Source organism: Bufo gargarizans, chromosome 7 (genome assembly GCF_014858855.1).
Source record: "Bufo gargarizans isolate SCDJY-AF-19 chromosome 7, ASM1485885v1, whole genome shotgun sequence".
Lineage (NCBI taxonomy): Eukaryota > Metazoa > Chordata > Amphibia > Anura > Bufonidae > Bufo > Bufo gargarizans.
Window position 1 is genome coordinate 126,944,666 of NC_058086.1, and position 524,999 is coordinate 127,469,664.

The 524,999-nt window shown below is 44.9% G+C and overlaps 2 protein-coding genes and 1 long non-coding RNA gene across 4 annotated transcripts in view; 1 reads left to right on the forward strand and 2 right to left on the reverse strand.

The window, feature by feature from the left end:
• The window catches only part of LOC122943121 (complement factor H-related protein 5-like), a 379,577-nt gene extending 331,382 nt beyond the window's left edge, over positions 1-48,195 (reverse strand). Inside the window, exon 1 of the mRNA XM_044300588.1 lies at positions 48,053-48,195. Within this exon, the coding sequence (XP_044156523.1) occupies positions 48,053-48,131 (79 nt within the window). The 5' untranslated portion in view covers positions 48,132-48,195. The remainder of the gene's footprint in view (positions 1-48,052) is intronic.
• Positions 48,196-123,733: 75,538 nt separating this feature from the next.
• On the reverse strand, positions 123,734-487,185 carry LOC122943123 (complement factor H-related protein 1-like). Of its 2 annotated transcripts, XM_044300591.1 has the most exons (11): positions 487,007-487,185; positions 448,524-448,697; positions 425,302-425,472; positions 387,532-387,708; positions 345,940-346,122; positions 248,082-248,279; positions 218,395-218,574; positions 179,240-179,403; positions 178,929-179,138; positions 169,480-169,665; positions 123,734-123,935 (listed from the first exon to the last, which is right to left on the reverse strand). In XM_044300591.1, exons 1-8 carry the CDS (start codon positions 487,056-487,058, stop codon positions 179,381-179,383), a joined length of 1,158 nt encoding a protein of 385 aa, XP_044156526.1. In that variant the 5' UTR covers positions 487,059-487,185; the 3' UTR covers positions 123,734-123,935; positions 169,480-169,665; positions 178,929-179,138; positions 179,240-179,380. The 2 variants fall into 2 exon arrangements, with proteins under 2 accessions (XP_044156526.1, XP_044156525.1); XM_044300590.1 differs by lacking the exons at positions 123,734-123,935; positions 169,480-169,665; positions 178,929-179,138; positions 179,240-179,403 and adding an exon at positions 215,299-215,549.
• On the forward strand, positions 229,265-230,394 carry LOC122943125. Its single transcript, XR_006390830.1, has 3 exons — positions 229,265-229,566; positions 229,636-229,725; positions 230,282-230,394. It is a non-coding gene; the product is annotated as an uncharacterized LOC122943125 (long non-coding RNA).
• Positions 487,186-524,999: the final 37,814 nt, after the last annotated feature.

The following is a 524,999-nucleotide window of genomic DNA, read 5'->3' on the forward strand; positions in this document are numbered from 1 at the left end:
TGTGAACATGGTTCCTCCACCTCCTCCTCTAGCTTGTGATCCTCCAGAACTGTGCCCTGGCTGGACAATTGTGTACCTGGCGTTTGTGGGTATAGGAACCCACTCTCGGAGCCACTTGTGAATGATTGGCCTAAGACTCTATGAAATGATGCTTCTTCCTCTTCCTCCTCCTCAACCTCCTGTGCCACATCCTCTTCCATCATCGCCCAAAGCATTTTTTTTTTTTTTAAAGGAGGCATATAAATGGTATAGTAACGCTGATAATGGCATCATCGGCACCGGCCATGTTGGTGGAGTACTCGAACAAGCGCAACAAGGCACACAGGTCTCGCGTGGAGGCCCACTCACTGGTGGTGAAGTGGTGCTGTTCCGCAGAGCGACTCACCCCTGCGTGCTACAGCTGAATCTCCACTATCGCCTGCTGCTGCTCGCACAGTCTGGCCAGCATGTACAAGGTGTAGTTCCACCTTGTGGGCACGTAGCGGGAAGGTCGAAGTTCTGATGCAGCGCTGACAGGCAAGCAGCAGCAGGGTGAGAACGCCAAAAGCGCACACAGACGGCCAGCACTTTATGCAACAGCACTGACATATCGGGGTAATTTTTGAGGAACCTCTGCAGCACCAAATTCAGCACATGCGCCAGGCAAGCAATGTGCGTCAAACCGGCTACTCCCAGAGCTGCTACGAGATTTATCGCACACCACCAGGTCGGGCTTGAGGCTCACTAGCACCAACCACTAATCTGTCTGTTGTTCCATGCCCGTCCATAGTTCCTGGGTGGTGTGGGCGGGTTTGTCACCTAAACAGATATGTTTTAAAACTGCCTGCTGTTGTTTACCCCTGGCTGTGCTGAAGTTGGTGGTGAAGGTATTATGCTGACAGGATGAGGAGGCGGTAGAGAATGGGAAGCAGAGTAGGAGGAGGAAGCAACAGGAGGCAAACTCCCTGACCGTGCTTACTGGTCCACGTATCCGTAGTTAGGTTGACCTTGCCACAGATGGCGTTGCGCAGTGCACACCTAATTTTGTCCCCCACTTGGTTGTGAAGGGAAGGGATGGCTTTCCAGGAAAAGTAGCTGCGGCTGGGCTCGACATACTGTGGGACAGCCACCGCCATAAGGCATTTAAAACTCTCCGTCTCCACCAGACGGAATGACAGCATTTCAAAGGCCAGTAATTTTGAAATGCTGACATTCGGGGCCAGGGATTGCGGGTGGGTAGGGGAATACATCCCCTTCCGCTCCAGTGTTTGGGAGATGGAGATCTGAAACGCTTCCGTGGGACATTGTGGAGATGCTTGGTGACCCAGATGTTGGTGTTGCTGGCAGATCCTCTGTTTTCGGGGTGGCAGGTGGCACTGTCACTCCAGAGGTGGATGAAGAGGCCGAGATTGAGCAAACGAGGAAGCCTGAGGAGCCAGAGAGCTTTCTTGTTTTTTGATGGGTCTACTCCACTGCAGCTCGTGCTTTGCACTTAGATGCCTGGTCAAGCAGGTTGTGCTCAGGTTGAGAACATTTATGCCTCGCTTCAGGCTCTGATTGCACAGCATGCAAACCACTCGTGTCTTGTCGTCAGCACTTTGTCTGAAGAACTGCCACGCCAGGGAACTCCTTGGAGCTGGCTTTGGTGTGCTCGGTCCCTTGCTGCGGTTGGCAGTAGCAGGCGTACTGTCTAGGGGACGGCTGCTCCGCTTTTGCACCCTGCTCCCTCTTCTGCTGTGCTGGTGGCTCTGTGTGACCACCGCCTCTTCCTCCGAACTACACAGGTCTCTCGCATGACCTTGATTCCATGCGGGGTCGAGGACCTCATCGTCCTCCACCATCTTCCACCCAGTTTTTACCCCTGATGGACATCAGCTGCAGGTGCCAACTCTGATCTTTCAGCAGGAGACTGGGTGGGAGACAATGTGAAGGAACTGGAAGCACTGTCAGCAACCCAATCTACTATCGCCTTTACTTGTTCTGGCTTCATTATTCCTAGAGCCGCATTAGGCCCGACCAAATAACGCTGAAAGTTCTGTCGCATACTCGCACCTGAGGAAGGTGTTTCACTTGTGCGTGTAGCTGGCACAGATCGACCACGTCCTCTCCCTGCAACAGGAGCTCCACAAGCAGCACTATGACCGGGGCAACATCCCTTATTTGACGCTCTTATTCTCCTCAGATTAAGGATTTTGCCCAAAATGGGCGTTTTCAAAAAAATATATAGCATATAACAGCAGTATCTAACATTTGTATTACACACTGACAGGTGCAGCAAAGGCCGCAAATGTAGTATTTTGCCCAAAATTTGTGTTTTTTTTTATAATAGAATATTACAGCAGTATCTATCGTTTGTATTTTACACTGACAGATGCAGCATCGGCCCCTGATGTAGAGTATTGCCAAAAATGGGTGTTTTATCAAAACCAGATTATTGCAGTATTTCAGGCTTGTATTTCACAATGACAGATGCAGCAAAGGCCGCAGATTTAGTATTTTGCCCAAAATGGGTGTTTTTTTAATAGCAGAATATTACAGCAGTATCCAACGCGTGTATTTTACACTGACAGATGCAGCATAGGCCCCTGATGTAGGATATTGCCAAAAATTGGTGTTTTTAAAACCCAGAAAATTATTGCAGTATTTCCAGCTTGTATTTCACACTATCAAATGCAGCATAGGCCCCAGATGTAGGGTATTGCCCATTTTTTTTTTTTTACCCAGAATATAATTGCAGTATTTCAGGCTTGTATTTGACTGTCACAAATGCACATATGCAGTGCTGGTGCACAGAACTTGCATAAAATGGCTGCCGACGCCCACCTAATAGACGGATAAAAGTTCTTTTTCTGTGTCACTGGGCTAAGGGCAGCGTAAAAAGATTGTGCAGTGCACCCACAAAACAAAATCTATGTAGATCGCTGAGTTAAATAGCAGTTCTGATTAAAGATTCTCTCCTATTCTCTCCCTCACAGCAGCAGCATCCTCTCCCTACACTAATCAGAGCAGAGTGACGTGTAGCGCTACGTGAGCCTAGCTTATATAGAGGCTGGGTCACATGCTGCACTAGCCAATCACAGCCATGCCATTAGTAGGCATGGCTGTGATGGCTTCTAAGGGCACAAGAGTAAAACGCTTGTTGATTGGCTGCAGCCTTTCAAAAAACACCATTAAATCGCCGAACACCGAACCCGAACTTTTACTGAAAAGTTGGGGTTCGGGTCTGGGGTCCAAAAATCCTAAAGTTCGGTACGAATGCAAAATTTACAGTTCAGGTTCGCTCAACTTATGTTTCAGGATGAGGACATGGGAAGACCACCGCAGCACGTCTCTGATGACAAAACATAGGTGCCAACTGCTGCGGCTTTCTGCAGTCTGCAGACCGACAAGGAGGGCAGGGGTAAAGAGTGGGTGGAAGATGATGTGGAGTATGATGAGGTACTAGACCCCACATGGAATCAAGGTCATGTGATTGACGTGTGCAGTTTAGAGGAAGAGGCGGTGGTCGAACAAAGGCACCAGCACAGCAAAAGAGGGAGCAGGGTGCAAAAGCGTCTGTTACATTCTTGGGTGACATTTTACAATTTTTGCTGCTCTGCATAGTTGACAGGGACTGAAATTTTTTAAAATCGGCTGTTCCATTGGTCGCCGACATTAACCCATTTTTGTCGTTGAAAACCCCCTGTTCTGCATAGGTGACGGGCACTTAAATTTCTAAAATTCGTCTTTAATTGACACGCGCCCCCTCCTTTCATTCGATTCTTCCGCTTTAATAATTTGTCCTACATTTCCGTCCGATCACATTTCAGTCATTAACCTCCCTTGGATGTGGTATCCCTTTCTCATGCTCCCTCTCCGGCATGGAACCCTGATTCCCCCTTACCTGTCATACAGCACTCTGCTGGATAAATGAGAGAGGTTCGTCTCTGCACACGTCTCTCCCTGACGATCACCAATCTGATCAGTGCAGGAACAAAGCCACCTCCATTCTGAAAGGTTTTAAGGTACAGTGAGAGAATATGAAAACTCTGATCACTGGAAGTTAAAGGGAACCTGTCACCAGGATTTTGTGCATAGAGCTGGGGACATGGGCTGCTAGATGGCCACTAGCACATCTGCAATACCAGTCCCCATAGCTCTCTTTGCAATTATTGTGTTAAAAAACAGTTTTGATCCATATGCAAATGACCTGATATGAGTCCTGTATCCGGAGATGAGTCAAGCGGAAAGGAGCCCAGCACCGCCCCACGTCCTCCGAATCTTCTCCTTGCTGGCTGACGTCACAGAGCTGGAGCACTGAAATCTCGCGATGTGTGTTACCCAGGTGTTACCCAGCGAAAAATTGCAAAGACTTTGCATCTATCATCATCAACTGTGCATAACATCATCCGAAGATTCAGAGAATCTGGAACAATCTCTGTGCGTAAGGGTCAAGGCCGTAAAACCATACTGGATGCCCGTGATCTCCGGGCCCTTAAACGACACTGCACCACAAACAGGAATGCTACTGTAAAGGAAATCACAGAATGGGCTCAGGAATACTTCCAGAAACCATTGTCAGTGAACACAATCCACTGTGCCATCCGCAGTTGCCAGCTGAAACTCTACAGTGCAAAGAAGAAGCCATTTATAAGAAAGATCCACAAGCTCAGGTGTTTTCACTGGGCCAGGGATCATTTAAAATGGAGTGTGGCAAAATGGAAGACTGTTCTGTGGTCAGACGAGTCACATTTCGAAGTTCTTTTTGGAAATCTGGGACGCCATGTCATCCGGACCAAAGAGGACAAGGACAACCCAAGTTGTTATCAACGCCAAGTTCAGAAGCCTGCATCTCTGATGGTATGGGGTTGCATGAGTGCGTGTGGCATGGGCAGCTTGCATGTCTGGAAAGGCACCATCAATGCAGAAAAATATATTCAGGTTCTAGAACAACATATGCTCCCATCCAGACGTCATCTCTTTTAGGGAAGACCCTGCATTTTCAACAAGATAATGCCAGACCACATTCTGCATCAATCACAACATCATGGCTGCGTAGGAGAAGGATCCGGGTACTGAAATGGCCAGTCTGCAGTCCAGCTCTTTCACCTATAGAGAACATTTGGCGCATCATAAAGAGGAAGGTGCAACAAAGAAGGCCCAAGACGATTGAACAGTTAGAGGCCTGTATTAGACAAGAATGGGAGAGCATTCCTATTTCTAAACTTGAGAAACTGGTCTCCTCGGTCCCCAGACGTCTGTTGAGTGTTGTAAGAAGGGGAGATGCCACACAGTGGTGAAAATGGCCTTGTCCCAACTTTTTGGGGATTTGTTGACCCCATGAAATTCTGATTCAACATATTTTTCCCTTAAAATGGTACATTTTCTCAGTTTAAGCTTTTGTTCCGTGATTTATGTTCTATTCTGAATAAAATATTAGAAGTTGGCACCTCCACATCATTGCATTCAGTATTTATTCACAATTTGTATAGTGTCCCAACTTTTTTGGAATCCGGTTTGTATGTCAACTGTGTTGCAAATCTGTCTTTGCCATGGAATGTATGCAGTGGTGCTTTGTGTGTATGTCAGCTGTGTAGAAGAGCTGTTTTTTAGTTCAGTATAGCAGTACGGTATGTAGATATGACAGATGTGTATCAAAGCTGTGTTTGTCATGGGATGTATACAGTTGTGCTGTGTGTATATGTCAACTGTGTAGCAGATCTGTGTTTCCCAGGTGTGTATGCAGCAGTGCTTTGTGTAAGTTACTGACCTTGACCCTTTTACTTCATTAGACCACTAAGAATGCCAGGGAATGTTTAATAAGTTGAATAAGGTTTAGTAAGTAGATATATGGACAGTGTGGCCTGCACTCTCCAGCTGGGGGTTGAGTGTAAACGATGCCACACCACCCACTCACTAGTGTAACGGAGAGCCGCTGCTGCTACACTCATAGTAAGTGCCCACATTGAAACGCTGTACAGGAATGTATAGTGTGATGTGAGAAGAACTAGTGGAAGAGAAAAGGAAGCCATCTCCTCTAAACTCACTCCACTATGACTTGTGCTGTGCACTCAGCCATGTAGTCGAGAGCAGCTCCTTCTACACTAACCTGCGTGTTTGGCTCAGCTACTCCAGCTTTCAGCACCCACATGGAAGCACTGTACACAAGGGGGAGTTTTCAGTGTCTACAAAAGTAGGCCAGTGGGGCAACACACAAATGGACCTCTTTGTTAGATTGTCGTGAGTATTGTGTGTATTCAAAATAGCTGATGTCTTTGCATTACAACTATAATGACTAATCTCACTGAATCATTTTTGTGAACATGCATATTCCTATACATAGACTGCAGTAATTGTCCTAGAAGAAAACTCTGCCCTTAAGTGAATGTATTTTCAATTGGTCACCATCCTGACACTGGGTATCTACCAGTATTCTATACTTGTATTAATGCAATTCACAGTGAGGCAGAGTAAACGTAGCATGTGTTTAGAGGGAAGCTGTCACCATAAAAACGTAGTGCAATCTGCAGCCAGAATAGTGCAGATCAGGGGGCGCCGAGCAGATTAATATATACAGTTTTGTAGGAAAAAAATCAGTAAAACTTGTAATTTATATATTAAAGCCTCTGCTCTTTATGTACTGAAGAATCATATTGGAGGTCCTACTCAGTGAATCTCAGCTTAAGGCGAGTTCTCACCAGTGTTCCGTTATAGGGTTCCGTTATAGCAGAGTTATAATGGAATATAAAGGAATTTTAGGACAGAGTGCAAAGCAGAACCTTTTAAGAGGCATTCTGTTTTGCTCTATCCTAATACATGTCTATGGCCACAAATAATGGTTCTGTTTTGTTCCGTTACACATGACGGGGAAAAAAAAGTCCTGTCAACCCATCTCGGTCATCATTTTCTACACCTGTTTTAAGGATATAAAAATGGTCTAAATGTAAGCCAGCAAAGAAGATGGCTTACATTTAGACTGGCACTGGATGCATCAACTTTAGATTGGCGCTAGATGCCTGCACCTCTTCATAACTTCGGTAGATCCACTGCCAGATATAGGGGTTATTAAGACCGGCATCTAAAACGCCAATCCTAATAAATGACTCCCTCAATTACTATAGAACTGTCCTTGGGAATAATTACCAAGCTACATTAATGTAAAAATAATCTGCTTATCTTATTCACACATAATGTAAGCCTAAAAAGTTAATTAAAAAAAAGACAGTAATACTAGAGTTTCTCAAGAGACATTTTAAGAACTCATTTAAAGGAGAAACCTAACTTAAAACCTATTCAAATTGTTCTCTTGTGGCATGTGACAACATTGGACACTGGTGGGGTCTCCAAATCAAGCAAAGACACAATACTTTTGCTGTCCTTTCAAATAAGTAATTGACAGTGTTCCAAATTATACTTTAAATTCCTCTGACAGAGGCTTTATGGAATCTCATAGAATTCTCATCAAGATCTAATCATAGATCTTTTGGATCTTTATCTTCATGTCTGCCTTCATCCTACCCGCAGAAAATTCTTCTGTGTTGTCTATTGTCATCTAGGCTCAATAAATCATGATCATTTTAAGGCCATGCCCTTTGCTTGTCCCCCACACTGAAAAGTTTCACAAAAGTGACCATTGTAATTGTGGCTTTTCCTCGTCTTCATGGGGTCCAGAAGACTCCAGATAATTCTGCATTTGGACAACTGGCTTTTGGTGGCTTCTTCGATAGAGCATCTTCAGAGAGATGTTCATCAGATCCCTCTTCAGACATTAAAGGGGTTGTCCGGGTTCAGAGCTGAACCCGGACATCCCTCCATTTTCACCCTGGCAGCCCCCTTGACATGAGCATCGGAGCAGTTCATGCTCCGATGTTATCCTTTGCCCTGCACTAAATTGTGCAGGGCAAAGGCATTTTTTGGGAGATCCAGTGACGTACTGGGGCTCTCCATGGGGCTGCCAGGAACCCCGGTGACGTCACCAGCGCTGATGGGTGGGATTTAGCTCTGCCCTAGACAGTAAAATGACTAGGGCAGAGCTAAAGCCCGCCCCTCAGAGGCGGTGAAGTCACCGAACACACTGCCGGGCGGAGGTTTATGCCTGGCAGTGTGTTATTGAAAACAAAAGAACCCGTGGCCTGTGCGACTTAGCGCAGGGCAAGGGAGCTCATCGGAGCATGAGATGCTCCGATGCTAGCCTCAGAGGGGCTGTCTGGGTGAAAATAAGGGTATGTCCGGGTTCAGCTCTGAACCCGGACAACCCCTTTCAACGTTCATAATCAATTGGACTAAGTCAGATAATTATACCAGCGACCAAGAAGAAATTCCTAGGGTTTACTGTGGACCCAGGACCTGTTTCTCCGAGAAATGAGAATTGTAGCAATGATGATATTGCAACAAAAGAAATCCCAACACAGTCTGTGCTGGTGGCCATGCAAGCTCTGGAACATCTTCCATGGGCCAAAGCTCATTTCAGCGATGTTAAACACCAAATTCTGAGATACTAGGATCAAGCATTTTGCCCTGAAGCTCTGGACAGAACTTTTTCCATTGCTCTGCACTGAGCCACCAGTGTGCTTGGCAGCTCCGTATGAGTTTAGCAAGAGACACACTAAACATATAATTAGCAGCTCTATTTACTGCCAGTCTAGTGTAGGGGAATGAGCCAGCAGCCCCAAACTGGTGGCTCAGTAAGGGTCTATGAAGAACGTCCTGTAGTTATCCTTGGCCCTCAAGCAGGTCTAGCAGCTGAGCACCACATCCCAGACAGGACAAGCAGATTACAGAGCTGCTGTGTCCTGTCCTTAAGGCTCCATTCACACGTCCGCAACCTGTTTTGCGGATACACAGAGCCACGGATCCGCAAAACACGGAAAGCGGCAATGTGCGTCCCGCCATTTTGCGGACCGCACATTGCCAACACTAATAGAATATGCCTGTTCTTGTCCGCAATTGCGGACAAGTATAGGACATGTTCTACTTTTTTGCGGAAACGGAAGCACGGATGCGGAAGTGCGGATCTGCAAATGTGGATGCGGACAGCACATTCCGGCCCCATTGAAAATGAATGGGTCTGCACCCATTCCGCAAAATTCCGGAACGGATGCGGATCCATTTTGCGGACGTGTGAATGGACCCTAACAGTGCTGGTACCAGTAAAAGGGATGTGTAAATTGCTTCTTCCAGCCCAGCAGCAACCAGTGCCAGTATGAAGGAGCACAGAAGTGCAAGCAATGCAGGGAAGCTACATGTAAGTCCACTTTCATCCATGTCTGGTTATGGGCCCATCAGTGTGTTACACTATAAACTGCTTCTAGGAGCTCTGCACACATACTGTATACTGTGGGTGGAGGAGCTGTGCATGTACTGTATACTGTGGGTGCAGGAGCTGTGCATGTACTGTATACTGTGGGTGCAGGAGCTGTGCATGTACTGTATACTGTGGGTGGAGGAGCTGTGCATGTATTGTATACTGTGGGTGGAGGAGCTGTGCATGTACTCTATACTGTGGGTGGAGGAGCTGTGCATGTACTCTATACTGTGGGTGGAGGAGCTGTGCATTTATACTGTAGATGGGAGAGCTGTTTATATATTGTGGATGGGGGCGCTGTGCATATAGACAGTGAGTGGAAGAGCTCAGTTTTGAGGAGGGGGGGGGGGGGGTTGGGGTAGACATATAACTAGGGCTCGTGCCCCTGATGTTTTAAGACTCTAGGAACACCCCTGGTGAGAGCTGATGCCTTCTTAAACAGATGAACGGCGGGATCCTGGGTTTCAGACCCCTGACTATCAGCTGACTATGATCTATACAAAGGAGAGGTCATCAGCAATATAAAAAGGTACAGAACCCTATTCTTAGGGCTGAGGATTTCATCTTTTGGATCTCTGGGAGAAAGGAACAGGAAGGAGCATAGGTGGAAATCCTCCAAATTCAGAAAGCTCAAGCTTCAGAAAGCTTCTGGCACTACTGCACTTCAAGCCTTGGATCCTGGGCAAGTTTTAATTCAGTCCAATGACATCTCAATTGTATGGTGTTTATAAAGGCGGATAGGTACCAAGAATCCTCTTCTCCTTCAGGAAAGCAGGAAAATTATTATTCTGGTGAATAAATGACTCCAATTTAAGATCTTTGAATATAGCAGGATCTGTACATATTCTAGAGTATCATTTCAGTTAGAAGAGAATCAGACCCTCAGGTGGGGAGTGGAAGCTCAAACAGAAATACTTTTGGCAGAAAGTACACAGATATGGATCTGATGGTTACCAGGAGCAATTGAAAAATTGCCAAATGCTGTTCTCTGAAACAATTGGACCAGATGTTTGCAGTTGATGCCCTGTAAATATTTTGGAAGAATTAGTTCTTGTATGTATGTCTTTCCTCCAGTCTCCATGATTCCATATAATCTTTAGTAATTTGTAGAAGAGAATAGTCTGATTTTCTTGGCTCCATTTTGGCCTGAGCATGGTTTCTGCTTCATAAGTGTCTATCAAAAGGGTTGCTCTGGAAACTTCCACTTATCAAGGACCTCCTGTTTCAGAAAGGCATGTTTAATCTCCACATTGACAAGTTAAGATGGGCAGCATATTAAACCAAGGTCTTTGTGGAGCTGTTGTAGAAACTTTACTCCAGGCTAGAAAGCCTACAACTAGAGTTGAGCGAACACCTGGATGTTCGGGTTCGAGAAGTTCGGCCGAACTTCCCGGAAATGTTCGGGTTCGGAATCCGAACCCGACGCGAACTTCGTCCCGAACCCGAACCCCATTGAAGTCAATGGGGACCCAAACTTTTCGGCACTAAAAAGGCTGTAAAACAGCCCAGGAAAGGGCTAGAGGGCTGAAAAAGGCAGCAAAATGTAGTTAAATCCCCTGCAAACAAATGTGGATAGGGAAATGAATAAAAATAAAATAAATAAAAATTAACGAATATCAATTGGAGAGAGGTCCCATAGCAGAGAATCTGGCTTCATGTCAGCAGAGAATCAGTCTTCATGTCATAGCAGAGAATCAGGCTTCACGTCACCCAACACTGGAACAGGCCATTGTCATATATTTAGGCCCCGGAACCCAGACAGAGGAGAGAGGTCCCGTAACAGAGAATCTGGCTTCATGTCAGCAGAGAATCAGTCTTCATGTCATAGCAGAGAATCATGCTTTACGTCACCCAACACTGGAACAGTCCATTGTCAGATATTTAGGCCCAGGCACCCAGGCAGAGGAGAGAGGTCCCGTAACAGAGAATCTGGCTTCATGTCAGCAGAGAATCAGTCTTCATGTCATAGCAGAGAATCAGGCTTCACGTCACCCACCACTGTAACAGTCCATTGTCATAAATTTAGGCCCCGGGACCCAGACAGAGGAGAGGTTCATTCAACTTTGGGTTGCCCCGCAATATAATGGTAAAATGAAAATAAAAATAGGATTGAATGAGGAAGTACCCTGGAGTACAATAATATATGGTTAAGGGGAGGCAGTTAATGTCTAATCTGCACAAGGGATGGACAGGTCCTGTGGGATCCATGCCTGGTTCATTTTTATAAACGTCAGCTTGTCCTCATTGGCTGTAGACAGGCGGCTGTGTTTGTCTGTAATGACACCCCCTGCCATTTTGGCCGCCGGGCAGGCCAGCACCTCCAAGGCATAAAAGGCTAGCTCTAGCCACGTGGACAATTTGGAGACCCAGAAGTTGAATGGGGGTGAACAATCAGTCAGTACGTGGAGGGGTGTGCACATGTACTGTTCCACCATGTTAGTGAAATGTTGCCTCCTGCTAACACGTTCCGTATCGGTTGGTGGTGCAGTTAGCTGTGGCGTGTTGACAAAACTTTTCCACATCTCTGCCATGCTAACCCTGCCCTCAGAGGAGCTGGCCGTGACAGCTTGTTCCACTTGTTCCCCCTGTGACATTTGGGAATGCTCTCAGTAGCGCGTCTACCAATGTGCGCTTGTACTCGCACATCTTCCTATCATGCTCCAGTGCAGGAAGTAAGGTGGGCACATTGTCTTTGTACCGGGGATCCAGCAGGGTGGCAACCCAGTAGTCCGCACACGTTAAAATGTGGGCAACTCTGCTGTCGTTGCACAGGCACTGCAGCATGTAGTCGCTCATGTGTGCCAGGCTTCCCAGAGGTAAGGACAAGCTGTCCTCTGTGGGAGGCGTATCGTCATCGTCCTGCGTTTCCCCCCAGCCACGCACCAGTGATGGGCCCGAGCTGCGTTGGGTGCCACCCCGCTGTGAACATGCTTCATCCTCATCCTCCTTCACCTCCTCCTCATCCTCGTCCTCCAGTAGAGGGCCCTGGCTGGCCACATTTGTACCTGGCCTCTGCTGTTGTAAAAAACCTCCCTCTGAGTCACTTCGAAGAGACTGGCCTGAAAGTGCTAAAAATGACCCCTCTTCCTCCTCCTCCTGGGCCACCTCGTCTTCCATCATCGCCCTAAGTGTTTTCTCAAGGAGACATAGAAGTGGCATTGTAACGCTGATAACGGCGTCATCGCCACTGGCCATGTTGGTGGAGTACTCAAAACAGCGCAACAGGGCAAACAGGGCAAACAGGTCTCGCATGGAGGCCCAGTCATTGGTGGTGCTGTTCCGCAGTGCGACTGACCAGTGCGTGCTGCAGCTGAAACTCCACTTTGGCCTGCTGCTGCTCGCACAGTCAGTCCAGCATGTGCAAGGTGGAGTTCCACCTGGTGGGCACGTCGCATATGAGGCGGTGAGCGGGAAGGCCGAAGTTACGCTGTAGAGCAGACAGGCGAGCAGCGGCAGGATGTGAACGCCGGAAGCGCGAACAGACGGCCCGCACTTTATGCAGCAGCTCTGACATGTCGGGGTAGTTGTGAATGAACTTCTGCACCACCAAATTCAGCACATGCGCCAGGCAAGGGATGTGCGTCATACCGGCTAGTCCCAGAGCTGCAACGAGATTTCGCCCATTAACGCACACCACCAGGCCGGGCTTGAGGCTCACCGGCAGCAACCACTCGCCGGTCTGTTGTTCTATACCCCGCCACAACTCCTGTGCGGTGTGGGGCCTGTCCCCCAAACATATGAGTTTCAGAATGGCCTGCTGACATTTACCCCGGACTGTGCTGAAGTTGGTGGTGAAGGTGTGTGGTTGACTGGATGAGCAGGTGGAAGAAGAGGAGGAGGAAGCCGAGTAGGAGGAGGAGGCAACAGGAGGCAAAGAATGTTGCCCTGCGATCCTTGGCGGCGGAAGGACGTGCGCCAAACAGCTCTCCGCCTGGGGCCCAGCCGCCACTACATTTACCCAGTGTGCAGTTAGGGAGATATAGCGTCCCTGGCCGTGCTTACTGGTCCACGTATCTGTGGTTAGGTGGACCTTGCCACAGATGGCGTTGCGCAGTGCACACTTGATTTTATCGGATACTTGGTTGTGCAGGGAAGGCACGGCTCTCTTGGAGAAGTAGTGGCGGCTGGGAACAACATACTGTGGGACAGCAAGCGACATGAGCTGTTTGAAGCTGTCTGTGTCCACCAGCCTGAATAACAGCATTTCATAGGCCAGTAGTTTAGAAATGCTGGCATTCAGGGCCAGGGATCGAGGATGGCTAGGTAGGAATTTAAGCTTTCTCTCAAATGTTTGTGAGATGGAGAACAGAACGCTGCCGTGTGACATGGTTGAGATGCTTGGTGACGGAGGTGGTGGTGTTGGTGGTACATCCCCTGTTTGCTGGGCGGCAGGTGCCAACGTTCCTCCAGAGGCGGAGGAAGAGGCCGAGGCGGCAGCAGCAGAAGAGGCCGAGGTGGCAGCAGCAGAAGAGGTAGCAGGGGGAGCCTGAGTGACTTCCTTGTTTTTAAGGTGTTTACTCCACTGCAGTTCATGCTTTGCATGCAGGTGCCTGGTCATGCAGGTTGTGCTAAGGTTCAGAACGTTAATGCCTCGCTTCAGGCTCTGATGGCAGAGCGTGCAAACCACTCGGGTCTTGTCGTCAGCACATTGTTTGAAGAAGTGCCATGCCAGGGAACTCCTTGAAGCTGCCTTTGGGGTGCTCGGTCCCAGATGGCGGCGGTCAGTAGCAGGCGGAGTCTCTTGGCGGTGGGTGTTCTGCTTTTGCCCACTGCTCCCTATTTTGCTACGCTGTTGGCTCGGTCTCACCACTGCCTCTTCCTCCGAACTGTGAAAGTCAGTGGCACAACCTTTATTCCATGTGGGGTCTAAGACCTCATCGTCCCCTGCATCATCTTCCACCCAGTCTTCCTCCCTGACCTCCTGTTCAGTCTGCACACTGCAGAAAGACGCAGCAGTTGGTACCTGTGTTTCGTCATCATCAGAGTCTTGCTGAGGTGGTAGTCCCATGTCCTCATCATCAGGAAACATAAGTGGTTGTGCGTCAGTGCATTCTATGTCTTCCACCGCTGGGGAAGGGCTAGGTGGATGCCCTTGGGAAACCCTTCCAGCAGAGTCTTAAAACAGCATAAGAGACTGCTGCATAACTTGAGGCTCAGACAGTTTCCCTGATATGCATGGGGGTGATGTGACAGACTGATGGGCTTGGTTTTCAGGTGCCATCTGTGCGCTTTCTGCAGAAGACTGGATGGGAGATAATGTGAATGTGTTGGATCCACTGTCGGCCACCCAATTGACTAATGCCTGTACCTGCTCAGGCCTTACCATCCTTAGAACGGCATTGGGCCCCACCAAATATCGCTGTAAATTCTGGCGGCTACTGGGACCTGAGGTAGTTGGTTCACTACGACATGTGGCTGTGGCAGAACGGCCACATCCTCTCCCAGCACCAGAGGGTCCACTAACACCACCATGACCATGTCCGCGTCCCTTACTAGATGTTTTCCTCATTGTTACTGTTCACCACAATAAGAAAAATTATTTGGCCCAATGTATTGAATTCAAATTCAGGCCTTTTTTTACAGACACCTAACACTATCTGGCTATCTATTTAGGTACCGTATTACACTAATACAGGCACAGCAGTAACAACAGATTTAGCTGAATATAAATTGTAGGCCTAGTATTTAGGCCCTGGATGACAGGTATACGTTTACGGACAGAATTAGACTTGGAAATGCACGGTATTGTGTGAAGTTATTGAGAATGACCCTATTTGCACCTTCAATCTAATATACCCTTTTATGGATAGATTTAAAGTAGGCCTGATACAACAGAAACCACTGATTTAGGGAATTGCTAAGTTGGGAATTGTATTTCAACCCAGAACAAAAATATATCCTTTGCCAGACAGCAGACAGTATTACAATTGGCTGGCCACAGCTGAAACACCAGATTTAGGGTACTGCTATTTTGGCAATTGTATTTCACCCCTCAATAAAAGAGCAAGTACAGCCAAGCCCCTGATGTAGGATATATCAAAAAATAACCATACTATTGATGGTTAAATGGACTTGGTGGCAGCTTGTGCTGGCTCACCACAAGATACAAAATGGCCGCCGATCACCCCAGAAAAAAGTGACTGAAAAACGCTCTGGGCAGCCTAAATTAAATAGCAGCAGTTCAATGATCCACAGCTGTAGATCGGTCACTGAATTAAGTGTTTTTGAGGAGTTAATCACTGCCTAATCTCGCCCTAACAGCAGCTGCATCCTCTCCCTACACTGATCAGAGCAGAGTGACGTGCGGCGCTACGTGACTCCAGCTTAAATAGAGGCTGGGTCACATGCTACACAATCACAGCCATGCCAATAGTAGGTATGCCTGTGGCTGCCTCTTGGGGCAAGTAGCATGACGCTTGTTGATTGGCTGCTTTGCAGCCTTTCAAAAAGCGCCAAGAAAGCGACGAACACCGAACCCAAACTTTTACGAAAATGTTCGGGTCCGTGTCACGGACACCCCAAAATTCGGTACGAACCCGAACTATACCGTTCGGGTTCGCTCATCCCTACCTACAACCAATAAGGTATACACAAGGCTTTGGAAGAATGTTCCTGTCAGATGGATGAGTTATCTCACGTTTATACTGACATTCCTACTATCCTGCAATTTAAAGGACTTAAATGTAATACCTTTAAAGTCAATGGCTATAAATGCCATGACAAATGGGAAGTTCTTCAATCACCCACTGTTTTCTAGTTTTTTTTTAAGGCTATTAAGAGGCTAACATTCTCTAGTTTTTAAGAAGGTTGTCTTATCACTGTCTGAACCCTTTTAAGATGTAAATCTAAAGTACTGTTTCTTATTGTTATTAACTCAGCTAGGAGATTGATGGAGGTCCAGGCATTTTCTTCCAAGCAGAGGTCGCGCTACGTTTTTTCTGGAAGAGTAAAAATACTCCCCTTAACATTTTTGAGGAGTATTTTCAGCTGAGGAGGAGTACGAAAGTTGCGGTACTTCAAAAACATTATAAATAGGCTTATATAATGTTATAAGGTGGATATTTATGCAGGGAACCATTACTAGTGTGCTCTAGAGCTGTATTCCATGCATAAAGAGCAAGATTAGACAATTTTACATTTGCCAAACAAGGCTGACATCATATAGTAAATATAAAATGTAATGAATTTCTATCTTGAAACTACAAATTCATCAGTCAGAGACCCGAGCAGTACAGCATGCAAAACTCAACCGACAAAAGAACTTGAAGTAAACATCTTGAATTGTGGAACTTCTTTTTTCTTTTCTTTTTTCTTACTCTAAGAAGACGCGTCACAGGCTGCAATAACCCTGTGTGGACTGGCACAGTGGCCCTGTGGCCGAGATGGAGTTATGACTTATGAACAGACTGCTGCTTCCTCTAATTACAGAACAGGCTGTCTCCGGTTGCCCATTTGGGCAACAGCTGTACTACTTCTCATGACGTATACTGCCTGCACTATAGGAGGCTGATGCCCCATGGTTATTTGATACACCCTGAGCCTGACTTTACTGATAGCAGTGTGGAGGAGAGGTCATTGCTATGGCTGGCAGCCTGGCACTATTCTGGGGTAGGGTTACTATGGCTGGCAGCGCTGTTTCAGGACCTAATATGGCTGGTGCTGTTCTGCCTGGGGGTAACATGTCTGACTGGCACTTCGTTACCCCCAGGCAGAACAGCACAAGCCACATTAGCCCCTGAAACTGCGCTGTCAGCCATATTAACTCTACCCCAGAATAGTGCCAGGCTGCCAGCCATAGCAATGACCTCTCCACACTGTTATCAGGTAAGTTGGTAACCATGGGGCATCAGCCTCCTATGGTGCAGACAGCATGAGTCATGAGGAGTACAGCTGTTGCCCATAGCAACCGGAAACAGCCTGTTCTGTAATTAGAGGAAGCAGCAGTCTGTTCATAAGTCATCTCGGCCACATTACCCAGGGCCAGAACAGTGTGCCAGACTGCCTTCACAGATAAGCGCAGGAAACTGTTTACATGGTGAGCCGACGGTGACACAGGAACGCAACAGTTACTAGTAGCAGGGCTGGTTCCGACTCCCTGGAATGGCGCATAACACGGACGAGCACCACTACAGGCGCTCATATCTCCCTCCATGTGTTCATATAATAGGGGGGGGGGGGGGGCAGGCTCCTATTTGCGGCTGGACTATGAAAAACACAGCACTATACAGCAATGCCAGCCACTTACCCTGCCAGTGACTATCCTGCGCTGCGTCTCCTTCCTTACTTTGAGAGCGGTGTGAGCTCCGGAGCTCCGGCACTTCCGGCAGCCTGCTCAAACTGACCAATCGCTAAGCTCACTGCGCTGATGAATGGCAGGGAAAAGTCTGAGGCGTATTGGTACACCTTATACTTTTTCCAGGGAGTAAAATGGCCTGAGCAAGCGTCTATGACGCTTGTACAGGCGTTATTGCGACCTCTGATTCCAATTATCTCTGAATCCGTGCTGATGGTGTGGATTTGCAAACATTTCTTTGTTCAGGCCTGAAGGGTCTTCTACTCAGAATGTTAACAAAGAATCCTTCCTGCCTACATTCTTTCCTAATGCTTAGGGTCATTGTCATTTATTTGGAAAGAACTGAAGAATTCAAGTGTCTAAGAACATTTTAACTTGGTTTGTTGTCCAAGGTTAGTTTAGCTCTATGAGCTATTTACTTCACGTTTTATGTTGCCGTAAGACGATAAAAAAAGTGAAAATGTATTCTTACCTGTAATTTTGTTTCCCCCCAGTCCATAGACAGCCTACTTATATCCCTCCCAATGAAGATTTGTGCAGCAATGTGTCTATATTTATTACACATGTGGCTTAGGGAACAGGTGGACTTTATAGATACAGAGATTATGTATACTAATTCTGTCTCATCAGTAAGTGAGGTAGGCTGGTCCTGGGGTAAAGACTAGAGGACAAAATATCCATCTCCATGCTGCCTATGGACTAGAGGAAACCAACATTACAGGTAATTTTCAATATTGTATCTTGAATGGGAGCTGAGCTGCAGTATCTGGTAATGGCTACTATACAGTGTAGAGTAATATGAAGAAGAACTATTTCAGAGGCGCTACCATGGAATATAATCCAATGTAGTACTGACAATTTGGTATTTTATTGATAGGTGTATTTACTATGTGGTTCGGGACCGCACTGGTCCCTTTGTCAGGCACTTAATAACATAATTTAGTGAAGCAAACTAAAGATTAAAATACAATTTTGGTGGTAAACATCAACAAAAGGGTTGGAGTGATACTTAAACATAGTACAAACTACATAAAAATAAATAGAACAATCTAAATTGAGATATGTATTAAGGCAGATTGCCTGGATTTGTGGGAGGGGCTGAGGTCCGCCTCCAGCCTATTTAGGGCACTCCCCTTACCTGGCTCCTGCATCATTGAGGTCTGAGCTTTTGAGACAGGAGGTCGCTTGTGGAGTGTCTGGAGAGTTGCCTGCGAGTTGCTGAATTTCTGGGAGTTTTTCGTTGCCATCAGTTCTGGATTTGGAGCATTTCGATTCTATTTTTCCGGCTTTACTCAGGTTCACTGGGGGTCACGTTTTGCCCGTTAAATTGCGAGTCATCCATACGGTGCAGCCGGGGCCTCACGGTTGTCCCCTGTACCGGTTCAATTCATTTCACCAAACGCTGCACCATGTCACTGTTTTCTCATACAAGTCACCAGTATTTCATTTCTGTCACGCCTTGTTCATGCACAATTTGTCTACACCGTACCACTATTCCGGTCAGCACCCCTGCGGCAAGCATGCAGTCGTTTCCTGGGCAATCCCCCATTTCTGTTAATTTCATTTCACCAAACGCTGCACTAATGTCACAGCTTTCTCGCCCAGGTCACCAGCATTTCATTTCTGTCATGTCTTTTTCAGGCATAAATTTACCTACACCGTATCACCACTCCGGACAACACCCCTGCGGCTGCAGGCAGTGGTTTCTGAGTCATCCATACGGTACAGCCGGGCCTCACGGTTGCCCCTGTACCGGTTCATTTAATTTCATCATACGCTGCACCAATGTCACGGTCTTCTCATACAAGTCACCAGTATTCATTTCTGTCACGCCTTGTTCATGCGCAATTTGTCCACACCGTACTACCATTCCGGTCAACACCTCTGCAGCATGCGGCATGGTTTCTGGCCTAAACCCCCATTTCTGTTTCATTTCATTTCATAGACGCTGCGCTAATGTCACGGCTTTCTCAGTCACCAGCATCTCATTTTGTCATGTCTCGTTCAAGCAATCTTCCCACAGGCAACACTGCGGTCAGCATCCCTGTGGTTTCCAGGCTCGTTCCCCATTTCCTTTTCAGTCCATATCACCCCACAATCATCCACATTCATGCCCCCCCCCCCTCCTCATGTTCATGTGCACGGCTGCAGGAGCACAAATGCGTATGAGTTATTTCATACGGTACAGCAGGGCCTCACGGTTGCCCCTGTACCGGTTCATCTCATTTCATCAATGCGCACCAATGTCACGGTTTTCATACAAAGTCACCAGCTTTCATTTCTGTCGCACCTGTTCATGCGCATTTGTTCACAAACCGCACCACCATTCCGGGCAACAGCTCTGGCAGCATGCGGCCAATGGTTCCTGGATTAAATCCCCCAGTTCTGTTGTTCTTTTCACACACGCTGCACCCATGTCACGGCTTCTCGCAGCAATCACCGGCAGCTCATTGCTCTCATGCCTATTCTGGCGTCTCCCCACAGGACCGACACTCCGGTCAGCACCCTGCTGGTTCCAGCCCCATTCCCCATTTCTGGTTTATTTCATTTCACCCCTCAACATCCAACATCCAACATTCATGCCCTCCCCCCCCCCCCCCCCTCCTTGTATTCATGTGCACAGCACAGGGGCCAGCTGCGGGCACCTGGCACACCCCCTATTCATTTCAACCTCCACTGGGCTTACCGCTGCACAGACATCCCCTCCCCACCGCCTCCTGCCTGTTTTGCCGCTCCTCCTGCCGCGCGGCCGATGGCGCCCGGCCGCGTCCTGGTGCCGGGTCTGCGCATGCGTGGCGGGGGTTCTGCGCATGCGCGGCGATTCCGTCGGCGCATGCGCGGTGTCCCGGCGGCCGTGGTGGGACTCCGGACGGATGGGAACAGAAATAAATGGCATTTCATTCTTATATGCTAAGATGTTACTCTTCATAAACAATCACATAAACTTCCAAGCATGATCCACATGATTCACACAACTTCGCCAGCAACGTTCATGCCCCCCCCCCCCCCCGTATTCACGTGCACAGCTACAGGGGCCAGCGGCGGTGCAACCGGTACACCCCCTATTCATTGCAACCTCCTCTGGGCTGACCGCTGCACAGACATCCCCTCCCAAACCGCCTCCTGCCTGTTTTGCCGCTCCTCCTGCAGCGCGGCCGATGGCGCGCGGCCGCGTCCTGGTGCCTGGTCTGCGCATGCGCGGCCGGGGTTCTGCGCATGCGCGGCGATTCCGTCGGCGCATGCGCGGCGGCCGTGCGCGCCGCATCTGATACGGGGGGCCGCCGTCGGACGGTCCGGCCCGGCTGGTCGGCTGAGCTCAGGGGGCTCCGGTCACACAGGGGGCCCCTCCTGCGCAGGTTGCAGGGGGGCCTTGCAGCACGCCCCTCCAAAGTCAAACATCACCCCAGCAGCCCCACACAGAAGAAAAAAAGAAAAAAAGAAAAAAAGCTAATTAAAGGACACAGACCAATACGTTCCATTGGATTGCAAAACGCACATTCCCACTTGTGCATGGCCATGCGCCACGCGCTGGTCTCTTCTCACACCAGGCGCAAGCTATCATTTCATAAACAACCGTCATGATCCTCCGGGTCATGCATATGTACCATGTACATTGTCACATTTCATCACACTATCTTATGTCTACCCTCCCCCTTTTTTTCAGGCGGTCAACCTATATTGTATTTTGCACTACCATGTATCCGGAGAATTTTTTCTTACCACCAGGTATGTTCACCTGCTCATTAACAAAAGTCTTCCTTACATTTCGAATAATCCCGTTAGGGTCAGCGTGCTGGCTTTAGGGGCACCATCATCCCACTAGGTTACCCCCTTCTTGGCTTCGCCAGCAGTTAGTGGTCCCGCGAGGCCGACACCCCGCCTCAAACGTACAGAGGCACCCGCCCAACGCGCCACCTCGTTAGTAAGCCGCCTCGCGTGTTGCATAGAGAGGGCCTCACCTGTCACTCCCTTCCCCTAGTCCTGTCTTACAGTCACCGAGAGGCCAACGCTCCTGCCACTACCACAAGTGGCCTCATTAACCCCTCGCGCCAAATCATAGGTAGAGCCTCTCAAGCCGCTTGGCAAATTAGCAGGGCCTCATCTGTCACCATGCAAGTATAATTTTTCGCCATCCGGCCTAGCTAGCTTGCCAGCACGATCCTGTGTTTCCCCAAGCTAATCAACTGTTTTGTTTTACCATGTCTCTGGAAGGGATAGAGAACTTCTCCCTACCTGGCACCCCTGCTAGATCCGTCACTGCTACCCAGGGAGACGGTCTAGCCAGTCCAGCACCCATCAGATCCTGGACAATCCCGCGCATAACGACGGAGTTAAGGTGACGGCATGTTCCCTTCCCCGCCACGGCGAGGGAAGCAGAGCTTTTCCGGCTGCTGCGCACGCCAATCGATAACAGGGAGGCAGGGGAAGGACCTAGCCAGTCCAGCACAGGGGATATACATACCATGCTGTCCTCCCTAAATGTCATCCATGTCTAAAGTCAACGCCAGGTTGGAGAGGCTGGAATCAGTCACCGCGACCCTCTCCTTGGCAGGGCCACCACCGGCAGCGTCACCGGCGCCGGCCGGATTGCCAGTGATCACGTCGACCGTTAGCCTGGAGGACCAAGAAGTCAGCCCGGCGCACATAATACCGGAGGAGGAACCTGGGGTACCCATCGCCACCAAGAAGACAGAAGGGCCAGACACGGTCATCACCTTTCCTGGGTACCCAGTTGGATTCAGCCTCAATGCAAGCCAGTTTGCCATCCGGGAAGATCCAGGACATTCTCGCCCACATAGACAACTACCTTCAACTCAGCACCGGCAACCGCAAAGAACTGCAGTCCCTGTTGGGCTCCCTGATCTTTGCCATGCGCATCCACCTCAGGGTCGCTCATTTATATCACGGCTCCTGCACCTCTCCCCTTTCTCCTACACGACTCGCACGGGGTGTCCCTGGATGCCCACGCTGCAGGCAGCTCTGGGCATGTGGGGGAGATTTCTGTCCACCTGGAATGGCGGGGGCTTGTTTCTCCCTCAGCCGTCGGACTCTTCCCCCTCTATCTGGTCAGATGCGGCATCTACCACAGGCTTCGCGGCCATTTTTGGGAACGATTGGCTGTGGGGCAGCTGGCCTCCTGCGGTCCGGGGTTTGGAGGGATTCTCCGCTGCCTCAGCGCTTTTCAAGTTCTACCCCATCGGGGCGGCTGCCGTAGCGTGGGGTCATTCAGGGGCAAACATGTCGGTCCGGTGCTATTCAGACAACCATACGACCTGCCAGTTCATCAACAGGATCGTTCCAAATCTCTCACAATCGTGAGGTTTCTGCGGAGACTTCCTTGGTTGGCCGCTTGCAATAATTTCTTCTTACATTGTTTCCATGTCCCGGGGGTGGGCAATACGGCAGCTGACAGTCTGTCTCGCGTCAAATTTCAGGCATTTCATCAAGCTCTCCCATCAGCGTCACCCACGGCCTCCATCACTCCATCATTTCAAACAGCTCATTCTGGATTAGAAGGCATCATGCGGCATAGCCAGTCTTTGTCCCGCTTAGCACTATCAGACGATACACATAGAACACACGACAGAGCGTTCACACTATTCAACAGGTCCTGTTGGAACACAACATCACGCACCCTTTTGTCATGACGTCTCTTCCGGGGTTGGCTTCTTTTTGCCACCTCAAAATCATGTCATACAACACCATCAAACTATATCTCACTGGCATTTCAACATCATATGCTAATCACACACCCCAATAACATCAGCTTCATGTCCTCGCACCAGATCAAATCCATACTCAGAGGTATTCAGGAAACGGAACCCGCACGTCCAGCCCAGAGGCTACCCATAATCAATCATATCTTCAAAGCATTATCCGACTTACTGGACGCCACGCCTCTTGAAACAGATACCAACTCCATCATCAAAACGGCAATTTACTTGGCCATCTACGGATTCCTGAGTTCCTGGAAATTCACTACAGCCTCCACGACCCGAACCTCACCTTGTCTTCTTGTCTCCCACTTGTCAAAACACATGGTTCACTACATCCTGTCCTTACCTCACTCCAAGAATAGTCAGCACTTACCCGTCAACATTTCATTACCCCACGCACAACAGATGGTGTCCAGTCAGGGTCCTGGATGCTCACAATCAGCGTCACAAGTTCTACCCTCTCAACCGCTACTTCAACTACATGGTTCGGTACTCACCACCACCACCTTCATGACCCATGCCGGGTCATCCCTCACACAACTAGGCCTCAACGCAGCCAACTACTCAGGGCACTCCTTTCGCATTGGAGCCACGTCCACGGCCTCCAGTGCCAACATCCTCACTCATGTCATCAGGGGATTGGGGCGCTGGGAGTCATCCGCTTACGCGCAATACATTCCCAATCCAACACAAGAGTTAAGAGTGGCTTTCCAAAACATGTCGGGTTAAGCCATTGATACATCAATTGGTTACAATAAACTGGTTATTTCCATTTTTGCCCTCTTCTTTCTCAGGCCTACCTCATCCTCGGTTTCGGCACACCACAACCGACTGCACTCATTCCCTGCTTTCCCAGGGCTCTTCACTGTACTACCGTAAGCCCCTTACACAAGTATTAAGGCAGATTGCCTGGATTTGTGGGAGGGGCTGAGGTCCGCCTCCAGCCTATTTAGGGCACTCCCCTTACCTGGCTCCTGCATCATTGAGGTCTGAGCTTTTGACCCTCCCACCACTCCACTCATTTACAACTCATTTCTTCCATATCTTTTCCTTGGGTAGGCCCTCTTCTTTCTCAGGCCTACCTCATCCTCGGTTTCGGCACACCACAACCGACTGCACTCATTCCCTGCTTTCCCAGGGATCTTCACTGTACTACCGTAAGCCCCTTACACAAATATATATATATATATATATATATCTTTGCACCAAACAATGTAAAAATGTTCATTTGTTTTTCCGGTGATAAAAACCAATAAAATCAGCAACCAGATATAAACAAAACAAATCAATCCTAAATAAAATTGTTCTATGATTGAAGAGATCTCTCTACACATAATGAAATGTATGTGTTACACTAGGGGCATGCTTTACTAACAAATATTCAATGAATATCTAAAAATTGGAATAAGAACTGCAACGCTAACGGTGACCACAGGAGGTCAACATATCAATTTACTGTATATTCTTAGCAAAGGAATTGCTACATATTATGCTATTTCATGTTCCATGGAATTAATTGTGTTATGTTTATATTGGTATTTTATGTTTACATAACAGTTTCCAAGATTTCATTCATCCCATAAGGGTAAATAAACTCCAACTTATATAGCCAATATATTTCTTCTTTTCACAGAACTTCAAACCTATGGTAAGTATCAGATAGGACATGGTCTATAGGAAAAATACTAATGATACAATAATCTTGAGATGTCCCCCATTTTTCTGGACACAGTGTCGAGACAACCCATGCTTCATACGCTCTTTCTTCATATTATACCAGTGTTTGTTTACTTGGTCATGCAGCCCCTGGGTCACCCTTTCTACATTACATACTGCATTCCACATATACATTCTATAAGGTAAATTATGTTAAGTAGATACTTGAATTTAAAACTGTTGTTGTTTGTATTAGAGTGGAGTCCAGCAGTGCTGTGTTTGATCACCCAGGGTCGTAAACACCATTTACTTCCACATTGATAAATTCCCTGCAATAACCCTAGGGGTGTTTTTTTATTACAGGTATGTTGCTTGAAGTGACTTGGAGCCAAGATGTTTTTGATGGTAAGCACTCTCCCTTGTAGGCAGATTTGCATAGGACAGAGCTTCTTTGCTGCCTGCGATAGCATAACTAAAATAGTTGTTGGTAAGAACCAGCGCCAAGCCTTTACTCAAGAAGTTTTTTATGCCTCAGGTATATCTAAATCTTTAGCCGAATAGCCTTCCACACATTGTAGGCCTAACCGATACTGGATTTTGGAGTACAATAAAGAAGCATCAATAGCAATCAGTAAGTATTCATTGTTACAAGTCATATCATACAATTTTTTTTAAACAATTCAGGTAGTGAGACAAATTACTTGTGGCCGTGTTTGTTTGCAATGATGGAGGATTATTTAAATCCTTGTGGACCTTGGATAAGTGATAGAAATGGGGTCTAGCAGGGATAGGAATAGTAAAGTACTTTTTCTCTTCCTTAGGCTACATGCACACGACCATTGAGTGTTTTGCGGTCCGCGGATCCTGAAAACACGGATGGGGTCCGTGTGCGTTCCGTAATTTGCAGGACGACACGGACAGCCTTTAATATAACTGCCTATTCTTGTTTGCAAAGCGTGGACAAGATAAGGACGTTTTTATTTTATTTTTTGCGGGGCCACGGAACAGAGCAACAGATGTGGACAGCACGTGGAGTGCTGTCAGCATCTTTTGTGGCCCTATTGAAGTGAATGGGTCCGCATCCAAGCCGCCAAAACTGCGGCTCGAATGCGAACCAAAACAGCCGTGTGCATGAGGCCTTATTCGAGATGTCATTAGTATGTGCATCTTTAATCAACATCTCAACTATTTTTTTAAATGCCAGTAAAGGGCTCAGTGTCTTCTGTAGTATAATAATTCTGATCCTCCTTTTCTCCCTTTCCTGGCATTTCTAAAACATTTGAAGATAAAAATACCAAGATAAACTAGAACATAATAATTGATTCTATGGAACATGCATTATATGTAGCAATTCCTGTGCTAAGAATATACATACAGTTACTACTATAGATAGTTACTACTCCTTTTAAAACATTTCTTCTTAATTCATTAAAAACATACTTGTCTTTTAGGTGATATGTTGACCCCCTGTGGCCAACATTAACATTGCAGTTTTATTCCAATTTTTATAACTTTATCAAATATTCATATTCGTGAGTAGCATATATCCCCAATTTAACTCTTGATATTTATAATGTGTAGAGAGTTCTCTTCAATACACCACGCAACAACAAAAAAATATAACTTTTTGTCTGCAAAAACCATTTGTCCTATACTAAATCCGAAGTCAGAATTGTTGTAACTAGGGATGAGCGAACTCGAACTGTATAGTTCGGGTTCGTACCGAATTTTGGGGTGTCCGTGACACGGACCCGAACCCGGACATTTTCGTAAAAGTCCGGGTTCGGGTTCGGTGTTCGTCGCTTTCTTCGCGCTTTTGTGACGCTTTCTTGGCGCTTTTTGAAAGGCTGCAAAGCAGCCAATCAACAAGCGTCATACTACTTGCCCCAAGAGGCCATCACAGCCATGCCTACTATTGGCATGGCTGTGATTGGCCAGAGCACCATGTGACCCAGCCTCTATTTAAGCTGGAGTCACATAGCGCCGCCCGTCACTCTGCTCTGATTAGCGTAGGGAGAGGTTGCGGCTGCGACAGTAGGGCGAGATTAGGCAGATTAACTCCTCCAAAGGACTTGATTAACTGATCGATCTGCAGCTGTGGATCATTGAGCTGCTGATCCTCAATTGCTCACTGTTTTTAGGCTGCACAGACCGTTTGTCAGTCTCATTTTTCTGGGGTGATCGGCGGCCATTTTGTGTCTTGTGGTGCGCCAGCACAAGCTGCGACCAAGTGCATTTAACCCTCAATGGTGTGGTTGTTTTTTGGCTAAAGCCTACATCAGGGTGAAGCTGTCACACCAAGTGCATTTAACCAGCAATAGTCTGTTCATTTTTTGGCCATATACAAAATCAGGGGCAAGCTGCGCCTGTCACCAAGTGCATTTAACCCTCAATGGTGTGGTTGTTTTTTGGCTAAAGCCTACATCAGGGTGAAGCTGTCACACCAAGTGCATTTAACCAGCAATAGTCTGTTCATTTTTTGGCCATATACAAAATCAGGGGCAAGCTGCGCCTGTCACCAAGTGCATTTAACCCTCAATGGTGTGGTTGTTTTTTGGCTAAAGCCTACATCAGGGTGAAGCTGTCACACCAAGTGCATTTAACCAGCAATAGTCTGTTCATTTTTTGGCCATATACAAAATCAGGGGCAAGCTGCGCCTGTCACCAAGTGCATTTAACCCTCAATGGTGTGGTTGTTTTTTGGCTAAAGCCTACATCAGGGTGAAGCTGTCACACCAAGTGCATTTAACCAGCAATAGTCTGTTCATTTTTTGGCCATATCCCAGTCTAATTCTGTCACTAAATCCATACCGGTCACCCAGCGCCTAAATACTAGGCCTCAAATTTATATCCAGCTAAATCTGTCCCTAGTGCTGTAGCTGGGCGAGTTATTTAGTGTCCGTTCAAGCACATTTCTTGTTCTGGGTTGAAATACAATTCCCAATTTAGCAATTTCATAATTTAGTGGTTCCTGCTATATCAGAGCTCTTTGAAATCTATCCCAAAAAGGGTATATAATATTGAAGGTGCACATAGGGTCATTCAGAGTAACTTCACACACACCCGCTACTGTGTATTTCCAAGTCTAATTCTGTCACTAAATCCATACCGGTGACCCAGCGCCTAAATACTAGGCCTCAAATTTAATTCCCTCTAAATCTCTCGTTACCCACCGCTGTACTGTTGTTGCTGGGCAAGATATTTAGTGTCCGTCAAAGCACATTTTTTGTTCTGGGTTGAAGTACAATTCCCAATTTAGCAATTTCATAATTTAGTGGTTTCTGCTATATCAGAGCTATTTGAAATCTATCCCAAAAAGGGTATATAATATTGAAGGTGCACATAGGGTCATTCAGAATAACTTCACACACACCCGCTACTGTGTATTTCCAAGTCTAATTCTGTCACTAAACCCATACCTGTCACCCAGCGCCTAAATACTAGGCCTCAAATTTAAATCCCTCTAAATCTCTCGTTACCGTTGTCCTGTTGTAGCTGGGAAAGTTATTTAGTGCCCGTCAAAGCACATTTTTTGTTCTGGGTTGAAGTACAATTCCCAATTTAGCAATTTCATAATTTAGTGGTTCCTGCTATATCAGAGCTATTTGAAATCTATCCCAAAAAGGGTATATAATATTGAAGGTGCACATAGGGTCATTCAGAATAACTTCACACACACCCGCTACTGTGTATTTCCAAGTCTAATTCTGTCACTAAATCCATACCGGTGACCCAGCGCCTAAATACTAGGCCTCAAATTTAATTCCCTCTAAATCTCTCGTTACCCACCGCTGTACTGTTGTTGCTGGGCAAGATATTTAGTGTCCGTCAAAGCACATTTTTGTTCTGGGTTGAAGTACAATTCCCAATTTAGCAATTTCATAATTTAGTGGTTTCTGCTATATCAGAGCTATTTGAAATCTATCCCTAAAAGGGTATATAATATTGAAGGTGCACATAGGGTCATTCAGAATAACTTCACACACACCCGCTACTGTGTATTTCCAAGTCTAATTCTGTCACTAAACCCATACCTGTCACCCAGCGCCTAAATACTAGGCCTCAAATTTATATCCAGCTAAATCTGTCCCTAGTGCTGTAGCTGGGCGAGTTATTTAGTGTCCGTTCAAGCACATTTCTTGTTCTGGGTTGAAATACAATTCTCAATTTAGCAATTTCATAATTTAGTGGTTCCTGCTATATCAGAGCTCTTTGAAATCTATCCCAAAAAGGGTATATAATATTGAAGGTGCACATAGGGTCATTCAGAGTAACTTCACACACACCCGCTACTGTGTATTTCCAAGTCTAATTCTGTCACTAAATCCATACCGGTGACCCAGCGCCTAAATACTAGGCCTCAAATTTAATTCCCTCTAAATCTCTCGTTACCCACCGCTGTACTGTTGTTGCTGGGCAAGATATTTAGTGTCCGTCAAAGCACATTTTTTGTTCTGGGTTGAAGTACAATTCCCAATTTAGCAATTTCATAATTTAGTGGTTTCTGCTATATCAGAGCTATTTGAAATCTATCCCTAAAAGGGTATATAATATTGAAGGTGCACATAGGGTCATTCAGAATAACTTCACACACACCCGCTACTGTGTATTTCCAAGTCTAATTCTGTCACTAAATCCATACCGGTGACCCAGCGCCTAAATACTAGGCCTCAAATTTAATTCCCTCTAAATCTCTCGTTACCCACCGGTGTACTGTTGTTGCTGGGCAAGATATTTAGTGTCCGTCAAAGCACATTTTTTGTTCTGGGTTGAAGTACAATTCCCAATTTAGCAATTTCATAATTTAGTGGTTTCTGCTATATCAGAGCTATTTGAAATCTATCCCTAAAAGGGTATATAATATTGAAGGTGCACATAGGGTCATTCAGAATAACTTCACACACACGCTTCTGTGCATTTCCAAGTCTAATTCTGTCACTAAATCCATACCGGTGACCCAGCGCCTAAATACTAGGCCTCAAATTTAAATCCCTCTAAATCTCTCGTTACCCACCACTGTACTGTTGTTGCTGGGCAAGATATTTAGTGTCCGTCAAAGCACATTTTTTGTTCTGGGTTGAAGTACAATTCCCAATTTAGCAATTTCATAATTTAGTGGTTTCTGCTATATCAGAGCTATTTGAAATCTATCCCTAAAAGGGTATATAATATTGAAGGTGCACATAGGGTCATTCAGAATAACTTCACACACACCCGCTACTGTGTATTTCCAAGTCTAATTCTGTCACTAAATCCATACCGGTGACCCAGCGCCTAAATACTAGGCCTCAAATTTAATTCCCTCTAAATCTCTCGTTACCCACCGGTGTACTGTTGTTGCTGGGCAAGATATTTAGTGTCCGTCAAAGCACATTTTTTGTTCTGGGTTGAAGTACAATTCCCAATTTAGCAATTTCATAATTTAGTGGTTTCTGCTATATCAGAGCTATTTGAAATCTATCCCTAAAAGGGTATATAATATTGAAGGTGCACATAGGGTCATTCAGAATAACTTCACACACACCCGCTACTGTGTATTTCCAAGTCTAATTCTGTCACTAAATCCATACCGGTGACCCAGCGCCTAAATACTAGGCCTCAAATTTAAATCCCTCTAAATCTCTCGTTACCCACCACTGTACTGTTGTTGCTGGGCAAGATATTTAGTGTCCGTCAAAGCACATTTTTTGTTCTGGGTTGAAGTACAATTCCCAATTTAGCAATTTCATAATTTAGTGGTTTCTGCTATATCAGAGCTATTTGAAATCTATCCCTAAAAGGGTATATAATATTGAAGGTGCACATAGGGTCATTCAGAATAACTTCACACACACGCTTCTGTGCATTTCCAAGTCTAATTCTGTCACTAAATCCATACCGGTGACCCAGCGCCTAAATACTAGGCCTCAAATTTAAATCCCTCTAAATCTCTCGTTACCCACCGCTGTACTGTTGTTGCTGGGCAAGATATTTAGTGTCCGTCAAAGCACATTTTTTGTTCTGGGTTGAAGTACAATTCCCAATTTAGCAATTTCATAATTTAGTGGTTTCTGCTATATCAGAGCTATTTGAAATCTATCCCTAAAAGGGTATATAATATTGAAGGTGCACATAGGGTCATTCAGAATAACTTCACACACACGCTTCTGTGCATTTCCAAGTCTAATTCTGTCACTAAATCCATACCGGTGACCCAGCGCCTAAATACTAGGCCTCAAATTTAAATCCCTCTAAATCTCTCGTTACCCACCGCTGTACTGTTGTTGCTGGGCAAGATATTTAGTGTCCGTCAAAGCACATTTTTTGTTCTGGGTTGAAGTACAATTCCCAATTTAGCAATTTCATAATTTAGTGGTTTCTGCTATATCAGAGCTATTTGAAATCTATCCCTAAAAGGGTATATAATATTGAAGGTGCACATAGGGTCATTCAGAATAACTTCACACACACGCTTCTGTGCATTTCCAAGTCTAATTCTGTCACTAAACCCATACCTGTCACCCAGCGCCTAAATACTAGGCCTCAAATTTAAATCCCTCTAAATCTCTCGTTACCGCTGTCCTGTTGTAGCTGGGAAAGTTATTTAGTGCCCGTCAAAGCACATTTTTTGTTCTGGGTTGAAGTACAATTCCCAATTTAGCAATTTCATAATTTAGTGGTTCCTGCTATATCAGAGCTATTTGAAATCTATCCCAAAAAGGGTATATAATATTCAAGGTGCACATTGGGTCATTCAGAATAACTTCACACACACGCTTCTGTGCATTTCCAAGTCTAATTCTGTCACTAAATCCATACCGGTCACCCAGCGCCTAAATACTAGGCCTCAAATTTATATCCCGCTGAATTTGAATACAATACATTGGGCCAAATAATATATTTGTTGTTGTGGTGAACCATAACAATGAGAAAAACATCTAGTAAGGGACGCGGACGTGGACATGGTCGTGGTGGTGTTAGTGGACCCTCTGGTGCTGGGAGAGGACGTGGCCGTTCTGCCACATCCACACGTCCTAGTGTACCAACTACCTCAGGTCCCAGTAGCCGCCAGAATTTACAGCGATATATGGTGGGGCCCAATGCCGTTCTAAGGATGGTAAGGCCTGAGCAGGTACAGGCATTAGTCAATTGGGTGGCCGACAGTGGATCCAGCACGTTCACATTATCTCCCACCCAGTCTTCTGCAGAAAGCGCACAGATGGCGCCTGAAAACCAACCCCATCAGTCTGTCACATCACCCCCATGCATACCAGGGAAACTGTCTCAGCCTCAAGTTATGCAGCAGTCTCTTATGCTGTTTGAAGACTCCGCTGGCAGGGTTTCCCAAGGGCATCCACCTAGCCCTTCCCCAGCGGTGAAAGACATAGAATGCACTGACGCACAACCACTTATGTTTCCTGATGATGAGGACATGGGAATACCACCTCAGCATGTCTCTGATGATGACGAAACACAGGTGCCAACTGCTGCGTCTTTCTGCAGTGTGCAGACTGAACAGGAGGTCAGGGATCAAGACTGGGTGGAAGACGATGCAGGGGACGATGAGGTCCTAGACCCCACATGGAATGAAGGTCGTGCCACTGACTTTCACAGTTCGGAGGAAGAGGCAGTGGTGAGACCGAGCCAACAGCGTAGCAAAAGAGGGAGCAGTGGGCAAAAGCAGAACACCCGCCGCCAAGAGACTCCGCCTGCTACTGACCGCCGCCATCTGGGACCGAGCACCCCAAAGGCAGCTTCAAGGAGTTCCCTGGCATGGCACTTCTTCAAACAATGTGCTGACGACAAGACCCGAGTGGTTTGCACGCTGTGCCATCAGAGCCTGAAGCGAGGCATTAACGTTCTGAACCTGAGCACAACCTGCATGACCAGGCACCTGCATGCAAAGCATGAACTGCAGTGGAGTAAACACCTTAAAACCAAGGAAGTCACTCAGGCTCCCCCTGCTACCTCTTCTGCTGCTGCCGCCTCGGCCTATTCTGCTGCTGCCGCCTCGGCCTCTTCCTCCGCCTCTGGAGGAACGTTGGCACCTGCCGCCCAGCAAACAGGGGATGTACCACCAACACCACCACCACCACCTCCGTCACCAAGCGTCTCAACCATGTCACACGCCAGCGTTCAGCTCTCCATCTCACAAACATTTGATAGAAAGCGTAAATTCCCACCTAGCCACCCTCGATCCCTGGCCCTGAATGCCAGCATTTCTAAACTACTGGCCTATGAAATGCTGTCATTTAGGCTGGTGGACACAGACAGCTTCAAACAGCTCATGTCGCTTGCTGTCCCACAGTATGTTGTTCCCAGCCGGCACTACTTCTCCAAGAGAGCCGTGCCTTCCCTGCACAACCAAGTATCCCATAAAATCAAGTGTGCACTGCGCAACGCCATCTGTAGCAAGGTCCACCTAACCACAGATACGTGGACCAGTAAGCACGGCCAGGGACGCTATATCTCCCTAACTGCACACTGGGTAAATGTAGTGGCAGCTGGGCCCCAGGCGGAGAGCTGTTTGGCGCACGTCCTGCCGCCGCCAAGGATCGCAGGGCAACATTCTTTGCCTCCTGTTGCCACCTCCTCCTTCTCGGCTTCCTCCTCCTCTTCTTCCACCTGCTCATCCAGTCAGCCACACACCTTCACCACCAACTTCAGCACAGCCCGGGGTAAACGTCAGCAGGCCATTCTGAAACTCATATGTTTGGGGGACAGGCCCCACACCGCACAGGAGTTGTGGCGGGGTATTGAACAACAGACCGACGAGTGGTTGCTGCCGGTGAGCCTCAAGCCCGGCCTGGTGGTGTGTGATAATGGGCGAAATCTCGTTGCAGCTCTGGGACTAGCCAATTTGACGCACATCCCTTGCTTGGCGCATGTGCTGAATTTGGTGGTGCAGAAGTTCATTCACAACTACCCCGACATGTCAGAGCTGCTGCATAAAGTGCGGGCCGTCTGTTCGCGCTTCCGGCGTTCACATCCTGCCGCTGCTCGCCTGTCTGCGCTACAGCGTAACTTCGGCCTTCCCGCTCACCGCCTCATATGCGACGTGCCCACCAGGTGGAACTCCACCTTGCACATGCTGGACAGACTGTGCGAGCAGCAGCAGGCCATAGTGGAGTTTCAGCTGCAGCACGCACGGGTCAGTCGCACTACAGAACAGCACCACTTCACCACCAATGACTGGGCCTCCATGCGAGACCTGTGTGCCCTGTTGCGCTGTTTCGAGTACTCCACCAACATGGCCAGTGGCGATGACACCGTTATCAGCGTTACAATACCACTTCTATGTCTCCTTGAGAAAACACTTAGGGCGATGATGGAACAGGAGGTGGCCCAGGAGGAGGAGGAGGAGGATGAGGAAGAGGGGTCATTTTTAGCACTTTCAGGCCAGTCTCTTCGAAGTGACTCAGAGGGAGGTTTTTTGCAACAGCAGAGGCCAGGTACAAATGTGGCCAGCCAGGGCCCACTACTGGAGGACGAGGAGGACGAGGATGAGGAGGAGGTGGAGGAGGATGAGGATGAAGCATGGTCACAGCGGGGTGGCACCCAACGCAGCTCGGGTCCATCACTGGTGCGTGGCTGGGGGGAAAGGCAGGACGATGACGATACGCCTCCCACAGAGGACAGCTTGTCCTTACCCCTGGGCAGCCTGGCACACATGAGCGACTACATGCTGCAGTGCCTGCGCAACGACAGCAGAGTTGCCCACATTTTAACCTGTGCGGACTACTGGGTTGCCACCCTGCTGGATCCACGCTACAAAGACAATGTGCCCACCTTACTTCCTGCACTGGAGCGTGATAGGAAGATGCGCGAGTACAAGCGCACGTTGGTAGACGCGCTACTGAGAGCATTCCCAAATGTCACAGGGGAACAAGTGGAAGCCCAAGGCCAAGGCAGAGGAGGAGCAAGAGGTCGCCAAGGCAGCTGTGTCACGGCCAGCTCCTCTGAGGGCAGGGTTAGCATGGCAGAGATGTGGAAAACTTTTGTCAACACGCCACAGCTAACTGCACCACCACCTGATACGCAACGTGTTAGCAGGAGGCAACATTTCACTAACATGGTGGAACAGTACGTGTGCACACCCCTCCACGTACTGACTGATGGTTCGGCCCCATTCAACTTCTGGGTCTCTAAATTGTCCACGTGGCCAGAGCTAGCCTTTTATGCCTTGGAGGTGCTGGCCTGCCCGGCAGCCAGCGTTTTGTCTGAACGTGTATTCAGCACGGCAGGGGGCGTCATTACAGACAAACGCAGCCGCCTGTCTACAGCCAATGTGGACAAGCTGACGTTCATAAAAATGAACCAGGCATGGATCCCACAGGACCTGTCCGTCCCTTGTCCAGATTAGACATTAACTACCTCCCCATAACCATATATTATTGGACTCCAGGGCACTTCCTCATTCAATCCTATTTTTATTTTCATTTTACCATTATATTGCGATGCTACCCAAAGTTGAATGAACCTCTCCTCTGCCTGTGTGCTAGGCCTAAATATATGCCAATGGACTGTTGCAGTGGTGGCTGACATGAAGCCTGATTCTCTGCTATGACATGCAGACTAATTCTCTGCTGACATGAAGCCAGATTGTCTGTTACGGGACCTCTCTCCTCTGCCTGGGTGCTGGGCCTAAATTTATGACCATGGACTGTTGCAGTGGTGGCTGACGTGAAGCCTGATTCTCTGCTATGACATGCAGACTGATTCTCTGCTGACATGAAGCCAGATCGTCTGTTACGGGACCTCTCTGCTCTGCCTGTGTGCTAGGCCTAAATATATGCCAATGGACTGTTGCAGTGGTGGGTGACGTGAAGCCTCATTCTCTGCTATGACATGCAGACTGATTCTCTGCTGACATGAAGCCAGATTGTCTGTTACGGGACCTCTCTGCTCTGCCTGTGTGCTAGGCCTAAATATATGCCAATGGACTGTTGCAGTGGTGGGTGACGTGAAGCCTCATTCTCTGCTATGACATGCAGACTGATTCTCTGCTGTCATGAAGCCAGATTGTCTGTTACGGGACCTCTCTGCTCTGCCTGTGTGCTAGGCCTAAATATATGCCAATGGACTGTTGCAGTGGTGGGTGACGTGAAGCCTCATTCTCTGCTATGACATGCAGACTGATTCTCTGCTGACATGAAGCCAGATTGTCTGTTACGGGACCTCTCTGCTCTGCCTGTGTGCTAGGCCTAAATATATGCCAATGGACTGTTGCAGTGGTGGGTGACGTGAAGCCTCATTCTCTGCTATGACATGCAGACTGATTCTCTGCTGACATGAAGCCAGATCCTCTGTTACGGGAGCTCTCTCCTCTGCCTGGGTGCTGGGCCTAAATTTATGACAATTGACTGTTGCAGTGGTGGGTGACGTGAAGCCTGATTCTCTGCTATGATATGAAGACTGATTCTCTGCTGACATGAAGCCAGATTGTCTGTTACGGGACCTTTCTCCTCTGCCTGGGTTCTGGGCCTAAATTTATGAAAATTGACTCTTACAGTGGTGGGTGACGTGAAGCCTGATTCTAGGCTATGATATGAAGACTGATTCTCTGCTGACATGAAGCCAGATTGTCTGTTACGGGACCTTTCTCCTCTGCCTGGGTTCTGGGCCTAAATTTATGAAAATTGACTCTTACAGTGGTGGGTGACGTGAAGCCTGATTCTAGGCTATGATATGAAGACTGATTCTCTGCTGACATGAAGCCAGATTGTCTGTTACGGGACCTCTCTGCTCTGCCTGTGTGCTAGGCCTAAATATATGCCAATGGACTGTTGCAGTGGTGGCTGACGTGAAGCCTCATTCTCTGCTATGACATGCAGACTAATTCTCTGCTGACATGAAGCCAGATTGTCTGTTACGGGACCTCTCTCCTCTGCCTGGGTGCTGGGCCTAAATTTATGACAATGGACTGTTGCAGTGGTGGCTGACGTGAAGCCTGATTCTCTGCTATGACATGCAGACTAATTCTCTGCTGACATGAAGCCAGATTGTCTGTTACGGGACCTCTCTCCTCTGCCTGGGTGCTGGGCCTAAATATATGCCAATGGACTGTTGCAGTGGTGGCTGACGTGAAGCCTCATTCTCTGCTATGACATGCAGACTAATTCTCTGCTGTCATGAAGCCAGATTGTCTGTTACGGGACCTCTCTGCTCTGCCTGTGTGCTAGGCCTAAATATATGCCAATGGACTGTTGCAGTGGTGGCTGACGTGAAGCCTCATTCTCTGCTATGACATGCAGACTAATTCTCTGCTGACATGAAGCCAGATTGTCTGTTACGGGACCTCTCTCCTCTGCCTGGGTGCTGGGCCTAAATTTATGACAATGGACTGTTGCAGTGGTGGCTGACGTGAAGCCTGATTCTCTGCTATGACATGCAGACTAATTCTCTGCTGACATGAAGCCAGATTGTCTGTTACGGGACCTCTCTCCTCTGCCTGGGTGCTGGGCCTAAATATATGCCAATGGACTGTTGCAGTGGTGGCTGACGTGAAGCCTCATTCTCTGCTATGACATGCAGACTAATTCTCTGCTGTCATGAAGCCAGATTGTCTGTTACGGGACCTCTCTGCTCTGCCTGTGTGCTAGGCCTAAATATATGCCAATGGACTGTTGCAGTGGTGGGTGACGTGAAGCCTCATTCTCTGCTATGACATGCAGACTGATTCTCTGCTGACATGAAGCCAGATTGTCTGTTACGGGACCTCTCTGCTCTGCCTGTGTGCTAGGCCTAAATATATGCCAATGGACTGTTGCAGTGGTGGGTGACGTGAAGCCTCATTCTCTGCTATGACATGCAGACTGATTCTCTGCTGACATGAAGCCAGATTCTCTGTTACGGGACCTCTCTCCTCTGCCTGTGTGTGTGCTGGGCCTAAATATATGCCAATGGACTGTTGCAGTGGTGGCTGACGTGAAGCCTCATTCTCTGCTATGACATGCAGACTAATTCTCTGCTGACATGAAGACAGATTCTCTGTTACGGGACCTCCCTCCTCTGCCTGGGTGCTGGGCCTAAATATATGCCAATGGACTGTTGCAGTGGTGGCTGACGTGAAGCCTCATTCTCTGCTATGACATGCAGACTAATTCTCTGCTGACATGAAGACAGATTCTCTGTTACGGGACCTCTCTCCTCTGCCTGGGTGCCGGGGCCTAAATATCTGAGAATGGACTGTTCCAGTGGTGGGTGACGGGAAGCCAGATTCTCTGCTATGGAACCTCTCTCCAATTGATTTTGGTTAATTTTTATTTATTTAATTTTTATTTTAATTCATTTCCCTATCCACATTTGTTTGCAGGGGATTTACCTACATGTTGCTGCCTTTTGCAGCCCTCTAGCTCTTTCCTGGGCTGTTTTACAGCCTTTTTAGTGCCGAAAAGTTCGGGTCCCCATTGACTTCAATGGGGTTCGGGTTCGGGACGAAGTTCGGATCGGGTTCGGATCCCGAACCCGAACATTTCCGGGATGTTCGGCCGAACTTCTCGAACCCGAACATCCAGGTGTTCGCTCAACTCTAGTTGTAACACGTCATAAAATTTAGCTATGCATAAGTATGCCTAAATGAATTAAGCATTTGGAAAGCATTGAATAATTTTGAACAGAACGAGTTTTACGCCAACAATTACCTGATCTACATCAAAGTTTGCGTAGTAAACAGTGTATGAAAATGTAATGGAATAACAATATTTCAAAAAGTCTCATTTTTCAGTTTAAAATTCTTACTTGAGCAAGGCCCAGTACTGTTAAAAGTGCTTCAGGCATCGGCTTTTGCGTTTTGTTAACGGTCATATTTTCCCATTACAAAAACCAGCATTAGTCCCCCATCATGTTGTGATTCCAGTGGCCTTGATACCTGTTCTCCATTGTAGAAATATCTTTATGGAATCGCTCTTCATGTTCGTCACTTACGTGTCCCAAATTGGGTGGGAAAAGGTCAAGATGGGAATGTAAGAAATGCACTTTCAATGACATTCTGCAGCCAAGTTGTTCATATGCTGTAAGCATGTTGTCTACTAATTCAGCATAGTTTGCAGCTCGTGTGTTCCCAAGGAAGTTCTGCACTACTAGCACAAATGCATCCCATACTGCAAGACGCACTAGCTTTGGCAGATTCTTACGCTGATCGTCAAAACATTTGCGTTTATCCATTTTAAGTTTCTAAACTGATACTGTAGCACTATAACAGATCACTTTATCAAAATCTGTCCAGCTTGCCTTATATACTTACTGCTGACATCAGCCTGAGTGCATCCGAACAGGTCTGGACATGCCCATTGGAATATCTCCAATATAATGCATTAATATTATAACTGAATAGGCTTTGCATGTATAACGCAATCCTTAAAGGACCTCCGTCGTAAATGTCTGGCGGAAGTCCGGTCCCCAAACATGGAGAACGCTCGCACGTGCAGCGGGCGCCATAGCCGCCGGGTTTCTGCTATTTTAAATAGCAGAGACTCGCAGCACATGTATGCGATCAGCCATAAGGCTGATCGCATACATTTTCCCTTTCAAACGTGACCACGGCATCTGCGCAGTTCGAAAGCGGAAGTCGCACACTTCTGCTCCGGTAACAGCATTCCCCGGCTGAGATCGGGGAACCTGTTACATTGATCTAATGGGCTGATGCCTCAAGCAGGCTTCGGTGACTATTTGATGACTATACTAATACAGGCCACTAGGTGACAGCATTGTATAGTGCAAATGAAGTGTTCAATGGTGACATCAATGAACACAATAGGCAATCTAATGATTGGCAGTTATTGTCACCCAAGGTGACTTAGAAAAAGTAAAACAAAAAAAAAAAATCAAATATAAAAAAAGATAAAGTTAAAATCACCCCCCTTTTCTTAAAATAAAAATACTTTAACAATAAAAAAAAAAAAATCATGGGCATCGCCTCATGCGAAAATGCCCATACTATTTAAAATATAACAATATTATTGGAATACGGCAAATGGGATAACGAGGAAGAAAATAACAGCCAATTTGCCATTTTTTGTCACTTCCCAATAGTTCGAATTGCGAATTTTTATCGCGAATATAGGTACTTTGAAAATTCGAGAATATTTAGAATATAGTGATATATATTCGTAATTTCGAATATTCAAGATTTTTTATTGCGAATTATTGTGGCCCACAAGCATGAAGCAGGGAGGAATCATAACTTTAAATGGGGAAAATTATGTATATTCTAAAAAACAAATATATAGCACTATATCGAATATATTAGTTTTTTCGAATATTTGTAATATTCTAAAACAAGAATATATAGCAATATAGCGAATATTTTAAAAAAACTAATATAGAGCAATTTAGCGAATATAGTGCTTTGTCTAATAGTTGTAATTTTTTTTTCTCATCTGAAGTTCAGATTGGAAAAAATGTCAACTATTGAAAAAAAAAGATTATAGCACTATATTACCTAAATTGCTCTATATTCGTTTTTTTAATATTGGCTATAGTGCTATATATTGTTTTAGAATATTACAAATATTCTAAAAAACAAATATATTAGTTTTTTCGAATATTCGTAATATTCTACAACAAGAATATATAGCAATGTAGCGAATATTTGGAAAAAAAATGAATATAGAGCAATTCGCATTACGAAAATTCGCATTACAAAAATTTGCAAATTACGCAATCATTACCTTGTTGATTTTTTTTTTGAGTAAAAAAAAATCTGAGAATATAACGAATATTCGAATTCACGAAAATTCAGGGAATATTCTACAAAATATGCGTGTAATATTGCGAATTCGAATATGGCCCCTTCCACTCATAACTACTACCGAATAATATTTTTTTTAAAAAGTGATCAAAAAGTCGCAAACACTTCAAATTGGTATCACTGAAAAAAAACAGATCGTCCCGCAAAAAATTAGCCCTCACACAGCCCCGTACAAAAAAGTTATAGGGGTTAGAATATGGTTATAAAAAAATATTTATTTTAATTTTAAAAAAGTTTTATTTTTTTTAATTTTTATTAAAACACAAGAAAAGTTATACAAATGTGGTATCTGTGTAACTGTACTGACCTGGAGAATAAAGATAACAGCTCAATTTTACCACAAAGTGTACAGTGTAATAAAAAAAGTTAGCAGAATTGTGTTTTTTTTCCCAAAATCTACACCATTTGGACTTTTTTTCTCGCTTCCTACTACATGGTAAGCAACTGTAAATGGTGCCATTAGAAAGTACAACTTGTCCCACAGGGAAAAATAAAAAAGTTAGAACTATGGGAATGCGAGGAGTGAAAAACCAAAACGCAAAAATGGAAAATCCCAGGGTCCTTAAGGGGTTCAAATCTAGACTTGTCAGGCAAATTCCAAGTTCATATTTGGAATCGGCACGGGCATTTTAGTATAAATCACATGTTTTTCTCTTAGTAGCAAAATCATTGTTGCATGGTGAATAGAACAATTTTACTTAGGATTGATTTGCTTGGTTTATATCAGGGGTGCGCAACGTTTCCTGGTTGGGGTCCACATTGCCAGACTGAACCAATGACGAGGGCCGAAATTTAAAATTTAAAGGTGCATTAACAACTGAAATATTGTACTTATGGCATATTGAACACACATTATATACCAGTAATGTCTAGTTTCACTTCCAGGACTCCCATCTAATGGGAGAAATACATGAAAAATACATGTGAGCAGCCACAAGACATAGGCATACATGTCTGTTACCAGATGGTCGGGGGGCCGCACAGAATAGTATCAAGGGCCGCATGTGGCCCCCCGGGCCGCAGGTTGTGCACTCCTGGTTTATATTAATCTTTATCTTGTTTCTGTACCCAGGAAAGTTGGGTTACTCAAATTGTTTTTTTATCACAGGAAAAATGTATGGGCATTTTTACATTGGTGTGTGTGTGTGTGTGTGTGTGTGTGTATATATATAATATTAGATTGTTACATTTATTTATGCACTTTGTAGTATGTTTATATATTATGTAATATGTTGATTAAAAATCTGCATACTCTCCACCCCTTCCACTGATGTTTACTAACAAAATTGCATTTTAAAATTTACAAATTTGGTCTGCTTCACAAAATTATGTTAAGTATTCGCCAGAAGAGTCCTTCTTCCTTTGCCCCCATACTGTCAATTCTAGCCTGGTGGTGGATCTGTTGAGGTCCGTTTGCAGCACCTTATGAGCTTTGATACCACGCGCTTATAGGCTGTTGCGCCTTCAGCATAACATACTAAGGGCTCTTTCACACTTGCGTTGTCCGGATCCGTCGTGTACTCCATTTGCCGGAATTACACGCCGGATCCGGAAAAACGCAAGTGAACTGAAAGCATTTGAAGACGGATCCGTCTTCAAAATGTGTTCAGTGTTACTATGGCAGCCAGGATTAAAGTCCTGGTTGCCATAGTAGTAGTGTGGAGCGGGGGAGCAATATACTTACAGTCCGTGTGGCTCCCGGGGCGCTCCAGAATGACGTCAGAGCGCCCCATGCGCATGGATGACGTGCCATGCAATCACGTCATCCATGCGCGTGGGGCGCCCTGACGTCACTCTGGAGCGCCCCGGGAGCCGCACGGACGGTAAGTATACTGCTCCCCCGCTCCCCACTACACTTTACCATGGCAAACAGGACTTTAGCGTCCCGGCAGCCATGGTAACCATTCAGAAAAAGCTAAACGTTGGATCCGGCAATGCGCCGAAACGACATTTAGCTTAAGGCCGTATCCGGATTAATGCCTTTCAATGGGCATTAATTCCGGATCCGGCCTTGCGGCAAGTGTTCAGGATTTTTGGCTGGAGCAAAAAGCGCAGCATGCTGCGGTATTTTCTCCGGCCAAAAAACGTTCCGGTCCTGAACTGAAGACACCCTGATGCATCCTGAACGGATTTCTCTCCATTCAGAATGCATTGGGATAAAACTGATCAGGATTCTTCTGGCATAGAGCCCCGACGACGGAACTCTATGCTGGAAGAAAAGAACGCAGGTGTGAAAGAGCCCTAAGCTGAGCGTCCTTTGCCAGGAGCAGTTAATCTTATCTCCTACAGTTCTCTCTATAATGTGCTCTCTCTCCTTTTCTTCTCAGATGTAACAGTGGATTGAGTGGTTAGGTTCATTCGGGGGATTGTTTCCTGTATTCACATGACACATCTAGGTGAATCACAGTTCTTCTCCTTTCCTGATGTTAACACTGCATTGAGAGAATCCATACAAACCACGAAAGTTGCCTGGCTTGCCAAATATAACTTTATGTAGAATTTCTCTTTACTAGAGCCAATTCTTCTTATATTCAGTTTCTGAAAGCAATTGTTAACTAATGGTGTTACATTCTTTTCTGTAACTTGACTCCTCTCTCCTTTCTCTGGTATTCCCAATTATACCTCCAGGCCTTCTCAGAATCCAGCTTAGTAACAATTCCCCCTTGTAGACCTTTCTGAGTCACCTGTCCTCACACTGGCACACTTTTTTCAGTCCTCTGCTCCCTCAAGTATCAATCCTTTTTATCTGGTTACCATTGCTAACAGACTCCTCTTACAGTTAGGCATCCCTTATACTCACTGTTAGGCTACATTCACATGTCAGTATTTTCCTATATCCCGATTTTCGGTCCGTTTTTTTTGCGGATCCGTTGTTCCTGAAAATGTTTCCGTATGTCATCCGTTTTTTGCGGATCCGCAAAAGACGGAACCATGTATAAATTTCAATAATCAAATAAAGTTGTTTGGATTTCTTTGAAAAAAAATTGAAAAAAAAATAAAAATAAAAATTTGTTATGTGTTTCCAGGAACGGATTCCGCATAAAACGGAAGACATACGGAATAACATCCGAATGTCTTCCGTTTTTTTTTGCGGATCCATTGACTTTGTATTGTACCAGGATCCGAATTTTGCGGAAAAGAATAGGACATGTTTTATATTTAAACGGACATGCGGAACGAAACTGTGCTGTCCGATTTTTTCCAGGACCCATTGAAAATGAATGGGTCCAGATCTGGTCCTGATCTGTTCCGCAAAAAACGGAACAGATCAGGAAAGAAAAAACGGACGTGTGAATGGACCCTTACATGGGCATCATAATTGCTTTATTATCAGCAGCCTGTAACTGCTAGTTTACTTTCATAAAACCCCTTTAAATCCTTCATGACCTGGCCACTTTGCCTATATCCCCAAAGCCATAACTTTTTATATTTTCCATTCATAGTAATATAAGGTCTTGTTGGTTGTGGGATAAATTGTACAAACTACAAATAACCTCAGACGAACATGACGCATGACAAATTTACACCAGGTTATTACTTATTTAATAAAACCAAGGCCAAAATGCAGCAGCTCTGTGTGAAATATTAAATACACCCTTACTAGAATTAAGAGGGTAAGTAGCAGCCAGGTGCTGATGATCAAATGCCTATGATAATTTATCATCAGGAAGTGTTATCACCTCTATTAAAGCAGAGATTTGGGCAGTTTGCTGGTCTGGAGCATTTATGGTCCCTTTACATGGGACGATGATCTAGCAGGATCTGCCACTGGGAAACAATGATCATTTGTGCTGCACAATTGATGGTGCATTTATACCGCCCGGTCATCTCTAAGTAGTGTTCAATTGTCAGTCTTTGTAAAGGGCCCCTAAGGCTTGTGCTAACACAATGCTAAGGAGCAATTTTCTTAGAGAAGCAATTTGGGAAGAAGTATAAGACCATTTCCAAACAATTCAATAATTTACATCATTGTACAGTAAGAAAGTGAAAAACATTCAAGGCAATTGCCATTCTTCCCAGGGGTGGACACCCTAGAAAATTTACAGTGTAATGGCCAGAGAAATTACAAAAACAAGAGTTACATGTTAGACTCCACAGGCCCCAGTTAACATCTTAAATGTTGACGTGCAATACAATTAGAAAAAGTCTGAATAAGTATAGCTTATTTGGAAGGGTTGTCAGGAGAAAAACCTTTTCTTTCTAAAAAGAGCATGACAGCCTGCCTTAAGTTTGCACATTTGCATCTGAACAAACCACAAGATTCCTTGAATAATGTTCTTTGAAGAGACGAAACCATGTTTGGCCAAAACACAAAACACAAAAGCACAGTGGTGGAGGGGTGCTAATTTGCGCTTACTTTGCAGCCTCAGGACTTGGGCGTTTTGCAGTGATTGAGTAGACCATGAACTAGTATTCTAGAGTTATTTGTGAGGTCATTTATCCAGCAGTAAAAGCATAGCCAAAAATGGGTCATGCAACAGGGAAATGATCCCAAGCACACCAGCAAAGGTACAACAAAATAGAAATGAAAAAGAAAAGACTCAAGGTGTTGTAATGGTCCAATCAGAATCCATCCCTCAACCCAACCGAAATTCTGAGGCCAGACCTTAAGAGAACTGTTTATAAACAAGTGCCCATAAACCTCAATGAACTGAAACAATGTTGTAAAGAAGAATGGGCAAAATGTTCTTCAGAACAATGTGAGAGAAAACATACAAAAAAATATTACTTCAAGTTATTGTTTCATAGGATGGTCCTATTTATTCATGGGGTGTACTTAGTGTTTCACATATGGTTTTTCTTTGGTCTTGAGTTTTGTTAAATAAATGAAGTGGTGGAATCTGCTAGGTGTTCATCTGAGGTTGGATTTACCTAATTTTAAGACCTTCTAAGTACCAGATGTTTTTAATTATGCCCTGATGCATAAAACCATAAAATTCAAGGGTGTACTTTTTTCTCATGACTATACGAGAGATATAATGTGTAGTCTGTGTGAGAAATATATGTATATGCTTATATGTAACGGTGTGCAAACTGGTAGCGGATTTAAATAAAAAAAATATTGCATCATAACAAAAGAGAACTAGCGGTCCGCTACTCACTACTATATGGATATCCTAGCCAATTATATCAAATTGGCTCAATACCTATTATGGTTTAATCACCCAGTTAAGAAGAAGCAGCACCCAGGTCCCTAACTTTCTCACTAACTATAAAGTCTTTAAGGGAATATACAAACTAAAGGTCTCACGTATATCAAAACTGTAAAACTTTTTGTTGCCTGTAGCAACATACAGTCTTAGCATTAGACAGTATTGAGGCTCATTTATTAAGACCAGCATTTTAGACGCCAGTCTTAATACCCCTTTAGCTGTCTTTGGATGCGCTGAATTTATGTACAGGGGCCGGCCTCTACGTAACTTTGGCGTATCCACCTCCTGTCTAAATCTTCGCCAGCTTCCTTGCTGGCATAGATTTAGACCATTTTCTATGCCTAAAACAGGTGTAGAAAATGATAATTGAGACGGGCCTGGTGGCCCACCCGCTTCCCCTCCCACACCACACTCCCTTTTTCTTGACCTGGCGTGAGCAGGAAAAAGTCACAGATTGCGTCGCAAATAACCTTTGCGCCAAAATCTGCAACAGATATACTCCAAAAAGTGGTGTATATCTGTTAGTAAATGATCCCCAATGCTTTTATGATGATTTTTATGTTTAATTGCAAGTGTAAAATGACACTAAATTTAAAATAAATAAGTCTGTTAACTGTGGACTGAAGCATTCAACCAAATTTTGGATTGCCTTATCTATAAATAAATTGATATACTGCAATACTTTTATCTATACTTATATTTCAAAGTTAATTTAGGCTACTTTCACACTAGCGTTCGTCGGTCCGCTCGTGAGCTCCGTTTGAAGGGGCTCACGAGCGGACCCGAACGCAGCCGTCCAGCCCTGATGCAGTCTGAATGGAGCGGATCCGCTCAGACTGCATCAGTCTGGCGGCGTTCAGCCTCCGCTCCGCTCGCCTCCGCACGGACAGGCAGACAGCTGAACGCTGCTTGCAGCGTTCGGGTGTCCGCCTGGCCGTGCGGAGGCGTGCGGATCCATGCGGATCCGTCCAGACTTACAATGTAAGTCAATGGGGACGGATCCGTTTGAAGATGCCACAATGTGGCTCAATCTTCAAGCGGATCCGTCCCCCATTGACTTTACATTGAAAGTCTGGACGGATCCGTCCGAGGCTATTTTCACACTTAGCTTTTTTTTTGCAATTTTAATGCAGACGGATCCGTTCTGAACGGAGCCTTCGTCTGCATTATTATGAGCGGATCCGTTCAGAACGGATCCGCCCGAACGCTAGTGTGAAAGTAGCCTTACTAAAATAAATTTTTGTCCAATTAGTCAGAATCAGGAACGAAGTTTGATTCAAACATGAGTCGACTCCGCAATCAAAAGTGCTTTAAATGCCTGGAAAGTCTCTCTCTTTCTCTCTGTCAAAATTCTACTCAAATGAATGGGAAGAAATTCTGATTGTACCTAATAAGAATTGTTTTTTAAATATGGGTCAAATTGATTCATTCATCTTTTCTATTCCAATACATACAGTATAGATCAAACTACTAATTTTCTTTATGAAATTGAGTGTGGTGGATCCACACTGTACTTAATAAAGGCACCACCAAAACACCACAATGTAAAATGCACATTACATTTTAAAATTAGTTGTTTTTTCAGGACACTAGAAATGAACACTGACTGAAGGAACACTAAATACTTTAGATCAGTTTAGTGCTACAAAATGTTAAATTGCCTCTGATTCTTTACTTTTATAGCGCATCTTAATAGTTTGACTAGATAACAATTCCATAAAAACAACTAACTATAAAATTTAAAAAAAAGACTGTTTGGTATCTTGTTTATATAGCTATTGTATGCTTAGATATAATTGTAGCCATGTACAAGTTGTCCATGCAGCATAATGGAGTTTGTTGCTCCACAAAGAGTATGTATTATCTAAGATTTCTCATAAGTGAGTCAGTTACAGTAGTTGCCTCATCAGAGACAGTCCCATGCAAAATACAGCCAACCTAATGGTCCAGCATTTGGATATTTTTTGTGTAAAATCATAGCAAACAGCTCATTCAACAATTTTATCAATACGTCACAAAGATTACTGAATTAACAGGTGGACAGTTAAAATGAATTAATGAATTGCGCCTCAAATGCTCAAATGTACATAAATGGGCAGTACTGTTATACTAGTCACCTTTTTCACTGCATAATTTGTGTCTAAATATTACCTTGAATACTAGGTATAAAAACAGTAAAAGTATATATATATATATATGAACATTCTTTTTTTAAACCTTTAGCGGACATTGGTCTCTTACCGTCAGGGGCTGCTGGTGCTGCAGTACAGCATAAGGCAGCTGTAAGCAGAAGTACATATCCAAGTAAAGACATTTTCATATAACCATTAACTGGGCATTTGTCCTTTAGGCAGCTTGCTTCTTCTGTCTCAGCTTCTCCCAAAGTGAGACTACTCACACACTAGACTTGTTTTCAATCCAGAATTAACTCCTCCCTCTTACTTGAATAGTTTTGAAATCAGTAAAGGAATGCAGAGAATGGGAGGAGTGAGGATTATAGGCCTAACGTTTCTCCCTATGAGGAATTTGCTCATAAGCTTTGAATATTAGACATGCAAAAAAAAACAAAAATAAAGCCTTCCATTGAAGGTCCAATCTCTTGTTTGGACAGCAAGGTAAACAATTGCTTAAATCAAAAACACAAAATGCAATCGCACACTGCAACCAGCACTCTGCCCTGCCTTTATGCTGGATGTTGAATGAGGCATTGGCGTAATAAGCCACTCACCACGTCAAGGTCGCCTCTGAGTGGTCCCTAACACTAGTTCCTACCTGTTATGGGCCATGTCAGCCACACAAAGTCCAGGGAGCGCAGGTACAGTGGTGAGTGGCTTATTACGCTTTGGCCAAAATGTACACCAATGCCTTATTCAACGTCCAGCAGGCAGACTGCTGGTTGCAGAGTGCGATTGCTTAAATCAAACTTAGTGATAATTTGACAGAAAAAACAGCAAGCCTCTTCTGACTCATTTCTGTAGAGTCATAGCGACACATGCTTTCATCCATGAGAAAAAGAGTTTAGTGTTAAAATCTCAGATTCTATTAGGATTTTTAAATGACTGTGTAAATGAAGCAGAAGACAAATCATTTACAATCAAGAAGTAAGGAGAGCTTGATATCATTCTTTATAAATATAAAGCTTTGGGATGTAAATTACATTTTTATTTTACAGTAGTTTTATATGAATAGATACAATAAAGATTTATTAAAACGAGTACAAGGCAAAAGTGAAGCAGATGCTCCTAGCCATCAGATTCCAGCTCTTATTTTTCAGAGGTGATTTTGAAAATGAAAGACACTAATATTTTGCTGTAGACAACTGTTACTTTTCTTTTCACGCAGGTTTGATATATCTTCCATATCATTTCCTCAACTGACAAAAGAACTTGAAGTAAACATCTTGAATTGTGGAACTTCTTCTTTTTTTTCTTTCTTTTTTCTTACTCTAAGAAGACGCGTCACAGGCTGCAATAACCCTGTGTGGACTGGCACAGTGGCCCTGTGGCCGAGATGGAGTTATGACTTATGAACAGACTGCTGCTTCCTCTAATTACAGAACAGGCTGTCTCCGGTTGCCATGGGCAACAGCTGTACTACTTCTCATGACGTATACTGCCTGCACTATAGGAGGCTGATGCCCCATGGTTATTTGATACACCCTGAGCCTGACTTTACTGATAGCAGTGTGGAGGAGAGGTCATTGCTATGGCTGGCAGCCTGGCACTATTCTGGGGTAGGGTTACTATGGCTGGCAGCGCTGTTTCAGGACCTAATATGGCTGGTGCTGTTCTGCCTGGGGGTAACATGTCTGACTGGCACTTCGTTACCCCCAGGCAGAACAGCACAAGCCACATTAGCCCCTGAAACTGCGCTGTCAGCCATATTAACCCTACCCCAGAATAGTGCCAGGCTGCCAGCCACAGCAATGACCTCTCCACACTGTTATCAGGTAACCATGGGGCATCAGCCTCCTATGGTGCAGGCAGCATGAGTCATGAGGAGTACAGCTGTTGCCCATAGCAACCGGAAACAGCCTGTTCTGTAATTAGAGGAAGCAGCAGTCTGTTCATAAGTCATCTCGGCCACATTACCCAGGGCCAGAACAGTGTGCCAGACTGCCTTCACAGATAAGCGCAGGAAACTGTTTACATGGTGAGCCGACGGTGACACAGGAACGCAACAGTTACTAGTAGCAGGGCTGGTTCCGACTCCCTGGAATGGCGCATAACACGGACGAGCACCACTACAGGCGCTCATATCTCCCTCCATGTGTTCATATAATAGGGGGGGGGCAGGCTCCTATTTGCGGCTGGACTATGAAAAACACAGCACTATACAGCAATGCCAGCCACTTACCCTGCCAGTGACTATCCTGCGCTGCGTCTCCTTCCTTACTTTGAGAGCGGTGTGAGCTCCGGCACTCCGGCAGCCTGCTCAAACTGACCAATCACTAAGCTCACTGCGCTGATGAATGGCAGGGAAAAGTCTGAGGCGTTTTGGTACGCCTTAGACTTTTTCCAGGGAGTAAAATGGCCTGAGCAAGCGTCTATGACGCTTGTACAGGCGTTATTGTGACCTCTGATTCCAATTATCTCTCAATCCGTGCTAATGGTGTGGTTTTGCAAACATTTCTTTGTTCAGGCCTGAAGGGTCTTCTACTCAGAATGTTAACAAAGAATCCTTCCTGCCTACATTCTTTCCTAATGCTTAGGATGCGCATCAGAAAGAGTAGCATTCTCTGAATATAAAAAGGGTCATTGTCATTTATTTGGAAAGAACTGAAGAATTCAAGTGTCTAAGAACATTTTATCTTGGTTTGTTGTCCAAGGTTAGTTTAGCTCTATGAGCTATTCACTTCACGTTTTGTGTTGCCGTAAGACGATAAAAAAAGTGAAAATGTATTCTTACCTGTAATTTTGTTTCCCCCCAGTCCATAGACAGCCTACTTATATCCCTCCCAATGAAGATTTGGGCAGCAATGTGTCTATATTTATTACACATGTGGCTTAGGGAACAGGTGGACTTTATAGATACCGAGATTATGTATACTAATTCTGTCTCATCAGTAAGTGAGGTAGGCTGGTCCTGGGGTAAAGACTAGGGGACAAAATATCCATCTCCATGCTGCCTATGGACTAGAGGAAAGCAGCATTACAGGTAATTTTCAATATTGTATCTTGAATGGGAGCTGAGCTGCAGTATCTGGTAATGGCTACTATACAGTGTAGAGTAATATGAAGAAGAACTATTTCAGAGGCGCTACCATGGAATATAATCCAATGTAGTACTGACAATTTGGTATTTTATTGATAGGTGTATTTACTTTGTGGTTTTGGGACTGCACTGGTCCCTTTGTCAGGTACTTAATAACATAATTTAGTGACGCAAACTAAAGATTAAGATACAATTTTCGTGGTAAACATCAACAAAAGGGTTGGAGTGATACGTAAACATAGTACAAACTACGTAAAAATAAATAGAGCAATCTAAATTGATATAAATATATATATCTCATTGCACCAAACAATGTAAAAATGTCCATTTGTTTTTCCGGTGATAAAAACCAATAAAATCAGCAACCAGATATAAACAAAACAAATCAATCCTAAATAAAATTGTTCTATGATTGAAGAGATCTCTCTACACATAATGAAATGTATGTGTTACACTAGGGGCATGCTTTACTAACAAATATTCAATGAATATCTAAAAATTGGAATAAGAACTGCAACGCTAATGGTGACCACAGGAGGTCAACATATCAATTTACTGTATATTCTTAGCAAAGGAATTGCTACATATTATGCTATTTCATGTTCCATGGAATTAATTGTTACGTTTATATTGGTATTTTATGTTTACAGAACAGTTTCCAAGATTTCATCGATCCCATAAGGGTAAATAGACTCCAACTTATATAGCCAATATATTTCTTTTTTTCACAGAACTTCAAACCTATGGTAAGTATCAGATAGGACATGGTCTATAGGAAAAAATACTAATGATACAATAATCTTGAGATGTCCCCCATTTTTCTGGACACAGTGTCGAGACAACCCATGCTTCATACGCTCTTTCTTCATATTATACCAGTGTTTGTTTACTTGGTCATGCAGCCCCTGGGTCACCCTTCCTACATTACATACTGCATTCCACATATACATTCTATAAGGTAAATTATGTTAAGTAGATACTTGAATTTAAAACAGTTGTTGTTTGTATTAGAGTGGAGTCCAGCAGTGTTGTGTTTGATCACCTAGGGTCGTAAACACCATTTACTTCTACATTGATAAATTCCCTGCAATAACCCTAGGGGTGGTTTTTTATTACAGGTATGTTGCTTGAAGTGACTTGGAGCCAAGATGTTTGATGGTAAGCACTCTCCCTTGTAGGCAGATTTGCATAGGACAGAGCTTCTTTGCTGCCTGTGGCAGTCCTGAGGAGTTGGTGAAATATTTGGTAGCATAACTAAAATAGTTGTTGGTAAGAACCAGCGCCAAACCTTTACTCAAGAAGTTTTTTATTCCTCAGGTAGATCTAAATCTTTAGCCGAATAGCCTTCCACACATTGTAGGCCTAACCGATACTGGATGTTGGAGTACAATGAAGAAGCATGAATAGCAATCAGTAAGTATTCATTGTTACAAGTCATATCATACAATTTTTTTTAAATCAATTCAGGTAGTGAGACAAATTACTTGTGGCCGTGTTTGTTTGCAATGATGGAGGATTATTTAAATCCTTGTGGACCTTGGATAAGTGATAGAAATGGGGTCTAGCAGGGATAGGAATAGTAAAGTACTTTTTCTCTTCCTTAGGTTACATGCACACGACCATTGAGTGTTTTGCGGTCCGCGGATCCTGAAAACACGGATGGGGTCCGTGTGCGTTCCGTAATTTGCGGGACGACACGGACATCCTTTAATATAACTGCCTATTCTTGTTTGCAAGAAAAGGACATTTTTTTTTGTTTTTTGTTTTTGCGGGGCCACGGAACAGAGCAACAGATGCGGACAGCACGTGGAGTGCTGTCAGCATCTTTTGTGGCCCTATTGAAGTTAATGGGTCCGCATCCGAGCCACCAAAACTGCAGCTCGAATGCAAACCAAAACAGCAGTGTGCATGAGGCCTTATTCGAGATGTCATTAGTATGTGCATCTTTAATCAACATCTCAACTATTTTTTTAAATGCCAGTAAAGGGCTCAGTGTCTTCTGTAGTATAATAATTCTGATCCTCCTTTTCTCCCTTTCCTGGCATTTCTAAAACATTTGAAGATAAAAATACCAAGATAAACTAGGACCTAATAATTGATTCTATGGAACATGCATTATATGTAGCAATTCCTGTGCTAAGAATATACATACAGTTACTACTATAGATAGTTACTACTCCTTTTAAAACATTTCTTCTTAATTCATTAAAAACATACTTGTCTTTTAGGTGATATGTTGACCCCCTGTGGCCAACATTAACATTGCAGTTTTATTCCAATTTTTATAACTTTATCAAATATTCATATTCGTGAGTAGCATATATCCCCAATTTAACTCTTGATATTTATAATGTGTAGAGAGTTCTCTTCAATACACCACGCAACAAAAAAAAAAAATATAACTTTTTATCTGCAAAAACCATTTGTCCTATACTAAATCCGAAGTCAGAATTGCGTATTTTTTATCGTGAATATAGGTACTTTGAAAATTTGCGACTATTTAGAATATAGTGATATATATTCGTAATTTCGAATATTCAAGATTTTTTTTTTGCAAATTATTGTGGCCCACAAGCAAGAAGCAGGGAGGAATCATAACTTTAAATGGGGAAAATTATGAATATTCTAAAAAACAAATATATAGCACTATATCGAATATATTAGTTTTTTTTGAATATTTGTAATATTCAAAAAACAAGAATATATAGCAATATAGCGAATATTTTTTTTTTAAAAATGAATATAGAGCAATTTAGTGAATATAGTGCTTTGTCTAATAGTTGTAAAAGATTATAGCACTATATTAGCTAAATTGCTCTATATTCGTTTTTTGTAATATTGGCTATATTGCTATATATTGTTTTAGAATATTACAAATATTCGAAAAAACTAATATATTAGTTTTTTCGAATATTCGTAATATTCTAAAACAAGAATATATAGCGAATATTCGGAAAAAAAATGAATATAGAGCAATTCGCATTACGAAAATTTGCATTACAAAAATTTGCATATTACGTGATCATTACCTTGTTGATTTTTTTTGAGTAAAAAAATCTGAGAATATAACGAATATTCGAATTCACGGATATTCGGGGAATATTCTACAAAATATGCGTGTAATATTGCGAATTCGAATATGGCCCCTTCCACTCATAACTACTACCGAATAATTTTTTTTAAAAAAGTGATCAAAAAGTCACAAACCCTTCAAATTGGTATCACTGAAAAAAACAGATCGTCCCGCAAAAAATTAGCCCTCACACAGCCCCGTACAAAAAAGTTATAGGGGTTAGAATATGGTTATAAAAATATATTTATTTTAATTTTAAAAAGGTTTAAATATTTTTTTTTTTGTATTAAAACACAGGAAAAGTTATACAAATGTGGTATCTGTGTAACTGTACTGACCTGGAGAATAAAGATAACAGCTCAATTTTTAGGGACCACTCATGAAGGCGACCTTGACGTGGTGAGTGGCTTATTACGCTTTGGCCAAAACGTACACCAATGCCTTATTCAGCGTCCAGCATAAAGGCAGGGCAGAGTGCTGGTTGCAGTGTGGAATTGCTTAAATCAAACTTAGTGATAATTTGACAGAAAAAACAGCAAGCCTCTTCTGACTCATTTCTGTAGAGTCATAGCGACACATGCTTTCATCCATGAGAAAAAGAGTTTAGTGTTAAAATCTCAGATTCTATTAGGATTTTTAAATGACTGTGTAAATGAAGCAGAAGACAAATCATTTACAATCAAGAAGTAAGGAGAGCTTGATATCATTCTTTATAAATATATAGCTTTGGGATGTAAATTACATTTTTATTTTACAGTAGTTTTATATGAATACAGGGAGTGCAGAATTATTAGGCAAGTTGTATTTTTGAGGATTAATTTTATTATTGAACAACAACCATGTTCTCAATGAACCCAAAAAACTCATTAATATCAAAGCTGAATATTTTTGAAAGTAGTTTTTAGTTTGTTTTTAGTTTTAGCTATTTTAGGGGGATATCTGTGTGTGCAGGTGACTATTACTGTACATAATTATTAGGCAACTTAACAAAAAACAAATATATACCCATTTCAATTATTTATTTTTTACCAGTGAAACCAATATAACATCTCAACATTCACAAATATACATTTCTGACATTCAAAAACAAAACACAAACAAATCAGTGACCAATATAGCCACCTTTCTTTGCAAGGACACTCAAAAGCCTGCCATCCATGGATTCTGTCAGTGTTTTGATCTGTTCACCATCAACAATGCGTGCAGCAGCAACCACAGCCTCCCAGACACTGTTCAGAGAGGTGTACTGTTTTCCCTCCTTGTAAATCTCACATTTGATGATGGACCAAAGGTTCTCAATGGGGTTCAGATCAGGTGAACAAGGAGGCCATGTCATTAGATTTTCTTCTTTTATACCCTTTCTTGTCAGCCACGTTGTGGAGTACTTGGACGCGTGTGATGGAGCATTGTCCTGCATGAAAATCATGTTTTTCTTACCTTGCAGACTTCTTCCTGTACCACTGCTTGAAGAAGGTGTCTTCCAGAAACTGGCAGTAGGACTGGGAGTTGAGCTTGACTCCATCCTCAACCCAAAAAGGCCCCACAAGCTCATCTTTGATTATACCAGCCCAAACCAGTACTCCACCTCCACCTTGCTGGCGTCTGAGTCGGACTGGAGCTCTCTGCCCTTTACCAATCCAGCCATCTGGCCCATCAAGACTCACTCTCATTTCATCAGTCCATAAAACCTTTGAAAAATCAGTCTTGAGATATTTCTTGGCCCAGTCTTGACGTTTCAGCTTGTGTGTCTTGTTCAGTGGTGGTCGTCTTTCAGCCTATCTTACCTTGGCCATGTCTCTGAGTATTGCACACCTTGTGCTTTTGGGCACTCCAGTGATGTTGCAGCTCTGAAATATGGCCAAACTGGTGGCAAGTGGCATCTTGGCAGCTACATGCTTGACTTTTCTCAGTTCATGGGCAGTTATTTTGCGCCTTGGTTTTTCCACACGCTTCTTGCGACCCTGTTGACTACTTTGAATGAAACGCTTGATTGTTCGATGATCACGCTTCAGAAGCTTTGCAATTTTAAGAGTGCTGCATTCCTCTGCAAGATTTCTCACTATTTTTGACTTTTCTGAGCCTGTCAAGTCCTTCTTTTGACCCATTTTGCCAAAGGAAAGGAAGTTGCCTAATAATTATGCACACCTGATATAGGGTGTTGATGTCATTAGACCACACCCCTTCTCATTACAGAGATGCACATCACCTAATATGCTTAATTGGTAGTAGGCTTTCGAGCCTATACAGCTTGGAGTAAGACAACATGCATAAAGAGGATGATGTGGTCAAAATACTAATTTGCCTAATAATTCTGCACGTAGTGTAGATACAATAAAGATTTATTAAAACAAGTACAAGGCAAAAGTGAAGCAGATGCTCCTAGCCATTAGAGTCCAGCTCTTATTTTTCAGAGGTGATTTTGAAAATGAAAGACACTAATATTTTGCTGTAGACAACTGTTACTTTTCCTTTCACGCAGGTTTGATATATCTTCCATATCATTTCCTAATTTATATATTTAAATAGATGGTTTTAACTTTACTCAGTTGCAAGAGAAGTAATCCACTTTCCCAATGTTCCTTTAAAGGGCCCTTTACAATGCCTGATATTTAGGCAGATTATTGCTAACAAGCGTTCCTACGAATGCCTGTGTAAAGGTGCCACCGATGAAACTCTTGCACATTGGGTAATAGGATTGTTCATGCGGACGCCTAGATCATTCTTTGTCAGCAGCAGATCATGATGTCTAAACAACACTGCTGCTGTCAAACAATGATTCTGTATGGGGACAAGCAATGGCATGAGCGACAACTCCTCACTAGGGATGAGTGGAGCAGGTTTTGGATCCTAGATCTGAAGTTTCTTTGCTCACAATGTAGTTTTAATGCTGTACAAAGATCCATCTCCGTACAGCATTAAAATGTATGGGTCCTGGCGAGGCAACTTCATTATCACCAAAGTCTCACTGAACTTTAATGAATAACTTTGGGACTTGATTTTTCAACTTGAAAAACATTTTAAAACTTGGATCCGAAGTCGGCTTCAGTACAGAGTTACCATTTGGGACCGAAGCGGACTTCGCATACCAGTTTTAAAATGGTTTTCAAGTTTAATAATCAGACTCTGAAGTTATCACCAAAATCTTACAAGACTCAATTCACCTCAGTGGAGCCCATACATTTTAATACTGTATGGAGACAAATCTCTGTATGTATTCAAAGTTTTGACCGAAGCGACTTTGCTTGCTTCGCTCTACACTACTTCTCGCCATACTATGGAGGAGGAGGAGATCACTGCATGTAAATTGAGCAGTCTCCTTCACTGACCAGCAGGAGATTGTCAGGAAGGGACACTTCCTTTCCAACAATTGTTTGTTACATTAGGCCATGTAAAGGGGCCTTAAAACATTTAAGGCATGCTAAAAAAAAAGCAGTGGTTGTGGGACCGGAACTAAAAGTGCAATATTCTTTACCATTATTAATTTTACAGATGTAGCAAGTGACATCTGTAAAAGTGCTACATCTGTATCTTAGCTTACAGTTCAAAGGCTAAAAGATATTTAAAGGGTATTTACACTTTTCCAACCATGTTTTGCATTGCTTAAAGGCATCTAGAATAAAAATGAAACCATTTTATAAAAGTAAAAAGAAACCTTGACCGAGATTTACTAATGTGTCTATGACAAAAATATGTCTAAAGTAGTACAATTTGTTTCATGTAGGGGTTCTACACTTTATTCCTGACATGCTCAACAAGGGTGTGGGGCTCAGTTGGAAGAAGTGGAGCTTTGTGGGAAAAGGGTTGGGCCTAAGATACAGCATTTTGCACCGAAACTGCACCACAATTTTGGCATAAAAATCTGTCTGGTAGTAAGCCAACCAATAGTTGGCATAGCATCAGTGAGCAGTGCTTATTCCTGCATCAAATTTATTATTCAGCCTGGGCCCCTGTGGATAAATCATGTGCAGGTCTAGAGAGCCTGTCTAAGCTTATGCCATCTATAGGATTAGTAAATCTGGCCCTATGTGTATTCTGACCCTCTCATATTGTGTTTGACCCCAGTTCTTGATAACGTCAAACAATTGCACTAGGGACACATGGAAAGCAGTAACATTTAACTGCAGGATCAGATTACACAAGGTTTGTTTGCAGTCTGTAACTGAGAAAACATGCAGGTCTGCATAGAAGCTGTAGATATAAAAAGTTAAAACTTTTTAAGTCAAGAGTTTGAAAGTTTGCTTCATTTTAAATGCACTGAAATGTTAAGAAAACAATTATTAAGTTACAAGTTATTACAAGCACTTCTGACCCCCAAAATATTCTGTGTATTTGGGCTCTGCCCTTTCATGTTTGCATCCAGCTCTACTGTTTTGGTCAGAATTGCAGTGGTTGACAGGCTACAGTACAGAATGTCCTCTCGTACTTGTCCTGTACAATCTTATGACCTGTCTTCTGCCTTTCATTGCCACACTGTCAGACATGGCACCGAGCACGAGAAGCGCTAGTACATTTCTCATACCCATCATTATGGTTTCATAAAAGGTCTGACGTTCAAGTTCCAGATAAACTGCCACTGAGTATGGTTATCACATGGGTGTTTTGGGCAGCAACCCAAAGAGTCCAGTGTCATTTAAGATCTAGCAAAAATCTAGGCAAGTGCTGATACAATGGGGACACATAAAGAATTTCACCACTAAGTAATGTGGTCTGTACCGCAATAGGAGGTGTACAATCACTCATAAATTAAGCCTGTGTCACATAAAAAATTTAACTTCAAAAAGGGCTTTACCACATATAACTGCACCGCTGAACGGCTAATTGGTCCTTATTTTTTTCAACTTTTACACTACACAAGACTTTTTAACATATACAGTACAGACCAAAAGTTTGGACACACCTTCTCATTCAAAGAGTTTTCTTTATTTTTATCACTATGAAAATGGTAGATTCACACTGAAGGCATCAAAACTATGAATTAACACATGTGGAATTATATACATAACAAAAAAGTGTGAAACAACTGAATATATGTCATATTCTAGGTTCTTCAAAGTAGCCACCTTTTGCTTCGATTACTGCTTTGCACACTCTTTGCATTCTCTTGATGAGCTTCAAGAGGTAGTCACCTGAAATGGTCTTCCAACAGTCTTGAAGGAGTTCCCAGAGATGCTTAGCACTTGTTGGCCCTTTTGCCTTCACTCTGCGGTCCAGCTCACCCCAAACCATCTCGATTGGGTTCAGGTCCGGTGACTGCGGAGGCCAGGTCATCTGGCGCAGCACCCCATCACTCTCCTTCATGGTCAAATAGCCCTTACACAGTCTGGAGGTGTGTTTTGGGTCATTGTTCTGTTGAAAAAGAAATGATGGTCCAACTAAACGCAAACCGGATGGAATAGCATGCCGCTGCAAGATGCTGTGGTAGCCATGCTGGATCAGTATACCTTCAATTTTGAATAAATCCCCAACAGTGTCACCAGCAAAGCACCCCCACACCATCATACCTTCTCCTCTATGCTTCACGGTGGGAACCAGGCATGTAGAGTCCATGCGTTCACATTTTCTGCGTCGCACAAAGACACGGTGGTTGGAACCAAAGATCTCAAATTTGAACTCATCAGACCAAAGCACAGATTTCCACTGGTCTAATGTCCATTCCTTGTGTTCTTTAGCCCAAACAAGTCTCTTCTGCTTGTTGCCTGTCCTTTAGCAGTGGTTTCCTAGCAGATATTCTACCATGAAGGCCTGATTCACACAGTCTCCTCTTAACAGTTGTTCTAGAGATGTGTCTGCTGCTAGAACTCTGTGTGGCATTGACCTGGTCTCTAATCTGAGCTGCTGTTAACCTGTGATTTCTGAGGCTGGTGACTCGGATGAACTTATCCTCCGCAGCAGAGGTGACTCTTGGTCTTCCTTTCCTGGGGCGGTCCGCATGTGAGCCAGTTTCTTTGTAGCGCTTGATGGTTTTTGTGACTGCACTTGGGGACACTTTCAAAGTTTTCCCAATTTTTAGGACTGACTGATCTTCATTTCTCAAAGTAATGATGGCCACTCGTTTTTCTTTACTTAGCTGCTTTTTTTCTTGCCATAATACAAATTCTAACAGTCTATTCAGTAGGACTATCAGCTGTGTATCCACCTGACTTCTCCACAAGGCAACTGATGGTCCCAACCCCATTTATAAGGCAAGAAATCCCACTTATTAAACCTGACAGGGCACACCTGTGAAGTGAAAACCATTTCAGGTGACTACTAGGGATGAGCGAACTCGAACTGTATAGCATTTTCGTAAAAGTCCGGGTTCGGGTTCGGTGTTCGTCGCTTTCTTGGCGCTTTTGTGACGCTTTCTTGGCGCTTTTTGAAAGGCTGCAAAGCAGCCAATCAACAAGCGTCATACTACTTGCCCCAAGAGGCCATCACAGCCATGCCTACTATTGGCATGGCTGTGATTGGCCAGAGCACCATGTGACCCAGCCTCTATTTAAGCTGGAGTCACATAGCGCCGCCCGTCACTCTGCTCTGATTAGCGTAGGGAGAGGTTGCGGCTGCGACAGTAGGGCGAGATTAGGCAGATTAACTCCTCCAAAGGACTTGATTAACTGATCGATCTGCAGCTGTGGATCATTGAGCTGCTGATCCTCAATTGCTCACTGTTTTTAGGCTGCACAGACCGTTTGTCAGTCTCATTTTTCTGGGGTGATCGGCGGCCATTTTGTGTCTTGTGGTGCGCCAGCACAAGCTGCGACCAAGTGCATTTAACCCTCAATGGTGTGGTTGTTTTTTGGCTAAAGCCTACATCAGGGTGAAGCTGTCACACCAAGTGCATTTAACCAGCAATAGTCTGTTCATTTTTTGGCCATATACAAAATCAGGGGCAAGCTGCGCCTGTCACCAAGTGCATTTAACCCTCAATGGTGTGGTTGTTTTTTGGCTAAAGCCTACATCAGGGTGAAGCTGTGACACCAAGTGCATTTAACCAGCAATAGTCTGTTCATTTTTTGGCCATATACAAAATCAGGGGCAAGCTGCGCCTGTCACCAAGTGCATTTAACCCTCAATGGTGTGGTTGTTTTTTGGCTAAAGCCTACATCAGGGTGAAGCTGTCACACCAAGTGCATTTAACCAGCAATAGTCTGTTCATTTTTTGGCCATATACAAAATCAGGGGCAAGCTGCGCCTGTCACCAAGTGCATTTAACCCTCAATGGTGTGGTTGTTTTTTGGCTAAAGCCTACATCAGGGTGAAGCTGTCACACCAAGTGCATTTAACCAGCAATAGTCTGTTTATTTTTTGGCCATATCCCAGTCTAATTCTGTCACTAAATCCATACCGGTCACCCAGCGCCTAAATACTAGGCCTCAAATTTATATCCAGCTAAATCTGTCCCTAGTGCTGTAGCTGGGCGAGTTATTTAGTGTCCGTTCAAGCACATTTCTTGTTCTGGGTTGAAATACAATTCCCAATTTAGCAATTTCATAATTTAGTGGTTCCTGCTATATCAGAGCTATTTGAAATCTATCCCAAAAAGGGTATATAATATTGAAGGTGCACATTGGGTCATTCAGAATAACTTCACACACACCCGCTACTGTGTATTTCCAAGTCTAATTCTGTCACTAAACCCATACCTGTCACCCAGCGCCTAAATACTAGGCCTCAAATTTAAATCCCTCTAAATCTCTCGTTACCGCTGTACTGTTGTTGCTGGGCAAGATATTTAGTGTCCGTCAAAGCACATTTTTTGTTCTGGGTTGAAGTACAATTCCCAATTTAGCAATTTCATAATTTAGTGGTTCCTGCTATATCAGAGCTATTTGGAATCTATCCCTAAAAGGGTATATAATATTGAAGGTGCACATTGGGTCATTCAGAATAACTTCACACACACCCGCTACTGTGTATTTCCAAGTCTAATTCTGTCACTAAACCCATACCTGTCACCCAGCGCCTAAATACTAGGCCTCAAATTTAAATCCCTCTAAATCTCTCGTTACCGCTGTACTGTTGTTGCTGGGCAAGATATTTAGTGTCCGTCAAAGCACATTTTTTGTTCTGGGTTGAAGTACAATTCCCAATTTAGCAATTTCATAATTTAGTGGTTCCTGCTATATCAGAGCTATTTGGAATCTATCCCTAAAAGGGTATATAATATTGAAGGTGCACATTGGGTCATTCAGAATAACTTCACACACACCCGCTACTGTGTATTTCCAAGTCTAATTCTGTCACTAAACCCATACCTGTCACCCAGCGCCTAAATACTAGGCCTCAAATTTAAATCCCTCTAAATCTCTCGTTACCGCTGTACTGTTGTTGCTGGGCAAGATATTTAGTGTCCGTCAAAGCACATTTTTTGTTCTGGGTTGAAGTACAATTCCCAATTTAGCAATTTCATAATTTAGTGGTTTCTGCTATATCAGAGCTATTTGAAATCTATCCCTAAAAGGGTATATAATATTGAAGGTGCACATTGGGTCATTCAGAATAACTTCACACACACGCTTCTGTGCATTTCCAAGTCTAATTCTGTCACTAAATCCATACCGGTGACCCAGCGCCTAAATACTAGGCCTCAAATTTAAATCCCTCTAAATCTCTCGTTACCCACCGCTGTACTGTTGTTGCTGGGCAAGATATTTAGTGTCCGTCAAAGCACATTTTTTGTTCTGGGTTGAAGTACAATTCCCAATTTAGCAATTTCATAATTTAGTGGTTTCTGCTATATCAGAGCTATTTGAAATCTATCCCTAAAAGGGTATATAATATTGAAGGTGCACATAGGGTCATTCAGAATAACTTCACACACACCCGCTACTGTGTATTTCCAAGTCTAATTCTGTCACTAAACCCATACCTGTCACCCAGCGCCTAAATACTAGGCCTCAAATTTAAATCCCTCTAAATCTCTCGTTACCGCTGTACTGTTGTTGCTGGGCAAGATATTTAGTGTCCGTCAAAGCACATTTTTTGTTCTGGGTTGAAGTACAATTCCCAATTTAGCAATTTCATAATTTAGTGGTTTCTGCTATATCAGAGCTATTTGAAATCTATCCCTAAAAGGGTATATAATATTGAAGGTGCACATTGGGTCATTCAGAATAACTTCACACACACGCTTCTGTGCATTTCCAAGTCTAATTCTGTCACTAAATCCATACCGGTGACCCAGCGCCTAAATACTAGGCCTCAAATTTAAATCCCTCTAAATCTCTCGTTACCCACCGCTGTACTGTTGTTGCTGGGCAAGATATTTAGTGTCCGTCAAAGCACATTTTTTGTTCTGGGTTGAAGTACAATTCCCAATTTAGCAATTTCATAATTTAGTGGTTTCTGCTATATCAGAGCTATTTGAAATCTATCCCTAAAAGGGTATATAATATTGAAGGTGCACATAGGGTCATTCAGAATAACTTCACACACACCCGCTACTGTGTATTTCCAAGTCTAATTCTGTCACTAAACCCATACCTGTCACCCAGCGCCTAAATACTAGGCCTCAAATTTAAATCCCTCTAAATCTCTCGTTACCGCTGTACTGTTGTTGCTGGGCAAGATATTTAGTGTCCGTCAAAGCACATTTTTTGTTCTGGGTTGAAGTACAATTCCCAATTTAGCAATTTCATAATTTAGTGGTTTCTGCTATATCAGAGCTATTTGAAATCTATCCCTAAAAGGGTATATAATATTGAAGGTGCACATTGGGTCATTCAGAATAACTTCACACACACGCTTCTGTGCATTTCCAAGTCTAATTCTGTCACTAAATCCATACCGGTGACCCAGCGCCTAAATACTAGGCCTCAAATTTAAATCCCTCTAAATCTCTCGTTACCCACCGCTGTACTGTTGTTGCTGGGCAAGATATTTAGTGTCCGTCAAAGCACATTTTTTGTTCTGGGTTGAAGTACAATTCCCAATTTAGCAATTTCATAATTTAGTGGTTTCTGCTATATCAGAGCTATTTGAAATCTATCCCTAAAAGGGTATATAATATTGAAGGTGCACATAGGGTCATTCAGAATAACTTCACACACACGCTTCTGTGCATTTCCAAGTCTAATTCTGTCACTAAATCCATACCGGTGACCCAGCGCCTAAATACTAGGCCTCAAATTTAAATCCCTCTAAATCTCTCGTTACCCACCGCTGTACTGTTGTTGCTGGGCAAGATATTTAGTGTCCGTCAAAGCACATTTTTTGTTCTGGGTTGAAGTACAATTCCCAATTTAGCAATTTCATAATTTAGTGGTTTCTGCTATATCAGAGCTATTTGAAATCTATCCCTAAAAGGGTATATAATATTGAAGGTGCACATAGGGTCATTCAGAATAACTTCACACACACGCTTCTGTGCATTTCCAAGTCTAATTCTGTCACTAAATCCATACCGGTGACCCAGCGCCTAAATACTAGGCCTCAAATTTAAATCCCTCTAAATCTCTCGTTACCCACCGCTGTACTGTTGTTGCTGGGCAAGATATTTAGTGTCCGTCAAAGCACATTTTTTGTTCTGGGTTGAAGTACAATTCCCAATTTAGCAATTTCATAATTTAGTGGTTTCTGCTATATCAGAGCTATTTGAAATCTATCCCTAAAAGGGTATATAATATTGAAGGTGCACATAGGGTCATTCAGAATAACTTCACACACACGCTTCTGTGCATTTCCAAGTCTAATTCTGTCACTAAATCCATACCGGTGACCCAGCGCCTAAATACTAGGCCTCAAATTTATATCCCGCTAAATCTCTCGTTACCGCTGTACTGTTGTTGCTGGGCAAGATATTTAGTGTCCGTCAAAGCACATTTTTTGTTCTGGGTTGAAGTACAATTCCCAATTTAGCAATTTCATAATTTAGTGGTTCCTGCTATATCAGAGCTATTTGAAATCTATCCCAAAAAGGGTATATAATATTGAAGGTGCACATTGGGTCATTCAGAATAACTTCACACACACCCGCTACTGTGTATTTCCAAGTCTAATTCTGTCACTAAACCCATACCTGTCACCCAGCGCCTAAATACTAGGCCTCAAATTTAAATCCCTCTAAATCTCTCGTTACCGCTGTCCTGTTGTAGCTGGGAAAGTTATTTAGTGCCCGTCAAAGCACATTTTTTGTTCTGGGTTGAAGTACAATTCCCAATTTAGCAATTTCATAATTTAGTGGTTCCTGCTATATCAGAGCTATTTGAAATCTATCCCAAAAAGGGTATATAATATTCAAGGTGCACATTGGGTCATTCAGAATAACTTCACACACACGCTTCTGTGCATTTCCAAGTCTAATTCTGTCACTAAATCCATACCGGTCACCCAGCGCCTAAATACTAGGCCTCAAATTTATATCCCGCTGAATTTGAATACAATACATTGGGCCAAATAATATATTTGTTGTTGTGGTGAACCATAACAATGAGAAAAACATCTAGTAAGGGACGCGGACGTGGACATGGTCGTGGTGGTGTTAGTGGACCCTCTGGTGCTGGGAGAGGACGTGGCCGTTCTGCCACATCCACACGTCCTAGTGTACCAACTACCTCAGGTCCCAGTAGCCGCCAGAATTTACAGCGATATATGGTGGGGCCCAATGCCGTTCTAAGGATGGTAAGGCCTGAGCAGGTACAGGCATTAGTCAATTGGGTGGCCGACAGTGGATCCAGCACGTTCACATTATCTCCCACCCAGTCTTCTGCAGAAAGCGCACAGATGGCGCCTGAAAACCAACCCCATCAGTCTGTCACATCACCCCCATGCATACCAGGGAAACTGTCTCAGCCTCAAGTTATGCAGCAGTCTCTTATGCTGTTTGAAGACTCCGCTGGCAGGGTTTCCCAAGGGCATCCACCTAGCCCTTCCCCAGCGGTGAAAGACATAGAATGCACTGACGCACAACCACTTATGTTTCCTGATGATGAGGACATGGGAATACCACCTCAGCATGTCTCTGATGATGACGAAACACAGGTGCCAACTGCTGCGTCTTTCTGCAGTGTGCAGACTGAACAGGAGGTCAGGGATCAAGACTGGGTGGAAGACGATGCAGGGGACGATGAGGTCCTAGACCCCACATGGAATGAAGGTCGTGCCACTGACTTTCACAGTTCGGAGGAAGAGGCAGTGGTGAGACCGAGCCAACAGCGTAGCAAAAGAGGGAGCAGTGGGCAAAAGCAGAACACCCGCCGCCAAGAGACTCCGCCTGCTACTGACCGCCGCCATCTGGGACCGAGCACCCCAAAGGCAGCTTCAAGGAGTTCCCTGGCATGGCACTTCTTCAAACAATGTGCTGACGACAAGACCCGAGTGGTTTGCACGCTGTGCCATCAGAGCCTGAAGCGAGGCATTACCGTTCTGAACCTGAGCACAACCTGCATGACCAGGCACCTGCATGCAAAGCATGAACTGCAGTGGAGTAAACACCTTAAAACCAAGGAAGTCACTCAGGCTCCCCCTGCTACCTCTTCTGCTGCTGCCGCCTCGGCCTATTCTGCTGCTGCCGCCTCGGCCTCTTCCTCCGCCTCTGGAGGAACGTTGGCACCTGCCGCCCAGCAAACAGGGGATGTACCACCAACACCACCACCACCACCTCCGTCACCAAGCGTCTCAACCATGTCACACGCCAGCGTTCAGCTCTCCATCTCACAAACATTTGATAGAAAGCGTAAATTCCCACCTAGCCACCCTCGATCCCTGGCCCTGAATGCCAGCATTTCTAAACTACTGGCCTATGAAATGCTGTCATTTAGGCTGGTGGACACAGACAGCTTCAAACAGCTCATGTCGCTTGCTGTCCCACAGTATGTTGTTCCCAGCCGGCACTACTTCTCCAAGAGAGCCGTGCCTTCCCTGCACAACCAAGTATCCGATAAAATCAAGTGTGCACTGCGCAACGCCATCTGTAGCAAGGTCCACCTAACCACAGATACGTGGACCAGTAAGCACGGCCAGGGACGCTATATCTCCCTAACTGCACACTGGGTAAATGTAGTGGCAGCTGGGCCCCAGGCGGAGAGCTGTTTGGCGCACGTCCTGCCGCCGCCAAGGATCGCAGGGCAACATTCTTTGCCTCCTGTTGCCACCTCCTCCTTCTCGGCTTCCTCCTCCTCTTCTTCCACCTGCTCATCCAGTCAGCCACACACCTTCACCACCAACTTCAGCACAGCCCGGGGTAAACGTCAGCAGGCCATTCTGAAACTCATATGTTTGGGGGACAGGCCCCACACCGCACAGGAGTTGTGGCGGGGTATTGAACAACAGACCGACGAGTGGTTGCTGCCGGTGAGCCTCAAGCCCGGCCTGGTGGTGTGTGATAATGGGCGAAATCTCGTTGCAGCTCTGGGACTAGCCAATTTGACGCACATCCCTTGCTTGGCGCATGTGCTGAATTTGGTGGTGCAGAAGTTCATTCACAACTACCCCGACATGTCAGAGCTGCTGCATAAAGTGCGGGCCGTCTGTTCGCGCTTCCGGCGTTCACATCCTGCCGCTGCTCGCCTGTCTGCGCTACAGCGTAACTTCGGCCTTCCCGCTCACCGCCTCATATGCGACGTGCCCACCAGGTGGAACTCCACCTTGCACATGCTGGACAGACTGTGCGAGCAGCAGCAGGCCATAGTGGAGTTTCAGCTGCAGCACGCACGGGTCAGTCGCACTACAGAACAGCACCACTTCACCACCAATGACTGGGCCTCCATGCGAGACCTGTGTGCCCTGTTGCGCTGTTTCGAGTACTCCACCAACATGGCCAGTGGCGATGACACCGTTATCAGCGTTACAATACCACTTCTATGTCTCCTTGAGAAAACACTTAGGGCGATGATGGAACAGGAGGTGGCCCAGGAGGAGGAGGAGGAGGATGAGGAAGAGGGGTCATTTTTAGCACTTTCAGGCCAGTCTCTTCGAAGTGACTCAGAGGGAGGTTTTTTGCAACAGCAGAGGCCAGGTACAAATGTGGCCAGCCAGGGCCCACTACTGGAGGATGAGGAGGAGGTGGAGGAGGATGAGGATGAAGCATGGTCACAGCGGGGTGGCACCCAACGCAGCTCGGGTCCATCACTGGTGCGTGGCTGGGGGGAAAGGCAGGACGATGACGATACGCCTCCCACAGAGGACAGCTTGTCCTTACCCCTGGGCAGCCTGGCACACATGAGCGACTACATGCTGCAGTGCCTGCGCAACGACAGCAGAGTTGCCCACATTTTAACCTGTGCGGACTACTGGGTTGCCACCCTGCTGGATCCACGCTACAAAGACAATGTGCCCACCTTACTTCCTGCACTGGAGCGTGATAGGAAGATGCGCGAGTACAAGCGCACGTTGGTAGACGCGCTACTGAGAGCATTCCCAAATGTCACAGGGGAACAAGTGGAAGCCCAAGGCCAAGGCAGAGGAGGAGCAAGAGGTCGCCAAGGCAGCTGTGTCACGGCCAGCTCCTCTGAGGGCAGGGTTAGCATGGCAGAGATGTGGAAAACTTTTGTCAACACGCCACAGCTAACTGCACCACCACCTGATACGCAACGTGTTAGCAGGAGGCAACATTTCACTAACATGGTGGAACAGTACGTGTGCACACCCCTCCACGTACTGACTGATGGTTCGGCCCCATTCAACTTCTGGGTCTCTAAATTGTCCACGTGGCCAGAGCTAGCCTTTTATGCCTTGGAGGTGCTGGCCTGCCCGGCAGCCAGCGTTTTGTCTGAACGTGTATTCAGCACGGCAGGGGGCGTCATTACAGACAAACGCAGCCGCCTGTCTACAGCCAATGTGGACAAGCTGACGTTCATAAAAATGAACCAGGCATGGATCCCACAGGACCTGTCCGTCCCTTGTCCAGATTAGACATTAACTACCTCCCCATAACCATATATTATTGGACTCCAGGGCACTTCCTCATTCAATCCTATTTTTATTTTCATTTTACCATTATATTGCGATGCTACCCAAAGTTGAATGAACCTCTCCTCTGCCTGTGTGCTAGGCCTAAATATATGCCAATGGACTGTTGCAGTGGTGGCTGACATGAAGCCTGATTCTCTGCTATGACATGCAGACTAATTCTCTGCTGACATGAAGCCAGATTGTCTGTTACGGGACCTCTCTCCTCTGCCTGGGTGCTGGGCCTAAATTTATGACAATGGACTGTTGCAGTGGTGGCTGACGTGAAGCCTGATTCTCTGCTATGACATGCAGACTGATTCTCTGCTGACATGAAGCCAGATCCTCTGTTACGGGACCTCTCTCCTCTGCCTGGGTGCTGGGCCTAAATTTATGACAATGGACTGTTGCAGTGGTGGCTGACGTGAAGCCTGATTCTCTGCTATGACATGCAGACTGATTCTCTGCTGACATGAAGCCAGATCCTCTTTTACGGGACCTCTCTCCTCTGCCTGGGTGCTGGGCCTAAATTTATGACAATGGACTGTTGCAGTGGTGGCTGACGTGAAGCCTGATTCTCTGCTATGACATGCAGACTGATTCTCTGCTGACATGAAGCCAGATTGTCTGTTACGGGACCTCTCTCCTCTGCCTGTGTGTGTGCTGGGCCTAAATATATGCCAATGGACTGTTGCAGTGGTGGCTGACGTGAAGCCTCATTCTCTGCTATGACATGCAGACTAATTCTCTGCTGACATGAAGCCAGATTGTCTGTTACGGGACCTCTCTCCTCTGCCTGTGTGTGTGCTGGGCCTAAATATATGCCAATGGACTGTTGCAGTGGTGGCTGACGTGAAGCCTCATTCTCTGCTATGACATGCAGACTGATTCTCTGCTGACATGAAGCCAGATCCTCTGTTACGGGACCTCTCTCCTCTGCCTGGGTGCTGGGCCTAAATTTATGACAATGGACTGTTGCAGTGGTGGCTGACGTGAAGCCTGATTCTCTGCTATGACATGCAGACTGATTCTCTGCTGTCATGAAGCCAGATTGTCTGTTACGGGACCTTTCTCCTCTACCTGGGTTCTGGGCCTAAATTTATGAAAATTGACTCTTACAGTGGTGGGTGACGTGAAGCCTGATTCTCTGCTATGATATGAAGACTGATTCTCTGCTGACATGAAGCCAGATTGTCTGTTACGGGACCTTTCTCCTCTGCCTGGGTTCTGGGCCTAAATTTATGAAAATTGACTCTTACAGTGGTGGGTGACGTGAAGCCTGATTCTCTGCTATGATATGAAGACTGATTCTCTGCTGACATGAAGCCAGATTGTCTGTTACGGGACCTTTCTCCTCTGCCTGGGTTCTGGGCCTAAATTTATGAAAATTGACTCTTACAGTGGTGGGTGACGTGAAGCCTGATTCTCTGCTATGATATGAAGACTGATTCTCTGCTGACATGAAGCCAGATTGTCTGTTACGGGACCTTTCTCCTCTGCCTGGGTTCTGGGCCTAAATTTATGAAAATTGACTCTTACAGTGGTGGGTGACGTGAAGCCTGATTCTCTGCTATGATATGAAGACTGATTCTCTGCTGACATGAAGCCAGATTGTCTGTTACGGGACCTTTCTCCTCTGCCTGGGTTCTGGGCCTAAATTTATGAAAATTGACTCTTACAGTGGTGGGTGACGTGAAGCCTGATTCTCTGCTATGATATGAAGACTGATTCTCTGCTGACATGAAGCCAGATTGTCTGTTACGGGACCTTTCTCCTCTGCCTGGGTTCTGGGCCTAAATTTATGAAAATTGACTCTTACAGTGGTGGGTGACGTGAAGCCTGATTCTCTGCTATGATATGAAGACTGATTCTCTGCTGACATGAAGCCAGATTGTCTGTTACGGGACCTTTCTCCTCTGCCTGGGTTCTGGGCCTAAATTTATGAAAATTGACTCTTACAGTGGTGGGTGACGTGAAGCCTGATTCTCTGCTATGATATGAAGACTGATTCTCTGCTGACATGAAGCCAGATTCTCTGTTACGGGACCTCTCTCCTCTGCCTGGGTGCTGGGCCTAAATTTATGACAATGGACTGTTGCAGTGGTGGCTGACGTGAAGCCTGATTCTCTGCTATGACATGCAGACTGATTCTCTGCTGACATGAAGCCAGATTCTCTGTTACGGGACCTCTCTCCTCTGCCTGTGTGTGTGCTGGGCCTAAATATATGCCAATGGACTGTTGCAGTGGTGGCTGACGTGAAGCCTCATTCTCTGCTATGACATGCAGACTAATTCTCTGCTGACATGAAGACAGATTCTCTGTTACGGGACCTCTCTCCTCTGCCTGGGTGCCGGGGCCTAAATATCTGAGAATGGACTGTTCCAGTGGTGGGTGACGGGAAGCCAGATTCTCTGCTATGGAACCTCTCTCCAATTGATTTTGGTTAATTTTTATTTATTTAATTTTTATTTTAATTCATTTCCCTATCCACATTTGTTTGCAGGGGATTTACCTACATGTTGCTGCCTTTTGCAGCCCTCTAGCTCTTTCCTGGGCTGTTTTACAGCCTTTTTAGTGCCGAAAAGTTCGGGTCCCCATTGACTTCAATGGGGTTCGGGTTCGGGACGAAGTTCGGATCGGGTTCGGATCCCGAACCCGAACATTTCCGGGATGTTCGGCCGAACTTCTCGAACCCGAACATCCAGGTGTTCGCTCAACTCTAGTGACTACCTCTTGAAGCTCAACAAGAGAATGCCAAGAGTGTGCAAAGCAGTAATCAAAACAAAAGGTGGCTACTTTGAAGAACCTAGAATATGACATTTTCAGTTGTTTCACACATTATTATGTATATAATTCCACATGTGTTAATTCATAGTTTTGATGCCTTCAGTGTGAATCTACAATTTTCATAGTCATGAAAATAAGGAAAACTCTTTGGTTGAGAAGGTGTGTCTAAACTTTTGGTCTGTACTGTAAGTCCAACGGTGAACAACAAATGTAATTTTCTTTTCCCTACGGAGTCCTTTTGTTATGGCTTTGTACATTAAGCAAGAATGTTATGCACAATTCTGATGGAACTCTGGAAACTGGACTTGGACTCCAAAACAGAGGCTCTCCTATCATGTCTTGTGTGCTGTGGAGACCGAATGCAGACGGAGCAGATAAAAACACATGAATGTTATCAACTTACTGAAGCTGGTTGATTTTATTGTGAATAGATGGTAAAGGCAAAGTCTGCTGGTCTCACCCATCAATTTTCCCCAAAAAAGCCTGTTTCACATATAAAATTTCACCACTACGTAATTTGGTCAATACAGCAAAAAAGGGCTTCACCACATATAACTGCACCGCTGAACGGCAAATAGGCCCTAAGTTTTTTTTCTACTTTTACACAAGACGAAAGGCTTTTTAACACATAAGTGCAAGTGCAAGTGCATTATTCCTATTACCCAGTCTGTAACCACCAATACTGAACCCTGTTCTACACAAATGCTGTGGAACGATTCCTCCCTATCCTTTCCCTGCACTTATAAATCGTTTTCTCACCACAGTCAAGTCTTTCCTATCACTGTCCCTAGCACCTGCAGACTTCTCTCCCTGCACTAAGTACACTGGTAAATGGCAGAATCTAAGATGGCTGCTGCTATTTATAGGGCTGTGATAGCACAGGACTGGCTTCTGATTGGCTGAATGCATGGCATTATGGGTGATCCCGCCTTCCCAGAGTTCTATGCTTTTTGTCCTCACATGTGCAGCAGCCATTTTAGGAAAAAAATTGATTTGTTACCACGAAGTGCAAGGAAATTCTGCTTTGTTGGGAATCTAATTTTTCCTGAAATTCATATCGAATTCCACTTCGTCAGCTTTGATTCGCTCATCTCTAACTGTAATCTCTCCATGATACTATAAGACGCCTGCAAATAGAAAGGCAAATTCATCCTGTAATCCCTTCATAGTACCAAGGCCTTATAATTAGAGTTGAGCGAACACCTGGATGTTCGGGTTCAAGAAGTTCGGCCGAACTTCCCGGAAATGTTCGGGTTCGGGATCTGAACCCGACCCGAACTTCGTCCCGAACCCGAACCCCATTGAAGTCAATGGGGACCTGAACTTTTCGGCACTAAAAAGGCTGTAAAACAGCCCAGGAAAGGGCTAGAGGGCTGCAAAAGGCAGCAACATGTAGGTAAATCCCCTGCAAACAAATGTGGATAGGGAAATGATTTAAAATAAAAATAAAATAAATAAAAATTAACCAATCAATTGGAGAGAGGTCCCATAGCAGAGAATCTGGCTTCACGTCACCCACCACTGTAACAGTCCATTGTCATAAATTTAGGCCCCTGCACCCAGGCAGAGGAGAGAGGTCCCGTAACAGAGAATCTGGCTTCATGTCAGCAGAGAATCAGTCTGCATGTCATAGCAGAGAATCAGGCTTCATGTCACCCACCACTGTAACAGTCCATTGTCATATATTTAGGCCCCGGCACCCAGGCACAGGAGAGAGGTCCCGTAACAGAGAATCTGGCTTCATGTCAGCAGAGAATCAGTCTTCATGTCATAGCAGAGAATCATGCTTTACGTCACCCAACACTGGAACAGTCCATTGTCAGATATTTAGACCCAGGCACCCACGCAGAGGAGAGAGGTCCCGTAACAGAGAATCTGGCTCCATGTCAGCAGAGAATCAGTCTGCATGTCATAGCAGAGAATCATGCTTCACGTCACCCACCACTGTAACAGTCCATTGTCATAAATTTAGGCCCCGGCACCCAGGCAGAGAAGAGAGGTCCCGTAACAGAGAATCTGGCTTCATGTCAGCAGAGAATCAGTCTGCATGTCATAGCAGAGAATCATGCTTCACGTCACCCAACATTGGAACAGTCCATTGTCATATATTTAGGCCCCGGCACCAAGACAGAGGAGAGGTTCATTCAACTTTGGTTTGCCCCGCAATATAATGGTAAAATGAAAATAAAAATAGGATTGAATGAGGAAGTGCCCTGGAGTACAATAATATATGGTTAAGGGGAGGTAGTTAATGTCTAATCTGCACAAGGGATGGACAGGTCCTGTGGGATCCATGCCTGGTTCATTTTTATGAACGTCAGCTTGTCCACATTGGCTGTAGACAGGCAGCTGCGTTTGTCTGTAATGACGCCCCCTGCCGTGCTGAATACACGTTCAGACAAAATGCTGGCCACCGGGCAGGCCAGCACCTCCAAGGCATAAAAGGCTAGCTCTGGCCACGTGGACAATTTAGAGACCCAGAAGTTGAATGGGGCTGAACCATCAGTCAGTACGTGGAGGGGTGTGTACACGTACTGTTCCACCATGTTAGTGAAATGTTGCCTCCTGCTAACACGTTGCGTATCAGGTGGTGGTGCAGTTAGCTGTGACGTGTTGAGAAAACTTTTCCACATCTCTGCCATGCTAACCCTGCCCTCAGAGGAGCTGGCCGTGACACAGCTGCCTTGGCGACCTCTTGCTCCTCCTCTGCCTTGGCTTTGGGCTTCCACTTGTTCCCCTGTGACATTTGGGAATGCTCTCAGTAGCGCGTCTACCAACGTGCGCTTGTACTTGCGCATCTTCCTATCACGCTCCAGTGCAGGAAGTAAGATGGGCACATTGTCTTTGTACCGTGGATCCAGCAGGGTGGCAACCCAGTAGTCCGCACACGTTAAAATGTGGGCAACTCTGCTGTCGTTGCGCAGGCACTGCAGCATGTAGTTGCTCATGTGTGCCAGGCTGCCCAGAGGTAAGGACAAGCTGTCCTCTGTGGGAGGCGTATCGTCATCGTCCTGCGTTTCCCCCCAGCCACGCACCAGTGATGGGCTCGAGCTGTGTTGGGTGCCATCCCGCTGTGACCATGCTTCATCCTCATCCTCCTCCACCTCCTCCTCATCCTCGTCCTCCAGTAGTGGGCCCTGGCTGGCCACATTTGTACCTGGCCTCTGCGGTTGCAAAAAACCTCCTTCTGAGTCACTTCGAAGAGACTGGCCTGAAAGTGCTTAAAATTACCCCTCTTCCTCCTCCTCCTCCTCCTCCTGGGCCACCTCCTCTTTCATCATCGCCCTAAGTGTTTTCTCTAGGAGACATAGAAGTGGTATTGTAACGCTGATAACGGCGTCATCGCCACTGGCCATGTTGGTGGAGTACTCGAAACAGCGCAACAGGGCACACAGGTCTCGCATGGAGGCCCAGTCATTGGTGGTGAAGTGGTGCTGTTCCGCAGTGCGACTGACCCGTGCGTGCTGCAGCTTAAACTCCACTATGGCCTGCTTCTGCTCGCACAGTCTGTCCAGCATGTGCAAGGTGAAGTTCCACCTGGTGGGCACGTCGCATATGAGGCGGTGAGCGGGAAGGCCGAAGTTACGCTGTAGCGCAGACAGGCGAGCAGCGGCAGGATGTGAACGCCAGAAGCGCAAACAGACGGCCTGCACTTTATGCAGCAGCTCTGACATGTCGGGGTAGTTGTGAATGAACTTCTGCACCACCAAATTCAGCACATGCGCCAGGCAAGGGATGTGCGTCAAACCAGCTATTCCCAGAGCTGCAACGAGATTTCGCCCATTATCGCACACCACCAGGCTGGGCTTGAGGCTCACCGGCAGCAACCACTCGTCGGTCTGTTGTTCTATACCCCGCCACAACTCCTGTGCGGTGTGGGGCCTGTCTCCCAGGCTGTGCTGAAGTTGGTGGTGAAGGTGTGTGGCTGATTGGATGAGCAGGTGTAAGAAGAGGAGGAGGAAGCTGAGTAGGAGGAGGTGGCAACAGGAGGCAAAGAATGTTGCCCTGCGATCCTTGGCGGCGGAAGGACGTGCGCCAAACAGCTCTCCGCCTGGGGCCCAGCCGCCACTACATTTACCCAGTGTGCAGTTAGGGAGATATAGCGTCCCTGGCCGTGCTTACTGGTCCACGTATCTGTGGTTAGGTGGACCTTGCCGCAGATGGCGTTGCGCAGTGCACACTTGATTTTATCGGATACTTGGTTGTGCAGGGAAGGCACGGCTCTCTTGGAGAAGTAGTACCGGCTGGGAACAACATACTATGGGACAGTAAGCGACATGAGCTGTTTGAAGCTGTCTGTGTCCACCAGCCTAAATGACAGCATTTTATAGGCCAGTAGTTTAGAAATGCTGGCATTCAGGGCCAGGGATCGAGGGTGGCTAGGTGGGAATTCACGCTTTCTCTCAAGTGTTTGTGAGATGGAGAGCTGAACACTGGCATGTGACATGGTTGAGATGCTTGGTGACGCAGGTGGTGGTGTTTGGTGGTACATCCCATGTTTGCTGGGCGGCAGGTGCCAACGTTCCTCCAGAGGCGGAGGAAGAGGCCGAGGCGGCGGCAGCAGCAGCAGAAGAGGCCGAGGCGGCAGCAGCAGAAGAGGTAGCAGGGGGAGCCTGAGTGACTTCCTTGTTTTTAAGATGTTTACTCCACTGCAGTTCATGCTTTGCATGCAGGTGCCTGGTCATGCAGGTTGTGCTAAGGTTCAGAATGTTAATGCCTCGCTTCAGGCTCTGATGGCACAGCGTGCAAACCACTCGGGTCTTGTCGTCAGCACATTGTTTGAAGAAGTGCTATGCCAGGGAACTCCTTGAAGCTGCCTTTGGGGTGCTCGGTCCCAGATGGCGGCGGTCAGTAGCAGTCAGAGTCTCTTGGCAGCGGGTGTTCTGCTTTTGCCCACTGCTCCCTATTTTGCTACGCTGTTGGCTCGGTCTCACCACTGCCTCTTCCTCGTAACTGTGAAAGTCAGTGGCACGACTTTCATTCCATGTGGGGTCTAGGACCTCATCGTCCCCTGCATTGTCTTCCACCCAGTCTTGATCCCTGACCTCCTGTTCAGTCTGCACACTGCAGAAAGACGCAGCAGTTGGCACCTGTGTTTCGTCATCATCAGAGACGTGCTGAGGTGGTATTCCCATGTCCTCATCATCAGGAAACATAAGTGGTTGTGGGTCAGTGCATTCTATGTCTTCCACTGCTGGGGAAGGGCTAGGTGGATGCCCTTGGGGAAACCCTGCCAGCGGAGTCTTCAAACAGCATAAGAGACTGCTGCATAACTTGAGGCTGAGACAGTTTCCCTGGTATGCATGGGGGTGATGTGACAGACTGATGGGCTTGGTTTTCAGGCGCCATCTGTGCGCTTTCTGCAGAAGACTGGGTGGGAGATAATGTGAACGTGCTGGTTCCACTGTCGGCCACCCAATTGACTAATGCCTGTACCTATACCTGCCATCCTTAGAACGGCATTGGGCCCCACCAAATATCGCTGTAAATTATGGCGGCTACTGGGACCTGAGGTAGTTGGTACACTAGGACGTGTGGGTGTGGCAGAACGGCCACGTCCTCTCCCAGCACCAGAGGGTCCACTAACACCACCACGACCATGTCCGCGTCCGCGTCTCTTACTAGATGTTTTCCTCATTGTTACCGTTCACCACAATAACAAAAATATTATTTGGCCCAATGTATTGAATTCAAATTCAGGCCTTTTTTTACAGACACCTAACACTATCTGGCTATCTATTTAGGTACTGTATTACACTAATAAAGGCACAGCAGTAACGACCGATTTAGCTGAATATAAATTTGAGGCCTAGTATTTAGGCGCTGGATGACAGGTATACGTTTACAGACAGAATTAGACTTGGAATTACACAGTAGTGTGTGTGTGAAGTTATTGAGAATGACCCTATCTGCACCTTGAATCTAATATACCCTTTTAGGGATAGATTTAAAGTAGGCCTGATACAGCAGAAACCACTAATTCAGAGAATTGCTAAATTGGGAATTGTATTTCAACCCAGAACAAAAAGTATGCTTTGACGGACACTAAATAACTTGCCCAGCCACAGCAATAACCACAGATTTAGATGAATATATATTTGAGGCCTATTATTTAGGCGCTGGGTGACAGGTATACGTTTACACACAGAATTAGACTTGGAATTGCACAGTAGCGTGTGTGTGAAGTTATTGAGACTGACCCTATCTGCACCTTGAATCTTATATACCCTTTTAATGAATAGATTTAAAGTAGCCCTGATACAGCAGAAACCACTTATTTAGGAAATTGCTAAGTTGGGAATTGTATTTCAACCCTGAACAAAAATACAGTTGCAACAAAAAGTATGTGAACCCATTGGTATGATATGGATTTCTGCACAAATTGGTCATAAAATGTGATCTCATCTTCATCTAAGTCACAACAATAGACAATCACAGTCTGCTTAAACTAATAACACACAAATAATTAAATGTTACCATGTTTTTATTGAACACACCATGTAAACATTCACAGTGCAGGTGGATAAAGTATGTGAACCCTTGGATTTAATAACTGGTTGAACTTCCTTTGGCGGCAATAACTTCAACCAAACGTTTCCTGTAGTTGCAGATCAGACGTGCACAACGGTCAGGCGTAATTCTTGACCATTCCTCTTTACAGAACTGTTTCAGTTCAGCAATATTCTTGGGATGTCTGGTGAGAATCGCTTTCTTGAGGTCAAGCCACAGAATCTCAATCGGGTTGAGGTCAGGACTCTGACTGGGCCACTCCAGAATGCTTTTTTTTTTCTGTTTAAGCCATTCTGTTGTTGATTTACTTCTATGCTTTGGGTCGTTGTCCTATTGCAACACCCATCTTCTGTTGAGCTTTAGCTGGTGGACAGATGGCCTTAAGTTCTCATGCAAAATGTCTTGATAAACTTGGGAATTCATTTTTCCTTTGATGATAGCAATTCGTCCCAGTCCTGACGCAGCAAAGCAGCCCCAAACCATGATGCCCCCACCACCATACTTCACAGTTGGGATGAGGTTTTGATGTTGATGTGCTGTGCCTCTTTTTCTCCATACATAGTGTTGTGTGTTTCTTCCAAACAACTCAACTTTGGTTTCATCTGTCCACAGAATATTTTGCCAGTACTGCTGTGGAACATCCAGGTGCTCTTGTGCAAACTGTAAACGTGCAACAATGTTTTTTTTGGACAGCAGTGGCTTCCTTTGCGGTATCCTCCCATGAAATCCATTCTTGTTTAGTGTTTTACGTATCGTAGATTCTCTAACAGGAATGTTAGCATATGCCAGAGAGTTTTGTAAGTCTTTAGCTGACACTCTAGGATTCTTCTTCACCTCATTGAGCAGTCTGCGCTGTGCTCTTGCAGTCATCTTTACAGGACGGCCGCTCCTAGGGAGAGTAGCAGCAGTGCTGAACTTTCTCCATTTATAGACAATTTATCTTACCGTGGACTGATGAACAGCAAGGCTTTTGGAGATACTTTTATAACCCTTTCCAGCTTTATGCAAGTCAACAATTCTTAATAGTAGGTCTTCTGAGAGCTCTTTTGTGCGAGGCATCATTTACACCAGGCAATGCCTCTTGTGAAAAGCAAACCCAGAACTGGTGTGTGTTTTTTATAGGGCAGGGCAGCTGTAACCAACACCTCCAATCTCATCTCTTTGATTGGACTCCAGTTGGCTGACACCTCACTCCAATTAGCTCTTGGAGATGTCATTTGTCTAGCGGTTCACATACTTTTTCCACCTGTACTGTGAATGTTTACATGGTTGTTTAATAAAAACATGGTAACATGTAATTGTTTGTGTTCTATTAGTTTAAGCAGACTGTGATTGTCTATTGGTGTGACTTAGATGAAGATCAGATCACATTTTATGACCAATTTGTGCAGAAATCCATATAATTCCAAAAGGTTCACATACTTTTTCTTGCAACTGTATATCCTTTGCCAGACAGCAGACAGTATTACAATTGGCTGGCCACAGCTGAAACACCAGATTTAGGGTACTGCTATTTTGGCAATTGTATTTCACCCCTCAATAAAATAGCAAGCACAGCCAAGCCCCTGATGTAGGATATCGCCAAAAAATAACCACACTATTGATGGTTAAATGCACTTGGTGACGGCTTGCCCCTGATGAAGGATATTGCAAAAAAATAACCACACTATTGATGGTTAAATGTACTTGGTGGCAGCTTGTGCTGGCGCACCACAAGACACAAAATGGCCGCCGATCACCCCAGAAAAAAGTTACTGAAAAATGCTCTGGGCAGCCTAAAACAGTGTGCAATTGAATAGCAGCAGTTCAATGATCCACAGCTGTAGATCGATCACTGAATTAAGTCTTTTGGAGGAGTTAATCACAGCCTAATCTCGCCCTAATGTCGCAGCTGCAACCTCTCCCTACACTGATCAGAGCAGAGTGACGTGCGGCGCTATGTGACTCCAGCTTAAATAGAGGCTGGGTCACATGCTGCACTGGCCAATCACAGCCATGCCAATAGTAGGCATGGCTGTGACGGCCTCTTGGGGCAAGTAGTATGACGCCTGTTGATTGGCTGCTTTGCAGCCTTTCAAAAAGCGCCAAGAAAGCGACGAACACCGAACCCGGATTTTTACGAAGATGTTCGGGTTCGGGTCCGTGTCACGGACACCCCAAAATTCGGTACGAATCCGAACTATACAGTTCGGGTTCGCTCATCCCTAACAGAGATCACTCCCATCATCCATTTATCCTCAGGACTGTGACAAGGGGAATACTTTCTGCGTCTGGAGGTACGAATGTTTTTATACAACATAGAAGAGGATTATTTACGGTAAGAGCAGTGAGACTATGGAGCTCTCTGCCTTAGGAGGTAGTGATGGTAAGTTCAACAAAAATTTAAGAGGGGCCTGGATGTACACTCACCTAACGAATTATTAGGAACACCTGTTCTATTTCTCATTAATGTGATTATCTAGTCAACCAATCACATGGCAGTTGCTTCAATGTATGTAGGGTTGTGGTCCTGATCAAGACAATCTCCTGAACTCCAAACTTAATGTCAGAATGGGAAAGAAAGGTGATTTAAGCAATTTTGAGCGTGGCATGGTTGTTGGTGCCAGACTGGTCGGTCTGAGTATTTTACAATCTGCTCAGTTACTGGGATTTTCACGCACAACCATTTCTAGGGTTTACAAAGAATGGTGTGAAAAGGGAAAAACATCCAGTATGCGGCAGTCCTGTGGGCGAAAATGCCTTGTTGATGCTAGAGGTCAGAGGAGAATGGGCCGACTGATTCAAGCTGATAGAAGAGCAACGTTGACTGAAATAACCACTTGTTACAACCGAGGTATGCAGCAAAGCATTTGTGAAGCCACAACACGCACAACCTTGAGGCGGATGGGCTACAACAGCAGAAGACCCCACCGGGTACCACTCATCTCCACTACAAATAGGAAAAAGAGGCTACAATTTGCACAAGCTCACCAAAATTGGACTGTTGAAGACTGGAAAAATGGTTTCTTGACCATGACAATTAGTTCACTGTACTAAAATGGCCCCCACAGTCACCAGATCTCATCTCAATAGAGCATCTTTGGGATGTGGTGGAATGGGAGCTTCGTGCCCTGGATGTGCATCCCTCAAATCTCCATCAACTGCAAGATGCTATCCTATCAATATGGGCCAACATTTCTAAAGAATGCTATCAGCACCTTGTTGAATCAATGCCACGTAGAATTAAGGCAGTTCTGAAGGCAAAAGGGGGTCCAACACCGTATTAGTGTGGTGTTCCTAATAATTCTTTAGGTGAGTGAGATATATCAGATTTGCAAAATTAGGTCTGGTCAGGAAGGGGGCAAATGGCCCAGATGTGAAGTGGTTAAAGGTGCGGGCACTGTGGAGGTCACTGTTGAGGACGGGCACTGTGGAAGTCACTGTTAAAGGGGCAGACACTGTGGAGGTCACTGTTAAAGGGGTGGGCACTGTGGAGGTCACTATTAAAAGGCCAGGCACTGCAGAGGTCACTGTTAAAGGGGCGGTACTGTGGAAGTCACTGTTAAAGAGGTAGGTACTGTGGAAGTCACTGTTAAAGGGGCAGGCACTGCGGAGATCACTGTTAAAAGAGCGGGCATTGTGGAGTTCACTGTTAAAGGGGCGGGTACTGGTGAGGTCACTGCTCAAGGTGCAGGCACTGTGCAGGTCACTGTTAAAGGGGTGGTCAATGTTAAAGGGACAGGCACTGTGGAAGTCACTAGAGTTGAGCGGACACCTGGATGTTCAGGTTCGACGGGTTTGGCACTAAAATTACTTTAAAAATGTAATGAAAAGGGCTAGAGGGCTGCAAATGTCAGCAAAATGTGGTTATGAGCATGGCAAGTGCTCTGCAAACAAATGTACATAGGGAAATTACTTAAAATAACATAAAATGCGTAAAAATTATAATCTTGATCTAGGAGGACCAGGTCCATATGGAGTAGGAGGTTGAGGAGGCGGTGGATGTGGCGGTGTAGGTGGAAGTGGTGGTGGAGGAGGTAGCCTACATTGCTTTTTGGTTTAAAAATGTTTACATTTTTTTAAATTAGGGTACACCCCAAAACATTGGGAAATATAACCTGTGATAACCCCCTCCAGTCGTGCTAAACACACGTTCAGACAATACACCGGCTGCAGGGCAGGCCAGCACCTCCAAGGCGTAAAGGGCAAGCTCAGGCCATGTGCCCAATTTGGAGACCCAGAAGTTGCAGTAGGGCTTACTAGGGACACCTCCCTACCTTAGGGTAAGGTATCCAGACAGGACCACCCCTTGCGGGGGTAGGAACTCTGTATAGACAGGCAGGGCCGCATTAGCAATGGCCTCATCCCCAACCAGGGATTTCTAGGGGCATCAGTTTCCTGCACCGTCTACACTTAACAATTACCAACGAGCATACCTAAATACCAGCCTGGACGTGGTACATCCTCTTTACCCCGCTCGGTTGATCCTAACCAGGGTTGCGTCGGAACGGTAAGACTGTTCCTTATTTCTTAAGCCATATTTATCATTATCACCATTTATTTGTGTGTGGTGCTATGTATTAACTATATTAGTAAAAGTTATATTTTAAGCGCCCTCATTACTTCTGTTATTTTAAAAACTGCCAGTGGGAGCGCCAATATTTATTACTGCTATTGCTATTATTGCTATATATATTTTCTTTCTCATACTTACTGCCCCACCATGTCGCACACCCCCGTGATGTTCACGATCCAATTTGATATCTGCTCTATCAACCTTCGATGTTCTTTTATGCGCCAACCATGGTGATTACGGGTGGCGGGGAATCAGGGTTCCAGGCCGGAGAGGGAGCGTGAGGAAGAGACCAAATTTAAGGGAGATAAATATATTTAAAAAATTTGGGATCGAATAGAAATTTAGGAAAGGTTATTGAGGCGCAAATGTGGGCTAAATTACAGAAGCCCAAATGTTGGCCAAAAGTGTCAAGCGGAATTGTGGGAAAAGCTATTGAGGCGCAAATGTTGGCCAAAAGAGTATAGCGGAAATGTGGGACAAAGTATTGAAGCTTAAATGTGGTACAACTTGTTTAAGTTTAAGCATTGAATCAAAGGAGGTGGCACGCATCTATTAACCACTTCAGCCCCGCTAGGTGAAACCCCCTTCATGACCAGAGCACTTTTTACACTTCGGCACTACACTCCTTTCACCGTTTATCGCTCGGTCATGCAACTTACCACCCAAATGAATTTTACCTCCTTTTCTTCTCACTAATGGAGCTTTCCTTTGGTGGTATTTTATTGCTGCTGACATTTTTACTTTTTTTGTTATTAATCAAAATGTAACGATTATTTTGCAAAAAAATGACATTTTTCACTTTCAGCTGTAAAATTTTGCAAAAAAAACGACATCCATATATAAATTTTTCGCCAAATTTATTGTTCTACATGTCTTTGATAAAAAAAAAATGTTTGGGCAAAAAAAAAAATGGTTTGGGTAAAAGTTATAGCATTTACAAACTATGGTACAAAAATGTGAATTTCCGCTTTTTGAAACAGCTCTGACTTTCTGAGCACCTGTCATGATTCCTGAGGTTCTACAATGCCCAAACAGTAGAAAACCCCCACAAATGACCCCATTTCGGAAAGTAGACACCCTAAGGTATTCGCTGATGGGCATAGTGAGTTCATAGAACTTTTTATTTTTTGTCACAAGTTAGCGGAAAATGATGATGATTTTTATTTATTTATTTTTTCTTACAAAGTCTCATATTCCACTAACTTGCGACAAAAAATAAAAAATTCTAGGAACTCGACATGCCCCTCACGGAATACCTTGGGGTGTCTTCTTTCCAAAATGGGGTCACTTGTGGCGTAGTTATACTGCCCTGGCAATTTAGGGGCCCAAATGTGTAAGAAGTACCTTGCAATCAAAATGTGTAAAAAATGGCCTGCAAAATCCGAAAGGTGCACTTTGGAATATGTGCCCCTTTGCCCACCTTGGCTGCAAAAAAGTGTCACATATCTGGTATCGCCGTACTCAGGAGAAGTTGGGCAATGTGTTTTGGGGTGTCATTTTACATATACCCATGCTGGGTGAGAGAAATATCTTGGCAAAAGACAACTTTTCCCATTTTTTTATACAAAGTTGGCATTTGACCAAGATATTTTTCTCACCCAGCATGGGTATATGTAAAATGACACCCCAAAACACATTCCCCAACTTCTCCTGAGTACGGTGATACCACATGTGTGACACTTTTTTTGCAGCCTAGATGCGCAAAGGGGCCCAAATTCCTTCTAGGAGGGCATTTTTAGACATTTGGATCCCAGACTTCTTCTCACACTTTCGGGCCCCTAAAAAGCCAGGGCAGTATAAATACCCCACATGTGACCCCACTTTGGAAAGAAGACACCCCAAGGTATTCAATGAGGGGCATGGCAAGTTCCTAGAATTTTTATTTTTTTTGCATAAGTTAGCGGATATTGATTTTTTTTTGTTTTTTTCTCACAAAGTCTCACTTTCCGCTAACTTAGGACAAAAATTTCAATCTTTCATGGACTCAATATGCCCCTCACGGAATACCTTGGGGTGTCTTCTTTCCGAAATGGGGTCACATGTGGGGTATTTATACTGCCCTGGCTTTTTAAGGGCCCTAAAGCGTGAGAAGAAGTCTGGAATATAAATGTCTAAAAATGTTTACGCATTTGGATTCCGTGAGGGGTATGGTGCGTCCATGTGAGATTTTATTTTTTGACACAAGTTAGTGGAATATGAGACTTAGTAAGAAAAAACAAAAACAAAAACAAAACAAAAATTTCCGCTAACTTGTGCCAAAAAAAATGTCTGAATGGAGCCTTACCAGGGGGGGGGGGGGGGGGGGGTGATCAATGACAGGGGGGTGATCACCCATATAGACTCCCTGATCACCCCCCTGTCATTGATCACCCCCCCTGTAAGGCTCCATTCAGACATCCGCATGATTTTTTACGGATCCATGGATACATGGATCGGATCCACAAAACACATGCGGACGTCTGAATGGAGCCTTACAGGGGGGTTATCAATGACAGGGGGTGATCAGGGTAATCAGGGTAATCACCCCCCTGTCACTGATCACCCCCCCTGTAAGGCTCCATTCAGACATCCGCATGATTTTTTACGGATCCATGGATACATGTATCGGATCCACAGAACGCATGCGGACGTCTGAATGGAGCTTTACAGGGGGGTTATCAATGACAGGGGGTGATCAGGGTAATCAGGGTGATCACCCCCCTGCCACTGATCACCCCCCCTGTAAGGCTCCATTCAGACATCCGCATGATTTTATACGGATCCATGGATACATATATCGGATCCACAGAACGCATGCGGACGTCTGAATGGAGCCTTACAGGGGGGTTATCAATGACAGGGTGTGATCAGGGTAATCAGGGTGATCACCCCCCTGTCACTGATCACCCCCCCTGTAAGGCTCCATTCAGACATCCGCATGATTTTTTACAGATCCATGGATACATGTATCGGATCCACAGAACGCATGCGGATGTCTGAATGGAGCCTTACAGGGGGGTTATCAATGACAGGGGGGTGATCAGGGAGTGTATATGGGTGATCACCCGCCTGTTATTGATCACCCCCTGTAAGGCTCCATTCAGACGTCCGCATGTGTTTTGCGGATCCGATCCATGTATCCATGGATCCGTAAAAATCATGCGGACGTCTGAATGGAGCCTTACAGGGGAGTGATCAATGACAGGGGGGTGATCAATGACAGGGGGTGATCAGGGAGTGTATATGGGTGATCACCCGCCTGTCATTGATCACCCCCCTGTAAGGCTCCATTCAGACGTCCGTATGCTTTTTGCGGATCCGATCCATGTATCCGTGGATCCGTAAAAATCATACGGACGTCTGAACGGAGCCTGACAGGGGGGTGATCAATGACAGGGCGGTGATCAATGACAGGGGGGTGATCAGGGAGTTTATATGGGGTGATCATGGGTGATCAGGGGTTTATAAGGGGTTAATAAGTGACTGGGGGGGGGGTGTAGTGTAGTGTGGTGTTTGGTGCGACTGTACTGACCTACCTGAGTCCTCTGGTGGTCGATCCTAACAAAAGGGACCACCAGAGGACCAGGTAGGAGGTATATTAGACGCTGTTATGAAAACAGCGTCTAATATACCTGTTAGGGGTTAAAAAATTCGGATCTCCAGCCTGCCAGCGAACGATTGCCGCTGGCATGCTGGAGATCCACTCGCTTACCTTCCGTTCCTGTGAGCGCGCGCGCCTGCGTGCGTTCACAGGAAATCTCGCGTCTCGCGAGATGACGCATATATGCGTGACTGTGCGCCAGCCTGCCACCTCCGGAACGCACATGTGCGTTAGGCGGTCCGGAGGTGGTTAAAGAAGCATTTTGAATATTTTATTCCCTGTCACCTATGCAGAGCAGGGGTTTATTCACGTCTAAAATTGTATAATGTCAACCCAAGAATGTAACAGAAAATTTACAGAGATTAATTAACCTGTCTACTTGGTAGAGCAGGGGTCTATGACAGAAAACTATTGTCACCCGAAAATGTAAAATGAAAATTATTGAAATTTATTAAGCTGTCAACTTGGTAGAGGACGGGTTTATTACACCCAAAAATTGGTGAATTTAACTCTAAAATGTAACTGACAAATGTTATTTATTTATTTTTTACTGGTCTAATAGGTATAGCAGTGGTACATCGCACCAAAAAATTGCTGAACTTCACTATAAAATGTAACTGCCAATTATTATTATTTTTTTACCAGTCTACTAGGTATAGCAGTGGTACATCACACCCAAAAATTCTGATTTTTTTTTTCTTACAAAGTCTCATATTCCACTAACTTTTGACAAAAAATAAAAACTTCCATGAACTCAGTATGCCCATCACAAAATACCTTGGGGTGTCTTCTTTCCAAAATGGAGTCACTTGTGGGGTAGTTATACTGCCCTGGCATTTTAGGGGCCCAAAGGTGTGAGAAGTAGTTTGAAATCAAAACCTGTAAAAAATGGCCAGTGAAATCCGAAAGGTGCTCTTTGGAATGTGGGCCCCTTTGCCCACCTAGGCTGCAAAAAAGTGTCACACATCTGGTATCGCCGTACTCACGAGAAGTTGGGGAATGTGTTTTGGGGTGTCATTTTACATATACCCATGCTAGGTGAGATAAATATCTCGGCAAATGACAACTTTTCCCATTTTTTTATACAAAGTTGGCATTTGACCAAGATATTTATCTGTTAAAGGGGCAGTCACTGTTAAAGTAGTGGGCACTGTGGAGGTCCCTGTTAAAGAAGTGGTCGCTGTGGAGGTTACTGTTAAAGGGGCGGGCATTGTGGAGGTCGCTATTAACCCTTTCAGGACCAAGCCATTTTTCAACTTAAGGACCAGGCTATTTTTTTGCAAATCTGACCAGTGTCAGTTTATGTGTGAATAACTTTAAAACACTTTTACTTATCCAGGCCTTTCTGAGATTGTTTTTTCGTCACATATTGTACTTCATGACACTGGTAAAATGAAGTTAAAAAAAAATATATTTTTTTGCACAAGAAAAATACCTAATTTACCAAAAATTTCATTGTTTCAGTTTCTCTACTTCTGTAATACATAGTAATACCCCCAAAAATTGTAATGACTTTACATTTCCCATATGTCTACTTCATGTTTGGATCATTTTGAGAATTACATTTAATTTTTTGGGGACGTTACAAGGCTTAGGAGAAATTGCCAAAACTCATTTTTTAAGGACCGGTTCAGGTCTGAAGTCACTTTGTGAGGCTTACATAATTGAAACCACCCAAAAATGACCCCATTTTGGAAACTACACCCCTCAAGGTATTCAAAACTGATTTTACAAACTTTGTTTACCCTTTAGGTGTTCCACAAGAGTTATTGGCAAATGGAGATGGAATTTCAGAATTTAAATGTTTTTGCAAATTTTCAATTTTAATCAATTTTTTCCAGTAACAAAGCAAGGGTCAACTGCCAAACAAAATTAGTTATTTATGGTCCTGATTCTGTAGTTTATAGAAACACCCCATATGTGGTCGTAAACTGCTGTACGGGCACACGGCAGGGCGCAGAAAGAAAAGGTGTGCCATATGGTTTCTGGAAGGCAGATTTTGCTGGACTGGTTTTAGACACCATGTCCCATTTGAAGCCCCCTGATGCGCCCCTAGAGTAGAAACTCCATAAAAGTGACCCCATCTAACAAACTACACCCCTCAAGGTATTCAAAACTGATTTTTACAAACGTCGTTAAACCTTTAGGTGTTGCAAAAGAATTATTGACAAATAGAGATGAAATTTCAGAATTATTATTTTTTGGGCAAATTTTCCATTTTACTATTTTTTTTTCCAGTTACAAAGCAAAGGTTAGCAGCCAAACAAAGCTCATTATTTATGGCCCTGATTCTGTAGTTTACAGAAACACCCCATATGTGGTCGCAAACTGCTGTACGGGCACACGGCAGGGCGCAGAAGGAAAGGAATGCCATACGGTTTTTGGAAGGAAGATTTTGCTCGACAGTTTTTTTGGACACTATGTCCCATTTGAAGCCCCCCTAATGCACCCCTAGGTTAGAAACTCCAAAAGAGTGACCCCATTTTGGAAACTATGGGATAAGTGGCAGTTTTGTTGGTACTATTTTAGGGTACATATAATTTTTGGTTGCTCTATATTACACTTTTTTGAGCAAAGTAGCAAAAAATAGAAATTTCATCTCCATTTGCCACTAACTCTTGTGGAACACTTAAAGGGTTAACAAAGTTAGTAAAATCAGTTTTGAATACCTTGAGGGGTGTAGTTTCCAAAATGGGTTCACTTTTTGGATTTTCTACTCTAGGGGTGCATCAGAGGGGGCTTCAAATGGGACATGGTGTCAAAAATACCAGTCCAGCAAAAATTGCCTTCCAAAAACCATATGGCGCTCCTTTCCTTCTGCACCCTGCCGTGTGGCCATACTGCAATTTACGACCAAATATGGGGCATTTATATAAACCACAGAATCAGGCCAATAAATATTGAGATTTATTTGGCTGTTAACCCTTGCTTTGTTACGGGAAAAAATGGATTAAAATGGAAAATTTGCCCGAAAATTGCTGTTTTGGCACTGTTTTTATTTTTTATTTACAACGTTCATCTGACAGGTAAGATCATGTGCTATTTTTATAGAGCAGATTCTTACGGACGTGGCAATACCTAATATGTCTACCTTTTTTAAATTTATCTAGGTTTTACACAATAGCATTTTTGAAACAGAAAAAAATCATGTTTTAGTGTCTCCATAGTCTGAGAGCCATAGTTTTTTCAATTTTTAGGTGATATGTCTCAGGTTGGGTATCATATTTGCGAGATGAGATGACGGTTAGATTGGTACTATTTTAGGGTGCATATGACTTTTGATCGCTTGCTATTACACTTTTTGTGATGTAAGGTAACAAAAATATAGCTTTTTTGACAGTGTTTCAAATTTATTTTTTTACAGTGTTCACCTAAGGGGTTAGGTCATGTGGTATTTTTATAAAGCAGGTTCTTACGTACGTGGAAATACCTACTATGTCTACCTTTTTTTAAATTTATCTAGGTTTTACACAATAATATCATTTTTGAAACAAAAAAAATCATGTTTTATTGTCTCCATAGTCTGAGAGCCATCGTTTTTTCAGTTTTTAGGCGATTGTCTCATGTAGGGGCTCATTTTTTGCGAGATGAGGTGACGGTTTGATCGGCACTATTTTGGCGTACAGTTTAATGCCATGACGTGTATACTCATCATGGACCACTAAGTAGCAGTGTTCCATGACGTGTATACTAGTCATAGGCCGGGAAGGGGTTAAAGAGGTCGGCACTGTGGAGGTCACTGTGGAGATCGCTCCTAAAGGGTCAGGCATTGTGCAGGTCACTGTTAAAGATGCGGTCATTGTTAAAGTGGCAGTCACAGTGAAAGCCAGATATCCCTCAAAGAAACAAAAACTGAGCAAAGGGGTGTCCCCATTACAGAGATAACCAAATCCACCATATTAAGTGGCCCCTATGTCAAGAGCCTGCTCTTTTACAAGCTTTAAGGATGTGATGGGGAAGACCTAAGCTAGTTATCTATCCACAGACAGCTGTTTCGGGGTGTTGCCCCTCAGCTTGTAAAAGAGCAGGATCTTGACATAGGAGCCACTTAATATGGTGGATTTGGTGATCTCTGTAATGGGGACACCCCTTTGCTCGGTTTTCCTTCCTTTGAGGGATATCTGTCTTTCACTTTGTTGAAGACCCATAACTGGGGCTCCACAATTATTTAGCATATTACTGTTTCCCAGGGAGCTTTGCACTTTGGTTTGCTGTGTCGAGACTCTTAAATGAGGCTCCACAGTGTTTTCTGTAGCTGGTCTCCCTAAGATCAGCCATTGTTTTGTTTGAGTAGTCTCCAAGGCATTGCTCCCGGTTAGCCATAATCCTACTCCACACTGATGAGGGGCAACACCCCGAATCAGCTGTCTGTGAATGGATAACTGGCTTAGGTCTTCCCCGTCACATCCTTAAAGCTTGTAAAAGAGCGGGATCTTGACATAGGAGCCACTTTGTTGTGCATTTTTATACGTATACAATATTATCTAATGACATTATAATCAAAATGAATGCTCATCTCATTGCCTTTAAGAATAAAATCAGCCTGAACCAAAGTTCTATAATGTGGCTGAAGAAGCCAAGATGAGTTCATGGCAAGTTCAGTTTATATAAAAATAATTGTGAACATAAACGGGCATTGTATTTAAAAGTTATTGCTAAAGATATGTCTTTATCTAGGGGGAATATGCCAACTTCCTAAGACATGTCTGTCTGGAGGGAACAAGGTTATTTGGTGGATAAGCAATGACTTGATAAGGATTCATATCCTTGAGGCACACCTGCTGTATAAGGTTCAATTTATATATTCAGAATTATATTATATATATATATATCTCTGGTATATTTAGTTTACAACATATGTTAATCAATAATTCATATAATGTGTTATCTCTGTGTAACAATGTATCGGTTTATATATGTTATACCATGTATTTATAATTTAGAAGGTATTGCAGAAGGTACAGAATCATTGAAGTAAGTTTGTTAATTGGATTTCTGAGAAAAGTAAATGTTATTTCAAAACAATAGTATTCATGGATGTAGATAAGTGAAATGTGCAAGTTCCGATGCCAAGCATCAAAGCCGTTATATAAAATTTTCATCAAGTCAACCTATATTTAAAAAGGATAGGAGAAGACAGCCAACACCAACAAGTCCAGGATATAGGTAATTAAAAGTGTCAGCAAAAGACCTTCCTCAATGATTTATATTAAATAGGTCAAGCAGTTCATGAAAACGTATTATTAGATATTTAGTTTTAATGCTTAAAAGTTGTGATGTTCATTTGCAGTACCACAGTGCCATCTGGAGGCAGATGGACAATATTATATTATTTCATTATTTGTTCTATAACATATTAGGAGTTGATATGACATCATGGTGTTATTAGCATGTGAATACACCCACCTTACCTGATTGGGAATTCCTAATCTAAAGGGGATGATTCTTAGATAAGGGGGGAATAATTACTTGTGTGCGGAGTAGCAAGGGAGATCCAAAGATACAGAAATGCCATAGAGATCCATATATCCATAGATCCATTGATCCATCTATTCATTCAATCAAAAAGAAAAACTTTACCAGAAGAAACTTGGATTATTTTTTGGGGAGATTACTAGGAAAATTCTTCAGAACTGGTCCCATCTGAACTCTGTCTACCTTTGACCCGGTAACGTATATTTTGTTTACTGCTCATGATATTAATAAGATATTTATCTCGGTATATAGCCAAGAGTTCCCATACTGTGGGAATATATTGTATTAGGTGCCTCCATAATGCTGATTATTCTCTTAGCAAAGATGCATATTGTTAATGGAAGACCTGACATTATTTGAAAAGAGGACTAAACCCTTGGAAAGTTATTTTCCTTAGGCTTATTGCCGAGCTGAATATTTTAGCATATTAATATCATATATTTTTGATTGGTCATAGGAAAACAGAGTCAAGGAATAACAGTTATTTTCCTGTATATCCGTGTTTTATTGTTATAGCCTGTTTGATAAACAGAAGATCCTAAGTTTCTCTTGGTATATGAGTCTGTTTGTTAAAAGTATGACACTGGTTGTCATAAATCACTAAATCATACTGTGCTGATCAGATAGGGGTGTGTTAACACCACCGTGTGGTACATTTTGGGTGTTATTTTGTTACTTCATCATTTGTTTTGCAATTGTATTGTTTTTATATTCTTAGTTTTTACAAACTGGATTCCCAAAAAGTTGGGACACTAAACAGATTGTGACTAAAAACTGAATGCAAATCCCCAAAAAGTTGGGATAAGTAGCAATAAGAGGCTGGAAAAAGTAAATTTGAGCATAACGAAGAGCTGGAAGACCAATTAACACTAATTAGGTCAATTGGCAACATGATTGGGTATAAAAAGAGCTTCTCAGAGTGGCAGTGTCTCTCAGAAGCCAAGATGGGTAGAGGATCACCAATTCCCACAATGTTGCACAGAAAGATAGTGGAGCAATATCAGAAACGTGTTACCCAGCGAAAAATTACAAAGACTTTGCATCTATCATCATAAACTGTGCATAACATCATCCGAAGATTCAGAGAATCTGGAACAATCTCTGTGCGTAAGGGTCAAGGCCGTAAAACCATACTGGATGCCCGTGATCTCTGGGCCCTTAAACGACACTGCACCACAAACAGGAATGCTACTGTAAAGGAAATCACAGAATGGGCTCAGGAATACTTCCAGAAATCATTGTCAGTGAACACAATCCACCGTGCCATCTGCCGTTGCCAGCTGAAACTCTACAGTGCAAAGATGAAGCAAGATCCACAAGCTCAGGCGTTTTCACTGGGCCTGGGATAATTTAAAATGGAGTGTGGCAAAATGGAAGACTGTTCTGTGGTCAGACGAGTCACGATTCGAAGTTCTTTTTGGAAATCTGAGACGCCATGTCATCCGGACCAAAGAGGACAAGGACAACCCAAGTTGTTATCAACGTTCAGTTCAGAAGCCTGCATCTCTGATGGTATGGGGTTGCATGAGTGCGTGTGGCATGGGCAGCTTGCATGTCTGGAAAGGCACCATCAAGGCAGAAAAATATATTCAGGTTCGAGAACAACATATGCTCCCATCCAAACGTCATCTCTTTCAGGGAAGACCCTACATTTTTAAACAAGATAATGCCAGACCACATTCTGCATCAATCACAACATCAAAGGAACCGGGTACTAAAATGGCCAGTCTGCAGTCCAGATCTTTCACCTATAGAGAACATTTGGTGCATCATAAAGAGGAAAGTGCAAAAAAGAAGGCCCAAGACGATTGAACAGTTAGAGGCCTGTATTAGACAAGAATGAGAGAGCATTCCTATTTCTAAACTTGAGAAACTGGTCTCCTCGGTCCCCAGACGTCTGTTGAGTGTTGTAAGAAGAAGGGGAGATGCCACACCGTGGTGAAAATGGCCATGTCCCAACTTTTTGGGGATTTGTTGACACCTTGAAATCCTGATTCAACATATTTTTCCCTTAAAATTGTACATTTTCTTAGTTTAAACTTTTGTTCCGTGATTTATGTTCTATTCTGAATAAAATATTAGGAGTTGGCACCTCCACATCATTGCATTCAGTTTTTATTCATGATTTGTATAGTGTCCCAACTTTTTTGGAATCCGGTTTGTATAATAAATGATTATATATTTTTGCATATACAATTGTCCCTTTGTTTCACTGCTTGCGCAAATCAAATTAAGATACTTGATTAAAGAACTTAGAGGCGTGTTTATGTCCGCCTGAAGGATAATATAATTTTATGGTTTTTTTTATCCTCTCTTTTATATGAAGAGTCTTTTTATATAGAAGATATATGACATAAATGGAGGTCCCACCGAGATAGAGTAATCATTTAATTGATTGTGCAAATAGTGAAAGGTTCCACGTTTCTTCTTGGCTAGCCAGTGTGGTGTTACATCTGTGTATTGATTATTGATCAGAAAGATGAGTGCTACAGGCAGCGACCTGGGTAGTGGCTATGCTACAGCAGGCAGTCCACCTAACCCAACCCAGCTGATCCATAATGTTGAATATATAGACTCACGGAACAAAATTGATAAAGATATAAATGAATGGATTAATGAGCTACAGGAAAAAGCCAAGAAAGAACGTGGGGATATATGGCAGTTAGGTGGCATGGTTGAAAGTTACCTGACATATATTGATGTGTTGCAAGATAAAAACAAAAAGGACCAACACCTTTTATGCACATTGCCACCTGTTTTGTATGCATTACTTGCAGTCAGTACTCTTTCACAAAAGAGACTGGAGTCTGTGCAGGGTATGGAGATCTATATAGCCCAGCTAGAAGCAGATCTCAGAGTCGCAAGGACTTAAACTACAACCTTGATCACAGCCATGATGCATATCAAAGGTGACTTAGAAGAGTTACATCTCCGGCATTCCAAAATTCAACAGACAAGCAAATCAAGCCATACTATAATTGATATTGATCAAGATCCATCTGATACTGAGGGATTTCCAGACCCCTCAAATCTTACGCCCCAACATCTAGACATGTCGTCACATGCTCTTAAAGCAGACTCCATTCCAGACCACAAGCCACCAAGAAATGATGGCATGATTACACAGGAGGCATTAACCCAATTGAGTTGGGCATTCCAAACTGTAACCACCTTACTAGGTGCCAGCAACCCAGAAACCCCTAGAAGTGTCTCTCCACACATTCCCCTGGAGAGAGATGCAAGGGTTAAATCTCCTGCGCCATATGTGTATCATGGAAGTGATCGAAGTGTATGTAATTCTGACAGTGATACGGGAAAACGTGTGTCTTATTCCCTACCACGCAGGCATGAGTTTGCCCATAGGAAAGATCAGGGTCCCAGGCGACCAACATATGCTGAAGTGGTCTCTAGGAAGAAAAATCCTCAGTATTCAGAAAAGGATTAAAGTTCTCAAACATCATTAAGTTTCTGCCACTGTGCCCAAGTTCTCTAAGAAAGGTTCTCCTCAAATAGCAAACCACTGTATGAGTCCACTATGGATTCTTTAAAGTTGTACTCTGATGTTGACAGGATCAGATTCCTACCATGGGCATTTGATGATAGGTACCGTCATTATTTTATTTCCTTTAGGGATAGAGGAATTCAAAATTGGCAAGACGTTTTGCATGAAATTAAACTAGAACTCGGACCTTACCGAACCATTACTGCTGCAAAACGTGAGATATATAAGCTTACATGTAGGCCCAATCAGAGTCCCCGTGAATTCCTCTCTGTCCCTAAAGTATAACTGTCATTTATTTATTTTTTTGAGTATTGGATTGTGGTGATTAATATCTCCTTGGTGGCCCTATTTTAACTTTTCACTGTGTATTCAATTGACCCTTAATTCCACAGTTTTGTTGCCTATATTGCCTACTTTTACCTGTGCTTAAAATAGGGTTGCTAGGCATTGTCCGTCTATGTGTTGAAGGACGGAGGATGCAGAAGCAGGCTGCGTGCAAGGTCAGATTACTGACAGCCAGGGACTGTAAGTAAATGATTAAAGCCAGGTCTTCCCCAGCCGCTGATAACAGTGCCTGGGCTGTGTGCACTTCTCCCTGTCCCTGCGCTTGGCAGAGGCTCCCTCATTCAGCAGAGTTGGAGAAGGCAGAGCTGTAGCAGCACAGACCAGGGAAGGGAGATCTGTCATCTGCTCAATGTATAAATGAAAGCAACATGTGGTAAGAGGACCCCTTTGTGCTGCAGGAGATTAAGCCTTTAGGGGGGAGGGCTCTGTTACTAACACTTTTGGGGGCTATTGTTACTGGCTAGTGAGGGCAGGCGGGATTAGCCTCAGGGTTAGGGCAGTGGCGGCCATCTTAACTGAATAGTGAAATTGCAGTTTTATGCAGACTGGTTGCTAAGGGCTTCTTATTAAATATGGGGTGAGTCAGTCTAATAGTAACTGATTCTGGAATATCATGTTATTAGTAACTACATATATGAAAATTGAAATTAGGGTTTAAGTGTGTCAGTTATCCTTTAAAAATGCCCATGGGTTAGCATGTAGGTCCCCAAATTGGGAATGTGAAGAGTTTAAGCAGCTGTTCTATGATGCAATGCCAACCCAAATCAAACTTAGCCTAGCTAGAGATTTTGATACTGAAGTTCCCTTGGATAGGTTGGTGACGGCTGCCACCACACTGTATAATATCAGTGAGTGCCATGCTACAGGTGAGAGGAGGTTCAAAAAGTCCCCAGAGCAAAATGTAGCTGAAGCTAAGGTAAACCCTTGCTTGGGATTTGAAACACAGCCACGTAAATGCCCTTCAATCTATAGGACCTGTCCAACAAACCCAGTGGCAGCACCCAAACAGATAAAACCACAAATCCTCAATGGGTCAGAGGGAGATAATTCTGGTGCTGAAAGGTCTAACTACCGTCCCTATTACAATAGGGGTCCCCAGGGATCTAGGCCCTTTAACATTAGGGGTTCCCAGGGATACAGGAACTGGAACAACAGGCCCAGACAACAAAGGGAAGATAGGCAAATTCACCTAGGAGTAGGTCACCCACCAATAACCAGTCCGCCCCACAAAATCAAAATGTACGCAAACCAAACAGGTTTGATCAACTGGCTGAACAAATGACCCAGCTGTATGACATTGTAAGTAAGTTGTCCCAGGGGTCCCAAGGAAAACAGTCTGAACCTTTTTTAGGGGCAACTCCAGGTCCCAGCTCAGCCCCATAAAGGTAATAGGGCAGGGTCAGAGCCCAGGCCAACACAAGGTTATCAAGGTGGCTGAGGAAGAATCTAAATTGATTTCTAATCATATTTTGCCTTGCAGTGCTCCTGACCCTAAAGTTGGGGCCAGGGAGGAGGTGTCTAATATGTTATCTATCTTGCAGGCTAACCATGTCGATCCCTACAATCCTGTGTCTTCTCCCACAAGTGATCCTATCATATCAGCGTCAGGCTGTGAACCGTTTATAAACTGTGACTTAGTCCAGCTTTCCCCTAAGGTGGGGGCTACCACTCCTTTTCCCTGCAGCAGGAATGTGAAGGATTCACCAGAGGTCGCGACGCTGCAGAGAGGTGACGCTCTCAGAAAACATGAAAAGAACACTCACTCTAACTTCCTATGTGATTTATTCCAGGTCAAAGGCCAATATTTCGTGGACTCATCTTCAAGATGAGCATATCGGGACGATCAGGGGTTTAATTGATACAGGATCACAGGCCACTATCTTATCACATAGTTATTTCCAACAGGTTCTGGATTTAACAGCAAAGAGACCGAGATTGAAATCGAGATGGCTCTCTGATAAGTTTAGGTGGAGACACTTTGCAGGTAAAAGGTACATCATGGTTGACATTCAAAATTGTCAAGAAGACAATTAAACACCCCACACTGATTGTGGACCTTCCATATGATCGGCTGATCATAGGAATTGACCTTCTGAAAAGATTGAGCTCCATAATAGACTTTATTAATGAAGCAGTTTGGACTCAGGTAAAGGCACCCATTGCCTATGATTATTCTTGCAATGCAAAAATCCAACATAGTTGTCATGTGATTGAAGAGAGGCCTAACTCTGTTGAAGTTCATTTTAGGAACAGTCAAACGCCGGATGTCACGATCTTGAAAATTAGTAAGCCCGAGGAAGCTGTCAACGGTGCCACTCATATCATTACCATCCAGAAGGACAGAATCGAGAAAATAACCCTGGATGAGGATGTATTGACTATTTCCCTTGAAGGGGGAAGTCACGAAGTTGCGGACCTGGCCAAGTATCCTCAATCCATGGTACGGATTTAAAAGGTCAATGACAATTTATTGATTCCCATACAGGTGAACAGTATAGCCAGGGTGAAATATGCCAAATTGGATCTGAAATCCGAAGCCAGCTACATAAGCTTAGGACTCTTAAAACAGGTCACCAATCCTAAAATGATAAAAAATTTCTCTTCACAGGAACAATGGGTTCATGATCTGGATGGAGATTCCCAGAGTCATAATATGGTTGCAAAATGTCTTTTATGTATCTCATTAGGAAGTAAGACTACAGAACACGTTTTCATTGTGTTGAATGAACCACGGCATCAGATGTATATGGGTAATGATTGATCTGGTAAATAATACCCTCTGGTCTAGATTACCGGGAGACCCAGAGGGATTCCAGGATGTGAAGAAAGCCTTGAGATGGGGACAACGCCCTATGCCGTGGGTATCATGATTGCCGAGGAGATTAAAATCCCTGAAGGATGTAAACCATTTCTTCTTCCCATTCAAGTAAAGAAGGGACAAACTCTGAAGAATGCAGACGCTTTGATCTGTTTGTCCAACCGGATGCAGCAACTCGGCCTACAGGTAAAACCCACTTCTATCATTAACATCCATCAGGATCCATTACACATGATAATCCATAACATGGCTCCCCATAGCATATCCCTGCAGAAGAACACAATAATTGGGCTAGCTATAGATTCGGAATACTATACTTTTGGATTCCAGAATGATGTAATTGGACTTATTCCTGATGAATACCTAACAGAAGAACAAGTAGTGGAACAATGTTTTTCTTCAACACCTGATGGGTTTTTCAATATCCACTCTGTTTATCCTTTCAGTTCTGAAGAAGGTACATGCCACATCGAAGAGTCATCATTGGTTTTCAACCAGGAGATCGATGAAAAGGAGTACGAGTCATGCCAACAAGTAATAAGGTACGCTACACCCAAAATGATTTAACTAGTGAGCTTGAAGAAATTTACGAGTTAAGTCAGCCTGAAATCTTTCAGAATTTCAGGAATGGGTGGAAGAGCAAATGTCTATAGCTAACGCATGCTCCAATGAGTAAGAGCGTCAACAGCTAAAGGAGCTCTTCACAGAATTCCAGGACATGTTTGCCAAGGATTCTTATGATTGTGGGGAAGCAGACCTGCATGTCGCAAGAATCCAGACAGATCCTGATGCACCCCCAGTCTTTATCAAACAATACCAACTTCCGCTGGCGGCTTATGAGTCCTTATCTGAAACCTGGAGAGGAGGGGCATAATCCGTCCGATACAGTATAATCCGTCCGATACCCAATTTCGTCTCTGCTCGGACCTAAGACAATTAAACAAACGTGTTTACATGTCCGAATGGCCCATGCCATACAATGACCAGTGTTTGGCGCAAATTCAAGGATCCAAAATTTTCACCGCCCTTGAATGTGCACAAGGATATTGGATGATTACCACCCCCCGACCGCCTAACGCACGGATGCGTCCGGAAGGTGGTTGATTCATTCCTCCTGGACGCATCCGTGCGTCATCTCGCAATAGCTGAGATTTCCTCTGAACGCGCACACACAGGCGCGCGCTTTCACAGGAACGGAAGGTAAGCGAGTGGATCTCCAGCCTGCCAGCGGCGATCGTTTGCTGGCAGGCTGGAGATGCGATTTTTTTTAACCCCTAACAGGTATATTAGATGCTGTTTTGATAACAGCATCTAATATACCTGCTACCTGGTCCTCTGGTGGTCCCTTTTGTTTGGATCGACCACCAGAGGACACAGGTAGCTCAGTAAAGTAGCACCAAACACCACTACACTACACTACACCCCCCCTGTCACTTATTAAACCCTTATGAACCCCTGATCACCCCATATAGACCCCCTCTCATTGATCATCCCCCTGTAAGGCTCCATTCAGATGTCCGTATGATTTTTACGGATCCACGGATACATGGATCGGATCCGCAAAACACATACGGACGTCTGAATGGAGCCTTACAGGGGGGTGATCAATGACAGGGGGGTGATCACCCATATAGACTCCCTGATCACCCCCCTGTCATTGATCACCCCCCTGTCATTGATCACCCCCCTGTAAGGCTCCATTCAGACGTCCGTATGATTTTTACGGATCCATGGATACATGGATCGGATCCGCAAAACGCATACGGACGTCTGAATGGAGCCTTACAGGGGGGTGATCAATGACAGGGGGGTGATCAGGGAGTCTATATGGGTGATCACCCCCCTGTCATTGATCACCCCCCTGTAAGGCTCCATTCAGACATTTCCTTTGCCCAAGTTAGAGGAAATTTTTTATTTAATTTTTTTCTTACAAAGTCTCATATTCCACTAACTTGTGTCAAAAAATAAAATCTTACATGAACTCACCATACCCCTCACGGAATCCAAATGCGTAAAATTTTTTAGACATTTATATTCCAGACTTCTTCTCACGCTTTAGGGCCCCTAAAATGCCAGGGCAGTATAAATACCCCACATGTGACCCCATTTCGGAAAGAAGGCACCCCAAGGTATTCCATGAGGGGCATATTGAGTTCATGGAAGTTTTTATTTTTTGTCCCAAGTTAGCGGAAAGGGAGACTTTGTGAGAAAATAAAAAAAAAGCAATTTCCGCTAACTTGTGCCAAAAAAAAAAAAAGTTCTATGATCTCACTATGCCCATCAGTGAATACCTTAGGGTGTCTACTTTCCGAAATGGGGTCATTTGTGGGGTGTTTGTACTGTCTGGGCATTGTAGAACCTCAGGAAACATGACAGGTGCTCAGAAAGTCAGAGCTGCTTCAAAAAGCGGAAATTCAAATTTTTGTACCATAGTTTGTAAACGCTATAACTTTTACCCAAACCATTTTTTTTACCCAAACATTTTTTATCAAAGACATGTAGAACAATAAATTTAGCGAAAAATTTATATATGGATGTCTTTTTTTTTTTTGCTAAATTTTACAACTGAAAGTGAAAAATGTCATTTTATTGCAAAAAAATCGTTAAATTTCGATTAATAACAAATGAAAGCTCTATTAGTGAGAAGAAAAGGAGGTAAAATTCATTTGGGTGGTAAGTTGCATGACCGAGCAATAAACGGTGAAAGTAGTGTAGTGCAGAAGTGTAAAAAGTGGCCTGGTCATTAAGGGTGTTTCAGCTAGGGGGTTGAAGTTGTTAAAGTGGACGAAAGGGATCAGTACAAACTGGCCTTTACATTTGGAAAGACACAATATGCATGGACCCGACTGACCTTCGGGTACATAAATGCAGGTCATGAATTTTCTGTGTTCATGCATATGGCAATGCCTGATGCCACTGAACGAGGTACCTTATCCTATGTGGATGATATTCTAATCAAAAGCACAACTTTTGAGGAACACATTAAAGAACTGAGGTATGTACTAACCCAACTGAGAAAAGCTGGTATGAAACTTTCTTTGCAGAAGGCTCAGTGGTGTCGTGCCGAGGTAAATTTCTTAGGTCATGAAATCACTGCTGATGGAATCAACCCACAGATGGAGCCAAGATTCCCCTAGTGAGGATCTCATCGCAAGCCAAAAGGGGATCCAATTATAGGTACTTTTTATAAACACATTGAAGATCCACAGAACTGTCCCATAAATACGGAAGATTGCGATGGCAAAGAGGAGTTACGGATTTTGATGAAGGGTAAGTCCCAATTCTCGTTGCAGAAGGGATTGTTGATTAGGACCTCAAAGAATGGTATCACGCAATGGGAAGTACCCGCATCATACCGAGGTTTGATGCTACAACATGATGCACCAACAGCTGGTCACCGAGGTGAGAAGTTGATGTACAAATTGTTACGGGACTACGCTTATTGGCCACATATGTTGCAAGATGTTCGCACGTATTGTCAAGGATACATGTTAACCGTGACTTGCTTATTCACAAAATGGGTGGAATGTTTGCCTTGTAAAACATGCAGTTCAAGCGTATGTGCATCTCTTCTCATTAACCACATATTTTCCAGGTTTGGTCTTCCTCAACGCATCAAGTCCAATCGTGGAAGTCATTTCACTAGTGAGGTCATGACAAAGATGTGGGAGATACTGGGGGTAAAAAGGAAGCTACATATAGCTTATCGGCCAGCCTCTAGTAGTGGAGTGGAACGCTACAACCAATCCATTGTGAACATTCTAAAGGACTGGGATGCCAAATTGCCTTTGGTTCTTATGGCCATCAGAGCCACCCCAAGCACAGCAACCAAACTTTCTCCCTTCGAAATGATCACAGGCAGGAGGATGGTGTTACCCCAACATTTGCTATACCGGATGACAGACTACAATTTAATAAATGCTACAACATCTCATCAATATGTGGAAAATCTACACAAGCACCTTCAGCATGCTTTTGCATTCGCCCAGAAGAATATAGAGAAAGCCGCGATAAGTGCTAAGACATACTACGATCTGAAGACCACACAGCAGGAATATCAAATTTCCGATCAGGTTTATCTCTATAACTTCGCTCAGGATCAAGTGAAGGAGAGAAAGTTCTTACCTTCCTGGAAAGGACCTTATATCATCAATGACAAGTTGTCACCTGTGGTCTACAAGATTAAAATCCCTAAGAGGGATGAATTTGTAGAAAAATAGGTGCACATTAACCAGTTACCTGTTTGTCATCCTAGCTCATAACTTCGCGAGTTGGATGATGAGAGGTGAAGAGATTTTACGGTTCCAGCTAAAAGACGGAAACCAGGATGGATATTGTATGAACAAACATGTGTACTAACCATCCTCATGTTTCCTCCGTAACTAAACATCTTTTAACTTACCTCTGAAAAACTGAGAACTTGCTCTGTTCAAGAAAAGAACCTATGCCAATCAAAGATACATGATAGCATTACCTCTTTTCTTGCAGGATAAAAAGTGAAAGATGTATGTATTCATATGTGTCATACAATTTTATAGGTACAAGATGCCGACTAAGATGATTGCCATTGTTTATGTCATCCTAATCTTGGGGAAGGAGTTCCACGCCGAGCCAATTGCTGTGCCAGGCCCTTCAACCGGGATCATGCTGCAGGACACCGTAGGATTTATACTGACGAACAAGAGGATTCTATCCCAAAAGATCTACATCAGTCTGGATCCACGCGTTTTCATTGAAAGACAATTCAACGTGTCTGAGATCATATCGCCAGAGATCCAAGCCTGGTACCAGACACCCATCGGATATTCCCAAGAACGGATTGCGCAAATTCTGGAGCAAGCGAGAAAGACCTTGACCAGAGAGCAGTTTTCTACAAACTAAAGACCAAAGCGATTAATTTCTGCAATCATAGCCGCTATAATTTTTAGCGTAATAGGCGCTGTCAATGCCATAGGTGTGACAGTTGCCAATTCTATCTCTATCAAAACATTGGAACTCAAAGTTGATTCATTGAAAAGGAACCTAATAAACATCCATGCGGAGATGGAGAATCAAAACAAACATTCATCAAACTTATATACTGTTTTGCAGGGAGCTTTGCAATTTGCACTGGATTGCTGTGTCGAGACTCTTAAATGAGGCTCCATAGTGTTTTCTGTAGCTGGTCTCCCTAAGATCAGGCATTGTTTTGTTTGTACAGGAGAGGATTAGATATACAGCTCAGCAGACAGTATCACACAGGATATGATTAGATACATAGCTCAGCGGACAGTATCACACAGGATATGATTAGATACATAGCTCAGAAGACAGTGGGGCGGGGCGATGTAGAGGTCACTGTTATGAAGGATACTGTCAGTATATTTTAACAACACAAAGAAACATAAATGAAATAGATGAAATATACCCATTCAAAGCCGGGTTCTTCTGCTTATATATATATATATATATATATAAATTGCAGGAAAATGATGAAAATTTAGATTTTATCAAATCCCTAAGCAATGGCGTGCCCAGGGTGTTTGGCACCCGGGGTGGGTCATTTCTCTGGCACCCCCTTCCCCACCAATACTTGACCACATACCTCTTACATCCAGGGACATCTCCTGTCATGTAGACCTTCTCTTTCCTCTTCTCCTCCGTTAGACGGCCATGAGAAATTCTTTCAGCCGCATCTCGTCTCTACAGAGTTTGTAACACAGACACGTTAGATTTCTCAATTTTTCCATCAACCCCCTCATCCTGGTGTCCCCACAGTGTCATCCTGCTGCCACTTCCAATACTGTGCCCGTTGTGCTCCCCAATGTCCCAGGTACTATACTGCTGAAAAAATAGTGACCCTAATAGACATAATTGGGGTCATTTATCAAACTGGTGTAAATTAGAACTGGATTTCCAAAAAAGCTCTAAAAAATGAAAGGTGGAATCTGATTGGCTGCTATGGTCAACTAAATAAAAAAAATATTCCTTTCAGCCAAATGAAGCGTTTAAGAAGGAACTGCTCTGACGACCATATCCTCAAAAGGCAATTAACTCTTCTAAAAAACCGCTTTAGAGAAAAAGGTTACCCCAAACCACTTATAGCAGGATCTGAAAAACGGGCACTTTCACTTAATCAAGATGAATCATTAAAACCTAAGATTATTGTCAAAAATGACCGCCCTTTCGAAAGGATGGAAACCCAATCTTATCTGGTTACCAGATATAACACCGAACATAAAAAATTAGGGAAATTTTAGCTAAACATTGGCCTATTCTACAGAAGGACCCCATATTGGGTAAAACACTCCCACTCATCCCTTCACTCACCTTCAGAAGAGCGCCGACTCTAAAAAATATACTGGCCCCTTCATGTCCCAAACTAAAACACAAACGTGCAAAAACGTCCATCTTTGGGGAACCTTTAACATCCATGCCAGCTGCTATCCCGGGGATCTCTAAATGCTATAGGACTAGATGTAAATGTTGTAAAATGATCATACATGGTAGGAAGACAATTAACATTCCAGGAACAGATGAAGTGTTCACCCTCAGACATAATTTGAGCTGTAGCTCCACAAATGTTATATATCTGCTGGAATGTTCGTGTCAATTAAAATACATAGGTCGGACTACTCAAACAGTCAGAGAGCGCATGAATGACCATAGGTCAAACATAAAAAGAAAGGTACTAACACACAGTGTCTCTAGACACTTTTCAGAGATTCATGATGGGAATCCGCAATCTCTCTCTGTCACCCCACTTGAATGGGTCCCTTCCTCTTTCCAGAACCTGGCGAGGAAGGAGATGTATTGGATCTATCGTATGAACACGCTAACACCTTTTGGCCTCAATGAGAGTCTTGAATACACTAAATATTGATTAATTGTTCGTCCTGCCTGTCCATTTATTCATCCTTATTGTAGTTTTGGAGCTATCCTATTATATATTTTTTATATATTTATATTGTTTTTTATAGAATTTTCCTTCTATGTACATATATCCATCTATTTATCCATATGTATGTATATATACATATATATTTAAATATAGTATTTATATATATATATATTTTTTTTTTTATTTTTTTTTTTTTTATATATATATATTTTTCCATATATATTTATATTTTTATTCTATATATCTGTGTTTTTTACATGTGTGTGTGTATATACATATATATATATATATATATCTCATCTTTTTGATTTTTATCTATTTATACATATTTTTAATTCTATTTTTATTATATTTTTTTATTATTATTTAGTATTAGTTTTTGTTCCCTCTACTTATCTACTAATGTATCCTGTAATTGTGGTATACATAGATATGGATATTCATTGCATTGTACTTTTGAGGTTCTATATTATTTTATTTTATTTTACTATATTTCATTTTATAGCACAATATTTCTAGCCTGTTGGCAGCCCTCTGCACGCTCTTCCATGGTGGAGCGCATTGTCCCTGATGCGTTCCACACACCGTAACCCCTGTTTGGCCTGTGGTGGAACGCATCGTCCCCGATGCGTTCCACATACCGGAACTTCTGTCTGACCCGATCCTTTATAGTAAGACGCACCACCTCTGATGCGTTCCAGGCCTCCGCACTTCCGGTTTACACATCTTTTCATTTTTGATCTTTTTTATGTCTCCCTCATGCCCCTTATTGTTTGGTCCCTCTCATGCACCGGCCCTGTGCTTATACATCTTTTTTACTCTGCCACCCTCGGCCCCAGCCCTGCTTCTATGACGGACATCTGGACGCACTTCCGGTGATGCGTTCCACACACCGGAAGTCCCTCCGGCTGAGCCCGTTCTCAGCCATAGGGTTTCTTGCAGCTGTCCTTACCGATAAGAAGATCGAGTGAGACTACCCTAGAGGGGCACACTCTGTTTGATAGTTTTGTCGCTTTATGTTTTTATTATTTACATTATTTTTACATTGTATATTTACCATGATTGATGTCACTTCCGGTAATGACACCCACCACTGTTTTGGCGCCAAACACGCCTCCTTTTTCACCTTTGATTCTGCTATATATGGCTGTATGTTTCTTTATTTCTTTGTATAAACCTATTACTGACTCTGCTCCTGAGGAAGGGGTTTATGTGTCCCCGAAACGCGTTGAGCCTACCTGATTTATTCTTCAATTAAAGGGATTATACCTGAAGACCCTTGGTGTGGACTGCCGTATTTTTCTACCACTCTACATACGAACCAGGCGAGGGAGGCGGCTGTATTGGGTGTCTTGAGTTTTATCCCTCTACACCCCTCCCTGGTGAAGTGAGTTTCGGTGTTGTTTACCTTTTACCCTACCTTCTTTTATATCAGTTACTCCTCGTGACCCCATAGGGGCTTTTAACTAATTATTTATCTAACAGTGTTTCTTCTGCCGTATTCTGAGACACTCTATACCATAGCATTCACTACATGTTATCAGCGGTTGGCGCCATTTGGTGATTTTTTTCTTCTTTATCCCTCTCCAGTTTCACTATACTGCTTTTCTGCAGATAGTTTATCACCTAGGCTGCCCTGCTTTTTTGGACTCTGATCTCTGATACAACAGTATATATACCTTATTATTTAACAATTTTTTGTTCCCCACTCCACTGTGTCCTTTACCTCTGGCGCCCTGTCTGTTCATCCCATACTTCCTATTTTTGGAGTACAGGATTAACCCTCTTCTTTTTTCCCCCTCCTACCTCGATTCATTACTCGGCCGATGGGAGACCATAGGCCGACTAGAGGAGCAGAGGCCGACTCAGGTTGGACCTATGTGGAAAAAGATTTACCGGACCTATTCCTAAGAATCCGGCGGGAACTCAATTCCATATTACCCAAAGAGGAATTTCAAAAACTGGATACTCATACTGTGGGAACCTCACCGACTTCTGAAGATCACCATCGGAAAGTCCAGGTGGACGAACGAGTATACAACCTGTCTGACACCATCAAGAATTTCGTACACAGTGAGATTGACTGGTTTTTTCTTTCATGTTATGTTGCCCTGGATCTTATCCCTAGAGGTCTTAGGCTTCCGCTGAAACCGACCTTTTCTAATGATATGCTATTCTCTAAAAAATGGTTTGAAATCAGTGATCAATGTTCAGCACAATTTCTGAAAATGTTAATACTAAAAAGAAAAATGATCTGCCAGGATCTAAGGAACACTATAGACCACTTAGGGCTATCATCATCACCTCAAATCCTTGCCCCTAATATATACATTAAATACAGCTTTTTGCGTAACTTTGAGTATAATGAGGTACGTAAGAAATGTAACAAACTTATGAGAGACCTCAATGATTACCGGCAGGGTAAAATAAGAAATTGGGAACGAAAATGGCCCCATCACAACAGGGCCCTTGCAGGAAATACTAATACTACCAGTTTCTCCTCCGCCCCCTCTCAGAGATCTTTAGAGGGTAAATCCGCGTGCCATATCCCTTATTCCCAACAGGGAAAAACCTTTTATAACAGGAACTATTCTAGACAACAAACACTGGCTCCCCCCAGAATACAACATAAACCTTATCCCGTTAGGCCGGCCAACACTTTAGACCACACAAAAGTTGTTCCACCTAGGACGATTCCCCAACTTAGTTCTAAGGAGAAGCCCTCCATCAGTACTAGTAGCATCGTTCCGGTTGCTACTCCCACACTTGTAGAGACATTACAAACCTATACTCCGACCATGGACATTAATGTAAGTTCATCTCCACATATTCCCCTGACCCCTATCCGACTATCATCAGCCAACAGAGAATCAGTAGTCTTATCCCTTTGTATTGGTAAGAATGGTGATTTATCTAAAGGACCCCTTATTGAATACCCAGCTGATTCTACACTTAATTTCTCTGTACACTCCACTTCCACCATTCATGACTACCTTTTTTTAGATCTTCCGAAAAACTTATCAGAGAGCCCTTTTTTAGGGAAAATAGCATCAGACACTGCCTCACTTCCCCCGACACCACCAAACAGACCCACATTTTGCAGTATTCAACAACTCACCCCATTCCTGACACCGACTGGTCCATCACCTCACAGGGTGTCATTCGATCACCAGAACCACAAAATCACCCAATTCTTCACCCCAGTATCACAAACCAGAAAAAGGCGAAACGTTCCAGAGGATGCCGCGGAGGCAAATCTAAACACACCCGAAAAGAAAAAACCAAAAACATAATAGGATCGCCTATGGTCCCAATAGATATCTGTCATCTAAGTGAAACCTTATCACTTCCTACTACTGCTCCTTTGGACCGTAGTTCCCCTTCCCCTGAACCTAGTATTGCCAAAGGTATTTTTAACCTCTCTAAACACACCTTGTCTAGTGATGAAACAAAATTGCTTAGTAAAGGGTTGTCATTCTGTCCATCCAATCCTCCAGATCCCTTTGAACTCTTTGTGGATCTGAATAAATTCATCCGTAACCTTACTCTAAAACGTCATTTTAAAATTAAAGAACTCACCAAAATAAACACCACTGCTAATACCACAGAAACTACAAAGTCTATCATTGACCCTCTCATCCTGACATCTGAAAAAGAAGGCCCAACCCCCATCCGGTCCATACTTTTTATGAAATCTACTTTTTATCCGCTAGAGAGTAAAGGTCCCCACCTCGAGAGCTATTACAACATGGTTCTCGATGACTTCAAATCACTTACTACTAATAATAAGGCACCATCTGACGTTAGACACCACAATTTAACCTCTAAGGAGAAAAAAGCTTTAAAAAACCTGCGCAATAATAATGATATTGTCATTAAGAACGCTGACAAAGGAGGGGGAGTCGTAATTATGGACACTGACTATTATCTCAAAGAAGCCAACAATATCCTCTCAGATCCAGAATATTACAGAACCCTAGATAGTGACCCGACTGATGTTTTTAAAAAGTCACTTACTTCACTAATTGAACTAGGTTATGCCTCCGGGATCATAGATAAGAAAGAAAAACAATTCCTTATCCCTTTCCACCCGGCAACTGCTATTTTTTATTTTCTTCCAAAAATCCATAAGAACGACAAAAACCCGCCGGGCCGACCAATTATTTCAGGGATAGACTCCCTTACCACTAACCTCTCAGCCTATGTGGATTCCTTCCTTCAAAAGTACATTCAATTACTGCCGTCCTATCTAAGGGATTCGTCGCACCTAATTAATCTCTTGAAGAGTATACAGTGGCATGATAATTATATTTGGGTCACCCTTGATGTGACTGCACTATATAGCAACATTAGACATGATTTAGGTCTAATGGCTGTTAAACACTATCTGGAAGGTGACCCACTATTACCTAACGAACAAAAAGAATTCATATGTAAAGGCATTGATTTTATTCTACATCACAACTATTTTACCTTTAACGAGAAATTTTATATACAACGGAAAGGGACCGCGATGGGGACAAAATTCGCGCCATCTTACGCTAATCTCCTTATGGGTCGCTTTGAAGAATTACACAACCTTTTATATAACCCTAAGATTAAATTTTACCGTCGCTATATAGACAACATTATTTTTATCTGGGAAGGCACTGATGTCGAACTTTTATCTTTTTTTAATGTTCTTAATACCAATGATTGGGGCCTATCGTTTAGCATTGACCATCATCCACTAGAAGCTATATTCCTAGACATCCACCTCAATTCCTTCAATAAGACCATTCATACAAAAACCTTTTTTAAGAAGGTGGACGCAAACAGTTTCCTCGATTTCACCAGCTGCCATTATCTGAAATGGAAAAAAAATATTCCTTTCAGCCAAATGAAGCGTTTAAGAAGGAACTGCTCTGACGACCATATCCTCAAAAGGCAATTAACTCTTCTAAAAAACCGCTTTAGAGAAAAAGGTTACCCCAAACCACTTATAGCAGGATCTGAAAAACGGGCACTTTCACTTAATCAAGATGAATCATTAAAACCTAAGATTATTGTCAAAAATGACCGCCCTTTCGAAAGGATGGAAACCCAATCTTATCTGGTTACCAGATATAACACCGAACATAAAAAAATTAGGGAAATTTTAGCTAAACATTGGCCTATTCTACAGAAGGACCCCATATTGGGTAAAACACTCCCACTCATCCCTTCACTCACCTTCAGAAGAGCGCCGACTCTAAAAAATATACTGGCCCCTTCATGTCCCAAACTAAAACACAAACGTGCAAAAACGTCCATCTTTGGGGAACCTTTAACATCCATGCCAGCTGCTATCCCGGGGATCTCTAAATGCTATAGGACTAGATGTAAATGTTGTAAAATGATCATACATGGTAGGAAGACAATTAACATTCCAGGAACAGATGAAGTGTTCACCCTCAGACATAATTTGAGCTGTAGCTCCACAAATGTTATATATCTGCTGGAATGTTCGTGTCAATTAAAATACATAGGTCGGACTACTCAAACAGTCAGAGAGCGCATGAATGACCATAGGTCAAACATAAAAAGAAAGGTACTAACACACAGTGTCTCTAGACACTTTTCAGAGATTCATGATGGGAATCCGCAATCTCTCTCTGTCACCCCACTTGAATGGGTCCCTTCCTCTTTCCAGAACCTGGCGAGGAAGGAGATGTATTGGATCTATCGTATGAACACGCTAACACCTTTTGGCCTCAATGAGAGTCTTGAATACACTAAATATTGATTAATCGTTCGTCCTGCCTGTCCATTTATTCATCCTTATTGTAGTTTTAGAGCTATCCTATTATATATTTTTTATATATTTATATTGTTTTTTTATAGAATTTTCCTTCTATGTACATATATCCATCTATTTATCCATATGTATGTATATATACATATATATTTAAATATAGTATTTATATATATATATATATATATATTTTTTTATATATATATATATTTTTCCATATATATTTATATTTTTATTCTATATATCTGTGTTTTTTACATGTGTGTGTGTGTATATACATATATATATATATATATATATATCTCATCTTTTTGATTTTTATCTATTTATATATATTTTTAATTCTATTTTATTATATTTTTTTATTATTATTTAGTATTAGTTTTTGTTCCCTCTACTTATCTACTAATGTATCCTGTAATTGTGGTATACATAGATATGGATATTCATTGCATTGTACTTTTGAGGTTCTATATTATTTTATTTTATTTTACTATATTTCATTTTATAGCACAATATTTCTAGCCTGTTGGCAGCCCTCTGCACGCTCTTCCATGGTGGAGCGCATTGTCCCTGATGCGTTCCACACACCGTAACCCCTGTTTGGCCTGTGGTGGAACGCATCGTCCCCGATGCGTTCCACATACCGGAACTTCTGTCTGACCCGATCCTTTATAGTAAGACGCACCACCTCTGATGCGTTCCAGGCCTCCGCACTTCCGGTTTACACATCTTTTCATTTTTGATCTTTTTTATGTCTCCCTCATGCCCCTTATTGTTTGGTCCCTCTCATGCACCGGCCCTGTGCTTATACATCTTTTTACTCTGCCACCCTCGGCCCCAGCCCTGCTTCTATGACGGACATCTGGAACGCACTTCCGGTGATGCGTTCCACACACCGGAAGTCCCTCCGGCTGAGCCCGTTCTCAGCCATAGGGTTTCTTGCAGCTGTCCTTACCGATAAGAAGATCGAGTGAGACTACCCTAGAGGGGCACACTCTGTTGATAGTTTTGTCGCTTTATGTTTTTATTATTTACATTATTTTTACATTGTATATTTACCATGATTGATGTCACTTCCGGTAATGACACCCACCACTGTTTTGGCGCCAAACACGCCTCCTTTTTCACCTTTGATTCTGCTATATATGGCTGTATGTTTCTTTATTTCTTTGTATAACCTATTACTGACTCTGCTCCTGAGGAAGGGGTTTATGTGTCCCCGAAACGCGTTGAGCCTACCTGATTTATTCTTCAATTAAAGGGATTATACCTGAAGACCCTTGGTGTGGACTGCCGTATTTTTCTACCACTCTACATACGAACCAGGCGAGGGAGGCGGCTGTATTGGGTGTCTTGAGTTTTATCCCTCTACACCCCTCCCTGGTGAAGTGAGTTTCGGTGTTGTTTACCTTTTACCCTACCTTCTTTTATATCAGTTACTCCTCGTGACCCCATAGGGGCTTTTAACTAAATATTTATCTAACAGTGTTTCTTCTGCCGTATTCTGAGACACTCTATACCATAGCATTCACTACATGTTATCAGCGGTTGGCGCCATTTGGTGATTTTTTTCTTCTTTATCCCTCTCCTATGGTCAACTAAGCCAGTTCTACTTTACACCAGTTTGATAAATTACCCCAAATGTTCCTATAGTGTCCACAGCAGTTATAATGTCCCCAAGAGTTCCCCCAGTAATAATAACACCCTATATTGTGCTCCAGGTAATAATCCCTGTATAGTGTCCCCAGAAATAATAGAATGGCCCTTACAGTGCCTCCCCAATAGAAAGGCTCCCATGCTGCCCCCCACACAGTAATGTCCCCCACACTGCCCCCATACATTAGTGTCCCCCACGCTGCCCTCACACAGTAGTGTCCCCCCATGCTGCCCCCATACAGTGGTGCTCCCCACATAGTAGTGTCCCCCACACAGTAGTGTCCCCCACACTGCCCTCACAAAGTAGTGTCCCCCATGCTGCCCCCACACAGTAGTGTCCCCCACATTGCGCATATAGTAAGTTTCCCCCCACATAGTAATCTCTCCCATAATAATTTGCCCCCACTTTGCCACACAGTATCCCACCATATTCTCCCCCAACGTCCTCCTGTATGCACCCCCCTCATGTCCCCCAAAGTTGGCACAAAAAATAAAAAAAATTTTTTGTCCCAACACAGTATCCCACCATATTTTCCACCCACACGTCCTCTGTACTGTGTGCACCCTGGCCCCTTCATGTCCCCCAAAGTTGGCAAAAGAAAAAAAAAACTAAAAGCTAAATACTTACCTGTGCTTGCTTGCAGAGTCCCGGCACTATGCTGCTGAGTCCCGTCACAGGCGTGCGCGATGACGTCATCGCTCATTCCTGCGTCGGGATTTCACTTCTGCATAGGCTTCAGGGAACTATGCGCTCCGCTCCCAGCCCCGCCGCAGTATGTGGGTGTCAGCGCTTCAGCAATGAGCGCTTCCATCTGTATTGATGGAACCGCTCATTGCTTCTGGGACTGCTGGCACCCCCGTGAGAGCCGGGGCGGACCGCCTTCCCCCTCCCCTGGGCAAGCCACTGTCCCTAAGGGAGATAATCAATTCACGGAAGATGATGTTCCCTAAAAAAAAAAGTAAGTGATTTGATCATCAAATCCCTTAACTGTTTTAGTGAAAAGTTTAATATTTTTGATAATATGAAATAATATTGTTTAGATGTTTGGATCGGGGTCAGACTTTATCTTCAAAATCAAAGAGTTTTTAGTACCTGCTTTCATAACATCGTATTTTTTTCCATAATAGTACTGTTTATTTGTCCGTTGTAGTTTAAATAGTGGCTCTAAATTAAATTGCTCAATGACTGTGATAGCTTCTTCTTAAATTGTTTTGCGAGTCCACAAAGGTTTTCCTTTATCATGCCGCTTGTTCAAAAATGTTGTGATAGTTTCATTAAACTGCTCTTCAGATACAACTTCGGTCAGAGTTAGATTTTTTTCTATATCTGAACCCAGGGGCAGGAGTGTGACCCCATAGAAATATGCCTGGCTGTATTCCCCCTGCCAGAATAGTATATACCTAGAATCAGGGGCGTCGCTAGGGCCTTTTATCAGCGAACTGTGAGAGCTATAGGATAAAGGACCTTTGATGACATCATCATCATGTGACCAGTAACATAGCAATATTACTGGACACATTACTAGTCACATATCTATGAGGTAATCAAAGGTCCTTTGACTCCTTTTTTTTTATTTCCAGGACTCCCTACTTATTTATTTAATCTTTTCACTAAAACAGTTAAGAGATTTGAACCAAATCACTTACTTTCTTTAGGGAAATCACCCCACAGAGATGTTATTTTAAACATCTTTCGTGAATTGATCATTTCCCTTAGGGATTTGATCAAATTTCAATTTTCATCATTTCTCTGCGATATATATATATATATATATATATATAAAAGAGATAATCCAGCGGGAGCACCAGCCAAGGTGTGGGTGCAATATCCAGCATAGGGTCGCAGCAATACCCTTGAGGAAGGCTCTTGTGAGCCGAAACGTCGCAAGTTTTGCCATTGTTATGGGTGAATAAATCTTTTATTTCACGTTCATTTTGGAGTGCATTCCGGATTCTTTCGTTTATATATATATATATATATATATATATATATATATATATACAGTTGCAAGAAGAAGTATGTGAACCCTTTGGAATGATATGGATTTCTGCACAAATTGGTCATAAAATGTGATCTGATCTTCATCTAAGTCACAACAACAGACGATCACAGTCTGCTTTAACTAATAACACACAAAGAATTAAATGTTACCATGTTTTAATTGAACACACAATGTAAACATTCACAGTGCAGGTGGAAAAAGTATGTGAACCCTTGGATTTAATAACTGGTTGAACCTCCTTTGGCAGCAATAACTTCAACCAAACGTTTCCTGTAGTTGGAGATCAGACGTGCACAACGGTCAGGAGTAATTCTTGACCATTCCTCTTTACAGGACTGTTTCAGTTCAGCAATATTCTTGGGATGCCTGGTGTGAATCGCTTTCTTGAGGTCATGCCTCAGCATCTCAATCGGGTTGAGGTCAAGTCTCTGACTGGGCCACTCCAGAAGGCGTATTTTCTATTGTTTAAGCCATTCTGTTGTTGATTTACTTCTATGCTTTGGGCCGTTGTCCTGTTGCAACACCCATCTTCTGTTGAGCTTCAGCTGGTGGACAGATGGCCTTAAGTTCTCCAGCAAAATGTCTTGATAAACTTGGGAATAAATTTTTCCTTCGATGATAGCAATCCTTCCAGGCCCCAGCCCCAAACCATGATGCCCCCACCACCATACATCACAGTTGGGATGAGGTTTTGATGTTGGTGTGCTGTGCCTCTTTTTCTCCACACATAGTGTTGTGTGTTTCTTCCAAACAACTCAACTTTAGTTTAATCTGTCCACAGAATATTTTGCCAGTACTGCTGTGGAACATCCAGGTGCTCTTGTGCAAACTGTAAACGTGCAGCAATGTTTTTTTGGACAGCAGTGGCTTCCTCTGTGGTATTCTCCCATGAAATCCATTCTTGTTTAGTGTTTTATGTATCGTAGATTCACTAACAGGGATGTTAGCATATGCCAGAGACTTTTGTAAGTCTTTAGCGGACACTCTAGGATTCTTCTTCACCTCATTGAGCAGTCTGCGCTGTGCTCTTGCAGTCATCTTTACAGGACGGCCACTCCTAGGGAGAGTAGCAGCAATGCTGAACTTTCTCCATTTATAGACAATTTGTCTTAACGTGGATTGATTAACAGCAAGACTTTTGGAGATACTTTTATAACTTTTTCCAGCTTTATGCAAGTCAACAATTCTTAATAGTAGGTCTTCTGAGAGCTCTTTTGTGCAAGGCATCATTCACATCAGGCAATGCTTCTTGTGAAAAGCAAACCCAGAACGGGTGTGTGTTTTTTATAGGGCAGGGCAGCTGTAACCAACACCTCCAATCTCATCTCATTGATTGGACTCCAGTTGGCTGACACCTCACTCCTATGAGCTCTTGGAGATGTCATTAGTCTAGGGGTTCACATACTTTTTCCACCTGCACTGTGAATGTTTACATGGTGTGTTCAATAAAAACATGGTAACATTTAATTATTTGTGTGTTATTAGTTTAGGCAGACTGTGATTGTCTATTGTTGTGACTTAGATGAAGATCAGATCACATTTTATGACCAAATCTGTGCAAAGATGTGAATTCTTTGTCATTTTCTGTCAGGTAGTCACACGTTGTGATGGCAAAGGCAAAAAAAACTCTCCCTTTTTGAACGTGGTCAGGTTGTTGAACTGCATAAGCAGAGTCTCTCACAGTGTGCCATCGCAGTCATTTGGAATTTCTTAAATGATCCTGAGGGTTATGGAACAAAAAAGTCAAGTGGAAGACCGAAAAAAATTTCATCATCACTTAGCCGGAGGATCCAATTGGCTGTCTGTCAAGACACTGGACGATCCTCGACCCAAATTAAGGCCCTTACTGGTGCTGACTGCAGCCCTATAACCATCAGACGGCATCTGAGACTGAAGGGCTTCAAAAACAAAAAATGTCTTCAAAGACCTCGTCTCCTTGAATGCCACAGAACTGCTCGTTTGGACTTTGCAAGAGAGCACCAAACGTGGGACATTCAAAGGTGGAAGAAAGTTTTATTCTCTGATGAGAAAAAATGTAACATTAATGGTCCTGATGGTTTCCAACGTTACTGGCATGACATGCAGATCCCACCTGAAAAGTTTTCTACGGGCCACAGTGGAGGGGGCGCCATAATGGTCTGGGGTGCTTTTTCCTTCCGTGGAACAATGGAGCTTGAGGAATTGCAGGGGTGTCAAACGGCCGCTGGCTATGTCCAGATGTTGCAGAGAGCATTCCTCATGACTGAGGGCCCTCGTCTGTGTGGTAACGCCTGGGTTTTTCAACAGGACAACGCTACAGTATACAATGCACGCAGGACAAGGGACTTCTTCCAGGAGAATAACATCACTCTTTTGGCCCATCCTGCGTGTTTTCCTGATCTAAATCCAATTGAGAACCTTTGGGGATGAATGGCAAGGGAAGTTTACAAAAATAGACAACAGTTCCAGACAGTAGATGGCCTTCGTGCGGCTGTCTTCATCACTTGGAGAAATGTTACCACTCACCTTAAACGCTTGTATCAAGCATGCCGAAACAAATTTTGGAAGTGATAAACAATAATGGCACAGCTACTCTTTACTGAGTTCATGTTTGGAAGTTGGATTTCTGTTTTGGGGGTGTAAGCATCCAAAGGGTGAGGTTATTGATGGTAAGTATGTGTCACTGAGGCTGCTGCTCTCAGTGATGTAAATCCCGGAGGTAAATGGCAACCAGTGATGTTAGATTGTTGAGTTTGTGGTAGCTAGAATTTGGGTCCGGGATTTAGGAGTGACTGAAGAGTTTGGGTGGGAAAGTCACTCCCATTCTCCATCTCCTGTGTTACCACCTCACCCAGCTGGAAGCTAATTTAAAAGACTCACTGTCAGTGTGTGGTTGGTGTTGGTCTGCAGAGGACTTAGGAGCATTCATCTCCACAGTGTTCCTGAGAAGGGAAAAGACAAGATTCTGCAGAAAGGTGACTCCTGTATTTTTGCTTGTGTAAAATTTGAACTGTTATATGACACATGAGGGCTGAAGATAAGTGCTTTATGTGACTGAACTTTGATGGGCTGAAGCCAAGCCATCCTGTTGGAACAAATTTAAGTTGTGTTTTTTCCAATAAAACCCTTATGTTGCATCCAATCCTGCCGACTGCCTACCATTTGTACAGCTAACCTCCACATATGGTGTCGGATGCGGGCAAGTGGTTGCTAAGGGTAACGGCTGCATATTTTTTTTTGCTCTGTAATCTGCTTATGTCCTGGATAAAGGCTGCTACATTGTTGCCCAGTGAGACCCCTGCCATGGAGGAGCTGGTTAAGCAGTTTGTGCAGGTCAGTGCTGCCCAGCAGGAAACCAACCGTCTGTTGCTGGAACAGATCGCAGTCCTGAGAGAGAGTGTGTCAGCTCAGCCAAGGAATATGGAGGAGTTAGCTGGGACTGTAAATTTAAAAAAGGCAGTGCACCGCGCCTTGCAAAAAATGACCCCAGATGACAACATAGAGGCCTATTTGGCGGTGTTTGAAAGGATTGTGGAAAGGGAGAAACTCCCTGCGGCTGAATGGACTGAGGTTCTGGCGCCTTATTTGACTGGGGAGCCGCAAAAAGCATATTTTGATTTAACGGCAGAGCAGGCCAAAGACTATGATATCCTTAAAGCAGAAATCATGGCCCGGCTGGGAGTCACCTTATCTGTCCGTGCTCGCAGAGTCCATGAATGGCGGTTTGAAGAGAAAAAACCGCCCCGCTCTCAAATGTTTGATTTGTTACACCTTGTGCACAAGTGGCTACAACCTGAGACACTGAGTACAGCAGACATTGTCAAACGAATCATGCTCGACCGCTATGTGAGTGGACTTCCTATGGACATTCACCTCTGGGTTGCTCAAGGAGACCCCAAAACCCTGGATCAATTGGTTTCACTTGTGGAGCGGTTTACGACTACCGAGACCTGTCTGAGGCCTGGAGGTAAACCACAGCAGTTCATGGGATCCTCTGGTGGTCGTCGACAGAGAGCAACCTCCACAGCCATTTTTACCTCTGAGCAGGAGGACCCAGCCAACAGACAAAGCCTGGGTGGCTCCCCCCGGGAAAGAGGTTTTTCATTCCAAGAAAGGTACCCTCCCGTTCTGAAGCCCCACTCGAAGGCCAACCTAAGGTCTGTTGGAAGTGTCAGCAACCGGGGCATATTGCAGCACACTGTTCCCAGGGGGAGGAGCCAATAGAGTGTGGTGCCACCCGCCGCCTCTCCATGTTTGCCCATCCTGTTTGCAGTGCTACACCCCTGCAGGAACCAGGTCCCCAGGAGCGTCAACTCCAGGTAAACGGGGTAAGTGTTGTGGCCCTTTTGGACTCGGGTAGCCTGGTCACCCTCTTGTGTGCTGCCGTACCCCATGACCTGGTCATCCCTGAAAGGCGGGTGGGGGTGGTTTGTATCCATGGGGACACTAAGCATTATCCGCTGGCCAAAGTGACTGTAGGGACTGGCTGCGGGACAGTGACCCATGAAGTGGGTGTGGTACCAGACTTATTACATCCATTGATTGTGGGACGTGATTTTCCGTTGTTCTGGGATCTCTGGTCTCATTCCCGCTGTAATGATACGCCTGTTGCATGTTCACCTTCTTTCAGCCCAATTCCTTTAGGGGGAGAAGCCCAAACAGATGCTGTAGGGGTGACCAATGAGGTATCAGACAGTTTTCCCCTTGCAGTATTGGCTGGGGATGAGGTTGAGGAGTCTAGCCCTGAGCAGAATGTACCAGACTTGGAAGTGTCTCGGGAGAACTTTGGGACTGCTCAGTTACGAGACTTCGCCCTGAAACATGCATGGGAAAATGTAACTGTACTAAATGAGGTACCTCAGGAGCCTAATGCTGATCAAAGGTTTCCTCATTTTGCTGTCAGTGATAATTGACTGTATCGTGTTACTAAGATGCGTGATGAAATTGTGGAGCAGTTGGTGGTACCCATACCTTATAGAAGGATGGTCCTTGATATGGCCCACACCCATTTACTTGGGGGTCATCTGGGGACTGATAAAACAAAGGAAAGAATCCTGCAAAGGTTCTATTGGCCAGGTTGTTACCAAGAGGTTGAAAGGTTTTGCCGATCCTGCCAAGTAACGGCTCCTGTGAGTCACTTTCGGAGCCCCTTGGTTCCCCTGCCAATAATTGAGATTCCATTTGACAGAATAGCTATGGATTTGGTGGGGCCGTTAGTTAGGTCTGCCCGAGGCCACCAGTATATTTTGGTAGTGCTGGACTATGCCACTAGGTATCCTGAAGCGGTGTCTGAGGAGGTAAAGCGTATGTTAGCTCTGCAGGATATTGAGGAATCCAAAAGTGGGTGGTCCAGCCCCATTGTATTAGTGCCTAAACCAAATTGGACCTGGCGGTTCTGCAATGACTTCCGCCGTCTAAATTAAGTCTCTAAATGCGATTCCTATCCTATGCCCCGGGTGGATGAATTAATTGAAAGGTTGGGACCAGCTAGGTATATTACCACACTTGACCTCACCAAGAAGTACTGGCAGATTCCCCTATCAGAGGAGGCAAAGGAAAAGACTGCCTTCTCCACCCCAGATGGGCTCTTTTAATATATCAGGATGCCCTTTGGGTTACAAGGGGCACCCGCCACTTTCCAGAGGGCAATGGACAGGGTCTTGGGGCCCCATAGAAGGTACGCAGCAGCATACTTAGACGATATTGTGGTCTTTAGCACAGACTGGGAATCCCATCTAGGTAAGGTACAGGCCGTACTGGATTCCCTCAGGAAAGCTGGCTTTACTGCTAACCCGGAGAAGTGCGCTATTGGGTTGGAGGAGGCTCGCTATCTGGGGTATATTATAGGTAAGGGCACAATAAGACCACAGGTAAACAAAGTGGAGGCAATTCAGAAGTGGCCACAGCCTCGGACAGAAAAACAAGTGAAGGCGTTCTTGGGGATTGTTGGCTATTACCGCAGATTTGTCCCGAACTTTGCCTCCATTGCAGCACCATTAACAGACCTCACAAAAGGGAGAAAGTCAGTAATGGTACAGTGGTCTCAAGAGACAGAAAAGGCGTTTCAGGACCTTAAAAAAGCACTATGCAGTCAGCCTGTGCTGATCGCACCAGACTTCTCAAAAGAGTTTATTGTCCAGACCGATGCCTCAGAGGTTGGTTTAGGGGCAGTAATGTCACAAGAGGTAAATGGGGAAGAACACCCCATCATATATTTGAGTAGAAATCTCACCTCCTGTGAGAGAAACTACTCAATAGCGGAGAGGGAGTGTTTGGCAATAAAGTGGGCCCTCGTTGCTTTGCGGTACTATTTGGCAGGTAGGACGTTCCGCTTGGTATCTGACCATGCCCCTTTAAAATGGATGTGCCGAAATAAAGGAAACAATGCAAGGGTAACACGGTGGTTCCTGGAGTTGCAGGACTTTAATTTTGTGGTAGAGCACAGGGCAGGGAAGCTTTATGTTAATGCTGATGCCTTGTCAAGGATTTACTGTCTATCAGGGTCAAGTGCCCAGTCCCCTGGCCTTGGGCAGGGGGGGGGGGGATATGTAAGCATCCAAAGGGTGAGGTTATTGATGGTAAGTATGTGTCACTGAGGCTGCTGCTCTCAGTGATGTAAATCCCGGAGGTAAATGGCAACCGGTGATGTTAGATTGCTGAGTTTGTGGTAGCTGGAATTTGGGTCCGGGATTTAGGAGTGACTGAAGAGTTTGGGTGGGAAAGTCACTCCCATACTCCATCTCCTGTGTTACCACCTCACCCAGCTGGAAGCTAATTTAAAAGACTCACTGTCAGTGTGTGGTTGGTGTTGGTCTGCAGAGGACTTAGGAGCATTTATCTCCACAGTGTTCCTGAGAAGGGAAAAGACAAGATTCTGCAGAAAGGTGACTCCTGTATTTTTGCCTGTGTAAAATTTGAACTGTTATATGACACATGAGGGCTGAAGATAAGTGCTTTATGTGACTGAACTTTGATGGGCTGAAGCCAAGCCATCCTGTTGGAACAAATTTGAGTTGTGTTTTTTCCAATAAAACCCTTATGTTGCATCCAATCCTGCCGACTGCCTACCATTTGTACAGCTAACCTCCTCAGGGGGGGGTTATTATTTTTTTTTTTTAGGTGTGGTCCTAAACTTTTGATCAGCTGAAAAACAGCCTGTTTCAGTTTATTTGTTGTTTTTATTAAATTGAATGCTCAAAAATGTTTTGTCTCACTCCCATTTCTTCTCGTTGCATGTGGAAGCTCTACTTGGAATCATGCTAAATATGATTTTTTTGGCATTTTTAAAGTGGTCTTAAACTTTTGATCAGGACTGTATAAACTTGCTGTATCAGGCCACAATTTCACACCGATTCCACAATTAGGAATTGACGGATATACTTATGTATAATACAACTTGAGCAACCTAAAATGTGTAGCATCCAGTCACAATTACACTCCAATTAGACAATCAAGAATTAACCAATTGAATTGTATATAAAAAAAGTTAACCCCCAAATTTCTGTAGGCTCAGACTGCAGTTTCACCCCAATAACAAATGTGTAGCATCCAGCCACAATTACACTCCAATTAGATAATCAAGAAATAACCAATTGAATTGTATATAAAAAAAAGTGAACCCCCAAAATTCTGTAGGCTCAGACTGCAGTTTCACCCCAATAACAGAATCAAGAATTATTGGAATTACTGATATATCAAATAATGCAAACAACCTAAAATTAGTAGTACGGATGCCCCATTAGTGCAGCACGGTGGAAGAGGCTAGCTCCTTTTAGCCAGGCATTACACTGTTCAGTTGATCTCTGCTCTCTCCCTATAGTGTGGATACTGCATCCCTATTATATCCCTACACTATCAATAATCTTTCCCTGAATTGCTCAATAGTTATTTTTTGGGAATAAAGGATTTCCTGATCACTGTCCCTAGTGCCTGTATTTCTCTCCCTGCACTAAGTTCACTGGAAAATGGTGGAGACTGGGAAGGAGGAGACATTTTATAGGGCTGTGACATCACAGGGGCTGGCTACCTGCTGACTGGCTATCTGCATGGCATTGTGGGTTATACCTCATTCCCGGGATTCATACTTCCTCTTTCTAACATGAGCAGCAGCCATTTTAGAAAAAAATCTGAATCATTACCATGAAGTGTGAGTAAATTCGACTTTTGTACTAATCAAATTTTTCTTGAAATTTGGATCAAATTCCACTTTGTCAACGTCCATTTGCTCATCTCTAGTGAATTTGAATATCCCATGGCCTCCAGATACTTCTTTCGTTTTTCAGATTCCTCTGAAAAATTTTTGGAGCGATTCCTTGGAGAACTGAGTAAAGAAGGCATGGTGTGGCTAGTAGCGTAGTATTTCCCATTTTTTGCGGTATGATGCTACTATAATTTCATTATTAACCACACTAATTTCAATATCCAAAATACTCCCCCCTAAGTTGCCAATGAACTGTAAATTCATAGAGTATTTATATACTGCACAAAACAGTAAAAATCATAGGGTGATCCTCTGAAGATGATCAACAGGTCATCTACATACCATCCCATCCACTTAATGGAGGATTGTTGGCATTATACAGATAACGCTCCTCCCAGATGGCCATGTAAATATTGAGTGTAAGTTATAAGTCACTCCCACACCTGTTTTTTAATGAGCTCCTGTGTATGTGAATGGCGGTTAGAAGCATACCTCGCTACCCCCATGCTAATTGTTTTATTTGATAGAATAAAGGAGTCTATTAATGATTCCCGTTGCAGTGCTGGATATTGTTTTCCACATTTCTTCGTGCCGCAGAAGTTTTTCCGTGTACTAGAGAAATATATGTCTAAGGAGTTGTGAGCAGGACTGTATCTATTCTTTATTATTGAATAAAGATGTTTAAAAATAAAAAATCTGACAGATTTTTATAGTTTTATTTTTTGCCTGGTGACACACAGATTTTACTAAAGCAAGTGACTTTTACCACATTACAATGAATACGTTGAGATTTTTTATTTTTATTTTAAATCGAAGTCATTGCAGGAGTCTTCTTCCTGTTTTTTTGCAGACGGCAATGTTACATCCTGTGTGCATTTACTGTAATCACACTGAAGATTATTCTGAAAAAATGAGAAAATACAATAAGTATTCTGTATGTAATGTTACAAAATAAATTATGAACATGAACTAACGATATAGGGGCAGATTTCTGAAACTGCCAAAAAGAACGGTCTATTTCCCCATAGTAACTGGTCACAGCATAGATTTAATTTCCTTTAGTTTCTTGAAAAATGAACAATGTGCTGGGATTGATTGCTATGAGCAACAAAGAGTTTTTCTTCTGGACGGTTTAGTAAATCTGACACACAGTTTAAAGAGTAAGTAAACTTTTGTATACATTTTTGTAAACCTGTCCCTAATGCCCTAATAACACTTTATGTAATATAGTCTATTAATGTATTTTTACTACACGTTTCGCTGTTTAAATCTACTTCTCTGGACACCGCTGACTTCTCAGACACATTTTATCAATGGGGCCCCAGTGCAGTGAGTACGGGCAGGAGCACATTTTGTTGGAGGTTTACTAAATGCTGGCATAGCACATGGGTACCCTGCAACCATGTGCTATACCAGGAATAGCTGAGGGGAGTGTGCTCCTGCCTGTGCCTGTGTCGCTAAGCTAAGAACTGACTGAGCCCGCTCATCTCAGCTAATCCTGGCATAGCACGTGGTTACAGGGTATCCATGTGCTATGCCAGCATTAAGTAAACCTCCAGGGGGCACGGGCAGGAGTGCTGCGGCCCCATTGATAAAAATGTCAACTCCGTACACAGCTGAGAAGTCAGCGTTGTACAGAGAAGTAGATTTTAAGCGCACAGCAAAACATACGGTTTAGGTAGTGATAGAAATGTGGACTACATTCTTTGATTCAGCTAAGAAAGCTCCAACTCTCAGACAACACCTTATCTTCTCCAGAGCACAAAGGTTCCGTCCCACCCAAGAGAGCACACCTCCTTGCTACGTCATATGTGCTTTTTCTGCCGTTAGAGAACTCCATTACAAGATGGCGCTTACAGCTAGATATTTACATAGTCCACATACCACAGTTAGTAAAACAATGCACAATGGGCAGATACCAAGTGTTATCTCTTCTCTTATTTCATATTTCAGCCAATGTAACAATGCAACATGCCTCAGGGGGAATGCCTCTCTGATATCTATATAAACTGCTGTACTTCCTGTAATAAACAAGACTTTGCTTTGACCCCAGTGTTTGTGTCATAGTTATTTTCTTCCGTGCACGTAAAACCCTTGGGTTACTATTAATTTGGAGCAGCAGAGTAAATGTAATCAGCCCCGATTGAGGGCATCTTTATCAATAGGGAAAAGTGTAATAAAAAATAAATAAATAAACTATATTACAAAAAGTGTTATTAGGGTATTAGTGAGAGGTTAACAAAAGTTAAATACATATTAAATAAACCTTAATAATATATGCTAAAACACTTTGAAGATGACTAGAAATAAGTGAAGTATTTGAAAATCCAATTCGGCTGCTTCGCCGAATCTTACAAAAAATAATTGTTTCGTGACAAATTACTTTGTCACAAAGTACATTTCTTTTTAAGTAGTGGGTGCAATGACAGGGAGTCATTGTACCCCTCAGATGCCGCACTACAGGACTGTAGCATCTAATACATAACACAGTGCAAAATTAAACAGCCCCCGCTATCTTGCTTGAAGAGCTTGTGTGAAATCTCGTGCAGCTCGAGATTACTTTATCACACCAGCTGGCGTGGTGACGTAATCTCTCACCGCTCACGGGATCTTCAAAATCTTCAAGCATGATGATGGTGGCACAATTGCACTATTTCAGGTTAAATCGATTCACTACCATGAAGTACAAATAAATTTGGCTCACGGCAAATCGTATTTACCCTGAAATTCTGCCTAGCACATGGGTTCACTAGCCTCACTTGGTACACATTGCTCCTCCTACCATGCTCTCCTCTTTAATACATGAGTTCATCCTACCCAGGGGTGGGATTAGAATTTTTAGCAGGTTCCCTTCTCAACTGCGGACACACGACGTCACGACACATGTTTACATACACATACACCGTATATGTGCTACACACATACACATATATTCACTACACACATATACCACCCAACTTTTAAAAAACTTAAGGAACTAAACTATGGAATGAAAGCGCTCATCTCCAGCTGCTGCCACCAGAGCACTGGATAAGGATTATCTCGGTAACAATTCTCCAATCCTGCCTTAATGTTAACAACCGGATCTGGAGCACCCGAGGGAGCCGGCTGAATCCCATGCCTGTCCCTATCTCATACCTTCCGACATCCCATGTTCTGTCCCACCATTGCCCTGGGCATTGGTCCACAGCTCCCCATTCCCCTATACATCAGGGGAAGCTTTCCTTTGCCACTTAGTGTCAGGGCATCATTGATATGGGAATGACGAGGCCCTGCTACTACTGTTGGCTAGGGAGCTACAATGCTCTTCCACATTCAAAGTGACTGCTTTCCAAGCTGTGGTGCCAACAAAAGCAGAGAAACAAACTTAGGGACTCAGAAGGATGGAGGAAGAAAGCAGACCAGAGGAAGGTAGATGGGGCAGGAGAAAGAAAAGGGGCACAGAAGAACTTAAGGATCAGGACCACCCCGTTTGCAATCTTATAGGATTAATCTCCTTGAGCCAATTAGGCTAGTTTCACACTAGCGGCAGGACGGATCCGACAGGCTGTTCACCATGTCGGATCCGTCCTGCGGCTATTTTGCCGTGCCCGCGGACCGCCGCTCCGTCCCCATTGACTACAATGGGGACGGGGGCGGAGCTCCGGCGCAGCACGGCGCTGCACGGAGAAAGCCGCCGGACTAAAAAGCCTGACATGCAGTAATTTTAGTCCGGCGGCCGTTCTCCGTGCAGCGCCGTGCTGCGTCGGAGCTCCGCCCCCGTCCCCATTGTAGTCAATGGGGACGGAGCGGCGGTCCGCGGGCACGGCGAAATAGCCGCAGGACGGATCCGACATGGTGAACAGCCTGTCGGATCCGTCCTGCCGCAAGTGTGAAAGTACCCTTAGTGTTAAGCGAATCGAAGCTGACAAAGTGGAATTTTATCCAAAGTTTAGGAAAAATTGATTCACACTGAATCTGCATCAGCTCCCCCCCCCCGCTTCATGTTAATGAATCAATTTTTTCCCAAAATGTAGGCAACATGTGTTACAAAGTGAAAATAAGAAGCCCAGGAACAAGAGATCACCCATTATGCAGTTCAGCCAGCCAATCAGCAGCTAGCCAGCCCTATAAGATCCTGCCCGATCTCTGCCATTTTTCTGTGAACTAAGTGAAGGGAGGGATGTGACGGTCGCTAGGGACAGTGATAAAGAAAGCTTCAATTGTAAAATATTGGATAGGGAGACGGCATGTGAACAGTGTTGAGAGATCATAGGGAGACTTTTTATACACTATAGGGAGAGCATAGCGAAAGCATAGTGAGAGTGCAGGGACTAATTGAACAGTGTCCCCCTTGGTTAATAGATCAGTAATTCTATTACACCTTGATTCTCCAATTGGTGCTAATGGTCTAAATGGTGTCAAATACTACTGCTATAGGGGTATCCACTTTGTGTTATAGATAAGAAATTCCAAAATGCATTGATTCTGTAATTGGGGTGAAAAAACGCTCTAATTCTACTGCTTTTGGGGTGTCCACATTGTATTATAGATAATATATTCTATAACACCTTGATTCTGTAATTGGGTTGAAAAGGTGCTCAATTTTTTCAGTTAATTGGTTTTACACCTTGTTTTATAAATAAATAATTCCATTGGTCCTTGATTCAGTAATTGAGGTTAAAAAGCCGTCTAACACTACTGCTATTGGGGTGTCCACATTGTTGCCCTGATTCTGAAATTGGGGTGAAATAGCACTCTATTTTTTCAGTTATTTGGTTTTACACCTTGCATTATAGATAAGAAATTCAATTAAGCCTTGATGATATAATTAGGGTGAAACAGAGGTCTAATACTACTGCTATTGGGTTGTCCCTATTGATTTGTATGTACAGTAGGTCATTTTATAACGCCTTGATTCTGTAATTGGGGTGAAATAGCACTCTATTTTTTCAGTTATTTGGTTTTACATCTTGTTTTATAGATGAGTAATTTCACTCGGCCTTAATTCTGTAATTGAGCCAGCAGGGTGCAAACGTGGAAGTGTGTCAGCAGGGTGGCAGCAGTGTGAGATATGGAGCCAAAAGTGCCCGGGGTAGACCATCTGCTACTCAGGAGCCTACCTGTCTGGAAACAACAACAAACTCCGGCTCCATAGAGGCAGCGGCAGGCAGTCAGCACAGAGTGGTGGGGGTAAAATGCCAGTGTGGGAATTTTTCATTAAGTCGCCGGAGGACTTCAGTGTGGCCATATGTAGAATCTGTGGGTAAAAGTATTGGGGGCATGGCCTGGCCAGCAACGTAGGGGGATGCGCATACCAGAGCTCCTGAGCAGTACCTGCTAAAATCCTTTGCCATCCTGCGGCTGCTGTCTTTTGCTCTACCGAGAAGTGGTGGAGAAGTGCGGGCAGCCTCCCTGAGTCCACATTCGGGCATGACCCACACAACAAAGAAGGAAAGGGAGGGGACCAACACCGGCAAAACAAAATGGCGCAACTGCCTCGTCCAGGGCAGCAGAAGTGGCGGCTCGCCTGGAGGAATTCGCCAATGTTCCCACTGCAGAGGAAGGCCCTGAGGATGTGGAGAAATTGATGAGGATAAAAGACGGGCGGAAGGTGAGCTCTCCCACTGACAACACCTTGAGGGAGGTCGCCAAGCAAGATGGTGATCCCGCATGGTAAACGTGGGAGCAGGTGAAGGGGGGGTCACTGATGTGCCTGCTATACAATCTACACTCCAATTGAAGCTTCCCCTCCCTGAGCTGGCACACGAACCAGAACCTACCACAAAAGATATATTCATGGCAGTACAACAATGTAACTCTGCCTTAATGACCCTTAATACATCTATAGGGTCCCTGCAAGAAAGTGTCTCTCTTATCAGACAAGACATAAGAAAAGTCAATGAAAGAGTTGCTGGAGTAGAAGAAAGGGTGAGCCTTTTGGAAGTTCAAGTATCCCTTGTGAAGCGTGACTTGGCCAAAGTAATACACGACATTACTCTTCTCATAAACAAAACTGAAGATTTGGAGAACAGATCATGCCGCAACAACCTTCGTTTGGTGGGAGAAGGCGGAAAGGCTTAATGCGCCTCAGTTCTTTGAGGAATGGTTCAGAGCTAAATTTGGACAAGATTCTTTGTCTCCACTATTTTCAATAGAAAGAGTGCACAGGGTGCCGTTCTGCCCACCACCGCCGGGGGCACCCCCCAGAGCGACGTTGCTCAGAATTCTGCACTTTCAAGATACACTATCCTCCGTAAATCAAGAGATCACTCTGATTTACTTTTTAATGGTCACAAGGTCTCCATATTTCCTGACTTCTCAGCAAAATGTCTGGATGTTAAAAGATGCCTGCATATGAAGAATGTGCAGTACTCCGTGCTTTACCCTTCCAAGCTGCGTGTGGTTGCTGGAGGAACGGTCCATATATTTGACTTGCCAGAAGATGCTGCCTATTGGCTGGATCTGAACGAAAGTTCCCTACATTAATCTGCTGGTACTGGATGATCAGGAGGACTTAGAGTTGCAGCTGGTATCAAATTATCGATACCCAATCGATACTTTTGTACCGGTATCGATTCGATACTGGGATTTGACATTTACCGATATTAGGCTGTGCTACTGAGCAGCCTAGTATCAGAGAACATGGCGCACGCTGCTCTCAGCTCGCGCCATGTTCTCCTTAGCAGCACAGGGGAGAAGTAGTCTCTCCCTCCCCCCCTGTGCCGCTGCTGCCAATAAGAAAAGAGAGGGGCGGAGGAGGGGAGGGGCTGTGGCCGCTGCGCCGCCAATGATGATAACTCACCCATTAATACAAATATTGGCGGCGGGTGCCGGTGTCAGAATCACATAGCTGGCACCCGACCTCCATGACAGGGCGCCGCCGGCATCCGCCTCCTGTATTTGTATTAAAGGGTTACTTATCTTTATTGGTGGTGCAGTGCGCCCCCCCAACTCCCCCCAGTCTTATAATCAATGGTGGCAGTGGCCACAGGGTCCCCTCCTCTTCATTCATTGGTGGTACAGTGGCAGTTGTGATCGGAGCCCCAGCAGTGTAATCCTGGGGCTCTGATCGGTTACCATGGCAGCCAGGAAGCTACTGAAGCCCTGGCTGCCATGGTAGTCTCCCTGCTGCTGTGTGCACTATGCACAGGGCAGCAGGAAGAGTGTGAAGTCCTATTCACCCTAATAGATCTCTATTAGGGTGACTAGGACAAGGGATTAAAAGATCCCAGAATATTAAGTTGAAATCACCCCCTTTGCCAATTTTGCATATAAAATATATAAACAATAAATAAACATATTACATATCGCCACGCCCAAAAAAGTTTAAACTATTAAAATATAAAAAAACTCCTATGCGTTGAACGCCGTAACAAAAAATAAAATGCGCGATTAGCCATTTTTTTCTCACCTTGTCCCCCCCCAAAAATAGGATCAGACTGTTCAATTTTGGGCCGGACGTTCCATAAAATGTGAAATGAACGCTGATTTATTTTATTTTTTTGTGATATTGAATGGTATCGAGTATCGCACTACTTTATGGTATCAAAAACGAATCAAAATTTTGGTATAGAAACAAATCTAGGAGGACTAATTCGCTATAAAGTGGACTCTAGATGAGGGAGCCGCATTGCTTTCCGGGGCATGGCAATGAGAATTCCACCTCTTTAGTATTCTACTCTACCTACCATCATTCACCGCTCCTCCTCCACTTTTGTTTTGCTGTTCTTTAAATGTCTGGATAGGTAGCTGTCGTAGTTCCACTGCTTCTAGACTAGTTGTTTGTATATGTTAGTTACATGACTAGTATACCGATTGCTATATATGATTTGCTGCTGCTCAGGATTCTTATTAGAGGGTTATCTTTTGTACACTGAAACCTTGCTCCGCAGAAGCAACATTTTACTGTTTTCATCTTTGCTGGCTTCAGGAATCCCTTGTGCCTCATGTTCCCTTTGTGAAACAATTGGAGTTATGTTTGTTGTGATTTTCTTATTCTATGTTTCCATTGGGTGGGAATTTGGGGGGAGACGGCTTGCACATGTTTTATTTTGATTGGTATGAATTCTTTGACCTATGTGGATCTCCATTTTTCACATTTATGTATTTCTCTAAATGATGGCCGGTAGGGCTTAGGTCATAGTGTGGAATGCAGGGGCCTGGGAGATGCCACAAAACGTCAAGCAGTCTAAATGGCTGTACAGAAATATCAACCAGCAATAATATGTCTCATGGAAACGCATCTGTCCAAGCAGTTCCAGAGACTGCTGCATAAACTGTGGATCTCGCATGCCTACCACTCCACCTTCTCTACACATGCTAGGGAGGTTAGTGTTTTAGTTAACAGGGCTATTCTTTTTGAATGTTACTCTAATGACATTGATCCTGATGGCAGATATGTCTGCCTACACTGTTCTATATATAGGATACACTTTTTTCTGATCGCCATATACACTCACCTAAAGAATTATTAGGAACACCTGTTCTATTTCTCATTAATGCGATTATCTAGTCAACCAATCAAATGGCAGTTGCTTCAATGCATGTAGGGTTGTGGTCCTGGTCAAGACAATCTCCTGTACTCCAAACTGAATGTCAGAATGGGAAAGAAAGGTGATTTAAGCAATTTTGAGCGTGGCATGGTTGTTGGTGCCAGACGGGTCGGTCTGAGTATTTCACAATCTGCTCAGTTACTGGGATTTTCACACACAACCATTTCTAGGGTTTACAAAGAATGGTGTGAAAAGGAAAAACATCCAGTATGCAGCAGTCCTGTGGGCGAAAATGCCTTGTTGATGCTAGAGGTCAGAGGAGAATGAGCTGACTGATTCAAGCTGATAGAAGATCAACGTTGACTGAAATAACCACTCGTTACAACCGAGATATGCAGCAAAGCATTTGTGAAGCCACAACACGCACAACCTTGAGGCGGATGGGCTACAACAGCAGAAGACCCCACCGGGTACCACTCATCTACACTACAAATAGGAAAAAGAGGCTACAATTTGCATGAGCTCTCCAAAATTGGACTGTTGAAGACTGGAAAAATGGTTTCTTGAACATGACAATGAGTTCACTGTACTAAAATGGCCCCCACAGGGGCGGAGCCTAGCCACGCTGCTGGATGGCCGCACGAGCTTGAGCTCCTCCAGCAATCCGGCTCATTTGCCCTAATTAAGCCTACAATTTTGCATTATTATGGGGAAACCTGGCAAAGACAAGGTTAGAGGAAGTGCAGAGACAATATAGGAGACCTCTCCGATGCGGGCAGCGGCTCCGATGTCTCGGACAGGAGGCCCAGAGACCCACCTATTTCAGAGCAGACTCTCAAGCGTGTCCTGGAATCAGCCCTCTCACCTATTAAACAGGATATTTCTGATATAAAGGATGACCTGAGGCATCTAGGTCAGAGGGTGGTCGCGTTAGAGGTAGCGCAAGAATCCATCATATCTTATGAAAGTAAAGCAGCGGAGGTGCTGGCGGCTCATAAGGCCTTACTGAATGAGGCTTTCTTAAAGCTTGAAGACCAGGAGAACCGCAGCCGAAGGCGCAACATCCGAATCCGCGGGCTACCTGAATCGATTGCGGCTGAGGCCCTACCGACAGTGGCGCGCAAAATTTTCTCCATGCTGCTGGATCCTGACAGAGCGGCGGAAATTGTGGTGGAGCGAGTACACAGGGCGCTGCGCCCCAGGCCTAAGCCACAAGAGCCTCCACGCGACGTCATCTGCGGCCTGTTAAGCTACGTGGATACTGCGGCCCTCTTGAAAAAACAAAGAGAGATGGATGTACTTGAGTATGAAGGCACACCATTTCAGATGTACCAGGATCTGGCGCCATCCACCTTGGCGAAGCGACGCCTGCTGAAGCCCCTCCTGGATGTCCTGAGGAAAACATCTACGCCATTTCGGTGGCTATACCCCTTCGGACTTGCTGTCTCCAGGAATGGTAAAGTACTCACCATACGATCTCCTGCTGATCTCGCTTCGGTTTGGAAATCGCTGGATGTCCCTACGGTAGATATCCCTTCATGGTTACCAGCCGACCAAGATGGCCCCCTGCCTGCTCCACCACGTGTCTCGGCCTGGCAGAAGGCCTCATCAGGCAGACTGGAGTGCCCGGGTAGAGGCAAGATGGAGAGGGCCCCCACCTGATTTATGTCATTTTTAGTATAAGTTTGGAGGCCTGCGGTGTCACTTTCTTCACCGGGCTTAGAGATGTCTGATTTTCATCCTCCAGTTTAAATATTGCTAGAGGAGAACCTGGCCTCTTTCCATGTTTTTTTTTTTTTTTGGGCCTGGTTTGTTTTTCCACGTTTGCTGTTGGAATATGACGCCACGAAAGAAGTGTAACGCTTCTTTATCTTATGCTGAACGTTATCTCTGAACTGAGAACTTTGTTCCCCACCTGAAGGGTAATGACCGGATCGTTACCGGTGCTGGACGTATTTTTTGTTGTTGGTCTCTTTTTGTCATAGACCATCGGGTGCTTTTCCTGCCCCCTCGCCAGTCCAACCCTGTCTTGGATGGTGATAGGTGAAGCACTCACTCCTTTTTGGATGTATGCTCTATCTGAGCTGGTTTATTGCCAGTTTAACATGTTGATTGTTATTTCTCTTACTTTATTTTTTGTTTTCCCCTCCCCCCTTTTCCTCATTCTCCTTTTTCTGCTCATACATACTATGCGCTCATTGACACTTTCATGGGTATCCTGTGCTATCTTTCCCTTGAACATATGCTGATATGTCTTCCATTGTAGTCGCCTCACTAAATGTTCATAGGCTGAACGAGCCATGCAAAAGGTCTCAAATCATCTCTCTCCTTCTGAGGGAACAAGCCTCAGTGGCTTTTCTGCAGGAGACTCATTTTAGAACAGGTAAAATCCCCAACCTCCCCCCTAAGAAATTTGTCCAGTGGTTCCATAGTACTCATGACTCTGCCAGTAGAGGGGTTAGTGTTGCTATGCACAAAAATCTCCCATTTAAGCACACCTCCGTTTCGGCGGATCCTGAGGGTAGGTACATTTTTGTAAAGGGTGTACTAGGCGACTCACCAGTTACATTTGCCAATCTCTATGCACCTAACAGAGGCCAAGTACCATGGCTTGTTCAGACCCTTGATTTACTGTCATCTTTCTCTGATGGATTGTTAGTTTTAGGGGGCGACTTCAATGTTGCCCTAGAACTGGCAGTAGACACCTCAGTGGGTAGACCGTCTGTGTCTTATAGGCTCTTGAAAAGGCTTAAAACCTCCCTGAGAAAATTGAAGGTCCGAGATGTTTGGCGTACTTTGAATCCTAGTGGCCGAGATTATACATATTTTTCACATGCCAAGTCGTCCTTCCATAGATCAGATTATTTGTTCCTGTCTGACTCGCATATACGTAATGTCTCTGGGGCCCGGATTGGTAGTATCACGCTCCTGTTATCATTAATCTCTCCCTGTCCGGGCCACAAAGAAAAGAACGCTTATGGCGTCTCAATGACACCTTGATTCTGGATCCCACCCACGCTTGCAAAATCAAGGCTGTGATTTCCAAATTTTTTTAGCTCAATGACACGCCTGATTCCCCTCCTTCTCCCTCTATATTATGGGAATCCCATAAGGTAGTAATAAGGGGAGAACTTATCGCATTAGGGGCTCATGTGAAGAAGCAGAGGACGCAGGCCTTAGATGCTTTGCTAGCGGAGATTGCTCGCCTGGAATCCTCTCACAAGGAGTCACAGGCCAAACGCTACATGACGGAACTTACTGAAGCTAGAGTTCGTTTAAAAAACCTATTAAATGTCACTTCTGCTAAGCTGGTCCTACGCTCACGATTTAGAGCCTATGCGCATGGGGATAGAGGAAACTGATGTCGGCGATTGCCAAGAAGCAGTTCTCTGACTCCTTTGTTTCCTCTATTAAGGACCCCAAAGGTAAAATGCACAAATCCACTCCAGATATTGCCAAGACATTTTGCGCCTTCTATGAAGCTCTATACAACTTACCCTCCCCTGAAGGGGCCACTGCTGGTGATCTTTCAGAGGCCACGGATAAGTTTTTACAGACTCTAGACCTTCCCTCTATATCCTCAACCAAGGCATCTCAGCTGACTAGACCCATTACTGATTCTGAGATTCATAAGGTGCTCACGTCCATCCCCTCGGGCAAAAGCCCGGCCCCAGATGGTTTCTCCATCACTTATTACAAGTCCTTTAAGGATGTTTTAATTCCCCGCTTCAGGGATTTGTGCAATTACCTTCTTTCTGGAGGCTCCCTAGCTCCTCACTCTGTATTGGCGCACATCACTGTCCTGCATAAGGAGAATAAGGATCCGACTTGTTGCAGTAACTATAGGCCGATCTCTTTGCTTAATAGTGATGTGAAGTGGTGGGCGAAGATCTTGGCCACCAGGCTTCAGGATGCTCTACCTGACATTGTTCATGAAGAACAGGTAGGCTTTGTCAATTGCAGACAGGGGTTGGAAAATACGGTACGGCTTCTTCATCTCGTAAATTGGGCTACAAGATCCTCTAAGCCTTTAGTATTGGTGAGTACTGATGCGGAAAAGGCCTTCGATAGGGTCAGCTGGCATTATATGTCGCGGACCCTGTCGAAGTTTGGCCTTCCAGACCAATTCATTGCAGCCATTTATACTTTATATTCATCCCCCTCTGCCAGGGTCAAAGTTAACGGCGCATTGTCGTCGCCATTTTGCATCACTAATGGGACGAGGCAAGGGTGCCCCCTCTCTCCTGCACTATTTATTTTAGTGATGGAGACCCTCCTGTCTAAAATAAGAGTGGACCCAGATATTAAAGGCCTCCGGATCGGTTCCTATAGACATGTTACTGCAGCATTTGCGGATGATCTTCTAGTTATGACCTCCAACCCTAAGAAGGGCTTGCCCAAACTACTGAACATATTCGAAGACTTTGGGTTTATATCCAATTTTAAAATTAACTATGGGAAATCCATGGCACTCAACATTTCCTGCCCTCAAGCGGTGATTAATGCTCTTAAGCGTGCAACTCCATTCACTTGGGCCTCCAGAGACATTACGTATTTGGGGACTCATATATCGGCCAATGTTCAGGATCTGGCTTCCCTTAATTATATACCGCTCCTGAAAACTGTCCGTACGCATCTACAAAATTTGAAGCTTCCATTTGTCTCCTGGGTAGGGAGAAAGAACTACATTAAGACCTTTATTCTTCCCAAATTTCTTTATTTGCTGCAAGCCCTCCCTGTTTGGTTACCAAACTCATATTTCACTGAAATCCGCAGAGTGTTTACACGCTTCCTATGGAATGGCAAATCACCTCGTATAGCTTATTCTGTTCTCACAAGAGATAGGAGGTTTGGAGGTTTTGGGATGCCAGATGTGAAGTTTTATTACACTGCTGTGCAGCTCTGTAGATGTGTAGCTACTATGTCTCGCCAATCTAACTCCCTTTGCTCCCGTCTTGAAAATGCACTATTTACAAACCAAGAGCTACTTACTTTGTGGGGCATTAGGCCTATTTCGGCTAATCACTACTACTCCTCCCCGGTTTGGAAAGGTATGTTAGTAGAATGGTCCAAGATGGTTCAGTCTCAAATTTTTTACTTTTCTAACCCCGGTATGCCACTTAACCTACTACAAAGCCACATTCACCCTGCTGTGTTAAACCCCTCCGGGATTTGGTCTAAGCTCGCTGACATTTCTCTGCGGGATGTCCTTCTCCCGGATGGCAGTTTGAACTGGGATTCAGTAGTGGACCTCCCTGAGGTCAAAGCTGCACCTTTTTTCCATTTGGCAAATTTCCGAAGGGATATTAGGAAGTGTATTGGACCTTTCACGGGTAATAGCTCCCCCTCTTGGCTTGAAAAGAAGGTTTTGGCTACTAAGCCCCCCATTAGACCATTATCTCAGATGTATAAAGAAATACTCTCCTCCCTACCCCCGGAGCTACGTTATGTGACCTCTTGGGAACGGGAGCTTTCCTTGTCCCTTACAGAGCCGGAGAAGGCATTTATCCTGGCCCATTCACACGGCTTTAATCGTTGTGTGAGGATCCAGGAAAATTCCTTTAAGCTTCTCAGTAGGTGGTACAAGACACCTGAGTTCTTTCACAAACTAAACCCGGAAGTCCCTGAATTGTGTTGGAGATGTGGCACAGCAACTGGCTCTCTGTCACATATTTGGTGGCTCTGTCATAAGATCCAACCGTTTTGGAAATCAATTGAGGCATTAGTCAACCAAATATGCAATACTAAGGTGTCATTGGATGCTAAGCTCGTTCTATTATGGTGCCCTAATAGCTCTCTTACTCCCGCCAAGCATGATCTTCCAACAATGCTGCTTACAGCGGCTAAATTACTCATCCCCTTTCTGTGGAAGAATGATTCCCCACCGACTCTTCCTATGTGGTATGACAAGGTGGACCAGATCTACCGTTTTGAGGAGCTTGCGCATTGGGTGAATAACTCACGCTCTCGCTTCTTAAAATTGTGGTCTCCGTGGAAAGCTCATAGAAACTTTGCATAATAGAGCAGAAGTTCTTTCCCTTCCATGTTTTCCTTCCCTCCCCCCCCCCTGATTGTCCCTTCCCCCTCTCTTTCTCCTTTTTCCTTGATATCAGTTATTGATTATTGGCGATGATAGCTTGATATGTTCTCACATGACATGTTTACTTGATATCTATCTGAAGCCTTATTGTCATCACTGTAATGTCTTGTGTGGGCTTTGGCCTTGATTTTTCTTTCAATAAAAAAGAAATATGGTTAAAATGGCCCCCACAGTCACCAGATCTCAACCCAATAGAGCATCTTTGGGATGTGGTGGAATGGGAGCTTCGTGCCCTGGATGTGCATCCCTCAAATCTCCATCAACTGCAAGATGCTATCCTATCAATATGGGCCAACATTTCTAAAGAATGCTATCAGCACCTTGTTGAATCAATGCCACGTAGAATTAAGGCAGTCCAACACCGTATTAGTATGGTTAATAGGATAAGAGGGGCACACCTACATCTAATTCACATCGACCACTAGACCGTAATATATTATTGAATTAAAATTTATTAAATATACATACGGTACCTAATAAGTCTAAAATACATAAAGAAATACCAATACAGATAAAGTGCGGTCGTGCTAAGGGTTAATAACATCATGCACTAAGTTCTTGGTGGTTAAATGTCTCTAGTGGAAATGCTGAGACTCAATATAGTGGATAAGAATGCAGTCACTATATTGGTCCGCGGTATGCGATTCTTCCAAGAGAGAAAAAATAAATAAAAAAATGGATGCGTTAATCTTTCAATATAGGAAAAAATGTATTATCCTTTGCGCATGATTGCATACATTCCTTTTCGTAATGGTAGCTTCGTTTCACAGTTGTAGCTCCCCTAGTACACTGTGATACAGTATAGCAAGTACTCACTGTTTGTAGCAGCTGTGAAGTGTTCGGATCGTTGCACTTAGCGTGGCGTCCCACGTGTTGTCAGCGCAGATGATTGTACCTCCAATCTACTTTATCATGAGTTGTAAGCTTGCACTGAATGAACTTGCACAAAAAAGAAACAGTCCGTTTGATAAGCTAGGGTCAGTATGAATTCGGCCCTACTTAAAATTTGCCATTGCTTTGTATCTTTTTTACACGGCAGGACTTTCGTTTCTTTACGGATTAGTTGCAAATTCGGTTAAGATGCGCAAATGATGTTGCGGTTTCCTTCTTTCTGTTGAGACTTGTCTACACCATACGCGTTTCGGAGTTAACACGACTCCTTCCTCAGTGGTCAAGTCTCATCTGTTGTTTGCCTCTTTATATAGGACTACATCCATTACCCATTTAGAGCTATTGCATCATTTAATGAAACACCTGAGAGCTGACGTACAGCATAGCTGGTCATTTAACCTCTTAGTCACGGTATTGCAAAAATATATGTGCATAGTATAAAACTAGACAATAATAGTAGTGGTTCCTACTTTTTTTTTTGTAAAAAGAGGACAATTGAGAACAATTTTTGTCTCTCACTGCTATAACTCAAAAGATCGAGTGGACCCTATATAATACTCACCAAAAGTACACCTTAAATTGTTGCTTATCAAACGGACTGTCTTTTTTGTGCAAGTTCATTCAGTGCAAGCTTACAACTCATGATAAAGTAGATTGGAGGTACAATCATCTGCGCTGACAACACGTGGGACGCCACGCTAAGTGCAACGATCCGAACACTTCACAGCTGCTACAAACAGTGAGTACTTGCTATACTGTATCACAGTGTACTAGCGGAGCTACAACTGTGAAATGAAGCTACCATTACGAAAAGGAATGTATGCAATCATGCGCAAAGGATAATAAATTTTTTCCTATATTGAAAGATTAACGCATCCATTTATTTATATTTTTTTTCTCTCTTAGAAGAATCGCATACCGCGGACCAAGGCCCTGTCCTAACAAATACCTTGGAAACCTTATTGGCAATTATTGCATGAACTGGATCTCCATGATCTGTGGAGAATCCAGTATCATCAGGAGCACCAGTACTCCTGCTTTTCACCATCCCATAACTCTCTGTCCAGAATAGATGTGCCTATTGGGTCATTGGAGGGTTCGTCCTATATCTCTTCTATAGAATACCTACCACGTAGCCTATCAGACAACTCTCCCATCCGCATAGGGTTACAACTGGAGAGGGGCGGGGAACGGGGCGGACCTTTCCTTTGCAAACTCAACCCATTCTGGATACAGTTACTGGATGAAGGGGAGCCTCTAACAGAGCAGATTATAGAGTTCTTCCATTTTTATTTAGGATCTGCTGCTATGGGGACAGTCTGGGATACTATGAAAGCCTATGTTATGGGTCTCTATATGCAAAAAATTAAATGGCGTAAAACAAAGACTAGGGAACTCACCGATGCTATACAACAGGAGGTGAGAATGTGGAGGCCACCTATGTGAGGTTCCCTTCCCCGAGGAACAAATCCAGATGGAGGGAGGTTCAAAGTTAAACTTAATGACTATCTGATACAAATAGCCAACAGTAAGTGCTTTTTTCTGAAACAGAAATATTTTAAAGCAGGTGAGAGTAGGAAGGAGAGCCCATCTAGGATAGTGGCTGTTAGGACTAAAGAGGGGGGCCTCTCCACAGAAGACTCAGTCATCTTTAACGAATCCTATAGGGAACTGTACTCCTCCAAATTGCTAACAGATATAGGTGCTATAAAATCTTATCTTGCCAATGTATCTGTCCCTACACTGTCCCTGGAGTCGGCCCGTTATCTGGATGAGCCCCTGGAATTGGAGCAACTTAGGGCCCTTGGCTCTTTCTCTAATGAGAAGGCCCCAGGTTCAGATGGCCTGATGTCAGTTTTTTAAAAAATACCAGAAAACTCTTCTTCCTCACCTCTTAGATACCTTTAATGATGCTCTGAGATTAGAGAAGCTGCCGGCATCTATGAGGGAAGAGGTGGTGGTGGTGGTGGTGCTGCCAAAACCCGGTAAGGACCCAACTCTGCCTGAATCCTATAAGCCCATTTCCCTTCTGCCAACTGATGTGAAATTACTGGCTAAAGTACTTGCCAATCAGCTTAACAAGATTATTACTTCCCTTATACATAAGGACCAATCAGGTTTTATGCTGACAAGAGTATCTCTATTAACATTTGGAGACTTTTTTTAAAATCTTCAGTGGACACTGGGAGCTGCCACGCCATAATATCTTTAGATGCTGCCAAAGATTTTGACAGTATGGAGTGGGAATACATGTGGGTGATTATGCCATGGGGTTTGGCCGGGGTTCATGTCCTGGGTCAAACTGCTCAACAGTTCACCAGTAGCAAGAATCAGGGCAAATGGGGTACTTTCAACACAATTTACATTCCATAAGGGAACGAGACAAGGCTTCCCATTACCTCCCCCCCCCCCGCTATAGTTTGATGTTGCCATTGAACCATTGGCCTGCTTTCTGCACACTTCTCCTGCGTTGGGGGGGGGGGGGTAGGGGGTGCCTACGGGCCCCCGGGAGGAGAGGGTCTCTCTATACGCCGACCACATGCTCATTTATGTTGGGGATCTAGAGTGTTCTATTCATCCTATTATAAGCGATATTATTGAGTTCGGGAAATTCTCAGGATTAACAATTAATTAGGCTAAATCTGCAATTTTCCGGCTTGATCCCCTTCCACCACAGATGGATTTGACTCAAATTCAGTTACAGACACCCATAGTTTTAAATATTTGGGTGTAGTGATAACATCAATGCTAACAGAATGTGTTAAAGTCAATATTGACCCCCTAAACACTAAATTTAATGAGAAGGCTAATGCTTGGTGAAAATTGCCTCTTTATCAGCCGCTGTAATCTAATCAAAATGATATTCATGCCCCAACTGCATTATGTACTACATAATTCCCCTATATGGGGACAGGAGACAATCCGATTACATCTCACAGCCACCTGAGCCCTGTGTGGGCTGAACTAGCGGAGGAGGAGGAGGAGGAGGACAGCAATGTATATATAAATGTGTATTTTATCTGTACAAGTGACAGGAGAGGAGGAGCATGAGGAGCTGGAGGGTGATGAGGAAGACCAGGAAGCTGACACCAACAGACTGTTGGAGTATACAGTAGAGATGGAGGCAGATGAATAAGGCATGGATCAGCCAGGATTTGCAGCCTGATGCATCAGACTAGATAATTCTGGGAGCCACACCAAAATATTGTGAAAAATGTCCCCTTATTTCTGGACACATGCTTCAGCCACTATTCTGATGCTGCCACCCGCCTGATGCCACATACCTGCTTCCTCTGCTTCCATCTTCTACTACAGCCACTGCTGCTGCCCCCCATATCCCCACTGAACGCTCATGCTGTTGCCACCATCACCACTCTGTGACTGGGCCACTATGTTGACTTCTCACACTATTGCCACCCTCACCACTCTATGACGGGACCATTAGTGTCTCTGTTTGGCATTGTTGACATCACCATTTTATTACCCTTCTGATATGTCAGAAGAACCAAAAAATGAAAACCACAACAGATCCTGTCTTTGGAGCATCCATAAGGCCTCTATCTATATTTTGCATATCTATCTATATTTATATAAAGATTTTCTCATGATTTGGAAGCCAAAAGCAGGAGTGGGTACAAATCACAGAAGACATGCAAATATTCCTATCATGGGTCATCTCTGTTTTTTGGACCCACTCCTGTTGATTATGGTCTTACCAATACTGATGAAATACTGATGCAAGAAACTAACCAAATACTGACTGTGTGAAAGAGGCCAATAAAGTCTTGCATACAAGACTTCTTTCAGAGGCAAATAGCCAAAACACCTGCAAAATGAGCATGATGCCTCTATCACACAGTCAGTATTTGCATCAGGATTTGCTTATGATTTGGAAGCCAAAAGCAGGAGTGGGTACAAAACACAGACAATGCAAATAGTCCTATCACGTGTCATTTCTGCCTTACCAATACTGATCAAATAATGACCAGATAAAGGTGGATGCTCAAAAGACAGGAACAATTTTTTTATTTTATTTTTTGGGGGGCGGGGGGGGGGGGGGGGGGGGCGTTCTTCTGACGGATCAGAAGAAGGAAAAAAATAAACAGTGATGTGAAAACAAACTTGCTACTGACACCCTCCCCACTCTGTTATGGAACCACTAATTGTATCAGTGGCTGACAACATAGGCTATCAATCAATGTAGACACAGCAGACGGTTTTAAATGAGACCACTCTATAGAAGACTATTTGGCCATGGTTAAGTACATTATACCCGACGCTAACATTGACCTGTAAGGCTGAGTTCACACTTTAGTTATTTGGTCAGTTTTAGGGTCCATTCACACGTCCGCAAAATGGGTCTGCATCTGTTCCGCAATTTTGAGGAACAGATGCAGACCCATTTATTTTCAATGGGGCCGGAATGTGCTGTCTGCATCCGCATTTGCGGATCCGCACTTCCGCTTCCGCAAAAAAAATAGAACATGTCCTATTCTTGTCCACAATTGCGGACAAGATTAGGCATTTTCTATTATAGTGCCTGCGATGTGCGGTCCGCAAATTGCGGAATGCACATTGCCAGTGTGAGGATGTATCCGTTTTCACGGACACAATCTGGCACAACAGAAAACTGATCCGTCCTCCATTGACTTTCAGTGGTGTTCAAGACGGATCCCTCTTGGCTATGTTAAAGATAATACAAACGGATCTGTTCTGAACTGATGCAGACGGTTGCATTATCTGAACGGATCCGTCTGTGCAGATACATGACGGATCCCACCAAACGTGAGTGTGAAAGTAGCCTAACTGACCAAATAAGTGAAGTGTGAACTACCACAGCTGACTAGCTATACACATTTCCCTGCAGGCTGGGAAATAGCTGATTTATAACTCGCTTTGTGATGAATTAATTCAGATAAAATCAAATTTTTTGGGAAAATTAGGCGAAGCATCTGAATCAAACTTCACTCATCTCTAGTGCCAATGATGGGTTTGCTTTTTGACCACTTAACTGACCAGTTGGGTCTTGATAATCAGGGATTTTTTTCCCCATCCTTGCATTCCAAGATCCATAATTTTTTCTTTACATCAGCTATATGCGTTTATGTTTTGCAGGATTAGTTGCATATTTTATTGGTACAATTTTGGGGTACATACTGTATAACGTATTAACCTTTATTAACCACCTCAGCTTCCCTAGCTTAAACCCCCTTAATGACCAGACCATTTTTTACAATTCTGCACTACACTACTTTCACGGTTTATTGCTCGGTCATACAACTTACCACCCAAATGAATTTTACCTCCTTTTCTTCTCACTAATAGAGCAGTAGTATTGGTGGTATTTCATTGCTGCTGACAATTTTACTTTTTTTGTTATTAATCGAAATTTACCCCAAAAAAATAAAAAATAAATCATTTTTCAATTTTTGTTATTTTTTTTACAAAAAATAAATTTTTATATAAATTTCTCTCTAAATTTATTGTTCTACATGTCTTTGATTTAAAAAAATGCAATAAGTGTATATTTATTGGTTTGGGTAAAAGTTATAGCGTTTACAAACTATGGTACAAAAATGTGAATTTCCGCTTTATGAAGCAGCTCTGACTTTCTGAGCACCTGTCATGTTTCCTGAGGTTCTACAATGCCCAGACAGTAGAAAAACCCCACAAATGACCACATTTCGGAAAGTAGACACCCTAAGGTATTCGCTGATGGGCATAGTGAGTTCATAGAATGATGATTTTTTTAATTTTTTTTATTACAAAGTCTCATATTCCACTAACTTGTGACAAAAAATAAAAACTTCCATAAACTCACTATCCCCATCACGAAATAGCTTGGGGTGTCTTCTTTCCAAAATGGGGTCACATGTGGGGTACTTATACTGCCCTGGCATTTTAGGGCCCTAATGAGAAGTAGTTTGAAATCCAAATGTGTAGAAAATGCTGCACAAAAGGCTGCGAAAAAGTGTCACACATGTGGTATCCCCGTACTCAGGAGAAGTTGGGCAATGTGTTTTGGGGTGTCTTTTTACATATACCCATGCTGGGTGAGAGAAATATCTCTCTAAAAGACAACTTTTCCCATTTTTTTAAATAAAGTTGTCATTTGACAGGGACATTTATCTCACCCAGCATGGGTGAAAAGACACCCCAAAACACATTGCCCAACTTCTACTGAGTACGGCGATACCACATGTGTGACACTTTTTTGCAGCCTAGGTGAGCAAAGGGGCTCACATTCTAAAGAGCACCTTTAGGATTTCACAGGGCATTTTTAACACATTTGGATTTCAAACTACTTCTCACGCATTAGGGCCCCTAAAATGCCAGGGCAGTATAACTACTCCACAAGTGACCCCATTTTGGAACGAAGACACCCCAAGGTATTTCATGATGGGCATAGTGAGTTCATGGAAGTTTTTATTTTTTGTCACAAGTTAGTGGAATATGAGACTTTGTAAGAAAAAAACAAAATAAAATCATCATTTTCTGCTAACTTGTGAAAACATTTTTTTTTCTAGGAACTTGCCATGCCCCTTACTGAATACCTTGGGGTGTCTTCTTTCCAAAATGGGGTCACTTGTGGGGTAGTTATACTGCCCTGGCATTTTAGGGGCCCTAATGCTTGAGAAGTAGTTTGAAATTCAAATGTGTAAAAAATGTCCTGTGAAATCCTAAAGGTGCTCTTTAGAATTTGGGCCCCTTTGCCCACCTAGGCTGCAAAAAAGTGTCACACATGTGGTATTGCCGTACTCAGGAGAAGTTGGGCAATGTGTTTTGGGGTGTCTTTTTACATATACCCATGCTAGGTGAGAGAAAAATCAAATTACAACTTTGTATAAAAAAAATGGGAAAAGTCTTTTAGAGAGATATTTCTCTCACCCAGCATGGGTATATGTAAAAAGACACTCCAAAACACATTGCCCACCCCTTCTCCTGAGTACGGCATTACCACATGTGTGACACTTTTTTGCAGCCTAGATGCGCAAAGGGGCCCAAATTCCTTTTAGGAGGGCATTTTTAGACATTTGGATTCCAGACTTCTCACACTTTAGGGCCCCTAAAATGCCAGGGCAGTATAAATACCCCACATGTGACCCCATTTTGGAAAGAAGACACCCCAAGGTATTCCATGAGGGGCATGGCGAGTTCATAGAAGATTTTTTTTGGCATAAGTTAGCGGAAATTGTTTTTTTTTGTTTTTTCTCACAAAGTCTCCTTTTCCGCTAACTTGGGACAAAAATTTCAATCTTTAATGGACTCAATATGCCCCTCAGCAAATACCTTGGGGTGTCTTTCCAAAATAGGGTAATTTGTGGGGTGTTTGTACTGCCATGGCATTTGAGGGTCTCCACAATCATTACATGTATGGCCAGCATTAGGAGTTTCTGCTATTTTATATTGAGCAAACGGGTAATGAGAATTTTTTTTTCCGTTCAGCATCTGGGCTGAAAGAAAAAATGAACGGCACAGATTTCTTCATTCGCATCGATCAATGTGGATGAAAAAATCTCTGCCCAAAAAAAAAAGGAGGGGAAAGGCGTCTGCCAGGACATAGGAGCTCTGCACAACATCCAAATCCACTCAGCTCGTATGCTCTGGCAAACCCGATTTCTCCATTCACATCAATCGATGTGGATGAATAAATCATTGCCGGGATTTATTTATTTATTTTTTATATACAAAGTGTTTGCCAAAGCATATGAACACCACCCCTCAGCTCATAAGCCTCGGCAAACATATCTTTTACTGCAGAGGAGAAATCTCGTCTTGCAGCGCCGCATACACCGACTTTTGTGTAATCTGACAGCAGCGCAATGCTTCTGTCAGAATGCACATCAGTGCTGCAGCTGGTTCATCAGTTGGTCCACCTAGAAGGTAAAAAAAATAAAAAATGAAAAAACCAGGCCGCAACGCAATAAATTTATTAACATTAACTTTATATAACATTTGAACGTTAACATTAGAACATTAACTTTTTTGCTTACCGGTGATTTATTTAATTTTTTTACCTTTATAGGACAAACCTCTCCTTCCCCATGGGACAATGTGCAAAGCGCCCAGAGATGTGGCGAAGTATATTATGCACTTTGTCCCAGGTGAAAGGAGAGGTTTGCAGCAGCTGTGAGTGAAAGGGCCCTAACAGCCCTGTGTGCCTGTCCTGTGTAATGTAATCCCTATGCTAATAGTATACCTGTGTGTGGTACTTCCGGAAACACTCCCCTAAGCATAGGGCAGGGTGGTCAGGGCAGTCAGGACAGAAATAGCGGGAGTCACGCCTTATTCCACTCCTGCTTCAGACACAACATCTTTTTCGTGGTGGCGCTTGGGTTGAGGTACCAGCAACGACATTGTGGAAATGCTGCTCGTGTAGACGTCTCACTACACTGGTGGATGGGGCCACGGAACCTCCTGGATACAGGAGGTTCTCGATGATCTCTTCCTGAAATTTGAGGAAGGATCCTGTTCTCCCAGCCTTACTGTAGAGAACAAAACTATTATATGCAGCCAATTGAATTAAATATACAGACACCTTCTTATACCAGCGCCTGGTACGGCAGGACACTAAAAAAGGAGCCAACATCTGGTCATTGAAGTCCACCCCTCCCATGAGCAAATTATAGTCGTGGACCGAGAGGGGCTTTTCAATGACACTGGTTGTTCGTTCTATTTGTATTGTCGTGTCTGCGTGAATGGAGGAGAGCATGTAAACGTCATGCTTGTCTCTCCATTTCACCGCGAGCAGTTCTTTGTTACAAGGCAGCCCTCTCATCCCCTCTTGCAAGATGGGTGGTAATGAGCCGTTGGGGAAAGCCCCGGCGACTAGGTCGCGCGGTGCCACAGCAGCCAATCTGTTTTAGGAACAAATGCCTGAAGAGGGGAACACTTGTGTAAAAATTGTCCACATAAAGATGGTACCCCTTGCCAAATAAGGGTGACACCAAGTCCCAGACTGTCTTCCCACTACTCCCCAGGTAGTCATGGCAACCGACCGGCTCCAGGGTCTGATCTTTACCCTCATAGACACTAAATTTGTGCGTATAGCCTGTGGCCCTTTCACAGAGCTTATACAATTTGAACCCATACTGGGCGCGCTTGCTTAGGATGTATTGTTTGAAGCCAAGGCGCCCGGTAAAATGTATAAGGGACTCGTCTATGCAGATGTTTTGCTCAGGGGTATACAAATCTGCAAATTTGGTGTTAAGGTGGTCTATGAAAGCTGGGTGGCCTCTGGGACGAGATGTGCTGTTGTCACTAAAGTGCAGGAAACACAGGATGACCTCAAATCGTGCCCTGGACATGGCAGCAGAGAACATGGGCATGTGATGAATTTGGTTCATGGAACAATATGACCGCAATTCATGCTTTTTTGTTAGGCCCATGTTGAGGAGAAGGCCCAGAAAAATGTTAAATTCGGAAACTTGGACGGGTTTCCACCGGAAAGACTGGGCATAAAAGCTTCCCGGGTTGGCGGCTATAAACTGAGTGGCATACCGATTTGTTTCTGCTCCGCAGTCAAGAACAGCTCAAGAAATCCCAGGGCCGAACCGATCTGAGCTGTCTAAACCCAAACTCCAGACTGGGCGGTGAAAGGGGGAACTATTGGTGTGGCTGAATTTGGGGGCTGCCAATCAGGGTTCGCCAGCATCTCAGGGACTCTAGGGGCTCTACGGGCCTGTCTGTGTGGTGGCTGCGACGGGGGAACTAATGCACGTGCCACCGTACCAGCTTCAACTGCCCTTCTGGTGCTCGCCACTTCACCATGTTGTACGGCAGTGCTGGTACTAGGTCCTGGATGGGCTGCACTGCTTGTATCTGCCTCACCACGTAATCTGACAGCGCCAGCCCCACTCTGCTGCCCTTGAAGCGGATCCTGTGCAACCTGTGGTCTAGCAACATGGGGCCGGGTATGCCTAGTGGTATCAGGGACCTCAACCTCCTCGTCTGAACTTTGGGTCAGACTGCCACTGCTTTCTACAGGTTCATATTCATATATATTTTTTTGCTTGTAAAGTGATTGTGCAGTGATCAAAAAATATATATTTTTTGTCACTGCGGTGGGGCGGGCGTGGGTGAACGCACGTGTGGGCGACCGATCAGGCCTGATCGGGCAACCACTGTGTTTTGGGTGGAGGGCGAACTAACGTGACACTAATACTATTATAGATCTGACTTTGATCAGTTCTGATCACTTACAGATACTATAAAAGTACCAATGCTGATTAGCGATACGCTAATCAGCGAATCGTGACTGTGGTGCGGTGGGCTGGGCGCTAACCGATGCTAACTGCCTAACAAAGGGGCCTAAACTATCCTAAACCTAACCGTCAATACTAGTGAAAAAAATCACTTTTTTCCCTTTCACTAGGTGATTGACAGGGGCGATCATGGGGTGATCAAGGGGTTAATTGGGGTGATGAGGGGTGATCTCGGGCTAAGTGTAATGTTGGTGTGTACTTACAGTGATGTGTGCTCCTCTGCTGGAACTAACCGACGAAAAGGACCAGCAGAGGAGCACAGAAGCCATTTAACACCTTATATTTATAAATATAAGGTGTAATATGGCTTCTGATTCGTTTTTTTGAAAATCAACAGCCTGCCAGCGATGATCATTGGCTGGCAGGCTGATGCCAAACTTGTCCTCTAACTTTTGCCGGCCCTCGATGCGCATGCGCGTACCGTCTGTGAGCGTAATCTCGTGTCTCGCGTGAAGGAGGAATGAATCGTCCGCCTCCGGAACGCAATCCTGCGTTAGGTGGTCCGGAGGCAGTTAAAGGGAACTTGTCATCAGAAAATGATCTGCTGTTTAAATAACTTTTTATGTTTAACATATTTTTTAATATTTTTTTATTATTTTATTTTTCATTTTCCATGTCACTTTTTATATTTAAACTAAAACAAAAAATCCTGCAGTTTTTTACACTGGCCATATGTCTAATGATGGGCGCCACATCTTGGTTTTTACAGATCACTTTACTGTAGATAACTCATTCTAATCCTGCCTGTAATGATATCACCTCTGTGTATAGATAAGTCTACTTTCTCACTTGCGTTTGGTGCGGATCCATCGTGGATCTGCACAGACGGATCCGTTCAGATAATACAACCGTCTGCATCCGTTCAGAACTGATCCGTTTGTATTATCTTTAACATAGCCAAGATGGATCTGTCTTGAACACCAATGAAAGTCAAGGGAGGACGGATCCTTTTCCATTCAGAATGCATTAGGACAAAACTGATCAGTTTTGGACCGCTTGTGAGATCCCTGAACGGATCTCACAAACGGAAAGACAAAACGTCAGTGTGAAAGTAGCCTAAGTCAGGATCCACCATTCACAATAGGTGATTTTCAAATCTTATTTATTCTTTCCACAAACTGACTTCTGCATAGGAGCTTGCCTACAAAACTTTTCCATGTTAGTCAATAGGGGTCCCTCCTGTCCATTGTGTCTATGGGCTCATCGGGCTGCCATAAAGCAATTTTTTAATGCTTTGTAAATGCTGTTAAGAACAGCTCAGGCAACATGTCAGCCCCCATAATAATGATCAAGAAATTAAATAAAAAAATGTACAATCAGAAAATAAAAGCAGATTATCAAAAAAAGGAGACGTATTAATAACTGGTTTTAACTGGTAGATAAAAGTTTTGGTGACACATTTCCTTTAAACTTCCTTTTATATATTGGAGGGAATGTTAAGAATCATGTAACGCCTGTAACCTAGAACCCTGCCCGCTTTCCCTACCTACTTTCACTGCAAGCTTTAGATAGCAAGACAGCAACTGGTTGACAGACTATGCTACTTACGTGCAGAGACTAACAAACATTTCCTTCTTGTTTGTCTGGGCTTGTATACTGCTATATGAGTGCCCCACAGGGGTCAGAACGGGAGGAGCACCAAATGCTTCTGGAGGGCAGATTTCATAGGCATAATTTTCAGGTGCATTTGAAATTTACTTGATGTACCCCTAAAGTGGAAATCCCAAAAAGTGATCCCATTTTTAAATCTACACCCCCAAGAAATATTTCAAGGGGTGTAATTACTATTTTGGTCCAATAGGCATTTTATAGAATTTAGAAACGCTTGGTTGTAAAACAGTTTTTTTTTTTTTACAAGAAAATGACAAGTTAGATCCAAATTTTATAATTTCACAAGGAATAACAGGAGAAAATGCACTGGATACTTTGTTACCCATTTTTCCGAATTATAGCAACACCCCATATGGGCTCCCATCCTGCTGTATGGATGCACAGCAGGGCTCAGGAGCCAAACAAAATATACATTTTACAGGCAAGAATTTGCAGACATGGATTTTAGGTGCAGTAATAAAAAAAAAAAGAGGTCCCCAGTCTGGAATTTTACTATCCTCTTGAAATGTATCAGCGACTCGTCTATGCAGATATTTTGTTCTTGGATGTACACTTCAGCAAACTTGATGCTAACGTGGTCAAGGATGTGCCTAATTTTAAATAGATGGTCAAATGTTGGATCAATCTGTGGTGGTTCTGTGGTGGGTAGTGTGCATTATCAATACAATGCAAAAAATTCTGAATTGACTCAAATCGATTCTAGGCCACAGCATTACTGGTAATTGGAGTGTAGTACAAGACATCTGCACTCCAATACCTCCTAATTTCTGGCTCTTTAACAAGGCCCATATGCAGCACAAGTACCCAAAAGATTTTCATCTCTGCTGCATTTACTGGGGTACAACCAAGGGATCTAGTGTATAGTGATGAGGAGTTCTGGGTAATAAACTACATGGCATATAAGTATGTTTGGGCCACCATAAAATTTACTAAATCTTCACAGAAAAAATATTTTGAAAAAAATCTATTTCTGTGAAGCCTGTACAGTCAAACTGGATTCAGGAGTTGCTCACAAACTCCAGAGTTTGAGGCTGATATTCTTCAGGGGATGGGGTTCATACGGGCCCACTGGGGGGAAGGCTGCCTCAGTTGCTGTCCTGGGGCTCTTTCTAGAGGGTCCATCATCACTGAATGATGAGGAGGAGGAAGAGGAGTAGAGGAATGTGGCCTCCCCTTCTCCCTTGCTGGCAGACTCACTTTCAGAGGCAATGATGGTGTATACCTCTCCAGCTGCATACATTCTCTGGGCTGAATTGGCTTTTTTATTTATATTGGGGTGTGTGTTGTGTGTGTGATTTATATGTGTATATGTTTTATAAGGGATCTCTCTCTCAGGGGTTGGCAATGACAGATTTCTCATTAAACATGGGGTTTCAAGCTCAAACTGTGGTTTACACAACACATCACACTTGGCATCACTCGGCACCATGAAGTCGCAACATGTTACATCAACATGAAAGCAATAAACCCTTACCCAGCTAGGAACTCACAATACAGAGGTCTCCATAACTCAACTCTAGCTCAGATATGGTCCAGCAGTCCTCTCTCTCTATATATATTATATATATAGAGAGAGAGCGAGAGAGAGGACTGCTGGACCATGTGCAAAGCTGGTGCAAAGCTGAAAAAAAGGGGAAAAAAAAACTTGAAAAAAAACACTTCCACGCTTACAAACACTAACGGAGATTAATCTTGCTACATCATTAAAATGTATGGGCTTCAGTGAGGTACATTAGTTATCACAGAAGTCTTTAGTGAATAACTTTGAGATTAGAATTTTCAGCTGGAAACCCATTTTAAAACTTGTATCCGAAGTTGGTACTGAAGCCGACTTTGGACACCTGATTTAACTACCTACGGACCGCCTAACGCACGGATGCGCCCTGGAGGCGGTCGATTCATTCCTCCTGGACGCATCCGTGCATCATATCGCGAGACGCGAGATTTCGGTCTGAGCCGGCCCGCGCATGCGCATTGCGGGCCGGCAAAAGTTGAAGAACCATTTTGTCACCAGCCTGCCAGCCAATGATCGTTGCTGGCAGGCTGGCGATTTTTAAAATCTCTAATCAGAAGCCATCTAACACCTTATATTTGTAAATATAAGGTGTTAAATGTAGGGATGAGCGAACTCGAACTGTATAGTTCGGGTTCGTACCGAATTTTGGGGTGTCCGTGACACGGACCCGAACCCGGACATTTTCGTAAAAGTCCGGGTTCGGTGTTCGTCGCTTTCTTGGCGCGTTTGTGACGCTTTCTTGGTGCTTTTTGAAAGGCTGCAAAGCAGCCAATCAACAAGCGTCATACTACTTGCCCCAAGAGGCCATCACAGCCATGCCTACTATTGGCATGGCTGTGATTGGCCAGAGCACCATGTGACCCAGCCTCTATTTAAGCTGGAGTCACATAGCGCCGCCCGTCACTCTGCTCTGATTAGCGTAGGGAGAGGTTGCGGCTGCGACAGTAGGGCGAGATTAGGCAGATTAACTCCTCCAAAGGACTTGATTAACTGATCGATCTGCAGCTGTGGATCATTGAGCTGCTGATCCTCAATTGCTCACTGTTTTTAGGCTGCCCAGACCGTTTGTCAGTCACTTTTTTCTGGGGTGATCGGCGGCCATTTTGTGTCTTGTGGTGCGCCAGCCCTAGCTGCGACCAAGTGCATTTAACCCTCAATGGTGTGGTTGTTTTTTGGCTAAAGCCTACATCAGGGTGAAGCTGTCACACCAAGTGCATTTAACCAGCAATAGTCTGTTCATTTTTTGGCCATATACAACATCAGGGGCAAGCTGCGCCTGTCACCAAGTGCATTTAACCCTCAATGGTGTGGTTGTTTTTTGGCTAAAGCCTACATCAGGGTGAAGCTGTCACACCAAGTGCATTTAACCAGCAATAGTCTGTTTATTTTTTGGCCATATACTACATCAGGGGCAAGCTGCGCCCGTCACCAAGTGCATTTAACCAGCAATAGTCTGTTCATTTTTTGGCCATATACTACATCAGGGGCAAGCTGCGCCCATCACCAAGTGCATTTAACCCTCAGTAGTGTGGTTGGTCAAGCTGTCACACCAAGTGCATTTAACCAGCAATAGTCTGTTCATTTTTTGGCCATATACTACATCAGGGGCAAGCTGCGCCCATCACCAAGTGCATTTAACCCTCAGTAGTGTGGTTGGTCAAGCTGTCACACTAAGTGCATTTAACCAGCAATAGTGTGGTTATTTTTTGGCCATATCCCAGTCTAATTCTGTCACTAAATCCATATCGGTCACCCAGCGCCTAAATACTAGGCCTCAAATTTATATCCCGCTAAATCTGTCGTTACCGCTGTACTGTTGTGGCTGGGCAAGTTATTTAGTGTCCGTTCTTTCCATCGAGGCTGCCAAGGAGGAACAGGACACATTGCAACTCAAAACATTGGCTAGGCACTTCAAGGAATGCCATGACTGTGACGGCACCCTTCTCAGAGTTAGGGGGATTGACAGAGTCATCGTGTCCCCCAGGGGTGGTGACTGGAAGAAGGTATTAGGTCAAAAAGAAACCAGGTGGATCTACACCCTGAATACCAACGTCCCACTGGGTCTCAATGAGGGCAACAGTTTTGCCCCCTTTTTGTGAGGCACCCTGGGACTATCTGGTCTCAGTTTTGACTGCCTTGTCTCTGACTGTTCCTCCTTGGCAGCATCCCTCTCTCTCCCTCTATCCCTCTCCCCATCCTTTATACCTAGATGTGACAATTCCCTCATCAACTTCTTTGTAGCTTCTTCCTCTGACCCGGTATCCCTCGGTACCGACTGTTTTTAGCAGTTACTAATTTTTAACTTGATTATCATTAATTGTTGTTTTCATGTCTTTTTAACTGCTTTTTGTACTAATTGTGCTTGGTTCTCCTGGTTACATCTTAGGTATGTGAGCCTTTGTCTCTTTAGATCTGCGTGGATCAGTTGATGTCTATTGGCCATGCTAGTAGAGCTCTACATCGTTGGATTTGGACATTTTGTCAGCTGAAAACTCGCCCACGTTGGATCTTAACTCTTCCTCTCACCATCTTCGGTCTAACTTGATTTTGTTGGACTCGTGTCATATCCTCAATCTATTAGGCTGCCAGTATTGAGGGTGATTCTCTAATTGGAGGATTACATATAGAGTTGTATGTCTTGCAGCCCACCCTCAATTTTTTGAAAATTTTGTGTTGTGGGCACTTTCTAGAAATGCTATCTCTGGGTCACATGTTGCTGACCTGGGCCAATATTGTCCATTCACATGCTATGTATATATATATTATTTATGTCATTTTATTATCTTTCACTCTTTACTTGCATGCCACTCCTTTCACGCTTCACTCGCGCACCTGCACCCTTTCCTTGCACTGTGCACGTTAAATTGTTTCAGTCGATTTAGCCTTATATGTTGCTATCAACTCTTATCCTTATTCTCACAATATTGTGTCAATTGGTGTGGTGCTATTGGATTTATTATCCATTGCACCTTACACCTTCTAGGCATAACAATCTTCACAAATGGAGTATACGATGTCTTTTGTCTCGTATTAGGGACCCTCCCCTTTTTAGCCACATTATTTTGTGGTTGGTTTTTATTGGCCCATTTGGATGTGTACACACAGTATTATTCAATCAACCATTGTGGGTTCATGATTGACGTATCATGACATCGTTGTTTCCATGTGGACATACCACATGATTTGTGACTGACTAACATCTCGACCCATCTTGTGGGCCGTGATCTTCTGAGTCATGTGATTACTGCTACACGTGAGCTTCACTATGGACCTCTTTGGTCTTTGCAGCGCATGCGCTAGGTTTGTAGATAGACAGCGCACTACGAGGGAAGTCTGACTCTGCGCATGGTATTCCGCGAGATCTCCGAGATTTGGGGTGTGACGTCTTGTGGGCGCATCCCCGCTCGGATGAACACGCGCACGCGCAGAGGTTCTTCTCCCCGGCAGTGGCGCTCTGCGCATGCTCCTCCCGCTATGTGTGGATCGCGAGACGCTTCCGGGTTCGGCGTTCATTGTGAACACCTGTAAGATTGCCTGGGAGGTCTCCCGGTCTGCACTAGCTTCTATTGGCTATCTTGATGGGAGGTTCCCGGATGTGAGTGGGACTGCTTAGACTCACACAGGTATTTATACCAGCTTATCACCAGGAGAAACCATACGCCCCCTGAAGAAGCAAGGCGAAACGCGCGTCGGGTAAGGAGCCATCACACTATCCTCTCCGGTCAGTATAGGTTACCACGGTCGGTTCTATTGAATTGTTGTTTACAGGCGGATTAGCATTGGTTTATTGATGTTCATATTTTACTGCTTACCGCTCTGCACACTATAAGTGTGGACTTATTGTCTTTCCGCTTATACACCAGTCACCCTTGGTAGTGTAATTAGGACGTTGTGCTTTTTTGCAAGTACTATTGGGACTCATACCATTCATTGCATTGCTCTTAATCGTCCCATTACCCTTTGTACTATCTTACCTATCAGATATATCAACTTTCTTGGATTGGTTGGGTGGCTCCTATGCACTTGTCACTTTATACTCCTGCACTTTTTGCCATTAATTGAAACCGCCATATATGTAATAATTATTGTGTTTTTCTACTAATAAAGCATTATCAAATATATATATGTGTGTGACTTTTTAGGTTCTTTAGTGTCCGTCAAAGCACATTTTTTGTTCAGGGTTGAAATACAATTCCCAATTTAGCAATTTCATAATTTAGTGGTTTCTGCTATATCAGAGCTATTTGAAATCTATCCCTAAAAGGGTATATAATATTCAAGGTGCACATAGGGTCATTCAGAATAACTTCACACACACGCTACTGTGCATTTCCAAGTCTAATTCTGTCACTAAATCCATACCGGTCACCCAGCGCCTAAATACTAGGCCTCAAATTTATATCCCGCTAAATCTGTCGTTACCGCTGTCCTGTTGTGGATGGGCAAGTTATTTAGTGTCCGTCAAAGCACATTTTTTGTTCTGGGTTGAAATACAATTCCCAATTTAGCAATTTCATAATTTAGTGGTTTCTGCTATATCAGAGCTATTTGAAATCTATCCCTAAAAGGGTATATAATATTCAAGGTGCACATAGGGTCATTCAGAATAACTTCACACACATGCTAATGTGCATTTCCAAGTCTAATTCTGTTAGTAAATCCATACCGGTCACCCAGCTCCTAAATACTAGGCCTCAAATTTTTATCCCGCTAAATCTGTCGTTACCGCTGTACTGTTGTGGCTGGGCAAGTTATTTAGTGTCTGTTAAAGCACATTTTTTGTTCAGGGTTGAAATACAATTCCCAATTTAGCAATTTCATAATTTAGTGGTTTCTGCTATATCAGAGCTATTTGAAATCTATCCCTAAAAGGGTATATAATATTCAAGGTGCACATAGGGTCATTCAGAATAACTTCACACACACGCTACTGTGCATTTCCAAGTCTAATTCTGTTAGTAAATCCATACCGGTCACCCAACGCCTAAATACTAGGCCTCAAATTTATATTCAGCTAAATCTGTCGTTACCGCTGTACTGTTGTGGCTGGGCAAGTTATTTAGTGTCCGTTAAAGCACATTTTTTGTTCAGGGTTGAAATACAATTCCCAATTTAGCAATTTCATAATTTAGTGGTTTCTGCTATATCAGAGCTATTTGAAATCTATCCCTAAAAGGGTATATAATATTCAAGGTGCACATAGGGTCATTCAGAATAACTTCACACACACACGCTACTGTGCATTTCCAAGTCTAATTCTGTCAGTAAATCCATACCGGTCACCCAGCGCCTAAATACTAGGCCTCAAATTTATATTCAGCTGAATTTGAATACAATATATTGGGCCAAATAATATTTTTGTTGTTGTGGTGAACCATAACAATGAGGAAAACATCTAGTAAGGGACGCCGACGTGGACATGGTCGTGGTGGTGTTAGTGGACCCTCTGGTGCTGGGAGAGGACGTGGCCGTTCTGCCACATCCACACGTCCTAGTGTACCAACTACCTCAGGTCCCAGTAGCCGCCAGAATTTACAGCGATATATGGTGGGGCCCAATGCCGTTCTAAGGATGGTAAGGCCTGAGCAGGTACAGGCATTAGTCAATTGGGTGGCCGACAGTGGATCCAGCACGTTCACATTATCTCCCACCCAGTCTTCTGCAGAAAGCGCACAGATGGCGCCTAAAAACCAACCCCATCAGTCTGTCACATCACCCCCATGCATATCAGGGAAACTGTCTGAGCCTCAAGTTATGCAGCAGTCTCTTATGCTGTTTGAAGACTCTGCTGGCAGGGTTTCCCAAGGGCATCCACCTAGCCCTTCCCCAGCGGTGGAAGACATAGACTGCACTGACGCACAACCACTTATGTTTCCTGCTGATGAGGACATGGGAACACCACCTCAGCATGTCTCTGATGATGACGAAACACAGGTGCCAACTGCTGCGTCTTTCTGCAGTGTGCAGACTGAACAGGAGGTCAGGGATCAAGACTGGGTGGAAGACGATGCAGGGGACGATGAGGTCCTAGACCCCACATGGAATGAAGGTCATGCCACTGACTTTCACAGTTCGGAGGAAGAGGCAGTGGTGAGACCGAGCCAACAGCGTAGCAAAAGAGGGAGCAGTGGGCAAAAGCAGAACACCCGCCGCCAAGAGACTCCGCCTGCTACTGACCGCCGCCATCTGGGACCGAGCACCCCAAAGGCAGCTTCAAGGAGTTCCCTGGCATGGCACTTCTTCAAACAATGTGCTGACGACAAGACCCGAGTGGTTTGCACGCTGTGCCATCAGAGCCTGAAGCGAGGCATTAACGTTCTGAACCTGAGCACAACCTGCATGACCAGGCACCTGCATGCAAAGCATGAACTGCAGTGGAGTAAACACCTTAAAACCAAGGAAGTCACTCAGGCGTCTCAACCATGTCACACGCCAGCGTTCAGCTCTCCATCTCACAAACATTTGAGAGAAAGCGTAAATTCCCACCTAGCCACCCTCGATCCCTGGCCCTGAATGCCAGCATTTCTAAACTACTGGCCTATGAAATGCTGTCATTTAGGCTGGTGGACACAGACAGCTTCAAACAGCTCATGTCGCTTGCTGTCCCACAGTATGTTGTTCCCAGCCGCCACTACTTCTCCAAGAGAGCCGTGCCTTCCCTGGACAAACAAGTATCCGATAAAATCAAGTGTGCACTGCGCAACGCCATCTGTAGCAAGGTCCACCTAACCACAGATACGTGGACCAGTAAGCACGGCCAGGGACGCTATATCTCCCTAACTGCACACTGGGTAAATGTAGTGGCAGCTGGGCCCCAGGCGGAGAGCTGTTTGGCGCACGTCCTTCCGCCGCCAAGGATCGCAGGGCAACATTCTTTGCCTCCTGTTGCCACCTCCTCCTTCTCGGCTTCCTCCCCCTCTTCTTCCACCTGCTCATCCAGTCAGCCACACATCTTCACCACCAACTTCAGCACAGCCCGGGGTAAACGTCAGCAGGCCATTCTGAAACTCATATGTTTGGGGGACAGAACAACAGACCGACGAGTGGTTGCTGCCGGTGAGCCTCAAGCCCGGCCTGGTGGTGTGTGATAATGGGCTAAATCTCGTTGCAGCTCTAGGACTAGCCAATTTGACGCACATCCCTTGCTTGGCGCATGTGTTGAATTTGGTGGTGCAGAAGTTCATTCACAACTACCTCGACATGTCAGAGCTGCTGCATAAAGTGCGGGCCGTCTCTTCGCGCTTCCGGCGTTCACATCCTGCTGCTGCTCGCCTGTCTGCGCTACAGCGTAACTTCGGCTTTCCCGCTCACCGCCTCATATGCGACGTGCCCACCAGGTGGAACTCCACCTTGCACATGCTGGACAGACTGTGCGAGCAGCAGCAGGCCATAGTGGAGTTTCAGCTGCAGCACGCACGGGTCAGTCGCACTACAGAACAGCACCACTTCACCACCAATGACTGGGCCTCCATGCGAGACCTGTGTGCCCTGTTGCGCTGTTTCGAGTACTTCACCAACATGGCCAGTGGCGATGACGCCGTTATCAGCGTTACAATACCACTTCTATGTCTCCTTGAGAAAACACTTAGGGCGATGATGGAAGAGGAGGTGGCCCAGGAGGAGGAGGAGGAGGAAGAGGGGTCATTTTTAGCACTTTCAGGCCAGTCTCTTCGAAGTGACTCAGAGGGAGGTTTTTGGCAACAGCAGAGGCCAGGTACAAATTTGGCCAGCCAGGGCCCACTACTGGAGGACGAGGATGAGGAGGAGGTGGAGGAGGATGAGGATGAAGCATGGTCACAGCGGGGTGGCACCCAACGCAGCTCGGGTCCATCACTGGTGCGTGGCTGGGGGGAAAGGCAGGACGATGACGATACGCCTCCCACAGAGGACAGCTTGTCCTTACCCCTGGGCAGCCTGGCACACATGAGCGACTACATGCTGCAGTGCCTGCGCAACGACAGCAGAGTTGCCCACATTTTAACGTGTGCGGACTACTGGGTTGGCACCCTGCTGGATCCACGCTACAAAGACAATGTGCCCACCTTACTTCCTGCACTGGAGCGTGATAGGAAGATGCGCGAGTACAAGCGCACGTTGGTAGATGCGCTACTGAGAGCATTCCCAAATGTCACAGGGGAACAAGTGGAAGCCCAAGGCCAAGGCAGAGGAGGAGCAAGAGGTCGCCAAGGCAGCTGTGTCACGGCCAGCTCCTCTGAGGGCAGGGTTAGCATGGCAGAGATGTGGAAAACTTTTGTCAACACGCCACAGCTAACTGCACCACCACCTGATACGCAACGTGTTAGCAGGAGGCAACATTTCACTAACATGGTGGAACAGTACGTGTGCACACCCCTCCACGTACTGACTGATGGTTCGGCCCCATTCAACTTCTGGGTCTCTAAATTGTCCACGTGGCCAGAGCTAGCCTTTTATGCCTTGGAGGTGCTGGCCTGCCCGGCGGCCAGCGTTTTGTCTGAACGTGTATTCAGCACGGCAGGGGGCGTCATTACAGACAAACGCAGCCGCCTGTCTACAGCCAATGTGGACAAGCTGACGTTCATAAAAATGAACCAGGCATGGATCCCACAGGGCCTGTCCGTCCCTTGTCCAGATTAGACATTAGCTACCTCCCCTTAACCATATATTATTGGACTCCAGGGCACTTCCTCATTTAATCCTATTTTTATTTTCATTTTACCATTATATTGCGAGGCTACCCAAAGTTGAATGAACCTCTCCTCTGTCTGGGTGCCAGGGCCTAAATATATGCCAATGGACTGTTCCAATGTTGGGTGATGTGAAGCCTGATTCTCTGCTATGACATGCAGACTAATTCTCTGCTGACATGAAGCCAGATCCTCTGTTACGGGACCTCTCTCCTCTGCCTGGGTGCTGGGCCTAAATATCTGACAATGGACTGTTGCAGTGGTGGCTGACATGAAGCCTGATTTTCTGCTATGACATGCAGACTGATTCTCTGCTGACATGAAGCCAGATCCTCTGTTACGGGACCTCTCTCCTCTGCCTGGGTGCTGGGATTAAATATATGCCAATAGACTGTTGCAGTGGTGGCTGACGTGAAGCCTCATTCTCTGCTATGACATGCAGACTAATTCTCTGCTGACATGAAGCCAGATTGTCTGTTACGGGACCTCTCTCCTCTGCCTGGGTGCTGGGCCTAAATATCTGACAATGGACTGTTGCAGTGGTGGCTGACGTGAAGCCTAATTTTCTGCTATGACATGCAGACTGATTCTCTGCTGACATGAAGCCAGATTGTCTGTTACGGGACCTCTCTCCTCTGCCTGGGTGCTGGGCCTAAATATCTGACAATGGACTGTTGCAGTGGTGAGTGACGTGAAGCCTGATTCTCTGCTATGATATGAAGACTGATTCTCTGCTGACATGAAGCCAGATCCTCTGTTACGGGACCTCTCTCCTCTGCCTGGGTGCTGGGCCTAAATATCTGACAATGGACTGCTGCATTGGTGGCTGACGTGAAGCCTGATTCTCTGCTATGACATGCAGACTAATTCTCTGCTGACATGAAGCCAGATTGTCTGTTACGGGACCTCTCTCCTCTGCCTGGGTGCTGGGCCTAAATTTATGAAAATGGACTGTTGCAGTGGTGGGTGACGTGAAGCCTGATTCTCTGCTATGATATGAAGACTGATTCTCTGCTGACATGAAGCCAGATTGTCTGTTACGGGACCTCTCTCCTCTGCCTGGGTGCTGGGCCTAAATATCTGACAATGGACTGTTGCATTGGTGGCTGACGTGAAGCCTGATTCTCTGCTATGACATGCAGACTAATTCTCTGCTGACATGAAGCCAGATTGTCTGTTACGGGACCTCTCTCCTCTGCCTGGGTGCTGGGCCTAAATTTATGAAAATGGACTGTTGCAGTGGTGGGTGACGTGAAGCCTGATTCTCTGCTATGACATGAAGACTGATTCTCTGCTGACATGAAGCCAGATTGTCTGTTACGGGACCTCTCTCCTCTGCCTGGGTGCTGGGCCTAAATTTATGAAAATGGACTCTTACAGTGGTGGGTGACGTGAAGCCTGATTCTCTGCTATGACATGAAGACTGATTCTCTGCTATGACATGAAGACTTATTCTCTGCTGACATGAAGCCAGATTGTCTGTTACGGGACCTCTCTCCTCTGCCTGGGTGCTGGGCCTAAATTTATGAAAATGGACTGTTGCAGTGGTGGCTGACGTGAAGCCTGATTCTCTGCTATGATATGAAGACTGATTCTCTGCTGACATGAAGCCAGATCCTCTGTTACGGGACCTCTCTCCTCTGCCTGGGTGCTGGGCCTAAATATCTGACAATGGACTGTTGCATTGGTGGCTGACGTGAAGCCTGATTCTCTGCTATGACATGCAGACTAATTCTCTGCTGACATGAAGCCAGATTGTCTGTTACGGGACCTCTCTCCTCTGCCTGGGTGCTGGGCCTAAATTTATGACAATGGACTGTTGCAGTGGTGGCTGACGTGAAGCCTGATTCTCTGCTATGATATGAAGACTGATTCTCTGCTGACATGAAGCCAGATTCTCTGTTACGGGACCTCTCTCCTCTGCCTGGGTGCCGGGGCCTAAATATCTGAGAATGGACTGTTCCAGTGGTGGGTGACGGGAAGCCAGATTCTCTGCTATGGGACCTCTCTCCAATTGATTTTGGTTAATTTTTATTTATTTAATTTTTATTTTAATTAATTTCCCTATCCACATTTGTTTGCAGGGGATTTACCTACATGTTGCTGCCTTTTGCAGCCCTCTAGCCCTTTCCTGGGCTGTTTTACAGCCGTTTTAGTGCCGAAAAGTTTGGGTCCCCATTGACTTCAATGGGGTTCGGGTTCGGGACGAAGTTCGGATCGGGTTCGGATCCCGAACCCGAATATTTTCGGGAAGTTCGGCCGAACTTCTCGAACCCGAACATCCAGGTGTTCGCTCAACTCTAGTTAAATGGCTTCCCTGCTCCTCTGCTGGTCCTTTTCATCCGTTGGTCTCAGCAGAGGAGCAGGATTCACAGTGAGTAGCACCAAACACTACACCTTAGCCCCAGATCACCTCCCAGCACCCCAATTAACCCCTTGATCACTCCTTCTTGCCCCTTTCAATCACATAGTGAAAGGGAAAAAAGTGATCAGTGTAAACTGTCACTCTTTTTTTTTTTACTGGTATTGACTGTTTAGCGATCGTTTAGCGCCCAGCCCACTGCACCGCAGTCACTTATTTGCTGATTAGCGTATCGCTAATCAGCTTTTGTACTTTTATAGTATCTGTAAGTGATCAAAACTGATCACAATCAGATCTATAATAGTATTAGTGTCACGTTAGCTCGCCCTCCACACAAAATGCAGTGTTTACCCGATCAGGCCTGATCGGTCGCCCACACGTGTGTTCACCCACGTTGATCACTGCACAATCACTTTACAAGCGCTGCGGCGGTAAAAAAATCAGTTTTGATATTTTTTATCAATCGCAGCGGCCTCTGGTACTTCGCTAGCCTCCCATTTGTAAAACAGGCTTGCTTTTTTTCTTGGGTAGTCTCAGGGACTACCCCAAAATTTAGTAGTCCAAATGTCAAACAGGGGGTATTCTTCTGAAGAGTCCTACAGGCTTCTGACCCAGTCGGATGAGGAATAGGAACCCTCATCTGATGAATCTAGCGGGTCAGAATATGAACCTGTAGAAAGCAGTGGCAGTCTGACCCAAAGTTCGGATGAGGAGGTTGAGGTCCCTGATAGCACCAGGCGTACCCGGCCCCGTGTCACTAGACCACAGGTTGCGCAGGATCCGCTTCAAGGGCAGCAGAGTGGGGCTGGCGCTGTTGGATTACGCGGTGAGGCATACACCAGTAGCGCAGCCCATCCTGGACCTAGTACCAGCACTGCCGTACAACATGAAGTGGCGAGCACCAGAAGGGCAGTTGAAGCTGGTACGGTGGCACGTGCAGTAGTTACCCCGTCGCAGCCACCGCACAGGCAGGCCCGTAGAGCCCCTAGAATCCCTTTGGTGCTGGCAAACCCTGATTGGCAGTCCCCAACTTCAGCCGCACCTGTAGTTCCGCCTTTCACCGCCCAGTCTGGAGTTCGGGTTGAGACAGCTCAGATCGGTTCGGCCCTGGGATTTTATGAGCTGTTCTTGACTGCGGAGCTCTTGGACTTAGTTGTGGCAGAAACAAATCGGTATGCCACTCAATTTATATCCGTCAACCCGGGAAGCTTTTATGCCCAGCCTTTCTGGTGGAAACCAGTCCAAATTTCCGAAATTAAAATTTTTCTGGGCCTTCTCCTCAACATGGGTCTAACCAAAAAGCATGAATTGCGGTCATATTGGTCCACGAACCCAATTCATCACATGCCCATATTCTCTGCTGCTATGTCCAGGACACGATTTGAGACCATCCTGCGTTTCCTGCACTTTAGCGACAACACCACCTCCCGTCCCAGAGGCCACCCAGCTTTTGATCGGCTCCACAAAATTCGGCCCCTAATAGACCACTTCAAACAGAAATTTGAAGATTTGTATTCCCCTGAGCAAAACATCTGCGTAGACGAGTCCCTAATGCATTTTACCGGGTGCCTTGGCTTCAAACAATACATCCCAAGCAAGCACACCCGGTATGGGGTCAAATTGTATAAGCTCTGTGAAAGGGCCATAGGCTATACCCACAAATTTCGGATCTATGAGGGTAAAGATCAGACCCTGGAGCCGGTCGGTTGCCCTGACTACCTGGGGAGCAGTGGAAAGACAGTCTTGGACTTGGCGTCACCCTTATTTGGCAAGGGGTACCATCTTTATGTGGACAATTTCTACACAAGTGTGGCCCTCTTCCGGCATTTGTTACTAGAACAGATTGACTGCTGTGGCACCGCGCAAACTAGTCACGCGGGCTTCCCCCAACGGCTCGTTACCACCTGCCTTGCAAGGGGGGAGAGGGCTGCCTTGTGTAGCCAAGAACTGCTTGCGGTGAAATGGAGAGACAAGCGTGAAGTTTACATGCTCTCCTCCATTCACGCAGACACGACAATACAAATAGAATGGGCAACCAGTGTCATTGAAAAGCCCCTCTCAGTCCACAACTATAACCTTCACATGGGAGGGGTGGACTTCAATGATCAGATGTTGGCTTCGTATTTAGTTTCCCGACGCACCAGACGCTGGTATAAGAAGGTGTCTGTATATTTGTTTCAATTGGCTGCATATAATAGTTTTGTTCTCTACAGTAAGGCTGGGAGAACAGGATCCTTCCTCAAATTTCAGGAAGAGATCCAGGAGGTTCCGTGGCCGCATCCACCAGTGTAGTTAGCCGTCTACACGAGCGACATTTCCCCAATGTCGTTGCTGGTACCTCAACCCAACCGTCACCCCGAAAAAGATGTTGTGTCTGTAGCAGGAGTGGAATAAGGCGTGACACCCGCTATTTCTGTCCTGACTGCCCTGACCACCCTGCCCTATGCTTAGGGGAGTGTTTCCGGAAGTACCACACACAGGTACACTTAGCATAAGGATCACATCTCACAGGACAGGTACACAGGGCTATTAGGTTCCATTCACACAGAGCTGCTGCAAACCTCTCCTTTCACCTGGGACAAAGTGCATAATGCACTTCGCCACATCTTTGGTCGATTTGCGCTTTGCACTTTGCACATTGTCCCATGGGGAAGGAGAGGTTTTGTCCTATAAAGGTAAAAAAAAAAAAAAAAAAAAAAAAAAACACCAGTAAGCAAAAAATTTAACGTTCAGTTCAAAAAGTTCAATAAAGTTTATATGTTCTGTTCAAATGTTATTATAAAGTTAAAAAAATGTATTGCGTTAAAGGGATTCTGTCACCTCCCCTAACCTAAAATCGGATTTTAAAGCAGTCATGCAGCACAGCTTACATTGAATAGGCTGTGCTCTTCTATCTTGTAATCTGTCCAGTAGTTTATGTGAAAATCGGCTTTTATGGTTATGCAAATTAGCCCTGAAGGTGCCCAGAGGGGCGTTTTGTTCCCCTTAGTGAGCCCAGTAACGCCCCTCTTACAGTGCCCAGCCCACCTTACTTGCGACTGTCTACCCACCCACAGCCTCCCACAGCCTCTCATCCCTCTCCTCCCCCTCACTCACGGCCGAACGAACTCTCGCACAGGCGCAGTACCCACTGAGGGCTGCGCCAGTGCGATCTGCAGGAGACTGAGGGCAGGAGCTTCATCCTCGTAGCTGGGCATGCGCCGAGCCCAGTGACGTCCGATGCTCGCTCTTGCCTCAGTCAGCAGGGAAGAGCGAGCATCGGACGTCACTGGGCTAATTTGCATAACCATAAAAGTCTATTTTCACATAAACTACTGGACGGATTACAAGATAGAAGAGCACAGCCTATTCAAAGTAAGCTGTGCTGCATGACTGCTTTAAAATCTGATTTTGGGTTAGGGGAGGTGACAGAATCCCTTTAAGGCCTGGTTTTTCCTTTTTTACCTTCCAGGTTGACCAACCGATCGACTAGCTGCAGCACTGATGTGCATTCTGAAAGAAGCATTGCGCTGCTGTCAGATTACACAAAAGTCGGTGTATGCGGCGCTGCAAGATGAGATTTCTCCTCTGCAGTAAAAGATACATTTGCGGAGGCATATGAGCTGAGGAGGCAGTGGTGTTCATATACTTTGGCAAACACTTTGTATATAAAAAATAAATAAAATCCTGGCAATGATTTATTCATCCACATCGATTGATGTGAATGGAGAAATCGGGTTTGCCAGGGCATACGAGCTAAGTGGGTATGGATGTTGGGCGGAGCTCCTATGTCCTGGCAGACGCCTTTCCCCTCCTTTTTTTTTTTTTGACAGAGATTTTTTCATCCACATTGATCGATGTGAATGAAGAAATCTGTGCCGTTCATTTTTTCTTTTAGCCCAGAGGCTGACCGGAAAAAAAATATCTCATTACCTGTATGCTCAATATAAGGAGAATAGCAGAAACTCCTAATGCTGGCCATACATGTAATGATTGCGGAGACCCTCAAATGCCAGGGCAGTACAAACACTCCCCAAATGTCCCCATTTTGGAAAGAAGACACCCCAAGGTATTCGCTGAGGAGCATATTGAGTACATGAAAGATTGAAATTTTTGTCCCAAGTTAGCGGAAAGTGAGATTTTGTGAGAAAAAATAAATAAATCAGTTTCCGTTAACTTGTGCCAAAAAAATAAAAATTCTATGAACTCGCCATGCCCCTCATTGAATACCTTGGGGTGTCTTCTTTCCAAAATGGGGTCACATGTGGGGTATTTATACTGCCCTGGCTTTTTAGGGGCCCTAAAGCGTGAGAAGAAGTCTGGGATCCAAATGTCTAAAAATGCCCTCCTAAAAGGAATTTGGGCACCTTTGCGCATCTAGGCTGCAAAATAGTGTCACACATGTGGTATCGCCATACTCAGGAGAAGTTGGGGAATGTGTTTTGGGGTGTCATTTTACATATACCCATGTTGGGTGAGATAAATATCTTGGTCAAATGCCAACTTTGTATAAAAAAAATGGGAAAAGTTGTCTTTTGTCGAGATATTTCTCTCACCCAGCATGGGTATATGTAAAATGGCATCCCAAAACACATTCCCCAACTTCTCCTGAGTCTGGCGATACCACATGTGTGACACTTTTTTGAAGCCTAGGTTGGCAAATGGGCCCACATTCCAAAGAGCACCTTTCGGATTTCACAGGGCATTTTTTACAGATTTTGATTTCAAACTACTTCTCACGCATCTGGGCCCCTAAAATGCCAGGGCAGTATAACTACCCCACAAGTGACCCCATTTTGGAAAGAAGACACCCCAAGGTATTCCGTGAGGGGCATGGCGAGTTCCTAGAATTTTTTATTTTTTGTCACAAGTTAGCGGAAAATGATAATTTTTTCTTACAAAGTCTCATATTCCACTAACTTGTGACTTCTTTCCAAAATGGGGTCACTTGTGGGGTAGTTATACTGCCCTGGCATTTTAGGGGCCCAAATGCGTGCAAAGTAGTTTGAAATCAAAATTGTGTATAAAATGGCCTGTGAAAACCGAAAGGTGCTCTTTGGAATGTGGGCCGCTTTGCCCACCTAGGCTGCAAAAAAGTGTCACACATGTGGTATCGCCGTACTCAGGAGAAGTTGGGGAATGTCTTTTGGGGTGTCATTTTACATATACCCATGCTGGGTAAGATAAATATCTTGGTCAAATGCCAACTTTGTATAAAAAAATGGGAAAAGTTGTCTTTTGCCAAGATATTTCTCTCACCCAGCATGGGTATATGTAAAAAGACACCCCAAAACACATTAGCCTACTTATTCTGAGTACGGCGATACCAGATGTGTGATACTTTTTTGCAGCCTAGGTGGGCAAAGGGTCCCACATTCCAAAAAGCACCTTTTGAATTTCACAGGCCATTTTTTTACACATTTTGTTTGCAAACTACTTTGCATGCATTTGGGCCCCTAAAATGCCAGGGCAGTATAATTACCCCACATGTGACCCCATTTTGGAAAGAATATACCCCAAGGTATTTCATGATGGGCATAGTGAGTACATGGAAGTTTTAATTTTTTGTCACAAGTTAGTGGAATATGAGACTTTGTAAGGAAAAAAATAAAATAAAAAATAATCATCATTTTCCGCTAACTTGTGACAAAAAATAGAAAGTTCTATGAACTCACTATGCCCATTAGCGAATACGTTAGGGTGTCTACTTTCCGAAATGGGGTCATTTGTGGGGTTTTTCTACTGTCTGGGCATTGTAGAACCTCAGGAAACATGACAGGTGCTCAGAAAGTCAGAGCTGCTTCATAAAGCGGAAATTCACATTTTTGTACCATAGTTTGTAAATGCTATAACTTCTACCCAAACCATTTTTTTTAATCAAAGACATGTAGAACAATTTAGCGAAAAATTAATATATGGATGTCGTTTTTTTAAAAAAATTTTACAACTGAAAGTGAAAAATTGCATTTTTTGGCAAAAATTTTGTTAAATTTCGATTAATAACAAAAAAAAGTAAAAATGTAATCAGCAATGAAATACCACCAAATGAAAGCTCTATTAGTGAGAAGAAAAGGAGATAAAATTAATTTGGGTGGTAAGTTGCATGACCGAGCAATAAACGGTGAAAGTAGTGTAGTGCAGAAGTGTAAAAAGTGGCCTGGTCATTAAGGGTGTTTAAGCTAGGGGGGCTGAAGTGGTTAAAATGGTTTTAAAGTTTAATAATCAAATGTGAGTAACACATTTAACCTCGTCGGAGTCCATACATTTTAGGATCCGAAGCTTGATTAACTTATCACTAGCCATAACTGCAATAATCACATGAAAGGCATCTTATCAGATCTAAGGTATGAAATCTGTTGGCAGATCTTTGTTCAGGTTGATGCTTGATAAAATGCAAGTACATTGGTTTAACAAGACTCCATTTTCATAAAACCATGCTGGTTGCTGGTTAAGTATATAATAAGTTACTGGTGACTATCACAACATATTTAATAGTTCAGACATTGCATATGATTAATTTTGGGAGCATCAGATAATATTATTTTCTTAGACATGAAAGTTAAAATGTTTTTATTTCTTTACCTGTACATTTTGGATAGCTCATTTTTTGTTCTGAACATTTTCCAGTTGGTTGACCAGGATAGTAGAATCCATTCTTACATTTATAGTGGATTACTTCACCTTCGGCATAGAATACTTCATTATCATGCACTTCATCCAATTCTAAGTTGTTTTCATCCAGATCATCTTGAAGTATACGACATGTTCCTATGAAATCAAACAATAAACATAATGTCCACACACCAATTGGCCTATAAAGAACCCCTTACAACTACACATTTTCAATGTTATAAACAAAGCATTCTTTAAATTAGTTTTTTCACTGTTGTATTTCAGGACAGATAACATTTTAATTTTTCTGTTGATCTTCCTGTGTGAGGGCTTGGATGAGCGTTATGTTTCAGTGGTTTTATTTATATATATATATATATATATATATATATATACACACAGTGGCATGCAAAAGTTTAGGCCATAATTACTATAAACAGTTAAGCATGTTGCAGATGAAATGATCTCCAAAAGACATAAGGTTAAGGGCTCATGCGCATGACCTTATGTATTTTGCGGTCCACAAAAAACAGATCCGCAAAAAAATACGGATGACGTCCGTGTGCATTCAGTAGTTTGCGGAACTGAACAGTTGGTCCCTAAAAGAACAGTACTATCCTTATCCGTAATGCGGACAATAATAGGACATGTTCAAATTTTTTGTAGAAACGGAAATACAGACATACGGAAACAGAATGCTATTTTTTTTGCGGACCCATTAAAATGAATGGTTCCGCATACGGTCCGCAAAAAAAACGGAACGGACAAGGAAAAGAAATATGTTCATGTGCATGAGCCCTAAAGATGATACATTCCCTTTGAATTTAAAGTAGAAAATTGGGCACCTTGAATGGTCAGCACCTAGTAACACTCGCCTTGACAAGTATCACAGCTTGTAATCACTTTTTGTACCCAGCCAAGAGTCTTCCAATTCTTGTTTGAGGGATTTTCATCTATTCTTTCATGCAAAAGTCTTCCAATTCTGTGAGATTCCAGTGCAGCTGTACTAGAGCAACAGCCTAAGGGGAGGCTGCCATGATAGGTTTGGGGACGTCAGGGATAGTCGCAGGCTAGAGGTGGGCAGGAAAAGGTTAAGTGGGGAGGAGGTTGGGTTAAGGAGAGGGCCGGAGCGGTAACATTTTTAAGGGGGTGAATCGGGAAACCGGGCGCCATTTTAGGAAGGAAAAGCTCAGGTAGGGAGAGTTAGCTCATCTGTGATGGAGGACCTCTAAGATAGGCTGAGGGAGGCGGCAGAGTCGCGCAGTCTGGAGTGATGGGAGGTGCAGGCGCCGGGCCTGCTTGGTGGGGAGGCGGCGGGCATGTCCAGCTCTGTGCCGGAGGGCAGACGGCCGCCGGCGCACCTTAGCCCGAGCAAAACCCCACAGGCTCGGCGCCGGATTGGGAGCCCCTCCAGGGATCCTCTGCGCCGGGGAGGCTCGGCTAAAGCTCCAGCGTCAGCCTCCCGGCGCGGGAGGAATCTCAAAGTACGGCGGAGCTCAGAGCAGGGCAGGGGTTCCCGCCCCCTGCCTTCCCCAGCATGCAGTGATGGATCGGGACCAGGACCTGCAGGATCCCCCCCCCTCAGTGGCGCGGCGGGGGAGCGTGAGGTGGTATGGACACAAGGCTGGGCTGGCAGCTGGTCGACAGGGGCCCAGGCCTTGGGATACAGAAGAAGATGTGGCAAGCACTGGCAGGCAGCAGCAGAAGGAGGAGCCATTTTCACCATCATTGTGCGCACCCAGCACCGTGGAGGCTGGGGTGCGGGGATCCGGGTCAGCAGTGGTGTCGGTGCAGGAGGACGTCTTGTTGCTGGGGATGGATCTGCTGGAGTCAGGAGTGACGGCTGCGGGGTTCACAGCGCCCGGGCAGCCAGGTAAGACCTCTGTGGGACCTTCACATGCGGTAGTTAGCGCCCCTAGGGGGGGGGGCAGGGGGGAGCCACGGGGAGTTGGTTGGGGGGCTCAGTCAGTTGCTGGGTAGCTTGGCGGGTTGGGTTGCTGGCCTTGGGGGAGCAGGGTTGTCCCCGTTGCCCGCTTGGGGTGAGGGGGGGCCCTTCGGTGCCGGTGAGGGTTGGGCCGGGGGTTGCTAATACGCAGGTGCGGGAGGGGGGGGGAAAGTTGGTATCGGTGCAGACCCAAGCGGGGGGCGAAGAGGAGCGGCGGAAAGTTGATGACTCGGCGCAAGGGGAGGTATATGTATGTTTCGAGGGCCCATTAGGGGTGCATTTGAAGCAGGAGGTGAAGGAGCGTATTTGGAATGGGGAGTATATGGAGATTTTTTCCTTGTTGCCCCTGGAGAGATTTCAGTTGGATAGGGCAAGGGGAGAGGACGGAAAAAAAGAGGAGGATGAAAAACGCAGGTATCGGCTGATTCCGCGTACCTTCTCTAACTGGCTGCAGGCGTTTGCCATTCTGGCGAGCGTCATTGGGGAAAAAGCGCCTGAGTGCTGCTCCGCGCAGTTTTGTTATATGGACGCGATCGGGGAGGCGTATCGGGTGTATGGGGGCGTGGGCTTGCTTCGTTATGACGAGCAATTTAGGCAGAGGAAAGTGGTCCGCCCAAACATGCGGTGGGACCACAAAGATATTGGTTTGTGGATGCGGGTGATGGCGCCGGGGCGGCATGGGCAGTCCTTTTGGGGGGAAGCAGGTGGCGGGGCAGGGCAGTCGGGGTTGTCAACGGCTGCGGTGAAGGGTTTGTGCTTCCTTTTTAATGAAGGGAACTGTAAATTCGGGGCGAAGTGCAAGTTCAAGCACGAGTGCACTTCCTGCGGCGGGGGTCATGGGGCGTCCAGATGTTTCCGCGGGGGTAAACCGAGAGGGGGGGAATCTAGTGGAAAAGGGTTTGACGCCGGTACGGGTGGGAAGGATGGAGCCGTTTTTAAATAGGTATCCTGTTCGGCCGGCGGCTCAGTTATTGTTAGATGGTTTTAGGTTTGGTTTTTCGTATCCCGTCGGACCCAGGGCCGACACCCTTTACGGGTAGGAATTTGCGCTCGGCAGGGGAGCATGCGGAGGTGGTGTCGGAGAAGCTGGCAAAGGAGGTGTTGTTGGGGCGTATGGATGGACCGTTTGAGGCTCCGCCGTTCGCTGATTTTAAGGTTTCGCCGTTGGGGGTGGTGCCAAAGAAGGAGCCGGACAAGTTTCGGCTGATCCATCACTTGTCATTTCCAAAGGGGGCATCGGTCAATGAGGGTATTGATCCTGAATTGTGTTCAGTGGTCTATACCTCGTTTGACGCGGCTGTGGCGTGGGTGCGGCGTTTGGGTTCGGGGACTTTTTTGGCGAAGACAGACATTGAAGCAGCTTTTCGTCTACACCCGGTGCACCCGGATAGCCTACATCTATTGGGGTGTTTTTGGGATGGGGGGTTTTACGTGGATAGGTGTCTGCCGATGGGCTAATCCTTGTCATGTGCATATTTTGAGGCCTTCAGTTCTTTCCTGGAGTGGGTGGTGGTGGAAATTTCAGGTTGTAAGTCAGTCATCCATTACCTGAATGTTTTTTTGTGTTTGGGTGCTGTGGATTCGCGGGTATGTCATCTGTTGCTTTCTACATTACAGTCGGTGTTTGGGTGCTTTGGGGTGCCGCTTGTAGAAGGGAAGACGGTTGGGCCTATGACTGAGTTGAGTTCTTTGGGGATTGTTTTGGACACGGTGGCCATGGAGTGTAGGTTGCCGGAGGATAAGTTGTGGGATTTGCGGGCGGAGGTCGACAGGGCGGGTAGGTCGGTTAAGATTCGTTTGAGGGATTTGCAATCGTTGTTGGGGAAGTTAAATTTTGCATGTCATATTATGCCCATGGGACGAATATTTTGTAGGCGGTTGGCGGCGGCGACCGCGGGCATGACGGCAGCGCATCATTTCATTCGGTTGGGGCGTGAGCTGCGAAGGGATTTGGAGGTGTGGGCTAGGTTTTTGTCAGAGTTCAACGGGAGGGCGTTGGTTTTGGGGGATGCGGTGGATAGTGTGGATTTTGATTTGTTTTCTGACGCGGTGGGGGGAGTTGGTTTTGGGGTCTACTGCAACGGGCAGTGGTGTGCGGACCGCTGGCCTGAGTCGTGGGGGGTAAGGGGTTGGGTTCGGAATCTGGCATTGTTGGAGCTCTTTCCTATTGTGCTAGCACTGGAGTTGTGGGGGGATAAGTTTCGTAACAAAAAGGTGAGGTTTCATTGTGACAACATGGGAGTGGTGCAGGCATTAATAGTTGTCTGCTTCATCCCCGCCGGTGGTTAGGTTGTTGCAGCATATGGTATTGCGTTGTTTAGCGTTGAATGTGTGGGTGGTAGCGGTTCATGTGTCGGGGGTCTCTAACGGTATTGCGGATGCTTTTTCTCGTTCTCAGTGGGAGCGCTTTCGGCAGCTGGAGCCAGAGGCGGAGTTCGCCGGGTTGGAGTGTCCGGGGCTGCTGTGGGAGATCTTGGAGGTACTGTGAGTAGGCTATTCAGGGCCTCCCTAACGGATGGTATGTGGGCTGCGTACAATGAGGCTTGGGATGGCTGGGTGAGTTGGTGTGGCATGCTGGGAGTGGGAGGGGATGCGGGTGAAGTTCCCTTGGTGTTGTTTTTGGGATGGAAGAAAGATGAAGGGTGGTCAGTGGCTCAGGTAAATAGGTGCATGTCGGGTTTGGCTTTTGGTTTCAAGCTGCGGGGGCTGGTGGATTGTACAAAGGCTTTTTTGGTTCAGCAGGTGTTGAAGGGTTGACGGAGGGGTTGGTGGACGGAGGATAGGTGGCTACCGGTGTCGTTTGAGCTGTTGTTAAATCTTGGGGGGCGGTTAGAGGTTGTCTGTAGTTCTTGGGGGAAGGTAAGCTTGTTCAAGGCGGCATTTTCGCTGGCCTTTTTCGGGGCGTTTAGGTTGGGGGAATTGGTGAGTAGGAGCGTTAGTTGTGCCGGGGGGTTATGGGGTGAGGATGTGGATATCTTTCAGGACAGGGTGGTGGTCCGGCTGCGTAGGTCTAAAACGGATCAGGAGGGGCGAGGGTGCAGTGTTTGCTTGTTTGTAGTGCCGGGTTGCTCGATGTGTCCGGTCGTTTGCCTGCGGGAGTATCGCTTGGGTAGGGGGAAGGTGCGGCCCCCTTTTTGCAGCATGCGGATGGGTCCTTTTTTATCCAGATTCCAGTTCTTGGCGGTTTTGAAGAGGTGCTTGAGGGAATTGGGGGTTGATTCGAGGTGTTACACGGGTCACTCGTTCCGGATTGGGGCGACGACGGAGGCAGCCCATCGGGGTATGAGTGAGGAGGTTATTAAGAGGATAGGTCAGTGGGAATTGGGTAGGTTCCGATCCTATGTGCGTTTGGGCGGTCTGTAAGGGATGCAGGTTGCAGGCTTCGGCATTAATGCAGTTGTTTTGTTATGTTCGTTTCAGGTGTTCCCCAGCTCTGGTGTGGATTATCGGGACATTTGTTTGTTTTTTGGGGGGCGGTACGGGCCGATGTGCGGCCGAACGGTCGTCAGCTGGGCTTTGATAGGGAGGTGGCGGCCATCCGGTGGCTGGGTTACCGAGGTATGTTGTGGGTGGGGGAGTTTTGAGGGAGGTACACCGCTTTGTGCAGCTGGACCGGCCTCCGGATGTATTGGTGCTGCATGCTGGAGGGAACGATTTGGGCATGAAGCCGGTGAGAGAGTTAATTTGGGATATTAAGTTTGACCTGTTACGTTTGTGGTCGTTGTTTCCCGGGATGGTAGTGGTGTGGTCGGACATCGTTCCTAGACGGCGTTGGCGGGAGGCGCGATCGGTGGAGAGGATAAACAAGGCCCGCATTAAAGTTAACAGGGCGGTTGGAAAATTTGTGGCGCGGAATGGGGCAGTTGTGGTACGGCATTTTGAGTTGGAGCCCGAAGTCGGTGAGTTTTGGAGGGAGGACGGGGTCCACCTCAATGCAGTGGGCATTGATCTGTGGTTATTGGGTCTGCAAGGGGGGATCGAGCGAGCCTTGGGGGTGTGGAGGGGCGCACAAGCTTGAGGTAGAAGGTCAAGTTGCGCGTCTGTGGCGGTAGGAGGTCCTGGAAGACGGTGGTGGAGCTTGGTGTTTGTGGATGGGAGGGCCTCAATTGGTGGGGCTAGACTCCCAGGTGTGGAAAGTTGGTTGGTTTCAGTGGGGTGACCATCACTTGGTGTCTCCGAGCTGGAGTGATACGGCTAAAGGCAAGGTGGCTTGAACCGGGGGTTTGGTGCACCAGCTGGAATCAGGGCTTCTAGGACCTCCTTCGTCAGGTCTAGGTATATATATTTATATAGATGTTACATGTTATGTTTGTATTAATAAAAGGCTGCTGTGGCCATTCAATTCCAATATGCGGCTCTGTGTCATTCTTGGCAGGGGGTTTGGGAACGTGGTAGGGTAAGGGGTATAAGGTTAACGGGTGAGAGTAGAGGACCCGAGGGAATTCCCCAATAACCTAATCATGGGCTCTCTTGCATGCACTTCTATTTTAGGACTATCCACAGATTTTCAATAGAAAATCTTCATCTGTGATACTTGCCAAAAGGGGTTTTACTAGGTACTAACCATGTAATGTTCCGTACCCCTTAGTGACCACCAATATGCCTTTTTTACATCAGTCACTAAGGGGCCTTAGGCTGTAACATAACAGCTGTGCCTGCTGCATGTAAGTCATTACAGAGGGTGGACTCCCTCTGTCTCCCATCGGCACCCGAAAAATTAGATGGTATAGGCCTCAAGCCTGCCTCCAGTGTTCCATTAAAATACAATGCACTATAGGAATAGTATATTGTAGTTTAGAAGTGATCAAACTATCATCTATTATAGTCCACTTGCAGGAATATTAAAAAAATGTATTAAGTAAAAAAAAATAAAAAATCCCACTTCGGTTAGCACCATAAAAAGAAACAAACAAATAATGCCAGAATTGCTGCTTTTTTCTTAATCACTACCAAAAAAGAAATTGAATAAAAAACTATCAAAAAGTGTTATTTACCCTGGAATGATACCAATGAAAACCAAAAGATGTCCGACATATAATCAAGAAAAAAAAAACATTACGGATCTTCGGATGCAGCACTGAAGAAATATTTTCTTTTTTTTTTTTAAACTGTATTTATTGCTCAAAAGAAGTAAAACGTGTGTGTGTGTGTATATATATACATATATATATATATATATATATATATGTATTTAGTACCACTGTTATCGGACTGACTCAGAATAAAGTTATTGTGTTACTTATGCTGGAAAATGAATGTCGGCACAAAATTTATAATATAAAAGCTCAGTGAAAGTACTGCTGATCTTTTCATATCCCCCTCCCAGAAAACATTAATAAAAATTAATCAGTAACTTATGTGTACCTCAAAATGGAAAAATAAAAAACATAGATGGAAAAATAAAAAAAGTTATAGCTCTTGTTAGGCAAGGATGAAAAAATGAAAAAAATTGCTTGGTCAGTAGGGCCGAAAACAGGCTGGTCACTTAGGCCTCGTCCACACTTCCCTTTTTCATGAACACATACTGTCTGCTTTTTTTTTCAGACAGCATACTGATCCATTTATGTCTGTACACATCTCTGTGATTTTCTGTGGTGCATATGTCTGCAAAAAAATCCACGGATGCATTCACTACTTCGTTTTTTTAAATCTTTGCCTGATTGCTTGGGGTTCTGCAGCATTACAGAACAGTGAGCCCCAACTTCCAGTTATCATGGATCGTATCCAACAGCAGCTAGTGGAATTGACCGGAGCAGAAAACCTCTTGGTCCAGTGACCATTTTTATTCCGTAAACAATCAAGTTGGATGCACTACCATGATGTACCGCGGCGAAGTGAGTACTTACTGCAGACACATTTCCCGCTTTTTTATGCAGTATATCAGATATATGTCTACGTACTCTTGTTTTAATTGAATTGGATGTACATCCCACATATTGGAGATTACACGCTGTACATGTGATAAGATAAACGGCATATTTTGTATTACAATTTAGATATGACTTGATGTTATAAATCTTCTTAGTAGAGGGGTAAGTTTTACCCATTAGCATGTGATTGCAGCAAATACATTTATTCTGACCGCATTTATAGTTGCCTTTATGTTTTAACCAGGTTGGTTTTGTAATAGGGTGTTTACGGAACAAACTCGGGCTGAGCATTTGACCTAGATTGGGTGCTTTGCGGGCTATTCATCTTATTCCATCTCCCACTGTTGTACTCCAATCTCTGTCAAAGTTCAGAACAAGCAAGTGCCGTTTTATAATTTTACATATATCCTGGTATTCCTCACTATATTGTGTAACAAAAGTAACTTCCATCCCATGTTGTTCGTTTTGTTTCTTTGATGATGTCTCATTAGTCAAAACTAGGGAGCATCTATCTAGGGGAATGTGCAGTATATTTTCTCAGGCATAATCTCTGTCGATGCTCTCTGCCTCCAATAGAAAGGTATCCCTGCCAGAGCAGTTCCGTTTCGCCCTAATTAATTCCCCCTTGGGTATATTATGCGTGACATGAGGTGGATGGCAAGATGTTGCCAGAAGTGTAGTATTACCTGCCATCTCCTTTCTATACATTATGGAGCATACTCTTCAATTTAAATCATCACCTGTCAACCTGAGATCCGAAAAGGAGATAGTACTGACATCAAAATGTAGGCTAAAGGAGAGGGAGCTTAAGCAGCTAGTGAGGTAGTTTTTAAAAACTGATATATGTGAAATATCATCTGCCCAAACAGCAAGTCATTAATATATCTTCCATACCATTTAATGGCATGGAAATAAGGGTTAGCATCAACAAACAGGAACTGTTTTTCCCACCACGCCATGTAGATGTTAGCTATGGATGGTGAGAATTTTGATACTCCAGATGTTATGTTTCATAAGAAAATCTACAGACATACAAATAAATTCCTGGAGTATTGATGTATAGTTACTGTACACCTGAAGGGCTATTATGGCTTGATCATGTGGTATATTGGTATATAAGGAGACTACATCCCCAGTAATCCAAATATAACTACTATTCCACTGAAAATCAGTGAAGGATTGCAAGACCCTTCTGGTGTCTTTGATATAACCAGGGATAGATGGAACAAGGGGTTGGAGGAGGGAGTCCACCCAATCACAGAATCTCTCCGAATAAGCACTGATACTGGCGACAATTGGTCTCATAAATGGTGGGAATCCCTCTTTGGGTCCAAAGCGCATAGATCGTGCATCATTGTCCTGTGTGTGGAAATTTTACTGCTGGACTAAAATATTACTTTTTAGAAGCTGGACCTTTCACTTATTTTCATTCTAGAAATCTAGTGTAGCATACTAGGTACTCGCTCTATTGCTCTCTTTCATTCACCCAAAACAAATCACAAGAGATTTGTTAGAATCCAAACTTTTTTGGAAATTTGTGACTTATTCCGCATCCATAAAATTGATTAGTTCATCTCTAATCTAAAACAATAAATTATACTTACTTCCAGAGAAGCACCTTGGATACCTAAATTTCCCATCATAACATTCGAGCACCAAAGCTGCGTTAGTCGATCGTCTAAATCCTGACATGCAAACAACACTTATTTCTGTGCCATGTTTATAATTTTTATCAGGAATAGTTTTTTGGTCATTAGATGAAAGTAGCTGAATGTTATGTTTAGTGAGGTCTTCTGGGGAGATTTTACATGGACCTGAAAGAAGGTTAAAATGGAAAAATGTTTTTTATTTTTATTTGTTCTGTTACAACATATTCTCTGCATTTTCAAATGTCTAAGTTTTATGTGGTACTTACTGTAACATACTGGTAGTTTACTCCACAGACCATTCTCACATTTAACCTTCATAGCGAGATTTATCACATATCCTTCATCGCAGTCAAATTCCACATATGAGCCGGAGTCATAACTGGCCTGTTCTGTTTTAACGAACCCATTTAGGATTTCTGGAGCCTTGCAACTTTATAAAAGGAAATAATTAAATGATTGTCAGAACTTGTCATAACTCAGTCAAAGAAAAGGGGCATTGCTCTTGTAATGATTCATAATTATACTTAACAGACTGAAAAGGTTAGTTTGAATGCATGCTCTAATGCAAGGTATGATACAGCCAAAATTCGAATAATATTTGACGATGAAACAAATTTTTTTCATACCGCGGACTCTGAGTTGGACTGGCTAGATCGGAACAATATTTAATTAGTCCATTTTTTATGAGGATTCATTCTTGAGTTGTTGTTCTGGTGCGAGTGGGGGGGGGCATGGGCAGGAGTGATCTTAAGTGAGAGATCTGTACAGTTTGTGGCAGACCAGGAAGTGTGGGGGGATATGGGATGGGTTGCGATGCATCTCCTTGGATGGGGGGGGAGGGTTAGGTAAACTTATAGTGTGGGAAGCAGTTGGTTTTGTATGATGTCAGCTAGAATTATCACCTGGAAGGTTAGAGGTCTTGGGGATAAGAGTAAAAGATTGGCGGTGTTTGATCAGGTACAAAGACAGCTACCAGCTACTGTCTGTTTGTTGGAGACACACAATACACAAGAGTCAGTTGTGCAACTCGGCAAGGGATGGGCCACTCAGACTTATCACTCCACCTTTACTAGTTATTCTAGAGGTGTTACAGTCCTAATGCATAGGAGTATTGATTTTGTCTGTGAGGCATCCTCTATCGACAAGCAAGGAAGATTTGTTTGTTTTTTATATAGGAAACTCTATGGTAGATTGTGCATTTTGGCTTTTATTTATATACCTCCCCCTTTTTCTGTACATGTACTCAACTGTCTAACTACAACTGTCTAACTACCTTTGCAGATCAGTGGCCTGAAAACCTCTTGTTAATCACTGGAGACTTTAATTGTGTTATGAATCGAGAAATTGATAGAATCTCCCAGGGGGTATTCCCACTCCAACACAAGGCTCCCCTGTGGCACGTTATTGCCAGGAAAATAGGATACATAGATGTATCGAGATGGGTTGGAGAGGGGGAAAAAGTATATTCTTGTATAAGTAAATATGGAAACTCAATGTCAAGGATAGACCTGGCCATGATAAATAAAAATTATCTGAGATGTATAAAATCCATGAAATATGAGACCAGATTGGTATCAGATCATGTTCCCCTTGGTTTTGAACTAACTATGGACGGTAACAAATATAAAGCAAGACTTCCATTTAGATTGAATTCTCATTGGATTTCTATAATGTAGAATCATGAATTGCTGAAACAGGAGATAGTATGCTTTTGGGACACAAATTTTAACACAGCGAGAATACAATTGGTTTGGGATACATTTAAGGCCTTTATGAGAGGAATTTTTATTAAAAACATTTCAAATTTAAAAAAGAGAAACAATAAGAAGGAAAAAGAGTTGAAAGAAGCAACATCAGTAGCTATGGAGGAGTTTATTGCTAATAAAACAGTGGGAAGTAAATACAATAGGCAGAATACTAGTGAGGTGTATGCTGATTTCCTTCTGGAAAAGGCTCAGCATTAAGGGACAAAAATACTTCTCAGAAGGGGGTAGACCAGGGAAACTCTTGGCGAGGGTGATCTCCAATCAAGAGCAAAAAAAAAAAAAGATAGCTAGAATTCGATCCTCAGAGGATATAATTATGGAAGAACTTGACGCTATAAAGGGAACCTTCTTGAAACATTTTGCTGAATTATATAACACAGATAAGGATATACTAGATAAAAAGATGAATTCATATTTCTTTCCCAAGTCTTGCAGACATACAGAGGGAGATTCTTAAACTAGATTTCTTCCTAGAGGAGTTAGAGGCTGCATTGAAGGCCTGTGTGGGAAATTCTTCCCCTTGGTTAGATGGATTCCCGTATGAATTCTACCGTAAATATGGGGAGGTTATTCTTCCCCGCCTTTAAGGGTGTTTACAAGATCAATCAAGGAGGGTAGACTCCCAGAACCAATGACAGAGGCTGTAATAACATTAATACTGAAAAAGGGGAAGGACCCACTAGATATGGGGTCATATAGGCCTATCTCCTTATTAAATACAGATATGAAGCTACTCTCAAAAATTCTGGCTATCTGGTTATCCAGTGTCATTACAGCAATTATACACCCCGATCAAAATGGGTTTATTCCTAATAAGGGTATGCATTATAACCTGCATCGTCTCTTTGTTAATATGCAGTCTTCCGGGGGGATCTCACGGTCCATCCTGTCGCTGGACGCATCTAAAGTGTTTGACACAGTGGAGTGGGGAATCCTATGGAAAGCTCTGGGAAGGATGGGATTTATTCATATGATCAAGCTCTTGTATAGATCCCCTAGGGCAATATTTAATATAAATGGGAGCTTGACGGAGAGCTTTCCGTTGAGTAGGAGTACCCCTCACGGTTGCCCTCTCTCCATTGCTATTTGATATATACATGGAGCCCCTTGCTGCCAAAGTTAGGCAGGACCCCAGGATTAAAGGGTTTTGAATACTGGGACCAGACGACCGTATTTCTTTATACGCCGAAGATGTTTTGTTTTTTATAGATCACACTTGCACTATACTTCCCAAACTTATCCAGATAGGTAATATACTTTTGGGTTTCAATATTAACTGGTCTAAAACAATACTTATGCCGGTAGCTAGACCTGCAAATTGAGGTCAAAGGTGATGGTGTGGCTTTAACTTCCTTTTTCCAGAGCTGACCGAATATCCCTGGTAAAAATAGTGATATTACCCCAACTCCTCTATATCGTAACGGGGCGCCGGCAGAGCGCTTACTCTCTGCAGCGCCTACGGACCCGGCCAGCATCTTTGGTTCCCCAGCAACCAGATTAAGCCTGAGCACCAAGCTGGGCTCTCGGTGCTCAGCCATTTGCAGCAGGGTGAGTCATTTGACGCTGGCCACGTCACATGACCCCTGCTAGTCAGGCAGCCTGCGGGCCACAGTTTGCCTGTTATTTAGGTTCCATCTGTGATTTTGTATGACCTGGCGTACTTACCTTCTGTTGATTTCCTGACGATCCTCTGCCTGCTCCTTGTGTACTTTGCTGCTCTCCTGGTATTCTGATCCCGGCTTCCTCATAACGATCCTCTGCTGACTCATTTGGTACTTCACGACTCTCCTGGTATTTATTAATAGTCTCCTGACTATTCTCTGCTTGCTCCATTTGTACTTCTTTGCTCTCCTGGTATTGACTTGGCCCGTTTACATTCTGTTTGTCTGGTCTGTCCTCCTTGCACTTATTCCAAGCTAGGGATTGCCATCCAGTTGTCCCCTGTCATTAGGACTTGAGAGGCAAGTAGGCAGGGCCCAGGGTTGAGGGTGGAGTGCAGTGGTCACTTCCCTCCCCCCTGTGTGTGAACGCGAACGTTACAGAATAACGGGCCCTACCAAACCACTGTATCATGAATCCTCTGGTGACCCTGACAGATCACGTTTCTAACCTGATGCACATGGTGCAGGAGCTAGGGGATAAGCTCAGTTCTTTTGAGTTAGGACAAGGCTCTGGGTACCCTGTATGATGAACAGGACAGGGCCCTGGTAGTCGAGACCACCCTTAAGGCACTGGTTCAGGGAGATGAACCGCGGAGGAGTATTGCACCCAATTTAGAAGGTGGTGTGTTCCCTAAGGTTGTAATGAACCAGCCCTTAAGAGTCAGTTCAGGTCAGGTTTGTCTGATAACCTGAAAGACCTTCTAGTGAGTTATCAGCTTCTAGAGGAGATGATGACCCTAGCTGTTCGACTCGACCATTGGGTTAGAGAGAAACAACAGTTCTCTTCTCAGGTGGTGGTCCAGCCTGAGGTCTGTCCCAGGAACAGAGCTGAGGTCTCTTCCGAAGAACCCATGCAGGTCGGCATGACCCGAGGGACTAACCAGTGTCCTAAGAAGATACTCTCCGTCAAATCTCCCAAGGAAAGGCAACCCAAAAACCAGGTACACCCTGATATTTAGTGATGGATGAACATCGGCCGGGACGGTTCAGGAACGCGATCAAATGTTCGCAAACCGCAAGTTCGCGGCAGGCCCCATTCACTTTAAAGGCCAGCGAACCTGGAATACCTTCAGGTCATATTTGCAACCACGAAATACTTACTAGAAGTGCACAAATAGTCCCACAACATGGACAGTGACATGACTGTTGTATTATTAGAATTTGCGATCTCCATTCAGTATTTTTTTCAATGCGAAATATCAGCAATGTAATTTTCACATATGCGCATGCGCGGTGAAAAAAGGAACAAGCTCCCCAAAACCTGTCCTGCCGCAGAGTTTGTACAGGTAGTCATTAACTGCACGTTTCTGCTGGAGCAGCCTATCCAGCATATGCAAGGTGGAGTTCCATCTCATCAGGCAGTCACAAATCAGATGTCCGACGGGCAGGTGGTGTCGCCACTAAATGTCAGCAAGGTGAGCCATGGCCGTGTAAGATCTTCTAAAATGGACAGATATTTTCTTGGCCTGCCGCAAGATGTTCTGGACCCTGGGGTATTTGTGAACGATTCGCTGCACGACTAAGTTCAGGCCGTGTGCCATGCACGGCACCTGTGTAATTTTGCCCTGTTTCAGTGCGCTCAACATATTGGCACCATTGTCGCACATCATTTTACCAACTGTCAAATTGAGCGGGGTTAGCCACTGATCTGCCTGTGACCACAAAGCTGAAAGGAGTGCAAGACCGGTGTGGCTCTTGGCTTCCAGGCACAACAGACACAGCACAGCATGGCAAAGTCTCACCTGGCACGTCGAATAGGTTCTGGGGATCTTGGTGGGCGCAGCGGAAGAGATGGTAGCAGCGGAAAAGGAGGAGTCAGCTGGGGAGGAGACAGAGGGTGAAGTAGGAGGAGGAGAAGAAGAGGCAGGCCTGCATGCAATCTGTGGCGGTAACACCAAATCTACACAAGTGCCACGGGTTGCATGCTTGACGGCTGTCAGAAGGTTCACCCAGTGGGCAGTAAAAGTTATGTACCTTCCCTGCCCGTGTGTTAGGGGGTGACTATGTTATTAGCTTGTCTGTATATATCTGTATGTCTTTCTTGTCTGCTTTTACTTTCTTGCTGGCCAGCAAACCTCTCTCTCTCTATCCGCTATTATTTCTGCAGACAGACTAAGGCATTGTTCACATTGACATACAGCATTATCCCCTTACTTGCATCACCCAGTGTGAGATGCATGCAGCTGATTAGTCCAGGTGAGGCAGAGCTGCAGTTAACAGAGTGTTTTTAGTTTCTTTAGTATAACTATTTTGTGTTATGTATCTTAAATAGATGGTAAGCTCCTCTGTGTTGAGGTATGTTTCATTTGTAACATTTGTTTTTGGAAATGTAAAATGTGTGTGCATCCCTTTAAGATTGTGGACCTGGACAATGGGGGAGCTACCTGCTACCAAGGTAGTTGCAAAGACCCATGAGGATAATTTATTTGGCTGTTATTTTGCCGTGTTTTTCTATTGCTTTATTTTTGCTCTAAATAAATATGAGCGTTGCTTTTGCCAAAAACTAGTTTTTAACAGCATATACTCCCACATCTCAACACAGTGTTTGCTAGACCACGTGTCTGTGGTCAGATGTATCTTGGCACCGAAACTGTGTGCCAGACATATATTCACTTGCCGCTGAATGTGGCCATATAGCTCTGGGATGCCCTTCTGGGAGAAATATTTCCTTCCGGGGACCTTCCATTGCGGTGTTCCAATGGCCAAAATTTTTCTAAAGGCCTCCAAGTCCACCAGTTTATATGGCAGTAGTTGGCGGGCTAGCAGTTCTGACAAGCCAGCGATCAGCTGTTGGGCAAGAGGATTATCCGGCGTCATCATCTTTATTCACTCAAACATTTGTGGCAAGGAAGCCTGCCTTTTGCTAGATGAACGCGACGACGGCACGGTGGAAGGTGGAGTGGAGGATAACTGGGAGTAGAGAGGAGAAGGAGAAGAGGCAGGACGGTGAGCGCCAGGAGTGTGGCTTTGTGGGTTCTGATGGTGTTGCTCCAACTCGGCTCGGTGATAGGAGGCAAGGTGCCCTAGGTGAGTGTTGGGCTTACCATGACTTATTCATTGACAGCACAGGCTGTAAATGTCAACACTATTGTCAGCAGCGGACACATTAAAAAAAGCCCACACTGCAGAGCCATGTGCTGGCGTCCTGTGAGCACCAGATGTGACCGTGCATGGTGGATGTTTCATTCCAGATACATTACCATTCTGCTTTTTGCCTCCTGTGCCCCGTAAGTTCTGACTGCTTCTCCTCCCTATCTGCTGCTCCGTATCTCCCTCTGAACTCCCCTCCCCTTGTGGGCACCCACGTGATGTCCATCGACACGTCATCATCAGATCCGCACCTTCACTACCATTGACATTAGAGATCTCAGAGTAGGCAGCACCTCCTGGGGCTGATCTGGGTACTTTCGTCAGACTGCTGGGTGGTGACCGTTGATACCTCCTCTTCCTGATCCAATGCCAAGAATGGCTGCGCATCGGTAAGGTCTTGGAATGCATGTAAGTCACAGAGGCCTGATGGGATACACCCGAGGCTATTAAAAAAGCTCAGCGGTGAACTAGCAAAACCATTAACAGATTTATTTAACCAATCACTGGCAACAGGAGTCGTCCAAGAAGATTGGAAATTAGCTAATGTTGTGCCCATTTACAAGAAAGGTAGTAGGGAGGAATCGGGCAACTATAGGCAAGTAAGCCTGACATCAATAGTGGGGAAATTAATGTAAACCATACTTAAGGAAAGGATTGTGGAACATCTAAAATCCCATGGATTGAAAGATGAAAAACAGCATGGGTTTACTTCAGGGAGATAATGTCAAACTAATCTTATTGATTTTTTTGATCGGGTGACTAAAATAATAGATGGCGGAGGTGCAGTAGACATTGCTTATCTAGACTTTAGTAAGGCTTTTGATACTGTCCCACATAGAAGGCTTATCAATAAATTGCAGTCTTTGTGCGTGGACTCCCATATTGTTGAATGGATTAGGCAGTGGCTGAGGGACAGACAGCAGTGGGTTGTAGTCAATGGAGTATATTCAGACCATGGTCTTGTTACCAGTGGGGTACCTCAGGGATCTGTTCTGGGACCCATATTGTTTAATATCTTTATCAGCGAAATTGCAGAAGGCCTCGATGGTAAGGTGTGTCTTTTTGCTGATGACACAAAGATTTGTAACAGGGTTGATGTCCCTGGAGGGATACACCAAATGAAAAAGGATTTAGGAAAACTAGAGGAAAGGTCAAAAATGTGGCAACTAAAATTTAATGTTGATAAGTGCAAGATAATACACCTGGGGCGTAAAAACCCAAGAACAGAATATAAAATCAGTGATACAGTCCTAACCTCAGTATCTGAGGAAAGGGATTTAGGGGCCATTATTTCATAAGACTTAAAGGTAGGCAGACAATGTCATAGAGCAGCAGGAAATGCTAGCAGAATGCTTGGGTGTATAGGGAGAGGCATTACCAGTAGAAAGAGGGAGGTGCTCATGCCGCTCTACAGAGCACTAGTGAGACCTCATTTGGAGTATTGTGCGCAGTACTGGAGACCATATGTCCAGAAGGATATAGATACTTTGGAGAGAGTTCAGAGAAGAGCTACTAAACTAGTACATGGATTGCAAGACAAAACTTACCAGGAAAGATTAAAGGACCTTAACATGTATAGCTTGGAAGAAAGACGAGACAGAGGGGATAGGATAGAAACTTTTAAATACATAAAGGGAATCAACAAGGTAAAAGAGGAGAGAATATTTAAAAGAAGAAAAACTGCTACAAGAGGACATAGTTTTAACCCCTTAAGGACACAGCCTTATTACACCTTAGGACCAGGCAATTTTTTGCAAATCTGACCAGTGTCACTTTAAGTGGTGATAACTTTAAAACGCTTTGACTTATCCAGGCCATTCTGAGTTTGTTTTTTCGTCACATATTGTACTTCATGACACTGGTAAAATAAACTAAAAAAATATATATTTTTTTGCATAAAAAAATGCCAAATTTACCAAACATTGGGAAAAATTAGCAAATTTCAAAGTTTCAGTTTCTCTACTTCTGTAATACATACATGTTACTTCATGTAATACCCCTAAAAATTGTGATGACTTTACATTCCCCATATGTCTACTTCATGTTTGAATTATTTTGGGAATTATATTTTATTTTTTGGGGATGTTACAAGGCTTAGAAGTTTAAAAGCAAATCTTGAAATTTTTCAGAAATTTACAAAAACCCAATTTTTAGGGACCACTACAGCTCTGAAGTCACTTTGCGAGGCTTACATAATAGAAACCCCCCAAAAATGACCCCATTCTATAAACTACACCCCTCAAGGTATTCAAAACTGATTTTACAAACTTTGTTAACCCTTTAGGTGTTGCACAAGAGTTATTGGCAAATGGGGATGAAATTTGAGAATTTCATTTTTTTTGCCTAATTTTCCATTTTAACCCATTTTTTCCACTAACAAAGCAAGGGTTAACAGCCAAACAAGACTGTATCTTACCCCATATGTGGCTGTAAACTACTGTACGGCCACACAGCGGGGCGTAGAGTGAAAGGTGCGCCGTTTGGTTTTTGGAAGGCAGGTATCGCTGGACTGGTTTTTTGACACCATGCCCATTTGAAGCCTCCCTGATGCAACCCTAGAGTAGAAACTCCATAAAAGTGACCCCATCTAAGAAACTACACCCCTCAAGGTATACAAAACTGATTTTACAAACTTTGTTAACCCTTTAGGTGTTGCACAAGATTTAATGGAAAATAGAGATACAATTTCAAAATTTCACTTTTTTGGCAGATTTTCCATTTTAATATTTTTTTTCCAGTTACAAAGCAAGGGTTAACAGCCAAACAAAACTCATTATTTATGGCCCTGATTCTGTAGTTTACAGAAACACCCCATATGTGGTCGTAAACTGCTGTACGGGCACACGGCAGGGCGCAGAAGGAAAGGAATGTCATACGGTTTTTGGAAGGCAGATTTTGCTGGACTGTTTTTTTTTACACCATGTCCCATTTGAAGCCCCCCTGATGCACCCCTAGAGTAGAAACTCCATAAAAGTGACCCATCTAAGAAACTACACTCCTCAAGGTATACAAAACTGATTTTACAAACTTTGTTAACTCTTTAGGTGTTGTACAAGATTTAATGGAAAATAGAGATACAATTTCAAAATTTCACTTTTTTGGCAGATTTTCCATTTTAATATTTTTTTTCCAGTTACAAAGCAAGGGTTAACAGCCAAACAAAACTCATTATTTATGGCCCTGATTCTGTAGTTTACAGAAACACCCCATATGTGGTCGTAAACTGCTGTACGGGCACACGGCAGGGCGCAGAAGGAAAGGAATGTCATACGGTTTTTGGAAGGCAGATTTTGCTGGACTGGTTTTTTTGACACCATGTCCCATTTTAAGCCCCCCTGATGCACCCCTAGAGTAGAAACTCCAAAAAAGTGACCCCATTTTAGAAACTATGGGATAGAGTGGCAGTTTTGTTGGTACTAGTTTAGGGTACATATGATTTTTGGTTGCTCTATATTACACTTTTTGTGCGGCAAGGTAACAAGAAACTGCTTTTTTGGCACCGTTTTTTTTTTGTTATTTACATTTATTACTCCAGAGGGGAGTAGGTGAGATAAGTGCGACTCGTGCTTGTCTATGGTATAGGTTGGGGTCTCTGTAGAATCCGATACATTACCCGCAGTCATTAAGGAATATACAGATGTGTTATTATCCACCCCGGAGGCTCTACCACCCCATAGACCTTATGATTGTGCCATAGAGTTAGTAGAGGGTGCCAGGTTTCCTAAGGGCCATATTTATAATCTTTCTAAGCGCGAACGCAAGGCCATGGAGGATTATATTAGAGAAAGTCTCATTAAGGGGCACATTAGACCCTCTGTCTCTCCAATGGGGGCAGGGTTTTTCTTTGTTAAGAAGAAGGATGGTGGTCTCAGACCCTGAATTGATTACCGGAAATTAAATAGAATTACTATCCGGAATAGATACTCCCTCCCTTTATTCCTGATTTTTTAACCAGGTACTAGGGGCGGCCTGATTTTCTAAAATTGACTAGGGGCATATAACTTAATCTCCGGCTGGACACTTTGAATATCTGGTTATGCCTTTTTGACTCAGCAATGCCCCAGCTTTGTTCCAAAACTTTATGAATTATATTCTTAGGGAGTTCTTTGGTAAATTTGTCATTGTCTACCATGACAACATTTTGATATTTTCCCCTGATTTTGAATCTCATGTGTTTCCTGTTAGATAAGTGTTGGAGGTTTTGAGGGAGAATCAGCTATCCGCTAAACAAGAGAAATGTGTCTTTGGGGTACAGGAGATACTATTTCTAGGTCATGTTCTGACTCCTCACGCCTTCGAAATGGATCCTAGTAAGGTATTAGCGATTAAGGAATGGGTAAGACCATCATCCTTAAAGGCCTTACAACGTTTCCTAGGGTTTGCCAATTACTACCGTAAATTCATAAATAATTGTTCGGTAATTGCTAAACCGTTGACCGACCTCACTAAGAGGGGTGGATTTGGAGGATTGGTCTAATAAGGCCTTAACTTCATTTGAAACTGTAAAGAAGGCATTATGTAGCGCTCCCATTCTGATCCAGCCAGATCAGGAGAAACCCATTATTGTGGAGGTGGATGCATTCGAAGACGGGGCCGGGGCAGTCCTCTTACAAAGTCCCGCTAGCCTTACTAACCTGAGGCCTTGTGCCTTCTTTTCCAGAAAATTTCCCCCCACCGAGAGAAACTATGACATAGGGAATCATGAATTGCTGGCCATTAAATGGGCGTTTGAGGAGTGGAGGCAATTTCTGGAGGCGTGAAGGCTGATGCATTGTCTCGGAGCTTCCGTGCGTTTCAGCCTACAGCTGCTCCACCTGAATCCATTCTACCAGCTAATATCTTCGTAGCAGCCTTGACCCAGGATATCACGGCTCTCAATAAGGCTGAACAACATCTGGCCCCGGCACCCACCCCAAAAGATAAGTTGTTTGTTCCCGTACAATTTTGTCTCCGACTGTTGGGTGAGTCTCATGATTCTGTTTTTTGTGGACATCCTGGTATTGAGGGCACTAAGGAGCTGGTTTCTCGATCCTATTGGTGGCCCATTCTAACTAGGGATGTCAAGTCCTATGTGTCGGCCTGCGAGGTTTGTGCTAGGCCTTAAACGCCTAGGACTCGCCCTGCTGGTGACCTACGACCCCTACCCATTCCCAGTAGACCATGGTCCCATATCTCGATGGACTTTATTACTGACCTGCCGCCTGCGGAGGTTAAGACTGTGGTTTGGGTAGTGGTCAATAGGTTTAGCAAAATGGTTCATTTTATTCCCCTGTCTAAACTCCCAAATGCTAAAACTCTAGTGTCTATATTTGTGAAACAGATTGTACGTTTAGGTTATATGTTGCTGATGACCAGCAATTATGGGTTAAATACCTTCCATTAGCCAAATTTTCTCTGAATAACTGTGTTAATTCTTTTGCTGTTTTTTTTCTGTTCTTTTGTAACTATGGTTTCTATCCTCATTTTCATTCTGGGTCATTCATCTCCTCCTCTAACCCCGAGGCGGATAAGGTCTCCTCTGAACTGTGCACAGTTTGGGCTCGGGTTCAATCGAACCTAGAAAAGGCTCAGAATACTCAGGAAATCAAGGCCAATAGGAGACGTTCTAAGGGGGTGAACTTTCAGGTTGGGGATAAGGTGTGGTTGTCCTCCAAGAATCTCTCGCTCAAGGTAGCTTCTAGAAAATGTGCTCCTCGTTTTATAGGGCCATATAAAATTATGTAGGTGATTAACCCGATATCGTTTAAGTTGGAACTGCCCGAGTCGTTCCACATTCATGATGATTCACAAATCTCTGGTTAAAAAATATATTGAACCTGTTGTGCCATCGCAAACCGCCCCTCCGACGCTTCTTGTTAATGATTCTGTGGAGTATGTGGTGTCTAAGATTGTGGATGTCAGGAGAGTGTGTAATTCTTTACAGTACCTGGTCCACTGAAAGGGCTATTGCTGTCCAGTTGTCCCCTGTCATTAAGACTTGCGAGGCAAGTAGGCAGGACCAGGGGTGAGGGTGGAGTGCCGTGCTCAATTCCTTCCCCCCTGTGTGTGTGTGTGTACGTGACCGTTACATATATCCTCTGAAATTTCCCAGTATGGATTGAGGATACATTATTTAAGTTAATTGAGAGAGTTATTAAAGAGAGTCTTTCACCTAAAATGACCATTATACACCACAAACATCATGATATCCATTACATTCCCCATATTATAATCTTACCTTTCATATTGCTGTCCGTCGCCTATTCTCTCTTAAAAACGCTTTTATTCCATATGCTAATTAGGTTCTGAAGGTGCCCAGGGGCGGCGTTTTTGCGGCCGGTGCCCAGGCTCCACGGCGCTGTTCAAATCAAACCCCTCCCCTTTCACCCCTCTGGCCCGCCCTCGGTTCTTCAGATACCATCCTCCAGTCAATGACAAATCCGGCGCCTGCGCACTCCATTACCCACTAGGGTAGAGGCAGCAGAATGTTTAATGCGCATGCGTACATCCCGATATTTTGGCAGTTTACTTCCGCCGGCTAGATCGGGATGTACGGGCCGGCGCATGCGTATTAAACGCTCTGCTGCCTCTGCCCTAGTGGGTAATGGAGTGCGCAGGCGCAGGCGCAGGCGCCGGATTTGTCATTGACTGGAGGATGGTATCTGAAGAACCGAGGGCGGGCCAGAGGGGTGAAAGGGGAGGGGTTTGATTTGAACAGCGCCGTGGAGCCTGGGCACCGGCCGCATAAACACCGCCCCTGGGCACCTTCAGAACCTAATTAGCATATGGAATAAAAGCGTTTTTTTAAGAGAGAATAGGCGACGGACAGCAATATGAAAGGTAAGATTATAATATGGGGAATGTAATGGATATCATGATGTTTGTGGTGTATAATGGTCATTTTAGGTGAAAGACTCCCTTTAACGATTTACTCTGGGGAAGAAAGTGGGTTAGGCTTAAAATGAAATATTTTCATAAGTCGATGGAGCAGAGAGTACTAAATCTCCCATTTTTTAAGGGGTATTTTATAGCCTCACAGCTTCGGCTTTATAAACATTGGGAATAAAGCCTCTATTGAGTAACTCTACATATGATAATATGTTTGTATTATTAGAGTCTGGGTCACTAGCCAGAGTTCAACAGGAATATAGGGAAACTAGTAAGCCATTTACTAAGTCATGGAGCACTATTAGAGCATGGTTTGCAATAAAGGGATCGCTTCACTGTACACCTCTCTGGCACAATTATTATTTACAGGAGTTGGATAACCTAGCAGAAGAGAAATTCTGGCAAAAAAAAAATATATACATGTTGTATGTTGCACAAGTGATGAATAATTTAAATATATTTTTATTTTTGGAACTGACACAAAGAGAACCTTTAACTAACTTATCATGGTTTAGATATTTACAATAATGTTCAGCACTAGCTAGTGTAAAGGGGAAATCATTATTACAGATAGGCACCTGTACACTTTTAGATGATTTGATGGGGAACCTGGGACGGAGGTTCAAAATTTCTCATATTTACAAATTGATACTGGATGCACTATTTAGGGGATTATTTTCTCCCAGACCTGGGAATTTGATTTAAAGGCACAATCATTAGATAGGGAGAAAATAACGACTAACTTAAGGTTACTGTCACATAACTTTAATCACGTATTAGTTCAATTTAATATTATACACAGAATATATATGACACCTATATGGCTTAATAAATGTGGGGTGAGAAACACGTCGAATTGTGGGCCGATCACCTACACATGTTTTGGTTTTGCACGCAATTGACAGAATATTGGGAGACAATAGTTCAATTTATTTCCCAAAAATTGAAACTAGACATCCCACATACAGTAAAGTGTTGGATTCTGGGTGATTTTTCTCAGGTTAACTGCCTTAAATATAAAAAAAAATCTTATTGATTAAAATAGCCTTTTGGCGAGACTCTTAATTACACGAGTTTGGTTTTCACGAAATATCCCTACTGTTCATACATGGTTAAACTTGGTTAATAAAGTTAAGAGATATGAAAATATTTATATAGACAAAGGAATACAGAGGAAAAATGGAGGAACGTATGGAGATTATGGAAGTTTTAGGCTTTCCTGTTCATCCCACCATTAACCCCACCCCGTCCTTCTAGACGGAGGGGGATAGGAGAAGCATCACAAGGAGTCGTTGGGTGGGGGGGAGGTTTGGGAGGGAGTCTATTTGGGAAAAAGAAGAAAAAAAATATTGCTTAACCCCTTCCCGACCGCAATCTGTAAATATACGTAATAGCTGCACATACCTCGTGCGGCTACCATGTATATAAACGTTCTGGCAACTCTTTAATCCAAGCGCTGCAAAGTGCTTGGATAAAAGCTTCTGCTCCTGCCCTGTATGCTGTCACGGACAGCATACAGTGCAGTAATGCCGGCATGGGACTAATCAGAGTGGCCCCTTGCCGGCAATCGATCCGATTGGTTAGTCTGTGCAGACTAACCAATCGGATCGCGGCAGTGAAAAAATGCTGATTTCAGGCTCTGATCTGAGCCTGAAATCACAGTGTCCTCGTGCTCCCCCGATCCATGCAGCCCCCCCATCTGTGCAGCCGCACCCCCCCCCCAATCTGTACAGGTCGCCCTCCGATCTGTGAAGCCCCCCATCTGTGCCCCCTCCATTTGTGCCCCATCTTCCCATCTTGTATCCACAGTGCTGCCCCCTCCTTGAGTCCGCCCCCTGCTGGCGTGACACCCTCCCCCCCCTTCCAGCGCTGCCCCCCTGCTGTGTTTGATGGCGGCGGCTCCATTCCTAAGCCACCGCCATCATCAGAGTGTCAGCTCTATGCAAAAAAAATGAAAACGGTTCCAAAACAGCCAATTTTTGGGTCACCTTGTCCCATAAAGTGTAATAATGAATGATCAAACAATCCTATGTACCCAAAAATGGTACCAATAAAAACCTCAACACTTTCTGCAAAAAACGAGATCCTGCACAAGACGATCGGCAGAAAAATAAAATACATATGGCGTTCAGAAAACCAATCCAGCACAATCTGCCTTCCAAAAATGGCATGGCATTCCTTTCCTTCTGCGCCCTGCTGTGTGCCCGTACAGCAGTTTACGACCACATGTGGGGTGTTTATGTAAACCGCGGAATCAGGGAAATAAATATTGAGTTTTTTTGGCTGTTAACCCTCAATGTGTTAAAGAAGAAAAAATTATAAAATGGAAAATCTGCCAAAAAAGTTAAATTTAGAAATTTCATCTCCATTTTCCTTTAATTCTTGCCTAAAGGGTTAACAAAATTTCTAAAATTAGTTTTTAGTAACTTGAGGGGTGTAGTTTCTACAATGGGGTCATTTATGGGGGTTTCCACTATGTAAGCCCCACAAAGTGACTTCAGACCTGAACTGCTCCTTAAAAAGTGGGTTTTGGAAATTTTCTTAAAAATTTTAAGAATTGCTTCTAAACTTCTAAGCCTTCTAACATCCTAAAAAAATAAAATGACATTTCCAAAATGATGCCAACATAAAGTAGACATATGGGGAATGTTAAGTAATAAATATTTTATTAGGTATGACTTTCTGTTTTAGAAGCAGAGAAATTGAAATGTTGAAAATTATGAATTTTTCCAAATTTTGGGTAAATTTGGGATCTTTTCATAAATAAAGGTGAAATATATTGACTCAAATATATGACTATCATGAAGTACAATGTGTCCCGAGAAAACAATCTCAGAATGGCGTGGATAAGTAAAAGTGTTCCAAAGCTATTACCACATAAAGTGACGCATGTCAGATTTGTAAATTTTGACCTGGACACTGGGGCATCAATGACCCTTGGTCATGGAAGGGTTAAGATGTGTTTGTATGGAAAATAATGTGTTTTTTCTATCAATAAAGTTCAAGAAAAAATAAAGCAAGGTATGATATTTTATTCATAACGTATGATATATTTATTATAAAACTGTATCCTACATGGTACGTGTTTCATGGTAGCATCAGATCAAAGCATTGTCAAAACACATGCCTGTTGCAAGAGGCCAGCTTTCATGTAATCTGACAAGCAACACATGACAAACTTTGACAAGAATTTTGGATTAATTATGAAATACTTCCATTGTTCTACCACTCCCCATCATTGAACCGTTCATATGTTCAACGCTGATCACAGGATCTGTGACTCACACTGCGGCCTTTCAGGGGTTAATCAGGGGTTAAAACCCAAAAATACATACTCACCTCGTCCATTTGATCAAGGAGCGGCAGTCGTGGCCATCTTGATTGAGTGGCAAATTTTGCGAGATTTGGTGCGTTTTCCTCAATCAAGATAGCCATGACAGCCTCTCCATGATCAAATCGATGTGGTGTCTATGTATCTTCTACCGCCATGTCAGGAAAAATGTATTCATTACCACAAAATGCCAAGAAATTCGGATTTGTGGCAAATCAACTTGTTTGTTAACTTCGATTCGCTCAATACTAATTACAAACCGGATTCCAAAAAAGTTGGGACACTATACAAATCGTGAATAAAAACTGAATGCAATGATGTGGAGGTGCCAACCTCTAATATTTTATTCAGAATAGAACATAAATCACGGAACAAAAGTTTAAACTGAGAAAATGTACCATTTTAAGGGAAAAATATTTAGAATCAGAATTTCATGGTGTCAAAAAATCCCCAAAAAGTTGGGACAAGGCCATTTTTTACCACTGTGTGGCATCTCCCCTTCTTCTTACAACACTCAACAGACGTCTGGGGACCGATGAGACCAGTTTATCAAGTTTAGAAATAGGAATGCTCTCCCATTCTTGTCTAATACAGGCCTCTAACTGTTCAATCGTCTTGGGCCTTCTTTGTTGCACCTTCCTCTTTATGATGCGCCAAATGTTCTCTATAGGTGAAAGATCTGGACTGCAGACTGGCCATTTCAGTACCCGGATCCTTCTCCTACGCAGTCATGATGTTGTGATTGATGCAGAAGGTGGTCTGGCATTATCTTGTGGAAAAATGCAGGGTCTTCCCTGAAAGAGATGACGTCTGGATGGGAGCATATGTTGTTCTAGAACCTGAATATATTTTTCTGCATTGATGGTGCCTTTCCAGACATGCAAGCTGCCCATGCCACACGCACTCATGCAACCCCATACCATCAGAAATGCAGGCTTCTGAACTGAGTGTTGATAACAATGTGGGTTGTCCTTGTCCTCTTTGGTCCGGCTGACATGGCGTCCCAGATTTCCAAAAAGAACTTTGAATCGTGACTCGTCTGACCACAGAACAGTCTTCCATTTTGCTAGACTCCATTTTAAATGATCCCGTGCCCAGTGAAAATGCCTGAGCTTGTGGATCTTGCTTAGAAATGGCTTCTTCTTTGCACTGTAGAGTTTCAGCTGGCAACGGCGGATGGCACAGTGGATTGTGTTCACCGACAATGGTTTCTGGAAGTATTCCTGAGCCCATTCTGTGATTTCCTTTACAGTAGCATTCCTGTTTGTGGTGCAGTGTCGTTTAAGGGCCCCGAGATCACGGGCATCCAGTATGGTTTTACGGCCTTGACCCTTACACAGAGATTGTTCCAGATTATCTGAATCTTCGGATGATGTTATGCACAGTTGATGATGATAGATGCAATTTTTCGCTGGGTAACACCTTTCTGATATTGCTCCACTATCTTTCTGCGCAACATTGTGGGGATTGGTGATCCTCTACCCATCTTGGCTTCTGAGAGGCACTGCCACTCTGAGAAGCTCTTTTTATACCCAATCATGTTGCCAATTGACCTAATTTGTGTTAATTGGTCTTCCAGCTCTTCGTTACGCTCAAATTTACTTTTTCCAGCCTCTTATTGCTACTTGTCCCAACTTTTTGGGGATTTGTTGACACCGTGAAAATTTGAATCAACGTATTTTTCCTTTAAAATTATACATTTACTTGGATTACGTTTGATCTGTCATCTACGTTCTATTACAAATAAAATATTGAAATATGCCATCTCCACATCATTGCATTCAGTTTTTATTCACAATTTGTTTAGTGTCCCAACTTGTTGGGAATCCGGTTTGTACATGCATATTTTATTACACTCATCATCCCCTTTGTAAAATACACACTGAGACAAATTTGCTAATATTGGCACACCAATATGTAATCTGAATGTAGCAAGCACTGTGTTCCTTTTCAAGACACACTCCATTTCAGAAATAAACTATAGCAGCTCACCACCTCTTTTCTTTGTTTTGTGAATAATCCATAGGTCCAAAGTCTAATTAGGAGAAAAGCCACACATATTGTGATTTGTCAGGGCCAAAGATTGGGTCAATTTTTGGGAATGAACATTTTTGCTCATTCTACAAAAATGACCAATGTAAAGATGCTGTTGGCCCAGTATTGGGCGATGTTAGAGGACCCTAAAAGTGCAGCTTACAATATCCAATGTGGGGATTTGCTCTGGTAGGCAGGATAAGCGGACGCAGTATAGAGGCAAAAACAAGGTTGTAAAGCAAAGTTCAGTGTTTTATTCACACAATAGGAAAAACAAGCCAAAAGTAACGGTGTTCAGTTTTGGTGCCTGTTCACACCACACAAAGTCCACAGTGCAAAAAAACTTCACCTGGTCAGTAGTTTTCCATCCGCAGTCCACAGCAGGCTTTATAGGCCTGTTTCCCCAGCATGCGGCTCTCAAGACACAGACTCCACAGCTTCTCTGTCATGGAGGATAATCCACACCAGCTGAACCTGCTGGCTGGGTTTTTATATCCCAGACAAAACCCAGCCTGGAAACGTGGGGAACAGCCAGCCACCCTGCTCCTTGGCTGTTCCCAATAAGAACCCGGCCCGGATCGGCTTTACAGCCAGACTAACAGCTGAAGTGTCAGACTGCAACTGCAAAACTGACACTTCAGGGAAAAACCCGGTTCTTACCTCACCGAGGCCAGGAACCTCGGTGACACGTATCTTCAGGCAATGACGGCCCCTTGTTCCTTCTTACATACCTCCCCCCTTTGTTTAACCCTGAGGGGGTGAACACTTGCCAGACAGTGGACCCGGGACAGGGCAACCGCGTTTCCCTGTAACCTGCCTGCCCTGTGTCCCATGGAAAACTTCAAGTTTTGTAAAGATAAGAACCATCTGGTGACCCCTCTTTGGCCTGGCTCATCCACTTGAGAGGGGAGTGGTCAGTCACCAGATGGAACGTTCTCCCCAAAAGATAATATCGGAGAGACTCGAGTGCCCACTTGATGGCCAGGCACTCTCTCTCCACTATATTGTACTTAGTCTCTGCTGGGGTGAGCTTCCGGCTGAGGAAGACATGGGGATTCTCCTCCCCGTTAACATCTTGAGACAGTACAGCACTGAGACCTAACTCAGAGGCATTGGTCTGAAGTCGGGCGTCACCAAAACCGGGGACCCACACAGGGCCGACTTCAAAGCAGAGAAAACCTTTTCCGCCTGCTCATTCCAGTGGACCGACACTGACTTGCGTCCCTTAAAAAGGCCTGTCAATGGTGCGGCGACTGTAGCAAAATTGGGGGACAAACCTCATATAGTAGCCCACTATACCCAGGAACGACTTTACTTGCCGAGAGGTCAGGGCCAATTCCTAATTGCCTCAATTTTGTTCACCTGAGGTTTGATCACTCCACGCCCAATTACATACCCCACGTACTTGGTCTCTTCTAACTGTATCGCACACTTTTTTGGGTTAGCGGTTAAGCCAGCTTTCTTAAGGGAATCCACTACAGCCTGTACTTTAGGTACGTGACTTTAACAGTCGGTGCTATGAACTATATCGTTCAGGTACGCCGAAGCGTATTGACGATGTGAACAGAGTACAATATCCATTAGCCTTTGAAACATGGCGGGAGCGCCATGTAGACCAAAGGGTAATACCTTGTACTGATACAGCCCCTCTGGCGTGACGAAAGCCGCTTTTTTCTTTGGCAGCCTCCGTCAAGGGTACCTGCCAGTACCATTTGGTGAGGTCCAACACAGAAAAATACCGGGCTTGCCCCAACCTTTCAATAAGCTCATCCACTCGGGGCATGGGATACCTTATTAAGTTTGCAGAAGTCATTACAGAACCGCAATGTCCCGTCTGGCTTGGGTATTAATATTATCGAACTGGCCCACTCACTTTTTCACTCCTCAATGACACCCAGCTGGAGCATTAGCTGCACTTCCTCCGTGTTGGCTTGTCGCCGAGCCTCGGGTACCCGATGCGGTTTTAACCGGACTTTCGCCTGAGGTTAAGTGATAATGTAATGGCGGATTACGGACATGCATCCAGGGAGGTCTGAGAACACATCCGTGTTCCGACTAATGAACTCCCTGTCTTCCTAAGCCTGCTTAGAGGAGAGGCTCTCAGTAATTTTCACTGTGGCAGCCGCTTCCCCTGCTTCAGACCGACGGGCCGAAACCGCTTCTCCTAGGAACCCTGGTCGTGGGCTGTCTTCCGTACAGGTTTCCCTTTCCTTCCATGACGTGAGCAGATTCACATGGTACACCTGCTGCGGCTTTCGCCTCCCTGGCTGGTGTACTTTGTAATCTACCTCTCCAATTTTTTCAAGTACCTCGTAGGGACCCTGCCACCTCGCTAGGAACTTACTGTCTACAGTCGGTACCAGAACCAACACACGATCACCCGGGTTAAAGTTTCGGACCCTACTCTGGGCTCGCTGCGCTGCCTCCATATGCTCCCTAACCAGAGGTAACACTGTTTCTATCCGTCCCTGCATCTGGGTGACGTACTCAAAAACTGTTTTGTGCTGTGTGGTTTGCTGTTCCCACGCCTCTTTGGCAACGTCCAACAAACCGCAAGGGTGTCTGCCATATAGCAGTTCGAAGGGCTGGAACCCGGTAGAGGCCTGGGGCACTTCTCGCACTGCGAACATGAGATAGGGCAGAAGAAGGTCCCAGTCCCTGCCATCCTTAGACACCACTCTTTTCAACATATTTTTTAACGTCTGGTTAAACCTCTCTACCAGGCCATCCGTTTGCGGATGATACACAGATGTCTGTAACTGTTTTTTATGTGGAGCAACTTACAGAGTTCCCTCATGACCATGAAAATCAACGGGGTCCCTTGGTCAGTTAGAACTTCCTTAGGCAGACCCACTTGAGAAAACATCTCCATTAACTCCTTAGCTATAAGTTTAGCTGACGTATGACGCAGTGGCACCGCCTCTGGGTACCGCGTGGCGTATTCGAGGATGATCAGGATGTGCTGGTACCCTCTATCTGACTTCGGTACTGGGTCTATGAGATCCATAGTGATCCACTCAAATGGAACCTCAATAATGGAGAGAGGGACCAGGGGACTACGGAAATGTGGCTGGGGCCTGGTTATCTGGCAGGTTGGGCAAGACTTGCAATACTCTTCTACCTCTCTGAACACACTGGGCCAGTAGAACCGCTGTAGAATCTGGTCCTGCGTTTTCTGCTGGCCCAGGTGTCCCCCTGGAACATGTTGGTGGGTTAAATCCAACACGAGCTTGCGATACGCCTTGGACACCACCAGCTGTTTAATATGCTCACCCCGTAGTTGATTTACTTGGTACAGCATCTCCTGTTGAACCACAAAACGGGAACATAGACTCGGCCCCCGGTTGTTGCGGCTCACCCTCAACCACTACTACATTTTCCCAGGCTCGAGATAGAGTCGGGTCTTGGTGCTGTGCTGTACCAAAATTATCTCCGGAGACGTTGAGGTCTGCCAACTCCGGACCCGGCAGCAAGTCCTCCATGTCTCCTACCATCACACTTAGCAGGGTTGTCTCCCCCTCCTTCACCGAAGTGGCTGTCACCCCTACTGCTGGCCCTTCGGACTCAGGTTTCCAGGGTTCTGGTCTCCCCCCTGAGCCGGGCCACTCTGCTAGGGTTACATCTGTCTCATGTGTATTGGTGACTCTCGCCTTAGGCCACAGTGATGGGAAATCGGGGAAGTCTCTCCCAATTATTTATTCATAAGGTAGCCCTGTGGAGACAGACACCTCATGAGTCCACCTGCCAGCCACTGTTTTAAGACAGACCAATGCGGTGGGATAGTCCTTTAAGTCCCCATGGATAAGGACTACGCCGACCTTTCAGCCAGTATACTCAGCAGGCCGCACCAGGGCAGCTCTTACCAGGGACACCAGGCTCCCTGAATCCAACAGTGCCACCGCCAGAGTTTCCACCACTTCCACCTGGCACAGGTGGCTATTGTCCATAGTCTCGGAGGTTCCTGTGGCACAAAACTTTCTGGCATATAATGAGTGGCGGTAGGTGTCCATGGGTTCCCCCCGATGGGGACAGTCGGCCCTTATGTCTCCAGGCTCCTAATAACACCAGCAGACCACTGGGGTTGGGTCTGCAGGGGGTACGTCCCGGGCGGGTCTAGCTGGCACCGGCTGCTGGGTCTGGGGTGGAGTTTTCCAGGGTTTGCCTGTCCCCCTCCCAAAAGAACCCCCCTGTAGATTTCTGGTGGCCTTGTAGCGCTCGACCAGGTGGACCATCTCCAAGGCATTACCCAGAGACACCTGGCCGATCCAGTGCTGGAGAGGGTATGGCAAAGCCCTCCAGAACACATCCACCAGCAGGTGGTCCAGCATAGCAGTGGCAGTCAAAACATCAGGCTGCAGCCATTTTTGCAACTGGTTCATAGTACTGTGGTCTGGCAGGTTCAGCTGGGTAAAATTCCCACTGATGCACCTGCTGGGCCCAGATCAACACATTCACCCCCAGTCTCGTCAGGATCTCACTTTTTATGGTCAGGTAGTCTGCCGCTTGATCATCGAGGAGATAAAAAAAAAACTTGCTGGGGTCCAGACGCCTCAGCCCACTGGTCTTGGGGTAACTTACCCCACGGCCACCTTTTCGAATACCACTAGCAAGGTCTCGACGTCATCCGAGGGGGTCATCTTAGGGATCGCCGCACGGACAGCTTTCTGGGCATCATGGATGTTGTGGGATGCTCCTGCAATTTGCAACACCATCACATGTTGCAATAGTAGCTGGTAAGTTTCCTGCTACTGCTTGTTAGCCTCACGCTGCTGCAAGTTAGCCTCCACAAGGGCCTTCACGACCGCCTGCATTTTGTCAGGGGACCCGGGTCACAACCTTGCTGGCTTGATATAGGACATGCACTTGTGCCAAAAGTAACGGTGTTCAGTTTGGTGCCTGTTCACACCACACAAAGACCACAGTGCAAAAAGCCTTCACCTGGTCAGTAGTTTTCCACTCGCAGTCCACAGCAGGCTTTAAAGGCCTGTTTCCCCAGCATGCGGCTCTCAAAACACAGACTCCACAGCTTCTCTGTCATGGAGGATAATCCACACCAGCTGAATATGCTGGCTGGGTTTTTAAATCCCAGCCAAAATCCGGCCTGGAACCGTGGGGAACAGCCAACCCACCCTGCTCTTTGGGTGCTCCCAATACTAACAGCTGAAGTGTCAGACTGCAATTGCAAAACTAACACTTCAGGGAAAAACCCGGTTCTTACCTCACCGAGGCCAGGAACCTCGGTGATACGTATCTTCCGTCAATGACGGCCCCTTGTTACTTCTTACACCAGGTAGGAAAGTTTTTTTTTATCTCCTCCCTCGTGGTATTAACAGCACCCTCTATATGTTAATACATTTAAAAACTTTTTAAATGTATTAAAATGTATTAACCACGAGGGAGTTAACCATTGAGGGATTCCCTCAATATATCAATACAGAAATGTTTTACCTTTTCAATTCTTATTCAAGAGTGCAAAGAGTCCAAATTTTACAATTTGGTGGGTAGCATTTTAAATCTGTGAAAACGTGAAATACTAGTCCAAAAATCTGTCAGGACATTTCTAGTGTTGTGTGGTGGAAGGGGAGGGACATAATATCATAGTAGGTTGGCAAATTCTGTTTTACACTTGATAAATCTTTTTTTTCTGAATTTGACATTAAGCCCAAATCTGTTAGTAGTGTCAATACTGCATTATTTCCAAAGTCAATTGTTAGTACTTATGTCTTTAATGTGTTTGTGGAAAGATGAGGACATTTTATTGCTTCTCTCTGTCTTTAAGTTCCAGAAAACAGACTTGCAAACCGTTCCACACTTTGTGTGACTATACGTTAAGCCAAAAATGTCAGGAATACGGAAGGGTTCCAAACACAACACCCAGGGCCTGCATTGTCTTGCCAAGGCCAGAATGTGGCTAGTAGCAGCAGCACCAGCTATCCGACCCGAAGTAACAGTTATAGTAGTAGGCTGCAATTTTCCCTGTATACAGAAGGGTGTATCATTACCACTGAGAAGAAAGAGAATGAGATTGTGAATTGGATGGCTCACTTCTCCTTTCTGTCAAAGCAGGATGATGAGGAGATTAGAGATGTCGCGAACATAAAATTTCTATAGGCAGGCAAATTTTAAAACCCACAGGGACTCTTTCTGGCCACAATAGTGATGGAAAAGTTGTTTCAAGGGGACTAAAACCTGGACTGTGGCATGCTAGAGGGGGATCCATGGCAAAACTCCCATGGAAAATTACATAGTTGACGCAGAGTTGGATTTTAATCCATAAAGGGCATAAATCATCTAACAATCCAATTTTTTTTTGAACAACGTGGTTTAAAACATCCAGTGTGTGTATATGATCAGGTATGATGTTGTATCGATCAGGTAGTGTAAGGGTTACGCCCGCTTCACAGACATTGACAGACCAAACTCCCCTTTTAATGCACCGCAAACAGTCTATTTGCCCAACCACAAACTCCCCATTTGTACAAGGTTGGATACCAAGCTAGCCATGTCCCGTTGATGTCATTTAAGGTTTCTTCCTCCACCCAGCCACGTACAACACCAAGGGTCCCGGAAAGGTGAATTGAATTGATTTTTCGAACTGGGAGATGGTTAAAAAAACGCTGGCTCCCTCCCCTTTGTTTGAATCCACAGTCACTGAGTTCTGTGCCGTGCAGTGACTTGCAGTGCTGTTGTAGCAGCGGCCGGAAAAATTTATGTTTTCAAGACAGAAAGGTGACTAAAACATCGCGGCTTGAACCCTAGTTGGTGGCGGAGAAATCACAAAAGTCATCAGGTATGCAGACATTAAATACTGCAGGTGGGGACCATTTTGAGGCCAAGGCATTTTTTATCAAGTCTTTTGTTAGTTAAAAGTATCCCCTACTGTCAGTCCCTTCAGGATCCATGCCTCATTCATCTTAATGAAGGTGAGGTAATCAACACTTTTTAGATTGAGGCGACTTCTTTTGTCAGTGACAATGCCTCCTGCTGCACTGAAGGTCCTTTCTGACAGGACACTTAAAGCGGGGCAGGCCAGATGTTCTATCGCAAACTGGGATAGTTCAGGCCACAGGTCAAGCCTGCACACCCAGTAGTCAAGGGGTTCATCGCTCCTCAGAGTGTCGATATCTGCAGTTAAGGCGAGGTAGTCTGCTACCTGTCGGTCGAATCGTTCTCTATGGCTGGATCCCGAAGGGCTGTGGCAATGTGTAGGACTGAAAAAGGTCTGCATGTCCTCCATCAACAACACATCTGTAAAGCGTCCTGTCCTTGCCGCCGTGGTCGTGGTAGGAGGAGGATTACTTTCACCTCTTCCCCTGTTAAATTCCCGTTGTGCTGTGACATCCCCCTTATACACTGTGTAAAGCATTTTTTAGTTTGCTTTGGAACTACTGCATCCTTTCTGACTTCCGGTAATTTGGAAACATTTCCGCCACTTTCTGCTTATACCGGGGGTCTAGTAGCGTGGCCACACAGTACAGGTCGTTCTCCTTCATCCTTTTTATACGAGGGTCCCTCAACAGACATGACAGCATGAAAGACCCCATTTGCACAAGGTTGGATGCCGAGCTACTCATTTCCCGTTCCTCCTCCTCACTGATGTCATTGACGGTCTGTTCTTCCCTCCAGCCACGTACAAGATAGGTGACAACAACGAGCACCCTGGGATGCCTGCTGTGGTTGGTCTTCCTCCTCCTCAAAGCCACATTCCTCCTCTGACTCCTCTTCCTCATACTCCTCTTGCAGCGTTGCCGCAGGTCCGGCAAGCGATGATGACAAGGCTGTTTCTGGTGGTGATGGTGACCACAACTCTTCCTCTTCACGCTCATCTACAGCCTGATCCAGCACTCTTCGCAGGGCACGCTCCAGGAAGAAAACAAATGGGGTGAGGTTGCTGATGGTGCCTTCAGTGCGACTGACTAGGGTTGTCACCTCCTCAAAAGGACGCATGAGCCTACAGGCATTGCGCATGAGCATCCAGTAACGTGGCAAAAAAAATTCCCAGCTCCGCAGAGGCTGTCCTAGCACCCCGGTCATAGAAATACTCGTTGACGGCTTTTTCTTGTTGGAGCAGGCGGTCGAACATTAGGAGTGTTGAATACCAACATGCCGGGCTGTCGCAAATCAAGCGCCTCACTGGCATGTTGTTTCGGCGCTGAATGTCTGAAAAGTATGCCATGGCCGTGTAGGAACGCCTGAAATAGCCACACACCTTCCTGGCCTCCTTGAGGACGTCCTGTAAGCCTGGGTACTTAGACACAAAGCATTGTACGATGAGATTAAACACATGTGGCATGCACGGTGTGACGAACTGCGACCGCCACGGCCACACGACACAAAACCGTCACAAAACCGTCACAAAACCGTCACAGCGCCCCTAGTGGTGAATCCGCAAACAGGCCTCCCAGCCACTTTCAGCACACCGACAGTCTAACTTGAGTCCGTACAGTCGATAGGCTGAAAGCGCAGGGAGTGGACCTCCGATTGACCGCAAGTAAGCGTGCGACGAACTGCGACCGGAACTACACACAGGGTAGTTTAACTGCCACCACCTCACAATTTATGGGAGCGAGGAACCCACTATCTAGATAACACAACCGAGTAGCTTTCTCTTCGGAGAGGCTAGGGTAAGTTTTTGCAGTGTTTGAAAACAGGCATATGGCTAGAGAAATGACTGGGAGGTCATTTATTATATATCTATATACAATACAAATTATCACGATGCACAGTAATTATTCACAATAATCTAGGAAAGTATAGTCCAATAAACAAAAGGGAGAAAAGAAAGAAAATACTTAGTTTCCGCAGAAAAGATGTCCGTTGGTGAAATAGTCCGTTGCAGGGGTAAAGTCCAAGAAGCCTTTGTCCAGTGTAATATGCCTACAGCCCACAGGTTCTCTGGCTGAGGCCCTCTTTAGGTGTTGTTAAAAGTGGTGAACTCCTTTAGCAGATTCTAGGTCTTGTTATAAAGGGTCTCAGAAACAAGGCAGGGAATTGAGAGTCCGCCTGCTGGGCAGGCTGTATTCCTGAGGTGAATGTCAGTTCTGAAATATGGCATGTGCCATATCGTGGGATGTCTAAGCTGTACACAAGTAACAAGCACATATTCACATTCCCCACAAAATATGGAGTTCAGGGATACCAAATATTACTATTATAACTGGTTCTATGATGGGGTAACACCATAACTTTATCTAGGCACATCTTAGAGTTATGTTTGTCCTATGTAAACGTCCAGTGAATTCTGAGTGACATGATGATGTAATTTTTACGTCCATAAGATGCATGGTCTCTCTTAAAAAGGTAAAAATCATATCTCAGATTCATGTTGCAGTCTGGGAAACCTTGGTGCCGGACTGTCTGCAGCAAGCCAGCTTACAGACCCCTTATGGCAGCGACACCAAATGTCTCCCCCCCCCAGGTGCAGTCTTCACACCTAGCTGTGATATCTCTTCAGACAGGGAAGTTCTTTTGTCAACCATAGGAAGCCAGCTGTAATTGCGTTATCTGCTGGGCATCTATTGACTGACTTGAACAAAAGGACTATGTTGTTCTCTGGGTACAACAGAAGGAGACGCTCTGAATAATCAAATTGCTGGTTCTGGGGCCTAGGGAAATAATTACTGTTTAATAAGGCAGAGTAATATTGATAATATTGGGAGGACAGTTCAATATTCTCGCGGATCATCAGTGACACACGGCACATGTGACAACTTGCCCAAATTCAATGCCACCAACAAATTGCTTCCATTGTCACACACCACTTTCCCGATCTCCACCTGTGCGTTCAGGGCGGACAGGAGTGCTGGTCTGGTGTGGCTCTCTGCTTTCAGGCAAGTCAACCCCAAGACAGCGTGACACTGTCGTATCTGGGATGTGGAATAGCCCCTGGGGATCTGGGGGGATTCAGATGATGTGCAGCCAGACGCCGCAGCAGAAGAGGACTCAGCCGAGGAGGTTATGGAAGAGGATGGAGTAGGAGGAGTAGAGGAGGTGGCAGTAGGCCTGCCTGCAAGTCGTGGCGGTGTCACCAACTCCGCTGCAGAGCCATGCATTCCATGCTTGGCAGCCGTCAGCAGGTTGACCAAATGCGCAGTGTAGGTGATATACCTGCCCTGACCGTGCTTTGCAGACCAGGTATCAGTGGTCAGATGGACCCTTGCCCCAACACTGTATGCCAGAGATGCCATGACTTCCTTTTCAATCACTGAGTAGAGGTTTGGGATTGCCTTATTAGAAAAAAAAATTCGTCCAGGTACCTTCCACTGTGGTGTCCCAATAGCGACAAATTTTTTGAAGGCCTCAGACTCCACCAGCTGGTATGGTAAAAGCTTGCGGCTAAGAGTTCTGTCAAGCCAGCTGTCAGACGCCGGGCAAGGGGGTGACTCTGTGACATTGGCTTCTTACGCTCAAACATTTCCTTTACAGACACCTGACTGTGGGCAGATGAGATGGAACTGCTGAAGGTGAGAGGCGGAGTGGCGGGTGGTTGAGAGGGGGTAAGGAGGACAGCAGTGGTTGACGTGGCTGAAGATGCTGGACCAGGAGGAGGATGGTGGCTTTGACCTTGTGTGCTGATTCTACTCGTCATCATGTGTTGATCCCATAGGCGTTTGTGATGTGCGATCATGTGCCTTCGCAAAACAGTTGGCACAGGTTGCAAATGGCATCGCTTTTGTCAGAGGCAGACACACAAAAAAAATGCCACACTGCTGAGCTTTGCAATGACGGCATTCTGGTGGTGGCAACAGCATGCGTTGATTGGCGTGCTGTCTGGCTGACCCCAGGTGCTGATACATGCTGTGTGACTGTGCCACTAGCTCCTTGCGACGACCTCCCCCTGCTTCCAACTCGTTTCCTCCTTCTCTCTGTCTCCCCTTCTGAACTTTCCCCCTCTTCTTCTTCTCTTCGAGCAGGCACCCACGTGGCATCCACATATCGTCATCATCAACCACTTCACTTGTATCTGACACCTCAGCAATGGAAGCAGCAGTGGGTACATCATCATCATAACACTGTACGTCCATGTGTGTAATGCTGCCTGACAGACATATCCCTGTTATCTACATCCCCTGGCAATAATGGTTGCGCATCACTAATTTCATCTAACTGATGTGTAAATAACTCCTCTGAGGGATCAATTGAAGCGGCTGTGGTGGTAGTGGTGGCGGCGGGCGGGAGAGTGGTAACATGAGAGCAGGTGACCAAAACTGAGCTGGAGGAGGATGGTGCGTCAAGGTTCTTAGTGGAAGCTGTTGAAGATTGGGTGTCCTGTGTAAGCCAGTCAACAATTTTCTCCAAATTTTTTGGGTTCAGGGTACGTGGCCTCTGAACACTGGGCATTATTCCAGGGCCAGTGGAAATCACAGCACCACGACCACGACGGCAACTGCGGGTGGCCTGCCTTTGCCTGTCATTTTTTTTTTAATGTGAAGTAGTACTATGCGTGCAAGGTACTGTGCCAACCTATATAAGTGGTGGGCACTGGGCAGTGGTCACAGTACAGTATGTGTGGCCCTGACACACACGGGCTTGCAAATGTGATTAGATCACAGAAAAAATGTTAATAGATTTTTTTTTATCTGCAAGGTATTTGAGTGAATGACACCCTGTAACGGTATGAGTGCAGGCCTACCCACCGAGGATACGGGTGCAAAATCCACAAGGGCAGCGGCAGTGCCCCAATAATATGGTTAAAGAAAAATTGGACTGCACTCCAGATAAAAGTGAAAAATACGTGAAGCTTTATTCACCCATGATATGGCAACTCTGCGACGTTTCGGCTCACAAGAGCCTTCTTCCAGCATAGAAACAGTGAAAGTGACGACATATAAAGGCATGTCTAAAATGACTGACCAATCGTATTATGATTGCAATCATGAATAAATTAAACACATATGGTACATATAAATAAAGTGCATGTGCATAGAATTATAAATGCTTAAGAGATCCGCATCACAGGAACCTTATCCCTGCGTGTTAATCATATGAATAAATAATATATGAATAATACAATGTGTACAATAAAGTGAGTGATATATCAGATAGAGATCGTAGAAATCGCACCTCTCGATGAAATGGCGTCCGCTTACACCATCGTGTTTCCTTGAGCGTCTCTGTTCCTTCACTGCGCATGCCCAGATTCGCGTCATCATCTCTGTCATACAGCTTTCAGGTGACGCATGCATCCTAGTTATATCGGAGGCACCGGGCAACATTGCCCAACTAATACATAAATATAATGCATAAGTGCCTTCAATGTGCAAAATGCTTTCTTATATGATATATTGAGCCGCAGTAGGTACATCCTACTAAATCAGCATGTGAGGAAGGCGCCAACTTTGTCAAGATGGATCCCACCCACTACGCGGCATGTGTCAGAGGGGGACACGTCAATGTACCCGACCCGCACCGCCAGAGTAATTACTGAGAAAACGCAGCCATAAGAGGAATTCTTAAAAGAAAGCATTTACAAATAGAAATAAGAGAAAATGTTTTTTTCTTTTATGTCTGGAAATACGCAGTGAGAAGATTTTAGATGTTGCAGCATAATTCCATTGTCATCGAAGAGGGCCAGTTCAACGATCTCCATCCAAACTTCTTATAAAATTGCAAAATAGTTCTAAAAGGCAAAGAAAAATTAACAAATTAACTACAGAATTAAATACTCCGTATAATATACATTTTTGGTATTATCACTGTTTCAAGGCACAAATATACCATACCAAGAAGGAAGAACAACACATACAGGGAAAATATGGTTCAGCCTCCATACAGACTTTTTATCTAAATTCTACATTAAGTCCTATTGGATGCAGACTATCCAGGACATGAATCCATCTTAATTCTCGCTTTTTCAAGATTGCCAGACGGTCGCCACCTCTCCTGGGCATTGCAACATGGTCGATTATCCAGCATCTTAGGTCCCGTTCACCATGATGAAGGGATCCAAAATGTCTGGAAACCGGTAAATCGGTGCGACTTTTCCTAATTGAATTCCTGTGATTGTTTAACCTAACTTTCAGTTCAGTAGATGTTTCCCCTACATATATTAGATTACATGGACATGATAAAACATAAATTACGTATGATGACGCACAGGTTAGATGGAATCTAATGGGATATTCTTGTGAGTGGATGCACAAAAGATTTTGACTTGCAAATATAGCGACAATTGACGCAGTTGAGACACGGGAAACATCCCAGTCCCGCTTGCGTCAACGGCCGCTGAATGACATGTCTTTTAGGACCTACATCTGCTTTAACCAGATAATCTCTTATATTCTTATTTTTGCGATAGGATAACAGAGGGGGATTTTTGAATTCAGGGACATCTTTGATTCCTTTACTAAGAATATTCCAATTCTTTTTTAGAATCTGTCCTATCTCTACACTGTAATTGGAATATGTAGACATGAATGGTATCCTCTGAGTTTTTTGAAGAGTAGGTTGTGCACGTTCTGTGTTACTATCAAGGATTTTACTTTTCTGTTCATTTAACAATTTGCGAGGATAGCCACGTTCTCTGAATTTGCCAACCATCATGTCTAGTGTGGTCGGCAACTCAGTGTGGTCAGATACGATTCGTTTTGCCCTCAAGAATTGAGATTGAGGAAGATGTTTAATCAGGCTGCGTGGGTAATTGCTTTCAAAGCGTAGAATTGTGTTTCTGTCCGTCGGTTTGACGAACAAACCCGTACTAACTCTACCTTCGTCCAATTTAACATTAGTGTCTAAAAATGACAAATTGGTTTCAGAATAGGATATAGTGTACTGAAGATCGGCATCTATACTGTTCAAATAATCATGAAATTGAATCAACTGTGTTTCAGTACCAGTCCATAGGAGGAAGACGTCATCTATGTATCTCCACCACCTCAGAACATGTTGAAAGTGGTGGGATACATAGATAAAGTCCTCCTCCACATGGCGCATATATATATTCGCGTACGTTGGGGCCACATTTGACCCCATCGCAACGCCGCATTTTTGATTGAAGAAGGTGTCTTGAAACAAAAAATAATTATTCTCAAGAATCAATTTCAAAAGAGAAATAATAAATCATTTTGTCTCCATAGAGATGTTTGTGCCTTCAAGATATTTATTGACCGCTCCAATACCTTTCTCATGTCCTATTGATGTGTGTAAAGATACTACATCAAAGGACACAAGAAGTAAGGATTTTGCATTACTAGTATCCACAGATCTTAACTGTTCCAAAAAGTGCCCTGTGTCTTTAATATAAGATTCTCCAGCTGTTGAAAAATGCCTCAACATTTTGTCCCAAAAAATGGCTATTCTACTAAATACAGAGTCTAAACCTGATACGATGGGGCGACCAGGAGGATCCACTAGACTTTTATGCACTTTAGGCAATATATATATCACAGGAGTAACAGGAAAAGGTACCTCCAAATATTCTCTTAAGTCATCATCTATAATACCCGCCACCACCGCATCAGACAGACTCTTTTTAATAGTGTTCATTATAACAAATTTTAAGTCACTCTGCAGGATACCATACACGTTAGTGTCTTCCAATTGACGCTGAATTTCTTTAATGTATTTTGATGTATCAAGTACAACTACCCCCCCGCCCTTATCAGCGGGTTTGATTGTTATGTGGGAGTTGTCCTTGAGTTGCGCCAAGGCCTCCATTTCTGCAAATTGGGATTTTTCAATGTATTTGATTCTCCCAAGGAAGATTTTAAAATTTTTTATATCTCTTTTGACCACAGAAATGTAGGCCTCTATTGCTGGCTCATTGACAATCGGGCTAAAGGTACTTTTGTTTGTCAATCCTAATTTTTTTAGTGTTAATTCACTAGAGTATGTTTGTAAATGAGTGCTAGTACCCCTAAAAAAAATTTTCAACTTCACAGAGCGAAAAAAACAATTTAAATCAATTTCTAAATCGAACCAATTTACCTTGGAACTGGGGCAAAATGAGAGTCCTTTGGACAGAACACTATGCTGTGCTTCAGTCAGTTCCATTGAGGACAAATTGAAAACTATGGTCTCTTTTTGTATGTGGATGCCTTCATCGACTGCAGTCTGGTCCTGTTGTAGCGTTGTTTTTGTCTTCCTTCTATATCTGGAGCCACCTCTTCTGGTTCTTGTTCTTTTCTTTTCTTTATATCCTGGCCGTTCCCTAAAAAAACGGCATTATCTTCATCTATAGATGGTTGTGTATTCTTTCTCTTCTTCTTATTGTCACGGTTAAAACCCATGTTGGAAAGATCTGAGTGCCACGCATAAATATCGCATTTTCTATAATCTTCAGTATCACGTACCCACTTGTTCCTTTTTCCTTCTTCCAATTCAGCCTGCAATTTAGTCAATTGACTTTTCATTTCATCCTTGTATTGTAAAAGGTCATCTTCAGACAATAATGTTTGCAATAAACGTTCCACCTCAAGTAAATCATCAGAGAGTGTTACTACTTCAATTTGTAAAAATTCAATATTTAGCAAGATATAGTCCATGAGTATCTGTTAGACAAAGTTTCAAATCTTTTGCAAAATGTATAATTTGTTGGGAAAAGGTTAGGGCGCAGATTGGAGCGCATGCCCCTCGGTATCTTTTTTTCTTTGTAATATTGTCCCAGTGTGGCCATATGCAATTTCATGGCAATAAGACGTCTAGACAAAGTAATATACTTGCGTTTAAGTTCTTTTGAAGTAGGAGCCTGTAGAAAAGAAGCGTCGCTTTCAATCCCCTGCATGATGCGGTCGACCTCCTCAGCCGTATGTGTCGCCATAGGGTGTTTCATTAGAAGACATTATGAAAGTTTTCAGGTGTGCTCACCCACGGTACCGATATAAATTGAAGAAAATCCAGCGGGAGCACCACCCAGGATGCGGGTGCAAAATCCACAAGGGCAGCGGCAGTGAAAGTTAGGTTAAACAATCACAGGAATTCAATTAGGAAAAGTCGCACCGATTTACCGGTTTCCAGACATTTTGGATCCCTTCATCATGGTGAACGGGACCTAAGATGCTGGATAATCGACCATGTTGCAATGCCCAGGAGAGGTGGCGACCGTCTGGCAATCTTGAAAAAGCGAGAATTAAGATGGATTCATGTCCTGTATAGTCTGCATCCAATAGGACTTAATGTAGAATTTAGATAAAAAGTCTGTATTGAGGCTGAACCATATTTTCCCTGTATGTGTTGTTCTTCCTTCTTGGTATGGTATATTTGTGCCTTGAAACAGTGATAATACCAAAAATGTATATTATACGGAGTATTTAATTCTGTAGTTAATTTGTTAATTTTTCTTTGCCTTTTAGAACTATTTTGCAATTTTATAAGAAGTTTGGATGGAGATCGTTGAACTGGCCCTCTTCGATGACAATGGAATTATGCTGCAACATCTAAAATCTTCTCACTGCGTATTTCCAGACATAAAAGAAAAAACATTTTCTCTTATTTCTATTTGTAAATGCTTTCTTTTAAGAATTCCTCTTATGGCTGCGTTTTCTCAGTAATTACGCTGGCGGTGCGGGTCGGGTACATTGACGTGTCCCCCTCTGACACATGCCGCGTAGTGGGTGGGATCCATCTTGACAAAGTTGGTGCCTTCCTCACATGCTGATTTAGTAGGATGTACCTACTGCGGCTCAATATATCATATAAGAAAGCATTTTGCACATTGAAGGCACTTATGCATTATATTTATGTATTAGTTGGGCAATGTTGCCCGGTGCCTCCGATATAACTAGGATGTAGCGCATGCGTCACCTGAAAGCTGTATGACAGAGATGATGACGCGAATCTGGGCATGCGCAGTGAAGGAACAGAGACGCTCAAGGAAACACAATGGTGTAAGCAGACGCCATTTCATCGAGAGGTGCGATTTCTACGATCTCTATCTGATATATCACTCACTTTATTGTACACATTGTATTATTCATATATTATTTATTCATATGATTAACACGCAGGGATAAGGTTCCTGTGATGCGGATCTCTTAAGCATTTATAATTCTATGCACATGCACTTTATTTATATGTACCATATGTGTTTAATTTATTCATGATTGCAATCATAATACGATTGGTCAGTCATTTTAGACATGCCTTTATATGTCGTCACTTTCACTGTTTCTATGCTGGAAGAAGGCTCTTGTGAGCCGAAACGTCGCAGAGTTGCCATATCATGGGTGAATAAAGCTTCACGTATTTTTCACTTTTATCTGGAGTGCAGTCCAATTTTTCTTTAACTATATATATATATATATATATATATATATATATATATATATATAATAAAAAGCACACTGATGTACCAGCCCTGAAAAGGGCTTTTTGGGGTGCTGTCAGGACGCTGTCCTTACAGCAGATGAGTCTGTGGACACAGAACGATGCCCTAGCTAACGCTTTCCCTATTGAATCAGCAGCAGTACTCTCCCTCCTCTCACTGTGAATGCAGCTTCCAAATTAATCTAAAATGGATGCTGTCCAGGAGGTGGGAGGGTCTGGGAGGGAGGGTCTGCTGCTGATTGGCTGGAATGTGTCTGCTGACTGTGAGGTACAGGGTCAAAGTTTACTCAATGATGATGTATAGGGGGCGGACCGAACATCGCATATGTTTGCCCGCAGCGGCGAACGCGAACAAGCTATGTTCGCCGGGAATTATTCGGTGAATAGTTCGGGACATCACTAGTTGAGATGACTTCTCAGTCTGACACCATGCCTTGGAGCCAAGGGTCACAGAATTTCTCCTTCTCCTCCTCCTTGCAGCCCCGGAGAATCCTTTTAGTGCCATCCTGTATGTCTTCACTGTCCATTCTTTTTCATAGAAGTGGAAACAAAATCCCACCAGGCCCTACAAAGGATAGTCAAGAGAGTTTCCCATTAGATGACTTGTGTGAGAGCAGTCAGCATTTAGACTACCCTGAAGAGGCTGATGATTGTGTGTTAGACAGGAACTGGGAGCAAGACCAGGGTGCTGAGAATGAGGAGGAGGCAATATCAGGACAGGAGGGTGGTGGCACTGGCAGCAATAAAGAGCAGAGGTGACATACCTCCCAAAGAATTGCCAGGGCCGTATCTGCTCAGGGATCTGGTGATGCCACTGATACTGTTGGTGCATTAGGCCCAAAACGTTCCAGAATTATGCAAAGCAAAGCTGCCTCTAGCTCCGTGCAAGTGTCTCCTGTCTGGCAGCATTTTCCCATGCAGAAGCATTGCCCTGTGCAAGCTCTTCAAGAGTAAAATAAGCCATCGGCAGTCAAACAAACATAGGCAGCACAGCTCTATTGAAGCACATTAAGCGGCATCACCCCATACCTTCAGCAAATAGAGGTGGCAGCCAGCTATCACAAGAAAAGTTTCCTCCTTGTCTCTTGCGGCACCAGACAGTATGGTGTCTTTCAGTGTCAACATGACTTTCCACTTCTCACACTTCTCTTCCTCTTTCGCTTCCTTGTCAGTCATCAGTCAACAAAATGCATGGCCAGCAAACCACTAGTGTGCAAGCTTAATTCCCACCTGGTGGTACAATGCTGTACCATTTAGTAGAGTCTGCTGCCTTTAGGGAGCTGATGGTGTGCACTCAGCCTCGCTGGAAGATAGCTACTAGACATTATTTGCCTGAAAAGCCATTCCTGCCTTGTACGTCTCTCACCACCAGGAAACGTGGGTCACTCTCACTGTACAGCAAGGTAATTTACAGGCAGGCACAGTACATATCTTCCAAGGCCTACTGAGCTAATGTTTTTGTGGCATCAGCCAGACAGTGCCCCAGCAACAAGGCCTGGTACAATTGACCACATTGGATTTTGTCGGACTGGCTCCCAGAGCAGGCATGTGTCCACTTTCTGAACCTCCTCTTCCATAGACACTCTCTTGTCCCCAAAAGCAGCAGGGCACAGAGTCACTCCCAGACCTCTTCCTTTCTATCATAAGTCAAGTGTTGCCATGCAATGTTGTAGTTATTGGCCTATCCGAGAGTAGCCATAAAGGTAAGCAGTTACTAAACTACATCAAGCAGCAAATATCCCACTGCCTGTCACCCAGCCAACTCCAACTGGGTAAGGTGGTCAGCAACAATGGTCACAACATTATGGCCACCCTGAACCTGGGGGAAATAACACATGCTCCTTGCACGACGAATTTCATTAATCTTGTTCTGCAATTCATTTTATAAAAGTACAGTGGCTTGCGCAATGTGCTGCAATGTTCAGGAGACTCATCTTGCATTTCAGCCATTCCTACGTGACAAGGAATGCTCTCATGAACTTAGAGACAAAATAGGTCTGTCGCTACACTGTCATGGAAGTCCTAGGTGAAGGAGAATGCTGATGATGATGACACAGGTTATGATGACACCCAACTGTCTCAGTGGAGGGCAGAGCCAGAAAGAACTGGCTCTTTCGGCACACTGGCCAGAATGGCAAGATGTATGCTCTTTTTCTTATGCACTGAAAGGCATATCATTGACATCAAGCAGTCTGATGATTAAAGGATAGCCATGCTTTTAGACCTTTACTATCTAAGCAAAATGGGGGATTTTTTTCTTCCTGACAAAAGAGAAGTCAAATTACTTTATTACTAGGAAACACTCTGTATCCAACTTGCCGACCCCTACCGTTATCATATCTGAAGACCCTTGTTACCTATACTGCCACAACCAAAAGGAATCATTTTTCAAGGCTCATTCAGAATAAGCCACTCTTTCTCCTAATAATTAACACTTGTGCATGTATAAATATGAGCAGGCTTCTGCTGGACACTCGTCCAGAAAAAGACAATCTTTCTTCTGACAATTATCACTTGTGCATTTAGAAATACGGGCAGGCATTCGGTCCTTGCTAAAGCATAATTTTGGATACTTGTGCAGAAGGAGCCTTTTTTCTTTTGACATTAATGTGTGTATATACACAGGGGCAAGCATTTTCCTCTTTAAATCCTAATTTTTGGACACTCGGTACTAGCAAGCCACTGTCTATTTTCCATAACACCTTGTGTTTAAATACCACCTGCCCCCAGTAACAGATCATTTTTGTGAGCTTTGTAGTATAAAAAAGCATAACACATGCAACATCGCAGTGTGTTTTAAACCATGCTGTTTTTTAACACTCTCAAACAAGCATTTACCCATAGCTATGTATGACAGTGTCATGCTGATATTATTTGCTATTGCTGTTATTGCATTCAAGAGTTTAGGGAGGGGAGAAAAACAGCACAAAATGTATAAAAAATTTAAAAAGAGATACTAGAGGGTGACTAGAGAGTGTTATATCATATACCAATTTTCAGGGGAATTGAAGCAACTGCTATTTATGTAGAACTGATTTGAACATGAATTGATTTTTATTTATTTTTTCAAAAATTTGATGAATTGGAGACAAAACGAATTTCAAGAAATTGGCTCAGCTGTAATACTATTAGATAGAAAATGCATATTATTTCTGAAAGCTTCATTGTCAAATCTACACACAGTATATAGGTAATTATTTTCCATGTATTCTACCTATTAAAATGAGTATTCCCATAAATGTATTATATGAAAAATGTTATGAATGCCGTAAGCGGAGAAATTAAATAATATGAACATTGGGAAGCAGTGCTCCCCTTCCTTGCTGTCAGAGTGCCATTTATAAACAGTCTGATTGTGGTAATTGTTTAGTGAATGTCAAGTACAGTGCATGCATATACAGAAGACTTACTTGCAGCAGTACATCTCGGATAGTTTATCTTTCTCTGTTCACATTTGGCTTCAAGTTTATTTTCTGCCATCATTCCGTCATTACACTGAAATAGGATTGTTTGACCATGATCCACCACAGTGCTTAGATTGTAATGAATATTATTGGCAATCATAGTCGATTGTTGTAATACACAAAAACCTGGAAAATAAATATTAATTTACATTGTTACTGATGTGTATTCATTAGGCACAAGGAATGAGCGGATTGATTCTACACAAATCAAATTTGTTAAAAATTTCCCAAAAGACAGAAATTTCTTCAAATAAAAAACTTACTACATGATTTGTTCAACGTGGTGGCCACAATTTTCAAATCAGAAGAGATCTGTGACCAAAAAGGGTACATTTTTGGATTGTTTGTAAGAAAAAAATTACAAATGCTGTCTTTGGAAATAATCCTAGGAGAAGGCGCTCAGAGTCAGGGAAATCAGGGCCCTTTCGATTCAAACTGAGTATATTCTGATGAAAGGAACCTGTCACATCAGATAAGTCCTAATAACTACAGTACCACGTGGATAGTACCTCTGAGCTCATATCAGCCATTTGTATCTCTATACTCACCTTCACTCCCACACAGTGTGCCAACAAACCATCAGTGTAATACATGGAGTACACAAACATGATGAAGAGGACTCCAAGAGGAATCCTCTCAATGCATTACACAGATGGTTTGTGGACATGCAGCATGGAAACGAGGTTGAGAATAGGCTGATCTGAACTCAGAAGCAGAAGTCTTAATGTAGTATTGTAGTTAATAACAACTGGTCTGAGGTGACAGATTCCATTTAAAATAGTCACAAATTTTCGTAATGAGAATTTTTCGTAATGAGAATTTTTGTAATGAGAATCAATGAGATCGTGAAAACTCAGATCCAATGGTATATTCTAACCCCCAGGCGTTCCCATGGTGATGGGGACGCTTGTCGGGGAGGAGTATGCCAAAGTGGAACTGTACAGATAAAAAAAAAAAAAGACGAATATTCTAGAAAACGAATATATTCTTTTTTTTTTATATTCGTAATATTCAAAAACAAGAATATATTGCAATAGAGCGAATATTCAAAACAAACAAACAAATATAGAGCAATTTAGCTAATATAGTGCTATAATCTTCTTTGTCTAATATACTGAAGTTCAGATAAAAAAAATTACAACTATTAAACACATATATTATACCACTATATTAGCTAAATTGTTCTACATTTGTTTTTTTGTGAATATTCACTATATTGCTATATATTCTTGCTTTAGAATATTATGAATATTTAAAAAAAACTAATATATAGCACTATATCGAATATATTTGGTTATTAGAATATTCGTCTTTTTTCCATCTAAAGTCATGATTCCTCCCTGCTTAAGTTACTTCACAGGAGCCTACCAGCCGAGATAGTAGCGGTGCGGGTGTTCACAGAGGCAGCGTTGGCAGGCAGTCAGCGCAGAGTGTTGGGGTAAAAATGCCATACTCGGCGGTTTGGCAATTTTTTGTTAGGCCACCGGAGGAGGTGAACATTACAAAGGTGGTCAGGGTGCCAAGGTTGGCACCACGGCCCTGCGTCAACACATGCAGGGTCACCATAAAGTGGCCTGGGAGAACTGTTGCTCTGATATGGTGGTCCAGCCTGCTGCAGCAACCGCTACATCACCCAGTGGCATGCATCCAATTTCATGCAGGCTCCACCACCTCAGCTGAAGGGAGCTGTCTGTCCTTCCCATAATCTGCTGTTCCTGATGCTCCTGCTCCTCGTACTCCTATTTTTTGTCAGTCATTCCTTCAGCAATCGATCACCAAAGCGATTGCCAAGAGACAACAGTATGTGTGCACTCATCCAACGGCGCAGAAGCTAAATGTGCTCCTGGCCAAGTTCCTGGTGCTGCAGTCCCCCCTTTCCAAGGAGTGGACTGCACCATTCAGAGAACTGATGGCTTCTGACAGGGTGGAGAGTCCCAAGCTATCATTTATTTGCCAAAAAGGCAGTACTAGCCCTGCACACATATGTAGAACAGAAGGTGGGCCAGTACTTGAGCCTGCCTGTGTCTGCCAAAGTGCACGGCAGCGCCGACATGTGGAGCTGTAACTACAGTCAATGACAATATATGTACTTTACGGACCACTGGTTCAATGTGGTAAATGTGGTTCCTGCCCAGCCACACTAGCAACTTGGCCAGATGACGCTGCCTCCACGTCTAACATCTCACGCCGTTGGTACTGCGACAATGTCCGCATCTGCCTCCTCATCCTCCCCGTGTCCTCAGCCTCTACTGCAGGGACAATACACAGTGCTCCTCCAGCATACCACATGTGAAGGGCACGGCAATGTCACACTGTTCTGCACCTAGTTTGCCAGGGCAAACAGAGTCACACGGGGGAGGAACAGCTCCAACTCCTTTATCAAGAAATTGAATCCTGGCTTTCTCCTCGACAACTTAAAATCGGAACCATGGTGACCGACAACGGGAAAAACATGGTGTTGGCGCTGTATCAATGAGGGCTGAGCCATGTGCCCTGCATGGTGCACCTGTTCAGTATGGTTGTAAAGCGGTTCCTGAAGTCTTCACCCCATCTGCAAGACATCCTAGAAAAATCCAGGAAACTTTGCATGCACTTTAGACACTTAATTTGTCAGTCTCCAGGACTATGGGATGAACAACGTCATTACACTGCTTCATGTACTGCAACAGATGCTGCTAAATCTGGCTAGCCAGGGAACAGGAGAGGTGGTGACCACATCTCATGGCCACATGAGCCCTGTGGGGACTGAACTAGAGGAGGAGGACATTCGAGCACAAGCAATAAGTAGAGAAATTGTTTTTTTTTTTCTACACAGGTGACAGGAGAGGAGGAGCAGGAAAAGCCGGGGGAGCTATAGGGTGATGAGGAAGACGAGGCAGATGACCCAGACACACTGTGGCAGTATGCAGTGGAGATGGAGGCAGGGAGTCCCCTCCGAGTCACTTGCGCAAATGGCCCGATGCATGCTCACTTGCTTGTGTAGGGACAGCCGAAATGTCCCCATTCACCAGAGGGATGATTACTAGCTCTCCATAATGTTAGACCCTCGCTACCGATCCAAAATGGGGACCTTTTTTACAACTGCTGAGAGGGAGGGCAAACTAAACTACTATCAAGACATCCTATGTTGTCAGTTGGCCACTGCCTATGTGCGTTATCACCCATCCTCACGCAGGTCTGACTGGGGGTGGTCCTCTGCGCTCACATTCCACTGCTGCATCTGCTGCCAAGTGCTCTTACAGCCACACACCATCTTCAGCTGGTACTGGTATTGCTCCTCACCTCCCCACTATGTCACTGGGCCAATCTGGTCTCCTCATGCTGCTGCCACCTCACTACTATGTCAATGGGCCACTCTGTGGTCCCATCATGCTGCTGCCACCTCATCACTATGTCACTGGGCCACTCTATGGTCTCCTCATGCTGCTGCCAGCTCACCAGTCTGTAGTCCCCTCATGCTGCTGCCACATCACCACTATGTGGTCTTCAAATGCTGCTGCCACCTCACCACTATGTCACTTGGTCACTCTGTGGTCTTCTCATGCTGCTGTCACTTCACCACTATGGCACTGGGCCACTCTGTGGTCTTCTCATGGTGCTGCCACCTCACCACTATGTCACTGGTCTAATATGTGGTCTCCTCATGCTGCTGCCAGCTCACCACTATGTCACTGGTCCAATATGTGGTCTCCTCATGCTGCTGCCACATCATCACTCTGTGGTCTCATCATGCTGCCGCCAATACACCAGTATGTAAATGGTCCACTCCTTGGTTTCCTCATGCTGCTGCCAACTCACCACTATGTCACTGGGCCACTCTGTGGTTTCCTCCTGCTGGTTCCACCTCACCACTCTGTCATTGGGCCACTCTGTGGACTTCTCATGCTGTTCCCACCCTCCTCACTCCATGACTGGGCCACTATTTTGCCTTTTTGGCCTGGTTGACATCATTTATTTATTTGACCCTTCTGATCTGTCAGAAGGAAGGAAAAATGAAACTCACAACAGATCCTGTTTATGGAGCAGCTGTTAGGCCTGTATGACATGGTCCCTATTTTGCATCAGAATTGGCTTATGATTTGGTAGCCAAAAGCAGGAGTGGGTACAAAACATAGAAGACATGCAAAGATTCCATTCACGTGTCATCTCTGTTTTGGATCCACTCATGTTTTTTTTTTTGGGCTTTAGCAATACTGATGGATTACTGACCAAATGCTGACAGGATCCGTTTTTTGGGGGTTATTGTTCTGACGGATCACCCTCTTCACTCTGTCAGAGGGGCTCTACTTGTATAAGCGTTTATTAGAACAGGTTCTGTAGACATCTATGTGGAATCAGCTGACAACAGTGTAAAAGGAGTGCGCTCTTTCACACTATAGTAGGATCTTGGGCCTCTGCATGGTTCTGTATAACAGATGCTAACATTGACCTGTAAGCCTGAGTTCACACTTGAGTTATTTGGTCAGTTTTGGCCCTGTAGTTGACCAATTGAGTGAAGTGTGAAGTGATTATAAGAGCGATGCCTGTCATCTGTGTGTAATACTGACTAAAAGTATTGTTTTACTACCACAGCAGACACCCGGTGCGTGTTACTGTAAGACACAGTGTTCTACACCACTTTACAGGCTATCTGCAGCAAGTAAATAGCTGTTTTTTAACGCAATTCACTACAAATAAATTCAGATCGAATCAATCTTTTCGGAAAATTCGGCTAACCGACCAAATCAAATTTTTTAGAAATTCGCTCATCTCTAGTTAATACGATGGGCGAGGAAAGCTTTGCAACGAATCAGATTTTTCCTAAGCTTCGGATCAAATTCTGCTTTGGATGCTTCGATTTGCTCAACGCCTACAATTGACCTACCTGGGACCGGATTTTTATTTAGATACTTTACTGAGACTTTATATGTTGTTGCATTCTCAAGAAGTCTCATTGCCACGTTAATGTATTCTTGGTTCTCCATAATTACTAAATTACGTCCCTAGTCAGAGGATTTAAATTCTATGGCCCTGATTTATCATAAGCGTATAGAGAAGAAATAGTGTGCTCATAAAAATGATACCTTTATTATAAATGGAGTAGCAAACTGCTCAAATGGTGACCATGACCTAACAAAAGATTTGTTAAGTCTTTTGACTCCTGCTGTGATTATGATACCACAAGAAAATAAAAATTCTTTATAGGGATAAGGCTATAGTCATACACGTGATTAGATATTTATATTCACGGACAGGTGATGAGGGGTATTTAGAGGGAGCGGAGTAACTCTCCCTGGGTGTCCCTAAACATCTAGGCCCTAAGCCCAGGGATATCCCCAGATGGTAGAGATACCCTGTCCCCGTACCTATGGCTATAGTCAACCTATAATAACCCTACTTAGATGATGAATACTTAAGATGAATACATATAAGTCCAACGCGTTTCACCTGCGCCTGGCAGATCATCAGGGGGTGGTAGACAAACCCTAATTTGCAGGGCAAAAAAGGATACACAAGATAAATAAAGAAATGATATTTAGCTCCTGTATGCAGTCAGTGGGAAGTATAAGATTATACTGAGTCCTGTCAGTTGATGGATAGCCTGTAAACAAAGGATTGATATAAGAACTGCTTAAACAATGTCCACAGGGTTTCTGTTTCACATACTTACTGATCAGGAGGGACCCACTGTCTAACTTCACAGATGTGAGGGGGGAGCTGATGTGGCCGGTCTGTGGAAGCCAGTGCTCAGTATTTAAGCACTGGTATCATCTGACACTTCTGGATGCCGGTATTATGCATTTCCTGTTAGTGGAACGCATGGCATAGTTGCGATGCGTCACTTCCGGTACATGGCACGCATGGTGAAACGCATAATACCGGAAGTGTTCGCATAACTTCCGGTCTCTGAGGGCAAATTGGAACGCATGAGGCTAAAGATAGATCGCACATGCGTCCTTTACAGTCGTTGAGGCACTTATAGAAGCGCAACTGATGGGAGATCCAGAAATGTATATAATTATGATCATTTAAAAAGGTAACCTTGATATACTGATAAATGTATGACGGATAGAGATACACAATAAAGCTCCGTTAATATATTCTGTTACACATATACAGACCGGCCTGATAGTCACAGGAGGGAGACATATATAGAGTATAGCTATAGTTAGATGCCACACGCAAACTTTATGGGATCCGCAGACTGTATAGGGCAGATGATAGTCCTGCCCCTATTAGTGGTACTTCTCGTACCTACATGGTCCATTAGTGAAAGGGACATTAAAGAAACAGGGGACAACCTCAAGTCCTGCAAAATGAATGGACCCGAGGTCACCGTTGTGATGATGATTCACATGGTTGGCCACAGATGTATCATTCTTTTTGACTGTCATTGACATGTTCACATATTCTACGTCTCAGCTCCCTATACGTTTTTCCTATAGAGTTTTTCGGAGAGGTGCACTGGCATATACAGTACAGACCAAAAGTCTGGACACACCTTCTCATTCAAAGAGTTTTCTTTATTTTCATGACTATGGCATCAAAACTATGAATTAACACATATGGAATTATATACATAACAAAAAAGTGTGAAACAACTGAGAATATGTCATATTTTAGGTTCTTCAAAGTAGCCACCTTTTGCTTTGATTACTGCTTTGCACACTCTTGGCATTCTCTTGATGAGCTTCAAGAGGTAGTCACCTAAAATGGTCTTCCAACAGTCTTGACGGAGTTCCCAGAGATGCTTAGCACGTGTTGGCCCTTTTGCCTTCACTCTGCGGTCCAGCTCACCCCAAACCATCTTGATTGGGTTCAGGTCTGGTGACTTTGGAGGCCAGGTCATCTGGCGCAGCACCCCATCCCTCTCCTTTATGGTCAAATAGCCCTTACACAGCCTGGAGGTGTGTTTGGGGTCATTGTCCTGTTGAAAAATAAATGATGGTCCAACTAAACACAAACCGGATGGAATAGCATGCTGCTGCAAGATGCTGTGGTAGCCATGCTGGTTCAGTATGCCTTCAATTTTGAATAAATCCCCAACAGTGTCACCAGCAAAGCACCCCCACACCATCACACCTCCTCCTCCATGCTTCACGGTGGGAACCAGGCATGTAGAGTCCATCCGTTCACCTTTTCTGCGTCGCACAAAGACACGGTGGTTGGAACCAAAGATCTCAAATTTGCACAGATTTCCACTGGTCTAATGTCCATTCCTTGTGTTCTTTAGCCCAAACAAGTCTCTTCTGCTTGTTGCCTGACCTTATCAGTGGTTTCCTAGCAGATATTCTACCATGAAGACCTGATTCACACAGTCTCCTCTTAACAGTTGTTCTAGAGATGTGTCTGCTGCTAGAACTCTGTGTTGCATTGACCTGGTCTCTAATCTGAGCTGCTGTTAACCTGCGATTTCTGAGGCTGGTGACTCGGATGAACTTATCCAGAGGTGACTCTTGGTCTTCCTTTCCTGGGACGGTCCGTATGTGAGCCAGTTTCTTTGTAGCGCTTGATGGTTTTTGTTACTGCACTTGGGGACACTTTCAATGTTTTCCCAATTGTTCGGACTGACTGACATTCATTTCTTAAAGTAATGATGACCACTCTTTTTCTTTACTTAGAATTTGTATTATGGAAAGAAAAAAGCAGCTAACAGTCTATTCAGTTGGACTATCAGCTGTGTATCCACTTGACTTCTCCACAACGCAACTGATGGTCCCAACCCCATTTATAAGGCAAGAAATCCCACTTATTAAACCTGACAGGGCACACCTGTGAAGTGAAAACCATTTCAGGTGACTACCTCTTGAAGCTCATCAAGAGAATGCCAAAAGTGTGCAAAGCAGTAATCAAAACAAAAGGTGGCTACTTTGAAGAACCTAGAATATGACATATTTTTAGTTGTTTCACACTTTTTTGTCATGTATATAATTCCACATGTGTTAACTCATAGTTTTGATGCCTTCAGTGTGAATCTACAATTTTCATAGTCATGAAAATAAAGAAAACTCTTTGACTGAGAAGGTGTGTCCAAACTTTTGGTCTATACTGTATATATGACCCCTTTAATTTTGCAGTTAATGAAATCACTCAAGGTATGTATATATTCGGTCATTGAACAGGTTACCGTTTTGGTTGGATTGATGTGTTTGCAGGCCTTACATGTCCCGCATTTAAAAATCCCTTTTGGTTGCCTGTCAAGCCAAGTGCCTTCTTTTTTTACACCTGAATAATGACTATGTACAAGTCTATCTTTCAGACTCCTCCCCTTACGGTATGTAACTTGTGGGAAGGGAGAGATAGCCTTCGAGAGATCTTTATCCATAGTTAGGATTGGCCAATAAGTTTGCAAAATGGCCAGAACCTCTCTATTGGCTACATCAAAAGTAGAAATCAGTCGGATCAGATTTGCATCATTCTTGTTTTTTGGTCTGGGTATCAAAAGATCCCCCCTCTTGCTGTTTTTGGCCATGTGAAAGGCCTCCCTCAAGATGGATTGAGGATAGCCTCTTTGCGTTAGCCTATTTTTCCATTTTCTCGATTCTTTATAAAAGTTTTCCCTATTAGAGCAATTTCTGCGCATGCGAAAATATTGTCCTTTAGGGATACCTTTTTTCACTGCAGGAGGATGGTAGCTGCCCCAATGCAGGATATTATTTGTGGCAGATGGCCTACGGAAAACTGTGGTGGTGAGATTGCCGTCTATTAACCTCACCTCCACGTCAAGAAACGTGATGCAATCACAATCAATCACGCTAGTGAACCTTAGGCCCACGTCATTGTCATTAAGGGCCGAAACGAAGCTATGGAACTTCTCTTGGCTGTCGTTCCAGATCAAGAAGATGTCATCTATAAAACGGGTCCAGAAGACAACCATGTCACCCCACCAAACAGTCCGGTCGGGAAACACATACCTGTCTTCCCACCAGACCAGGAGGAGGTTGGCGTAGGTCTGGGCACAAGGGATGCCCATTGCCGTCCCCCTGAGCTGATGGTAAAAGGACCCATTATATAGAAAGTAATTATGAGTAAGGGTATACTCAAGGAGACTTAAAATGAACTGATTATTACTCTAAAACTGGGTATCGCTTGATCTCAAAAAGTGTGCTGTAACTGCGAGGCCTTTATCATGTGGTATAGAGGTATAGAGTGATTCCACATCTATACTGGCGAGATAGCAGTGTGGATTCAGTGATATAGTTTCAATTTTCAGTAGAAAATCCATAGTACTTTGTCGAGATAGATCCTTTTACCATTAGCTCAGGGGGACGGCGATGGGCAGCCCTTATGCCCCGACCTACGCCAACCTTCTCCTGGGCTGGTGGGAAGACAGGTATGTGTTCCCCGACCGGACTGTTTGGTGGGGTGACAAGGTTGTCTTCTGGACCCGTTACATAGATGACATCTTCTTGATCTGGAACGACAGCCAAGAGAAGTTCCATAGCTTCGTTTTGGCCCTTAATGACAATGACTAAGGTTCACTAGCGTAATTGATTGTGATTGCATCACTTTTTTTGACGTGGAGGTGAGGTTGATAGATGGCAATCTCACCACCACAGTTTTCCGTAAGCCAACTGCCACAAATAATATCCTGCATTGGAGCAGCTACCATCCTCCTGCAGTGAAAAAAGGCATCCTTAAAGGACAATATTTGCGCATGCGCAGGAATTGCTCTAATAGGGAAAACTTTTATAAAGAATCGAAAAAATTGAAAAATAGGCTAACGCAAAGAGGCTATTTACAATCCATCTTGAGGGAGGCCTTTCACATGGCCGAAAACAGCAAGAGGGGGGATCTTTTGATACCCAGACCAAGAAACAATTATGATGAAAATCTGATCCGACTGATTTCTACTTTTGATATAGGCAATAGAAAGGTTCTGGCCATTTTGCAAACTTATTGGCCAATCCTGACTATGGATAAAGATCTCTCGAAGGCTATCTCTCCCTTCCCACAAGTTACATACCGTAAGGGGAGGAGTCTGAAAGATAGACTTGTACATAGTCATTATTCAGGTGTAAAAAAAAGAAGGCACTTAGCTTGACAGGCAACCAAAAGGGATTTTTAAATGCGGGACATATAAGGCCTGCAAACACATCAATCCAACCAAAACAGTAACCTGTTCAATGAGTGATTTCATTAACTGCAAAACTAAAGGGGTCATATATATATGCCAGTGCAGCTGTCCGAAAAACTATATATGAAAAACGTATAGGGAGCTGAGAACGTAGAATATGTGAACATGTCAAGGACATAGTCAAAAGAATGATACATCTGTGGCCAACCATGTGAATCATCATCACAACGGTGACCTCAGGTCCATTCATTTTGCGGCACTTGAGGTTGTCCCCATGCCGGCCAGGAGGGTTGACTGGGACCGGAGGATACTCCAGAAGGAAATTGAATGGATCTATTGTTTCCGGTCCCAGTCACCAGTTTCATTTAGCTGGTTTTCCTTTTCGGTTAACTTGACCTTTCCCCTGTTTCTTTAATGTCCCTTTCACTAATGGACCATGTAGGTACGAGAAGTACCACTAATAGGGGCAGGACTATCATCTGCCCTTTATCTTACTTTGTTTCTCTTATGGGCCCCCCATACAGTCTGCAGATCCCATAAGGTTTGCGTGTGGCATCTAACTATAGCTACACTCTATATATGTCTCCCTCCTGTGACTATCAGGCCGGTCAGTATATGTGTAACAGAATATATTAACGGAGCTTTATTGTGTATCTCTCTATCCGTCATACATTTATCAGTATATCAAGGTTACCTTTTTAAATGATCATAATTATATACGTCTCTGGATCTCCCATCAGTTGCGCTTCTATAAGCGCTTCAATGACTGCAAAGGACATATGTGCGATCTATCTTTAGCCTCATGCATTCCAATTTGCGCCCCAGATACCGGAAGTTATGCGAACACTTCCGGTATTATGCGTTCCATCATGCGTGCCATGTACCGGAAGTGACGCATCGTAACTATGCCATGCGTTCCACTAAATGGAAATGGATAATACCGGCGTCCGGAAGTGTCAGATGATACCAGTGCTTAAATACTGAGCACTAGCTTCCACAGACCGGCCACATCAGCTCCCCTCTCACATCTGTGAAGTTAGACAGTGGGTCCCTCCTGATCAGTAAGTATGTGAAACAGAATCGCTGTGGACATTGTTTAAGCAGTTCTTATATCAATCCTTTGTTTACAGGCTATCTATCAACTGACAGGACTCAGTATCATCTTATATTTCCCACTGACTGCATACAGGAGCTAAGTATCATTTCTTTATTTATCTTGTGTATCCTTTTTTGCCCTACAAATTAGGGTTTGTCTACTACCCCCTGATGATTTGCCAGGCGCAGATGAAACGCGTCAGGGTTATATGTATTCATCATCTAAGGAGGGTTATTATAGCTTGACTATAGCCAAAGGTATGGGGACAGGGTATCTCTACCATCTGGGGATATCCCTTGGCTTAGGGCCTAGATTTTTAGGGACACCCAGGGAGAGTTACTCCCCTCCCTCTAAATACCCCTCATCACCTGTTGGCGAATATAAATATCTAATCACCTGTATGACTATAGCCTTATCCCTATAAAGTATTTGTATTTTCTTGTGGTGTCATAATCACAGCAGGAGTCAAAAGACTTAACTAATCTTTTGTTAGGTCATGGTCACCATTTGAGCAGTTTTCTGCTCCATTTAACCATTAATTTATAATAAAGGTATCGTTTTTATGAGCACGCTATTTCTTCTCTATACGCTTAACACTAAATGATGACGTGTTGATTATCTATATTATCAAATCAATATATATTTTTTCCTTAACCTGATATATCATACCTTCATTCCAGAATTCTGTCTTCAAAAAGTCTCAAAACATGGCTTCTGCGCATTTTTTAACTTGCGAAAAAACGTTGTGACTTTTTGCATTCTTACACCACTCACTCTATTAGGCTACTTTCACACTAGCGTTGTTTTAATCCGGCGTTCAATTCCGACACTGGAACTGCCCGCCGGATCCGGAAAAACGTGTGAAAACGGATTACATTTGAATCCTGATCAGGCTTTCGATCACAATGGAAAAATGCATTGGAAAAAACGGATCCGCCATTTATGGACTTTAACTTTTTTTTCACATTTTTCGGGTTTAACATGCAAAAGCCGGATCCGTTTTGACTGAACACACGGGGCCGGATCCGGCGTTAATGCAAGTCAATGGGAAAAAAGCCTGATCAGGCGTTCAGTCAAAGTGTTCAGGCTTTTTGGCCGGAGGTAAAAATACTGCATGCTACGTTTTTCTGAAAAGCCTGATCAGTCAAAAAGACTGAACAGAAGACATCCTGATGCATCCTGAAGGACTGACTCTCCATTCAGAATGCATTAGGATAAAACTGATCAGTTCTTTTCCGGATTTGAGCCCCTAGGACGGAACTCAGCGCCGGAAAAGAAAAACGCTAGTGTGAAAGTACCCTTACTGAAATGTGGGTGGAGAAGTGGGTGTAGTTAGCTATATTAATGAGTTTACCCGTGTTTGACCATCTGTTCAAAATTAGGCCCATCCTTGACCATTTCAACGCAGTTTTCAGAAGTGTACACCCCAGAACAAAATGTCTGCATAGACAAATCCCTATTACTTTTCAAAGGGAGGTAAGAGTCCGCCAGTATCTGCCCAGCAAGCGGGCAAGGTATGGTATAAAAATGTATAAAATCTGTAAGAGTAGCTCTAGGTACACTTTCAAGTTCTGGATTTATGAAGGGAGGGACACCCGGATTGAACACCCAGAATGCCCCCTGTCCTAGGAGTTAGTGGGAAGAAAGTGTGGGACTTACAGCACCCACTGCTGGATAAGGGTTACCATCTATATGTGGATAATGAGTTTACCACTGTTCCAGTCTCTAACTTCCAGAGGTACTGTGGCGTGCGGCACAGTACTCAAAAATCAGAAAGACCTCCCTAGATGCCTGGTAGGACAACCACGAAGAAAATGAGACAGCCGTGCTCTCCTCAATGAGAACATGTTGGTGGTTAAGTACAAGGAGAAGAGGGATGTCATTTTGCTAACCACCATTCACAGTAAAACCAGCTCTCCTGCCCCTGTACGTGGTACCACTACCACTGTCCCCAAACCAGACTGCATTTTGGACTACAACAGGGCGGGGTTTATCTTTCAGATCAAGTTCTGAAGCCCTACATGAAAAACAAAAAGTGTGGTACAAAACGCTGGCTAATGCATACGTGCTATTTAGATCTAGAGGCCAGACAAGAACATTCCACAATTTTAAACGGTGGTGATAAAGGCCCTAATTCTTCCAAACCAAGCAATGTAGGGCCCCAGTACTTCTGCAAATTACGGTGCCAGAGTTGTACCAGGGTAACATTTCCCTGGTGAAGTCCCCCAAACAGTGAGGAAGGGGAGGATCCAAAAAAGATGCAGGGTGTGTTCCAAAAGGGAGATAAACCTGCCCTGAAAAACCTCACCTGTGCATCAAGGATTGTTTCAAAATCTACCACTCATCCATGCATTAATTTCATCGTTGATGTACCCTGTAATTTTACCACCTTATATCTCTGATTTAGTCCGCATAGCTTACATATCTACTTTTCACCAACCACTACATATTCATTTCTGTAAAACAACAGTTTGGTCAAAGGTGCCCTTTCCACCCCTTAAAATGTTCGTACAGGTGAAACTTTCCAAAATGGGGTCACTTCTTGGGGTTTTTAATTTCTGGGGACCTCAGGAAAAATTAACATGAGACATGGCACCTAAAATCCATGTCTGTTTATTCAGAGCTGCTTGCAAAATCCATATTTTGCAGTTTACCTGCTCTGTGCCATACAGCAGGCTACAATCACATATGGGGTGTTTCCTGAATGGGGAGAAAATGGGTTACACATACTGGGGTGCATTTTCTCCTCTTACCCCTTGTGAAAGTGAAAAATGTGGGTCTGGTTATATTTTGTTCATTTTCACAGCCGAGAGCTTTTAAATCCTTGGATAAGTGTTTCTGCCTTCTGTGAGACACCAGTTTGCCGAAGAGTACCCTTGCCACCCCTTAAAATGTTCGTACAGGGGTGCACTTTCCAAAGTTGGGTCCCTTCTTGGGGTTACTAATTTCTGGGGACCGCATTAACATGCAACATGGCACTTAAAATCCATGTCTGTTTATTCAGGCCTGCAAAATCCATATTTCGCAGTTTGCCTCTAGAGCCCTGCTGTGCGCCCATACAGCAGGCTACAAGCACATGTTAAGTATTACCGTATTTAGGGGGAAATTGGTTATAAAATGTGGCATGCATTTTGTCCTGTTAACCCTTGTAAAAGTAAGAAATGTAGATGTAAAGCAACTTTTTCTGGAAAAAATTAAAATTTTTCCCAATTCTGTGAAATGCCTGATGGGTCAAAGTGCTCACTACACACCTTCAAATATTTATTGAGGAGTGTAGTTTCCAGAATGGAGTCACTTTTTGGGAGTTTCCACTGAAGGGTTACCTCCAGGGTGTCTTTATATGTGACATAGCTCCCAAAAGCCAATCCTGCAAAATCTGTCCTCCAAAAGCCTTATGACGCTCCTTCCCTTTTGAACCCTGCCATGCACTCATGTATCCATTTTGACCATATGTGGGGTGTTGCCGTATTCAGGGGGAAATGGGTAATAAAATGTGGAGTGCATTTTGTCCTGTTACTGTCACCACCAGTTCTGTGAGAAGGTCTGGCAGACGTTCTTCTCTACCTCTTGCAAGACATTCTTTGTTTTGGTTTCACTTTGTCATCTCCTTTCCTTCTCCCAGGTGTCACCTATTTAGACTAATTGTCTCCCTTTATATTCCCTCCCATACTGCCTCACTGAGGTTTATACTACTTCCTGGATGAGGTGTTTACTGCTGGAGTCTGCTGCTGAGTTTGCTAAGATAAGTATTTTTCTTTATTTGTGTTTCCTTGTTGGCTTAATTCTAGGTGACCCTGACTCCATCCTTATTAAGTGCAGGGAGCCGGTAGTTGTGTCCCCTCACTATTATAGGGTCTTCAGGTGTCACAGTCTTAGATACGTGGGCATGCAATCATCTACTATTGAGACCCTTGCATGGGCATAGCAGTCAGGGAGAGCTCTTAGGGTCACCCATATGCTCCTTAGTTTGGGATCAAGCCAGTCGGAGGTTTATTTATAAGTTCCAGCTATCTGCAACATTATCCGTGGGTATAAAGCAACTGATGGGTCAAAGTGCTCACTACACATGTTAAAAATATTCCTTGAGGGTGTAGTTTCTGGAATGGGGTCACTTTTTGGGGGTTTACACTGCAGGTCTTCATATGCAATATAGCTCCCAAAAGTCAATCCTACAAAATCTGTCCTTCAAAAGCCCTATGGCGCTCCTTCCCTTTTGAACCCTGCCATGTGCTCATGCATCTGTTTTTTAGCACATTTTTAGGATTGTTTGTAAACTGCAGAATCAGGGTAATAAATAATAAGGTTTATTTTCCTTTTAATCCTTGCTATGTTACAGCAAAAATAGAAGAAAATGGAAAATCTGAAGAAAAAACAATCTAAATGGAGCTTAATAATATTACAGGTTATAGCTACTAGAGAGGGGTTGTTGATCCAGGGAGTTAGTCTGATTGCCTGATTGGAGTTCGAGAAGGAAAATTGGCTTCTACCTCACAGTTTTTTTTTGCCTTCCTCTGGATCAACTTGTAGGATAACAGGCCGAACTGGATGGACAAATGTCTTTTTTTCGGCCTTATGTACTATGTTACTATGTTAAATTTTGAAATTTCACCTCCATTTACCTTTAATTCTTGTGAAACACCTAAAGGGTTAATAAAGTTTGTAACATCAGTTTTGAAAGATTTGAGGGGTGTAGTTTTTAAAATGAGGTCATTTATGGGTAGTTTCTATTACAAACTAACAAAATGAATAGGATGTAATGGCTATGCGTCCTTATAAACACTAGATAAATATATATAAGGAAAGGACACTAAAACAAAATAACAAATGATACATTATGATGTTCGAATAAAATATAGGGGTGTCTACCCACACTGCAATAAGCAGCTGAATGAAACATCACCAATTTGTGGGACCAACCATCCTCATAACACCACAAGTAAAGGTGGAAATGTATATAAGCAGTATGATCAGTGTGTCCCACAAACTAAACCCACCAACACTGGGGGGCATACCACCACAAGGTCCAGAGTCTGAACCTGGTTGGGGTACTGTAAAACTGGATACCTGGTGCCAGGTGTAGCGCCAGATATCGCCTTAATTAACAGTGGATGTCAGCGTGCATAACATCCACTGCACTGAAACAATTCAGGTGCGGGACTGAGACAAAATTAATGGGAGCCGCTGAGTTTGACTGGTGTGTCAAAAGCACTGACACAGTCCTATGTGGTCTATGCTCAACGCGTTTCCATGCACAAAGGTGCACTTCATCAGGAGCAACATGCACTGTGACTGGAGCCCACAGCCTCTGATGTAGGTGTTCACTTGAGGTTACAAAGAGAGGGCAGAGGTAGAGTGACCTGCCTGTGACCGAATTCCTCTAGTGTGAGGCACGGCGTAATGACTGGAACCTACAGCCCTGCCTAAGCCGTCTACCTCTAGATTGAGGGGCAACGTGCTGGTGTGTAACAAGCCGGCACTGTAATGGCCGCGAAGCGGTTCACAAAACGCTGAGATTAGAAGGGTGAAACAACGCCCCGCCGGAACCCCCCCCCCCCCCCTCACTGACAGCCAATCCGGCCAGAAGGCACGATTAAGAATCAACAATTGGCTGACAAGCAGGCGGAGCTACGTCAGTCCCAGGAAAAGCGCTATGTGCCGCAGTCAAAAGGGAACTTCAGGGCTGCTCTATATGAACATGCCATCGGAGTATCAATACCTAAAATATTGTAAGTGGAATGGGATAAAGAAAAAGGAGAAGAAAAAAAGAGAACAAGTGTTAACACACCGCAAAACAAAACACAACGGTAGGGAGCCAATTGGAGTCAGAGGATGATAACACTTGATAATCATAAACACAATAGACGTATATGAGGCCAAATACATATTCATATGAATGGCACAAAAGAAATGGCATCATTGAGGCCAGATGGTTTGATGGTGTTTAAAGAAAAAAATCCATCACGCCTCTTTCTGCAGAAGGATGCGGTCACAATCACCTCCCCTTGATGACATTTTCACAGAATCAATCCCCTGAAACTTAACAGATGACACTTTGCCACTGTGACAGTCAGACACATGACGTGCAATAGGGGTGTCTTTCAAGTTCAAGTTCGTAATGTCAGTAACATGCTCCCCTATACGCCGTCTGAGCTCCCTAATAGTTTTGCCGACATATTGGATGCCACAGACACATGTCATCAAATAAATCACACCAACTCATTTGCAGTTGAAAAATGACCTAATAAAATAGGTCTTGTCTGATGTGCTGTTGGCAAAGCTTTTGGTCTTGTTTATAAAGCCACAGAACTTGCAAGATCCACAGAGGAATGTCCCTGTAAGGGAACTCTGTAACCAGGAATGTTGTTTTGGACTTTGATATAGACTATCTGAACAAGTACAAAAACTTTTATTGAACTCACAATAGTAAAAATTACATATCCATACATATAAATGAGCAGCACGATGCCACACAGGATAACGTTTAAATGGTCTGTAGTAAAACAAATGACAATAAATAATCCCAAACCGTGCAGAGTATATTCTTACATGGCTAACAGTCAATACAATATAAAGTGCATAGTGCAAATTGTAAACAATGACTAGGGGAAAATACAAAAATCGATACAGACCAAGTCCTCCTGGATCCCTACACGTGTTTCGCGTTTTGCTTCCCCTGAGGAAGCAAAACGCGAAACACGTGTAGGCAGGGCCGGCCTTTGGGGTGTGCGGGCTGTGCGGCCGCACAGGGCGCCATAGCAACAGGGGCGCCGGGCGGCCGACAGCCCGCAATGTAATATGGGCAGGCGAGGCGGCACTTATGTTTTCCCACGGGGCGGGCCCCCGCCCCCTCCATCTCCCCCTCCCCTGTATTCAGCAGGGGGCGCACGTTGCAGTTTAAAAAAAACAAACTTGCTTATATAAGTTCGGGCGGCTGGCGGCGCCGCCTGAGTGGCTGAGGCTGAGCGCCTGCCTGCGCCTGCTGTGTGCTGTTAATGTAGCGTGGCCGAGCTCTGTTCGATCCGCGGTACAGGAGCTTTTGTTTCCTGTACCCGGCCGGACTGACAGGAAGTGCTCACTTAGTGTGCACTTCCTGTCAGTCCGGCCGGGTACAGGAAACAAATGCTCCTGTACCTCGGATCGAACAGAGCTCGGCCACGCTACACTAGAGGTGGAAAAGAGAGTGAAGAGGGGGGGGGGGGAGGGGGGGGGGGAGGAAATAATGAGAGTGAAGAGGGGGGGGAGGAAATAATGAGAGTGAAGAGGGGGGGGGAGGGGGGGAGGAAATAATGAGAGTGAAGAGGGGGGGGGGGAGGAAATAATGAGAGTGAAGAGGGGGGGGGGAGGAAATAATGAGAGTGAAGAGGGGGGGGGAGGAAATAATGAGAGTGATGGGGGGGGAGAAATAATGAGAGTGATGGGGGGGGGGAGAAATAATGAGAGTGATGGGGGGGAGAGAAATAATGAGAGTGATGGGGGGGGGAGAAATAATGAGAGTGATGGGGGGGGGGAGAAATAATGAGAGTGATGGGGGGGGGGGAGAAATAATGAGAGTGATGGGGGGGGGAGAAAATAATGAGAGTGATGGGGGGGGGAGAAATAATGAGAGTGATGGGGGGGGGGGGAGAAATAATGAGAGTGATGGGGGGGGGGAGAAATAATGAGAGTGATGGGGGGGGGAGAAATAATGAGAGTGATGGGGGGGGGGGGAGAAATAATGAGAGTGATGGGGGGGGGAGAAATAATGAGAGTGATGGGGGGGGGAGAAATAATGAGAGTGATGGGGGGGGGAGAAATAATGAGAGTGATGGGGGGGGGAGAAATAATGAGAGTGATGGGGGGGGGGAGAAATAATGAAAGTGATGGGGGGGGGAGAAATAATGAGAGTGATGGGGGGGGGAGAAATAATGAGAGTGATGGGGGGGGGGGAAATAATGAGAGTGATGGGGGGAGGGGAGAAATAATGAGAGTGATGGGGGGGAGGGGAGAAATAATGAGAGTGATGGGGGGGGGAGAAATAATGAGAGTGATGGGGGGGGGGAGAAATAATGAGAGTGATGGGGGGGGGGAGAAATAATGAGAGTGATGGGGGGGGGAGGGGAGAAATAATGAGAGTGATGGGGAGGGGAGAAATAATGAGAGTGATGGGGGGGGGGGGAGAAATAATGAGAGTGATGGGGGGGGGAGAAATAATGAGAGTGATGGGGGGGAGGGGAGAAATAATGAGAGTGATGGGGGGGAGGGGAGAAATAATGAGAGTGATGGGGGGGGGAAATAATGAGAGTGATGGCAGGGGGGGAAATAATGAGAGTGATGGCGGGGGGGGAAATAATGAGAGTGATGGCGGGGGGGGAAATAATGAGAGTGATGGCGGGGGGGGAAATAATGAGAGTGATTGGGGGGGGAAATAATGAGAGTGATTGGGGGGGGGGGGGAATAATGAGAGTGACGAGGGAAGGGGGGGGGAGAGAGTGACAAGAAGTCCCCAGAGCCAGACTGCAGCCAGAGTCCAGATCATCTTATTGTCCTGGTGGTAAGTAGACAATGCAATATGTTTATTATTTAATTGTTTAGTTATTAATACTACATGGAAACTAATTTTCTCAGCTGGACACCGGCCGACATGCGCTGGGGGCCTCACCAGCGGTTAGGGTAGGGAAAAAGCACTGGCCCGTACGTAAATTTTTCCCTTCCCTAACCGCTGGTGAGGCTCCCGGTGCATGCGCAGTGTCGGACGGTGTTCAGCTGAAAACATCCATCCGATCACTGCGCATTGGCCCATAGTTTTTCCCTACCCTAACCGCCGGCGAGGCTCCTGGCGCATGCGCATTCTGCTGTGAAATTTCCCTAACCTGTCGTTGTGCGCCTGCGCGATGCTGCACACCTCCTCATGTCATGTCCGGTGCGACCGGAAGTGACGAGGGTAGGGAAATCTCACGAACTAGGGAAGTATAACATTACACCGGCCTTTGGGGTGTGAGGGCTGGTAACTACTTGGTTGGATAGTCAGCCAGCCTATGCCATGATGCCAGCAACAAGCAGTTTTTTTTTTTTGTTTTTTTTTTTTGGGGGGGGGGCGCCACAAGGTTAGCTCGCACAGGGCGCCTGAACACCTAAGGCCGGCCCTGCGTGTAGGGATCCAGGAGGACTTGGTCTGTATCCTGTGGGATCCATGCCTGGTTCATTTTTATGAACGTCAGCTTGTCCACATTGGCTGTAGACAGGCGGCTGCGTTTGTCTGTAATGACGCCCCCTGCCGTGCTGAATACACGTTCAGACAAAACGCTGGCCGCCAGGCAGGCCAGCACCTCCAAGGCATAAAAGGCTAGCTCTGGCCACGTGGACAATTTAGAGACCCAGAAGTTGAATGGGGCCGAACCATCAGTCAGTACGTGGAGGGGTGTGCACATGTACTGTTCCACCATGTTAGTGAAATGTTGCCTCCTGCTAACACGTTGCGTATCAGGTGGTGGTGCAGTTAGCTGTGGCGTGTTGACAAAAGTTTTCCACATCTCTGCCATGCTAACCCTGCCCTCAGAGGAGCTGGCATTGACACAGCTGCCTTGGCGACCTCTTGCTCCTCCTCTGCCTTGGCCTTGGGCTTCCACTTGTTCCCCTGTGACATTTGGGAATGCTCTCAGTAGCGCGTCTACCAACGTGCGCTTGTACTCGCGCATCTTCCTATCACGCTCCAGTGCAGGAAGTAAGGTGGGCACATTGTCTTTGTAGCGTGGATCCAGCAGGGTGGCAACCCAGTAGTCCGCACAGGTTAAAATGTGGGCAACTCTGCTGTCGTTGCGCAGGCACTGCAGCATGTAGTCGCTCATGTGTGCCAGGCTGCCCAGGGGTAAGGACAAGCTGTCCTCTGTGGGAGGCGTATCGTCGTCGTCCTGCCTTTCCCCCCAGCCACGCACCAGTGATAGACCCGAGCTGCGTTGGGTGCCACCCCGCTGTGACCATGCTTCATCCTCATCCTCCTCCACCTCCTCCTCATCCTCGTCCTCCAGTAGTGGGCCCTGGCTGGCCACATTTGTACCTGGCCTCTGCTGTTGCCAAAAACCTCCCTCTGAGTCACTTCGAAGAGACTGGCCTGAAAGTGCTAAAAATGACCCCTCTTCCTCCTCCTCCTCCTCCTGGGCCACCTCCTCTTCCATCATCGCCCTAAGTGTTTTCTCAAGGAGACATAGAAGTGGTATTGTAACGCTGATAACGGCGTCATCGCCACTGGCCATGTTGGTGGAGTACTCGAAACAGCGCAACAGGGCACACAGGTCTCGCATGGAGGCCCAGTCATTGGTGGTAAAGTGGTGCTGTTCTGTAGTGCGACTGACCCGTGCGTGCTGCAGCTGAAACTCCACTATGGCCTGCTGCTGCTCGCACAGTCTGTCCAGCATGTGCAAGGTGGAGTTCCACCTGGTGGGCACGTCGCATATGAGGCGGTGAGCGGGAAGGCCGAAGTTACGCTGTAGCGCAGACAGACGAGCAGCAGTAGGATGTGAACGCCGGAAGCGCGAACAGACGGCCCGCACTTTATGCAGCAGCTCTGACATGTCGGGGTAGTTGTGTATGAACTTCTGCACCACCAAATTCAGCACATGCGCCAAGCAAGGGATGTGCGTCAAATTGGCTAGTCCCAGAGCTGCAACGAGATTTCGCCCATTATCACACACCACCAGGCCGGGCTTGAGGCTCACCAGCAGCAACCACTCGTCGGTCTGTTGTTCTATACCCCGCCACAACTCCTGTGCGGTGTGGGGCCTGTCCCCCAAACATATGAGTTTCAGAATGGCCTGCTGACGTTTACCCCGGGCTGTGCTGAAGTTGGTGGTGAAGGTGTGTGGCTGACTGGATGAGCAGGTGGAAGAAGAGGAGGAGGAAGCCGAGAAGGAGGAGGTGGCAACAGGAGGCAAAGAATGTTGCCCTGCGATCCTTGGCGGCGGAAGGACGTGCGCCAGACAGCTCTCCGCCTGGGGCCCAGCTGCCACTACATTTACCCAGTGTGCAGTTAGGGAGATATAGCGTCCCTGGCCGTGCTTACTGGTCCACGTATCTGTGGTTAGGTGGACCTTGCTACAGATGGCGTTGCGCAGTGCACACTTGATTTTATCGGATACTTGGTTGTGCAGGGAAGGCACGGCTCTCTTGGAGAAGTAGTGGCGGCTGGGAACAACATACTGTGGGACAGCAAGCGACATGAGCTGTTTGAAGCTGTCTGTGTCCACCAGCCTAAATGACAGCATTTCATAGGCCAGTAGTTTAGAAATGCTGGCATTCAGGGCCAGGGATCGAGGGTGGCTAGGTGGGAATTTACGCTTTCTCTCAAATGTTTGTGAGATGGAGAGCTGAACGCTGCCGTGTGACATGGTTGAGACGCTTGGTGACGGAGGTGGTGGTGTTGGTGGTACATCCCCTGTTTGGTGGGCGGCAGGTGCCAACGTTCCTCCAGAGGCGGAGGAAGAGGCCGAGGCGGCAGCAGCAAAAGAGGCCGAGGCGGCAGCAGCAGAAGAGGTAGCAGGGGGAGCCTGAGTGACTTCCTTGGTTTTAAGGTGTTTACTCCACTGCAGTTCATGCTTTGCATGCAGGTGCCTGGTCATGCAGGTTGTGCTCAGGTTCAGAACGTTAATGCCTCGCTTCAGGCTCTGATGGCACAGCGTGCAAACCACTCGGGTCTTGTCGTCAGCACATTGTTTGAAGAAGTGCCATGCCAGGGAACTCCTTGAAGCTGCCTTTGGGGTGCTCGGTCCCAGATGGCGGCGGTCAGTAGCAGGCGGAGTCTCTTGGCGGCGGGTGTTCTGCTTTTGCCCACTGCTCCCTCTTTTACTACGCTGTTGGCTCGGTCTCACCACTGCCTCTTCCTCCGAACTGTGAAAGTCAGTGGCACGACCTTCATTCCATGTGGGGTCTAGGACCTCATCGTCCCCTGCATCGTCTTCCACCCAGTCTTGATCCCTGACCTCCTGTTCAGTCTGCACACTGCAGAAAGATGCAGCAGTTGGCACCTGTGTTTCGTCATCATCAGAGACATGCTGAAGTGGTATTCCCATGTCATCATCATCAGGAAACATAAGTGGTTGTGCGTCAGTGCATTCTATGTCTTTCACCGCTGGGGAAGGGCTAGGTGGATGCCCTTGGGAAACCCTGCCAGCGGAGTCTTCAAACAGCATAAAAGACTGCTGCATAACTTGAGGCTGAGACAGTTTCCCTGGTATGCATGGGGGTGATGTGACAGACTGATGGGGTTGGTTTTCAGGCGCCATCTGTGCGCTTTCTGCAGAAGACTGGGTGGGAGATAATGTGAACGTGCTGGATCCACTGTCGGCCACCCAATTGACTAATGCCTGTACCTGCTCAGGCCTTACCATCCTTAGAACGGCATTGGGCCCCACCATATATCGCTGTAAATTCTGGCGGCTACTGGGACCTGAGGTAGTTGGTACACTAGGACGTGTGGATGTGGCAGAACGGCCACGTCCTCTCCCAGCACCAGAGGGTCCACTAACACCACCACGACCATGTCCACGTCCGCGTCCCTTACTAGATGTTTTCCTCATTGTTATGGTTCACCACAACAACAAAAATATTATTTGGCCCAATGTATTGTATTCAAATTCAGCGGGATATAAATTTGAGGCCTAGTATTTAGGCGCTGGGTGACCGGTATGGATTTACTAACAGAATTGGACTTGGAAATGCACAGTAGCGTGTGTGTGTGAAGTTATTCTGAATGACCCTATGTGCACCTTGAATATTATATACCCTTTTAGGGATAGATTTCAAATAGCTCTGATATAGCAGAAACCACTAAATTATGAAATTGCTAAATTGGGAATTGTATTTCAACCCAGAACAAAAAATGTGCTTTGACGGACACTAAATAACTTTCCCAGCCACAACAGGACAGCGGTAACGAGAGATTTAGCGGGATATACATTTGAGGCCTAGTATTTAGGCGCTGGGTGACCGGTATGGATTTACTAACAGAATTGGACTTGGAAATGCACAGTAGCGTGTGTGTGTGAAGTTATTCTGAATGACCCTATGTGCACCTTGAATATTATATACCCTTTTAGGGATAGATTTCAAATAGCTCTGATATAGCAGAAACCACTAAATTATGAAATTGCTAAATTGGGAATTGTATTTCAACCCAGAACAAAAAATGTGCTTTGACGGACACTAAATAACTTGCCCAGCCACAACAGTACAGCGGTAACGAGAGATTTAGCGGGATATAAATTTGAGGCCTAGTATTTAGGCGCTGGGTGACCGGTATGGATTTAGTGACAGAATTAGACTGGGATATGGCCAAAAAATAACCACACTATTGCTGGTTAAATGCACTTGGTGTGACAGCTTGACCAACCACACTACTGAGGGTTAAATGCACTTGGTGACGGGCGCAGCTTGCCCCTGATTTAGTATATGGCCAAAAAATGAACAGACTATTGCTGGTTAAATGCACTTGGTGTGATAGCTTGACCAACCACACTATTGAGGGTTAAATGCACTTGGTGACGGGCGCAGCTTGCCCCTGATGTAGTATATGGCCAAAAAATGAACAGACTATTGCTGGTTAAATGCACTTGGTGACAGGCGCAGCTTGCCCCTGATGTAGTATATGGCCAAACAATGAACAGACTATTGCTGGTTAAATGCACTTGGTGTCACAGCTTGACCAACCACACTACTGAGGGTTAAATGCACTTGGTGACGGGCGCAGCTTGCCCCTGATTTAGTATATGGCCAAAAAATGAACAGACTATTGCTGGTTAAATGCACTTGGTGTGATAGCTTGACCAACCACTCTACTGAGGGTTAAATGCACTTGGTGACGGGCGCAGCTTGCCCCTGATTTAGTATATGGCCAAAAAATGAACAGACTATTGCTGGTTAAATGCACTTGGTGTCACAGCTTGACCAACCACACTACTGAGGGTTAAATGCACTTGGTGACGGGCGCAGCTTGCCCCTGATGTAGTATATGGCCAAAAAATGAACAGACTATTGCTGGTTAAATGCACTTTGTGACGGGCGCAGCTTGCCCCTGATTTAGTATATGGCCAAAAAATGAACAGACTATTGCTGGTTAAATGCACTTGGTGTGATAGCTTGACCAACCACACTACTGAGGGTTAAATGCACTTGGTGACGGGCGCAGCTTGCCCCTGATTTAGTATATGGCCAAAAAATGAACAGACTATTGCTGGTTAAATGCACTTGGTGTGACAGCTTGACCAACCACACTACTGAGGGTTAAATGCACTTGGTGACGGGCGCAGCTTGCCCCTGATGTAGTATATGGCCAAAAAATGAACAGACTATTGCTGGTTAAATGCACTTGGTGACGGGCGCAGCTTGCACCTGATTTAGTATATGGCCAAAAAATGAACAGACTATTGCTGGTTAAATGCACTTGGTGTGATAGCTTGACCAACCACACTACTGAGGGTTAAATGCACTTGGTGACGGGGGCAGCTTGCCCCTGATGTAGTATATGGCCAAAAAATAAACAGACTATTGCTGGTTAAATGCACTTGGTGTCACAGCTTGACCAACCACACTACTGAGGGTTAAATGCACTTGGTGACGGGCGCAGCTTGCCCCTGATGTAGTATATGGCCAAAAAATGAACAGACTATTCCTGGTTAAATGCACTTGGTGTCACAGCTTGACCAACCACACTACTGAGGGTTAAATGCACTTGGTGACGGGCACAGCTTGCCCCTGATGTAGTATATGGCCAAAAAATGAACAGACTATTGCTGGTTAAATGCACTTGGTGTCACAGCTTGACCAACCACACTACTGAGGGTTAAATGCACTTGGTGACGGGCGCAGCTTGCCCCTGATGTAGTATATGGCCAAAAAATGAACAGACTATTGCTGGTTAAATGCACTTGGTGACGGGCGCAGCTTGCCCCTGATTTAGTATATGGCCAAAAAATGAACAGACTATTGCTGGTTAAATGCACTTGGTGTGATAGCTTGACCAACCACACTACTGAGGGTTAAATGCACTTGGTGACGGGCGCAGCTTGCCCCTGATGTAGTATATGGCCAAAAAATGAACAGACTATTGCTGGTTAAATGCACTTGGTGTCACAGCTTGACCAACCACACTACTGAGGGTTAAATGCACTTGGTGACGGGCGCAGCTTGCCCCTGATGTAGTATATGGCCAAAAAATGAACAGACTATTGCTGGTTAAATGCACTTGGTGACGGGCGCAGCTTGCCCCTGATTTAGTATATGGCCAAAAAATGAACAGACTATTGCTGTTTAAATGCACTTGGTGTGATTGCTTGACCAACCACACTACTGAGGGTTAAATGCACTTGGTGACGGGCGCAGCTTGCCCCTGATGTAGTATATGGCCAAAAAATAAACAGACTATTGCTGGTTAAATGCACTTGGTGTGACAGCTTCACCCTGATGTAGGCTTTAGCCAAAAAACAACCACATCATTGAGGGTTAAATGCACTTGGTGACAGGCGCAGCTTGCCCCTGATGTAGTATATGGCCAAAAAATAAACAGACTATTGCTGGTTAAATGCACTTGGTGTGACAGCTTCACCCTGATGTAGGCTTTAGCCAAAAAACAACCACACCATTGAGGGTTAAATGCACTTGGTCGCAGCTTGTGCTGGCGCACCACAAGACACAAAATGGCCGCCGATCACCCCAGAAAAATGTGACTGACAAACGGTCTGGGCAGCCTAAAAACAGTGAGCAATTGAGTATCAGCAGCTCAATGACCCACAGCTGCAGATCGATCAATAATCAAGTACTTTGGAGGAGTTAATCTGCCTAATCTCGCCCTACTGTCGCAGCCGCAACCTCTCCCTACGCTAATCAGAGCAGAGTGACGGGCGGCGCTATGTGACTCCAGCTTAAATAGAGGCTGGGTCACATGGTGCTCTGGCCAATCACAGCCATGCCAATAGTAGGCATGGCTGTGATGGCCTCTTGGGGCAAGTAGTATGACGCTTGTTGATTGGCTGCTTTTCAGCCTTTCAAAAAGCGCCAAGAAAGCGTCACAAAAGCGCCAAGAAAGCGACGAACACCGAACCCGAACCCGGACTTTTACGAAAATGTCCGGGTTCGGGTCCGTGTCACGGACACCCCAAAATTCGGTACGAACCCGAACTATACAGTTCGAGTTCGCTCATCCCTAGTCAGGAGTCAGTGAACCTACAGTACATTCTCCACAGAGGTGGGACATGCAACCATCTAATATTTATGGCATTTTCTGTAGGTATGGCATGTCCCAGTTGAGAACACCCTCTTAACCACGTCATGCACCTTGGTTTATATTTATGCATGAAATGGTTAATCGGGTGCATAAGACGTTAAGACGTATATGGAGCAGACTCAGGAGCTGAGCCCACTTCATACACAGTGAGTGCAGACTGTATAACACAGCTGTCACCTGGCTTCAGCGATCAGGATTGGCAATAACTCCAATCCCAGCCATTTATCTTCTCAGAGGAGCAGCCAAAAGTGACCACAGCATCTTTGCAGTTAAACAGAAGGAGAGGGGGTGTGATCATGGTGAGGATAATGGTAAAATCACAATACAGAAGCTACCATACGTGGCCTGGTCCTGGAGGGTGTTAAACATTCTGTAAGGCTTTGTTCACATTGGTTGGATATACTCTGGGTATTAGGAAGTTTTAGGCCACTTTCACACCAGCGTTTCAGTGTCCGCCTGTGAGATCCGTTTCAAGGCTCTTACAAGCGACCCCAAACAGATCAATTTAGCCCCAATGCATCCTGAATGGATGCGGATCCGTTCAGAATGCATCAGTTTGGCTCCGTTCCGCCTCCGCTCCACTCTGGAGGCGGACACCAAAACACTGCTTGCAGCGTTTTGGTGTCCGCCTGGCGGTGCAGAGCCATACCGATCCGTTCTCACTTACAATGTAAGTCAATGTTGACAGATCCGTTTGACGTTGACACAATATGGTGCAATTGCAAACGGATCCGTGCCTTATTGACTTTCAATGTAAAGTCAGGACGGATCCGTCTGACTAACAATTAGACTTAGACTTTTTTTTACATAGAATGCAGACGGATAAGTTCTTAACGGATACCATAGAGTGCATTTATAGGTGCGGATCAGTCTGAGCAGATACCAGACGGATCCGCACCTAACGCAGGTGTGAAAGTAGCCTTAACCATTCACTCTCAAAAAATTAACTGCATAAACTGACCTGCGAATTTTTTTTAAATCCACAGCATATCAATATACGCTGTGAAAATCCACCAAAGATTTCACCCTTTGTAATGCATAGGGTGAAATCTGCAGCAAAACCTGCATTAACTCCACAGCAAAATCCTCAGAGTAAGGCCTCATGCACACGACCGTGTTTCACGGCCTTGAGCGGACCGTGGAACCACGGCCTGGATCCCTCCTGAGAGCAGGAGCGCACGGCGTCACTGGTTGCTATGACGCCGTGCGCTTCCTGCTGCCGCCGCAATACAGTAATACACTGTTATGATCTATACCAGTGTACTACTGTACTGCGGTGGCAGCAGGAAGCGCACGGCGTCATAGCAACCAATGACGCCGTGCGCTCCTGCTCTCAGCAGGAATTCAGCCCGTGGTTCCACGGTCCGCTCACGGCCGTGTGCATTCGGCCTAAGGCCTCTTTCACACTACCGTATGGCTTTTTCAGTGTTTTGCAGTCTGTTTTACACGGATCCTTTGTTCCGTGTTGTGTTTCCGTTTTTCCATATGGCATATGAGTGTACAGTAATTACATAGACAAAATTGGGCTGGGCATAACATTTTCAATAGATGGTTCCGCAAACTGATATGGAAGACATACGGATGCATTTCCGTATGTGTTCCATTTTTTTTTGTTGCAGACCCATTGACTTGAATGGAGCCACGGAACGTGATTTGCAGGCAATATTAGGACATGTTCTATCTTTCAACGGAACGGAAAAACGGAAATACGGAAACGGAATGCATACGGAGTACATTCCTTTTTTTTTTTGCGGAACCATTGAAATGAATGGTTCCATATACGAACCGTATACGGAATGCAAAAAACGGCCTGCAAAACGGGAAAAAAACGGTAGTGTGAAAGAGGCCTAAATTCCAGCATTTTTCACCACACAAGGATCTTCCAAGACACTTCTGAGGAATTTAAGCAGTGAAACAATTTGCAGTCAGGATACTTGATAAGTGGAGGGACCATACAATGCGCACTTTTTCTGGCCTTTAGAAACACCCCATGTATAGATAAGAAATGGATATAAATATAAAAATCACATAAGTATAGGGTGTAGGTGAGCGTATGGCATAAATACATACAGCTCCTGGTGTGTGGATACAGTAACAGAACCAAGCTTACTGCACACATACAGTACCAGAACCAAACCTGTAACAAGGTTACAGCACTGGCAGCAGCATTACTTGGTGGTAGCAGCAATAAATCGGATCACTCTGTGCACACACCTATGTTTGACACTTACCTCTCTTGAAGCATTTTGGATATTCCAGATTTCCTTGATTACAAGTAATTTTCATCTGTGTGTCAGGAGGAGCTTCATGTCCAGGTTTACAAATAAACTCTATAGTCTCACCATGTCTTGTGTAAAGCTTTCTATCAGATCTCCACCTTAGTTGTATATTATTACTTTCCATGTCCCTTTCCTTTGCAGTACACGGCTCTGAAACATAAAGTAGTCACTGTCACTCTATTATACAAATCACTTTTTACATACAGGACAATTACAGCCAGTCCGTCTTACCCCGGACAATAATACCATTTAAAATGAGTGCAAAGACATTACCACATTTTTGCATCTACCAGTGTAAAATAAAACTATGGTAAAATGAAACTTTAACTGTATGGAAAACTATTAAAATGTTTAAAATATTAAGGCAGAATTAGGCTACTTTCACACTAGCGTTCGGGCGGATCCGTTCTGAACGGATCCGCTCATATTAATGCAGACGGAGGCTCCGTTCAGTACGGATCCGTCTGCATTAATAACTTTAAAAAAATTCGCAAGTGCGCAAGTAGCCTGCGCGGATCCGTTCAGACTTTCAATGTAAAGTCAATGGGGGACGGATCCGCTTGAAGATTGAGCCATATGGTGACATCTTCAAGCGGATCCGTTCCCATTGACTTACATTGTAAGTCTGAACGGATCCGCACGCCTCCGCACGGCCAGGCGGACACCCGAACGCTGCAAGCAGCGTTCAGCTGTCCGCCTGTCCGTGCGGAGGCGAGCGGAGCGGAGGCTGAACGCCGCCAGACTGATGCAGTCTGAGCGGATCCGCTCCATTCAGACTGCATCAGGGCTGGACGGCTGCGTTCGGGTCCGCTCGTGAGCTCCTTCAAACGGAGCTCACGAGCGGACCGACGAACGCTAGTGTGAAAGCAGCCTAAGAAAAAAGAAAAAGATTAAAATATTGAAAGACTGAAAGAAAAAAACATTTATACCCCCTGAACCTTTCACATTTTTTCACGTTAAACCCACAAACTTAAATATATTTTGTAGGGATTTTATGTGATAGACCAACACAAAGTACTAAGTACGTACAGTATGTATGAAGTGAAAGGAACATGATTAGTGTTGAGCAAATCAAAGTTGAACAAGTGGAATACGTTCTGAATTTCAGGAAAATTTTGATTAGTCATGAATCCGAATTTCCTTGCACTTTTTTGTAATGAACTGCATTTTTCCCAAAATGACTGTTGCACATCTTACAAAGTGAAAGTAAAAAGCCCAGGAATGAAGGATCACTCATAATGCAGTGCAGCCAGCCAATCAGCAGATGGCCAACCCCTGTGATGTCACAGGCCTATAAAAAGCCTCATCCTGCCTGGTCCATTTTAAGCCTCATGCACACATCCGTGAAACACGGTCCGTGTGATACCGGCCTGGATTTCTTCTGAATGCAGGAGCGCACGGCGTCATTGGTTGCTATGACGCGGTGCGCTTACTGCTGCCGCCGTAGTACAGTAATACACTGGTGTGATCTATACTAGTGTATTACTGTACTGCGGCGGCAGCAGGAAGCGCACGGCGTCATAGCAACCAATGACGCCCTGCGCTCCTGCACTCAGAAGAAATCCAGGCCGGTGTCACACAGACCGTATTTCACGGACGTGTGCATGAGGCCTTACTGTGTACTTAGTGCAGGAAGAGATGTGACAGGCACTAGGGACAGTGATTAGGAAAGACTTTATTTGCAAAATGTAAATTTTGTGTAGGGAGATAATCGGTAGACTTTATCCACACAATTGTGGGAGTGAAGGGGCCAATAGAACAGTGTAAAGATTAGCTAATAGATAAACCACTCTATTACACATTGCTGCACTAATTCGGGTTAAAAAGCATTCTAACACTACTGCTATTGTGGTGTCCTCATTGTTTTATACATGCATAATACTATAATAACTTGATTCTGTAATTGGGGTGAAATAGCAATCTAAATATTTTTCACATCTTTGGTTTCACACCTTGTGATCTAGATAAGTAATTACATTAGGCCCTGAATCTGTAATTGCAAAATAACACAATATTTTCTTGCGTATTTGGTTTTTTACCTTGTGTTATAGATAAAGATTTTCATTAGGCCTTGATTCTGTAATTGGGGTGAAATAGCAGTCTAATCCTACTGATTTTAGGTTCTTCACATTGTTTTATACATAAGCAATTCCATTAGGCCTTAATTCTGTAATTGGGGCGAAATAGCATTATAATCATACTGATTTTGGGTTATACTTTTTTTTTTTTTTACATAAGTAATTCCATAAATACTTAATTATGTAATTGGGGTGAAATAGCGTTCTAATACTACTTCTATTTTACACTTACAGTTATTGTACAGTATGGGGAATTGGCAGTGGCAAAAATGTTTCTGGAGCTGGCAGAAGTAGCAGCAGAAGAAAGGGGGGTGGTAGCAGCAGGCCAAAGCTGCCAGCGTCATCCAAGGGCATTGCAAAAAGACAACAGTATGCGTGCACTCATCCAACGGCTCAAAACTAGGGATGAGCGAACCCGAACTGTATAGTTAGGGTTCGTACCGAATTTTGGGGTGTTCGTGACACGGACCCGAACCTGAATATTTTCGTAAAAGTCTTGGTTCGGGTTCGGTGTTCGGTGCTTTCTTGGCGCTTTTTGAAAGGCTGCAAAGCAGCCAATCAACAAGTGTCATACTACTTGCCCCAAGAGGCCATCACAGCCATGCCTACTATTGGCATGGCTGTGATTGGCTAGTGCAGCATGTGACCCAGCCTCTATTTAAGCTGGAGTCAAGTAGCGCTGCACGTCACTCTGCTCTGATCAGTGTAGGGATAGGATGCAGCTGCTGCTGTTATGGCGGGATTTGGCAGTGATTTACTCTTCTAAAAAGCTTAATGAAGTGATCGATCTACAGCTGTGAATCATTCAACCTCTGCTATTTAATTGCTCACTGTTTTTAGGCTGCCCAGAGCATTTTTCTGTCACTTTTTTCTGGGGTGATCGGTGGCCATTTTGTGTCTTGTGGTGCGGCAGCACAAGCTGCCACTAAGTACATGTAACCATCAATAGTGTGTTTGTTTGTTTTTTGCTATATCCCACATCAGGGGCTTGCTATTTTTTTGAGGGGTGAAATACAATTGCCAAAATAGCAGTACCCTAAATCTTGTGTTTCAACTGTGGCTAGCCAATTGTAATACTGTCTGCTGTCTGGCAAAGGATATAATTTTTTCTGGGTTGAAATACAATTCCCAAATTAGCAATTCAGTAAATAAGTGGTTTCTGCTGTATCAGGCCAAGCTTAAATCTATCCATAAAAGGGTATATTACAGGGAGTGCAGAATTATTAGGCAAGTTGTATTTCTGAGGATTCATTTTATTATTGAACAACAACCATGTTCTCAATGAACCCAAAAAAACTAATTAATATCAAAGCTGAATATTTTTGAAAGTAGTTTTTAGTTTGTTTTTAGTTTTAGCTATTTTAGGGGGATATCTGTGTGTGCAGGTGACTATTACTGTGCATAATTATTAGGCAACTTAACAAAAAACAAATATATACCAATTTTAATTATTTATTTTTACCAGTGAAACCAATATAACATCTCAACATTCACAAATATACATTTCTGACATTCAAAAACAAAACGAAAACTAATCAGTGACCAATATAGCCATTTTTCTTTGCAAGGACACTCAAAAGCCTGCCATCCATGGATTCTGTCAGTGTTTTGATCTGTTCACCATCAACATTGCGTGCAGCAGCAACCACAGCCTCCCAGACACTGTTCAGAGAGGTGTACTGTTTTCCCTCCTTGTAAATCTCACATTTGATGATGGACCACAGGTTCTCAATGGGGTTCAGATCAGGTGAACAAGGAGGCCATGTCATTAGATTTTCTTCTTTTATACCCTTTCTTGCCAGCCACGCTGTGGAGTACTTGGACGCGTGTGATGGAGCATTGTCCTGCATAAAAATCATGTTTTTCTTGAAGGATGCAGACTTCTTCCTGTACCACTGCTTGAAGAAGGTGTCTTCTAGAAACTGGCAGTAGGACTGGGAGTTGAGCTTGACTCCATCCTCAACCCGAAAAGGCCCCACAAGCTTATCTTTGATGATACCAGCCCAAACCAGTACTCCACCTCCACCTTGCTGGCGTCTGAGTCGGACTGGAGCTCTCTACCCTTTACCAATCCAGCCACGGGCCCATCCATCTGGCCCATCAAGACTCACTCTCATTTCATCAGTCCATAAAACCTTAGAAAAATCAGTCTTGAGATATTTCTTGGCCCAGTCTTGACGTTTCAGCTTGTGTGTCTTGATCAGTGGTGGTCGTCTTTCAGCCTTTCTTACCTTGGCCATGTCTCTGAGTATTGCACACCTTGTGCTTTTGGGCACTCCAGTGATGTTGCAGCTCTGAAATATGGCCAAACTTGTGGCAAGTGGCATCTTGGCAGCTGCACGCTTGACTTTTCTCAGTTCATGGGCAGTTATTTTGCGCCTTGGTTTTTCTACACGCTTCTTGCGACCCTGTTGACTATTTTGAATGAAACGCTTGATTGTTCGATGATCACACTTCAGAAGCTTTGCAATTTTAAGAGTGCTGCATCTCTCACTATTTTTGACTTTTCTGAGCCTGTCAAGTCCTTCTTTTGACCCATTTTGCCAAAGGAAAGGAAGTTGCCTACTAATTATGCACACCTGATATAGGGTGTTGATGTCATTAGACCACACCCCTTCTCATTACAGAGAGGCACATCACCTAATATGCTTAATTGGTAGTAGGCTTTCGAGCCTATACAGCTTGGAGTAAGACAACATGCATAAAGAGGATGATGTGGTCAAAATACTCATTTGCCTAATAATTCTGCACTCCCTGTAGATTGAAGGTGCTGATAGGGTCATTCTCAATAACTTCACACGTTACCGTGCATCTCCAAGTCCAATTCTGTCCGTAAACGTATACCTGTCATCCAGCGCCTAAATAATAGGCCTACAATTTATATTCAGCTAAATCTGTGTTTACTGCTGTGGCTGGTAAAGTTATTTAGTGTTCGTCAAAGCACAGTTTTTGTTCTGGGTTGAAATACAATTCCCAACTTAGGAATTCCCTAAATCAGTGGTTTCTGCGGAATCAGGCCAAGTTTAAATCTATCTATAAAAGGGCATATTAGATTAAAGGTGTTGATAGGGTCATCCTCAATAACTTCACACACTACTGTGCATTTCCAAGTCTAATTCTGTCCGTAAAAGGGATACCTGTCATCCAGGGCCTAAATACTAGGCCTACAACTTATATTCAGCTAAATCTGTGGTTACTGCTGTGCCTGTATTAGTGTAATACGGTACCTAAATAGATAGCCAGATAGTGTTAGATGCCTGTAAAAAAAAGCCTGAATATGAATTCAATACATTGGGCCAAATAATTTTTTTCTTATTGTAGTGAACGGTAACAATGAAGAATACATCTAGTAAGGGATGCGGACATGGTAGTGGTGGTGTTAGTGGACCCTCTGGTGCTGGGAGAGGACGTGGCCGTTCTGCCACAGCCACACGTCCTAGTGTACCAACTACCTCAGGTCCCAGTAGCTGCCATAATTTACTGTGATATTTGGTGGGGCCCAATGCCGTTCTAAGGATGGTAAGGCCTGAGCAGGTACAGGCATTAGTCAATTGGGTGGCCGACAGTGGATCCAGCACGGACACATTATCTCCCACCCAGTCTTCTGCAGAAAGCGCACAGATGGCGCCTGAAAACCAAGCCCATCAGTCTGCCACATCACCCCCATGCATATCAGGGAAACTGTCTGAGCCTCAACTTATGCAGCAGTCTCTCGCTGTTTGAAGTCTCTGCTGGCAGGGTTTCCCAAGGGCATCCACCTAGCCCTTCCCCAGCGGTGGAAGACATAGACTGCACTGACGCACAACCACTTATGTTTCCTGATGATGAGGACATGGGAATACCACCTCAGCACGTCTCTGATGATGAAACACAGGTGCCAACTGCTGCGTCTTTCTGCAGTGTACAGACTGAACAGGAGGTGAGGGAGGAAGACTGGGTGGAAGACGATGCAGGGGACAATAAGGTCCTAGACCCCACATGGAATGAAGGTCATGCCACTGACTTTCAGAGTTCGGAGGAAGAGGCAGTGGTGAGACCAAGCCAACAGTGTAGCAAAACAGGGAGCAGTGGGCAAAAGCAGAACACCCGCCGCCAAGAGAGTCCGCCTGCTACTAGCCACCGCCATCTGGGACCGAGCACCTCAAAGGCAGCTTCAAGGAGTTCCCTGGCGTGGCAGTTCTTCAAACAATGTGCTGATGACAAGACCCGAGTGGTTTGCACGCTGTGCCATCAGAGCCTAAAGCGAGGCATTAACGTTCTGAACCTCAGCACAACCTGCATGACCAGGCACCTGCATGCAAAGCATGAAATGCACTGGAGTAAACACCGTAAAACCAGGGAACTCGCTTTGGCTCCTCCTGCTACCTCTTCTGCTGCTGCCTCGGCCTCTTCCTCCGCCTCTGGAGGAACGTTGGCACCTGCCACCCAGCAAACAGAGGATGTACCACCAACACCACCACCTCCGTCACCAAGCATCTCCACCATGTCACATGGCAGCGTTCAGCTCTCCATCTAACAAACATTTAAGAGAAAGCGTAAATTCCCAACTAGCCACCCTCGATCCCTGGCCCTGAATGCCAGCATTTCTAAACTACTGTCCTATGAAATGCTGTCATTCAGGCTGGTGGACACAGACAGCTTCAAACAGCTCATGTCGCTTGCTGTCCCACAGTATGTTGTTCCCAGCCACCACTACTTCTCCAAGAGAGCCGTGCCTTCCCTGCACAACCAAGTATCCAATAAAATCAAGTGTGCACTGCGCAACGCCATCTGTGGCAAGGCCCATCTAACCACAGATACGTGGACCAGTAAGCACGGCCAGGGACGCTATATCTCCCTAACTGCACACTGGGTAAATGTAGTGGCGGCTGGGCCCCAGGCGGAGAGCTGTTTGGCGCACGTCCTTCCGCTGCCAAAGATCGCAGGGCAACATTCTTTGCCTCCTGTAGCCTCCTCCTCCTACTCTGCTTCCTCCTCCTCTTCTTCCATCTGCTCATCCAGTCAGCCACACACCTTCACCACCAACTTCAGCACAGCCCGGGGTAAACATCAGCAGGCCATTCTGAAACTCATATGTTTGGGGGCCAGGCCCCACACCGTGCAGGAGTTGTGGCGGGGTATTGAACAACAGACCGATGAGTGGTTGCTGCCGGTGAGCCTCAAGGCCGGCCTGGTAGTGTGGGATAATGGGCGAAATCTCGTTGCAGCTCTGGGACTAGCCGGTTTGACGCACATCTCTTGCCTGGCACATGTGCTGAATTTGGTGGTGCAGAAGTTCATTCACAACTACCCCGACATGTCAGAGCTGCTGCATAAAGTGCAGGCCATCTGTGCGTGCTTCCGGCGTTCACATCCTGCGGCTGCTCGCCTGTCTGCGCTGCAGCGTAACTTCGGCCTTCCCGTTCACCGCCTCATATGCGACGTGCCCACTAGGTGGAACTCCACCTTGCACATGCTGGACAGACTGTGCGAGCAGCAGCAGGCCATAGTGGAGTTTCAGCAGCAGCACGCACGGGTCAGTCGCACTGTGGAACAGCACCACCAATGACTGGGCCTCCATGTGAGACCTGTGTGCCCTGTTGAGCTGTTTCGAGTACTCCACCAACATGGCCAGTGGCGATGACGCCGTTATCAGCGTTACAATACCACTTCTATGTCTCCTTGAGAAAACACTTAGGGTGATGATGGAGGAGGAGGTGGCCCAGGAGGAGGAGCTGGAGCAGGAAGAGGGGTCATTTTTAGCATTTTCAGGCCAGTCTCTTAGAAATGACTCAGAGGGAGGTTTTTTGCAACAGCAGAGGCCAGGTACAAATGTGGCCAGACAGGGCCCACTACTGGAGGACGAGGATGAGGAGGAGGTGGAGGAGGATGAGGATGAAGCATGTTCACAGCGGGGTGGCACCCAATGCAGCTCAGGCCCATTACTGGTGCGTGGCTGGGGGGAAACGGAGGACGATGGAGATACGCCTCCCACAGAGGACAGCTTGTCCTTACCTCTGGGCAGCCTGGCACACATGAGCGACTACATGCTGCAGTGCCTGTGCAACGACAGCAGAGTTGCCCACATTTTAACGTGTGCGGACTACTGGGTTGCCACCCTGCTGGATCCCCAGTACAAAGACAATGTGCCAATGTGTTACTTCTTGCACTGGAGCATGATAGGAAGATGCGCAAGTACAAGCGCACGTGGTAGATGCGCTACTGAGAGCATTCCCAAATGTCACAGGGAAACAAGTGGAAGCCCAAGGCAAAGGCAGAGGAGGAGCAAGAGGTCGCCAATGCAGCTGTGTCACGGCCAGCTCCTCTGAGGGCAGGGTTAGAATGGCAGAGATGTGGAAAAGTTTTGCCACCACGCCACGGCTAACTGCACCACCACCTTATACGGAACGTGTTAGCAGGAGGCAGCATTTCACTAACATGGTGGAACAGTACGTGTGCACACCCCTCCACGTACTGACTGATAATTCGGCCACATTCAACTTATGGGTCTCCAAATTGTCCACGTGGCCAGAGCTAGCCTTTTATGCCTTGGAGGTGCTGGCCGCCTGGCGGCCAGCGTCATGTCTGAACGTGTATTCAGCACGACAGGGGACGTTATTACACACAAACGCAGCCACCTATCCACAGCCAATGTGGACAAGCTGACGTTCATAAAAATGAACCATGCATGGATCCCACAGGACCTGTCCATCCCTTGTGCAGATTAGAAATTTATAACTACCTCCCCTTAACAATATATTCTTGTACTCCAGTTAATTTTGCCATTATATTGCAGGGCAACCTAAAGTTGAATGAACCTTTCCTCTGTCTGGGTGTCGGGGCCTAAATATCTGACAATGGCCTGTTTCAGTGGTGAGTGACATGAAGCCTGAATCTCTGCTATGGGACCTCTCTCCTCTGTCTGGGTGCCGGGGCCTAAATATTTGACAGTGGCCTGTTCCAGTGGTGGGTGACATGAAGCCTGATTCTCTGCAATGGGACCTCTCTCCTCTGTCTGGGTGCCGGGGCCTAAATATCTGACAATGGCCTGTTCCAGTGGTGGGTGACGTGAAGCCTGATTCTCTGCTATGACATGAAGCCTGATTCTCTGCAATGGGACCTCTCTGCTCTGTCTGGGTGCCGGAGCCTAAATATCTGACAGTGGCCTGTTCCAGTGGTGGGTGACGTGAAGCCTGATTCTCTGCTATGACATGAAGCCTGATTCTCTGCAATGGGACCTCTCTGCTCTGTCTGGGTGCCGGAGCCTAAATATCTGACAGTGGCCTGTTCCAGTGGTGGGTGACATGAATCCTGATTCTCTGAAATGGGACCGCTCACATCTGTCTGGGTGCCGGGGCCTAAATATCTGACAATGGCCTGTTCCAGTGGTGGGTGACGTGAAGCCTGATTCTCTGCTATGACATGAAGCCTGATTCTCTGCTATGGGACCTCTCTCCTCTGTCTGGGTGCTGGGGCCTAAATATCTGACAGTGGCCTGTTCCAGTGGTGGGTGACGTGAAGCCTGGTTTTTTGCTATGACATGAAGCATGATTCTCTGCTATGACATGAAGCCTGATTCTCTGCTATGACATGAAGCTTGATTCTCTGTTATGGGACCTCTCTCCTCTGTCTGGGTGCCGGTGCCTAAATATCTGACAATGGCCTGTTCCAGTGGTGGGTGACGTGAAGCCTTATTCTCTGCTATGACATGAATCCTGATTCTCTGCTATAGGACCTCTCTCCTCTGGGTGCCGGGGCCTAAATATCTGACAATGGCCTGTTCCAGTGGTGGGTGACGTGAAGCCTGATTCTCTGCTATGACATGAAGCCTGATTCTCTGCTATGGGACCTCTCTCCTCTGTCTGGGTGCCGGGGCCTAAATATCTGACAATGGCCTGTTCCAGTGGTGGGTGACGTGAAGCCTGATTCTCTGCTATGACATGAAGCCTGATTCTCTGCAATGGGACCTCTCTGCTCTGTCTGGGTGCCGGTGCCTAAATATCTGACAGTGGCCTGTTCCAGTGGTGGGTGACGTGAAGCCTGGTTTTCTGCTATGACATGAAGCCTGATTCTCTGCTATGACATGAAGCCTGATTCTCTGCTATGACATGAAGCCTGATTCTCTGCTATGGGACCTCTCTCCTCTGTCTGGGTGCCGGTGCCTAAATATCTGACAATGGTCTGTTCCAGTGGTGGGTGACGTGAAGCCTGATTCTCTGCTATGACATGAAGCCTGATTCTCTGCTATAGGACCTCTCTCCTCTGGGTGTCGGGGCCTAAATATCTAACAATGGCCTGTTCCAGTGGTGGGTGACGTGAAGCCTGATTCTCTGCTATAGGACCTCTCTCCTCTGTCTGGGTGCCGGGGCCTAAATATCTGACAATGGCCTGTTCCATTGGTGGGTGACGTGAAGCCTAATTCTCTGCTATGACATAAAGCCTTATTCTCTGCTATGACATGAAGCCTGATTCTCTACTATGACATGAAGCCTGATTCTCTGCTATAGGACCTCTCTCCTCTGTCTGGGTGCCAGGGCCTAAATATCCGACAGTGGCCTGTTCCAGTGGTGGGTGACATGAAGTGTGATTCTCTGCTATGGGATCTCTCTCCAATTGATATTGGTTAATTTGTATTTATTTTATTTTTATTCAATTCCCTATCCACATTTGTTTGCAGGGGATTTACCTACATTTTGCTGCCTTTCGCAGCTCTCTAGCCCTTTCCTGGGCTGTTTTACAGCCTTTTTAGTGCCAAAAAGTTCGGGTCCCCTTTGATTTCAATGGAGTTCGGGTTCGGGGCGAAGTTCGGGTCAAGTTCGGATCCCGAACCCGAACATTTCTGGGAAGTTTGGCCGAACTTCTCGAACCCGATCATCCAGGTGTTCGCTCAACTCTACTCAAAACTGAACGTGCTCCTGGCGAAGTCGCTGTTACTACAGTCCCTCCTCTTCCATGTGGTTGACTCTGCACCTTTCAGCGACTGATGACTTGTGCTGAGCCATGGTGGAGAGTCCCAAACCATCATTACTTATCCAAAATGGCTGAACCAGCCCTTCACACGTATATTGAGCAAAAGATGGGACAGTCTTTGAGGCTGTCAATGTCTGCTAAAGTTCAAGGCAGTGCCAACATGTGGAGCTATAATTATAGCCAAGAGCAATATCTGTCCTTTACGGCCCACTGGGTAAATGTAGTCCTGCTGAGGCACACCAGCAACTTGGTTGGGTCACAGCACAGCCGCGTCCGTGTTCTCAAGCTGTGAATCCTATGCCAATGTCCTCCTCTGCCTCCTCATCCTCAACCTTGTCAACAACTTTTCCTGCAGACACAATTTGGAGTGCTCCTCTAACATACCACCTATGCAGAGCATGGCAGTGTCATTCTGTTCTGCACCTGGCTAATCTGAGTGAACGGAATCACACCGGGGAGGAACTGCTCCATGTCCTTTAAGAGGAAATCAAATTCTGTCTGTCTATCTTCTCACTAACTGAAGATCGGAATTATGGTCACCGATAAAGGGAAGAACATTGTGTCAGTGCTGCGTCAAGGAGGGCTGACCCATGCGCCCTGCATTGCACATGTCTTTAATCTGGTTGTAAAGTGGTTTCTAAAGTCTTCCACCCAACTGCTAAACATCTTGAAAATAGCCAGGAAACTGTGCATGCACTTCAGCCACTCTTACACTGCAAAACACGTCATCCTTAAGATGCAAAGGCAAAATAACATTTCCCAACATTGCCTCATATGTGATGTTTCCACACATTGAAACTCCACCCTCCACATGTTGGACTGACTATCTGAGCAGAGGAAGGCCATGAAAAATGTATTGATGATGCAGGCGGACAGGAGTACGCCGCTGTGTAACTTCAACTTTAGCTAGTGGCAGCTCATGCCTGACACCCACGGTTTGCTCAGGCCTTTTGACGAGGCCCTTTGACAGTTACCAGGACTACCTGATAAATGATGCAATATAGGTCAAGAATAGGGGTAAAGTATATATAGATTAATAAATATCAGTTTGGATGATCAGACTCACCTTGTACTCGTCATGGTGGGGAGTGGGGGAAACTCTCCAACGTACAACAGGGACCCCATGATGAGAGCAACTAGGCCTGAGGCTGAGATAAGGGAGGAGGACACCTCATATAGCTTTCCTAACCCTCTCCCTAACTTCTACCCGTATGAGAGGACCTGGGTGGTAGGACAGCATATACCTAGGAACCTAGGACCCTGAGTCACCCTGATAATCCCTCAGACACGGATGAACAGGAGTCTCCACCAGCCTAGCCGCAAAGAAAATGTGGAGACCGTATACAGCAACTGGATCGGCAGGTAAGCACACCAAACAACACATTACCTGCCATAGCCACCACAACTGGAACCCGTGTATAAGTACTGTGAGGAAGTGACAGGCCTCATGGTTGTTAGGGGAGATATATGACAGGATTTGCTGAGTCTTCCCGAGAATCACCAGGTCTGAAGAAAGACCAGGTGCAGTAATCACCTGGGGATAAAGGAATCCTCAGAGTGAGAGGGGGTGGGGACTTGCACACAGAAGGCTGGAGTGGCTCTGTGTGGTCTGAGCTAGGAGGGCTGAGAGACCACTATCCCCCAAGAGACCCTGGTGTGGGAGCAGCCTGGATGCTGCTGGAGGTTGGACTGGGAAAGCCGCATCTCATCACGGTGTGAACTGTGTTACGCTTTAGGTGAGTCAGGGAAACCTATGTGTATAGATAGGGCCCTGACGGGCAAGGTATTTTATTTTGGCTTTGTGTGTTTTTCTTTATGCCGTGTGCCACAATAAAGCACAGTTTGGCCCCTAAATCCTGGTGTCTGTGAAGAAGTGTGTGATTGCAACCCCCGCAAAAGAGCTAATCCCCCACAATTGGTGGAGGATGCGGGCACATGTCTGTGCTGAAAAGTAAAAATAAAAAACGTGGTTGCTAGGGACAACGACATCACTGAAAGGAGCTGGTGCTGCTCATGCTGTTCTGGACACTTTTTGCAAAGGAGTTACTGTGCAGTGAATTAAAGGTCCAGTAGCCCAGAAAAAGTGGACTCGCTGCTGAAAGTTTTTCCTGCTACGAGACTGTTTGTTGCCATGGGTCTTGGGGAAGAATACGTCCGACGGACGTGGGAGATTAAACGGCAGGTAAAACCGGTAAAACAGATGGGTTGTACCCCAAGTGAATTGGCGAAATTTGATGCTGAGCGAGAGGCTCTGGAGGTGCAGCTGCAGCTAGCCCTGAATAGAGGGTCCTCAACGCTGTATGGACCCTGCACAAAGTTCCAAGAGGTCGGCAGTGTGCTGGGAACGCCGGAGAAAGAGCAAAGATATGCCGTTGCCAAGGGCAACCGTCGGGAAGAAAAGGAGGTGGAGAGTGGTGCAGCTCTCAGGAGATCCTATGTTTTTTGCACGTGTGCGCAAAGTCCTAAAGGGTGCGGATGGAGTGACAGTCTGGAAAAAGGCTGGAGTCAAGGCCAAGGCATTTCCCGTGGCAACTACTGTATTAAGGAGAAGGGTGATGACCGTGCTGGAGATATTCCTGGACTCCCCTCATCTCCCGTGAGTGCCAAATCCGTGACGACAATCGATAAGATCGTTCCGATTATCCCGTGTGTAACAGACCCAGTGACATTGAGCAGGCGGCAGTTGCTACCCGCTGGGCCGGTGGGTGATATGTCACCGAGGCTAGAAACTGTCTCAAAAGTGTGTGACCATATGAAAAGTAATATAATGCTAAGTGTACGGGACAGTCATGCAGTTAATAAGAACTGTCCGATGGTTCTCACTGAGTGTGAGACTGCAGTGAGAACTGGGACTTATGGACTGGCTGGTAGAACTACGCTCAAGCATGAGGGATTGTTGGGCCATGATTTCCCGTTGTTCCGTGACTTGTGGGGAAGTGAAAACACTTCTGCAGACAGTGATGAAACTACTGCAGAACTGGTACCTAATCCTTTAAGTGAAGTGACCATTAGAGACAATGGTGCTGATAAGGTGCAAGGTGATTGTGCCAGGTTGGCGGAAATGCATAATGAAAGTGGGATGTCATGTGAAATATCTGATGTTGATAACATGCCTTTTCCCTTTCAGGATGTGATCAGGAGAGAAGCGCCCACAGGTGGTAAAAATGTAAATGATGATGAATCTTTACTTTCTTCATCTGCTATTTTTCATGAAGAACTTTATGACTTGATCAGGAGGTTTGAAGAATTGCATATAAGTAATGTGAACCAGGCACCTGAAAGAGAGCCTGAGCAAGTGCAGGTGGTTCTCACTGAGGGGGAATCTCCAGTAATAACTGGGTCTTATGGACCTGATGTTACAAATATGTTCTTATATGATGTGATGTTGGGTTGTGATAACGTTTCATTGTTATGGGGCAAGGTAGACACTTCTGTAGATAGTGACAAAACTCCTGCAGAACCTGTACTTGCCCGTGTAAATGAAGGTCTAAGGGAGCTGCACATTGACTGCCATAAGGAAAGAATATTGCCTATTGAAAACAATGATGCAGAAGTGAAGATAAATGTTGTGAGCACTTGCAGTGTCCTAGGGGGTCAGTAGTGTATGCTGGGCTTTGTAGTGCAGATTGACCACTAACCTGGGATCCACTGTCGTCTTCAATTTTGGTCAGATACTGGAACAGGCAGGTATTTAACAGTTCGTGACGACAGTGTCAATTAAACGGTGACACGCCGTGTATGGTATTGTAAAAGAATGAAGCAAGCACAGGATAGCCAACAAAAACTGGAACTTTTACTGAATATCAGTCAGGATAATACATGGACACAGGTAGAGCACAGTTCCATGAAAGACGGTTGGTTTTCCATAAAGATACAGGTGGTTCTTGGGAATTACAGAATGGCCGATCTTAGCAATGTATAATACAGAGTGTTGATTGCAGGAGATGCAGTACAGGCGGCTTGCACACTATTCCTGTCTGGTCCTGACACATGTAACTTTCCCTCCAAGGTCTAATGCCCTTTATCTGGCGTACCCTTGAAGCTGTCCTTATCTAGTACCTCCTCTGTTATCTTGAGTACCTCTTGCTTTATCTGATCGGCCTCTGTGGTATTCTGTGTCTTGGCTGGTGGCTTGCTTATGCTGCTTCAGCTAAACGGATGATGACTCAGGAGGGGAACCTTTTCCTTGGATCCGGAACCCGGTTACAGGGCCTTTACTACCCTCTCCTAGTCGGCAGGCTTCAGGCCTGCTATGCTCTCACAGGCCCATAGCCTGGCCTTCACTCAGACACAGGATCATTTCTGACCTCTGCTCCCACTGTCTGTCTCCTGCTACAACTTCCTGACTGGGCCTTATATAACCTAGGGTTCCCTAGCTCCCTCTAGTGACTCAGAGCTGGAATGACACCCAAGCCGGCCTGCATATGCACGTTTCACAGTAACAGGAAAATACATAGCATGACATTATAAGATGTTTTATACCAACCTCCCCTTAAATACAGGGGGAACGACAATACCCAAGTGACCCTTCTGTAGTGACGGGGTATTACTCTCCCGTACACTACATACCCCGCTGCTTTAAGCTGAGTACGACCTCGTACTCCATCAGGGCCCGCCCAACTGGAATCATTACCTGAAATAGAGAAAGACACATGCATACATACATATATGTCAATTACACTCATATCAGACCCAATTGGCAAAGGTGAAGTCTGGTGACAAGGGGCGTCGTCCTCTTTTTCACAGGATAGTGAGTGGAACGGGGGCGCTGACCTGGCACAGCGAATGTTAAAAACCAGGATAGTCCATGACAATAAATTAGTCCATAATAAATTAACCTCTCAGAGGCTTGCACATAGGAAGTCCATCTCTGGGCACATCGGCGTGAATAAAAACAAACCGGTTACTTAAATACTGTCAGCAGCACATATATAAAATGACAATACAGGACTCTGACAATACCAGGGCCATGTTATCCTGGCAAGTCCTGCTTACCCTTTAAAATAGTGCTGACATAAAAATGTCTTTTCAACCTGAAATGGGGGTAAAATGGGGTAAAATGGTGCAACACTTTAAGGCACAACTGGGATGATAGCAGCAAACCGGATGTCCCAAACATAACAAGGGCAGCTGGAAGCAGTGGTACACAGTGGCACATTATTCAACTAGGATGCCACCGGCCGTGGGTAACTGGCAGCGAGCTTGACCAGCTCTGCCAACTGGAGGGACAAAACGGCCATTAAGGAGATGGACTTGAGGGCAGGAGTACTCACAGGCGAGTGTCATGTTCTTCCTCGGATGACGAGTCGATATAGGGAACCTGCAGCAATTCTTCTGGCAAGGCCGGCCACATTTGGAAACCGTCACCCCTGACAATCTTTAGAGGGGGAGGCTTGTCTTTCACGGCCTCCATTTCGGCCTCCGTCCTCGGAAACGGGAACCACCGCACGCCTCCAGCGCAGCCGAGGTCCGCCACCCAATACACCCTCTTGCGTAGGGCCTCTAGTTCAGCTTTAGTGCAGGTGAGCGGAGCTACCGGAAGTTCAGGGACTGTGGCCGCTGGGGTAACGATGGCAGCTGCTGCTTGACGCCGGGCCTCAGCACATTCCTCTGCCCGCTGGCAGCTGTCCTGCCGCTCCTTCTCTTCCTCACGTCTCACCGCATCCGGAGGGGGATATCGTTCCTCCAGCCCCTGCAGCACGATGGGCTCCCAGAAAACGTCGGGACTGAGGTACGCCTGGCTATGCAGATGGGTGGTTCGGGCCGATTCCACTTTTACTCCCTCTGGCTCAACCGGCTCGGTCCTCTCTTTCTCAGAGTCCCAGGTCTCAGCCGGCGCCTTCGGGCGAGTCACTGCGGTGGCGTAAGGGCCCCGTAGACTTTCGGCGGGGGTGTACTCAACGATCTCTCCCACAGTTAAATTATGGAGATGCTCCGGGAGATAGTGCCGCTTCACCGATCGCCGGTTTACATAGAAGTCCCGGCCAGTCCCCAACTCCTGGATAAACCCGTAGCCTTTCTCTTTATCAAAGGACACCACGATCCCGCGGCGCCTTTCTAGCTGGGGCTTACCCGGAAAGGAGTCTCCTTGTATGGACTTAGCCATCTCTTCAAACCGCTTTTTCCGGCTGGTGTTCTTTTTCGCCACCGCGGCTCTCAACTCTTCCATAATAGCCGGCCATTCTGCGTGCCGGCGACGGATCGGTGGGGACTCAGGTCGGGTGATACTTAAGTCCATGGCCTGGGCCCAGGGGGTGGACGTCCAGGCTAGAGGGTCCCACGGCCCCAACTCCGGAAAGTCCGGTGGAGTGGCGCCCCACTCGCACGTGGTCTCGACTTCTAGCTCTGCAGCACACGCCATCTCTCCTCTTCCTGGTTGCAGCGTCGACACTGACTCCTCCCACGCACTGGGCCAGTCTATCTCCATCTGAGCCCCGCCTCCCAGGCGTAACTCTTCAAAGCAATCAGCCATGTCGTCACTCCTCAAGGTGGGTGGCGCTCCAGGGCAATCGTCTCCTCCTTCTTCTTGGAAGGTTTTGGCGCCAAATATTCGCGCCTCTGCGCATCCTGATGGCGCAGTAAAAAGCCTCATGGCGTCGGCGGCCATTTTAAGTGTCCTGATGCTGCAATTCACTGACAGCAAGCAGGATGATGAAAAGTCCAATAAAACACAGTCCACAAATACGATTTTCTCTCTGGGGGTAGCGCAACACAGTACAGCGTCTCTGATTCCTCCCAGGCACAATTGTAATCCACAGATTAGGAATAAAGGTTACAGTCTTTGCAATACGGTGGTGGAATAGTTAAAGCACACAGTTCACACTTCTCTGCACTTCAGAAGTATGCGAATCCTGTTCGTGACGCCAAAAAGAGCGATGCAGTGTCCTAGGGGGTCAGTAGTGTATGCTGGGCTTTGTAGTGCAGATTGACCACTAACCTGGGATCCACTGTCGTCTTCAATTTTGGTCAGATACTGGAACAGGCAGGTATTTAACAGTTCGTGACGCCAGTGTCAATTAAACGGTGACACGCCGTGTATGGTATTGTAAAAGAATGAAGCAAGCACAGGATAGCCAACAAAAACTGGAACTTTTACTGAATATCAGTCAGGATAATACATGGACACAGGTAGAGCACAGTTCCATGAAAGACGGTTGGTTTTCCATAAAGATACAGGTGGTTCTTGGGAATTACAGAATGGCCGGTCTTAGCAATGTATAATACAGAGTGTTGATTGCAGGAGATGCAGTACAGGCGGCTTGCACACTATTCCTGTACTGGTCCTGACACATGTGACTTTCCCTCCAAGGTCTAATGCCCTTTATCTGGCGTACCCATGAAGCTGTTCTTATCTAGTACCTCCTCTGTTATCTTGAGTACCTCTTGCTTTATCTGATCGGCCTCTGTGGTATTCTGTGTCTTGGCTGGTGGCTTGCTTATGCTGCTTCAGCTAAACGGATGATGACTCAGGAGGGGAACCTTTTCCTTGGATCCGGAACCCGGTTACAGGGCCTTTACTACCCTCTCCTAGTCGGCAGGCTTCAGGCCTGCTATGCTCTCACAGGCCCATAGCCTGGCCTTCACTCAGACACAGGATCATTTCTGACCTCTGCTCCCACTGTCTGTCTCCTGCTACAACTTCCTGACTGGGCCTTATATAACCTAGGGTTCCCTAGCTCCCTCTAGTGACTCAGAGCTGGAATGACACCCTAGCCGGCCTGCATATGCACGTTTCACAGTAACAGGAAAATACATAGCATGACATTATAAGATGTTTTATACCAACCTCCCCTTAAATACAGGGGGAACGACAATACCCAAGTGACCCTTCTGTAGTGACGGGGTATTACTCTCCCGTACACTACACACTGAGTGGAGCAATCCTACCCTGGTGAATGTGCAAGAAAGGGTAGCAGTCCTAGAAGGAATATCACAAGTACCAGAGGTGGACATGCAGTTTCCACAGTGTTTTATGGACCATAAAGTAATGTCCCAGGTAGTGATTAACTCGGCAGTGCCCCTAGAGGTCACAGTTAATAATGACACCAGTGACATAGGCGACATATGCGCTGTGACCATTAGCACCTCTGAGAAGGAAGCTACCAAGTCAAGGTATTGCAAAATTCAGGTGGTTACTAGTAGCGACCAGACGACAGTTATACCTGACGTGACGAGAGCTGAGTGGGGAGATGGCAGCCTAGTGTCAGAGACCCATACCCAGGCAGGGGTATATGACCTGACACGTTAGTACAGCTGCAATCCTGAAGATTTTTCTCTCTCCACACGGTCCCTAGATATGATAGAGAAGGGACTAGATGTATTCACAAAGTCACCGAAGAAGACTGCAGTAGATACAAACAAAGTGCTTAAAGAGACCCTGCGTGGCCAAAAGAGAATGGTGATACTCCTACATCGGCTGCAGCAGAGCCAAGTGAAGAGCATCTGGAACAGGAGACACTCTCCTTGGCTCGATCCCTTGAAGAAGCGCTTGAGGAGCGAGATAAATGTGAGAGGCTGAACAGACAACTCAGAGCAGGGATGGAAGATCTCATGAGCTCAAAGGATGATGTCAGGAAGAACGTCTATGAGTTGAAGAAGTCTAAGCCAGAGCCTGTTAAGAATGGGTCTGGAGATGGTGGCGCCGTGGTGCCGACCGAGGTGGAGAAGATAGAAGATCTTTCTGCTCACCCAACTGATGGTGCTGATGTGAATGCAGAGGCCAAGAGACTCGTGGCAATAAGTAGCCAGGACCTGGTCATGAACGATGTTCCCTCTGCCGTCAGTGCCTTACAGAAAGCCAGCGGTCTGCTGGAGAAGAAATATCAGGAAACAGACGATCAGCATACAGATGGTGTCTACTACTGTGATATGGCTCCACTAGAGCTTAAGCGATTGGGGAACAATATCCTGAGTGAACCTCTAGAGGGTTTGCCAGAAGGCAACGAGTCTGGTGAAGATCCTGATGTCCCCAGTGCCTCCAACCTTGATGAGAAGGAGGAGGCGTTAAGAAGGCAAGGATATGAGGCCAAGTCCGTGAAGGATGAAAAGGATAATAAAGTAAATGGAGATTCCAAAGAAGCTAAGGCAGAGGTCTTAAAGTGGGAGAAAACCTTGGATGTCCCAGAGACCAAGGTTAGGGCGAAAAGAGCAACTGCTGAAGTGGGAAAAGCCACTGAAGACGCAGAAGACTCTGAAGTTGGCTCCAAACCCGAAGAAACCCCTACTGAGAATAATGGTAAAGGGGTCCAGATGTGTGGAAAAGGAGCGAGACATAAGAAACCTGCTCTGCTGATGGAGCCCCGCAGGGCAAAAGAGAAAGGGTTGGGACACGACCATGACTGGGACCAGTTCAGTCAAGAGTTGCCGCAGTCCAAGAAAGGACGTGAGGGACCTGTGCAGAAGCCAGGAAATATAAAAAGACAGTACCTGCTCATAAGATGGGCAAGAAAATCCCAGAGGCCTTGTCAGCTCTGTAATAAACTCATGAGGGCTACAAACCAAGCGCTGTTGTCCTGGGTCTGGCAGAACAAAGGGAAGGTACGTGTCACTGAGGTTCCTGGCCTCGGTGAAATAAGAACCGGTAATTTTCTGTGTCAGTGGCAGCTAGTGCTCGCTGACACTGGGTTACTTAGTGTGGCTGTAAAGCCAATCTGGGCCGGTTCTTATTGGGAACAGCCAAAGAGCAGGGTGGGTGGCTGTTCCCCACGTCCAGGCCAAGTGGATGCCCTCTCACCAGCCTCCCCTGGTTATGCAGGTGTTCACCCTCACGTGCTTGAACAAAGGGGGGGGGGATATGTGAGGAAGTGACAGGCCTCATGGTTGTTAGGGGAGATATATGGCAGGATTTGCTGAGTCTTCCCGAGAATCACCAGGTCTGAAGAAAGACCAGGTGCAGTAATCACCTGGGGATAAAGGAATCCTCAGAGTGAGAGGGGGTGCGGACTTGCACACAGAAGGCTGGAGTGGCTCTGTGTGGTCTGAGCCGGGAGGGCTGAGAGACCACTATCCCCCAAGAGACCCTGGTGTGGGAGCAGCCTGGAGGCTGCTTGAGGTTGGACTGGGAAAGCCGCATCTCATCACGGTGTGAACTGTGTTACGCTTTAGGTGAGTCAGGGAAACCTATGTGTATAGATAGGGCCCTGACGGGCAAGGTATTTTATTTTGGCTTTGTGTGTTTTTCTTTATGCCGTGTGCCACAATAAAGCACAGTTTGGCCCCTAAATCCTGGTGTCTGTGAAGAAGTGTGTGATTGCAACCCCCGCAAAAGAGCTAATCCCCCACAATTGGTGGAGGATGCGGGCACATGTCTGTGCTGAAAAGTAAAAATAAAAAACGTGGTTGCTAGGGACAACGACATCACTGAAAGGAGCTGGTGCTGCTCATGCTGTTCTGGACACTTTTTGCAAAGGAGTTACTGTGCAGTGAATTAAAGGTCCAGTAGCCCAGAAAAAGTGGACTCGCTGCTGAAAGTTTTTCCTGCTACGAGACTGTTTGTTGCCATGGGTCTTGGGGAAGAATACGTCCGAAAATTACACAAGATTTAGTAAAATAAATTAATGAAATCATATAATAATAGGCAGGAATATATTTTACACAAAAAAAAACATAAATAAATTACAGATTCAAATTAGAATTGAAAGGATAGTGTGGGTGGTATGTAGAGATGAGCAAATTTTAAAGAAATTCTATTTGGCCGGTTCGCCAAATGTTTTGAAAAAATTCGGTTTGATCCAAATTTATGCACAGCAAATCGCATATTTCCTGGCTTCAGAGAACCTTTATAGTGGTGTAGAACACTGTGCCTTGCAGTGATACACATAGGGAGTCTGCTGTAGTAGTGAAATAATACTATGAGTCAGTATAACATGCAGGCTTCTCATTAGGCCCTTTCACACAAGCGCGATCTCCGCACAGGTGCAATGCAAGATGCGAACGCATTGTGCCTGCACTGAATCTGGACCAGTGGCGTCGCCAGGGGGGGGCCAGAGGGGGCCACGGCCCCCCCAACATCATGCTGGGCCCCCCCATGTGCCCCCCCCAACTAAAATGCGCCGTCCCGTCCCGCTGCCAGCAGCATTCACTTGACTGATCCGAGTTCAGCTCAGCTCAGTCACAGTCTCTCTCTCACCTCACGCTGCTGGCAGCAGGGACGCAGGGAGCCGGAGCCTGAGGGAGGGATGGGGAGGAGCGTAATATGATCTCAGAGTGGAGGCTGCTTCTGCCAGCCCCACCCCTCCCCGCCCACCAACCAATCACCGACCAGAGCTGAGGGGGCAAGGCAAGCACAGCACACCAGCAGCTCTCTGAATCGAGTCACACAAGTAAGTGCAGGGAGTCAGAATAGAAAGGAATCGAATGAGTCACAAGTTAAAAGAATCTAAAGATCCGACTTAGTTTGTGACTCATTCGATTCATTGAGTTAAAAGAGCAGTGAGTCAGAGGGTAGAGCAGGTAAGGCTACTTTCACACTTGCGCTTGATCGGATCCGTTCTGAACGGATCCGATCATATTAATGCAGACGGAGGCTCCGTTCAGTACGGATCCGTCTGCATTAATAACTTAGAAAAAATTCTAAGTGTGAAAGCAGCCTGAGCGGATCCGTTCAGACTTTCAATGTAAAGTCAATGGGGGACGGATCCACTTGAAGATTGAGCCATATGGTGACCTCTTCAAGCGGATCCGTTCCCATTGACTTACATTGTAAGTCTGAACGGATCCGCTCGCCTCCGCACGGCCAGGCGGACAGCTGAATGCTGCAAGCAGCGTTCAGCTGTCCGCCTGGCCGTGCGGAGGCTGAACGCCGCCAGACTGATGCAATCTGAGCGGATACGCTCCATTCAGACTGCATCAGGGCTGGACGGAGGCGTTTGGGTCCGCTCGTGAGCTCCTTCAAACGGAGCTCACGAGCGGACCGACGAACGCTAGTGTGAAAGTAGCCTTACACTGAGGCTGAGGCTGCTTTTGTTGCAGCAGTGATAAGATTAAGGGACAGGAGAAGTGACAGATGACACAAGAGTTTAGATTACAGGTTGAATTAAATTAACCCTTTAGAATAAAATTGGCTTCTCAGGAGATAGATATGTTAAAGGCATCTCATTCAGTAGCTATATAACTAAGGGCCCTTTCACACTTGCGTTGTCCGGATCCGGCGTGTACTCCACTTGCCGGAGGTACACGCCGGATCCGGAAAAACGCAAGTGTACTGAAAGCATTTGAAGACGGATCCGTCTTCAAAATGCTTTCAGTGTTACTATGGCAGCCAGGACGCTATTAAAGTCCTGGTTGCCATAGTAGTAGTGAGGAGCGGGGGAGCAGTATACTTACCATCCGTGCGGCTCCCGGGGCGCTCCAGAATGACGTCAGAGCGCCCCATGCGCATGGATGATGTGTACATGCGATCACGTCATCCATGCGCCTGGGGCGCCCTGACGTCACTCTGGAGCGCCCCGGGAGCTGCACGGACGGTAAGTATGCTGCTCCCCTGCTCCCCGCTGCACTTTACCATGGCTGCCAGGACTTTAGCGTCCTGGCATCCATGGTAACCATTCAGAAAAAGCTAAACGTCGTATCCGGCAATGCGCCGAAACGACGTTTAGCTTAAGGCCGGATCCGGATCAATGCCTTTCAATGGGCATTAATTCCGGATCCGGCCTTGCGGCAAGTCTTCAGGATTTTTGGCCGGAGCAAAAAGCGCAGCATGCTGCGGTATTTTCTCCAGCCAAAAAACGTTCCGGTCCGGAACTGAAGACATCCTGATGCATCCTGAACGGATTTCTCTCCATTCAGAATGCATTAGGATAATCCTGATCAGGATTCTTCCGGCATAGAGCCCCGACGACGGAACTCTATGCCGGATCCGGACAACGCAAGTGTGAAAGGGGCCTAAGGGTGGGTTCACATCACCTTTATGGATTGTACTGTCAGTGTCAGACTGTTGTCACTGTGGGTAACAATGCACAACAGACAACAATTCACATTGCACACCACAGTGACAGCTTCTGACTCCTGTCTGACTCCTGAGTCCTCCTGTCCGGCGTCAGCCTCAGCTTCCCTTTACTATAATAAATCACTCAATACTAGTAATCGGAGTTCAGAGAGAGCTGAAGAAGACGAGCCGACTGCACTGAGTCAGCAGCGCAGCAAGTAGTGAGTGAATCGAATGTATCAAGCATCTGCGCATGCGCACCGGCACCTAGAGTCTTCGGTTCACTTGCGAGTCAGCTCAGCAGTCTGACTCACCAAGTGAACCGAAGATCCGATTCATGAATTGGTTCATTTGAATGAGCTGATTCAAATGAACCGATTCACCTAAAAGATCCGAACTTCCCATCACTAAGCGGCGGTGCAGGGGAGGGAGAGGCGTGTCCCTTCCCCTTGCTCTGATAGGCTGCAGGCACTAGACCGGCAGCCTATCAGAGGCCGGCACAGGCGCGCGATGACGTCATCGCGCCGCCTGAGCCATACAGCGTGGGACACAGGCCAGAAGAGGCCTGCATCGCATCGCTGACACTGAGGTAAGTATAATTTTTTTATTTTTTTTTACAATAGTGATACTTGGGAGGGGGGGGGGACTTACCTAATAATGGCACATTGGGGGGGACTTACTTAATAATGGCACATGAAGGGGGGGGTACTTACTTAATAATGGCACATGAAGGGGGGGTACTTACTTAATAATGGCACATGATGGGGGGGCCTTAATACTGGCACATGATGGGGGGGCTTAATACTGGCACATGATGGGGGGCTTAATACTGGCACATGATGGGGGGGACCTAATACTGGCACATGATGGGGGGACCTAATACTGGCACATGATGGGGGGCTTATTACTGGCACATGATGGGGGGCTTATTACTGGCACGTAATGTGGGTCTTATTACTGGCACGTGGAGTCATCTACTGGGGCACTAAGAAGGGGTAATTTATACTTGCAAAATTATGGGGGACATTGAGGGCATCTACTGGGGCATTTTATACTGGTACATTATGGGGGCACTAGGAGGAAGGGGGAGAGGAGCACTATGGGGCATTTACTGGGGGCACGATATAGGGGTATTTTATACTGGCACATTATGGGGGACATTAGCTCAACTGGGGGCATAAGGGGGTATTTTTTGCATTGTCACATTATAAGGAGAATTATTACTACCGGGGGCATTATGGTGGGCTTTATTACTCCCACATGGTATGACCCCTAGTAGCAGCACCAGCCTCTTCCTGCTCTGCTATTCCTCTGCCTCTTCTCCAAATCCTTATTATGAAATCTTTCTCATTAGGATAAAACACATCAGCTCCACCGAGCCCCCGGCCAAAGTGTGGAAGTGGCGTCCGAGATCCCCAAGGGCCAAGCCAAGTAACTGTAAGTCTTCATGTCAAATATGTTTGTTATACACATATAGCCTACACTGTGCCCCACAATATACAGTATACCGCCACGCTGTGCCCCACAATATATAGTATACCGGTACACTGTGGAGTCTGTTCTATAAGCACCCTTGTTCTGTGGCGGTGGACAGAAAATAATCTGGAAGTGCCCCTCCCGAGACCAGGCTCTGGATCCGCCACTGGTCTGGACCGCTCACAGGAGTGTACATTTCTTCTAAACTGTAATCCGTATCCTCTGACCTGCAGAAATCAGCACTCGCTCAATAAGAACTAACAGGCAGTACCTGTAGGCTGTAGCCTGGCCCTGTTTCCGAAGCTAGCCGAGTGGTGTAAGGTTAAGGTACTAGTAGAGATGAGCGGCCGCTTAATCCTGATTTAAAGTTAAAGTTACTGCAGGATATGGATTACGGTTTAGAAATGTCAAATGTACACTCCTGTGAGTGGCGGGGAGGGGGATCTGTGGATGACACTGTTATAGGGAGGGGGATCTGTGGTTGACACTGTCATGGGGTGGATCTGTGGATGACACATATAGCATAAGATGCTATACATTACACAGTATGTGGCATCCACAGATCCCCCCCATAGCAGTGTCATCCACAGACAGCTGGACTTTTCTTCCCTGTTGCGGTTTTAGGTATTGGGTAAAGTATCGCAGCATTTCTAAGTGTACTTGTGTAAATGTATCGTTGTTATAGCTGCCCCCCCTACTTTTGTCCTGGCCCCCAGTGTGCCCCCCCAAAATTTGAAAGCTAGAGACGCCACTGATCTGGACCCATTCAATGGGTCTGTGTACATGAACGTTGGTTTTCACGCATCACTTGTGCGTTGCGCGAAAATCGCAGCATGTTCTATATTCTGCGTGCCCCATTGAAGTGAATGCTATATTCTGCGTGCCCCATTGAAGTGAATGGGGCTGCGTGAAAATCAAGTGCAGATGCAATGCGTTTTTCATGGATGGTTGCTTAGAGATGTTTGTAAACATTCAGTTCAAAATTTTGATTGAGGTGTGCGATATACCTGTTTCCACAAAATACTGAATAAGGGGTTTGATATACCTGCTTCCACCAAATATTGATATAGGCCTGCAATATACCTGCTTCCGCAAATACTCTACTCTGGGGACTTAGGCACGGGGTCATTTTAAAAATGACAGGCAGAGGAAGAGGCAAGCCATTCCGCAGGGGTTGTAGGGGTCAAGCAAGTGCACCAGGAAGGAGTCTAAGTGGGAAGTTGGAGAAGGGCCGTGCGATTACTACAATGGGTGCACCACAGTTGGTTGAGAGCCTCACTCACCCTTCCCCATCCTCCTCATCCTCTGTATCTGCATCCTCCTCACACTCTGCTGTTTGCACCCCCAACTACACCGCCACCATAGCCCCTCCATTCGAGTCAGAGGAATTATTTTCCCATCCATTCCCAGACCATACCGATGCGCAGCCATTCTTGACATCGGATGACAAAGAGGAAGCAACAGCAGCCACCCGGTGGTCTGACGACAGTCCCCAGATCAGCCCAAGGAGGGAGGTCCAAGCTGTTGCTGCCTACTCCGAGATCTTAAATGTCAGTGGTAGTGAAGGTGACGATGATGATGTGTCAATGGATGTCACGTGGGTGCCCACAAGAGAGGTAGAGGAGGGGAGTTCATAGGGAGAGACAGAGTAGCAGAGAGGGAGGAGAAGCAGGCAGAGCTCGCAGGGCACAGGAGGCAAAAAGCAGACTGCAAATGTATCTGGAGCAAGCCATCCACCATGCATGGTCACATCTGGTGCTCCCAGGACGCCGGCACATGGCTAGCAGTGTGGGCTTTTTTTTTTACTTGTCGGCTGCTGATAATAGTGTTGCCGCCTGCAGCCTGTGCTGTCAACGCATAAGTTGCAGTAAGCCCAACACTCACCTAAGGACGACTGCTTTAAGAAGGCACCTGGCCTCCCATCACCAAGCGCAGTGGAAGCAACTCCGTCAGAATCCACAAAGCCACACTCCTGGCGCTCCACGTCCTGGCTCTTCTCCTTCTCCACTCATTTGTCTTCCACTCCACTTTCCACTGTGCCGTCGTCACGTTCATCTGGCAGAAGGCAGGCTTCCATGGCCCAAATGTTCGAGCTTAAAAAAATTATGATGCCGAATAATCCTCTTGAACAACGGCTGACAGCTGGCTTGTCGGAACTGCTAGCCCGCCAACTACTGCCATATAAATTGGTGGACCCGGAGGCCTTTAGAAAATTTATGGAAGGTCCCCAGAAGGAAATATTTCTCCCAGAAGGGCATCCCTGAACTATATGGTCACGTTCAGCGGCAAATTAATATATCTCTGGCACAGTGTCAGTGCCAAAATACATCTGACCACAGACACGTGGTCTAGCAAACACAGGCAGGGAAGGTACATAACTTTTACTGTCCACTGGGTGAACCTTCTGACGGCTGTCAAGCATGTAACCCGTGGCACCCGTGTGGATTTGGTGTTACCGTCATGAATTGCATGCAGGCCTGCCTCTTCTCCTCCTCCTCCTCCTCCATCCTCCGTCTCCTCCTCGCCTTCTCCTCCTTTTCCACTGCTACCTCCTCTTCCGCTGCATCGACCAAGCTCCCCAGAACCTATTTGACGTGCCAGGTGAGACTTTGCCATGCTGTGCCGCGGATGTTGTGCCTGGAATCTAAGAGCCATACCGGTCCTGCCCTGCTTTCAGCTCTGTGGTCACAGGCCGATCAGTGGCTAACTCCGCTCAATTGGTAAAGTGGTGTGCGACAACGGTGTCAATCTGCTTAGGGCACTGAAACAGTGCAAAATGACACTTGTGCCGTGCATGGCACACGTCCTGCACTTAGTCGTTGCCAAATGCCCCGGGGTCCAGGACGTCTTGCAGCAGGCCAGGAAAATCTCTGGCCATTTTAGTAGATCTTACACGGCCACGGATTGCCTGGCTGACGTTCATCGGCGACACCACTTGCCCGTCAGATGTCTGATTTGTGACAGCCCAACACGGGGCTACTCCATCTGAGACAAGTCAGTAGGAGTCTGAAGAGGAGGAGGAGGATGGTGGCTGTGGGGAGGAGGAGGAGGAAGAACAGCAGGCTTTGAGGGGGACTTTAAACTTTTCGGGGATCCCTGGTGTTGTCCGGGGCTGAGGGGAGGAGACCGAGGATGACATTCTCCTGGGCGATGAGCAGAAGCCAGGGCGCTCCACTACTTCCAATTTAGTGCAAATGGGGGCCTTTATTCTCCAGTGTTTGAAGAGGGACCCTCGTATAAAAAGCATAAAGGGCAAGGACCAGTACTGGGTGACAACGTTCTCAGACCCCCAGTAAAAACCCCAAAAGTCAGATATGTTACCAGTATCACAGAGGGCTGGCAGAATGCAGCATTTCCATGCCTTGTTGCGAGAGATGCTGCATTCTGCTGTTGTGGGCACTGGCAGAGGAATTTCCATCCACAGCGATACAGGTGCGGGTACCAATCCTACTGCGCCTGCAAGAAGAGGGCGGTTTGAAGATGTGTTGGTCACTTTGGATACAAGATCATTTTTGCAACTAACCCATCGACAGCCGCACTCTGGATCCAGCCTCAGAGAACGCCTAGACCGACAGGTGTCCGACTACATCGGGTTAACGGCTGATGTGGACGCTCTGAGAAGCGAGGAACCCCTGGACTACTGGGTGTGCAGGATTGACCTGTGGTCAGAGCTGGCACAATTTGCCATGGAACTCTTGGCTTGCCCCTCGTCGAGTGTCCTGTCCGAAAGGACGTTCAGCACAGCAGGGGGGATTGTGACCGATAAGCATACTCGCCTAGTTCATGACCTAATTTTCATTCTAAAAATGAATGAGGCATGGATATCAGAGGAATTCAACACCTGTGACGACCACGTGTAATTGAATTTACTCATGCCAGCCCACACATATCCGCCACTACCCAGATCAAAGAATGGTCCTTGTCTTGTGTATATAGAGCGGCATAAAAGGCCTTTTCTGTCAGATGAATGCCTAATTTTTGGGGCCTCTACTCCACTGGCCTACAGTAAAAGTTTTATCAAGTGGGGGCTTAATGTATCTCCAGCCACATAATCACAAGTTCTTTTCTGTCAGGTGAATGCCTACTTTTTGGGGCCTGTACTGGCCTACAGTAAAAATTTTATCCAGTGACTGCCTAATGTACCTCCAGACACATCATCACAAGTTTTTTCTGTCAGATGAATGCCTAATTTTTGGGACCTGTACCCCAAAATTCTAGGCTCCAGCAGCGCACATTTTTAAGAGTTTCCCTTTAAGACGCAAAGTGGCCCCTGATTAAAATGCATATTTTTGTGGGAATGTTTACAACTATTCCCTCCCTGGTATGTCACTGTCCATGTTGTGGGACTATTTGTGCACTTCTAGTATGGTAAGTATTTGGTGGCTGCAAATATGACCTGAAGGTTTTTCAGGTTCACCTACCATTAAAGTCAATGGAGCCCGCTGCAAACGCGAAACATTCCGGTCGATGTTCGTCCATCACTAGTCCTGGCGACTGACAAATAAAGTGGCCTTCTCAAAGGGCCTGAGCAAACGGCAGGTGTCACTCATGAGCTGCCACTGGCTGACATCGAAGTTACACAGAGGAGTACTCCTGTCTGCTTGGATCATTAAGAAATTGTTTATGGCCATTCTCATTTCGTATAGTGGGTTCAACATATGGAGGGTGGAATTCCAATGGATGGAAACGTCGCATATCAGCCTGTGTTGGGGGATGTCGTTCTGCAGCTCAAGGAGGGTGTGCTTTACAGTGTACGAGTGGCTGAAATGCCTGCAATGTTTCCTGGCCATTTTTAGGATGTCTTGCAGATGGGTGGAAGACTTCAGGAACCGCTTGACAACCAGAATGAACACGTGTGCCATGCAGGGCATATGGCTCAGCCCTCCTTGATGCAGTGCCGACACCATGTTCTTCCCGTTGTTGGTCACCATGGTTCAGATTTTGAGATGTTGCGGAAAAAGCCAGGATTCAATTTCTTGATGAAGGACACGGAGGAGTTCCTCCCCCTGCAGAACAGCGTGACACCACTCTACATATATGGTATGCTGGAGGGGAACTGTGAATTGTCCCTGCAGTGGAGGCTGAGGACACCGTGGAGGATGAGGAGGCAGAGGCGGACATTGTCGCTGGACCAACAGCGTGGCAATGTGGAGGCTGAAGCGGCATCACCTGGCTAAGTTGCTGGTGTGGCTGTGCAGGAACCACATTCGCCCAGTGGGCCGTAAAGGACATGTATTGTCCCTGACCGTAGTTATAGCTTCACATGTCGGCGCTGCTGTGCACTTTGGTAGACACCGACAGGCTCAAGGACTGGCCCACCATCTGTTCTACAAGTGTGTGCAGGGCTGGTACTGTCTTTTTGGCAAAGAAATGACTTCTTGGGACTCTCCACCTCGGCTCGGCACAAGCCATCAGTTCTCTGAAAGGTGCAGAGTCCATCACTTGGAAAGGAAGGGACTACAGACCCAGCAACTTGGACAGGAGCACATTTAGCTTCTGCACTGTTGGATGAGTGCACACATACTGTTGTCTCTTGGCAATTGCTTCGGTGATCGATTGCTGACAGAATTTTTGATAAGGCGGAGGAGGAGCATCAGCAGCATCTGGACCGGCAGATGATGGGAAGGACAGACAGCTTTCTTCGGCTGAGGTGGTGGAGTCTTTACTGCCTGAAACCGGGTGCGTGCCACTGGGTGAAGCAGCGGTTGCTGCGGCAGGATGGACTACCACATCAGAGCCACGGTTCTCCCAGGCCAGTTTATGGTGACGCTGCATGTGTTGATGCAGGGCCGTGGTGCCAACATTGGCACCGTGGCCACGCTTCACCTTCTGCCCACAGATTCTACACATGGCCATGTTGACCTCTTCCGGCGGCTTAACAAAAAACTGCCACACCTCCGAGTAGGTGATTTTACCCACAATACTACGCACGGCTCATTGCTACCGCCACTGCTTCTGTGAACCCGTGCACCACTACTTTCCGGGCAGGTAGCCTCCTGCAAAGCGGATGGTCTATCCCGGGATCGTTTGGCTACTGACCTCCCACTGCTGCCACCCTGAGTCCCGGCCACAATATCGTTTTGCTGGCTCCGCCGCTGCCTCATGGGCAAGCTGCCACCCTCTTCTCCCAATGATGATGAAGCCCCCAATTCACCCGGATCCTAAGTGCGATCAGCTACATCATCATCGTCGAGTACTGTCTGCACGTCACTAATGTCCTCATCTACGGTCACTCGGTACGGAGCCTCACCACTCACAACACCAGGTGACGCATGTCATCTGCATGTCATACTGACTTACAGTATTGTTTCACTACCATAGCAGACTTCCTGTGCGTGTTACTAAAAGGCACAGTGTTCTACACCACTACAAAGACTCTCTGCAGCCAGGAAATAGCTGTTTTTAACGCAATTCACCACAAATAAATTTGGATCGAATCAAATCTTTTTGAAAGATTCGGCGAACCAACCAAATCAAATTTTTGAGAAATTCACTCATCTCCAACTATAAAGTTGCGTCTTTTGAAAGCCAGGGGGGGATGTAGCTTACTACTACTAGTGGATGGATTGCTGGTGCTGCTACCCACATTCTTGGAGGACAAAGCATGGGTCTATATTTTTGCACAGATGCAACATTTTGCAATTGCTCATGGTATTTGAGGAATTAAATGGCAGTGATCACCATTATTTCTGATTGCGGACATTGCCTCCATGGCAGCGGCATCCATGGGGTTAATAAAGGGAGGGGGCTCCCTCTCTCAACCATTGGGTCTGCCGCGCTGCAATGGCAGCACCAATGGTTGCCATGGCAACCAGGCACTTTGCAAAGGTGTCCGGTGCTGCCATCTACTGGAAATTTAATAGTACTATACTTTGCAATGCAAGAGCATTGCAAAGTATAGTACAGCCATCAGCCCCACTGGATTTTCAAGATGCAGATGAGACTTGATAAAAAAAAAAAAAAATGAAAATATTAAAAGTAAAAATAAATAAATAAAAATGTAAATTAAAGATAAAATAAATTGCCTTTTCCTATAAAAAGATTTAAATAAAAAAATATTTTGATATTATTGCATCTGTAAACAAGTTTCTCTATAAAAAAATAGCACATGATCTATCCTGTCAGATGAATAAAAAATAAAAAAGGTGCCTTGCCTCACAATGATTTTTAATTGCTCTATATTAAAAAAAAAAACTTAATATAGAGCAATTACAAATAATATGTACCCCAAAATAGTACCAATAAAATTGGCACCTTATCCCCTAGTATCCAAAATGGGGTCACTTTTGGGGAGTTTCTACTGTAAGGGTGAATCAGGGGGGCTTTAAATGAGACATGGCATCTAAAAACCAGTCCAGCAAAATCTGCCTCCCAAAACCAAAAACAATATGCCGCTCCTTTCCTTCTGGTCCCTTCCGTGCGCCCTTACATCAGTTTCCGACCACATGTGGGGTGTTTCTGTAAACCGCAGAATCATAAATATTGAGTTTTGTTAAAGAAAGAAAATGTTTAATTCTTGTGGAAAACTTTAATTCTTGTGGAGGGTTAACAAAATTTGTAAAATCAGTTTTGAGTGACTTGAGGGGTGTAGTTTCTACAATGGGGTCATTTATGGGGGGTTCCACTAGGTAAGCCCTGCAAAGTGACTTCAGACCTGAACTGGTACTTTAAGAATTGCTTCTAAACGTCTAAGCCTTCTAACGTCCTAAAAAATAAAATTACATTTACAAAATGATGCAAAAATGAAGTAGACATATGGGGAATGTTAGGTAATAAATATTTTATGAGGTATCACTTTATGTTTTAAAAGCAGAGAAATGTAAATTTCAAAAATTGTGAATTTTTTACAATTTTTGGTAAATTTTGGATTTTTTCATAAATAAAGGTGATTTATATTGACTCAAATTTATGACGATTTGTCATGAAGTACAATGTCTCACGAGAAAACAATCTCAGAATGGTTTGGATAAATAAAAGTGTTCCAAAGCTATTACCACATAAAGTGACGCATGTCAGATTTGTAAATTTTGACCTGGACACTGGGGCATCAATGAAGATTTAAACATTTCAGTGAAGGTATAGAAACACTACATTTTAGAGATGACTGAATCAGTTTCATTGTGAATTAAAAAAATAAATAAAATTTCTTCCAAACAAACTTGAAGTTTAGATAATTTGCTTCACAAGAGTCTTGCAGAACTGCATCCGCCATGTTACTTTTAAAATTCAGTACCCTAGGGAGGAAAACCGGACAGACAGAATGATGATAGAAGATCACATGACCCCAGATGGGACCACCACTGACAGGCTTGCCCACAATGCTTTGCAGTCAGCCTGACAGTGAATCAGGAGGAAGGATATGGCCTGGTCTGTCAGGCACTGTGTTAGCTCTGAAGTATAGATGCCATTGTGAGCTCAGCCACTGATGTGGTAGCATGTGTCTGCTATGTCTGACAGACGGCAATGTGATCAGCCATTTTAGGGTCTTGCTAGGACAGTGAAAGGATTGTGAAAAATATAAACTTTTCTAGGTATATTCAATTGCTAGGTAGAAAAAGTCATGTTTTATCATTATGGACGTCATAGGGGCATTTACCGTGTCTGTATCCAGCCTTGGAGCTGACTATATATAGACTGCTTCACTACACAAAGATCACTTAAAGGGGTTGTTTCACTTCAACAAATGGCATTTATTATGTAGAGGAAGTTAATAGAAGCCACTTACTAATATAATGTTATTGTCCATATTGCCTCCTTTGCTGCCTGGATTCATTTTTCCATCACATTATACACTGCTCGTTTCCATGGTTACGACCACCCTGCAATTCATCAGTGGTGGTCGTGCTTGCCTACTATAGGAAAAAGCACGCTCATGGTCCTGGCCACCAGAGAGGCCCGCACTTTTTCCCATAGTGTGCAAGCATGACCACTGCTGGATTGCAGGGTGGTCATAACCATGGAAACGAGCAGTGTATAATGGGATGGAAAAATGAATCCAGCCAAAAAAGGAGACAATATGGACACTCACAATACATTGTATTAACTTTTTCTACATGATAAGTGTCACTTGCTGAAGTGAGGCAACCCCTTTAAGATATAGAATTCATTTTTATGTGCAGAAATCAGCATTTGTTTCTTCCAAAAACCTACTAGGGCTTGTTCACACGACAGTATGGCTTTTCAGTGTTTTGCAGGCCTTTTTTAACGGATCAGTTTTTCCATTTTTGTTTCAGTAGTGTTTCCGGTTCCATTCCGTTTTTCCATATGGCATATACAGTAATTACATAGAAAAAATTGGGCTGGGCATAACATTTTCAATATATGGTTCCGCAAAAACGGAACAGATACGGAAGACATACAGAGTACATTCCGTATGTGTTCCGTTCTTTTTTGCGGAGCCATTGACTTGAATGGAGCCACAGAACGTGATTTGCGGGCAATAATAGGACATGTTCAATCTTTCAACGGAATGGAAAAATTAAAATACGGAAACGGAATGCCTACGTAGTACATTCCTTTTTTTTTTGCGGAACCATTGAAATGAATGGTTCCATATACGGACCGTATAAGGAAATAAAAAAACAACCCATATATGGAATTCAAAAAAACGTTTGTATGAACGAGCCCTTATAAAGCTTCTACAGTTGATAAGTGTGCAAAAACTTCCCAGCATCACTAGCAGCATATATTGTGCCGCATACACTAAAATTGTACCTTTGTCTTTCCAAAAACCTATTTGATTTTTCTACGATTTATAAGTACATTTGAGAGGCGTAGCTATAGGGGAAGCGGGGAAAGTGGCTGCTTTGGGGCCCAATGAGAGGGCCCCATACAGGAGGAGAGCTAAAAGATTTTATTGTCAGAGCCCCCTCAACAATATTATACAATGACATTATATACAGTGACACTGTAGGAAATGGACAGAGTGGCTGCTGGGCCTCATCTAACTAGCCCCAGGAGTGAAGGTTGCAAAAGAATTTGCTGGGAATGGGGGGCATTCAAAAAATTTCTGTGGTTTCCAGTCATTTCTAGTTACGTCACTGGTGCATTTTATAGCTCCGGTAGCAGGGTATATTTTGGTCAAACTCTGGGGACATCTAATTATGCTTTCCTCAAAAACGTAATACAATTTTTTTTACTATTTCTAAGTTTATTGTTTGGTCGCACTCAGGGGATGTCCAACGGCACATTTCTATGTTTCTCAAAAACCTGTTTTTCAAAATTTGTAATTTAAATCAGAACGTGCAGCAGTCTCTTCTGATACTACTGTGTGTGTATATAAACACAGGAAGGAATCTGCCAGGTTAAGCCTTAATTTTTGGACCATTAGTTCAGAACAAGCTATTGCTTCTTCTGATGCGTCAGTGTGTATGGGTATAAACATCTGCCTTTTTCTGTTGGGAAGCCACCTCTCACCATATGCGGATGTTTAAAGTCTATGGGTGGTCGGCATTAGGTTAGAGGGTATTCCTACTAATATAATCATAGCTAATACATCTTAATATATTATACCTGCGTCATTTTATAAAATGCATAGATCCAAAGTATGTCAGTGGCCCAGGTACTAAATATTGGGATTCTGAACTATAGGTATATTAACAAAAAAAATAATAATCAAATATAATAAACACCAAATAATCTCAGTAATTTACCTCCTCTTAACCCCTTAAAAGCTAGCGTAACGCCCTGCAAAAGGGATTAACACACTTTTTACGCCTCGACTATCTTTTATGGTGCATCCTGTGTCATTCTATACATCTAATATCATGTCCTGCATAATGTGTGCATTATTTTCTATGAAACTGTTGTATTTCATGTAATATGTCTGGTTCACCAGCAGATGGCGGCAACATTGGCAAAGCTAGTTTGCCTGGAATGGAATCTTTTTGGTCCATCCCAGCCCTCTCTAGAGAGGAAGGAGTCCAGTTCTAGTTAGTGAATGTCAGTCTAACGTTCCCCTCCTTGGGGAGAGGTTGTGTGCGGAGTCTAACCTTCCCCTCCTTGGGGAGAAGTTGTGCTGCAGGGAGCTCGTCCCTTGCAGGGAGCCCTGTCTAGGCCAGCAGAGCACTGCCTGCTCTACTGGGCCCAGAGGTCTAAGCTGAATGCCTCCAAAGTCAGGAAAAAAGATTTACCTGGACAAAGCTAAAGCGAGATAGAAGGACCTTCTATCTTCATTCAGTAGGACCTGTGCTGACGTCACCGTTCTCACCACGTGGTGAGCGCAATGACATCAGCGAAGGTCCTTTTGCAGGTCCTTCAAGAAGTACAAAAAAGAGGATCCCGGCTGCGCGATCAAGTGGATGGGATGAGTAATGTTTTTATTATTTTTTAACCCTCAATTGACATTTGACTTTGCATTCTGTATGAAAGAATGCTACTATTTTCCATTGTAACCATGTTATCATAGAAAATAATAAAGTAAATGGGGTCCCGGGTGGCTCATCCCTCATCTCCATAGCATAAAGGAAGAAAAAAAGGAGAGGAGGCAGCGCCTCGTGTGTAGAACCTTACAATTATTGGTAATACAGATACACAGATTTTGCTTACCAGATGGGGTTGTGATGAGTCGCAACACCTATAAAACACCTTGCTGGATTTTTCCCGTCCAGCTTGCGGGGAAGTCTGCGTCTGCTGCCTAGGTCTGTGCCCTTTTCCGTGGATCACGGTTAATGGGATAAAGATGAATGCAGTGAAGGAAGAATTCAGACCATTCAAAGAGAATGCCAAGAGTGTGCAAAGCAGTAGTCAAAGCAAAAGGTGGCTATTTTGAAGAACCTAGAATATTACATATTTTCAGTTGTTTCACACTTTTTTGTTATGTATATAATTCCACATGTGTTAATTCATAGTTTTGATGCCTTCAGTGTGAATCTACAATTTTCATAGTCATGAAAATAAAGAAAACTCTTTGAATGAGAAGGTGTGTCTAAACTTTTGGTCTGTACTGTATACATAGAAAGCGTCGTACAACTCTATCAAAATCCTGAGTTATTTTTGCGCTATAGGGAGTTGCTAAAATTAAGAGCACGAGACATTTGTCTTGTTTTAGAGGTTCTAAGGCCATACTAATTTGTTATGGTCTATGGGAATCTGTTCTTTTTCTTTTTCTTTTGTTTTAGTTTTAGTGTTGATCAAGGGAAGAACAGACCTTTATTTTATATAGCAATATGGATTACACTAGAACAGTGTTTCACAGATTTTATTTTATTTCGCCTCCAATATTTAAAATCTTTTGTGTTTTTTTCTTTCCTTCATGTTGAAGAGATTGAATGCTAAATTTATCTATCAACAGACATATCAAGTTCTATTTAATGATGTGGATTACAGTACAGTCTTACTTGCTTAGGCTCCTTTAACACTAGCGTTCGCTGGTCCGCTCGTGAGCTCCGTTTGAAGGAGCTCACGAGCGGACCCGAACACAGCCGTCCAGCCCTGATGCAGTCTGAATGGAGTGGATCCGCTCAGACTGCATCAGTCTGGCGGCGTTCAGCCTCCGCTCCGCTCGCCTCCGCATGGACAGGCGGACAGCTGAACGCTGCTTGCAGCGTTCGGGTGTCCGCCTGGCCGTGCGGAGGCGTGCGGATCCGTGCGGATCCGTCCAGACTTACAATGTAAGTCAATGGGGACGGATCCGTTTGAAGATGCCACAATATGGCTCAATCTTCAGGCGGATCCGTCCCCCATTGACTTTACATTGAAAGTCTGGACGGATCCGTCCGAGGCTATTTTCACACTTAGCTTTTTTTTTGCTAATATAATGCAGACGGATCCGTTCTGAACTGAGTCTCCGTCTGCATTATTACGATCGGATCCGTTCAGAACGGATCCGATCGAACGCTAGTGTGAAAGTAGCCTTAGGCCGTATGGGGTCAGGGTGTCCAATTGGTAGATCCAATAAACCTCTCTTCTCTGGAGGTTGCTGAATCTATTATATAGATTGTCTGGTATATAATTGTCACGAGGGTGTCAAGAGCCACGTCTGACTCCGTTATACCCGGGGTCAGGAAGTCGCAGCGGGTGGCTGCGCGCTCTATGTCTAAAGATCATGCTTCTTAATGATAGCTTTCTGTGTTTGCCTTGCAATCCATTTTGTCTCACTCAGGGATCCGTAGCTTCTTCTCCTCAGCTGTTTCTTGTCTGTCACTCCCAACCTCCTTATATTCTCCTCTCCCACTTCTCTGGTTGCCAGATATAGAGTTTCCTGCCTGGACTTCTATACTGACCCACTGGAGCTGTGTAGCTGTGATTCCTGGTTGTTGTTCCAGAGCGTTACACTCCGGATCCCTGTTGGGCTTTTGTTGTTCGCTGTTTTTGCCCACCTGGGATTATATGTTTTGTCTGTATTGTCTGTCCTCTCCTTGGTGTTTCCCTTTAGAGTTAGTGGTGCGGACTAGTGTTCCCACTGCCCTATTCGCTACCTAGGGCTAATCTTAGGAAAGGCCAGGGTTTAGGCACGTGATCGGCGTACGGGTGAGAAACCCATCTAGGGACGTCAGGGCAGTCAGGTACCAGCATCAAGGCGAGTTAGGGGTCACCACCTTTCCCCCTCCCTTGGACAGGGCCTTCCCTTTTCCCTCCCTTTGCGTCACGTATGTGATCGGTACGCCGGTCGTGATAATAGTCAATAGGAGTGATTTTTAGTGCGTGTTTATTTTTTTCTGGTGTAGTTGCGCAATGTTGCAAAATGCTATGTTTTGGGCATAGTTTTTGTATATTATGTCTATGTTGGGTAATCCTACAGTGCAATGCTTGTGTCGTGCGGCCTACATACTGGAGGCCACATTCGCATTCCATTAGATATATCACATAACTACATTTGCAGGTTAGACAGTGTTTTATTGTGAAGGTGGCACGATTTTTTGTTGAACTGAAAGTTTTCCTGTTATGTGTGATCATATTACAGCAAAGGCAGCGACACCACATTTGAAGCTGCCCACTGGTTCCTTTGTGATTTTGTTTTGGATCTTTATGTGTTTTTTTTTTATTAATAGGAGTTAAAGTGCTTCTCATTGTGGGTGCTCTCCTGTAGATGATCACAGGTGTTTTGGGGGGATATTTTTCAAGATATGGGTCCTGTCTCAGAAAATGCCAATGTTTTGCCAACATTGCACGAATGACTTTCTTTTGAGGTGTTGTACTGTGTGATTAGATTTAAGTGTTTTAAGTGTTTTCCTGTTACAGTTTTTCTTCTTTGGCTATACTCGTTAAGCATTTATTTTTTGCGCTCTTTTGGTATGCATTTTTTATCATTTTTTTGGGATAACCCTTGTCAATGAACCTTTTATGTATGATTTTTGCTTGTTCCATAAAATCTGTGTTCTCTGTGCAATTACGTCTTATACATTTGTATTGGCTATATGGGACATTTTGGAGCCATTTTTGTGGTGAAAGCTTTTGTAGTGTATGTAGCTATTGGTGTCCACTTGTTTAAAATACGTTTTTGTCACAAGAGTATTGTTTTTGGTGGTGATAGTGATGTCCAAAAGTATATTTGAGTTTTTTTAAAGTTTGGGGTAAACGTAATCCCCCAATTTGTGTTATTAAGTTCTTCACAAAATTTTAGTGCTGAACATTTGTCTCTGTCCCAGATAATAAAGATATTATCTATATACCTTTTGTAATAGACAATCTGTTTGTTTGCGTGGGGGTTATTGTAGATGTACGTGTTCTCAAAATGGCCCATGAATATATTTGCAAAAGCTGGTGCCACTTTCGTACCTATCGCGGTCCCCCAACATTGATGGTATATAGTGTCATTGTAAATAAAGAAATTATTTTCCAAAATAAAGCATAGACTGTCCAATAAGCATTGAATTTGTGGTGATTTTAGGGTGGTGTCATTGCGTAATGTGGTTTCCACGCATTCAATACCTAGATTATGTTGAATATTTGAATACAGTGCTGTAACGTCCATAGTGAATTACGCGTATGTGTTTTCCCATGTAATACTATTGTTTTCTTGGATTAACTGTCTAGAATCGTGTAGGTAACATGGTAGTTTTTGAACATAGGGTTGAAGAAATAAATCAAGATAGTGTGATAAGTTGCTTGTCGCTGAGTTTACATTTGACACAATGGGCCTTCCTGGGGGGTTCTCTGTATTTTTGTGTATTTTTGGTAAGTGATAAAAATAAGGGTTAGATGGAGCTTTTGGTGTGAGGATGTTCTTCTCTTTTTATTTATGTATTGATTTTCATAGGCATTTTTTATAAGGTTTATTAGCCTCTTTACTATATCTGGAAAATGATTTTTTGATGTTACCCGGTAATATTCAGTGTCATTAAGGCTATTGCATGCTTCTCTTTTTCGTAGTCTTTTAGATTTTGTACTACTCCCCTATCCGCTGGACGTATTACAAGATTTTCATTATTTTTAAGACTCATCATGGCACATGTTTCTTGGTAGGTTTAATTTCTGTTACCGTGGGATCTTTTAGGATTACCTTTTAGGGTAATTTTTTTTAAATCTGCTGATACCAGATCGAAAAAGGTGGGTATAGGGTGTCCTTGGCTTTGGACTGAAAAAAAAATTTGATCTAGGGTGCACTCCTTGATGTTTGTATATTTGTGTTTCTTCCGTACCTGTATACATAGTGATGTCTTTTTTCTTAGTATGTTCGTGTTCAAAGTGTCCCTTTTATAGTCAGATGTTTTCTAAACTTTTGTATGTGTAAATACAGTTCGAAGGGGCTGATATTATTGTATGGACAGAAGGAGAGTCCCTTTTGTAAAAGGTTAATCTCTGGTTTTGTAAGTTTGTGTGTGTGATGATAGGTTAAAGATTTTCACTGTTGGTATGGGATCAGTTAGTGTCATTTTTTTCTTTTTTTAGTCTGGTTTTATTTTTCTGATGTTGTCCTCCTCTACATCCTCGGGTTTGAATTATCTTTTCTCGGGGGTGGGTTTGAAGAATTCTGTTTATATATGGGGTGCCCATTTTGTAGAGGTTCATTTTTTCTTTGTTTGCCATCGTTATGGTTTATGTTGGTCGTGACTGTTTGGCATGGTCTAAAAAAGGAACCAGGGCTGATGAACCTGCCGTAGTATTGCCTATGATAATTAGGGGTTCATTTACCACAATGTTTTCCTGTGTTGAAGTTTGATGTATTGTCTAAAATTGACACATCTATGTTATCATCTGATATATGATTCGGACTAGATAGGTTTTTTTCTTCTTTACCCTCTCCTATTATATGATCGGAAGCCTGGCTGGTATAGACTTTTTTGCATGGGGGGCTAAGAAGTATAAGAGAAGGTGTTGTTACTATATCCTGTACCCTTGATATTAGACTTTTCTTTTTATAATCTAGATATTTTATTTTAAGTGCTCTGAACTTTTCTAAGAACTTGTCAGTTGATGAATCTAGATCCTTCTTCTTTGAGGAGCAATCGAGGGTATGCTCTATGGTGACGGTAGTGATTGGGTTATACTTATGTTTTGATTATAGTGTAGCATTGTTTGTGCTACCTGGTGTGGTCTCCACCTTGCTTTTATGGGGGGAGTCGAGACTGTCCTTATAGTGTGATAATTAGGGGTTCATTTACCACAATGTTTTCCTGTGTTGAAGTTTGATGTATTGTCTAAAATTGACACATCTATGTTATCATCTGATATATGATTCGGACTAGATAGGTTTTTTTCTTCTTTACCCTCTCCTATTATATGATCGGAAGCCTGGCTGGTATAGACTTTTTCGCATGGGGGGCTAAGAAGTATAAGAGAAGGTGTTGTTACTATATCCTGTACCCTTGATATTAGACTTTTCTTTTTATAATCTAGATATTTTATTTTAAGTGCTCTGAACTTTTCTAAGAACTTGTCAGTTGATGAATCTAGATCCTTCTTCTTTGAGGAGCAATCGAGGGTATGCTCTATGGTGACGGTAGTGATTGGGTTATACTTATGTTTTGATTATAGTGTAGCATTGTTTGTGCTACCTGGTGTGGTCTCCATCTTGCTTTTATGGGGGGAGTCGAGACTGTCCTTATAGTGTCCCTGGGTTTGTTTGTGTGCCTTGCTATTTATCTTACTCACTGAGGTGTTGGGGACATCTTTTTTTGTCATATTTTTAGAATTTTCATACTTTCTTGGGTTTTCTGTTTTTGGTGTATCTTTATTATATGGTTTCTTGTATGCTTGGTTGGTAAACAAGCGTGTTCTGACGTCATTAGTTCTTTTTCTATGGCCATATGTAGCATTATCTGTAGTATGTTTGCATTTGTGTGAAACTGTAGGGTTCTGCTTAGTTCCCTTTCTGTGTGTTATCCTGTAGTTCCCTTGTTCCTTATCCAATCTATCCCTTTGTAAATTATTTGCTTTGCCGGCTATAATGTTCTGTTCGCTCTAATAGATTCTATTTGTTAGGTTATGATTCATTGTTGTATAATTTGGGTGGCGGGGAAAATACTGTAGGTCTTTCATTGTTTCAATCTTTTCTATATGTTTGTTAACCAGGGTCTCCCTTTTGTCTGAGATGATTCCCATTAGGCCTGCAGCATACTGATCAAGAAAATCATTTCATTCATAAGAGAATGTTGGATCATCAGGAAAAGTGGGGGAAATGCCTATTCTTGTCAAAAGAAGATTGGCACACTCATACATGCGGAGCCCCACGGAATTTGAACAATTTATTACAGCTGTACTTGGATAAAATATTATAAAATGCAATAAAATTCCTTTGAATAAAATGTATAAAAAAGAATTAAACAGTGTATACAGTTGTTATTATATTGTTCTGATTTACTTATTGCGGATACTGGTGATATCCGAAATAAGTATAATTGCCCTGATTATGGCTTGGTTACACGTATATTGTGGCTGTGTCTAGTGAACCTGTTAGTTCTGATCACTGGTGACTATCTGCTGATTGCAACAATAAACACCAACATCTGCGTAGTCCAAATACTTCCCAAATGGTCTGTAATCAATTCCTCATGAGATACCTCTCATGGGCTTTCATTTAAATTTTCGAAAGTTTCCAAAATTATTTTCGAAATTGACCAAAAGAGAAAGTTTTTTCGAAAGATTTTTCTACACAGACTTTAGTTTATCTTGGCATTCGAAAAAACGGCATCACAGAGTCAATGTAAAAGATCACATGTGAAGATTTTCTGTAGACAGAAACCGTGCTGGTATTTTTTGCAAGATATGCGTTAGAGTTATAATCAATACCAATAACCCACAACTGTGGGCTTACCTTTCCCGGTCTTTACTATGTCGGTTTTTCAACACTCTATATTTCGCAGGGGATGTGTTCCCAGTAATCACTTTCAGCTGATTAAAGGTAGGTATGTACAAAGGCTTCTTTCTTGAATCCTCAATATCCTTTGTTGTTAACAGTGCACTGTTTGATCGGGTTCAAGTCTTTCAGGGGTGAAACTTACACCAGACGCGTTTCGGGGATAACTCTCCCCTTCCTCAGTGGCATCCTTCCTCAGTGGCATTCCCTTCCGCAGATGCCACTGAGGAAGGGGAGAGTTATCCCCAAAACGCGCCTATCCTAAGTTTCACCCCTGAATATGCCACTGAGGAAAGGGAGAGTTATCCCCGAAACGCGTTTGGCGTAAGTTTCACCCCTGAAGGATGCCACTTAGGAAGGGGAGAGTTATCCCCGAAATGCGTCTGGCGTAAGTTTCACCCCTGAAAGACTTGAACCCGATCAAACAGTGCACTGTTAACAACAAAGGATATTGAGGATTCAAGAAAGAAGCCTTTGTACACACCTACCTTTAATCAGCTGAAAGTGATTACTGGGAACGCATCCCCTGCGAAATATAAAGTGTTGAAATACCGACATAGTAAAGACCGGGAAAGGTTTGTCAGTCACTTTTTTCTGGGGTAATCGGCGGCCATTTTGTGTCTTGTGGTGCGCCAGCACAAGCTGCGACCAAGTGCATTTAACCCTCAATGGTGTGATGCCGTTTATTCGAATGCCAAGATAAACTGTGTAGAAAAATCTTTCTAAATTTTTTTTCTTTTGGTCAAATTCGAAAATAATTTCGGAAACTTTCGAAAATTTAAATGAAAGCCCATGAGAGGATTCTCATGAGGAATTTATTACAGACCATTTGGGAAGTATATGGACTACGCAGATAAGAAGTGTCACATATGTATGCTGGTGTTTATTGTTGCAATCAGCAGATAGTCACCAGTGATCAGAACTAACAGGTTCACTAGACACAGCCACAATATACGTGTAACCAAGCCATAATCAGGGCAATTATACTTATTTCGGATATCACCAGTTTCCGCAATAAGCAAATCAGAACAATATAGTAACAACTGTATACACTGTTTAATTCTTTTTTATACATTTTATTCAAAGGTATTTTATTATATTTTAACCAAGTACAGCTGTAATAAATTGTTCAAATTCCATGGGGCTTCGCATGTATGAGTGTGCCAATCTTCTTTTGACAGTTATTTAATTTGAAGGGTGAATCATCAGATTGTGCACCTCCTGTGATTGTGGGGTTGGTGAGCTATTTCCAAGACATTTACTTAATGCCTATTCTTAGTCCGCGTGGAGCTATGTTTTAATCTGTAGGAACATAATGTCCAATGAGTGTAAAAATTCCCTTTTTAGGTTATTTTTTTTTTTCATCTCCTGAACAACCATTCGGGAAAATCGCCTGCGTTGCGCGAAAAACGCAGAATATAGAACATGCTGCGATTTTCACGCAACGCACAAGTGATGCGTGAAAAACATCGCTCATGAACACAGCCCCATTGAAATGAATGGGTCAGGATTTCGTGCGGGTGCAATGCGTTCACCTCACGCATTTCACCCGCGCAGAATACTCACCCGTGTGAAAGGAGGCTTAGAGTTCTGTAACACTGACAGCATTAGGTCAATGTTATCCTATACATTCCAAAACTGTAAGGGTTACATACCATCATAAATTAATATAATGCTATGCAATCCGGCAGTGCTGAAAGGTCAGGTCGGGAGCTGGCTTATAGTCACACTCCGGGTCCAGAGTGTGCAACTCGCTCGTCTGAGAGCAACCAAAAGAAGTAAAATGCAATCATTAAATACATTTTCCTCCAAAGGTGTAAACAGCCTTTAATGAGCAGTCTGTTATGGGCCTTACTGACCAAGCAATTCTTTTTTCATTTTTTCATGGTTGTATTCCAAGAGCTTTTTTTATATTTCCATCTATGTAGCTACAGTTGCAAGAAAAAGTATGTGAACCCTTTGGAATGATATGGATTTCTGCACAAATTGGTCATAAAATGTGATCTGATCTTCATCTAAGTCACAACAATAGACAATCACAGTCTGCTTAAACTAATTACACACAAATAATTAAATGTTACCATGTTTTTATTGAACACACCATGTAAACATTCACAGTGCAGGTGGAAAAAGTATGTGAAACCTTGGATTTAATAACTGGTTGAACCTCCTTTGGCAGCAATAACTTCAACCAAACGTTTCCTGTAGTTGCAGATCAGACGTGCACAACGGTCAGGAGTAGGGATGAGCAAACTCGAACTGTATAGTTCGGGTTCGTACCGAATTTTGGGGTGTCCGTGACACGGACCCGAACCTGGACATTTTCGTAAAAGTCCGGGTTCGGGTTCGGTGTTTGTCGCTTTCTTGGCGCTTTTTGGCGCTTTTTGAAAGGCTGCAAAGCAGCCAATCAACAAGCGTAATACTACTTGCCCCAAGAGGCCATCACAGCCATGCCTACTATTGGCATGGCTGTGATTGGCCAGAGCACCATGCGATCCAGCCTCTATTTAAGCTGGAGTCACATAGCGCCGCCCATCACTCTGCTCTGATTAGCACAGGGAGAGGTTGCGGCTGCGACAGTAGGGCGAGATTAGGCAGATTAACTCCTCCAAAGAACTTGATTATTGATCGATCTGCAGCTGTGGATCATTGAGCTGCTGATACTCAATTGCTCACTGTTTTTAGGCTGCCCAGACCGTTTGTCAGTCACTTTTTTCTGGGGTGATCGGCGGCCATTTTGTGTCATGTGGTGCGCCAGCACAAGCTGCGACCAAGTGCATTTAACCCTCAATGGTGTGGTTGTTTTTTGGCTAAAGCCTACATCAGGGTGAAGCTGTCACACCAAGTGCATTTAATCAGCAATAGTCTGTTAATTTTTTGGCCATATACTACATCAGGGGCAAGCTGCGCCCGTCACCAAGTGCATTTAACCCTCAGTAGTGTGGTTGGTCAAGCTGTGACACCAAGTGCATTTAACCAGCAATAGTCTGTTCATTTTTTGGCCATATACTACATCAGGGGCAAGCTGCACCCGTCACCAAGTGCATTTAACCCTCAATGGTGTGGTTGTTTTTGGGCTAAAGCCTACATCAGGGTGAAGCTGTCACACCAAGTGCATTTAACCAGCAATAGTCTGTTAATTTTTTGGCCATATACTACATCAGGGGCAAGCTGCGCCCGTCACCAAGTGCATTTGATATGGTTCTGGATCTGACTCCAATAGTCAGTGATGTATTGTTGATGTATTGCTCCGAATGATATAAAATAATTGGCATACGTACGCCTTGAAAGAGAGATCACACACAGACTGTCACAGAGAAGTCAGTCAATGCAAGATGCTGCGTTTATTGAGATTACATGATATTTTATAGCAAAAAAGAGGAACTTTATGACTCGGCTAATTTGATGATCTAATTGTCACATTACTAAGTCCCATGACAAGGTATCACATTATCACTCCATACTTTAGCAATGTCAGCACTATGTCAGCAATTTCAATATCATAAAGTGTTTAGTAAGGGATTATTAAGGGAGCTGGCTGCTACTTCAGGGGCCATCTTGTTTGAGCAACTGTTAGATATAATACAAGCAAGTATACATTTGATACTAGGTATATAGATATATGATTCCACAACAGTCCCCCCTTGTAGACTTGATTGTAGACTTGATTGTAGACTTTCCCTAAACCTAGCGAATCCCCTGGCATACCATTCGTATCCTCTTCACCCACAGTGGCGACAACTTATCCCTTGTGAATAAGTTCCCGATTGAGCGGACTTCTGGTAATACCCTGGGATTCATTTGTCCCTAATTCTCATCATCTCTTGGATCTTCAGGTCTGGGTGGAGGAGCTTCATCCGCGGGAGTTGGAGAAGGCGGGGGTGTCGGGAATGTAGGGGGTGTCGGGAATGCAGGGACGACATCCACATCTATTGCGGTGCTAGCCATTTGTTCATAGAGAAGTAGTATGGCTTCTTCAGCAGGCTTCTTTCTGTTGGTGATACGGTTAATGCAGGAAACAACAAATTTGATAAATATGTAGATTACCATCAATATTAGGGCTATCTGTAATATTCCCTGAATTATTCCCATCGTCCATCCACTAATTCCCTTGAACCAGTTACTGGGATTAAGGAATGAGAAAGTGTCAGACCACCATGTTGACTTATCTGCACTGTGAGACTCTAGCCATTCATCACGTATCTCACTCATCTTTTCCAAACCAGCTTTTACTTGTAGATTACCTTGTGGATCGATATAATGGCAGCATGCAGTACCTACTACCTGACACATACCTCCATCCTTTGCAGTCAAGTAGTCTAATACTAAAGTGTGTTGATTAGTGACTATGATGAGCTGATTCTGGACAACATTAGATGTATTCATCAGTTTCATAATTTCCCAAATCTGATCATCCAAGTAGTCGGTAGCCATTACTAGCTTGTCATATGTTTGTGTAAGCATAGGATAGATTAATAGAGTACTAAAGAACTTGTTGGCACCACTCATTTCCACAAGATGGGGTTTTCCATTTGGTCTAGGAATGTTATCTGCGGCTCTTTTATATAAGGTGTGTTTGGGGATAGCATTGACATTTAATTTTCCATGAGGCAGTGTAAAAGTGGCTGGTGTGAGCCTAGCAATTGTACATAAACCTTTGAAATCCGAAGGGAGCCATTTATATGCCCTGTGTCCACATACTAGGTATATATTTTTTGGGACCGAAACCACTGTGCTATTGAACAAACGAGTGATTAAGTGGGCTAGTTTGATACCTTCTGCCAGTTTTTGACCCTTTTCTTGACCCTCTGTGGTTTCACTAGTCATCCCTATTGTCAAGTCCTTTACACTGCGCCGGGCGCAGGCCAGATCACCACTTGCTTCAGCATATATACCAATGCACTGTACTGGACTGTCTGGGTTGGAATCATTACAGCCTGATCTGTTATGGGAACTGAAAACCATACCATGGGTTTGTACCTGTAGGCAGTAACAGTGGGTCCAATTTGGGAAGCAGGATACATTGCTCCACATATAGTCATTCCAGGGCATATTGCTATTCTGAGCTGAGGGTCCTGTTCTGTTTATCATTAGCCATGGGGACCCATCCCATGCTACTACTATTAGGGAAGCTTTTATACAACACTTGATGATGTTTGACAAACTTATTGTCCCACCCGTCATCATCCATTTCCGCCGGGGGAGGAATGTATGCACTGGTGGTGAGTGTCACCAGTGCTAGCAGATAAAAGAAAATCATTTTGTTATTTCTGAATCTGGCGGGTTCCTTATCCTTTTGCAGTGAGAGGCGTGGATCCAGGTGGATCTCCCTTCGAGCTTTACAGAAGTTGGAGTGGTCAGTAGTACTTGGTAAGGCCCCTCGAAGCGTGGTTCTAGGGTACTTCTGACGTGTTTCTTGACCACTACCCACTCTCCTGGTTTCAGAGTGTGGCTGCCTTCTAGGGAGTCAGGATCTGGAATGGAAGAAAAGACTTGTACATGGATGTTAGACAACTGTTTGCTCAAAGCTATCACATACTTTGCAACAGATTCATAATGCATTTGCAACTGTTGAGGGAAGTACAGCCCCATCCGGGGTCCCGATCCAAACAATATCTCATGTGGAGTCAGCTTATGGGGAGGTTTGGGAGTGTGTCTGACTGCAAAGAGTGCTATTGGTAAACACTGAACCCAATTGAGCCCTGTTTCCCTAGTCATTTTCAGCATTTTTGACTTTAATACCCCATTCAGTCTCTCGACTTTGCCGCTACTTTGGGGTCTGTAAGGGGTGTGGAATGCCAGGTGTGACCCTACCATCTTCCAGACCTCTTGGGTTAGGTTAGCAGTGAATGCTGGGCCCTGATCACTCTCAATGACCTCAGGTACCCCGTACCTACAGACAGTTTCCTGTATCAATTTTTTTAGCAGTAGTTGTTGCTGTCTGATTCCTGACGGGGTAGGCTTCTGGCCACCCAGAGAACATGTCTACCACTACTAACACGTATTGAAACCCTTGGCACATTGGCATCTGGATATGATCAATCTGGATCCTCTGGAAGGGGTATAAGGCTTTTGGGAGACATTTTTTGGGCGTGGGCTCAGTCCTACCTGGATTGCATTGGGCACAGATTAAACATGACTGGACATATTTCACTAGTACAGGAGTGATTCCTGGGGCTACCCATATTTTATCGATGAGCTCTTTCATTATTGTCTTAGATTGATGAGTGGGCCCATGGGCCACAGAGGCTATTACAGGATAGAGTGCTCTAGGCAAGCACACTTTCTTCCCTTGTGTCCAAAGTCCGGATTCTTCTTCCAGGGCTGACTCCTTTAGCCAGGTTTCCTTTTCTGAGCGGGTGGCTTGCTTCTGCATCTGTTTCAGTAGATCCCATGATATTTCTTGTTGCTTGACATCCGGTTGTGCTAACATGATTTTATCTGGCTGTGCTCTTTCCTCTTCCATTGCTGCCTGTTTGGCTGCTTGGTCCGCCAATGCATTTCCTTTGGCTTCTGGTGTGTCAGCACGGGTATGTGCCTTTACTTTGATTACTGCTACTTTGGTGGGCAGGAGTACTGCAGTCATCAAAGCCTCCACTGCTAAAGCATGTTTAATTGGGGTTCCTGCTGCTGTAATGTAATCTCTGGCCTTCCATCATTGTAATGCAATCATGTTCTTGTTCTTTGTAAAGAGAGTCGGTTGAGGCCCATAGTTCTTCTTCCTGAAGATCTTCTTCAGCACGTAGATCAATAAAATCTGCAGAATCTCCATCTGCAGTATACTCCCCCCTTGGGAGAGGAAGGAGTGCAGCAGGATTGAGGATGTGGCATCTCTGGATGGTGACATTATCTGGCAGAAGCAGGCTACACTGGAGCCTGAGGTGGCGTTGTGCAGTGAGGTGTTTAGGTTGTGTTTGTTGCAGGATAGCTGAGATGTCATGGGGAGCCATGATGGTGAGTGGGTGTCCCAGGACGATGTCAGCTGTAGCGTTCAGGAGAGAACTAGCAGCATGAACGGCCCTGACACAGGAAGGGGTGGCTCTGGCTACAGGGTCTAGACGTTTTGAGAAGTAGCCTAGAGGTCTACTACGACCTCCATGGCTCTGGGTGAGAACTCCAGTGGCATGACCCTGACGTTCCATGACATAAAGGCGAAAGGGAAGCTGATAGTTAGGGATGCCAAGAGCTGGGGCAGTGACAATGATTTGTTTGAGAGATTGGAATGCTTTTATGGCTTCTGCAGTCATTTGGAAAGGAACAGTAGCAATACGGGGTATGCAATCAAATAGTGGTTGCATTAGAACGGATGCATTAGGGATCCATGGTCTACAGTATGAAATGAGTCCCAGAAAGGTTTGCAGTTGGTGAGGGGTATCTGGCAGTGGGATGTCTGAGACTGCTTTCTTTCTGGCATCCGTAAGATGCTTACTGCCTTGAGAGATGCAGTGACCTAGGAAAACAACTTTTGGAAGACACAACTGTAATTTAGAACGTGAGACTCTGCACCCAGCATCCGCCAGGTAGGCAAGAAGTGAGGCAGATGAGTTCAGGCAGACGGGGTGTGAGTCAGCACAGAGGAGTAAATCATCCACATATTGTAAGAGTTCCACCTCTGGGTGATCTGCTTGCCATGGTTGTAAGATGGATTGCTTTGCTAAAGCAGGAAGGACTATTATGAGCTCCTTGAGGCAACACCGTCCAGGTGTATTGTTTTCCATCATGTGTAAAAGCAAAGAGAAATTGGGAGTCTTCATGTAATGGGACAGAGAAAAAGGCATTTGCTAGATCAATGACAGTAAAGATAGCAGCCACAGGAGGAATGCTAGCAAGCAAAGTGTGGGGATTTGGTACAATGGGGGTTTCAAAGACCGTAGCCTCATTAACTGCTCTGAGGTCTTGTACCATGCGATATACAGGAGGCTGTCCCTTCACACTCTTCTTTTTAATTGGGTATAAGGGAGTGTTACATGGTGAGGTGGTAATTTTAATAGCTCCATTTGCAAGAAGAGCCTGTATCTGGAGGGTGATAGCATCTCTCTGGGAAATGGAGAGAGGGTATTGTGCTTTATAAGACAGTAAGTTAGGATTCTTCAAGGTTACAGTGACTGGTGGGACTTTGAGACGCCCAATGTCTTGGGGACCTTTGGTCCAAAGGGTATTAGGGATGAGGTGCAAAATGCTTTGCAGCGAATCCCCTTGTTCATGTGATTCAAGTGACTGGGATTTTAATGCCATTAGGAGGCAGGTTTCTTCAGGACTCAATGCCGTACCTAGAACAACTGTACCATTTTCCTTGAACTGGATGTTGGCACGTATTTTCTGAAGAAAATCTGAGCCTAATAGGTTATAAGGACATGTCTGGCTTACAACAAATTGTGACATTACTCCAGTGGGCAGATGTAACTGTGGAGATTGGCTTTGGGATTTAGTAGAGGGAGTAATCAAGAGAGGCTTAGTAACAGGGTTGTGCTGGGTGACCCCTTCTAAACCAGAGCAGGGTAAATGCATATCTGTGAGCCAGGAAGGGAGTATGGCGTTCTCACATAACACACTGCGGGCTGCACCAGTGTCTACAAGGAATGAGAGTTCCTTCCCTGCCACATCGAGGGTGATTCGAGGGGCGGGGCCTGCAGGAGGGGCAGAGACTGCCATACACGGGGTGTCCCCTCCCAGCAACACTGGTTTGCCAACGTCCTAGTGGGATGGAGCTGGCCATGGAGGAGGAGTTCCTCTTTGGCTCTGATCTGCTGGCCACAGATGTTTGGAGCGACAGTTTCTCTTAATGTGCCCTGGTTTGCCGCACCCATAACAGACACGGGGGGGCGGGGGTCTTTCCTCTCTTTCTTCTCCCGTCATGACTGCCATGACTGATATGCGGGATTTCTTTGTACTACTCTCCAGCCCTTTTGCAACTTGTTCTAAAATTTCCAATGTTAATGATTTCCATTCTGGGCGACAGGTTACAAGAGCTTTGTTCAGATCTGGCCTAAGGCCATCTACAAATGACCGTGCTAGGAGTCTTAAGTGCACAGGTTCATTTGGACTGAATCCCATATCTTTATAGTTTTGTTTAACTCTTTGTACAAACTTTTCTACTGACTCTGCTTTATCCTGCACCATGTCTTGCAGGGTCGTGGACTGCTCTGCTAGTCTGTCTTTCGCCCACTTATATAATTGCTGAATGAAATCACGGCCAGATTCTGAATCACGAGTGTCATAATTTGCTCCAGGGAGTTCTGGTTGGCGTATGTGATCCATTATAAGTGAAGAAAATTCACCAGTTTTATTTTGTACAATACTTTGCAAGTCTGACCAAGTACACCCGTAGGTTTGATAAACTTGTGCCAATTTTCTATAAAAGGGCATAGGGTGTGTATCTGGGTCAGGCATGAGGTTCACTATGGTGAACAACTGCTGGGGGGTAAAGGACACATACCTAGGTGGCCCGACTGGGCGAGTGTTCAAGTATATTTCCCTTAAGGCTTCAAGATTTCCTTGTCCTATGTTATGGATCTCTCTTTGCAGCTCTGTAATTTGGTTTTGAAAAGACTCATTCATTGCTCTTGCTGCACCCTGCTGACTACTTAGGGTAATATCAGAAAATTGTCCAAGGTGCGGTGGGGGGCTGCGATATCCCGGGGTTTGTGCTGCAGTACCAGGTGCATAGTCCACTGTCTGCTGTGAGTCTTCCCCTGCATCTTCCTTTTGTTTCTCCCCATCCTCATCTTCCTGATCTACAGCACCACTTCCTCCTACCATTATATGAGCTGGAGCTATGGGCTGACTGGGTAGCATGTAGGTGCCGTCAGGATTTACAAGTGGGTATATAGCAGTGACTTGTGGCATGACAGAAAGAGCAGGGTTTGGGGAGATTACAAGTCCAGCCTTGGGCGTTGGCTGAGGACAAGATGGCGTCACTGCTGGGACTGGTGAGACGTGCTGGGGGGCTAAAAGAGCATGATTATGTGGGCGTGGAGCACCACAGGCTAAGCACGTATCACGGGGGGCAGGGTTCTGCTGACCACAATGTGTACAAGTCCAACTTCCCCTTTTTCTTTCAGCTGCGCCACTGTTATAGGGCGGTGGCTGTTCCTGTACTAAGACTGGGCCAGGCCGATAGTAATGGAGTCCTGATTTTTCATCAAACATTGCTTCTCCTTTTGTCTGTTCAAATTCTTTGCTACAGTCCAGCCATATCCTGACTGTATCTATCAACTTATCATCATTCAATTTGCCTCTTTTCTCAGTCAACAATGTCTGCCACATAGCAGAACACAACACACCTCCTTTTGCAATACCATAATTCTTTTCTAACTTGCTTAGTCCTTTGACATAACCTTTTCCTCTCCGGTCCGCCACGTACTGTTCAGGTGAACAATAGCCCTTCGGGACACTATTTCGGTTACCCATCTTTTCAAAACAACACGTTCTGGAGCCTTCAACACTTTCTGGAGCCTTCAACACTTTCTGGAGCCTTCAACACTTTCTGTCTCTGATAGTTGGATTAGCACAGACACTGACAAACAAACACCTTGAGCTTGAGATTAACACACCACTGGGTTATCAGCAAGCCGTCTCCTTCCCTTCTACTATTTCTTGGGGTTACACACCAGGGTTACCCCTCAATGTAGGCACTTTAGGAGACTTCTATTGTTCTGTCAGTCTATGCCTCTCCTTTCTCCCAGAGACCAGAGAAACCAACCATACACAAAAAAATAATAAAACACAATACATCAAGCTTATCAATACAATGGGGTTCTTACTTTCATGTCCCTGAGGATGCCTCACTGTCGGTGCACCCCTCCCTAGAACAAATATGGATAGACTAAGCCAAGGGACACAGAATAGGTAAGATGAATATATTTTCTCACCTCTTATTACGGGCCGCGGTCCCGGTGTCCGTTGGCTTGTCTCTCTGGGTCCAGTCTCTGGGGGTACGCCAGCAGGAGGTCCAATCCTCAGGCCCCACGTTGGGCGCCAACTGATATGGTTCTGGATCTGACTCCAATAGTCAGTGATGTATTGTTGATGTATTGCTCCGAATGATATAAAATAATTGGCATACGTACGCCTTGAAAGAGAGATCACACACAGACTGTCACAGAGAAGTCAGTCAATGCAAGATGCTGCGTTTATTGAGATTACATGATATTTTATAGCAAAAAAGAGGAACTTTATGACTCGGCTAATTTGATGATCTAATTGTCACATTACTAAGTCCCATGACAAGGTATCACATTATCACTCCATACTTTAGCAATGTCAGCACTATGTCAGCAATTTCAATATCATAAAGTGTTTAGTAAGGGATTATTAAGGGAGCTGGCTGCTACTTCAGGGGCCATCTTGTTTGAGCAACTGTTAGATATAATACAAGCAAGTATACATTTGATACTAGGTATATAGATATATGATTCCACAACACATTTAACCCACAGTAGTGTGGTTGGTCAAGCTGTCACACCAAGTGCATTTAACCAGCAATAGTGTGGTTATTTTTTGGCCATATCCCAGTCTAATTCTGTCACTAAATCCATACTGGTCACCCAGCGCCTAAATACTAGGCCTCAAATTTATATCCCGTTAAATCTGTCGTTACCGCTGTACTGTTGTGGCTGGGCAAGTTATTTAGTGTCCGTCAAAGCACATTTTTTGTTCAGGGTTGAAATACAATTCCCAATTTAGCAAATTCATAATTTAGTGGTTTCTGCTATATCAGAGCTATTTGAAATCTATCCCTAAAAGGGTATATAATATTCAAGGTGCACATAGGGTCATTCAGAATAACTTCACACACACGCTACTGTGCATTTCCAAGTCTAATTCTGTTAGTAAATCCATACCTGTCACCCAGCGCCTAAATACTAGGCCTCAAATTTATATTCAGCTGAATTTGAATACAATCCATTGGGACAAATAATATTTTTGTAGTTGTGGTGCACCATAACAATGAGGAAAACATCTAGTAAGGGACGCGGACGTGGACATGGTCGTGGTGGTGTTAGTGGACCCTCTGGTGCTGGGAGAGGACGTGGCCGTTCTGCCACATCCACACGTCCTAGTGTACCAACTACCTCAGGTCCCAGTAGCCGCCAGAATTTACAGCGATATATGGTGGGGCCCAATGCTGTTCTAAGGATGGTAAGGCCTGAGCAGGTACAGGCATTAGTCAATTGGGTGGCCGACAGTGGATCCAGCACGTTCACATTATCTCCCACCCAGTCTTCTGCAGAAAGCGCACAGATGGCGCCTGAAAACCAACCCCATCAGTCTGTCACATCACCCCCATGCATATCAGGGAAACTGTCTGAGCCTCAAGTTATGCAGCAGTCTCTTATGCTGTTTGAAGACTCTGCTGGCAGGGTTTCCCAAGGGCATCCACCTAGCCCTTCCCCAGCAGTGGAAGACATAGACTGCACGGACGCACAACCACTTATGTTTCCTGATGATGAGGACATGGGAATACCACCTCAGCATGTCTCTGATGATGACGAAACACAGGTGCCAACTGCTGCGTCTTTCTGCAGTGTGCAGACTGAACAGGAGGTCAGGGATCAAGACTGGGTGGAAGACGATGCAGGGGACGATGAGGTCCTAGACCCCACATGGAATGAAGGTCGTGCCACTGACTTTCACAGTTCGGAGGAAGAGGCAGTGGTGAGACCGAGCCAACAGCGTAGCAAAAGAGGGAGCAGTGGGCAAAAGCAGAACACCCGCCGCCAAGAGACTCCGCCTGCTACTGACCGCCACCATCTGGGACCGAGCACCCCAAAGGCAGCTTCAAGGAGTTCCCTGGCATGGCACTTCTTTAAACAATGTGCTGACGACAAGACCCGAGTGGTTTGCACGCTGTGCCATCAGAGCCTGAAGCGATGCATTAACGTTCTGAACCTGAGCACAACCTGCATGACCAGGCACCTGCATGCAAAGCATGAACTGCAGTGGAGTAAACACCTTAAAACCAAGGAAGTCACTCAGGCTCCCCCTGCTACCTCTTCTGCTGCTGCCGCCTCGGCCTCTTCTGCTGCTGCCGCCTCGGCCTCTTCCTCCGCCTCTGGAGGAACGTTGGCACCTGCCGCCCAGCAAACAGGGGATGTACCACCAACACCACCACCACCTCCGTCACCAAGCGTCTCAACCATATCACACAGCAGCGTTCAGCTCTCCATCTCACAAACATTTGGGAGAAAGCGTAAATTCCGAACTAGCCTCGATCCCTGGCCCTGAATGCCAGCATTTCTAAACTACTGGCCTATGAAATGCTGTCATTTAGGCTGGTGGACACAGACAGCTTCAAACAGCTCATGTCACTTGCTGTCCCACAGTATGTTGTTCCCAGCCGCCACTACTTCTCCAAGAGAGCCGTGCCTTCCCTGCACAACCAAGTATCCGATAAAATTAAGTGTGCACTGCGCAACGCCATCTGTGGCAAGGTCCACCTAACCACAGATACGTGGACCAGTAAGCACGGCCAGGGACGCTATATCTCCCTAACTGCACACTGGGTAAATGTAGTGGCAGCTGGGCCCCAGGCGGAGAGCTGTTTGGCGCACGTCCTTCCGCCGCCAAGGATCGCAGGGCAACATTCTTTGCCTCCTGTTGCCACCTCCTCCTTCTCGGCTTCCTCCTTCTCTTCTTCCACCTGCTCATCCAGTCAGCCACACACCTTCACCACCAACTTCAGCACAGCCCGGGGTAAACGTCAGCAGGCCATTCTGAAACTCATATGTTTGGGGGACAGGCCCCACACCGCACAGGAGTTGTGGCGGGGTATAGAACAACAGACCGACAAGTGGTTGCTGCCGGTGAGCCTCAAGCCCGGCCTGGTGGTGTGTGATAATGGGCGAAATCTCGTTGCAGCTCTGGGACTAGCCAATTTGACGCACATCCCTTGCTTGGCGCATGTGCTGAATTTGGTGGTGCAGAAGTTCATTCACAACTACCCCGACATGTCAGAGCTGCTGCATAAAGTGTGGGCTGTCTGTTCGCGCTTCCAGCGTTCACATCCTGCTGCTGCTCGCCTGTCTGCGCTACAGCGTAACTTCGGCCTTCCCGCTCACCGCCTCATATGCGACGTGCCCACCAGGTGGAACTCCACCTTGCACATGCTGGACAGACTGTGCGAGCAGCAGCAGGCCATAGTGGAGTTTCAGCTGCAGCACGCACGGTTCAGTCGCACTACAGAACAGCACCGCTTCACCACCAATGACTGGGCCTCCATGCGAGACCTGTGTGCCCTGTTGCGCTGTTTCGAGTACTCCACCAACATGGCCAGTGGCGATGACGCCGTTATCAGCGTTACAATACCACTTCTATGTCTCCTTGAGAAAACACTTAGGGCGATGATGGAAGAGGAGGTGGCCCAGGAGGAGGAGGAGGAAGAGGGGTCATTTTTAGCACTTTCAGGCCAGTCTCTTCGAAGTGACTCAGAGGGAGGTTTTTGGCAACAGCAGAGGCCAGGTACAAATGTGGCCAGCCAGGGCCCACTACTGGAGAACGAGGAGAATGAGGATGAGGAGGAGGTGGAGGAGGATGAGGATGAAGCATGGTCACAGCGGGGTGGCACCCAACGCAGCTCGGGTCCATCACTGGTGCGTGGCTGGGGGGAAAGGCAGGACGATGACGATACGCCTCCCACAGAGGACAGCTTGTTTTTACCCCTGGGCAGCCTGGCACACATGAGCGACTACATGCTGCAGTGCCTGCACAACGACAGCAGAGTTGCCCACATTTTAACCTGTGCGGACTACTGGGTTGCCACCCTGCTGGATCCACGCTACAAAGACAATGTGCCCACCTTACTTCCTGCACTGGAGCGTGATAGGAAGATGCGCGAGTACAAGCGCACGTTGGTAGACGCGCTACTGAGAGCATTCCCAAATGTCACAGGGGAACAAGTGGAAGCCCAAGGCAAAGGCAGAGGAGGAGCAAGAGGTCGCCAACGCAGCTGTGTCACGGCCAGCTCCTCTGAGGGCAGGGTTAGCATGGCAGAGATGTGGAAAACTTTTGTCAACACGCCACAGCTAACTGCACCACCACCTGATACGCAACGTGTTAGCAGGAGGCAACATTTCACTAACATGGTGGAACAGTACATGTGCACACCCCTCCACGTACTGACTGATGGTTCGGCCCCATTCAACTTCTGGGTCTCTAAATTGTCCACGTGGCCAGAGCTAGCCTTTTATGCCTTGGAGGTGCTGGCCTGCCTGGCGGCCAGCTTTTTGTCTGAACGTGTATTCAGCACGGCAGGGGGCGTCATTACAGACAAACGCAGCCGCCTGTCTACAGCCAATGTGGACAAGCTGATGTTCATAAAAATGAACCAGGCATGGATCCCACAGGACCTGTCCGTCCCTTGTCCAGATTAGACATTAACTACCTCCCCTTAACCATATATTATTGGACTCCAGGGCACTTCCTCATTCAATCCTATTTTTATTTTCATTTTACCATTATATTGCGAGGCTACCCAAAGTTGAATAAACCTCTCCTCTGTCTGGCTGCCGGGGCCTAAATATATGCCAATGGACTGTTCCAATGTTGGGTGACGTGAAGCCTGATTCTCTGCTATGACATGCAGACTAATTCTCTGACATGAAGCCAGATCCTCTGTTACGGGACCTCTCTCCTCTGCATGGGTGCTGGGCCTAAATATCTGACAATGGACTGTTGCAGTGGTGGCTGACGTGAAGCCTGATTTTCTGCTATGACATGCAGACTGATTCTCTGCTGACATGAAGCCAGATCCTCTGTTACGGGACCTCTCTCCTCTGCCTGGGTGCTGGGCCTAAATATCTGACAATGGACTGTTGGAGTGGTGGGTGACGTGAAGCCTGATTCTCTGCTATGACATGAAGACTGATTCTTTGCTGACATGAAGCCAGATTGTCTGTTACGGGACCTCTCTCCTCTGCCTGTGTGCTGGGCATAAATATATGCCAATGGACTGTTGCAGTGGTGGCTGACGTGAAGCCTCATTCTCTGCTATGACATGCAGACTAATTCTCTGCTGACATGAAGCCAGATTGTCTGTTACGGGACCTCTCTCCTCTGCCTGGGTGCTGGGCCTAAATTTATGAAAATGAACTCTTACAGTGGTGGGTGACGTGAAGCCTGATTCTCTGCTATAATATGAAGACTGATTCTCTGCTGACATGAAGCCAGATTGTCTGTTACGGGACCTCTCTCCTCTGCCTGGGTACTGGGCCTAAATTTATGAAAATGGACTCTTACAGTGCTGGGTGACGTGAAGCCTGATTTTCTGCTATGACATGCAGACTGATTCTCTGCTGACACGAAGCCAGATCCTCTGTTACGGGACCTCTCTCCTCTGCCTGGGTGCTGGGCCTAAATTTATGACAATGGACTGTTGCAGTGGTGGCTGACGTGAAGCCTGATTTTCTGCTATGGCATGCAGACTGATTCTCTGCTGACATGAAGCCAGATTGTCTGTTACAGGACCTCACTCCTCTGCCTGGGTGCTGGGCCTAAATTTATGAAAATGGACTCTTACAGTGCTGGGTGACGTGAAGCCTGATTTTCTGCTATGACATGCAGACTGATTCTCTGCTGACATGAAGCCAGATCCTCTGTTACGGGACCTCTCTCCTCTGCCTGGGTGCTGGGCCTAAATATCTGACAATGGCTGTTGCAGTGGTAGCTGACGTGAAGCCTGATTTTCTGCTATGATATGCAGACTGATTCTCTGCTGACATGAAGCCAGATCCTCTGTTACGGGACCTCTCTCCTCTGCCTGTGTGCTGGGCCTAAATATATGCCAATGGACTGTTGCAGTGGTGGCTGACGTGAAGCCTCATTCTCTGCTATGACATGCAGACTAATTCTCTGCTGACATGAAGCCAGATTGTCTGTTACGGGACCTCTCTCCTCTGCCTGTGTGCTGGGCCTAAATATATGCCAATGGACTGTTGCAGTGGTGGCTGACGTGAAGCCTCAATTCTCTGCTATGACATGCAGACTAATTCTCTGCTGACATGAAGCCAGATTGTCTGTTACGGGACCTCTCTACTCTGCCTGGGTGCTGGGCCTAAATTTATGAAAATGGACTCTTACAGTGGTGGCTGACGTGAAGCCTGATTTTCTGCTATGACATGCAGACTGATTCTCTGCTGACATGAAGCCAAATCCTCTGTTACGGGACCTCTCTCCTCTGCCTGGGTGCTGGGCCTAAATTTATGAAAATGGACTCTTACAGTGGTGGGTGACTTGAAGCCTGATTCTCTGCTATGACATGAAGACTGATTCTCTGCTATGACATGAAGACTGATTCTCTGCTGACATGAAGCCAGATTGTCTGTTACGGGACCTCTCTCCTCTGCCTGGGTGCTGGGCCTAAGTTTATGACAATGGACTGTTGCAGTGGTGGCTGACGTGAAGCCTGATTCTCTGCTATGACATGCAGACTAATTCTCTGCTGACATGAAGCCAGATTGTCTGTTACGGGACCTCTCTCCTCTGCCTGGGTGCTGGGCCTAAATTTATGAAAATGGACTGTTGCAGTGGTGGCTGACGTGAAGCCTGATTTTCTGCTATGACATGCAGACTGATTCTCTGCTGACATGAAGCCAGATCCTCTGTTACGGGACCTCTCTCCTCTGCCTGGGTGCTGGGCCTAAATATCTGACAATGGACTGTTGCAGTGGTGGCTGACGTGAAGCCTGATTTTCTGCTATGACATGCAGACTGATTCTCTGCTGACATGAAGCCAGATCCTCTGTTACGGGACCTCTCTCCCCTGCCTGGGTGCTGGGCCTAAATATCTGACAATGGACTGTTGCAGTGGTGGCTGACGTGAAGCCTGATTTTCTGCTATGACATGCAGACTGATTCTCTGCTGACATGAAGCCAGATCCTCTGTTACGGGACCTCTCTCCTCTGCCTGGGTGCTGGGCCTAAATTTATGAAAATGGACTCTTACAGTGGTGGGTGACGTGAAGCCTGATTCTCTGCTATGACATGAAGACTGATTCTCTGCTATGACATGAAGACTGATTCTCTGCTGACATGAAGCCAGATTGTCTGTTACGGGACCTCTCTCCTCTGCCTGGGTGCTGGGCCTAAATTTATGACAATGGACTGTTGCAGTGGTGGCTGACTTGAAGCCTGATTCTCTGCTATGACATGCAGACTAATTCTCTGCTGACATGAAGCCAGATTGTCTGTTACGGGACCTCTCTCCTCTGCCTGGGTGCTGGGCCTAAATTTATGCCAATGGACTGTTGCAGTGGTGGCTGACGTGAAGCCTGATTCTCTGCTATGACATGCAGACTGATTCTCTGCTGACATGAAGACAGATTCTCTGTTACGGGACCTCTCTCCTCTGCCTGGGTGCCGGGGCCTAAATATCTGAGAATGGACTGTTCCAGTGGTGGGTGACGTGAAGCCAGATTCTCTGCTATGGGACCTCTGTCCATTTGATTTTGGTTAATTTTTATTTATTTAATTTTTATTTTTATTCATTTCCCTATCCAAATTTGTTTTCAGGGGATTTACCTACATGTTGCTGCCTTTTGCAGCCCTCTAGCCCTTTCCTGGGCTGTTTTACAGCCTTTTTAGTGCCGAAAAGTTCGGGTCCCCATTGACTTCAATGGGGTTCGGGTTGAAGTTCGGATTGGGTTCGGATCCCGAACATTTTCGGGAAGTGCGGGCGAACTTCTCGAACCCGAACATCCATGTCTCCGCTCAACTCTAGTCAGGAGTAATTCCTGACCATTCCTCTTTACAGAACTGTCTCAGTTCAGCAATATTCTTGGGATGTCTGGTGTGAATCACTTTCTTAAGGTCATGCCACAGCATCTCAATCGGGTTGAGGTCAGGACTCTGACTGGGCCACTCCAGAAGGTGGATTTTCTTCTGTTTAAGCCATTCTGTTGTTGATTTACTTCTATGCTTTGGGTCGTTGTCCTGTTGTTACACCCATCTTCTGTTGAGCTTCAGCTGGTGGACAGATGTCCTTAAGTTCTCCTGCCTACAAAATGTCTTGATAAACTTGGGAATTCATTTTTCCTTCATTGATAACAATCCGTCCAGGCCCTGACGCAGCAAAGCAGCCCCAAACCATGATGCCCCCACCACCATACTTCACAGTTGGGATGAGGTTTTGATGTTGGTGTGCTGTGCCTCTTTTTCTCCACACATAGTGTTGTGTGTTTCTTCCAAACAACTCAACTTTGGTTTCATCTGTCCACAGAATATTTTGCCAGTACTGCTGTGGAACATCCAGGTGCTCTTGTGCAAACTGTAAACGTGCAGCAATGGTTTTTTTGGACAGCAGTGGCTTCCTCTGTGGGATCCTCCCATGAAATCCATTCTTGTTTAGCGTTTTACGTATTGTAGATCCGCTAACAGGGAAGCATATGCCAGAGACTTTTGTAAGTCTTTAGCTGACACTCTAGGATTCTTCTTCACCTCATTGGGCAGTCTGCGCTGTGCTCTTGCAGTCATCTTTACAGGACGGCCACTCCTAGGGAGAATAGCAGCAGTGCTGAACTTTCTCCATTTATAGACAGTTTGTCTTACCCTGGACTGATGAACAGCAAGGCTTTTGGAGATACTTTTATAACCCTTTCCAGCTTTATGCAAGTCCACAATTCATAATCGTAGGTCTTCTGAGAGCTCTTTTGTGCGAGGCATCATTCACATCAGGCAATGCTTCTTATGAAAAGCAAACCCAGAACTGGTGTGTTTTTATATGGCAGGGCAGCTGTAACCAACACCTCCAATCTCATCGCATTGATTGGACGCCAGTTGGCTGACACCTCACTCCAATTAGCTCTTGGAGATGTCATTTGTCTAGGGGTTCACATACTTTTTCCACCTGCACTGTGAATGTTTACATGGTGTGTTCAATAAAAACATGGTAACATTTAATTCTTTGTGTGTTATTAGTTTAAGCAGACTGTGATTGTCTATTCTTGTGACTTAGATGAAGATCAGATCACATTTTATGACCAATTTGTGCAGAAATCCATATCATACCAAAGGGTTCACATACTTTTTCTTGCAACTGTATATGAGGGCTTGTTTTTTGCAGGACAAGTTATAGTTTTAATTTTAATGGCGCCATTTTGGGGTACACATACCCTTACTTACTGATTAACTTTTAATTTTTCTTTTTGGGAGTTTTTACATTATAAATTTTTTGGAGTTTTATTTTGTGCAATAAAAAAAAAACATAAGAAACATAAGAAAATGTTTTGCATTGCTGTATCCTAAGACCCTTTTTTAAATTCTATTTACAGCATTTACTGTACGGGAAACATTTCATGATAACTGCATAGTATGCATCATTATGGATGACTAGGGATATCAAATATGTGGAGGATATTTTGCAATTTTTTCCATTAAAAGCATTTTTTCAACGGGAAAGAAATGCCTTTTTTTAATTGGATTTTTTTTTATTTTATATTATTTTTTTTACCTTTTTAAACTTTTTAAACATTTTTATAGTCCCACAAAGGGACAATAATAGACTATATTTTGATCGCTTCTAAGAAACACTATTTCTTTAGTGCATTGTATTTTAATGTCAGTGCTATGCTGACATTCACCAGCAGGCTGCACCAGAGAAGGAAACGATTGAGGCATGCCTCGGTCATTCATTAGGCTCAATGTACTGACATTGGCACTCCATGATCGCATTTGTGGGTGCAGATGAGAGAGAGAGGTAGTCTAAAGCATGTAAGGGGGCTTAAACAGCCCGGATTGGCTCTCCTGCCAGTCTGGGCTATTGGAGCAGGTGCGCGTCTCTCGGGGGAGAGCCAAGCTCCAGCTTTCTACTGCAAGGGAGACCTGTGCACAGCTTAGACTAGGCTGACGTAAAAAGGCAGCGGCCCAGCCTAAGGCCCCTAAGTGACCACCATAAAAATACATATTGGTGGTCACTAAGGAGTTAAAGATTTAAAAAAATACCAGACACACCTACCAGACTCATATTTATCATATACTAGCAGAAGGACCCGACTTTGCACGGGTATATTTCATCTATTTAATTTTATGTTTCTGTGTGTCGTAAAAAAATAACATCAACAGTTTCCCCCATAACAGTGACCTCTACAGTGCCCGCCCCGTTAACTGTGACTTTCACTGTGACTGCCCCTTTAACTGTGACTTTCACTGTGACCGCCCCTTTAATTGTGACTTTTACTGTGACCACCCATTTAACTGTGACTTTCACTGTGACCACCCCTTTAACCCCTTAAGGACTCAGCCCTATTTCACCTTAAGGACTTGGCCATTTTTTGCAAATCTGACCAGTGTCCCTTTAAGTGCTCATAACTTTAAAACGCTTTGACTTACCCAGGCCGTTCTGAGATAGTTTTTTTGTCGCATATTGTACTTCATGACACTGCAAAAATTTGGTCAAAAAAGTAAAATTTTTTTACATAATTTTTTTTTACCAAAAATGTTGAAAAATTAGCAAATTTTAAAGTTTCAGTTTCTCTACTTCTGTAATACATAGTAATACCCCCAAAAATTGTGATGACTTTACATTCCCCATATGTCTACTTCATGGTTGTAGCATTTTGGGAATGATATTTTATTTTTTGGGGATGTTACAAGGCTTAGAAGTTTAGAAGCAAATTTTGAAATTTTTCAGAAATCTTCAAAATCCCACTTTTTATGGACCGGTTCAGGTTTGAAGTCATATTGTGAGGCTTAGATAATAGAAACCTCCCAAACCCCATTCTAGAAACTACACCCCTCAAGGTATTCAAAACAGTTTTTTGATTAACCCTTTAGGTCTTCCACAAGAGTTAATGGCGGATTAAGAAACAATTTCGAAATTTCTATTTTTTTTAAAATTTTCCAATATAATCAATTTTTTCCAGGAGTAAAACAAGGGTTAACTGACAAACAAAACTCAAAATAGGTTGCCCTGATTCTGTAGTTTGCAGAAACACCCCATATGTGGTCGCAAACTACTGTTTGGCCGAACGGGAGCACATAGAAGGAGGGGAACACCATATGGGTTTTGGAAGGCAGATTTTGCAGGACTGGTTTTGTTTATACCATGTCCCATTTGAAGCCCCCTGTTGCACCCCTAGAATATAAATTTCAAAAAAGTGACTCCATCTAAGAAAGTACACCCATCAAGGTATTCAAAACTGGGTTTACAAACTTTGTTGTGTTCCACAAGAGTTAATGGCAGATGGAGAAACAATTTAGAAATTTCAATTTTTGGGAAAATTTTCCAATATAATCAATTTTTTCCAGGAGTAAAACAAGGGATAACTGCCAAACAAAACTCAAAATGGGTTGCCCTGATTCTTTAGTTTGCAGAAACACCCCATATGTGGTTGTAAACTACTATTTGGCTAAACGGCAGGACATAGAAGAAGGGGAACGTCATATGGTTTTTGGAAGGCAGATTTTGCTGGACTGGTTTATTTACACCATGTACCCTTTCAAGCCCCCTGATGCACCCCTAGAGTAGAAACTCCATAAAAGTGACCCCATCTAGGAAACTACGGGATAAGGTGGTTGTTGTTTTGGGACTATTTTAGGGGTAAATATGATTTTTGGTTACTCTATATTGCTCTTTTTTGAGGCAATGTAACAAAAAAATTAAATTCTAAATTGTTTCTACATTTGCTATTTAGTTTTGTGGAACACCTAAAGGGTTAACATAGTTTGTAAAGTAACTTTTGAATACCTTGAGGGGTGTAGTTTCTTAGATGGGGTCACTTTTTTGGAGTTTCTAGTCTAGGCTACATCAGGGAGGGCTTCTAATGGGACATGGTGTAAAAAAAAAACTGTCCATCAAAATCTGCCTTCCAGAAACCATATGGAGTTCCCTTCGTTCTATGCCCTGCCGTGCGGCTATATAGCCATTTACGACCACATATGGGGTGTTTCTGCAAACTACAGAATCAGGGCCATAAATATTGAGTTTTGTTTGGCTGTTAACCCTTGCTTTATTACCGGCAAAAAGGATTCAAATGGAAATTTTGCCCAAAAATGGGTGTTTTGGCACCGTTTTTATTTTATATTTTTAACACCGTTCATCCGAGGCGTTTGGTCAAAAGTTATTTTTATAGCGACGACTTTTACGCACGCGACGATGCCCAATATGTATGGCTCTCAGACTTTGGAGACACTAAGCAGGCATCCTAAAAACTGCGGCCCTCCAGATGTTGTAAAACTACAATTCCCACAATGCCCTGCTGATGGCTGTAGGTTGTCTGGGCATGCTGGGAGTTATAGTTTTACAACATCTGGAGGGCCGCAGTTTGAGGATGCCTGCTCTAAAACTAATATTTTTTTTGGGGGAAAAAATTGTTTCCGTGTCTCCAAAGACTGAGAGCCATAGTTTTTTATGTTCTCTAGTGGACTGTTGGGGATTATAAAAATGTAGTACTCCATGGAAGTGTGATACTCCCTGAAGCAATCGATAACGCAGAGACCCGGATGATCGGGGCCATGTGTCACATTGAGTAGTGGTGTCCTTCCGTATCCCCCCTTGTGACACACTCTGTATCTTTTTTTGGGTTCGTCCCTTCTTTCCAGTATGGGGGAACCACACCTGGAAAGTGTTGGCCAGGGACGATCCGGGCGCCTCCAGTTCCCGAGGTACTACGGCCTGCTCTTTCCCGGTCTGAAAAGATCAGGTCTTTGAGGACTGCCTCATAGAACTGGAGGAATGTCCCTGTGCTGCCAGCACTTCGGGATAGTACAAAAGAGTTGTACATGGCAATCTGTACCAAGTAGACCGCAACTTTTTTGTACCATGCCTGGGTTTTGCACATGGCATTATATGGCTTGAGGACTTGATCAGAGAGATCAACTCCTCTCATATACCGATTGTAGTCGACGATACAATCGGGCTTGAGGACCGTTGCCGCGGTACCTCGCACAGGGACAGGGGTGGTGCTGTTACTGTGGATTGTGGACAGCATAAGGACATCCCTCTTGTCCTTATACCTGACCAGCAACAGGTTTCCACTGGTAAGTGCATGGGTCTCACCCCTGGGGATAGGTACCTGGAGGGGGTGGGCAGGGAGGCCGCGTTGATTTTTCTGCACGGTCCCACAAGCGAACGTGGATCTGGCGGCAAGGGACCTGAACAAGGGAATGCTGGTATAAAGGTCCCACATGAGTTTCCCGCTAACACCCAGAGTGGGAGGACATTCTGGGGGTTGAATACGGGAATCTCACCCCTCGTACACACAAAATTTGTAAGTGTACCCTGAGGTACTCTCACAAATTTTGTATAGCTTCATGCCATACCTCGCCAGCTTTGTGGGAATATATTTGCGGAAACCGAGTCTCCCCTTGAACGCAACGAGAGACTCATCAGCCGCAACCTCCCTTCCAGGTACGTAGGCTGTTCAAATTTGGCCCCAAAGTGATCGATGACCCCAAATGCGAATTAAAGCCATGACGTACCGGTACGTCATGGGTCCTTAAGGATTCAGGATCCATGCCCTACCGATACGTCATGGGTCCCTAAGGGGTTAACTGTCACTGTGACTGCCCCTTTAACTGTGACTTTCACAGTGTGCGCCCCTTTAACTGTGACTTTCACAGAGACTGCCCTTTTAACAGCGACCGCCCGTTTAACAGAGAGTATCACAGGGACCACGCCTTTAACAGTGACTTTCACAGTGACCGCCCTTTAACAGTGACCGTCCCTTTAACTGTGACTTTCACAGTGATCGCCCCTTTAACTGTGACTTTCACAGTGACCGCCCCTTTAACTGTGACTTTCACCAAGACCGCCCCTTTAGCTGTGACTTTCACAGTGACCGCACCTTTAACTGTGACCGTCCATTAAACTGTGACTTTCACCAAGACCGCCCCTTTTACTGTAACCGCCCCTTTAACTGTGACTTTCACCAAGACCGCCCCTTTCACTGTGATTTTCACTGTGACCGCCCTTTAACCGTGACTTTCACTGTGACCGCCCATTTAACTGTGACTTTCACTGTGACCGCCCATTTAACTGTGACTTTCACTGTGACCGCCCCTTTAACTGTGACTTTCACAGTGACCGCCCCTTTAACTGTGACTTTCACAGTGACCGCCCCTTTAACTGTGACTTTCACTGTGACCGCCCCTTTAACTGTGACTTTCACTGTGACCGCCCCTTTAACTGTGACTTTCACTGTGACCGCCCCTTTAACTGTGACTTTCACTGTCACCGCCCCTTTAGCTGTGACTTTCACAGTGACCGCACCTTTAACTGTGACCGTCCATTAAACTGTGACTTTCACCAAGACCGCCCCTTTTACTGTAACCGCCCCTTTAACTGTGACTTTCTTATGGAAACCTGGAGTAAAACTGTGTTTATGGCAGTTGGGCTTTGAAGAGAAAGAATAGCAGGCTTGTATTTGGGGGGGGGGGGGGGCTAATTTATTTTTTGGGAATATCTCAGTAACGGTACATCCTAGAGAGCTGAGAGGTCTAAAACCTTTCCAAACACCTGATGTACCTGTGTGCGAAATGTGGTGAAAATCGGTCTAGTCGTTTGGTCGCGCATAAAGAACGTCTAGACAGACAGACAGAAACAAATTTTTATATATTGTAGGAAGGCGCAAGGGTCCGTCATTGACGGAAGGTACGTGTCACCGAGGTTCCTGGCCTCGGTGAGATAAGAACCAGTTATTTTATGTGTCAGCCGCAGCTAGTGCTCACTGACACTGTTTTATTCTTAGTGTGGCTGAAAAGCCGATCCGGGACGGTTCTTATTGGGAGCAGCCAAAGAGCAGGGTGGGTGGCTGTTCCCCTCGTCCAGGCCAGGTTTTGGGCTGGGGTTTAAAAGCCCAGCCAGAAGCTCAGCTGGGTGTGGTATGTTCCTCAAAGTAAAAGTGGTGCTGTGAAGGCTCTGTGTCTTGGGGAGCTGCATGAGAGCCACCAGCTGGAAGCCAGGCACCCTAAAAGCCTGCTGTGGATATTCAGGTGACGTGTTCATTTGGAGTTCTGTGGACTTTGGCCATGTGAAATAACATGGGGAATTTCTGTGGTGTGAATTAACACCAGGACTCTGCCAAGTGTTTGTGTTATTTTTTTTCCTTGTTGTGTGAATAAACACTGACTTTTGCTTTACTACCGTGTTCTTGCCTCTGTACTGCGTCCGCTTACCCTGCCTACCAGAGCGAATCCCCACAATTGGTGGCTTGGAGCGGGCAAGCGCAGTGAGGCTGGCGTGAACGCCGAATTATTTTTTCTCTCACGGTTGTATGTCATTTATCAAACCGGCTAGATTTAAACCGGTGTCAAGAGACAAAATGGAGGCTGTTATGAAGGCCCTCGTGGAAGCTAACCTGCAGCAACGCGAGGCTAATAAGCAGCAGCAGGAGACCAACCAGTTGCTGCTACAACATGTAATGGCATTACAGTCAGCAGGAGCAACCCCAAGCTTACATGATGCCCGGAAAGCAGTACGTGCAGCGATCCCTAAAATGACCCCTGCAGACGACGTCGAGACCTACCTGGCGATGTATGAAAAAGTGGCCACCAGGGAAAAGCTGCCCCAAGACCAGTGGGCTGAGATCGTCGCTCCGTTTCTGACGTCAGAGTCCCAGCGGGTGTTTTTTGACTTGCCTGACGATCAAGCAGCCGACTACCCAAAGGTAAAGGGGGAGATGTTGGCAAGACTGGGGGTGAATGTACTGGTCCGGGCCCAGCGGGTGCATCAGTGGGAGTTCAACCCGGCGGAGCCCGTGAGACCCCAGTATTATGACTTGCTTAACCTGTTACAAAAGTGGCTACAACCTGACGTGTTGAGCCCCACTGCTATGTTGGACCGGTTATTAGCAGACAGGTTCTGGAGGGCTCTGCCACCCCCTCTCCAGCAATGGATTGGCCAGGTCTCCCCAGGGAATGCGCTGGAGATGGTCGACCTGGTGGAACGCTATGAGGCCACCCGGAACTTACAGGGGGGTTCTGTTGGGAGGGGGGCAGTCAGGTCCCGTAACTCTCCACCCCGGACCCAACAACCGGTGCCCATCAAATCATATAACCCCTGTGGACCCCGCTCCAATAATCTGCTGGCGGTGTCGGGAGCCAGGTCATGTTCGAGCTGACTGTCCTCGTCAGGGGGAACCCATGGACACGAACTGTGGCTTCCGTCATTCATTATATGCCGGGAAACTGTGTGCAGTGGGTGCTTCGGAGTCTCTGAACCACCTGTGCCAGGTTGAGGTGGGAGACACTCCAGCGGAGGCTCTGTTGGACTCAGGAAGTCTGGTGACCCTGGTAAGGGCTTCCCTGGTACGCTCCGCTGAGTACACCGGCCGTAAAGTTGGAGTCATGTGTATCCATGGGGACTTAAAAGACTATCCTACTGCTATAGTGACTCTGTCTACGGTTTCCAGCAGATGGATCCACGAGGTGGCTGTTGCAACCCATCTCCACTATGAACTTATACTAGGGAGAGACTTCCCGGGCTTCACGGCACTGTGGCCGGTTCCGAGAGTGACTGATATGCATGATACAGGTGTAACCCTAGCAGAATGGCCCGGCTCAGGGGGGAGACCAGAACCCTGGGAACCTGAGTCTAAAGGTCCCGCGGTAGGGGTGACCGCCACCTCGGTGGAAGAGGAGGAGACAACCCCACTGAGTGTAATGGTGGGAGACATGGAGGACTTGCCGCCGGGGCCTGAGCTGGCAGACCTCAATGTCTCTGGGGATAATTTTGGTACCGCGCAACACCGGGATCCAACCTTATCCCGGGCCTGGGAAAATGTGCTAATAATAGATGGTGAACCACAACAACCAGGGGCAGAGTCGGTGTTCCCCCGTTTTGTGGTCCAGCAGGATATGTTGTATCGGGTAAATCAGCTGCGAGGTGAGTCCATTGAACAGTTGGTGGTGCCTCAGGCTTATCGCAAACTCGTGTTAGAGTTAGCACACCAGCATGTTCTTGGGGGTCATCTGGGAATGCAGAAAACACAGGACCGGATACTACAACGGTTTTACTGGCCCAGTGTGTTTAAAGAGGTGGATGAGTTCTGTAAGTCTTGCCCGACCTGCCAGGCAACTAGCCCCCAGCACCTTTTTCGCAGTCCCTTGGTACCCCTCCCGATCATTGAGGTACCGTTTGAGCGAATCGCTATGGACCTGGTAGGTCCTGTACCAAAGTCCGCCCGGGGACACCAGCACATCTTGGTTGTCCTGGATTACGCTACTCGGTACCCGGAGGCAGTGCCACTGCGACATACTTCTGCGAAACTTATAGCTAAAGAGCTAATGGAGATGTTCTCCCGAGTGGGGCTACCTAAAGAGGTCCTGACTGACCAGGGGACCCCTTTTATGTCCAAGGTCATGAGGGAACTCTGCAAGTTGCTGCGTATAAAACAGTTACGGACGTCCGTGTACCATCCACAAACGGATGGACTGGTGGAAAGGTTTAATAAAACTCTAAAAACCATGTTAAAAAGGGTGGTGACCAAAGATGGAAAGGATTGGGACCTTCTTCTGCCCTATCTCATGTTCGCAGTGCGAGAGGTGCCCCAGGCCTCTACTGGGTTCTCGCCCTTCGAATTGCTATATGGCAGACATCCTCGTGGCTTGTTGGACGTAGCCAAGGAGGCATGGGAACAACAACCCACTCCACATAAAAGCGTCCTGGAATATGTTACCAAGATGCAACAGCGGATAGAGACCGTTTTGCCTCTTGTCAGGGAACATATGGAGGCCGCTCAGCGAGCCCAGAGTCGGATCTATAATCGGCAGGCTCGGGTCCGGAACTTTAACCCGGGTGATCGGGTTTTGGTTCTGGTGCCGACAGTGGACAGTTAGTTCCTAGCCAGGTGGCAGGGGCCCTACGAGGTACGTGAAAAAATAGGAGAGGTAAATTACAAGGTACACCAGCCGGGGAGGCGGAAGCCGGAGCAGGTTTACCATGTTAATTTGCTAAAACCTTGGAAGGATAGGGAAACCTGTACGGAAGACAGCCCGCGACCGGGCTTTCTTGGACAAGAGGTTCCGGCTCCTAAGTCTGATGCAAGGGAAGCGGTTGCCACAATAAAAATTGCTGACAGCCTCTCCCCTAAACAGGCTCAGGAGTTTGTTAGTCGGAACACGGATGTGTTCTCAGACCTCCCTGGACGCACTTCTGTAATCCAACATGATATTGTCACCGAGCCTCAGGCAAAAATCCGGTTAAAAGCATACCGAGTACCCGAGGCTCGGCGAAAAGCCATCTCGGAGGAAGTGCAACTTATGTTGCGGTTGGATGTTATCGAGGAGTCTAAAAGTGAGTGGGCCAGTCCGATAGTATTAATACCCAAGCCAGACGGGACATTGAGGTTCTGTAATGACTTCCGCAAACTTAATGAGGTGTCCAAATTTGACGCGTATCCCATGCCCCGAGTGGATGAGCTTATTGAAAAGTTGGGCCAATCCCGGTATTTTTCTGTGTTGGACCTCACCAAAGGCTACTGGCAGGTACCCTTGACAGAGGCTGCCAAAGAAAAAACGGCTTTTGTCACGCCAGAGGGGCTGTATCAGTGCAAGGTATTACCCTTTGGTCTACATGGTGCTCCCGCCACGTTTCAAAGGCTAATGGATATTGTTCTCCGTCCACATCGTCGATACGCTTCGGCGTACCTGGACGATATCGTTGTCCATAGCACCGACTGGGAAAGTCACCTTCCTAAAGTACAGGCTGTAGTGGACTCCCTTCGAAAAGCGGGACTAACAGCTAACCCAAAGAAATGTGCAATAGGGTTAGAGGAGGCTAAATACCTTGGGTATGTCATTGGACGTGGAGTCATTAAACCCCAAGTGAGCAAAATAGAAGCAATACGGAATTGGCCCCGACCTGCCACCTCTAGACAAGTAAGGTCATTCCTGGGAATAGTGGGCTATTACATGAGGTTCGTTCCCCATTTTGCCACTTTAGCGGCTCCGTTGACAGGGCTTTTAAAGGGACGGAAGTCCGTGATAGTCCGCTGGAATGACCAGGCGGAAGAGGCTTTCTCCGCTTTGAAGTCGGCCCTGTGTGGGTCCCCGGTTTTGGTGACGCCCGACTTCAAGAGGGAATTTGTGGTCCAGACTGATGCCTCCGAAGTAGGCCTCGGTGCGGTACTGTCTCAGGAAGTCAACGGGGAGGAGCATCCCGTTGTCTTCCTCAGCCGTAAGCTCACTCCAGCGGAGACCCGGTACAGTATAGTGGAGAGAGAGTGCCTGGCCATCAAGTGGGCACTCGAGTCTCTCCGCTATTATCTATTGGGGAGGAAATTCCGTCTGGTGACCGATCACTCCCCTCTCAAGTGGATGAGCCAGGCCAAAGAGAGGAATGCTCGGGTCACCAGGTGGTTCTTGTCGCTGCAAAACTTCAAGTTCACAGTAGAACACAGGGCAGGCCGGTTACAGGGAAACGCGGATGCCCTGTCCCGAGTACACTGTCTGGCGTGTGTTCACCCCCTCAGGGTTGAACAAAGGAGGGAGGTATGTAGGAAGGCGCAAGGGTCCGTCATTGACGGAAGGTACGTGTCACCGAGGTTCCTGGCCTCGGTGAGATAAGAACCAGTTATTTTATGTGTCAGCCGCAGCTAGTGCTCACTGACACTGTTTTATTCTTAGTGTGGCTGAAAAGCCGATCCGGGCCGGTTCTTATTGGGAGCAGCCAAAGAGCAGGGTGGGTGGCTGTTCCCCTCGTCCAGGCCAGGTTTTGGGCTGGGGTTTAAAAGCCCAGCCAGAAGCTCAGCTGGGTGTGGTATGTTCCTCCAAGTAAAAGTGGTGCTGTGAAGGCTCTGTGTCTTGGGGAGCTGCATGAGAGCCACCAGCTGGAAGCCAGGCACCCTAAAAGCCTGCTGTGGATATTCAGGTGACGTGTTCATTTGGAGTTCTGTGGACTTTGGCCATGTGAAATAACATGGGGAATTTCTGTGGTGTGAATTAACACCAGGACTCTGCCAAGTGTTTGTGTTATTTTTTTTCCTTGTTGTGTGAATAAACACTGACTTTTGCTTTACTACCGTGTTCTTGCCTCTGTACTGCGTCCGCTTACCCTGCCTACCAGAGCGAATCCCCACAATATATACATACACTAGCTGAAGGACCCGGCTTCGCTCGGATATATTTAATCTATTTCATTTAATGTTTGTGTGTCGTTAAAAGATATCTACACTATCCACTATAACCGTGACATCGAAAGCACCCTGCCCCCAAAACAGTGACATTCACCCCTTAACACTGATCCCCCCACAGTGCCCCATCCCTTAAAATTGGAGCTCCACAGCAGCCCACCCCCTTAACTTTGACCTTTACAGCAGCCTTCCCCTTTAAAAGGGACTTTCACAGCAAACCACCCCCTTGACATTGACCTCCACAGGGTCCCGCCCCCTTAACAGTGGCCTTTACTGGATCAGGGGCGTGTCCTTTTGAACAGGTCACTCTAAGACAGCAGCACTTTACTGGCTGATTGTGAGCTGCAAGGAGAAAGTCACCCTCCCTCCCACCTCTGCAGCTGACATAAGTTGATTTTTACCTTCATTTTTTCAATCCCTGTCTGCTGAGCCGTGGAGGGGTGGCCTAATCAGATAAGGGTGTGGGTTAGCGGGACCTAGAAGTTGATTTTTAACTTCATTTTTTCAATCTCAGTCGGCTGAGTGGGAGGGTGTGTGGCCTAACTGGATAGGGGACATGTCCTTTTGAACAGCTCACTCTAAGATAGCGGCAATGTGCTGTCTGAGTGTAAGCTTCAGGGAGAAAGTCACCCCCCTCCCACCCCTGCAGAGGACAGAAGTAGATTTTTACCTTCATTTGTTCAACCCATGTTGGCTCAGGAGTGGTAGGGGGAATGGCCTAACCAGATAAGTAGCGTGGCTTAGCAGGGCCTGGGGGCGGATTTTGAAGTCTTTTGAGGGTGGACACATTGTGGTAGGGGTGCCTTCCTGCAAGAGTGACACCCCTCTGGGCACCTTATTGGCTCATTTGCATACCAAATAAACTGGATTTTCAAAGGATAAAAACATCTATTGCTAGAACAAAGGCACATCTTGAACTAAGGTACTAAGTGTTATTAGGCCATGGCTTTATTTCAATAGAAATTATCCTGGTGATAGACTTCCTTTAAAGCTCTCTTACAGCAGTAAATAAAATGGCTGGGTTGTTATGGAAACCTGGAATAAAACTCTGTATGTAGAGGCTGCAGGACCTACCAGCTTCTATTGGCTGATAAGAGTCATGTGACCAAGCTTCTAATGCATTTTTGGGGAATATCTCAGGTACGTCAGTACGTCCTAGAGAGCTGAGACCTGGTCTAAAACCTGCCCGGACACGTGATGTACCTGTGTGCCAAATTTCGTGATGGTAAATGCGATGATACGGATTCCTTTAGTGGACATACACACATACACTCAGCTTTATATATTAGAATATATATAAATATATATACACAAACCGGATTCCCAAAAAGTTGGGACACTATACAAATCATGAATAAAAACTGAATGCAATGATGTGGAGGTGCCAACTTCTAATATTTTATTCAGAATAGAACATAAATCACGGAACAAAAGTTTAAACTGAGAAAATGTACCATTTTAAGGGAAAAATATGTTGAATCAGAATTTCACGGTGTCAACAAATCCCCAAGGGACAAGGCCATTTTCACCACTGTGTGGCATCTCCCCTTCTTCTTACAACACTCAACAGACGTCTGGGGACCGAGGAGACCAGTTTCTCAAGTTTAGAAATAGGAATGCTCTCCCATTCTTGTCTAATACAGGCCTCTAACTGTTCAATCGTCTTGGGCCTTCTTTGTTGCACCTTCCTCTTTATGATGCGCCAAATGTTCTCTATAGGTGAAAGATCTGGACTGCAGACTGGCCATTTCAGTACCCGGATCCTTCTCCTACGCAGCCATGATGTTGTGATTGATGCAGAATGTGGTCTGGCATTATCTTGTTGAAAAATGCAGGGTCTTCCCTGAAAGAGATGACGTCTGGATGGGAGCATATGTTGTTCTAGAACCTGAATATATTTTTCTGCATTGATGGTGCCTTTCCAGACATGCAAGCTGCCCATGCCACACGCACTCATGCAACCCCATACCATCAGAGATGCAGGCTTCTGAACTGAGCGTTGATAACAACTTGGGTTGTCCTTGTCCTCTTTGGTCCGGATGACATGGCGTCCCAGATTTCCAAAAAGAACTTTAAATCGTGACTCGTCTGACCACAGAACAGTCTTCCATTTTGCCACACTACATTTTAAATGATCCCTGGCCCAGTGAAAACGCCTGAGCTTGTGGCTCTTGCTTAGAAATGGCTTCTTCTTTGCACTGTAGAGTTTCAGCTGGCAACGGCGGATGGCACGGTGGATTGTGTTCACTGACAATGGTTTCTGGAAGTATTCCTGAGCTCATTCTGTGATTTCCTTTACAATAGCATTCCTGTTTGTGGTGCAGTGTCGTTAAGGGCCTGGAGATCACGGGCATCCAGTATGGTTTTACGGCCTTGATCCTTACGCACAGAGATTGTTCCAGATTCTCTGAATCTTCAGATGATGTTATGCACAGTTGATGATGATAGATGCAAAGTCTTTGCAATTTTTCGCTGGGTAACACCTTTCTGATATTGCTCCACTATCTTTCTGTGCAACATTGTGGGAATTGGTGATCCTCTACCCATCTTGGCTTCTGAGAGACACTGCCACTCTGAGAAGCTCTTTTTATACCCAATCATGTTGCCAATTGACCTAATTAGTGTTAATTGGTCTTCCAGCTCTTCGTTATGCTCAAATTTACTTTTTCCAGCCTCTTATTGCTACTTGTCCCAACTTTTTGGGGATTTGTTGACACCGTGAAAATTTGAATCAACTTATTTTTCCTTTAAAATTATACATTTACTCGGATTAAACGTTTGATCTGTCATCTACGTTCTATTACAAATAAAATATTGACATTTGCCATCTCCACATCATTGCATTCAGTTTTTATTCACAATTTGTTTAGTGTCCCAACTTTTTTGGAATCCGGTTTGTACATACTAGCAGAAGGACCCGTCTTCGCACAGGTACATTTCATCAATTTCAATTCATGCTTCTGTGTGTAGTAAAAAGGTATCAACAGTACCAACCTCCACAATTCCCGCCTTTTTAACTGTGACCGCCTCTTAAGCAGTGACCTCCACAGTAGTAAAACAAGTGATGTTTGGTGTGAAAAACTAGACCAAGCGGCGGTGCCCTTGATAGGGTAGGTTCAATCTCCTTAATACGGTTCCCATATACAACTTTTCAGTGACCTCCACAGTGCCTGCCCCTTTAACAGTGACCTCCACATTGCCTGCCCCTTTAACAGTGACCTCCACAGAGCCTGTCCATTTTACAGTGACCGCACCTTTAAGAATGACCTCCACATTGCCCGTTCCTTTAATAGTGGCTGCCCCTTTAACAGTGACCTCCACAGTGCCCATCCCTTTAATAGTGACTTCCCCTTTAACAGTGACCTCCACAGTACCCTCCCCTTTAACAGTGACCTCCACAGTGCCCGTCCCTTTAACAGTGTCCGCCCCTTTAACAGTGACCTTCACAGTGCCCGTCCCTTTAACAGTGACCTCTACAGTACCCGCCCCTTTAACAGTGACTTTCACAGTGTCCGCCCCTTTAAGAGTGACCTCCACATTTCCCGTCCCTTTAACAGTGCCCCCCCTTTTAACAGAGACCTCCACAATGCCCGCCTTTTTAACAGTGACCACCTCTTGAACAGTGACCTCCACAGAGCCCGTCTATTTTACAGTGACCGCACCTTTAACAATGACCTCCACAGTGTCTGCCCCTTTAACAGTGACTGCCTCTTGAACAGTGACCTCCACAGTGCCTACCCCGCTAACAGTGACCTCCACATTGCCCGTACTTTTAATAGTGACTGCCCCTTTAACAGTAACCTCCACAGTTGCCGCCCCTTTAACAGTGACCTCTACAGTGCTCACCCATCGCTTCTTTACCAGTATCTGCATCCTTCACAGTGACCTGCACAGTGCCTGCCCCTTTAACAGTGTCTGCCCCTTTATCAGTGAACTCCACAATGTCCGCCTTTTTAACAGTGACCGCCTCTTGAACAGTGACCTCCAGGGCCAGCCCCTTTAACAGTGACTGCATCTTTAACATTGAGCTGCACAGTGCCTGCCCCTTTAACAGTGACCTCCACAGTGCCCATCCATTTTACAGTGACCACACCTTTAACAGTGACCTCCACAGTGCCTGCCCCTTTAACAGTGACCTCCACAATGGCCAGCATTTTTAACAGTGACCGCCTCTTGAAAAGTGACCTCCACAGTGCCTGCCTCTTTAAGAGTGACTCCATCTTTAACATTGAACTGCACAGTGCCTACCCCTTTAACAGTGACCTCCATATTGCCCGTTCCTTTAATAGTGACCGCCCCTTTAACATTGAGGGCATGGGAGTGTCGGACGTCTTACGCTAGGCTTCGCCCCCTCCGCTTCCCCGGCGCACTGGCTGCTCGCCGCTCGACACCTGCTGACCGCCGGTCTGCTCTGAGATGGAGTCCGTGAGCGTCGCCATCTGTTCCAGAGGTCCTGGACGCTGATCCTCCTACCTTTACCCTCTTTGAGAGGCTGACCCTGTTCTTTGTACCTGAAGAGGGGTTCTCCCTGGTTCTTGCCTGCTGCTGTCGCCGATGCTGAGGTGCACACTCGCTGCTGCTGCTGGTTGCTGAAGGTCTGCTGAGTGGTGAGCTTTGTGATCGGAGTGAAATTTGTGGAGGAGACTGTTTGTGGGGTTGTAGCTGGACTCGGCTCCCCCGGTCTCCACATGTGACTTATGTTCAAACTCCTATTTACGCTGCCGCGGCGACGATGGGTAAGATTCTGTGATTATAGCTGATTGATAGATATTCGGCTCGTTGCTGCGGTTATGATTATTGGCGTACAGTTTGAGGCAGCCACTGATTGAATGGTAGTGGACACCGATACCTGCTTTGAGACACCGGCAGGTATTAGAGGCGCTCATGGAACATGGGTTCGCACTGGAGTGAATAGGAACAAGGAGAGAAAGGGGGGGAAAAAATGGAGAACGTTGGGGCTCTGAACTCCGGATTATGACCCCATACAACCCTTTTTTCTAAGTCTTAAGTTAAACTAACCCTGAACTAACTAACTTTATTCCTCAGATATCTGGATTTTGGACCGTGGACCTTAACCCAAACTCCTTAAGGGAGCGGGTTTTTTTTTTTAGTTCTAATTTAATATTTTTGATCTTTCTTTCCCTTCCTTGGACTAACCTGTGTCTAAATATGGACCAATTTATTGTTTTCTGACCCTTGTGATTAATGTCATTAATTTGAAAAGGGGTGATATTTGGTTTTATTACTTTGTTATAATTTCTTTTTTCTTTTTTCTTCTCCCCCCCCCCCTTCCCCCTCTTTCCTTGTCAACTTTTATTGATAAGGTGTTGTTACAGCCAATTGTTCTGTGTAACCTTGTTTTATATGACTAATTATTTATATAACATTGTTCTGTGTAACATTATCATATATAATATTAATAGGGGGCTGTCACAGCTAATTGTTTGATATAACAGGTACTGGAGGGGGGAAGGGGAGAAAGAAAAGGGAGAAGGGGTGATTAAGGGGAGGAGAGAGCTCTCTGCATAAGGCCTCATTGAGGGGGGAGGGGAGGTTAAGAGAAGGAGGGAAGGGGAGGAGGGAAAGGGGGGAAAGGGAAAAAAAAATAAGGACACGAGGGGAGGGTTGGAAGGAAGGAGGGGAGAGGAAGGAAGGGAAGGAGGAAGGAAAAAGAAAAAAAAAAGGGAAAAAGAATCCAAAAATGCCGTAAAAAAAAAAGGGAAGAACAGCGTAGCCCTACGGGGAATACCGCTAGGCGATCTGCAGCAGGGTTGGAAAGCGGGCCTAAACAATCGGGTCTAAATAAGTATCTGGTCCCGAATTCACCCGGGGCTAGATCCCCACAAAAAGAAAAAACTGCGGACGCTAGACCCCAAGATCCGACACATGAGATGTTACCGGAAGGGGAGAGGGGAACCCCAGTGACATACACAGAAACAGACGTAAGAATGGTGCAGGACATACTTAGCACGGTTTCACGGATGGAAAATCTAATGGGGAATTTGGTAACACAGCTCGGGGCAGTGCAAACAGATGTTATGGTTATACGAGCTGAGATGGAAAAAGTAAGGCAGCGTTTGCTTGAGATGGAGAAAAGGATCCCTACCCTACAGCAATCTGTGCAGAAGTTAGAGAAGGAGGTGGTCCTTTTAAAACAGATAAATGGTAAGATGGAACAAAAACTGGTAGATCAGGAGGATAGATCAAGAAGATCCAATATAAGATGTGTGGGAATCCCAGAGCGAGTGGAGGGAGAAAATTGTACTGAATTTATGGAGAAATGGTTAAGGGAAAATAGTAAAGAGGGTACTCTTTCCCCCTTATTCTCTATTGAAAGAGCACACAGGGTCCCCACAAAAAATAGGGTCCCAGGGGATTACCCTAGACCGATACTGGTTAAATGTTTATTAACTAAGGACCGCAATGGAATACTATCCGATGCTAGAACTTCAGAAAAATACCATATACAGGGTGTAAAGATTAAACTTTTTCCAGATTATTCATTTAGTACTAATGCACAATAGAGGGAGGCAGGTCTAAAGTATAGCTTACTCTTTCCGGCAAAATTAAGGGTGGAATATAAAGGTAGGACTGTTTTCTTCCAGACTCCGGCGGAAGTTAGCGAATGGGCGAATGGGGAGGGCTTTTGAGGCTGGGGGAGAAGGAGGCGATAGGAGTCTCTATGCAAAGTTATGGAGTCTCCCAGACTGCTAGCTAGCAGAAGGGGGGACTATTTAGATGGGGGTATGTATGGGATGTGGGAAGGGGGGGACGTGAAAAAATTTCTTTTTTTTTATTCTTTTTCTTTCTTCCTCCCCTTCTGCTAGATGGTTAGGTCCTTTCATTGAATGTGAGAGGGCTCCGAGAGAGGGTCAAAAGATACGCTATCCTTGAGTGGATGAAGAGGTTTGTGCCAGCCATAATTTGTCTCCAGGAGACACATTTGGATAAGGAATCAGTAAGGTGGTTGGAGAGGAGATGGATGATGGCGGGTTATCACTCTGTATATACTACTTACTCCAGAGGGGTCTCAATTCTGATACATAATAAGATTAAATTTGAAGCTCTGGTATGTGAGACCGATGACTATGGCAGATACCTCTTTTTACACTGTTATGTAGAAGGGATTAAAACTGTAATTGCCAATATATATATTCCACCACCCTATAAATCAGATGTTTTGTATCAATTGTACAGATGTATGTTGAACAAACAGGAATGTATAATGATTGTGGTAGGCGATTATAATGCGGTTATGGATCCACTCAGGGATAGGACGTCTGGCAGAGGGGGGGGGAGCACAAAATGTAGACTTATGTAAACTAGCCCATGAATTTAATTGGGTGGATGTTTTGCGGGTTCAGAACCCTGACGAAACCATGTATACTTGTTATTCAAAAACACACCAAACTTGGTCAAGAATAGATATGTAATATAATGTAAATGTAATGTCCCAAAATAGGATTAGGACAAAGTATATATCTATGGCTTTGTCGGATCATAATGCAATGGTAACTGAGCTAGACTTGAATAAAAATAACATTTTGCCATTGTTCAAGTTCAATTCTCATTGGCTATTACTGATCTCAGATAAAGAGAGTATAATTGAAGAGTTAAAATTCTTTTTTACCGTAAATAATGGTTCTGCCAATAGACTTATGGTTTGGGACACGTTCAAGGCATTTTTGAGAGGAGTGTTGTTTAAAAAGGTAAATCACTGGAAAAAAAGTACCAGAGGGAATGGGAAGGTACTGGAAAAAAAATTACAAGAAGCAGGAATGGCATGCATAAGAAATCCGACTGACTTCAATAAGAGAGTTTGGGAGGAAGAACAAGAAAAGTTAAAAATATACCAACTAGAAAAAAGTAGGAAAGAATTGCTCTTCCAAGGGATCCGGTTAGCTTCAGAGGGTGAAAAGGTCGGTAAAATTTTAGCAAATATAGTGAGAAATCAAAAAAGAAAATCATGGATCGGCGCAATTAAAGATAAAATGGGCAAATTATTCAGTACACCGGAAGGCACAAATAAAGTGTTTTTGGAATATTTCTTAGAGCTTTATAAGTCTAGGGTACAATACTCAAAACAAGAGTTAGATTTATATCTAGACAAAATAGCTTTTAGTAGGATATCCCAGGGCCAAAAAGAATACTTGGAAAAAGAAATATCGCTGGCAGAAATAAAATTTAGCTCTGAGGAAGGTTAAAGTTGAAAAAACACCAGGCGGGGATGGACTCCCTTTTGAAATATACAAAACATTCTCACAGGTTTTAGTACCAGAGTTAAAAATAACATTGGATGAGGCTCGAAAATTAGGCGATTTACCGAATTCCATGAAGGAAGCAATTATTACATTAATTCCAAAAAAGGGGAAAGAACAAACAGATCCCGGCTCTTATAGGCCAATATCCCTTCTAAATACAGATGTTAAAATTTTGGCAAAGGTCTTAGCTGATAGGCTGGCAAAGGTTATTAAAGTAGTAATAAATAAAGATCAGACAGGATTTATTCCGGGTAGAACAATATACTCAAACATAAGAAGGCTATTTCTTAACATCGAAGCCAATAGATCAGATGTAGGGGAGAAAGCGATACTTTCATTGGATGCCCAAAAGGCATTTGACTGTATTGAATGGGAGTACCTATGGGCAGTATTAAGGAGGTTCGGTATAGGGGAGGGATTTATAGGGTGGATTCAGTTAATATATCTCAACCCAAGGGCTAGAGTGGTTGTGGATGGGAGCTTGTCCCTGCCCTTTGTCCTATACCGTGGCACAAGGCAGGGATGCCCTCTCTCCCCACTGCTATTTGCTATCGCAATCGAGCCTTTGGCAAGTATTTTAAGAAATGATAGGGAGATCAAAGGTTTTCAATATGGGGGTGGAGAGGAAAATTTGTTAATGTATGCGGATGACATTTTACTTTTTTTGCACAACACTGGGGATCAATTTAATAGAGTGATAGAAATAATTGATAAGTTTTTTTTTTTTCTGGTCTAAATGTTAATTGGGGGAAATCACATATGCTATTATTAGGAGATGGACAATTACAGGGAGACCCACGGGTATACGTCCTAAAAAAAACACGAAAATTTTAAATATCTCGGTATTAAAATTTCTGGGAACATAGAAGAATATGAAAAACTAAATGTCCTCCCCTTAATAAAAGAACTAAGATCCAAAATACATATATGGAAAAGATTACCAATGTCAATACAAGGTCGGGTAAATTTAATAAAAATGGTCTTTCTCCCAAAGATACTCTATGTTTTGCAAAATGCTCCAGTGAGAATGTCACAGAACATTTTCAAGCTATTTGATAGTTTAATGGGGGATTTCATCTGGAAGGGAGCTATTCCTCGGATAAAGAAGGAAGTCCTTCAGCTTCCAGTTCGGGAGGGAGGATTAGCGGTCCCTAATTAGTTTTTTTATTATTTAATAACACAATATGGGAACATAAAGGGTAGTTTAGATAGCTTGGTGGGTAGGCAAGAGATAAATAGATGGGGTTTGAAAGAGGAGTGGGGCCACTTAGAGGTGTTGGAGTCAGGTTATTTGGGGAAAATAATACAGGTAACAGGACACTAAACTTAGCAGACTATGTATGGGGGGAAATTAAGAAGATATCGGAGATTAAAGGGTTTTTGCAATATACACCGATTTGGAAAAATCTCAATTTAAAGGAACTGGAAACGATTAGGGCGTATATAAATTGGGGAAAAAAGGAATGAAATACTTAGATCAGATTTTTGAGGAAGATAAGCTGAAGGACTTCAATAAAATGGTAATGGAATTTGGGATCCCCGATAGAGATAGGTATAAATACTTTCAGCTCAGAAATGCGTTACGGACAGTGGAGCAAGATGACAAGTATAGAAGGGGAAAAAAAAAAAAAAAACAGTGACCTCTACAGTACTCGCTCATTTAACAGTGAACTCCACAATGCCTGCCCCTTTAAAATTGACCACCCCTTTAACAGTGGCTTCCACAGTGCCTGCCCCTTTATCAGTGACCTCCACAGTGCCCGTCCCTTTAACAGTGACCTCCACATTGCCCGTCCCTTTATCATTGAACCCCTTTAACATTGACCACCCATTTAACAGTGACCTTCACAGTGCCCGCCCCTTTTAACAGTGACCTCCACATTTCCCATCCCTTTAACAGTGTCTGCCCCTTTAACTGGGACTTCCACAATGCCCGCCTTTTTAACAGTGACCTCCACAGTGCCTGCCCCTTTAACAGTGACTGCATTTTTAACATTGACCTGCACAGTGCCTTCCCCTTTAACAGTGACCTCCACAGTGCATGCCCATTTAACAGTGACCTCCACAGAGCCCACCCCTTTAACAGTGACCGCCCATTTAACAGTGACATCCACAGTGCCTGCCCATTTAATAGTGACCTCCACAGTGTCCGCCCCTTTAACATTGACCTCCAAATTGCCAGTCCCTTTAATAGTGGCTGTCCTTTAACAGTGATCTTCACAGTGCCTAGCCCTTTAACAGTGACCTCCACAGTGCCCACCCCTTTAACAGTGACTTCCACAGTGCCCTCCTTTTTAACAATGACCTCCACAGTGCCCGCTCCTTTAACAGTGACCGCCCATTTAACAGTGACATCCACAGTGCCTGCCCCTTTAACATTGACCACCCTTTTATCAGTGACCTCCACAGTTCCCGCTCCTTTAACAGTGACTTCCACAGTGCCCGCCCCTTTAGCAGTGACCTCCACGGTCCCCGCCCTTTTATCATTAAACTCCACAGCGCCCATCCGTTTAACCCCTTAGTGACCACCCATACGTGTTTTTATGGCAGTAACTGAGGGGCCTTAGGCTGGGCCGCCGTGTTTTTACGGTGGCCCAGTCTAAGCGCTGCACGGCTCGCCCGTGCATCGGGGAGCGCGGACCAGGCTCTCACATGAGAGCCGGGGCACTGCTCTAACAGCCCGGACCGTCAGAAGTGCCGATCCGGGCTGTTTAACCCTTTACATGCCGGGCGCAATGGCGCCTGCTGCATGTAAAGTGGTGACCGAGGGAGCGGACTCCTTCTGTCTCCAATCAGCACCCCGAAAATAAGATTGCGGGGTGCTGATGTGTTGGGAAGCTTACCTCTCTTCCGATCAGGGCACCAAGCCTGTCTTCAGTTCTCTCCAGAAGGCTATGCCTCTCTGGCGCAGCCTGCTGGTCAATCTTTGAAAAGCATTGCTATTGAAATGTAATGCATTATAGAGATAATGCATTACATTTTAAAGGCAATCAAAATACTGTATATTATAGTCCCCTTGTGGGACTGTTAAGTAGTAAAAATAAAATAGAAAAAACCATACACATTTATTAACCGCCTCCGGACCGCCTAACGCTGGATCGCGGTCCAAAGGCGGCTGTCTCAGGCAGAGTGATGCATCTATGCATCATCTCGCACACAGGCGCGCGCGTTCACAGGATCGGAAGGTGAGCAAGTGGATCTCCAGCCTGCCAGCGGCGATCGTTCGCTGGCAGGCTGTAGATGCGATTTTTTTTTACCCCTAACAGGTATATTAGATGCTGTTTTGATAACAGTGTCTAATATACCTGCTACCTGGTCCTCTGGTGGTCCCTTTTGCTTGGGTCGACCACCAGAGGACACAGGCAGCTCAGTAATAAGGAGCATAAATCACCACACTACACTACACCCCCCTGTCACTTATTAACCCCTTATTAACCCCTGATCACCCCATATAGACTCCCTGCTCACCCCCCTGTCATTGATCACCCCCCTGTAAGTCTCCATTCAGACGTCCATATGTGTGTTACGGATCCATGGATTGATCCGCAAAACACATACGGACGTCTGAATGGAGCCTTACAGGGGGTGATCAATGACAGGGGGGTGATCAAGGAGTCTATATGGGGTGATCATCCCTCTGTCATTGCTCACCCCCTTGTAAGGCTCCATTCAGACGCCCGTATGTGTTTTGCGGATCTGTGGATCCGCAAAACAGGGAAACCACGGATCTGCAAAACATATACGGACATCTGACTGGAGCCTTACAGGGCGTTGATCAATGACAGGGTGGTGATCACCCCATATAGATTCCCTGACCACCCCCCTGTCATTGATCACTCCCCTGTGGCTCCATTTAGAATTTTTTTGGGCACAAGTTAGCGGAAATAGATTTTATTTTTTATTTCATGTTTTTTGTTTTTTTTTCTTACAAAGTCTCATATTCCACTAACTCACCATACCCCTCACGGAATCCAAACGAGTAAACATTTTTTAGACATTTATATTCCAGGCTTCTTCTCACGCTTTAGGGCCCCTAAATTTCCAGGGCAGTATAAATACCGTACATGTGACCCCATTTCGGAAAGAAGACACCCCAAGGTATTCACTGAGGGGAATATTGAGTCCATAAAAGATTGAACTTTTTGTCCCAAGTTAGCGGAAAGAGAGACTTTGTGAGAAAAATTAAAATTAAAATCAATTTCCTCTAACTTGTGCCCCCCAAAAATATATTCTATGTACTCGCCAAGCCCCTCATTGAATACCTTGAGGTGTCTTCTTTCCAAAATGGGGTCACATGTGGTGTATTTATACTGCCCTGGCATTTTAGGGGCCCTAAAGCGTGAGAAGTCTGGGATCCAAATGTCTAAAAATGCCCTCCTAAAAGGAATTTGGGCCACTTTGCGCATCTAGTAACATAGTAACATAGTACATAAGGCCGAAAAAAGACATTTGTCCATCCAGTTCGGCCTGTTATCCCGCAAGTTGATCCAGAGGAAGACCCCTCTGTAGTAGCTATAGCCTGTAATATTATTAAGCTCCAGAAATACTTCCAGGCCCCTCTTGAATTCCTTTATTGTACTCACCATCACCACCTCCTCAGGCAGAGAGTTCCACAGTCTCACTGCTCTTACCGTAAAGAATCCTTTTCTATGTTTGTGTACAAACCTTCTTTCCTCCAGACGCAGAGGATGTCCCCTCGTCACAGTCACAGTCCTGGGGATAAATAGCTGATGGGATAGATCTCTGTACTGACCCCTGATATATTTTTACATATTAATTAGATCTCCCCTCAGTCGTCTTTTTTCTAAAGTGAATAACCCTAATTTTGATAATCTTTCAGGGTACTGTAGTTGCCCCATTCCAGTTATTACTTTAGATGCCCTCCTCTGGACCTTCTCCAGCTCTGCTATGTCTGCCTTGTTTACAGGAGCCCAGAACTGTACACAGTACTCCATGTGTGGTCTGACTAGCGATTTGTAAAGTGGTAGGACTATGTTCTTATCACGGGAATCTATGCCCCTTCTGATGCAACCCATTATCTTGTTGGCCTTGGCAGCAGCTGCCTGACACTGGTTTTTGCAGCTTAGTTTGCTGTTTATTAAAATTCCTAGATCCTTTTCCATGTCAGTGTTACCGAGTGTTTTACCATTTAGTATGTACGGTTGACTTGCATTTTTCCTTCCCATGTGCATAACTTTACATTTATCAGTGTTAAACCCCATCTGCCACTTATCTGCCCAAGCCTCCAGTCTATCCAGATCCCTCTGTAGTAGTATACTGTCCTCATCAGTGTAAATTACTTTACACAGTTTAGTGTCATCTGCGAAAATTGACACTTTACTATGCAAGCCTTCTACAAGATCATTAATAAATATATTGAAGAGAATAGGGCCCAATACTGACCCCTGAGGTACCCCACTAATGACAGTGACCCAATCTGAGTATTTACCATTAATAACCACCCTCTGTTTTCTATCATTGAGCCAGTTACTTACCCACATACAGATGTTTTCTCCCAGTCCGAGAATTCTCATTTTATATACTAACCTTTTATGTGGTACAGTGTCAAATGCTTTGGAGAAGTCCAGATACACGACATCCATTGATTCGCCGCTGTCAAGTCTAGAACTTACCTCCTCATAGAAACTGATTAAATTAGTCTGACATGACCGATCCCTCACGAAGCCATGCTGATATGGCGTTATTTGCTTATTTCTGTTGAGATGCTCTAATATAGCATCTCTCAGAAAACCTTCAAACAGTTTACCCACAACAGATGTTAAACTTACCGGCCTATAGTTTCCAGGCTCTGTTTTTGGCCCCTTTTTGAATATTGGCACCACATTTGCCATGCGCCAATCCTGTGGGACATTCCCTGTCAGTATAGAGTCTGCAAATATCAGAAATAAGGGTCTGGCTATGACATTACTTAATTCCTTTAGGATACGGGGGTGTATGTCATCCAGTCCTGGCGATTTGTCTATTTTAATCTTTTTAAGTCGCTGATGTACTTCTTACTGGGTCAGACAGGGCACTTTTAATGGGGATTTTATTTTTGCATTCTGCATGTCATCTGACAATTTATTTTCCTCAGTGAATACATTGGAGAAAAACAGCTTTGCTTTCTCCTCATGGCTCTCTGCTACTTCCCCCTCATTACTCTTTAAAGGGCCGACACCTTCAGATTTATACTTTTTAACATTTATATAATTGAAGAACATTTTAGGGTTAATTTTACTCTCTTTGGCAATTAATCTCTCGGTCTCTAGTTTGGCCGCTTTTATTTGTTTTTTACATGTTCTATTTTTTTCCTTATAGTTTTTAAGTGCTTCCGTGCTACCTTCCTGTTTCAGTGAATGATATGCTTTCTTTTTGTCATTTATTGCTTTCGTTACAGTTCTATTTATCCACATTGGTTTCTTTTTGTTCCTTAACCTTTTATTCCCATACGGTATGTACCTCTCACAATGAGATTTTAGGATGTTTTTAAAGATATCCCATTTTGTGGCTGTATTTTTATTTTTGAGGACTTTGTCCCAGTTAGTTTGGCCTATGGCCTCTCTTAGTTGGCTAAATTTAGCTTTTTTGAAGTTTGGTATTTTTGTTCCTCCCTGTAGAAACGCTCTTTTGAATGATAATTGGAAGGTTATTACTTTGTGGTCACTATTTCCCAGGTGTCCCCCAACCTGCACGTCTGTTGTTCTGTCCGGCCTATTGGTTAATACTAAGTCCAGTATGGCCGTCCCTCTAGTCGGGTCCTGAACCAGTTGGGAGAGGTAATTGTCTTTGGTTATTGCCAAGAACCTGTTTCCTTTATGAGATATACAAGTTTCAGTTTCCCAGTCTATATCTGGGTAGTTGAAGTCCCCCATAATAACCACTTCATTATGATTTGCCGCCTCGTCTATCTCGTTTAGTAATAGATTTTCTGTGGACTCTAGTATATTAGGTGGTTTATAGTAAACTCCTATTAGTAATGTATTGTTGTTTTTAGCTCCATGTATCTCTACCCACACTGACACCACATGTTCATGTCCCTCACTTATATCTTCGCGGAGTGTGGGCTTTAGACCGGACTTTACATAGAGGCAGACCCCTCCCCCTCTCCGGTTTTGACGATCCTTTCTAAATAGACTGTAACCTTGTACATTAACCGCCCAGTCATAGCTATCATCCAGCCATGTCTCAGTTATTCCCACTATGTCATAGTCCTCCTCACACATCACTAATTCCAGCTCCCCAGTTTTATTAGTTAGACTTCTGGCATTAGTATACATACATTTGAGAGGTTTATGTATATTTTTTACCCTACACCTTTCCTTCTGAACTGTTCTAGTCCCTCCTTCCATTCCTCCCCCAGTCCCATTACCTTGCCCCCGGTCTGTATCTGCACTATCTTCCCCTCCTATAATGTAATTACCCTCCCCCCCAGTCCCTAGTTTAAACACTCCTCCAACCTTCTAGCCATCTTTCTCCCCAGCACAGCTGCCCCTTCCCCATTGAGGTGCAGCCCGTCCCTACGATAGAGCCTGTAGCCGATAGAAAAATCGGCCCAGTTCTCCAGGAACCCAAACCCCTCCTTCCTACACCAGTTCTTGAGCCACTTGTTAATCTCCATAATCTCCCGTTGCCTTTCTTGTGTGGCTCGTGGTACAGGCAGTATTTCGGAAAATACTACCTTTGAGGTCCTTGCCCTCAGCTTTTGACCTAAATCCCTGAAATCATTTTTAAGGACTCTCCACCTACCTCTAACTTTGTCATTGGTTCCGATATGGACCATGACCGCTGGATCTTCTCCAGCCCCTCCCAGTAATCTGTCAACCCGATCCGTGATGTGTCGAACTCTAGCGCCAGGAAGACAGCACACTGTTTGGCGATCACGGTCTTTGTGACAGATTTCCCTATCTGTTCCCCTAAAAATGGAGTCGCCCACTACCAGCACCTGTCTGGCCTGCCCTGCTCTCCTGGTTCCCTGCTTACTGGAGCTGACATTCCCCTGACTGGCAGAGGAAGTGTCCGGCTGCAGCAGTGCCGTCCCCGGACTGACATCCCCCTCATCTGCCAAACGTGCAAACTTGTTGGGGTGTGTCAGATCAGGGCTAGCCTCCCTGGCACTCTTCCCTCTACCCCGCTTTCTAACTGTTACCCAGCTAGCTACCTCACTTTCCTCAGCCTCCTCTCTGTCACCCTCCCCCTCATCTACCCCAAAGAGTGCTTGCTCGGTGAGAAGCAAACTCTTTTGCAAATTATCAATGCCTCTCAGTGTTGCAACTTGCCCGTTTAGAGACTCGATTTGCGATTCCAAACGGGTTATTTGCTCACATCTAGAACAAAGATATGCACCCTTGAACTCCTGTTCCAGGACTGCATACATCATGCATGATGTGCACTGGACAGCGTTGTAAATTGTGCAACACATACTAAATGGGGATTACAACAGTAAAAAAGTAAAACAGTATATATGTTTCAGACCTAGACCCTGTCTGCTGTAGCCGAAGGGCTACGCAAAACCAAGCCAACAACACACAAGGAAATTATATCCAACCTTAGTTTCCAAACTCCTTTTCTTAAACTCCTTGTTTTTTTAACTCCACTTAATAAGAAGCCCACTTAGTAGAGCAAGCCCCAGGAAGAGCAGGCTCTAGAGAGTTTTAGTGGTCAATTTATAGCACCTGGTTGCCCAGGGCACTCCCCTTAATTAAGCAGAGAAAAAAAAAAAAAGGTTTAAATGGCAGTACTAGAATACAAACACTTAACTTTTAATGATCTCTGCTGCAATCCACACTCAGCCACCTGCAATCACTCCCACCAAACCACACACAGCACTCGAACTCCTTGTTTTAGTGCTGTGTGTTAGGCTGCAAAAAAGTGTCATACATGTGGTATCGCCATACTCAGGAGAAGTTTGGCAATGTGTTTTGGGGTGTCTTTTTACATTTACCCATGCTGGGTGAGAGAAATATCTTGGTTAAATGCCAACTTTGTATAAAAAAATGGGAAAAGTTGTATTTTGCTGAGATATTTCTCTCATCCAGCAAGGGCCCACATTCCAAAGAGCACCTTTAGGATTTCACATTTCATTTTTTACACATTTTGATTTCAAACTACTTCTCACACATTAGGGCCCCTAAAATCCCAGGGCAGTATAACTACCCCACAAGTGACCCCATTTTGGAAAGAAGACACCCCAAGGTATTCCGTGAGGGGCATGGCGAGTTCCTAGAATTTTTTATTTTTTGTCACAAGTTATCGGAACATGATGATTTATTTTTATTTTTTTCTTACAAAGTCTCAGATTCCACTAGCTTGTTACAAAAAAAAAAAAATTCTAGGAACTTGCCATGCCCCTCACGGAATACCTTAGGGTGTCTTCTTTCCAAAATGGGGTAATTTGTGGGGTAGTTATACTGCCCTGGCTTTTTAGGGGCCCTAATGCGTGAGAAGTAGTTTGAAATCAAAATGTGTAAAAAATGCCCTGTGAAATCCTAAAGGTGCTCTTTGGAATGTGGGCCCCTTTGCCCACCTAGGCCGCAAAAAAGTGTCACACATGTGGTATTGCAGTACTCAGGAGAAGTTAGGAAATATGTTTTGGGGTGTCATTTTACATATACCCATGCTGGGCGAGATAAATATCTTGGTCAAATGCCAACTTTGTATAAAAAAATTAGAAAAGTTGTCTTTTGCCAAGATATTTCTCTCACCCAGCATGGGTATATGTGAAATGACACCCCAAAACACATTTCCCAACTTCTCCTGAGTACGGCAATACCACATGTGTGACACTTTTTTGCAGCCTAGGTGAGCAAAGGGGCCCACATTCCAAAGAGCACCTTTAGGATTTCACAGGGCATTTTTTACACATTTTGATTTCAAACTACTCACACATTAGGGCCCCTAAAATGCCAGTGCAGTATAACTACCCTACAAGTGACCCCATTTTGGAAAGAAGACACCCCAAGGTATTTCGTGATGGGCAAAGTGAGTTCATGGAAGTTTTAATTTTTTGTCACAAGTTAGTGGAATATGAGACTTTGTAAGAAAAAAAAAGAAAAAATCATCATTTTCCGCTAAGGCTGCTTTCACACTAGCGTTCGGGTGTCCGCTCGTGAGCTCCGTTTGAAGGGGCTCACGAGCGGACCCGAACGCAGCCGTCCAGCCCTGATGCAGTCTGAATGGATGCGGATCCGCTCAGACTGCATCAGTCTGGCGGCGTTCAGCCTCCGCTCCGCTCGCCTCCGCACGGACAGGCGGACAGCTGAACGCTGCTTGCAGCGTTCGGGTGTCCGCCTGGCCGTGCGGAGGCGTGCGGATCCGTGCGGATCCGTCCAGACTTACAATGTAAGTCAATGGGGACGGATCCGTTTGAAGAGGCCACAATGTGGCTCAATCTTCAAGCGGATCCGTCCCCCATTGACTTTACATTGAAAGTCTGGACGGATCCGTCCCAGGCTATTTTCACACTTTAGCTTTTTTTTGCTAATATAATGCAGACGGATCCGTTCTGAACGGAGCCTCCGTCTGCATTATTATGAGCGGATCCGTTCAGAACGGATCCGCCCGAACGCTAGTGTGAAAGTAGCCTAACTTGTGACAAAAAATAAAAAGTTCTATAAACTCACTATGCCCATCAGCGAATACCTTAGGGTGTCTACTTTCCGAAATGGGGTTATTTGTGGGGGTTTTCTACTGTCTGGGCATTGTAGAACCTCCGGAAACATTACAGGTGCTCAGAAAGTCAGAGCTGCTTCAAAAAGCGGAAATTCACATTTTTGTACCATAGTTTGTAAACGCTATAACTTTTACCCAAACCATTTTTTTTTACCCAAACATTTTTTTTTTATCAAAGGCATGTAGAACAATAAATTTAGAGAAAAATGTATATATAGATATCGTTTTTTGAAAAATTTTACAACTGAAAGTGAAAAATATCATTTTTTGACAAAAATTTTAGCTAATTTCAATTAATAACAAAAAAGTAAAAATGTCAGCAGCAATGAAATACCACCAAATGAAAGCTCTATTAGTGAGAAGAAAAGGAGGTAAAAGATCCTCCACATGGTAAAAGATCATGTGACGGACCATGTGATGACCGGAGTGACGTCATCACAGGTCCTGTCCATGTAATTAATGCTTACCCCAGGTCCTGTTCAGCAAAGGAGACAGAAGGAGATGCCGGGCTATGCGAACAAGTAGACTGAGGTGAGTTAAATCATTTTTATTTTATTTTTAACCCCTCCTGCGTAATTTGACTATGCATTCTGTATTCAGAATGCTATTATTTTCCCTTATAACCATGTTATAAGGGAAAATAATACAATCTACAGAACACGATCCCAAGCCTGAACTTCTGTGAAGAAGTTCGGGTTTGGGTACCAAACACGCGCAATTTTTCTCGCACGAGTGCAAAACGCATGACAATGTTTTGCACTCGCGCGGAAAAATCGCAACGCACCCACACCTTTTCAACGCCCGTGTCAAAGACGCCTAAGTGTTACCTTTCCCTTTGTATTTTGGATTTTCTCTGTTTTGTATTTCTTTGTTGTTTTGTATTAGGCCTAAGGGAGACTCCCGTTCATCCTTCCTTTAGGAGGAACAGGATGTTTCATTCCTGTCATTAGTACCAGGGTTCTTTAGGGTTAGATAGAACTTTAGGTATTCCCGTGTATGAACTCACCTACCTCTGGGGTCTGTTCATACTGGTAGTCAGTCAGGGCTTTGATTAGGGTTTTCACTAGGAGGTGTCCATCTTCATTCCCTAAGTTTTCAGGCCTTATTTCCTTTTTCCTCCGGTGTGGAGTTTCACTCCCACACTAGAGTGTGACACATACCACTTTGTTGTGGTATTTGTGGTGCTGTTCTCTACTTTTGCCATATGAAAGACTAGAGTTTTTGCCAGGTGGCCATAAAAATTGTCTTATTATCATGGAAATGTGGTACAGTTCCACGCTTTCTCTAAAATTGAATTCTGTTATATGATATTTGTACTTCTGTTAATTTTTTTTTTCAAAAGATTGTTTCAAATTAACTAATTTTCTAAATGATTGTCATTTATCCCATCACATACCCCATTCCTTTACACCATGGACTTTTAGGTAGGCAGATTGGAACAGTGGCACAGTTTGCTCTTGCTGTACTGTCTAGTCCAGCCTCCATTGTCATCTCAGAGAGGGGTTTCAGCACTTCGCCAGTGTACAAAACATTACATTTGTCAAAATGAAAAAGACATGGATCCTTAAAGGGGTTCTGCAGTTTTTTTAAACTGATGATCTATCCTCTGGATACATAATCAGCATCTGATCGGCGGAGGTCCGGCACCCGGATCTCCTGCCGATCAGCTGTTTGAGAAGGCAGCGGCACCACGGCCTTCTCGCTGTTTACCGCAGAACCAGTGACGTCACGACTAGTATCAATGGCCTGGGCGGGGCTAAGCTCGATTCAAGTGAACAGTGCCATTGCCTTCTCAAACTGCTGATCAGCAGGGGTCCCAGGTGTCGGACTCCCCACCGATCAGATGCTAAGGATTTTCACACACCTTCGGTTGATGCCGATATGTAGACCTGCTATTGCTGATGGTGGTTATTTATTGCCAGCCCCATCCTGCCACTGCCTCGGTTTGCTTACCTACCATCATGTTCTATATTGTATGGATACTGATGCTGCCACCACCGCTGCAGGTGCTATTCCCCCTACTGTCATTACAATTTCCCTTACACAGTTTTCACTGCTTCTACTACTACTACTACTACTACTACTACCCCATAACAGCTGAAAAGGCATCTACTGCCGTGTCTTTTCCATGCTGTGCTGCTACTTCTGCCAATACTATTTATTACCACATGCCACTATTATCTCTACACACCTTAGACCTTACCTTACCTAACTGTAATATGGAAAAAGCATTACAAATGCAGTGTGTTTTATATGTTTACACATAGCTATACACCGTGTGACATAGCAAGGGGTTTTGTTTGGGAAGGCAAGTATTTTCTTCCCAACATGGTGAGATCAAATACCGGACCAGAGTTTAAGTGCCGATCCGGGTTTTGGCAGCACCTGGCTGTCCTCTAAATAGGCAGCTGGGCTCAGCAGCTGAATTTCTGTTTTGGGATCTGAAGTATGGTGCTGTGCTGGAAGGTTGGGAGCCGCATGAGGGCTGCGCGCTGGGAAACAGTCCCCTAAAGCCTGCTGTGGACTGCCGGGGATAAAACGGCTAGCAAGGGGACGTGTCTGTTCTATGGACTTTTCATTGTGTGAATCAATACCAAGACTGGAATGAGTCATTTTTCTTTTGCCTTAATAAACACTGACATTTTGATTTACAAACTTGTTTTGCCTCTGTACTGCGTCCGCTTACCCTGCCTACCAGAGCAAATCCTCACAACCGGTAAATTAGTGTGACTTTCACATTAATTACTATTGCCGTCATTGTGTTAAAGATGGAGGTGGTTGAGAAAGAACAAAAGTAAAAAAAACTGAGAAAAATGATGCGTCCTAGGAGACCTTAGAGTGTCATATACTAGTTGTTAAAATCAATTCAGACACATAATATTTTTTGAAAGATTCGACCTGTCTGACACAAAACCAATTTAAGTAGTTCGCTCATCTCTATATCGAATACTTTGGAAAAATTGTGATATATGACATCCATCGATTCACCAAGGTCCAGTCTAGACCTTTACCTCTGCCTATAAAGTGATCATCAGATTAGTTTCATAAAATGAATCTCTCATAAATCGGTGCTGATAGAGAATTATACACTTTGGTGGTAATTTATTAAACAGAAATATGCCTAAATTACACATATTTTTGCTGCAGATAGCGGCACAAAGATTCAACGACGCATAGCTCACACCAAGATTCTCACCCCGTCTATATATACATCATGGTTTTCATCTATATTGTGGGGAGTGCTTTCCTCTCCAATGACAAATTTAACCATCAGAAAACAGTTAGGACTAGTCGAGTGTACAGAACTTACACCTAGTGCTTTCTATTCAGCAGTGACTTCCCCTTCTCTGACAGTTTGCTCTTTGTCACTCTGCAGACTACATTGTCTATCCCTCTCCCCCATTCCTAGTAACTGGCACCAATTCTTCTCACAAGGAGCACCCTAGGCACTAGACCTCCAGTTCCTAGTGGTCAATACAGCTCTGGATTTTCTATGCAACATGTCAATGGAATTTGTTGAAACCTCATCCACTCTGCTCTTATTATACAACACTACAATACTTTCACACCCCGATTCTGTAGGTGAAAATCTCTATAATCCTAATAGGCTAGTTTCAAATGTGCATTTTCCTTTCCGGGTTTGAGATCCGAAAGAGGATCTCAAAACCGGAGGAACATGCTTCAGTTTTGTCCCTGTTCATTGTCACTGGGGACAAAACTGCCCAAACCAGAATGGAATGCATAAGAATGCAGTTTATTTGCATTCTGTGATTGGACACAAAACCGTTGCAAACTGTGGTTTCGTGTCCGGTTTGCAGAACTGAACAAGCCAGATCCAGCATTGCAAACAATGTAAGTCAGTGGTGTCTGATAAAAAAAATTTCAGACAGGAAAAATCCGGCGCAGGATCCCTCACCCATTGATTTATGATGGTGTTAGTGCCGGATCTGGTTTGGTGGTTTTTGATTTAATACAACCGCATTGAATTGGAACGGATACAGCTAGTTGAATTAAATCGAACGGAAGCGTTTTCCTCTGGTTTTGAGATCCTCTGCCACCAAGGAAAACACATATGTGAAAGTAGCCATAGTGACAGAAATTCAGTTCCTCTATGTTATTTGCGTACACATTGCAATGCATTAGAATGAACTTACCTATACAAACTGGTGCTTCATTCCAGACACCATTCAAACATGTGGCAAACCTATTTCCGTCAAGAATATAATATTCTGGGCATCTAAATTCCACCTTCTCACCAGATCTATAGACAACTTTTCTAATCTCCACAGTGTCTCCATACTGCACAGTTGGTGGTGGACCACACTGCGCTCCAGTTCCTGAAACAGAATCAGAATTAAGTAAATGTAATAACTGAATATAATTGCAAACCACCATAAAACATTTGTTTTCTCCTTAATATCACATACTTTTTTCTTACAGAACTGTCCTTATTACTTCATCAACTGCAGTATTCTACTTTTGTAATTTGATAAGAACCTGTCACATCTCCTCACATGTCTTTAGTAAACATATTGTCCATAAAATGATAATTCTGGATAATAAATAATATATTGACAACTGGAAGTTACTATTTTTCTGGTCAAGGGGCTCTGTCCCTGTATTCTGCTACTATCAGCAGTAATCGGACAGCGTCCGTCTGTGCAGGAACACGCTCCTGGTAACATGCAGTTGTCAATGTATTCACACTTCTCTAAGAGCAGTAAGAGAGGAACAGTATGGTGCACAGTTGAATGATGCTCCAGAATTATTTCATGAAGAATACAAGTATTTGGTTAAATAGACACATCAGGAAAAGTTATTGGCCCTCAATTTTCAACAGAAAAGGGTAACCATGGCACATCAGCAACGAGAAAATGTTCTCTGAATACTTTTTCACTTACAGAATTCTCAAAAAACGTTGTGCACTCCAGTTATTATTTTGCCACACTTTAAGGCCTAGTTCACCGATTTCTATCACCAATGATTGTGAGCCAAAGCCAGAAGTAGAGCCTACACCGAGATAAGGTATAATGGAAAGATTAGCATTTTGCACCTGTTCTGTGTTTTTGACCCGCACCTGATTGTAGCTCAGAATCACTGATGAAAATCACTGACCTAATCACTGAAGTGTGAAGTGAGACTAAATATTTTTTAGCTGGACTGCCAATTAAGGATGAGTGAGTTTCTTGATATTCATTTGTATCCAAATAATCACATTTTTGAAAAAAAATGAATGTGTCCAAATCAATTCTTCTCAAAAAGAAGTTGCTTGAATTGTCGTGAAAATTGGCATATCCTCTAGTCTCCAAGGACTAGGATTTTTATGAAAATATGTTCTCTTTTTGTTAATGTTTAAGAATTTTTGCTCTTTATTTCCCTTCTAACTCTCCCTAAGCTATTGAAGGCCATAACAGCAATAGCAAATATACTGATGGGTAAAGGCATGTTTGATGGTTTTAACTAGTGTTAAGCCAATCAAAGCTGAAGATGTGGAATTTAATCCGAAGTTTAGGAAAAATTTGATTTGCAACAATTTCCTAAAATGGTTGCCACCAGTGTTGCAAACTGAAAGTAAGAAGCCCTGTAACAAGAGATCACCCATAATGCAGTGCAGCCAGCCTCTGTGATGTGACAGCCATATAAAACTCTCATCCTGCCTGGTATCCGCCATTTTACTGTGAACTGAGTGCAGGTAGTGACAGATGATAAGGACAGTGATAAAGAAAGCCTTTAATTGTGAAATATTGGATAGGGAGAGTTCTGGGACAGCGCAGGGACAGTGTAGGCAGATCAATTCTATTACACCTTTAGTCATTAATTGGGGTGAAAAAGTGATCTTATACTACGGATATATGGGTGTCCATATTGTCTTATAGATAAGTAATTCTATAAATCCTTGATTCTATAATTGGGGTGAAAAAGTGTTCTAATACTACTGCTTTTGGGGTGTCCACATTATGTTATACACTGACCAGCAAAAGGATAACAATACTTTGAACTTTTGAATTTCAGGCACCATATCTCCCCATCCACTAGAGCTTCGAATGAGAGACTACCATCATTTTATCGACAATCACTAGAAAATGACCCGGCATTGATCGGGTATTTATTTATTGCAATTTTATATTAAATAACAGTGACTTTCACAACAGCCGCCCCTTTAACGGTGACCGCCCCTTTAACAGTGACTTTCACAGTGACCACCCCTTTAACATTGACTTTCACAGTGGATGCCCCTTTAATATTAACCACCCCTTGAACAGTAACTTTCACAGTGACCACCCCTTTAACAGTGACTTTCACAGTGACCGCCCCTTTAAAAGTGACTTTCACAGGGACCGTCCCTTTAACAGTGACTGCCCCTTTAACAGTGACTTTCAAAGAGACCGCCCCCTTAACAGTGACTTTCACAGTGATTGACCCTTTAACAGTTACTTTCACAGTGACCACCCCTTTAACAGTGACTTTCACAGTGGCTGCCCCTTTAACACTGACTGCCCCTTTAACAGTGACTTTCACAGTGGCTGCCCCTTTAACACTGACCGCCCCTTTAACAGTAACTTTCACAGTGGCCGCCCCTTTAAAAGTGACTTTCACAATGACTGTTCCTTTCACAGAGGAAAAGGGGGGAGTAGGAGCAGCACTCAACTCGGCTTTTCAGAGCTCTGGTTGTGTGGATGCAACAGCTGAGCGAAAGACCCCAGATCCAAGGTGGTCCAATGGTAGGCAGTAGAAAGCGAAGGCCACAGCAGCATATCCAACCACGTACTTCTTTATTGTTCAAAACTCCATAGTACAGTGCACAAAATAGCAACGTTTTGGCTACATCTAGCCTTTGCCAAGCATATATTACAAATGATAATGCCCATATATAAATAGTTAAAATCATGCACACCCACAATATTGGTCACCCAATAATCCCTTAGATCAATGAACACACTCTGGTTATAACCAATGGAGATAGAATCTCACAGCCATGCCTAATTAATGTGTATACGCCTGTCTCACCTGTATAAACTTTCTATAATCGCGACCTGTGCAACACTCGGTGTGTCGATGTCGGCACAGGTCATCAGTTTGAGCAAATCGTGTGGGATTAGACCAGCGGCATCAGCAGCCAATCAGGGACGCCCATATCGGCCGTGTCATAGCCGGCGTGCAGGTCAAGTGACCGAAACTTCTCTGTCACATGACCGCTGTCAATGCAAATGTTATTGTTAACCACGCTATAACATTATGCCAAACTAGCACATCGATTATGAATTTAACAGAAGAAAACCTCAAGGTATGTTATATACTCATAGTTAAGGGAAGACACATATTCATAAAAAATATGCATAATTGCTGCAAGCACGCCATGGTGAGAAAAATCCCAACATGGTCAGGCATACCAGATCATTACATAGACATATCCCCAATAGTGAGATGGTTTGACCAGGGGTGCATATAGACATCATTCATAAAAACATATAAACCAATATGTATAGCGGATGAAGACCTAACTGATCCCCGCCACATTGAACTCAAGATTGAGTCCAAAGGGCTGTAAGGACCTCAAAGTGTATATCCATTTCAATTCTTTTTTTCTCAGCACAGCATCTTTGTCTCCACCCCTGAGTAGGGTGCCTACATGGTCTATCACCCTAAAGCGCAATTGATTGACAGTGTCCTCCTCCACAAAATGTTTGGCTACTGGTTTGTCCATGTTTGCATTGCGGATAGTGCTTTTATGTTTATTAATCCGTTCACAGATTTCCATAGTAGTCTCACCTACGTAGATGAGACTACAGGGGCATTGTATAACACACACCACATCACGTGATCTGTATGTATAGTAACCATAAATCTTGTGCTTTTTTCCACTGTAGGGATGTGAAAAGTGATCCCCTTTAAGGATGTTACCACAATTGCAGCAAGACAAACATAGAAAAGTGCAATTTCTTCTTGGAGCCAAAAGCCTTTGTCTACTCACAGCCAGGCCACCAACATCAGTTTTCACTACCCTGTCACGTAGGTTAGAGTTCCTCTTGTAGGCCATCATAGGTGGGACCTTAAATTCTTCTATATCTGGTAGACCTCTTTGTAAAATGTGCCACTCCTTTCTGAGGATGTGAGCAATATCTCCACATACAAACATAGAAACATAGAATCTGTCGGCAGATAAGAACCCATCTGGCCCATCTAGTCTGCCCAATAAACTGAATACTATGAATAGTATCCTTCTATGAAGGATAGCCTTATGCCTATCCCATGCATGCTTAAACTCCTTCACTGTATTTACAGCTACCACGCTATTCCATGCATCCACTACTCTCTCAGTAAAGTAATATTTCCTGATATCACTTTTAAACCTTTGCCCCTCTAATTTCCTCTTGTAGCAGTTTTTTTTTAAAAGTTTCCATTATATTCCCTCTATCTCATCTTTCTTCCAAGTGTGAACTGTTACACCTCCCTGCGGGGTTGTTTTGGGCAGAAACAGGAACAATCAACACCTTTGTAGCTTGTGCGTCACACTGTTGCAATTTATTTAGCAAGTTGCTCAAAACAACAAACAAAAAACAAAGTAAACATAGCCATCTGGCTCCTGCCTATCTCACTCGGTAGCCCTAGCTAAACTCATAACACAAAAACACAAAAAGCATTTTCAAGGGGAAAACAGAGCAACTTACAGTTCAGTAGTTAGGTGGAGAAGCTAACCGCTCTCAGAGCTCCTAGGCTTGCAGCTTCTCAAACAGACTGCCCAGACTCCCAGAGCGAAAGCTCCTGGGTCAGGGCTGTTGACTTAATTAGTACACCTGTGTGAGCAGTCCCCCAGGCAGGTAAAACCCGGACTGGCTCCGGGTGGTCAGGGAACCCACCCAACTCTTCCCTGACCGGCTCCAGGACCCTAAACTGTCTTTTTTTTTCCCAGGAAGCTTCTGGATACAAAGAAAACCAAACCTTCCTGGAGCCTTTTAACACATGAAGTGCCGGAAACTTGGTGCAATGTACACACCATCCAGCACTTTCTCTGCAAAACATTGTGACACCCTGTCACACAAGCTATACATGTTAAGGTCCTTTAATCTTACCTGGTAAGTTTTACCCTGCAATCCATGTACTAGTTTAGTAGCACTTCTCTGAACTCTCTCCAAAGTATCAATATCCTTCTGGAGATATGGTCTCCAGTACGGAGCACAATACTCCAAATGAGGTCTCACTAGTGCTCTGTAGAGCTGCATGAGCACCTCCCTCTTTCTACTGGTAATGCCTCTCCCTATACACCCAAGCATTCTGCTAGCATTTCCCGCTGCTCTATGACATTGTCTGCCTACCTTTAAGTCTTCTGAAATAACGACCCCTAAATCCCTTTCCTCAGATACTGAGGTTAGGACTGTATCACTGATTTTACATTCTGATGTTGGGTTTTTACACCCCAGGTGCATTATCTTGCACTTATCAACATTACATTTTAGTTGACAGATTTTTGACCATTCCTCTAGTTTTCCTAAATCCTTTTTCATTTGTTGTATCCCTCCAGGAACATCAACCCTGTTACAAATCTTTGCATCATCAGCAAAAAGACACACCTTATCATCGAGGCCTTCTGCAATTTCGCTGACAAAGATATTAAACAATATGGTTCCCAGAACAGATCCCTGAGGTACCCCACTGGTAACAAGACCGTGGTCTGAATATACTCCATTGACTACAACCCTCTGTTGTCTGTCCCTCGGCCACTGCCTAATCCATTCAACAATATGGGAGTCCAAGCACAAAGACTGCAATTTATTGATAACCCTTCTATGTGTGACAGTGAGCTGACCCTGTAAAAGATTGTAGGTGAGGGCCTGCAGGTGAGCTGAACCTATAAAAAATTATATGAGTGCCTGCTGGTGAGCTGACCCTGTAAAAGATTTGAGGTGCGGGCCTGCTGGTGAGCTGACACTGTAAAAGATTTTAGGTGCGAGTCTGCTGGTGAGCTGACCCTGTAAAAAATTATATGCGAGGGCTTCTGGTGAGCTGACCCTCTAAAAGGTTGTAAGTGAGGACCTGCAGGTGAGCTGACCCTTTAAAAGATTTTAGGTAAGGGCCAGCTGGTGAGCTGACTCTGTAAAAGATTTTAGGTAAGGGCCAGCTGGTGAGCTGACCCTGTAAAAGATTTCAGGTGCGGACCTGCAGGTGAGCTGACCATGTAAAAGATTTTAGGTGTGGGCCTACTGGTGAGCTGACCCTCTAAAAGGTTGTAGGTGAGGGCCTGCAGGTGAGCTGACCCTGTAAAAAAATAATATGCGAGGGCCTGCTGGTGAGCTGACCCTATAAAACATTATATGCAAGGGCATGCTGGTGAGCTGACGCTGCAAAATATTTGAGATGCAGGCCTGCTGGTGAGCTGACCCTGTAAAAGATTTTAGGTGTGGGTCTGCTGGTGAGCTGACCCTGTAATAGATTTTAGGGGATTTGGGCTGCTGGTGAGCCGACCCTGTAAAAGATTTTAGGTGAGGGCCTGCTGGTGAGCTGACTCTCTAAAAGGTTGCAGGTGAGGGCCTGCAGGTGAGCTGACCCTGTAAAAAAAATATGTGAGGGCCTGCTGGTGAGCTCACCCTGTAAAAGATTTTAGGTGTAGGCCTGCTGGTGAGCTGACCCTGTAAAAGATTGTAGGTGAGGTCCTGCTGGTGATCTGACCCTGTAAAAAATGATATGTGAGAGCCTGCTGGTGAGCTGACCCTGTAAAAGATTTGAGGTGCGGGCCTGTAGGTGAGCTGGCCCTGTAAAAAAATTTAGGTGAGGGTTGTTTGTGAGGCCCTGCTGGTGAGCTGAACCTGTAAAACTTTATATGTGAGGGCCTGCTGGTGAGCTGACCCTCTAAAAAATTATATGCGAGGGCCTGCTGATGAGCTCACCCTGTAAAACATTGTAGGTGAGGGCCTGCTGGTGAGCTGACCCTGTAAAAAATTACCGTATTTTTCGCCGTATAAGACGCACCGGCGTATAAGACGCACCTAGGTTTTTGGGGAGGAAAATAAGAAAGAAAAAAATTTGAACCAAAAGGTGCGCTTTTGAACTAATTGTGGTCTGTGGGTGATGCACTGTTATGGAGGATCTGTGGATGACACACTGTTATGGGGGATCTGTTGTTCTGGGGGATCTGTGGGTGACGCACTGTTATGGGGGATCTGTGGGTGACACTTATGGGGAATCCTTTCTGGATGGCACTGTTATGAGGATCTGTGTATGACAGTTATGGGGGGGATCTGTGGATGACACATATATAGCATCTTATGCTATGTATCATCCACAGATCCCCTCCATAAGTGTGGGGGTCGCATTTGCTTTTATAATGGGGGTGGGGGTCGCATCTGCATTTATAATGACAGCGGGGCCCGTGCAGTGACTATTCTACTACACGGGCCCCGCTTACTGTATAATCATATCCCTAATAGTTAATTGTGTGCATGTAATTGCATAATGAGCGATAATGATGAGCGCTATTACTTACAATTAGAAGCGCTCGCCGTTCGGAGCAGAGAGCAGAGAGGAGGGAGGAGGCAGGCCGGGAGGACGAGCGCTGGCAGTGTGAGTCATACATCATGCGCCCACGCCGCCTGCTTCATTCATAAAGTGGGCGGCGCAGGCGCGTGACGTATGACTCACGTTGCCAGCGCCCGTCCTCCCGGCCTGCCTCCTCCCTCCTCTCTGCTCCGAACGGCGAGCGCTTCTAATTGTAAGTAATAGCGCTCATCATTATCGCTCATTATGCGATTACATGCACAGAATTAACTATTAGGGATATGATTATACAGTAAGCGGGGACAGTGTAGTAGAATAGTCACTGCACGGGCCCCGCTGTCATTATAAATGCAGATGCTGCCCCCAGCCCCTCCTCCCTCACAGCTGATACACCCGCCGCACGGCATCGCGGCGGGTGTATCATTGAAAACTAGGCAAAATCGGCTACATTCGCCGTATAAGACGCACTGCTATTTCCCCCCCACTTTTGGGGGGGAAAAAGTGCGTCTTATACGGCGAAAAATACGGTATATGCAAGGGCGTGCAGCTGTGCTGACCCTGTAAAACATTATATGCAAAGATGATATATGTGAGGGCAATATATGCAACGAATAAGCATGGTGATATGATGGAAGAGGAGGATGAGAAAAGGAAGATTCAACCATATACCGTTTTTTGTGGTGGAAGAGGTGCATGGAAATACAGTGTATTCAGTACATTATAGACAACACATTTAAAGTGCCTTTATGTTCATCAGTTTTCCTTTGGTGAAGTTGAGAAGTCATGGTCAATCCAGGCCTTGTTCATTTTTATAAGAGTCAACCTGTCAGCATTTTAAGTTGATAGGTGAATATGCTTATCTGTTATAATACCACCAGCAGCACAAAAAATCCGCTCAGACAAAACGCTGGTGGCAGGGCAGGCCAGCACCTCCAAGGCGTAGAGTGCCAGTTCGTGCCACGTGTCCAGCTTGGACACCCAGTAGTTGTAAGGCACTAAGGGATCATTGAGGACACTGACACGATCCGCTATGTACTCCATCACTATCTTCTATCTTCCAAATTGTTTCCCTTCTTGTGACACTAAGCCTCGCATCTGGGTGAGGGTGCTGGCAGGGTGTCATGAAACTGTCTGAGGCTTTAGAGAGTGTTGCGCTGCCTCTGTTGGAACTGCAGTGTGTTCCCTTCATATCCCCTCCTTGGTTGGCCAAGGAACTATGGACTCTGCCGCCAGTGTTGGCAGATGGAAACTTTTTGAGCAATTTTTCAACAAGGATCTTCTGGTATTGCACCGTTTTGCTCGTCTTCTCCACCAGAGGAATGAGAGATAAGTTTTCTTCGCAGTGGGGGTCGAGAAGGGTGAACAACCAGCAATCCGTGTTGTCTAAAATGCTTATAACGCGTGTGTCGCGAGTACCAACTAATCCTCTTTATCCTCTTCTGCCCACTTACGCTGAACAGATGGAATTACACTTCCATGGGTACTACCCTCTGTAGCGGAGGCAACTGTCTCCTGTTCCTCCTCCTCCTCTTCATTGTCCAATTAGCGCTGAGAAAACAAACTGAGAGTGATCTGGCTATCGCCCTGTGTAATGTCTTCCCATATTTCCACCTCTTCCACATGCAAAGCGCTGTCCTAATTGTGAGCAGCGAGCATTTGAGTAGACACAGAGGTGGGATGGTTACGCTGATAGAGTTATCGCTGCTCACAATCTTTATTGATTCCTCAAAGTTTCTCACAGAGGTCAGACATCTATGCCCACTCCTCGCTTGTGAATAGTGGAATCTGACTGGAAAGTCGATGACCATGTTGCAGCTGGTATTACACTACTGCCCTCTGCTGCTCACAAAGCCTGGCCAACATGTGGAACGTCGAGTTCCAGCGCGTGCTCACGTCGCACAACAGCCGGTGAGCTGGCAATTTCAAGCACTGCTGCAGTGTTGACAGGTCGGCTGAAGCCGTCGATGACTTGCGGAAATGTGCACACATGCAGCACGCCTTCACCAGTAGCTTAGGCAAACTGGGGTAGGTTTCAGAAACTGCTGAACCACTAAGTATAAGACGTGGGCTAGGCATGGCATGTGTGTGAGCTTGCCGAACTCCGAAGCTGCCACAAAGTTACGGCCATTATTAAACACAACCATGATTACTGGTTCTAGGTTAAGTGGCGAGAGCCACAGCTCAGTCTGGTCTATTATACCCTGCCACATCTCTGCAGCGGTGTGCTGGTTGTACCCTAAGCATATAAGCTTCAGCACGACCTGTTGCCACTTCCCCACTGCATTGCTACACTGCTTCCAGCTACAGACTGATGACTGGTGCTGCACGCAGATAATTCTGAGGTGAAAGTGGAGGAGGAGGAGGAGAAGTGGGTGTTGGAGCCACTAACATAGGTGCTGGCAGAAACCCTGATCGACGTAGGGCATGCAATCCTTGGCATCAGTAGCACCTGTGCCATCCCAGGGTATGACTCGCTCACACCCTTCACAACACTACCAGTGTGTCGTCAGGGAAATGTAGCATTCCTAGCTGAATGCAATTGTCCACGAGTCCGTGGATAAGTGGAACTTCCCAGTAACTGCGTTGGTCAGGGCACGTTTGATGTTTTGCGACACATGTTGGTGTAAGGTGGGCATGGCACACCTTGAAAAATAATGGCGGCTGGGGACTGCGTAACACGGGACAGCCTCCGACATCAGGCTGTGGAAGGCCTCAGTGTCCACAAGCCTAAATAGCAACATTTTCAGGGCCAGTAATTTGGAAAGCTGCGCATTTATGGTGGGTGGGCATTTGCACTTGCGTTCAAAGGCCTGGGGTGAGGACATTTGGATGCTGCGCTGGGAGACAGAAGTGGATGTGGTCGCTGATGGTGCTTGCAAAGGTCCAGGTGCAGGGCGGGAGGCATCTAGGCCTGCGTATTGGACAGGATATTGGCCAGCATGTTACACAGGGGAAGAGGAGGCAGTGTTGTGACCCGCAGACACAGATTGTGGACCCAGGCGTTTGGACCACCTATTACTGTGCTTTGATGCCATGTGGCGGATCATGCTGGTGGTGGTGAGGTTGCTAGTGTTCACGTTCCTGCTTATTTTTGTATGGCACAGGTTGCAAATGACAATTCTTTTGTAGCCCGCACTTTCCTAAAAAAAAGCGCCAGACTTCGGAACACCTACCCCTTGGCAAGGGAGTTTTCCGCAAAGGTGTGCTCCGGGGAACAGTTGCGGGCCTGTTTGGTGTGGCCCGCCTTCTCCCTTTTGCCACACCCTTGCCTCGTCCAGCCTGTTGCGGTGCAGTAGATCCCTCCCCCTCTGTACTGCTGTCCTCACTCGGCTTTCCACCTTCCCAGGTTGGGTTAGTGACATCAACGTCCACCACCTCCTCTTCCACTTCCTCACTCTGCTCATCCTCCTGACTTGTTGACCTAACCACTACATCAGTGATTGATAATTGTGTCTCATCCTCTTCATCAACCTCTTGAGACAGTAATTGCCATTATTGGCAACTGTGTCACTGTATCGTCATCATCCACCTCATTAAACCGTAATTGCCGTTTCCCACCGCCATCTTCTTGTGATTGTGGATGCTCAAGAGTTTGGTAATCAGGGCACAAGATGTGTCCCTCTTCAAGTGAGCGCCTCGGAATATCCGAGTGTGGGATCACTTTTTTGCCCAGACTCTCCATGGTGGGAGGAATGAGGATCAGGGTGAGGATTGGGTTGAGCAGACTCTTGGGTACTGAGACTGGACTTGGTGTTAGACAGGGTGGTGCTTAAGCGACTGGAAGCATTATCTGCTGCAATCCAACCGACCAGCTGGTGTCCTGCGCCGCCCTGCAAACTGGGACATGAAGCTAGGTATCGTGGATGATTGTTTTTCTTGTGTTCTGGCAGCAGGCACAGTTTCACCGCACCCAGGGCCACAGCCTCTGCGTGCACCATCAGCATCATGGCCACTGCCCTGACTCCTACTGCTTGCCTTCTTCGTATTAAATGTTATATATGATTGAAAGTCTGTCACACGTACAGTAGCGTAGGATTTTGAAGTGTATGTGCAAACAAATTTAAAAAGGTATGTGGGATGTGTATTTGGGATAAATCCCGCATATAATGTCAATGCTGTCACCAGCTGCTAATGAAAAATTACAGGGAATGTCATAGGTGTTTGGGATGAGGAAACATTATACAGGATAGGTACCACCGGTAATGTCACTGTCCGCAGCATCTACGCAAAAAAGTACACTGTGTCACAGATACATTTTTTCAGTGCACACATTACACTGCAGTTGTGGCACTGGTAATGTCCCTGTCAGAAGCGGATACCGTCTATTGAAAAAGTACACTGGATGTCACAGATATTTTTGGGATGTGCACACTTTACACTGGAGATGTGGCACAGCTGATGTTGCTGTCTGCAGTGGCCTAACTATTGTACGCTATTTAGCGCAGGATGCCCTAAATATAGATATTGCAACCACACACAATAGTGCTTAGAAGGACTTTTGGGTCTGTAAAGTTTTAGCTATTTAGTGCAGTTTGCACAAAAAAAAAAGATATTGCTGCTGCCACACACATTAGTCCTTAAAAGAAATTTTGGATCTCTGAAAAGTTTTGGCGGTAAAAATATTCTTAAATCACTTCCTACACTGCCCGTCCCTTCCTCAGCACAGATCTCTCTGACTAAGAATGAGCCGAACATGCATCATTGGGTGCTATATATACATATATATTCCTCAGGAAAAACTGCAATTCTGGTGGTTGTTGATCGCTTCAGTAAAATGATGCACTTTATAGCATTACTAGGGCTACCTAATGCTAAAACTTTCGCACAAGTGTTTGGTCGACAACATTGTGAAGATATGTGGTATTCCCTCTGATTTGGTGTCTAATAGGGAAAGTCAGTTTGTTTCCAGATTCTAGAAGACGTTCCTCTCTCACTTGGGGGTACAATTGTCCTTCTCTTCTGCCTTTCACCCTCAGTCGAACGGATAGACTGAGCGAACTAACCAGAATCTGGAGACTTATCTGAGATGTTTTGTCTCAGAGAAATCAGGAGGAGTGGTCTTCTTTTTTGTCTTTGGCCGAGTTCGCCATAAATAACCGTAGGCAGGAGCCCACTGATAAGTCAAAGTTTTTTAGGGCACATGGGTTTTGATCCGCAGTTTGGCACATTTTCTGGTACTGAGACTTCTGGTATATCTGAAGAGGAAAGATCTATCTGTTTGGCGGAAAATTCTAAATAATCAAAAAAAATGGGCAAGAAGTATAAACGTATGGCTAACAAGAGATGTATGAGTGGTCAGGACCTGAGAGTGGGTAATTCTGTGTGTCTGTCCACAAAAAACATTAAGTTGAAAGTACCTTTTTGGAAAGTAGATTTATTGGTCCATATGAGATCTCTACTATTATTAACACGGTAGCCTTTCGTCTCGAACTTCTGCAGCCTTTGAAGATTCATAATGTGTTCCACAAATCATTACTGAAGAGATATGTCAAACCTGCTGAACTGTCCTCCCTACCACCCCCTCCTGTCATGGTGGACGGGAATCTCGAATTTCAGATTGCTAGGATAGTGGACTCCAGAATTCTCCGTAGATCCCTTCAGTATCTCGTTCACTGGAAGGGTTACGGTCCAGAGGAGAGAATGTGGGTTCCAGCAACCGATGTTAATGCCAGTCACTTTGTGAAAGCCTTTCACAGGGCTAATCCGGATAAGATCGGTCCTGGGTGTCCAGAGTTCACCCATAGAAGGGGGGTACTGTCACGGTACCTTCTGTGACAGAGGTTCGAAAATCAGAGAGACTGACTGCACATGAGGTTAACTGACAGTCCTTTGATAAAGTCCCTTGATTCTCAGTGTTGTGGTTTGGTAATGACCACACCTCTTGTCAGGTGCAGCTGGTGGTAATTACTACTTCCCTATTTAGTTCAGTTGCACACTTCATATCATGCGGTTGATATTCTCTGCTTGGATTTGGAGGAGTTGGTGTGTGGACCTTATCTGTGTTCCTGCTCATTCATTTTCTATAGGATAGGTTGTACTGCTCTTTGTCTTTGGTTGTTCCCTTGTGCTTGTTGTTACTAGGCGTCAGGGAGACGCTAGTTTGTTCACCTGGGAAGGAACCAGTAGTCTCATTCCCTTTCACTACCTCTAGGGTATCTCAGGGCTCCAAGGGTTTAGGTTACGGTATATATATATTTTTTTCACCTTCAGAGTCTATACATACTGACAGGAGTCAGGGCCAGATCTAGGAGTTTCCTAGGTGACCTTTCCCTTCTCCCTAGCCTTGAGGCCTAGTTCTTTGTCCTTTCCCTTCTGTTGTATTTCTGGTGTTCCTCCTCTCTCCATTATTCGTGACAGTAATTCCATTAGGCCTTGATTCTCTAATTGGGATTTAAAAGTGGTCTAATAGTACTGCTATTGGTGTGTTCACATTGTTTTATACATAAATAATTATATAACTCCTTAATACTATAATTGGGGTGAAATAGTGCTCTATTTTTTCAGTTATTTGTTTCTCTGCCTTGTTTTATAGATAAGTAATTCCATTAGACCTTGATTCTGTAATTGGGGTTAAAAAGCAGCCTAATACTCCTGCTATTGGGGTGTCCACATTGTGTTATACATAAGTAATTCCATTAGACTTTGATTCTGTAATTGGGATGAAATAGTGCTCTATTTTTTACAGTTATTTGGTTTTCCACCTTGTTTTATAGATAAGCAATTCCATTAGGACTTGATTCTGTAATTGAGGTTAAAAAGCAGTCTGATACTACTGCTATTAGGAGGTCCATATTGTGCTTTAGAATGCTAAATCTAAAATGCCTTGATTGTGTAATTGAGGTAAAAAAAAGTGGTCTAATATTACTGCTATTGGGGTGTCCACTTGTTTTATGCATACGTTATAGGCCTTCATTCTGTAATTGGGGTGAAATAGTGATCTATTCTTACAGTTGTTTGTTTTTTAACTTTGCTTTATAGATAAGTAATTCCATTAGGCTTTGATTCTATAATTGGAGTGAAAAAGCGGTCTAGTTATACTTCTATTTTACACTTACAATTACTGTTACTGTATAGTATGTCTGACAGACAAGTTACAGGGCCTTCTAAGGGAACTCAACTGTAATCAGACACCCACAACCAGGAGTCAGTGTGGTCATCTGACACCATGTTTAGTTGGCACGGCCCAGGAACAATCTCTGTGCCCCCACCTGTCCTAAACCTGCCTCTTTCTTTTTCTGCTTCTTCTGCTCGGTAAGTATTGCATGCTGCCAGCTCTACTTCACTTTTCAGCAGCTAATGCCCAGCCTGGATTTGGAGGAGACAATCATGGTCGCTACCTGACCTGCCCACCTGCAGGAAGAAGCAATGAGAGCTGTGTGGGAGTAGGTGTTGTGAGCAGTCAGGGAGGTGGCCATGAGACTGGTGAGGGCGAAATCAGTGACGTGGAGACAGTAGTGGATAATGATGTAGCTGATCACATGTGGGAGCCAGGTGAAGAGAAGGCTGCATCATCAAGGGGTGAGGGTGGCAGCTTGCACATGAGACAGCGGCTGAGCCAACAGGGTGTAAGCATGGAGGTGAGTCAGCAGGGTGGCAGCACTGTGAGATCGGAAGCCAAACATGCCCAGGGTAGATCACTTGCTACTTAGGAGCCTACCTGTCCAGAACCAACTAGCAGTGCACGGGTGCATAGAGGCAGCGGCAGGCAGTCAACACTCAGTGGTGGAGGTAAAATGCCATACTCACCCTTGTGGGAATTTTTCAAGTCACTGGGGGACGTTAGTGTGGCCATATGTAGAATCTGTGGGCAGAAGGTGAAGGGTGGCCAGGGTGCCATGAAGTGTCACCATAAAGTGGCATGGGAAAACTGTGGAGCTAATGTTGTGGTACAGCCTGAGGCATCTCCACAAAAGGGAACTGTGTTTCCTTTCCATCATCTACTGGTCTTGATGCTCCTCCTCCCACTCCTCGTCATGCATTTCACCAGCAATCGATCACCGTGGCTATTACAAAAAGACAACAGTATGCGTTCACTTATTCAACGACACAAGATGAACATACTTCTGGGGGGGCGGAGCTAGCCGCGTCAGGAGATGGCTGCTTGACCCGTGAGCTCCTCACAGCAGCACCAGCAATTAGCTATGACTCTGATGATGAAGGCTCCCTTGCCGTGTCTGAGACACACAGCGAACTCGGCTCGATTCCCATCTCCAGGGCCTTTCTCAAGGAGTCCCTGGCACTTGCTTTTGAGCCCGTCATGAAAGAACTCTCCGCCATAAAATCGGAGATCAAACAAACGGGACATAGAGTGGCGGCTCTAGAAGACTCTCAAGTGGCCCTGACTAAGCACAGCCGTGCAATGCAGTCGAAAGTTGAAGAGTTCCGTGAGCAGTTGAACACGGCTTTCATGCACCTGGAAGACCAGGAAAACAGGAGCCGAAGAAAGAACATTCGAATAAGAGGAGTCCCTGAAAGTGTGCAGAGGGACGACATACCAGACATGGTCAGTCAAATTTTTACAGCACTTCTTGGACATGACCGGGCAAAGATGGTAGTTATAGAGAGAGCCCATAGGGCCCTCAGGCCCAAACCACCGCCAGATGCCCCGCCACGCGACATTGTTTGCGGCTTGCTTAGTTATGTGGATACGGCCGCCATTTTGACTGCCGCTCGTCACAAAGGGGACATTTCGCATGAGGATCGTAAAATCCAGCTCTACCAAGACCTGGCTGCCAGCACCCTAGCCAAGAGGAGACAACTTAAGCCACTCACCGATATCTTAAGAGAGAGACGTCACCCCTTGCGCTGGCTTTTTCCGTTTGGCCTGTGCGCCACCGTGAATGGGAAGCAGATCACCGTGCGTCACCCCGACGATCTCAGCAAGATGTGGGAAGCCCTGCAAGTGGAACCCCTGGACATTCCCTCGTGGCTGCCGATGTCCGGCGAAATGAAGATGCCTACATTGCCTGCCATTGAAGATTGGCGAATCGCTAAAAAGTTCAAGTCACCACAGGCGAAGAAGCGACAAGCAGAGCTCCAGGACACTTGAACCTGTATGCGATATTGCATGGATCGAGTGCTGCCCACCTGCGGTCTGAATCCGGTAATATATCGGTACCGCACTGATTGTTAAACTGTTCTTTCTTTTTTCAGATTTAGTTTTTGCTGTTGGCCTAGATCGTAATATGTAAGGTCTGTCTTAGACGGTTAGCCCCGTCATTGCCACCACATGGTTGACTCATTTAACCCTATTTCAACAGCAGGGGCAATCTGCCCCGAACAAGATGGCAGTGACGAGATACAGTCTCTTATCAAATAATATTGGAGATATGGCACTCAATATCTGGGAATTTTGCTCAAAACAAGTCGCTTTATTGATGCAATAAAATACTTAAAATGTCATACAAAGTACGTAATTTGTACAGAAATTAAATAACATAATAATAAAAGTCACAATTGACAATATAAAAATCACTTATAGTGTATATAAACACACATCAGACAGCAAATGGGTACTTGTCTGTAATCTGATTAAATGGATCCAGAGAGTTAAATTCTCAGCACTAGAGCACTGAATGTGTTATTGCTCAATAATTTTCAATGAGAAATTGATCGAATGTCACCATTCATTCGGTATAAAATAATCACCGATTATCATTAATGTAGTGCAGTCGCAGGATTTTCGGATTTAATAGTAGAAGTTATTCCGAATATGCATATATCACAGTTCATGGAACTTATCAGATTAGAGTTCAGAAGTTGTTAGCTCTAGGTGGCGTCCCACCTTTTTTCAAGCTATTTAAATCCCTTACCTCCACTTCTCAATACGGTTTGTTCAGTCACCGTTTCCTCAGCGTCCCAAATATTCGATTTCTCCTTGCTTGTAAATCAGAGTGTATCACTCTGAGGAGTTTTCGAGCTTGATGTAGGACGAGTTGATCACTTAGGAGGTTGTTGGTAAGGGAGGTGTAGCTGTAGATCTCCTTGCGTACGCCAAAAATGGTGGTAATGTGGGGTCCAGGTTCCTCCCAGACGCGTTTCGAAGTCCCAAGGGGTGCTGACTAGGGATGAGCGAACTCGAACTGTATAGTTCGGGTTCGTACCGAATTTTGGGGTGTCCGTGACACGGACCCGAACCCGGACATTTTCGTAAAAGTCCGGGTTCGGGTTCGGTGTTCGTCGCTTTCTTCGCGCTTTTGTGACGCTTTCTTGGCGCTTTTTGAAAGGCTGCAAAGCAGCCAATCAACAAGCGTCATACTACTTGCCCCAAGAGGCCATCACAGCCATGCCTACTATTGGCATGGCTGTGATTGGCCAGAGCACCATGTGACCCAGCCTCTATTTAAGCTGGAGTCACATAGCGCCGCCCGTCACTCTGCTCTGATTAGCGTAGGGAGAGGTTGCGGCTGCGACAGTAGGGCGAGATTAGGCAGATTAACTCCTCCAAAGGACTTGATTAACTGATCGATCTGCAGCTGTGGATCATTGAGCTGCTGATCCTCAATTGCTCACTGTTTTTAGGCTGCACAGACCGTTTGTCAGTCTCATTTTTCTGGGGTGATCGGCGGCCATTTTGTGTCTTGTGGTGCGCCAGCACAAGCTGCGACCAAGTGCATTTAACCCTCAATGGTGTGGTTGTTTTTTGGCTAAAGCCTACATCAGGGTGAAGCTGTCACACCAAGTGCATTTAACCAGCAATAGTCTGTTCATTTTTTGGCCATATACAAAATCAGGGGCAAGCTGCGCCTGTCACCAAGTGCATTTAACCCTCAATGGTGTGGTTGTTTTTTGGCTAAAGCCTACATCAGGGTGAAGCTGTCACACCAAGTGCATTTAACCAGCAATAGTCTGTTCATTTTTTGGCCATATACAAAATCAGGGGCAAGCTGCGCCTGTCACCAAGTGCATTTAACCCTCAATGGTGTGGTTGTTTTTTGGCTAAAGCCTACATCAGGGTGAAGCTGTCACACCAAGTGCATTTAACCAGCAATAGTCTGTTCATTTTTTGGCCATATACAAAATCAGGGGCAAGCTGCGCCTGTCACCAAGTGCATTTAACCCTCAATGGTGTGGTTGTTTTTTGGCTAAAGCCTACATCAGGGTGAAGCTGTCACACCAAGTGCATTTAACCAGCAATAGTCTGTTCATTTTTTGGCCATATCCCAGTCTAATTCTGTCACTAAATCCATACCGGTCACCCAGCGCCTAAATACTAGGCCTCAAATTTATATCCAGCTAAATCTGTCCCTAGTGCTGTAGCTGGGCGAGTTATTTAGTGTCCGTTCAAGCACATTTCTTGTTCTGGGTTGAAATACAATTCCCAATTTAGCAATTTCATAATTTAGTGGTTCCTGCTATATCAGAGCTATTTGAAATCTATCCCAAAAAGGGTATATAATATTGAAGGTGCACATTGGGTCATTCAGAATAACTTCACACACACCCGCTACTGTGTATTTCCAAGTCTAATTCTGTCACTAAACCCATACCTGTCACCCAGCGCCTAAATACTAGGCCTCAAATTTAAATCCCTCTAAATCTCTCGTTACCCACCGCTGTACTGTTGTTGCTGGGCAAGATATTTAGTGTCCGTCAAAGCACATTTTTTGTTCTGGGTTGAAGTACAATTCCCAATTTAGCAATTTCATAATTTAGTGGTTTCTGCTATATCAGAGCTATTTGAAATCTATCCCTAAAAGGGTATATAATATTGAAGGTGCACATTGGGTCATTCAGAATAACTTCACACACACCCGCTTCTGTGCATTTCCAAGTCTAATTCTGTCACTAAATCCATACCGGTGACCCAGCGCCTAAATACTAGGCCTCAAATTTAAATCCCTCTAAATCTCTCGTTACCCACCGCTGTACTGTTGTTGCTGGGCAAGATATTTAGTGTCCGTCAAAGCACATTTTTTGTTCTGGGTTGAAGTACAATTCCCAATTTAGCAATTTCATAATTTAGTGGTTTCTGCTATATCAGAGCTATTTGAAATCTATCCCTAAAAGGGTATATAATATTGAAGGTGCACATAGGGTCATTCAGAATAACTTCACACACACCGCTTCTGTGCATTTCCAAGTCTAATTCTGTCACTAAATCCATACCGGTGACCCAGCGCCTAAATACTAGGCCTCAAATTTAAATCCCTCTAAATCTCTCGTTACCCACCGCTGTACTGTTGTTGCTGGGCAAGATATTTAGTGTCCGTCAAAGCACATTTTTTGTTCTGGGTTGAAGTACAATTCCCAATTTAGCAATTTCATAATTTAGTGGTTCCTGCTATATCAGAGCTATTTGAAATCTATCCCTAAAAGGGTATATAATATTGAAGGTGCACATAGGGTCATTCAGAATAACTTCACACACACGCTTCTGTGCATTTCCAAGTCTAATTCTGTCACTAAATCCATACCGGTCACCCAGCGCCTAAATACTAGGCCTCAAATTTATATCCCGCTGAATTTGAATACAATACATTGGGCCAAATAATATATTTGTTGTTGTGGTGAACCATAACAATGAGAAAAACATCTAGTAAGGGACGCGGACGTGGACATGGTCGTGGTGGTGTTAGTGGACCCTCTGGTGCTGGGAGAGGACGTGGCCGTTCTGCCACATCCACACGTCCTAGTGTACCAACTACCTCAGGTCCCAGTAGCCGCCAGAATTTACAGCGATATATGGTGGGGCCCAATGCCGTTCTAAGGATGGTAAGGCCTGAGCAGGTACAGGCATTAGTCAATTGGGTGGCCGACAGTGGATCCAGCACGTTCACATTATCTCCCACCCAGTCTTCTGCAGAAAGCGCACAGATGGCGCCTGAAAACCAACCCCATCAGTCTGTCACATCACCCCCATGCATACCAGGGAAACTGTCTCAGCCTCAAGTTATGCAGCAGTCTCTTATGCTGTTTGAAGACTCCGCTGGCAGGGTTTCCCAAGGGCATCCACCTAGCCCTTCCCCAGCGGTGAAAGACATAGAATGCACTGACGCACAACCACTTATGTTTCCTGATGATGAGGACATGGGAATACCACCTCAGCATGTCTCTGATGATGACGAAACACAGGTGCCAACTGCTGCGTCTTTCTGCAGTGTGCAGACTGAACAGGAGGTCAGGGATCAAGACTGGGTGGAAGACGATGCAGGGGACGATGAGGTCCTAGACCCCACATGGAATGAAGGTCGTGCCACTGACTTTCACAGTTCGGAGGAAGAGGCAGTGGTGAGACCGAGCCAACAGCGTAGCAAAAGAGGGAGCAGTGGGCAAAAGCAGAACACCCGCCGCCAAGAGACTCCGCCTGCTACTGACCGCCGCCATCTGGGACCGAGCACCCCAAAGGCAGCTTCAAGGAGTTCCCTGGCATGGCACTTCTTCAAACAATGTGCTGACGACAAGACCCGAGTGGTTTGCACGCTGTGCCATCAGAGCCTGAAGCGAGGCATTAACGTTCTGAACCTGAGCACAACCTGCATGACCAGGCACCTGCATGCAAAGCATGAACTGCAGTGGAGTAAACACCTTAAAACCAAGGAAGTCACTCAGGCTCCCCCTGCTACCTCTTCTGCTGCTGCCGCCTCGGCCTATTCTGCTGCTGCCGCCTCGGCCTCTTCCTCCGCCTCTGGAGGAACGTTGGCACCTGCCGCCCAGCAAACAGGGGATGTACCACCAACACCACCACCACCACCTCCGTCACCAAGCGTCTCAACCATGTCACACGCCAGCGTTCAGCTCTCCATCTCACAAACATTTGATAGAAAGCGTAAATTCCCACCTAGCCACCCTCGATCCCTGGCCCTGAATGCCAGCATTTCTAAACTACTGGCCTATGAAATGCTGTCATTTAGGCTGGTGGACACAGACAGCTTCAAACAGCTCATGTCGCTTGCTGTCCCACAGTATGTTGTTCCCAGCCGGCACTACTTCTCCAAGAGAGCCGTGCCTTCCCTGCACAACCAAGTATCCGATAAAATCAAGTGTGCACTGCGCAACGCCATCTGTAGCAAGGTCCACCTAACCACAGATACGTGGACCAGTAAGCACGGCCAGGGACGCTATATCTCCCTAACTGCACACTGGGTAAATGTAGTGGCAGCTGGGCCCCAGGCGGAGAGCTGTTTGGCGCACGTCCTGCCGCCGCCAAGGATCGCAGGGCAACATTCTTTGCCTCCTGTTGCCACCTCCTCCTTCTCGGCTTCCTCCTCCTCTTCTTCCACCTGCTCATCCAGTCAGCCACACACCTTCACCACCAACTTCAGCACAGCCCGGGGTAAACGTCAGCAGGCCATTCTGAAACTCATATGTTTGGGGGACAGGCCCCACACCGCACAGGAGTTGTGGCGGGGTATTGAACAACAGACCGACGAGTGGTTGCTGCCGGTGAGCCTCAAGCCCGGCCTGGTGGTGTGTGATAATGGGCGAAATCTCGTTGCAGCTCTGGGACTAGCCAATTTGACGCACATCCCTTGCTTGGCGCATGTGCTGAATTTGGTGGTGCAGAAGTTCATTCACAACTACCCCGACATGTCAGAGCTGCTGCATAAAGTGCGGGCCGTCTGTTCGCGCTTCCGGCGTTCACATCCTGCCGCTGCTCGCCTGTCTGCGCTACAGCGTAACTTCGGCCTTCCCGCTCACCGCCTCATATGCGACGTGCCCACCAGGTGGAACTCCACCTTGCACATGCTGGACAGACTGTGCGAGCAGCAGCAGGCCATAGTGGAGTTTCAGCTGCAGCACGCACGGGTCAGTCGCACTACAGAACAGCACCACTTCACCACCAATGACTGGGCCTCCATGCGAGACCTGTGTGCCCTGTTGCGCTGTTTCGAGTACTCCACCAACATGGCCAGTGGCGATGACACCGTTATCAGCGTTACAATACCACTTCTATGTCTCCTTGAGAAAACACTTAGGGCGATGATGGAACAGGAGGTGGCCCAGGAGGAGGAGGAGGAGGATGAGGAAGAGGGGTCATTTTTAGCACTTTCAGGCCAGTCTCTTCGAAGTGACTCAGAGGGAGGTTTTTTGCAACAGCAGAGGCCAGGTACAAATGTGGCCAGCCAGGGCCCACTACTGGAGGACGAGGAGGACGAGGATGAGGAGGAGGTGGAGGAGGATGAGGATGAAGCATGGTCACAGCGGGGTGGCACCCAACGCAGCTCGGGTCCATCACTGGTGCGTGGCTGGGGGGAAAGGCAGGACGATGACGATACGCCTCCCACAGAGGACAGCTTGTCCTTACCCCTGGGCAGCCTGGCACACATGAGCGACTACATGCTGCAGTGCCTGCGCAACGACAGCAGAGTTGCCCACATTTTAACCTGTGCGGACTACTGGGTTGCCACCCTGCTGGATCCACGCTACAAAGACAATGTGCCCACCTTACTTCCTGCACTGGAGCGTGATAGGAAGATGCGCGAGTACAAGCGCACGTTGGTAGACGCGCTACTGAGAGCATTCCCAAATGTCACAGGGGAACAAGTGGAAGCCCAAGGCCAAGGCAGAGGAGGAGCAAGAGGTCGCCAAGGCAGCTGTGTCACGGCCAGCTCCTCTGAGGGCAGGGTTAGCATGGCAGAGATGTGGAAAACTTTTGTCAACACGCCACAGCTAACTGCACCACCACCTGATACGCAACGTGTTAGCAGGAGGCAACATTTCACTAACATGGTGGAACAGTACGTGTGCACACCCCTCCACGTACTGACTGATGGTTCGGCCCCATTCAACTTCTGGGTCTCTAAATTGTCCACGTGGCCAGAGCTAGCCTTTTATGCCTTGGAGGTGCTGGCCTGCCCGGCAGCCAGCGTTTTGTCTGAACGTGTATTCAGCACGGCAGGGGGCGTCATTACAGACAAACGCAGCCGCCTGTCTACAGCCAATGTGGACAAGCTGACGTTCATAAAAATGAACCAGGCATGGATCCCACAGGACCTGTCCGTCCCTTGTCCAGATTAGACATTAACTACCTCCCCATAACCATATATTATTGGACTCCAGGGCACTTCCTCATTCAATCCTATTTTTATTTTCATTTTACCATTATATTGCGATGCTACCCAAAGTTGAATGAACCTCTCCTCTGCCTGTGTGCTAGGCCTAAATATATGCCAATGGACTGTTGCAGTGGTGGCTGACATGAAGCCTGATTCTCTGCTATGACATGCAGACTAATTCTCTGCTGACATGAAGCCAGATTGTCTGTTACGGGACCTCTCTCCTCTGCCTGGGTGCTGGGCCTAAATTTATGACAATGGACTGTTGCAGTGGTGGCTGACGTGAAGCCTGATTCTCTGCTATGACATGCAGACTGATTCTCTGCTGACATGAAGCCAGATCGTCTGTTACGGGACCTCTCTGCTCTGCCTGTGTGCTAGGCCTAAATATATGCCAATGGACTGTTGCAGTGGTGGGTGACGTGAAGCCTCATTCTCTGCTATGACATGCAGACTGATTCTCTGCTGACATGAAGCCAGATTGTCTGTTACGGGACCTCTCTGCTCTGCCTGTGTGCTAGGCCTAAATATATGCCAATGGACTGTTGCAGTGGTGGGTGACGTGAAGCCTCATTCTCTGCTATGACATGCAGACTGATTCTCTGCTGTCATGAAGCCAGATTGTCTGTTACGGGACCTCTCTGCTCTGCCTGTGTGCTAGGCCTAAATATATGCCAATGGACTGTTGCAGTGGTGGGTGACGTGAAGCCTCATTCTCTGCTATGACATGCAGACTGATTCTCTGCTGACATGAAGCCAGATTGTCTGTTACGGGACCTCTCTGCTCTGCCTGTGTGCTAGGCCTAAATATATGCCAATGGACTGTTGCAGTGGTGGGTGACGTGAAGCCTCATTCTCTGCTATGACATGCAGACTGATTCTCTGCTGTCATGAAGCCAGATTGTCTGTTACGGGACCTCTCTGCTCTGCCTGTGTGCTAGGCCTAAATATATGCCAATGGACTGTTGCAGTGGTGGGTGACGTGAAGCCTCATTCTCTGCTATGACATGCAGACTAATTCTCTGCTGACATGAAGACAGATTCTCTGTTACGGGACCTCTCTCCTCTGCCTGTGTGTGTGCTGGGCCTAAATATATGCCAATGGACTGTTGCAGTGGTGGCTGACGTGAAGCCTCATTCTCTGCTATGACATGCAGACTGATTCTCTGCTGACATGAAGCCAGATTCTCTGTTACGGGACCTCTCTCCTCTGCCTGTGTGTGTGCTGGGCCTAAATATATGCCAATGGACTGTTGCAGTGGTGGCTGACGTGAAGCCTCATTCTCTGCTATGACATGCAGACTGATTCTCTGCTGACATGAAGCCAGATTCTCTGTTACGGGACCTCTCTCCTCTGCCTGTGTGTGTGCTGGGCCTAAATATATGCCAATGGACTGTTGCAGTGGTGGCTGACGTGAAGCCTCATTCTCTGCTATGACATGCAGACTGATTCTCTGCTGACATGAAGCCAGATTCTCTGTTACGGGACCTCTCTCCTCTGCCTGTGTGTGTGCTGGGCCTAAATATATGCCAATGGACTGTTGCAGTGGTGGCTGACGTGAAGCCTCATTCTCTGCTATGACATGCAGACTGATTCTCTGCTGACATGAAGCCAGATTCTCTGTTACGGGACCTCTCTCCTCTGCCTGTGTGCTAGGCCTAAATATATGCCAATGGACTGTTGCAGTGGTGGCTGACGTGAAGCCTCATTCTCTGCTATGACATGCAGACTAATTCTCTGCTGACATGAAGACAGATTCTCTGTTACGGGACCTCTCTCCTCTGCCTGGGTGCCGGGGCCTAAATATCTGAGAATGGACTGTTCCAGTGGTGGGTGACGGGAAGCCAGATTCTCTGCTATGGAACCTCTCTCCAATTGATTTTGGTTAATTTTTATTTATTTAATTTTTATTTTAATTAATTTCCCTATCCACATTTGTTTGCAGGGGATTTACCTACATGTTGCTGCCTTTTGCAGCCCTCTAGCCCTTTCCTGGGCTGTTTTACAGCCGTTTTAGTGCCGAAAAGTTCGGGTCCCCATTGACTTCAATGGGGTTCGGGTTCGGGACGAAGTTCGGATCGGGTTCGGATCCCGAACCCGAACATTTCCGGGATGTTCGGCCGAACTTCTCGAACCCGAACATCCAGGTGTTCGCTCAACTCTAGTGCTGACTTCTTCCTCAGTGGTGACCTGGCTCCCCCTAAACCACCTTTTTTATACCATCTTTGTTAATTGGTTCCAGATGTCCCAAAGATCAGTCCTGGATCACAATCCAGGTACCATAGTGGCAAAATCTGGTCTGGATTATTACAATGTGCTATACTTCAATGATAAAATTGAATATTTTAATGATAAAGTAAATTCAATCAGAGATATAGCTCCCACATTTCTTCCATAAGTATAATACATCGAAATCTTGCTATTTTTGAAAAAAACGCATATGCGGTAATGATGCGGTTTCCATGCGTTGTCAGAACTATTGAGTATGAATAAAGTCCATAATTATAAGGCCTATATAAGTGTATGGACATGAGCCTAAGGGACAACCATTTTGTCTTATTTTAAGGCAGAGTGAATTCAGGATTTTTTTTTTTACTCTGAAATTGCTAACCTAAGGTTTACGATATATACCAAAGTGTTTACCTAAGTCTGTTTTGTGAGAAGGAGATGTCCCAAGGTCTAATGAAATGTGATGGCCTAGATAAGACAATGTATTTGAATTCTGATGATTTTAGTAAATAGAAAGACTCTAATCTTTCTTTGTGATTTTTATATTAATCAATATAGGAGTAGATTGATTTTATATAATCAATTTTAATAGGTGTGCTGAATATATATCTGTTCACATCTGGTCCCATCTTGGTGAGTGCTTGATCATAGGTGTCTAGCCATGGCTATGTGCTGCCAATGTTAAGCTATTTTGCCTAGTCTATTTTCGCTGATTTACTGGTACACTGTTTACATTTAGCATGATCTATGTCCTTTGTACCATATATCATGCACTATAGCCATGGCTGTTTGACCATTTTTTGATCTTCACTCACCTTCTACCATCATTTACTTACCTGGTCTGCATCTATGGGTTGGTCATTGTACCATTTATCAGCAATTGTTTTTTCCCATATCTGCAGTAACCTTATTGATAGACTATAATATGTTGTGACCAGTGTGTCCATCCAGGATGGCGCTCGTTTTCTTTTTCCCTGCTCCCTTACCTTATTCTTGGCATTTACTATGTGTATTTTTATCATGAATTTAATAAAAGCGTATATTTTTCTAACCAATGGTACTCTAAGCTCTTTTCTCTTGTTTTCTGCCGTCATGCTCGGAGCTTGTACCGAGTCATTTCTCTTTAGGTGTCCCCCTTTATCTGTTTATTTCACGGGCATTGTCCCTGTTATATATATTGGGGGATCTCTGGGGTCTTCTTCTCTTTCTGTGCTGAATATATAGTATATATATAAGAGTATAGTCCTCATAGATATATTCAATTGTAAGATTAGAAATGAGGTATAAACTCCTCTGTCATGTTTAGAATCTGTCTCAGTGGAACACACAAATTAATTATTTCTTTCCTGGAATGGGAAAATGTGGACACAGGTGATCATGAACAAACCCTGTCTCATCCAAGAACAATGAATTGAGATAGCCATATTTATTTTGATTTAATCAAGTCTGGTCAAAAGACTTAAGGATACACAAGTTAGTTGACCAAGTATAAAACTCATTGTCTCTTTAAGATCTTCTCAAGGTTTGTCTGAAACCTTAGATTACATGTTAGTGCTACTATATGAATAAGAGAAATAAATGAATGCTTCGATTTTTTTTTGTATGGAATACTAGTGCCATCTAGTGTTAGGGTAACAAAGATCTAGGGTATATTTTTCCCTAGAGGATGGTTCTATTAATTATAAAGTGAGGTCACTAGTTAATGATAAAACTTGGCCAAGCCCTTTCTAAGATAGGATAAAAAGATGGTATGGGCTGACAGAAGGGATCGATCTGACTCTCTCTCTGAACATCATCTTGACCATCTTGCCAGTCATTGGAGGCAGCCATCTTAGAACCATTGAAACTGATTTCTGCTAGCTGACATTTTGGTATAGTATAGCCTTACCTATATTTTATAGGATAATTAATTAATATAATACATATCTATAGATATATTCAATTAACCATACTTTGTGTATAGTATCTGTTTTGGAATAAGATTGGGGTGTACCTGCAGCATCATCCTGAAAATTAATCCAATACAGGGAGATTAAAAATATACTAGTGAAAACACGGTATTATCTCCAAGGAACTGAATTCAGTTCTAGACCAGTATGGTTGATAATATATATATATTTATATAGATAAAAGATAAACCAGATTTGGGTTTAATTGGACATTTGTCGGCTGAGAGAAATCAAGTATTAAATTGACTTTTAATATAAGTGAGGGGTATTATTATAAGAAGGCATAATTGTGTATATATATATATGTTCTCAATTATTTTTGTCTTTACCACTATTTTGCATATCATTGATTGAATTTTATTACCGCCAATTTTATTATATATATTATTTTGCACTATAAATTGTATTAATAAATTACATATATATTTTGTCTATAACTGGGTTTTGTCTTCAATTCAACGCAGATCACGAGCTTGTTTTAGCTTGATATTTATGATAATAAGTTAAAATCTCCTTTATTACCGATTTTAATTTATTCACATAAATCATATAGACTGTCAATCGGAGACAGCATAAATATTCCGACAGCGTTTTTTTAGAGTCGATGCGTTTTTTTTCAGAAAAGCTGCTGAAATTACATCCTTAATCATTTGCATGAGGGATTTGGTGTTATTTGCTTCCTTTCTCTCGTTATGCACAATAACATGAATTAAAATGTATAAATGAATATAAAAATATTTAATTGGTAAAAAATATAATAAATAAATGCACCTTCGCATATTTTTTACATCCAAAAGTAGATGAATCAAACTGACTCAGTCCAACATGGAGGACTGTTGTCAGATTGGATGAACATGAGATTGTGGCTGAATAGGCGGTGGGTGCCGTCCACCAAGACACGGTCCGATGTACGTAATTAATATACCATCTGACCATGTGTCGGTGGAAGGCAACCACCCCAGGTTTTAATCTGCTACAAGAAGCCAAAGATTTCTAACTCTGCATTTAATCCATGTGGTATAAGGGTGTCCAGTTCAAAAATCCATCTTGATTCTATTCTGGACATTTTCTCCACATGGTTACCTCCTCTCCAATCCACTTCCACTTTCTCTATCGCTGCAAAACATAGATCTGTTTGTTGACCGTGATGTTCTTTAAAATGTTTTGACAGTGGGTGGTCCATGTGGCCTTTCCTGATATTATTGAGATGTTCTGCAATCCTTTTTTTTAATGTTCTTTTTGTTCTTCCCACATAGATTTTGTTGCATGGACAACTTATTGTGTAAATAACACTAGTAGTGTTACAAGTGAGGTATTCTTTTATTTTATGTCTGAGTTGGTTAGGATTGCAGAACATCTCAATAATATCAGGAAAGGCCACATGGACCACCCACTGTCAAAACATTTTAAAGAACATCACGGTCAACAAACAGATCTATGTTTTGCAGCGATAGAGAAAGTGGAAGTGGATTGGAGAGGAGGTAACCATGTGGAGAAAATGTCCAGAATATAATCAAGATGGATTTTTGAACTGGACACCCTTATACCACATGGATTAAATGCAGAGTTAGAAATCTTTGGCTTCTTGTAGCAGATTAAAACCTGGGGTGGTTGCCTTTCACCGACACATGGTCAGATGGTATATTAATTACGTACATCGGACCGTGTCTTGGTGGACGGCACCCACCGCCTATTCAGCCACAATCTCATGTTCATCCAATCTGACAACAGTCCTCCATGTTGGACTGAGTCAGTTTGATTCATCTACTTTTGGATGTAAAAAATATGCGAAGGTGCATTTATTTATTATATTTTTTACCAATTAAATATTTTTATATTCATTTATACATTTTAATTCATGTTATTGTGCATAACGAGAGAAAGGAAGCAAATAACACCAAATCCCTCATGCAAATGATTAAGGATGTAATTTCAGCAGCTTTTCTGAAAAAAACGCATCAACTCTAAAAAAACGCATGGAAACCGCATCATTACCGCATATGCGTTTTTTTCAAAAATAGCAAGATTTCGATGTATTATACTTATGGAAGAAATGTGGGAGCTATATCTCTGATTGAATTTACTTTATCATTAAAATATTCAATTTTATCATTGAAGTATAGCACATTGTAATAATCCAGACCAGATTTTGCCACTATGGTACCTGGATTGTGATCCAGGACTGATCTTTGGGACATCTGGAACCAATTAACAAAGATGGTATAAAAAAGGTGGTTTAGGGGGAGCCAGGTCACCACTGAGGAAGAAGTCAGCACCCCTTGGGACTTCGAAACGCGTCTGGGAGGAACCTGGACCCCACATTACCACCATTTTTGGCGTACGCAAGGAGATCTACAGCTACACCTCCCTTACCAACAACCTCCTAAGTGATCAACTCGTCCTACATCAAGCTCGAAAACTCCTCGGAGTGATACACTCTGATTTACAAGCAAGGAGAAATCGAATATTTGGGACGCTGAGGAAACGGTGACTGAACAAACCGTATTGAGAAGTGGAGGTAAGGGATTTAAATAGCTTGAAAAAAGGTGGGACGCCACCTAGAGCTAACAACTTCTGAACTCTAATCCGATAAGTTCCATGAACTGTGATATATGCATATTCGGAATAACTTCTACTATTAAATCCGAAAATCCTGCGACTGCACTACATTAATGATAATCGGTGATTATTTTATACCGAATGAATGGTGACATTCGATCAATTTCTCATTGAAAATTATTGAGCAATAGCACATTCAGTGCTCTAGTGCTGAGAATTTAACTCTCTGGATCCATTTAATCAGATTACAGACAAGTACCCATTTGCTGTCTGATGTGTGTTTATATACACTATAAGTGATTTTTATATTGTCAATTGTGACTTTTATTATTATGTTATTTAATTTCTGTACAAATTACGTACTTTGTATGACATTTTAAGTATTTTATTGCATCAATAAAGCGACTTGTTTTAAGCAAAATTCCCAGATATTGAGTGCCATATCTCCAATATTATTTGAAATCCTTTACTTTCTGGTGTTTGGAGTTCACACCTAGATATTGAGCACCTCTCCATCCTACGGAGTAGTAGAGCCACTCCATTTTTGTAAAAAATTTTTAGTCTCTTATCATCCTATCTTTTATCACCCATATAGTAGCTAAGATAGTGGTCGCTGCATTTTAGGTTGTTATGTCTTTATAACTACATGACCCTCTGTCTATTTACTACTTAACCCATGAGATGGATCCCATGAAGGTAATGGGACACCTATATGATCATTATGCGGGAACCCACAGTGCTGGGAGGAGGGGGGAGCGATCTCCTGAGACAATGGTATGTCTTCCTTCTCTTTTCCTTTACCTACTCCCTCCCTCCTCCTGGTCTAGCCCTTTAAGCTGTGCTGTGAGTGCTCGTACAGGCTTTCTGTACCTCACAGTTTCTCCCCCTCCCTCTTTACTACACTGTCGTTTCATTTATTCTCTCTCACTCCTTCTCCCCCCCACTCTCTGTCCTGCCCTGCCCCCGCCTCCCTGTCCCCGCTTCCTCACCCTACCTTGTAGGAGGCTCTCCTATGAGTATTAACAAGCTCAAATTTGTTCTCTTATTTCCTGTATATAGTTTGTTCGGATGGGTCCTGTGTCCATATGTAATTGCCTTACTGGGATGTGTATCTTTGCTTTGCCATGCAACCACCCATAACTTATGGATCCTTTAAAGGTAACGTCACTTAATGTAAATGGGCTTAATGTCCCTCAAAAGAGAAGTCAGGTCTTCCACATGCTTAGGAGAGAGAGGGCAGACCTTCTGTTCCTACAGGAGACGCACTTCAGGAACAACCATATCCCACAACTTTTCACCAAACACTATACAAAATGGTTCCATAGTTCCTACTCATCAGCCTCTAGAGGTGTTTCCATAGGATTCAGAGCTAACACCCCCTTTCAGCTTCATGCGCAATACATCAACCCTGAAAGTAGATACCTCTTCTTAAAAGGCACTTTATATGGTAGCAAGGTGACCTTGGCTAATGTGTATGCCCCTAATACGGGACAAATACCTTGGCTAATTAAGATATTAAGCTCGCTACGTGATTTCAGAGAAGGGTTACTGATACTAGGAGGAGATCTAAACCTGACTCTTGATCATCCTATGGACTCTACCTCAAAGGTACCTAAACACTCTACTGTACAACTCCGTTCACTACATAAAGCATTAGCTGCACACCAAATTACGGACACTTGGAGACTGTCTCATCCTAGCGACAGGGACTATACGTTCTTCTCAGCTGTACATAGATCCTACCAGAGGTTGGACTATCTTTTTGTCTCTAACCATGTACTAGATAAGATCGAGTCCTCCACCATAGGACAGATCACTGTCTCAGATCACGCTCCTGTCTCTCTAGTGATACGGTTGAAAGGACTACCTCCTAAAGATTGGTCCTGGAGACTGAACGAAACCCTGTTAGAAAACGAAAACGATAGGCGCAAGCTGGAAGAGAAGCTTAAGACCTTTTTTGAACTTAACAGTTCTCCCACTATTGATATGGCTATGATATGGGAAGCCCACAAGGCTTATATTAGGGGTGAACTCATTTCCCTGGGAACCTGGGTACGAAAGCAAAGAGCACTTAAGATTGATTCAATTCTAGCACAAATTTCGGCCCTAGAAAATGTCAACAAGAAAAACCCCTCAGAAACCCACTATAATGACATTATTAAGCTGAGATGCCAACTGAAAGATCTGTTAAACATTAAATCGGCCAAAGCCCTCAGATCAGTTAAATATAAGTTTTATGTTCACGGTGACAGAGGTTCTAAACTACTTACTCAGATGATCAAGGGTCAAAGAGACAAAGCTTTCATTGCTAGTATTAAATCCGAGAAGGGCCCTCAACTAACTAACACTCCTGCCATAGCGGAAGAGTTTGCTAGGTTCTATTCAGACCTATACAACCTAAATTCCGATGACCCGAACCGTATACTGCGCAAAATGGACTCTTTCCTAGAAGAAATAAAGCTCCCTAGCGACTGAGGAAAAAAATATGTTGCTTTCCCCAGTGACAGTAAAAGAAATACTGGATATTTTAGCGAGCATCCCCTCAGGGAAATGCCCTGGACCTGACGGCCTACCCATGGTTTATTATAAAAAAAATTAAAAGCACTCTTGCCCCTAAACTAGTAAATTTATGCAATTCCCTCCTAAACGGAAAATCCCTCCCTCCTCAATCTTTAATCACTCACATAACAGTTATTCCCAAAGAAGGAAAAGAACCCACCAAGTGTAGTAGCTACAGACCAATATCCCTGCTCAACGTTGACGTTAAAATATGGGCTAAGCTTCTAAGTCACAGATTGGCTAAGCTACTTCCTAAACTCATAGGCGAGGAGCAAGTGGGGAAGGCAAACATAACGTGAGTAGGGTCCTACATGCCATTTATTATGCTAAACATCACAACGTCCCATTGACCCTGTTAGGTACAGATGCTGAAAAAGCGTTTGACAGGGTCAATTGGGCTTACATGGAACGAACGCTACGTCACTTTGACTTCCCGCCCCTGTTCATATCAGCCTTTTTCTCACTATACTCACACCCCTCAGCAAGAGTTTTGGTGAATGGTACATTATCCCCCCATTTAAAATCTCCAATGGGACGAGACAGGGCTGCCCTCTCTCACCAGCATTATTTATATTAACCCTGGAACTGCTACTCTGTTCTCCTATGGACTCTACCTCAAAGGTACCTAAACACTCTACTGTACAACTCCGTTCACTACATAAAGCATTAGCTGCACACCAAATTACGGACACTTGGAGACTGTCTCATCCTAGCGACAGGGACTATACGTTCTTCTCAGCTGTACATAGATCCTACCAGAGGTTGGACTATCTTTTTGTCTCTAACCATGTACTAGATAAGATCGAGTCCTCCACCATAGGACAGATCACTGTCTCAGATCACGCTCCTGTCTCTCTAGTGATACGGTTGAAAGGACTACCTCCTAAAGATTGGTCCTGGAGACTGAACGAAACCCTGTTAGAAAACGAAAACGATAGGCGCAAGCTGGAAGAGAAGCTTAAGACCTTTTTTGAACTTAACAGTTCTCCCACTATTGATATGGCTATGATATGGGAAGCCCACAAGGCTTATATTAGGGGTGAACTCATTTCCCTGGGAACCTGGGTACGAAAGCAAAGAGCACTTAAGATTGATTCAATTCTAGCACAAATTTCGGCCCTAGAAAATGTCAACAAGAAAAACCCCTCAGAAACCCACTATAATGACATTATTAAGCTGAGATGCCAACTGAAAGATCTGTTAAACATTAAATCGGCCAAAGCCCTCAGATCAGTTAAATATAAGTTTTATGTTCACGGTGACAGAGGTTCTAAACTACTTACTCAGATGATCAAGGGTCAAAGAGACAAAGCTTTCATTGCTAGTATTAAATCCGAGAAGGGCCCTCAACTAACTAACACTCCTGCCATAGCGGAAGAGTTTGCTAGGTTCTATTCAGACCTATACAACCTAAATTCCGATGACCCGAACCGTATACTGCGCAAAATGGACTCTTTCCTAGAAGAAATAAAGCTCCCTAGCGACTGAGGAAAAAAATATGTTGCTTTCCCCAGTGACAGTAAAAGAAATACTGGATATTTTAGCGAGCATCCCCTCAGGGAAATGCCCTGGACCTGACGGCCTACCCATGGTTTATTATAAAAAAAATTAAAAGCACTCTTGCCCCTAAACTAGTAAATTTATGCAATTCCCTCCTAAACGGAAAATCCCTCCCTCCTCAATCTTTAATCACTCACATAACAGTTATTCCCAAAGAAGGAAAAGAACCCACCAAGTGTAGTAGCTACAGACCAATATCCCTGCTCAACGTTGACGTTAAAATATGGGCTAAGCTTCTAAGTCACAGATTGGCTAAGCTACTTCCTAAACTCATAGGCGAGGAGCAAGTGGGGAAGGCAAACATAACGTGAGTAGGGTCCTACATGCCATTTATTATGCTAAACATCACAACGTCCCATTGACCCTGTTAGGTACAGATGCTGAAAAAGCGTTTGACAGGGTCAATTGGGCTTACATGGAACGAACGCTACGTCACTTTGACTTCCCGCCCCTGTTCATATCAGCCTTTTTCTCACTATACTCACACCCCTCAGCAAGAGTTTTGGTGAATGGTACATTATCCCCCCATTTAAAATCTCCAATGGGACGAGACAGGGCTGCCCTCTCTCACCAGCATTATTTATATTAACCCTGGAACTGCTACTCTGTAAATTAAGGACTTCGGAGTCCATAAGAGGGTTGCAGGTAGGAGGCAGAACTCACTCATTAGCAGCTTTTGTGGATGACCTGCTTCTTCTCTTAACAAATCCTAGGGTGGCAATTCCTGAAGTAATTAGGATATTCTCAGAGTTTGGAGAAATCTCCAATTTCAAAGTCAACTATGACAAATCTGAGATACTAAACATTACGGCCCCGCAGACACACATTTCGAGGGTCAAAACAAGTACCTCCTTCCAATGGCCAAAAGATGCTATTAAACACCTGGATATAATGATCCCGGCAAATCCCTCCCATTTATTTAGACTCAACTACACACCCCTATTTAGCAAAATTAAATCCTACCTGGCATCCATTAAACTCCCCTTCCTCTCGTGGTTGGGTAGGAAAAACTTGGTGTCCACATATGCCTTACCACAAATTCTATACACCCTGAGATGTCTACCTATACCGCTGTTGAATAAATTTATGTCTGAATTCCGTGCCTTATTTAGCAAGTTTATATGGTCCAACAAAAGACCTCGACTGGCCCACTCTCTCCTTATTAGAAAACGTAACAAAGGTGGTCTATCCCTACCAGACTTAAAAACATACCTCCATGCTATTCAGCTGTAAAGGTGGGTTGAACTGGCCAGGCCACATAACAAAGCCTTACATGTTGACCTTGAGAAAGCTCTTCTGGGTGACATAGCCCTACATCGACTATGGGTTCACACACCGGCTAAAAAAGATAAAGCCTCTCTTAGCGCCCTAACTCGTTGTATGTTCCAAGTTTGTGGTAAGACCAAGGCTCTATCAATGTCCTCCAACAAACTTTCACCTATAGCTCCTCTATCCGCCCTTCCGTTTTTCCTTAATAAGGAGAAGAGAGACTTTCATAGAGCTTGGTTACATCTAGATGAACTCAAGATTTCTGACCTGACCGGGACCAGAGTCCTTTCGGAATTTCTAACTAAAGCCCAGACCCTAGTACCTAAACATTTGTTGTCTAGACTGGTAGAACTAGATCTCGAATTATGCTGCAAAAAATACAAGAAATTGAGTGAAAACTCGATCAAAGACCCTACTTGGCTTGAAAACTACACCATGTTGCCGGCCTCCCCCCCCACCCCCCCCCCCCCCCCCCCTAAAACCCTTTCAAAGATATATTCTCAACTGTTGCTTGATCTGTCTATAGAGAGACCTTTTTATTTAAGAGCGTGGGAAGGGGAGCTTCAGATTACCCTCTCTGATGAAGATGTTGGGACGATCCTGAAAAACTCACATGGTTTTTCAAGATGTGTTCGCATTCAAGAGAACTCCTTCAAAATTATATCTAGGTGGTACAAGACCCCTGTTTTTCTGCATAGAGCCCATCTCTCTCCATCAGACAGGTGCTGGAGCTGCTTAGAGGATAAAGGCTCCATATCCCACATTTGGTGGTCCTGTAGAAAAATCTCAGACTTCTGGTCTGAAATAGAACGAACCATCAACACAGTCTGCGGATCTAAGATCTCATTAACTCCTGCTCTTGTCTTGCTTTGGCTTCCTCAGGGTGAACTTCGTCCCTCCCCTAGTAGTTTAGCCACACACATGATAGCTGCAGCTAAATATATTATCCCCACCAAATGGCGGAACTCAGATCCTCCTACCATAAAAGAATGGGTGGAGAAAACCCATCAAATTTGCCTTATGGAAGAAATGGTAATTAGGCTCTTCATACTAACACCGAGGAATCTATCTACTTGCCCTCTTCTACGCTTTTGCTTGGCCTGACCTCAATAGGCCATGTTAGAATGGGACCCCAGATTCCCTCTTCACAGGCCAGATATTTGACTCCCATTTACTAGAACATGTACAATCTACCCAGTGTTACCCTAACATATAGTAGGTTGCTCTCATCCCTCACCCACTTCGATAGATGCATATCACATGCGTTCCCAGATTTTCAGATATCCCAAAGGACACATCCGACTATTGATGTATGTTATTGTTGTTTGTTACTGTTTTTAACAGTTCTATCAAATATCAGGTACTAGGCACATAATGCATTAATATATCATTGGTCCAATGCTTGGATATTGGCTTACATGTTACTCTTTCTAAACTGACAGGTTGTTATGCTTCGCTTACGTGCCTATATAGTCTAAACTGTCTTGCACCTTTGATATATGATTTATGCCTACTTGTGTGGGGATTGTCCGCCCAAGTGGTACATCTGCTTTGTATAAGCCTTAATTTATATTGACGCTGAACATGTCATGTTATTTTGTCTATATAATGAAAACTCTTCATAAATAAAGAATTTACAAAAAAAAAGATGAACATACTTCTGGCCAAGTTGCTGGTACTACTGTCTCTCCCTTTCCAGGTGGTTAACTCTGCACCTTTCAGAGAACTGATGGCTTGTGCTGAGCCAAGGTGGAGAGTCCCAAGCCATCATTACTTCTCCAAAATGGCTTTACCAGTACTGCCCATGTAAGTTGAGCAGAAAGTGGGGCAGTTCTCGAGCCTGTCAGTGTATGGTACAGTTCACAGCAGCACCAAAGAGTGGAGCTGTAACTATGGTCAAGGACAATTTCTGCGGCCCACTGGGTAAATGTGGTTTCTGCCTATGCACACCAGCAACTTGGCCAGGTGATGGCAATGCTGCCTCCAAATTTTTAAGTCTATTCCCGCGCTGTTTCCTGAGTCAATGTCCTCCTCTGTCACCAATAACGGGAAGAACATCATGCTGGTGCTGCATCAAGGAGGGCTGCCCTGCATCACGCACATCTTTAATCTGGTTATAAAGCAGTTCCTGAAGTGTTCCAACCAACTGCAAGACACCTTGATAATGGACAGGAAACTGTGCACAGGAAAAGGAAGAGCAGGGGGAGCCGGAGGGTGATGAGGAAGACCAGGCAGATGACCCCGACAAATGACACGTGACATAATGCTGGCAGTTGTAGTTCGACAGTGCGGCTCTGATCCCCTCAGTGAGTATTGAGGAGATCGGGGCCGCGCTGCTGTCTTTCTGTGCCCCGATCTCACCCACCCTTCAGGATGACCGAGAGGGAGAAATAAATATTCAATGCCCCCTCCACACACACACACAATTCATCAGGATGGCTTAGAGGTTTAGTAAATTGTCTGCTGTAACATAGAGCTGACAATCTACTGTAACGGCCAAAATCAGTTGATGTCGGCCGTTTAACCCCTTCCATGTCGCGGTCCGTAGGGACTGCTATATGGAAGGGGTTAACATGGTAGGAAGCCCCGCCTTCTGGTGCTGCGCTGTTATGGCAGCGTCCGGATTATTCAAAACAGAGCGAGGGAGCTCTCTCCTTCCCCCCTCCCATCAGACGCTGCTCTGCTGTGGCAGCGTCTGAAGGTTACCATGGCAACTGTATGCCATACACAGGCATTCAGGCTTGCCATGGTATGTAAGCCTCACAGTGTCCTGCCAGATACAGCAGCACTGCAGTACACTATTCAGTGACACTGAAGTGTATTGTAGAACCATCAGACCCACTGTATTTTCAAGAACAAAGTGGGTCTGAGTCAAAAAAGTTTAAAAAAATTTAAATAAAATAAAAATAGAAAAAAAGCTAACATTTTCCAATATATGCACATTTATAATTGGTTAAAAATTAAGATACCCTAAGCATGCTTGATATCGCCGCATCGTATAAACCAGCTCTATAAAAATATCACCTGACCCAACCCCTCATGTGAATACCGTTAAAATAAATAAATAAAAATGGTGCCAAAATTGCAAATTTTTGGGTCACCTTGCCCCAAAAAGTGTAATAATGAATGATCAAAAAAATCATACCACAGTGCCCGCCCCTTTAACAGTGACCTCCACATTCCTTGCCTCTTTAACAGTGACCTCCACAGTGACCTCCCCTTTAACAGTGACCTTCACAGTGCCCGCCCCTTTAATAATAGTGACCTCCACAGCACCTGCCCCTTTAACAGTGACCACAGCCCTCCTTAGCACCCCACATCTTCTTTTACTTAAAATTGGATCCCCAATTATTTTACTACGCAATCTTGACCCACCAAAACTTTGCAATGGCACAAGGCTTTGTGTTAAGAAGCTACTGGCCAATGTAATTGAAGCCACTATCTTAACAGGAAAAGAAGCGGGTGAAACTGTTATTTTATCCCACTCATTCCAACAGATCTCCCTTTTCAGTTTAAGAGATTGCAAATTCCAGTTAGACTTGCGTTCTCAATCACAATCAACAAGTCACAGGGACAGACTATTACATACTGTGGAGTGGATTTGCAATCATCCTGTTTCTCCCACAGAAAACTTTATGTTGATTGCTCGAGGGTGGGTTCATCCAAGAATTTATTTATTCTAGCTCCTGGAGGTGAAACTAAAAATGTTGTTTGCAAGCAAGTTGTGTGTTAAAGTAAGATTATATTCATTTTGTCAAAAATGTCACATTACAATTTGTATATATTGTACTTATACTATTTAAAACCTATAAAAATGTTTTATTTCATTTACCATTACATCTTCATTTGATTCCTATTCATGTATAATATAAAATTGCAATAAATAAATACCCAAGCAACACCGGGTCATCAGTTAGTTCAACATAAAATTATGAGAGCTTAACCTTTGCAAAGATGAATCAGGTGTGGATAAGGCTATTTTCACACTAGCGGCAGGACGGATCCGACAGACTGTTTACCCTGTCGGATCCGTCCTGCCGCTATTCGCCGTGCCGCCGGACCACCGCTCTGTCCCCATTGACTATAATGGGGATGGGGCGGAGCTCCGCACAGCGCAAGGCCGCCGGACTAAAAGTACTGCATGTCCGCCTTTCACCGCGAACTGCCGTGCTGCGCCGGAGCTCCGCCCCTGTCCCCATTATAGTCAATGGGGACAGAGCGGCGGTCCGGCAGCATGGCGAAATAGCGGCAGGACGGATCCGACAGGGTGAACAGCCTGTCGGATCTGTCCTGCCGCTAGTGTGAAATTAGCCTAAGCCAGGATTTCTACACACAAGATCCTGATGCATCAGACTAGATCATTCAGTGTGTCACACCAAAATATTGTGAAAAATGGCCCAGTAACTTTGGCCACATTCTTCTGCCACTATTCTGATACTTCCACATGCCTGATGCCACACACCTGCTGTCACTGCTGCAATCTTCACCTACTTCCACTTTCTTGTGCTTTTACTGCCACTGCTGTTGCTCCCCACCTTTTTACTCTGTGACCGGTCTATGTTGACTCTTCATGCTGTTGTCACACTTACGACTTTGTGACGAGCACTATGTTGTCTTATCATGCTGTTGTCACCCTCTATAATCTGTGAAGGGGCCAATAGTGTCCCTTTTTGGCTATATTGACATCACCCTTTATTTTACCCTTCTGATCTGTGAGAAGAACCAAGAAATGAAAAACACAATGGATCTTGGCTTTGGAGCATCCATAAGACCTCTGTACACTGTCAATATTTTGCATCAGGATTTGCTCATGATTTAAAAGCCAAAAGCAGGAGTTGGTACAAATACATGCAAATATTCTAACGTGTCATCTTTGTTTTTGTTTTTTGTCTTACCAATACTGATGGAATACTGATGCAAAAAACTGACTAGATATAACCATGTGAGAGAGAGGTTGTTAAAGTCTAGCATGCAGGACATCTTTTCCATCTAAATACAACCAATTTCAGAGGTAAATAGCCAAAACTCATGCAAATTGAGCATGAGGCCTCCTTCCCTTATCGGGGGCACATGGTGTTTAAATACCCTAAAAAGCCACTATGTTCTCCCTCTCTGCTGATAAAGATTGACTTTTCTACCTATTAATTCCATCTATCTACCTAATATACGTTCATCTCACTCCACTGTCCCTAAAATACTGTAATATGGCCGTCTTGTTTCTGTAATTTGTGTCTTCCAGATAAATGACAAACGTATCATCTCACATCACTGGCTGAGCCTACAAATAACAATAAAATGGAAAGCACAGTTTTACACGATTCATGCAATACAATCCGATACAATTCAAAATTATAGATTAATATGGCGGAAGAGATTTTTGTGAAAACGAAATGAATCTGATTAGTTTAGAATGGATTTGCTTATCTTTATCTAAGAACTATAACTTATTAACTTTTCCATCAAGGCAGTTGTGGTTTGGTACTATATTAGGGTACATACAAGTTTTTGAATGGTTTTTATGTCATTTTTGGGTGGTGAGATGACCAATTTTCAGCAATTCCGTCATTGCTTTTTAAATTTTTCCTAGGGTATCGGATAGTAAGATTATTTCTATGTATCAGATTGCTGATGTTGCGCTAACAATTATGTGTAGTTTATTTTATTTTCTCAGTTTTTACCAATAATATGGAATTGTATATGGAGGGAAAAAGTCATTATTTAGCTTTTTTCAATTACACATATTTGGAGGTCTTGGACATATACTTGATTGCTAGTAAAACGCATTAAAATATTTCTGTATGGTAATGTATTTTTCCTGTCTTTGTAAACCACATAGATGACCTGGCTGCTATTGAATACAGCTTTTAAGAGGCTAAATAGCTGGGATAAGAGTTAGCTGTGATCTGGGCCATTGCAGAAAGATCTTGGCTCTGCACTAGAGCCAACTCCTACTGCTAATGTTATGGGTTAAACTCTTTAGCTCATGCTATCCTAGTGCCATACATACAGTATATGGTCCTAGGCTTTAGGTACCAGTACCCTGCAGTATACATGTACATGAAAATGTGTTATGGGTTTAAACAATGCACTAGGAAGCTATCATCATGCCACTGTGGTTAGAATTGTACTTACTTCTGCACACTGGTATATTAATCCAATTTGTGTTGTCACATTGTGCTTCTCCTGATCTTTCCAGGGAATAACCAGAATTGCACTCATAAGTAATTTTTTCACCAGATGCATAACTAGATTTAGTTTCTCCTTTAGGTTTGGAATTCAGAACTTTAGGTGGCGATTTACAAGATGTTGCTAAAATCAAAAATAAAAGGAAATAATTATGTAAAATAGACACAATACACTACTTGCTGTCAAATGTTTGATTACTTACAACTGGCTAGAACTAGTCATTAAAATAAACCTTGTCCCAAGGCGCAGTTTGGTTCAGATATGTGTTTTTATAAAGTAACAAAATTTATCATGTTGGTTAATTAAAAAAGTTACATAAAATGTGCTGTAATTACAGAATATATACAGAATATTAATTTTGGAGTCAGAGTTTGTGGTTTTAAAAATGTTACATATTTAAATGCAGGACTGTCCACCTAAACGTCTTCAGATTACAGTGCAAGACGTTTACAATCACCTTTGGTTACAATTAGAGATGAGCAAATCAAATCCCATGAAAAGGAATTCAATCCGAATTTCAGAAATTATTAGATTAATCCTGAAATTCAAACTTATTGCCTGCATTTTTTAATGTTAATTTCACACTTTGTACACTCAGATGCGGTGCTATAGCAGATCCCTCTCTTTGCACCCACTACTTACAAAAAAATGCACTTTGTGGTGAAGTAAAAACAAATTTGGTATTCGGTGAATCAGCCAAATCGATTTTTCAAGAAATTTGCTCATCTCTAGTTACAATATTTGCAAAATTCAAAATACTGAGCATCGGTACCAGAATGCAGAGAGCATCACAGCCAGGGAGCGTCACAGCCAGAGGGAAAAAAAAGCTCACCTTCTCCCTGGTTGTGATGCTCTCCGCTGTGATAGGATCACGGCACAGCCAGGGATAAGGAGACGTCCATTGAGAAACCCTGGTGTCTCCTCCTTCCTGTACCAATGCTCAGTATTAACATACTGAGCAGGAACATTGCAGGGGGCACAGCGGGACATAGGAGCGATATAAAATAAAAACAGGCAGGGTGGGCGCAAGGAAAGGTATTTATATAAACGAGTAAAAAAAAATGAAAGGTCCTCTCTAAAGGGGTTGTGTAGGCCGTATATAGATAATCTATCATCAAGACAGGTCATCATTATCTGATCGGCCCCCGCCGATTATCTGTTTGAAGAGGAGGCGGCATTCCATGCAAGAGCTTCTTCCTCTGCTAATCATCTCAAAAGTGCAGTGTAATTACAAGTAATTATACTAAGCCACCGCTGGAAGGGAGATCATGATCAGTGTGATGAAAAGGAAGTAGCACTTGCTTGAAGTGCCGACTCCTGCTCATAGGCAGGATGCCGGGTGTGAGACCCCTGCTGATCAGATGTTGATGACCTATCCTGATAGGTCATCAATATAAACTGCCTACACAACCACTATATTAACTGAAGAAATGTTCATTAAAGAGAAAGATGCTACTCTGGGCATTGCACACTACTCACAAAAAGTAAGGGATATTTGGCTTGTGGGTGAAATTTCAGGATAAAAATAAAATGCACTCTAACCTTTACAGGTGACCTTCTCTAAACTTTTGAATGCACATGTCCAATTGATCAATGTTTCAGTACTTTTTGCACAACTTGATGTTCTCCAACAAGGAACTTAACAGCAAAATTCATAACAGGTGTTTGATACATGAATCACCCAATAATTTCCTGCATCAATTAGAATTGGTATTTAAACAGATGGAAGTTACTGAGCTTAAAGTGTCAGAGTGTCAGCATGTTGCATTAGAGATACAGAGAGACTGAAAGAGTCACATAAAAACATAGTCCTTTGGCCACATCCCACACTGATGACCACTTCATTGTGAACAATGCCCTGCGGAACCGGATGATGAATGCAACACAACTCCAGGCACATTTAAGGAAGGTGAGAGGTATCCAAGTGTCACGTCAGACCATTTGAAACCATTTACATCTGTGCTAGATGACCTGAAAAGGTACCTGACCACAGGCGTCATTGTCTTGCATGGGCCAGGGAGCATCTACGCTAGACGAGGGACCAGTGGGCCTCAGTGATGAAAGTAGATTCACACTGAGCAGAAATGATGGAGATGTCAAGGAGAGCATCAGCCAGTTTGCCTTTGGTGAAGGTGGTGTTACAGTGTAGGCCAGTGGCATAACTACCGGGGAAGTGTGACAGTTTATTTTCAAGTTAGTTAAATATTGTGTTCAGGGCCCCTTCACAGCAGCAGCCACTAATGTGATCTAATCTTACTGTCTGCTAAAGTCTCCTGGTGTGTTTGGGATTCGAACCCACAACCTCCAAAGTATCAGCGGCAAAGCATTAACCCACACAGCCATAAAGGCTGCATTACAACTGACTGAAAATAAATATTCCAAATAAAAAATCCAAGTGCAAATGTATGCAAATACAGATGACTAAATATATAAATATAATAATATAATAATAATAATAATTATGAGCTGACAGTGTCCAAGTCTTCAACCCCCGTGTGAAAATAAAAAAATATAAAAAAGTGTCTTTGGAGACTAAATATTGGCAATAGGCAGTCCGTTTCTTGGTTGCTGATAACACCAAGACTCAGTATTCCGCTAAAGTGATGCAGCTTTCCTAGAGTGCGCTTGAAAATTTCGATATTAATTTGCACACTTCCTAGGAGTAGGCTGGATATCACAGAGTTAGTCCGGCAGATTGCCGTAAAGGCCGTGCAATGTCAGTACGGTAAGATGGTTTTGCGGCAGCCAGTACAATTGAAGCAATGTTAATTGTAATTTCTTACTTACAGTCCTGCTGTCCACCGTGGCGTCCCACGTGGTGTAGGTTTTTGAAGTAAGTTGGCCTGGCAGCCGAATGAGAAGACTGTGTGTTCCGGTCTTATAATCTCGTGCTCTCAGCTGTGAATGCAGGTGCTGGCTCTATCACGCTGTGAATGCACTTTGGGTTATCTAGGTTAAAGTGTATATTCCACCTGTGATTCAGTCACATCCAAAGGTAACTGCACGATATCCAAAAAGTCCGAGGCTCCCTTACTTCTCCTTGTAAGCGCTTACTTGATCCAGCCAAATATGACAGATTATCGCAGTTTAAAGTTAGCCGGTTATAGTCTGCTCCAATTCCTCCACGCCAGACGCGTTTCGAAGGTTATCCTCCTTCTTCCTCAGTGGCTATATTGGAACTGACTCACTAGCCGGCTATTTATACAGATTGCCTCTCAAAAAGCTCTCTGGCAAATCCGAAATGGATCCGAGAAGACTGCATTTCACAAATATAGTTTCCTATATGTTGTGGTATTGGTGCGGTTCATCTGCGGTTTTCTGTGCACTCATGCGTTTTTTGTACCATATGATCTTGAGTTCATCAGAAACATTCCCCATATAGAATTATTGTTATAACTGGTTGCATTTTCATCTTACATAGATAATTACAACAGATGCCACAGAACCTCACTCAATGGTACAAATTCTCGGCCGCACATTTATACTCAATAACTAAAATGTATAAACATATAATAGACTTTTTTGTGAAACAGTCTCATAGGTATTTGAGCAAATCCACTCTGATTTCTCCATCGGCAAGTCTATACATATGTATTGTAATTGGTATATATTAAAAATTTCATGTTTAAAAATTAATTTAATTAATATTAATTAAAAAATATTAAATAGGGCATCTAACCTATCTTAATATAAAATATATGCATTTATATAAAAGTAAATAAAATATATATAAAATACCAGAAATAAAAAGGGCTTATCTTTGAATATTCTAGGAAGTATTACTACCTCTATTATAGGGTATAAATCCACATCTGATTCTGTACAATATAATTAAAAGATTGCTATATGTCAAAAGTATTTCAGACAACAAAGAACTCAGAGTCAGAGATCTTGGTCACCGATATGTACTAACTGGGATATGTACAGCATTCTATGGTCCGGTGGGAGGCATTGCCTGGAATGTTTCGGGCGAGGTGGATTGATAGATGGTATGAGGGTGGATACCCACAGCGCAGGGGGGGTCATGGTGCTGCTAAACAGCCTGACCAGTACCCCCCATGAGCTGCAGGCATCCACCCCCTATATGAATCTGAACATTTCCAATTCGTCCTTTTCTCTGTTTATTCACTCACTATTTGACGTACCCAATTAGGACAGAGCTCCCTCTGATTCAATGATGGATATCTGGAACCACTTAGAAAGTAAGCGACTTAAGGTTGAAACTTATAGTTTTAACAATCTACCTATATATGAGTTAAATGCTACTGGAGGAGATAAATCCACTGAAGAGATATTTAGGGAACTTGAACCACTGCTGCTAAAGCAACTTAGACAGCAGTGGGAAATCAAGTCACTGCAACTATGTATTGAAGATAAGAGAATCCCTAAGGGACTAATGGTTTCTAAAATCCCTGCACAGGATCTTTGCAATTATAGAATTCAATAAAGAGTGATAAGCACTGTTACCCAATCAATTATGTTGACACAACTCATATAGAAAAGGAGATGTCAAGTATTGGAAGAGTTAACTGAAAGAATTAATCAAATTAAAAGTGTGGTTGAAAAATTACCAGCCAATGAGGAATTGGCTATCTGGCAGGAACGTCTATGTAAAAGCTTAGATAAAACTGAGTCAGAAATAATTAATAGAAAGACCAAAAAATATAGGTTTAACAACAAACCAATGGAGGTACAGAATTATATAAATAACTCACAAGAGCGAGATCTTAATATTAGACCTCTGGATCATTTAACTACTGACACTAATCCCCCCAGATATAATATCCCAGTAAGTAATAGATTTGAAACATTAAACCACAATCATTTTTTAGACAGGACCCCACCCCACCACAAGGCAAGAATCAGACAGAGATCACAGACACCAACCAAGACATATGCTCAACATCAACAGACATCAGCACACCACAATATAAGAACCAGACACAGATCGCGCTCACCAATAAGAGATCAGCAATATCAACAAATACTACCAACTCACACATACAATTTGAGGAACAGGTTCAATTACCAACCAGACCACTACAAGCCACAACAGAGGACCTGGCCCCCTCAGAACAGACAGCCACAGACACCCAAATATTCGAGAGAGGGCACCCACAGACAACAGCAGAAATTAGATTCAAAAGAAAGATACGGAGATCCCAAAGAAAAAAGAGGGACCTACAACAGATACAGGTAAATTCAGAAGCTATAGTGAACCTCAGCTCAGTTGTCCTGACGGATCCACAGACAAAATTACTGGGCAGGGGTCTTAAATTTGCACCTACAGCAAGACTGAATAAATTTGATACGTATGTGGGGATAGAAAAAATTGTGAGGAAACTCTGTTTGAAAAAGTATTTTTTAAAGAATCCGATACTAACCAATGCAGATAAATGTGAGGATGGTGAGGTTGAACATACACTTTTGAAACCAAAATCAAAAAAGTTCCCAAGACAGGAGATTGGTGTAGAAATAGCCACCTTTAGAAGAAACATAGAGACAGATTTGAGAAAGCTACCCGATAAACAGATGAGGAGAAATAACATGAATATACAGGAGATCAAAGCTATTAAGGAATTACAAAAACTGAATGGCCTTACAATCCGCCCCGCCGATAAAGGCGGAGCAATTGTTCTCCTAGAAACGAGTAAATATAATGCCGAGTGTATGAGACAACTTACAGACACAACAACCTATAAGAGATTAAGGAAAGACCCAATAGAAGAGTTCTCAGAACTACTGAATCAATATTGTAACAGAGGACTTGGGGTTGGACTACTTTCCAAACAGGAATTTGATTTTATTTTGGGGACACAGCAGGGGCTACCTGTGTTCTACTGTTTGCCAAAAATCCATAAAAGCATGATAGATCCACCCTATCATCTCTGGTATAGAGTCTTTGACATCCAATTTGTCCCAATATATAGACCAACTTATTCAACCAACAGTAAAGAATATTCCAGCTTATCTTAGAGACACCACCCAGATTGTCCAAATCTTGGAGAACCTAAAGGTGGAGCCACATTGGTTGATTGGGACATTGGATGTCCAATCTCTCTATACCGTTATTGATCATGAACAGAGCATTAATAGTATGAAATTACAACTGAGGAACTTTGGAAACCTTAAACAGAAACAAACTGATTTTTTGGCAGAGGGTGTGAGATACATACTGACACATAATTATTTTTATTTTGAGGGGGCTTATTACCTGCAGACTCGAGGCACTGCCATGGGCACCAGATTCGCCCCCAGCTATGCCAATTTGTTTATGGCACAATGGGAACAGGAGACCATCACACCCAGGCTGGGGTCGGATCTGGTGCTCTGGCGGCGCTATATCGACGATGTTCTATTTATCTGGCAGGGAGATGTGTCTAGCCTCCATACCTTCTTAGAAGAAATCAATAATAACCATTATAATCTCAAATTCTCCTCTAATATTAATCAGGACTACACAGAATTCTTGGATATACGGATCTCTACTCAAATAAACCAATATATATGTACTACGTATCAGAAAGAGGTGGCCAAAAATAGCTTCATCCTTTTCTCCAGCTGTCATCTGCCCTCCTGGCTACTGAATATACCTACTGGGCAGTTCCGGAGAATCAAAAGGAACTGCACCAGCCAGGCTGGATTTGAGGAAGAAGCTATAAACATGAAAGAGAAATTTTTGGCGAAGGATTACCCAGAGACAGTTATCGAAAATGCCCTACAAAAAGTTATAAAGATAGATAGGAAGAAGTTCTTTGAGGTCAACCAAAATAAAGTTGATAGAACTATTAATGATAATAAATTTCGCATAATATTGCCTTATAATGTACAATGCAAGAAAATCGAAGAAAGCATTAAAAACCACTGGCATCTAATCCAGAAGGATAAAATTATAGGCCCCTTGGTCCCACCAATACTGGAGATAGTGTACACGAAGGCCCCCAATTTGGGTTTGAAAATAGCACCATCTATCAAAAATCAGTCAAGAGAAACCGGGTCCATTAACAAATGGTTAAAAAGAAGTGGGTTCCATAGATGTGGGCATACGTCCTTTGCGAAAAAAAACCACACGAGTGAGCTCAACACAAAATACTTTTTCGGTTGAGATCAAAGAGCTCCTTACGTGTAATAGTTCAAATGTCATCTACATTATTGAATGCCCATGCGCTAAACAATATATTGGCAGGACAAAAAGACCTTTAAGAATTAGGATAGCAGAGCATATAAATAATATTAAGAAAGGCTACGAAAAACATGTTCTATCCAGACATTTTAAGTTGATCCACAACCAAGATCCTAAGACTCTAACTTTTGCAGCTTTCGAACAGATAGAACGTCATTGGAGGGGAGGCGATCATATTGCACAAAAGTCCAGGGCTGAGTCAAGAAGGATTTTCGAATTTGGCAGTCTGGCCCCAGCTGGACTCAATGCCGAATTGGAAATCTTCGGATTCATATAGGGGGTGGACGCCTGCGGCTCATTGGGGGTACTGGTCGGGCTGTTTAGTAGCACCATGACCCCCCCTGCGCTGTGGGTATCCAACCTCATAACATCTATCAATCCACCTCGCCCGAAGCATTCCAGGCAATACCTCCCACCGGACCATAGAATGCTGTACATATCCCAGTTAGTACATACTGGTGACCAAGATCTCTGAACATGAGTTCTTTGTTGTCTGAAATATTTTTGACATACAGCAATCTTTTAATTATACTGTACAGAATCAGATGTGGAGTTTTATCCTATAATAGAGGTAGTAACACTTTCTAGAATATTTAAAGATAAGCCCTTTTTATTTTTAATTTTTGGTATTTTATATATTTTATTTACTTTTATATAAATGTATATATGTTTATTAAGATAGGTTAGATGCCCTATTTATTGAATATATCTTTTAATTAATACTAATAAAATACATTTTAAACATTAAATTTTTAATATATACTAATTACAATACATATGTATAGACTTGCCGATGGAGAAATCAGAGTGGATTTGCTTAAATATCTATGAGACTGCTTCACAAATAAGTATATTATACGTTTATACATTTTAGTTATTGAGTATAAATGTGCGGCCGAGAATATGTATCATTGAGTGAGGTTCTGTGACATCTGTTGTAATTATCTATGTAAGATGTAAATGCAACTAGTTATAACAATAATTCTATATAGGGAATGTTTCTGATGAACTCAAGATCATATGGTACAAAAAACGCATGAGTGCACAGAAAACCGCAGATGAACCGCACCAATACCGCAACATATAGGAAACTATATTTGTGAAATTCCAGTCTTCTCGGATCCATTTCGGATTTGCCAGCAAGCTTTTTGAGAGGCAATCTGTATAAATAGCCAGCTAGTGAGTCAGTTCCAACTATAGCCACTGAGGAAGAAGGAGGATAACCTTCGAATCGCGTCTGGCGTGAAGGAATTGGAGCAGACTATAACCGGCTAATTTTAAACTTGCAATAATCTGTCATATTTTGCTGGATCAAGTAAGCGCTTATAAGGAGAAATAAGGGAGCCTCGGACTTTTGGATTTCGTGCATTTACCTTTGGGTGTGACTGAATCACAGGTGGAATATCCACTTCAACTTAGATAACCCAAAGTGCATCCGCAACGTGATAGAGCCAGCACCTGCATCCACAGCTGAGAGCACGAGATTATAAGACTTGGAACACACAGTCTCCTCATTCGGCTGCCAGGTCAACTTACTTCAAAAACCTACACCACGTGGGACGCCACAGTGGACAGCAGGACTGTAAGTAAGAAATTACAATTAACATTGCTTCAATTGTACTGGCTGCCGCAAAACCATCGTACCGTACTGACATTGCACGGCCTTCACGGCAATCTGCCGGACTAACTCTGTGATATCCAGCCTACTCCTAGGAAGTGTGCTAATTAGTATCGAAATTCTCAAGCGCACTCTGGGTAAGCTGTATCACTTCAGCGGAATACTGAGCTTTAGTGCTATCAGCAACTAAGAAACGGACTGCCTATTGCCAATATTTAGTCTCCAAAGACACTTTTTTATTATTATTTTTTATTTATTTTTATTTTTACACGGGAGTTGAAGATTTGGACACTGTTAACTTATAATTATTATTATTATATTTAGTCATTTGTATTTGCATACCTTTGCACTTGGGTTTCTTATTTGGAATATTATTGATATACACAATTTTCCTTTTGTTTGCACATGGTACATTTATTGGTGCATTTTTGACTGTATCCATTCAAAAATATTTTATCCCAATTGACACATTTTTTGGGGGGACATTTTTGGTATCAATTACCGCTATAGCTGAGCGAATACACATAGGTAGTTGGAACAGACCTAGATTCCATATCCTTATCATTTATATTTGCATTTTTGGCAGGGACAACAGGCCTCCTGACCTTTGTATTTTACCAGCTATACCAGTGTATTGACGATTGTACTGAATTATTAATTTGTACTATTATTATTTTAGAGTCAGATTTTATACAGGGCATATAAGTCTTATGCATGGCGAATATCGTTCATTATTGCTATTCATTTTTATGTACGGTGATTATTGCTGATATATTGCTATTAATAAACCATTATCGCTTTACCGACTGTGTGGTCCAGCTATAAGAGTGCCCATTCTTTCTATTATTATTATCTCCCTTGCACATGAAAAGTGGTGGGAAAAAGTAGCAGGTGTGACTGCAACTTTAAAAAAAAAACATATCGCATCTATCAGTCTTATGCCACCCTCTCCACTTTCCCTAAAGGGGCACGTGGCCTACCACCTCTACAAATTTACCTTCATTTACACCAGTTTTCTGGCACATAGCATCTCTGAAGTGTCATAGATTTGACTTACGGTGCCTGGAAAACCGGAGGATGCATCTAATTTATAATGAGGCCTGATTCTCATAAAAAAAATTATGGCCATTTTCACAGAAATCCTTTTTGGGGGGGGGGGGGGGGGAGATAAGTGAAAACTGCACAACACGTGTTCTACCATCAATCTAGCACAGCATATAGAATACTAGTGAGATCTCTGTGTAAGGTCATGTCACATATTTCTTTTGTTTTGTTTTAGTTTGAAAATCTGTATCAGTAATTGAGAATAAAATGTCATGGCTAAATCAATTTATTATTTCCAAACACAGTTCAGTTTTTTTCTTTTTTGGGCGGGATTATTGAATTTAATCAAATCAGCATATAGGTGATCAATACACCAATAAACACTAGGATAACAATTTACCTGTGTTAATGTGAATTTGAGTGTAAGACCAAAATCATCCATTTCCGTTTATTTACGGTTAGAATTAAAAAATGTTGTGGATTGTTCAATTTATTTAAACTAGCATATCTACAGGGAGTGCAGAATTATTAGGCAAGTTGTATTTTTGAGGATTAATTTTATTATTGAACAACAACCATGTTCTCAATGAACCCAAAAAACTCATTAATATCAAAGCTGAATATTTTTGGAAGTCGTTTTTAGTTTGTTTTTAGTTTTAGCTATTTTAGGGGGATATCTGTGTGTGCAGGTGACTATTACTGTGCATAATTATTAGGCAACTTAACAAAAAACAAATATATACCCATTTCAATTATTTATTTTTACCAGTGAAACCAATATAACATCTCAACATTCACAAATATACATTTCTGACATTCAAAAACAAAACAAAAACAAATCAGTGACCAATATAGCCACCTTTCTTTGCAAGGACACTCAAAAGCCTGCCATCCATGGATTCTGTCAGTGTTTTGATCTGTTCACCATCAACATTGTGTGCAGCAGCAACCACAGCCTCCCAGACACTGTTCAGAGAGGTGTACTGTTTTCCCTCCTTGTAAATCTCACATTTGATGATGGACCACAGGTTCTCAATGGGGTTCAGATCAGGTGAACAAGGAGGCCATGTCATTAGATTTTCTTCTTTTATACCCTTTCTTGCCAGCCACGCTGTGGAGTACTTGGACGCGTGTGATGGAGCATTGTCCTGCATGAAAATCATGTTTCTCTTGAAGGATGCAGACTTCTTCCTGTACCACTGCTTGAAGAAGGTGTCTTCTAGAAACTGGCAGTAGGACTGGGAGTTGAGCTTGACTCCATCCTCAACCCGAAAAGGCCCCACAAGCTCATCTTTGATGATACCAGCCCAAACCAGTACTCCACCTCCACCTTGCTGGCATCTGAGTCGGACTGGAGCTCTCTGCCCTTTACCAATCCAGCCACGGGCCCATCCATCTGGCCCATCAAGACTCACTCTCATTTCATCAGTCCATAAAACCTTAGAAAAATCAGTCTTGAGATATTTCTTGGCCCAGTCTTGATGTTTCAGCTTGTGTGTCTTGTTCAGTGGTGGTCGTCTTTCAGCCTTTCTTACCTTGGCCATGTCTCTGAGTATTGCACACCTTGTGCTTTTGGGCACTCCAGTGATGTTGCAGCTCTGAAATATGGCCAAACTGGTGGCAAGTGGCATCTTGGCAGCTGCACGCTTGACTTTTCTCAGTTCATGGGCAGTTATTTTGCGCCTTGGTTTTTCCACACGCTTCTTGCGACCCTGTTGACTATTTTGAATGAAACGCTTGATTGTTCGATGATCACGCTTCAGAAGCTTTGCAATTTTAAGAGTGCTGCATCCCTCTGCAAGATATCTCACTATATTTGGCTTTTCTGAGCCTGTCAAGTCCTTCTTTTGACCCATTTTGCCAAAGGAAAGGAAGTTGCCTAATAATTATGCACACCTGATATAGGGTGTTGATGTCATTAGACCACACCCCTTTTCAATACAGAGATGCACATCACCTAATATGCTTAATTGGTAGTAGGCTTTCGAGCCTATACAGCTTGGAGTAAGACAACATGCATAAAGAGGATGATGTGGTCAAAATACTCATTTGCCTAATAATTCTGCACTCCCTGTATATTACTACAGTGAAACACAGGGTAGTGCAGCAGTCTACCCGTATGTGTTAATGTGAATTTGAGCGTAAGGCTTAGCCCTGGATCATCCTTAAATGTTCATTCAATTTCCCATATGGTTGGAATTTTATTTTTTTGGGACTTGTTCAGTTTTATTTAACCAACATATAGGTGATTTAACCAACATATAGGTATACCAAACTACTTTCCTGTGAGTGATAACAACAAATTGAGCATCAGGCCTCAATCATCCATTTTCATGAATTCCATTTCCACACAGTTGGAATGTCATTTTATGAGGGATTGTTCAATTTAATGAAACCAGCATATATATATGATTACTACAACAATGTACAGCCTAGGGCAACAAATTACATGTGAGTGTTAATGTGAATTACAGTATCAGGTCTGTTTCTGTTTATTCTGTATCCACACTGTTAGAATTGAAATTTTGGGGGGAATGCTTAATTTATATTTATCATTACACTACAGCAAAACACAGAGTAGTGCAGTGATCTACCTGTGAGTGTTAGTATGAACTTGAGAATCAGGCCTCAATCGTCCGTTTCCATGAATTTCATTTTCAGACAGTTGGAATGTAATTTTTGTGGGGATTGTTCAATTTTATTAAACACCACTAGAGAAGGGCATGGTGGGGCATGTCCTATGGCAGATAGTGAAGAGAATCTCCCTGTTGATGAATTGTGCAAGAGCACTCACCATTTGGGCTGCCCTGGGGAGGAGGTTGATGGTGGTGGTAATAGTGGCACCTGTATCCATGGGATTAGTGGTGGGGCAGTGGCAGTAGGTGAAAAGGCAGAGAAAGGGAGGAGCGCCCATGAGCTCACCATGATATCTTACAGTCTGATAAAATCAGCAGGGAGTGTGAGGATTCCGATGACGATTGTGTGCTAGACAAGACCTAGAAGCCCATCAGGGTTCTGAGGGGGTGGCAAGAAAACCCCACCACTCCGTACGGCATATGGTCAAGAGAGTCTCCCTGTTAATGACTTGTGATGCCCTGAGGAGAAGGTGGAGGCTGCAGACCCCAGGCTTAGCCGTGGTAGTAGTGGTGGTAGTAGTGGCCTCCATAACCTTGGCACTGGTGTTTGAGGCAGCGACAGTGGCAGTCGGAAGGGGGGGGGCAAATAACTCACCATGATATTCCACAGTCTGATAGAGACAGAAGGGTGGTTGAAGACTCTGATGATTGCGTGCTGAACAGGACTTGCAAGAGTGCCGAGGAGGAGGTAACACCAGAGAAGGAGCGTGCTGGCAGCAGCAATAAACAGCAGAGACCCTCTACCTCCCAAAGAACAGCCAGGCCCACTTCTGGGGGAGGGGAAAAAATTAAGAACAAAAATAGATAACTAGTTTTCCTAAATATTCTGTGTCCTAGGAGGATAGAGGGGGTTATATACCAACTTTCAGGACAATTGGATCATCGAACGGATTTGGGTCTGAACTAAAGTTTTTCAAAAATTTGGTGAACCAAACCTGAAATGAATCTTGAATTGAATATATATATATATATATATATATATATATATATATATATAGTGAGAAAGTGAAGGGAAAACAGATATCTGTCGCTTAGCGGCTTGCATTGTATATGGTGAAACCCAGGGTTTGTCTGTCTTCACCTGTGAGCTGGCTGAGACAGACATAGAGGGCAGAAAAGTGTTTATCTACAGTATGTCAGGCATAACTGCCATAGACTTTTTTGTAAAGTTCATTAAGGGAATGTTTTTTTATGGGATGAACAGTGGTTTGGAAGTGTGACCCTTCCCTCCATCCCGTTTTTTTTCCCCTTTTTCCCTAGCCCACAGCTGTGGGTCATGTGGCTTGTTAGGAGCCTGATATATTCTCCTTCAGAAAATCTGAGATGTGCACTATCTGGGGACAAGGTAACTCTGTGACACCTACTTCTGTGAAACAATAACGTTAGTCTGGAAGCCAGGCCTCGTCTTTTTCTGTATTAGGTATGGGCTTGATGACCGAGTAGTTTGTGCCTGAGTTAAGACTGTTTATGATTTATTTAAAAGTCTGATTAAAACCCTGTTTTTGGACTTTAACCCTTTCGTGACCACCCATATGCCTTTTTATGGCGATCACTAAGGGGCCTTATGCTGGGCCGCCACTTTTTCCTGGGAGACCCATGCAGCGGAGAGCGGGGGCCCAGCTCTCACACCGCTTTCCTGCTCTAACAGCCTAAACTGGCAGGAGTGCCGATCCGGGCTGTTTAACCACTTCAGCCCCGCTAGGTGAAACCCCCTTCATGACCAGGCCACTTTTTACACTTCGGCACTACACTACTTTCACCGTTTATCGCTCGGTCATGCAACTTACCACCCAAATGAATTTTACCTCCTTTTCTTCTCACTAATGGAGCTTTCATTTGGTGGTATTTTATTGCTGCTGACATTTTTACTTTTTTTGTTATTAATCAAAATGTAACGATTTTTTTGCAAAAAAATGAAATTTTTCACTTTCAGCTGTGAAATTTTGCAAAAAAAACGACATCCATATATAAATTTTTCGCTAAATTTATAGTTCTACATGTCTTTGATAAAAAAAAAATGTTTGGGCAAAAAAAAAATGGTTTGGGTAAAAGTTATAGCGTTTACAAACTATGGTACAAAAATGTGAATTTCCGCTTTTTGAAACGGCTCTGATTTTCTGAGCACCTGTCATGTTTCCTGAGGTTCTACAATGCCCAAACAGTAGAAAAACCCCACAAATGACCCCATTTCGGAAAGTAGACACCCTAAGGTATTCGCTGATGGGCATAGTGAGTTCCTAGAATTTTTTATTTTTTGTCACAAGTTAGCGGAAAATGATGATTTTTTTTTTTTCTCTTTTTTCCTTACAAAGTCTCATATTCCACTAACTTGCGACAAAAAATAAAAAATTCTCGGAACTCGCCATGCCCCTCACGGAATACCTTGGGGTGTCTTCTTTCCAAAATGGGGTCACTTGTGGCGTAGTTATACTGCCCTGGCAATTTAGGGGCCCAAATGTGTGAGAAGTACTTTGCAATCAAAATCTGTAAAAAATGACCGGTGAAATCCGAAAGGTGCACTTTGGAATATGTGCCCCTTTGCCCACCTTGGCATCAAAAAAGTGTCACACATCTGGTATCGCCGTACTCAGGAGAAGTTGGGGAATGTGTTTTGGGCTGTCATTTTACATATACCCATGCTGGGTGAGAGAAATATCTTGGCAAAAGACAACTTTTCCCATTTTTTTATACAAAGTTGGCATTTGACCAAGATATTTTTCTCACCCAGCATGGGTATATGTAAAATGACACCCCAAAACACATTCCCCAACTTCTCCTGAGTACGGCGATACCAGATGTGTCACACTTTTTTGCTGCCAAGGTGGGCAAAGGGGCACACATTCCAAAGTGCACCTTTCGGATTTTGCAGGGCATTTTTTACACATTTTGATTGCAAAGTTCTTCTCACACATTTGGGCCCCTAAATTGCCAGGGCAGTATAACTACACCACAAGTTACCCCATTTTGGAAAGAAGACACCCTAAAGGTATTCCGTGAGGGGCACTGCGAGTTCCTAGAATTTTTTATTTTTTGTCACAAGTTAGCGGAAAATGATGATTTTTTTTTTTTTCTCTTTTTTCCTTACAAAGTCTCATATTCCACTAACTTGCGACAAAAAATAAAAAATTCTAGGAACTCGCCATGCCCCTCACGGAATACCTTGGGGTGTCTTCTTTCCAAAATGGGGTCACTTGTGGCGTAGTTATACTGCCCTGGCAATTTAGAGGGCCCAAATGTGTGAGAAGTACTTTGCAATCAAAATCTGTAAAAAATGACCGGTGAAATCCGAAAGGTGCACTTTGGAATATGTGCCCCTTTGCCCACCTTGGCATCAAAAAAGTGTCACACATCTGGTATCGCCGTACTCAGGAGAAGTTGGGGAATGTGTTTTGGGCTGTCATTTTACATATACCCATGCTGGGTGAGAGAAATATCTTGGCAAAAGACAACTTTTCAAATTTTTTTATACAAAGTTGGCATTTGACCAAGATATTTTTCTCACCCAGCATGGGTATATGTAAAATGACACCCCAAAACACATTGCCCAACTTCTCCTGAGTACGGCGATACCAGATGTGTCACACTTTATTGCTGCCAAGGTAGGCAAAGGGGCACATATTCCAAAGTGCACCTTTCGGATTTTGCAGGGCATTTTTTACACATTTTGATTGCAAAGTTCTTCTCACACATTTGGGCCCCTAAATTGCCAGGGCAGTATAACTACCCCACAAGTGACCCCATTTTGGAAAGAAGACACCCCAAGGTATTCCGTGAGGGGCATGGCGAGTTCCTAGAATTTTTTATTTTTTGTCGCAAGTTAGTGGAATATGAGACTTTGTAAGGAAAAAAGAAAAAAAAAGAAAAATCATCATTTTCCGCTAAATTGTGACAAAAAATACAAAATTCTAGGAACTCGCCGTGCCCCCCACGGAATACCTTGGGGTGTCTTCTTTCCAAAATGGGGTCACTTGTGGCGTAGTTATACTGCCCTGGCAATTTAGGGGCCCAAATGTGTAAGAAGTACCTTGAAATCAAAATGTGTAAAAAATGGCCTGCGAAATCCGAAAGGTGCCCCTTTGCCCACCTTGGCTGCAAAAAAGTGTCACACATCTGGTATCGCCGTACTCAGGAGAAGTTGGGGAATGTGTTTTGGGGGGTCATTTTACATATACCCATGCTGGGTGAGAGAAATATCTTGGCAAAAGACAACTTTTCCCATTTTTTTATACAAAGTTGGCATTTGACCAAGATATTTTTCTCACCCAGCATGGGTATATGTAAAAAGACACCCCAAAACACATTCCCCAACTTCTCCTGAGTACGGCGATACCACATGTGTGACACTTTTTTGCAGCCTAGATGCGCAAAGGGGCCCAAATTCCTTTTAGGAGGGCATTTTTAGACATTTGGATCCCAGACTTCTTCTCACACTTTCGGGCCCCTAAAAAGCCAGGGCAGTATAAATACCCCACATGTGACCCCACTTTGGAAAGAAGACACCCCAAGGTATTCAATGAGGGGCATGGCGAGTACCTAGAATTTTTTTTTTTTTTGCATAAGTTAGCGGATATTGATTTTTTTTGTTTTTTTTCTCACAAAGTCTCACTTTCCGCTAACTTAGGACAAAAATTTCAATCTTTCATGGACTCAATATGCCCCTCACGGAATACCTTGGGGTGTCTTCTTTCCGAAATGGGGTCACATGTGGGGTATTTATACTGCCCTGGCTTTTTAGGGGCCCTAAAGCGTGAGAAGTCTGGAATATAAATGTCTAAAAATGTTTACGCATTTGGATTCCGTGAGGGGTATGGTGCGTCCATGTGAGATTTTATTTTTTGACACAAGTTAGTGGAATATGAGACTTTGTAAGAAAAAACAAAAACAAACAAAAAATGTCCGCTAACTTGTGCCAAAAAAAATGGCTGAATGGAGCCTTACCAGGGGGGGAGTGATCAATGACAGGGGGGTGATCAATGACAGGGGGGTGATCACCCATATAGACTCCCTGATCACCCCCCTGTCATTGATCACCCCCCCTGTAAGGCTCCATTCAGACGTCCGCATGATTTTTACGGATCCATGGATACATGGATCGGATCCACAGAACGCATGCGGACGTCTGAATGGAGCCTTACAGGGGGGTTATCAATGACAGGGGGTGATCAGGGTAATCAGGGTGATCACCCCCCTGTCACTGATCACCCCCCCTGTAAGGCTCCATTCAGACATCCGCATGATTTTTTACGGATCCATGGATACATGGATCGGATCCACAGAACGCATGCGGACGTCTGAATGGAGCCTTACAGGGGGGTTATCAATGACAGGGGGTGATCAGGGTAATCAGGGTGATCACCCCCCTGTCACTGATCACCCCCCCTGTAAGGCTCCATTCAGACATCCGCATGATTTTTTACGGATCCATGGATCGGATCCACAAAATGCATGCGGACGTCTGAATGGAGCCTTACAGGGGGGTTATCAATGACAGGGGGTGATCAGGGTAATCAGGGTGATCACCCCCCTGTCACTGATCACCCCCCCTGTAAGGCTCCATTCAGACATCCGCATGATTTTTTACGGATCCATGGATCGGATCCACAAAACGCATGCGGACGTCTGAATGGAGCCTTACAGGGGGGTTATCAATGACAGGGGGTGATCAGGGTAATCAGGGTGATCACCCCCCTGTCACTGATCACCCCCCCTGTAAGGCTCCATTCAGACATCCGCATGATTTTTTACGGATCCATGGATCCATGGATCGGATCCACAAAACGCATGCGGACGTCTGAATGGAGCCTTACAGGGGGGTTATCAATGACAGGGGGTGATCAGGGTAATCAGGGTGATCACCCCCCTGTCACTGATCACCCCCCCTGTAAGGCTCCATTCAGACATCCGCATGATTTTTTACGGATCCATGGATACATGGATCGGATCCACAGAACGCATGCGGACGTCTGAATTGAGCCTTACAGGGGGGTTATCAATGACAGGGGGTGATCAGGGTAATCAGGGTGATCACCCCCCTGTCACTGATCACCCCCCCTGTAAGGCTTCATTCAGACATCCGCATGATTTTTTACGGATCCATGGATACATGGATCGGATCCACAGAACGCATGCGGACGTCTGAATGGAGCCTTACAGGGGGGTTATCAATGACAGGGGGTGATCAGGGTAATCAGGGTGATCACCCCCCTGTCACTGATCACCCCCCCTGTAAGGCTCCATTCAGACGTCCGCATGATTTTTACGGATCCATGGATACATGGATCGGATCCGTAAAAATCATGCGGACGTCTGAATGGAGCCTGACAGGGCGGTGATCAATGACAGGGGGTGATCAGGGAGTGTATATGGGTGATCACCCACCTGTCATTGATCACCCCCCTGTAAGGCTCCATTCAGACGTCCGCATGATTTTTACGGATCCATGGATACATGGATCGGATCCGTAAAAATCATGCGGACGTCTGAATGGAGCCTGACAGGGCGGTGATCAATGACAGGGGGTGATCAGGGAGTGTATATGGGTGATCACCCGCCTGTCATTGATCACCCCCCTGTAAGGCTCCATTCAGACGTCCGCATGATTTTTACGGATCCATGGATACATGGATCGGATCCGTAAAAATCATGCGGACGTCTGAACGGAGCCTGACAGGGGGGTGATCAATGACAGGGCGGTGATCAATGACAGGGGGGTGATCAGGGAGTTTATATGGGGTGATCAGGGGTTTATAAGGGGTTAATAAGTGACGGGGGGGGTGGGGGTGTAGCGTAGTGTAGTGTGGTGTTTGGTGGGACTGTACTGACCTACCTGTGTCCTCTGGTGGTCGATCCTAACAAAAGGGACCACCAGAGGACCAGGTAGGAGGTATATTAGACGCTGTTATGAAAACAGCGTCTAATATACCTGTTAGGGGTTAAAAAATTCGGATCTCCAGCCTGCCAGCGAGCGATCGCCGCTGGCAGGCTGGAGATCCACTCGCTTACCTTCTGTTCCTGTGAGCGCGTGCGCTCGCGTCTCGCGAGAAGACGCGTATATGCGTCCAGGAGGAATAAAGCAACCACCTCCCGGACGCATATATGCGTACGGCGGTCGGGAGGTGGTTAATGCCTACCACATGGAAAGCTCTAACAGACGGAGCGGACTCCCTCTGTCTCCCATCCGCACCCTTCAAATGCGGTGCTGATGTGTATATAGTCTGGCTGGGGTCTCCTATAGGCTCCAAGCAAGCCTTGAGTAGTTTCCAGTCAATGTTAGTAATGCACTCACATTAAAATTCAATGCACTATAAGTATAGTGCATCCTATTTTAAAAGCAATCAAAATGTTGTCTGTTATAGTCCCCTTGTGGGACTATTAAGTGTTTATAAAAAAAAAGTATAAAAAAATGTACTAAATAAGAAATTCTACAAAAAAAATGTTTTCCTATTGAAAACACGCTTTTCAATGGAAAAAAAAAAACAGAAAAAAAATCACTGCATCTGTAACGACCTGCAATACATAAATATCCTGCAAATTATCCCCTACGTTGAACGGTGCTAATTTACTTTTAATTACCACCGAAAAAACATAATAACAAGTGATCAAAAAGTGTAATTTACGCCAAAATAATACTAATCAAAACTGCAAGTCTTCCTGCAAAAATTAAGCCCTCACACAACTCCACAAAAAGAAAAAAAGTTATGGGTCTTGGGAAGCAGTGATGCAAAAAGATTTTCTTCCTTTAAGGGTCCATTCACACGTCCGTTTTTTCTTTCCTGATCTGTTCCGTTTTTTCAGGAACAGATCAGGACCAGATCTGGACCCATTCATTTTCAATGGGTCCTGGAAAAAATCGGACAGCACACGTTTCCGTTGTTCCGTTCCGCATGTCCGTTTAAATATAAAACATGTCCTATTCTTGTCCTGAAAAATCGGATCCTGGTACAATACAAAGTCAATGGATCCGCAAAAAACGGATGACATTCGGATGTCATTCCGTATGTCATCCGTTTTTTGCGGATTCCGTTCCTGGAAACACATAACAATTTTTTTTATTTTTTTCAATTTTTTTTCAAAGAAATCCAAACAACTTTATTTGATTATTGAAATGTATACATGTTTCCGTTTTTTGCGGATCCGCAAAAAACGGATGACATACGGAAACATTTTAAGGAACAACGGATCCGCAAAAAACGGACCGTTTTTCAGGATGAAAAAAAACAGGACGTGTGAATGGACCCTAAAAGGTGTTTCTTCCTTTTAAAGGTGTTTTATTGCACAAAAGTAGTAAAACTAACTACAAACCGGATTCCAAAAAAGTTGGGACACTATACAAATCGTGAATAAAAACTGAATGCAATGATGTGGAGGTGCCAACTTCTAATATTTTATTCAGAATATAACATAAATCACAGAACAAAAGTTTAAACTGAGAAAATGTACCATTTTAAGGGAAAAATATGTTGAATCAGAATTTCATGGTGTCAACAAATCCCAAATTAGTTGGGACAAGGCAATTTTCACCACTGTGTGGCATCTCTCCTTCTTCTTACAACACTCAACAGACGTCTGGGGACCGAGGAGACCAGTTTCTCAAGTTTAGAAATAGGAATGCTCGCCCATTCTTGTCTAATACAGGCCTCTAACTGTTCAATCGTCTTGGGCCTTCTTTGTTGCACCTTCCTCTTTATGATGCGCCAAATGTTCTCTATAGGTGAAAGATCTGGACTGCAGACTGACCATTTCAGTACCCGGATCCTTCTCCTACGCAGTCATGATGTTGTGATTGATGCAGAATGTGGTCTGGCATTATCTTGTGGAAAAATGCAGGGTCTTCCCTGAAAGAGATGACGTCTGGATGGGAGCATATGTTGTTCTAGAACCTGAATATATTTTTCTGCATTGAAGGTGCCTTTCCAGACATGCAAGCTGCCCATGCCACACGCACTCATGCAACCCCATACCATCAGAGATGCAGGCTTCTAAACTGAGCGTTGATAACAACTTGGGTTGTCCTTGTCCTCTTTGGTCCGGATGACATGGTGTCCCAGATTTCCAAAAAGAACTTTGAATCGTGACTCGTCAGACGAATCGTGACGAACAGTCGTCCATTTTGCCACACTCCATTTTAAATGATCCCTGGCCCAGTGAAAACGCCTGAGCTTGTGGATCTTGCTTAGAAATGGCTTCTTCTTTGCACTGTAGAGTTTCAGCTGGCAACGGTGGATGGCACGGTGGATTGTGTTCACTGACAATGGTTTCTGGAAGTATTCCTGAGCCCATTCTGTGATTTCCTTTACAGTAGCATTCCTGTTTGTGGTGCAGTGTCGTTTAAGGGCCCGGAGATCACGGGCATCCAGTATGGTTTTACGGCCTTGACCCTTACGCACAGAGATTGTTCCAGATTCTCTGAATCTTCGGATGATGCTATGCACAGTTGATGATGATAGATGCAAAGTCTTTGCAATTTTTCGCTGGGTAACACCTTTCTGATATTGCTCCACTATCTTTCTGCGCAACATTGTGGGAATTGGAGATCCTCTACCCATCTTGGCTTCTGAGAGACACTGCCACTCTGAGAATTTCTTTTTATACCCAATCATGTTGCCAATTGACCTAATTAATGTTAATTGGTCTTCCAGCTCTTCATTATGCTCAAATTTACTTTTTCCAGCCTCTTATTGCTACTTGTCCCAACTTTTTGGGAAAATTCAACATATTTTTCCTTTAAAATGATACATTTACTCGGATTAAACGTTTGATCTGTCATCTACGTTCTATTACAAATAAAATATTGACATTTGCCATCTCCACATCATTGCATTCAGTTTTTATTCACAATTTGTTTAGTGTCCCAACTTTTTTGGAATCCGGTTTGTATGTGTATTTGGTATTACTGTAATCATACTGACCCAGAGAATAAAGATATTATGTTATTTATACTGAAAAATGATTGCTGTAAAATTTACGTAAAAACTCAGTGGCAGTATTGTTGTTTTTTTCCCCCATCTCCCCCAGAAAAAGGCAATAATGAAAAAAGGAAGAAAAACGCTTAGTCAGTAAGGCCCAAAACAGGCTGGTCACTAAGAGGTTAACCTGCTTGTGCCCCTGTCTCACTGCATTTGCTGTCCATGTTCTGAGTACTTACCTGTATTAGTAGGAAGCGGAAACAGCAGCAACACAGCGAGAAGGAGGAGTCAGCTTTAGGCCCTGCACAGAATGTCCCGATAGGCCTTGGGAGCATTGCATCCAATGCCCACAGCAATATTGTGACAGTGGAGTAGCTGGGGGCCACTTTTATTAATGGAAGCTGTGGGCAATTATCAATTTTCCAAGACCCCTAACTTTTTTAATTTTTCATTCACACAGCTATTTTTAATGGTATAATTTAATTATTACACCTTGTATTGCAAAACAGGGGGAAAAAAATCTATGTTGAATTAAATTTAAAAAAAAATAAATTCTGCTATGGGTTTTACTTTTATGGCATTCGTTCATATGCTAAAAATGACATAGTGAACTTATTCTGCGAGTCAGTACAATTACAGTGATAGTTTATATAATGTTTATGTTTTACTACTGTTTAAAAAATAAAGACCTTTGAAAAAATTAAAATTTTCTTTGTCTCACGATACTAATAGAGATCTCCCGAACTATTCGCCGGCGAACATAGCTTGTTCGCGTTCGCAGCGGCGGGCGAACATATGCGATGTTCGGTCCGCCCCCTATACATCATCATTGAGCAAACTTTGACCCTGTACATCACAGTCAGCAGACACATTCCAGCCAATCAGCATACCCTCCCTCCCAGACCCTCCCACCGCCTATCACAAAGCAAGGCCAGCATACATCTTAGATTCATTCTGAAGCTGCAGTGTCACAAATTTGACAATTAATACAGGTTATATTAATCGCATTGCGAATTCAACTTAGAGCTAAATTCCTAACGGTTATATTGATAGAATATAACGAAGATTGAGAATATAGTGCTATATTCGTTATAGTCCTCAATTCTAGCAATACAACCATTAGGAACTTAGCTCTAAGTTGAATTCGCAATGCGATTAATGCAGGTTATATTAATCGCATTGCAAATTCAACTTACCACACTCTGCGTCAACTACGTCATTTTCCATGGGAGTTTTGCCATGGATCCCCCATGCATGCCACAGTCCAGGTGTTAGTCCCTTTGAAACAACTTTTCCATCACTATTGTGGCCAAAAAGAGTCCCTGTGGGTTTTAAAATTTGCCTGCCTATTGAAGTCTATGGCGGTTTGCCCTTTTCGCAAACATTTGCAGAAAATTGCGTTCGCCGTTCGCGAACGGAAAATTTTATGTTCGAGACATCTCTAGATACTAACTAGAGAAATTTCTACTAACTAGAGAATTTTTTTGTCTACAGAGCTGTGAGATGGCTTTTTTTGTAGAATGAGTTCTAGTTTTTATTACTGCCATTTTGGGATACACATGACGTTTTGATTGATTGTTTCTTCAATTCTTTGTGAAGTGAAATGTGACCAAAATATGGTAAATCACATATTTGTTTATTTCAGTGTTCACTGTTCTGAAATATTAAATTATAAAAAGATTTTCTGAGACAGCAATACCTATTATATTTATTTGTTATTGTTTATTTTTATATGTAAAACTAGGAATGCGGGTGATTAGAAATTTTTATATTGTGTTTTGTTTATTAAAACATTTTTACATTTGCTTACTGTCATTTTTAGTTTGCACTGGGGACTTGTACAGGCTGACCATGACATTTCTGGGAGTCTTCTCAAAGCCCCTGCCATAGCAATTACAATCTCACATACAGTTGATAAGTAGAGTTGAGAGGACACCTGGATGTTTGGGATCGATGGGTTCAGTCAAACTTCACAAAAAAGTTTGAGTTCGGGATCTGAACTTGACCCAAACTTGTGACCACTAAAATGGCTGTAAAAATGTAATGTAAAGGGCTAGAGGACTGCAAATGGCATCAAAATGTGGTTAAGAGTAGTAATGAGCGGGAGGTGCCATATTCGATTTCGCGATATTTCGCGAATATTCGAATGAATATTCGTGTTATATTCGTCGAAATCGAATATTCGTAATTTTCCCAATTATCGCGAATAATATGCGATTTATTTTTCGCATATTGCGATTATTTATCTTGATAGTATAAGGCAACGTCCCTATGCTAATTGACTATGGCTAGGCTAATATGTGTATTTTGCGAAATTTCGGGATATTGCTCTAACTTCGTCTCTTAGAATATTACGAATATTCTAAAAGACGAAGTTAGAGCAATATCACGAAATTTCGTAAAATACACATATAGATTGTAATTTAGCTAATATAGTGCTATAATCCCTTTTTTTTCCTCTATTTTTTTTTTGCCTCTTCTGAACTTAAGTTTTGTAAAATATGTACACTATTAAAAAATATTACTATAGCAGTATATTAGCTTAAATACAATCTATGTGTATTTTACGAAATTTCATAATATTGCTCTAACTTCGTCTTTTAGAATATTCGTAATATTCTCAAAGACGAAGTTAGAGCAATATTAAGAACATTTGCAAAAGCCGAAATTGCGATGCGAGTAATATAACACGAAATAATCGTATGAAGATTTCAACTTAGCACTGCTATATTCCATATTCTAGCCTAATATAGAATATAGCTGTGCTAAGTTAGCACTGCTATATTCCATACTAGGCTAGAATATGGAATATAGCAGTGCTAAGTTGAAATCTTCATGCGATTATTTCGTGTTATATTACTCGCATCGCAATTTCGGCTTTTGCAAATGTTCTTAATATTGCTCTAACTTCGTCTTTGAGAATATTACGAATATTCTAAAAGACGAAGTTAGAGCAATATTACGAAATTTCTAAAAGACGAAGTTAGAGCAATATTATGAAATTTCGTAAAATACACATAGATTGTATTTAAGCTAATATACTGCTATAGTAATATTTTTTAATAGTGTACATATTTTACAAAACTTAAGTTCAGAAGAGGCAAAAAAAAATTTGAGGAAAAAAAAGGGATTATAGCACTATATTTGCTAAATTACAATCAATATGTGTATTTTACGAAATTTCGTAATATTGCTCTAACTTCGTCTTTTAGAATATTCGTAATATTGCTCTAACTTCGTCTTTCAGAATATTACGAATATTCTAAAAGACGAAGTTAGAGCAATATTAAGAACATTTGCAAAAGTCGAAATTGCGATGCAAGTAATATAACGCAAAATAATCGCATGAAGATTTCAACTTAGCACTGCTATATTCCATATTCTAGCCTAGTATGGAATATAGCAGTGCTAACTTAGCACAGCTATATTCTATATTAGGCTAGAATATGGAATATAGCAGTGCTAAATTGAAATCTTCATGCGATTATTTTGTGTTATATTACTCCCATTGCAATTTCGACTATTGTGAAATTTCGTAAAATACACATATAGATTAGATTGTAATTTAGATAATATGGAATATAGCAGTAAGTTGAAAACGCCACTGACTGGAGCAGCCAGGAAGCTAGGAATCCAAAGGACAGGTAAGAACAACTTTAGGGAAGTGGGAAAGAAAAAAATATAATAATTTAAAAAAAAAAACGAATATTCGATTTTGCGAATATATAGAACGATATTCAAAATATTCGCGAAATCTCTAAATTGCAATATTCGATAAAAAAATTTGCAATTCGAATATTCGCGCTCAACACTAGTTAAGAGCATGGCAAGTGCTCTGCAAACAAATGTGAATAGGGAAATTACTTTAAATAACACAAAATATGTAAAAATAAAAAATTATAATCTTGATCTAGGAGGACGAGGTCCATATGGAGTAGGAGTTTGAGGAGGCGGTGGAAGTGGCGGTGAAGGTGGAAACGGTGGTGGAGGAGGTAGCCTACACTGCTTTTTTTTATTAGGGTACACCCCAAAACATTGGGAAATATAACCTGTGATAACCCCCTCCAGTCGTGCTAAACACACGTTCAGACAATACACTGGCTGCAGGGCAGGCCAGCACCTCCAAGGCATAAAGGGCAAGCTCAGGCCATGTGCCCAATTTGGAGACCCAGAAGTAGCAGGGGGCAGAACTATCAGTCAGTTCATGTAGGCGTGTGCAAACATACTGCCCCACCATGTTGCACGTCCCTGTGATGTTCGCGATTTAATTGAATATCTGCTCTATAAACTTTCGATGTTGTTTTCTGCCCCGAACATGTTGATCACGTTTAGCGGCAAATCAGGGTCCCACGCCGGAGAGGGAACGTGAGTAAGAGAGACCACGTCCAAGGGACATAAATGGATGAAATTTTATTGTGATTGAGTGGAAATGTGGGAGAAGCTATTAAAACTGAAGAATTGAAGGAAAGGAGGGGGAGCGCCGCAATTACCCACTCCCGATTCGGGAAGGTAGTGACGATAAATAACAATACAGGACTCTTAAGATGTACTGTTATTTGAATGATTAATAAAAAAAATTATAGGGAATGTCACTGGGGTATTTGGGATTTGGAAACGTTAGCCAGGAGAGGCCCTGCTGGCGCTTTGTTGACACTAGAAAAACTTCTGCCTGATCGCACGTCACTGTGACGTCCACCATCCATTTGGATATCTTCTCTATCAACTTTCAATTTTTTTTTTTCGGAGCCTACCATATTGATCACGGTTATCGGCGAATCAGGGTTCCAAGCCAGAGAGGGAGCGTGAGAAAGGGAGACCTCATCCAATGGAGGTAAATGGCTGCAATGGGATGAAGCGGAAATGTAGGACAAGTTATTAAAGCAGATGGATCGAATAAAAGGGCCAATTAAAGACGAATTTCAGAAATTTAAGTCCCTGTCACCGCCATAAATTAGTTAGTTTCACCAGAAAATGTAACAGTAATTATTTTTTTACCTGTCTGTTGTTAGGTAGAGCAGTGGTATATCACACCCAAAAATTGGTGAATTTCCGACGAAAATGTAACAGACAAATTAGTGTTTTTTTTTTTTCAACCTGTCTATTAGTTCAAGCAGTGGTATATCACACCCAAAAATTTGTGAATTTCACCCGAAAATGTAAGACAAATTAGTGATTTTCTTTTACATGTCTACTAAGTATAGGAGTGGTATATCACACCCAAAAATTTGTGAATTTCCCACAAAAATGTAACAGACAAATTAGTGATTTTTTTTTACCCGTCTGCTAGGTATAGTAGTGGTATATCACAGCCAAAAATGAGTACATTTCACCTGAAAATGTAAGACAAATTAGTGAATTTCTTTTACATGTCTACTGGGTATAGCAGTGGTATAGCACACCCAAAAATTGGTGAATTTCACCCGAAAATGCAATAGACAAATTAGCAAAATGACATAAAATAAAATAAAATCCGTACAAAAAAATTATTGATTTATGAGGTGGAGGTCCATATGGAGTAGGAGTTTGAGGAGGCGGTGGACGTAGCAGTGTAGGTGGAAGCAGCGGTGGAGGAGGATGAGGTAGCCAACACTGGTTTTTGGTTTAGATTTTTATTTTTTAAATTAGGGTACACTCCAAAAGAGTGTAAAATATCCAAAATATAAGAATGAGCAATTGCGCTGTATTATAACAATTGCTGGCTAAGGCTGGTATACATGTCTATTCTGCACAAGGTACGGACAAGTACTGTGGTATCCATGCCTGGTTCATTTTAAAAAGCGTGAGCTTGTCCACATTGGCTGTGAACAGGCAGCTGCGCTTGTCTGTGATCACGCCCCCCTGCCGTGCTAAACACACGTTCAGATAATACACTGGTTGCAGGGCAGGCCAGCACCGCCAAGGCATAAAGGGCAAGATCAGGCCATGTGCCCAATTTGGAGACCCACAAGTTGAAGGGGGCAGACCCGTCATTCAGTACGTGTAGGCGTGTGCACACATACTGCTCTACCGTGTTGGTGAAATGCTGCCTCCTGTTAAGACGTTCCCTATCAGCTGGTGGTGCTGATTGTTGTGGCGTGCTGACAAAGATTTTCCACATTTTGGCCATGCTAACCCTGCCTTCTGAGGTGCTGGCGGTACCCCAGCTGCATTGGCGACCTCTTCCTCGTCCTCTGCCTTCGCCTTGTGCTTCGACTGTGCCACCGATGTCAGGTGGGAATTCCACCAGCACCGCGTCTACCAGCGTGCGCTTGTACTCGCGCATCTTATGATCATGCTCCAGCGAGGGAATTAAGGACGGTACTTTGTCCTTCTAACGAGGATCCAGCAGCATGGACACCCAGTAATGACCACAAGTTAGAATGTGGGCAACTCGTTGGTCGTTGCGGAGACACTGCAGCATGTAATCGCTCATGTGTGCCAGGCTGCCCAGAGGCAACGAAAAGCTGTCCTCTGTGGGAGGTGTATCGTCTGTGTCCTCTGTATCCCCCCAGCCATGCACCAGTGATGGCCATGAGCTGGTCTGGGTGCCACCCTGCTGTGAACATGGTTCCTCCTACTCATTCTTCCTCTCATACTCCACAACGTCATCCTCCAGACCTGTGCCCTGGCTGGCCAATTGTGTACCTGGCGTTTGTGGGTGAAGGAACCCACCCTCGGAGCCACTTGTAAATGACTGGCTGGAAACCCTATGAAATGATCCCTCCTCCTCCTCCTGTGCCACATCCTCTTCCTTCATCGCCAGCAGTGTTTTTTCAAGGAGGCATAGAAGTGGGATAGTAACACTGAGAACGGCGTTATCGACACTGGCCATGTTGGTGGAGTACTCGAAACAGCACAACAAGGAACACAGGTCTCACATGGAGGCCCAGTCATTGGTGGTGAAGTGATGCTGTTCCGCAGGGCGACTCACCCATGCATGCTGCAGCTGAAACTCCACTATCGCCTGCGGCTGTTCGCACAGTCTGGCCAGCATGTGCAAGGTGGAGTTCCGCCTTGTGGGCACGTCGCATATGAGGCGGTGAGCGGGAAGGCCGAAGTTACGCTGCAGCGCTGACAGGTGAGCAGCAGCAGGGAGAGAATGCCGAAAGCACGCACAGACAGCCCGCACTTTATGCAGCAGCTCTGATATATCGGAGTAATTCTTAAGGAATCTCTGCACCACCAAATTCAGCACATGCACCAGGCAAGAGATGTGCGTCAAACCGGCTAGTCCCAGAGCTGTTACGAGATTTCGCCCATTATCGCACACCACCAGACCGGGCTTGAGGATCAGTGGCACCAACCACTTATCGGTCTGTTGTTCAAGGCCTGTCCACAGCTCCTGCACGGTGTGGGGTTTGTCCCCCAAACAGATACGTTTTAAAACTGCCTGCTCTCGTTTACCCCTGGCTGTGCTGAAGTTGGTGGTGAAGGTGTTACGCTGACCAGATAAGGAGCCGGTAAAGGATGAGGAAGCAGAGTAGGAGGAGGAAGCCACAGGAGGTAAACTAAAGCGCCCTGCAATCTTTGGTTGTGGAAGGACATGCGGCAAACTGCTATCCGCCACTGCTTTTACTCAGAGTGCTGTTATGGAGATATAACGTGACTCAGTGTGCTTACTGGTCCACGCATCCATAATGAGGTGCATCTTGCCACAGATGGCGTTGCTAAGTGCACACCTGATTTTTTCCCCCACTTGGGAAGGGATGGCACGCCTGAAAAAGTTGTGGCAGCTGGGCACGACGTACTGTGGGACAGCCACCGCCATAAGGCTTTTAAAACTTTCCATCTCCACCAGACGAAATGACAGCATTTCAAAGGCCAGTAATTTTGAAATACTGGCATTCAGGGCCAGGGATCACACGTGGGTAGGGGGGTACTTCCTCTTCCGCTCCAGCGTTTGGGAGATGGAGAGCTGAACGCTTCCGTGGGACATTGTGGAGATGCTTGGTGACCCAGATGGTGGTGTTGCTGGCAGATCCTCTGTTTGCGGGGTGGCAGGTGGATGAAGAGGCTAAGACTGCAGCAGAAGAGGAAGCAGGAGGAGCCAGAGACCTTTCTTGGTTTTTGAGGTGTCTACTCCACAGCAGCTCGTGCTTTGCACTTAGATGCCTGGTCATGCAGGTAGTGCTCAGGTTGAGAAAGTTTATGCTTCGCTTCAGGCTCTGATTGCACAGCGTGCAAAACACTCATGTCTTGTCATCAGCACATTGTCTGAAGCACTGCCACGCCAGGGAACTCTTTGGAGCTGGCTTTGGTGTGATCGGTCCCTTGCTGCAGTGGGCAGTAGAAGGCATACTGTCTAGGGGATGGCCACTACGCTTTTGCACCCTCCTCCTTCTTCTTCTGTGCTGGTGGCTCTGTGCGACCACCACCTCTTCCTCCGAACTACACAGGTCACTCGCATGACCTTGATTCCATGTCAGGTCGAGGACCTCATCGTCCTCCACAACATCTTCCACCCAGTCTTCACTCCTGCCCTCCTTGTGTTTCGTCATCATCCGAGACGTGCTGCAATGGTCCTCCCATGTACTCATCTTGAATGATAAGTGGTTGGGCATCAGTGCACTCAATCTCTTCCACTTCTGGGGCAGGGATAGGTGGATGGCCCTGGGAAACACTGCTAACAGAGTCATTAAAAAGCAGAAGAGACTGCTGCATGACTTGGGGCTCAGACTGCTTGGCTGATTTGCAAGGGGGTGAGGTGAAAGACTGATGGGCATCGGCTGCAGGTGCCAACTCTGATCTTTCAGCAGGAGACTGGGTGGGAGACAATGTGAAGGAACTGGAGGCACTGTCAGCAACCCAATCTACTATCGCTTGTAAATGTTCTGGCTTCGCTATTCTAAGAGCTGCACCTACTGCACCTACTCGCACCTGAGGAAGGTGTTTTACTTGTGCGTGTAGCTGGCACAAATCGACCACGTCTTCTGCCTGCAACAGGAGCTCCACCAGCAGCACCATGACCATGACCACGACCCTTATTTGATGCTATCCTTATATTTCTTAAATTTAGGATCTTGCCCAAAATGGGTGTTTTTGTTTTATATCAGAATAGAACAACAGTATCTTACGCATGTATCTCACAATGACAGATGCAGACAAGGCCGCAAATTAAGATTTTTGCCCAAATTGGGTGTTTATTTAATACCAGAATAGCACAGCAGTATGTAAAGAGTGTATCTCACAATGAAAGATGCAGCAAAGGCTACAAAATAATGATTTTTGCCCTAAATGGGTGGTTTTCTAATAGCAGAATAGAACCACAGTATGTACAGGGTGTATCTCGCACGTACAGATGCAGACTAGGCCGCAATTAAAGATTTTTGCCCAAAATGGGTGTTTTATTAATAGTAGGATAGAACCACAGTATCTAAAGGGTGTATCTCACAATAACATATGAAGCAAAGGCTGCAAAATGAATAAAAAAAAGTGCCCAAAATGGGTGTTTTATTAATAGCAGAATAGAACCACAGTATATAAAGGGTGTATCTCACATGTACAGATGCAGACTAGGCCACATTTAACCCCTTAGGGACACATGACGTACCAGTACGGCATGTTTCCCGAGTCCTTAAGGACACATAACGTACCGGTACGTCATGTGTTGTTCCAATCACCGCCGCCCGGCGGGCGGTGATCGGAACAAGATGCCTGCTCAAATCATTGAGCAGGCACCTCTGCTAAATGCGTGGGGGGAGTCCCGTGACCCCCCCCCCCCGTGTCAGCGATCGTAGCAAACCGCAGGTCAATTCAGACCTGCGGTTTGCTGCGCTTTCTGCAGTTTCTGATCCCCGCGGTCCCTGACCAGAAACTTTAATATGCCGAAAATATAGATTTTCCACCCCCCTGCACCCCTGAATGATTTTATGCCAGCGGGTGGTGCAGGAGGGGGTTGCAGGCGGTGAGGGAGGCGGGCGGTGCGGCAGGCAGGATCGCGTTCCCCCGCCCGCCTCCTCTTGAATATTCATTGGTGTTCAGTGGGTATAGCAGAGTGTCAGCACATTGCTGACACTCTGTTATAAACGGCTGACATCTGTGCTGTAATGTCAGCCGTTTAACCCTTTCCATACCGCGGTCCGTATGGGCCGCTGTATGGAAAAAGTTAACAGTCAGGGAGCTCCCTCCCTCTCCCATCGGGGGGCTGCTGTGCCTTTGCAGCCCCCAGACAGGATGGGGTCACAGAGGGAGGGAGCCCCCCTCCTTCACTGTCTGCTCAGTTGTGGAAGACGTGGAGGGTTCATATGGCATCAGGACGCCTTTTCAGGCATCCTGCTGTCTATGGTGCTGAACAGATCTGTGCTAAAGGCATAGATCTGTTCAGATAAAGTGTAAGTAAAATACAGTACAATACACTATATAGTGTACTGTACTGTATTATACAGACATTAGACCCACTGGATCTTCAAGAACCAAGTGGGTCTGGGTCAAAGAAATGTAAAAAAAAAAGTGAAAAAAGTAAAGATAAAAAAAAAACATTTATCACTGAATAAAAATTTTACAAATAAAATACACTACACATTTTAGGTATCTCCGCGTCCATAACGACCTGATCTATAAAACAGTCATGTTACTTTCCCCGCACGGTGATTGCCATAAAAGTAAAAAAAATAAAAAAAATATGAGGAAATTGAAATTTTGCCCACCTTACTTCCCAAAAAGATAATAAAAGTCATCAAAAAAGTCGCATGTATGCCAAAATAGTACTAATCAAACCATCATCTCATCCCACAAAAAACATACCCTACCCAAGATAATCGCCCAAAAACTTAAATAACTATGGCTCTTAGACTATGGAAACACTAAAACATGATTTTTTTTGTTTCAAAAATTAAATCATTGTGTAAAACTTACATTAAAAAAAAAAGTATACATATTAGGTATCGCCGCGTCCGTATTAACCGGCTCTATAAATATATCACATGACCTAACCCCTCAGGTGACCCCCGTAAAAAAAAAAAAAATCAAGGCAATAAAATATAGCATTTTGTTTGGCTGTTAACCCTTGCTTTGTTACTGGGAAAAATTGATTAAAATGGAAAATTTGCCCAAAATCTAAATTCTGAAATTTGATCACCATTTGCCATTAACTCTTGTGGTACACCTAAAGGGTTAACGACGTTTGTAAGATCAGTTTCAAATACCTTGAGGGGTGTCGTTTCTAGAATGGGCGGTTTCTATTATGTAAGCCTCACAAAGTGACTTCAGACCTGAACTGGTCACTAAAAAATGGTCCCTAAAAACTTCTAAGCCTTGTAACATCCCCCAAAAATAAAATATCATACCCAAATTGATCTAAACAAGTAGACATATAGGGAATGTAAAGTAATAACTATTTTTGTAGGTATTACTTTGTATTATAGAAGTAGAGAAATTGAAACTTGGAAATTTGCAATTTTTTACACATTTTTGGTAAATTTGCAATTTTTTATAAATAAAAAGGATTTTTTTAACTTAATTTTACCAGTGTCATGAAGTACAATATGTGGCGGAAAAAAAAAATCGCAGAATGGCCTGGATAAGTCAAAGTGTTTTAAAGTTATCACCATTTAAGTGACACTGGTCAGATTTGCAAAAAATGGCTTGGTCCTTAAGGTGAAATAAGGTTGTGTCCTTAAGGAATTAAAGATTTTTGCCCAAAATGGGTGTTTTATTAATAGCAGAATAGAACCACAGTATCTAAAGGGTGTATCTCACAATGACATATGCAGTAAATGCTGCAAAATTATGTTTTTTTCCCAAATGTTTTTACTAACAGAATATGACAGCAGTATATAACGCTTGAATGTCACATGTGCAGATGCAGCAAGAGCTGTAAAATTGGTATTCTGCCCAAAAAGGGTGTTTTTTAAAACCCAGAAAATTATAGCTGTGTTTCTAGCTTAAATTGAACACTGACTAATGCGGCAGAAGCCCAAAAATTGGTGATTTTTCAAAGCCAGAAAATTATTGAAGTATTTCAAACTTGTTTTTAACAATCACAGATGCAGCAAGGGCTGCAATATTAAGTATTTTGCCCAAAAAGGGTGTTTTTTTACAGAATATGACAGCTGTATATAATGCTTGAACTTTACACATGCAGATGCAGCAAGGGCTGTGCATTTTGCCCAAAAAGGTCTTTTTTTAAAAAAATCCATAAAATTATAGCTGTATTTCTAGCTCAAATTGCACACTGACTAATGCTGCAAATGCACCAGATGTAGGATATTGTCAAAAAGGTTGTTTTTTTAAAACCAGATTATTATTGCTGTATTTCAAGCTTGGATTTGAATGTCACAAAAGCACATATGCAGTGCTGGTGCACTGAGCTTGCATAAAATGGCCGCCGCCGCCCTCCTAACTAACAGACGAATAAAAGTTATTTTTCTCTGTTACTGGGCTCAGGGCAGGGTAAAAAGATTATGCACTGCACCCACACAACTAAATCTATGTAGACTGCCGAGTTCAATTGGAGCTCTGATTAAAGATTCTGTCCTATTCTCTCCCTCACAGCAGCAGCATCCTCTCCCTACACTAAGCACAGCAGAGTGACGTGCAGCGCTACGTGAATCCAGCTGATATAGAGGCTGGGTCACATGCTGCACTGGCCAATCACAGCCATGCCATTAGTAGGAATGGTTGTGATGGCTTCTAAGGGCACACAGTTAAACGCTTGTTGATTGGCTGGCAAGAACCCAAACCCAAACTTTTACAGAAATGTTCCGTGGTCCAGAATCCCTAAAGTTTGAAACGAACCCGAACTTTACAGTTCGGGTTCGCTCAACCCTACTGATAAGATATCAACTGTCTGTGGTAATGGAGTGAAGTGAAAATACGGAGAGAACGGACACTGCAGTCTGTTGTAGGGCTGTGCTAATGTAGGCTACACATTAGCCAGATCCCCACCTGTCCATCCTCCTCTCTGTACTTTCACTTCGGTCCATTACCACAGACAGCAGATATCTTATCAGCTGTATGTAAGATGGTAATTTATTACAGCCAGTCTGGTTAGAAGGGCTGAGAGAACTCTTTAGCTAACTGCATTGAAGCTTTGATGTATCTCAGCTTTGTTATGAGAGCGGGTATTGTCTGTGCTACTAATAATAATAAATAATAATAATAAAATATATTTATATAGTGCCACCATATTCCGCAGTGCTTTACAAGTTCATAGGGTTCATATAAAAATCAAAAATAACTGGATAATATGCAACTGAAACACTAGGAGTCAGGGCCCTGCTCGCAAGAGCTTACAACCTATGAGGAATTGGGGGTGACACATAAGGTAGTTGATTGTGATAAGTAGGATTTGAGCCATTATAGTATTATAGTAAAGAAGAGGCCATTTTATTTCCCCTGCTTGTCCTTTAGAGAAAACTAGTAGTGTTAGTTAAGCACCATAGTGCTCGGGTGCTCTGGCCGAACACATCGGGGTGCTCTAGTGAGCACAGTAGAAGTCAATGGGAGAACCCAAGCATTAAACTAGGCACCCCCTGCTCTGAAGAGGAGAGGATGTCTGGTTCTTATGAAAAGGTTAGAAACACCCCCAAAATGGCTTGGAAAAAGCATGAGAAGAACATTTGGATGTATCTTGGACTCCTATTACCTATGACATACAATAGACAACCTCACAAAGGCTATTTGCCAAAAGGTGGTGTGTGTGCAAGCCAAGAATCTATCCATGAGACAGATACAGTCAGCACACCTTACAATGGCAGCCTTGTGCACTATGAGACATTCAAAACCAGCTCTCATCTGACTGAGAGCCAGTAAGTCTCAAAGTTGCTTCATATCTGTTGGATGGCTTGGGTGGACCTGTGCACCTAGATCATTATCATTAGGGTGACAAAATGTTTTCCGATTGTCCTAACATGATATTCAATGACTGTTCTATACAGTTTTGCCATGTAAACTCATTTGCATAAACATGGGCATATGGGAAAGACATGCAAATGAGCAAAATCGGCCTTGTTTTTCAGGTGAAAAACTATTTGCATGAAAAAATTGCAATTAGAATATTCGCAACCTACACTATGAATAGTGCCATCTATTGGATTCATAGTCTTGTCAAAAGACTATGAAACCAATAGATGGCGCTGTTCATGAGTCATGAACAGCGCCATCTATTAGATTCATATTCCTGTTATAAGACAATGAAACCAATAGATGGTGCTGTTTATGAGTCATGAACAGTGCCATCTATTGGATTTATAGTATTTTCATAAGATTATGAATCCAATAAATGGCGCTGTTCATGAGTAGCGTTGATCGCAAATATTCTAATCGTGAATTTTCCATGCAAATGGTGTTTCAGCTGAAAAACAAGCAGATTCAGCTAATTTGCATATTCCCATGATTATGCAAATGCCAAACCCTTTTCTATGAACCAGCACCCTCTTCTCTTCAAAGCAGAGGGTGCCTGGTTTAATGCTCGGGTCTCCCATCGATTTTCATTGTGTTCAATTTTGCTCGAGCATACACACTATTTGGCCAAACACTGATGTGCCAAGCATAGCGATGCTCACTCAAAACTAAAAAACAGCCGTTATTAATAAGTAAGTAATATGAAGTGATATTTATGTATTTTAGTAATTGTATTTTCTTAATTATTGGAAAACCTTTTTAAAAGTGGCTATAGTAAAAATATATATATATATATATATATATATATATATGTTAGACTTAGAATTGTGTTTCCTTTTTACAGATAATTGCATGCTAGCTCCTGGTAACAGTGACAGAATTGACAAAGGTGGTGGCAGCCCAGCATGTAGAAATAAAATAAAAATAATTTGCTACTCACTTAACAGCACAAATTTTGATGAGATCATTTATTTCAGATTCTGCCAACAATGCTGGAGAAAATTTGTACAGCATGCTGACCTATTTTCTCTGATACAATGACAGCCACCATGACGGACATCCAATAAACTCATTGTAAGTCAATGGGTCCATTGGGCCTCTTTGGTGTCTTTCATGTAACAGATCTATCGCTGCCATTAATTTTTTTTTCTGCTCTGATTAAACAGAACAAAACAGAACATGAGAATGGGACATTTTCTGTTCTAGGTTCACACTAGATATATTGATTTCCATTGTTTTCCTCTGTGCCGTTACTGAACGACGCAGAAGAAATATCCTTCACCAGTCTGATATGTTTCTGTTCAGAAGTATGCCTTTTTATTGGACAAAAAATTCTCAATACAGGACTTTAATTTTCTACAGTTCTTGGAGGAATCTGAGATCAAAGGAAACCCATACCAACTCTTACCATTTACAATCACTTTGATATATACATTGCATATACTGAACAGGTAGTTGTGAATCAGTACTGCCATAACATTTTCTGGTTGATAACAGTGGAATACTTACAAATACACACTGGAATGTTCATCCACTGTCCTTCTACACAACTTGCTGCATCTTCATCTTTAAACCGGAAACCGTTGTCACATTCATATTTAGCTCTTTCACCATGGCTGAAAGTTTTCTTATTTTCTATTGCCGTTCCATGTTGAATATTTGGAGCCTCAACACATGCATCTTGTAAAAAGTCAAAAAACATTTGTTAAAAAATCTCAGGCAAAGTTAAAACACATTATATTAATCAATAGCTACTGTAGGCATTTGAAGGTATCTGCAAAATGCAGTATATATTTAGGCCACTACCCTATGAATGATGGAAATCCGCTTTTTATTCTCTTTGTGTTGGCTGCCTGGCCGCTCTTTAGCTCTGTTTTATTAGAGAACTGCTTAGCTGCATGGTTGCTTAAGCAAAGTCAGACTCTGTCCATACCATTAATAAAGGAGGTAAAGTCTTTCTTAATAATAACCATATATTCCTTAAGTTCAGTGTCCATCCAAAGGAAATAATGATCCTCAACAAAAATTCTGCATACGCTTTGCCTGAATGGCTTATTTCAGCTTGTCCTGCTGAAAACTAGACTAGACTATGGGGACATTTATTATGAATTGTACAACGCTTTTAGGCGTATTAATGTTGCAGATTTTGTCACAATGTTTGTTGCTGCAAAATCTGTGACTTTTTGCTGCTCATGTCACTTTTCCAGAGTGCTGTGAAAAGGGGGCATGGCATGGGCAGGAATAGGATGGGGTGGGCACATCTCATTTTTCATTGTCCACGTCAGTTTGTGGCATTGAAAATTACGTAAATCTATGCCAGCAAGAGAGATGGCATATATTTTATTATGTCACATGGCCTGCTGGAACTAGCTCTAAAGTTACGTAGAGGCCTGCGCCTCCAAATAACTTTGGCGCATCCACTGTTAGCTCAGAGGGACCAAGACCGGCATGTAAATCGCCTTAATAACTGTCCCCCTATGTGTATGAATCTGGCTTTCTCATTTTAGATAATTTTATGCCTTTTAACAGGTGTTCTTGGTGAATGTTAAAGGGATTCTGTCACCTCCCCTCAGCCAAAAAACGATTTAAAAGCAGCCATGCAGCACAGCTTACCTGGATTAAGCTGTGCTGTTTAATCTTGAAATCCGTCCAGCAGTTACTTTAAAAAACGACTTTGATCAATAAGGAAATGCGTCCTGAAGGTGCCCAGAGGGGCGTTTTTTTCTTCCTAGTGAGCCCAGTACCGCCCCTCTTTCAGTGCCCAGCCCGCCTTCCTTGTATTTTCTAACTGCCGCCCCCAGCCTGCCACAGCCTCTCCTGCCTCTCCTCCCCCTCCCTCACGCCGAACGAAGTCTCGCACAGGCGCAGTACCCACTGAGGGCTGCGCCTGTGCGATCATCAGGAGACTGAGGGCGGCAGCTTCATCTTCGTCACTGGGCATGCGCCGAGCCCAGTGACGTCCGATGCTCGCTCTTCCCTGCTGACTGAGGGAAGAGCGAGCATCGGACGTCACTGGGCTCGGCGCATGCCCAGTGACGAAGATGAAGCTGCCGCCCTCAGTCTCCTGATGATCGCACAGGCGCAGCCCTCAGTGGGTACTGCGCCTGTGCGAGACTTCGTTCGGCGTGAGGGAGGGGGAGGAGAGGCAGGAGAGGCTGTGGCAGGCTGGGGGCGGCAGTTAGAAAATACAAGGAAGGCGGGCTGGGCACTGAAAGAGGGGCGGTACTGGGCTCACTAGGAAGAAAAAAACGCCCCTCTGGGCACCTTCAGGACGCATTTCCTTATTGATCAAAGTCGTTTTTTAAAGTAACTGCTGGACGGATTTCAAGATTAAAAAGCACAGCTTAATCCAGGTAAGCTGTGCTGCATGGCTGCTTTTAAATCGTTTTTTGGCTGAGGGGAGGTGACAGAATCCCTTTAAGAGTGAAAATTGGGAAAATCTGCATACATTGCAATGTCACAAGTAAAACATTTTTGGGAGTGTACCGTTTTTTATGTGGTATATAATATTAAAAGCCTATATAATTTTCAGATTATTTAACTAGAAATTTTAGGAATTTTAAATTTAACTTTTTAAAATAAGGCACATGTGGTAGGCAATTAAAGAGTGCTGTGTTTGTGTGAGGGGAGGCGGGGCTTTAATTATTTAAACCTGGCTCTCCTGCCCCCACTTGTCGGTTCGAATGCTTTCGAATCGGCTCGTGGGTTGGTGCCAGAGAAGTGCGTGCGTCACTGGAGAATCGGGTGGTCGGCTGCGTCGGGCTCGTCGCTTCGGTGATTAGGTAGGCAGGGTGGCTGCACACCCGTCTCGCTATGTATAACATGGGGGGCTGCCGAGCGTGCTGCCGGGCCCCAGCCGCGCTGGCGACTGCCCGCACTCCCGATCGCTTCCGGCACCCCGCTCCAGGCACCCCGCTCCAGGCCCCCCGATCCGCTCCAGGACCCCGCGCCAAGCACCCCCGCTCCCACGTGCAGCGTCCCCCAGGCGGGCACCCCTCATCTGTGGCTCAGCAGCAACGGGTCACACGTCCTTCACATACCCTGACCGCGGGATCAGAAACTTTAGGATTAAAAATTGTTTCCTGTATCCCTCCCCCCTGCACCCCTGAGTTATTCGAGCACGGTGGGAGGTGCAGGGGGAGGGTTGCGGGCGGTGCGGGAGGCGGGCGGTGCGGTAGACGGGATCGCGATCCCCCGCCCGCCTCCCATTGCGTAATCGTTGGCGTCTAGTGGGTATACCAGGGTGCCAGCACATTGCTGGCACCCTGGTATAAACGGCTGACATCGGTGATGCGATGTCAGCCGTTTAACCCTTTCCATACAGCGGTCCATACATGGTTTTGCTGAGGGTTTCTTTATACCCTTTGTTCTTAATAGGTCCCCGGTTTTCTCTGATAACCTTAAGTCTGTTAGGGAGCATCCGGAGGTTTTGTCGGAGAAGCTGGGGAAGGAAGTGGCTGCGGGTCGGATGGCGGGGCCCTTTGTTGCTCCTCCGTTTGCTAATTTGCAGGTGTCGCCGTGGGATGTTGTTCCCAAGAAAGAGCAGGGTAAATTTCGTCTCATTCATCATTTGTCTCATCCACGGGGTATGTCCGTGAACGACGCTATCCTCCCGGAGGAGGCGTCTGTGACGTATGTATCGTTTGATAGGGCGGTGGCATTGGTGAGGGATGCGGGTCGGGGTGCCCTGATGGCAAAGTCGGATATTGAGTCTGCGTTTCGGCTTTTGCCCATTCACCCTGATTGTTTCCATTTACTTGGCGGTTGCTTTAAGGGCCTGTTCTATTATGACATGTGTTTGCCTATGGGGTGCTCCATTTCGTGCCATTATTTCGAGATGTTCAGCTCCTTCCTGGAATGGGTTGTTCGGGTGGAGGCTGGTTTGACGTCAGTGATTCACTACCTCGATGATTTCCTTTTTGTGGGACCGCAGGAGGGCGACGGCTGTCAGCTCCTGCTGACCACTTTTTTGAGGATGATGGCACGTTTTGGAGTCCCTGTTTCGGCGCAAAAGACGGAGGGTCCGGTTACTTGTCTTTCCTTTTTAGGGATTGAAATTGATTCGGTGGGTATGGTGTTTCGGCTTCCGGCGGATAAATTGAACGCTTTGGCCGGTTTGATTGAAGGTTTTTTGGTGGTTGACAAGGTGACTTTGCGGCAACTCCAGTCCCTCCTGGGTTTGCTTTGCTTTGCGTGTCGGGTCATGCCTATGGGTCGTGTTTTTTCGCGGCGCCTCTCTTTGGCGACGCGTGGGTGCCGATCCCCTCGGCATCACATTCGTATCACGAGGTCATTGAAAGCTGACCTGGGGGTATGGAGGTCCTTTCTGGGGTCTTACAACGGGCACACTTGTTTTATCGGTGAGATGGTGTCGAACTCGGAGTTGGAATTGTGGTCCGATGCGGCTGGATCGGGTGGTTTTGGCACGATACTGGGTAAGGAGTGGTGTGCGGCTTCCTGGCCGGAGGAATGGCGGGTGTCGGGCTTGGTTAAGAATCTTACACTGTTGGAACTGTTCCCTATAGTAGTGGCGGTGGAGATTTGGGGAGGACGCTTAGAGAACCGGCATGTCTGTTTTTGGTCGGATAATTTAAGTACGGTGCAGTGTATTAATTTTCTGTCTTCTTCCTCCCTTCCAGTGCTGGCGTTGCTGCGGCATTTGGTGCTTCGTTGCTTGGAGCGGAATATTTATTTCAGGGCTAGGCATGTTCCCGGAGTTGACAATCCGATCGCTGATGCTCTTTCTCGCTTTAATTGGCAGGTGTTTCGGGAGTTGCATCCGGAGGCGGCGTTGGACGGGTTGGTATGCCCTCAGTTCCTGTGGCAAGTAGTGGTCAACAGCTGATGTCACTCGTTAGTGCGTCGGTGTCGCCAGCGACGTGGCAGGCACATGGTAAGGCCTGGGCTGAATGGTTGGCGGTGTGCGGGACAAGAAATGTAGTGGGGAGGGATGACGTTCGCCTGGAGGTGACTGTGGAATGGTTGCTGAGAATGAGGACTATGGGGGTTTCTGTTCATGTTGCGCAGCGGCAGCTGGCCGGGGTGGCGTTCTATTTCAAATTGTGTGGTTGGATGGATGTGACAAAGTTGTTTGTGGTGCGGCAGGCTATGAAAGGTTGGCGGAGGGAGTATGTGGTGCGAGATAGTAGACGGCCTGTTTCTTTCGCGCTGCTTTGCAAGTTGATTGATTGTTGCGGAGCGGTGTGTGCATCGGAATTTGAGGGCGCGATGGTGGCGGCTAGTTTTTGTTTGGCCTTTTTTGCAGCCCTGAGGGTGGGTGAATTGGTTGCTCTGTCCGCGACGAAAGCTGGGGGTTTGTTGCAGTCGGATGTGGTGTTGGCGAATAATGCTCTTAGGGTACATATCCAGAGGTCGAAAACGGATCAGTTGGGGGCGGGGGTGTGGTTGCCAATTTTACCGATGGTGGGGGTAGCTTGCCCAGTTAGGGTGGTAGGCGAGTATATGGCTGTCAGGACGGGGGGAGTGAATTTTCTCGCGCACGCAGATGGGTCCCCGTTTACGAAATTTCAGTTTTCCTCGGTTTTGCGCAAATGGCTGAGGGGGGCGGGGGTTGTTCCTAGTGAGTTTGGTACTCATTCTTTTAGGATCGGGGCGGTGACGGAGGCGGCTAGGGCGGGGTTAGCTGAATCCGAAGTTATGCGGATTGGTAGGTGGCGTTCTGCTTGTTTTGCGCGTTATATTCGGCCGGATTTGCTGATATAAAAAAAATTTTTAAAAAAATTTAAAAAATTAAAAATAAAAATCAAAAAAATTAAATTAATTACTGGATACGCAATGGTGGTGGAGAAAGATTCGGGGTGGCGGTGTGCGCCGGTTAATTTATCTTTTTGTCTTCTAGGTGTGGTTCGTCCGGTGGTCTGGTTATTGGGCCATTCGTATATTTTCTGGGCGGCGCAGAGAGCGGAGCGGAGGCCTGGAGGCCGGAACTTGGGATTCAGGGAAGTTGATGTTTTTTGGAAAGGTATTCGTGGCCTTCGGTGGTCGCAACTGTTGCCGGAGGTGGTCGATTTGGGTTTCCGGTCCGCTGGTCCGGTAATACTGGTTATTCATGCGGGAGGGAATGATTTGTGTGCCCTTCGGCTGATGGAATTGATGGCGCTCATGCGATCTGACATCGAGCGCTTCCCGGCCTTCTTTAGAGAGTTGGTCATCGTGTGGTCAGAGGTTATTCCACGAGTGGTCTGGCACGGGGCTCGAGATGGGGCGGCACTTGAGAGGTGCCGGAAAACGCTGAATGCTCGCATTTCGCGCTTTGTGCGTTCCCGTGGGGGTGTGACGGTACGTCACCGTCAGCTGGAGGGAGACAACAGAGCGTTGATGAGGCCTGATGGTGTGCACCTGACGGACATCGGTTTAGATATATTTTTGTCTGGCATCCAGGATGGGATAGAACAAGGTTTGTTTTTACTGGGTGGTGGTCGGAGTCCGGTATAATTCGGCCTCCTCCGTGGCGGCAATGTGGAGATCTGAAGCTGGATGGGAGATGATCTGGAGCACGTGCCCTCTGATGTTCAGGGGTTGGCACACGCACAGAAGGAGTGGTTCGGAGGAGGAGTTTATAACTGCCTGTATAATGTGAGCTGTGGCCGACAATCACCCAGTAAAAGAGAGTTATAAAGTTAAAAGGTGGTCCGTGTCATTTGTTTAAGTTAAGTTGGGGGAGGGAAAGGGTCCGAAGGTAGGTGTTATCCTAACCCCTCCTTTTTTCCCTGAGTACCAGCAGTCTGGAGAGCACCTGACAGGTTTAGGGAGGGTGATGAGGGACTGATAGTTCCCCCCATCCTTCCCTAAGGAGGTCTGAGGGCCCATATAAGGGATATTTCCTGGTGGATTATATGGCAGATGGAAAAAGGAAATGAAGGGGTTAAATGGCAAGGTGGTGTGGCTAATGGAGGGAAGGGGAGGTGGCCTTTAGGAGGATAAATACGCCCTCCCCTGCTCCTGCCTCTTCCTCTGTCCGGTGAAGGAAGCTGGTCCCGCCCGCCTGCCCTGTGTTATGGTTTTTTAATTTTAATGCTTGGTTGGTCAATTTGTTTTTCCTTTTTCGAGGTTCCTAGTGGTGCGGAATTAGGAAGTCACAGCTGGCGGCAATGTGGAGATCTGAAGCTGGATGGGAGATGATCTGGAGCACGTGCCCTCTGATGTTCAGGGATTGGCACACGCACAGAAGGAGTGGTTCGGAGGAGGAGTTTATAACTGCCTGTATAATGTGAGCTGTGGCCGACAATCACCCAGTAAAAGAGAGTTATAAAGTTAAAAGGTGGTCCGTGTCATTTGTTTAAGTTAAGTTGGGGGAGGGAAAGGGTCCGAATGTAGGTGTTATCCTAACCCCCCCTTTTTTCCCTGAGTACCAGCAGTCCTGCCCCCACTTGTCGATTCAAATGCTTTCGACCCACCCAGAAGCCCTCCCTTCTTCTCAGGACTCATCATTGGTGTGGCCCCCTTTAGGCTACCCTTCGATAAGCAGTTCCATCATAACTCTGCTGCTTCTAGGTGGGGGGGGGAATATAGGCTTAGGTAGGGGACCCTCTCGTAATGAGCCGATCCGAGCACAAACATATATTCTAAAAAACGTATGTACGTAACACTGCCTCACACACATCACACGCTGCCTCACACACATCACACGCTGCCTCACACACATCACACGCTGCCTCACACACATCACACGCTGCCTCACACACATCACACGCTGCCTCACACACATCTCACACTGCCTCACACACATCAAACGCTGCCTCACACACATCAAACGCTGCCTCACACACATCACACCCTGCCTCACACACATCACACGATGCCTCACACACATCACATGCTGCCTCACACACATCACACGCTGCCTCACACACATCACACGCTGCCTCACACACATCACACGCTGCCTCACACACATCGCACTCTGCCTCACACACATCACACCCTGCCTCACACACATCGCACGCTGCCTCACACACATCACACCCTGCCTCACACACATCACACCCTGCCTCACACACATCGCACGCTGCCTCACACACATCGCACGCTGCCTCACACACATCACACGCTGCCTCACACACATTGCACGCTGCCTCACACACATCAAACTCTGCCTCACACATATCACACCCTGCCTCACACACATCACACGCTGCCTCACAAACATCACACGCTGCCTCACACACATCACACGCTGCCTCACACACATCACACGCTGCCTCACACACATCACACGCTGCCTCACACACATCACACGCTGCCTCACACACATCACACGCTGCCTCACACACATCACACCCTGCCTCACACACATCACACCCTGCCTCACACACATCACACCCTGCCTCACACACATCACACGCTGCCTCACACACATCACACGCTGCTTCACACACATCACATCCTGCCTCACACACATCACACGCTGCCTCACACACATCACACGCTGCTTCACACACATCACATCCTGCCTCACACACATCACACGCTGCCTCACACACATCACACGCTGCCTCACACACATCACACGCTGCCTCACACACATCACACGCTGCCTCACACACATCACACGCTGCCTCACACACATCACACGCTGCCTCACACACATCGCACCCTGCCTCACACACATCTCACCCTGCCTCACACACATCTCACCCTGCCTCACACACATCGCACCCTGCCTCACACACATCGCACCCTGCCTCACACACATCACACTCTGCCTCACACACATCACACACATGACACGCTGCCTCACACACATCGCACGCTGCCTCACACACATCACACACTGCCTCACACACATCGCACCCTGCCTCACACACATCACACCCTGCCTCACACACATCACACCCTGCCTCACACACATCTCACCCTGCCTCACACACATCTCACCCTGCCTCACACACATCACACCCTGCCTCACACACATTGCACCCTGCCTCACACACATCGCACCCTGCCTCACACACATCGAACCCTGCCTCACACACATCACACGCTGCCTCACACACATCACACGCTGCCTCACACACATCACACGCTGCCTCACACACATCACACGCTGCCTCACACACATCGCACGCTGCCCCACACACATCACACGCTGCCTCACACACATCGCACGCTGCCTCACACACATCACACGCTGCCTCACACACATCACACGCTGCCTCACACACATCACACGCTGCCTCACACACATCGCACCCTGCCTCACATACATCGCACCCTGCCTCACACACATCACACCCTGCCTAACACACATCACACCCTGCCTCACACACATCACACCCTGCCTCACACACATCGCACCCTGCCTCACACACATCGCACCCTGCCTCACACACATGGCACCCTGCCTCACACACATGGCACCCTGCCTCACACACATCACACGCTGCCTCACACACATCACACGCTGCCTCGCACACATCACACCCTGCCTCACACACATGAAGCAGGCATTGGCTATTCGTTCAGTCCTATAAGCCTACCCATCCCATAACCTCCACCCCTACCCCATATAAATAAAACACACCACACCACTGCTTGGATTTAATCGGCCACAGCAGCCGTTTATTAAATAAATACAACATAAATATAACATGAGTTAACCCCTGACGAGGGAGGTCCTAGAAGCCCCAATAACTTTATAAACACTGGAACACCTGCGTCTCCATCTTGCCCCCAGCCGTTGAACCGAGCTCGGAGGCAGCAACTGATGGACGCGTACTTAGTTCCTATCAGCTCCTCAATGAGAGTCCAGCCCCTCCCGCGGGGCCCTCCCATCCTCAAGTACCACCATATTTCACCACTTCAAGGACCTCCCCCGCCTCCAAGAACGCGCAGCTTGACTACCTCAACCCTGCGCATCCCTCCATATACGCAAAGCTATCTCCACCCCACTCTGGAGCCCCAGAGCCCACAAATCCGTACCCACCGCATTCAGGTGCACCCCATCTGCCCTCCAAAACGCACCCTCACCCTTCTCCAATACCTCATGCCGCACCACCACACCACCATTCCTTGCCATAAAACGGCCCACCGCTCTGTTCACCTTTATCCTAGCCTTATTCAAGCTCTCTACCGACCTCGCTCCCCTCCACACCTTCCGCGGCACAATATCAGACCAGACAATGATAATCCCCGGAAACAACGCCCAAATCCTGAGTAAGTCAAACTTGACATCCCGAACCAATTCCCTAAACGGACGCTTCCCTAAATCATTCCCCCCCACGTGCAACACCAACACCTCAGGAGGACGATCCAAACGAACGAAACGATGCACCTCCCTCAACACTCCGCCCCACAACATACCTCTGACGCCTAACCACCGGACCGTAGCCAACTCCGGACTCACCCCCAACTGCCGCCCACTCGGCCTCACATCCGCTCTAATCGCACCCCAGAACACATAGGAGTGCCCCAAAATCCACACCAACGCCGCCATCATCCGACCTGTAAACACAAAAGGGACAAAATCAACATCACCTCCCACCTCCTCACTCTACAACAATGCAGGCCGCACATACGATTTAAAGCGAACCGACTCCCAACGCCCAATCCGCCTAATCACCTCCTCACTGGCGCCCACCCTGGCTGCCTCGGTTGCCGCACCAATTCTGAATGAATGGCCAGAATAATCCTTGACCGGCACCCCCAAAACCTGCAAGCATTTTCTAAAGACTGCCAGAAACTGAAACCGAGACAAAAAGGAACCATCCTCATGCCTCAGTAACGGGACCTCGTCCCTCCCCAGCCTTGCGCCATACGATTCAGCACACCTCACCGGGTACATACTACACCCCGGCACTGCAAACAACGTAAAACGCAGCCCCCTGCCCTCCTGATCCGTTTTTGACCTGCGAATCCGAATATGCAACCTATCCCCCACCCACTCCACATCCTCGCTCCTAAGGCCCCCCGCTCTCCTGACACTCCCACACACCAACTCCCCCAAGCGAAAAGCCCCAAAAAACGCCAACGCAAATGCCGCCTTAAACAGCCCTATCTCCCACCCCGAACTACAAACACCACTCAACCTGTCCCCCATTCGCACCAACAACTCAAAAGACACCGGCCTCCGACAATCTGGCACCCTGCCCGCACTCCTACGCCAACCCTTCAAAACCTGTCGCACCAAAAAACTCTTAGTCAAATCAGGCAGCCCCCGCCTCTTAAAACCAAACGCTATACCTGAAACCAGATGATTCACCTTGGACACCGACCACCCCTCACTCTTCAACTGCCCCAACAACATCAACAACCGCACCTCACCGTCCACTCCGCCAGCTCCCCACGTCCCATTCCACGCCTCCCAGGTCGTCCACGCCTTACCATACTCCCTCCAAGTACCCGGACTCAACGAATCCCTCAACAACCCCATCACTTCTCTTCCAGGATCGCCCACAGCCACGCCGGACACTCCAGACCCTCCGCCTCCGCTTCTGGCGCAAGAAGCCGGAACCGCTCCCACTGCAAACGAGAAAGAGAATCCGCCACTGAATTAGCCACTCCAGCCACATGTTCCGCCACCAACCACACGTTAAGCGACAAACACCGCAATACCAAGAACTGTAACAGCCTAACCACCGGCGGGGAAGATGCGGACAAACTGTTGATAGCCTGAACCACCCCCAAATTGTCACAATGAAAGCGCACCTTCCTGTTTTCCAATTTCTCGCCCCACAACACCACCGCCATCACAAAGGGAAAAAGCTCCAACAAGGCCATGTTCCTTACCCACCCACGACTTACCCACGACTCTGGCCACGTGCCCGCACACCATTGCCCCTGGCAATAGGCACCAAAACCCACCCCCCCGGACGCGTCGGTATATAACTCACAATCCACGCTATCACACAACTCCGCCATAACCAAAGACCTACCATTGTACTGACCCAAAAACTCCGCCCACACCCTCAGATCCCCTTTTAACTCCTTACGTAACCTGATAAAATGATACGGCCCCGACACCCCCGCCGTAGCCGCGGCCAACCTTCTACAAAAAATTCTACCCATCGGCATAATTTGACAAGCAAAATTCAATTTACCTAACAATGACTGCAACTACCGCAACCTAATCTTCTCCCTCCCAATGGCCCTATCAATCTCCTGACGCAAATCCACCAACTTATCCTGGGGAAGCCTACACTCCATCCGTTCCGTATCTATCACAATCCCCAAAAAATACAATTCCGTCACCGGACCCAACGTCTTCTCTTGCGCCAACGGAACCCCAAAGCGCGCAAAAACCGACTGCACTGTATGCAACAACAAGGAACAAACCCGCGAATTCGCCGGCCCTAAACATAAAAAATCGTCCAAATAATGGATAACGGAGGAACAACCGGAAACCTCCACCACTACCCATTCCAAAAAGGTGCTAAAGGTCTCAAAATATGCACACGAAAGAGAGCAGCCCATCGGCAAACACCGATCCACAAAATATTCCCCCTCCCAAAAACAACCCAATAATCCCATGCTCTCCACGTGTACTGGAAGCAGTTGAAAGGCCGCCTCCACATCAACCTTAGCCATCAAAGCCCCCCGCCCCAACCGCCTCACCCACTTCACAGCCGCATCAAATGAGGTGTAAACCACCGAACAAAGATCAGGATCTATACCATCATTGACCGACGCACCATTCGGGTAAGACAAATGATGAATGAGCCGAAACTTGTTCGGCTCCTTCTTCGGCACTACCCCCAGCGGAGACACCCTCAACCCCCCAATCGGCGGCTCTTTAAACGGACCCGCCATCCGCCCCAACTCCACTTCCTTCCTCAACTTCTCCGTCACCACATCCGCATGAACAAGCGCAGACCTGAGATTCTTATGAACCACAGGCCCCGCCGTAACAACCGATGGAATCCGAAAACCAAACCTAAAACCATCCCCCAACAAACCAGCCGCAACCCGATCCGGGTATCTATCTAGGAACACCTGCATCTCTTCCACCTGCACCGGCGTCCGTCTCTTTTCCAGAACCATCACCCCCCTTATTCCGTCCCCCTTTGAAACAACGGTTAGCTCCATGAGCTCCCCCACACCCCGTGCACTCGTGCTTAAACTTGCACTTGGCCCCAAATCTGCAATTTCCTTCGTTGAAAAGGAAACACAACCCTTTAGCCGATGCCGCTGCCAACGCCCCCAGGGAAGATCCCCCGGACTCCCCCCGAAAGGACTGCCCAGCCCTAGGAGGCGCCGTCACCCTCAACCACAACCCAATATCCTTATGATCCCACCGGATATCAGGCCTCACCGCCTTACGCTGCCGGAACTGCTCATCGTACCTGAGCCAGCCCACCCCCCCATAAACTCTATACGCCTCCCCAATAGCGTCCTGGTAGCAAAAAAGCGCCGAACAACATTCCGGAGCCCCTTCCCCAATAACACTTGCTAATATGGCAAACGCCTGAAGCCAATTAGCAAACGTACGTGGGATCAAACGGTGCCGCCGCTTCTCCTCCTCCTCCTTTTTCCCGTCGTCCTTCTTACCTCTATCCAAATTAAACCTTTCTAACGGAAGCAGCGAGAATATCTCCACGTACTCGCCCTTCCAAATCTTCTCCCTCACCTCCTGCTTCAAATGAGCCCCCAGCGGCCCCTCAAAGCACACATACACCTCACCACGAGCCCTATCATCCAACCTCTGCCCCTCCCCTTCTCCCTCCGCCTGCGTCTCCACCGACACCGACCCCAACCCCGCCGCAACCCCCCGCGCACTAACCCTCTCCCCCGGCCCCACTCCCCACCCAGGCGCCGGAGACCCCCCACCAGCTCCCATCCCCGACAACCATCCCGCCAAGCCCCCCAACAACTGCCCCAAACCCTTACCAAACTCCCCCATGGTCCCCCCCCCACCCACCGGGAGACCCTGCCCTAACATGGAGCCCCAAGCAATCTCACCAGGCACCATGATGTGCTTAGCCAGCCCGCGCATGCGCCAATAGTTCGAGGGGGGGGGTCACGTATTCAGCTTGCCAGCCAATGATCGTGGCTGGCAAGCTGATGATTTAAAAAAAAAAAAAAATATCACAAGCCATCTAACACATCATATTTGTAAATATAATGTGTTAAATGGCTTCTCTGTGCAGCACGCCAGACCTGCAGGGTATAGCAACAGTGAGGTCATGGTCATGGTATGGGCAATCGAGGGTTACTAACTTTTCTGAGGAGAACCCTGGGCAGGCATGCAACAGTGAAGGAAGGGTAGACACTAGTTCCTCTGGGGCACACTCTGTAGATAGGGACCAGGCCAGATGGTATGTGCGGTGCCCTGGATGTTGCAGGTGTTTTGAGTGCCTTAGGTAAGGTCCCTTTAAGAATCGTGATGCCAGTGCCTGTAATGGTGGCACACCGGTTTGCAGGAGGATTAATGGAGTAGACAGTTGGTAAACCAAACGTTGCTTTACTTTAGACAACAGTCCAACTTTATACAGGTAGTTGCAGGGGTGTATAATGCAGTCCTTTACAGTTCCAAATGCACAGCAGGTTTATGTCACAGCAGGTTTCAATCTTGCAAGATACTTGGAGGGTATATATAGTTAATTCTCTGCAGTACAATGCTGCTCTATCCCCACAGCTATGCTAGCTGGCTGGATCCCAAGGCCCGGATGCCTAGTTGCTGGCTTAAATCCTTGGTATATAAAATCCTTCCTCCAGTATTGGCACTTGACTAGGTTACAGTACCTTTGTTTCCTAGCTGGCTTCACTGCTGGATTGGAAAGGTGGCTGCAGGTTGCTCCCGGGAGGTGCTGTCCTACTACTGGGGTATCTCAACTGAGCTATCCTTAGCTTCAGGAGCTTCAGGCTGACTAGGTGACTGCTCTAGTCCCCTGGAATACACTGGTCTCCAAGCAGGCTGTACTCCTTCTAGCCTCCTGGTGCAACTAGAAACCAGGACTGTCTAGCTGCATGTCAGGAGGAGGCCCTCAGCATATCTCTGGCTGATGCCTTCTCACTTCTGTCTTCACAGACTCCTGACTATGACCTAACCCCTCCCTGTCTGGGCCTGGACATTTATACTAGGGGCTCCCTATCTCCCTCTAGTGTCTGGGATGTCTAATTACACCCAACTAGGCCTGCTAAGCATTAACAGGGGGAACCAACATATGTAATACACACAGAAAATACATTACAATGCATGGATAAATATGATATCACTGTCCCTTGTAAGCAGGAGTAACACGTTACCCAATTGACCCTTGTGTAGTGCCCACTCCTACCTAGTGGGACACTACACCTGCTCCTCTGCTGGTCCTTTTGGTCGGTTGGTCTCAGCAGAGGAGCAGGCATCACATTGAGTAGCACCAAACAGCACACTTAGCCCCAGATCACCCCCCTGCACCCCAATTAACCCCTTGATCACCCCTTGATCACCCCTGTCAATCACCTAGTGAAAGGAAAAAAGTGATCAGTGTAAACCGTCACTTTTTTTTCCCACTGGTATTGACTATTAGGTTTTAGGGATAGTTTAGGCCCCTTGGTTAGATAGTTAGCGATCGTTTAGTGCCCAGCCCACCGCACCGCAGTCACTTATTCGCTGATTAGCGTATCAATAATCAGCATTGGTACTGTTATAGTATCTGTAAGTGATCAGAACTGATCACAGTCAGATCTATAATTGTATTAGTGTCACCTTAGTTCGCCCTCCACCCAAAACGCAGTGTTTGCCCGATCAGGCCTGATCGGTCGCCCACACGTGCGTTCACCCACGCCCGCCCCGCCGCAGTGACAAGTTTTTTGTGCAGTGATCAAAAAAAAACAATCACTTTACAAGCGCTGCGGCGATTAAAAAAATCAGTTTTGATCTTTTTTATCAACCGCAGCGGCCTCCGGTACTTCGCTAGCCTCCCATTTGCAAGACAGGCTTGCTTTTTTTCTTGGGTAGTCTCAGAGAATACCCCTAAATTTAGTAGCCCAAATGTCAAACAGGGGGTATTCTTCTGAAGAGGCCTACAGGCTTCTGACCCAGTCGGATGAGGAATGGGAACCCTCATCTGATGAATCTAGCGGGTCAGAATATAAACCTGTAGAAAGCAGTGGCAGTCTGACCCAAAGCTCGGACGAGGAGGTTGAGGTCCCTGATACTACCAGGCGTACCCGGACCTGTGTCGCTAGACCACAGGTTGCGCAGGATCCGCTTCAAGGGCAGCAGAGTGGTGCTGGCGCTGTTGGATTACGTGGTGAGGCATACACCAGCAGCGCAGACCTCCCTGGACCTAGTACCAGCACTGCCGTAGAACATGGTGAAGTGGCGAGCACCAGAAGGGCAGTTGAAGCTGGTACGGTGGCACGTGCAGTAGTTACCCCGTCGCAGCCACCGCACAGACAGGCCCGTAGACCCCCTAGAATCCCTGAGGTGCTGGCAAATCCTGATTGGCAGTCCCCAACTTCAGACGCACCAGTAGTTCCCCCTTTCACCGCCCAGTCTGGAGTTCAGGTTGAGACAGCTCAGATCGGTTCGGCCCTGGGATTTTTTGAGCTGTTCTTGACTGCGGAGCTCTTGGACATAGTCGTGGCAGAAACAAACCGGTATGCCACACAATTTATATCCGCCAACCCGGGAAGCTATTATGCCCAGCCTTTCCGGTGGAAACCAGTCCAAGTTTCTAAAATTAAAACTTTTCTGGGCCTTCTCCTCAACATGGGTCTAACCAAAAAGCATGAATTGCGGTCATATTGGTCCAATTCATCACATGCCCATGTTCTCTACTGCCATGTCCAGGGCACGGTTTGAGGCCATCCTGCGTTTCCTGCACTTTAGCGACAACACCACCTCCCGTCCCAGAGGCCACCCAGCTTTTGACCGGCTCCACAAAATTCGGCCCCTCATAGACCACTTCAACCAGAAATTTGCAGATTTGTATACCCCTGAGCAAAACATCTGCGTAGACGAGTCCCTAATACATTTTACCGGGCGCCTTGGCTTCAAACAATACATCCCAAGCAAGTGAGCCCGGTATGGGGTCAAATTGTGAAAGGGCCACAGGCTATACCCACAAATTTCAGATCTATGAGGGAAAAGATCAGACCCTGGAGCCGGTCGGTTGCCCTGACTACCTGGGGAGCAGTGGGAAGACAGTCTGGGACTTGGTGTCACCCTTATTTGGCAAGGGGTACCATCTTTATGTGGACAATTTCTACACAAATGTGGCCCTCTGCGGGCTTCCCACAATGGCTCGTTACCACCCGTCTTGCAAGGGGGGAGAGGGCTGCCTTGTGTAACCAAGAACTGCTCGCGGTAAATGGAGAGACAAGCGTGACGTTTACATGCTCTCCTCCATTCATGCAGACACGACAATCCAAATTGAGTGAGCAACCAGTGTCACTGAAAAGCCCCTCTCAGTCCATGACTATAACCTTCACATGGGAGGGGTGGACTTCAATGACCAGATGTTGGCTCCGTATTTAGTTTCCCAGATGCTGGTATAAGAAGGTGTCTGTATATTTAATTCAATTGGCTCTGTATAATAGTTTTGTTCTCTACAGTAAGGCTGGGAGAACAGGATCCTTCCTCAAATTTCAGGAAGAGATCATCGAGAACCTCCTGTATCCAGGAGGTTCCGCGGCCCCATCCACCAGTGTAGTTAGCCATCTAAATGAGCGACATTTCCCCAATGTCGTTGCTGGTACCTCAACCCAACCGTCACCCCAAAAAATATGTTGTGTCTGTAGCAGGAGTGGAATAAGGCGTGACACCCGCTATTTCTGTCCTGACTGACCTGACCACCCTGCCCTATGCTTAGGGGAGTGTTTCCGGAAGTACCACACACAGGTACACTTAGCATAGGGATCACATCTCACAGGACAGGTACACAGGGCTGTAGTGTACGGGAGCTGTAATGCCCATCACTACAGAAGGGTCACTTGTGTGCTGTCGTTTCCCCTTATTTATGGGGAGGTTGGTATAAGTCATCTTCCTAATGTAATGCTATGTACTTCCCTGTTACTGTGAAATGTGCATGTGCAGGCCTGCTAGGGGTGTTATTCCAGCTCTGAGTCACTAGAGGGAGCTAGGGAACCCTAGTTTATATAAGGCCCAGTCAGGGAGAAGAATAGCAGAGAGAGTGGGAGAGGGAGAAGGAGATGAGACTGTGTCTGAGTTAAGGCTAGGCCATGGGCCTGTGAGAGTAGAGCAGGCCTGGAGCCTGCAGACTAGGAGAGGGTAGTGTAATCCCTGTAACCGGGTTCCAGATCCAAGGAGAAGGTTCCCCTCCTGAGTCATTATTTACTAAAGTAGGAATGCCATAGTTAACCGGCCTGAGGACACAGAACGAAGCAGAGGCATACCTAATAAGCAAGAGGTACTCAAAGCGACAGAGGAGGTACTTGATAAGGACAGACCCAAGGATACGCCAGAGCTAGGGCATCAGGCCTTGGAGAATAATTTCCATGTTTCAGGATCAGTCAGGAATAGAGTGCAAGCCGCCTGTACTGCAAGTCCTGTGTGTAACCCTCTGAAAAAATCACCTTGCTACATCCGGCCTGTCTGTAACGTACGTAAACCAACTGTCTTCAATGGAACTGCGCTTCCAACTATGTCCATGCATGATGATTACGGAAAACAAGTAAAGTTCCAGTTTTGGTTGGCTATTACGTGGTTTCTGCGTTATTCTTGCTATCAGCAAACGGTGTGCCACCGTTCAATTGGCACTGGCGTCACGACATTCATCACCTGCCTGTTCCAGTGCTGACCTGTTTGAAGACGACAGTGAGTCCCAGGTTAGTGGGTTACCCTGCACTACAAAGCCCAGCATAGCTAAAGCTACACTACTGACCCCCTGGGACACTGCATCGCTATTAGGGCCCATTCATACACAGCTGCTGCAAACCTCTCCTTTCACCTGGGGCAAAGTGCATAATGCACTTCGCCACATCTTTGGGCGATTTGCGCTTTGCACATTGTCCCATGGGGAAAGAGAGGTTTGTCCTATACAGGTAAAAAAAAAACAAAAAAAAAACAGTAAGCAAAAAAGTTAACGTTCAGTTCCAAAAGTTAAATAAAGTTTATATGTTCTGTTCAAAGGTTATTATAAAGTTAATAAAATTATTGCGTTGCGGCCTGGTTTTTTCTTTTTTGTTTTGTTTTTTTTACCTTCCAGGTGGACCAACCGCAATGAAGACTGAATAACAGAGGATTTCAACAGTTGGTACAGCCTAGATTCGTCCGGTCGCCTTGGGCAGGAGCCACCCTGCCACTCGGGTAACGGTAGAAAAAACGAGACGGTGAACTTTACGTCCAACGTATGGACAATAAAGGGCGCACTGACACAATCGGTCGTAGACAGTATTTGGGTTTCAACTATTTTTTTGCTTTATTCATAGACAACGCGTTTTGGGGTCCCCTATATAAAGTCTAAAAGGTGGGGTTAAAATAAGGGGGGAGAAACAAATATATGGAAAGACACAATACAGGTGTATCCGTCAATAGAGAAACGATAATATAAAGATAAATATAGAATGATAAAAAAATATACGTATATGTATATAGGTATAAATACATGTATAGATAAAAATGGAAAATGATCAATACTGACATATAAAAATAAATAAATAAAAATAGAATCAAAATATGGGCTACATATATACGAAAAAGATTTTTTAACATATAAAATTCATAATGGATATTACATATACATGGAGGCTTGTAGTTTAAAACAACCAGAAAAAATACATATATATAAAAAATTAATCTAATCACTACTGTCGCATATATTTTAAGAATTGTAGTTTTGAAGACCAGCAGTAAATGATTGTCCACTGCTTAAAAGAAAAGCAACTATATTGTGCCAGGACTAGGCACATCACCTAGGTGGATCCATGCTGGTTTTGTATCATGTTCTAAGAAAAAAAAAATTGTTATGGTACCCCCAAGGACAAAGGCAGAAATATATATATGTTATCTCATTAGGACCAGAGTATAGCTGAAGATTAGCAAATGTTTGAGTATGGTTGTAGACAGAACAGGGAGATCGGGGGGTATGAATAAATAAATAAAGGAATGAAAGGACATGTGTGAGTATATAATTCAGGTGGACATGTGGGCTAGCAATCAGCGGCTGAAGATGGACTCGTATGTTCTATAAGCTGCAGTGAGATTTGAAGATGTGGATGCTAAAAAAATGAAAAATAGACTCTGATGCCGGAGTGTAAACATACCTGGGTCGGATCAGCAGAGCGGTTGCCGCTGCTGAATCCGAGAAGCACGAGGGGGGCGCTGACCTGCTGTGGCGCGCGCACTGCTGGAGGTTAAAGGGTGGCTGCACTTGTGTGGGAGGGCCTAACTCCCTTCATTGGAGGAGCGTCCGTGGAGGGGCGGAGTCACCAGCGGCGCATGGAGAGATGAATGGGGAGAGCTGGACGGGGCAGAGAGAGGGATCGGGATTTGGATTGCATTAATAAAAGCTGAAGCTGAGATAGGCATGTGTGTATTACACTCAGAATATCGCAAGCCTGATATTAGACCGATAGTAGTGGCTGTTGGTTTATTGAGCAGGGCAAATTAATGACAACGGGGAAAAGAAGGAAAGGAATTAAAGAGATACACAACCTAGAGGGGAAGGTGGATACTGATGTGGGTATCTGTGGCGGGGGGGGGATGATAGGTGGGCTGGGGATTGGATAGAGGGAGGGGGGGGGAGAAAAGGGGACACAGTGTGAGGTATGGATGAGGACAAGGGGAATGGGCCAGAGGATATATGTGAAAAATGGTTGAACTGGATGGGGGGGGGGGGGGATAGGTATAATGAGGGGCACTGGGATATATGGGATGGTATGATGTGGATTGGGCCAATTAGAAGCATTTGCTCTCCAAGGACTCGTTGAGTCCGTACGGTTCCAAAGTTTGGAGTTTGACATAGGTTGATGAGCAGTTCATGAGGCGTTTGATCGGGTGTTCTTCTCCCGTTACATTGCTCTTGAAGGACTGGACGCGGTTTGAAATATTATCGCAGCATTTGCACAGTTTATGATTGCACGTGTAGCTGCCTTTAAATTTCAGCTGGCACGTTAAACCGGCTGAAATTGTGTTGATGTTCTTTTTTTTCTTGAGTTTACTCGGTGCGAGTATGTTCTTCAGAGTTTTTGCTCTCCTGAAAGTGATACGGGGTTTTGATGGTATCAGGTCTTTCAGATATGGGTCATCTTTCAAGATGTGCCAATGTTTCGATAGAATGGCTCTCAGAGCTGCGTGGTTGGGGTTGAAGGTTGCGATGAAAGATGTCTTGTATTCTGTGATTTTGGATGTTTCGGTCTGCCCGTTTTTCTTTTTTGTATTCAGGCATTATTACTGGCTTTGATTTTTTGCCCGTATAAACACATTTTGTATAATTCTTTCTGGATATTTCTTCTTAGTAAACCTAGACTTTAATGTATTGCTTTGAGAGAGAAAATCGTCCTCATCCGTACAATTCCTTCTGATGCGCTTGAATTGGCTGAACGGGATATTGTCTTTCCACTTCTTGTAGTGGGCACTCCTATAATCCAGGTAGCTATTTCCGTCAACCCGTTTGAAGCATGATTTGTAACGTGGCTTTGCAGGAAAAGGTCTACATAATGGGAGAGGTTACTGGTGAGAGAGTTTATTCCTGAAATAATCGGTCGACCTGGAGGGTTCTTACTGTTTTTGTGAATCTTCGGTAGGTAGTAAAAAATGGCTGTATTTGGATGTTCAACTGTTATGTACTCCTTTTCTTTTTTGGTGATAATTTTATTTTCTTCTGCCTGTTTCAGCAGGGCATTCAACTTCTTTTGGTCCTCTGTAACTGGGTTATATGAGAGGGATTCATAATACAGAGGGTCGTTTTTTTGTGGCAGAGATTTTTTCATCCACATTGATCGATGCGAATGAAGAAATCTGTGCCGTTCATTTTTTTTTTTCAGCCCAGAGGCTGAACGAAAAAAAAAATCTCATTACCTGTATGCTCAATATAAGGAGAATAGCAGAAACTCTTAATGCTGGCCATACATGTAACGATTGCGGAGACCCTCAAATGCCAGGGCAGTACAAACACCCCACAAATGACCCCATTTTGGAAAGAAGACACCCCAAGGTATTCGCTGAGGGGCATATTGAGTCCATGAAAGATTAAAATTTTTGTCCCAAGTTAGCGGAAAGTGAGACTTTGTGAGAAAAAACTAAAGAAAATATATTTCCGCTAACTTATGCCCCAAAAAAAAAATTCTATGAACTCGCCAGGCCCCTCATTGAATACCTTGGGGTGTCTTCTTTCCAAAGTGGGGTCTCATGTGGGGTATTTATACTGCCCTGGCTTTTTAGGGGCCCGAAAGCGTGAGAAGAAGTCTGGGATCCAAATGTCTAAAAATGCCCTCCTAAAAGGAATTTGGGCACCTTTGCCCACCTAGGCTGCAAAAAAGTGTCACACATGTGGTATCGCCGTACTCAGGAGAAGTTGAGGAATGTGTTTTGGGGTGTCATTTAACATATACCCATTCTGGGTGAGAGAAATATCTTTTTCAAATGCCACCTTTGTGTATAAAATGGGAAAAGTTGTCTTTTGCCAAGATATTTCTCTCATCCAGCCCAAAACACATTGCCCTACTTCTTCTGAGTACGGCGATACCAGATGTGTGACACTTTTTTGCAGCCTAGGTGGGCAAAGGGGCCCACATTTCAAAGAGCACCTTTAGGCTTTCACAGGCCATTTTTTACAGATTTTGATTTCAAACTACTTTGCACGCATTTGGGCCCCTAAAATGCCAGGGCAGTATAACTACCCCACAAGTGACCCCATTTTGGAAAGAAGACACCCCAAGATATTTCATGATGGGCTTAGTGAGTTCATGGAAGTTTTTATTTTTTGTCACAAGTTAGTGTAATATGAGACTTTGTAAGGAAGAAAAAATAAATAAATCATTTTCCGCTAACTTGTGACAATAAATAAAAAGCTCTATGAACTCACTATGCCCATCAGCGAATACCTTAGGGTGTCTACTTTCCGAAATGGGGTCATTTGTGGGGTTTTTCTACTGTCTGGGCATTGTAGAACCTCAGGAAACATGACAGGTGCTCAGAAAGTCAGAGCTGTTTCAAAAAGCGAAAATTCAATTTTTTTTGTAAATGCTATAACTTTTACCTAAACCATTTTTTTTTACCCAAACTTTTTTTTATCAAAGACATGTAGAACAATAAATTTTGCAAAAAATGTATATATGGATGTCGTTTTAAACAAAAAAAAAATTACAACTGAAAGTGAAAAATGTCATTTTTTTGCTAAAAATTTCGTTACATTTGGATTAATAACAAAAAAAAAAAAAAAGTTAACATGTCAGCAGCAATGAAATACCACCAAATGAAAGCTCTATTAGTGAGAAGAAAAGGAGATAAAATTCATTTGGGTGGTAAGTTGCATGACCGAGCAATAAACAGTGAAAGTAGTGTAGTGCAGAATTGTAAAAAGTGATCTGGTCATTAAGGGGGTTTCAGCTAGGGGGTTTGAAGTGGTTAAAGGAGTATTACAATTTCAGCAAATAAAGCATATTTTGTATAATGAAAGCTAAATAATTTTCTGGTATCCTTTCTGTATCCATCCCTTATGGGTTTCTAGACCTAAGCTTGTAGCCATCCAGTAAGAACTCTTCTTCATCAATTACAAACTTAGAGCTTGAAAATGAAACAAAGAAGCCTAAATATAATACCCCTTTACGTTACAGATACTCTTTCAAATTTGTGAGAGTTTTGTTACTGGTTAGATTCTTACGTGAGCATTTTGGTTCAGGTTCCCATCCAGCATTAGTACAGTAGATTCTTGTCCACCTTCTTGGCTGATAACTGCTCTCACAATAATATTCTAAATATCTTCCAACTTCTCTCGGATAATAGTAATCATTGTAAATAATTCCATGCTTTATGTCAGGTCTGTCACATTTTTTACCTGCAGAAATAAAAATAAGGGAGAGAGAACTTTTAGGTACAAGTCCCAAAAAGGTTACAAAAGACCCCTAAGATTAAGAAGATCTCGATGGCACATATGGTTGGCAAAGCAAATACAATTATGTATCAGGTGATCTTCCCTGCTACTCCTGATTCCATATAATATGTGTTATATAACCTCTGCTTGAAGAGAATTGTACATGTACAGTGCAGCGGGAAGTGACGGTGCCCAGATCAGGCGGGCACGGGAGCTGTAATCCCTTGATCAGAACAGGGACTGGCTGTTGCTGACAGCCAGGGCCCTGCTGTACCGTATAACCCCTGTTTTAACCCCTTACATGCCAAGGCAAATGCTGATTGCAGCATCTAAGGGGTTTACAGAGGGAGGGGGCTACCTCTCTCAACCTATCAGCTCCCAAGTGTTTAAAAAAATAAAAATAACAAATAAAAGTTTCAAGTAAAAAAAGCTCCATTTCCCCCTCCATTTACCATTTTTAAAGTAAATAGATCTACATCTATCACTGCATTGAAATCAACCAGCCCTATAAAATATCACATGATCTACACTGCCATAAAAAAATTTAAAGTATGCCAAAACAGCCACTTTCTGGCTAACTCGCCTCCCAGGAGTTTAGGAAAACTTTGATTCACTCTTTGTGGTAACGAAACAGTTTTCCCTAAAATGGCGGCTGCACGTGATACAAAGTGAAAGTAAGAATCTCAGGAATGCGAGATCACCCATGATGCTGTGCAGAAGGCCAATCCACAGAAAGCCACCCCCTATGATGTCACAGTCCTATAACACCCTCATCCCCGCAGTCTCCTCCATTGTCCTGTGAGCTGATCATAAGAAGAAACGTGGCAAGCGTTCATGTGCTAGGGATAGTGTTGCTGAAAACGATTAATGGAAAAATATTGGAGAGTGCAGGGAGACATTCTGCGTTACTTTTATTTATTTATTCCTACATCTGCCGTAAATGTAATTCAATACCAATAAGACTGAAGCCTTGGGCCAAGTCTTAAGGATCACATCCTCATCTTTTGCTGGCTTCACTTCTTCTAAATCATCCTTCAAAGTCTCCATGTCCTAAAAAAGTCAGCAATATTCAGAGAGAGGAGGAAGTGGATGTTCCTGATTAAATATTCTCATTGACATTAAATCATGTGGAGAAGGAGGAAAAGCATATAGCAGAAAAAGGGCTCCCACCTGCAGGGCAGGAAAGTGCTGGGGTTGGAGAAGTGGGTATGCCAGAGCTGATTTTTTTATTCTGTGTTTACTGTAAACTAACCTGCAGGATATTGAAGGCAAGAACAGCAATACTATGCACATTGTACCCACACCTAAACAGCCAAACCCTATACCAGGAACAGCCCCTGTTTAACCCCTTTCCTAATCTTCATGTATATGTACATACAAGAGGGAATGCGGTTTCTTGCCGCATCCCCACATGCATGTACGTGATCTGATCGGGAGGGTGCATGAACTGCCACGCCCGATCAGCAGCATGGGTCTGGCTGCTACTGACAGCCAGGCCCCTTCTGTATCTGCTGGCATCGCTGTATACGCTGATGTTAACTAATTAACCCTTCACATGCCGTGGTCAGCGCTGACCGCAGTAGGTGTCGGTTTTATAGAGGAAAGGGACGTCCTCTGACTCCATCGGCCCCCCGCACTGCGGTAACAATGGGCCAATAGTTGCTATGGTAGTATCACGACCATGGTCATGGTCGTGACTCCTGTAACCGCATGCAGTTCCCTGCGGTCTTGGTTGTGTTGTCGATCACAGGTGAGGGCTGTATTCCTCTGTATCGCCATCCTCTGGACAGCGATACAGGTGGATACTGCGGCAGGGCAGGGGAGAGGCGTTTCCCTTACCCGTTCCTCTGTTCTATCATAGGCTGATGCAATCAGAGAGATGACATCATTATGCAGCCTGAAACACAGGCCGGAAGAGACCTGCACCGCTTCACTGAGAGGGTCATGGAGGTAAGTATGTGAGTTTTTTTTTGTTTATTAACACTATGCTGTTGCCCAGAATGGGGAAGTGGGTGAAAGAATACTATGGAGGCATTTACAATGGGGCATTATACTGACACACATGTGGGGAGAGGAGCAGTATGGGGGCATTTAATAGGGGGCATTATTTACTGGCACAGATGGGGGCACCATGGGGGAATCTACTAGGGGGCCTTATTTACTGGCACAAATGGGGGAGAGGAGCAGTATGGGGGCATCTACTGGAAGCCCTATATATTAGAATTATACTGGCTCTATGGGGGAGAGGGGGGCATTATGAGGGCATCTACTGGGGGCCCTATATATTGGCATTATATACATTCACACATGGGGGCACTATGGAGTAGGGGAGAGGAGCACTATGGGCTCATCTGCTGGGGAGCATTATATAGGGGTATTTTATACTGGCACAAACTATATGTGCAATATGGGGGGTGGGGATGATCAATAGAAAGAGAGAATCCAGCTTCTTGTGGAGTACAAAATAGTTCTTTATTGGCTCATCGTATAAAATCTACCAAAATCACAGGAAAAAGGTGTAGTAACATGTTTCGGGCTACAGAATCCAGCCCTTCATCAAGACATAACACACATTAAAACCATTCCTTTTTATGTAGCACAAGGTCCAACCCCCTCTAATCAGCAAAGTGTCCGCACCTGGAGCCTGGGAACCATTCAGCGGTCCAGGGGAGGAGATCCAGTATCACAGGTGATGCATACATACACATAATGAACATATCTTAGGCCACTTTCACACCTGCGTTAGGTGCGGATCCGTCTGCTATCCCCACAAACGGATCCGCACCCATAAATGCAAACAATGGCATCCGTTCAGAACGTATCCATCCGCATTCTGTATAAAAAAGTTTAAATCCAATTGTTAGTCAGACGGATCTGTCCCGACCCCACACCAAAAGTCAACAGGGGTCGGATCCACCCGCAATTGCACCATATTGTGTCAACGTCAAACGGATCTGTCCCCACCGACCCACATGGCAAGTAAGGACGGATCTGCCCGTCTCCGCACGGCCAGGCGGACACCAAAGCGCTGCAAGCAGCACCCCGGTGTCCGCCTCCAGAGCGGAATGAAGGCAGAAGGGCTGTTCTTAAAAGAAACAGAGATTATTACACAGACTCCATTAGTAGAGGCTATACAGAGGCTATACACTCCAGAACATTAATAAAGGCCTTGAGTTTGCCAGATTAAAAGATAGGGAATCTCTGATCTTTCCGAAGACCTTGAAAAAATCCTATAGATGCCAAAAAAGTAAAAAAAAAGTGTACTACTGTTTGTTGTATTACTAACTACAGTAGAGAATATCCACACGTATGTAGAATTATCTGTAAACATCTCCCTGTCCTCAATTACGATGCGGAGTGGAGAGATGTGGTGTCTGCGGGTATCAGGTGTATATCTAAGAAAGCACCTACGGTGGGAAAAAAACTCAGCCCCAGCCTGTTTACTGATACCATTCCCCGGGTATGTTCCTGGCCAAAAACTACTGGCAATTATAAAATTTGTAAAGTTCAATATGTTGGCAGATCCGTCCTGACTTCCAGTGTGGTTCGGTGGGGACGGATCCATTTAACGTTGGCACAATATGGTGCAATTGCAGGCGGATCCATCCCCTGTTGACTTTCGGTGTGGGGTCGGGACGTATCCGTCTGACTAACAATTGGATTTAAACTTTTTTATACAGAATGCGGATGGATCCGTTCTGAATGGATGCCATTGTTTGCATTTATGGGTGCGGATCAGTCTGCCATCCACATAGACGGATCCACACCTAACGCAGGTGAGAAAGTGGCCTAAGATATGTTCATTATGTGTATGTATGTATCACCTATGATACTGGATCTCCTCCCCTGGACCACTGAATGGTTCCCATTCCAGGCTCCAGGTGCGGACACTTTGCTGATTAGAGGGGGTTGGACCTCGTGCTACATGAAAAGTAATGGTTTTAAGATGTGTGTTATGTCTTGATGAAGGGCTGGATTCTGTAGCCCGAAACATGTTACTACACCTTTTTCCTGTGATTTTGGTGGATTTTATATGATGAGTAGAGTTGAGCGAACACCTGGATGTTCGGGTTCGAGAAGTTCGGCCGAACTTCGTCCCGAACCCGAACCCCATTGAAGTCAAAGGGGACCCGAACTTTTCGGCACTAAAAAGGCTGTAAAACAGCCCAGGAAAGGGCTAGAGGGATGCAAAAGGCAGCAACATGTAGGTAAATCCCCTGCAAACAAATGTGGATAGGGAAATGAATTAAAATAAAAATTAAATAAATAAAAATTAACCAAAATCAATTGGAGAGAGGTCCCATAGCAGAGAATCTGGCTTCCCGTCACCCACCACTGGAACAGTCCATTCTCAGATATTTAGGCCCCGGAACCCAGGCAGAGGAGAGAGGTCCCGTAACAGAGAATCTGGCTTCATGTCAGCAGAGAATTAGTCTGCATGTCATAGCAGAGAATGAGGCTTCACGTCAGCCACCACTGCAACAGTCCATTGGCATATATTTAGGCCCAGCACCCAGGCAGAGGAGAGAGGTCCCGTAACAGACAATCTGGCTTCATGTCAGCAGAGAATCAGTCTGCATGTCATAGCAGAGAATCGAGGCTTCACGTCAGCCACCACTGCAACAGTCCATTGGCATATATTTAGGCCCAGCACCCAGGCAGAGGAGAGAGGTCCCGTAACAGACAATCTGGCTTCATGTCAGCAGAGAATCAGTCTGCATGTCATAGCAGAGAATCAGGCTTCACGTCACCCACCACTGCAACAGTCCATTTTCATAATTTAGGCCCAGCACCCAGGCAGAGGAGAGAGGTCCCGTAACAGACAATCTGGCTTCATGTCAGCAGAGAATCAGTCTGCATGTCATAGCAGAGAATGAGGCTTCACGTCACCCACCACTGCAACAGTCCATTGTCATAAATTTAGGCCCAGCACCCAGGCAGAGGAGAGAGGTCCCGTAACAGACAATCTGGCTTCATGTCAGCAGAGAATCAGTCTGCATGTCATAGCAGAGAATCAGGCTTCACGTCACCCAACATTGGAACAGTCCATTGGCATATATTTAGGCCCCGGCACCCAGACAGAGGAGAGGTTCATTCAACTTTGGGTAGCCTCGCAATATAATGGTAAAATGAAAATAAAAATAGGATTGAATGAGGAAGTGCCCTGGAGTCCAATAATATATGGTTAAGGGGAGGTAGTTAATGTCTAATCTGGACAAGGGACGGACAGATCCTGTGGGATCCATGCCTGGTTCATTTTTATGAACGTCAGCTTGTCCACATTGGCTGTAGACAGGCGGCTGCGTTTGTCTGTAATGACGCCCCCTGCCGTGCTGAATACACGTTCAGACAAAACGCTGGCCGCCGGGCAGGCCAGCACCTCCAAGGCATAAAAGGCTAGCTCTGGCCACGTGGACAATTTAGAGACCCAGAAGTTGAATGGGGCCGAACCATCAGTCAGTACGTGGAGGGGTGTGCACACTGTACTGTTCCACCATGTTAGTGAAATGTTGCCTCCTGCTAACACGTTGCGTATCAGGTGGTGGTGCAGTTAGCTGTGGCGTGTTGACAAAAGTTTTCCACATCTCTGCCATGCTAACCCTGCCCTCAGAGGAGCTGGCCGTGACACAGCTGCCTTGGCGACCTCTTGCTCCTCCTCTGCCTTGGCCTTGGGCTTCCACTTGTTCCCCTGTGACATTTGGGAATGCTCTCAGTAGCGCGTCTACCAACGTGCGCTTGTACTCGCGCATCTTCCTATCACGCTCCAGTGCAGGAAGTAAGGTGGGCACATTGTCTTTGTAGCGTGGATCCAGCAGGGTGGCAACCCAGTAGTCCGCACAGGTTAAAATGTGGGCAACTCTGCTGTCGTTGCGCAGGCACTGCAGCATGTAGTCGCTCATGTGTGCCAGGCTGCCCAGGGGTAAGGACAAGCTGTCCTCTGTGGGAGGCGTATCGTCATCGTCCTGCCTTTCCCCCCAGCCACGCACCAGTGATGGACCCGAGCTGCGTTGGGTGCCACCCCGCTGTGACCATGCTTCATCCTCATCCTCCTCCACCTCCTCCTCATCCTCGTCCTCCTCGTCCTCCAGTAGTGGGCCCTGGCTGGCCACATTTGTACCTGGCCTCTGCTGTTGCCAAAAACCTCCCTCTGAGTCACTTCGAAGAGACTGGCCTGAAAGTGCTAAAAATGACCCCTCTTCCTCCTCCTCCTCCTCCTCCTGGGCCACCTCCTCTTCCATCATCGCCCTAAGTGTTTTCTCAAGGAGACATAGAAGTGGTATTGTAACGCTGATAACGGCGTCATCGCCACTGGCCATGTTGGTGGAGTACTCGAAACAGCGCAACAGGGCACACAGGTCTCGCATGGAGGCCCAGTCATTGGTGGTGAAGTGGTGCTGTTCTGTAGTGCGACTGACCCGTGCGTGCTGCAGCTGAAACTCCACTATGGCCTGCTGCTGCTCGCACAGTCTGTCCAGCATGTGCAAGGTGGAGTTCCACCTGGTGGGCACGTCGCATATGAGGCGGTGAGCGGGAAGGCCGAAGTTACGCTGTAGCGCAGACAGGCGAGCAGCAGCAGGATGTGAACGCCGGAAGCGCGAACAGACGGCCCGCACTTTATGCAGCAGCTCTGACATGTCGGGGTAGTTGTGTAATGAACTTCTGCACCACCAAATTCAGCACATGCGCCAAGCAAGGGATGTGCGTCAAATTGGCTAGTCCCAGAGCTGCAACGAGATTTCGCCCATTATCACACACCACCAGGCCGGGCTTGAGGCTCACCGGCAGCAACCACTCGTCGGTCTGTTGTTCTATACCCCGCCACAACTCCTGTGCGGTGTGGGGCCTGTCCCCCAAACATATGAGTTTCAGAATGGCCTGCTGACGTTTACCCCGGGCTGTGCTGAAGTTGGTGGTGAAGGTGTGTGGCTGACTGGATGAGCAGGTGGAAGAAGAGGAGGAGGAAGCCGAGAAGGAGGAGGTGGCAACAGGAGGCAAAGAATGTTGCCCTGCGATCCTTGGCGGCGGAAGGACGTGCGCCAAACAGCTCTCCGCCTGGGGCCCAGCTGCCACTACATTTACCCAGTGTGCAGTTAGGGAGATATAGCGTCCCTGGCCGTGCTTACTGGTCCACGTATCTGTGGTTAGGTGGACCTTGCTACAGATGGCGTTGCGCAGTGCACACTTGATTTTATCGGATACTTGGTTGTGCAGGGAAGGCACGGCTCTCTTGGAGAAGTAGTGGCGGCTGGGAACAACATACTGTGGGACAGCAAGCGACATGAGCTGTTTGAAGCTGTCTGTGTCCACCAGCCTAAATGACAGCATTTCATAGGCCAGTAGTTTAGAAATGCTGGCATTCAGGGCCAGGGATCGAGGGTGGCTAGGTGGGAATTTACGCTTTCTCTCAAATGTTTGTGAGATGGAGAGCTGAACGCTGGCGTGTGACATGGTTGAGACGCTTGGTGACGGAGGTGGTGGTGGTGGTGTTGGTGGTACATCCCCTGTTTGCTGGGCGGCAGGTGCCAACGTTCCTCCAGAGGCGGAGGAAGAGGCCGAGGCGGCAGCAGCAGAAGAGGCCGAGGCGGCAGCAGCAGAAGAGGTAGCAGGGGGAGCCTGAGTGACTTCCTTGGTTTTAAGGTGTTTACTCCACTGCAGTTCATGCTTTGCATGCAGGTGCCTGGTCATGCAGGTTGTGCTCAGGTTCAGAACGTTAATGCCTCGCTTCAGGCTCTGATGGCACAGCGTGCAAACCACTCGGGTCTTGTCGTCAGCACATTGTTTGAAGAAGTGCCATGCCAGGGAACTCCTTGAAGCTGCCTTTGGGGTGCTCGGTCCCAGATGGCGGCGGTCAGTAGCAGGCGGAGTCTCTTGGCGGCGGGTGTTCTGCTTTTGCCCACTGCTCCCTCTTTTGCTACGCTGTTGGCTCGGTCTCACCACTGCCTCTTCCTCCGAACTGTGAAAGTCAGTGGCACGACCTTCATTCCATGTGGGGTCTAGGACCTCATCGTCCCCTGCATCGTCTTCCACCCAGTCTTGATCCCTGACCTCCTGTTCAGTCTGCACACTGCAGAAAGACGCAGCAGTTGGCACCTGTGTTTCGTCATCATCAGAGACATGCTGAGGTGGTATTCCCATGTCCTCATCATCAGGAAACATAAGTGGTTGTGCGTCAGTGCATTCTATGTCTTTCACCGCTGGGGAAGGGCTAGGTGGATGCCCTTGGGAAACCCTGCCAGCGGAGTCTTCAAACAGCATAAGAGACTGCTGCATAACTTGAGGCTGAGACAGTTTCCCTGGTATGCATGGGGGTGATGTGACAGACTGATGGGGTTGGTTTTCAGGCGCCATCTGTGCGCTTTCTGCAGAAGACTGGGTGGGAGATAATGTGAACGTGCTGGATCCACTGTCGGCCACCCAATTGACTAATGCCTGTACCTGCTCAGGCCTTACCATCCTTAGAACGGCATTGGGCCCCACCATATATCGCTGTAAATTCTGGCGGCTACTGGGACCTGAGGTAGTTGGTACACTAGGACGTGTGGATGTGGCAGAACGGCCACGTCCTCTCCCAGCACCAGAGGGTCCACTAACACCACCACGACCATGTCCACGTCCGCGTCCCTTACTAGATGTTTTCCTCATTGTTATGGTTCACCACAACAACAAAATATTATTTGGCCCAATGTATTGTATTCAAATTCAGCGGGATATAAATTTGAGGCCTAGTATTTAGGCGCTGGGTGACCGGTATGGATTTAGTGACAGAATTAGACTTGGAAATGCACAGTAGCGTGTGTGTGAAGTTATTCTGAATGACCCTATGTGCACCTTGAATATTATATACCCTTTTAGGGATAGATTTCAAATAGCTCTGATATAGCAGAAACCACTAAATTATGAAATTGCTAAATTGGGAATTGTATTTCAACCCAGAACAAAAAATGTGCTTTGACGGACACTAAATAACTTTCCCAGCCACAACAGGACAGCGGTAACGAGAGATTTAGCGGGATATAAATTTGAGGCCTAGTATTTAGGCGCTGGGTGACCGGTATGGATTTAGTGACAGAATTAGACTTGGAAATGCACAGTAGCGTGTGTGTGAAGTTATTCTGAATGACCCTATGTGCACCTTGAATATTATATACCCTTTTAGGGATAGATTTCAAATAGCTCTGATATAGCAGGAACCACTAAATTATGAAATTGCTAAATTGGGAATTGTATTTCAACCCAGAACAAAAAATGTGCTTTGACGGACACTAAATAACTTTCCCAGCCACAACAGGACAGCGGTAACGAGAGATTTAGCGGGATATAAATTTGAGGCCTAGTATTTAGGCGCTGGGTGACCGGTATGGATTTAGTGACAGAATTAGACTTGGAAATGCACAGTAGCGTGTGTGTGAAGTTATTCTGAATGACCCTATGTGCACCTTGAATATTATATACCCTTTTAGGGATAGATTTCAAATAGCTCTGATATAGCAGAAACCACTAAATTATGAAATTGCTAAATTGGGAATTGTATTTCAACCCAGAACAAAAAATGTGCTTTGACGGACACTAAATAACTTTCCCAGCCACAACAGGACAGCGGTAACGAGAGATTTAGCGGGATATAAATTTGAGGCCTAGTATTTAGGCGCTGGGTGACCGGTATGGATTTAGTGACAGAATTAGACTTGGAAATGCACAGTAGCGTGTGTGTGAAGTTATTCTGAATGACCCTATGTGCACCTTGAATATTATATACCCTTTTAGGGATAGATTTCAAATAGCTCTGATATAGCAGAAACCACTAAATTATGAAATTGCTAAATTGGGAATTGTATTTCAACCCAGAACAAAAAATGTGCTTTGACGGACACTAAATAACTTTCCCAGCCACAACAGGACAGCGGTAACGAGAGATTTAGCGGGATATAAATTTGAGGCCTAGTATTTAGGCGCTGGGTGACCGGTATGGATTTAGTGACAGAATTAGACTTGGAAATGCACAGTAGCGGTGTGTGTGAAGTTATTCTGAATGACCCTATGTGCACCTTGAATATTATATACCCTTTTAGGGATAGATTTCAAATAGCTCTGATATAGCAGAAACCACTAAATTATGAAATTGCTAAATTGGGAATTGTATTTCAACCCAGAACAAAAAATGTGCTTTGACGGACACTAAATAACTTTCCCAGCCACAACAGGACAGCGGTAACGAGAGATTTAGCGGGATATAAATTTGAGGCCTAGTATTTAGGCGCTGGGTGACCGGTATGGATTTAGTGACAGAATTAGACTTGGAAATGCACAGTAGCGTGTGTGTGAAGTTATTCTGAATGACCCTATGTGCACCTTGAATATTATATACCCTTTTAGGGATAGATTTCAAATAGCTCTGATATAGCAGAAACCACTAAATTATGAAATTGCTAAATTGGGAATTGTATTTCAACCCAGAACAAAAAATGTGCTTTGACGGACACTAAATAACTTTCCCAGCCACAACAGGACAGCGGTAACGAGAGATTTAGCGGGATATAAATTTGAGGCCTAGTATTTAGGCGCTGGGTGACCGGTATGGATTTAGTGACAGAATTAGACTTGGAAATGCACAGTAGCGTGTGTGTGAAGTTATTCTGAATGACCCTATGTGCACCTTGAATATTATATACCCTTTTAGGGATAGATTTCAAATAGCTCTGATATAGCAGAAACCACTAAATTATGAAATTGCTAAATTGGGAATTGTATTTCAACCCAGAACAAAAAATGTGCTTTGACGGACACTAAATAACTTTCCCAGCCACAACAGGACAGCGGTAACGAGAGATTTAGCGGGATATAAATTTGAGGCCTAGTATTTAGGCGCTGGGTGACCGGTATGGATTTAGTGACAGAATTAGACTTGGAAATGCACAGTAGCGTGTGTGTGAAGTTATTCTGAATGACCCTATGTGCACCTTGAATATTATATACCCTTTTAGGGATAGATTTCAAATAGCTCTGATATAGCAGAAACCACTAAATTATGAAATTGCTAAATTGGGAATTGTATTTCAACCCAGAACAAAAAATGTGCTTTGACGGACACTAAATAACTTTCCCAGCCACAACAGTACAGCGGTAACGAGAGATTTAGCGGGATATAAATTTGAGGCCTAGTATTTAGGCGCTGGGTGACCGGTATGGATTTAGTGACAGAATTAGACTTGGAAATGCACAGTAGCGGTGTGTGTGAAGTTATTCTGAATGACCCTATGTGCACCTTGAATATTATATACCCTTTTAGGGATAGATTTCAAATAGCTCTGATATAGCAGAAACCACTAAATTATGAAATTGCTAAATTGGGAATTGTATTTCAACCCAGAACAAAAAATGTGCTTTGACGGACACTAAATAACTTTCCCAGCCACAACAGGACAGCGGTAACGAGAGATTTAGCGGGATATAAATTTGAGGCCTAGTATTTAGGCGCTGGGTGACCGGTATGGATTTAGTGACAGAATTAGACTTGGAAATGCACAGTAGCGTGTGTGTGAAGTTATTCTGAATGACCCTATGTGCACCTTGAATATTATATACCCTTTTAGGGATAGATTTCAAATAGCTCTGATATAGCAGAAACCACTAAATTATGAAATTGCTAAATTGGGAATTGTATTTCAACCCAGAACAAAAAATGTGCTTTGACGGACACTAAATAACTTTCCCAGCCACAACAGGACAGCGGTAACGAGAGATTTAGCGGGATATAAATTTGAGGCCTAGTATTTAGGCGCTGGGTGACCGGTATGGATTTAGTGACAGAATTAGACTTGGAAATGCACAGTAGCGTGTGTGTGAAGTTATTCTGAATGACCCTATGTGCACCTTGAATATTATATACCCTTTTAGGGATAGATTTCAAATAGCTCTGATATAGCAGAAACCACTAAATTATGAAATTGCTAAATTGGGAATTGTATTTCAACCCAGAACAAAAAATGTGCTTTGACGGACACTAAATAACTTTCCCAGCCACAACAGGACAGCGGTAACGAGAGATTTAGCGGGATATAAATTTGAGGCCTAGTATTTAGGCGCTGGGTGACCGGTATGGATTTAGTGACAGAATTAGACTGGGATATGGCCAAAAAATAACCACACTATTGCTGGTTAAATGCACTTGGTGACGGGCGCAGCTTGCCCCTGATTTAGTATATGGCCAAAAAATGAACAGACTATTGCTGGTTAAATGCACTTGGTGTGATAGCTTGACCAACCACACCACTGAGGGTTAAATGCACTTGGTGACGGGCGCAGCTTGCCCCTGATGTAGTATATGGCCAAAAAATGAACAGACTATTGCTGGTTAAATGCACTTGGTGTCACAGCTTGACCAACCACACTACTGAGGGTTAAATGCACTTGGTGACGGTCGCAGCTTGCCCCTGATGTAGTATATGGCCAAAAAATGAACAGACTATTGCTGGTTAAATGCACTTGGTGACGGGCGCAGCTTGCCCCTGATGTAGTATATGGCCAAAAAATGAACAGTCTATTGCTGGTTAAATGCACTTGGTGTCACAGCTTGACCAACCACACTACTGAGGGTTAAATGCACTTGGTGACGGGCGCAGCTTGCCCCTGATGTAGTATATGGCCAAAAAATGAACAGACTATTGCTGGTTAAATGCACTTGGTGACGGGCGCAGCTTGCCCCTGATGTAGTATATGGCCAAAAAATGAACAGACTATTGCTGGTTAAATGCACTTGGTGTGACAGCTTCACCCTGATGTAGGCTTTAGCCAAAAACAACCACACCATTGAGGGTTAAATGCACTTGGTGACAGGCGCAGCTTGCTCCTGATGTAGTATATGGCCAAAAAATAAACAGACTATTGCTGGTTAAATGCACTTGGTGTGACAGCTTCACCCTGATGTAGGCTTTAGCCAAAAAACAACCACACCATTGAGGGTTAAATGCACTTGGTCGCAGCTTGTGCTGGCGCACCACAAGACACAAAATGGCCGCCGATCACCCCAGAAAAATGTGACTGACAAACGGTCTGGGCAGCCTAAAAACAGTGAGCAATTGAGTATCAGCAGCTCAATGATCCACAGCTGCAGATCGATCAGATTAATCAAGTCCTTTGGAGGAGTTAATCTGCCTAATCTCGCCCTACTGTCGCAGCCGCAACCTCTCCCTACGCTAATCAGAGCAGAGTGACGGGCGGCGCTATGTGACTCCAGCTTAAATAGAGGCTGGGTCACATGGTGCTCTGGCCAATCACAGCCATGCCAATAGTAGGCATGGCTGTGATGGCCTCTTGGGGCAAGTAGTATGACGCTTGTTGATTGGCTGCTTTGCAGCCTTTCAAAAAGCGCCAAGAAAGCGTCACAAAAGCGCCAAGAAAGCGACGAACACCGAACCCGGACCCGGACTTTTACGAAAATGTCCGGGTTCGGGTCCGTGTCACGGACACCCCAAAATTCGGTACGAACCCGAACTATACAGTTCGGGTTTGCTCATCCCTAATGATGAGCCAATAAAGAACTATTTTTTACTCCACAAGAAGCTGGATTCTCTCTTTCTATTGGATATTCTATTAGGCCCAGTTCTGGCCTTTTTTCCGTGCTTCGTGGATTAAAGTCAGAGGTGAGAGCTGCAGCCATTTCTATCATTGTTTTGGGGGTGGGGATGAGTACTATAGTTGGCATACATTATGGGGAAGTTGGGAGAGGAGCATTATCGGGGCATCTACTTGGGGAACTCTATAGGGACATTTTATACTGGCACATTATGTCAGGCACCATGGGACAGGGGATGAGCACTATGGGGGCATCTATTGGGTGCACTAATCAGGAGTATTTTATACTGGTGCAGATTATTGGGCACTAAACTGAAGGCACTAAGAGGTATCACAGAACAGCAGATGTGAACCCCCTGTGCCATTGACTAGCAATACTCCAGAGGGGCGTGACTAAGCACATCATTTTATATTAGCCGCTGGTGACATCAGCGACATTATCTGCGGTATTTCTCCTGTGTAACGTTTCCACATCCAAAATACCTGTGAAATTCCCTGCAATTTTATATTAGCCGGTGCTGCTCCTGTGTAACGTGTGCGCATCCCAAATACCTTATTTTTTTTTTTTTTGCGCATACTCTTACAAATATTACACTACTGTACGTGTGACATACTTTCAAGCATATATAACATTTAATATGAAGGAGGCGAGCAGTAAGGGACAGGGAAGTGACCATGATGCTGATGGTGCACGCAGAGACTGTGGCCCTGACTGCCTGCTGCCAGAGCACAAGAAAAAACATCATCCACGAAACCTAGCTTCATGTCCCAGTTTGCAGGGTGGCGCAGCACAACGCTCTCAAAGTCAGACCACTGCGACCAGATGGTCGGTTGGATTGCAGCAGATAATACTTCCTGTCGGGTAAGCACCACCCTATCTTCCACCAAGTCCAGTCTCAGTAGCCAAGAGTCTGGTCAACACAATCCTCACCCTGATACTCCTTCCTCCCACCATAGAGAGTCATGCCAAACAGGTGATCCTACACTCGGATATTCCGAGGAGCTCTTGCCTACGGGTAGGTGTTCCGCAGTCTGAAACGACAAAAGAATTGTAATTTGCAACCTGTGCCATACAAAAACGAGCAGGGGCGTGAACACTAGCAACATCACCACCACCAGCATGATCTGCCACATGGCATCAAAGCACCATAATAGGTGGGCCAAATGCCTTGGTCCACAATCAGTGTCTGTGGGTGACACCACTGCCTCCTCTTCCCCTTTGTTATGTGCTGACCTATCCCTTTTCAAAGGCACAGGCCAGGATGACTCCCGCTCTGCACCTGGACCTTTGCAAGCACCATCAGCGACCACATCCATTTCCATGTCCCAGTGCAGCGTACAAATGTCCTTACCCCAGGCATTTAAACACAAGCGTAAATACCCAGCCACGCACCCACAGGCAATCATTTGTGATCAATGATAGAAAACTGTTGTATGCCAAAAGTTTGATCTCTCAGGTTGGATTTTTTTCAGGCATTGTCAGTATGGCAGGACTGCTGAATGTGGTTGATCATTGGATTATATAATTGTGCCTGTAGCTTCAGCCTGTGCATTCTTGATGCTGCTATTGAAGTATTTTCATTAGAAGCATCAGTGTGGCTACTAGACCTCAAGACCTCGTCAGCCTCCTACCTGACAGCCCTGAACAGCCGGATGACAGCTCCACACAAGCAGCAGCTACCAGGCTAAAGGACCTTCTGTGATGTCATGATCATGTGAACAGTCACATGTGTGGGAGAAGTCAGGGTTCGGGCAATCTCCGTGCCAGAGCCTGCTGTTGGGAGGGATATGCTACACTGTTACTGCAGCGGCCAAGGAGCCTCAGCCTCCTCACTGTCGGCACGGCTGGCCGTGCGGCAGTCAGGGCTACCGGCCAACAGGAATTTTCCCGGTAGGCCAGTCTGGCCCTGACTGCCCCGATATAGTTTTACAGTTATTAGATCACTGTTCAGTAGTCTTCTATATTAAATTACCCAAATTGTAGTAATCTTTCTGGTTACTGTAGTCCACCCATTTCAGTTATTGCTTTAGTTGCCCTCCTCTGAACCCTCTCTAGCTCTGTTACAGTATGTCTTTCTTGTTCAGACTAGTTATTTGTAAAGTGGCAGGACTACGTTCTCATCATGTACTGTATATCTCTGCCCCTTTTGAAGTATATATAATCTTATTTGCCCTAGCAGCAGCTGCCTAACACTGATTTCTACAGGTTAGTTTGCTATCCACTAAAATTCCTAAGTCCTTTTCCATGTCAGTGTTACCCAGTGTTTTACCATTTAGTATGTACTGGTGACTTGCATTATTCCTTCCCATGTGCTTATCGGATCCGTCCTGAATTACAATGCAAGTCAATGGGGACGGATCCGTTTGACGTTGACACAATATGGTGCAATTGCAAACGGATCCGTCCCCATTGACTTTTAATGTAAAGTCAGGAGTCCCTTTATACCATGGGATCAGAGTTTTCCCCAATCCGATGGTATATTTTAACTTGAAGCGTCCCCATCACCATGGGAACGCCTCTATGTTAGAATATACTGTCGGATATGAGTTACATTGTGAAACTCAGATCCGACAGTATATTCTAACACAGAGGCGTTACCATGGTTATGGGGACGCTTCAGGTTAGAATATACTAAAAAACTGTGTACATGACTGCCCCCTGCTGCCTGGCAGGTGCTGCCAGGAAGCAGGGGGCAGACCCCCCCCCTGTTTTTAACTCATTGGTGGCCAGTGGGCCCCCCTCCCTCCCCTGTAGTTAACTCATTGGTAGCCAGTGGGCCCCCCTCCCTCCCCTGTAGTTAACTCATTGGTGGCCAGTGGGCCCCCTCCCTCCCCTGTAGTTAACTCGTTGGTAGCCAGTGGGCCCCCCCTCCCTCCCCTGTAGTTAACTCATTGGTGGACAGTAGGCCCTCTCCCCTCCCTCCCCCTCCTAATTAAAATCCCCCCTATCATTGGTGGCAGTGGAGAGTACCGATCGGACTCCCAATTTAATCGCTGGGGCTCCGATCGGCAACCATGGCAATCGGGACGCTACTGCAGTCCCGGTTGCAATGGTTACTTAGCAATTTGTAGAAGCATCATACTTACCTGCGAGCTGCAATGTCTGTGTCCGGCCGGGAGCTCCTCCTACTGGTAAGTGACAGATCATTAGGCAATGCACCGCACAGACCTGTCACTTACCAGTAGAAGGAGCTCCCGGACGGACACAGACATCGCAGCTCGCAGGTAAGTATGATGCTTCTACAAATTGCTAAGTAACCATGCCAACCGGGACTGCAGTAGCGTCCCGGTTGCCATGGTTCCCGATCGGAGCCCCAGCGATTAAACTGGGACTCCAATCGGTACTCTCCACTGCCACCAATGATGGGGGGGAGATTTTAATTAGGAGGAGGAGGGAGGGGAGAGGGCCCACTGGCCACCAATGAGTTAACTACAGGGGAGGGAGGGGGGCCCACTGGCCACCAATGAGTTAACTACAGGGGAGGGAGGGGGGGCTGGCCACCAACGAGTTAACTACAGGGGAGGGAGGGGGGGGCTGGCTACCAACGAGTTAACTACAGGGGAGGGAGGGAGGGCTGGCCACCAACGAGTTAACTACAGGGGAGGGAGGGGGGGGCCCACTGGCTACCAACGAGTTAACTACAGGGGGGGCGGGCTAACAACGAGTTAACTACAGAGGAGGGGGGGCGGCCGCACTGGCCACCAATGTGTTAACTACAGGGGGGGTCTGCCCCCTGCTGCCTGGCAGCACCTGCCAAGCAGCAGGGGGCAGTCATGTACACAGTTATTTTAGTATATTCTAACCTGAAGCGTCCCCATCACTATGGGAACGCCTCTGTGTTAGAATATACTGTCGGATCTGAGTTTTCACGAAGTGAAAACAGCTCTGAAAAATCTTTTATGCAGACGGATCTTCGGATCCGTCTGTATGAAAGTAACCTACGGCCACGGATCACGGACACGGATGCCAATCTTATGTGCATCCGTGTTCTTTCACGGACCCATTGACTTGAATGGGTCCGTGAACCGTTGTCCGTCAAAAAAATAGAACAGGTCCTTTTTTTTGACGGACAGGATACACAGATCACGGTCTCGGCTGCAAAACGGTGCATTTTCCGATTTTTCCATGGACCCATTGAAAGTCAATGGGTTCCGCGAAAAAAAAAAGGAAAACGGCACAACGGCCACGGATGCACACAACGGTTGTGTGCATGAGGCCTAAGCCTCCAATCTATGTAGCAGTATACTGTTTTTTTGTCTATTACTTTATATAATTTAGTGTCATCTGCAAAAATATTTTACTGTACAAGGTTTCTACAAGATCTTTAATAAATCTATTACAGAGAATATTGCCCAATACTGACCCTATGTTGAAGCAGCGCCAAACACTTCTTTCATTGAGATACTCCAGAATAGCATCTCTTAGAAAACATTCAAACTGTTTACCCACAATAGATGAATTACCAGCCTATAGTTTTGGGGCTTTGCTGGGTTTGGCCGAACTGCAGGTCAAAGTTTGGGACCCGAACTTAACCCGAACTTCACCCTAAACTCGGACCCCATTTAAGTCAATGGGGACCTGGACTTCACTTAATTTTTTTCTGTTATAACATGGTTATAATAGAAAATAATAGCATCCTTAAAAAAATGTCTATTGAGAGGTTAAAAATATTCTTTTCTTCAGTACCTGCAAAAGGACCTATGATGATGTCATCGCAGGTCCTGCTGAATGAAGATAGAAGGTCCTTCTATCTTCATTCAGCAGGACCTGCAGTGAGGTCACCACAGGTCCTTTTGCAGGTCCTGAAGAAAAGAAGATACCGGCTGCGCGATCAAGTGGATGAGGTGAGTTGTTGTTTTTTAACCCCTCAATAGACATTTTATATAGCATTCTGTTTTAAGAATGCTATTTTCCGTTATAACTGAAAATAATAAACTCACCCGAACACCGAACCCAAAATTCAGTGAAAAAGTCCAGGTTCGGGTCTGGGTACCCGAACTCGCAAAGTTCGGTACGAACCCGAACTGTGCAGTTCGGGTTCACTCAACTCTACTAAGCACCAATTTTCTTGAACGCTGTCTGTCATTATAGAGTCCTTAAATATCAGTATTAAGGGTCTGTCTATGACATTAGTTAATTGTTTTAGGATACGGGGGTGTATGCCATCTGGACCCGGTGATTTGTAAATCTAATCAATACACTGCTGCACTACTTCCTGGGTCAGAAGGCTACTTTTAATTGGGAATTTACTTTTACACTCTGTATTTCATCTGACTATTCAGTGAATAAATACCTATATGAATAGCATCAAACAAGCTTTTAGACCCTCACTTTCAAAGCAAAATGAGGTAATGTTTTCCTGTTACATAAAGGGAGGCTATATTTCTGTTTTACCAGGATACACTGTATATACAGTTTGCCTCAGCTTTTGGCAAACAAACACCTGCTGCCTGTGTGTCTGAATCAGGGGCATTTCTCTTTCCCCCACCGATTCCTTCCTCCCGCCATCTCTGCGACCACAAACAGCAGCCAACTCGGTCTCTAGGACTTGACAGAGTAGGCTTTTTCCTCATCGCTCTTTACAACTCCTTCCTCATCACTGTGTAATATATATTACTTTAAAGGGCTTCTGTCACCCCCCAAAAGTCATTTTTCATTTTTGGGCTAATTAAAATCCTTAGTGCGATTTTTCAATATATAGTGCTATTAAACTTTTCTGTTGTCCTAGTTTCTTTAAAAACCACACTTTTATAATATGTTAATTTCCTGGCTACCAGCAAGTAGGGCGGTTGCTTGCTGGTAGCCGCCACATCCTCCTTTAAAAAAAAAACGCCCCCTCCTCCTGTTGATTGACAGGGCCAGTGAGCGCTCTCCTCCTCTGGTTGGCCCTGTCTGCATTCTAAATATTGCGCCTGCGCCGTACCGATCTTCAGTCGATGCAGGCGCAATGAGAGGAGGACGCTCGTTCGGCCGCTCCTTCCTCAGTGTGCCTGCGCCAGGTGTAGATGTGACTGAGGAGGAGAGCGCTCGCTGGCCCTGTCAATCAACAGGAGGAGGGGGTGTTTTTTTTAAAGGAGGATGCGGAGGCTACCAGCAAGTAACCGCCCTACTTGCTGGTAGCCAGGTAATTAACACATTATAAAAGTGCCATTTTTAAAGAAACTAGGACAACAGAAAAGGGTAAGAGCACTATATATTGAAAAATCGCACTATAAGGATTTTAATTAGCCCAAAAATGAAAAAGGAAGGGTGGAGACGGATAAGGACAGGGATTGGCAAGGATGGTTTTAGACAACAGTGTGGCCCTAGGTAAAACTGAAGGTGGGCTCCAAATTTGGAAATACTGTGTAAATATTATATATACAAAGATCACAATGTATCGCTTATTAAACATTTATATCCTAAATTCCAAGGAATTGATTCTTGATTGCTTTGCAGGCAATAAAATGATAAGTTGAAGGAGACAACAATGTAGACAAAGTGAGGAAAGCTGGAGACGTCACCTGCAGTCCTACACCACAGATAACAGAGTAATAACTCTCTGCCAATAGATAGTGTAGCACTTACCTACAGTCCTATGTAAACCACAGATAAGATAACACAGTGACGCTAAACTGTCAGAGGCGAGGACCCCTCCTCCACCGACCATACACTTACCAAGGAGTGAATGGCCACAGTGGAGTCCTGATGGAGGTACTTTTCTTCCAATACCAATGTATCTTGTGTCCTCCTATCCTGGGGCTGAGTTCTTATCATGCACACAGGGCTCCACAGTTACAGCCAGCTGCAGATCCAGATCAGACATAAAACAATAAATGAACTTAACTCTCCTCCACCAGACAGCGCTGCAACTCTTCAGATCTGGGGGTCTCTTCTACACTCACCAATCCCTGGCCCCTGGTCTTCTTCTGACCCATGCTTTCGGCAGTCAGGACATGGGCCTGGGATAAACTGTATGTGCAGCCAGTGCTAGCAGCACAACACGTATGGCTCCCCACTCCTACTGCATAGTAATGAGCACTTTCATAATGGAAGTGTCACGGGGGGGCAAAGGCGCACTCTGTCTCCCATCAGCCGCAGACCTGCTGCTTAGCTTCGGGAACGAGGATCTATGTTTGTCTTTGTTCCCAGGGCGGCTTTGCTAGCTGGGAGGCTCCCTGCTCCTAGGTCTGCCTTGAGCGCCGAGCTGATCACTCGGTGCTCGACTTGTCTGTCTGTCGGTCATGTGATGCTGGCCACGTCACATGACCCTCAGACCCCACTATGAATACAGGCAGCCTGCTGGCCACAGGTTGCCTGTTAATTCTAGGTTCCTGGCTATTTGCTGGACTACTGAATATTCACCTGATCCTGTCCCCTGACAATCCTTTTCCTGCTCCTCCTGTACTGCGCATCCCTCCTGGTATTGTGACCTCGGCTCCCACCTGACTATTCTTTGGGAACTCCTCTGGTACTTTTCTACTCTCTTGGTATTTGACCCCGGCTTTTCCTGATCATTCTTTGCCTAACCCTTTGTACTGCGTAGCTCTCTTGGTTCTGACCCGGTCCGTTCACGTTCCGTATTTTGTCTTGTCTGTCTTCCCTGCGCATATCCTAAGTAAGGGACTGTCGTACAGTAGTCCCCGGTCATCAGGACTCATCAGGCAAGTAGGCAGGGCCAGGGGTGAGGGTGGAGCGCAGTGGTTACTATCCTTCCCCCTGTGTGTGTGGACGTGACTGTTACAGGAAGCATTCATAAGTAGAGTTGAGCAGACACCTGGATGTTCGGGTTCGACGGGTTTGGCTGAACTTCGGAAAAAAGTTTGAGTTCGGGACCCGAACTTGATCACGAACCCCATTGAAGTCAATGCGGACCCGAACTTATGAACACTAAAATGGCTGTAATAATGCAATGGAAAGGGCTATAGGGCTGCAAATGGCGTCAAAATGTGGTTAGGGGCATGCCAAGTGCTCTGCAAACAAATGTGTATAGGGAAATGACTTTAAATGACATAAAATACGTAAAAAAAAAAAAATAATCTTGATCTAGGAGGACCAGGTTCATAGGGAGTAGGAGGTTGTGGAGGCGGTGGATGTGGCGGTGTCGGTGGAAGCGGCGGTGGAGGAGGAGGTAGCCTACACTGCTTTTTGGTTTTCAATTTTATTTTTTAAATTAGGGTACACCCCAAAACATTGGGAAATATAACCTGTGATAACCCCCTCCAGTCATGCTAAACACACGTTCAGATAATACACAGGCTGCAGGGCAGGCCAGCACCTCCAAGGGGTAAAGGGCAAGCTCAGGCCACGTGCCCAATTTGGAGACCCAGAAGTTGCAGGGGCTGACCCCTGTCAGTCAGTTCATGTAGGCGTGTGCACACTTACTGCCCCACCATGTCACACGTCCCCATGATGTTCACGATCCAATTTGATATCTGCTCTATCAACTTTCGATGTTTTTTATGCACCTACCATGGTGATTACGGGTGGCGGGGAATCAGGGTTCCAGGCCGGAGAGGGAGCATGAGAAAAAAAGACCAAATTTAAGAGGATTCAGTTTTTCAAATTTAAAATTAGAGTTGAAATATGGAAGAAATTATTAAAGCATAAAAGTGTGATGATTTTTCAAAGTTTAAAGGGAACCTGTCACCTGGATTTGGGGTATAGAGCTGTGGACATCGGTTGCTAGATGGCCACTAGCACATCCGCAATGTCCAGTCCCCATAGCTTTCTGTGCTTTTATTGCGTAAAAAAACTGATTTGATACATATGCAAATTAACATAAAATAGTAATATCTTACTTGTGTGACCAGAGAAGATTCATATTTTCAAGTTCTGACTCCTCTCAGGTTAATTTGCATATGTATCAAATCGGTTTTTTTACACAATAAAAGCACAGAGAGCTATAAGGACTGGATATTGCCGATGTGCTAGTGGCCATCTAGCAACCCATGTCCTCAGCTCTATACCCAAAATCTTGGAGACAGGTTCCCTTTAAGCATTGAATGTAAGGATGTGGTGCGCATTAATTACTGAATCAATTTTATTCCCTGCCACCTATGCATAGCAGGTGTTTATTCACATCTAAAATTGTATAATGTGAACCCAAGAATGTAACAGAAAAATTATTGAAATTTATCAAGCTGTCAACTAGGTAGAGGAGGGTATATTACACCCAAAAATGTGTGAATTTCACCCAAAAAATGTAACTGACAATTTTTTTTCCGGTCTACTAGGTATAAAAGTGGTACATCACACCCAAAAATTGGTGAATTTCACCAGTATATATAAGTAACCATTATTATTTATTTTTTTAACCTGTCTACTAGGTATAGCAGTGGTACTATACACACCAAAATTGGTGAATTTCACCCCAAAATGTAAATGACTATTTATTTTTTAACCTGCCTACCAGTTATAGCAGTTACTATACACCCAAAAATTGGTTAATTTCACCCAAAAAAGTAAATGACAATTATATTTTTTAGTTTAATCTGTCCACTAGGTATAGCAGTGGTACGATACACCCAAACATTTGTTAATTTCACCATAAAATGTAACTGACAAAGTAGTGAAATGATATGAAATAATTGATTTATGAGGTGGAGTTCCATATGGAGTAGGAGTTTGAGGAGGTGGTGGAGGAGGACGAGATAGCCAACACAGGTTTTTGGTTATAATTTAATTTAGTAAAATTAAGGTACACTCCAAAAGAGTGTGAAATATCCAAAATAGAAACATGAGCAATTGCGCTGCAGTATAACAAAGGCTGCTTAGTGGCGGTATACATGTCTATTCTGCACAAGGTACGGACAAGTCCTGAGGGATCCATGCCTGCAAACCACTCGTGTCTTGTTGTCAGCACATTGTCCGAAGAACTGCCACGCCAGGGAACTCCTTGGAGCTGGCTTTGGTGTGTCCCTTGCTGCGGTTGGCAGTAGCAGTCATACTGTCTAGAGGACGGCCACTCCGCTTTTGCACCTTGCTCCCTCTTCTGCTGTGCTAGTGGCTCTGTGCGACCACCGCCTCTTCCTCCGAACTACATAGGTCACTCGCATGACCTTCATTCCACATGGGGTTGAGGACCTCATCGTCCTCCACATCATCTTCCACCCAGTCTTCACCCCTGCCCTTCTTGTTGGTCTGCACACTTTCGAAAGCCCCAGCAGTTGGCACTAGTGATGTCGCGAACATAAAATTTTCCGTTCGCGAACGGCGAACGCGAATTTCCGCAAATGTTTGCGAACGTTTACGTAGTTGGCGCAGAGTGTGTAAGTTGAAATCGCAATGCGATTTTATAGAACTTGAATTAATCGCATTGCGATTTCAACTTAGAGCTTCTGCCGACTTCCTTGCTCATGGAGTGTCCCCATCACTAGCTCCATGCTAGAATGTACTGTCGGATTTGAGAAAGTTGTAATCGCAATGCGTTTAATGCAGGTTATATTAATTAGTTGCGAATTCAACTTAGAGCTGCTGGGTTCCTAATGGTTGGATTGCTAGAATATAACGAAAATTGAGAATATAGTGCTATATTAGTTATATTCGTCAATTCTAGCAATACAACTATTAGGAACTTAGCTTGCATTCGCTAGCTTGAATTCCCAATGCGATTAATATAACCTGCATTATTCGCATTGCGAATACAACTTAGATCGGAGTTCCTAATGGTTTTATTGCTAAAATTGACAATGAACATAGCACTATATTCTCAATCTTCGTTATATTCTATCAATATAACGCATTGCGATTACAACCCAGCTCTAAGTTGTAATCGCAATGCGATTAATATAACCTGTATTAATCTCATAACAGCAATGGAGCGAGCCGCAGACATAGCGGAGTGCGCATTGACTTGGGGGGCAGACCTCAGGCTAGGAAGGGGTTAAGTTCAGGAAACTTGCTGGGGGGAGGAGTAGTATTTTCGCGGGCAGTATATAGGGTTTGGGGGAGTGGTTTGGGAGGCAGTCGTCAGTGGAAGGCAGAGTGTTTTAGCAGCAAGATGTCATCTCTGGAGGACCTTTTGGCAGCGGTCAGGGCTGCGGTTCAGGAGCATGGTGCGAGCGTCTGTAGGAGACCATTCAGGCGGCTCTTATCCCTTCATCCGAGGTGGCGGTGCGTCCCTACAGGGTGAGAAGGTCTGTCCCCCCTGAGTGTCTGAGTCCGGAGTCCACCCCCCGAGTGCGTCGGCGTCTCAGGAGTCCCCCTGCGAACCCTCCGCTGGCCAGGCGCAGCGGGAGGACCTCGTCTGTGCATGGTGGAGCGGCGGGAGAGGGCCAGGCTGTTCCCGGTCCCGTCTCACAGGCAACTAGAGGCAGAGACCGTGGACAAGCGGGTGCCTCCCCTGGTGCGGTCCGGCTTGGGGAGCGAACCCTTGCGGCCTTACCTGCTGTTCGGAGGAGCGGTGCGGTCAGGCAGTCTGGCAGCCTGGACCTTCCTGTGAGCAGAGCGGAGAGGTCTTCTGCGCCGCAGCCGGTGGCTTCCGGTCGGCGGCAGGAGCGTTCGAGGTCTGGTGAGTGTGGAGGACGGGGGAGTTCGGCGCATGCGTCGCGGCCCCTGGTGGTGAGTCGGCGTCATGGCAGCGTGGAGGGGGCCATGGTTGTGGCTCCGCCCCCTGACATCTTGCTACAGGATGCGGCTTTCAGCGGTCATGCTGAAGAGCAAGGGATGATGGGATTGTCGGAAGAGGAGGATGTGCGGCCCAGTGTGGGGGCCAGTGCGGCGCAGGATTTCCGGGATGACGGTCACCTGCAGGCGCAGGGGGATTTGGAGCTGTCGCCATTGGAGGAAGGGGAGGTGGAGTCGTGTGGAGATTCGGCAGCAGGCACTGTGGACGTTCCTGTGAGGGAAGAAGCCGTGCCGTGTGGGTCGACTACGCCACTGATGACGTTTGGGAGGAGTTCCGCGGCTGCCGGTGATGTTATCCGGGGATGGCCAGGTGAGAGATCGGCGGGTCAATGCCATGTTGTGGGGGGTGGGGGTGCTGTTGTGGATACTGTGGGGGGTTCTGATGTCTTGGTGCGGGAGGTATTGTCGGGTATGTTGTCGTTGCTGTCACGCTTGGGTTCGGGGTCTGGGGCGTCTCCGGTGCCAGTCTGGGCTCCGGTACAGGCTGTGGGGCAGGAGCAGGGGCTGGCGCGGGTTTCCGTGGGGGTTGGTGGGGACGCCACGGTGGGGGGTACCCAGGCATCTGGGTCAGGTGGGGTAGCGAGGGTTGTGGGCGACGTGGGTGATGGTGTTCGGTTGGCGGACGCGGCTAAGGGCGAGATTTATGTGTGTTTTGAGGGGCCGCTGGGGGCTCACTTGAAGCAGCAGGTTAAGGAGAAGATATGAAGGGACGAGTATGTGGAGATTTTTTCATTGCTTCCATTGGAGACGTTTAATTTGGATAGGGGTAAGCTGGATGAGAGTAAGAAGGAGGAGGAGGAAAGGAGGCGGTACAGGCTGATTCCGCGTACCTTTCAAAATTGGCTTCAGGCCTTTGCAATTCTGGCTAGTGTAGTTGGGGAGAAGGCGCCGGGGCACTGCTCTGCGCTCTTCTGTTATATGGATGCCATCGGCGAGGCGCATAGGACGTATGGGGGGGTGGCGTGGCTTAGGTATGACGAGCAGTTCCGGCAGCGGAAGGCGGTCAGGCCTAGCATTCGTTGGGACCACAAGGATATTGGTCTGTGGATGCGATTGATGGCGGCACCGAGGGGGGGTTCCCAGCCCTTTCGTGTGGGGGCCGGGGGTGCCTCAGCCTCGGAGTCCTCGGGGGGAAATAGGAGGGGTTGTTGTTGGCAATACAATGAGGGACATTGCAGGTTCTTGTCCGACTGTCGGTACAAGCGCGAGTGCTCCGGCTGCGGCGGTTCCCATAGCTTGTCGAGATGTTTCAAGCGGGGAAAAGGTAAGGGATCCGAGGTTGTGCAGAAGAGGGGTGACGCCGGTGAGGGTGGCCGAGATGGAGCCTTATTTAAGGATGTATCCAAATAAGGAGGCTGCGCAGTTGTTGTTGGCGGGGTTTACCAAGGGTTTTGTGATTCCCTGAGGTTTGGGTGGTGTTAGTCGGGCTCTGCGGTATTTGTCCTCAGCGTTCCGCCATCCGGCCGTGGTTAGGGACAAGATTGCGAGTGAGATTGCTGCTGGCAGGGTTGTGGGCCCCTTTGAGGAGTGTCCTTTGCCGGACTTGTGGGTTCCTCATTTGGGTTTAGTTCCAAAGAAGGAGCCTAATAAGTTTCGGCTTATTCATCATTTGTCCTATCCACTGGGGGGGTCGGTGAATGATGGTATAGCGGATGAGCTGTGTTCAGTTTCGTACACGTCTTTTGATGAGGCGGTGCGGTGGGTGCGACGTTTTGGGCAGGGCGCCCTACTTGCGAAGACGGACATTGAGGCCACCTTTTGGTTGTTGCCTATTCACCCTGATAGATTGCACTTACTTGGTTTTCAGTGGGATGGCTGTTACTACATTGATTGTTGTTTGCCAATGGGTTGTGCGATTTTGTGTTCTTTGTTTGAGGCGTTCAGTTCTTTTCTGGAATGGGTGATAAAGAAGGAGGCAGGTTGGAGTTCGGTCTTGCAATATCTGGATGATTTCCTGTTTTTGGGTCCGGCTGGATCTAGGGTGTGTTCTGTTCTGTTGCATACCATGGAGAGGGTGGCGGCGCGTTTTGGGATTCCATTGGCGGCTGATAAGACTGAGGGCCCCTCCACGGTAATAAAGTTTTTAGAGATTGAGATAGATAGTGTGGCCATGGAGTGTCGTTTGCCCGTTGATAAGGTGTCTGGTTTGTTGGATGACGTGGTGTTTTTGCGGAAGGCGAGGAAGGTCCAGCTCAAGCGGGTCCAATCGGTTTTGGGGAAATAGAATTTTGCTTGTCGCATCTTGCCAATGGGGCGGGTGTTTTGTCGTCGTTTGGTGCTTGCTACGGCGGGTGTTGTCACTCCTTTTCATTATTTGCGTTTGCCTGCTGCGGTGAAGGAGGATTTGGTGGTGTGGGAGGCCTTTTTGTCGGAGTATAATGGCCGGTCGGTTTAGATGGAGGCGGTGGTTGGTAGTGTTGATTTGGACTTGTTCTCTGATGCGTCGGGTTTGTTTGGCTATGGGGTCTTTTGTCAGGGTCAGTGGAGTGCGGGGCCGTGGCCGGTCGAATGGAGGCGGGCTGGTTTCCTTACTAACTTGGTTTTGTTGGAGCTTTTTCCTATTGTTTTGGCTACCGAGTTGTGGGGAGACAGGTTTGGAACTGGCAGGTTTGTTTCTATTGTGATAACATGGGTGTTGTGCAGGCAATTAATAGTCAGACGGCGAACTCGCCTTCGGTGTTGAATTTGCTGCGACATCTAGTTTTACGGGACTTGCAGTTGAATGCGTGTTTTGTTGCGGTGCATTTGCCTGGGGTGGATAACTTACCTGCTGATTCCCTCTCTAGATTTCAGTGGGATCGGTTTCGCAGCCTGGCGCCGGGTGCCGAGGTCGAGGGGTTGCCCTGCCCCCAGTGGCTCTGGAGCGTGGCCTTGGGGTGTCGGCGGGCCTGATTAGACAGTCTCTGAGTAGAGGTACGTGGTCGGCCTATTCTTCAGTGTGGGCGTTGTGGGAGGAATTGACTGAGCGGATGGGTGGTTGCAGTTCCTTTGGCGGCTGTTGCCTTTTGGTTGCGCTTGAGGGGCTTGGCCAACGTGTCTAGATGCTTTATGGTGCGCCAGGCTTTGAAGGGTTACCATCGTAGTGTGGTGCGAAGGGATGGTCGGAGGCCGGTTTCTTTTGTGGTGTTGCAGTTGCTGTGGAAGGAAGCGGGGTCGGTTTGCAGGTCGGCGTACGAGGTGTGTCTGTTTCGGGCGGCGTTTGCATTGGCCTTTTTCGGGGCTTTTCGGATTTCGGAACTGGTGGCTGCTGGTCGCACGAGTGGGGGTGGTTTGTTGTGGGAGGATGTTGTGCTGGTGGACGGTGCTTTGAGATGTTTGCTCCGCAGGTCTAAGACGGATCAGGTGGGTAAGGGTGTGGTGTTGTGGCTTAGGCCGCTTGCGGGGTCGGTTTTTTGCCCGGTGCGGTGTGTCAGGGAGTTTTTGGCGTTGCGTCCGGGTGTTCCGGGTGCGTTGCTGGTTCATGTGGATGGTTTGTGTTTGTTTTGGTTTCAGTTTGTGGCTGTTTTTAGGAGGTGTTTGTCGGCCGCGGGTCTTCCAGCTAAGGATTTTGCATCGCACTCATTTAGGATCGGGGCCGCGACTGAGGCTGCCAGGTGGGGGCTTGGAGAGGAGGTCATAAAGCATATAGGGCGGTGGGAGTCTGATTGTTTCCGTTCATATGTTAGGCCTCATCTCTTATAATGTTTGGGGGTGGAATTGTTTTATTGGCTGATTTGTGTGGTTGGAGTTGTCGGGGACTGTTTTGTTTTATGTTGACTTTCTTTGTTTTGTTGCAGGGACGACTCCTTGTCTGGCGTGGATTTTTGGGCATTCATACGTCTACTGGGGGGCTTTGTGAGCCGACGTTCAGAGGAACGGCCGTCAATTGGGTTTTTTGATGGAGGAATTGCAAGTTCGGTGGATTGGTATACGGGGGCTTCTCTGGGGGGCGGGTTTTGCCTGAGACTCATACGAACGTCCTGTTGGATTGCCCGCCTGATGTTTTGGTTTTGCATGTGGGTGGCAATGATTTGGGGGTACGGCGGTCGCGGGACGTGATTCGGGACATTAAGTTTGACGTGTTGCGTTTGTTGTCGGATTTTCCGGATTTGCTGTTGGTATGATCGAAGGAGGTGGCATGGAGTAGTTGGCGTTTTACAAGATCGGTGGAGAGGATCAACAAGGCTCGGGCGAAGTTAAATAAGGAGGTGGGGCGTTTTGTTCGCAGGCAAGGTGGCGTGGTGGTTCGTCATCGGGAATTGGAGGCAGCGTTGCCTCAGTTCTTGAGATCTGATGGCGTGCACCTTAAGGAGGTGGGGATTGACATGTGGGCCTTAGGTATTCAGGAGGGGTTGGAGACTGCTCTGAGGGTGTGGCAGGACGCCCACAGGTGAGGTGTCACCAGTGGTCTTCTGGTGGCTGATTGGTATGAGATCCTGGGGGAGCAATACAATGGTTTAAGAGATGCAGGATCTCATGTGGTTTGTGAATGCCGAGGATGGGGCTCCTGTTTGGGCTAAAAAGGCCTACAGGAGGAGATACTTGGATACTTCAAGGATTTGGTGCCCTTGGGTCGGTGAGTGCGGCCAAGGGTAACTTTGAAGTATAAGGAGAGATGGTTACGGAAGATACCGCTTGTTGGGGTTGCCCTCCAGGATCCTTGTTATGGTATAATTGCTCATAATGTTGAAGGATGTATTAAAGTGTTTGTTGCTATTATTATTATTTGTGTGGATAATAAAGTTGGCCGTAATGGTCATTTTACCAAGCAAGAAGGTGTCAGTGTGGTTATTGCTAAGTAAGGGGGTTTGGTGAATCTAGCCGGAGGAGAATTCTTCCATCCTAGTAAGTCATTGCGATTACAACTTTGTGACACTGCAGCTTCAGAATGAATCTAAGATGGATGCTGTCCTTGCTTTTTGATAGGCGGTGGGAGGGTCTGGTAGGGAGGGTATGCTGATTGGCTGGAATGTGTTTGCTCAATGATGACGTATAGGAGGCGGACCGAACATCGCATATGTTCACCCGCAGCGGCGAACGCGAACAAGCTATGTTCGCCGGGAACTATTCGCCGTCGACTAGTTCGGGACATCTCTAGTTGGCACCTGTGTTTCGTCATCATCTGAGACGTGCTACGATGGTCCTCCCATGTACTCCTCTTGAAAGATAAGTGGTTGGGCATCAGTGCACTCAATCTCTTCCACTTCTGGGGCAGGGCTAGGTGTATGGCCCTAGGAAACCCTGCTAACAGAGTCATCAAAAAGCAGAAAAGACTGCTGCATGACTTGGGGCTTAGACTGCTTGACTGATTTGCAAGGGGGTGAGGTGAAAGACTGATGGACATCAACTGCAGGTGCCAACTGTGATCTTTCAACAGGAGACTGGGTGGGAGACAAAGTGAAGGAACTGGAGGCACTGTCAGCAACCCAATCTACTATCGCCTGTTCTTGTTCTGGCCTCACCATTTGTAGAGCCGCATTAGGCCCGTCCAAATACCGCTGCAGGTTCTGTCGCCTACTCGCACCTGAGGAAGGGGTTTAACTTGTTCGTGTAGCTGGCACAGATCCTCTCCCTGCAACAGGAGCTCCACCAGCAGCACCACGACCTGGGCCACGTCTCTTAGTTGATGCTCTGCTTACATTGCTCAAATATAGGATCTTGCCCTAAATGGGTGTTTAATAGCAGAATAGAACGACAGTATGTAAAGGATGTATCTCACACGTACATATGTAGACTAGGCCGCAATTAAAGTTTTTGCCCAAAAATTGTGTTTCATTAATAGAATAATATAACCACAGTCTCTAAAGAGTGTTTCTCACACGCCCTGATCCAGACTAAGCCGCAATTAGCTTTTTGCCCAAAATGGCTGTTTTTCAAATAACTGAATAGAACCACAGTATCTAAAGGGTGTATCTCACAATGACTTATGCAGCAAAGGCTGCAAAATTAAGTTTTTGGCCTAAAATTGGTGTTTGTTTTATATACTGCTGTCATATTCTGTTATTAGCCTTGAATTTCACATGTTCGAAAGTAGCAAGGGCTGTAAAATTGTGTATTTTGCCCAAAAAGGGTGTTTTATTAATAGAAGCATATAACCACAGTATCTAAAGTGTGTATCTCTCATGTCCTGATCCAAATTAGGCCGCAATTAAACCTTTTTTGTCCAAAATGGTTGTTTTTCAAATAACTGAATAGAACCACAGTATCTAAAGGGTGTATCTCACAATGACATATGCAGCAAAGACTGCAAAATTTAGTTTTTGCCCCAAAATGGCTGTTTTTCAAATAACAGAATATAACCACAGTATCTAAAGTGTGTATCTCACACGGACTGATCCAGACTATGCCGGATTTTAAGTTATGTGCACAAAAATGGCTGTTTTTCAAATAACTGAATATAACTACAGTATCTAAAGTGTGTATTTCACAATGACATATGCAGCAAAGGCTGCAAAATTGTGTATTTTGCCAAAAAAGGGTGTTTTTAAAATCCAAGAAAATTATGGCTGTATTTCTAGCTTAAAATAGCTTTTTTTTTTTTTAAAACCGTATTATTAGTGCAGTATTTCAAGCTTGGATTTGAATGTCACAACAGCTCGGATGCAGTGCTGGTGCACTGAGCTTGCATAAAATGGCTGCCGCCACCACCCACCTAACAGACGGATAAAAGTTATTTTTTTCTGTCACTGGGCTCAGGGCAGGGTAAAAAGATTATGCACTGCACCCACACAACAAAATCTATGTAGATCGCTGAGTTAAATTGGAGTTCTGATCACAGATTCTGCCCTATTCTCTCCCTGAAAGCACCAGCAGCAGCCTCTTCCTACACTAGTAACAGCAGAGTGACGTGCGGCGCTACGTGACTCCAGCTTATATAGAGCCTGGGTCACATGCTGCTCTGGCCAATCACAGCCATGCCATTAGTAGGCATGGCTGTGATGGCTTCTAAGGTCACACAGTTAAAAGCTTGTTGATGGGCTGCTCTGCAGCCTTTCAAAAAGTGCCAAGAAATCGCCGAACACCGAACCCAAACTGAAATGTTCGGGTCCAGGGTCCAAAAATCCTAAAGTTCAGTACGAAGCCGAACTTTACAGTTCGGGTTCGCTCAACCCTAGTCATAATGAATGATCAAAAAAATCATATTTACCCATGGTACCGTAAAAATGTCAGCTATTACTGCAAAAAAATAGCCCCTGCAGAAGAAGTTTGCAGAAAAATAAATAAAATGTAGCTTTCAGAAAATAAAGACACAAAAACTGTATTTTTGTTTTCGAAAATGCTTTATTATAGACAACTGAAACAAAAAGAATACACATATTTGGTATTGTCACGTCTGTATCAACCTGCTGTACAAAAGCAAGACATGGTCTATCCTGTCAGGAGAACTCAGCAAAAACTAAAACTAAAATCTGTGACACAACATCCATTTTTGGGTTACCTTGCCTCACAAAAAGCATAATATCAAGCAATCAAAAATCATATGTACCCCAAAATAGTACTAACAAAACTGTCACCTCATCCCGTAGTTTACAAAATGGGGTCACTTTTTGGGAGTTTCTACTCTAGGGATGCATAAGGGAGTCTTCAAATGTGACATGGCAACATAAAATTACCCCAGCGACATCTGTCCTCCAAAATCCATATGGCACTCCTTTCCCTCTGCGCCCTACCGTGTGCCTATATAGCAATATACCACCAAATGTGGGCTGTTTTTGTAAACTGCAGAATCAGGGTAATAAATATTGAGTTTTTGTTGGTTGTTAACCCTTGCTGTGTTACAGGGAAAAATAGATTAAAAAGTAAAATCTGCTAAAAAAGTGAGATTTTAAAATTTCACCTCCATTTAACACCTAAAGGGTTAACAAAGTTTGTAAAATAAGTTTTGGATAACTTGAGGGGTACAGTTTCTAAAATAGGGTCATTTATGGGTGGTTTCTACTATGTATGCCCCACAAAGTGACTTCATAACTGAACTGGTCCTTAAAGTAGATTTTGGAAATTTTCTTAAAATTTTTAGGAATTGCTTCTAAATTCTAAGCCTTCTAACGTCCTAAAAAATAAAATAACATTTACAAAATGATGTCAACATGAAGTAGACATCTGGGAAATGTACAGTAAGGCCCCTTGCAGACTAGCATGTCCGGATTAGGTGTGGATGCGTAGCCGATGCGTTCAGTGATAACTGCGCAATTTCACTGGCAAAGTCATTCAGTTGTGCATGCGAACGTGTTCAGTGGGTCCAATGCAATTGAATGCGTTTTGCACACGCGTGATAAGAAACTGAATGTGTACAAACAACATCTCTTAGCAACCATGCGTGAAAAACAAGCAGAAAAAAAGCAAGCGCGGATGCGATATGATTTTCACGCAGCTCCATTCAGTTCTATGGGGCCAGCGTGAAAATCGCAGAATATAGAACATGCTGTGATTTTCACGCAACGCGCAAGTGATGCGTGAAAACCAACGCACATGTACACTGCACCATTGAAATGAATGGGTCCAGATTACGTGCGGGCGCAATGCGCTTGAAATGGGCCTAGTAACTATTCTATGAGGTATCACAATACCTCATAGAATAGTTACTAGGTATCTCGAGATGGGCATAGTGAGTTCATGGAAGTTTTTATTTTTTGTCACAAGTTAGTGGAATATGAGACTTTGTAAGAAAAAAATATAAAAAATCATAATTTTCCGCTAACTTGTGATAAAAAATTCTATGAACTCGCCATGCCCCTCACATACCTTGGGGTGTCTTCTTTCCAAAATGGGGTCACTTGTAGGGTATTTATACTGCCCTGGCATTTTAGGGGCCCTAATGCGTGAGAAGTAGTTTGAAATCCAAATGTGTTAAAAATGCCTGTGAAATCCTAAAGGTGCTCTTTAGAATATGAGCCTAGGCTGCAAAAAAGTGTCACACATGTGGTATCGCCGTACTCGAAAGAAGTAGGGCAATGTGTTTTGGGGTGTATTTTTACATATACTCATGCTGGGTGAGAGAAATATCTCTCTAAAAGTCAACTTTTCCCATTTTTTTTTATACAAAGTTGTCATTATAGAGAGATATTTCTCTCACCTAGCATGGATATATGTAAAAAGACACCCCAAAACAAATTGCCCAACTTCTCCTGAGTACGGCCATACCACATTTGTGACACTTTTTTTTGCAGCCTAGATGCCTAATTCCATTTAGGAGGGCATTTTTAGACATTTGGATCCCAGACTTCTTCTCACGCTTTAGGGCCCCTAAAATGCCAGGGCAGTATAAATAGCCCACATATGACCCCATTTTGGAAAGAAGACACCACAAGGTATTCAATGAAGGGCATGGCGAGTTCATAAATTTTTTATTTTTTTTTGGCACAAGTTTTTTTCTCAGTCTCCCCTTTCCGCTAACTTGGGACAAATAGTTCAATCTTTCATGGACTCAATATGCCCCTCAACGAATACCTTGGGGTGTCTTCTTTCCGAAATGGGGTCACATGTGGGGTATTTATGCTGCCCTGGCATTTTAGGGGCCCTAAAGCGTGAGAAGAAGTCTGGAATATAAATGTCTAAAAAATGTTACACATTTGGATTCCATGAGGGGTATGGTGAGTTCATGTGAGATTTTATTTTTTGTCACAAGTTAGTGGAATATGAGACTTTTTAAGGAAAAAATATAAAAAAAATTCCAATAACTTGTGCCCAAAAAAATGTCTGAATGGAGCCTTACAGGGGGGTGATCAATGACAGGGGGGTGATCAGGGAGTCTATATGGGGTGATCACCACCCTATCATTGATCACCCCTCTGTAAGGCTCCACTTAGACGTCCGTATGTGTTTTTTGCGGATCCACTGATCCGCGGATCCGCAAAACACATACGGACGTCTGAATGGAACCTTACAGGGGGGTGATCAATGACAGGGGGGTGATCACCCCATATAGACTCCCTGATCACGCCCCTGTCATTGATCACCCCCCTGTAAGGCTCCATTCAGAGGTCCTTATGTGTTTTGCGGATCCACGGATCCATGGATCGGATCCGCAAAACACATACAGACCTCTGAATGAAGCCTTACAGGGGGGTGATCAGGGAGTCTATATGGGGTGATCACCCCCCCCCCCCAGTAAGGCTCCATTCAGAGGTCCGTATGTGTTTTGCGGATCCGATCCATGGACCCGTAAAACACATACGGACGTCTGAATGGAGCCTTAAAGGGGGGTGATCAATGATAGGGGGGTGATCAGGGAGTCTATATGGGGTGATCAGGGGGTTAATCGGGGGTTAATAAGTGACAAGGGAGGGTTTAGTGTAGTGTAGTGGTGTTTGGTGCTACTTTACAGAGCTGCCTGTGTCCTCTGGTGGTCGATCCAAGCAAAAGGGACCACCAGAGGACCAGGTAGCAGGTATATTAGACGCTGTTATCTTAGCAGGTATATTAGCTGCTGGCAGGCTGTAGATCAACTAGTTTACCTGCACTTCCTGTGAACGCGCGCGCCTGTGTCCGCACGTTCACAGGAAATCTCGTGTCTCGCGAGATGACGCCCCGGCGCGTCCAGGAGGAATAACAGGGCCGCCGCAAAGACGCAATCCTGCGTGCGGCGGTCCTGAGGAGGTTAAATACTTAAGTATTCTGTGTCTAAACCTTGTAAAATGTATATTATTAGCAAGTAATGTAGTTATTAGTTAATTTTCAAAGAGGTGCCACTAGCCTAATCTGGCTACGGCACCAACATACCTTGCCCCGACCCTGTTGATCTATCAGATTGCACTGACCAGTCCAGATATGACCTGAGTCAGCAGTGTTACCAGTCGAGACTTCAGTCCAATGCTTCGAAGATTTGCCCAAGCCCTGACTGCACTCTACCATAGTGACAACCAGCTATAGCAACACACTCAGGAAGTCTGCGCTGGGAAGGGGGAGGTTAAGGGAGAAGAGGTTGAAACAGCAGCTGGTACAGTTCATTGAGGGGGCATGGCACACTATATAATAAGCAGCAGTAGGCACAGTTCATGGGGAAGGAATAGCACACTATATAATAAGCAGCAGGCACAGTACAGGGGAAGTACGGCACACTATAAAAGGCAGCAGCAGGCACAGTTCATCGGGTAAGGCAAGGTGCACACATGTGAGATCAGATTCTGGTATTCTGTTCAATAATAGGAGCGGAACCCACCCATTCATAAATTCCTTTGAGGGTTGTTTCCAAAATAGGGCCACTTTTCAGGATCCCTTTTATTATTTTATTTTAGAGCCTCTGCAATTGTCATATGTGTAAATCGTGACATTTGGCCTCAAGTGTACATGGTGCCCTAGTACTCCTGAGTCCTATTGTACTGTATATCCTGGGCAAAAAATTTGCGCCACATGTAGGGTGTCTTTTAAAACCAGTATATACTTAATTTGTTACATTACTTTAGCATCTATTATACTCTTACTTGCTAAAGTTGCATAAAAGATTATATAAAAGATTATATAATATATACAAATATTAGCAATCCCCAGATAGGGTCTATTTTTTTCTAATAGAAACTCTAAAACCAGAGAACATGGCTTTAGAGTGGCACAGGCAGACCACATCATATTGGGTATCGAAATGGAATATTAAACCTTTGGGAAAATGCCATTTTCACTTTGCACTTTGTCTGCTCACATTAGTTTCAACAAAACACCTGCATATTAAAAACGCTCACCAGACCATTTGATAAATTCAGTCAAGGGAGTGGTTTCCAAAATGGGGACACTTCTTGTGCATTTCTATTTCTATTTTACACTCTCTGCAGTTGTCGTTCAATGTTGTAAAACCACCAAATTAGGCCACAAATGCACATGGTTCTGGTTGCTTCAGACTCCTGTAGTGTGTCCAAAAAGCAGTTTAAGACCACATGGGCATATTGTGTAACAAAATGTTGGGTGCTTTTTCTCCTATACCACTTTTGAAAATGAAAAATTGACACTTAACATGATATTTAGAGTTGGGCGAATCGGGTTTGGACTGCTCTATCTGAACCCAATTTGTTTTAGTTTATAATATGCACTCTGTACCCCAGTAAAACATATGGGCTCCGCTGAGGCCCTCTTCTTTTAGCCACAAGTAACACAAGACTTGCTTAGTCTCGTGCCTGTGACATTACATTTCGGTTCTGCGCATACATTACTGTTTCAAAATCCAAAGCCGAACTTGGATTTGTGCCTAATTAATGAAGCCAAGTTCGGCTTCTGATTTTAAAACCGTAATGTATGCGCAGAACTAAACTGTAACGTCACAGGCATGAGACTAAGCAAGTCTCATGTTACTTCTGGCTAGAAGAAGGCCTGTAACCTGTGACATGGTGTCAAAAGCATGCCATCAAAACCTGCCCTGCAAATGCCAAATGGCACACATGCGCAAACACTGGAAACATGGATACATCAGAATTGCATTACTGTTATACTTATTATATGAAAATTAGAAGCTCTTTGCGCACATTTTTTTTATCAAAACTGTGTCAGCCCATCCATCAGTGACAGTGTGGCTGCCAACAGATAAGACCTACACTATAAGACTTGCCACTCATGGCCCAAAAAAATAAAAATCAGGGCAATATAGATTCCAGCTATATCATACTCGTTCAGTAATTTTGATGGAAATAGGTCCTTGGTGTATTCAGTATGTCCATAAATTGTTAGGGTGATTTAGGCGCTGGTCTTAGTCCATGTCCGCTGCAGCTTGATACACCGGCCTCTACATAACTTAGGCACATGATGTGGCGGCTGTTCAACAATATAACATATACGCCAGCTCCCTTGTTTTCCCCATCCAAACCACTCCCCCATTTTCTCAGAACTTGAGAAAAAGGCGTAAGTGGCATACATGGGGAAAAAGGTGCCGATTTTGCTGCAAAAGACTTTTGAGAGACAGTCTGCAACTTAAATACGCCAAAAAGTGGCATATTTTTTTCATAATTGACCCCCTTAATCCTTGAAAAAACATTAACAAATATGTTCTGCCTCATAATCTTATCTGGTGCACAAGGTCCTCTTACTACTATACATATAATATGTAATTACTTTTACTGCAATACATCTAATATTTATCCACTTTTTCAACCATAAAACACTGAAAAATGGAGAAGGTTTAGATTTGAATTACCTTTGCATTGGCCTTTAGCAATTTGCCACCAAATTCCTTCAATACATGCCATTTTAATGGGTCCATCCTGGGTGTATTCCGGAAGGCAGACAAAATTAGCTACTTTACCAGGTGGGTAAGTTTCATCGTGCCATTCGCCTTGTAACTGAGCTCCTTTTATTTGCTCAGGTTTTTCACAGTGATCTAAAATAAGAGAAAATGGATATTAAATAAAGTCTTCAATAATTAATGAGCTGACACATTTTGAACTAAAAGAAAATGCGAATAAACCACATAATGTGAATTCAGACAGTAGGCAGGGCTGTATATATAGATGGAGCCGCCCTAGGCACCAAGTCTGAATACTCCCTATCGGAGCTCAAGTTGAAAGAAGGTGTTGACAAATCGAGCAGGTAAAGCTAAAAGGTTGATGGATCCAGTAATACCACAGAGGTGCAGTATATTGTGCTATACAGTGGTTTCTGGTTCTGCGCAACACAGTATACTGACCCAGCAGAACCAAATACCACAGTGTAGCTGTCACAAATACAAGGGAGGGGAGGGACACCGAACTAGGCCTCAAGGCTATGGAGAGGGAAAAAGTCATCTCCTAGGAAGCCCCTAAACCTGGCCATGACTCCTGTCATTATGTAGACCCTGAAGTTGGGAAAATACATACGCCGTAACCTTTACCCTAGGATCCATGAAATGCCCTAGGCATGAGACTACTGGTTCCTTCCCAAGTGAATGAGCCAGCGTCTCCCTGTGGCCTAATAAACAACAAGCACAGAGGAATAAAACAAATACAAGGAACAGTACAATTAATCTTATAGAAAATGGATGAGCAGGAACACAGATAAGGTCCACACACCAACTCTTCCAAATCCAAGCAGAGAATATCAACTGCATGGTATGAAGTGTGAGACCACACTAACTAGGGAATGGAGTAATGACCACCGGCTGCCCCTGACAAGAGGTGTGGCCATTACCAAACCGCAACACTGAAAATCAAGAGACTGTCAGTTAACCTCATGTGCAGTCAGTCTCTCTGATCTCCTAACCTCTGTCACAGAAGGTACCTTGACAGTAGCATAATATACTGCCGCCGCAGAACCAAATACCAGCAGAACTTCTTGATGCACTGTGGTTTTTTGATCTGTATTGTGGTATTTGGCTCAGCTGGGAGAGCATATTGTACTGTACCGTGGTATGTGGTTCTGCTGCAGAACCAAATAAAATAGTACTAGACAACATTCTGTCTCAGCAGAAACAACTATCACAGTGCAGCACAATATCCTGCCCCAGCAGCACAAAATGCCTCCCAGAAGCTGCCCCTCTGTGGTGGCCAGTGCCACCACTATGTTCTCTCCTCCTCCAGTTGTCTTAGATTTGGAGGAGGGGGCTGAGTAGGTGAGATGCAGGTCAGAGTAGTGAGCCAACTCTACTTACAGCATACTGGCTGCCTGCCAGCACTACGAAACATATAGGAGAATAGAGCACCACGTGCCTCTTACATCCAGTGACATCTCTTGTGATGTAGATGTTCTCTTTTCTGTCAGGTCTTTGCAAAGTTTGTTACACAGACATGTGAGATTTCTCAATTCAATCCAATAACCTCCCCACCATTTCAACACAAACTATCCTGATGTCCCAAAATGTCATCCTGCTGCCACTCCAAATACTGTGTCCACTGTGCTCCCCAATGCCCCCAAATACTATACTGCTGAAACACTAGTGACCCCAATAGAAATAGAGGGGGAAATTTGTCAAAACTGGTGCAAAGGAAAACTGAATTAGTTGTGTAACACCCCCAAGTGGCATTGCCACTCCTACACACTGCTTCTGTCTATATCTGCAATAACCAGGTGCAGCACGCCAGACCTGCAGGGTATAGCGACAGTGAGGTCACGGTATGGGCATTTGAGGGTTACTCACTTTTTGGAGGACCCTGGGCAGGCATGCAACAGTGAATGAGAGGCAGACACTAGTTCCTCTGGGGCACACTCTGGGTGTAGAGACCTGGCCTGATGTTGGATGAGGTGCCCTGGTTGTTGCAGGTGTTTAGAGTACCTGAGGCAAGGTCCCTTTAAGGATCATGATGCTAGTGCCTGTAACGGTGGCACACTGGTTGGTAGGAATAGTAATTGAGGTACACAGATTGTATGGTGAACCAAACGTTGCTTTACTTGAAAACAGTCCAACTTTGTACAGTCAATTACAGTGGTTAATGATGATGATGCAGTCCCTTGAACAATACGTCCCAAGCAGGCTTACTTTCAATGATGGCAGGTATTAATCATGCAAGATACTTGGAGGGCAAACAGTTAATGCTTTGCAGTGCAATGCTTCTCTATCCCCTTAGCTATTCTAGCTGGCTGGATCCTGTCACGGAAGGTGTACAGGAAACAAGACAACACAAAATGAATATACGACTCACTGGATCCAAAACTAAGGAACAAAAAGGGAGACCCCTGCATAAGACCTGGCACTCTCCCTGACTGCTCAGCCTATGCGAAAATCCCAATGGTAGATGATTGCATATCCTCGTACCTCGACTGTATAACACCTGAACACCCTATAATAGTGAGGGGACACGACCACTGGCTCCCTACACTAGATATGGAGGGAGTCAGGGTCACCTGGGATCCAGCAAACAGAAAAACACAAATGAATGCACAACACTTATCTTGTAGAAGACTGGGAAGTAGGATCAGCATGCACACACATCCAGGAAGTAATATAAACCGCAAACTGATGCACTATGGGGAGGAATTTAAAGGGATGCAATCAGTACAACTACATGACAGCTGAGAGAGGCTAACGAGATGAGGAACCAAAAGCAAAACAAAGGAAGCTCAAGGAAGAGGTTCTGAAAGGCATCTGTCAGAGCTTCTCAGATGTCTGGTGGTGACAGATCCCAAGGCCCGGATGCCTAAGTGCTGGCTTAAATCCTTGGTATAAATTCCTTCCTCCAGTATAGACCCTTGCTCTTCACTTTATAGTACTTCTGCCCATCAGGTTACTTATCTGCACTTGGTTGTATGATCCTCTCTTGGTAGGGAAACTGCAGGTTGCTCCCAGGAGGTCCTCTCCTACTACTGGGGTATCTCAACTGAGCTAAGCTTAGCCTCAGGAGCTTCAGGCGGACGAGGTGACTCCTCTAGTCCCCTGGAATACACTCGGTCTCCAAGCAGGCTGTACTCCTTCTAGCCTCTTGGTGCAGCTAGGAACCAGGACTGTCCAGCTGCATGTCAGGAGGAGGCCCTCAGCATATCCTGGGCTGGTGCCTTCTCACTTCTGTCTTCACAGACTCCTGACTAAGACCTATCCCCTCCCTGTCTGGGCCTGGACATTTATACTAGGGGCTCCCTATCTCCCTCTAGTGTCTGGAATGTCTAATTACACCCAACTAGGCCTGAAAAGCATATAACAGGGAAACCAACATATAAGAACACACAGTAAATTACATTACAATACATGGATAAATCTAATATCACTGTCCCTTGTGAGTAGAAGTAACACGCAAACCATTTGACCTTTGTGTAGTGCCCACTCCTACCTAGTGGGACACTACATACCCCCATGCTATGCCGTTGCCCGTCCTCGGCGCAACATGAAAGGGGCCCTGCCCAGCTGGATACTGAACCTGAAACAGAAAAATAATGCAAAGCAGGAAAATACATCTACATTTGCGAAATACATTATATGTATATATCAGGCAGTTCCACTGGCTAAGGAGCAAGTTCGGTGAAAAGGGGCGTCGTTCTCTTCTCTCAGGATAACATAAGGGAACAGGGGTGCTGACCTGGTTCAGTGTATCAGTAAATACCAGGATAGTCCATATTGATATTTTAAGTGCAAAGTGTCCATAATAGAACAGTAGAAAAATGCAAAACAATTAAAAGTTCTTGGAGGCTCAAAGAACAAACATGAGTCCGTACCCAGGTTCCTTTCTTATTCACAGCAAGTTTCAAAGACAGCAAGGATAATACCACAAGGGCGAAGGTATAGGATCACAGAGGCTCACATACAGTGGAGTCCATCTCTGGGCACATTTCTTTAAAGTAGCAATATCTCAGAGGCTCATGTGCATTAGAGTCTATCCCTGGGCGCATTTCCTTAAAAATTTAAGTTGCATAATAAAAATGTCAGCACATAAAAATAGTCCACATTATTCAAATGGCACATATAAAAATAAGTGCTGCAATACCCTTAATCAACCTGAAAAGAGGTTAAAGGGTTAAAGGTGCAACATACACAATTAGGCACAACTTGGTTTGTCACTCTGAGAAAGCAGGCAAGAGGTCCTGTAAAACAATATGGCCTTGCTGCAATTGGTACTTTAGTGGTTTACCGCCTCCACTGAGCCGTGGGTAACTGGCAGCAGCAACAGAGGGCCAAAACAACAAAGGACTCCTGTCTTGGAAGGGTTAATCCACTTTATTTAGGGTCACTTGGCAAAATAAATCAAATGATGGCCTAGCAGGCCAAATCACAGGGGCATATCAAATCCACTTGGCATCACAGTGGTGCTCCCTGGCTCCATTTGTAGATTGGGCCTGTAATGAGAGTTAACAGGCGGATATGCCCACAACACAGTATTGGGGGGCAACTGCAGCATGAAAGGACCCCTAATAGGTATTGGCCCCATAGGCCTAGGGGGGATCACTGTTGCTGACCACACCGGTGCAGGCATGACAATTGGAGGTTGCTGCACTGGCCTGGGTACCGCTGCTGCAAGTAGTCCGGTGGGTTCCTGGACGACTGGCTCTGCGCGTCAGTGCACAGCATAGAAGGACCTCACCGCATGTTCTGACACTAAAGAGGGCCGGCTGGAAGGGACAGGTACTCTCACCTCAGACCCGGAGACGTCTAAGCCCTTAAGTCCTTTTTCTTTCAGGTCAGGTGGAGTCTGGATCCTGGCGGAGGCAATCTGGCCCAGCTCACGCAGTTTCTTCTCCAGCCGCACAATCTGGTCGTCCAGGCTTTCGGAGTCAGGATCGCTGTCCTCCGCTGTCGCCACCGGCACTTGTGAAGTAGAGGGCGCCTCCTGCACAGCCGCTGCAGGTTCAGGGGAGGCGTCCGCTTTTCTTCCTCTTCGGATGTTGTCCAGAGCAGCATGGAATCTCTCTACATCCTCTAGTTCACGAATAGTCTTTTCCCTGCGAGGCAGCTCAGGTGAGGGCCATGGGCTTACCCTCTTCTCCACCACTGTAGGTTGCCAAAAGACGTTCAGGCCAATGAAGAAGCCCCGTTCTTGGAAGGCATAATGGGCCGGTTCTGGAGAGCTCACAGGTTCGCGCTCGCAGCCAGGATGGTCCTCATCAAGGTCCCAGTCCTCCGATTTCTTTTTAGGACGGGACACGGCAGTGGTGTAGGGGCCTGGCAGGCCCTCGGCAGGGGTGAACTCGACTTCCTCTCCCTCGTGGAGGTTATGCAGATGCTCTGGGAGGTAACTCCGCTTGAAGGACCTCCGATTCACATATAAGTCTCTGCCGGTAATATAGTCTTTTATGAAACCGAAGCCTCGGTCTTTATCAAATGCCACAACCAACCCCATTCTCCTTTCCAGGCGGGGTTGGGTGTCAGTGTGGCGCTCATGAACGGTCTTTGCCAGTTCTTCATAGTTTATTTTAGTCTTGGTAGTTTTCTTGATTGCGGCCTCCCGTATCTCTGCCATCAATGCTGACCACTTGAATGAGGGCTGGAAAAAGTCTCTCCAGGAGCCATAATAGGTTTCCGGTTGCGTCCTCGGTGGCGGGCAGGTGGGTCACTCCGGTCCCGGAGAGTAGGCCGGTGGAGCGTCCTCTTGCTCTACACCCATGACGTTCATCTTTAGCAGATCAGGCGCAGACATCCCAGCAGAGCAGTCTTCACTCTTCAATGTGCTCGATCCTTCTCTGGAGAGCGACCGGGTGGCGCCAACAATTTCAGATAGATCCTCCCATTGCACTGGGAGGCCGCCCCCCAGGTACTCCAGTATGGGGGAGGCAGAGTCCATTTCTGCAGACATGCAAATATCCAGACAGGGTGGTGGCGCGGACATACAGCCTTTCCCGCACTTTTCAGCAGAAGGCGCCAATTTTTACCGCCAATTCAGTATGAAGATGACGCAGCAAACAATTCCAGTCAAGCTAAGCGGCCATCTTTGAGCAAAATCGCTGTCTATTCACTGACAGCAAGCGGTGGCTTAAATCAGCAGCAAACAGTCCATACAATATAATCTTCACACCGCAATTATCACAGTTCACTTTGGCCCCGCAATTTTCAATAAAGCAATTAGGGCTTGTCACTTTAAGGCAATTAACAGCACACAGTTTTTGTATCCGCAATGGCGCAGGAATGATCGTATCCTGTTCGTGACACCAATTTATGCAGCACGCCAGACCTGCAGGGTATAGCGACAGTGAGGTCACGGTATGGGCAATCGAGGGTTACTCACTTTTTGGAGGACCCTGGGCAGGCATGCAACAGTGAATGAGAGGCAGACACTAGTTCCTCTGGGGCACACTCTGGGTGTAGAGACCTGGCCTGATGTTGGATGAGGTGCCCTGGTTGTTGCAGGTGTTTAGAGTGCCTGAGGCAAGGTCCCTTTAAGGATCGTGATGCCAGTGCCTGTAACGGTGGCACACCGTTTGGTAGGAATAGTAATTGAGGTACACAGATTGTATGGTGAACCAAACGTTGCTTTACTTGAAAACAGTCCAACTTTAATTAATTACAGTGGTTAATGATGATGATGCAGTCCCTTGAACAATACATCCCAAGCAGGCTTACTTTCAATGATGGCAGGTATTAATCATGCAAGATACTTGGAGGGCAAACAGTTAATGCTTTGCAGTGCAATGCTGCTCTATCCCCTCAGATATTCTAGCTGGCTGGATCCCAAAGCCCAGATGCCTAAGTGCTGGCTTAAATCCTTGGTATAAATTCCTTCCTCCAGTATAGACCCTTGCTCTTCACTTTATAGTACTTCTGCCCATCAGGTTACTTATCTGCACTTGGTTGTATGATCCTCTCTTGGTAGGGAAACTGCAGGTTGCTCCCAGGAGGTCCTCTCCTACTACTGGGGTATCTCAACTGAGCTAAGCTTAGCCTCAGGAGCTTCAGGCAGACGAGGTGACTCCTCTAGTCCCCTGGAATACACTCGGTCTCCAAGCAGGCTGTACTCCTTCTAGCCTCTTGGTGCAGCTAGGAACCAGGACTGTCCAGCTGCATGTCAGGAGGAGGCCCTCAGCATATGCTGGGCTGGTGCCTTCTCACTTCTGTCTTCACAGACTCCTGACTAAGACCTATCCCCTCCCTGTCTGGGCCTGGACATTTATACTAGGGGCTCCCTATCTCCCTCTAGTGTCTGGAATGTGTAATTACACCCAACTAGGCCTGAAAAGCATATAACAGGGAAACCAACATATAAGAACAAACAGTAAATTACATTACAATACATGGATAAATCTAATATCACTGTCCCTTGTGAGTAGAAGTAACACGCAAACCATTTGACCCTTGTGTAGTGCCCACTCCTACCTAGTGGGACACTACACATGTCATCTTATGCTTTTATTCCAGATCCTTCAAGTAGTGTGCATTTCTTTTAATGCATTTGTATTGTTCAATCAATAATCTGGTTCCCCAGCGGGTGGCAGTATACTTGGCAGTGCTACTTTACAGAGGGTGGAACCTGGCTTTCCAGCTCTCTTATACTCTCCTCCAAGGAGCAAGTACGTTCTTGGTAGAACCAGTTAGTTCCTGTACTCCATGCTATAGGGAGGAAAGCAGATGCTCGTCCCTGGTGGGACTGAGCTCTCCCTAAAAGCCAACCAGGACAAGAAGTTCCTAGGATCACAGTGGGAGACTTAGAACAACAGCATCAAGCAGAAAGGAAAACATTCCTATTTAATATTGCTGACATAATAGAGCTGAGAAAGCTACAGCATAGCAGAGCTAAGAGAGTACACTACAGATTCAGCAGAGAGAAGTTTGTTTTGCAGAAGTTTTGTGCCTGCCAAAGTTCTGCTAAAACCTGTTGGGAACCAAGACAAATTCTGTGGAATTTTTGGATTATCGTTTATGAAAAGTAAAGCAATTGTTGAACTTCCATACATTATAGTGCCCCCAGTATTGATAATGTTGCCTATAGTTCCCCCAGTAAATATGCTCTTGTACAAACAATCCCGCTACAGTGCCCCAGTGTTAAAATGCCCCCTGTGCCTCCAACAATGCCCCATATAATGCGCTTACATAAAAAAATTCCCCAGTAATGCATCCTATAGTGCCCCAGAGTTCCTTCAATATACTTTCTAAATGCCCCTTCAGTAGTAATCTCCCCCCACAGTGCTCCTTCAGTAGTAATGTCCCCCATACGGCCCCATAGTGTTAATGTACATTGCTCTCCTTCCCTCCCCAGTAATATCCTCCACATTGACTCCCCCAGTAGTGTCCCTCATCCTCCCTTTAGTAATGTCTGCCAAAGTGCCCCTTCAGTATTTTTGTCCTCAAGTGCCCCCCACAGTGCACTCCTTTCTGTCAGTAATGTCCCCCAAGTGAGCATGTGGGCAAGTGAAAAAAATAAAAAATTAATATTCGTCTGTGTCCCAATCGCCGGCATTCACGATGCAGGCTGCAACCTCTTCTAGTCTACGACCTAGGATGGTGGGACACAGGTGGCCAGACACACACACACGCGTCACTTGTGCTGTGTCCCACCTATGCTGGGATATAATACATTATAGGACTCATGCCTGAAGCCTGAGGCGTATGAGGGTGATCAGAAGCCAGGAAACTATTGGCTCCGTGCCCTGCTGCAGTATTAAACTACATCGCCATCCTGCGGCCAGCAATACAGTTGAATTCAGGAGAGGGCACTTGCAGCTGTATGATTTATGTTGCCCTTAGAGCTGGATATGACTTAGGTTTATATGATTTGGAGTAAAAAAAAAAAAAAAACTAGTATGTCATTAAAGGACTTCTAGAACATACAGTGGTTACAGTGGCAGTACAGTGGCAGCTTCTAAGAGGCTTGCAGTGGCAGGGGAACCTGTCCTGTTAGACCTGGATCTCACCTGCAAGTACATGCCCAGTAATGATTACTGTTCAAGGACCAGGCACTAATGGGTGACAGACACAGCAACCAGACTAGGGCCCCAGTGCCTATCATCCATGAGGGCCCGTAACTCATTAACCAACTGTGCTCTCCTCAGTAGGCACTATGCAGTTACATCATCGGGCCTGCTGGGCTGAGTAGGAGAGTGCACAGGCCAAAGTTGATCCTTCGACCTGTCCCCAGCCGGGGCGCTCTCCTAGTCAGTCCAGCAGGCGCGATAACATCACTGTATAATGCCTTCTGGAGAGAGCAGAATGTGCTATGTTCATCAGTGGAACAGGCCAGGTAAGTATTACTTTTTAAAATGTTTTTAATGTTACAGGGGCATAACTGCAGTAAGGTGGACACTAAAGGAACAGCACTATTGTAAGGGGGGGGGCAAAACTAAAGTGTGGGGTCATTAATGGGAAATTCAACAGTTTTTAGGCATTAAGGAGACACGAATACTATGTTGGGGCATTAAGGGGTCAGTAATACAGTGTGGGGGCGCTAAGAGGGCATGATTACTATGAAGGGGGTGGTCATGTCTATGGTCAGATCGGTCTCCATACACTATTAAAATGTATGGGTTCTGATGTGCCGAAGTTAGTTATTCGCAAAATCGCAAGTGATCACTAATCATAATGACTTTTTGAACTAGTTTGCATTGATTTGAAGTTGGCAAAAGGAGTGCAAAATTTCTCCGATTTAGGCTACATGCACACAACTGTGCCGTTTTTTGCGGTCGTGTGCATCAGGCCTTACTTGATATTTGTTAAAGGGATTGTCCAGGTTCAAAACTAAACCCAGACATACCCACATTTTCAGCTAAAACGCTAGTATAAAAATAGCCCTAGATTTTAGCGAAGTTTTGAAAGATGTGAGCTGGCTGATTCTTCAAACTTCGACAAGAAATTTGATTTGTTGTGAATTAATTTGTCATGAATCATTATAAATCAGGTATACCCAGGCCTCTCAGTATGAAGAATTGGAAGTTAACCATTTAGTGGCTGTCAGAGTGACGCACATTCAATTTTTCACTAACATAATGTGTTACCTAGGAATGATGAATTTGGGTCCAGTTAGTGGAGCGATCTGTGTGGTAATACCATCTTGGTTCTGACCATAAACAATTGCAATAACTGTGCATACTATTTTTTTTGCAAAAAAAACCAACGTATAAGCTATGATGAACTTGGGTCGAGTTGGTGGAGCGTTTTGTGTGGTTCATTCCAATAATCGATAAGATTTAGGTGGTCTGCGTCCAACATCTTTAAAGGACAAGTGACTGTCACCCCCTAGATATTCGGGGCTGCACTCGAGCTACACTGAAGGGATCGTCTCGTGTCTACCCCTCGTAACCTGCTTAACGTCGTTCATCATGGGGATCGGGGATTGCAATACTCTGAATAATTGTTTGCTAACAGATCGGATTAGCAATGTTGAATTTGGGTCCAGTGCACACTTGTACAGGGTTAAATATTTAACTAACTGTATCATTAAAATAATGGACTAACTCTGTATGTCAGTGCAGTAGAACATGATACACACGGTGATATATTACACCTGCCTTATTTATTGAGGCACACTGGGACAGATTTATCAAAACTGGTGTAAAGGAAAACTAGCTTAGTTGCCCATAGCAACCAATCAGATTCCACCTTTCTTTTTCCAAAGGAGCTCTGCAAAATGAAAATTGGAACCTGATTGGTTGCTAGGGGAAACTAAGCTATTTTCCCTTTACACTAGTTTAGTAAAATATTGGATTAACTCTTAATGTGGGGACATGGACATGACCATATACTCAACGTGCAGTCTCCCTACTGTTTCCCTACAGTCTTTCCTGCAGTTGTGACTGTGCCCATAAGCCAGTGGCAGTGGCGTGCTGGGGATTGGGGGGCGGTCTGGTGCCAGCTCTCATGGGGGTGCCAGAAGCAATGAGCGCTTCCATCAATACAGATGGATGTGCAGGGAGCTGGGTCCTGTCACTCAGCCCCCCGCGCTCCTCCCCTCCCTCAGGCCGGAGGCACTCTGAATGGTGAAGCAGGGACTGGGATACTTCTCTCTGCTCCACCATTCAGCCTGCAGGCACAGATCACGCTGCCAGCCTGTGTGGGCGGAGCCGGCAGGCCAGAAATCTGCATAAGCTCCGCCCACAAAGTGCTGCAGCGCGATCTGTGCTGGCAGTGAAGAGAGGTATGTGAGTTTCAGGAACGGGACAAGGTGAGTAGTTACAATTATTATTTTTTTTTTTCTTTAATACAGAGGGGGCACAGAGGACTTTATTACTATGGAGGGGGCAGAAAGGACTTTATTACGATGGAGGTGGCACAGAGGTTATTATTACTATGGAGGGGGAACAGAGATCTTTATTACTATGGAGGTAGGACAGAGGTCTTTATTACTATAGAGGGGACACAGGGCCAGAGGGCATTACTACAATGAAGGGGGCACAGAGGGCATTATTACTGTGAAGGGGGTATAGTGGGCATTGTTACTGTGAAGGGGGCACAGTGGGCATTATTACTGTGAAGAAGGCACTGTAGGGATTTCTACTATGGAGAAGGCACAGTGGTCATTACTGTTATTAACCGCCTCCGAACCGCCTAACGCAGAATCGCGGTCCGGAGGCGGCAGCTGCAGGCACAGTCACGCGTGGATGCGTCATCTCGTGAGACGCGAGATGACGCGATTAGCCGGCCCGCACATGCGCATCGCGAGCCGGCATTTGTTCGAGGGGGGTCACGTCACCAGCCTGCCAGCCAATGATCGTGGCTAGCGGGCTGGCGATTTTAAAAAAAATCCAATCAGAAGCCATCTAACACATCATATTAGTAAATATGATGTGTTAAATGGCTTCCTTGCTCCTCTGCTGGTTCTTTTGGTCGGTTGGTTCCAGCAGAGGAGCAGGCTTCACAGTGAGTACACCAAACACTACACTGTAGCCCCAGATCACCCCCATGAACCCCAATTAACCCTTTGATCACCCCTTGATCGCCCCTGTCAATCACTAGTGAAAGGAAAAAAGTGATCAGTGTAAACTGTCAATTTTTGGTTTCACTGGTATTGACCGTTAGGTTTTAGGATAGTTTAGGCCCCTTGGTTAGGTAGTTAGCGCCCAGCCCACCGCACCGCAGTCACTGATTCACTGATTAGCGTATCGCTAATCAGCATTTGTACTTTTATAGTATCTGTAAGTGACCAAAACTGATCACAGTCAGATCTATAATAGTATTAGTGTCACCTTAGCTCGCCCTCCACCCAAAACGCAGTGTTTGCCCGATCAGGCCTGATCGGTCGCCCACACGTGCGTTCACCTACGCCCGCCCCGCCGCAGTGACAAAAAAATTTCATAGGGATCGGGGATTGCAATAATCTGAATAATTGTTTGCTAACAGTATTAGCAATGTTCGTATTAGCAATGTTTAATTTGGGTCCAGTGCACACTTGTACAGGGTTAAATATTTAACTAACTGTATCATTAAAATAATGGACTAACTCTGTATGTCAGTGCAGTAGAACATGATGCACACGGTGATATATTACACCTGCCTTATTTATTGAGGCACACTGGGACAAATTTATCAAAACTGGTGTAAAGGAAAACTAGCTTAGTTGCCCATAGCAACCAATCACATTCCACCTTTCTTTTTCCAAAGGAGCTCTGCAAAATGAAAATTGGAACCTGATTGGTTGCTAGGGGAAGCTAAGCTATTTTCCCTTTACACTAGTTTAGATAAATCTACCTCTCTAAGTTTATGAGTAAAATATTGGATTAACTCTTAATGTGGGGACATGACAATATACTCAACGTGCAGTCTCCCTACTGTTTCCCTACAGTCCTTCCTGCAGTTGTGACTGTGCCCATAAGCCAGTGGCAGTGGCGTGCTGGGGATTGGGGGGTGGTCCGGTGCCAGCTCTCATGGGGGTGCCAGAAGCAATGAGCGCTTCCATCAATACAGATGGAAGTGCAGGGAGCTGGCTCCCGTCACTCAGCCCCTCGCTCTCCTCCCCTCCCGCAGGTCGGCAACGCTCTGAATGGTAAAGCAGGGACAGGGATACTTCTCCCTGCTCCACCATTCAGCCTGCAAGCACAGATAGCGCTGCCAGCCTGTGTGGGCGGAGCCGACAGGCCATAAATCTGCATAAGCTCCGCCCACACAGTGCCGCAGAGCGATCTGTGCTGGCAGGGAAGAGAGGTATGTGAGTTTCAGGAACGGGACAAGGTGAGTAGTTACTGTGTTTTTTTGTGTGTTTTTTTTTCTTTAATACAGAGGGGACACAGAGGACTTTATTACTATGGAGGGGGCAGAAAAGACTTTATTACGATGGAGGTGGCACAGAGGTTTTTATTACTATGTAGGGGGAACAAAGGGCATTTCTACTATGGAGGGGGCACAGAGGTCTTTATTACTATGGAGGGGGAACAGAGTTCTTTATTACTATGGAGGTAGCACAGAGGTCTTTATTACTATAGAGGGGACACAGAGGGCATTATTACTGTGAAGGGGGTATAGTGGGCATTGTTACTGTGAAGGGGCACAGTGGGCATTATTACTGTGAAGAAGGCACTATAGGGATTTCTACTATGGAGGAGGCATAGTGGGCATTACTACTATTAAGGTGGCAGAATGGGCATTATTTCTGTGAAGGGACACAGGGCATTGCTACTATTAAGGTGGCACAATGGGCATTATTACTGTGAAGAGGGCACAATGGGAATTATTATTGCAAAGGGAGCACAATGGGGATTATAACTGTAAAGGGGGCACACAGAGGGCATTACCACCTGTGAAATGGGCAAAATGTGGGCATAACTACTGTGAGGGGGCACACATCTTTACAAAACTACTGTGAAGGTTGTACAATGAGGGCAATACTACTGTGAGGGGGTACAATTTATTTTAAGTATTGGTGGTGGTGGTGCCAGAGAAAGGACCAGCCCAGGGTGCCAAACACCCTAGGCACACCACTGGATAGTGGTGCTGAACATTTCCCTTTATAAGATGCAGTGCATCTTATAAAGGGAATGCTAGGGAGCACTTCCATGATGGAACCACCCAACTTTTTGAATGGTCACAGATGGACACTTGCAGCTCATTTTGTGACAGATGCAATCACTGCCTGAGGTGGGCATTTCTGCAGCCAGTTATTGCATCTTTCACAAAATCAGCTGCAAGTGTCCATCTTTGACCATCCAAAAAGTTGGGTAGTATGCTATCCTAAAGATAGGTTATCAGTAGTAAAAAGACAAAAAGGACAACCCCCTTTTACAGTAGGACAGGGAGGAATGGGTTAGGTTGAGAATTTGGCATGGGGGGGGCCTAAGTTGAACTCTTGCACCAGAGTCCACAAGCCTTTAGGCTACACCCCTGCCTTTGTAACAGATAACACAGTGATAACTCTCTGAGCACAGATAATGCAATAGATTTTACCTGCAGTCCTTAAGGAAATGTGTCATCAGAAAATTACCTGCTGTTTAAATATTTTTTTATTATGTTTAAAATATTCTGAAAGAATTTCTTATGTAACAGATACATCCATGCCATTTTTGCACTGGCGACTATGTCTAATAATTGGTGCCACTTCTTGGTTTGTACAGATTACTTTACTGCAGTTAACTCATTCTAATCCTGCCTATAATGATATCATCTCTGTGTATAGAAAAGATCCTCCATTAACAGTAGATGATTGTAAGTGCGTACAGTATCTATTCTTTCCTTGTACAATGACTAGGGATGAGCGAACCTGAACTTCACCGGGTTCGGATTCGGTGTTCCTTTGGGTTGGGAAAACAGAATATGATGGAATTCGTAGACAGAAAGCAAGAGGCATTCCATTTTGATCCATCATAATAGAAGTCTATGGCCAAGTATAACGAATTGTAGCTGGCATAGATTTCAGTTTCTGGCGCACAGCAGGTGCCTCTCTTGCCAGTGCAGGGAGATCAAGACTGGCGGATGGATCTGCCAGTCTTGATCTACTGTACGGTATCTCCCTCATTTTTTATTTTATTTTGGGGGGGGGGGGGGGGGGAGCAGTAGAATGGACATATGGATGCTGTCCGCATCTTTTTTTGAGGCCCCATTGACATGAAGTGAAAAAACATGGTCTTGTGCATGAGCCCTTAATCTGATATCTGATAGACTTCTTTAGATTATAATTTTTATGCAACATTAACCAATATGTGCAATCTTTAATGTGAATAAGGATCTGAGACATTGGGCACTACAATAACCAATGTCCAGAAATCGGGAAGTTGTGATTTTAGATTAGAATAAACTAGGTAAGTCACAAGCAAATAGTATTATTTTTTATTTTTTTATTTTTTTTAATAAATTTTTTTATTCAGATCAGGCATTGGGCAAATTACACAAAAGCTGATACAGTGCATACAATGAACTGTTATTAACAGAAAATGATACAAAATTGGCATCAGTCAGTACATGTCACAGAGAAAACCGCCTAGATCCACCATTTCTCATTTTATAGCCCCCCCAACCCTCCCTCCCCCTCAAAAAGAAAGCAAATCAAGACCCTTAGCATCTTGTAAACAGTAGAACAATTCCCATGTATTTCTAATAAAACCAGTTTAACATATGCCGTGTCACAATGCCATAGATCCAGACATCCTTCCTTCGTCTTTCATGCAGACGCTGAAATTATACATTAGCACTACAGATAATCTAAATCCATCCTATCTACACCAGTAAATCTCCCAAAGTACCTGCTAAATTCTCCTTCAGATACCACGTTGTGTCAATGAATGGTTTGATCACCTCTTTTTTTTCATACGCAGTGAGTGAATGCTCAATGAACAATCTCCATTTATGAATGAAGGATTTCACAGATAATTCCTTATTGCGTTCCGCGTCTAATCTATCCATGTACATTAGCACCTTCACCGTGCCGATGACTTCATCCAGAGTGGGCAGCAGGGGCTGCAGCCATTTCCTCAGTATGCATTTTTTCGCCGCAAGTAGCACTACATGAGGCCCCTTGGTGCCCACTATAGATGAGTCAGCATCACCTTGGTCCCTGGGGATAAAATGGAATACACATTGTTGGGGTACATTTTCCACTCTAATCTTCCAGGTATCATTAATATATTCACAAATTTGCTCCCAGTACAGTTGTAGCTTACTGCATCCCCATATCCCGGGCAGAAGGTCGGCTTTGGGCAGATCACATTTGGGGCATTGTCTCAAGTAGTGCGCAGGCGCATTGTCATAGGATAAGTTGTAAGCATAGGTCGCCCTGTGAATGATCCTGAATTGTGTTTCTCTCCAATGTTCACTACTGATAGCACATCTAAGCTTATCCATCCCTTCTCGAATCTTAAAGGTAAGTTTATCATCAGCCACCTGTTTTTCCCAGTCCTTGAAGACCGTCTGCGCAACCCCTTCAAGTTTGACGTTCATCAGCTTCCTATATAGTATAGAAATAGAGTCCATATGACTCGCCTGGCTCATCAGATTAGCAAATCTGACAGTGGCGTTCTCAGTTCCCAGTGTCTTTGACTGGGCAGCGCAGAAAGCCTTTATCTGTAAAAACTGTAGATATTGGTTAGGGGGTATGGAGTATCTGGACTGTATTTCCTCCCAGGATAACAGCTTAAGCCCATCAGCTGTCAAGAGGTCACCCAAAGTCCTCACATTTTTCCTCCGCCATTCTTGGAACAACCTGTTGGTTCCTCCCTGTGGAAAAGATGGAAGGGACCACAATGGCATATAGGTGGAGATATAGATCGGTAGCTTATATAATTTCCTGACATGTTTCCATGTCGCAATTGTATCCCGAAGAATCAGCGCTTGTCTGGCTTCCTCTGGAAGCAACGACATCTTAGAATGTAACAGAGCACATAGGTCATGCGGCGCTACTAATTCCTGCTCCAGTGTCCTGTCAGTGTAATGTGAGGTACCCCCCACCCAATCCCGTATATACCGCCACAATGCTGCCAAGTTATAGCCACGAATGTCAGGTAACTGCAGGCCCCCCTCCCATTTTAGCAGGCAGAGCTTTTGTAAGCAATCCGGGGTCTCTTCTTCCTCCATAAAAAAGCTACAAACGCAGATTGCAATTTGCTCACGTCTGTATGTTTCAATAAAAGCGGTATTGTTTGCAACTGATACAGGAGCCTAGCAAAACTTGTCATCTTAATGAGGCTTGCCCTCCCTAGTAACGTCAATGGGAGCTCTTGCCATTTCTGCAGTTCTCCAATAATCCTGGCTATCAAGGGGTCATAATTCAGTTTGTACATCTTAGTTGGAGATTTGCCTATTTTAATGCCTAGATATTTTATATGATCCCGTGCCACCGTTATCAGGTCCTCATCATACCTTACCCCTAAGCCTTTCCCAATATGTAACAGCTGACATTTTGCCACATTTATCCTATAGCCCATGAAGGCCTGCACCCTTTGAAGGGTGTCCAGTACTCTTGACAGATCTTTAGTGGGATCATTCAAAAACAGCAGCATATCATCTGCGAAGCATGTCAGTTTAACCTCTCTATTCCCCACCTTTATTCCTGTATAGACATCCGAAGTCAGCAAATGTCTGGCCAGGGGTTCAAGGGCTATGTTGAACAAAAGTGGGGAAAGAGGACATCCCTGTCTCGTGCCTTTCTTAAGAGGGAACTGAGCAGACAACCAGCCTGGGAGGCAAATCCTTGCCTGAGGGGCGGTATAAATTGCATGGACAAACGCCCTGAAGGGGCCATGAATCCCTATCCTATCCAATACTAAGTCTAACCACTGCCAATTCACGTTGTCGAAGGCCTTTTCGGCATCTAAGGCCAAAAGAGCTTCCCTTCCCACCTCCTCCGTCTGCCGTCTCCTGAGGAGCCAGTCCTGCACCGCTAGAACCGTTCGAATGTTAATCGTGGCTGATCGTCCCTTCACGAATCCAACTTGGTGTGAACCAATGAGCCTGGGCATGATGTTAGCCAGTCTGTTAGCCATTATCTTCGCTAAGATCTTCAAATCTTGGTTGATCAAGGAGATGGGTCTATAGGATCCCGGGAGAGTGGGGTCCTTGTCAGGTTTGGGTATCAGTTTGATATGTGCTAAGTTTCCAGAGGGCATCACGGTCCGAGTATGGATGATCGACTCAAACAACCTCAGTAGACTAGGGACTATTTCTGGGCCCAGAGATTTGTAAAACTCCGCTGGGAAACCATCGGGTCCCGGAGCCTTCCCATTATGTAGGGATTTTATCACCATGCTAATTTCTTTCTCCGTTATAGGAGCGTTCAGCATCAATAAATCCGCCTCCTCAACAGACGGCAGAGTGACAGAGTCTAGGAAGGTTCGACCCCCCTCTATATCGCAGGGATCCCGGGAATACAATTGCTCATAGTAACTTTTGAAAATCTCTAAAGTGATTTTTGGGTCACTAGACAGATCCCCTTTCCCTGTTTGAAGTTTAGGAGGTGGCAACTGTGTTCTCCTACCCTGTGCAAGCCTGGCCAACAGTCTACCAGACTTGTTACCAAATTTGAAAAAGTAAGCCGAGGAATGATCCGCATGGACCCTTTCCAGTTTTTCAGCATAATGGTCATAGTTATGTTTAGCCGTGACCCATTTAGTTTTGTGGGCCTCTGTGGGGTGCTGCTGGAACTCAGTATAAAGTGTTCTTAGATTGTTTGTGGCCTCCAGTAGTTTGGAGCGTGTCTCTTTCTTTTGAGCTATAGTGTAGGAAATGATATGTCCTCTCAGTACAGCTTTAGCCGTATCCCAGAAAAGGGATGGATTGTCCTGGTGCTGCCCATTTGTATCCTTATATGCCCACCACCACCCTAGTACCTTAGATCTAAAAGTTTCATCCATGGCTAAGTATCCTGACAATCGCCATAATATATCTTGTCCCTTTGCGACAACTTCTCTCAGTCTCAATGACACCGGTGAATGATCAGATATCACCATCTCCTCTATCTTCACTGTACATACTTTGGCGGTCAATAAACTAGAGCCCAGAAAGTAGTCTATCCGTGACCATGCACATTGAGAGTGAGAGAAGTGTGTATATTCCCGTTCCATGGGGTTGTAATGCCGCCAGACATCCGTTAAGTTAGTAGCTTCCATCATATGTGGGAGTATGGACAGCGTGCCTTGCTTGTCTGCTCTGCCAATCTTAGTTCGCTTCCTATCTTCCAGGACCGAGTGTACCATATTAAGATCTCCCCCTATCAACACTAAGTTATTGGAGTCCTGTAAGACAAGCCTTTCCAGTTTTCCCATAAAGGGACCTGCTTGCACATTCGGGGCATAAACATTGTAAATTGATAATGTCCCTGCAGGGGTTTCAACGGTTAAGGTGACCATTCTCCCACTATCGTCTGTCTCCGTTGATAGTATTTTGTAATGCAATTTTTTATGTAATAATACAAGCACTCCTTTCTTCTTCCCATCAGATGGAGATCCTATCACCTCCCCCACCCATAATTTCTGCATTCTCCCAAAATCCGTTGCCTCCAGATGTGTCTCCTGCAACAATGCAATATCCGCCCCCAGTTTCTTCAAGTGACGCAAAACCATCATTCTCTTATGGGGAGAACGCAGACCTTTGACGTTCCATGTTACTATGTTCACCATTCTGACTCCTTGCTAGTTCTACACACAAAGGATGGATAGATTATCTGCAGTGCCAAGGAAACCTCCTTTTGTCCCCACCCAACAGAGTAAACAAAACAAAACAAAACAATCTCTTTATCACCAAAGGTGACTGCGAACTTATAACTTCCTGACTTCACTTTTTTCTCGTCTATTTAGAGACTTCGCTATCTCACAATCTCCTGCTCTGCAAACCAACTGAATATACATTAACCCTTTCCGCTAACCCGAGAACCTTTGCATAGTTCACATAAAGAGGCACTCTACTTAGTACCTGGGCAGATAAACAATATGTTGTTCCAAGCCAATCATTTAAAGGCGGTTCAATTAAATAACATCTTAAGGTCCGCCCATGAGAGTCAGGGAAGTCACTGCTGATATAGCTAAACATCAGCTAGATTTGTCACCACAGTATTACAGCCCGTCGACATAGCTACCACATCATGCAGGTCCAACATTTCTTAGAACATGCTCTCAGTACGTTAGTCCCTCCTGGAACGGCGGTCTTCATAGTTTCGATTCCCCCGCCGGCGTGGTGATCGAGGTCTTTGCGGAGCTGGCCTGTCTCTCTGTGACGGTGGCGGTCTTCCTGAAGATGAATTCTGGTCTGGGGACCTCTCTGCTGTGTCTTCCAAATTAAGCATATGTATGATTCCCTCGGCCTCTTCCGGGGTTCCAAAAGTCTCCGCGGAGCCATCATCCTTAAACACTTTTAAGATCGCCGGATATAATAAAGCGAACTTTCGTTTCTTCTTAACAAGGTTGGAGCATATCACTGAAAAAGCTCTTCTCCGCTTTAAAACTTCAGCACTATAGTCCCCAAACAACAGAACCTTATAGCCTCTAACATCAATCGGCTTCCCTCTTTTCTTGAACTGGCCCAATATGTCCGCTTTTTCAGCGTAGTTCAGGTATTTAACAATTGTGGGACGGGGCCTCACCATTTGGTCACTGGTGTAGTTGTCGCCATTTTGATCCAGCCGCACTGGGCCTACACGATGCGCCCTCTCCACCACACAAGGGCTACGAATCCCCAGAGCCTTAGGTATGTCCACAGAACAAATCAAGGGCAGCTGATTAGAAGGCACCGACTCTGGTAGGCCAATAATTCTGATGTTACTGCGCCGGGACCGGTTTTCCAAATCCTCTAGTTTATCACGCAGGCCCGTTGTGGTATTCAACACTGTCTGTAACTGCAGCTGGGACTGGCCCAGTTCGCTCTCCAGCGAGCTGACTTTGTCCTCCAGTTCGGAAATCTGGGACGAGTGTCTAGAGACATCAGCCTGTAGCTGTGATAGCGTGGTCTCCACTGCGGCCTCAAGCGCGGCCTTAATGTCTGCAGCCAGGAGTTTAGCGACTTCCACTGCCAGGGCTTTACATCCAACCCCCAACCCTTGCAGTACCTCAGGCTCTTGATCCAAAGCATCCGGAGCAAGTATCGGCTCGACGGCTTTCAAGGTAGTAGGAGGGGGTTGGGACGAGGATCTGGCTGAGCGCGTGAGACGATCCACTGCTCCCGCCATCTTGTCTTCCTCAGCTGCAGCCTTAAATAGTATTATTATCGCAAACCATACAAGGTGAAGACTAGTGCTTATAATATCAGCCCCTCTAACTCACCCAATAATTCTTAACTTTTATTTTGCTTTGAAACATTCTAAAACCAAAATACACTGGTAGGTACTTAAAGACATAGGGGGAGATTTATCAAAACTTGTGTAAAGGAAAACTGGCTTAGTTGCCCATAGTGACCAATCAGATTTCACCTTTCATTGTTGAGCTTTTTTGGAAATCGAAAGGTATAATATGGTTTCTATGGGCAATTAAGCCAATTTTTCTTTACACCAATTTTGATAATGGAGGGAATTTATGCACTTCAGAATTCTGGCTCGAAAAAATTCACAAAAGTGGCCCTTTGTGACATTTTGAGTCCTTTGAACAAAAAAAAAAATTGTGTTTGGGAATAAAAGGTTAAGGAACAAAAAAAAAAACTGTGTGGATAAATTGAAATGTAAAGAAAGCAATATGAATGGTAAAAGGTATAAAAATGAAGGTGTCGGCCCTTTACAGAGTAATTCACACGTCCGTGTCAGTGCTCAAATCTGTGAGAAGGTGGTCAGTGATGCATCTGTGAAGCTGTCCGTGAAGGATCCGTGTTGGGTCTGTGGTTCAATTTTTTGCTGTCCATGTGCCATCCGTGTTTCACTGACACTGAACAGCTAAAAAATAATTTTCAAAGCATCTCTTTCTAATGATCCGTCAAACATGGATGCAACACGGATGGCATCCGTATTGCATCTGAAGTTTTCGCGGACCAATAGACTATAATGGGCGTGATGGATTCGTGAACATGGACAAAATTGAGCATGCATCTGTGCTGAAAACAAGGACCCGAGGACCGTGCTAAAACATGGATGTCTGAATACACATATTAAAATGAATGGGGACATGTGCTGAAAATGGAGAACACGTAGAGCAAATTTCCGTGAAACACTGACGTGTGAATGAGGCTTAATGAGGGGGGAGTTGCTGACAGCTTTGAGGAGAAAGCAAAGCTATTAAATATTTTTTTTTCTCCAGTGTATTCGCTGTCAGACGAAAATCAGAATGTAAAAGTAAATGCCTCATTAAAAGTGCCCTGTCTGACCCAGGAAGAAGTACAGTGCATCTTAAAAAGATTAAAATAGACAAATCACCAGAACCAGATGGCACACACCCCTATATCCTAAGATAATTAAGTAATGTCATAGCCAGACCCTTATTTCTGATTTAAGGACTCTATACTGACAAGGAGTGTTCCACAAGATTGGCGCATAGAAAATGTGGTGCCAATATTCAAAAAGGGTCCAAAAACAGAGCTTGGAAACTATAGGCCGGTAAATGTAACATCTGTTGTGGGTAAACTGAAGGTTTTCTAAGAAATGCTAACTTGAAGTACCTCAATGAAAATAAGCAAATAACGCCATAATCAGTATGCCTTTATAAGGGATCGGTCATGTCAAACTAATTTAATCAGTCTCTATGAGGAGGTAAGTTCTAGACTTTACCGCAGCGAATCAATGGATGTAGTATATCTTGACTTCTCCAAAGCATTTGATACTGTACCACATAAAAGGTTAGTATATAAAATGAGAATGCTTGGACTGGGGGAAAATGTCTGTATGTGGGTAAGTGACTGGCTCAGTGATAGAAAACAGAGGGTGGTTATTAATGGTACACAGTCAGATTGGGTCACTGTCACTAGTGGGGTACCACATGGGTCAGTATTGGGCCCTATTCTCTTCAATATATTTATTAAAGTTCTTGTAGAAGGCTTACACAGTAAAATATCATTTTTTGCAGATGACACTAAACTGTGTAAAGTAATTAACACTAAGACAACACTATACAACTACAGAGGGATCTGGATAGATTGGAGGCTTGGGCAGAGAAGCAGCAGATGAGGTTTAACACTGACAAATATAAGGTTATGCACATGGGAAATAATAATGCAAGTCACCTGTACATACTAAATAGTAAAACACTGGGTACCACTGACATGGAAAAGGACCTAGGAATTGTAGTGAACAGCAAACATAAGCTGTACACAGTATACAGCCCCACACAGTATACAGGCTCCCCCACACTATACAGCCCCCCCCCACAGTATACAGCCCCCCCAAGTATACAGGCCTCCCCACAGTATATAGTCCCACACAGTATACAGCCCCCCACAGTATACAGGCCCCCACAGTATACAAGCCCCCACACAGTATACAGCACCCCACTAAACAGTAGTTTACAGTATATTAGCATAACAGCCCCTGTCACTTTTTTCTGATGTAATCTTCACAAAAAAATCTCCACAGTTAAGGCAAACTTCTCCTGCAACACTAGTGGTAGGACCTGTGATGACCTCATAACCATGTGACCAGTAATATTGCTAGGTTACTGATCACATGGTGATGATGTCATCTAAGGTCCTAGATCACATTCACAGCTCCAACAGTACAATGCCTGGATTCAGTGCCGGCAGGCATGGCATGGCAGCACCCCCTGTATAGCTGACAGCCTGACACCCGGGGCAGTGGCTAGCAGGGCTCAAGAGGCAGCTGCCTTGGGCCCCCCAGGAGCAACTGGGCCCGGGGCAGCTGCCCCTTTTGCCCCTTGGTAAAGATGGCCCTGTATTTATCCCCAGGACTGTGACTAGGGGACATCTTCTGCGTCTGGAGGAAAGAAGGTTTGTAAAAACATAGAAGAGCATTCTTTACAGTAAGAGCAGTGAGACTATGGAACTCTCTGCCTGAGGAGGTGGTGATGGTGAGTTCACTAAAAGAGTTCAAGAGGGGCCTGGATGTATTTCTGGAGCGTAATAATATTACAGGCTGTAGCTACTAGAGAGGGGTTGTTGATCCAGGGAGCTATTCTGATTGCCTGATTACAGTTGGGAAGGGATTTATTTCCCCTAATGAGAGGAAAATTGGCTGCTACCTCATTTTTTTTTTTTTTTTTTACCTTCCTCTGAATCAACTTGCAGGATAAAAGGCTGAACTTGATGGGCAGATGTCTTTTTACAGCCTTATAAACTGTTACTATGTTTTTACATTTTTACACCACTCTCTCCAGTTTTGAAATGTGTGTTGGAAAGTGGCCATGGTTAGCTATGTTATTGAGTGTCAATCCAGATTTATCACTAAGACTTTTCAAATAGTCGAAAAAAAGGTCACAAGCTCACTCCAGCAGGATGGTGGTGTAGGAAAACTGGAGTCGCATTTCTAGACAGAATTTTTAGATTTCAAGATGCACCAGATTTAACAAACAACACGTGACATTTGATAAATTTGGTACAAAGTACACCACGCAAACTACTGCCAAATTGACTTCAAATATTACCCTCAACTTCCCTCCTGTGTATGCGCACTTTATTCACTGTTATCTGCAATTGTAGCATTCCATGTACAGGCAAGGTGTCTGGAAACCTTCCCAATTATTTACTGTCACATCACAGACCGTGCTTTCCAAAACAACAAACATAGCGCCCCCAACAGGTCTCACTGCATTAGTAGTGTCATCGGGGTATTGGGACACACCAGAACTTAAAGGGGTTTTCTGGGATTTTAATGCTGATGACTTAGGGCTTGTTCACACGAACGTGTGCCCCTGGTTGCCGTATTGCGGACCGCTTTTGTGGATCCGCAATACACGGGCACCGTTCCGTGTGCATTCCGCATCACAGGACACAGTCACTTCAATAGGTCCGCAAATCCGAGGATGCGTAACGGAAGCACGGATCCCTACGGAAGCACTACGGAGTGCTTCCTGGGGTTCCGTTCCATTCATCCGCACCACAAAAAGAAAGCATATGCTCTATCTTTTTGCGGAACAGAAGGATCGCGGACCCATTCATGTGAATGGGTCCGTGATCCCCATGCGGATGGGCCACGGTGGGTGCCCGTGCATTGTGGGTTACAATTTGCAGTTTTACACAATTTGCGGTCTACAGCAAGGGCAGGCGGCAGGGCAGCCAATCAGCAAACGTTTAACTTGTGTGCCCTTAGAAGCCATCACAGCCATGCCTACTATTGGCATGGCTGTGATTGGCCAGTGCAGCATGTGACCCAGTCTCTATATAAGCTGGAGTCACGTAGCGCTGCACATCACTCTGCTCTGAACAGTGTAGGGATGGGATGCTGCAGCTATAAGTGAGAGAATAAGAAATAATCTGATATCAGAACTTGTTAACTCTACAATCTACAGCAATTTTTATTATTTTTTGCTAAAAAGTACATTTGCGCCTTGCACTGCATTTGTGATAGTGAAAGAAATTCTGTTAAATCATCTGTTTAATTGTGGGTGAAAAAATATATTTTTTTTTTTCCATAAAGTACCATTGCGGCCTGCACTGCAAATCTTATAGTGAAATAGAATAAGTAAATCCATCTGTTTCACTGTGGGTGACAAAATCATGCGGTGCATTTCTGACCGTCCAATACAATCGTTAAATACTGCTGTTATATTGTGGTTTGAAAAAAACAACCTTTTTGTGTTAGATACTACATTTGCGGCCTTTGCTGCTTTTCTGACAGTTTAATACAACCGGTAAATACTGCTGTTCTATTTTTGTTTGAAAAAAAAAACCACCCATTTTGTGCTATATAGTACATTTGCGGCCTTTGCTGCATTTCTTACAGTCTAATACAACCGTTTTTGTACCCTGCCCTGAGCCTAGTGACACAGAAAAATAAGCTTTATCCGTCTGTTAGTTAGGTGGCATCGGCGGCCATTTTATGCAAGTTTAGTGCACCAGCACAGAATATGTGCCAGGGACAATTTAATCCTGTTCTTTTAGTTCAGTGGGCAACATATACCCATTTTTTAAGTGCACCTGCACTGCATATGTACCAGGGGAAGGGAAAATAATATAGGTAGGGCTACTTTCACACTTGCGTTCGGGGCTCCGCCTGTGAGTTCCGTTTGAAGACTCTCACAAGCGGCCCCGAACAGATCCGTACAGCCCTAATGCATTCTGAGTGGATGCGGATCCGCTCAGAATGCATCAGTATGGCCCCGCTTGGCCTCCGCTCCGCTCAGCAGGCGGAGACCCGAATGCAGCTTGCAGCCAACCGGATCCGTTCAGACTTACAATGTAAGTCAATGGGGACGGATCCGTTTGAAGTTGACACAATATGGTGCAATTTCAAACGGATCCGCCCCCCCCATTGACTTTCAATGTAAAGTCTGGACGAATCCGTCAGACTAACTTTCAGACTTAGAATTTTTTCTGAAATATAATGCAAACGGATCCGTTCTGAACAGATGCCATTGTTTGCATTATAGGAGCGGATCCGTCTGTGCAGACACCAGACGGATCCGCTCTGAACGCAAGTGTGAAAGTAGCCTAATCTGTCTGTGGGTTCACGGACCCAGGGGGTGACATAGTCACATATTTTTCTATAAAGTGCCACTGTGTTGCATATGTGAGTGTAATCAATGCAATAAATCCATCTCTTAAAGTTTTTGGGGGGACAAATTAAATTTTATTTGCTAAAAAGTACATTTGCGCCCTGCACTACGTTTGTGATAGTGAAAGAAAATCAGTTAAATCCATGTTTAATTTTTGGATGAAAAAAATCATATATTTTTTTTGCCATAAAGTATCTTTGCGGCCTGCACTGCAAATCTGATAGAGATACAGCATATAATCAGTGAATGCAACTGGGACATTGTGGGTAAAAAAAAGCACACTTTTTCCCCCCAATAAAGTACCTTTGCTGCCTGCGCTGCAAATCTGATAAATAAAATCAGTAAATCCATCTGTTTCATTGTGGGTGAGAAAATCATATTTGTCCTTCCATAAAGTACCTTTGCATTTCTGACATCCAATACAACCGTTAAATACTGCTGTTACATTGTTGGTTGACAAATTGACATTTTTTGTGACAGTGAAGTAATTGTATTAAATTCGCCTGTCACACTGTTATATAACCTGAAGAAAATGAGAGTAAGGCCGGGACAGCCTTACTGTCAGTGAACTTAATTGTTGTCTATTGGTGATTACATTGTCGCCTGACCTAAACCATCTGTTAGTTTGGTGGGTCATTGCAAAGAATGATGAGACCTGTGGCCTGTGTGTAGTTTGGAGGAAAAGGCCGTGGTCGCACAGAGCCACCAGCACAGCAAAAGAGGGAGCAGGGTGCATAAGCGGAGCGGGCGTCCCCTAGACAGTATGCAGCGTCCCACTAGCTTATGTGGGAACTGCAAAAGCTTTTTGTTGTCATCTGTAATATCATGCTGCATTGTATTATTATGTAAAATCCCTTTTTACCAGGCTGTCAGGTGCACTACATGCATTTCACCACTAGATGGGGTATCACCACAGTATATATAGGGCAGTTCAGGCCTAGTTAGGGTTGCTGATAGTTGAGAGGAGACGTAGGAGGTGAAGGAGTGAGAGTGCAGCTGCTAGCTGTGTTTAATGCAAGGAAATTTAAGGGAAACAGAGTGCATAAAGACACAAAGGACAACAGCAGAGTTGAGCGGACACCTGGATGTTCGGGTTCGTCCGAACTTCAGAAAAAGGTTCGAGTTCGGGAACCGAACTTGACCCTGAACCCCATTGAAGTAAATGGGGACCCGAACTTTTGAGCACTAAAATGGCTGTAAAAATGTAATGGAAAGGGCTAGAGGGCTGCAAATGCCAGCAAAATGTGGTTAAGAGCATGGCAAGTGCTCTGCAAGCAATTGTGGATAAGGAAATGATTTTAAATAACATAAAATACGTAAAAATAAAATATAATAATCTTGATCTAGGAGGACGAGGTCCATATGGAGGAGGAGGAAGTAGATATATATAGTATGTACTGAGTGTGCCTTATTGTATTTAAATTAAGATTTAACTTTTAATTTATATCTATTAAAAAGATATTTGAGACTTTGTGGAATAAAGTAAATTCCTGCGCTTTATAGGGAGGGTAGTATAGGTGCTGGATAATTAGAGTGTATTCCTACTGGAATGCCTGCAGGGGATGTAATACATAGAGGGAATGGGTCTGAATGGACCAGTAACTTTCCCTATATATTAACCCTACTTGGCCTGGTCTAATGAGTGGAGGGGCCTCACTGGCTGTAGTCGGGGCACTCGTCCTTAAAAGGACGACCCCCAGCCTCCGGAACCTCGGACCTACACTTAATGTCCCTATGCTCTTACCTCCCTGATGATAGGCATGCTCTGTGTCCTCTTCCGACGCGTTTCACCAGGTAAGGGCCTGGCTCTTCAGGGAGAATTGAGGATCGTTTGGGCGCCTGGAGCAGTGGCTGTGCGCCTATTAGGATCAAGCGGCAGTGGCAAACTAACGATTAGTTTCTGTCTCTTTATGTGTGCCTAGCTCCACCTGTGATTCGACTGACCAATCCGTCAGCATGTGGGATGTGCACTCAAACTTTTCCCCCCTCCCCTAGTTACCTGTCAGATCCAGGCGGAGAAGTGTTCAGCCAGATGCCGCTTTCTTACTTGAGCGGTCTCGCTACTCTCCGCCGCTAAACCAGAAGTGACATGGTACTGGGGAGTGGCTAGTTGTCAAGGGGATCTCACACCGCGTCCCCGGCAGGCTCTCTGCATCGTAAGGTTCTGGTCCGCAGTGGCTCTAATATCATCTAATACTAGATAAGATTCAAAAAGAGGAGTTAGTAGATGTACATTTGCATCTTATGTCACCCCTAACTAGTATCGATGTTTAAAAGCATTTTTTGTCTACATTCAACAGAATAGCCAGGCTGAATGCATCTGGCATTGCAAATCATACTGCATGATTATTCTAAAAAATATACATAGGATATTCTAATAGAGATCCTTCTATACTTTATTATTGGTATGGTTCACTTATATAATATTTTTGGTAGTCCAGGAAGGAACTGATATGGTGATATATCGGGTCCATTTTTATATGTGCATGCACACATATATGTAGTTGTGTGAGGCGCTTACGGTAGTACAGTGAAGAACCCTAGGAAATCAGGGAATAAGCGTAGTCGGTTGTGGTGTGCCGAAACCGAGGATGAGGTAGGCCTGAGAAAGAAGAGGGCCCACCCAAGGATAGAGATATGGAAGAAATGAGTTGTAAATGAGTGGAGTGGTGGGAGGGTCAAAGCTCAGACCTCGGACGGTGCAGGAGCCAGGTAAAGGGGGTGCCCTAAATAGGCTGGAGGCGGACCTCAGCCCCTCCCACAAATCCAGGCAAACTGCCTTCACACTTGTGTGAGGCGCTTACGGTAGTACAGTGAAGAACCCTAGGAAATCAGGGAATAAGCGTAGTCGGTTGTGGTGTGCCGAAACCGAGGATGAGGTAGGCCTGAGAAAGAAGAGGGCAAAAATGAAATAACCAGTTATTGTAGTCAAATATACATGAATAGCTCAACCCGACATGTTTTGGAAAGTATCTCTTAACTCTTGTGTTGGATTGGGAATGTATCGCGAGTAAGCGGATGACTTCCAGCGCCCCAATTCCCGATGACATGAGTAGGGGCGTTGGCACTGGAGGCCGTGGATGCGGCTCCAAAGCGAAAGGAGTGCCCTGAGTAGTTGGCTGCGTGAGGCCCAGTTGTGTGAGGGATGACCTGACAAGGGTCATGAAGGTGGTGGTGGTGAGTACCGAACCATGTAGTGAAGTAGCGGTTGAGAGGGTAGAACTTGTGACGTTGTCTGTAAGCATCCAGAACCCCGACTGGACACCATCTGTTGTGCGTGGGGTGATATGAAATGTTGACGGGTAAGTGCTGACTACTCTTGGAGTGAGGTAAGGTCAGGACGTAATGATCCATGTGTTTTGCCAAGTGGGAGACAAGAAGACAAGGTGTGGCTTGGGTCGTGTAGGTTGTAGTGAATTCCCCGGGCCTCAGGAACCGTAAAAGGCCAAGTAAATTTCTGTTTTGAGGATGGAGTTGGTATCTGCTTCAGAAGGCTTGGCGTCTAGTAATTCAGATAATGCCTCGAAAATATGATTGTTAACGGGTAGCCTCTGGGCAGGACGTGCGGGTTCCGCTTCCGAATACCTCTGAGTATGGTTTTGATCTGGTGAGAGGCCACGCAACTGATGTTATTAGGGTGTAAGATTTGCATGTGGTGTAAAATGCCAGTGAGATGGAGTGTGATGGCGTTGTATGACATTTGAGTTTAAGGTGGCAAAAAGAAGCAACCCCAGAAGAGAAGACATGACAAAAGGGGGCGTGATGTTGTGCCCCAGGAGGAATCTGACAACCTAGAAATTAAAAGTCAGAGAAAATGATAACGTGAGAGAGACTCTAATGGCGCAAGCCATGCGTGCGAGTCACCACAAGATAATGTATTGCAAGCCACAGATGACCGAGCCATGCGAGCGGGTCTGAAGGCAGAAAAGACATGGAACCTGCTGGTTGTGGGACCACGCAGCCGGCCTCGACTGGCGGAGTTATGTGTGTGGAATTGAATGGGGAAGCGATACGTGAGACTCTAATGGCAGAGCCATATGTGTGAAAGTTGACAGAGAAGCCATGCGTGAGAGACTCTAATGGCGGAGCCATGCGTGAGAGACTCTAATGGCGGGGTTGTGTGTGTGAAATTAAATACGGAGAAGCCATGCGTGAGAGACTCTAATGGCGGAGCCATGCGTGAGAGACTCTAATGGCGGGGTCGTGTGTGTAAAATAATATGGAGAAGCCATGCGTGAGAGACTCTAATGGCGGGGTCGTGTGTGTGAAATTAATACGGAGAAGCCATGCGTGAGAGACTCTAATGGCGGAGCCATGCGTGAGAGACTCTAATGGCGGGGTCATGTGTATGAGATATATGCGGAGAAGCCATGCGTGAGACTCTAATGGTGGAGCCATATGTATGAACATTAATACGGAGAAGCCATGCGTGAGAGACGCTAATGGCGGAGCCATTCGTGTAAAAAATAATACGGAGAAGCCATGCGTGAGAGGCTCTAATGGCGGGGTCATGTGTGTGAAATTAATACGGAGAAGCCATGCGTGAGACTTTAATGGCGGAGCCATGCGTGAGAGACTAATGGCGGAGCCATATGTGTAAAATGCGGAGAAGCCATGCGTGAGAGACTCTAATGGCAGAGTCGTGCATGAGAGATTCTACTGGCGAAGCCATATGTGTGACACCAAACGGAGAAGCCATGCGTGAGACTAATGGCAGAGTCATATGTGTAAACTAACACGGCAAAGTGATGCGTGAGAGACTCTAATGGCGGAGTTATGTATGTAACACTGAACGGAGAAACCATGCGTGAGACTAATGCGGAGTCATGTGTGTGACACTAACCGGAGAAGCCATACGTGAGAAAACTCTAATGGCGGAGTCATATGTGAGAGACTCTAATGGCTGGGTTATTGTGTGAAACCAACGGCGAAGTGATGCGAGAGAGTCTCTAATGGCGGAGTTATTGTGTGAAACCAACGGCGAAGTGATGCGTGAGACTCTAATGGCGGAGTTACAAGTGTGACCTAAACGACGAAGTAATGCATGAGAGTCTATAATGGCGGAGAAATGTGTGTAAAACTAAACGGCGAAGTAATGCGTGAGAGTCTGTAATGGCGGAGAATTGTGTGTAGACTAAAACGGCGAAGTAATGCGTGAGATTCTGTAATGGCGGAGAAATGTGTGTGAAACTAAACGGCGAAGTAATGCGTGAGAGTCTGTAATGGCGGAGAATTGTGTGTAAACTAAAACGGCGAAGTAATGCGTGAGAGTCTGTAATGGTGGAGAAATGTGTGTGAAACTAAACGGCGAAGTAATGCGTGAGAGTCTGTAATGGCGGAGAAATGTGTGTGAAACTAAACGGCGAAGTAATGCGTGAGAGTCTGTAATGGCGGAGAATTGTGTGTAAACTAAAACGGCGAAGTAATGCGTGAGAGTCTGTAATGGCGGAGAATTGTGTGTAACCTAAAACGGCGAAGTAATGCGTGAGAGTCTGTAATGGCGGAGAAATGTGTGTGAAACTAACCGGCGAAGTAATGCGTGAGGGACTCTAATGGCGGAGTTATGTGTGAAACACCGAAACGGAGAAGCCATGTGTGAGACTAATGGCGGATTTGTATGTGAAACACTAAAATGGAGAAAGCCATGCGCGAGAGACTCTAATGGCGGAGCCAGGCGTGAGACTCAAATAGCGGGGTCGTATGTATGCAACTGAACCGGAGAAACCATGCGTGGGAGACTAATGGTGGAGTCGTGGGTGCGTGCTAAACCGGAGAAGACACGCGTGGGAGACCAAATGGTGGAGTGCTGTGAGTGAAACTAAAACGGAGAAGCCATGCGTGGGCGACTAATGGCAGAAATAAAAATTATTATTTTTTTTTTTATTTATTGATGTATTTATTTATTTATTTTTTATTATTATTATTATTTTTTGTTTATTTATTTATTTATTTTTTATTATTATTATTTATTTATTTCTCTTTTCATATGGCGGGTTTATTTATTTTAATTTTTTTTTCCTATGGCGGGTTTGTTTTTTTATTTTTTTTGTTTTTTTTTTTCCTTTCCATATGGCGTTTTTTTTTTTTTTTTTTTTTTCCATGGGGGTTTTTTTTTTTTTTCCCTATGGCGGGTTTCTTTGGTGATTGTGTGATGCGTTTTGAATGGTGTGGATTTTTATTGTGGTGCGAAATGAGCCCCCGTGACGTGGAGGAAGGTGTGATTCGCAGACCTTTTTTTTTTTTTTTTTTTGTGCCAGGACTATATGGCGGGTTTCTCTTCTATGACCCTGAGGGAAAAAATTTTTTTTTTTTTTTTTTTTTTGGGACTACATGGCGGGTTTCCTCCCTATGATACTATGGAGCTTTAATTACATAATTTTTATTTTTCCTTTATCGGGGTACGCGGGTGATGTGGCGGGTTTTATAATGAAGGGGGCTGTGGCCTGGTGTGGTGGGGGGTGTAGGTGTGATGGGGAACAGTCTGAGCCCCTCCTGGGTTGCGCCGCCTGTGGGAGGGGGGGCAGTGGCTGCAGCCTGGGGCAGAGTATTGTGGTTGGACCGGGGCCGAGCAGACCTGTGGCGGCCCCCTCCCCACACACCAGCCGCACCAGCGGACGGCCGTCGGGATACCGCGCACGCGCCGACGCCGCCGCGCATGCGCAGTACCCCGGCCGCGCGTGCGCAGACTAGGGACCGGGACGCGGGCGGCCGCCATCGGCAGCGCGGCAGGAGAAGCAGCGGGACGGGCCGGTGCAGCGGTGGGGAGAACGGGGAAGTCCGTAGCAGCAGCGCTGAATGTGGAGGGGGAGAATGTGTGGTGTTGCTGGAACGAGCCAACCTGTGGGCAAGTGTGAGTGTTTGTGAACATGCCGCTGTGATGAACGAGGGCAGGCATGATGTGAAATGAGCAGGAATGGGGGGGGGGGGGGGGGAGAGCCCAGGAGACAACCTGCCTGCTTGCTGCAGGGGTACAGACCGGAGTGGTGGTGTGGTGTGACCAATCTTCATGTGAACAAGCCTGCTAGACATGAAATGATGGTGACTTGTGACGAAAATTGTGACCTGAATGTGTGTGAGAGAGATGTTGGTGAGGAGGGGAAACGGCGTTGGTGGCCGCCATGGGAACCTGGTACACGTGCTGGTGGTGCTAGGATTCGGGATGCGGTGTGGTACGCGTGCATGCATGACCGGAAATGGAGGCAGACATGAAAACCGTGACTTGGAGTGAAACTGTGACATGGTTGAAATGAAAATAGTGAAATGAATTGAGCTAGTACAGGGGGCAACCGTGAGGCCCTGTGCTGTACCGCAGACATGAAATAATAGTGACTTGTAACGAGAATTTGTGACATGAGTGCAAAGTTTGGTGAAATGAAATGAGCCGGTACAGGGGGCAACCGTGAGGCCCCAGCTGTACCGTATGGATGACTCATAGTATACCGGGCAAACGTGACCCACAGTGAACCGAGTAACGTAAAACTTCCAAGACTCAGCAACTCGCAGGTAACTCTCCAGTAACTCCACCAGCGACTTCCTCCTTCAAAGCTCAGACCTCGGACGGTGCAGGAGCCAGGTAAAGGGGGTGCCCTAAATAGGCTGGAGGCGGACCTCAGCCCCTCCCACAAATCCAGGCAAACTGCCTTCACACTTGTGAGCGCATGCATATAAAGAGGCCTCCACATGCAAACATACATACATGTAAACCCCTATATGCATACGTACATGCGTGCATGCATGCGCACACGCACTCCACGCCTCCATTTACATAGTCGCGTACAGTGCGGGTTTTACAGGAAGGGTTTATAAGACAGGTATTCGGTAAGACCGTTTGGTGTTACTGATTTCATTTTATAGATCCATCGAGTTTCAGCCCTCAGAATCATTTTATCCCAGTCACCTCCCCTCCTGGGTCTAGGCACCTGTTGGATGCCTATGAATTTGAGACAGGCGGTGTTGCCGCCATGGCAAAGGTTAACATGCCGTGCCACTGATGTGTCTTTATTGTTTTGAATGTCATTAAAGTGGTCTCTGATACGTCGTCTGAATTCTCTTTTTGTTTTCCCTATATAGTCAAGGGGGCAGGAGCATTGTGCCAGGTATACTACTCCCATTGTTAAGCAGTTCACATAATCACGAATGACGTAGTTTATGCCGGTATATGAACATGTAAAGGTCTTGGTCTTGGATACCTGGCTACACGCTACGCACCTACCGCATTTATAGGTACCAGTGGGTTTCTTTGACAGCCAATTACCAGGGTTGGTGGGAGGCTGGTAATGGCTGTTAACCAATCTGTCTTTGAGGCTTCTTCCCTTCCTATAGGTGATCATGGGGTATGGTCCTATCATATCCTCCAAATCTGGGTCCGTTTTGAGGATATCCCAATATTTTGAGAGTACCTTTCTGACCTCCTGATGAGCATCATCATCATCAAAGGTCCCAATGATGCGAGTGTTGTTTGCTGATATGATAGGTTCCAGCCTCTTTCTCTTTGGTATGAGGAGCATGTCTCGATTTTCTGAGCATGCTCCCTCATAAGCTACCCTGAGTACTCCGTCTGGGTATCCCCTCTCTCTAAATCTGTACCTAAGATCCTTTGCTGCACTCTCCCAGCACCAGAGGGTCCACTAACACCACCACGACCATGTCCGCGTCCGCGTCCCTTACTAGATGTTTTCCTCATTGTTACTGTTCACCACAATAAGAAAAAAATTATTTGGCCCAATGCATTGAATTCAAATTCAGGCCTTTTTTTCTAACACTATCTGGCTATCTATTTAGGTACCGTATTACACTAATATAGGCACAGCAGTAACGACAGATTTAGCTGAATATAAATTGTAGGCCTAGTATTTAGGCCCTGGATGACAAGTATACATAATATAACCTTTTATGGATAGATTTAAAGTAGGCCTGATACAGCAGAAACCAGAAGAAAAACTGTGCTTTGGCGGACACTAAATGAATTGACCAGCCTCAGCAGTAAACACAGATTTAGCTGAATATAAATTTTAGGCCTATTATTTAGGCGCAGGGTGACAGGTATACGTTTACGGACAGAATTAGACTTGGAAATGCACGGTAGCGTGTGAAGTTATTGAGGATGACCCTATCCGCACTTTCAATCTAATATACCCTTTTATGGATAGATTTAAAGTTGGCCTGATACAGCAGAAACCACTGATTTATGGAATTGCTAAGTTGGGAATTGTATTTCAACCCAGAACAAAAATATATCCTTTGCCAGACAGCAGACAGTATTACAATTGGCTAGCCACAGCTGAAACACCAGATTTAGGGTACTGCTATTTTGGCAATTGTATTTCACCCCTCAATAAAATAGCAAGCACAGCCAAGCCCCTGATGTAGGATATAGCAAAAAAATAACCATACTATTGATGGTTAAATGGACTTGGTGGCAGCTTGTGTTGGCGCACCACAAGACACAGAATGGCCGCCGATCACCCCAGAAAAAAGTGACCTATAAGCGCTCTGGGCAGCCTAAAAACAGTGAGCAATTAAATAGCAGCAGTTCAATGATCCACAGCTGTAGATCGATCACTGAATGAAGTCTTTTGGAGGAGTTAATCACTGCCTAATCTCGCCCTAACAACAGCTGCAACCTCTCCCCACACTGATCAGAGCAGAGTGACGTGCGGCGCTACGTGACTCCAGCTTAAATAGAGGCTGGGTCACATGCTGCACAGGCCAATCACAGCCATGCCAATAGTAGTCATGGCTGTGATGGCCTCTTGGGGCAAGTAGTATGACGCTTGTTTATTGGCTGCTTTGCAGCCTTTCAAAAAGCGCCAAGAAAGCGCCGAACACCGAACCCGGACTTTTACGAAAATGTTCGGGTCCGTGTCACGGACACCCCAAAATTCGCTCATCTCTACTTCTAAGGGCACAAGAGTAAAACGCTTGTTGATAGGCTGCTCTGCAGCCTTTCAAAAAGATAACAATGGAGAAGAAATGATAGCGGCACTCACCCGGGTGTAGCAAAAAGATGTCTTTAATCTAGGAAAGACGAGTTCAAAGTAACAGCAGGCTGGGGCGGATACAGGCGTGGGTGCTGAGTGCTCAGCTGGCGACAGCCGTTTCGCGCACCTTGCGCTTCCTCTGGCCTCTGATCACATCACGCTACCTCTATGTTCCCTTTTAGAACAGATCTCCAGCTATCTAGAAAGACTCTGAAGCTGGAGCAAATTAGTAATCAGTAATCAAGCTAGACAATAGTAGCTGCAAAACTAAATACAAGTACCGGACATAATACTATGTACAGGCTGTCATTAGAATTCTCAGCAACACAGACAAGAGTGATATCTATTGCAGCGGCGCTGGTACAGGCAGATCCATGGTACGGCCATGGGTACGCTGGTATCTTGCACCTTTGCCAATTTATTTATATCAGTTTTTGAGGACCGTTTTGTATATTCCACTTCAAATCCGTACCTTCTGTACATTAAATTATATTTACGCTACGTGTTCATGGTGTGGTAGGGCTCCAGGCAGCTGTGTGAAGAGTTTGTGCATTTCGTTAATGACCATAATGACATGAACATGAGATTCACTATGAATTTTGGAGGTGGATCACTAGAATTTCTTGATGTCATGGTCACTATTGAGAATAGCACATTAGTCACCAAAGGCTATCGTAAGCCCACGGCCACCAATTCCCTGTTGCACCATGACAGTTACCATCCACGTAGTGTAAAACGTGCAGTGCCGTATGGCCAATTTATTAGGCTCAGGTGCATAAATAGTATGGAGATGGGCTATAGACAACAGGCCCTAGAACTCAAGAATAGGTTATTACAGAGGGGGTACCCTGAAAACATTCTGGATGTGGCATTAACAAAAGCAGGCCGCTTTACTCAGAAGGAGCTGCTTGAAGGCAAAAAGAAAAAGAAAAAGAAAAGGAAAAATGCTAATGAATCAAAAAATAATATGGAGAGATTTGCTTTTGCCTTCAGGTTTAGCCCTTTAGCGGATACCATTAGACAGGCCATATTTAAAAACTGGGAGATTCTCAAGAACGAAGAGGGATTACAGGATTTAGCAGAAAACAAACCACTTGTCACCTTTAAAAGATGTCATACTATCAGGGATAAATTAGTGAGGAGTAGATTGAGGGATATGAGAACTAAAAATTGGCTGACTGAGAACACCCCAACAGGCAGCCACAGATGCGGAAATTGTTCTTTTTGCAAATATACAGTACAGATCAAAAGTTTGGACACACCTTCTCATTCAAAGAGTTTTCTTTATTTTTATGACTATGAAAATTGTAGATTCACACTGAAGGCATTAAAACTATGAATTAACACATGTGGAATTATATACATAACAAAAAAGTGTGAAACAACTGAAATATAGTCATA

Bases quoted from the DNA above. Each gene is read 5' to 3' on its own strand.
- LOC122943123 (XM_044300590.1), bottom strand. From the start codon at position 487,058: ATGGCATGTATTGAAGGAATTTGGTGGCAAATTGCTAAAGGCCAATGC. The intron at 346,123-387,531 runs GTAAGTACAATT...ATTCTGTTTCAG, and splicing joins TAATATACCAGTGTGCAGAA to GAACTGGAGCGCAGTGTGGT. The intron at 218,575-248,081 runs GTAAGTGTCAAA...TTTATTTTCCAG, and splicing joins TCCAAAATGCTTCAAGAGAG to GTTTTTGTGTATTACAACAA.